The 542,378-nt window shown below is 43.4% G+C and overlaps 3 protein-coding genes and 4 long non-coding RNA genes across 8 annotated transcripts; 2 read left to right on the forward strand and 5 right to left on the reverse strand.

The window, feature by feature from the left end:
- Positions 1-3,871: 3,871 nt before the first annotated feature.
- On the reverse strand, positions 3,872-29,232 carry OC90 (otoconin 90). Its single transcript, XM_054656480.1, has 13 exons — positions 29,169-29,232; positions 25,174-25,239; positions 23,789-23,845; positions 20,881-21,055; positions 20,400-20,512; positions 18,364-18,492; positions 18,159-18,200; positions 16,807-16,857; positions 14,150-14,203; positions 12,399-12,524; positions 11,241-11,412; positions 8,434-8,540; positions 3,872-4,216 (listed from the first exon to the last, which is right to left on the reverse strand). Exons 1-13 carry the CDS (start codon positions 29,230-29,232, stop codon positions 3,921-3,923), a joined length of 1,452 nt encoding a protein of 483 aa, XP_054512455.1. The 3' UTR covers positions 3,872-3,920.
- Positions 29,233-40,835: 11,603 nt separating this feature from the next.
- HHLA1 (HHLA1 neighbor of OC90) lies at positions 40,836-91,458 on the reverse strand. Its single transcript, XM_003951344.5, has 17 exons — positions 90,999-91,458; positions 85,086-85,185; positions 84,007-84,066; positions 79,969-80,028; positions 78,775-78,855; positions 75,597-75,680; positions 75,413-75,496; positions 70,276-70,359; positions 68,605-68,661; positions 68,413-68,499; positions 60,477-60,725; positions 57,506-57,751; positions 56,265-56,333; positions 55,855-55,929; positions 50,823-50,976; positions 45,379-45,461; positions 40,836-43,467 (listed from the first exon to the last, which is right to left on the reverse strand). The coding sequence occupies exons 2-17, from the start codon at positions 85,162-85,164 to the stop codon at positions 43,424-43,426; spliced, it is 1,596 nt and encodes a 531-aa protein (XP_003951393.1). The 5' UTR covers positions 85,165-85,185; positions 90,999-91,458; the 3' UTR covers positions 40,836-43,423.
- A 9,301-nt stretch (positions 91,459-100,759) lies between these two features.
- KCNQ3 (potassium voltage-gated channel subfamily Q member 3) lies at positions 100,760-459,776 on the reverse strand. Of its 2 annotated transcripts, none has more exons than XM_519963.8 (15): positions 458,827-459,776; positions 165,967-166,057; positions 164,117-164,243; positions 160,043-160,215; positions 155,340-155,495; positions 154,126-154,236; positions 152,485-152,580; positions 150,224-150,318; positions 143,374-143,400; positions 121,038-121,240; positions 119,985-120,087; positions 117,752-117,883; positions 114,191-114,289; positions 112,080-112,164; positions 100,760-109,880 (listed from the first exon to the last, which is right to left on the reverse strand). In XM_519963.8, the coding sequence occupies exons 1-15, from the start codon at positions 459,210-459,212 to the stop codon at positions 109,146-109,148; spliced, it is 2,619 nt and encodes an 872-aa protein (XP_519963.2). In that variant the 5' UTR covers positions 459,213-459,776; the 3' UTR covers positions 100,760-109,145. The 2 variants fall into 2 exon arrangements, with proteins under 2 accessions (XP_519963.2, XP_016815369.1); XM_016959880.3 differs by having other exon boundaries at positions 109,050-109,880; positions 114,227-114,289; positions 458,827-459,284.
- Positions 182,809-183,320, forward strand: LOC107976447 (uncharacterized). Its single transcript, XR_001720434.4, has 2 exons — positions 182,809-182,890; positions 183,121-183,320. It is a non-coding gene; the product is annotated as an uncharacterized LOC107976447 (long non-coding RNA).
- Positions 322,384-360,601, reverse strand: LOC134810923 (uncharacterized). The gene is made up of 3 exons (XR_010159681.1): positions 360,510-360,601; positions 326,462-326,622; positions 322,384-323,032 (listed from the first exon to the last, which is right to left on the reverse strand). It is a non-coding gene; the product is annotated as an uncharacterized LOC134810923 (long non-coding RNA).
- Positions 459,777-465,282: 5,506 nt separating the features above from the next.
- LOC107976525 (uncharacterized) lies at positions 465,283-465,857 on the reverse strand. The gene is made up of 2 exons (XR_001720571.2): positions 465,761-465,857; positions 465,283-465,560 (listed from the first exon to the last, which is right to left on the reverse strand). It is a non-coding gene; the product is annotated as an uncharacterized LOC107976525 (long non-coding RNA).
- Positions 465,858-474,075: 8,218 nt separating this feature from the next.
- On the forward strand, positions 474,076-476,178 carry LOC129135887 (uncharacterized). Its single transcript, XR_008536969.2, has 2 exons — positions 474,076-474,245; positions 475,258-476,178. It is a non-coding gene; the product is annotated as an uncharacterized LOC129135887 (long non-coding RNA).
- Positions 476,179-542,378: the final 66,200 nt, after the last annotated feature.

Here is a 542,378-nt window from a genome sequence, read left to right on the forward strand (position 1 = left end):
GCAATCTCACTCCTCTCTATAGATGTAGATATAGATAGATATAGATATCCAAAGGCATTAAAAATAGGCTTCAAAGAGGTATCTGCACTCCTGTGTTCATTGCAGCATTATTCACAATAGTCAACATATGGAAACAACCTAAATATTTTTTGACAGATGAATGATTAAAGAAAATGTGGTGTATATATGCACAATGAAATATTCAGCTACATCCACAAAAAGAAAATCTTGCCATTTGTGACAGCATGGATGGAGCTAGAAGTCATTATGCTGAGTAAATTAAGCCAGACACAGAAAAATTCTGCACAATCTCACTTATATGTAAAATCTAAAATTCTCAAACCTGTAGAAGCAGAGAAGAGGGACTTAAGGGAGGAAAGAATGGTGTGATGTTGGTCAAAGGATACAAAGTCTCAATTGTGCAACATAAGTTCTAGAGATCTAATGTACAGCATGGGGACAGTAATTTACAATATTGTATTGTATACCTGAAAAAAGGCCTCTCACCTTTTGTTTTCGCAGAGTTGAGCTGAAGTTGCCCAGAGGTCTCTCCTCTACTGCAATAGTACTGAATAAAATCTGCCTTGCCATTTTAACAAGTATCTAGTGCAAAATTTTTCTTTTATGATGCCTAGGGCTGAGCCCTAAAGTACAGTAACATTTAGAGGGTTGCTAAAGAAAGAGGAATAAGCAAAGAAGACTGAGGGAAAGTAACCAAAAAGGTAGAATGAAAACTAGTAGAATGTGTAGTCATTACTGGTAACAGGAAAATGTTGAAGAAGGAAGGAGTGGTCAGTGTGGAATTATGCTGGAAGGTTAAGATGAGAACAGACGTGTGTCCAATGGTTCAAGCAGCATATGGAAGTCATTTGTGACTTTGACAGGAACAGTTTCTGTTGAATGATGTTATGTGCCTTATTGAAAAGATGACGGGGAATGTAAACATTTTTTGAGAAGTTGTCTTATGAGAACAAATAAATAAATGGGGGGTGATATCTAAAGCAGAATGTAGAGTCAAGGGAGGGATTTTTATAGATGGGAGAGTTTAGGCTGTGTTTTTACACAGATTAGAGTGATATAGAAGAGAGAGAGAGATTGATATAGAACAAAGAGGAGATATTTGCAGGAATCAAACCCTAGAGAAGGCAACAGGGCATTGTACTAGATGATAGGTGGAGAATTTGACCTTTGATAAGGAAAAGGAAAACTTACTTCATTGTAACAAGAAGGAAGAGAAAGACTATGCAGGAAATTTTGTAGTTTTGATGGCAGGAAGACGAAGGTATTCCCACTGGAAAGTTTCAATTATCTCAATAGAGTATTAGATGAGATCTAATTAGATGAGTATTAGATGAGAATTGTACTAAACAATTCTCCATGTGTCTCTTGCATTTCTGCATGTCTTGTGAGCTGAGACATTAACTACCTTTATTCTGGACTAACTTTTCAAGGATGCGGTACAGCAAACAGACAGGGAAGGTAGGGATAATGTTTCCCTTTGGCTCCATAGGCAGACATACTTATTTTCCTGTATTATAAAGATAATGTCTCCTTCTGGGATATAAGACAGGCAGTCTTAAAGCCCATTATAAAACATTGAGGTTCCCTAAATTCAGCATTCTCCTGTGTAATTAAAAGCACTGCATGTGTAGATGTCCCCTGGCCCTCTCTGCACTGCTTCAGGTTTCAGGAAAGCAACATAAATGCTGGGACTCAGGTTACTGTCATTGCTGTAAGTAATAAAGTCCTTTGTCTCTGACCCAAGCATCTCAGGTCTTTGGCCAGCATCCATGAAACACAAACTTGTAAGGTTGTAAGTAAGGTAAAATTTCAAATTCTTCACAGTTCTTGAGTCATCAATTGAGAGTGAGGGGGAGGCAAGGGGAGTTTGAGGGCAGAAGAGAAGATACCAAACAGTTGTCCTGGAGAGCAGAAGAGTCAACTGGTTAGGAAAAGGCTGAGCATCCATTTGAGGTTTCGTGGTTGTAAACTTGAAGTGAAATGACTCAGCTCAGTTTCATTTTTTCCCTCCAGTCACATTCAGCTGCCTCTAGTGAAGATGTGGAGAAGGCAGATGGTCATCATACTGTGGGTGACTTAACACGGTGATAGCCACGGTGAGTGGACCCTTAGTCAATTCCTCCTTGATTAAAGGGAGGGAAGAAGGAGCCAGGCAACAATCAATTTATTACTTGCAGCAAATGCCATGGGGCATGCCTCCATCCTTGCCATCTTAGTGCACGCTGGCTGATTGCCAGCTGCTGACACCTGCATTTCTTTGCCTAAAGACTTCTCTGGCCACCAGAGCCCACTTTGCCCCCAACTGTGCAGCAGGCCAGGAGGAAATAGCACCCTCGTCAGGAGCAATGACTGATGGAAGTTTGTCTCCCTCCATCCCTCTCTCTCACTGTCTCTGCTTGTCTCTGCTTGTCTGTCTGTCTCTCTCTCTCTCTCTGTGTGTGTGTGTGTGTGTGTGTGTGTGTGTGTGTGTGTGTATTCCACTTTTTTCCCTTGGATGAGATGACTTTGAAATGTGCATCCTATCCTGGCTCCCAAAGTCTTGGATGGCACTTCTAATGGGAAGTGGTCTAGGCCCCCACAGTGGTATTTGGCTTGATAAACCACATTCATTGGCTGCCTTTCCTTTCCTTTCTTATTTCTTCACTCTCCTCACAGTGTTTTCTTCAGTTTCCAAATAAACTATGTGCCCTCAAGTCCTCGTTTAAGGGTCTACTTCTGGGACAACCCAAACTTAGGCTAGTAGTTAAGGTCATGTTTTTGAAAATATTCCAGTGTGTTGTATTCATAAAAAAAAAATATTATCACATGGTTTCCCTAGAAGATAGGGAAGGGTATCAACTGTTGGTTTGGCACCATGATCTTTTGATTACTTAAGGTGTTGCCAACCTTGGGATATTTTCATGCCATGAAAGTCAGCAAACACTGAGCTCTTTAGAAGTTCTGCTTTCCTGTCTGAGGAGAGGGAGAAAAGGAAATATCCTCTCACTACCTGATGTATGGGGGTTGAGAACCACAGATGTGATAGGAACCACAGATGTGACAGGAACCAAAGAGTTTGTGTCCCCATAGAATATTAAGGGCAGTTCTGGTAGAACATTGCCTTTTGCCAGGTACACCATAAAAGCTCAATAACTATTGGGTGGGTGAGTGGATACATGGATGGATGAATGGCATTTAAGTTTTTTTTAATCACCATAATATTAAACTGCCTATGTCAGAATGGGCACCTGCATCCCTGGAACTTCTAACCACTGAGATAAAACCTATTTTTAAAAAATGAAGTCTAGGACCCAGGACTGGGTGATCAGTGATTTCTCGTGGTGGTGGCTGTGACACAGGGCCACTCTCTTAGGCTGCCAAGTGTATTTTTTAGGGCACACACCAGAAAAGCTGCCATCTCAGTCCTCGGCATTGGTGGGTTATTGGTGGCCCACCGGTAATCTCATAAGATTGATAAAATGTGCTCTCTTCTGTTTTTTTGTTTTTTGTTTTTTTTTTTTTTTAAGAAAAGGAGAAGTAGCTTTCAGTGATTAGGAAGTTGAGGTATTTTTTCCTCCATTGTCTCCATCTCACTTGTATAATCTACTCATGAGACAGTATGTAAACATGTCTTAAAAGCAAAACAATCAGAGCATGTTGATTGGAGTATTTATTGAGCTTCCACAGTGCACTAAAGGAGCATGGAGGTACCATGGTCTGCCTTCTCCAAGTGTACATTGGCTTGTGAGGTGACCACAGCTGATGAGGCATGGGCAGGGCTCACGGCCTCTGTTCCCTCCCGGCCTCTGAGTTAAAGGAAGGGAAGAAGGCTCCAAGGGACAGAGGAGGCTGAGAGATAAAGAGCTGAAGGTGGAGCAGGAGCCACGCTACTGAAGGTGTTAGCCATTTTCTCTGGGCATCTATCTTCCATGAAGGGGCCCGATCCCCAAGGGACCCAGTGACTTCCGCAGAAACCTCTTGGCTCTGCCGAGGTCCTCCTGTGGAGGGTCCTCCTCACTGTCCTCCTCAGAGCTGGAGCCCAGGGTGGGGGCTGCGGGCACAGGGTGCAGGCTGTCTTCACAGGCTGCTGGCTGCCCAGGGCACCCGAGTCTGCTTGGGGACTTGAGGCTTTGGTTAAAGGAGGCAGAGGTCATGCACTCAGCTGCCGTCTGGTCACAGGCACAGAGCAACTTCTCACACAGGCTTTGGCCCCCACCTTAGAAGGAAAGAGCAGAGTAGAAGCCATGAGACCTCTGAGGATGGCACTGGGAGGCCCCCACGGCCCTGGTCACCCCTCAGCCCTTCTCCTTCCTCCCCATCTTCCACACACCTTCAGGGTATCCACCTTATATAGCTGGTAATTTTCCAACTTTCTCCTCCTGCTGGGAATGATCCCTCTGCCAGGAATGCTCTCAATGCTCTCAACTGGTGTCTGTCAAGACTAGGCTGGCTTCCCCTCCTCCAGAAAGTTTGCCTGAGCTGCCAGGCTAAGGGAAGTGTCTTTCCTGTGGGCTCCCATGGAATCCCACTTCGTGTTTTTTTCTATCACTGCAGGTTATGTGTTAATCACATTGTACAGTCATTGTCTGTTTATGTATCCATTTTTTACTCCTGGTGTTACAGTAGGTAGATAGGTAGATATGAGCAGGGCAGGATAGGGCCCCAAAGAATATCAGGCAACTGTCAGGTGACTGTCAGGCAATTGTAAGGCAGCTGGCAACAGGGATGAGAAAATTTCCTAACAAACAGGAGATACCTTGAGCTTGTGGGCAACTTCCCAATAAAAACTTAAAATGGCGAGTTTGACCTTCCTCTGGGGACATGTCCAGGCATGCACAGTAAGGGCAAAATTGGCAGCATTTGACCCATCTATTCCCTTCTTCTGAGGGTGCTAGACCAGTAAGGGGAAATTGCCCTAAGAGAGTATGCACAAAACTTCAACCAGCAAAGGGTGCCTGTGACCCTTCCTAGATACTGGCAAGTCATTGTGCATGCAGTGATTAGCTAACAGCCTGCCCAGGGGGAGGGATGAAAGGAAGAGATTGAGGGAAAAAGACAGGAAATAGCAAATCTGTAAGAGCCCTGAGCCAACCATCAGGCAGGACACTCAAATCTTTCAAGTTGCCTGCTTGGCCCCTTCCAAGTGTACTTTGCTTCAGTAAACTCTTGTTTCTGCCTTAGATGTACTTCTGTCTCTTGGCTGAATTCTTTCTCCCAAGAAGAGATTCGGATCAAGGACTGCAGAGCCTGTCTGGATTTGCTGCCGGTAACACTGCTGGACAGAGAACCTTGCTGACAGAGCAGAGTCCAAGCACCTAACTCAAACCTTGAAAAATATTTCCCAAGTTAGTGCTAAGGAAATATGTGTTAGATTTGATGGTTACTTCTTCCTTCTCTGGGCCAGAATTTCCCTATTCATCATTCATATTGCCAGATAAAATAGAGATGATCAGTTAAATTTGAATTTCAGTTAATATGTTTGAATGTACGTCCATTTAGGACATACTTATACAAAAAAAAGTTCATTGATTATCTGAAATTCAGATTTAACTGGGCATCATGTATTTTTATCTGCTAGATCTGGCAAACCAACCCTATTTTTTTCAATGTATGAGTTGCATGCAGTGGGAGTGGTGTGACTCAAACGAAATAATATCTTTGAAGGTTCTAGACATACATAAGCTTTCTACAAATATTATCCTTGTTATCTGTGGTTTTAAATGAAGCTAAGGGATTTTTTTTGGCATCTAATCCTACTTTGAAATGTTCATCAACCAGATTTTTTCCTATCATATACCACAGAGGCCTTCCAAGCCTCCTAACTTGGTCTCCACGTCAGCCCCAGACATGCCCGTTGCATTTCAGCAGCAGGAAGTGACAAGAAGAGGAGGAAAATGTACCAAGTGTGAGAGCACAGTGGAGACATGCAGAGGTCCTGTTCCCCAGAGCCACTCTGTCCTTCCTCCCTGCATTTGTCTTATGATAGCACAGGCCAGGATTTGAGATGCCCTCATTTCTCATCAACTAATACCTGGCATCTGGGACAGGAGGCTATCCTTAAATCTCACAGAGGGTCAGAACTGGTTTACTGAAGCTGTGAATCAGTTCAATCTTCAGATGCAGTGTTCCTGGATTCTGTGATATTGGAGGAAGGGAGAGCAAGGCTTCAGCCCAGCAGGTGAGACCTCCTGGCATGATTGCATCATGTGACAACTCATGGGCTCTAAACCCTCCCCTGGCTCCTCATCTCCTATAGGAAAAAATGGAAATGCTTCAGTCTTGCAAATGGGTTTCTTGGGCTCATGATCTGGCACCTGTCTGTCTCCTCAACCTCACCTTGCACTACAACCGGGCCTCCCACTTCCACTTTCTGTTCCAGCAATACAGAATCACAGCTCAGTTGTCCCTACACTGCCCAGCATTCCCCAAACACCACCATTTTTCCCTTTTCCCTTTGCTTGGAATATCCATGCCCAGTATGGCCATCTGGGAATGTGGTAAATCTCATCTCACACCTCTCTTGAATTTTCCCAAATTATCCTGTTCTCACTGCCATACTGTAGACTCAAGTGCCTTTACCCACATTCCCAGGGCCCCTGTGCTAACTGTTAGTACATACTACATGAGATTAGAATAGTTAGTTGCTTGCCTACATCTCTTCCGTCCAAGCTGTGAGCAATTTGAGGCAAGGATAATGAAAGTTCATTGTTTTCCTGGTTCCTGGTGAAGGTTTGTTGGTTAAGTGGATAATAGAATGAACGAATGAATGAGTGAATGAATGAGAGAGTGATATGTAAACACAAAGCTCCTGGGATGTGACAGACATACCTGATCGTACAAGGCAAGATAATATGGCAGTCCATGCACTGTGCTGATGTTGTGTAGAGGAAGAAGAAGGGATGGAAGGTCCAGCCAGTGGGCTGCCCCAGACGAAAATGAAAATGAGAACAAACTCTTATAGGGCCTCTGTGAAATTCTAGGGCAAGTGTTTCCTTTTAAACTGCAAAGCATAAGGGAAGTGCACCCACCGATATGAATGAGGAAATGGAGCTGGAGAACGCAGATAAAGTCAATTCTACAGGAAGTCTCCATTTGCTATCAGGGGCCTGCTCATGGGGATTGCAGTTTTCAGAGTGGTCCCTGCCTGAAGCCCTGAAGGGATACAGAGGAGCCTCTGGTTTCTACCATAGAGAAGAGTGGAGCTGCAGTCACGCCTCGCTCTTCAGCCAGGGCCAGTCCACCATTTTAAAATAGTATTCCTCAAATCTTCCTTGGGAAAAGGACTCTGCTTCTTAGAAAAAGAAAAAATTTACTTGGAAACTCACTGGTATGGTGAAGAATCAGCTTTAGTTCTGAAATGATATGGTTTTACAATTCAAATCTCAGTTCTCCCACTTATTTCTAACTGTGTGATCCTGGGCCTCAGTTGCCTTATCTGCTAAATGGGAAGAATAATAGTGCTACCTCCTGATACTGTTTTGAGGATTAATTCTGTTAACACACATTAAGAGCTGAGAATCAGTAAGCTTGGGCTATTTACGTTAGTCCCAGCCTGCTCGTCACCGGCCCTGTGACTTAGGCAGCTCACCCCCTTGACAGTGAATCTCCTCATCAGTGGAAGAGGTATGATAATATGTGCCTCAACATTAAGAAGAGTATTGGTCAGGCACGGTGGCTCATGCTTGTAATCATAGCACTTTGGGAGGCCGAGGCGGGCAGATCACAAGGTCAGGAGATAGAGACCATCCTGGCCACCATGGTGAAACCCCGTCTCTACTAAAAATACAAAAATTAGCTGGACATGGTGGCACGTGCCTGTAATCCCAGCTACTCAGGAGGCTGAGGGAGGAGAATCACTGGAATCAGGGAGTTAGAGGTTGCAGTGAGCCAAGATTGTACCGCTGTACTCCAGCCTGGTGGCCGAGTGAAACGCCATCAAGAAAGAAAGAAAGAAAGAAAGAAAGAAAGAAAGAAAGAAAGAAAGAAAGAAAGAAAGAAAGAAAGAAAGAAAGAAAGAAAGAAAGAAAGAAAGAAAGAAAGAAAGAAAGAAAGAAAGAAAGAAAGAAAGAAAGAAAGAAAGAAAGAAAGAAAGAAAGAAAGAAAGAAAGAAAGAAAGAAAGAAAGAAAGAAAGAAAGAAAGAAAGAAAGAAAGAAAGAAAGAAAGAAAGGAGAAAGAAGAAAGAAAGAGAGAAAGAGAGAGAAGAGAGAGAGAAAGAAAGAAAGAAAGAGAAGAAAGAAAGAAAGGAAAGAAGGAAGAAAGAGGAAAGAAGGAAAGAGGAAGGAAGGAAGGAAGGGAAGGAAGGAAAAGAAAGAAAGAAGAAAAGAGTATTAAGTCACAGTTAAGTGCTTGGGAAAGCATCCACAAGTCTGAGCTACAGTCACGATGCTGACCTCAATGAAATAATAACTCAATGTGCAACCAACAGCACTTACACTTGGGCGTATGATCCACACACACCACCGGTGACCAAGGAAGCCTCTCAAGCAGGCAGCCCAGCCTTCTCACTTGCTCTAGGCAGCAGTGATGGGACAAGCAGCACCTAAGACCAAGGAAAACCCTTTACTTCTCAGAGCTCCTGGCTTCCCTAGGAACCCCCTCAAGCACAGCCTGCTTCTCCCACATGCCCTGTAGTAGTGAGGGAAGCCAGTGCCTCCTTTCCAGTGCACACAGGGCTGACTCATATACACACCAAGGGCCGTCGTGTATGGTTATTCGGGTTGTATACTGCACAAAGGCCACGTCTAAGGCGGCATCACTTATATTGTATGCATCTTATTATTAAAAAACATTATTTTTGATTTTTATTGTAACTGTTCATGGCAAAGATAGGTTATTTACATATTTATTTAAATGATTTTCTAACAGATGGAAATAGAGTCTTAAGGAAGGGGTACCCTTTTAAATTTATGCAAAGGTACCATATGGGCTAGCAGTAACCTTACTCCCTCCAATCTTTGACACAGAGGAGTTAATCTCACATCCACAGTGCACTGTCATTTGTCCCTAGCCTTAAAAAAGAGCAGAGTAACCATCCTGAGCATAAATAAATAACTGCATCTAGAAAAGTGTCCAGCATAGATCAGGACCTCGTAAATACATGAAAATGAGTCAATGTCTTCTTTGTATATCCACCCATCTTGGCTGATACGGCCTCACAATATCCAGTGTCCCCCTTGCCAGGTGGACATCCTTAAGAAACTTATGATGACTTCAGCCGATAGGGAGCTACAGTTGCTCCCCAAATACTCCCTTTTCAACTTTTCCCTTTCTTTTAATAACTCTCACTTTGTCTGGGAGGCCACAGCTCCAGCAGGGATAAGTCGTAGACTCCTGTGGCTTTTTTATTGCACCTCTTCTCAACAAATTATCTGCTTATTAACTTTTCCACATTGCTAGCAATCAGAGGAACAATCCCCCTTGTATGCTCACATAGCCACTGGCTAGAGTTCAGCGTCTACCTCCTTCAGCTATTAGCACAAAAGAGACACACAATCTTGTGTGTGTATTTGGCAGGGATGGGTGGGGATGGATACTTGATATAATAGTTAAAATCTAAAGTCAGTGAGTGGATCAGAAATCATATATAAATCAAAATACTCATAAAATCACTGAAATTGTCCATCATGTACAGTATATGTGGTCTTGAAAATAAATTCTTATAAAAAATTATATCAGTTTGACTAACTTTTCCTTAGTGAAGAGTTTTCTCCTGTTGGCCTCAAGGTTTTCAATTTCTTTCTACAGATATGAAGTAGCCATATCATAACTTACCTGCCCAACTGGTCAAATTTTATATTTTTGTGAAATATGGTCAGTTATCAGGAAACACCTTCAAAATCATCCCCACTTTTTCCCAAGGGGTTCAACAGAATACAGAAACTGCTACTGGCTGTTTCTATCTGTTGCCTTGTCTCATTGAGGGCTATGTACTCAAAAACCTTGACACTATTTAAATTGTCCTCTGTCATGGAGAGCAGTAGGCATGCGGTTGAACCTCAGAATGTAAACATGCTTATGACTGCACAGTGTGACATCACCTTTGCTAGAGTGAAAACTTCTTTAGGGTCCGCTGGTGGGAGGTAAGTTTTGAAGGCTGACTGTGCAGCAGAGCCTGGATTTCCTTCACTGAAAATCTCAGAGGTGGTTAATGAAGCCGGGATGACTGACAGGTAGAGGCAGGGGAAAGAAAGCGGATGGGTAAAAAACACAGCCACCCACACATCAAACCTGCAGCTGACATACTCCATATTCCTGCCATTACTGTGTCCTTTGTGTTAGCTATGACAAGCTTTGTCTTTCTGTGTTTCTAAAATTCATCGATAGCTGCTGATTTTGCTTTGGCAACCATACCATCCGAGAAGGACATGTGCCTTTTGAATGCAGGTCTCTCCATTGGCCGTGGACAGGGGCTGTCCCCATGTGCAGTCTTTAAACTTGATCAACGCTACTTTGAGAAAATTCCTCAAACTCAGGTTGAGTGCTCTATGGTTTCCTCTGTTTACCCTACTGTATTTATTATATTGGGTAGTACTTTTGTTTAGTTGTCCATCTCTTTCACCAAATAAGCTTCTATTGGGCAAAAGTAGTTTGTTTTATGTTGCTTTGTGAAGGTTGGATCATTGTTGTATCTCTACCACCTGGCATAGTGGCTGACACAGAGCAAAAGCTCAAGTGGTATGGGTTTGATGCATATTTAAACGAATGAATACATTAATGAGTGCATGAGGTCAATGAAAATTCTTTCAAGAGTGGTACACATGAAAATTAGCAGTTATATTTAAAAGGTGTTGAGAAAAGTTATACTTAAAAGGCTAATTTTAATGTGGCCTTCTGCAGGAAAAACCAAGTGGAGACCTCAATTCTACATGTTGGTTATTGCAAATTAGGTGGACTTGGGGTCATTTGAAGGGTATTTGCAGATTGGCCCTCTAGGGGTAGCTGGGCAGTATTTGTCAAAGTACTGAAAGGGCTCTAGGCCCCCAGATCAAAAGATGTGGATCTTTCTGGCTCTGCCTTTTCCAAGGTGAACGACCTCAAACAAGTCAGTCCCTGAGCCTCAGCTGCTCACCAGGAAAGTGGGCCTATAATGCTGAAGAACCACCTGAGTGAGCTACTGTGTGCACCAAGCTTTTAGTGAGGCCCAAGGTGCAGCCTGGTGTCCAGGAGGGCTGTCACCACCCTCTGGTGCAGATAGCATCAGCACTACTACACCAGAGCTGTCACCGCTGGCTCTCCATACCTGTCCAGGTCATCCCTTGGCTCGCCTCTTCCTTCTTGTCCACAGTAACAGCCATAAGACTCAAATTCCTCCGGGCACCGGGATGTCAGACAAAAGAGCATCTCTCCAAGCTGTGGCATCACCTGCATGTTGTCCCCACTTCCCAGGTGCAGGAAGGTGAATCTGTCACAGGCTGAAAGGAACAGGAATTGTCAGGACAGCAAGGACTGTCGGGGCAGCCGTCGCAAGAGGAAGGCCATGTGAGCTTCCGGGTTGTATGTGGACAACTCTAGGCATGCAAAGGAACCCCATGTCTTACTCCTTGGCTCGCCATTCTTCTGGGAAAGCTGTTATGGCTCATCCCCTGCTTGGGATGCATTGTCTTTCGGAGAGCAAGTCTTTTCTCCCTAGGCTTCTAATGCTCTATAAGACTCCTTATTAAATCCCCTTAAGGGATGGAGACTTGTCAGGACCCAAGATGCTGTTTGGGGCCACGTCTTATTACTGAGTAGACCTGGCATCCTGGGAGCATCCCAGCTGAACTCTCATGCTTTCTGGTCGCATCAGGTTAGCACACCTGGCTGGGCTTGCCTTTCTCTCCTCTGCCTCTCCGTCTCCCCACTCCCCTCTCTTTCTCTGTCTCTATTTCTCTTCCTTCTATCCTTCCTCCTCTGTCCAAAAATCTCAAATGCAGCTTTCTCCATAGCTCTGCTTTGGACACCATGGAAGGCACACCCAGATACTAACAAAGCCCCTCCTCTGTATGCCCAACAGGCCGTGGCCTCCTTGCAGGTGTAGGGGCTTTTTTAAGGCATCAGAGGGAGGAGAGACAAAGGGGGAAGATGATCAAAACCCAAGTGCTTCATGCTTTCCAATAAAGCACGGTATGGATGAAGCCAAGCTCTTTCCCTCTGGGCCAGTAAAAGTGGTAGCAGCACAAGGTCAGGGGCTCAGAAGACTGTGGCTCCTCCCCCCAGGCTCAGCCTCCCAGTGGCTGAGTGGCTACAGGCAGCTTACATCTCCTCTGAGCCTCAAGGTGCTCATGCAGTCAGGGGGATGATGTCTTCTAGTCACACCACCATGAGAAGGTCACAGTGTGAAAAGGTGGCCTACGGTGATTGTTCACAGCCTCACCAAAAGATCCCAGCGGTGGAGAGGACAGACACTGCTTCTGCTCACCTTTTTCAGTGGTCTCCTCAGGACCATTTTCAACAGATGACACTGCCAGCCCCAGAGATTTAATGCCAGCAGGGACAAGGGTTACAACTTTAGCTGTAACGCTTGTTGCAACTATCTCTGCAGATCCTGAAAATGAAAAACTTCATGATTCGGATTCAAAAAGTGGCTCAAGGAGAGATTTGCAGATGGACATATGAAAGCCAAATGCAAACAGATAGAACAACATAGTGTTAGGTGAATGTTCCTCAAACTGGGTTTGCAGATGTCCAGGCAGAGTCTTAGGGATCCATGAATTCTACATGAGAATTTCCATATTTTCTATGATAACCTTAACACTGTCGGGAGCCTGTGCTAGACCACCTGGATGACATCCCAGGGATGAGGACTGCTGAGGCTCCCAGGCTTGTGTTTGTGTCATGTTTAGTATCACATGCCTGCCCAGTGAAGGGGCATTATGGTGCTCACAGCAAGTGAAGAGGTAAAGAAACTGGTGGAGAAATTAAGGCGACTCATGATACACAGCAAGGTAGGCAAGCAAAACAACTCCTGGAAGCCCTTATTTCCTTTTTCAAGTGCAGTAACAGCTTCTCTTTATTTACAGAATCCAGTGCAAGTTCCTTCCTGTGGTCTGCAAGGATTGCCTGTGACCTGGTCCTACCTTCCTCGCCATCACATCTCTTACCACCTGCCTGGCACTCTCTCTGGATCTCCCTTTGCTCTGATGTGTCAGTCTCACCTGCCCTCTTAGCTGGAGGCAGCAAAGTCTCCCATGCACAGGCCAAATCTCCAGCCTTCCCGGTACAGGGAAAGAGAACAGCAGCAGGCTCAGCCCCACCAATCTGCTGACCCAGGCTCAGTTCCTGGAGTATTGGGTAAGGTCTGGCATATTTGTGCCCGCTGGATTGCAGTCTTTCCCCAAATCCACCATATTGGTTTGCTTCGTGCATCTGGTCATCTACTTCCTCTTACTCAACTCCATTTCCTATGAGAGTAAAGCCCTGTTGCAATCTCAGTCGCCTAGGTTTAGCATCCTGCCCAGTTCTCCAATCCCACAAATAGAAGCAAGTTATCTAATTTCTTTCTATCATGTTCTCCACTGCTGGAAACTCACCTAGTCAGTGTAATAGAGTAGAAAGAGTTCATGAGTTAGTGTTAAAGAAATCTGAGTTTGAGTTTTAGCTTAGCTATGTACTAGATACATAACCCTGGGCAAATCACTTCACCTCTCTAAATCTTAATTTCTCCATTTGTAAAATTATATTAATAATACCTCTTTTGGTGTTTGAATAATCCTTCTAGCTAAATGCCTAGCAATTAGGAAATAGTCAGTAGTAGCTATCAGAACTGCTCAGTGAATGAGAAAATAGCCATACATCTAATCCAGGATTAAGACTATCCAGCTAGAACGTTCTACAAGCCAAAGGAGATCCCAGAGCCCAGTGTCTGCTCTCTGCTGAGTCTGAATAGCCAGTAGCCCTCACCTCCTGAGGAAGAACTTTCTGAATTATTGGTGCTAATCTAATTTGAGATCCCCTCACTCTCTTTAGATCAGGGTGTTTGGTGTTAATCACCCTCCCTGGACCAGCTGCCACATTTGGGGAATAAATGCTTCCGATTCTTGCCCCATCACCTCCCATGCTGACAAGGTCACGGTGCATTTCATTTGGAACCCAGTTGATATCATAAATGTGTCAAGGACAAAGGACATAAATGTGTCATGAACATAGGCAGGTGGAGCCCAGTAGGCTTACCTGGAGGGGACGTAGCCCTAGCAGCTCCCACTCCTTCCTGATCTTGGCCTGCTTCTGTTCCCCAAAGAAGAGAGACAGCATGAGCATCCACCCCAGCCTGTCCCACCTGGGTTTCCAGAGGCTCTTCCCACCCACTGCACACAGGCAGCCATGTGCTCTTCACTCTGCCCCTGGCCCACTTCCCACCATGAGATTTCCTAAGAGAGCTGGTGAGACCAGGGCTGCTGCTGAGCCAAAGGGAACCCCCCAGAAAAAGGCTTGCTGGCAAATGCAGCCACAGCTTGTCAGGCTGGAAGCAAGTGAGTTAGTGCAAATACTTTGGGAATGACAGCTTCTTTAGAATTCGGAGAAAAACTAAAAGAAAAGTACATTTTGGAACAGAGGAGCATTGCAATACAGAGACAGCAGAATTGCGTGGTTGAAGTTGTTTGCTATGTGACTCCAGGAAAACCACTGAGCCTCAGTTTCTCTGTAAACTGAATTTGTTGTTATTGTTATTTGACAGTTATTAAGCTCCTACTACATGCTAGGTATGGCAGCAAGGGCTTCTTGTACTAACTTACCACAACCCCTTGAGTTGGTTCTATGCTCGCCCTCATTCAGAGATGAGAAAGGAGACACACCGAAAAGTTAGGTCCCTTTTCCAAGGTCACAGAGCTAGGAGGCGGCTGCAAACCCAGGCAGCCTGGTTGAAGTTGGTATGCTTAACCACTAGGCAGACTATTTCACTTCTGGCTGTGCCACACGAAAAAATGTTAGAGATGGTGACTACAAAGTTCTTTGGAAAGACAGAAACTACCTTAAGTTTAATGTATTCAAAAATCAAGACTATGCTAGTGTTCTATGAAAACCAGGCTTTGAAATTGACTGATATGGACACAAATGCTCCATGAAAGAGGGAGATTCTGGACCATTCTAAACTGGGGCAGATTGTTCTATTCAAAAGCAAAACCTATAGACTCAGAACGAAAGGACTATCAAGCTGAACTACCCTGGGCAAATGACTCTACTTCTCAGAGCTTCTTGTTTGTCTGTAAAATGAGGATAGGCCTCCAAGAACCAGGGAAGACTAATTCAGAGGATGTTTGTAAGGGGCTTGGGAATGATATGCTGGCACATCGGAGGCCCTCAACAAGATCACTGCTCGTTAACCAAAGAACCCATTTACTTAGTTATTCATTCTAAGTAATTGGCAAATAATTATCATTGATTTATGCTTATTAATAAAGGATCCATAGTTATTTACACAAGCAGAGTAAATGGTTAGGTTAACTCTGCTGATGAAATTTTGGCCTAGATATTTTTAGGAAAGACAGTGTTCTCTATGAGCCACTATTGTATAAAGGAAAGAAATAGTCTTACAGCCTAAAGTCTGGGCTTGGAGAACAGCCCAAGTTACTTGCTGAGTGACTTGCAACTTTTATTCTTCCTGAGCCTCAGTTTCCTACATATTCTGTAAAATGGGTATAATAATATTTATTTCAGGTTCCATTAAGAAGTGGTCACAGGACTGAGCACAGATTTTTAGATATTTGAAATATTTCTCCACTGGATTCCAGGCTGTCCTTTTCCAAATTCCCCTCTGCTTACTTTTCTTGGAGAGAGTGATCAGTCTGTCAGCCTCAGTCTCTGCAGCCACTGTGAACAGAAATCACCCAATTTTAATGATCAGTTCAGCTAGGTGCCAAAGCCAAACAGGGGAAACAGATTTGGGGGCTGAGGATGTAAGAGAGGAGGCTTAGGGTAATCTGATCAGGGCATTTGGCTGCACAATGGTGTTCACCAAGGTCTCAATTCAGTAGGAAAGGGGCCAGACTAGAGCCAGGCCTGTGTTTAGGCACAAAGACCGGCAAATGCCATCTTCAGGGGTGAAGGGCCATTATTTCCCTGAGGTTTGGAACAGGTCCCTGTGGGAAGGAAGCTTAAGAGAGAGTTTAGAAGGAAAAAGTCTCTAATCACAGCTTTGCCACTCACGTCTGTGTCTTAGACAATTCATCTCTGAATCTCAATCACCTGTCTTAAAATGGAGGCTGTAGCAATTATTCCATAGGGGTGTATAAGCATTAAATTAGATTATGTATTTTAAGCAAGCTGCCCAGTATCCAGCCTATGATTTGATAGTGTGTGCTGTTTTTTATAGCCACACCTGGGAGAAGATACTGATCTAGAATCTCCCCATGCTCGCTCTCATTTAATCCTTACGCCACTCTAAAGGATAGGTGTAATCATCCCCTTTCAGGGATTAGTGAATGATAGACTAGCTCTCAGCCTGTTTCGTAAATAAAGTTTTATTGGAACACAGCCACTTGCATTAATTTAGGGGTTGTCTGTGCTGCTTTTATGCTACAGTAGCAGAGTTGAGCAACTGTGACAGAGACCCTGTGGCTCACAAATCCTAAAATATTAACTGAGATAGTTTGGATATGTGTCCCCACCCAAATCTCATGTTGAAATGTAATCCCCAGTGTTGGAGATGGGGCCTGGTGGGAGGTGATTGGATCATGGGGGTGGATTTCTCATGAATAGTTTCACACCATCCCTTTGGTGCTGTTCTTGTGATAGTGAGTTCTTGTGAGATCTGGTTGTTTAAACGTGTATAGCCCCTCCCCACTCTCACTGTGTGTCTTTGGGTTCCACACTAGCCCCTTTTGGCTCACCTTCTCCTGAAAGGGCTGTCAGGCTGGTGTCTGTGGGCTCCATGCGAACCACTGGAAAAAGAGAGTTCCCAATAGCAGTGACTCATGCAACACAGTGTCAAAACCAAGCACAGGGTCTCAAAGGAGAACAGCCTGGTTGCTGGCCCAAGGGAGGAAAGGGGCTGAGAAAGGGGTTGCTAAGAAGAGCTGTTCATCCTGTCTTAGGAGTCACTTGCCCCTGTTACTCCTCCCAGAGCACGGAGTGCCCTGCAAGATCCCAGCTCAGGAGGGAGCACAGCCACAGCTGGGTTCAGGTTCAGATCCTGGCTGAAGGCAACGAAAGAACTGAAAACCCCAAAGATATCCCAGCTTGAGGAGACCTCCGTTCCAAAGGGAGGCAGGGGGCGTTGAGGATAAAAACAGTGCTGGACTCAGAAGATACATAGAGATATGACATGCACATATGCACACACCCATACACATGCACTCACACTCACACTCATGTACACACATGCACACCCACACACATGCCCATGCACACATCCATACACACTCATGCATGCACACATACACCTGCTTTCTCTTTAACAAACACCAAACACTGCATGACTAGTTCTGGGAGAGAGACTCCAGCTCCAGGAGAAGGATGCCCTGCCAAGGTGTACCTTGGACTTCTCATCCCCAGATGCCTAAAGGTGTTGGGACTGAGAGATCATGGAAACTGGTGAACAAGGAGTGGCAGGCATAAACCTGACTCCCATTTTTGGCAAGATCTATATTTTAGATTAGGAATCATCACTTGCTTAGTTCAGTGAACAGTTATTAAGCACCTACCCTGTTCTGAAAATAAACATGCGAAAAGCAGCCTCCCCATCAAAAAGCCTCTGTTGGACCCAGGCTGCCCCTTTTGCTGCAGGCGCTGGAGAGTGCGTGGAGAAAGGGGAGGAAGGGAGAGGAGGAGGTAGTGGGTCTGCTCCTGGGAGGCTGTGGCAGCCAGGAGCTTACTTAATTAGGAGAGACTTCACTCCACCTGAGCACTACGTCTTGTCCCAGTCACACTACATACCAGGGCTCTGACTACAGAGTGAGAAAGGGGAGAGAATGAACTTGGGGTCTACATCCACACTGGATTAAATTCACACTTGTCCACACAGCATGGGGCTGAGTTTGCACTGGGGCCATTTGATGTTGGGCATTTGAATTGGGTTTATCAGAAGTAACACATCTCCTAGCCAGGGAAGGCAGGACCACTTCCCGTGTCACAGTCACTCCAGCTCCAGTGAGGCAGGCCTGGTGGAGGAGGTGTATCCACCGGCTCCCATCAGCATCTGGGCCCTTGTGGTTCAAGAGCCAGCAACCCTGGGAGGCCTTACCTCTGGGCAGAAGTGTTGTCAAGTCTTCCTTGATGGTTGTCTCTGAAAAGAAAACACTTTGGAAAGTCTGTTGAGAGCAGTGGGTTTGAGGGAGGGTTTGAAGATGCTGGACTTGGCATCTAGAGACATGCAGCAATAATTGATCCCAAACCAGCTGCTGTCCAGATCCTCAGCCCCACGGCTGATGCAGCCAGGTTCTTCCTACCTGGAGTCTGAGCCAGGCAGAAGGAGGTGTCCAGAAGGTTCAGGGAAGAGTTGAGGCTGGATCGAGCCAAGCACTCTATGGCAGCCTTATCACAGGTACACAGCAGGTGCTCACAGTTGTCCTTGGACTCTGCACACAGCAAGAGCATAGCCAATTGGAAAGATCTCAGCTGGAATCCCAAGAGGTAATGCAAGCTCCAAGACTGAGTTCCTCATCTCCCCTGCCAAAAATCCCACTCCCCTTGCAATCTCCATCTCATTCATGTCAGCTCTTATCTCTTTAGGGGTGTAGACCCAAACGAGGTCCATACCCACTCCTCTTCTCTCACACTTGCACCCAGGGCAGCACTGTTGGCTCCACTTTCAACATGGAGTCTGACCACATCTCCACACCTCCACTGTACCACACTGGGCCGAGGCCCTCTTGTCTCCTGCCTGGTCATGGTAGTGGCCTCCTAACTATGCCCCCAGCTTCTACCCTGCTGCTCAATCTACTCATCCAGGAGTCAGAACAATCCTTTAGAAATTCAGGTCAAACCATGCCTTTATTCTGTTCAGAACGTCCCAGCGTCTTCCCACCTCAACCTACAAGTCTCACTGTCACCTAGGAAACGTCACATGATTGCTCCCCCCACCCACGACCCCTATTCCTTCTCAGGCCACATCCTCTTCCACTCCCTCCTCATCAACCCATTTGTGTCTCACTGCTCCCTTATTTCTCAACCACAACAGGCATCTCAAGCCTCAGGGCCAGTCCATGAGCTGTTCCTCTGTCTGCTTTGCTCTTCTCCCATATATCTGCAAGGATGGCTTCCTGCCCATTCTTTAAGTCATCCTCAACCCTCATCATCTCAGAGAGGCTTTTCTTGACCTTCCCATTTAAAGAGAACCCCCCCTTTCCCTCCACAGGCCTTTCCCCTGATTCATTTTCCTCCACAGCTCTTGTCCCTCTCTAACATACTATACAATTTGTTTTGGATAGCTTCAGTGTCTGACAATGGTGAGGACATTCCAGAAGGTCAGGCTATCCCCAGCACAGAAGATTGTCTTGCATTGGTGTAGGTACACAATACATATATGTTGGGTGGATGAATGAATCATGTTTTCTGGGTTCACTGTGCCTCCCACCTAGTGGTTCACACCCACCTCCTCCCCTCAATTCCTCCTTGATGCTCCATACTCCAGCCAGTCCATGTTATATAGACTTGAGTGTTAGTCAGATCAGGGTTCAAACCCTGGCTTTGCCCCTTTGCAGCTGTGTGGCTTTGGGCAAGTTATTTAAGCTGCAAACAATGGCCCCTTTCTAAATAGGGTTGTAAGGAAGATCAGAGTTTCTGTGTATAAGCCTACAGCACATAATAAACACACATAAAGTATGGCTGTAATATAGGAACCCCTACATGCTGTGTTCTGTCTTCCCTTCATGCCTTTGCGTATTCTACCTCCGCCAGGGTTGCCTAGAGACATGAAATAAAATTCCTGGAGTCACATAGCAAATAAGGTGGGAACTGAGATTTGAACCTATGTGTTTCTGATTCTTACTGGCAACCACCACCGCAAGCCTTATTCACATATCACTACTTCCACCTCCACGTCCATCTCTGAGTTCTTAACATATGTTGCTCCCTGTGCTAACCATTTCACAAGCATTGTGTAATTTGATTTTCATAACTAATCTCTGAAGTAGGTTTCTCCTCCCCTTTTTGAGGGTCAGAGGAGTTAAATAATTCTGCAATGTTACACAATGTGTAAGTAGCAAACAATTTGCCCTTCCCAAGGTCTCAGGGTTGTACAAGTATAAAATTGTAAATCAGATAACTTGCTGATCAGCTAATAAAAACATTTATTGTGCCTCTACTCTGTGAAAGATACAGATGCCATTGATCCAGCCCTCGTGGGGCTATAAGTGCTGCCAACGATGCTGCCAGTGGTGACGATGATGTGAGAGGATCACAATGCCCTCAGCCTGGTCCAGGCTTGGGATCCCTGGACTGTCATTTCTGGGCCCAGGCCCCTGGGACACCTGGAGATGCTTACCACATATGATCTTCTTGCCGACACAATCGACCTCTGTGCTAAGTTTGGCAGGGTCTTGGAGACAGTCCATCTCAGCGGCCTCCTCATAGCACCTGCGGTGCTGGAAGCAGCAGCTGTAGGAAGGCCGGGAGGAGGCAGGGTGAGAGTGTGGGTTAGAGTGAGGGAGGGCTGGCAGCTCATGATCTTTCTGTGTCTCTGGATGGATCCTGGAAGTGGTCTATTTTAAATATTCAGTGCACTAAAATGAAGTTTTGCATAACAGACATAACATAGGATCTTAATAACTTTTTAGAGTGAGAGCTGATCACAGATGACATTGCCATGTAAAGATGAGTCACCCAACTAGTAGGTAGTGGAATTAAACCCTCTCCTGAGTCCCAAGTCCAGGGGCTTTTCTGTATTTGTGCTCTTGCCAAGTTATCAACCAGGCCTCCCATGAGCTCACTTTTTTTGGTCTTGCTCACCTGTGGAACTCACTTACCTGTCAGATTCATCCACAGGCAACCCTTCCATCTCAAACCTGCAGGTGCAACCATAGTCTTCAAAGTCTCGGGGGCAGAGACCAGCCACACACTTCATACCATTGACAAACTGGATCAGCACAGGGAAATTGGTGAAGACAGCCTGCAGCCAGGTGAAGTGGGGGCCCAGGCAATCTGTGGGGGTGGGGGGCAGGGCCTGCTAAGCACTGGGAACTAGGACTAGGAGGGCGTCCCTGTCCCCTGGACTTCCTATACCTCAGGCTGATGGTGCCTTATCAACCTAGTAAGCACTTACTCTGTAATAAGACTGTTTTAGACTAAGCCATCATCCCTGCTGGTTTTCTACCTAACAACCATTTAAACCTTCTTCCTTACTGACAAAACTAGAAAGTTCTTAAGGAAGGTGAGCCTTCTACCTAAGTTCCTTAGGGTATTTCATAATCACTCTCAGCTGGTCATGGTAATCCCATGTTACCAACTGATTGGTCTATGGCTGTGCATGTGACCCAGATTTGGCCAAAAAACCTTAAGGGAAAGTCTTTAAGTGTCTTCTGAGAAATATTTCTTTTCTTTTCTAGCAACGAATAAAGGCAAGTAGGAAGATCCTTTTGATCTACACCTTTTTTCTACCTTGAATGTGGATGAGGATGTGCTAGCTGGAGCTGCAGCAACCACATTATAATCAGGAGGCCCCAAGTCTAAAGTTGAAAAACCAATATGCTCAGCGTAGCAGTGGAGCAAGATAGACAGAGGCTGCTGGGTCTTTGATACCTGTGTTGAGCTACCACATGCATATTGGTGCCTTCACACCACTTGAGATAATGAAATGTCTTTATTCTTGTTGTTATTTTTTTAAAAAAATCAACTTCTATTATAGATTAAAGGGTACACAGGCAAGTTTGTCACATGGGTAAATTGATACCGAGGCTCGGGGTCCCAACAATCCCCTCACCCAGGCAGCAAGCGCAGTACCCAACCGGGGTTTTTTCAGCCTATGACCGCCTCCCTCCCTCCCTGACTAGTGGTCCCAGCGTTTATTGTTCCCGTCTTTATGTTCACGTGTATTTAATGCTTAGCTCCCATTTATAAGTGAAAATAGGTGGTATTTGTATTTCTGTTCTTGCATTAAGTCACTTAGGATAATGGCCTCAAACTCCCTCCATGCTAAATGCAAATCCAAACCGCAATGAGACACCATCTCACACCAGTCAAAATGGTGATTATTAAAAAATCAAAAAACAACAGATGGTGAGGCTGCAAAGAAAAGGGATTGCTTAGACACTGGCTGGTGGGAATGCAAACTAGTTCAGCTACTGTGAAAAGCAATTTGGAGATTTCTCAAATAACCTAAAATAGAACTACTATTTGACCCAGGAATTCCGCTACTGGAATTTTCCCAAAGGAAAATAATTCATTCTGTCAAAAAGACACATGCATCTGTATGTTCATTGCAGCACCATTCACAATAGCAAAGACATGGAATCAACCTAGGTTCTCATCAACAGCAGATTGGATAAAGAAAATGTGGTACAAATATCTTTATTATTTGAGTCGCTATTAGTTCACTGAATGGATCCCAAATGATACGGTGATGACAGTATAAAACTATAAGCCAGTATGGGAAGAAATGTGGTACAGATATTCACAACTTTTGAGCATCCATTAGGTGTCAGAAGCTGCACTAGGTGCTTTCACTGGCACAGTAATTCAGCCTGGCGGAGTGTGTAATGCATTGGAAAGCATTTGCTTTGTCTGTTGTCCCATAGGCCTCCTGTTAACCCTGTAAGGCAGATGTTTTCTGTCACTGCCAATTCATAGTAAATAAACTTGCTTTACATTTCACAGTAGTAAACCGAAGGCCAAACACATGCCTAAGGCATCAACCAGGGATAATGATTTGCCATAAAGTATACAGCAAACAAAATTGGCAAGAAAACCATATCAACAGTTTCCAACTCTAAATCTCACATTCTCCTCCCCATTCTCTACATTTCTGACTAGAGGATCCTTGAGTGCTGCATGGGTTACCCCTCACTACTGATTTAACATGCACAGGGTCACAAGACGGAGCTTAAGGGCATCAGGAGTAGTTTGTGAGGACCAGTTCCACCTCATACTATTCACCTCATTCAAACTTCCTTTCCCATGTTTTGTACCCACAAGGCCTAATCAGAAAAATAAAGACAGAATTCTATGCTGATTGAAAAAGCAACACTAAGCTTTATGCATGTGTGTATTTATGTAAATATGCATTTTCATTCAGAAACTTACAAGGCACCTGCACTTAGTTATACAAACAGTTTAAGCACAGCCTTATGCCCAGCATGGCCCAACCCAAAAGTAATTCTGAGTGTCTTTGTTCATGTCAATCATATTATAGTCTCTTTTTTTGGTACTTCTAGTAGTTGATGATAGGAACCATCATAGTGTCCTGATAGTCACATAATAGATTTTCAGTTGATAAATGGGATCCTTGACACACTTTGACATTCTTAAACTTTATATTTACTAGTGAGGGAAGAAAAATAAAACTACTTTGATGTACAGGACTAAGCTCTAGACTCCAAGGAGAGCTCCTCCCTTCTAGCTGGGTGGTCTTGGGCAAGTCACTCAACTCCCTTTGGTTGAGTTTCCTTTTCTATAAAATGGGGATACCATTCCCTTCCTGGAGAGTTGTGAGTCAGGACTAATGAAGTAAGGAATAGGAAGGCACATGGTAGCTCAGTGGCTCACCCTGCAATAAAAGACACCACTACTCTCGTCGGAACTTGGGTCTCCTTGTTGGGAGGTAGCTGTGGAGGCCATGGGAGCTCCGAGGGTTGAGACCAAGGCCCTTGCAATTTCCTTAGATTTGTCCACACATGCTCTGACCTCTGGTGGATAAAAGCAATTTTAGACTTAACTTACCAAAAATTTCAGCCACAGTTTCCACATTTTTAAACATCCCACTGAAGAAAGTGATATCTAAGTGTAAGAAAGAAAACAAATGAGAGTCTTGGTTTTTCCTTTTTTTCACCTCCCTGTCCACCCTCTAGGTAAAGTGTACATAAAACCTTTCTTCATTCTCCAAAGACAAAATTGACCTTGGGCTAAGCTAGCTTTCTACTAACACAGGTTACCATGGAAACCTGATAGAGATGAAATGTGAATTCCATTACTGGGTAGCATTGCACAATGGTACAAATGACCCCTGGGTGGTAAGGTACATCTGGACTGACAGGAATTATGGGTGAACTATAAATACCTGGTACGAAATCATCATCTTGGGTCTCATTCAGTGTGATGACTCTTATAAACGGTCATCCTACTGGGTGTCCTAGAAATTATACCCACGAGGTCATTACTAGAGATACTGATTCCTGTGGAGAATGAAGCTTCTAAGCCGGGGCTGGTCATACAGCTGCTCCACATAAGTCCCATTCTCTTGTACCTGAGTTGTTTGTTATCTGGGATCCCCAGGACTGCTGTGTAGATTGCCGTGAGGGCTAATCTTGCTGAAGAGGAGTTCCTGCCATGGCCTGCTGGCATGCTGTGTTCCTTAGCTTTGATTCTTCTAAATGCCAAGTGTGGCCTGTGAGTCTTAATGTCTAATTAAAGAAGGCCTCCTGGTGGGCATTGCACTTCCTCTAGAAGTTATGCCATTTGGAGAGAGGCCACTTGTCATTTGCATATGAATGGGACTGATTACTTTGCAAGTATGGACTCACGCATGAATAATTTGGTTGACCCAACTCACTCCTCTGAAAGGTTGGAAATGAATGCTTGATTCAGGGCTGACATCACCAGCGAATTCACTATGCATTATAGTCTTCAGCCATGCCCACCTTCAGGGACCCACCTGAGAAGTGCTTATAAACTATCGCTGAGAAAATTTTCGCTTCCCCAGGAAACAAATATGGATCCTCCTTTTTTACAACCAGAGCAAGCAATATATCATTTATCCATCTTGGTCTTGCCTTCTTGGAAGCTCAGAGCTCATTCTGAAGCTAAGATACAATTAATATATAACCTTCACGTCAGCCCATTTCCTGCCTTCTCCTGGTTTCCCTTTTCAGCTGACCTTTGTCTTTGACAGAAATTTTTAGACTTTGTCTCAGTTGTGAGAAAAAGGTTGGGCCAGACACCAGGGGAGATTGTTGGGGAGATGCTTTTGAGTCCCACTTCAATCCCTTTACTTACAAATGCCACAGCAGTGAGTGGCTCTAGGGTGTATTCAGAAGGGATCATTTTCTCTGCCAATATCCTAGACAACTTTCTACTCTGCTCCTAAGAAAAGTTCTAAGAATCCTTACTGATATTGTTTGGGAGTCCTGGAGGCAGCTCCTGTGGAAGATGTGGAGTGTCCAGAGGATGGCCCCCTATAAATAAGGAAGAGAAAGTAGGGTAAGCACAAACACTGATACAATTCACTTGCTGGACTAAGGCCAGAAGGCGACAGCCAGACAAACAATGGGAATTCACATAAATTCAATTCCATGCATATTTCCTAGAGCCTGCTATGCACTAGATTTAGGAGGTAGTTCCTGAAGGAAATAAGGGGATGGCTGGGGTAGCCCTGATGTCTTATATTGGTAAGCCTTAACAGTGGCATTCTGGTTGGGGATGGAGAGTTTGGGAGACTTATCTTGAAGCCGTCTTTGTGTATGAAGCATCCTGTTTTATTTAGATTGCAGGTTTGTTTTGGACTTTCTTGACATAAGGCATTGGTGGAAAGAGGTAAATACATGAAAAATACCCCAACCCCCAAGGAGTTTATATAATAATAGAGGATAAGGGTTTTCCCCAGATTATCAGCATCAGAATCACCTGGGATGCAGACTCCGTAAACATTCTGATTTCTATGCTCTCACTCAAGTTTGATTCAGCCAGTCTGGACTGGGACTCAGAAAGAAGCAATTTTAGCAAGCTCCCCAACTAGTTTTGAAGCTGATGGTCTCGAAACCTCGCCTTGAGAAATGTTACTTAATGGTGTAATAACAATAGTGTCCTAGTACTACCAGTACCCAAATACAACCACCACCTTCAGCCAAGACTTCATCATGCTGGGGGTGTGAGGATGCAGCCTGGGCTAATGGGACAAATATATGGGAGTTGGAATCCCAGGTTCAACACAGATTTGCTCTCTAAAAGTTCAGAGAGCTTATAGACTTGTTCCTGCTCATATTTTTCTTTCCCTAGCAATGTAAAGCTTGTAAGTAGTTGGAAATGATCAAAAGGGTTTTGTCTTTCTTCGTCAGGTGGAGAGTTATGGAGTCAGCACTGTCCATCTGACACTGTGTAGAAGCCCCATCAATCTGAAAGTCACAAAGCATCCTTCACAGAAGCATGTTAGACTAAATCTGTTCAGGAAGATGCCCCCAGGTGGTGTCTGAGTTGGCCTTGCTTGGCTTAGAGCAGGTTTCTCAGCTTCACATTATTGACATTTTGGGTTGTGAAATTTTCTGTTGCTAGGGATTGTCCTGTGCATTGATATTTAGCAAGATTGTTCTGTGTTGTATATTTAACAAGATCCCTGGCCACAGATACCAGCAGGAAACACTTCCATACACACTTTCTTCTGATAAAACTCATTTCCTTGGAGTTTCCACAACGCATAACTGAGAGAGTCACTGAGGCTCACCAAGTCCTTCCTAGTGGAGACAAAACCACCACTGGTGAGAGGAATAACAACAGTGGGTGCTTGTCCTTGCTACCAGTACCAGGACTGGCACTACCAATATACCATCCCACAAGGTTCCTCAAACTTCAGTCACTAGCATATTGCCTCTACTGTTACTTATTAATGCGTATTTTTAAGTCAGCTCACTTTTTTTTATTAAAGGAGAATTTGATTTACTTTTCAATTATAAAAAAGTTTGTTTCATCTGGGAGTTACAGTGAGTCTAAATTTGTATGCACATAATAACATTTCTTAATGCAACATTTTAAGCCAACTCACTTTTTTGTTGTTTTATTACAGGGTAATTTTATTTACTGTCCAATTGTAAAAAGTTTGTTTCATCTGGGAGTTCCAGCGACTCTAAGTTTGTATGCACATAATAGCATGATCCAAAATATATAAAGCTAAATTTGACATAATTGAAAAGACTATTTTAAATCTGTCAGTGGGAGATTTTTAAAAAATAAGCCACATTGCTTCTAAAAAGGTAAGTATTTTTACTTTTAAAGGAAACTTTTATTTGTAAATGGGAAACTATGGTAAAGTGCTGACTAGAATGAACAAAAATAAGTTATAAAAATTGTAAAACAGTAAACATTTAAAAATTAGAATTATAAAATGCTCATCTATGCATTACCCACTATCATCAATGTACCCTGCTATGGTTTGAATGTATGTGTTCCTCCAAAATTTATATCTTCGTACTTAAACCTCAAGGTGATGGTATTAGAAATCAGGGCCTTTGGGAGGTGATTAGGTCTTGAGGCTTTGCATTCATATATGAGATTAGCATCCTTCTAAAAAGGCTGGAGGGAAATAGCTAGGTCCATTTGCCCTTCCGCACTTCTTTCATTTGAGGACATAGCACTCATCCCTTCTGCCATGTGAAGATAAAACGAGAAGGCCCTCACCAGACACGGAATCATCTGGTGCCTTGATCTGAGACTTTCCTGCCTCCAAAACTGTTAGAAGTGAAATTCTGTTCTTTATAAATTACCCAGTCTGTGGGATTTTGTTATAACAGCATGGACAGACTAAGCTAAATTTGACAGAATTGAAAAGAAAAACTTTCAAATATGTCAGTGGGAAAAATTGTTTTAAATAAGCCACCTCGCTTTAAAAAGGGTAAATATATTTTTCTTTTAAAGCAAGCTTTTATTCATAAATGGAAAGCCATTGTAAAGGCCCAGGACCCAGGATCCACAGAAGGAACTGAGAGCAATTCGGGATGGTTGGAATATGGAGACTAAGGCAGTCATGGTCCCAGCTGCACTAACCCACCGTGGTCCCCCAAATATGCCGCACATTTTCACAGTATTAAGTCCTGCTTTTGCCTCTTTCCCATCTTTCCTGACTGAAAAACCCTTGTCCTCTAATGACTCTATGCAACTTTTACCAAAACCCCCTACACCCTTAGCCACACTCTGCACCTTAGCTGTTTTTCTATCAGCGTCAATAACTATCATCAAGGGAATGGACAGAATGACTGGGGTCCTCGTCCTTTTATCTGGAAAGTCTTAAGGTGACTCTTTTGTCCCCACTCCCCCCTGTTTTACAGGTAAAATATCAGAGGTTTAGAGAGGTGGCACCTGCCACGGCCACAGAGCACAGCAGGAAAGGGAATAAGGATCAGTGTTTGGCCAACTTCGTCACAAGGGATGGCTGGGGCACAGTCTACAAGAGGGCAGCTCCAACCCCCTATGACCCATCTCACCAAAGGGCCTGCCTGCAGGGGGCCTGAGGCTGAGGCACCCACAGGGTGTGTGGGTTGGGAGCCTGCTCTTCCACCTGCTAAAGGTGTCTGTGTCCCCAGAGGTAATTCCATGATGAATTTGCTCCCCAAGATAATTCCATGGTGAAACGATGAGGTTGACGATGAAGGTAATGTCCAACAATGCAACCCATGTGTTAATGAAGAGGGGAAAGGGAACAGTGAACATAAGAAGCTGTTAATGATAATAGTAACAAATAACTGGCTTAACCTTTAAACACCTGTAGCATACCTTCTGATGTTATTTCCTTCTACCTTTACAACACTTTTTTGTGTCAATGTTATCAAATCTTGCAGACCTATGTTTGTCTCCTACCACTCCAGTACTCAAAACCTTCTGTGATTCTCTAAGATCTCCAGCTTCTTAATGAGTAATCAAGGCTCTTGGGGAAGCAGCCCAGCCTAGTGATCATGGCTGGAAAAAGATCCAGTCCAACCAGCTACCTGCCCGAGGATCTCACGCAATTCAAAACTTGCATCCTTTATGTTTTCACAGTGGATAAGTGCAGAGTAAAGGGCTCCAGGTCAGGGTGTATGAATGCATAACGGTTATTGTTTAGAAGGATATTAGGGAGCAGGAAGGAGTGTTGATCTTATAGCCATGATATCTCCCACCCTTTCATTCTCTGAAGATGTAAAAGTGTGCCTGCTTTAAAGCAGCTTTTTGTTCTCTCAGAACATGGATACTATTTTGTAAAATGCTCTCAATTAATAGCCTGACATACCTGAGGACTGACAGCCCTTTCCATGGAATTTTTAGCTATATAACCTTCTTCACACCTTCCATTCCCAAGTTATTGGTTTGAGGTTGCATTTCTCAGCTTGAGCTCAAGCCAAACCACTTAATGAACAATTACCTGTTGCCATGGCCGCGTGACATGGCTGTAATGTATCACAGATGATAACGTCTTCAGCTGCCATCTTTGGACTGCTAAGACGTGTGCCAATATCCATTATTTTGAACTATTTGTATAAATTGATGTGTCATTAGCATTTTCTGTTGTACCATCTCACCTCTACGTGATTCAAATTCACATAAAATATGACTGCATTATAAGGGTTTTTTTTGTCCAGCAGGCCTGACTTAAAACCTTACCTCTACCATTGTGTCACCCTAACAAGTCACTTAACTCTCAAAGCCTCATTTTTCTGTTGGATAGAATGGAAGTAATAAGCCTTACCTCACTGGATCATTACAGAGGCTTTCTAGGTAAAGGGGTCAACAGGAGCAAAAGCTGAAGGGTCTGGAAGCAGTTGGCTGTGGGGAGGGCAGACTGGCAGGAAAGAAGACTGCAAAGGGAGGAGGATATCAATGATGTGGACCCTGAAGGCCTCAGAGGGGTAAGTTGTGGAAGGTTCTAAGTAGGCACAGTGATGGTGGAGTCATAGGAAGGCACGATCCATGAAGACTTGTTCACTAGGGGTGGGTAACTTTGGAATCTGTCACTCATGTTCTCAGTAACATAAGCCTCTTCCTGGGACATGGGACATGTCCTACCTCTAAGTAAGATCCCAGGGATGTTCATGAAACTCACTGAAACCACCTCTGCCTTAAGGATTCTGAGAGGCTGCAGGGGATGGAAATAGACACTGAACATATCAGGAGACCAGGTTAGAGGCTTCACTTTCCTACATGCCGGCTGTGAGACTTCGGGCACATGTTCTTTCCTCGTTGAGCCTCACTTTGATCCTCTGTAAAATGAGACAATTGTATCTGCCTGGCAAGATGCTTCCAAACACAAAATGACTCAATGTATATAATATAACTGCATAGGCCGGGCGTGGTGCTCACAACTGTAATCCCAGCACTTTGGGAAGCCGAGGCAGGCAGATCACCTGAGGTTGGGAGTTCAAGACCAGCCTGACCAACATGGAAAAACCCCATCTCTACGAAAAATACAAAATAAACTGGGCGTGGTGGCATGTAATCCCAGCTACTCAGGAGGCTGAGGCAGGAGAATTGCTTGAGCCCGGGAGGCGGAGGTTGCAGTGAGCTGAGATCACGCCATTGCACTCCAACCTGGGCAACAAGAATGAAACTCTGTCTCAAATAATAATAATAATAATATAACTGCATAATTCCAGGCTCATGGAAGATCTCAACAGTCTGCATTTGTTTTTCACACTGAAGAAGGGAAAAACAACAGGGTTTAAAGAGATCTAAAGATGATCCTATTCAGCCCCCACTATAGAGATGAGAAAACTGTTGGATAGAACTTGAAGGCAGAGTAGGAACTGCTATCTGGGATTCCTGAACCCCAGCCAAGTACTCTCACTGTTATCCCTCTTCTGGCTATGCTGTTCACTGCAGCCCTCACACTTGTCCCTACATCCAACTTTATTTTCTCTGTTCTCCTTTTTTGAAGCATCCTTCACTCACCTATCTAACTCCTATCCAATTCCTGCCTTCTCTTTAGCCAAGCTCAAGGACACCTTCTACAATTATTCCTAGGCTAATGAGACCTTCCTTTTTTGAAGCTTTGGCATTTATGTGTATCATGGCACAGAAGAAAAAGCATGGGCTTTAGAGCACAACAAATGTGAATCCACATTCCAGCTCAGTAACTTCTTGGTTTTGTTACCAGGAGCAAAGTTCTATATCTCTCTGACTCCAGTCTTCTCATCTGTAGAATGGGGCTATTTGTGAGTTTATATCACAGGACATTGTGAGATTACATGAAATCTTACCAAGAGATAACATGAAATGACACGTGGACTCCTGGCGGTAACATGTGGGAAATGGGGTCCAACTTAAGACCGAGGACTGTAGACCCAAATCTTTGCAGGGATGGGCAGATAATGTAAACAAGTAGCAGTCCAATGCTGGGAAGCAATAGGGAATGGTGGGGACTGTGGAGAACCAGAGAGACCCAAGTTACAGCAAGACAGGCAGTTGTGACTCAGCACCAGGGCTTGAGAAAGGAGTCTCACCATTTTTATTTTTCAAAAATTTTTTTTGAAATGTTAATTTTTTGGTAAAATCTTCCAATTTTAAACTCTTGGCTTAAATTTAAAATAAAATATTTTGTGGCCTAAGCAAAACAGGCTGATTTCGGTTTGAAGGTGAAAGGAGGGTGCTTTGCTTTGGGTGTTTGTGAGGCTGCGTGGGACGGCTGGTGCTCCATCTAGGGGCAGGGATGGGAGCTGACCACGCATTTCTCAGGTTCCAGTGCCAGCCATGTATTCCCTTTGCCAGGTTTGCGGAATGGTTCCCATGAACAGGGAATTCCCTCCTGCCTGAGAACTACAGGCTTTGAGGGGACTGTGACCTGTAAAATGCAGACTTTCAGGCAGGGAGGGAGACTTGTGACTTCAGTTTCATTTGAGCCTTTGTCAGAAAGCTCATGTAATTGCTCTGGCACATTTTTCACTGGGCATAATTGCCTTGGAAATTAATCAGCATAATAACCAGCAGCTAAGAATATCTGCGGCCCACTTCAGCAGCAATAGTAAAATTTGCCTGTTCCTTGGCAATTACTATTACTGCACTCTATTCCTTTGTGCAACTGATAATTAAGTTCCTCTTCTGGAGGGTGGGAGATAATCTTATTACCTATATATGTTAATAAGGTGTGCTTTCTTACCCACACTCACACTTACTTTCAGGATATAGACTCCCACACGTTATTATTAGCAATTAAAATAGTCACCCTGGATGTGAAACTCTTTATCCCCGAGGACTAAATTAGTTCACTCACAAAGTCCAACAGTGCAGCTTAGGGAGATGCATGGTCAGAGGGAATGTAAGGACAAAACTCACCAGAATGACATTGATTCTGATTCAGTAAGCTTGTTACACGCAGAAGGTGATGAGCATCTGTCCTGTTCCAGGAGCAGGACACTGCATTTTGCAGGCATCACCTTGTCTGATCTTCTCCTCAGTATTGCAAGGCACATTCTGTCATTACCATTTTATAGACAATGAAACTGAGACTCTTCGATGAAGCTATAAAGCTTTTTCTCACCCGGTACGTACGGCTTTCCTTGATCTGGCCCCTGCTGCCTCTGCTGAATCATCTCCTACCTTGAACTTCATGCTCCGGAGATACTGAAAAGCTTAGATTTTCTGGACAGCAAACTGCTTCTTGCCATCCTGCCTTTGCTTGTACTGCACCCTGGGGCCTGGGATGCCTTCCCTTTCTCTGTTCCCCTCGCATTACTGACTCTCACTGACATTTTATGGTTCCATTCAAAGTTCAAGGATCCCTGCCTGACCCCCAACCTGGCCTGGGTCAGGGATGCTGCCCCTGTGCTAGCATAATGTTGCAGACATCCTTCTCTCATTGCACCTGTCACCCCATGTTGCAATGATCTGTTTATGTAACCATTTCCCCCACTAAACTAGGGACTTCAAGGTAAGCACTGTGATGTATGTAATATATTGATATATGTATATACTTACATTATACATATATAACAGAAACCACAAGTTCAATTGATAACTGTTTAATGAAGGACAGAACATGCAATAGTTGAACCACACCATCAAATGGCCAGTGAGTGGTGGCCTGCTAGAATCAGAGAATCTTAGTCTCACAAACTTGAAGCAAACTTAGAATATAACATCTTTAGATAGTGGAATGATAATGTCTATTGGTGCTTTAGAATGGGATTTCATGGTATTATGTATTCTACTGAAAAGATCAACCAGGATTGCACAAAACCCACCTTTTTCCTCAGGTCCCTTCTCAGAGGATCTAGAAGGAAACAAACATGCAGAGGACAAGGGGGAAGTGGGAGCCAACACATGGTGGTGTGATGTGGGGGCTGCAGCATGAGCTTCAGTGCAGAGCTCCCAGACAAAGGGAGCATGTGCTTAGGTGGGAGGGCCAAGGGATCTCCCTCTCCTAATGCAAATGTGGCCACCATCCCACTGGCTGACGCCTGCCCTTGGAAGTCACAAGGCAGCTCCGAGTGAGAGTAGAGGAAGCACAGCAGTCGCCCTGGCTGTGTTGAGGGAGCCAACATGGAAGCTGCTCCCCGTCCTGCTGCAGGGATAGAGACCCCTGGAGAGACCTCACCATGCACAGAGACCCTCCTCATGGTCAACACTCACAAAGCATTGTCTTGTATCTGACTCAGATTGCTACTGGGGCAGCCATGAGAAGGGACCTTGCGGAGCTCCAACTACAGGAAGCATAACTGACCGAGGGCCTACGGCTGTGCTTGGAAGTCCAAGGCAGGGTTTGCACAGAGGCCTCGTCCCCTTCATGCCTGCTCCCAGCCAATGTCCCAGGGCATGTAGGTATACCACAGTGGGCAAGGCTCCTGGGGCACACGGGACTCCTCCGGCTCCTCTTGGATGACCTTGCCAGCTTACATCCAACTGAAGTCTAGGGCACATTCACCTCCCCTCTGCCCATCTCCTTCACATGCAGAACTTTCTGAAGGTCTCTACCTTTCACAGTTGCCACTCCATGTTTTTCCTCACAGGTGTTTCCTCTACTGCAATCTGCACACTTGATCTAGTTTGGGCTTCTGTTTCTCAGAAGACCCAGATTCAGACACCACTCCCACATCTTTGAGTCAGAAGCCTCAATAACACCTTCCCTGCTACAGTGTCTGGCCCCAGAATTGGCGAATATGTTGGGCAAGCAGTCTTATCTCAGTGGTGGTCACACACTTACCCTTGAAAAAATTGGGGCTGCAGGTCAAGCATGTTCAATTCACATGTAAGTGGATACGATTGCACATAAACTTTCTGTGACTGTAATTTTTTGAAAGGTAGGTGTTAACATTGGAGAATAAAATCTCTTGGGATGTACCAAAAATGTTTGTAAACATTTATAATCGTAGAGCATATAATTGTCATTTTTGTCACCACAAGGTAGTTGCAAACTAATAAAAGAGGGAAGAAATAAAGCAAGAAGACAGAGAGGAATATGTTTAACCATCTCAATTTTATAGAAAAGGACATTTAAAAGACACGTGGGAAAGATGGTGGGGGTGGGCCTGTTGAAGGGACAGTATTCAAATGAAGTAATTACATGCTAAGCTGGAACTATGGTGTAAGATATCATTACTCACCGGCATGGGGGATCATCAGCACACTGGTGAGGAGAAACGCAATCATAGCAGGAGAACAAAGGATGGGGCTTAGGCAGCAACTGGAACAGACTCCTGGGAGAGAAGCCAGCAGAATAGGATGGAAGCATTTTCAGAATTCCCATGAAAGAACCCATGGGACCCCCATGTCCTTTCTTGGTCCCACAAGGCATGTGGTAAAAGGAGAAAGCCCTGAAAGGGTGTAGGTCCCAGTTTTGCCACTAACTGACAGTGTGCCTCTAAGAAGATTATGTTCCCTCCTTGAGACTCAGTTTACCCATCTGTAAAATGGAAATGTAGCCATGAGCTCCCTGAAGACACAGCCGTGGGCTTCTGTATTTACTGATTGATTCCATGGTCATTTCTTCCAGGCCTGCCTCGCGTCAGGCATCAAAGGATTGAGGATCCAGGAGTGCAAAGTGAGGAAAACACACTCCTTACCTGAGTTGCTCATAGACTAATGCGGAAGTGAGGCAAGGTAACAAGTGCTGTAGTTTGACTTTTGTTAATTGAATTTTAAATAGCCCGTACTTTATGATATACCCAGCATTCCCAATGCACCTTTGACATGTAGGTTTTGAACCTTTCAACCATCACTTGACATAGAAATAAATCCGACAACCACATGGTGGCGCTGCATGCTAGCAAACAAAGCTTTTCCGGCAGCATCTCCCTCTTCCTTCCCTTCCTCGGCTTTTGAGTATTTCGAATACTTTGTTGAGGTCCTGAGAGTTCAATAGATACGCCTCAGAGGATGCTTTGGGGGCAAAGGGGAGAAGCGGGCAGAGTCCAGCAACCCTACTGCTTTTCAATTGTAGCTGCCGTTCTGCTGAGATCAGCAAATATTTAACTTCAATAAGCCCTTAAGGACTCTAGCCAATCCATTATATGTTTAACAGGGGGGCGGGGTGGGAGGCGCAGGAAAAAGACCAGAGGGATTTTAAAATAATCTTTGCCCCCTTAGAATATAACTCCATAAATAATGTAAATACGGTTGGTTGTCTTGTGCATATTCTGCTTTTAGAACATGTTTTTGGGACAAAGTATGAATGATAACACATCTTGATCCATACCACCCTAGTGGCACACACAGGGCTGCTGGATAGGGCTGTACATGTTGTGCACTGCACAAAAGCGCTTGGTCAGGAGGGTCAACTAGATGCTGAAAAAGCCAGAGCTTGACTCTGAAGCTTGTCCTCTGCAGTGTTGCATGAACCCGAAGGAAGGAGCACTGTGTAAAATTTGTTCTCCCGGAGACCAAGCCTGCCCCGTATTCTGGTGGTCCTGCATATGTACCCAGGGCCGTGACGGGTCATTCTGCCTGTGAGCAAGGCTTGGTATTAGGCAAAGTGTCCCAGAGGAGAAGACATTGTAGGTTGTACAATCACTACTCTATGGACCTATCCCAGGGTCTAGCACAAGCTCTGGTGGCTGCAAAATAAATATGTTTGTTGAATGAATTTTTTTAAAAAGGGTAGAGTGTGAGTTCTTTGAGATTCTTACTCAGCTCAAGAATTCTCTAGTAATCTGGTTACTGTCTCATTGGTGCAACGCTCTGCTTAGAGCCTTTTTTAGCCACACAAATTCCTAAAGCTGGTTAACTTTCAAGGTGAGACAGTCTCCCTCACTGTTTGGTGGAAATTCAGTTCTGAATGATTCCTTCTCAGGCCATGAAACAAGACTGAAAATTAAGGGGGAGACAAGAGAGGTCTCCAAATGGAAAGTGGTATGCCCTGGAAAGTCTTGTGGTTAGCAGAAGGCACTTCAGAGGAGCCCAGAGACCTCATTGAAATGATACCCACATGAATGGGGCCAACATGAACTTGGACAATGTAGTCACTTGCTGCCACTCAGTATGTCAGGTATTTTATTGTGACCATCACACCGTGACAGGTTGCCAGCATGTCTGAACTTGGAGTGGCATTGGGATCTTCCAGTCCAAGCTCCTGTTTTACAGATGAGATCATTGAGGTTTAGAGCCTGGCAAATCATGGCAAGAATGTCCAGCTTCCCAGGTCTCCTGACTCCAAGTCCAGTGTCATCATAATAACAGTACCTATCTGTGAGGCTGTTGTGAAGACTGAAATGAGTTAATCTTTGTGAGGCACATACAACAGCGCCTGACATAGAGAAGTTGCTCAAAAGCATTAAGAATTACAATGATGGCATCTGGCTCGAGGTTAAAAGCTCAATAAGTAGTAGCTGCTACAATGAAGGCCTTTATGCTGTTCCCTAATCCCCTGTAAGAGTGGAAGGCCCTGTCTGGTGAATGAAGAAGAATGATCAGTTTTGCACAGTGGATCTCTGTTTTTCTTTTGTGACACATGTTTCAGGGGTGCATTCCCCTGGGGAGTTCTGCAGCTCAGATAAGACGGCCTGAAGGTCATGTTCCATTACCTCCTTGAAACATGTTGCTTGAATGCAAATGAGCCAAAATGACTTTATTAGAGACATAATTTTGAATATGCTCTAATTTATTTTTGCAATAAATTATAAGGAGGTATGATTGGGTGTTCTTCGATAATGGGGAGAGTTTCAGTAGGGGAAGATGAAAAAGTCCTGGAGGTGGACAGTGGCGTGATTGCATATCAATGTGAATGCACTGAATGCTCCTCAGCTGTACACTTAAAAGTGGCTGACATGGTCAATATTATGTATATTTTACCACAACTTTTTAAAAAGTAAGTAATAATCTTCATGACCTTATTCCTTTAAACACAACATTTCATGGATTAGGTCATTCTTTGTGTCAGGTGTTCCACTGAGCATGCCCCACTTGCTGTCTGGTGACAACCCTCCAAGACTTTGGCTATCAAGACGCCTCACTTTCTAGACCAGGAAACTGGGCTCAGAGGGTGAGTCACTTGCCAGGGCGGCCCTTGCCCAGAAGGGGGGGCTCTGGCAATGACCAGACCCAGGTGGGCCAGTCTGACGTGTTCTGGCTCCAATACCCTAAACTGCTAGGCCGGTCCTTTGAGACAAACTAAGCATTCCAGTGATGATTCACTGCGTAACTGTCACAATTATCGGTAGTACTTGCTTGGGAGGACCCTTAGGGTGGCCAGCTTCTTGCTAGGGTGTGGTGAAACACAGCAGGTGACAGCTTCCTTGCTGCGTGCAAAGAAGGAAAGTCAGTGCCAGCTAGAAGGTGCCAGTAAGAAGCACGTGGTCAGCCCTGGGCAACAGTGAAGATGACCCGAATCCGGGGTACGTGCACATTAGGGTATGTGGGTGGGATGGTGCGGGGCTGCTTCTGAAATCCAGTATCCTCCTGTTGGCCAAGTCAGGCGCCCTTGGCTGTGGGGCTGTGTCTACCTGGAGGAAAGACCTCCTTCTCCTAATTTGCCCAAGGAAGTCTCTGGGGCTGTCGTGGCCTCATGGGTCAGTGCTGTCCTTGTGGGCCTGAGAAGGCTCCCGAAGCCTCGCCTTGGTCTGCATGCCAGGTTTGGAGTCCCGGCTCCCCTAGCTGTCTCCCAATGGCCGGTCTCATGGCTGCATAGCCAGTGTCTGAGCCCAAGGCCTTGCTGGTTGGACAGACCTGGGCTGGGGTCAGGGAGTTCAGGCTCTGCCTTTTGCTTGTCGAGTGCCCTGAGCCAGGCACTGAAGATGCCTGGAACTCATTTTCCTGGGCAGCGAAATGCATATAATGGTGTTTTTTCATCAGGGAATCATGAGGGTTAAATGTGATGAGTCTTATAAAGGTAGAACACCATCTCCGGCACTTGCTCAGTGCTCAGTGAGGACTGCCCATAATTAATGCTGATTGTGTTTCCACACCAGGTGCCCTGGGCGGGGTCATTGCCCAGGGCTATGTAGGATCCTCACTAATGTGAAGTGGTGGATTTTTCCCCCGGGTAAATTTGCCAGGTGCTCTCTGTCTGGCATTGCATCTTTTCACAGATCGACTCAGAGCAATTTGGGTTTTCAGCTATATCCTGGAGCAACATCCAGGTCTCAGACAGCCCTGAGAGCATCCCCTACCACCTTATCCTCCATTCATTTATCTCTTCATTTCCCCTCCATTCTTCTCTCCCTTCCTCCCTCTTTCCCTCTCTCCCTCCCTCCCTTCTACCCTCTCTTTCTCCCTCCTTTTCTTCCTTCATCAATTTCTCCCACTTTTCTTCCCTCCCCTCCTTCCTCCTACCCTTTCTCCCTCCTTTTCTTCCTTCATCAATTTCTCCCACTTTTCTTCCCTCCCCTCCTTCCTCCTACCCTTTCTCCCTCTTTCCATCTCCCACCCATTTCCCTCCGTCCCTCACTCTTTTCCTCCATCCCTCCCTCTCCCCCTCCTTCTCTTTCTCCCTCCCTTCTTCTCTTCTCCCATTCATTTCCCTCCTTTACTTGCTGTCTTCCTCACTCCCTCCCTCCCTCCCCTGCTCTCTGTCTCCCCAACCATCAGGAATAACAGATGCCTACCGTGAAGGCTCCACTGGAGTGCAGCTGGATGAATGATGCTAGGGTTTGAACAGGTGCAGACTGAGTCCTTTATACCCCAAGGAAAGACCCTTAGCCATGTGATGCCTCTCCCCACTCCTCACATCAAGAAGGAAGCCTTTCATGAATGTTGGCAGGTGGGCTGCCTCTGAAGGGAGGAGGCATCATAATACTATAGCTTGGAACAGGTGAAGGCTCCATATTAAGAGGCCCCATCTTGAGCCTCAGAGGAGACCCGGGCTCTAATTAGAGAACAATGGGTTCCCTGTTCTACCCCACCTCACCTCAAAGGCTAGGAGGCCCATGGATTATGTCTCAGGGTCATCATGGGAACTCTCGGGGGATGAAAGACTGATCAAAGTCATGTGGGCTCTCCTGCAAGATAAAGGGCTGGCTTTGTCTGGTCTAGTTCATTCATTAGCAAGAGGATTTCTAGCGTGATTCTTCTTATATGTTCTTGGCCTCAGACCTCGGAATTTGATGCCTCTTTCCTTTAGGGCTTTTCTGCCCAAGCTGTGGAGTAGGGTGAGGTGGGGCTTTATAATCAGACTCTCAAGGTTCCTCTGCCAGCCCTGCTACTGAGTAGCAGTGTGACCTTGAATTTGTCACTGCTCAGCTTTAGCTTCCACATCTGTTAAATGGGCTTAATCCTACTAAGACTGCGAGGCTGAAGAAAGCCATGTATAGTGTGTGGTATGGGGGCTCATTAAGTCCTAGTTCTTTTTGTCACTTCTTCATATCCCCTTGTGAAGGGTTTTCTTTCCTGATTTTGAAAGGAGAACTGGCATTTATTGAATATGTGTAATGTATCACAAGTGTTTTATAGGATTTTGCCCTCATCATCCCTGCAGCAGCCCTTCCATTACTGCTTTCATAAACCTAGGAGCAAGGATTAATTAGCTCCGCTTTACAGATGAGAAAAAATGGTGTCGTTGAGGTTGAGGCATTGTAGAAGCTCACGTGTAATGGAAGCATTCTGGAATGCAGGTTAGCCTGGCTGTGAACCCTCTGAGTTGCTCACTCTATGGCCACCTCCTGAAGAAGCAGGACTCCTCAAACGATTAAATCAGGGCACAATTGAGCCTCTATGGAAGAACCCATTGAAGGGCTTCTTCAAATAAGTAATTACTCTCATTCATTGAGGCTTGTGTTTGTAGATCATTAACTACTGTTCAGCATCTCATGTGATTTGAGGAATGAAGATGCATTGTCTGTAATATTTTCTCATTAGCACCAAAGACCCACCATCTCTAAAATGACTAAGCCCATGGGCCTCTATGGCTCAGTGTAGCAAAATCCATCTTTTCAGCATCTCAAGAGCATAGCTGAGATTGTTATTATGCTCAAGAGCATAACTGAGATTGGTATTATGCCTGAGCAATACAAAGGCATAACAATCTACACAGGTATCTTGTTCGAGACATTTCATGGGGTTTTGAGAAGGATCATTTTTTCCCCATAGCTTACAACAGAGTATCTTAATCTTAGCACTGTTGACATTTGGGCCAAATTATTCTTTTTCTGTAGGAGTTGTCCCGAGCATTGCAATATCGCAGGTCTCTACTCAACTGATGCCAGTAGCACTCCCTACCTTGTTGTGACAACCAAAAATGTCTCCAAACATTGCCAAGTGTCCCCTGGGGGCCAAATCACCCCTGATTGAAAACCACTGGCCTTCAATATCCCTGGAACCTTGGCCTTTTACCATTCTGTTGGTGGAATAAGGTGAGAGTGAAGTTTTCACAAGAACCCAGACATAAGAGGATAAAGTCTGTTCTAAATGAGAGTTTAAAATTTTAGATTTAATTATGACAGCACCTAAATGTCTCGTTCACACAAACCCACAGCACTAGTGCACCTGTGCAGAAATAGGGAGCCACACGCACACACACACAAACACTTAGAACCATGCACTGGGGCCAAGAAACAAACACAATCTTTCTCCTCTCTCCCCCTTCTCCTCCCCCTTTCCCTCTCCTCTTTCCCTTCCCCTCCTTCCTTTCCCTCTCCCCCATCTTCTCCCTCTGCCTTCCTCCTTCTCTCTGTCCCTCTCCTTCTTTCTCTTGACAACTTAGCTGGCCTTCTGGGCATGAATGAAATAAACAGAAATGCGCTTGCACCTTTGCTACCTGGAAGAATGAAGTTTAATGACGTTACGCATGTAACTGCACAATCTCCTTCATCAGAACAGATACAGTCACTGTCCCATCTCTTTCACCTCATCTGCTAACCACTGGTGGCCACATACACACTAATTAGTAGGAGTTCCAGATCAGTAGCACCCCCTGAGGCTTTCTTATTGCCCTAGCTATCCCCTAAATCAGGACACATTCAGCTCAGAAGGGGTCAAACCTCTTATGAACTCCAGGAGACCAGTTGGACTCCAGGCAGTCGTCAGCCACTCCTGGGCCCTGTTTTCCTTCTGCCTTTGCTGCTGTTGTGGCTGATGGTATGACTATAGAAAACTGGCCCCAAGGAGTCCTCTGAGCCTTTGTCCTTGATGCTAGGCCAGATCCTTGCATAAGCCTCAGAGGTATTCCGCATTTGAGCTTCTTAAAGATTATAGTCATGCTCAGTCATTATTCCCAAAGTATGAGGTAACTGGGTTCACATGGGTTTCCCCACAAGTGAATAGCCCCAGTCTTGGGCCCAAGCCATCCATCCATTCTTCACCTTCCTTGATGATAAGTTACTCTTTGAGGAACCTTGAGGACCCTCTCCTGTCAAAGGTCCTTAATTAATATCCACGCAAGGGTTGAATCAAATTAACCCATGCTTAATGAGTTTGCTTGGTTCCTATCCAGGTAGAAGTCCCTTTGCCTCCCAGAAAATTTGCTGTATCCTCTTCATCTTTGCAAAAGTCATGACAATATATATTTATGAGCTTGACATTTGCATAACTTGGAGAGTCTTTCAAGTGTTCTGGAGAATAAAAAGAAATCTTTCTGCATATGATTAGAAAGAGAAATGTCTGGCTGATCCTCTCTCCAATGTCCAAGTTCTACCTCCCCAGGCACCTTGTGGTTCACAGGAGTGCCAGGGAACTCAGGGGTCTTCCAATGGCAGAAACTGTTTTCTACTTAGATGATGAACAGAAAGTGACTTTCCTCACCCAAGGGCAGCCATAGATCACAAAAGGGTAAAAAAAATACTTATGGCCCAGCAGAGTCCTAAGGCAAGAGAGTGGAGAAGGAGCACCAGGCACATCAGGAGAAAAGCTGTCCCTGGTAATGAGAAATAAGGGGTCCGTGCAGAGCCACTGGAGAGGGCACACATGCTCTACGTGGAGACTCAGCATAGATAGGGATACTGGAGCAACCGCAAACCTGAACATAGTGAAAAAGGAACCTGATACAATGAAGGTGGCAAATCAGTATGTGGGAGTGCAGAAGAAAGTTGACTCCACAGATGTACTCCACAGATGAGCTCAAATCCTGCACCTTCCAGAGGAACATCTGGTCCTTGACCAGCTCCTGGGGAATCCCCTGTAAATCCTTGGAATATCCTGCCTGATGAGTGTCTCTTGTACCTGGGGCTTTGTGCCATGACAGATAGTTTATGTTAACAATGTGATTTATGGTGGGGCCTTAGGTCATGCAGTATCAGCTTGACCTCTAGAGGGACTGGAGACTGAATAACTAAGTTTAGCCATGCAGGCCATGAAGGCACTCCATACCTACTCCATACCCCCAAACATCCCCTGGACACCAAAACTTGGATGAGCTTTCCTGGCTGACAATACTCCACGTATTGTTAAACATTGTTTCTGGGAGGATTAGATGCTGACTGTGCAACCCCACTGGAAGCTTGTGCCTGGGCTCTCTTGGACTCTCTCTAGAGGTGCCTTTCACATTTGCTGCTTTTCATCTGCATCCTTTTGTTGCAATAAATGCTAAATGTGCATATAACAGTTTTCCCTACCTCTGAGTTCTACTCATGAATCATTGAACCTGAGGGTACTCATGGGGACCTCTGAATCCAGTGGGTCACACAGAAGAGGAATCAAAACAAGATGTCAATAAAAACAACTCTCTAAACCTCCTCCTAATGATAAAGTTTTCATTATCGCCCACTTAAGGGGGCTTGGAAGATTATACAGATCCCATACCATGGCAAGTCTGATTGGTTGTACATGTTTTAGTTAACTATCAGTATATGTGAATCTCTCTAGAGTATGAATTCAATATTAATTTATGCTTTTGTTGTCTTTCAAAAGTCTCAAGTTTAAGTCACCTCAGGTATTGTGTCAGAGTCTCCATGGCTGAACTGGTTTGTGCAGGCTAGAGTGCCCACGCATCCCCAGTTTTTAAATTGTCAGGATTGCCTCAAGCATTGTAGGAGTTTCTTGAGCATGAACACTAGATTTCCATGACTTTGAAGCAGGCAAGGAGTCTGGCATTACTGTATTAATTGTGAGGTCTCTAACAAGAAAACTTCTACCTTCAATGTTTTGCACAGATTCACAGGAGAGGGAAAAAAAATGCTACTTCCAAGAATAACCATCATTAAATTAATTGATGATCTAGCTGGAGCCTGGGTGAATTCTTCAAATGTAGCCCACTTGGGACAAGAGCCAGGGTGGATGGCGTATCCCCTGAAGTCATTGTAATGCCCTAGTGTTATTTTCAAGGCCTCACACAGACTTGCAGATATTCTCAAGGCATTTTTGCTTTAAGGCTGAAAAAAAAGCAGAAGAAGAAGGAACTCAAGGTACTGAGATATAAACACTGTAGAGACATAAATTAAACCCTGATGTCGCCAACAAGGGTCTAGGCTCTTCCAGAGAGCAAGTGTGGGGCAGTGCACTGGACAGGGGTCACTAGGGGTGAGACTCAGAAGGTGGAAAAGACTCATGCAAGACCCCATTGCTAGTTAGCATCAAAGTCTAGTGAGGAGCAGCCCCTATTTCTCCACTCACTGCCCAATGCTCTTTCCCAATACCCAGCTGTATCTAACGCATCTCTACAGCTTGCACGAGGCTAACTTAAACTCATTAATAAGTTGTTCAGTAAATGTAATATGTTGTGTGCATAGAGATTTTAATGTGGCAAGGACAAAAGAACTATTGAATTATGTGTTTGCAAGATTTCCTATTTCCTCTCCTCATACCAGATAAAGGGATTTCTATCTTTGATTTATGACTGCCCCACCCCCACTCCTAATGCCTATATTTTTTTGGTCATTTACTGCAGGATGAAGGTGATGATAGGAAGAGAAGACAGGAAAAGTGGGATGGTGGACTTGCATAAGAAATAAGGACCCTGTGTTTGGGAAAGAAAAAAATAATGGAGGCAGAAGGAAAGCAAAGTAAGCAGAAGAGGTAAATGGAAACACAGAGAAGAGCCAGAGAGCTTGATTTTAGGAGAGCTACTGAGTGATTAGTTGAAAAATGAAATATAAAGAGAAGTTTTAAGATGATGGTTTGTGAGAAGTGAGAAACAGTGGAGGGCAGAAAGAATAAGAAGGGTTTCTAAGAAGTGTTGACATGGATCCCAGGGATCCCAGCTGGTATTCTTCAGGACCCAAATGGAAAGATTGGGTTATTACACTGTTTCGTTTGTTTGTTCAAACGTAAAACATTGCCAGGACTGAGCCCTATGAGCACCCAGCTTATATTTGGGTTACAGTAAGAAGGGATTTTCTATACAGTTTAATGTAATTCCATGATATTTAGAAGACCAGAGTCCCTTGAGGTAGTTCAGGTAGATGGCATGATAAAATGGCCAAACTATGGGTTTTGGGATATTTTTTGCAGAAGTGAGAGATAAAATAAAGCTGATACTGGAATATCTGGAAATAAATGAAGTTTTGAAGCTACCAGGACAAGGAGAGAGGTACCATAATGAAACATAAATTCTAGTACTTCACGGTGCCTTCTTTTGCATGAATTATTTGTTTGCATTTTTCCTTCGGTCAAGAATTTCAGTATTTGTGGGGGTTGTCCTTTGTTTTCTTTTTCTTTTTCTTTTTCTTTTTCTTTTTCTTTTTTTTTTTTTTTTTTTGAGACAGAGTCTTGCTCTGTGGCCCAGGCTGGAGTGCAGTGGTGCAATCTCGGCTTACTGCAAGCTCTGCCTCCTAGGTTCATGCCATTCTCCTGCCTCAGCCTCCCGAGTAGCTAGGACTACAGGCATCCACCACCACGCCCGGCTAGTTTTTTTGTGTTTTTAGTAGAGACGGGGTTTCACCATGTTAGCCAGGATGGTCTCGATCTCCTGACCTCGTGATCCGCCCGCCTCGGCCTCCCAAAGTGCTGGGATTACAGGCGTGAGCCACCGCGCCCAGCCTTTTATTTGTCTTTTTAGCTTACATAGGAGCTCTGTGGCTAAGAGATTTGCCTGAGTTCACACAGAGAGCAAAAGTGCTTGGTCAGGCTGACTCCTGCTGTGTTTTTCCCTTGACCTTATTGCAAACATCAAGCTGTTAGCTGAAAGGGAATAAGAAAAATCCTAGGTGCTCTTTGTCCCAAATTAATGAGGACTAGATGAGCTACAGCATTCCAAAGACATCTGGGAATCACTCAGATTTACAGGACCCTTTTGTGTAATGCATTCACTGCAAAGTTACAACATAGTCAAGCTGTGTACTTACTGTGCGAGTGGGACACCCTTTTCACCCTCTGACAGATATATGTTGCATTCCTCAGAAACCAGGAATAGTATTCAAGACAGTATCTAAAGATTTAAATCAGAGCAGGGAGCAATAACTATCCTGTGATGGCTATTAGAAGACAGCCAGAGTTTTAAAGGTAAGCACATAAACATGAACTATATGGCCAATTATTCACAGCAAGGAACCCTCTGCCCATCTTTAAAGGGTGTCAGAGGAGAGATAGGAAAGAAGGCTGGGTAGGAAGAAGTTCAGACTTTGGGGCCAGCAAGACTTATTTTTATCCCTAGCCCCACTGCGTACTAGGATGCATGACTTCAGGGTGATAACTTAATTCTCTGGACTTTAATTTTCTCATATATAAATGAAAGACAATAATGGAACCTATACTCGCAGGTTATATAAGGATAAGATAACATATGTAAAGTTCCTGAACAGTACCCAGCATACAAGAGGTGCTCAATACATGGTGACATTTGTCTGTTTGTTTGCTTATTTATTTTAGTGGGAGATGAGAGAGAGAGTGGAGTGCTGCTGTCATTATCAATGCAGCAAACACTTTGCAAAATAACATTCTGTTCTTGGTCAGAGGTGGCAGGAGCTGCATCAAAGGGCTGTGGTGAAAAGATCGCTCACCCAATTAATAGGAAGAAGAGTTCTCAGTGCAGGCTGTGTCAACTAGCTCATTGTATGACTCTGGGAATTCACTTCTCTTTCAATCTCTCACCTGATATTTGAGGAGGTTGGGCTAAACATTCTCTAATTTCTCTTCCACCTCTAACATTCTGTGATTCTAGCACACCCTAGAGAGTTGTGCAACTAATTGCTCAAGTCAAGCTGTGGTAGAGATTTTCCAAGGGCTATCACCCCCAATTTATAGGAAAGTGCAAAGCTGAGGAAACTGAGGCACAGAGATTAAATGACTTCCCCAAGGGATTTCTGGTGGTAGTATTGGATTTTAACCCAGGTAACCCACTTTATGCCAGATCACACTGTCATTCTGGTAGGCAATAAGATCAGTATTTGAGTCAGGACCCTGCCAGGAAAGGAGGACTTGGTGTTTCTATAGAGGGACTTTAATACGGTGAATCAGTGATAAAGGGCTGAAAGAACCAACAGGGGAAGGTGTGGTAACCCCGCATTAGCAGCCACAGGGAGTTGCTGGGCCTGGAGGGACAGACAGAGAAAGTACTGTGGCCAAAGCACAGAGGGCAATGGCCTTGGTGGCAGCTGGGACCGCAGAGCTGAAGCTGTTATGAGGATTCCTTGTGGAAACTGGAACCACAGAGGAAATAGAGCCGCTCCTGGAAATATTGCCCAAAGCAGAAAGGGAGGGGGAGAAATTCCCTGGCTTCTCCCCTTTACTGCCCTCCAATCTCCTCTCAGTATCTTCTATGGGATGAACTCACAGGAATCTGGTTGGCAACGTGTTCTGGGAAAGGTAGTTTGCACAAGTCAGCCCCTTTCATTAAAGAGTCTACTAGAGAATGGGCAGGAAATGGAACCAAGTGTGAAGAAGCAATTGATGAACACATCCAGGACGCTTTTTGAGCCTACGAACCTGTACTCTTAGGGAGACCTTTCAAAAGTTCCAGAGATAGGATGTCAAAGTTGGCCAACTCAACAGCTGACATGGCCACTAGATATCTGGTTAGCACAGCTACAACATGTCAAGGGTGCTAGCAATGGGATTCCCACTTGGCTGTGGGAGTGGACAAGAGAGCAACCACAACAGTGTCTTAATCAGCAACCACAAAGCGCAGCGTTCCAGGTACCATGCAGGAACAATTAGATATATTATTTCATTTCATTTTGTTCTCACAACACTGTCAATATAAGACTGCTGCTACCCTTTTACATGAATGGTGCTCCTGGAGTTGTGCAACATGTGGTCTAGAATGTAGGCAGGACTATACCCATTTTGTAGATGAACAAACTGAGGTTCAGAGATTGAATGACTAGCTCAAGACCACATAGCTTGTAAGTGGCAGAGACTAAATTTAAACCCAGGCCTGCCTGGCTTCAAGCCCTGCCCTCTCTATAGCACACTAAGCTACCTACTAGATTTGAGGGCCTTGGCTGTATGGTCTAATCCCATTTCTTCTTAGCCAGTGTAACAATCTGCAAGTCATACTTTCTAACAACAGCAACAAAACTTCTTAGAAAGCTTCTGTGATAGAGGATATCAAGCAACTTTGGGGCATGATCTGCTTTAGAAGTTCATATTGCTAGATGGACAACATCATCCAAACTAAGGTGCTCTGTGAAACTGCCAAGTGTGAGGCCAGGATTTAAGTTGCAGCAACCACAGAAACATGACCCACAACTTCATGAGCCAAAAAGCTGCCATTCTGTGCCTGAATTCACTTTGAAAGGGTACACCGCTCTCAGGATGAATGAGAATCTTGCCTCTATGATCAGGAGAGAAACTATTTAAACACGACATGTCCCATCCCCAAGCTTTCTGGCAGAGGCATCCCCTACAGTGATAAATGAACAATAGATAAATGCCCCTGGTTATTACTTTGTAGGGAATGGAGTCACAGTCCTGTTCATAACAAGAATATGTATTCCTCACATGGACTGGAAGAGGCATTTCCTTGCAGAAAAGGCTAGATGGTCTTAGAAGAAAATCAGTTGTTAAGGTGGCCTATTTTGTTTGTCTTCAGTTCTTCAGGGCAGACATAAGCTGCAATGCCATGGCTAGGATGAGCTGAAACTAGTGTTGAAGCACCCATGATTACACCAGCCCCTTGTAGGTATGTCTATCTAAATTCCTAGCAGACCAGAGCTGCTGCACGCACTGTGGAGTCAGCAGCAGCCTGAATAGAAAAGGAGCCGTGGACACTTGACTGGGGCCTGAGGTAGCAAAATTTGTAAGTCACCAGGGACTGTGGCTTTGTTATCCTGCAAGGAGTGTGCCCCAAGAATGGTTCTGGGGACCTAAATAAGAAAGATTTCAAGAGATGACCCTGGGGGGGAGATGATATGAAGAGAATGGGAGTTTAGAGTATCTCAGTTTAAAAATGGACAGGATTTAGAGGGCTGCACTTCAATAATTCTGTATGTTTTATTTCTTCTGAACAAGGAGGGAGTAGAAAGCTTGGAGAAGGGATAGATGGAGCTCTAGAGTGAAAGTCAAAGAGAGCATATAATAAGTGACCCAGGTGCTTAAAAGGCAAGGTAGTCCTGAATAGGGACATGCCAGAGACTTGGTCTCCCATCTTTGCTGCAGCTACATTGAACATCTCAGTGGTCCTTAGATGCTCCAGGCTACCCGTCACTCCATCTTTGCAGATGCTATTTCTTCTGCCTGGAAAACTCCTATTCCTCCATAAAACCCTATTAGTTATTTCTCCTGGGATCCCATAGCATGTTATTCAGGTCTGCTACAGCACTTGTCAGCTGCTTTGAAATTTGTCTTTTTACATTGCCAACTTTCCCACCAGTGTTTTTTGTTTGTTTGTTTGTTTGTTTTTTATCACAGAGGCTACGTTCAGCAAACATACTGAATAATGCCACCTCCCCTACTCTAGTATTTTTGGCCTATATTCAGTGTATGAGTTTATGGAAAAATTTACTATTCAGTGAAAATACACAGAAAAGAAGGGACAAGCCCAAGCAAGCAGGTGCTTCATTGCTCTAAATTTAAACTCAAACTTCTCTCTGAAAATGTATGCCTTTTTCATTTATTCATTCAGCTATTATTTGCAATATGAATGTTTTCAAATGTGATATTTTCCAACGGGATATGATTAACAGGTTTTTGCCTGGTTATGTGACTTGGTTCTATGATCTATAATACTATATTTTGATTTGTGTTTATGACCATTTCTTCCTTCCAACTATGAAACCCTCAGTTTCTGAGGCTATTTCTGATTCACCTCTAGATCTCCATGGCTTGGGACAGAGCATCACAGATATACAGCAGAGACTCAATACACATTGTTGGTTAAGTTAATGAGTAAAGGATCTCCTAAAGTGGGCTTAACCTAGACAATACAGAAAGTATTGTCGTGAAAGTTTTCTTTAGAATAAACCTGTGCTTTGGGTCTACAGGTCTTGCTTATTGCCCTCTATGAATGGAGGAAATGTTCATACTGACTGGGGGGATGAAAGATTACAGCTGGAAAGGGGTGATGGAAAATGGCTGTCCACCTGGGCTTCAGACTCAGAGGCAGAAATTTTAAAAGCTAATGGATCTTGAGAGTAGTCTTTGAAAATAACATTAAAGACAGGAGAGATTGGTATCCAGGCCACTGGAGCAGGAGTATTCATCTATGTAATTTAGTTCTGGGTTTACAGCCAAGAATAAATCCCAGAAGAAAGAACAGTATGTCAGCATTGTAGGACAGAAAATGTCCATGCCTAGACCTTCTTAATATAAAACAGGTTCTGCTTTTTAATTTAAGTTTTCCAACTTATTTTGCTGGTGGATGATTGGTAGGGATTTATGAAAGAACTGGAATTTAGATAGACATATCTTCTAATTATTCTCTCCTAGCAAATCTCGCCAGGCTGAGGGCATTTGGATTAAAGAACCACTCAAGATCCTCTGCCATGATCCTCTGCTATAATTCCACTTGACATGACACAAGTTAACTTAACTCAACACAACATATCTCAATATAGCTTAATTAATCTAAACTCAACACAACTCAACTTATCTCAACTCAACTAAACTCATCTCAGCTCAACACAGCTCCACTCATCTCAACTCATTACAACTCAACTCAACTCATCTCATCACAGCTAAACTCATCCCAACTCAACTCAACTCATCTCAACTCAACACAACTCACCTCATCTCAACTCAACACATCTCAACACAACTCAACTCATCTCAACTCATCACAATTCAACTCATCTCATCACAGCTCAGCTCATCACAACTCAAGTCATCTCAACTTAATACAACTCAAGTCATCCCAACTCAACACAACTCAACTCATCTCAACTCATTACAACTCAACTCAACTCATCTCAACACAATTCATCTCATCACAGGTCAATTCATCTCAACTCATCACAACTCCAGTCATCTCAACTCATCACAGCTTAAGTCATCTCAACTCAACACAACTCAACTCATCTCAACTCATCACAACTCAACTTATCTCAACTCATCACAACTCCAATTCAACTCAACTCAACTCAAATTCAATTCAACTCAACTCAATTATACTTATTGTGTCAGGCACTGCACTTGGTTCTGGGGACCAGCTATGAATGAGATTCCATCATGAATCTCAAGGATGTGACTGTCTAGTAAAGGACTCACTGGAGAGTCCCTTACCTTGAGGTAACCCCTACTGCCTGTCTGTGGATTGCTTATTGCCTGACTGCATTGTGGCCTGCAGAAAAGCCACACAGAATAAGAAAGCTATAAATATTCGATGTGAAAAGAAGCCACTGGGCCAAGTTACCTCATGTCCTCTGTCCTGGGACTCCTCTGGCTCATGCAGAGGCATTGCTGGAAGAATTGGCACAGCTCCATCAGGCATGGGTTGAGCCTCTGAATAGCCAGGGTGAGAGGAGCAGCTGCCATAGCTCCCAACTTGAAGAGCGGCTGAGGACACCCTAGAAGATGCAATACCAGACCAATCAAATCAGTAAGAGTTTAGCAAACATCTTCTCTTTGTTAAGCCCTGCATCAGGTGAATATAGTCTTGTCCTGATCTCACGTAGCTCTGAGACACACAGGTAAACATAGCATTCCTCACCATTACCCAATAAAGCTACTGTAACAGTTTTAAGAGACAGGTGGAAAGAAGGTGGTGATTGAGTCTCTGGAGGAAAACAGAGATAGTTTCACTGAGAAGCAAATATTAAACAGAGATCTAAGATGTTGAACAGGAATGTATCAGGTGGAGGGCATTTCTGGTGTAAGGGACAGAGCATACAATGACTCTGCATGATGTAAGGGGGTGACTTGCTGAGGGGGATTTGAGAAAAATTTGAGTACAGGGGATATGAGGTATGTATATGCATGTGTGTGTGCAGGGTACATGTGTGTGAGTGTGTGTATATGTATGTGCATGCATGTGAGAGCATATGGATATGTGTTTGCCTGTGTGTGTGTGTATGCACGTGCATGTGTATGTGAGTGCAAAAAGGAGAGAAAGAAGGGCAGGTTGAAAGATGAGACTGGCATGCTGGGTCACTGGAGAGTCAGGCTCTGAGTTTGTGAGTTCTGTGTTTCCATCAAGTGAAAGTTAATTATGTTTCCGTGAACCAGATTTTCAGTGTTGTTTAATTTTTAGTTTTTAGGAGGAAGGCCAAAGATAAAAGAAGGAGACAACAAATTATTTTTAATAAAAATTCCAACTTGTTGGGATCTGCTGAGACTCAGAAAGCTTCCTATGGCTACACCTACATTTCCTTATATGGAAAATAGGGAGACTCATCCCTATCATATAGAATGACTGGAAGGATTAAATGAGACAATTTATATAAAGTATATTGCATATTGAAAAGTTGCTTGCATGAAACAAAGAATAAATAATAGCAATTATTATTATTATTTATTTATTAAAAATTTGTTGAGCTCCACTACATGCTAGGCACTGGTGACAGCCACTAGAGCTACAAAATGAATAAGAAGAAAAAGGGCCTTCCTCTCACAGAGCTTACTTACTAGGGACTGGAAGGTTATATTACAATATTACTAATAATCTTCCAACAAAGGTTCACTAATCACTACCAGGAAAAATTATCTAAAACCTGGAAATAAACAAAAAGGATTACTGAATACCCTTTTAATGCAGTTTGGTTATTGTCTAGCAGACTCTCTGCGGACTGTCTGGGTAAAAATAATTGTGCACCATTAATTGACTTTCTATTGAATAGGTGATTTTACAACTATCAAGGGGTAGATGTTAACTGATAGCAATATAAATAATTCTTGTCTAAGAGCAATGTTAATTATTTCTGTCCATAGCAATGTAAATGAATTTTGTCTGGTAGAGGTGCAATTGATTTTTCTCCAGTAAAAAAAAAAAAAGAGTTTATTGCTGTGGAATATCAATTCATTTGAGAATTCCTTTGACTGACTACATAAATCTTTTCCCCTCAAATTCCCCATTGAAGCAATCTTCACATCTTTCTGGTTTCCTCATTACTTAATGAGTTCAATAATATCTTTGACATGTTGACATGTATTCATTCAATATTATTCTATCATGTTTGAACATTTTTCAAAATTATAATTTAGCAGTAATTACTTATTTTTATTTTTTATTTCTTGTAGAGATGGGGCCTTGCTATGTTGCCCAGGCTGGTCTGAAACTCCTGGGCTCAAGTAATTCTCCCACCTCAGCCTCCCAAAGTGCTGGAATTACAGGTGTAAGCCACCACATCTGGCCAGGAATATATTTATTTAAGTGGAGAAGGGGCTCATAATGTTAGCAGAAGACTTTTTTTTTTTTTTTTTTTTTGAGACGGAGTCTCGCTCTGTCGCCCAGGCTGGAGTGCAGTGGCGTGATCTCGGCTCACTGCAAGCTCCGCCTCCCGGGTTCACGCCATTCTCCTGCCTCAGCCTCCCGAGTAGCTGGGACTACAGGCGCCCGCTACCACGCCCGGCTAATTTTTTGTATTTTTAGTAGAGACGGGGTTTCACCGTGTTAGCCAGGATGGTCTCGATCTCCTGACCTCGTGATCCGCCCGCCTCGGCCTCCCAAAGTGCTGGGATTACAGGCGTGAGCCACCGCGCCCGGCCTAGCAGAAGACTTTTTAAGAAGGTAGAAAGAAAATACTTTATTCTGAGTTAACTAGAAGATAAACCCTCCAGAACATTGACCAATTTCCATCAATGTGCCACGAGTTTTTCTCTATCAGTTATTGAGCAGTTGCTATGTATCAGGCACTCTCCTAAGATCTTTGCATACATTATTTTATCTAATTCTCATAAATCTTGTGAAGTAGACATCAGAAGTATACAGAAGAGGACACAGAGGGTCTGAGTAACTCTGCTGTTGTATCAGTTATGCAACAGGGAGTAACTCCAGCAAGATCTGACTCTGAAGCCCGTGCTCATAACCATCACACTTCACTACTTGAACATAATTAACATTCCCAAGGCTTGATTTCCATGTCCCTTGCCCCAACCCACCCCATCCATCCTTCTCTAACTCAGGAAATGACTCTTGGGATATTCACTTACTTGCTCAAACTTGGCCATGATTTTTGGTTCCCTCCTGTGCTCACTCCACCATCACCGCATCCTCTTGGTTCTATCTCCTACATATCACCCAAGTCTCCCTATCCACACAGTCACCTCTACTTTCCAGTCACCATCACCACTGGCCATCATTAGCACAACAGTCGCCTCGCAAGTTTCCCTGCTTCCAGCTTCTCCTGTTCCTCCCCATTCTGCAGTCAGAGAAACCTTTCTGCAACACAAATCTGATCACATTACTCCCACTTGCCTCAGAAGTCTACACTCCTTGACATGGTGACAAAGTACTGTTAATCTCACTCTTGGCTACCTCTCTAGCCTCATTCCACACTACCCTCACCTTCAGCACCTTCAACATCAGTCCTTTTAAGGTATAGTGCCTTTGCTTAAGCTATGCCTTTGCTTAGAATGCACCTTGTTCAGGTGACACATTCTCAATCAATAAACTCTTGAACCATCCCCTCACCTGAAGGTAATCTCTTCCTCTCTGGATATACATAGCAGTTTCTGCTTCTCTTAAGAATCTAGCCACTCTTTTTTTTCAATTGCAGCTTTTTTTTTTTTTTCACATATGGCATATCTTGGAAAAGGTGACACAGAGGTGTGGAATAAGCACAAGCTTTGAAATTAGATCTGGTGTCAAAATGGAGTCTCCTTTTATATGTAGAACTCACCATAATTCCTGAATGAGATATTACCTCTCCTGCAGAATTATTGTGAAGAGAAAGTAAAAATAGGCCTAGCATAGTACCTGGCAGTACAGTAGGAGCCCAATAAATATTTATTAAATGGATGAATGAGTGGATGCCAAATACTTTGTGGCATGATTTTTTTTTTTTTGGATGAGCAGAATAAGTTACTGAGAAATGCCAGAACCCCTTTAATTTGCAATTATGTTTTTCATTACATAGGGAGATAGATAGATGACAGATGGATAGGCAAATATCTATGATATGGAAGTTAAGAAATAAAGATAACCAGATAGAAAGATAAATAGGTATGGATGGATAGGTGGGTTAATTGAAGGATGGATAGATAGATGGCTTGGATAAATATCTATTAGATAGATGACAGATGAGTGGGTAGGTTAATAAATAGATAGATATGGTAAATACCTATTAGGTAAGTAGATAGAGCTAACAAGAGAGACAGATAGATATAGTTATACAGATAGCTATAGATACATGGATATAGATACAGATATAGATATAGATATGGATATAGACACCGATATAGACATAGATATAGACATAGTCAACCTGTTTTCTAAAACTCGATCTCACAACAGCCTCCATCTGCACCACTGTGTTTCTTTAGAACTCCTGGGAGAAAAGGGATATAATTTCCTTAGTAGCATAATCACATCTTTGTGTCTGAAAGGTTCATTCACTATTCACTGCAGGCTGAGAATAAGGCTGGGGCAGATCTAAGGTGACATGAAAAAGGAGACGGGGCAGGGTCCAGCAGTTTAATAATGCCCTGTTGACATATGACTGGATGGTCCAGGAGCTGGTGTACAAAGGTATTCAGGAGTGGGAGGAGCCTGAGAATTCAAGCAGCTTTGAAGCACTCACTTTGTATCCATTTCTTTCTTATGGAATCTGGCTCAACAGAAAAGAGGAGAGTGAGATGTCCAAAAGCAAGCTGGAAAAATGCAGCAAAACCCACAGCAACTCAAGTCCTCAGCCTCTGTCAGGAGTTCTGAAAACAGAGCTACAAACTCAGGAAATGGTCTTCTTCTAGATCCATGAGCATTAACTGTGCAGGGATGGAAAGGGTAGGTATCCCTTAACACAGAACAACAGGACATCATACCCAGCAAATGAGGTTGCATTTTGCAGTCATCTTTTTTATTCCTTCCTCCTTCACTGCCAACAACCCTGCTCCTTGCAAGAGCAGCTTCTATTTGCAAAGTGCCCAGCATGCTACCCAACAGACATTCACTCGATAAAAGTTGATTGAATTAAGTTCTACAGAGCTCTATACTTCCAAACCACTTCCACAAACATTATCTTACTTAATACAAAACCTTGTGGGAAAGATAAAAAAACAGGCATTTTTAGTGCCCACAAAAATCGCAATTATTCTTGCTTTACAGTTGAGGGAACTGAATCTTGGAAGTTGAGTACTGGAGGCCACCTCACCAGTAAATGGCTGAGCTAAGATTTGAATCCCATGAGTCTGATTTTCTAAATTTACTGAATAAACCTCTCTTTATTCTACTACATGACCTTGTTCAAAATAAACACAAGCAATAGTAATGACTGGGTACTGGTACTTACTTGAAACTTGATGGGGTCTTGGGACCAGGACTGGCTCTTCACCAGCAGTGAATGGCCACTCTGCAGAGAGATCACCTGCAAAGGGCAGGAATGGCCTTCCAGAAGTCAGAATGGAATTACCTTAGGTGATACACACAGCTAGAAATTTATAACATCTTAAAGATAAATCATTCTTGAAATCTATAGGAAAATGATAGCCAAAAAAGGGGAAGTGATTTATGGAAGACCACACGGCTATTTAGCAGCACGGCTAGGCTTATAAACCAGTTCTCCTGACTCTTTTCCTGGAGGAAACAATAAAGCAGAGTAACCTGCTTAGATTGCTTACTGGTACCCCATCCCACCACGCCCTTGTCCCCATCCTCCCATCCCCCACCCCCAAACCCCCACTTCCGTACTGAGTTTCTCACCTGTTTGTGGATATCTGGGGGCTGTTGCCTTGGTTGGACTCGGAGTCTGTGTGCCACGGGTGAATGCTCCTGGGAGGAGATGAGAGAGAGGTGAGCCTGCATCTCTTTTAGGGGGCCCTGAGGGAGAAGATGACCAGGGCCATCTATCCTGCCCTATCCAACCAATGTTGGTTAAGCCAGGTACCAGGCAGGGCTTTAAGAAGCAGAGATGAGTAAGAAATAAAACCCACAATGGAGTGTGAAAAAGGAAATGGGAAAATCCCATCATTACTGTGATACAGCGTGATGGTTGCCATTGGAAACCAGCTGACATTGGTAAGTTATGGTGACCCTGCACAGGAGAGCGATGGTGTTGTACAGGAAGTGTCCAATGTGGGTGATCCAGGGCAAAGAAAAAATGAGTTGCTTCTCATTCATCTGAGTCTTAGTGTACACCTTGTTCCATCCCACCCCCGATAAATTGCCTGTCATATTCATGACAGAGTACGGGCTCAGTTCAACAATTTTTGTATCATGTTCATGAAGCCTTAGTTTAAGGGTCACTTCAGGACTTGATCCTTGCTGTTAAGATTCTGGCCTCTGGCGAAACAAGCAATACAGTCTCCTTGTAGGAGACCAGTGAGAGAGAAGCTCAAGCAGGCAAGTTCCCTCATATGAATAAGTGGAAGGAAAGAGGTGAGGCTGAGAAACAGCCGAGGCACAGGCGATGGACACCCAGTTCAGCTGGGTCAGGTGACATCTACTCTAAGTCAAGCAGCACAGCAGTTCTGGAGGAGAGTGGGCTTTGCAGGCACACAAAGTGCATATATAAAGATCAGGAGATGTGGGCAGTAAGCAGTGTGCTGTGGCTGGAGTCTAGAGGAGGAAGGTGGAGGGGAGAGGTGAGGCTGAGCAGCAGGCAGGGCTCGTGCCTGGAATTTCAGGCCCGGGTCCATCCATAGCAGTTGTCATACTGCTTGTTAATGGACAATGAAACAGGGAAAAAGAGAAGAAATTGGGGAGTGGGATTACATAAAAGAGAGAGGAACTGGGGAATGAAAGAAGGAGCTTTCATTCATCTACAGATGGGAAGAAAGAGGTAGGGCAAAGGAAAGGAGAAGGAAGAGTTTGCTTCATGATCATTATGTTTTCTTAGTTTTCTGTGTGTGTATTATATTCCAAAAATTTAGAAAGGTTATCAAAACAGACAATGCTAAGTTTAATTTAAAACAGGAGAGGTAGAAGTGAGCACCCTCTCTTACCCGAGGTAGGGCTGGCCTGGGATGGGCTGCCAGGTGTGGCCATTATCCCAGCAGCAGGCGCCAAAAGGCTTGTAGTGTTCATGGCTTCCTCGGTCCCTGCAGTAGTCGGTGGGGAAGAACGAGTTTCCCAGAGAGACCCTCCAGGTTTTTTCTCACTGATGGTCTGAGCCCAGGGCACGGACGATATGGAAGCCCACGTATGTCTGTCAGCTGTCACCCACTGAGTTCTGGCCACCCTCCTGGTAGCTGCACATTCAAAGTGACAGTAACAGGGTACTGACATGCTTGACCACTTCAATTCAGATATGAAATTGCTGAGACGTTGAAACGTTATCAAAGGGCAAATGCAATGTGAACGTGTAATATAGATAATCCAGGGGTTTAAACTTTACTCTGAACTGAAATAAATGGACCAAAGTAAGCATTGTTTTCCTAAGCACCAATACACACACACACACACACACACACACACACACACACACAACCTCTAAATCTCTAGGACCCCAGGCATGTGTGTTTGGGGGTCAGTTAGCTGTCTCTCAAATTTATTTAATACATTTCTAATCATGTGACATAGTGAAAAGATTGTGGGGTCTGAGGTGAGGAGATGCAAACAGATTAGTTGTGCCTCTGTCTCCTCCATGGTGTGAACTTTGGGGCAAATTGCTTAACTCCTTTTAGCTTCCTCATGAAAATGAGGATACCAGTATTAATAATAACACCTGCCCTCCAACATCACAGGATTGTTATTAGTTAAGACAAATCCTTGGCTCATGCCTGGAATTTCAGCACTTTGGGAGGCGGAAGCAGGCAGATCACTTGAGGTCAGGAGTTCGAGACCAGCCTGGCAAACATGGTGAAACACTGTCTCTACTAAAAATACAAAAAAGTTAACTGGGCATAGTGGCAGATGCCTGTAATCTCAGCTATTTGGGAGGCTAAGGCAGGAGAATCGCTTGAACCTGGATAGAAGAGGCTGCCGTGAGCAGAGATCGAGCCCACTGCACTCCAGCCTGGGCAACAGAGCAAGAGAGAGAAGGAAAGAAAGAAAGAAAGAAAGAAAGAAAGAAAGAAAGAAAGAAAGAAAGAAAGAAAGAAAGAAAGAAAGAGAGAGAGAGAGACAGACAGACAGAGAGGAAGAAAGAAGGAAGGAAGGAAAGAAAGAAAGAAAAGAAAAAGAAAAAGAAGAAAGAGAAAGAAAGAAGGAAGGAAGAAAGAGAGAAAGAGAGAAAGAAAGAGAAAGAAAGAAAGAGAAAGAAAGAAGGGAAGGGAAGGAAAGGAAGGATGGGAGGGAAGGAAGGGAAGGAAGAGAAGGAAGGAAGGAAGGAAGGAAGGGAAGGAAGGGAAGGAAGGGAAGGAAGGATCTTCTCTCCTTGGCCTTTTAAAAAATTGTTGGATGTTCTTACCTGTTTATTACCATAGTAGAAATTAAAGTCAGTTTTTTCAGGTTTTACAAAAATGAATTCTATGGAAGGATTTTACATTTATAACTTAAGTTGGGGACAGTTGCTTTCTTTAAAATACTCAGATTTCTCAACCAAAACATGGTGTATTTCTTCATTTATTTAAATATGCCTTTATTACTCTCATTAAAATTTTGTAGTTTTCTTTGTATAAAACCAGCACTTCTCCTTGTAGGATTATAGGTAGGCATTTTATGATTTTTTCTTGTGATTAGAAATCACATCTTTTTGTCATATTACCCTGGAAAGTTTTCTGACTTTGTATAATTGTCATGATGCCAGCTATTGTGCTAATTTTCTGCAGTAAATATGTTTTTCTATTTAATGGAGTTGATTTATTTTCCTCTACACCACCCAGTCATCCTTGTTTCCTTGCCTGCTGACACCTATCAATTCTTATCTCTTGGGGAAGCCTGTGTCTCCTCTATGCCGGGGTAGGAGCCCTCTCTGTGCTCTCTGTGTACAATAGTTCTTTGTAGGCTGGATCATAACTATTGGTTTACTTGCCTGGGCTCTCTCCTAGGTCTGAGAGCTCAGGAAAGAGAGAGAACATTTATAAAGCTGTGTTTTTAACAGCTAGCCTCGTGTCTGGAAGGAAATATGTTTTGATGAGTAAATAAATGAATGAATTCTGATGACAATATTGTCTCAGTGGGTCCATTGTTGGAACCCACTGAGAAAATATTGACTCTTTTTTGTTTGTTTTTTCTGCACTTTATTTTATTTTATTATAAGTTTTAGGTTACATGTGCACAACTTGCAGGTTTGTTACATATGTATACATGTGCCATGTTGGTGTGCTCCACCCATTAACTCTTCATTTAACATTAGGTATATCTCCTAATGCTATCCCTAATGAGCTACCTCCATTTTGTATTATTTCCAAATAGGAAATATAAGATAAGCATGCCTTTTGTGTCTTTAGTGATGACACTGCTGATCATGTACGCAAGATGCTGGGGAGGCAGGGGCCTCCTGCAGGTCATTGGCGGCAGCTTTCCCTCTGGTGTTAAGTCATTAACATATTCTTGGCATCATTATCAAACCAGCTACAGACTGACCTAACCATACCATAAAATATTGACTTCACTTCACCGTTTCATGTGAATTTCAGGAGCGATATCGCTAAATGCTTGGCTGAAATATAAATACTTTTGCCACAATGTACTGTGATTATGTAAGACATTAGCATTGAAGGAGGCTGGGTGAAGGGTACCAGGGAACTCTCTATATTATTTTTGCAACTCTTTGTGAGTCTTAAACTATTTCAGAATAAAAAGGCATCAAAATACATATTAGAAACACATTATGTCAATGGCATTTTCTGCCTTTGGTTGATCTTGTAGAACCCATACTGGCTCATACAGATCTGTTATTTAAGTAAGCTGAAGCGTAACTTCAGTTGGTGGAGAAGGGATTAAGGTAAGGATTTTGCTTATATATGTGAGCCTAGAGGTAACAGGAGCGAGACATAGCAAAGGGGAGGAAAGGGTGAGAATGCATCTTACCCAAGGCTGGGAGAGTGTGGGAGGCACTGACCCATGTGGCCGTGGCCCTGGCTGGAAGCTCAGGAGGCCTGCCTGTGTTCAGGGTCTCCTCTGTTTCTGAAGGAGCAGCTGTCTCTGTCCAGGGAGAGGATCTCAGAGCAGATGCCCAGGGTGTGCTCTGGGTCCAGTGTCCGGGGCTTGTACTTGGTAGTGTTTTCTGGCTTTTGGTTGTGGGCTTTGAAGTCCTGGCAGTTCCCCTGGTAGCTGCACCTTCAGGGAGGCAGTCAATGGTAACATTAACATGCTTGACACTTTGGGCATAAAAAAACTGAAAGGTCACTGGACTGCAAATATATGAATGTGGAGATTCAAACCTTTCTCTAATTAAAAGTATCAGGCATTTGCTATGTTTCCTGAACAGATTCTGACCCCTGTCAGAGCCTTTCTTCCACCTCCAGCCCTCAGCCTCTCCAGGACTCTGGTACATGTCCTTGGAAGAGGAATTAGTCTCCTCCATATGCCTTATGGATACAACTAAATGTCATGAGCGTCCATGTGAAGAAACCACCAAACAGGCTTTGTGTGAGCAATAAAGCTGTTTATTTCACCTGGGTGCAGGCGGGCTGAGTCCGAAAAGAGAGTCAGTGAAGGGAGATAAGGGTGGGGCCGTTTTATAGGATTTGGGTAGGTAAAGGAAAATTACAGTCAAAGGGGATTTGTTCTCTGGCAGGCAGGAGTGGGGGTCGCAAGGTGCTCAGTGGGGGTGCTTTTTGAGTCAGGATGAGCCAGGAAAAGGATTTTCACAAGGTAATGTCATCAGTTAAGGCAAGGACCAGCTATTTACACTTCTTTTGTGGTGGAATGTCATCAGTTAAGGTGAGGCAGGACATATTCACTTCTTTTGTGATTCTTCAGTTACTTCAGGCCATCTGGGCGTATACGTGCAAGTCACAGGGGTTGTGATGGCTTGGCTTGGGCTCAGAGGCCTGACATTCCTGCCTTCTTATATTAATAAGAAAAATAAAATAGTGTTGAAGTGTTGGGGCGGTGAAAATTTTTGGGGGGTGGTATGGAGAGAGAATGGGTGATGTTTCTCAGGGCTGCTTCAAGCGGGATTAGGGGCAGCGTGGGAACCTAGAGTGGGAGAGATGAAGCTGAAGGGGGGTCTTGTGGTAAGGGGTGATATTGTGGGGATGTTAGAAGAAACATTTGTCGTATAGAATGATTGGTGATGGCCTGGATACAGTTTTGTATGAATTGAAAAACTAAATGGAATAAGAGAAGGAGAAAAACAGGTATAAAAGGACTAAGAATTGGGACGACTCAGGATATCTGATTAGAGAGTGCCTAAGGAGATTCAGCATAGTCCTGCCAGCAAAGATTATTTATTTACTTCAAGAGTTAAGAGTGGCAGTTTGGGGATAGCACCAGGAGATATCAGCTGTGATGGCTTGGAAAAAACAGTGTAAACCGGCAGTGTAAACAAGAGCAGGGCATGTATGAGTAGTTGAGAATGATGAATAGGAGTATGACTAGACAGAAGATAGTAGGGATGACAAGTTTTTTGGGGCACAGTCTAAGTTGGTTTGGTGTCTGGAATGAGAAGCGTCTATACAGGAGTCTAAATGAGCTGTACCCTGTAGCATTCCGAGGACAGGCCTGAATTCTGAGAAGGGAAAGTGGTAGAAGTATTGTCCAGTCCTTTTTAAGTTGGTGGCTGAGCTTGGTGAGGTGTGTTTTTAAAAGACCTTTAGTCCATTCTACTTTTCTTGAAGATGGAGGACCGTAAGGGATATAAAGCTTTCACTGAATACTAAGAGCCTGAAAAACTGCTTGGCTGATTTGACTAATAAAGGCTCATCTGTTATCAGACTGTATTGAGGTGGGAAGGCTTAACTGAGGAATTATGTCTGACATAACAGAAGAAATGACTGCGGTGGCCTTCTCAGACCCTGTAGGAAAGTCCTCTACCTATCCAATGAAAGTATCTACCTAGACTAAGAGGTATTTTAGTTATCTGACTCAGGACATGTTGAGCAAAGCTAATTTGCCAGTCCTGGGTGGCGCAAATCCTCGAGCTTCATGTGTAGGGAAGGGAGGGGGCCTGAATAATCCCTGAGGAGTAGTAGAATAGCAGATGGGACACTGAGAAGTTATTTCCTTGAGGATAGATTTCCACAATGGAAAGGAAATGAGAGGTTCTAAGAGGCAGGCTAGTGGCTTGTACTATAGTATAACCTGCCTTTGCTGGTGTGTGGCGATTAGGCCTGGTGGAACCGCCATCAATAAATCAAGCGTGATCAGGGTGAGGAACAGGAAAGAAGGAAATTTGGGGAAATGGGGTGAATGTCAGGTGGATCAGAGAGACAGTCATGGGGGCCAGGTGTGGTATCAGGAATAATGTGGGAGGCCGGATTGAAGTCCGGGCCAGGAACAATGGTAATTGTGGGAGACTCAACAAAGAGTGAGTATAGCTGAAGGAGCCAGGAAGCAGAAAGTATATGCATCAGGTATGAGGAAGAAAATAGATTTTGGAAGTTATGAGAACTGTAGAGAGTTGAGCATAGTTTGTGATTTTGAGGGCCTCTAAAAGCATTAAAGCAGCAGCAGCCGCTGCACGCAGACATGAGGGCTAGGCTAAAACAGTAATGTCAAGTAGTTTGGACAGAAAGGCTACAGGGTGTGGTCCTGGCTCTTGTGTAAGAATTCTGACCGCGCTAACCATGACTAGGAAAGAAAGGAGTTGTTGTTTTGTAGAAGATGCTGGGGTTTGAGAGATCAGTCGGACACGATTGGCAGGGAGAGCACGTGTGTTTTTATGAGAATTATGCCGAGATAGGTAACAGATGAGGAAGAAATTTGGGCTTGATTGAAGTAATGGGTGCTGTCTGTGAAGCTTTGCAGCAGTACAGCCTTGGTAATTTGCTGAGCCTAATGGATGTCAGGGTCAGTCTAAGTGAAAGCAAAGAGAGGCTGGGACGAGGGGTGCAGGGGAATAGTGAAAAAAGCATCTTTAAGATCAAGCATGGAATAGTGAGTTGTGGAGGAAGGTATTGAGGACAAAAGAGGGTACGGGTTGGGCACCACAGGGTGGATAGGCAAAACAATTTAGTTGATAAGGTGCAGATCCTGAACTAACTTGTAAGGCTTGTCTGGTTTTAGGACAGGTAAAATGGGGGAATTGTAAGGAGAGTTTATAGGGTTTAAAAGGCCATGCTGTAGCAGGGGAGTGATAACAGGCTTTAATCTTTTTAAAGCGTGCTGTGGGATGGGATATTGACATTGAGTGGGGTAAGAGTGATTAGGTTTTAATGAGATGGTAAGGGGTGCATGATCAGTCACCAAGGAGGGAGTAGAGGTATCTTATACTTGTGGGTTAAGGTAGGGGGATACAAGAGGAGGACGCAAAGGAGGCTTTGGATTGGGAAGAAGGGCGGCAATGAGATATAGCTGTAGTCCAGGAATAGTCAGGGAAGCAGATAATTTAGTTAAAGTGTCTCGGCCTAATAAGGGAACTGGGCAGGTGGGGATAATTAAAAGGAGTGCTTAAAAGAGTATTGTCTAAGTTGGCACCAGAGTTGGGGAGTTTTAAGAGGTTTAGAAGCCTGGCCGTCAATACCCACAAAAGTTATGGAGGCAAGGGAAACAGGCCCTTGAAAAGAAGGTAATGTGGAGTGGGTAGCCTCCGTATTGATTAAGAAGGGGACGGACTTACTTTCCACTGTGAGAGTTACCCGAAGCTCGGCGTCCGTGATGGTCTAGGGGGCTTCTGAGGCGATCGGGCAGTGTCAATCTTCAGCCGCTAAGCCGAGAAGATCTGGGAAGGAGTCAGTCAGAGAGCCTTGGGCCAGAGTTCCAGGGGCTCTGGGAGTGGCTGCCAGGTGAGTTGAACAGTCCAATTTTCAGTGGGGTCCCACACAGATGGGATGTGGCTTAGGAGGAATCCCGGGCTGCGGGCATTCCTTGGCCCAGTGGCCAGATTTCCGGCACATGTAGCAAGCTCCTGGGGGAGGAGGTTCTGGAGGAACGCCTGACCGCTGTGGTTCAGGCGTTTGGAAGTTCTTGTGTGCTGCAGATGTGGCTGGGGTTTGTCTCACAGTGGAGGCAAGGAATTGCAACTTTTTTCTATTATTGTACACCTTGAAGGCGAGGTTAATTAAATCCTGTTGTGGGGTTTGAGGGCCGGAATTTAATTTTTGGAGTTTTATTTAATGTCGGGAGCAGATTGGGTAATAAAATGTATTTTGAGAATAAGAAGGCCTTTTGACCTTTTAGGGTCCAGGGCTGTAAAGTGTCTCAGGGTTGCTGTCAAACAAGTCATGAACTGGGCTGGATTTTTATATTTGATGAAAAAAAGCCTAAACGCTATCTGATTTGGGATAAAGAAAAAGGAGCATTAACCTTCACTATGTCTTTAGCTCCAGCCACCTTTTTAAGAGTAAATTGCTGGGCAGGTGGGGGAGCGCTAGTCATGCAACGAAACTGTAAGCCGGACCAGGTGTGAGGAGGGGAGGTGATAAAAAGATTATAGGGTGGAGGAGCGGAGGCTGAGGAAGAATTGGGACCTAGCTCGGCCTGGCGAGGAGCAGCCTGGGGAGGAAGGGAGAGGTCAGATGGGTCTGTAGAAAAGGAAGATTAGAAAGACTCAGCGACGCTTGGGGTTGGTACTGAGGGGACAGGCGGGAGGGAAAGAAGGAAGATTTGGGACGAGTTGCACTGGGCACAGGGGCTAGGAAGGGACTGATGTGTAAAAGAATGCCTGGACGTCAGGCACCTCAGACCGTTTGCCTATTTTATGACAAGAATTATTTAGATTTTGCAGGATGGAAAAATTCAAAGTGCCATTTTCTGGCTATTTGGAACTACTGTCGAGTTTGTATTGGGGTCAAGCGGCATTGCAGAAGAAAATAAGGCATTTAGGTTTTAGGTCAGGTGTGAGTTGAAGAGGTTTTAAATTTTTGACAACACAGGCTAAGGGAGAAGAAGGAGGAATGGACGGTGGAAACTTACCCATAGTGAAGGAGGCAAGCCTAGAGAAAAGACTTGAGACACAGAGAAGGGGTGGGGGTGGTGGTTCTTGCCCTCCAGAAAAGCAGAGAAGGGGTTGGGGCACAGAAATAAGGGATTGGGGCACAGAGATAAGAGGTTGGGGTGTGGAAATAAGCGATTGGGGGGTTCTTGCCCCCCAGGAAAGTGGGACTTGCTGCTAAGGGTGAAGGAGAAGGGGTTGAGGGGTGCTTGCCCCTGCCCCAGGAAAGCGACACGTGCCGCTAAGGGTGAAGGAGAAGGGGTTGAGGGGTATTTGCCCCTGCCCCAGAAAAGCAGAGAAGGGGTAGAGATAAGGAGAAAAGGGGTTGGGGTACTTGCCCCTTCCCCAGAAAAGCAGGACTTGCCGCTAAGGGTGAAGGACCAAGGCAGGCGTCCCTGTGTGGTCTGACACCCTTGAAACGTGAGTGTATAATCAGAGAGGCGTCCCTGCAAGGATTAAACACCAAGGGAAGGCTGCCTTCCCAGTCCGTGACCAGCGCCGGAGTTTTGGGTCCACGGATAAAACATGTCTCCTTTGTCTCTACCAGAAAATGAAAGGAACTGAAATTAAGAGAAGGGAGAGACTGAAGTGTGGCGCCAAGATTGAAAGGAGAAAGAGGTTGAGGGATAGTGAGGGAGGTTGGAGATGAGAGTAAAAAGAGGCCGCTTACCGGATTTGAAATTGGTGAGACGTTTCTTGGGCTGGTCTGTCTGAGGACCTGAGGTCGTAGGTGGATCTTTCTCATGGAGCAAAGAACAGGAGGACAGGGGATTGATTTCCCAAGGGAGGTCCCCCGATCCGAGTCACGGCACCAAATTTCATGCGCATCCGTGTGAAGAGACCACCAAACAGGCTTTGTGTGAGCAATAAAGCTGTTTATTTCACCTGGGTGCAGGCGGGCTGAGTCCGAAAAGAGAGTCAGTGAAGGGAGATAAGGGTGGGGCCGTTTTATAGAATGTGGGTAGGTAAAGGAAAATTACAGTCAAAGGGGGTTTGTTCTCTGGCGGGCAGGAGTGGGGGTCTCAAGGTGCTCAGTGGGGGTGCTTTTTGAGCCAGGATGAGCCAGGAAAAGGACTTTCACAAGGTAATGTCATCAGTTAAGGCAAGGACCAGCTATTTACACTTCTTTTGTGGTGGAATGTCATCAGTTAAGGTGGGGTAGGGCATATTCACTTCTTTTGTGATTCTTCAGTTACTTCAGGCCATCTGGGCATATACGTGCAAGTCACAGGGGTTGCGATGGCTTGGCTTGGGCTCAGAGGCCTGACACTAAAAACCAAAAGTGAAATTTGGGGGAATAAGAAGCTTCCAGACAGAAACAGCTTGAAAAATAGGCTCCCATAGAGTTAGTAGGAGGGCTTAATTCAGAGGGAAATCTACCCAGCATCCTTGGTTGCTCCATGAAGAAAAGAAGGAAGTGGGCTCAGGTATTAGTTTCACTTTATATCTTCCCTAGGGAAGGCTCAAGTGGTGGCAGCAAGTGGATATGAGGATGACAGGCTCCTATTAGCCCATAGAGTCCCTTCCTCTGGGAAGACAAAGACTGGCCTATAGTCTGGTGGGCAGAGCCTGTGTTGGATTTGGCCCTCACCTCCCCAGAATGCATGTAGAATGTGAACTGTCTAATTGCAGGAGTGGCCTTGCAGCCTCATTTCCTCTCTCTGTGCTACTTGGCCCATTAACACCCTGCGTGCAACACCAGCCTGAGCCTTGCTCCCAGATCAACCAGACATGGGGCTAAGTACATCCAGCCAAACTATCACTCAGCCAGGTACTTGCTTTCAGGCACATCAACTTTAGCATCAGCTTGTAAATATGTTCTCTCTTCCTAAGCATTTGTTCTTGTTGAAGGAGCACAAAGTGGGACAATTAATTGAGACTGGCGTGTGTGTGTGTGTGTGTTGAGGGGGGTGTGGTGGGAATGTCATGGAAAGACTCTCCAAATAAATGAGATTGACTCAACCCTAAGATCTGTCCTGAGAATCGGGCAGGTGAAGGTAATCTACCAACTGCCCATTTCATCTTCTTATCAAGTAGCCTTGTCCCACACAAACTGAGGTTCCTTCTACAGCATAATCAAAAGATGCCCTACAATAAATATAAAGCAAAGTAGCCCCTGAAGTGGAGTTGCAGATTTATTGTATCCTTCATTGCACTTCAAGAGAAAGTAATGAAGAGCCTACTATGTGCAAGGCACCAAGGGGAAGGCAGGCTGTGAGGCTGAAGGAAACTACTTATTCTACCTTAAAGTTCCTTTCATTGAGGAGACACACATAGAAATGTCAACTGTGTTGCAACCTGGAGTAACGTAGAGTCCAAATGACATACAAGTGCTGTGTTATGGGACTGTAGAAGACAAAGACTGACTTTTATTGGGGGATATTTAAAAAAAAGGAGGGAGTGTCTAAGCTGGCAATTGACAGGCAAATAGGGTTCTGAAATATGGAAAAGTAGGGAAGGAGTTCCAGATGGAGACAACAGCATGCCCAGTGTGGCACAGAGGGGCATGAGGGTGGGGCATGGTTAGGTAGGGACTGGGTATTACAGAGTGGCCAGGTCTCCAGCATGGGGTCACAAATTCAAATATCTACAAAACCCAAGTAGTTAATATGAGAAAAAAGTGGAAGGCAACAGGGGGCAGACAGGACTATGGAAAAGAAGAAAAAGGTGCTCTTCCTAGTGGGGGAATGAGAGTGGCAGTTACTCAGCTCCAGTTGCTTATTGCCATGTGTTGGGGGGAAGATCTAGAATTGCCAGACCTTTTGCAAGAGAATCCAGAAATTCATTTTTTTAAAATGACGAAGTTCTCTGATTTTTAACACAGTATAGCGAAACACAACACCTGAGGGCAGCTTTCAGTCGTTAGTGTGCCAGGTGGGACCCTGGTCTGGAGAGTCTATGGGAGGAGTTTGGGAGGTTGGTACTCACCCAGAACACCAGACAAGCCGCTGGTAAATGTGTAATTGATAATGGGATATTTTTCTTCTATCTCCCAGAAGTCAGAAAGATTCCTTCCTGCAAAAATCACACCAACAGGGTCAGATCTTGGGTTTCATCTGCTGGACAGTTTTGTCTATTTCTCAGCCCAGAGAGCTTGTCAAAGAATGTCTAGTGGTTTACCTGACTTTCCTGTCATCACACAGATGAAGATGCAATCTGATTCATTGCTTTGATTCACTGTAAGACAAACGAGTATACAATAAGACTTAGCCATGGGTCTGAAGCTGTAAGTCTTTGATTGAAATGAAAATTAAGTTGAAAGTACCTAACTTAGGATAATATAGGAAAATAAGCCTGACTCTTTACTCTTAAGGCAGTCCTCATTTTCCAATTTCTTTATTTTATTTGGCTGGGTTTGGGGGATGGTGGAGTGGCTAAGGCAGAGTCTCTGAGGTCAGCTTCCAGGGTTACATCAGCTCTGCCACTTACTAGCTATGCAAACATGAATGAACTGCTTGACCTCTTCAGGACTCAGTTTGCCCCTTTATAAAATGGTGAAAATTCAAATCCCACAATCCCTCATTTGTAATTCCCAAATGCCCACATCTCTGTAAGACAACATGTTTTGTGTGAGCTTGGTACCCAAATTTGAAAAATGTGAAGCTATGATAGTTTTTATCTATCCTACTTAGTGTAAAGAGCTGAACGTTTTGCCAAATTACTACTAACGTGTTTGATTACACTGGGCTTCTCTGGATGCTGTTGGAGAAGTTACATCAGGTAGGATGTGCACACTCTATTAGATCTTCAAAGCCTGAAAACTTCTGAATTCCTAAACATACTTTTCCCTGACGATGCTGCCTAAAGAACTGTGGACATGGGGTTGCATGTCTCTCATAGGATAACAGGAAAATCCAAGGAGATAATGGGAGTGATGCACTAGGTATGATGCCCAGCAGATAGAAGAGCACAGTAGCCAGAGTAATCATTATTGTTATTATTAATGTATTACTATGATTATATATATAAGGATAGTGACATAAGAGCACAGGCTAAGAGCCAGATCACCTGGTTTAGAATTCTGCTTCTGCAGAGTGATTTTGAGCAATTTACTTAACCCCTCTGTGACAGTTTCCTCACCTGTCAAGTAGGGATAAATATAGTAGCTGCCCCAAAAGGTTGTAGTGAGGATCCAATGAGAGAATACATGGAAAGCCCTTACAAGATTATCTGACACCTAATGATAGCTATTACTATTTCTCTTTCTCCCTCCCTCCTGCTTTTAAAACAGTAGCTGCTCCACAGTGCATCACACCATCTTTCTGCTGAGACCAGTTGTTGGACTGTTGAATAGATCCTTGCTTTTCAAAGTGGGTCCCTAAGGAAATGTGATTTTCCTGGGGGTTACATGAAACCACCTTATAAATGAGGTGTATCATTCTTAACTGTACTCCAAACGTGGGCTTAGGCTCCATATAGATTTAAACCTGAATTCTGGCACCAAACTTAAGCAAAATATTCAACCTCTCTGGATCTCAGTTTTGTCCTCCTTAAAATGGGGGTATACCTACTCACCAGATATTTTCTTGAGTCTGCCTACGTTCCTTAAACTTTTGAGCTTTGGATTCTTCCTCCAACTTTGTGGATCCCAGAAATATGAAGACTTAAATATTGGTGTATTTACTGGTGTGGAAACTGGACCACACTGATTATCTAAATAAAGATTACATGAACGTTTCTGGCAGCCTGGCCTATAGCAGGGGTTGGGGTGAGGAACATAATATGCTTCATTATCTACCACAACAGATGCTAAACCTCAAAGTTGCCAAAGCGTTTTCAAGATGAACACACCTGAGAGGATGGAGGTTGACTTAAAAATCTCTGTGAGGTAGCTGGTAGAATTGCCAATGATATCTACCAGTAGAGCTGTAAAATCTGCAAGACAAATTTAGGAGGTTTAAATTTCTGCTTCAGAGACAAAAGGAGAAAAGTATACTGTGTTTGGATTTTTCAGAGTAGATTTTACAAGTTTGATTTAGTTTAGTGTATTGAGGAATATCAACAATGATACAGAGAAATACTACTAATTCTAAAAAACGAAAAGTCTTGATTTCAGGCCGGAAGGAAACTTTGGATCCACTGTTAAAATCCCCTTTGTTCTTCTATCATCCTCTCTCCCAACCCCTTCTCTGCTAACATCTAAGAGCTATGAAAGGCCACATTGTTGAATAATGGTCTTTCTGGCGGCTTTTCCCCATTGTTTCATCTAATTGTTTTTAGAACGCCAACTCCATCTGATAGGAAGCAGCCCCACAGACATGTAATGTAAATTTACAGACTTGGGGGTTGGAAAATGAAAACGCAATGTGGAATTTAGTGGTGAGTTATAAACTATGAACAATAGAGACAAGACAAGACACTTTATAAAATTATCACCAGGAACCTTTCCTTCTGCCCCCTTTTTAAAGGAACTGATGGTGGTGCTGGTGGGGAGTCGTGTCTGAGATAACTTTTTCAGCATTTCAGGTTATAGAATCATTGTGAACTAACTTTCTCAGCTGGGTTTGAACAGGGCCATTGCCTGACATGGTGGGCACTATTGACTGTGAAAATTCCTAATATTCTTCTAGTCAAACAGCTGTCATCTCCTTCTTTGTTCATTTATGGCTTTCCACGATCCAGCAAATTCTTGACTTCTAAACAAGGCGAATGTGTTTGAGGAGCCCCCGTCATTTTCTAGAGAGGAAGCTTCTTGGGTCCAGTGGATGATTTCCCATCATGCTGTGTAAATGCTCCTTTCACTCATTAATGGGATCAGGAGTTTGTGCAGGAGCAAGCTAACTTGAAAATACAGAACCAAGAGAGGTAGGAAAATGTTATGTGACAATTAGTGGAATGTGTAGCCAAGACCAACAGATAATGGGCACTACTATGCAAGAACCAAAGCCACGAGGTGGTCTTACTACATCCGCACAGGCACATTTTAACCTCCTGGAGGGAGAACACCTATGCAGTATGTAGTATACCTATGCAGAAGGTAGGCAAACATGGGCACCCTCTTTCTCTCTCTTTTTTTTTTTTTTTTTTTTTGAGATGGAGTCTCGCTCTGTCGCCCAGGCTGGCGTGCAGTGGCACAATCTCGGCTCACTGCAAGTTCCGCCTCCCAGGTTCACGCCATTCTCCTACCTCAGCCTCCCAAGTATCTGGGACTACAGGCGCCCGCCAACACGCCCAGCTAATTTTTTTGTATTTTTAGTAGAGACAGGGTTTCACCGTGTTAGCCAGGATGGTCTCGATCTCCTGACCTTGTGCTCCACCCTCCTCGGCCTCCTTCTCTGTCTCTTTAGACCAGTCTGTTCTTAGTCATTTGTGGAAACTGAGGAAGGGTATTATCTCTTAGTTATTCCATATATTTTCTTTCTGCTTCTAAAAATTCTCCTTTGTTTATTAATCCATTTATCTAATAAATATTCATCGAGCATTTGCAGTGTGCCATACACTTACCAGGTACTGGAGAGTTGTGTAAGACATAAAGAAGAAGCTGAGGTTAGTGGTGAAGCAAGATTCATAAACAGACCAATAAAATGCAACTTGGAAGTTGTTATTAATTTTGCATAGAAGCTATGAGCATGGCTTTGAAGCCACACACAAAACATGGAGTCCAGGTTTTGCCCAAGGCTCAGAAAGATGATGTAACTTGTCCAAAGTTCCAGAGTACGTGGCAGAGCTTAGATTTCAGCTGAGGTCTGTCTTGGGCCAAAGCTTCCACTATTCCCGGTATTGTTACCACCACTCATGAAACCTCTTGCTCAATGCATTTTGTCAATTCTCCCTTTAGAACTGTTTTCACAATCTGCTTTTTAGGCTTGGAAGAAAGCCAGTTATTATTAACTCAAAGATATTCTTCGCATTTATGAAAGTTTGAATTATCTAATTTACTAGCAATGATCAAAATGAATGATTCATGACTACCTTCATACATAAATAGAAGGTAGAAGTACAAAACCCTTTTTACCTATCCATTTGGTAATGATTTAACACTGTCTCTTAACACTCAGTGTTGGCACATGTGAGTGGGAAAACATAGGCATTCAAACATTGTTGGTAAGACTGTAAACGTATGCAAGACTTTTAGAAGACATTTTGGCAATTCAAATCATTATAATATTGTTTCCCTGTCAGCCAACAATTCTATTTTGCGGGCTTTATTCTGCAGAGGTAATTGGGCAAGTACTCTAAGTGATTTTACACAGGTGTTCATCACAGCATTGTTTATAATTGCAAAAATATGAGGAATTAGCCAAGTTTCCAACAAGAGGAGACAAATTAAATAAATCATGGTACATTCTTTCAATGAATACTAAGAATTCATGTGAAGGATGAGACATACTTGCATTCACTGGAATGAAATGGTTTTTTTAAGACATATGGGTTAGTTTGAGAGTAGATTATAAAATTGCATAAAAAATGAAAGATACTGATGGTTGTCTTTCAATATCGATTCTCCCACCTTCCTTTAGTAAGACAGTATCAAATTTTAATTGGGAACGTGATGGTTTAAAGCAACGACTATAATTTCAAGCTTGCTTTGTGGGTGAGTGTAGCCATGAGATTAAATTCTGGGAAATAGGATGTAAGAGGGAGAAATGTGAATGGTTTCCAGGCTGTGAGTTCATAGCGAATGTGCATGCATTCTGGGATGGTTTGGATCTGTGTCCTTGCCCAAATCTCATGTCAAATTGCAATCCACAATGCTGGAGGTGAGGTGTGGTGGGAGGTGATTGGATCATGGGGGCAGACTTCTCATGAATGGGTTAGCACCATGCCCTTGGTGCTGTTCTCATGATAGTGAGTGAGTTATTGTGAGATCTGGTTGTTTAAAACACCTTTCCCCTTGTTCTCCCTTGCTCCTGCTCTAGTCATGTAAGATCTGCCTGCTTCTACTTCCCCTCTGCCATGATTGTAAGTTTCCTGAGGTCTCCCCAGAAGCTGAGCAGAAGCACTCATGCTTCCTGTACAGCCTGCAGAACCATGAGCTGATTGGACCTCTTCTTTTTATAAATTACCCAGTTTCAGGTATTTCTTTATAGCAATGTGAGAATGGACTAATACACTTTCCAAATCCTTTCTCCTCTTCATTGTAGCTGGAGTGTGAATGTGCTGGCAACCTACCTTAGGCTATGAGAACACAGATCATTATGAAAGGCAAAGCAACAAGCTAGAAGGAGCCTGGGCCCCAAAACCATCAAACCATTAGAGCAGCCCTGGCATGTCTACATGCCCAGATTATCAGACATGAAAGCAATTAACTTCTACATTCTTTAAACTAGACTATTTTGGAGTCATTTGTTATAGTAGCCCACCCTGTATTCTAAATAATGCAGAGAATGGGTTCCTATATGTAGAGCAGGATGTCTACACTGATGGGTAGATATTAGCTGGGGTACATAGGTAGATAGGTAGGTTAGATAAGTAGCTTAGATGACAGGTTGTATAGATAAGTGGGTTATATATGTAGTGTAGACAGCCTTGGATAGCATTTATTAGCATGTTAATAGTGACTACCAGTGGATGGTGGGATATCAGCTATTTCTGGTTTCTTAGTTTTCCTGTCCATGTTGCATAGCATCTTGATATCACAGTACATTATTTTTAAAATTAAGAAAACTTAAGCCAGTTTCATTTAGGAAGAAAAAAAAAGGAAAATATGCAAATATACCCTCAAAGGAGGGCTTTAGGTCAGAGTTGAAAACATTAAAAAGAAAATGATCCAGATCTAAAGATCATCCACAAAGTCACCTTCCCCAAAGGTGTTGAGCAACGGCAATTCTGAAAATTAGAATCCTCGCAGCAGACCTTAAACTTCTATATGATCTGCAACACCCTCCCCACTTTGCCCTCACCAATCAGAGCTAATTTCCTATAGCTCTGTCCTGGCTAACCTGCTCCAGTTATGCTGGCTTCTCTGGTCCTCATGCTGCTGCTTAGGCCTTTGTCTGGACCACTGTCCCCAGGAATAACCACAGGGCTGGCCCCTCACATCCTGAAGGTCACCCCTCAACCCTCACTTCATTTGGAGGAGACTTTCCTGACCACCCTACACACAGCAATATCCCCCACCGTGACTTTTCCCTCCAGCTTTCCCCTGCTTCATGGTTCCCATGGTCAGGCTCTCAGCCCACACACCATGTACTTGCAGTACATTTATTTACTCTCTGCTCCCCGCTAGGAATCTATGTCCCACGGGAGCAGGAGGTGTGTTCACTTTGCTCTGTGTGCTTTCCCCACACCTAGAAGAGTGCATGGGTCATAGTGCACGCTCAGATGGAATTACTGAATGGGTGAATTAACGGTGCAAAAATTGTCACTTTTATTTTTCAGTATTCTCTAAAATAAGGAACACATAATACTTTAAAGTTTTATTTATAAAACTAGCATATGAACATACTCTCCTTGGGAAAAAAAAGTTCAGATAATCTAAGGCTCTTTTAACCAACATTCTTCCGCTCCAAAACACATACTCCAATCTTCTTTTCAAAGGGAATCACCTATCTGGTGCCCACATATGTGTTCTTATCAATAACATTGTGCTCTTTGTATTTTTGTGTAACTTTCTTTTTCTAATTAAAAATCTCTTGGAAGCTTTTCCATGCACAGGCCAAATTTGAGCACTCTCACTCATTTATGTATTATCTGTGGCTGTTTTTGAAAGTTTAATTATGTGGGAGACTACTTAACCATTTTCCCTCATGATGGATATTTAGGTTGTTCCTCAATTTTGCTATTAAAACAATGCTTCATGAACATTTTCCTCCTGTTGCTTTTGCACACACAACTGTTTTTCACTGGGATAATGAATGAGCACATGGTTAAGGGTAGTGGATAGGACCATATTTTCCTGTCTTACATTGAGGAAAAACAAAAACTTATCTAAAAGCACACAAGCAAAATTGGAAAAGCTGCAAGCCTCATGGTAAGCTGTACCCACCTGATAAGTCTTTGGTCCGATTGTTTAAACAGTAGCAATACCTTATGGGGAATTTGGCGGGGTCCACTGTCTTCAGGTTAGAAACTGTGAAGAGAAAGGATTCAACAGAGATCCTAACACACAGACCAGCCCTGCAACACATCCCTACCACCACCACCATCAAGAAGAGCCAGCCAGCACTCACTGTTGTAAACAGCTACAGAAAACTTGTGGAAGGCGAAGGAACTGTAGGAAGTGACACTCAGCAAGGAGAAGAACTTCTTGCTATCTGCCAAAACATACCAGATAAAGAGACAGACAGATGCCTACTAACGTAACAATAATACAAATAAGTAAACAGTCCCTAGAAATTAACAATGCCAATAAAGAAACCAATGATGAAAATAAAGAAACAAACAAAAAAGTAATACAAATAAAAAATAATAAACAAAGTAAAACTAAACCAAAAAGCTGAAGAGTATGTATCATTTGTCTATATTTCCTGATCCATCCTCAAGCTGTGGCAACTCTCTAAGAAAGATTCCCAAGGCGTATTAGGCCCCTGAGGCTGCTGTAACAAATTATCACAAACTTGGTGGCCTAAAACAGCAGAAATTTGTTCTCTCACAGTTCTGGGGGCTAGAAGTCTGAAACTCAGTAGGGCACCCTCCCTTCAAGGGCTCTAAAGGAGAATCTGTTCTTGCCTCTCTCAGCTCTGGCAGCTGCCTGTGTCCCTTGGCTTGTGGCCCCATCTCTCTCTATTCTATCATCACATGGTCTTTTCTTCTGTGTGTGTCTCCTTTGCCTCTTTCTTTTAAGGACCCTTGTGGTGGCATCTGGCACAACACATAATCCTGGGCAATGGCCTCATCTCAAAATCTTTAACTCAATCAATCTGTTATCATATCAGGTGATATTCACTCTTTTGACATATAAAGTAGTATTCACAGATTCTGGTAATTACAAAGTGGATATCTTTGGCCATTTTCAGTCTACTACACAAAGAAAGGGGATTTTTTTTAAAACCAGGAATACTAACATAAACAATCAGGTTTAGGAATACATGCATGAGCATCTTATCTACTCTCCATCAGTGCCTGTTCTTGGTTTATATCTGGAGCACAGTGCAGCAGAGGGAGATCTTTCCAGACCTGGTCTGAGAATCACCCACCTGCATCAACACACCTTTAACAGGTGTACCTATTAAAAGGGCACATTCCTGGATGTGATCCCAGGTCTACTAAATCAGATGGTGAAGAAAGGGGAAAGGCGGGTATGCCCAGGGTTCTGAATTTTAACAAAGTTCTCAGGTGAATTTTTTTCTTTTTTAGACAGGGTCTTGCTCTGTCACTCAGGCTGGAATGCAATCGTGCAGTCACAGCTCACTGCAGCCTCGACCTCTCAGGCTCCAGTAATCCTCCCACCTCAGCCTCCCAAAGCGCTGGGATTATAGGCATGACCCACTGTGCCCGGTCTCAGGTGATTTTTATTCATATAAATTTGTTACCCACTGTGATGGTGGATGGAATGGCAGAATCATTAAACTTTGGTGCATGCAAATCACCAGTGGTGCCTATTCCCCCTCGGCTCTCTGGCTATTGCCCTCTGGAGACCCCAATGCCGTACACTGAGCGGGAACCAGACTCTGTATTTAATAAGCTCCTTAGAAGAATGGGGTATACACCAAAATGTGAATACTCCAGTACTCAGTTTTTTTGATGATAAAAATCACAAATAGCACTTGGTAAAAATATACATTTGGGCCCCTTCAAAGATCAGCTGGATCAGAATGTCCAGAGCAGGAACCTGGGGAGATGAATATTTAATAAGTACATCAGGTCCTTCTTATTGTGCAACAAGTTTGGGAAACTTTGGGCTAGATCACAAACCTGGATTAAACAGTTCTGAATTCCAACTCTATGTGGCAATGGGCATGCCTCAGTGTCTGCATCTAGAAAATGGGAGTGAGAGTACCACCACGTGGAGGTTATACAAGGATTAAATTAGTCATTGGAAGAGTTTTGAGCTCCTCGAAGTTATGACATTTGAGTTTCTGCAAAATTTCACAGAGCCCAGTGCAGGGCCTTGCAGAGGAAAGGACAGGATTAACAGTTCAGGGCTGGAAGGGCTAAATGTTTTGCAGCCCATCCCTCCATCTGATAATTCAGTCTCTCCACAGCACCCTCTACAGGTAGATCACTGCCTTCTTATCGTGCACCTCCCAAGGCAGCCCTATCCTCGGCAACCCTCATGAGAGCAAATTGGAGGCAGGAGCTATATCTCTGTAATTTACAGCAACAGGCATTGGGACAGGGATGGATAATAATGTTGATGGGTCAATGTCTAAGTGAACAAATGTAGAGCCACCAAGCACAGTTGTGCAGTGTGTGTATTGCACAATCCTAGGGAATGCCATTTACATAGACCTCAACGCTGAATTGGCATTCTCCATCTCCCTTATTTTAAATAACATGTACCATTACCTATTTATTATGTTTATTGTTTGTTTTTGGTTACTCCTTCACCCAATAGAATGGAAGCTCTCCCAGGCCAAAGATTTTTGGTTTTTATTTACTGCCTTATCCTCCAATATTTGGAATAGTGCCTGGCATGTGATAGGTGTTCTATGAATATTGATTGAAGAATGTGAGAATAAATAGTGAAGGCAGTGAGGAATGTACACTAGGGATCATTCAGGCTTTGCTGTCATTCACTAAGTATGTGTTACATACAAATCATTTTGCTAGACGCTAAAGAACACAGAAAGAAGATTACAATAATATTGTCTTAAAAAAAGAAATCCAGAATCATATTAACTTAATCAATGAGTAATTATTGTTAGTTTATGGCAACAGAGTTACAATTACAAACATACCATGTCTGTATTGCAATTCGCTCTCAAAATTCTTGTAAACCTTCTATGTCATTTTGAGTAAGGTAGGACAATGAATTCTGCATTCTGCTTTTGTTTTTGTTTTTTGAGACAAAGTCTCACTCTTTCTCTCAGGCTGGAATGCAGTGGCATTACCACAGCTCACTACAGCCTCGACCTTCTGGGCTCCAGCAATCCTCCCACCTCAGCCTCCCGAGTAGCTGGGACCACAGGCATGCACCACTGCACGCAGCTAATTTTTGTATTTTTTGTAAAGATGGGGTTTTGTCATGTTGCCTAGGCTGGTCTCAAACTCCTGAGCTCAAGCAGCTTCCCAAAGTGCTGGGATTACAGGCGTGAGACACTGAGCTCAGCTTATTCTCCACTCTGAACACCGAGAAACTGACACACAGAAGTGAAGTGTCTTGTCAAGGCAACAGAAAGGTTCAGAAAAGACACTGGTACAAGGAAAAAAAAATGGACCTGGATTGTGCTTTTAAAATATGATTACCTTTTAACGCTCTACTGAGCATCCCATTCACAAGCTCTGTCAGGTTAAGCGCGGACAGATCGATTGACCTTGCGGGCAGCTCTGAAAGAGATTCAGAGATAATGTCACTGGCAGGCTTTTCTCGGCAAGAGAAAAAGTTTCTCATTTCCAAACTTCAGGCAGATATTCAACTTCTTTGCACATGTGCTGAAAACAAACCAAGTGCCAGGCATGAGGGGTTCCAAGTTAAGTTAAGAGGAGGGTCTCGACCTCAGGAGGTAACAGTCAACAAAGTGACAAATATAGATAAGAGAAATTCCAATGAAGCACAGGAAACATAAACTTTTAGTGACAATTGCATCTCTGCATTTGGAGAGACTCGGGACTCATATAAAAGGTATCTCAAGCATAATGGGAAGCCCAAGGGCATTGCAGGAGTTCTCAGCAGCTCTGTGTTTGAAAATAAGTACCCCATGTAAACGTGGGGTCCACACACCCTGGCTGAGCATTGACATCACCTGGAAATATACATTTTTTTAATTACACAATTCCAGTACCTGGCCTTCATCTTCAGAAATTCAGAATTAATAGGTCCAGGATGTGACCCAGAATGGAGGGAGAAATCTCCCAGGTGTAGCAGGAGTGGCAGTGTGCAGTGAGTGGAGTTAAAATTCCCACTTCCCCCGGCTATTCCTTAATGATTTGGAAACTGGCCAGGAGCAGTGGCTCACGCCTGTAATCCCAGCATTTTGGGAGGCTGAGGTGGGTGGATCACATGGGATCAGGAGTTTGAGACCAGCCTGGCCAACATGGTGAAACCCCGTATCTACTAAAAATATAAAAATTAGCTGTGTATGGTGGCCGGTGCCTGTAATCCCAGCTACTTGGGAGGCTGAGGCAGGAGAATCGCTTGAGCCTGGGAGGCGGAGGTTGCAGTGAGCCAAGATCGTGCTATTGCACTCCAGCCTGGGCAACAAGGGTGAAACTCCATCTAAAGAAAAAAAAAAGATTTGGAAACAACAGTTGACAAGATGGAAATAGTTGTTGATGCTCCTCTTTATTCAAACATTGTCTTCTTCAACTTTTACTTAATGATCAGATAATGATTAAAGAGATGACGTTCTCACCACTGTGGGAAAGAACAGAGGTCCAGAGAAGTGGAGGAATTGCTCTGCAACCCAGACAACCCAAGGGATTTGGGGGAGCGGCACTCACCCGTCGTAGCAAGAAATGCCACCCCCTTCTCCTTCCTCTCTTCTTCTCTAAGGCCAGACACTGGGAAGGAAATAGTTTTCATGAGAAAAATGTGAGTGGTCCAGTTCCTACCCCCAGGAATGGAAGAAGCCTTGGAAGCCTCTTTGGCCTCTGCTCTCCGTGTGAGAGTCACTGGCGGACACTGAGGAAAGGCAGATCCCAGACTCTTCTGCATGGCCCTAATACAGATTCTAATCTCTGTGGGGTGGCTGTGGCCTAGAAATGCACATTTTAATAAATCAGCTTGGCGATTCTGATACAGGGGGTCTAATTTACCCCACTCTTTAACCAAGTAGGAAAACTGAGGCCCAGAGAGGAGAAAAACCTTGCTTAAATTTGCACAACTGAGCAATGGTAATAAAGGGTTCAGAACCTACTTTCTAGAACTGTAGAGCAGTGGCCAAAATATTAGGTCTCTTGCCTACTTAACAAATTTCATGCGACCAAAGGAGAAAATTCCGAAGAAAAATTTGAAATTTCAAAGGCATTCATTCGTTCTTCATTGGTTCATTCAACAAATATTCACTGAGGGCCAAGCTATATGCTAGGCAATATGAACTGGTAAAGGGGAATGAACCCGGTCTCCAGCTCCATGGGGCTTCCTGTGTGTGATTTGGTCAGGGAGGAGGAGACTCACATGTCGTGACAAGAGAGGAGTGTCAACATGGTGTGGGAGCACAGGGCACTAGCCTGGTGTCAGGGGATGGAGAAGGCCTTCTTGTGGAAGTGACATTAAGCAGAGACCAGAAGGATCAGTTATTTTGGATCACATGCTATAGAATCACACTGCACTTGTAACTACGACTGTTGGAGTGGTCGTTTTTCATGTTATACCTGGATGGAGAAGGTGCATTATTTTACATTTTATTTTATTAAATTAAATGAGACAAGCAACATATCTTATTGGGGTCACAGAGAGGTTCAGGAAAGAAGCTGGTACAAAAAAAGCTAGTATCACATGCAACATGAAAAATGACCATTGCAACAATAGGTACCAGCAGGATGGAGAAGGTGCTGTATTTTACATTTTCATTTTGCAAATAGAAAACAACAAGCCACAGAGTCTGAAAAATGTGCCCTGCATTACAGAGTAAGTCAGGATTTAGGGCTGCCCGGGAATGTCCCATCTTTTTCCTTCTTAGCATCTTTATTTCCAGACACTGAAATAAAAGTTTTCATGAATAAAATAGTAACCTGAAAGTACAGCCTCAAACAGTTCATAACATCCTTAGAAATCATCTTGTCCAACACTTTGAAGAATGGATAAACTGAAATCCCCAAACTTGATTTGATGTACCTAAATTTGATGTACCATATTGGGCTAGTGGCTAAGATAAAATCAGAAAAGAGCAATCTCAACTCTTTGTCCATGTTCTTCTCCCTCACTTCTTTTTATTTTACTTTTTAATTTATTTAAATTCATTTCTAATTTTATTGAAAAACACTTAACATGAAATCTACCCTATTAATTTTTTTTTTTTTTGAGATGGAGTCTCACTCTGTTGCCCAGGCTGGAGTGCAGTGGCGTGATCTCACTGCAACCTCTGTCTCCTGGGGTCAAGCGATTCTCCTGCCTCAGCCTCCTGAGTAGCTGGGATTACAGGTGTGCACCACCACGCCTGGCTATTATTTGTATTTTTAGTAGATCTGGGGTTTCACCATGTTGGTCAGGCTGGTCTCAAACTCCTGACCTCATGATCTGCCTGCCTCGGCCTCCCAAAGTGTTGGGATTACAGGCATGAGCCACCGCACTCATCCCAATTAACAGATTTTTAAGTGCACAATATAGTATTGTTACCTATTGTTATTATGTTGTACAGCAGCTCTTTAGAACTTATTCATCTTGTGTAACCGAAATTTCATACTCATTGAACAACGAACTTCCCATTTCCCTCTCCTAAGCCCCTGGTGACCACCTTTCTATTCTCTGCTTCTGTGAGTTTGACTATTTTAGACACCTCATGAAAGTGGTATCATGCAGTGTTTGTTCTTCTGTGACTGGTTCATTTCACTTAGCATACTGTCCTCCAGGTTCACTCATGTTATTGCATATGGCACCGTTTTCTTATTTAAGACCGAATAATATTGCATTGTATGTATATACCACATTTCCTTTTCCTGTTTATCCGTCAATGGACATTTAGGTTGCTATCTTCTGCTTTTCTGATACCATGTTGAAACTGAGTCAAGTCAGCTGTTGCCTGCTTAAGCCAATTTGGCCTTTTGCCAATTGCCAAGCTTTTTGGTTAAATATCAAAGCTTCTGGGGTTAGAGGTAGGTGGGGACTCTAACTCCCCTTTGCCATAACAGAGCTACTGGAGGCAAGGGGCTTATGTCACAAAAGGAAGTCTGAGACAGACATACTTAAGCAGGGCAAATGCTGCCAACTAGCCAGCTGTCTAGCTTGAGTGAGGCCACTGCACCCCCTCAGGCACCCGCGTGGCACTTTACCTGCGCAGTCTACTCTGCACCAGCTGCTATAAGATCTGCGGGAGGCACAATCAACCTTGCTTGTGACCTATCAAGGCAACAGAGTCCTCCATGCAGGTGAGGGACCAGGATTATGTCAGTTCGGGGTCTCCAGGCAGCAGGGATGCCCCAGGCTACCAGGCTGGCAGGATTCCTACACCTTTCCAGCCAGAATGGTGGGCCCTGTGTCATCTTCTTCACTGAGCACCATTTTTTTTTTTTAAGCACTATTCCTTTCACCAAGGAAAGAATATTTCTACCACTCCTTTTTTTTTAAATTACAAATCCTTGGGTTGATTTTGATAACAATATTTGAAGTCTGAACTAAACACCAGTGGAGCACAGCTTTTTGAACAGGATGTAATACAGAGCATTTTTCAAATAAGTTCCCTGACAGATTACAAAAAGATATTTTTCTATTTTTGGATAAAAAGACCACCATAATAATATCTTTAAAATAGAAGGTTCCTGGCATTTTTTGTACTTCTTAATGCTTAGTATTTTATCACCTTTTATCCTTCATGATTACCTGTGGGGCAGGAATTGTTGTTCCCATTTAAGGAGAAGAAAATTGAAAGCTCAACTAAGAAAAATATTTATGGAAAGTTACCCTACTTACACACAATAAATTGGTACAATTGGTGCTTTCAGGAAAGGGAAGCTGTTGGCTGGGGGAGCATTTTAACTTTATACGCTTTTGTAACTTTTGCTATTTGAACTATGTGAATGTACTAATTTAAAATAGATGAGAATATAAAAATAGTCCAGGTCTGGAGGCTCATGCCTGTAATCCTAGCACTTTGGAAGGCCGAGGCGAGTGGATCCCCTGAGCTCAGGAGTTCAAGACCTGCCTGGGCAACATGGTGAAACCCTGTTTCTAACAAAAGTACAAAATATTATCCAGGTGTGGTGGTACATGCCTGTGGTCCTAGCTATCGGGAGGCTGAGGTGGGAGAATCTCTTGAGCCTGTGGGGTGGAGGTTGCAGTGAGTTGAGATCGTGCCACCTGACTCCCATCTGGGTGACAGAGTAAGACCCCATCTCAAAATAAATAAATAAATAAATAAATATAAAAAGTAACACAATTTCCATCAAAACTAAAACCGAAACCAAACCAAAAAATTGTCCTGCTTGTTTACTAAAATTTAGAAACCTGTTCCCTGACTCCTCTTGTCCTTTCTGTTGCAATGTATTCACCATTGTACTGCAAAGTGAATTTCATAGCATCAAGAAGGAAAGGCAAAGAAAGATGAAATTATTACAAAGGTGATGATGGCAAGTAACAGTACCCCCCATTATAAAATCTTCTATCACCAATGGAATGTTACAGTCTTTGTGGATTTATTAAGATCACAAGGATTCAATGAACCATAAAGAAATGAGTAGCTCACAGGAACCATTGTTGTGACTATTAGAGTGTTAGATGTGGATATAATCGCTGTCTTATCAGTAGAGAAAGTCAGGCTTGGGGAAGTCAAGGAATTTGCCCAAGAACAGTGAGCTGAAAAGGAGCCCTTATCACCCACTTACCTGTTGTAGGTAAAAAGGTCATTCCCTTCTCTTTCTTGGCTTCTCCTTTGATGCCAGACACTAAAGTAAAAAAGGTTTAATCACAGAAATTATAACCAAGACATAATACCGGAGATAATTTGATTCAACATACCCATTTTACAGATGAGAGAATTATGATCTGGGGTTGTGAAGTGACATTTAGTCCCGCATCTAGTTTGTTCATTCATTTAATCATTTCGTCATCAAATATTTGTTGACCAACTACTAATGATGGATGGTGCTATTGAGTGCCGAGTGTTTGCTAGGCATTGTGTGTGCTGGAAAGGCAGACACATAGGAAAACAACATTGAATACCTTGAAGGGAACGGTGAGGGTGTGTAACAGGGGGCTGATCTAGTCTCGGGAATCTGGAAGCCTTCCCTGAGAGGGGGCATTGAGCTGAGCTCTGAAGAATGAATAGCATTTGAGTAGGATTTATCTAATTGGGGGAATATTTGATGTATACAGAACAGCACAAGCCCAGTGTCTGAGGTAGGCATGAGTATTACTTTAAAGAATGGAAAGAAGGCCAACAGTGATGGGGGCATAAAGAATGAAGGAGGTGGAGGTGGTAGGAAGCAGGGATGGTGAGGGAGGCAGGGTCACGCAGAGCCTGAAAAGGACCTGGTAAACTACACAGAGAGAAGTAGGAACTCCGCAAATAATTTGGGGCAGAGGGAGAGAAAAGAGGGAGGAACTTGGAAGATGACCTAACAAGATTTATGAAAAGATCACTCAGGCTGATTGGTGGTGAATGGGTCATGGAGAGACAAGAGGAGAAGCTGGTTTGGAAAGCTGTCTCATGGTCTGGGAAAGGGAAAATAATGTTTTGGACAAAGGTGTTAACAGTGAAGGTGAAGAGAATTCTTTTGCATAGATGGGACTTAAATGCAAAAAGTCAAGGGAACAACAGAATTAGGGAAGTTATTCTTGCCATTTTGAACAAATTCATTTGGATTCTGGGCAGAAATGTTGGCTGCTGAGGTTCTCTAAAGCACAGTGAATACTCCAACTTATTATACAGAACAGACACTTGCAGAACTCCAACTAGACCCACCTGTGTTCCAAAGGGACAAGACACATGCCAGGCCCATGCACAGCTTCATTGAAGGACCACATGACAGGAAGCCCAGCATGCTTGTGATACTCTGGCCCACCTGGAATGAAGCAAGCAAACACTTAGGAAACTAAGCACATGGATGCAGACCTTCCTTTAAGAACAGTGCATGAGGAATCATTAAAATCACAATCTGAAAAAGGCTTTGTACTAGGTTAGGAGAGGTTAGGAAGCTAAGGTAACAAATTAACTCCACAATTTAATTGGCTTAACAAGAAAAGTTGATTTCTTGTTTGCAGTATATATTCACTGCATTTTGGTGGGGAGCTCTGCTCCACATAGTCTCTCAGGGACCCCAGTTAATGGAGTTCCACTATCCTATAGTTCTCCATGTGGCAACTGTAGCCTCCTTAGACTTTGATTCACTGTGGCACTGGAAGGGAGAGAGCTGTGGGATTATGCACCAACTCTTAAGTGCTTTGGCAGGAAGCAACACATTTTCTTTTGCTTGCAGCCCATACCAAAATTACTTATATGACCCTGCATTATTGCAGGAAAACTGGGAATGTAGAGGGGGATGCATACATATTCAGGGAGCATTTATATTTCTTCCATGGATTTTCTGGCTGTTGAGATGGGAAATATCCCTCAAATACAGCATCACTTACTCTCATAAATAGGAAAATATATTACCATAGGAGTATGTGTGTTCACAGTCTCTTTCCTTCTCTGCAGCACTCTGTGCCTGCCATTCTCATTTTGCATTTGCCATGCAAAATCACCATGATAGTTACAGTTGCAAAGCTGAGACTAAATTGAATAGTGGCTAACATTTATTGAGCACTTTCTGTGTGCCAGATGCCACATAGAACACTATCTGATGCATACTTGATAACTGTACAGTCTTTCTGTGTAGGTATTAATGTAATGACAATTTAAATACAGGCTGCACAGATACGATTTGAAAAGAGGAGAAATTTACCATTGGTAGAGGGTTGGATTTATCTGGAAGGTGAATTGGGCGGGAAGAAAAGTCAAGAGAATGTGCGCTTGGATTGGAGAAAAATGTTGCAGGAAAGGAACATCCTCAGGGTAAATTGCATGTTGAGAAGTTCTGCTGTCCATTAGGAATGGGAAGCCCTTGTGGAATTTTCTTAAAAGATCCCAGAAACATTTAAATAGCTTTTTAATTATTGATAGATATGTGACTGGCATTTGTTCTAGATGCCACCCCAAAGAGACAGGTCTTACAAGGAAGCAAGAAGCTGGGGCTTTCGTGGAATTCACCTATTCTCATAAGTCTGGTTACTCTCTGAATATCAATTTTCCTCATCTGCAAAACAGTTAAGAGAACTCTCACAGGGTCTGTGTGAGGATTTAAAATAATGAATCCAGAGCATTTAACCCAGTGCCTGGCACATCGTTATGCTCACAATCCATACCAGGCATCAAGCTCAGGCTGGAGACACAGGGACAGAGTAGACACTGCCACTTCCCTTGAGCTGTTTAGTAACTTAGAAGATGTAGACACATGCCCAACTAATTCACACTCAAGGCTGGCTGTGCTAAATTCTCCACTGAGAGAGAGAGAGACAGGGAGAGACAGAGTGAGCACCTGGTGAAGCCAGGACTTAGCGTTCTCTCCAGCAAAGGGTGACTGGGGGTGGAAGTGGGCAGGCAATTCCTGCTGAGTGAGGATTCTTTCCTTTGGCACCTCAAGCACTGTGCAAACATTATCTCCCCTTTCTGAGCCTCGTGTGTAGAATGGACAGAGTCATAACTACTTTGAAGGTATTTTTGTGAAGATTAAATGAGAATGAAATATGGTGCTTAGTACAATCTCTGGAATATGGTAGATATTAGGAATCTTAATTTCTTTCTCATTCTCTTATCTTTCTCTCTTTTCTCCTCTTTCCCCCTTCTTCTTCTGTATCTATTTCAGAACTCAGCATCATACCCAGAGAAATATGGAATTAAAACATAAAAACTTATAGTAGAAAAACAATTATTTACATTTATATAATAGCTACAAATTTCTCTCTTTTTGACTCTTGCTTCATTATGTTAACCACCCTCTTCCATTTACTAAGAGTAAACATTCTAAGATTTATTTATTTTTATTTTTATTGTTTTGAGAAGAGTTTCGCTCTTGTTGCCCAGGTTGGAGTGCAGTGGTACGATGTCAGCTCACTGCAACCTCCGCCTCCCAGGTTCAAACGGTTCTCATGCCTTAGCCTCCCGAGCAGCTGGGATTACAGGTATGTGCCATCATGCCCGGCTAATTTTTGTATTATTAGTAGAGACAGGGTTTCTCCATGTTGGTCAGGCTGGTCTCGACTCCCGACCTCAGGTGACCTACCTGCCTCAGCCTCCCAAATTGCTGGGATTACAGGCATGAGCCACCGCGCTTGGCCGACATGCTAAGATTTATTACTCGAAGACTACAATTCCTACTGACACTGTTCTTGGAGAAAAATGCATTTTTACTTCTCCCTGGTTTTTTAATTCTTTGTCATTGGCCAAGTCAACTACATGTTTGGATTAAGGTTGTCAGATTTAACAAGTAAAAAACACAGGACACCATTTGAATTTGAGATAACAGTGAATAATATCTTAGTGTATCTCATGCAATATTTGGAACATCCATAGTTTGGAGAGTTTTATAAAGGAACACTTCAGACTGGCTAGACTTCACCTGACAGTAAAACTGAGACTATCTGGCCTTACGCTTCCCTTTGCAAGTCTGGACCACTCTGGGACAGTCTAGGACAGGGAGACAGCCTGGGTTTAAGGTCAGACAGATCTTACTTGAATCTTGAGTTGGCCATTGTGATCTGGGCTAACTTACTTAACCTTCACTCAGTCAAAAAGCATTTGTGGAGCTCATGGCATAGTTGTTACAAGCACAGACCCTGGAGTTGGAGGACTGCCTAGGTTTATTTCCTGGCTCTGCTGTGCAACTTACTAAACCTCTCTGTGCCTCACCCAAGACTGTCCTGAGGATTAAAATATGTTACATTTGTAGACTGTAGCGGACAGTGTCTGGCATGGAGCAAGTGCTATATAAATGTATAACAAATAAGTGATAGAATTAAAGTAATGGCGAAAACCTCAATTACTTCTGCACCAACAATATAGTGATAATAATGAAAATAAGAAAAGATGTTGGTACTCCAATAGTAAGCAAGATAGATAATGTTCTTCATATGATAGAGTGAGTCCTCAAAGTTATATCTTTAAAAGACTGAATTAGATATCCAAAATTTTACCGTAAAATTAAGTTGTCATTATTTCACTACATTTCTCATGACTATTATTGGATAATTATTTATAAATCTTTGTTTCTTCCGTGACACTTGCAGAAAAGCAAGTCATGTGATGACAGGACAATAATAATTATTTATTGAAGGGGATCAAAATATGCCAGCCAAAATATACTATCCCCTAATAAGCGACTTTGGGCACATGGATTATTTTGAGTGGAAGGCCATCGAGAATCAACAGATGCAGGAAGAAGCCTTCTTGGAGCTTCTCCTACCTAACTATGTGCAGACACTTCTGAGAAATTCTCTCTCCCTGGGAGAGTTTTATGGCCAAGAAGAAGATGGAAAGTGGGTGCTGAGTGGGCACACAAACCTCACAAAAATAAACCTTAGCATCCATTGGTTTCCCCATATATTTCCTTCCCAGATTATACTGCCTCTAGAAGCTCAAAGCTCTTTTCCTTTGTCTTGTCACTTCTCCACAAATCGGTCACCTTTTTGTTAAAGTGATATATAAGTCCCCAAGTCTGATGGCCCTTTTAGGGTATTTTTGTTTGTTTTTGCTTGTTTGTTTTGAGACGAAGTCTCGCTCTGTCGCCCAGGCTGGAGTGCAGTGGCACGATCTCGGCATACTGCAACCTCCGCCTCCTGGGTTCAAGCAACTCTCTGCCTCAGCCTCCCGAGTAGCTGGGATTACAGGTGCCCACCACCATGCCAGGCTAATTTTTGTATTTTTAGTAGAGGCAGGGTTTCACCATCTTGGCCAGGCTGGTCTTGAACTCAGTCAAAAAGCATTTGTGGCGCTCATGGCATAGTTGTTACAAGCACAGACCCTGGCGTTGGAGGACTGCCTAGGTTTACTTCCTGGTCTTGATCTACCGGCCTCGGTCTCCCAAAGTGCTTGGATTGCAGGCGTGAGCCACTGTGCCCAGCTCCCTTTAGGGTTTCTATTTCATTTTTGTGAGGACTCCTATAAGCATATGAAAAAAACATTTTTCTCCTGTAATCTAACTTTTGTTAGTTTAATTTGCAGGACCTCATAAACTAAACCTAAGAGAGTACAGGAAACAGGGGTTTCATCCCCTAGAGTACAATGTATTGATCCTCCCATTTTGAGCACAGTCTGTTATTTCAACTTCTCAAGCATCCCATGGGACAGGCATTGATCTTTGAGTTACAGAAGATAAAGGCCCAGGGTTCTGACGTGCAGCCCCCAGCTCCCAGTCACATGATTTCTAAGCAGGAGAACTGGGATTTGAACCATGGTCTCTCAGATACTAAAGTCCCTTGTCCACAGTGTTCTGTTTTACTCACCTGCTTTCAAAATACCATCTTGGAGTGCCAGTAAAAAGCCTGATATTGAACACAAACAGAATGGCCATTTCAAAGCATTTTGGGAGGTGGAAGGGTTAGAAATCCAGTCACATTCCCGGGAGAAGGGCTGAGAAGTGTTGCTATGACTGATGGGCCAAGAAGTCAACCAAGAGTCTTGTGAAATTAATTTGCAATATGTCTGTGTGTTTTGTCACAGCAGCCCTGGAGCCGGGAGTGTGGATGGTGAAGGCAAATGCTCCAGAGTCTTAATTAAACAGTGTGTTACCGCCAATCAACAAGGGTCCCAAATCAACCAAGGTTAGTTCAGCTTGATGAGCAAACCTGCCTTTCTCACTGAACTCTGCAGCCAAAAGGTGCTGGATCAGATATAGCATAATTACAGTGCGCTGTGGAGAGGTGGAAATACACACTGGAGTGTCAGCGGGTGTGGGTTAGCCACAGTGAGTGACACATGTTCTGAGGCATTACGACGGTCCGTTCAGCCAGTAACCTTCCATATAGATATCAGCTCTCCCTCCTTGAAGAGAAACCAGAAGCCTGGGGATTCTAGACAGTTTGCCCAAGGTCATTAAGCTGGCAGGGGCAGCCCTGGACTTCAAACTTAGGTAGTTTGGTTCCATGGGCTGTGAGAGAACACCAAAAGGTGAGGGGCTGGCTTTTAAAAAACACCTAATGACAGAAAAGAATTGAAGATCCTAATATTTGTTGACCATCTGATGTGCTAGGAGTTTTACATATAGTAACCCATTGGTCCTTCAAGCAACACTACTAATGGCTTGTTATAATTCTTATTTTATAGCTTTAGGAAACCAAGCCTCAGACAAACATAAGGCCCAAGGGAATGCATCTGGGAGAACCAGGATTGGAAGTCCAGTCTGTTTGCTGCCAAAATCCATTGCAGGTTGAACACTGAGTAAGGAAATATAAATTTTTAGCTGTTGCCTCACTGCCAGCCATTTTTTAGGGCACTCTTTTATCCTCATTCCAATGTTTTGGAGGCTTTGGATTAAAGATTATGTTTCTTTTATCATAGATGTGAGGACAAACCATCCTCCCAGCTGGTGACTGCCTTAAGATTCTAATCAATAGCTTAAAATGAACAACGGCAAGAAATAGACTGTGATCAAGCGATCAAGGGATGGAGTCTTAGCTAAATGCAATGTAGATATTGGATGATAGAAACTGCTCTCATATCTTTCAGTATCCAGGAGCCCAGAGCTCAGGATTATAGCAGATGAATTCTTTAGCTGGCTTCATGCTTTGAAGAGGAGGAGGAACCAAAAGCGTTTTAAAATACCTACCATATACTACTTACCTATCTTCTGAGCAGGATAAATTGACTTCAAAGAACTTAAACAGCTAGAAAGATTAACAGCTAGGTCAGAGCCATGGGGTTTATATGAGTTCTTAGTGAAAGATACAGTGGGTGGGGGTGGGGAAAGTCTTGATAACATTGCTTTAAATCCCCTTGGGAAAAAAATGGAATAATAATCCTAGCAAAAACTTAGTGTGGTGAAAGAAGATCAACTCCAAGGGAGAAAAATGCCTGTGCAATGAGCTGAATAGCATCCGTGAGCAGAATGACAATGCACTGATTCAGCATGGGATGGGAAAACCTTTCTGACAGTAATTACGTGTATTGAAGGAGTAGAACAGGAGTCCCTAGGTGATGAGTTCTGTCTTCCTGTTGCAAAGGTTTGTGGGCCAAGCATCACCTGGCATGCAGGCCCGCGGGAGTCTTCTGAAGAAAGGGCTGGGGGCTGTAGTTGATTTCAGCAGGTGCCTACAGCGGGATACTTGTTTTTATACAGCTTGCAACCTCAGGATGGTTATATATTTTTTAAATGATTGAAAAAAATTAAAGAAGAATGATATTTCATAACATGTAAAAACTGTATGAAATTCAAATTTCAGTGTCCACAAATAAAATGTTATTGGAACATTGCCACACTCATTCATTTATGTATTGTCTGTGGCTGTATTTGGGCTACAACGGCAGAACTGAGTAGCTGTGACAGAGACCATATGGCCTACAAAGCTAGAATATTTATTACTATCTGGCCCTTTATAGAAAAAGTTTGCCAACTCCTGGCCTAGAAGAACTTGGCCCCTTCTGCTCCTAGGGCCCACATTCAAAGCTGATGGTTTTTATCTAGACACTGGAGTTGCCATTCGCTTGTCACCTTGCTACTACTCATACTTCCCTAAATAAGTCTCCATTATATCAGCCATAGTAATCTTTAAAAGAACCTTATTAAGGTATAATTCACCCTTTTTAAGTATAAAATTCAATGTAAATTTAGTGCAACCGTCACTGCATTCTAATTTGAAAACATTTCTATTACCCCAGAAAGATTCTTCCTGTCCATGTATGGTTAATCCCCATTCCCTCTACCCACACCAGGCCAAGGAAACCACTAATCTACTTTCAATCTCTATATGCTTTTATTTTCTGAACATTTCCTGTCACTGAAATCATGCAATATATAGTCAGAGAAATATTTTTAAAACATGAATCAAGATCATGTCAGTACGTTGCCTAAAATCCTTCCATAGCTTTCGTCAGCACCTAGAATAATATCCCAATTCTTTACCCTGGCTACAAAGACTCTTGCAGTTGCCCTCTTCCTAAGTCTCTAGCCATATCACATGCGGCCTTTTCCCTTGTTCACAGCCACAGCGACTTTGCACTGGCTTCTCCTTATTGGAAGCCTCTTCCCCAGGCTTCTCAACGACTGGCTCCTTCCTATTCTTCAGTTATTCTTTCTATTTAAACAAAATCAAAGCCCTCTTGACCTTACATCTCCTACAGCTCCTCCTTCATTTCTCTTTCCCTTCATGGCAAAACTCCTCAATGAGTTGTCTCTACTTGATGCCCCAGAGCATCTCCATCTCCTCTCTCTCAAGCCCACTCCCATCAGGCATGACATCAGCATCCCTCCAGTGCAGCTCTTGTCAAGGCCATGCTGATTCTTACATGGCTAACTTCACTTCTCACTAGGCACGACAGCACTTGATGCTATTAGCCAATCACTCCCTCCTTGAGACCCTCTCAGCACGTGGCTTCCCCACACCACAGTCTCCTATTTTCCCTCCTATTTCATTAGCTGCTCCTGCTCAGCCTCCTTTGCTCGTTCCTTCTCATTTCCTTGGCCTCTTGATGTTGTAGGGCTTAGTCTTTGATTGTCTTCTCTTTTCTCTCTATACTTGTTCACTTGGGGATCTCATTCTGTCTCATGGTTTTAAATGTTACCTACAAGTCGTTGAATAGATAGATACAAAGAGTCAATCATTGCTTAATAGTGGAGATACGTTCTGAGAAATGTGTCATTAGGCAATTTTGTCATGCAAACATCAATAGAGTATGCTTACACAAACCTAGATGGTATAGCCTACTACACGCCTAGGCTATACGGTGTAGCCGATTGCTGCTAGGCTACAAACCTGTACAGACATTACTATACTGAATACTGTACACAACTGTAATGCAATGGTAAGCATTTGTGTATCTAAACATAGAAAAGGTACAATAAAAATACAGTATAAAAGATTAAAAAATGGTACACCTGTGTAGAAGAACACTTCATCATGAAAGGAACTTACAGGACTAAAAGTTGCTCTGGGTGTCAGTGAGTGAGTAGTGAGTGAATGTGAAGGCCTCAAAATTACTGCACAGGACTGAAGACTTTATAAACACTGTACACTTAGGCTATGCTAAATTTATTGAAAATATTAACCTTACTATAAGTAGTAAACTTAGCTTACGGTAGTTTTTTTCCTTTATAAACAAAATGTTTTTAAAACCTTTTGACTCTTTTGTAATAACTTAGCTTAAAACACAAACATATTGCACGGCTGTACAAAAATTTTCTTCATATCCTCATTTTAAAAGCTTTTTCCTGTTTTTAATTTTTCTTTTTTACTTTTTACTTTTCTTTTCTTCTTTTAAACTTTTCTGTTAAAAACTAGGACACAAACAAACACATTAGCCTAGGTTTACGCAAGTTCAGTATCACCCCTATCACTGTCTTTCACCTCCCCACCTTGTCTTGCTGGAAGGTCTTCAGGGACAATCACACACATGGAGCTGTCATCTCCTAGGAAAACAATGCCTTTGTCTAGAATACCTCCTGAAAGACCGATCTAAGACTTTATAGTAATTATTATTATTTTTTTTTGAGACAGAGTCTCGCTCCGTCACCCAGGCTGGAGTGCAGTGGTGTGATCTCGGCTCACTGCAACTTCTGTGTCCCAGGTTCAAGCAATTCTCCTGTCTCAGCCTCCCAAGTAGCTGGGACTACAGGCACCTGCCACCATGCCTGGTTATTTTTTTGTATTTTTAGTAGAGACAGGGTTTCACCTTGTTGGTCAGGCTGGTCTCGAACTCCTGACCTCAGGTGATCCAACTGCCTCGTCCTCCCAAAGTGCTGGGATTACGGGCATGAGCCACCATGCCTGGCCAGTAAATTTTTTTTATAAGTAGAAGGAGTACACTCTAAAATAAGTATTGTATAATAAGTACATAAACCAGTAGCATAGTCATTAATTATCATTATCAATTATTATGTACTGTACACAATTGTATGTGCTATATTTGTATCCAACTGATAGTGCAGTAGGTTTGTTTATGCCAGGATCACCATAAATAGATGAGTAATGCACTGTACTGTGACACTGGGATGGCTACAATATCACTAAGCGATAGGAATTTTTCAGCTCCAGTATAATCTTAGGGGACCATCATCCTATATGCGGTTGCTTGTTGACTGATACATCATTATGCGGTGCATGACTGCATAAATTTGGGTATGGATATAGATATAGACAGAGATATCTTCAGCCCTGAACAGTCTCCTTAACTCCATACTTAAATACCTGCTGGATATTTCCACCAAATGTTTCATATGCATTTGAAATTTAATGCATAAAAAACCAAACTCATGTTCTGCTTGCAAAACCTGACTCTTCCCCAATCTACCCTATCTCCATGATACCCTCCCTCATTATGGTACTCAAAAAACTTTGCAATAATCCTATTCTCCTCTCATATCTCACATTTACTCCATCAGTAAATTTTGTCATCTCTGCTCTTAAAATGTATCCAGATTTCTAACATTTCTCACTTCCTCCACTGCTCTCACTTGGGTCCAAGCCTCTCTTGACTCTCATTGAACCAATTACTGCAAATGCAGTATTGCTCCTAACTAATCTCTTGTTCTCTGCTCTTGCCTCCTTCAGTGTATTCTCAATACAGCAGCCAGAGAAACTCTTTTTAACATAAATCAGATCTTGCTATCTCTCTACTCAAAGCTTTGCAATGACTTCCTTCTTGATTCAAAGTAAAAACAAATAACCTCATAATGGCCCATGAGGGCCTTCATGGCCTGACCCCTGATACTTCTCAAATCTCCTCTGTCATTGCTCTTCCTTCTGCTAACTCCCTTGCCCTGCACTGGCCTGAGGCAGACCTACCCAGAACCAGAAGATAAACTGCTGGGAATATTTTCATATCTGATGTGGGGACAGGACATGGGACAATTGGACTTTTCTCAGGGGAGACGCCTTACATGTCTTCAGTGAGGAGAAATCACTGGGTCCTTGGTCAACTGGATGCCCATGCTCATTGTTGGAAGCTGAAATTATCAGAAACAAGAACAAGTTCCCAGAATATCTGGGATGTAAGGCTATGAATGGGCTTTTGCTGCATTTGTGCAGATGAAGGAAATTTTTAGGCTTTTTCACTGTCATACAGTCACCTGAGGCTTGAAGTGGGTAAGTTTTATTTGGACAGAAATATGCAGTTGCAGAGTGGGTACACTTACCATAACCACAAAGTTGTCCATACGCCTTTGTGATGCTAGACATGGACTTTGCAGCCAGATTGTTGTGTTCTAGAAGAGCAGTCTACCCTGGTTCTCAGAGGCTACAGGCAATGTTTCCACAGTGAATTGTGTCCATGAGTGTATCACTTCCAGCTTGCCCAGTGTTAGCCATCTTTGTCCTTTGATTTACAGAGTAAATTGTGGCAACCAGGATGGGTTTTTGTTTATTTTTATGTATGTCTGGTTTTCAAGTAGGCTTATGTGCCAGATGCTGATGGTATCCTGCATGTGTCCTTCCTCCCTACTTCTGAGTTCACCTGCAGTTCATAGATAATTCTCATCATGCTGGCAGCTCTCCACCTTCATTGGCAGTGCTTCTGTTTCTCTATCAGAGACTTTTCTTCCCCCCGTTTCATCTCTCCACTCTCTAAGTTGTGTTTTCTGGGAATGCTTTCTGAATAAACCACCTACACTCAACATCTCATCTCTATTTTTGTGGACACCCAAATTAAGACAACTTGTTGTGTGGGCATGGGATGGAGTCAAAAGCTATCACTCACTGAACATTTTCTGTGTCCTAGATCCTTTGCTAAGTACTCTACTGACATCATTCCAGAAAATGACCTTTCAAGATAGGTATAATTCTCCCCATTTTACAGATGCTTACCATAAAAGGGTTAAGTAACCCTCTCAAGGTTCTTTCTCTCACATGAAGAAACATTCCTTCCCATTGTACTGACAGTAGAGAGAGGAAAACTTATATAAGCTTTACTAATTTCCTCTCCCATCAACTCACAGTGTTTTTGATTCACTTATTCTTTCTTCATCCCACGTGGTCTGAGAAGTGAAGTTTCTCCAAAGGAAGTAACCTGAGACTCAGGGGTAGGTGGTCCTGGTTAAGTTCAAATTGTGACTCTTTCCCTTATTAGTGTTTGACCTTGAGCAGATTTCTTTATGTTTCCGAGCCTCAATTTCCCCATGTATAAAATGGGAATTACAATGACTTAAAATTTTAGTGACTGAATAACACTTTAATTAGGCTGGGCATGGTGGCTCACGCCTGTAATCCCAGCACTTTGGGATGCCAAGGCAGGTGGATCACTTTGAGACCAGCCTGGCCAACATGGTGAGACCCCATCTCTACTAAAAATACAAAAATTAGCCTGGTGTGGTTGCTTGCACCTGTAATCCCAGCTACTTGGGAGGCTGAGGCAGGAGAATTGCTTGAACCCAGGAGGTGGAGGTTGCAGTGAGCCAAGGTTGCACCACTGCACTCCAGCCTGGGTGACAGAGTGAGACTCTGTCTCAAAAATAAAATAAAATAAAAACATTTTAAAACACTTTAATTAAACCTGTGTAGTGGCTGGTACCAAGGAGGTGTTCAATTCCCATTGTGTTGTCTTTGCGGCTATGGGTTTTATTTTGTATTTGATTATTTTCTTCCCCTGGGTCTTTATGCCATTGATTACCTATTTTCTTTCTTTTGTCTTTATTCTTTCCCTCTCAACCCTTCTTTTCTCAAATTTTATAAATATACTCAAGCCTCCCCTATCATTCCCTCCTGCAACCGATAACAAACTCTCTTTACTTGTCATTGATTTCATCAACACTTGGACCTTCATTTTTCCTGCAGCTCTTTGCCTTTCTTTTAAAAGAGTTCCTCAACTTTACCTATATTACATAAGTTCGGTGGGCTCTTTCCCATCCATATCCTGCGTTACCTCAACATCTTGGTATTACTCTATATGATGGCCACCCCCTTTCATTTCTCCCCCTTTTAATTCCATGACCCTCTTTTCATTTCTATCTACATTGATCATGGTTTCTTGGACGCTCCTTACATTTTCCTCTTTCTCTGCATACCTTTCAAGGCAGATCTTTCCCAAAGTTCATGCTTTTCCAAGCTTTGCTTTTTTATCACAGAGCCCCTTGGGTGGTGAGCTCACTCGTGCCATGATTTCATCCTAGTTACTTTTCTGTTTCCTAAAGCTATGTAGCAGTCTTCCTTCCTCCCTGGCTTTCTGTTGGGTTCAGGCAACAGTAGGTACCAGTAGAGGATCAGAAGAGGGAAAGAGAGTGAGGTTGCAGTCTTTATTCCCTTAGCTCCCTCCCTGCTGGTTCACTACCAGATTGCTGTGTCCATTGCCCAAGGTCATAGTCCCTATCACATGGCCCTCTCCATAAAGCTCCATCTGGGTTCTGGCCCTTGTCGGGCTGTTGCTAGCTTTGCAGGACTGTACCATGCCAATTTGATTTAACTAAACTATGACCAAATCTTTGTAAGCAAACCCTATATTAAAATCTCCTCCACTTACCTAGTATGTGTACGACTTTCTTATTTCTCCACCTGGATCTTAACTGAGACAACCACACATTATATAACCCCTGGAGAAGCATGCAGGAAAGGAACTTGAGTGAGAAAACGTAGGTAAATTAAATGAATATAAACATATTTATCCCCTGCTTAGCTAGCAAGGACTTTTATTCAAAATAAAAGATTCTAATGGATTAGTAGCTAAGAATAAATGCTCTGGAGTCAGACTTCCTGCTCTGAATCCTGGCTGTGCCATTTACTAGCTATGTGACCCTGGACAAATGACTAAATTCTCTATAGTTCAGTGTCCCTATCTATAAAGTAGGGATGATAATAGTTCTGAGTGCCAAGATTTATTGTGAAGAGTACATGAGATGATTCACAGAGAATACTAAGTAAAATGTCTGGCACATGTAAGTGCTCAGTAAATATTAGCTATTATTCTTATGTCTCACAGAACTGAGCTTGGGAGAGGCTGATAAAGCCTAGGTCCAGAGATTAAGCAATCACCCTTATTAGCTGGAGGGAGGTTTCTGAGCTCTAATATTTGCTTCATCAGTCCCTAAAGGCAATACCAAGTTCGTGCTAACTTTGAGAATGCCCTAGTTACCTAGTGTGGCAGACAGGTTTTAAGATGGTCTCAATTATATCTTATGTAGTAATACCCTCCCCTTGAGCATAGGCAAAATCTGTGAATTGCTGTTAATCAATAAAATATGGCAAAGGTAATGGGCTGTCAGTTTTATGATATGTTACATAAGATTGCAACTTTCATCTTGCCAGCAGACTCTCCCTTGCTCATTTTGATGAAGCAAGCTGCTATGTTGTGAGCTGACCTATGGAGAAGGCTATGTGACAAGGAACTGAGAGCAATCTCTGCCCAACAGCCAGCAAAAAACTGATGTCCTCAGTCTAACAACCCTCAAAGAACTAAATTGTTCCTAACATGAGACCAGAAGTGGATTCTTCCCCAGTTGAGCCTCAGATAAGACCACAGCTCCAGCCAACACCTTGGTTGAATCTTGTAAGACCCTAAAGCAGAGGACCCAGTTAAGCTGTTCTTGGATTCCTGGTCAGCAGAAACTATGAGATAATAAATTTGTATTGTTTTCAACCACTAAGTTTGTGGCAATATTTGTGTAGCAATAGATAACACATCTAAAATGTAGCGCATTTACTCATTGTTTCATTCTTTAGCACTTACAGTCACCGTGATAGTTTCTGAGGACAAAGATTAGATGGCTATGTTGGCCGGTGCTGCAAGTCCCCAAAATGGGACCATGGGAGGGAGTGGAATTGTAGGGAGTGGAAGCAGGAGGGTAGGACATGAGTTCTTGTGGCGATAGCATTAGTTACCAATAAAAAAGACAGTATGATTCTTTCTCCTAATGAGAGGAACTGAGACCAGGCAGCTGGGAGAATCTTGTCAGTCTCTAGATACGAGAGGAATAGTTTCTTTGAAAGGAAAACTTCAAAGTTGAATTCTGAGAACCATGATCAGGATGGAAGGCAGAAGTCAGAAGGGAGGGTGCAGTTTCAGACCGTGGATCTGGGAAGAGATTTCCTCACTGCAGCGTGATCTCCTTAACTTAAGGACAGAAAGTTCCAAAGAGCCCTAATATACCTTCAAGGCCTCATCTGCCTGGATCAGTCTCCTTCTTGCTTTCTGCATTCCAAGCACACTGCCTTCTTACTACACCTGGAATGCTCCCTGTTTACCCAGGGCATAAATCCCACTGAGTTGCTTGCCAGAGGCAATGGAGACCATAAGAACAAGAATGTAAAAATGCAACTTTGCTTTGAACAGAATTTCTAAACTAAGCCTGTCTCATGCCTCTTTGCACATCCTCTTCCCAATGTCTGGCAGGCCTGTCTTCTCTACTTCCTTCTTCATTTTTGGCTTTGTGAAGTCATCCTTAAATATTCCATTCATACCTCATGCTCTGCACGAAGCGTTTTCTATACCTCTAATATGAGCCAGTGCCATGCTTTGTGTTTCCACAGAACCCTTGATTATATCACTCATCATGCTTCTCACAGAACTGAAATGATCTTAAGGCCAATACCACATTAAATTGTAAAATACTGCATCTCCGATGCTTGGTATATGGTAGATATCCAATTAATATTTCTTAAATACATGTTTCTTGAAGTGAACTGAATAGAAGAAAAAAAACAAGAATTCTAATCAATACCCAAATGTTTAAGGAAACAGAGTTGGCAAACTGGCCTATGAAGGGATTATACCCACCAATGGTCCAATTGATAATAGAGAAATATTTAAGACATGTTCTTGTTTGCTGCATTTGAAATGTGTACCACTAGTAGATAACTCTTGCCAACACTTTATGCTATTAAACTGCTGCCACATATATATTTGTAACTCCAATGACTCCCAGGGGAACTTTGTGGTTCCCTTACTTTATTCCCTGTGCAACAACTACACTTGGGTTAGACGTAGTCATTACTCAGTACTAACAAGGAGATCTACAGGATCAATCATAGTATTCTTGTGGTGAGCAAAGAAATATATTCAACACATTTCCTCATGCTGGACATTCATGAAGACTACATTTTCCAGCCTCCCTTGCAGATTGCCCCATACCATGTGACTGAGTTTAAGCAATGAGTCTGAGTGGGAATGATGAGTCACTTTGAGTCCAAGGCAGGAAGATGTGGGTATGGCTTTTCTAGAGCCTCTCCTCCTGGCAATCTGGCTAGAAGTGAAGGACTCCAGCTCTTCAGTAGCCCAAGTCCTTGCATCACTCTTTGAAACTCAGACAATCTACACTGGACTGTGATTTGAGCAAGAAATAAATCTTTGTTGCATTAGGCCGTTGATATTTAGAGCTTTTCCGTTAGCAACAGTCAGTGTTGTTTATGATAAATAATACAATCTCATAAAAGTTGTTTTGAAGCAAATAACATTCCTCCACATAATCACTGAAATGTCTATTTATTAATAAGTGGTGCAGTATTTATTTAAGATAGAACATAAAAAATCAGGTAAGAATTATTTGCATAATATATATGGAAATCAACCTATTAAAGTTGTTCAAATATTGGACAGAGCCAGAATATAAATTACACATACAGTTTAAAAATTACAGGAAATCATATTATAAAGAGCACTAAAGGCCACTTGTGGAATAGTTGTGTTCCCCTGTAAGCCAGAATGTGAAGAAAGCCTACTCGTAGCACAGAGACAAATCCAGGGAGCAAGGCACCAGAATTCTATGCCATAAAAAGGGGTTAAAAAATACAATCCAAAATCAAATATAATGGATTCATGTCACTGGGAACCTCCATTTGTTCTTCAAAGACTGGTGTTTTCCATCACTGCTACATTAGAAAAAGAAGGAAAAAAAATAGCCATATCCTATCTGAAGCAAGGCAGAGATCATTTTTCTCTTTAAAACAAGGAAGGACTGACAAATCTGATGAAGTCCACCTATCTTTCTAAGTTGATTTTGCAGGATGGCACAGAGCCGACTTTACCTCTCCGACAGCGAATCTCTGATCCTTGGCAAAATGGCTGCCCCAAATCTTGCAACTTGGCCACCACCTGGACTCTTAACCCTCAGGGGAACTATGGGGGTGGGAACTGCCCCCTCCTTGGAAAAGTATTCAGAGGGGTATAGAAGGGCCCAATTACCAGATCAGGTTGGCTTCCATGGGAAACCTTGATCTTTTAATACTGAGAAAGAGAGACACAACTGTTCTGAGCTTTTGGCCTCCCACAGAATGTTTTTATAGACTCACCTGTTTCTGCAGAATTTCAGAGCTCAGAAATAAAGGTACAGTCTAGAGACAAAAGACCAGAGTCAGCAGAGACGTGGAGATATTTGAACTTGTTTGGTTAAAAACAATGACAGGAACTCCTTGGGGGCAGAGAACAAGGGGCATTTGTGGATGATCTGCAGCCACACCAAGCCCCGAGAGCTAATGGATTCCAATGTGAACCAGGTGAATAATTTATGAGGCATTATTTTCTGCCACTGACAGCTGGATTGTGAAGCCACTCAAAGGACCTGCTGAACAGACAAGAGGAACAGCTGACCCAGGCATCACTCTACTCTCCAGGGAACTCATGGGTCTGTGATCATTTTACTGTAAAGCTGAGTGAACGTAGAAGCCCGAAGCATTGTGGAGGAGCTAGGGCCTGATTTGAGAGGAAGAAGGGGGAGAGAGAATGAGCTTTCCAGGTCCATGGGCTTTGGTTAAATATGCAGCTCTACTTCTTACAATGTGTGACCTTTGACAAGGTCTTGTCTTCAGTTTCCTCATCTATAAGATGGAGACAATAACATCTCCCTCATGGGGTTGCGATGAGGATTGCATGAACTTTAGAGAGAGCTATCATGTCACAAGCAACTCATAAGGAGCGCTTAGGATAAGTTTCTCTCCCCTTCCCTGACCTCACTTTTGTGGGCAGAGGAAGAGAAGGGAACATTAACATAAAATATGCCCTCATTTTTTATTACTCTTAGGTATCAAATTGCAGTCCATTCGACAAGTCTAAGAGGAATTACAAATACATTCCTGAGCACTGAGCTGGGCTTTTGACTACCTCATTGTAAGCCATTCTCAAGTTATTCTTATATACAGCCGATTTTTGGCGGTGTCAAAGAAATTCATTATTTCCCTTGAAGCTTATTTTAAGCCCATAACAGTGCTATCTGGAGGATGAAGGCTTAGGTAGAATGACAATCTTTAAAATTGCTGGGCCAACTATTGTTGTTCTAGAACTTGACCATCCTTCTTTCTGAATATCTCTTAGGAGCTTTCACTTCAGCCTGACTCAGGAGAACGGAAACATCCTACCACAGGGATTCACAAGGACTGCTGGGGAGCCCTGCCAAATTCTGGCAGATTTATCCCGAGAACAATGTAAGTGGAAACTAACAATGAAGATGTTCATTTGAGCCAACAGAGGCCTGTTTACTTCCTAAAATAATCTCTTAGTTACATAACCATAAGATGTCCTAAGTTGAGTCCTGTTTGCTTCTTTGTAGCTTTTGGTGAAGGCCCTAGAGTATCTGCTTATGTCCTGACAACATGGGGATTCTCTGGGACAAGGCAAGAGGACCCAAGCTGTGTTCAAATGAGACCCAGAGATCCCAGTGCAAAGGGACACCTTTGGTAAAACTGGCCACTTTGGGTCATATAGATCCCAAAAGAAATCATGCCTGACTTCCTAAAATCAAAACCATAGGGATTTATCAAGAAGAAACCCTGTTTAATTGGCCTATAGATGAGGATGCAACCTAAGGCATGACTGTTGCTGAATGAGCCCAAGTGATGGGCCAAAAAGGTGAACCAGTCCAAACATGGCAGGACCAAGAAGGAACAAGGTAGGAGAAGGCAGAGGGGTGGAGGGCAGAGAGGTGGAGGGGAGGAGTGCCTGCATGGCCATGGGATTGTTCTTCATTCCCTTTCTCAACTGCACCCAGCAGCAGTGGTTTTTGCTAGGCCTTTTGAAGACAGCAGGATTCTGGGAGAAGGAACATTGTCGTCTTTCACAGCATGGAAACATCAATCTTATTCCAGAGAAAGGAAGAAGTCCCCAAAGGTATGTTCGGTTTAATAGTTTCTCAAGTGGGCCAGGAAGTTCTTTTTCATGTTCTGGGCTCAATCGTGATGCTTTGATTTCACTTGGTATTTTACTTTTAGTTTTGTCTCTAACATCTGGAGCAAAGATCAGAAGACCTGAGTTCCAGATTTATTCTGTGACTCAATCACTGCTTCAATCACTGAGGGACGTGGTGTGATGTTCTTTGCTCTGAGCTTCTGCTTCTTGATCTAAAAAGACAGGTGGTTGTTCTCGGTGATCAAAATCTCTTCTTGCTCTGTGTATCTTAGAATCCATGAAATTATGTCTCTTTGCATCTATGATAACAAATCAAAATATGAATCACAATTTTCTTACAGGGTTGCTGAGGTTAAAGCCGTGAAAGCCTGGGAACAAATCTCCCCAGGGAAGGTTTAAGCAAGCATTAACTCTTTCTTCTGCAAGTTCCCCGATTCATTGCTAGGGTGTTGTCTGATAGCCACCATGCACAGTTGACTTTCCTTGGGAAATCATGAGTCCTTTATTTTTGCAATTTGGCTTTATCTCCTACACATCATCCAGATGGTGCAACATCTGGTACTATATGTCCAATGGAATTGCCACAACTCAGCCACTGAGATCCAACATTCCTGCCTCTCTTCATTCCAAGATTCCTTCTGTTCCTTATTGTGGTAGGCAAGAGCAAGCATTTTTATTTGCAGAGATGTACTTATTTAAAAAGCAATTGTGAAAGCATTTGATTTAATAATTAGGATTGTTTCTCCACGATTCTTTTTCTGAAAAAAAATTTTTTTGGTGTAAATTTAGAGTTCATAAGTAACACCAAAGACTGAGACAATGAAGTCCATGCATACTGTAAAAAAATAACATAAATAACAGTCCCTAGTATGCATCAGTCATTGTACTAGGGGCTTTGTGTGTACATTGATTGTCTCACTTGAAAATCAAAACACGGCAGAAGAGTCAAATGCTTTTGAATGTGCTGAAACTCAAATTTTCTTCCAGGTCATCTCTGTATGATTCCTGTCTTTTACACTGCCATTACTGGCTTCTAAAACCACTAAAGCTATGCAGATAGCCTGGTCCTAACATGTTCTAAACTGGGCATTAGTGAGGGGCTGCCTGCTGGCTTGTTTAGGGGCCAGTTGGCTCAGTTTGGAATGGTATAATATCAGCAACAATAGCGTTGGGTTGATTTGAATATAAACAGCTTAGACTTTAAAAGTTCATCCTGAAAACAAGCCTTCAAGGACAAGTGAGGACATGAAGCAAATTCCTAAGGACGCCTGGGGTTCAGGAAGCAAATAAGAATCTTTGGTTATTCATGAAAACCAAATACCAGCTATGTGGCATCTTCTGGGAAAGCACAGGGGTGGGAGAATCCTGGGGTGTGTTTGGCAGCACTGTCCAAAGTACAGTTGACTTCTTAGGCTGCAGAACAAATTTCTTCTCTTGCCCCAGGAGAATTTGATCTGCAGGTTCCCATAAGTAGAGTAACATCTTTCTCTTGAAATAGGTGCTGTGTCATAGTCTGTATCATAAGCTTCTCTTGGTCAACATGATGAAATGAAAGTAACTCAGCTCCTTGACTGGTGTCAATCTTAGCAGGGATTAGGAGATGAAAGAAAGCTGGTTTCTCCAACAATCTTCCTCAGATTCCCTAGAATCCCCCCTTTTTGCACAGCTTCTCTGGAGCTATGAAGTTCAAAGCATTGAATCCAAACTCGAAGTCCCCATTCAACCCACTCAGCCTTCACTGGGCTGATTGGATCATTGCCATTTTGATGTAGAATCTTTGCTCTCATTTTCATGTTCAATTTTCTATAGTTTCCAAGCTAGGAAGCATTTCTGTCTGTATAGAGTTGTTTGCAGGGATGAAATCAGGTATTTTATTTTCCTGGTAGACATAGTTTGAAGGGACCTCTGATGTTTGAGACCTCTAGATTCCTAGCATTTTGATGGCAGAAACTGTGATTTTCCTGTCTCTGAACTTCCAGTGCACTGCACAGTTCTGGGCATATATTGGTGCTTAATAAACCCTGTTAAATGAATAAACAAATGACTTTTTCTTTATTACACCCCCATTTCAGTAGCATGGAATTATGAGAATGATTTTGCCAAATTATGAGTAGGTCCTATTAGACTAGGTTTTTCTACAGGAAATTATTCTTTTAAACTACAGTGTCTAGGAAGTACCTTGCACAAAATAGACACAGGATGCATAATTGTTGATTAATTAGTTCATTTTAACCTATACACCTTGGGGTTATCTAGTTATGTTTTCATGAAAACTAGGGCTTTGTAATATCAATGTCATGTCTACTAAGCCTAAATTTCCAGTTCTAAAAACAAAGTTATTCAATAGCACTTTCTCAATTTGATGTGTTTTTCTTTTCCTGAAATAATTTTTTTCTTAAGCTTTTGATATTTGCTTTTGTGCTGACATTTGATAGTCAAAACTCAAACGATCTCAAGTATTTCTTTCTCAGCTCAATAGGATCATGTTTCGCTTAACATTTGTGAAGTTGATTTATCTAATTCATTTTGATCTTGCTAAAATATGACCTTTAAAATTTTTCATGTCACATTGTGACCCAGAAAGACCAAATACATACATGAGATCATAGTTTTACCTGATAATATCCCTCCTAGTTTGATGATGGAATTAATTTGTCAATATTTCATGGAGTTCTGCTGAAACGATTGCAATTTCTTGAGCAAGTTTCAGAACGACTAGTATATCTGTGGTCATGTCATCTTGGGTCATGTTGTTAACCAGTTCCATTGGATTATCATGCTGTTCCTTTGTCTGACAAAAGGATCTTTGTGAAAGCACACACTGTTTCTTCCCATAACTCACATTCAATTCCAGACCCTGAATTTCTGCTTGCTCACTGTGAGCCATATTGTTGAGATTGTCTGTGCATAGGCAACTTGAGCAGGTTTGGTTTGCCTTTCTGGAATATATTTTTTGGGGAACAAAAGGGGAATATCAAAGCAGAGTTATTCCAGAAGATCATTTTTCTCTTTTCCTTTTTGTTTTCTTAAATGGGAAAAAAACAGCTCTTAAGGTTATTATTATTTATTCATTCATAAAACATGTATTTTGTCTATGTCTATACTGATAAAGACAACTTACTAGATGTTAGACGATCAATACTTCCCTACTACTGATCAATACAAACCCAATCTCTGCTGTCCTGGTCTTATGATCCAGCAGGGAAGCTAGACTGCCTGCCTATGGTTTAGGAAATAACACAAGCTCCAATCCTTTCTAGGTTATTAAAAGAATCTAAGGTAGTTCCTCCAATTTTGGATCAATGGTAAATACTTTAAGGTAGAACTCCATTGAGTTGCTGGAAAATGCATCTATTGGTAAAATACCTAAGATAGTAAGTTCTTCAAGAATATTAATAAGTTACAAAATTAATTGGTGCATATGTGGAGAGTATGACTCACTCTCCTTTATTGTTGGTTTCCAGTAACTCATGTACATAAAGAAGAGCATAGTAACATGTTGGATGTTAGGCAGGTGATCATCTCAAGTGAAAGATTCCAGGAAGATCAGGATTCAATAATCAAGCCCTCAGGAAGGGGCATAGGGTTTCTTAGGTTGTAATCCCCACTGGCACTTTCAGCCATATTGAAGGAGTGGGGAAAAGGCCCAAATAACCCATGCCCTTTGTCCTTCAGATTGCCAGCATGTCAAATGGAAGCCCATGGGGCTTCATGTCTGATGCATTGAGCATTCTGGTATATTTCCCATCTCAGACTTCAAGGTCTACACCCATCCATTTGTGGGGCTCTCCATAAAAAACACCCTTCTGCTGCTCACAATGTCTGCCCTTGGCCTGGGACTTTGGTTCTAAGTAAGTTCCTAAAGTCAGGGGTCAAGCTCTAATCATTACTGTATTCTGAGCTTTTTGTACAGTAACTGTTGACATGTGAGTTGAAAGTAACCTATCTCTGAGGAAGTGATTCCTCTCTCCAACATAGTGCCAGACTCTTGTATTAGGAAATGATGAAACCATCAACCAAACGTCTGCCATAGCTAGTGTGGCTCTTGACAAGACTGTGAGGGAGAATAGCAGTGTCAGCTGCATACAGACATGTGTTTAGGTCATCTGGATTATCTTGATTGTCACCATGGCAACTATCCACAACCAGTGCCTAGGTGTGTGAGAAGAGTGATACAATAATACTGTGGTGTGGTCATTTAGCTAATTCAGTCTAAGCCTAACAGAAACCTTTTCCATCAAAGTTTTTCAGAGAATAACAACATCTCATAAGAGGCCAGAGGATGGCTTGTGCTTAATATCACACCTGTACAGTAGGGCAGTGCTTCCCAGGCTGTCTGCTTACATTTTAGCTTGTCTTACGGTTACATATGGTTTTAGTATTTTCATTTAAAAAATCTGGGTTGGTTCCATAAATTTGGAAAAGTAAAATTGGACGGTTCTGGAAATTTTGCCTGTTTACACATCTGTAAATGTAGCTTGCTTGCATTATTGTTTTCTAGATCTGAAATGCATTGCATCAAGCAAGCATGTTTTGCAATAAAAGTGGAAATCCCCCTCCTGCTGGATAAACTGGGTGCTTTCCACGTGACACAAAGTCATATATCTTGACACAATCTCTAGGATGCATTATATAAATGGAAGAGTGGTGTGGTGAGGGGAAACAAGGGCAGGGAGAGTGGGCAGACCTGACTTTTGAGTCCTGGTTCTCTATGGGACAACTGAGTGACTCTGGGTGTGTCACTTTACCGGAGCCTAAGATTCTTCATTTATAAAAGGAAGTCCTTGGACTAGATAATTTCTGTGTGCCTTCTTGACTTTAATTTCTATTTTAGATGGATATTTTGTACTTCAGTATCATGGGAAGAAATGGGAGTTGGAACTTCATTTTAAAGGCACTGAACTTAGCTCCTGCCCAGAGGGGCACTTCACTTCTGATAAATTCCATTGTCCTTGGCTACGTAAATTGGAAACTATTTTAACTTTGTGTGTGTGTGTGTGTGTGTGTGTGTGTGTGTTTTCTCCCTGCCAGCCAATTCATAACTCATCAGAAATGCTACACTTGGCATTACCACCACTTTTTACAGATAAGGAAACTGAGGCATGATACTAAGTAACATCAGGCCAAGTGAGGTCTTTTGGAGAGCTTTTAAAAGGTTTTGCCTTAAATATTTGTTTAAATTCTTTGTTTTAGAGACACAATGACTATCTCATTCCTTTCCTAATGTTAGCTCAGTAGGCAGCCCCACTGATACACAATGTGGTTTTGTTGAGAAAATTATTTCCTTGCTTTCAAAAACAGTTAATTGCTGGAGCGTTTTACACAAGAGGGCAGTGATCCTAGAAATAACTTAAACTACTTTCTCTGCTTACCAAACCAAAACCCAAACCAGCCAACCAAACAGACAAATAGCATGGCTCATCAGTAATTTCTCCCTGTACTGGTCCAATCGTGATTAAAAGTAAGAACAGCAGATAAATGTGTATCCTAGAAGAGATTAGCGGAACCATTTATATAGTGTAAAGTCATGCAAACCATGCTGAAAAGGAAGCACTTTGTTGTGGTGACATGGGGAGGAAGAGGCTGTGGGAAGCCCCTGCCTGGGTGGGGCCACCACGCACACGCATGCATTTGATGCAGCCATTGGTGTCCCCGCTGGTAAGCGTCGGGTGTGAGAGTAAGTGAACTATACAAAGTCTGTCTACATTACAAGGAGGGGTCAGCCAGTGACCTCTTTTAAATGGGCTTATTGGAAGGGGTCCATACTGAATCAGAAATCCCATCCCCTGTGGACGACAGAGGCATGGAGCCGCTGGGCGTGAAGGGGTCGGTGTCTGTGTCCGTCTCACCCTCGGCGAGGTACCGCTTCTCCCTCATCCAGCTCGACCCCCCATTGGGGCCGAACACATAATCATCTCTGTCCTGGGAGATGCTGAAGCCACTTGGAGACCTCTCCAGCTCCTCGTGGTTGACCGACATCAGGGACAGAGGTGTGTCGCTGTCTCGCGTGATGCTACGTCTCTGCCGGGGGGAGATTCGGTCCGAGTAGGGGCCCTGCAGGTCAGCCTGGGAGTGGCAGCTCACTCGGGAGTCGAGAAGAGTCAAGATAGGCAGGACCGTGGGCCTCTCCACATACGTTGTTGCCGAGGAAGGAGGAGTTGCCTGAACCTTTCCAGAACTGGGTCCCCCTCGGGGCAGGTTCACAGGGTCATGTGCAAAAAACCCATAAGGGCTGACTTTGTCAATGGGCACCTGGTGGAAGCTGTAGGGTGGTTCCGGGGGGCCTGTCTCAGAATAGTTGCAGATGATGGTTTTCAAATCGGAATACCTGTTGTCCTCTTTCTTCTCTGCTTCAGCTGGCGAGGAGGTGCCCTTGGTTGGGCAATACTCCGTGACCTGCACCTGCAACCGTTCCATGTGTTGCATGTGCATATCCACGAGGAAGTCCAGCTTCTTCCCCATGTCCTGAACCTGGAAAATCAAAGGAGCTGTGAATTACCACTTTCTCTGAGGGTGGGGATCGTTGCTATTGGTTGGCAGGAAATACTCTTTTTTTTTTTTTTTTTTTTTTTTTGAGACGAAGTCTCAGTCTGTCACCCAGGCTGGAGTGCAGTGGCGCGATCTGGGCTCACTGCAACTTCCGCCTCCTGGGTTCAAGCAATTCTATGCCTCAGCCTCCCAAGCAGCTGGGATTACAGGCACCTGCCACCATGCCAGGCTAATGTTTGTATTATTAGTAGAGACAGGGTTTCACCATCTTGGCCAGGCTGGTCTTGAACTGACCTCGTGATCCACCCACCTTGGCCTCCCAAAATGCTGGGATTACAGGCATGAACCACCGTGCCTGACTGGAAGGAAATATTCTAATACTGTATTTACTTTTCAGAAGGGAAGATAATTCTTGCAACTCTTAATAATAAAAACAGCTAATAATTTATTTTGTGCCTCCTACTTGCAAGCCTTGCACACCAGGTATTAATGTTAATCTAGAGAAAACCTAGGCAAGGTCTTCTAGGAAGCAAAGGCGGAAAGCAGAGAGATGCTTTGAAGTGTTACAGGCCTGCTGTGTCCCCTAGAGGAGGAAGTGGCCTTGCTAATGCTGCCTGGGTCAAGGAGCAAGAGTTCTCAATTTAGGAACATTTCCTTAGACAGAAGCATGTGGACTGTTAGTCTATGTTTCTTCTACATGGTGATTTAAGCCCTAAAAATACAAGGGCAGTGGTTAGCAAGAACTGAGCTTCTCAGAACTGAAGACCCTACCTAGCAGCTTGCTCTTGCCTGCCTAAATTGGTACCTTACTTGAACTTTTGTGAATGAATATACATGAGTGTGTGTGCACACGTGTGTGATGTTCTTGCTTTGACAATTCACGACTCACCAGGAAACACTGTCGTCAGGTGTATCACCCTATTTTACAGGTGAGGATATGAGCACCATGATCAGCAGATGCCAGGATGGCATCTGAGCCTCAATAATAACTGACAAGGGTCAGTTAGAAAAGTTACAATCTGACTCTGTCTTATGCACTTTATTGACTTATGTGAATTTTATGACAATCCCCCAAGATGGATACTATTATTATCTCTATTTCACAGGCAAGAGAACAGACACTGAGAAATAGAGTGGAAATTATAAATTAAAATTTAAAATGAAAACAAAATTCTTGATACAACAAAAAGGAATAATTCAGATTTGCTTCTACCTCTCCTGCACGGGTCCCATTTAGGGTTTTGAATAAAACAAAAGGATTACTATGATCCTTGAAAAACTGGCAGTACCATTTATCTAATGTAGAGTTAGGCAGATGATGCTAGATTATGAGCTGTTTGCTGTGAAAGCAAGAGTGAGCTGCATGGTGCTGTGAGTGAGTGGGTTTCTCTTTCCACCTTGAATGGATCTCACCTGTGCCTGCCCTTCTCCCGGCCTCTTCACGCAGGCAACCCACTGCCTGGACATTGAGAAAAGGAGGACACACAACATGCAGTGGCAGGTCACTAACATTTCCTAAGGGGTCACCATGAAATGCTTGATAATTGTAGCTATTATCAAGTGTTCACTGTGCCCGCTAATATTATGGGTAATTTTCATGTATCAACTCAGTCCTCACAGCAACCTAATAGGGTATTATAATCCCCATACTACAGATGAGGAAAACTGAGGCTCAGAACAATTAATTAACTTGCACGTGATCACTCAGTAAATGCTGAATCAGTGATTTGATTTCCATATCTTTTTTGAATGGTAGGCAGTAGTACTCAAGTATCTTATCTCCCTTTGAAAAACAATGGTGGGGACTGGGCGCAGTGGCTCATGTCTGTAATCCCAGCACTTTGGTAGGCCGAGTTGGGCAGATCACCTGAGGTCAGGAGTTCGAGACCAGCCTGGCCAACATGGTGAAACCCCATCTCTACTAAAAATACAAAAATTAGCTGGGCATGGTGGCAGGCGCCTGTAATCTCAGCTCCTCAGGAGGCTGAGGCAGGAGAATCACTTGAACCTGGGAGGCAGAGATTGCAGTGAGTCAAGATCGCGCCATTGCACTCCAGCCTGGGCAACAGAGTGAACCTTCGTCTAAAAAAAAAAAAAAAACGAAAGAAAGAAAAAAAAGAAATGGCATTTGAAAATAAATGTCACAGATCCAGTTTTTGGTGAGAGGAAGAAAAGACTTACCTGTCTTTCAACTTTTACAAACTTCCCCATCATGCTTTGGTCTTCGATTTCTGATGTGGATGGTCTGGCTACATATGGTTCATTCCTAAGAAGAAGCGAACACTCCTATAAGATCATTATATCTATTTTTGCTATGCAAGGTAATTTCGGCTAGGCAGGCCATGGCCAACAGAGCCATCGTTCTCACCCTCACACTAGTGTGGCATAAAAGAGCACCAATCAACTCTGGAGGCATATGTGAGTCAGGAAAGGTCAGAGTTTTTCTGCATTCAACACTGGTATCTCATGTTTACCTCCACTGTAGGAAAATTTGAAGCCAAATATCAAGCTGCTATTAAGGAGGCTTTGCTTTGTGTTAAATATTATAAAGCACCTAACAGTACCTAGCGTATCTAGTTCCTTTAAATTAAATTCCTTAGCCTTTCATTCTTAGATTTGAGATCGGAGACTTTTACTCTGAGTGTGTGTGTGCAGGTGGAGAAGGGGTCATCACCTAATGTCTGAAATTACTTACAGTGGGTATAAATATTTCATCTGGCCAGTTTTAATAAGAATGAAGAATCCCAAATCTTGAACATGATGCAAAAGATGACACTGGTGAGGAATGGAATTGAAATGTGTGCTGAATTTGATTTTTGGTTATCCACAGTTAATATCTGCTTAATTCTGGTTAGTTTCAACATTTTTAGGTTTTTTTGCAGATAGAACTTTCAGGGAGTCTAGCTATTTGCTAGAAACCATTCATGCTAGGCACTTTCTCAATAGTTGATTTCTCTCTCTCATAGGCTACTGAATCCTGCTTAGTAGGATAGTCTTTGGCTGCGAAGCCCTAAATTTTAAAAAGATGTCAGAAACTGGTGGTCCATGTGCTAAATCCAGCTGGCTAGTGTTTTCTTTGGCCTGCACGGGGTTTTAAAACATGTAAGCCGTCTCAAAAATTGAGAATTTCATGTAAAAGCTGGATATTCTGTTTTCTGGAAACAGAGGATCTGCATCCCTAAAAGAAGGTAGGGCCCTCATTCCTAAAAGAAGGTAGAGCCTTCATTCCTACCTCCTTTAGATGGAGCATGCGTTCACCAGGTGCCCACGGTCCCATCACTCCCTATTCTATCCCCAGGGCTGAGGTTAAATATTAAAATATTAAATTGCTTTCTATCATCACGTTAATGCTCTTGATTCTTTTTTTTTTTTTTTTTTTGAGATGGAGTCTCACTCTGTTGCCAGGCTGGAATGCAGTGGCATGATCTCGGCTCACTGCAACCTCTGACTCCCTGGTTCAAGCGATTCTCCTGCCTCAGCCTCCCAAGTAGCTGGGACTACAGGCAGGAGCCACCACGCCCAGCTAATTTTTGTATTTTTAGTAGAGATGGGGTTTCACTATGTTGGCCAGGCTGGTCTCGAGCTCCTGACCTCATGATCCACCCGCCTCGGCCTCCTGAAGTGCTGGGATTACAGGCGTAAGCCACCATGCCCGGCCTCTTGATTCTTTTATAAGTGGAAGGTTCATAATATTTCTTAAGCCTAACTCCCTCACTCATTGTGTTACCTGCCTTGAAGACATTTGGGAATAAAGAGATGTAAATTTAGGCAGTGGATTTTCTAAAGAACATCTTATTCAAAATTGTGAAGCTTTGGAAGGAGAAGAGCTGCTCTGTTAAGGGACAAAGCTCTCTGTGTTACAATGTTGTCAGGGGGCTGATATCTGAGTGTCTTCTCTGGCTTTGTCCTGGGAGGGGTATCAATCAACTCAAAGGTAATTATGCAGGATGGAGAATGCTCTGGGTTCTGCTGATATGAAGTTTTCTTCCTGTTTCAATAAAGCTCATAAGTCTCCTCTTGTTTTGTAACAGGGAAACAGGTGGGGCTGTTATCATTTTCAAAAGTTACAGGAAGAAATGTCATCCACATGGTCTGGGAAGAGGAGTGAGAACGTTTTTGTACAGAAACCTTTCAAATGGCCACCAACTGAAACAAGCTTCAAACTCTTTCTTCATTTTACTTAGGAGAGTGACAACTTCACCCACATAAAGGACCCCAGCAGAGGTTTGGGGGTGGGGATGCTTTACAAACTTTGCACCCCTGGCCCATCAGTCCATGTCCACTGGCCCCACCTGGGAGATTGCTGGGATGGGAAGGTGAATGCTGACCCTTTCTGAGACTTCTTGTGTTTTGGCGTGGAGGGAGGTCCAGGGGTGAAAATCATATCTATTCTGAAAGAAACAAACAGAGCAGGGATTAAATTACACAGAGCTTTGTTTTGACAGGAAAACAAATCATTCTATTCTCTCTAGAATGAGATAAGGGTTTGGAATATATAAGAGGAGAGGAGAGGAGAGGAAGTGAGGAGAGGAGAGGGGAGGAGAGGAGAGGAAAGACAGAGTGCATACTAGCTACAGAGAGAAAGACAGAGTCAGAGAGAACCTATAACCTCGGTATATTCTTCCGCTTGTTTTTGATCTGGTGATACTGAAAGCATCTTTCTATCCCAGGAGAGAGGGAGGCAGACAAACCACTGAGAGAGGTGACGGCTGCGTCTTGTTATTTTTTTTTTTTTCATAGGAAATGTCATAGGTGGACTGCAAACCTGTCTTGTCTTCCAATTCTTCTATCCCTTCCAAAAACATCTAGTTAGGGAGCTTTACAGACAAATCCTAGGCTACATATTCAGCTGCACACATCACTGCTGCTCTGTGGGCATCTCTGGCCAGTAGAAAGATAGATCCAACACCAGCTTCCATTCCTATTTCTATTTCTGCATGAGGCACCAGCTCCTTTTTAAATAACTTTTATTTTAGGTTTGGGGGTACAGGTGAAGGTTTGTTACATAGGTAAACATGTGTCATGGGGGTTATCTTTTCTGCTACTCTCCCTCCTACCACCCTACCCCCTCAAGAAGACCCCAGAACCTGTTGTTTCCTTCTTTGTGTTCATAAGTTCCTAACATTTAGCTACCACCTGTAAGTGAGAACACACTGTATATGGTTTTCTGTTCCTGCATTAGTTTGCTAAGGATAATAGCCTCCAGCTCCAACCATGTTCCTGCAAAAGACAAGATCTTGTTCTTTTTTATGGCTGCATACTACTCTGTGAGTCACTGGTTCCTGCTCTATGCCTGGACCAATAGGAAAGAAATGTTGCCTGTCACACTGTAGGTTGGGACAGGGGTGGGAGGGAAAGCAGGCTTGAAGGCTTATTACAGGTCCAGGACCATTAAGACTATGCACCCTGAAACAGTCATGGCTCCTTCCGTCTCCTCCTTGGAAACCCAGCTGCTCCTCCACTGACGGCACTTTCTTTCTCTCTTGCCCCGCAAGGTCAGCATGGCTGGGGATATGCAATCAGAGGTCCAGATGTTCACCCTCCAGCCACAAATGCTAGAAACACATTTGCTTAATAAGTAGCAAAAACTATGCCACTGTCATAGTCCACTCTATGCTTATTAAAATTGGCTGGTATTTTTGGAGTCTGGCATGCCTTAGACATCATGCTTCATCCTCGTCTCTCGGAGAGCCATACTTGCATAAATAACAGCATGTTAAGCTCAAAATTTGTTCACACATCTATTCATTCAGCAGGCAGTGAGCACTGACTCTGTGCCTGCCACTATACTAGGAAGTCAAAGTTGATATGCCAGTTAGGGATAAAGAAAGGCCTGCTGGGTGCAGTGGCTGACGCCTGTAATACCAGCAGTTTGGGAGGCTGAATCACCTGAGGTCAGAAGTTCGAGATCAGCCTGGCCAGCACGGTGAAACCCCATCTCTACTAAAAATAAAAAATTAGCCGGGTATGGTGGCACACGCCTCTAGTCCCAGCTACTTGGGAAGTTGAGGCAGGAGAATCACTTGAACCCGGGAGGCAGAGGTTGCAGTGAGCCGAGATCGCGCCACTGCACTCCAGCCTGGGTGACAGAGTGAGACTCCATCTCAAAAAAAAAAAAAAGAAAAGAGAAAGGCCATGGAGAATTACACCTCCAAGCTGACAGATAGCATCATTAACTTCCAACCCAGTCAGTGTGATGTTCCTGTTCTCTAGCAGGACACTCCAGTGGGACAACATCACTTGGACAGGGAAGCTGAGGCCCAGAGAGGACGCGTGTCCATTGGAAATCTCACACATGTCAGAGAGTGAACTGCAATAGGATTTTGGTTTCCTGACTGTTATTCCATGGCTATTGACATCATAACTGCCCGTTTTTACAAAATGCTTTTTAAAAGGGCATTTTTACAGCTTATTAAAGATTTGATACATTTTAAAAGTAGAAAAAAAAAGTCACATATGGAGTCATCATCTCAGTACAGCCACTGCAGTCTCTCAGGGGAAGTCTTAACTCCTTTTCTCCAGGCCCTGATATGGGAAAGTGTGTGCATGTCCTGTGTATTTCTGAATAAGCATATGTGTGCAAGTGTTTAGAATCATATCATACCTATATATTAGTTAACATCATCACAAGGTCTAGGCAGAGTATATTCTGTGACATACATGACATATAAACATACATATGCACTATAGATACATACATATGCATATGTATGTGTACACACATGTCCACATGTATTATTGGTAATTATATCATGCATATATATCCACAAATCATATAATTTAAAAAATCTCATTATATACTTTTTCTAAATATTATTTTACGGCTGCATAACTTTTTTTTTTTTTTTTTGAGATGCAGTCTCACTCTGTCACCCAGGCTGAAGTGCAGTGGTGCAATCTTGGCTCACTGCAACCTCCGCCCCCCAGGTTCAAGCGATTCTTCTGTCTCAGCCTCCCAAGTAGCTGAGATTACAGGCGTGCACCACCATGCCTGGATTTTTTTTTTTTTTTTTTTGTATTTTTAGTAGAGAGGGGGTTTCACCATGTTGGTCAGGCTGGTCTGGAACTCCTGACCTCAACTGATCCACCTGCCCTGGCCTCCCAAAGTGCTGGGGTTATAGGCATGAGCCACCGTGCCCAACCAATGACTGCATAACATTTTAATGAGAGCAGGTGCCATTCTTTCCTTACCCATCGTTTTATAATTAAGGAAATATGGTGTATTAGAGAGAATAGAGACTTTCTAATCAGTTGGAGCTGGTTTGATTCCCAGCTCTGCTCCCTGCTAGCTGGGTGGGTCCTCTGTCCTTTCAGCTTCAGTTTCCTCATTGGAAAAATGGCACTCTAATGCAATATCTTGTGATTTCATAAGGGAGTATAAACACGTAGGTGGAGTACTCAGGAGTTCAATAAAAATGATGGCAATTATTAGTTAGGCATTGATGCTATTTCCATCTCTTTCACTATTATAAGTAATACCTGATGAACACTTTTAAATATGGTAAAGAATTGTATTTAGAATTAGGCAGCTGGATTCGGTTTAATTCGGATGATCCTGTTTTGTTGGCAACATCGAAAGCATCACAGTCAGAAGTCATTTAAACGTGTGCTTTCTCCTCTCTGACAGGCCTGATCAGGGTGCTGACCTTGGCCACGGCAATGGCATACAGCTATTTCACAGTCTGTCCGATCTGGTGCTTTGTTGGCCTAGACATCCACAAGGCTTCGTGGATATTTGTCTTCTTAAACTCTCTCCCTGCATTTTGAATTATTTCTGAATACCTCTCACCTTAAACTCTAAGGTTCATATGGCTTTGAGGGGAGCGCAGTCCCTCCAGATGTGACTGTCTCACCTGGTCTGAAGGTACTTTATCCTGGAAAGCATGTCGAGATGCCCGGCAGAATACTGCTCAATCACATCCTTCACATCGTAAGGCCTCAAAGTCTCCTTGAATTTTTTTTTATAGAGACGGAATTGTAGAATTCTGCAAGGCAAAGTAGAGGCATTTGTGCATCCCATGTGGAGAGTGCAGGGAGCTATAACAGAAGGCTAGCGAACTCCAGGGCAGGGGGAGAAAAGAACCAAAGATAAAAGAGCTTGCTGGAAGAACTTCCAATGTTTGCTTCTGGTTCTACCCCTTGGAACACACAGAGTTGGTACATCTCCATCAGGATTACTCCCTTCAATCATTTGAATAATAAGCAAATCATAGTATTAATAAGAGCTAACATTTATTGAGCATTCACTGTATGCCAGACCATGAGCTTAATTAATGCTTTATGAACAATCCTGATAACAGATCCATTTATAGATGATGTGATTGTGATTTGGACCTTCAGCATCATCCCAGGGCCATATAGCTAATAAGGGCTGAGCTGGTCCTCAAACCCAGACAGGATGCTGACAAGGCTGATGCTGTTAATCACTGTCACACTGCTTGCTATTTGAGGACAGCTGATATATCTCATCCTCAAGAGCCTCTTTAATTATTTTGCTTGGGAGCTCCTAGAAAAGAAAAGCTGGCTTCTGTTCCCTGAGTTTTCTCAGGTTCCTTATAAACTGGGGCACCCAGAACTGGTAGATGAAATCAAAGCCTCACCTCCATCCTTTATTGGTTCCTCCCTGGAAAGCAATCACGTCACCCCTGATGGGTATTGTTCCTTGGGAGCCTCATCATAAAGTTAACTTCTGTTGAGCACAGAGTTTGTTCAAATTCCTAATCACAGGTCAGTGTCAGGAGGTCACAGCCCTTCCCAGGCCCTTCCATCTGGTGCTTGCCCAAGTCATTTTAATGGTGCATTCAAAGTTCATTTTGTTTGTCATAGCTCATGGCTTCAGCCTCTAAACATTATTTTTTGGTATATTGATTATGGTACTATCTAATTTGCTTGCCATCCTTCCCATCTTTGTGCCATTTTATAAGCCTTCTCTTTACATAGTTCCATACAGGTGAGAATCTATAAACTAAGGCTCACAGGCCAACTCTGGCTCACTGCCTGATTTTGATAGTAAGGTTTGACTGGAACTCAGTCACACTCATTCCTTTAGGCACTGTCTATGGCTGCTTTTGTGCTACAATGATAGAGCTGAACACTTGCAGCAGAGACCTATGGACCAGGAAGCCTAAAACATTTACTATCCGACCCTTTCAAGAAAAGTTTGATGACCTCTGAATTAAGACATCAATGAAAATGCTAAAAGAAGAGAAGAAGACGGCAGAGACCAGACTATGCAGTGTTCCAGCAGAGATCACCCTCCAGGTCAACACAGGTTTATTAACTGGTTTTCTCTGAATAAAGGCTTTCAGCCAGTGAGGAATCCAGATAGCTGTGTTTTCATACAACCACATTTCTGTCATATCCTACATAAAGGTGTCAGGAAAATCCACGTCCAAGGCTTTGCTGAGGTCTACACACTGTAACACTACTGTGCTTCCCTATCTATTGGACTGGGAATCTTGCGGAAAATACCATGATCAGTTGGAGAATTCACCTTAGTTTCTAGAATTCACTGCTACCTTTAGGAAGTGCTTACATGCTGATAAAGTTTAGGTAGTAGCATACTTTTTTTCATTTTCTTGCAGAATTCTAAAGCAAAACAGAAATAGGTAGAATGGATTATGGTCTCTGCTGATACAGACAAAAAAATACTATAATTTATTATCTTGTTAAAAATGCGAACTAATTAAAACAAACTATATGGATGAAGTTAGGCAGAAGAAAAACCATTTTGAGCAAGAAGCCTCTACAGGAAGAAAACCCTCCACTCTGACACCCTTTAAAATACATGGTAGTTACAGACAGAGCAGAACATAGCAGGTGGAAATACTGTCAGGAGGGCTGTGGGGCGTGTTTATAACAAGGCAGGCACCTACGAGTCACCCATCATGACCTGCTAACGTCTGGATCATTTTTTCAGGGGCAGCATACAGTATTTACATACTTCAGGGACCTAACTCAGGGTTAGTGGAGGGGCTTCTCTTCCCCCTTCCCAAAGTGCAAGATAATTTTATAAGCCCCTTCCTGTGGGAGTTGAGCTGGAGCTGGGGAGGCAAACAGGCACAGGTGGGACCGTGGGGGCATTACCTGACGGCTCGGATGGCGGCCTTCAGGGTGGGGATCATGTCTTCGATGGGGAAGTCATTCCCATAGCCCCTGTCTTCCGCCATGGGGTCACCTGTCCCGGCATCTGGGAGGGAGACACACATATGAACGGCAGGCCACAGACCTGGAAAAGGCTTGGGGACCCCACTGTTCGGTCAAAGCCTTCCACACCTCTGGATGTGTCAATCCCCAGAGTCTTTATTTCCACGTTGCAAGACTCCACAGTATTCTCAAGCTGTGATGCTGTTCAGCCTTTCTTGGCACCCTCATTCTATTATCCAGAAGTCCAAGTCAAAAGTGTGCGCAGCTCATGACTGGTAGTGAGGGAAAAGGCTAGCAGGGAGGAGAAGTGAGCTCCGCAGTTCCAGAGTGGCCCCGAGAGCCAGAAGCCAGCAAAGGACACAGAAGCCAGCAAACAACACGCACTGTGCAGGCCTCAGCTGGGACTTTTGCTCTGTCAGTCTCTATCCTGGTGACCTTGGAGAGGTCACTTTCTGAGCCGCACACATCAGAGGCCTTGGAGAGAACTGAATGATACAATGAGGATTGAGGGCCTGGGTGGGCTCAGACACTGAGGAACCAGGCTTTTCTGCTTGTCCTCCCTTTGCATAAGTAAAAGAGGCACATGAGGCCATGGCTCCTACAGCCTCTAGAGGGCGCTTTTCTGCCACTCTTCCCGTGCCCTGGTCTCTAAATTGCTTTGCACCTGGCACTGCCCCATCCTTCAAGTTGACCTCCATAACAATCCAATCATGGGGCGGGGGGTCGGGGCGGACCCTTAGAAACCAAGGTGACAGGTTTCCAGGCTCCTAACTTGGGAGCCTGCAGCCCTAGACTCCTGGGAATACATCACAATGCCTCAGCCCAAGGGACAGGAGGAGGTAGGGAAGCAAGAAGTTGGCTTGTCGAGGGAAGGGAGAGAGTTACCTTGTGGAGTCAAAGGTTCTTAAGTGGGCAAAGGGAGAGGTGAGGAAGGAAGTGGACTTGGGGGAGGAAGAAGTGGAAGAGACAGGGAGGGAGATAAAAAGGCATTACCTTCAGAACTCTGCCAGAAAGCGTAGGCTTTCATGCGGAAGGCCGTGCGGAAACGCTCTTTATTGTTTAAGCCAACAGGCTTTGGTTCTTTAGAAGGACTTTCTTCTATGGCATCTACATTCAGAGGGGTAAATAGCTTTCCTTTAGTATTGCTACCACGAGGATTAGAAAGGCGAACCCGATCCAAGAGACCCAGCTTTTGGCTACAAAATAAGCAAAAGTGAACAATTTTCCTCCTTCAGTGCAGGCTCTTAAAATTTCCCATCCCTCCATAAAGACTCACACATGCTCCTCCAAGGAGAAATGGGGACCGTGCATTTCACAGTGCTGAATCTGACTCAGCAGCTTGGAATCGGACAGGGCATGGTTCAAATCCTAGCTCCACAGCCTGCTAGCTCTTATACCCTGGGCAAGACTTCTCTGAATGTCAATTTTCCCATACGCTTAAATGTAGCTTACATGAGATGCCCGCTATAAATTGCCTAGCTCATCCTAGTATGCTGCAGAGATTCATCTTGCCCCATGCCCATTTCCTGCATCAATAACTTCCTGCCTTTCCTGTGTATCATCCCATGGTACCCAGATAGTGATTTACACAGACAAATCCTTATCAAAGGATTCCTCCTTGAAAAGAAACTGACACAAATGACGTAAAGCAGCACTCTTAATTTGGTGTCCACAAACAGACCCTCATGGATAGAATTTGGCAGTCCGTGAGTTTGGATGGGGAAAAATACATTTTTAATTTACTAACTTCTAACGAAAATTTAGCATCTCTTTCCATTATGAATGTGGGCAACAAACTCCAGTAATATCCTAAATGCCTGAGACTTGCCACAACAGAAATCACAGATAATTTTATATCCTGTTATTTCAAGGTACTGTTTATGCTCATGCTGGCTTCCAAATTATGGTGGTATTCAATCTGCCACCAGGTTCATCACAAAAATGCACATATATGACTACATCTCAAAATTTTAAAGACTTTGATAATGCTGTTTCCATATAATCAGCTTCTTTTGTATATTGTATTTTGTTTATAGATTCAAAATTATTCTGAGAAGGGGTCCATGGGCTTCATGATACTTCTAGAAGAGTTCCTGGTACAAAGAAAATGGTTAATAATGCCAATATAAAGTTGCCCTGGTGCAAAAAGCCAGTTGCACCTTGACTTAAGACCAAGTCCACCCTTCCCATCTGGCTGACCTTCGGCAAATCTATGACCTTTTTGAGCCTCAGTTACCTTGTCTGTAAAGTAGGGATAAGCATTCCCTGCTTTATCTGGTTGCTATGAGATGATGTTTATCCAGGATTTGGCATAGAGTGTGACACAGAGCAGGTGCTCTGTACATGTTAATTTCTTCCATTTCTCAGCTTTTGCCCCCTTACCCTAGTGAGCACGAAGGATAAAGTCCTTTTTTGTGGTACTTTCCAGAGAGTGCCACATTGCGTGTTTTCGCCCAGTGGTATACTCAATGCAGCAGCTTCTGCTCCCTTACCCCACACAGAGCTTGGCACACAGGAGGCACTCCCTCATGTACTTGTGAAATAAATGAGAGAGTGAATGAATATGGGTGATCAAATCAGCTCTGCATGGGTTTGCGATAATTTTGTGTTTTCTGAAGAGCATGTCTGGTTAGGCTAGTCATGTGTCCCTGCCAGAAGCTGCTGCTACCTTTGAAGCTGGGTGCAGTGTGGAGGTCATGGTGTTGTGGCTGCTGGAAGAGGAGTGAACACTCCTTCTGCCACACAGTCACCCTGTGCTTTCTGAACACCAGGTCCTCGTCTGTCATGGTGGCCTAACAACATCTGCTTCATAGAGGGTTAGGGAGTGTTACACGTGATAATTTCTGTAACATTTCTTGCCTACAGTCCAGCATACAGAAGGCATTAAGAAACCTTTGAAAAACAAACGAGTGAATGAATGAATGAGTATATGAATGAGCAGTGAGCAGTTGTTATTCCTGACTTCCTCTGGATCTGTTCTCTCTCACCCAGCACTGTTCCAGCAGTTTGATTGAGGAACTCCATTAATAACCAGCCCAGGATAAATTTAGAAAAACGCCAATGCTCAGCCAGCTCCATCTTCCTTGAACTGAAGTCAACATTTTTGGAATTGCTTTCCTGGCTGCTACTAGATAAATGACTAATAGGACAGAGCCCATGGGCTAAAAATAGTGAATGAAGCAGGAACTGAGCTGAACACACATTGAAGTCTTTCTGGCACTGCGCTGTATGGAGACAGTACATTTCCATGCCTGCCCGCCCCACTGGACTATGCAGTGCTAGCAAGGCAAAGACTCTGCCTGGCTATCTTTGAACACAGCACATTTCCCTGCTCAGAACATCTGAATGTTCAGTACGGCAACTAAGATCATGGGCAAAACCAGCCTGGTGGAAGCATCCTGACAAACCATGTGACCTAGGACACATCATTTATGCTTTCTGGTCTCCAGTTTCCTCATGGGCAGAATGATGACCATAAGCCCATGCTTTTCATAGATGTTTAAGGGTTAAATGAGGTAATGCATGTCGAGTGCTCAGCCAACTGAGATTCAGGAAGCGCTCAATAGATGCTGGCTGTCATTATTAACTGAGTAAGTAATCCTTTTCCCACAGAAGCAGTAGAAGGCTGACAATGTGTGTGAAAACGATGGATACAATTCCCTGGGCCACAAATAAAGGTTCTTTTGGTTGTTGTTGTTTAAATGAACTGAGATGAGTTTGAGAGATTCATATATTATTTTACAATACTTCTTAATGCTAGTTTAAAAAGTTCAACATTGTCATTCCACTCCACTTCCGTAGGAGATAAGTATATGAGGAGCTTAATTCCAGATAAACTAAGCAAGACAAAATTAATAGCAGCCACTTTTTCCTGAATTGAAGTTTCAGTATAATTGTTGAATATAAGGAAGATAATGAGAGGACTCTCTTGGTTCTATCTGTACTGGGATTTAGGATTTGCTTGTTAGGCATGTAAATGCTTCACTGCAACCTCAAACGGTCTGGATTGTTTTGGCCACGTTCACTTAAAACCCCATTGGTCACAGATGGCAGTTTAGACGGTGTTAGGAATCCAGATGCGTGGAACAAAGTCAGAAGTCTCGGCTCAGAATCGCTCACAGCCATTGCACCTAAGAGGCTTATGGAATTCTTCCTCCAGCAAAGTGGATGATCAGCTTACTTCTTAATTGTGTTGCCTGAAATCCAAGACCCCAAAGGATAATCAAATGCAAGGCAAAGTTCACTGCTGAAACTCAAAACCCAACTCTGTTCTACGCTGTATGGATTTCCAGTGCATAATTAAGGTGTTGTTCTAGGAGGGCACTGCAGATCTTGCAAGAAAAGCCTTCCCCAGAGATGACATCAGATTTTCTTCGAAAGCTAGGGCTCTTGACATGTTAAGTACAGGCAAACAACTTCCAAATATGAGTTGTAAAAACTGCAAATAGGTGGACTGGGCATGGAAAAGGAAAATCAAGGTTGTTCTATCCTGGACAACGCGGCTCTTGTCCTGGGCTCCTCCTTCAGGTATCAGCACAGGGAACTTCGGCCATGTTCAACTCCGTGTAGTTTCTTCACATTCAGTGTTTTGCATGTGCTGTGAACTCGACCTGGGAAAATCTTCATCCCTTTTTTTCATCTAAATGACTCTTACTTTTGTCTAAAACATGGTCCAAGCATCAGCCCCACATCTGGACGTTCAGTCTAGTGGCTACTGAGATCCATTAGACATCCATTCTCTGTGCCCCTAGTCCACTTCAGGCTTTTCTCATCCATGGCACTCGGCCACTACAGGGAAATATTTGACTTAATAGGGACTCCCTTACTAAATCAGTGGTTCTCAACTAGGGGTGATTTTGACCCCCCAGCCAGGGCACATTTGGCCATGCCTGGAGACATTTGGTCATCACAACTACTGCTGATATAATAATTGGGAGCACTATTGCCATCTAGTGGGGAGAAGCCAGAGATGCTGTTAAACATCCTGCAATGCACAGGAAATTCCCAACAAAGAATTATCTGTCACAAATATCAATAGTGCTGAGGTTGAAAAACTGAATGGTAAGCTTTTGGGCCTGAAACTACCATGTTCAACTTGTATATACAGGATCTAGCACAGTATCTGGAATGTTGCAAGCACTAAAAGTATTATTACAATGTTGAAAGAAGGAAGGAAGTAATAAAACATTCAATCTTCTGATTAACAAAATGCGTCTAACCTCAGCTGAGAAAGGGAATGCTGTATAGTGGAAAGAGTGTGGACTTTGAAGTAAGAGAACTGAGTTCCAATCTCTGCTCTGTAGTTTATATTTCACTTAGGAAAGTCATTAACTCAGATTCAATTTCATCTGTAAAACGAAGCTAATATTTATTCATTCAACAAAAATGTGTTCCACACCTTGTAAATCCCAGGCTCAAGGTAACTTGTTAACATACATTGGTGATTAAAACCAATGTGGTTTTCTGTCTCTAGTGAGCTTATGATAAAGTCAAGAAGACTTCTGTCTCTAATGAACTTATGATAAAGTCAAGAAGACATATAATAAGTAAACAGACACATTCATTGCTAGAAATCTGACAAGGAGACCAAGAGAATGCAGTAATGAAGAATGGGAGGTTGACAGGTAGGGTGGCTCAGGAAGGCGTCTTGAGTAGACGGGAAGATGAATTAGGAAACCAATTTCAGTAATCAAGGATTAAGATGATGGTGCTCTGGAGACAGAAGCTGAGATCTGAAAGGCAAGAAGCTGGATTTCAAAGAAAGGAGGCAAGAGCTCTCCAGGCGGAAGCACTGCATGTGGGTGCGAGGGGCATGAGGACTGGACTGTGGCACCAAAGGGAGGGCATGTGGCCAAAACATTCTAAGTGAGAGGCAGAGTGGCACCAGATGAGATCAGAGTCCAGATAAGTCAGAGACTTTAGAAACGAAATACTATTTAAACAGAAATAGAAAATAGGAGTTTCAATTGTATTCTAAGTGTACCTGGGGCCCACAAAGATTTTTGAGGAGAAAGTATTTGAAGTTTGCATTTTAAAAAACACATACCTGTTCATTGCAGCATTATTCACAACAGCCAAAAGGTGGAAGCAACCCAAATGTTGTCCATCAGTGGATAAGTAGATTAAAAAATGAATGGACATACAACGGGATACCATTTGGTATTAAAATGGAAAGAAATCCTGATACATGTTGCAACATGAATAAACCTTGAGGACATTATGCTAAGCGAAATAAGCCCTTCAGAAAAAGACAAATACTATATGATTCCACTTATATGGGATATCAAGTGTGGTCAAGCTCATACAAACAGAAAGTAGAATGGTGGTTTCCAGGGCCTGGGGGCATGGAACAGGGGAGCGTTGTTTAATAGAAATGAAGTTTTAGTTCTGCAAAGTAAAATGTTCTGAAGATTGGTTTCATAACCATGTGAATACACCAAATACTATAGAACTGTACTTTTTTTTTTTTTTTTTTTAAACAGGGTCTACACTCTGTCACCCAGGCTGGAATGCAGTGGTGTCATCTTGGCTCACTGCAACCTCTGCTCCTGGGTTCAAGCGATTCTCCTGCCTCAGCCTCCCGAGTTACTGGAATTACAGGTGCTCATCACCACACCTGGCTAATTTTTGTATTTTTAGGAGAAACAGTGTTTTGCCATGCTGGCCAGATTAGTTTCAAACAAGCCTGGCTAATTTTTGTATTTTTAGTAGAAACAGGGTTTTGCCATGTTGGCCAGATTAGTTTCGAACTCTTGAGCTCAGGTGATACGCCCGCCTCGGCCTCCCAAAGTGCTGGGATTAGAGGCGTGAGCTGTTGCCCCTGGCCGAGATCTGTACTCTTAAAAATGGTTAAGATAGCAACATTTTATGTTATGTGTATCTGACTACAATTTTAAAAAATTTTAAAAAGAACACAATGGGCTTTTTGGTGGAGAAGGGATCCATGGGAAGCAAAAACAACAAAGAGAGACTGAAAAGGAAGCCACTGAAGATATCCAGGCAAAAGATGCTACTGCTGTGGAGTAGGGTGATTGCAGTGGGTAGAGTAAGAAGACTAGAACTTTGACATCAATTTTTGACTAGTACACCAATATTCCCTGACGGGTTCTAGATGGGCTGTGAGGAAAAAGATTGATAAATAACCACCCCTGGTTTCTCGTTGCACAGATAAGTTGTGCAATCACATAGGTACCCGTATTATAACCATCATTATAAGCTATTTTTTTTGGAGTTGGGCAAGACGTTGAACAAGCAAGTGTGGAGAAAAAATCAAAAGTGGAGTTTGGGACATGTTACTTTTAGGAAGACTGACAGGCATCGTGTCAAGTAAGAAGTTGGGGACTGTGTCTTTTTTATTCATTGCTATATTCCCAGACTCTATAATGGTTTCTGGTACACAGGAGTGTCTTAATAAATATTCATTGAATGGTGGATGAATGGATGGATAAGTGAATGGATGATAGAGAGATGAATGGATGGATAAGTAAATGGATGATAGAGAGATGAATGGATGGATGAAGATGGGTGCATGGATGATAGATGGATGGATAATGGATATATGGATGACGGATGAATGGAAGCAGTGTCACTAGAGTCAAAAAAGAGAGATTTGGAAGAAAGGGTTAATCTGTCTTGTGCCATTTTGATATGAGTGCTCAGTACAATGGTGCAGACTGAGTGCCCAGCACAGAACAGCCAATCCCATTTATAGGAGTCAAGGCCTTCTCTCCTTCATTCTTTCATCCTTTAATCTTTTCATGTGGAAAGGGTGGGGACTAACAAAAGATCTGCAGTTCCCTTTAAGAGTACTTTTAGAGGCTTCCTAGCACCATGGTCTACCCTGAGAGAGACAGAGAAAGCAGACAGGTAATAAACACCTGTCACCTTCCATATGCCAAATTTTTGAGGCTTTGGTGTCCTATTTTTCTCTCTAAGAAAAGACTATAAATGAAAGTTGCTGTCTGTGCTTATTTATTAAGATATTTTATTCTTTAAAATAAAATGGGAAATGCTAACTGGAGATGAGATGATAATGAACGTGAAGTGGCCAAAAGAAAGGGGGCCTGGAACTTGACGGGCCTTCCTTAAATGGTATAAACATTGAAGAAGATGATGGTAATTTCTTTCTCTTTTTTTTTTGGAGACAGAGTCTTGCTCTGTCTCCCAGGCTGGCTCTTGGCTCACTGCAACCTCCGCCTCCTAGGTTCAAGCGATTCTACTGCCTCAGCCTCCCGAGTAGCTGGGATTACAGGCACACACCACTACACCCAGCTAATTTTTTGTATTTTAGTAGAGACGGGGTTTCACCATGTTGCCAAGGCTGGCAATTTCTTTACAGCTTTCACACTGTTCGTGGTAGAGCTGGGAGAACCAAATAACTCCTATCCTTTGTGTGATGGTTAATTTTATGTGTCATCTTGACTGAGCCAAGGGATCCTCAGACAGCTGATAAAACTTCATTTCTGGATGTGTCTGTGAGGGTGGAAGAGATTAGCAGTTGAATCAGTAGACTGAGAAAAGATCAGCCTTCACCAATGTGGATGGATGTCATCTAATCCTTTGAGGGCCCAAATAAATCAAAAGGAGGGAAAAGGGTGAATTCACTCTCTTTGTTTGAGCTGGGACATTCATATTCTCTTGCCCTTGGAGATTGGAGCTCCTGGTTCTCAGGCCTTTGAACTCCAGGACTTATACCATTGGAGCTCATGGTTCTCAGGCCTTTGGACTTGGACTGAATTAAAACTGCTGGCTTTCCTGGTGTTCCAGCTTGCGGACAGCAGATTGTGAGATTTCTCAGCCTCTATAATTATGTCAGCCAATTCCTATAATAAATCTCCTGTTATAAACCTCGCTATATTCCATTGGTTCTGTTTTACTGGAGAATTCTGACCATACACTTTATTTCTCTACAGAGGAATTTATTATTTTGTAGCTAGAAACAAAGATTTGCTGTTCATGTAGGTTTTCTGTGCATTTTTCTTGGGACATGGTTGTGCTTCTTAGCTGATCGAATCAATTGACATTTCTAGAGATTTTTCATATAGAACTGATAGATGCAGGAGGCAGATGAGGGGGAAGGTCCCAGGGAATCTCTAACAGGTCTGTGCACTGGGAGGACGGGGTGAGGCCGCAAAAAGTTCCCGCTGCTTGCAGCGGGGAGGAGCCTGGCCTCTCCTGTTCCTGGGTGGGGACTTGGGATGCTATCTGTGAGATGACGGCCTGTTAATAGGAACCCTTCTCGCTTTGCTGAGTGGTTTTTCCTTTTTCCTTTTGCCCACTAAGTTCCGTAACCCCTCTCCCTTCAAAGTGTCTGCATGCCTAATCTTTCCTGGTCATGTGACAAGAACCCGGTTTCTTCCTACAACATTTTTTTGGTGCCCAGAACACGGGATCTGAGGAAAGGAGGGTGAAATGGGGACCCAAAACCTTTAACTTTTGCTTCTGAGCCTTTTGGTCCTATGGCATTTATCTTCTTTGTTTTGGAACAGTAATGACAACTATCTTTCCTTTTACAATACAATACTGGAGGTGGTCCACACCCACCCCAAGGGCCACAGACACACGCGCAGGACAGTTGGGCCAGGCAGCTGCCTGTCCCCGCTTCCCTACTGACTGGAGTGCATGGCTGTGGTGTGTGCCTCATGTGTGTGCAGTGTCCAACGGTCATGCAGGGTAAGTATGAGCCACAACTGCTGCCTGGGCCCCAAGCAACTGGCTGGCATTCCCTGCCACATGTCCACAGAGTTCCCCCCTCCCCCAGCCAGAGAGTCCAGCTCTGTCCCACCATAGTTTAGCTTCTCTCCCTGGTGCAGAAACCATTTGCCATAAGAATAAGAGGTTCTTCCCCCAGTCATCCTTTTCTCTTCTCCACCCTGTCAGCAGTTAACACAGCCCTGCATTTAACCTCCTTTTCTCTATCCTGTCAGCAGACGACTTTTAAACAAGGTTTGTTTTTTTTTTTTTTTTCCTTTTGGAAGACATTTTGTTGGGCTGGGAATGATGGGGATCACTGTATTTTTGGTACAGTTTTAAATGTGAGAAAGGATTTGTGAGGTTAGTCTTAAGCTGTAGCCATTCTGGTGTGCTTTGCACGTCTTTCTGTATGGCTGGTAGCAAACTTTGCTGCAGGCCTCCATCTTGATTTACATCCTTGAGGGCGTGGCCTATAACCTCGTGGCAGGGCTTTGTTTAGCCTTTGGGTGGCCTGGATTCAATCCTGGCCTAGGGAATGAGTCCTTTCTGGTTTGATATGTGAGGTTTTGCGGTTTGTTGATTCCCTTACCCTCCACGAACCACCTTGGATTTTCCTTTCTCTGAGCCTTTAGTAAAGTTTGAAAGCCAGAAATATTGGCTGCTTGGTATGGCTAAAGTTGGCTAATAAGGGAGTTAAAAGGATTTTCTTAAGGAGTGCTCACCTTAATTAAAAGTGGATTATCCAAGTTATAGTTATATTTACAAGGACTTTATGTTTTCCTTTTCTTGGACCTTGTTTTGCTGGGAAAAGGTTTCTTTTTGGTTGACTGAAATATTTTTCTCCATTTTGCCTTGCCACTTTTAATGCACATATGAGAGGGGAGAGACCTCTGTTTTCTTCATGGAACCCCAGGAATTAATAGTACCTGGAGGTCAACAATCCAAATAGGAGATTGGCAAACAAAAGATCTTATGGGGACTGCGTTTTCTTCTGCCTGTCTGTGTAGTTATATATGTGTTGTGTGTGTGTGATGTCTGTAAAAAGATCTTTAATTAATTGGCCTAAAAGAAGGTAAGTGCTTGGATCAAATATTTTTTAAAGGGAAGATAAAAGCTGTGGTAATTTCACGTGGCTTTAATTGTTGAAAAATAAAAACATTATTGTTGGTTATAAAAAATAATTATTGGTAAAAAGCAGATGTCATCAAAATATAAATAGGTGGACTAAATTATGCAGGTCAGATCCTAGGTTGGCTAAATGTTTTAAGGTTATAGGCTGCTTTTTTGGCTGTTGAGAACTTTTCAATTTGCCAGCTTCACAACTGGTAAGGCCTGGGGACATGTGGAACTAACCACACCCTTAATTATGCTGGAAGGAGTCAAACCTTGGCTGCATCTAGCACATAATCAAAACAACTTACCAGGTTCTACATTAAAAATTGCTAACTGTTACCTTTATGACATGTAATTGAGACTACTGGAAATAGATTTATGTGCAAGGTGTGTAAGAACAGTAAAATGTGTTTTTAATAAAAGGTTAGAAAAAGGCATAAAAATATAAATTCTCGCCTAAGGCTAAAGAATTGTTTTAAATTAGATATGATAAAACTAAAAGTTTAAACAAATGGTGGAAGGATTGTAAAAATTAATCTTACAAAAATTCCATGTGTGAATATATTGATTAAATACAAAAGGGTATTATATGGTTTTTCTGTAAATTGAGCATTAAAATAAAAGCACAAGGTATTCTCAAGGCATTAATCTTCTCTTTAGCAAAATTTGTAAAGGGTTATAAAAGGTTTTTGCTTTTTTAAAATTTCTGAGTCATCATTTTGGCAAAATAATTTATGGTAGTATGGAATTCTATTTCATAATGTCAAGTGTTTTAAGCCTCTAACATATTTAACAGGCTTGCCCAAATCAAACTTCAGTTTCAAAACTGTGTTTCCTGATATCTGGATTTTTGGATGTTTCAGAGGGCCTCTGGAGTATCCAGAAAAGAGAAGTAAATAGGATTATTTGACATGTTTACATACATGGGATTGCTACAGTGGTATTCAATCTTCTTTAGGCTATATTTTGGTGAATAGCATCAATATATGTTCCAGAATTGTATGGGATTTCTAAAATTCTAATGTCTAAGTATATGCTATCATAATTAAGGTTATGTTAAGTTACTGGATACCATGAGATAACCAAACTTCTTTGTCAATTGTGTTTCTAACTCTAACTACCCTGGACATTTGATAATTGTTGTCTTGTTTTAATCTCTTTCAAAAGATGGTTTATAATAAGCTACAGAACTTTGGCAGACACTCTCAAATACAGGTTTCTGATAACTTTGGAGATTGTGCCATTGGAATAAAGAAAAAATGTACAGGACTCATGAAGAGCTAAAATGTTCATGAATATCAAGCAAAACAAGAGCTAACTGAATGAACTCACAGAAAACCAAAGCAATCTTTTTGACTTTTGCTTGGAATATTGCTGGGTTTTGTTTTGTTTTTCAGAGTCAAGGAAACTTATTTTGAACTATTTACAGCCTTTAACAACTGAGTAAGGTATACTCCGTGAACAAAATTTGGAGCATGTTTCTTTCTGTCTGCCTGCTTGTCCTAGAATTTGGAAACTAGTTGTGAGTATTCTTTACTCATGGCAATACAATTGTTTGCATCACTGCAATAAGAATCCATTTTCTTTTGCAACAGGAAACAATTGTAGAAACTGGTTGTTTTACCAAGGCTTTGACTGGAAGGGTATTCTTCTCTTTAAGGAGTCAAGCTTGACTTGCAGAGCCAATACAAGCCCCTTGGAAAAAAAGCTGGCCTCATACCTTTGCCTACATAGTCCCTGTACAGGGTTCCTGACTTGTGGTCAGTAAAAAATGTCACTTTCTAACAGGCCCAGGAGTTCCAAGTTTATCTTGGGACCTTAAGAGGAGAGGATCACCCAACTCACAGGTATTTGAGGATACAAACCCATGGCTGGGCTCTGCTTTAAAAGGTCTTATCTGAGAGTCCTTGTGGGACAGAGTTCCATCAAGGCCAATCTAAAAGGCCTATGTAGACATAATTATTCTAGCTGCACTTTATGCAAATAATCAGGCCAAGTATAAGACTAAAATGTATTTTGCAAACAACTCTATCCTATCATGATTTTTTTTAAACAAAAATGAGTATTGGAGAGAGAGGAATTAAGTTTCAAAACCTATTATAAGTTTGTCATTAAATTCTCAACTCATTAGTTGTTTTTAAGTTTTTGCCTACATTTTAGACTAACCCTGATTGTTCCTGTGAACCAACCAGCAATCTCTGGCTGCAGCTCAGAAGAAACAAGAGGGATGGGTAATGTAAAAATCTGGATCAATATTCTAGTTCTGAGCCATTATCTTGCAAATCCCGCCAGATGACAGGAATAAATAGAGTGCCCCTAACCCAGAGGTTTCCTTTTTGGGAAAGTAAGACCAAGAGAGAAAACCAAAGCCAAGCACATGCATCCAAAGAGATCCTTTTCTCTCCCTGTATGTGTCATAAGACATCCTTTTCTCTCCCTTGTTAGAGAAGGACTCAATTCCACAGCTTCACTTTAGTATTCAGCTTATGATAAAGAGTCCATGCAACCCCCTAAGACACATTTTTGTTCCAAACTCAATTCCAAGCTTTGGGTCAAAGCCCTAGGAAAGAAAACTGGATCTGAGGGATCCAGAGGCAGATGATAACAGCAGTTAAAAGGCACAGCACAGGTGAGCATGACTGATTCCTGCTGATTAAGCCAAGCTTCCCATTTCATGGATAAAAACACCCTCTTATATCACACTAGTATTCATGACATAAATGAGGTCTAGGTAATTCAAGGCTATTGACAGCAGGAGAAAGAGGGCATATGTGGGTAATAGTGGATACTCCTACCCCGCAAGCCCCCCCCCCCCATTAACATGGGTGAAAGCCTCTTTAACACCCATGGGTGGCACCCTGTCATGGTCACCAGGACTCAGAGATAGAAGGAGGAAGGAGAGAAAAAGGAATGCCTCATTTGCCCTCCCTCATGTACCCTAGGTATTTGCTAGGAAGAGAAAGGAGCCAGGGACACCTATTCCCCTCTTTCTAGATGAGTAGCCATTCATCTTCAGTCTGTACCCCTTTCAAATGCATCCTGAACCCCCGGGACGCCTTTGAAAAAAATGCCATTTTTTTTCCTTTTTCCTCCTGTCCTCTCTTCATTGATAGGTAATTGTGTCTCTGTATTATGGGACACTCCCTTCAGATGGATCCTCCAAACTGGGAAAAGTTAATGTCCCAAACCTTAAGCTGGTTGGCTTAGGACTAGGCTCAGCGGAAGGGAACCCAGAAGCCTGATGTGCCATCAAAAGGGTAAAAGTCTTTTTTTTTTTTTTTACCAATCAGGCTTTTTGCCCCCTTCTCCCCATACAAACTGGTAAAAGCCCCTGGGATTTTTGAGCTGTCCTTACCACACACTCTTATTTCATATTTATACGTGTTTTCTAATAACTCAGTTTGTCTCTTCTTCAGGCCATGAAACTCCAGTCATGCAACTGGAGCCTTGGGCAATGGCCCCTTCTGGTGGGAACCCTTGGATAGGCCCCTGAGGGCGATTTGACTGCCGTTTTCCCAAAACAGCACCCCCTGTCAACAGGAAGCAGTTAAGATCTGTCTTCATCCTTATCCTTATGCTTATTCTAATGGCAGTTAGATGTACTTCTTTAGAGGAGGGAATGATAGATGCAGGAGGCTGGTAAGGTCCCTGGAGAATCCCCAACCAGCCTGTGCAATGGGATGATGGGGTGGGGCTGCAGGAAGTTTGTGCCACTTGCAGGGAGGAGGAGCCTGGCCTCTCCTGTTCCTAGGTGGTGACCTGGGATTCCAACTGAGAGATGGAAACCTGTTAATGGGAACCCCTCTCACTTTGCTGTGTTGTTTTTCTTTTTTCCTTTTCACCCAATATATTTTGTAACCTCTCACTCTTCCAAGTGCCTTCATGCCTAATCTTTCCTGGTCATGTGAGAAGAACTCATTTTTTTCCTACAACAGAATCAGGTGATTGGAGAAAAGATCACAGGCCTAGGCACCCAAGGCTTGAAGGATGAAAGAATGAAAGATGGAAGGAACAAAATTAGGAACTTAATTATTTCTTCAGTTCAGTGTAAATCTACTTAGCCCTTGAGAGGACAAAAGAAAGGTCTTCAGTGGATTCTTCCCTGTTCTCTCGTTTCTGGTAGAGCTTAAGAGTTTCCTTCCTTTGTGCCTGTTTCATCTGCCCCTGTGTCTCTAACATTTCCCTGCCAGCACCCCCGACACTACATTGTTCTTTTCGGCTGACACATCCGCTCCTCCCATCAGATTGTGAGGGCCTTTCCCATTAGGATATGAGTTACAATTCCCTGAGAATCTTCAGGGCTGACAAAAAGCAGAGCTCTTAATGCTCAGTGTTTAGGTTAGGGAAGGCAGAGGATAGAATGAAGAAAGGATGGATGGAAGCAAGGAGAAAAGTGTTGCAAAGCCAGGATTCAAATCTAGGTTGATCTGACTCCTAAACTAGCTCTACACCATATGGAAATAACCCCGGGCCAAGAAAACCTGGAAATATGGGTGCAAATCAGGATAACAATGATAATAAAAGCAAACCTTTAAATAATACTTACCATGGGCCAGGCTCTATTCTAAGCATGCAATCCTTACCACAGCCCTAGGAGATAGGTACCCTTATTATAACCATCATATAGATGAGGAAACTGAAGCATAGTGAAGTCTGTAATGTGCCCAGAATCACATAGCCAACATTATTAAAAGTAATCTGTAACGTGCAACGTCTAACGTGGCAAAACAACGTGGTTCCAATTCTACTATTGTGGCTGGAAACTTATAGCACAAAGGACCTGAAGCGGCTTGGAAATCACCTAGCTCAATCTCTGCCTTCTAGAGATAAGGGACCTTGGGCTCAGGTGGCAGGTGATTCCCAAAGGACTGGCTACTCTGGGGAAGGGGAAGGACAGATAAAGCAAGGAGGAAGCAGGATTGTGATTGGACTGACCACTGGATTGGAAGGAACAGCATCATTATTTTGAAATAACTCTGATGTGTTAATTGGGTTCTCTCTGTTAAACAGGTTTGCAAAATTAGTTCTGCTGAACTCGAAGGCCTGTTTCGTTCCCTCTAATCCAGTGAGTCTGAGGATCTATGAGTATGATTCCAGGACACTTGCAGCTGGTACTCCAATGACACTGATGTGAATGTGGAGAGCGACATATTATTTTCTTCTGGTCTCGTAAGAAATGTTTTCTCCATTTACCCAAATCTCTCATCTGAATAATACACCAGTTGATCAGCACTGATCTCTAGTGAGCACCTATCATGTCTTGAAGAGAGCATTTACTACAGGCTGAGCTCTCTTCAAGACATGATAGGTATGATTCCAGCCAGCCCATGTGGTCAGCATTATTATGATTTCCACAGACAAGAACATGGAGACACAGAGAGTTTGCATAAGTTGCCAAGAGCACACAGCTAATTACAAGGGAAGCCAGGTTTTGAAGTCTAGTAGTCTGACTCTGGACTCTGTCCTCAGTCCCTACGGCTATGACTACCTCCTAATTCTACTACCTAGTTATTTTTATTCCCTGGTTAAAGAGACGAAATGACCACAGATCTGGAGGGATCCAGGCAGACACAGGTTCAAATCCCAGCCCGTGTGAGTTGTTTCACCTTGCTAATCCCTAGTGTCCCCATTGGTGTAGGGGGATAATAAAATCTAAATCTTTCATAAATATCTATCTCAAAGTCATGTATCCTGGATCTGCTGAGACAGGTTCCCACCGTATGAAACCTACCACACTTGTTTTTGGCAAACATAGAGGGTTAAATTGTGTTGCCCCACACAAACATGTAGTATCGCTAACCCAATACTTGGGAACATGACTTTATTTGGAAATAGGGTCTTTGCTGATGGAATCAAGTAAAGATGAGGGCATATTGAATTAGGGTGGGCCTTTAATCCAATGACTGTTGCCTTTATAAGAGAAATGAGAGGGAGTTTGGGACACAGACACACTCAGAGGGAAGAAAGCCATGTAAAGTGGGAGGCAGAGATCGGAGGAATGGGTCGAAAAGCCCAAGGATCAGCATGAACTACCTGAAGCTAGGAAGAGGCAAGAAAGGACTCTGGTCTAGAGCCTTTGGAGGGAGCATGGGCAGGCAACATTTTGATTCCAGACTTCTAGCTTCCAGAACTGAGAGAATAAATTTCTGTTGTTCTAAGTCAACCCATTATGTGGCAATTTGTTATGGCTGCTGTAGAAATCTAATAGCAAATGAAGGCTTGGTGAATGTACTTAGTGAAAAGTTCTATTTTCAGACTGATGAAGCCAAGTCAGGGAGCCGAGACACATTCTTGTGTGCTAAGGGATACTATGCTCATAGGTAGAGAGAAGGCCACATGAACCATAAGGAGGACCATCTTTTCCCTATTTTTGAAGTCAGAAAAATGCAATGTCTATACTTTCAGAAGAATTTGGAAGAAGCTGATAGTTCTACTAGCTTCTCTACATGGAAGGAGGTGAATTATCCAACTGGGTTATGGTGTGTGCAATAGCCATTCACCCATGTTCTTTGATTGGGAGAGTTCTGTATTAAATGTCAGTGTTCAGATATGGTCTTTCTCTCTCTAGCTCTCAGTGCCCAGTGGCTGACTGGGAGAGTGTCTGCTCTGTCCCTGTGCTGTTTCCAAGGACACACTTGGTGAGAAGTGTTGCCCCCAGAGCCAATCTTGCTTTACCCAGAAAATGTAACCTGTGTTTTATTTTATTTTATTTTTTTATTTTTATTAATTTCACTTTAAGTTATGGGATACATGTGCAGAACGTGCAGGTTTGTTCCATAGGTATACATGTGCCATGGTGGTTTGCTGCACCTATCAACCCATCATCTATGTTTTAAGCCCCACATACATTAGGTATTTGCCCTAATGCTCTCCTGCCCCTTGCCCCCCATCCACCGACAGGCCCCGGTGTGTGATGTTCCCCTCCCTGTGTCCAAGTGTTCTCATTGTTCAACTCCCATTTATGAATGAGAACATGCGGTGTCTGATAACCTGTGTTTTAATCCTTTGACTTCTAGGTATATTTCTTAATTGGTTCATAATTCAGAGGGGAATTACATAGCCCTCCACACCCCATTATCCCAAGAGGAAAACTGAGACTAAGCCTTCAGGACATATCTGGGATCCCTCTGAGGTTAAATAAAATTGGTCCAAATCTCACCTCTGCATCTGTTACTCTGCAGCCTGGGATAATGGTGCAGGGTCTGGATAGCAGGAGAAAATACTAATAGCTATGGGGTTGTGTTCAAGCCTTTTGTTTTGCTCTGGTTAACAATTTCCTCATCAGTAAAATTAGGGGATTGGATTGATTGAGCTCTAAATTCATGTTTACCTTTAGTAGTCATTGATTTTGAAGCATGGAAGGTGTTTGATTGCCAACATTGTTCATGACTCTGTGAGATAAATTTCATGTGGCCGATGTCACAGGGAGAAGGCAAAGTGTGAATTATAGTATCTGACCAAATGTTCTTTCACACCACAGATGACCCTGGCTCTGTGCCTTTTCTTGCCTCTATAGCCTCCTCCTGTGTCAGGGACTTCAGCTAGGTGGGCCAAGAAAGGGTAGAGGAAAACAGAACGAGCAAAAGGGACACCTGCTGTGACTGACTAGGTAACTGTTCCCAACAGCTGGAAGGAGGAGCATAGTGGTAGGAACCATGAACTACAGAGCTAGACCAACTGGATCCAAGTCTTGCTCTTGCACTTTCTAGCTTTGTGATCGTCTGCAAGTCACTTATCTATCTGACCTCAGTTTCTCATCTATAAAATGGGGATTAAAAATAGTACCTATCTCTTAGGGTGGTTATGAAGAAGAGTTGTGCTTACAACTATGCCAGGGAAGCAGTCAGCATTCTTTGTAAGTTACTATTGGATTCTTTGATCCAAAGAATGATTCTCTACTAAATTTGACCACTCTGTAGTGGGAAAGACATAATCATCACATAGGAGATAAAGATGGTACCTGGGACAGATTTTTTTCCCTCTCCAAATATGAATACAGAGGAGAAGATTCCTGAAGGCTGCTGTTCAGATTGCATTGGTAGAAAATACAGAGTGAACCATTGGGCTCAGGCAAGCAACTGCTGTCAACACAGTTATCTATTTTGAGAATTTAAAAAATGCTAGTTTCTATCAAAAAGATGTCCATAATTATCAGCACTGTTGCATGTCTACTGAATAGTTATTATTGCTGTTCAAAATGATGGACCTAACACAAAATGCCAGTCTTAATATGGTTAACTGTTCACGTTCTTTAATGCAATATTATTATTAGGAATTTGAAAACTTACAGGTAGAATTTATGCCTGCAATGAACAATTATCGTGTTTTGTCTACTTGATGTTTCATCCCTCATTCTTTGAGGAAAAAAGGGCCCTATTCTTTTCGAGAACTGAGTATCCGACTTCAATCATGTGACTCTAATGGAGGTTGCTAAGTATAGTATCTTACACCACACCCACCCGCTCTAACAGGTGGAAATCTGGTCCAGAGCTTAGACAGTAGCGGCTTTTACTCTTCAAGGGGTAGAGATTGTCCAGGGTGTGAATATGAAACTCAAACTGGGTCAATCTGAGTGCTTCTCTGGAATTTTAGAAACCGGTGTTTGGTGAAGGGTAGATGGACAGAAGAGAGAGGAAATATATGTGATTTTGGAGCTGTTAGTATCTACTGCTTCACTGATATGGAGAAAGTCGGCTGAGAGTAAAATTATCACAAAAAGAGAAACAGAGATAAGAGATAAAGAGAGAAAATCCTGGGGTCCCAGTCCTTGTTTCTTAGGGGTTCCCACCCTCTCTGATGGCTGCCTATGTGAACCACTACACCTCCCTCAGTTTAAGCTGGGTGGAACACTATGACACTTGTAGAATAATGAGTCCATCCATCTATCCATCCATCCATCATCCACCCATTCATCCATCCATCCATCTATCCATTCATCCATCCACTGTCTCACAAAGTTAATATCTACTGAAAGCCAACCATGTGTCAGGCTCTGTTCCAGGCACTGTGTCAGGTGTAGGAGATAATGCAGTGAATAAAACAGAAAGAGCTTAGCCCCTTGGAGGCAACTGACTTAATATATATAACAGGCAATCATCATAGGATCATGGGGATAGAGACAGGGTCAGGGGCAGAGGGTCAGGAAGAATCTCTCTTGGGAGGTGACATTAGGCAGGCTTGCAAAGGAAGTGAAGGAGGGGGCTACATAAAATGTGTGATAAGACCTTCTGGCTGAGGGAAGACAAGAGCTGAGATCATGCGTCCATTGTATTAGCCGAGCTCATTCTGCACACATGGATAACAAGGGCATGACGGCCACCTGTGTTGCAGGCAGAGTCCAGCTGATGTGGAGGAAGGCTAATGGACTCCCTATGCATCTGCAAGGTCCATCTTCAGTGTTTGACTTAGGTGTAAGTTATGTAAATGCTTGAGCTCAATTTCCTCATAAGTAAAACAGAGGTACAACTCATCCTTGAATTAGGTCATTTTTTATAGTCATTCAGCAAATACATGTGGGGTACATCTTATACTTCAGGCAGAGTATTAGCCTTGTGGAGCTCATGGTCTAGAGAGGAAGAGAGGATTTAACAGGTGTATATGTAAATATGTATCATATTTATGTCATATATAAAATAAGAACCTTATTATATTTGTATAGATACATAATAACTTTCAAATCAGTTTATTGAAAAGAACTCAAGCCCATAGTCAGTTATAAAGCTGTCGCTTATGAGGGCTGTCTTGACTGTTTTGATTTATGAGGATTTGTTTGAGGAATAAAAGCTCAGTTGAATTCTTACAATGAGTGGGAGGTTGGCTTTGATAATTTTATGCTTCCTTCTCAGGCTTTCTGATTCTAAGGTTAATCAGAAGGAAAAGAGCCAACTTCTACCGTGGGCTTACTAGGGGCCGAGCGTTATAAAGTATATATGCTTTATTAGGGAAGTTCTGAGTCCTACCTCAGGGCATCATGAGTTGGGCATCTAAACTAGGTGAGAAGGGATGGGAGGGTGTCAGCTGCCTTCACTTTCATGAGAATCAAATAAGATGACATATGTAAAATGCTTAGCATAAAATTATCAAAGCCAACCTCCCAGTCATTGTAAGAATTCAGCTGGGCTTATGTTCCACAGACAAGTCCACGTAAATCAAAACATTCAAGACAGCCCTTATAAAGCCATAGCTTTATAACTAAATATGGACTTGAGCTTTTTCCAATAACCTGACTGGAAAGTCATTTTTCTTATCCCCAATATAGCACCAGCATGTTAAGTTACAGAGAATATAATTCTTTCATCAGCCTGACAAATAAACAAGTGTATAGGCTACCTATGCTAGAAGGAGGCGATAAGATAAACTCCAAATCTGACTCTATTTAGAAATATGAATAAAGGGGCTGGGCCCGGTGGCTCATGCCTGTAATCCCAGCACTATGGGAGACCAAGATGGGCGGATCACCTGAGGTCAGGAGTTTGAGACTAGCTTGGCCAACATGGTGAAACCCCGTCTCTACTAAAAAAGATACAAAAATTAGCCGGGTGTGGTGGTGCTCGCCTATCATTTCAGCTACTTGGAAGGCTGAGGCAGGAGAATCACTTGAACCCAGGAAGCAGAGGTTTCAGTGAGCCAAGACTGTGCCACTGCACTCCAGCCTGGGCAACAGAGCAAGACTTCATCTCAAAAAACAAAAAACAAAAAAGAAAAAGAAAAAAAAAGAAATATGAATAAAGGAAGGTTGGAACACCAGGTGGCTGTCGGCCTGTTGAAGAAGCTATTGTAAGGTGGAAAATGCATACCAGCAAGTGTGACCCTAATGCACACATACATTCCTGACATTCTGTAGTCACTTGGTTCCCCGCCTCCTGCGTAAAGGAATTGATTCCTCTGTTCACAATTCTTGCATCCCATCTCCAGGTCTCATTTCCACCTGTAGGCTATGCAGCTATAATCACACCTGGCATCTCAACTGCTAATGCATCAGCCAGTCTGACTCTGTCCCAACCCTGGATGAAGGAGACTGAGTGACTTACATAATGACTTTGCTCTTCTTCTCTAAGGTGGGTGAGCCACCAAACACCCAGCAACTCTGACCATGAGAAATAATGGGATAGATTTTCCCTCTGTGCTCTTGGCAGAGTGGGGGGTTCTTGAAAGGGACATGAGCAAGTTGATGACAAGATATCAGAAGCCCCTTTTCTAGGGAGGCATCCCCAGGAAAGCCTCAAAATGCATCTATCTGAGCCCTAATTAAACCGGAAGTGCTGAATCCAGGGCACAGTGATATTTGAATGCAGATTTCAATGAATTTTCTTCATGTCTGTATAGAAAAGGCTCTAAAGGTAGATTTAATAATTCACTTGCAGTGCCAAAATCTGCACGATTTATAACCCTGTTGGTCATGAAAGAAGGAAAGCAAAGAACACCCTGTTGGGAGTCTTGAGACCTTGATCATCTACTCCTGGTGCTTATGGGGTGTGTGATGTGGGATGAGCCTGTCCTCTCCAGGGACCTTGGTTTCCGTAGAATTATCTGCAGAGATCTCTGTGGTGTCCTTTCACTCTGCCTCTGGGAGCCACGAGCTGCTGAAGATTCTCTAGTGAATGTCCTGACACCATTACTGTCATTCACCTAACCCTCCTTTACGATCTCCTCAAAGGCCCTTACAGTCCCAAGTGGGTCCAGGAAAGAACCACGTGGTTCATTTGAAAACACACCCAAAGGAAACAGAACTGACACTGTCAGTAATTGTCTCTTCCAAGTGGGATTTTGTGTGGATAGGGCTTCATGGAAACACTTGGGAGGATTTGACTTGGCCTCCCAAAGGCCATTGTTCTCAAGTGGCTCCCCTATAAGGTAGTCCAGGGTCCTCTCACCTCCTCTGCCCAAATTCTGTCAGCACTAGGAGGAGAGCATTTGGACTTAGTGTCCAGGAGATTGATTGTGAGGACTCACAAATGATTGGTCAATAATAATCGTTTAAAAATGGTTTCTACATGTCATATAGGTATATAGATAGATGTGGTTTACTGGGAAACCTCCACAGTCATGAGGATCATGAATTACAGTCTCGAGTCAACTTACCATCTGTGAGCCCAAGAAGCAGATGAAATGATATATCATGAAAATAACATGGTCTTAATATTTGGACCTGACTTTGAATTTTGGTCTTGCCACTCAATCTCAACCCAACCTCTCTGAGCCACAATCTCCTCATCCACAAGGGATGATATTAGGGCCTATCTTACATTGTGGTTGTGAAGACCAAATGAGATAACATATGCAGAACTCCTGACACAGAACCCAGACCCTCAATAAGAGGCTGCTGCCATGATTCCTATTAAGTTTCCCTCAGATCAACCAGAAGGAAACCAGGCAGAGGACTATGGTGGTCAGCAACAGTGTGACCCCAAAGACTCTATCTTGGGACCAGCATGACCTCCCATGGGGCCCTACACCATATGGAGCAGGATGCTCTGTCTTGACACAGAGATGTGAAGAAGGGAATTCATAATCAAAAACTTACCTGGATGCTGCCTCCAGCTGTTCTTTCCTAGAAAGAGAAGAGGGAGAAAAAATAAAGCATAAATTACGTGAAACAGCTGTATCCTTCCTCGAAAGATTGCTGCAAAGCTTCTCTCTGAAGATGATGGAGCAGAGTTGAGCTCTAGGACGGGATGGTCAGTGTGGAGGGAACCAATGAAGGAGGTGGGTTTACCCATCCAGACCCCAGCCCATGCTACTCCCGTTGGCTCTGAGGTTTTTCAGGGCTCTTTTCAGCCACTCATTCATTCATTTATTCATCCAGAAAATGGTTGCTGAGCACTTACTCTGTCCCAGCTCTCATGTTGAGCTCAGGAAATTTATTTGGTGGTGGAGACAGACAAGGAAACCAGGAATGTCATAACATAGCAGTCACACACCCCCATAACTTTGTCACTACCATTGTCATCATAGCGAACATTGTCTTAACTCAATTAATCCTCATAACAACCCTATGAAGTACTATTATCATCCCATTTCCCTGAGGAGAAAATTGAGGCACAGAGGGATTAAATGAATTGCTCAAGGGCTCACAGGAGGCAGCAAAGACAGGATCCAAACCCAGGTGATCTGGCTCTGGAGCCCTCACTCCTAACTGGGAGGTGCACCAGCCGTGCTTTACACATATTCATGACTCCAAGCCTTTTCTCAGGCTCTCCTTCTGCCTGGAACTCCCTTCCTCTTCCCTGCTTGGAACAGTCCTACTCATCCTTTATGTCCACCTGGAGGGGCCCTCCTAGGGGTTCTTATTCAATTGCCCAAGGTCTAGACCGAGCAAATCCCCTCACAAGTGGAATGGTACTCTGTCATTATCACGTGGATCACATTGTAGTATAATTACATGTAGTCTTGTTTTTTTTTTTCTTGTCTAAAATATGAGCACTCTGGAGCCCAGCACATGAGAGTGCTCACTAAATGTTGAAAGAATGACTGGCCTAACATAGGGATCCATGGGTGGGAGGGATGAAGACAGAACAAGAGAATCATGGCAGAGAAGTAAAAGAGTTAAGAATTTCTGCTTTGAGGGTCAGCTCAGCATTTAGTTACAGTGTGGCCTTGGGCTGGCCATACATTCTCTGGGCCCATTTCCCCACGAGCACAATAAAATGATGAGTTAGTTGATCACAAAGCAGGTGGACACAGAAAGTTGTGACTCTCTAGGATGTTCTGAGTCTCTGAGGCCAGGAGAAGTAGGAAAGGTAGTAAGGGGAAGGAAAGGGCAAGGGGGCATCTGAAGAGCATATTGGAAGAGAAGGCATGGTAGGGAGAAAGTTTAAAGGATTAGCACTGTCCTTTCCTCTTTCACTCTCCACGATGAGTATTTCATGCTTCCTCTTCTACCATCAGACTTCTCTCACTTCTCCACCTTCCTCCCAGCTGATGACCTTGACTCCCCTCTCACTGAGATCTACCCATGGTCTCACCATCTGGCTCCACTCACTGGACTTCTGTTTTGTGCCAATGGATGAAGGGCCCATGCTCTTAATGAAGGCCCATACTCCACAGACCAGGCCATCTCTGCTTCTCTCTCCTCTAGTCTTTCCCCTTCTCCCATATGCACATTTATCCTTCTCTACTAGACCCTTTCCATCAAAGAAAAAAATTCTTGGCCTCACATCCACTCCAGCTGTCACCTACACTCACTGAACCCACTTGCTCATTTCCTCATCACCCTTCAGTTCATGTCATCTGGCTTCTGTGTCCAGTACTCCACTGAGATTGCTCTAGTCAAAGCCCCAGCCAACTCCAAGTCACAACATCCCATGAGCACATCCCTATCTTATCTTCACTAACCTTATGATAGGAAAGGACCAGTGCAGTTGACCTGTCCAGTTAACTGTTAGATCCCCAATACCAAATAGAGTGCACATAAGGGATGATCAATAAATATATGCTAAATGAATGGACTAAATGAATAAAAGGGTTTTAACAACATTCCAGAGTGTTCTAGATCATGGTTGCTAACAGTGGTTTCCCAGGGCAGTAATTCGGGGGCTTCCTTTCCCCTTCGGCATCAATACTCCCTTGCAGCCCAGATTCAATCAGCCGAGACTGAACACTTGCTATGGGCTAGGGACTAAGACAACCACTCTCACACATTTTACTCAGTTTGACCATCCAAACAACAATCTTCAAAAATGGGTCTTATTATCCAAACAACCCTTGTGTCATCTTACTTTTATCCAGTTTTCTCCCTAAATAATGTTTTCTTCCCAGAGATACAATGCAAAATAAAAACATAGGTTTTGGCACAAGACCTGGGTTCCAATCTTTGTTCCATCATTTATCAGCTGGGCGATATTAAGCAAGCTAATTAATCTCACTGACTCTCTTATTCTTTACCTATAAAAATGGGGTTATGAAAAATGGAGTTACTCCTTCTACTTACCTTCCAGGACATCCTAAAGCTTAAATAAGACAGTATGTATGAAAGCAGATCCAATGTTATTTGGCCATAGGAAATGACTAGTGCATATAGTCCCCTTTCTCCATTTCTAAGCACTCCAATAATCTTGACCCTGGTCATAAAAGGAACAAGTCCTGGTTACACAATGAACTACCTGTTCTTGGTCAAGTATTTTCTACATCGTGGGCGAAGTCTTCTTATCTCCATTTCAGTTCTCATAGCTAACAATTCCAGAGCTGTGCTGTCCAATAGAGTAGTCATTAGTCATAGAAGGTTATTTACTTTAAAATTAAAAAATCTGTTCCTCAATTGCACTGCTAACAGTCAAATTCTCACTAGCCACACGAGGCTAGTGGCTACCATATTGAACGGTGCAGCTATAGAAAATGAAAAGCCAGACATAATTCCACTCTCCCTACCAGGAATAAAACAATGCACATGCTCTGTTTATAAAAAGCAATGTCTGATTTTTAACAGCTTCCCTCATCCCTGCTTGTATATAAGAACGTATAATCTGCCATCACTCCTACCCCAGCATCTTCCTGTACCCCCTCGGACTCTTATGACCAACTTGTACTAAGTCCATTCAGTCTCCACTGGTCAGCAGATCAGAAGACCTGGGTTTGCCCTCAGTTATGCCCAGCATGGTATGTGGCCTGAACTTCTTGGGGGTTCCTGAACTTCTAGGGGCTCTCAGGTTTTTCTCATAGAAAATTGGGTTTGGACTTGAAACTCTTTGAAGTTCTTTGCAATTCCAAAACAATGAGTTTATAATTATAATTTGTAATAAAAAAATAAGAACAGACCACTGTCATCCATCACTGCTAGCCCCCAAAACACAGATACTTGCAAATTAACAAAGAACTACACTAAGCTGAAAATTGTGATATGGCATCATGTTGCAGATGGGCTACACAACTTCATCCTTCCAAACCTTTGGCAGGAATCTAAAATGGTGCAGCCACTATGGAAAACAGTCTGGCAGTTCCTCAGGAAGTTAAACATAGACTTACCAATCCTACTCCTAGGCATATACCCAAGAGAGTTGAAAACATATGTCCATAGAATGTGTATGTGAATGTTCATAGCAGCATTATTCACAAAAGCCAAAAAGTGGAAACAACCCAAATTTCCAACACCTGATGAATCATTAAACACAATGTGGTATATATAATCAAATATTATTTGGCTATAAAAAGGAAAAAGGTTCTGATAGGCGCTACAACACAAATGAAACTTGAAAACATTATGCAAAGTGAAAGAAACCATGTATACAAGAAAGACAATATATTATATGATTTCATTATACCATGAAATGTTCAGGATAGGTGAAATAAAGACAGAAAGTAGATAGTGATTGCAGGGGCTGAGGAGAAGAGGGAACCAGGAGTATCTGCTCATTGGGACAGAATTTCTTCCTGGGATAATAAAATTGTTCTAGAATTAGATAGTGGTGATTGATACCCCACTTTGTGAATATACTCAAAACCACTGAACTGTTCACTTTAAAAAGGTACCTTTTATGGTATGTAAAATCCTCTTGTGAGTTTTGAAATGTATCTCAAGAAAGTTGTTATTAAAACAAGCATAAACAAAAGACAAGAAAACCTTTAGGAGGTAGGTAAGAAAACACCAGTGTGTTGTCAGCTACTTCTTTGCCATTAACATACAGAGTGGGTTGGAATTCAGGGACATTCTTTTCCCAAGGGACTGCCTTGCTTCAGAATGGTTGCTAAATGAATTTCTCTAGGGACATTATACTTTCGTCCTTGAAAAAAGAAAGAAAGAAATATATTCTCTTAGTTTAAAAACCATTCTCATATCACAGCAGCTGTCTGCAGCACAATGTATTCCTCCAAGTCTCTGACAGCTAGGACAATGCCTTATTTATAATACATCAACCCAAAAGAATGGGCCCATTGCCAACACCTTGGGATGCATACCAAATAGCAATTGTCTTGGTTCTGCATCCAAAGTGTTCTTGTTTGAGTTCAAGGTCACTGTGGTCTCCTAAGGGGAAGTCATCTGCCCATTCTAAGAAGACTCTGCTTTATGCTATCCCAAATCCTCAATGATTATAACAGGGATAGCATTTTAGAATCAAATGGAAACATGTAAGTCATGTTCTGAGCAAGTAAGTCTAGTTACAAGTAAGTATACCCAAACTTTCCCATTCTTTTATTGAAGACTTGCTTCCTCTGACTGCTCTAACTCTCCCACCAGTCATGGGTCCCTTTTGCCTGTTCTCTTTCAGGTCCTCCTTCTACTCTCCCTTCGAACTGCTTTTACCTTGGTCTAAGCCCTCATTTCCTCTTACTCTGAACCCTGCAATATTTGCTAGCTGATCTTCTTGCTTTGACTTGAGTCCATAGATCCATCCTCCACACTTTTTGCTATCATCTTCCTGAAAAGTAGATCTACTGATGTCATTCTCTGGCTCATCTAGCTTCTCATTGCCTTCAGGATCAAAGTTAGATTCCTCTGCAAGTCACCCGTGACCCTCCATGGTTGTCCCAGTGATTAACCCATACAAGGGGATCAAAAATATTAGTGGACGGAGTGCCCTGAGTACCCTGAACAGAAAGTGGCACCTGCCACCAGAACCTTTTGAGGAGTGAAAGCAAGATAGGAGGTGTGTGGCGGTGGTGATTAGGGGCCCAATCTTTCAGGGTCCTGGAGGTCATGGTCAGGTTTTGGACTTTCTTTACTTTGTCATGGTCACTGACTGGAAGGTTTTATGCTGGAAAATGAGTTGCAATTCTCTTCTATTTCCATAATCTGGAGATGGGAGTAGAAAGAGAAATTGAGGATAATGAATGTGTGTGTGTGTGTGTGTGTGTGTGTGTGTGTGTTTGCAGGGGAGTTGTGGCTGGGCACAGAGAGAGCCCCCTATCTAGTAGCATTGGGTTATATGAGGGTCCAATGAACCTGTAGACACAATGACAGAAACTTGCTTTGAGGCAGGTTGCAGCCCCAACTATGAGGCTAACTGTCCATCTATGTTTCTTTCCAAGTCAAGGGTTCTAGGAGTCCAGCACACTACCCACACACTTAACAATCTGAGCTCAGGCCCCTGGTATCAAAAACAAAAAAAAGCAGTCTGTTATAGAAGCTCAAGTAGTGAAAAGACCATGGGCTTTGAAGGCCTCCAGATGTAGCCGACATTGGTTCAAAGTGTCAGAGCCTGACTCTACTAGCTTCTCTGAAAGTAGCCTGGGAGTACAAACCATTCAGCCTGGCTCCAGGTGTGGACTCTGGGCCACTGGCTCAGCCCCACCCCAGGGGCTCCTGTTCGGGATGCATTTACCATCACACCTCCATCAGAATTGCTGAAAGTGGAGGCCAGATCTACCTTTGCACAATACCCCCATTAAGTCTGATGCACCTCAAATCTTCTGACTTATTTTATAGGGTACCTGTGGGGAATAAATGAAATATGAACTTGAATGCCTAGAGCATAGTGGACATCCAATGCATATTAATTTCCCCTTCCCTTTTCCATAACCATAGAAAAAGGTTATTATTTTTCTCTGAGATCTTTAGTTCAATCTCCCACCTCTGAGAACACGAAACAGCATCTCTGGGTGGCCAGAGGACTCTTCCTGCTGTCCTCTTCTGCATTTCCTTTCCTGGAGTCCAGAGTAGTCTGTAGGTGCAGGCCATGCCCAGGTTGGAGGAACATCCAAGATTTCAGGGTGGCTCATTGTGTGGGCTGCCCACTTCCTGTGTGGGCTGCCCACTTCCTCAACCCACTGATCATGCTCACACATTTGATCGAACCTCTCCTTATCAGCCACTCCGTGCTACTCCATGCTGGCTAACTGGGAAGCCCTGGCTGCACAGAGTAATCACCTGGGGAACATCAAATATACTGATGCTGGGGCCCCAGCCCTGGGGATTCTGACTTAATTAGCTTGAGGTGTGGCCTAGGCATCAGATTTTTTTTTCTTTATTTTTATTTTTATTTTTAATTTTTTGAGAAAGGGTCTCACGCTCACTGTGTTGCCCAGGCTGAAGTGCTGTGGCACAATCTCTGGTCACAGAAACCTCCATTTCCTGGGTTCAAGCAATTCTCCTGCCTCAGCCTCCTGAGTAGCTGGGATTACGGGCATGCACCACCATGCCCGGCTAATTTTTGCATTTTTAGTAGAAATGGGATTTCACCATGTTGGCCAGGCTGGTATGGAACTCCTGACCTCAGGTGATCCACCCGCCTCAGCCTCCCAAAGTGCTGGGATTATGGGCGTGAGCCACCGCGCCCAGCCAGAACTGTTTAAGCTACCAGATAATTCTAGTGTGCAGCCCAAATTGGGGAACATTGCCCTGAAGAGTGTTCTCCAGGGACCCGTGAGGCCACAGACACGAATACAGAACGCAGGAGAGATGGCTGGTCACGCCCTGAGCATTCAGGTGAGTCCCCACTTGCCTGAAGAAAGGAAAAGAGACCACTGATTCATAAAATCTCCATGTCGCCACCAGGTCAATCCTGTTGGGGTTGGTAGCATAATACCTCCAGGCAGCCTGAGGAGCAGAAAAGAGGGGCAACAATGAGTGGGCACCACCTGAAACTTTTGCACAGAATCCCACACCAACAAAACAACGTTTAAGCCCTGGACTCCTAAGAATTTGAATGTGCATTGAGCCAACATTCAGAAAAAACAAGATTCTTGGCTTTTTGAAGCTACTTTGGGAAGAAAAACTTCCTTGACCATCTTGGAGCTATAATTGGTGTTGTGGTGAGTGGGGGAATGGAGAGATGAACTGGAGTGGAGGGAGAGAAGAGAGTGGTAGGCATAAAATCCCTGAGAGGAACACGTACTAAAGGCCGGTGCTATGGCTCACGCCTGTAATCCCAGCACTTTGGGAGACCAAGGTGGGAGGATCACTTGAGGCCAAGAGTTGGAGACCAGCCTGGGCAACATAATGAAACTTCATCTCTACCAAAAAAAAAAAAAAAAAAAAAAAAAAGAACAAAGCTGGGCTTGGTGGCACGTGCCTGTAGTTCCAGCTACCTGGGAGGCTGAAGTGGGAGGATAAATTGAGCCCAGGAGGTCGAGGCTGCAGTGAGCCGTGATCGCACCACAGCACTCCAACCTGGGTTGTAGAGTAAAAGACCCTGTCTCAAAAAAAAGTAAACAATAAAATATTTTAAAATAAACAGAAACAAGTGCCACTCTTTCCAGAAGATTCCCTGAGACTTCTCAGTCAAATATATAGAACAGAGTCTTTTGTACCATTTCTGGGTGCAAGAGAGAGCCTACCAGATGAGGTTTTGACATAAATATCCTAGAATCTCTAGGATTCTCTGATGGTTTGGGGTGTGGGGAGTTAATGGGTCAGGCTCTTGGAAACTGGGACAGGCCTAGGAACCACAATATGCGGGATGACATCACGCACCATCTAGAGTCAGGCACACAGACCCACAGAGACACTCACTACAACTGGAGAAAGCTCACCAGTGGGTGGCCATGCCCTCACACACAGGCAGCTGTAGATAGGACACTCTGCTTTCCTATTCACTGTGCCCTCATCCTCCAATAACCCATTAAAACAAAGCAGGAACTCCCTCTGAAATATAAGAGGAAACACTTCTGCCTCTCTCATCACCTCTCACTGCTCCCTGCAACCCCCAGCCCATGTGAGGCTAGTGATGGAGATGGAAGGCTGGCAGGTGCATGTCCAACATCCTCTGGTCCATGGTTGTCTACTGGGCAGCACAAATGGGAAAAGTGTTTAATATTTTGCACATGTAAGGCATCTCTTTCTCTCTTGGCTTATGGGCTCTCTGCTTGGCAGATGTGACAGAGACTGTTCTCCTTGTAGCTGATTGGCTAAGTACCTGGACTTTAGGCTGACTCTTCCCTATGGGTCCCTAGGTCAAATCTGAGGGGAAGTAGAAGGAGAAGAAAGCCTAGTACAGCCCCAGGTCCAAGCCAAATTCTCATCTCCAACACACCATCAGTAAAAAAGCTGAGGCCACGTGCCACAACTCATGCCTATAATCCCAGAATTCTGGGAGGCCAAAGCAGGAGGATGGCTTGAGTGCAGGAGTTTGAGACCAGCCTGGGCAACATAGTAAGACCTCATCTCTACAAAAAAAAAAAATTTAAAAATTAACCAGGTCTAGTGGTGTACATGGTGGTACATGTGGTGGTGCATGCCTGTGGTCCCAACTACTCAGGAGGCTGAGGTGGGAGGATTGCTTGAGCCTGGGAGATGGAGGCTGCAGTGAGCTATGATCGCACCCTACACTCCAGCCTGGACAAGAGAGTCTCAAAAAAAACTCAAAAAACCACCGTATCAAAAAAAAGCTGATAGGTTGGTCCTTGAGTTCTGTGTCTATTTCTTGCTTGGCTTAGAAACTGAATGAGAGAGTGACAGGATTGTCACCTTCAGTACACAGAAGAACAGGTGAAATAGATACCCATGGAAACTCCCCATAGCCATCCACAAGTAAGCATGTGCAAGCAGGCCTGCTCCTGCCTGGGCACATTAATACATACATACACACACACACACACACACACACACACACGACACACAGACACACATGGAATCCTGGGTCCTGTCCCAGTTCATGAGTATGTCCCCTCCACATGTGCACACATGCACACATACACACACACACACGTATGTACATATGCATGGATCTTAATCCCATTCCAGTTCATTCCCAGGCAGACAGACCTGAATGAGCTCAGCAGCTGGCTTCCTCCTTTTCTCAAAGTGCTTCTGACGGTGTTGCTCCTGCACCTTGAGGGCCAGCCCGGACCCCAGGATGCCCTGGAGGGAGAGGCAGGCAGGCAGTCAGCCCCCAGCTAGACTGTCCCAGCATTCCCGCTCCATTGCCAGGGTAATGGGGACTGTAGGGCTCAATTGCACTTCAAGTCCTTGCAGTGACAACACTGTACAAAGAAGGGAAGGGGGAAAGAGCCCTTCCTTCTCTTGAAGAGAGTAGGGAGCTTGGTTAAGTGAAATGAGCCTTGAAGTCAGGAAGACCTGGGTTCCAATTCTGACACTGCCACTTTCCAGGTGTGAGGGCCTGGGCAAGCCCCTTAGCCCTGTTGCATATTGGTTTTTTCTATAGGGATGTGGGATAATAATACCTAATGCATGATTAGAAAAAAGTGAGATAATCTTTATAAACTGCCAGTAAGGGGTACTGCACAAAATAGATGCCCAGTAATGTTAACTGAGTTTTAAAAATATTTTAGCTGCTTGAACTGTCACGTGACACTTTGACTATAGCCGGAACTTCCCAGAATTGGGATCTGTTTTGATTTTCAGGTCAGACTTGCCAGTGGATTAAGTGGCCAGAAACACACACTTTCCAAGCTGAAAGAGAACTTGAAGATCTTGCAACATTCCTACGGCCCTGACTCATCAATGAGAAAACTGAGATTTAAGAAGGTCATTTGCTCAAGGTCAAATAGCTTAGGAAAAAAACCGACAAGGTAGGGCTGCAAATAGAGAAAGAACATCACCAATGAAAGAATGGAAGAGGAAGTGGGTGGCAGGGAGATTGTTACTTACAAGTTTTTTTCAAGCTTCATGATTAAGAGCCAGGTTTTAGAACCAGTGGACCTGGGATTCCTGGCTCTACAACCCAGTAGCCTTGTGGCTGTAGAAAATTTACTAACCCAATTAAGTCTCGGGTTTCCCATTTGAAAAATTGAGATAAAAACAGCACCCGACCCATAATGTTGCCATGAAGATTAAATGAGATGATGTGGGTAAAGCATTTGGCATGATTCAGGCACACAGTGAGTTCAACAAATGCAATCTGCTTTCATTATTATTACATATCTGGACACTGGGCGTTGGGGAAGTTACTCTATCATAGGTCAAGGCTTATTCTTGAGAGACATGTATTTTTTACATAAGCCAGTAAGTAACAGGACAAGAGAAGGGAACTCACATAAATGAAGGACCTGCTCTGTGCAAGGCACTGGGAATGCATGAATGAAAAATATAATCCCAGAACCCAAGGAATTCACAGTCCTCTGGGGAAGGCAGATCTAGAAATGTGTAATCCTAGCATAGGGCCAGAAACTCCTTTACAGAATTATTCCCAGAGTTATGCCCAGAGCGATTAACTCAGCCTAAAGAAGGCAGCGTTGAAAGAGGAGTTGATGTGTGAAGAAATCTTTGGCAAAGGAAAGCAGCAGGGCCCGTGGCAAAAAGGCAGGATCATCATGCTTAAGGGAATGGCTAGGGAGTTGGTAGGGTATAAGAGGATAGAAGATGACGCTGGAAAGTTGAGCTGGCACCAGGCGGTAAGGGGTCCTGCACGTCACATTGGGGATGTCATATATCAAAGGTACTTACCGCTGGAAGGGCAAAAAAGGAGACGCCAATTAAGGAAAAGGTGGCGGCAATCAGACGGCCTTCCCACGTTTTGGGTGTCTTGTCTCCATAGCCAATGGTGGCCAGTGTGATCTGAAGAGAGAAGAGTTCAGACATGGAGTACCACATGGAGAGGAATATCAGGAACGTGTTAACTGAGCTCTACCTGTAAGCCTCTCCATCAGCTTGGGCAATGCTCCCATTCATAACAAGGTTCCCTTAGGAGAAAAGACACCAAGTACCTAGTAACTTATATGGATGCCTTGAGACTTGTTGATAAGTTAAGGGTTTCCTATCTTAGTCAGTCAACAAATATTTCAACAATTGCAAATGTGTATGTACACGAGCATTCATGTGTGTGTATATTTGTGGATTTGTGATTTTATTTATAGCCATGTTTGTGAATATATGTGTGCTTGTGAGTATATTTGTATGTATTGTGTATATATGTGTGTATGTCTAATGTCTGTGCATCTATCTGTTCTGGTGTGTTTAGTATATTCTTGTGTGTGTTTACATGTTTATGTTATCAGTATACATGTACTTATGCATGTGTATCTGCATGTGAAAGGCAGGATTATCAGAGCAGTTGACAGTGTGGCCTCCGGAGCCTAACTATCTGACTTCAAATCCCAGGTTAGCCACTTACTGACTGAAAGATCTTGAAGTTACTTAACTTCTTCATGCTTCAGTTTCCCTACTTTTAAAAAGAGCTAATGATAGAAGTTGTTTGAGTTTAAAGTAGGTTAGTGAAAGTAAAGCACCCAGAGAGATGCTCTGGAGCAAAGAAAGCCTTCAGTGAATGCCAGCTTTAGTACTGTGTGTCCTTGTGGGTGTAGGGTTGTGCACACACAGGTCTGTGTGAGCACACATGTGTATCTGTCACTGGGTTTGTTTGCACATGCATGGCTTGGCTGAAAATAGCCTATGACTAATAAGGCTAAGTCCATAAACGACCATGCAACCAGGCTGTTCCAAGCCCTGGCTTCTTATAAACGCTAGAGAAAAGTCAATTCCAAGTGCCCACCTTGAAGGAGGGTCTTCTGTCAGCAGGTTCTGAGCTGAAAGAGGTCTAGAGCTTACCTCTGACTGCAGAATGCAGCTGCCTGGCTGAACATGCTCATGTGATGCCCTCCACCTCTCTCTGACTCTTGACAGTCAATCTCACAGAGTTGGCCTCCAAGGTAGTGACTCACCAGGCCCCACCACAGGGCATCTGCATAGGTCTCAAACTCCTCTTTCATCTCCTCTCCTTGTGCATCCACCTCTGGGACGTCTTTCTCAACCAGGTAGACAAGAAATGAAGAAAGGATGAGTGTCAGGAAACCGATGTACCAGGCCGTGATGAGTTCCTGAAAGAATGAACAGTGGACATGAAAAGTGGTCACTGGGGAGTCGTTGAGTGGATGCTGGAGCCAGACACACCAGAGTTAGAGTCCAAGTTTACCAGCTCTGTGACTGTGGTCAAATCACTCACCTTCTCTGATCTTCATCTTCCATCACTGTAAAATGGGATCATTAACATGGTAGTTATTTCATCATTAATTAACAGAACAAGTGTATGGCTCCAGGAGGAGGGGAAGATTTCTAGCTTAGGGCCACTTCAATATCACAGCTCAAGAGGCTTCAGAGGAAGGCAAGAAGGCAGGAGGAAGTGGCTGCTTCTTCTAATACAAGGCTCAGGATCAGGAGACTTGGGTCTATGCAGGACTGCGTAGAGCAAGGAGAAAGCTCGGTACAACCAGGAAAGCAGGGTCTCTGTCCAGAGACCCAGCCCTGACACCAGTTTATGGTGTGGCCTTGGGCAAATTCTCCTCTTCTCCCAAATCTCAGGATCTTCATTTTTTAAATGAAGGGACAGAGCCACAGAGTTCCTGAAATCGTTTTGTGTACCACTGGTGAAATGCAGCTTTACATTAAATATTGATTTAGAGCCTATGCAAAAGAAGGTATCAAGCCTGTAATTTCATGGATATTATCATATAATAGACTAGGACATATGACTAAGTAAACAAGAGTAAGGTGATTTAATGAAAAGTGTTAAGTAATAGTCAGGATGGTATGGATGGAAACTTCACTGAAGTTTCAAAACCCCTAATGGAGACAAGACCTAATGCTCCTTCCAGCTCCAACTTTCTCTCTTTCTCTCATTCTATTCCAGTTTCAAGATTTATCATAGTAGGTTGGGCAGGAAGAAAGGCAAGGTTATTGGTGAACACAATCTGGAGATTTAAGACTGTCTGTCATTCTTGCTGAGTCATCTCAGAGAACAAAGTTGTTCACATTGATATCCTTCCTGTATCTGACCATCTGCGGCCAGTCAGCGGGTCCTTCTGGGCCAATAGAATCTTCCTGACAGGGTTGCTTCCTGCCTCCCTGCAGGACTTGGCTCACATGGGTCCTGCAGTCTGAATAGCCCTCCCACACTGGGACCAACCAAAGAGCATGGAGTCATCTTCAGACTCATGTCACCTCCACTATGAAATTTTTCTAGATGTTTGCTCCCCCAATGAAAGATAGAGTTCAGCTGTGGTTCCTTTATTCCCTCCCCATTTTCTAAACATACTTCTCCAAGCCTCCAACATTTTATTATGCTCATTTGCTATTATGCTCTGGCCTTGCCCACAGCATCACATAGACATTGTACGGGTGTGAGTTTGGTCTATAGCAGAGGGGTTCACTTAGATAATACAAGCAACCCAGCCAGCCATTCTCTTTGGTGAGCAAGGTTCTGTGCTGCAGGGAATTTGAGGACGGAAACGTACATGGACTAGTCCTTACCCAGTGATTGCCTGGGCATAAGCCTCTTGCCTATGGAGTGTGGTCCTAGTGCTTATATGTTTTTTCATACTCTCTGGCCCCCAAATGCAAGTCAGAAGTTTCATCTGGCACTTAACAAAAGAAATAGTTGTCTGTTTCTGTGTGCACATAAAAACTGACTGTTCTGGATTAATAAGAGATGGTATAACAGTCACCAATAAGGAGTGAAAATGGGTCCTAATTCTGTACTTTGGAGTCATTTACTTTGCAGTTATTCCAAATAATTCTGACTTTATACAATTTTTGCTAGCAGCTCTGTGGCAGAACCTGTGACTGTTCCCCAACAGGTAGCTCCTCTACCTGCTGAGGCTCCCCTGCAGTCAAGTTGAGGCTAAGGGACTGGGGTCCAGCCAATATGGAAAAGTGATGGGAGTGAATCCCTCCTTGTCCCTTAAATCCATTCTGCAGGATTCTCCAGGTTCCTTTCCCCTGCCTTGGTGACTCAAGTCCTCATAATTCAAGATGAAAGGGGCCCACCCAGCACACATCGGATACACTGTAAGCCAGAAGACGTCTAGGTTTTTGTGCTGGGTGGTGGGAGCTCTAGGGCTCATTTATTTTGGGAGGAGAACCTGACCTATCTTAACTAGTGAAAGCATTAACTTTGAAAGTTTAACCCTGGGCAACAGAGCCTCCCACACTTGATCTTTGAGTGCCCAGAAGAGTTAGCCATAGTACCCGGCCCAGAGTACAATGAATAAATGAATGAAGAAATGAATTGATAAATGTCCATTTGCCAGTACTCTTGGTGATTTCCTTGGGGAAGAGCTTCCTCCCAGCTCTGGTAGCACAGCTTTCGGGAGGACTCACAACACGTACTTTGGAGTCTAACAACAGCCCGTAAATCTAAGTCTATGTGCAGAGAGCTCTGCTCCAGAGCCCATTCCCACCCCTGGGAAACAGTCTCTGCCTCACTGGCGTCTGGCTATTGTGCAAATCCATATATACTGAGGAATTATATCACAAACTTCCAATGGTCTCTGGTAATTACATGGCAAAAGCCAGCAGGCACTGGGGATCAATTATAGTCTAGAGGAATACAGGACAAGGGCCTAAACCAGCAATTTTTAGCACCAGTGTTGACCAGAACTGTGAATCAACTCAGCTCCATGGATACAGGTTATGGCTGAACCCATAGGGGTTTTATTAACGTGCCCTTTGATAAAAGATAAAATAGAAGGTCAGGAGGAAGAAAGGGGTCTGTAAAGGATGCTCTGACCTCACTGATTCTGCAGCCAGAAGTAGCACAGACAAAAAATAAAACACAGATGGCAAGAAATTGCATTCTAAGCTGAAAGATTCCCAGGTATTTTATGCTTTCATTCCACTTTATGTCTATGCTTATGTGTATGGTGTGTGAGGAACAGCATATTCAGAATAAAAAACATTACTATTAATGAGCACCTATGACTTACCAGGCACTTAAATGCACATTTTCTCGCATGAGCACCCAGGAGGATTCACATTTTTACCATTGAGGAGGCTCATTAAAATAGAATGACATCTTTAAGGCCTTCTGGCTGGAAGGTGGCAGAGCTGAATTTTGAGCCAAGTTGCTGTCTGACTCTCAAGCTCATATTCTACTCCGAGATGCAATCTCATAGGAAACCACTACCCCTTCAATGTATCTAGGTGCATCCTTGAGATAGAGAACCAGGGGTTGTGTAGGTATGTTCTGGAGCTGTCCAGCTACAGGTGGCATGGTCACGTTAACATGCATAAGGAAAACTCTAAGCTCCTTAATGTCAAATTGCCCAGGGCTCACTGCCTCAGGTCCAGCTCTCCAGAAACAGAACCCAAGAAAGGGATTTCAGTGTATGTGACACATTTCCATGTAATTATTGAGGAAATGGTCATAGGGTTCCTATTAAAAGAGACCTAGGTGGGACAACAACAGCATCTAGTATGCCTACCAGGGTGGGTGCAAAAAGATACTCTCTTGGGAAGCAAGGCAAGCTTGGCTTTGTACCCCCAAAGAACATCCATCCCAGGGATTTCTCCTGATTTCTCCTCTCGGGATTTTTTTTCTGCCTGAGCTGAGACACAGGGGTTTTCCTTCATTCCTCCAGAATCCAGCTAAAGCAGCTAGATGAAAACAAAGTGCTACCAAAGACCTGGGTTAGGAATAGGAAGGAAACACAAGCAGTACCATGAATCCAAATGAACTGGATTCTGGCTGCTTGGGTTCCATACCTGCTCAGCCACATGGGACTCTGGAAAAGGAATGGACTGAGTTCCATCCCTCCTGGATTCTGATCTACCTGGGGGAGGTGAGCACCACCACCCCAGCAAACCAGCAGCAAACCACTGGACACAAACCCTAGAACTGGAATGCCAGGGTTTATATCCCACTGCGTGACCTTGAGCGGGTACTTCCTCTTTCTGTGTTTTCTTTCTTATCAGTGTAATGGAGTGGCAATAGTGCCTGATTCATGGGATGAGCTAGTCCTTGTCAAGCACTAAGTTGTAGGCACTGTGCTTTGGGCTTTACATAATAATTGCAACTGAACAATATCTATGAGCTTGGTACCTTCTAAGTGCTCTTCACATATCAATTCATTTCATCTTCATCTAACCCTATGAAGTCAATGCATTATTATTCTAATTTTATAAATGCAGAAACCAAGACGCAAAAAATTCCCAACGTCACAGAGGCAGAGTTCAGATTCAAACCAACCTGTGTGATTCCCAAGCCTTCTTCTCCCACTGCATGTGGCCTTGAATGAGCTCATTCCATCCTCTCAAAAATCTGAAGGAATAGGCATTATCATTCCTATTTTAAAAGTGAGAAAACTGAGGGCCAAAGAGGGCTGAGCAACTTGGCCAAAGTCATTTGCATATGGTGGAGCCAATACCTAAGCTCAGTTTCACCTGTTCCTGCTCCCTGAACCACACCTGCTCCTGCCCCTACCCCAGCCCCACCACTTCCTGTTTCTCCTCTTCCTCTTCCTCTTTGTCGTTATCATCAAGGGTGGCAGAATGACTGCCTTCTGGGGACACTGCAAAGGAAGGGATGTCATGGAAGGGCATAGGTGGGTGGGAAGCCCATGTGGTCCTGTAGTTTCTCCACCACACTTACTTTGCTGTGGGCACAGATGGCTGAGCCCAGAAGCTTCCAGGTGCCGCCTCTCCGGTCCATCCGCAGCATGCGCAGGATCTGCAGGAAGCGCAGGCTTCGCAGGGAGGTGGCCAGAACATTGCCTTGGTTTCCCACAGCAACCACTGGCACAGAGGCAATCAGCACAAAGATGTCTGGGAGAGAGGACAGACAGAGTGGGAGGGAAGAGGGAAAGGAAGGTCATGCGAAAGCAATGGCATCATCATAGGTGCTGTTTGCTGGCAGATCAGCATGTGCCAAGCAGTGGGACAATCTGAGCACTGCTGTTGAATCTTGCCACCAACAACACATGGTAAGTGGGATTATTCTCCCATGACTGATGAGGAAACTGAAGCTCTGAGCCTGAGTGACTTTCCAAGGCCACCTGGGCAGAAGTAGCATAGGCCTACCACACTTTAATGCTGGCTCCAGAGCAGCAATTTACCAAGGTCCCCCACAGTGTGGTCCTTGAGATTCACTCTGGGGCCCAGAGGAGAGCTGCAGCTGCTCAGCCTATGGAGGTAAAGCCTGACACTCAGACACTGTTTCCATATGTGTTTCTCCTAAAAGCATCACCTGAGGTAGGAACTTGGGTTCAAGTAATTTATTGGAAGATGATGTTAGGAAGCAGAAGTGACGGCAGAAGGAGAGAGAGAATGTAAAAAAAAAAAAACACCAATGTTAGGGGGTGTTATCAAGGCCACTGTTGAGTCCTTTGAGCTGTGGACAGACTTCCCAAGATTATCCATCTGAAAAATGGGAGGCTGGGACATCTGTTTCTTGCCTCCTGCTGGTTGAAGGTCATCCCTAGCATTGTCAACGCCCCCACACATCTGAGCTACACTGGCCTAGTGATCTCCCTAAGCTTGAGAGAAGGCCTTGGGGTAGATTTCGGAAAGAAGTAAGGCCCACCCATGACGTGGGATGCTGGTATCAGGAGATGGCATGAGAATGTCCACTACAGACATTTCAGAGATGGAAAAAGGGGATGAGACACTTCTGAGATGGTTAAGCAGGCTCTTGACATCAAATCCTCTAGTATGGAAGAGGGAGGAACTGATCTGTTTTCTATTTCCTTGTAGTCAATTCCCATATCAATTATCACCCCACTTTCCTGCAGAGAGTTACCAAGTAAAAAAGACCATATGGCCAAGTAAATTTGGGGAAAAACTCCATTAAATGGGTTTTACAAAATTATTAGTGTTATTTATTTTTAGTGTCACTAATTTTTTTATTGAAACATAATAATTGTACATATTCATGGGGTTTGCAGGGCTTCTCAGAGTCTTTAATCTGCAGATATACACTGTGGTTCTCAACTATACAAGTGAAGTATAGTCTTACCCAAAATATTCTGACCACAGAACTATTTTTTGCAAGGGCTCCAACAGTTCCAAGGAACACACTTAAGGAAATATTTGTCCACTGGGAAAAGTCCAAGCTCTGCAAAGCCCTCTGTGTTCTGGCTCCTGGGAATCTGCCAGAAGCCTGTGTAGTTCATTGAGCACACATCTCCATATCTTTGTGTGTCCTGGTTTCTCAGCTTGGAATAACCTCCTCAACTCATATCAAGGCACATTTGCCAAAAAAGCTGATGCCGGCCAGGCACAGTGTCTCATGCCTGTAATCCCAGCACTTTGGAAGGCCGAGGCGGGCAGATCACGAGGTCAGGAGATCGAGACCATCCTGGATAACATGTCTCTACTAAAAATACAAAAAAAAAATTAGCTGGGCACGGTGGTGGGTGCCTGTGGTCTCAGCTACTTGGGAGGCTGAGGCAGGAGAATGGTGTGAACCCAGGAGGTGGAGCTTGCAGTGAGCCGAGATCGTGCCACTGCACTCCAGCCTGGGCGACAAGAGCGAGACTCCATCTCAAAAAATAAAATTAAAAAAAAAAAAAAAAAAAAAAAAACCCAAAAAGCTGATGCCTTTCCTACCTTATTAAGGTGTCCTCCAGGTGTACCTAGCCTTTGGAAAAACCTGGGGGTCAAACCTCTGGATACTGATACATCTGCATCATTTGCCAGGCTTCTCAGATGATCTGTGCAAACCTATCTATCTGTAATGCTTGCAGAGAAAACAAAAGAACACCAAGATGTGTAGTAAACACTATGGTCTAAGACGCTCCATGAGGCAGTTCTGACCCATCTTCACTCAAAATGGCAGGGTCCGAGGCTGCCTTGAATATGAAAGCCATCATGTTCATGGGCGTGATAACCATCCTCTTTCCCATAGGGCCACATTGTGGAAGAATTGGATATGAGTACAATGGAAAACATGGCAACACTAAGTAAGGACCGTGTGATGCTGAGGCCCAGCCTCATCTCCCCAGGGAGGGTGGAGGGGGACCTGGAGCTCTGTGACCGCAGCTGATCTTAAAATAGTGGATACTGCCCCATGGGGGATGCACCTGTCCAGCAGGGGTCTGGGCTCCCACTGTCGGGATGTTCTCAAACTGAGAAGGAGTCTCTTTGAATGTGGGCACAATGCATCATAAAGCTACCACCCACACACTCAGAACTTCTGGTCAGCCTTGGATAGGTCATGCAAAGAAGAAAAATAAGTCTGCTTAATTGTGCTGCACTTGCAAAAAACTTGGAGGGAAGAAAAAGAGAGAGGAAAGAAAGAAAAGTGGGGATTAGATACTGAAAGAGGGCAAACGAAGAGAGAAGAAATATGAAAAAATCATTAAAAAAGTCCTCCAATATTGCACACACACACACACACACTCACATACCTTCCGTACATTCAAAATTCTGAGAAAAACCCCAAACCTCAGAAGTCCAACCTTAGCATCAGGTGGGAATAGGGCAGAGATTTCAGCTGGGAGTGGGCAAGACAATGCAACTCCAGGCTGCACAGACAGAAGCCTGGCACCTGGGACAAAGGACATGGTCCAGCTCTTCTCTGAGCTGGCTGTCCATCCCCGAAGGACTGTGTTCAGTCCTGGGAATGACTTTTCAAAAGTAAGGTGAAGAATGAGTAGCATGCTCAGAGGAGAGGGAGTATGATGCTGAGAATGCGTGATGTAAGGTAAGTTGAAGCCACTGATGACGTTGTTTCTTGGTAAAAGAAGACTCTTCTGGAGTAGAGAGGGGGAATAAAATGTCTAGACTCAAATACTTGAAGAGTGTCAGAGGAGTTAAAATAAGATAAATGCCTGGATGAGTGGTGAGCACCTTGTGACTAGGGGCATGCAAGCAGAGCCAGGTGACCACTTAATGGCTGCTGCTGGGGACTGGAGCATCAGACACGATGGTAAGCTGGACTAAATGCCTTTGGAGGTCCTTCCAGCCCTGACACTCTATGATCCTGTAATTCCAACCTTCCCATGGATTTGAAGCTCCAAGACTCCTACCTGTCACTCAAGGAGATTTTGTCCTGCAACTCCATGGATTTTAGTCCACACTGGACCAATAGGTTGGTTAGAGTTTCCACCTCCTCTACTATCAAACTGCCTGCACACAAATGGAAGGATTCCAGTGACACCTCTCAAAGCAACCATTGGATTAAGAAGCAAGACCACACCTGGGTGTTAGGACAGAATCCACTGTTTCCTGCATGACTGAAAAATGACTCAGATCTGTGATCCTCTGTTTCTATTTCTGTACAATGGACATAACGTGATGCTGTAGAAGTAGATTCTCAGCCAGCAACGGTGTCACACCTACAGCTTCCGTCCCAACCCGTCTGGAAATGTATGGGTAACTTTGATTGTCACAGTGACTGGGGGTGCTACTACTCCAGGGACTGGGGATGCTCAATATCCTGCAACCTGCTTGCTGCTCCACAACCCAATTGCCAAGAGTGACACCCTACCCTGCCAAATAAGAATCCCTGTCCTGTGCAGTCCTTATAAGGACCAGTCACAGAAGGAGGAATTTGAGGACCCGGAAGGTTGACACTGTCCCTTCTCATCGAGGCAGCGTCAGGGGCTGAGCTGGCCTCCACAGTGCCGCGTGATTTCCCAGAATAGCTGCTTAAACTTTTCTCAGAGAAACAATGCCCCAAAAGAAGGGAACTGAGGAGGCTGGGAGGCTCAGGGTCAGGACTTACCCAACATGCACAGGGGCTTCCTGGCAAACTTCAGTCGGCCCCGCCAGCCTTTGTATCGGCAGCAACATCCAGCAGCCCAGATCCTCAAAGCAAACTCGGCTCCAAAGATGAAAATAGCAAATGTCTCCTGCATGGAAGAGCATATGGAGAGGCACTGATTAACCGAGATCCACTTGTCGGGAGCTGGTGATTTCTATTCGGAAGTTCTGAAGAACTCCATTTTGTGTTGTTGCTGGTTGTCTGGTTGGCAGGGATGGCTGGGGATGGGGGTGGGGAAGGGGAACCGGGAGAACAGGTCCATCACCGCCATTCAGTTTGGAGGCCTCCCATCTTCATTCTGATGTGCTAATTGTCCTTAATGCTGTTAAACCTGGCACAGTGATTACTCGTTCTTTTTTCTATGTTTTTGTTCCAATAGGTCAGCTTTAAAAGTCCCTTTAATGAATGAAAAGCCCCTAAGAAGTGCAGTTGGGTTGAAAAGAGAGATATGAGTGAAACACAATCTGTTAATTCCACCCAGTGCCTGTACCCTGGCGTTGCTAATTGTGGCTAATGGTTATTAAGCCCGGCTCCTGGGCCAGGCAGCCCTCAAAGTGTTTGATAATATTATTCTCATCTTACATTTTGAGAAACCAAGGCACAGAGTAGTTAAACAAGTTTTTCAAGGCAATGAAGTGGAGAAGAAGGGATCTCAGGCTCAAGTAACTAGGCTGCAGAGCCCAGGAGCTTAAGCACTCTCCAGGACACAGGGTCCCCCTTTCCTCCTGCAACTCCCTTGATGATCAGACACCAACACCTCTGCCTCTCTCTCTTTTGTGACCTCCCTGGGTGCCCTGAGGCATTGCTGCTCCACGACAATCCCTGGAGCCTAGTTCCTGGAGTTGGATGGTTTCCAGGGAGTTCCACACTGAGGTCTGAGCTCTGGGATGTGCTGTTGCAAACCCCTGCTCTCAGAAGGAAGAGCTGACTCTGGTGCCTCGATGGCTTGCCCAGTGTGAGAAGAAGGCTCCACTATTTTAAAAGCCCTAACTAGGGGGCCACACCACTGCCCTGTGTGCAGGATGGGGCCTCACCCCATGCAGTCGGCATTGCCCTGAAGAGGCAGGGCTGACTCCTAATCACGGCAAGGGTGTGGTCATTCAAGGGGCCAGTTGACCAGTGCTGTCCTGTGGCTACAGAAGGAGCAAGCCCTTGTTAGAGCCTCCTCTCAACCAGGCACTGAGACTGGGCCCAGCCCATGTCTGCATTTGCTGCTCATCTGACCTTACATTTTTTAGGCAAGGACTTGAGCAAACAGAGTCAGGGGTACCTTAGCTGACTTGCCCAAGAATTCTAATCCTGCTCTGTTTCCATCACACCACCTGATGGAGGACAGAGAGTGAAAACAAATGCAGGCCCCAGGAGGGGAGATTTAGAGGTTTCGTGTATAAATGGAATTCTGTACCTGGCCTTGGAGAGAATGAGAGATCCTTGGAGTTTAGATTGTAGGATACCAGGAAGAAAAAGCAGAGACAGGTTTTAGAATGAAACATGCCTTTGTGTTACCTTTCAGAGGATTGGGAAGCTGTATTTTATAATTTAATAACATGCATTGGTTTTTGCTTTGACTTTATTTTCCCTTCTCTCTAATGTGGAATAGCAAAGCTTTACCAGGAATGCCATTCTTCACCCCACATGTGCCCATGGCGGGCCATACCAAGTAATGGAGGCTTTGCTTTTCCTTGGGCCTGGACTTGACTGGAGACTACAAGAAGCTGCAACCAGTCAGGGAGGAGTGCACCCAAGGGCAACCTCCTTTTCATCACTGTGGAAGCCCAACCAGAAGCATTTACCCCAGAATGCAATCTCACCAGTAACAGAAGCCAGTCTCCCGAGACAGTCTCATACTCCTTGAATGTGGTCAGGACAGCCAGAATCAAGCACCCCAGGACAATCAGGAACCTAGAGGGGAAGAAAGAAATGGACTAAGGAACCTTTGAGTCATGGCTTGCTTTGAGGCTAAGTTGGGGAAAGGTGTCTTCCAGGATGAAGCTGCAACTTCCGCTGGACATTGACATGTGCTTTATATGCTATCCCATTCAATCTTCACGACAAACCTGCAAGGCAGGCGGAAACAATCATCCCAGTTAAACAAAACGATGTGAGAGAAGTTGACCAATGTGCATACTTTTACTTAACCAGCTAGTTAGTAGAATCAGCTAGTTAGAATTTAAACTAGATCATCTGGTTCCAACCTCGAGGACATTGCTGAAAGTCCAAAAGTCAAGACAACTTTTCACAAGTCAATAAGTATATGAATTAACTAATAATGTGTTCTACACACATAGGACCGATTTAAAAATATATGAAAATGTTTTCTTAGAATGAAGAAAACACATATTTATTCCAAAGATTGAAAAATTCAGCAAAGGCTTCTGTTACCAAGTATGAATATTGTCACCAAGTATGAATATTGTTCATTTTTACAGTCAATGGAACCTCTTTCAATTGGGGATCTTTGGAATTGTTTTTGAAATGCTAGAAAGAAGAGGAACTACCACACTGAAGCATGCAGAATGCTGGTCCTTTAAAATTCACAGAGAGGTCACCTGGTTCATGACCAGGCTCAGGCAGGAGTGAACTACAAACAATTTTTTAAGATTGTTATCTTTATAAACTGTGAGGTGCGTGTGTGTGTGTGTGTGTGTGTGAGAGAGAGAGAGAGAGAGAGAGAGAGAGAGAGAGAAAGTGAGAGACAGTCCCTGTTTCATTGTTTTACCAAGGAAAATGGTTCTCCCTCTTGGTGGAGAGTCTTTGGCTTAGTTGTCAGTACCAGGTTCCCTGGGTGTCCAAAAGGGAATTTATAAGCTAGGGTTTATGGGTGAAGCTTGGTAGTACATACTCTAAGCTCTCCTACTCCAGGTACTCTGGTTTTCTACTCTACTTAGGTTCTACCCATGCTTTTTTGGCTTTTGTTCATTCATTCATTCAATATTTAAATGGCAGACGCTGCGCATACAGAGCTGGAATTCAATGATGAATAAGCTGGATCTGTCCTCACGAGCTCACAGTCCAGATAAACAGAAAGTTGTCTCATGGTGTGACCATAAGGACCATGATGTAAGGAGGATGGAAATGTCTCCTTCTGACCTTGGCTGGGACCAAGTCCTGCCTCTGACCCTTAGTGATCCTGATCATATTTTCTGATCTATAAACCTGCTGATCTTCAGACCTGAATCTTTGTGTCTCCAATCATGCCCAGGAACCTAAACAAGATCCCCAACTCCTTCCTGTGTTTGGACATTTTATGTGAAATTCGACTTTAACCCATGTTTGATATCTGCCTCCCCTAAGCCCCATATCTTCTCAGTTGACGATGATGATGGTGGTGGTGGTGGTGATGATGATGGTTGTGATGATAGTGGTGGTGGTGGTGGTGATAGTGGTGGTGGTGGTGATGATGATGGTTGTGATGATAGTGGTGGTGGTGGTGGTGATGGTGGTGATAGTGATGATGGTGGTGGTGGTGGTAGTGATGATGGTGGTAGTGATAGTGATGGTGGTGGTGGTGGTGGTGATAGTGATGGTGGTGGTGGTGGTGGTGATAGTGATGGTGGCGGTGGCGGTGGTGGTGGTGGTGGTGATGGTGGTGGTGGTGGTGGTGGTGGTGTTGGTGGTGGTGGTGGTGGTGGTGCTGATGATGGTAACAACATCAGTAACTGTTACTACAACCTCCAAAGTTAGATATGACCATTCCCATTTTAGAGATGAAGACATTCATCAAAAAGAATCACTACCATCAGGATAACTATGTTGTCAGTAAAATGACCAGAAAGCTTGGAGTCTAAGCTTAAAAGGAAGCTCTGGTGCTTTTCATGTGATTTTGAGCAGCTCATTGACTTGGCAGATCCCGGTCATCTCATCTGGGGAATGAGAATAATGAATCTGCCTAGAGCTCACCATGATTCTGAAGACTTCAGGAAATAATTGATGAAGGATATTGTTGAGTCAATTGTTGAGGATCATGGTGCTCTCATACAAACATGCTCATCATTGGCCAGTCAAGCCCTTGGCAACATGCAGGGAACTTAATCACTCTCAGAAGATTCTGCAAGTCCACATTATGATTCTCTCAAGACTTTATTTTATTCATTCATAGGCTCTGTAGAGAAGACCTTGCTTAGAATCATTTTCTTTCTCTTATGACCTGCGTGTTCTTAGACAAAATACAAAACATTTCTGCATCACGGTTTCCTTCTGTGTAAAACGAATCCAATTAAATGTCCATGTCCTCCATTATTCAGTGATGTAATCCATGTCAGGTGCTTGGAAAAGCCAGCCTTCAGTAAGAATTAACTATCATTTTATTGCAATTTAATATCAATTTATTTGGTGCCTCTTTTGTCCCAGACATAGTACTGGTTTTAAGGATACAAACATGAATAAAACCTATTCCTCATTATGCAACGACTCCTTAGTTCAATGTGGAAAACAGGACAAATAATTACTGGAGAGTGTGGTTGAGGTTATGACCCACGTGTTCACATGCTTTGGGAGCATCCAGGAGGGGCTGCAGCCAAGAGGCTGGAAGGAAATTCAAAGCTATGCTACAGTTGACCATATGTCCAAGTTTATCCAGGACATTCCCCATTTTACATGTTGACCTGGAGTCTGGACCCCTAGGCCTCATGAACAACATGTACACGTGCAGGAGGTGCAAAAGTTCATGGACAAAGAACCAGGTTTGATTTTTCTTAACAAGGGATGTGGGCCTTTTATGATCTAGCCTTGCCCTCCTCACAGCCTTGTCATCTCCCGCTGCTTCCCCACATCCAGGCTGGTCGTAGGAATGACAGGACTTCCTCAAATTCTCTGAGCCCATGTGCCTTCTGTCTTGATGGTCCTCTTCCCTGTCCACTTTTCCATGTCCCCATCATTAACCTGCTAATGTCTTGGCAGTGCCAGTCATGCCTTGCCTCGCCTCCAGAGCCTTCCCTGACCCCAGCTGCTCTCTGCAGGCTCCCTTGTGTGATCTCATCCCTGGGATCCCAGAGCACCCTGATTCACTTCTACTCCAGCATGGACCACAACCCGTTATCATCTTGTAATTGTTTGCACACATCATGTGCTAAATAAAACATACTGTCCCAACACCTGACAATAGGACTCCCTTAAGGGAAGGAACTGCCTTTGCCTGGAGAATACTTTATTGATCCGATTGAGGTAAAAGTTGCAACCCTTAAAACATGAGACTGCTAAACTACTTAGCAATAAAAATTAACCAAAAATGGCTGGGCACAGTGGCTCATGCCTGTAATCCCAGCACTTTGGGAGGCTGAAGCAGGTGGATCGCCTGAGGTCGGGAGTTCGAGTCCAGCCTGACCAACGTGGAGAAACTCCATCTCTACTAAAAATACAAAATTAGCCAGGCATGGTGGTGCATGCCTGTAATCCCAGCTACTCGAGAGGCTGAGGCAGGAGAATCACTTGAACCCGGGAAGCGGAGGTTGCGGTGAGCCGAGATCATGCCACTGCACTCCAACCTGGGCAACAAGAGCAAAAACTCCATCTCAAAAAAAAAATTATCCAAAAATTAGAGATGGGGATTGGTGTTGAGGGCTAAAAATGACCAAAAAAAAAAAAAAAAAAAAAAAAAAAAAAAAGAGAGAGACGAGGATATGGTCTAGCCACATGCTGAAGGATTTTTAAGAACAAGATTGTTTAAAATCTTAAGTTCTTGGTCCAACAATGCAAGCCATCAACCACAGCCTCATAAGTGACTTTGTTTTTAGTTGGCATCGATCCTGGCACTGGAACCCATGGCTGGATCAGTGCATGGGAAAAGGAGACAGGTTGGTGTCCCACAGCTGAACTAATTTGACAGGAAAAGGAGTCCTTAGCTGGACTCTGAGACTTTACACAGCTCCCTGTACCTCGGATATGTATATATGAAAGATTCAAGTTGTGTGTATGGTGGGCATGCCCTAAGGTAATCTCCAATGAGTCAGGCAGTTGCATAATTGTCTTTTCTGAGTGCAGGCAGAACCTGTGACTTGCTTCTAACAATAGAATATGCCCAAAGAGATAAGATGTCACTACTCTGTGTATTTTTTTTTTTAATATGGCAAAGGCAACTGGATAGTCATGCCTGTGATTGTTACATTATATAAGACTCTGCCATTGCATTCTGGAGCTAGAGATTCTCCTGCTGGTCTTGATGTGAGCTGCTGTTTTGAAAGGCCTGTGACAGCTATGTGGCAAGGAACTGTGGGATTCTTGGACTTGACTGCAGCCCCTGGCTGATGACCAGCATGAAAGTGAGACCTGTTCTGGAACTGCAAGGATCAACAATCATGGGATATTGGGGAGTCCTCCCACAAGATCCAGAGAAGAACAAGTCCCAGCCAACTCCATGACTGCTGCTTCGCGAGATGCTCAGCAGAGGACCCAGTTAAGCCATGTTCAGACTCTTCATGAAAACTGAGATTAAAAAATTGTATGTTGTTGTAAGCCACTAAGTTAGAGGCAATTTGTTATGCAGCAATAGAAAACTAATACCATGTGGAATGGGAATCTGCACCAAATGCATCTCACTTTTATACAGCAGGATAATCCAAGGGAGGTCTGGGCTGCATGTGTGCATTTGCTCTATTAGACTCTGCTCCTGGAGGGCAGAGACTATGTCTTGTTCCTCTCTGTATCTCAGTGAATAGCTCAAACCTGGCACTTAATAAGAACCAATGTATGTTTAGAGAATGAATACAAACAATTTCAGCGATTAGCAATGGCCTTGTTGAAATTAAAGGCAAGGGATATAAGGTGAACTTGGAGAGACAGGCTGGGAGCACGACATGAAAGATGTTGTAGATCAAATGAAGACTTTGAGCTTTATTCTGCAGAAGATTTTTTTTAAAGATACATGGTCTCATTCTGTCACCCAGCTGGGAAGGCAGTGGCGTGATCATAGCTCATTGTAACCTCCAACTCCTGGGCTCAAGTGATCCTCCCATCTGTAGTAGCTGGGACTACAGCTGTGCACCACCACTCATGGTTAATTTTGTTTTTATAGAGATGGGGTCTCGTTATGTTGCCCAGGCTGGTCTTGAACGCCTAGACTCAAAAGATCCTCCTTCTTTAACCTCTCAAAGTATGGAGATCAGAGACATGAGCTTCTGTGCCCAGCCTAGAAGATCTATCTGCCTATCTACCTATCTATCCACACACATACATATATATGTATCTCTCTCTCTCTATCTATATATATATAATATATGGATGGATATATATAGATAGATGGATATATATATAGAAAGATGGATATGTGTGTGTATGTGTGTGTGTGTATGTATATATAATATATATAATATATATATCTCCATATCTCTGTCTCTATCTCTATCTGTAATCTCTATCCAAAGACAGGTCTCTGCCAGGACAGAAGTCAAGACGACGTTATCATGAGCTGACCAGAGAGGAGGAGGGTGCGCTGGAGAGATGACAAGGGTCCCATGAGAGAGCATCCTCCTGTGTAGTCCTGGCAGGAGTTGTGACTAATGGGATATAAAGATCGAGCAAGAGGAGCACTGGGAGGGTCTTGGGGTGGGAAGAAAGTGGATAATGTGCTGTTCGCAGACATCAAGAAGCTGTGCAGTGCGGCCAGCAGGACCGCGAAGATAAGAAGCTACTTGCGGACCTGCTGCACTTGAGGTCCAAGTGGAAATCTCCATCCGGCTGATTGAAATCTAAATTTAAGGCTTAGGGGAAAGGTCAGGGCTGAATATCTAACTCTCTTTCAGCTCTCGTTGTCTGCTTTTAGAGCCAGGAGAAGGGATAATTTCGCCTTCGCCAACCACCAAAATGCAGTTTCAGCCGATTCCCATCCGCAGGGAGCCTGCGGAGCCCATCTTTGGCCAGGAGGGGGCAGCAGAGGCCCGGCGTAGCCCCGCGCTTCTCACGCCTCACCAGCAACCGCAGGAACCCACTTTCTAAGACAGGAGAACAATCATTAATTTATACAGCTAAAATCATCAAGGAAACCCTCCTTAACCTGAGAAGAGGAAACGCTCCTTAGTTTCTTGCATATTGCAATTTACCCTTAACATATGAACTTAATTTCAGACGGAGACCACATTATCAGTCCCACTGATGGACAAGGATGTGGCGCTGAACGTGGGGCTAGAGATTCTCCTGGGGGTCTTGACGCGAGAGCCGCCCCCAGCTGCTTTCTTCCTGGTTTTCTGCTTCTCTTCCTGCTTTGGTTTCCTCTCTCTACATTCTCACCAATTATTCCTGTTCTTCCTTTTCGTCTGTCCTTTGTCACTTCAGTTTCCTTCCCTATAGTCTGGTGTTTTTTGTGTTTGTTTGTTGTTTTTTTATTTTCGAGACGGAATCTTGCTCTGTCACCCAGGCTGGAGTGCAGTGACGCAATCTCCGCTCACTGCAACCTCTGCCTTCCGGGTTCAAGCGATTCTTCTGCCTCAGTCTCCCAAAGAGCTGGGATTACAGGCATGCACCACTATGCCTGGTTAATTTTTGGGATTTTTAAGACGAGATTTCACCATTTTGGTCAGGCTGGTCTCGAACTCCTGACCACAGGTGATCCACCTGATTCGGCCTTGGAAAGTGCTGGGATTACAGGTGTGAGCCACAGTGCCCGGTCTTTCTCTATAGTCTTGACTGTTTCCTTTCCTCTGCTCTTCTCTTACTGCCCTGGCGTTCGTGAGTTCTTTTCCTCTCCTTCTCCTGCATCCTTTCCTCCACTGCTCCTCTCCTCTCTTGTTCCTCCTTCCTCTGTGCCTTGCCCACCACTTCTCCCTCCCTTCTACACCCTGCAGGAGTAAGCAAGGGTTTGCGGCCAGGAGTCTTGGGGAGAGCCAATAGCAGCCTTCTGTCTGCAGCATCCAGGCTGTCTTTGCAAACAATTCCAGTCAAGGTCAACAGTCACGAATATGCCCTTAAATCAGTCTCCATCACCTCCATGCTTCCACCTTCAGTATTCTTTCCTCACCTTCGGCCATCTTCCATCCAAGCCCAGGTTGGGGAGGGCAAAAGGGAACTGACACAAGGAAGCCTGCTTTGTAGCTGCACGTGGCTCTAAAGCGGCAGATGCAGGGGCCTCAGGACAGGAACCAGTGCGAGCTGTCCAGGCCCACTGGATACCTAACCTCTGTCAGGCAGCAGGCAAGGAAGGCTTTTGCAGATGCAGATGTGAGGGATGACCACAGTGGTACCAGGAAAACCCTGCCGCCTCTTCTCACCCATGTCTGGCATCCATTTATAGACTCCACAGCTGAGCCTGCTGGAAGTAAGAGTTAAGGTTGCCAGCCAAACATCCCCTCACAGGCTTCATTCACAGTGAGACAAACACGGTTAAAACATTGATGCAGGAATTTTTTCGTACATCATTTTCTCTTTTACTCCTGAGAGCAACACTGCGAGGAAGGGGACTATCATTTTATTTGTATCCCCATTTTACAGATGGGGAACTCAGCCTCCAAGCTCAGGCAGGAGGGACACAAAGGGAGTGAGAAGTCAGACACTGTGCTGAGAGCACTGGAGCCTTGGAAGAGAATCTGCAGAGAATGAGGTGTGGTCACAGCCAGAGGGAGAGCAGGGAAGGCAGCCTGGCCTGCTGCTCTCAGATCAGCTGGGAGAAGTAAATGTCTTCCCTTCTCTTCCTCTGGAGTCTGACATTTGGCAGAGAAAATCTCAGTAACATTCCAGATAGCTCCCAGATACCCCTGCTGGCTGCTGCTCTAATTACAGCTGTCAATGGACAGCTTTCAGAGCATCTGTAGCCCTCAAAATGTCCTAGAAGGTAGCACTAGACTCTCTTTCTTAGAATCCTTGTCTGTCTGCCATTGAATAGCGATGCATGGAAACATTTTTCCTAGCTAGGTGAAGGCAGAATTGAATCGTCTAAAAGACAGGCATTGTTACGTCATAGTTAACTGCACTCGTCCTAACCCTTGGCCACCATTACTGATCTTCGATCTTAAGAAGGAGACATAACCTTAAAAGGCAGTGACAGACCTCAAACTGCGTGAGGATCCTACTGACCCTCAATTGAAAAGCCTCAGATGTAAAGCACCCACTGTGCGCCAGGGGTTTCTTTATTTTCTATGAGTCAGCCCCAAAAAGGATGTTTGAGTCATCTCCTAATGAGAACTGTTCCATCCACTAAGAACAGGGTTGACAAATCATTTTTATCTTGAAAACCCACTAGGATGGATTGGTTAAGGCTGCCAGGAATGCGGTATTGAAAAGAATCCAGATTGCAGCCAAGTTAACTGGGGGGAAATGCCATTATTGATTCGTGATGTCTGTCACAGGTGCAGGAAAAGACCAACCATTTGCCATTCCCTTGGAACCCAGACATGAGAACATAAGTCAGAGCTAAAATCGTTTTTCTAAATCTTCCTCTTCCTGATTTGACTCATGCCAAGCTCTTTCAAAAATTTGATTAGCTGGAAATTTCAGGAAACCTTAAGAAGGACCTATTATTCTTTCATCTAACAGAAAGGAAATTTGTACATCAGAGTTCGGAGTGATTTGCTTATGGCTACAAAATAACTCCCTGCAGAGCTAGAAAGAGGATTTTGGTCTCTCAACTCCCAGCCTGCTACATCCTCCACTGTGCCACCTTCTACTTTATCTCTGGTAAATCAAAGAGTGAATCTTTATGGACATTTGTGGTATTCTTTTACCTGATTACAACCTGTCCACTTCTGCCAAACCCCACCAACATCAGGGCAAAAGGCTAAATACCATACACCAGGGTCATTCAGGGAATTAAAACAAAACTGATGTGTTCATCTTCTCTTTTGAGAGTTGACCACTGTTTTTCTTTATTTAACATTTATACTTTTTCTCTCTCCAAATATGCCATGTGCTTATTTACCTATGAGGTGTTAGGCACTATAAACCATGTTGGCAAATGTCAGACTTTTATAAAACACATAAAAAAGTACAAGGAATAATTTTGAAGTCATTCAAAATGATTCCATCTCTTAATACCATCTTAATACAAAACTCACAACTATTTAATAGAAGAGCACGGGAGGCAAATAAACACCCTGTGTTGTGAGGCTGCGTTTCAGGGTCAGCAACTTGACGCAGCTGAGCCAGGCAATGGCAGATATCCTCATGTCCCCTTAGGGGGCCTTCAGTGCTACTCAGCCCTCTGAGCTGGAAAGAGGCAGCAAGAGCTGTCAGTGAGGAGAAGAAAGCACAGGAGAGGGTACTGGAAGAGTGTGCCCTTCACCATGTAGTCATCGGTACATGCCTTCCAGTACCATTTTTCTAAGCAAGGATACTGATTATGCCAAACCCCTGTCTAAATACAGCTATGGGCTCCTCATATCCATTACAGGGTAAAGTTCCAACTCTTTAGAAAGGTAAACCAGGTTCCCCCCAAATCAGATCATGTCATGAAAGAAAGGATAAATAACATGATTCAACTATATGCTGTCTACAAGAGACTTACTGTAGATCCAAAGATACAAATAGGTTGACAGTGAAAAGATAGAAAATGCTATTCCTCACAAACAGGAGCCAAACTAGAGCTAGGGTGGCTATAGTAATATTAGACTTTAAAATGGACTTCAAGACAAAACTTGTTACAAGACCCAAAAGAGTACATTATCTATTGATGAAAGGGTCAATCCATTAAGAAGACATTATAATTATAAACATGTGCATACCTAATATGCACCTAATAGATCTCCAGATACCTAATAGATCTCCAAAATATATTAGTTTTCTTTCCTAGGCTTACTTCTTCATTCTTTCTCCCTCCAGTCACATCAAACTTACAATTTCATCAAAATGTGGCAGGCCTTTCAAAATTCCGTTCTTCTCCATCATATGTTTTCTCTCCCTCATCCAAATGACTCCTCCTTTCTACTCTTTAAGGCTCAGCTCAAATGTCACCTCCTCTATTAATTCATTTATTCAATAAAATATTTACTCATCATTCATTATATGCCAAGAGTTAGGAACAGACATTCCATTGTCCCCTAGGAGCTAATTGTTCATCCTCTCTTGTTCACCAGTCAACATTAGAAAAATCCTTTTGTGCATTCCTGTAGGATTTCTTCTTATCTCCTCATAGAATCCACCCATTCCTTGACATGCACTTACCATTCTATACCCTGGGCATTCAATGATGAACAGAGCACATCACTTTGTGCTTGCACCCCGTGCCACTGTGTTCTCTTGTAAGCCAATCTGGAGAAGCAGAGATGCTACAATTTTCCTCTTGGGATCACAGTGCCCAACCCAAAGGATTGGCTGAAGAAACTACACATCTCAGATCTATTTCCAGTTCTGCCGTTTACTCACTGTAGGAGCTTGGAGAAGTTCTTTCCTATCCTCAGATTTCAGTGCCTACATCTGTGAAATGAAGGAATTAAAGCAGATGGTCCCCAAGGCCTGTCAGGGCTATTATCATGGGTTCAGACTTCCAGCCAATAACCCTGGTGGGAGGGTCTGGAAAGGCTTTCAAAGATAAATAGACTTGATTTCAGACCTCAGCTTTGCCACTTAGCACCTAAGGGATTGTTTCCTCATCTGTAAATAGGGATGAAAATAGCTCCTAATTCAGGGATGTTGTGAAAATAAATGCTCACAGACTACACAGTACTGATATGTCTTAACTATTGCAAGAGTGAATTTTAGCTTAGATGGGTGAGGCCAATGACTGTGTCCCACCATGTCTCATGGATTTTTTTTTTTTTTTTTTTGCCATTTTATGAGACCTGGGATTCCTTTATTTAGAATGAGCAAATCAACTAAAAATTTGTAGAACCCCTAGCAAGATGATATCTCAGTTCCCTCACACACTGTCCCTTGCCCCATTGATTCCAGTCTGAGTAACCATCTGTCTGTTTCCGAAGACCTCCTTTTTGTCAGTATTCCCAGATTCATCCAACCTGCTCTACGCATGCCATATTTGGGTGGGTGATGGTTGTGTTGGAGGCTTCTGCCTAGGATAGAGTTCTCAGCCTTCACCAGGCCAAGCAGCTCTGTTCCATGCCTATGTCCTCCTCCACACTAACACTGTCATCAGCTAAAATATACAACAGCCCCATTAACACTGCCTCCAACACCTTCGCTCTATCCCTGTTCTCGTTTGACACTTGCATATAAAAGCAATGCTAGTGAAGCTCTGGCAAGTCACATTCCTTTCTCCCTGCAGGCTAGAGACAAGCCATTAGCTAGGAACTTCCAGGTCCACATGATCCTCTGGCCACACTAAGTGGGCAGGCACAGTGGGAATCTGAGTCAAGCAAGAAGAGAGAAACAGTCCATCTCCAGATGTTTTCTCTTTCTTCTCCAGGACAAACCATGTCTCTGATATATCCTGGGATGCTAAGGTCAATCTGGTGACATTTAATTTTTCATTTGTGGCGTGTTTTCTATGTATCAGGCATGCTACGGACTGAAGTATTTGCCTTCTCTTGTGGACTGAGGTCTCATCACTAACAAAGCATTTTATTAAACATCCAAAAGTTTCATGCCAGGGTAATAGGTACTACAAAGTGATGTGAGGTTTCACTTTAAGTATCTTCATGTTGCAAGTACCTGCCATGTTTCCCTCATAAATGGGTACCAAAAAGGAAAAGATTAAATATTTCAGAGTCCAGTTGTGGCAAGTACACTCTAAAATGGCTCTCAGTGATCTTTGCCTTCTGCTCATCACATTCTTAGGTAATTCCCTCTGCTTAAAGTTGGCTGGGACCTGTGCTTTGTTTCCAGTCAATAGACTACAGTAAAGGGTGTCAATTCTGTGATTAGGTTACAAAAAATTTCAACTTCTGTCTTACAAGTAGACTGTCTCTCTTGCTGGCTTTGAAGTTGCTGTGCTAGAGAAGCCCGTGTAGTATAGAACCAAATATGGCCCCTGGCCAACAACCACAAAAGAAAGCTTGGAAGAGAATCCTTCCTCAGTTGAGCCTTTGGATGAGCCCCCAGCACTGGCCAACACTAACTGTAGCGTTTGTGAGGGACTCTGAACAGAAGACCTAGGTAAGCTATGATTGGACTCCTGATCCACAGAAAGTGGGAGATAATAAATGTGTGTTGTGTTTAGCTAAGTTTTGTGGCAGTTTGTTATGCAGGAATAGATAACTAATACTAGTTTGCCAGGATCTGAATCTTAGCTCACCGCTTAGCAACGTGATGATATTTGGCAGGTTTATTTTTCCAAAGTTCAATTTCCTATCTATAAAACAGGAGTAACAGCTGAGCACAGTGGCTCATGCCTGTAATCCCAACACTTTGGGAGCTGAGGCGGGTGGATCACGAGGTCAGGAGTTCCAGAAGACCCTGGCCAACACAATGAAACCTCATCTCTATTAAACATACAAAAATTAGCTGGGCATGGTGGCGGGTGCCTGCAATCCCAGCTACTTGGGAGGCTGAGGCAGGAGAATAGCTTGAACCCGGGAGGCAGAGGTTGCAGTGAGCCGAGAGCATGCCACTGCACTCCAGCCTGAGCAATAAAACTGGACTTCATCTCAAAAAACAAAAACCAAAAAAACAGGAGTAATGAATTAAGGTATCTCTGTTATCTTAATATTCCTTATTTCAGTCTTCTTAGTTAAGAGATTGCACAGGACAGCAAAAACCTTTATAACCAAAGGCACTACCCTAATGAAGTCTCCATGCAAACATCCTTGACAATATCACAGCAACCTATACCCTGGGCATGTCATGGCTTTGCAGGTCAGTCTCTGCCTCACCATCAGATACACCATTCAGTAGTACAACATGAACCACTTGCAAAGCAAAAAGGCAAAGTTGACAAAAGATGCAGGATTTCACAAAGTTGATAGAAATGATGATGGACAGCTGTTTTAAATACAGCAGGGCCATTGACAGGTGACGATCTTGCAAGAAAAATAAAAAAAAAACAACAACTGATACTTTAAAGGATTAAAAACTTCAACCAATCCTACCCCTAAATGTTGGGAAAATAAAATGTAAAGTCATATTGTATTATATAATTTGGCATTAAGAGCATATCCCCCAATTAATACCTGAGTAAGTCTTGTTCATTCTAAAAATTAGAGCACAGTTGCAATTATAACCTAACTTTTTGTTAAGTGTGAGATACAATAAACACATTTTTCTGTTTTAATAGTTTTTTAAAGACAAAGTACTAATATGATATTTTTGTCTTCCCTCTTTGGTATGAAGTATTGGTTCTTGTTTTCAATAGGCTCCCCTTAAGTAGGTTTTTATTGATTCTTATTAACTGTGGAATAAAAGGTTTCTTCTAAATCTACCTCGTGGGATAATTAAATGGATTTAAAGAGTATCATTTAAAGTGTAAATGTGGGTGAGGTGCGGTGGCTCACGCCTGTAATCCCAGCACTTTGGGAAGCCTGTGTGAGTGGATGACCTGAAGTCAGGAGTTCGACACCAGCCTGGCCAACATGTTGAAACACTGTCTCTACTAAAAATACAAAAATTAGCCAGGTGTGGTGGCAGGCATCTGTAATCTCAGCTATTCGGGAGGCTGAGGTAGGAGAATCACTTGAACCTGGGAAGCTGAGGTTGGAGTGTGCCGAGATCATGCCACTGCACTCCAGCCTGGGTGACAGAGCAAGACTCAGTCTACAAAAAAAAAAAAAAAAAAAGTGTAAATATGTAAAAGTGCCTAAAAATTCTAGTACATAGCGGGCACTTATCAAATGCTAGTTTTTTACCTTGTTCCTTCTTATTGTATAATCATAGAAAATACCCCAAAATTGACTTAATACATGTAGGAACAAAAATAAACTGTCTTTAAAAACTTCCATATTCTGGAAATGGGGAAAGAAAATCATACCTATAAATAACACAGACAAACCTATATCTATTTCTAGATCCATATATATGTTTATATCTATATCATATCCCTATCCATCTATAAATCCACAAAGGTATAAAATAGACGTAGGTTTTGACCACCTAACCCAGGTGTTAGCAAACTATGGCATTCTGCTCATTTTTGTAAATAACTTTTTATTATGCCACTGCATTTGTTTAATTATTGTCTATGGTTGCTTTTGTGATGGAGCCGAAGACCTGAGTAGTTGCAATAGAGATGGTCTGGCCTATAAAGCTTATAATATTTACTACCTTGCGCATTAAGAACAAGTTTGCCAACTTCTGATGTAAACTATGAGCCAAAGGCAATTTAATTCACTCAGCACCACCTGAGGACATGTTACGTGTCTAATATTGTACAGAAAAAAAATATTTAAAACTTAAATATAGGGGACCTAATCTTAAAAACACCCCTGTCGAGTTAGATAATGGAGCATTTAAAATGATTAGAGGAATAAAATAGGGGAATATACACGTTTTATGGAGGTCTCTTTAAAGAAATTAATATAAATTACGAATAAAATTAGCTTAGGGTCTGCAGTTTAAGCTTCTTTAGTACTGTGATAAATCTGCCTCTGGAAACATCTATTTAAGTTTCATGATATGTTATCATGCGTTTCTTCCTGACTGCCTTATCTTCTCCTTAGTGGTTTTTAACTAAGTCAACGGCTTGTTTGAATTCACTGTTGCTGCCCCAGGTGCCTGTTTACGGATAGTGTGTCTTAATCCTTTTTCGGTTGCTATAACAGAATATCACAGACTGAGATTATTTTATAAACAACAGAATTTTATCTAAGAAGCCCATGAGTGTGGTGGGAGCATTTGGTGAGAGCCTTCTTATCATGTCATAACATGGCAGAAGGTACCACATAGCTAGAGAGCAGGTGAGCAAGAGAGTAAGAGGGGGCCAAACTCACATTTATAAGAAATCCACTCTTGCAATAACAAACAGACACCCCTAAGATAATGGCATTAACATATTTATGAAGGCAGAGCCGCCCTGACCTCATCACCTCGTAAAGGTCCCACATTTCTCAACACTGTTGCATTGGGGATTACATTTCCAAAACAAGAACTTCCCGGGACACATTCGCTTCATATTGTGCCACCCTTTACTTGCCAAATTCATGTCCTTTTCACATGCAAATTACATTCATTTTATCCCAATAGCCCTCAAAGTCTTTAACTCTTTCCAGTATCAACTCAAAAATCCAAAGTCTGGAGTCTCATTTAAATCAGACATGGGTGAGTGAGACTCACAGCACAATTCATCCTGAGGCAAATACCTCTCCAGCTGTGAGTCTGTGGAATCAAACTAGTTATCTGTTTCCAAAATGCAATGGTGGGACAGGCACAAGATACATACTCCCATTCCGAAAAGAAAAAATAGGCAAGAAGAAAAAAATTAAAGGCCTCAAAGAAGTCCAAAACTCAACAGCACAGACATTAAACATTAAGATAAGACTCCGGAATAATCTTTCCCTCCATATGCCGCCTCCTGGACAGACACACTGGAGTAGAGGACGGACCCTCCAGGCCGTGGCCCCTATGTCTTTGCTGCACTCAATCCATCCAGCAGCTCTCCCAGGTTAGAGCCTCATGCCTGCTAGAGTTGCATGTGGGTGGTCCTATAGTTCTGGGGTCTCAGGGGCTGCCTACTCTCGTGACTTCACTGGGCACTGCCCTAGCGAGGTCTCTCTGTAACTCTGCACCTGTGACAAGTCTCTGCCCGGGCCCCCAGGCTATATGCAATATCCTTTGAAATCTAGGTGGAGGTCCCTATGCCCCCACAGCTCTTGCATTCTTTATGTCTGCAGAATTAGCTCCACGTTTAAGTTTCACGGTACGTTATCATGTATTTCTTCATTAATACTGCCAAGGTCCGGGGCTTGCACATTCTGGAGCAGTGGGTTGAGCCACAACTTGTTGACCCAATTGGGTCATGGCTGGGGTGGCTGAGGGGTGCTGTGCTGGACTTTGGGGAGCAGAGACCCAAGGCAGGGAATAGCAAATGCTGAGGCACCTCTCTGGAAGCCTCTCTGGAAAAGAGAGGCACCCAGGCACCTCTCTGGAAACCTTGCTCTCAAAGTCCTAGATTTTGAAGATCTGAAATGCCTGTCGGTTCATTTCCCCATGGTTTTGATGAATAGAACTAGGCTTCCTTCTATCTATATTAATATCTTTATCAAACTGTGGCTTGATCACACCTTTGGTATTCTCTCTTGAACATGCTTTTTTGTTCTTTACATGGCCAGACTGGGAGCTTCCCACATCTTTCAATTCTACTTCTCTTTTAATGATAAATTCCTTTATAATTTAACTCATTTCCTTTTTCTCTCATTTTATTGCAAGAAGGCCAAAAGAAGCCACGCAGCACCTTGAGTGCTTTGCTGCTTAGCTATTTCTTCTGCCAGATATCCTAGTTCATGGCTCTTAGGTTCTGCCTTCCCTAAAGTCCTAGGGCATGGACACAGTTTAGCCAAGTTCTTTGTCACTTTATAACAAGGACTGCCTTTACTCTAGTTGCCAATACCTTGTTCCTCATTTTCACATAAGACCTCATCCAAATGGCTTTTACCACTTGTATTACAATCTCGGCTCACTGCAACCTCTGCCTCCCGGGTTCAAGCAATTCTCTGGATACAGGCTTTTTCTAGCCTGCTCTTCCAAATTCTTGCAGCCTCTGCCCATTACCTAGTTGCAAAGCTGCTTCCACATTTTCAGGTATTTGCTATAGCAACAGCCCCACCTCTCAGTTCTAATTTTCTGTCTTTGTTTTATTTTGTCATAATAGAATACCATGGACTGGGCAATTTATTTTAAAAAAAATTGTTTCTCAGAGTTCTGGAGGCTGGGAAGTCCAATACCAAGGTGCTGGCCTCCTGTGAGGGTCTTTTTGCTGGATCATCCCATCCCAAGGTGAGAGGGAGAGAAAGAGAGCAAGAGAGGGCCAAACTCACTTTTATAACAAACCCGCTCTCATGAGAACAAACCCCTCCTGAGATAAGAGCATTAATCCATTCCTGAGGGCTCTGCCTCTTGAAGGTTCCACTTCTCAACACTGTTGCATCGGGGAGTAAGTTTCCATCACATGCACTTTAGGAGACACATTTAAACCATAGCATGATACGAACTGTGTGTTACTTTAGGCTTTGAGGCAAACTTCCCTATGACCTGACCAAGCATCATGAGGAACTCCTGTCAAGGAAGACCCTGGGTCCCTGAACTGGACACATCAGGGTCTCAAACCCAGTCTCAGCAAAGGACTTCTGGTTCCTCATCTCTAAAGTGAGAATAAAGTGTCTACCTCATAAGAGGATTCAATAAAATAATGGATATAAAATCTTTACTGGCAGGCAGTCGTGACTCAGTAAATAGTACTTTCTCTCTGATTTGCTGACAAAGGCATGCTCCCTTGCAAATTATTTATCATTTGAAACATAAATTCGGGAGTCAGACAGGGAATGAGTTTAAATTTTGACTGCATTATTTATTGCTGTGTGACTCTGAGTAAGTAACTTAACCTCTCTGGTTCTCCAATCCCTTGTGTTTATTATGGGGATAATCATTCAAACTCAAAGAGTTGCTGTGAGAACTAAATATGCCTCCATTTCTCCATCTGTAAAACAGGGATAATAAAATGTTTAGTCTAGTGCTTGATAGATTTCAGGGATTATTATTAATGATTGTTATTTTTATTATCACATAACATGGTGCCTGGGGAATTTGTAAATTCTTAATAACTGAAAGCAACTGTCACTATTACAATACATTTGGATTTCGTCAAACATATATCTTTGGGGACCTCTACCAAGAGACACTATATTTCATTGTCTTTCAGATACCATCGCTTGTAACACACACAATAATTGTACAAACTACTAAGAAAGGAAAACTGACAATTACCTTATGACAGCCATTGATTGTGTCTCACATCCTCATTTTAGAGACGTCAAAGTGGGAAAAATGTGCATCTTAGAACTGATGAAACGGAAGTAGGTAAAAGTTCTTTATAATCAAGTCCTTGAGGACAAACCCTTTTAAACAGGAGGTGACTCTGGGCATGTCTGAGCTGTGCCGGAGGCAGATCCTGCATCTCCAACACCAGCAATGGCAGGTGCATGAAGGCAGGGTTTATTTGGCCTAAGCCTTTCTATGTTTTCATATTCTTCCCCTTCCCACACCACAGCTGTGCACTATCCCTGCCTAGCCTCTGGCACACCTGATCCACTAGCAAATGGTGTCCATTTTTCCTTTGAAATAACATCTCACATCTGGTCTACCTCTATGACTAAGGATGGAAAAGACTCATCTTTCTCCAGCCTCATTCTGGTCCCCCATTCTCTGCCTAACTCCTGGCCTTGGCTGGGCATCAGGGCAATTGTTCTGCTCCCTGTCTCCTCTCTCTCCTCCTAACCCACCATCTCCTCATCCTCCACCCTTCATACACACAGAGCCACTTGGCATTTGGGCAACTTGATTTATTAGAAAGTGAAGGATCTTCTCAGGAGTCAGGTAGATCTAGGTTTAACTTCTGAATCACATTTCTAACCATGTGCACTTGGTCACATTGCCTCATCTCTGGAAACTTCAGGCTTTATTTATGAAATGAGGCTAATAAAATGACATTGTAGATATTTACATACCAGAGCGCTGCTATTCAAGTGCAAATGAAAAGCCAGCATCAGTAAAAGTTGGTAAATTCAGACCCTTTCTCATCATCCTCCATGCTTGAAATGCAGATCACCCCCTCTCTGTTTTCTTCCTTAATTTTCACCATGGTGATAAGATTATGTCCTCCTACAGAGCATCCTGCATGCACAGCACAGCCCTTCTCTAATGCCCATCCAGGAAAGCTGATCCTGGAAGCTTGGACAATATACAAAAATGCCTGAGCTTCATTTCCAGTTGGCTCACTCTCATCAGGATCATTTTTATTGACTTCTTCCTAATTTCTTCAAGAGCTTGTCATAGGACACATTGTATCTGAGAGCTGGATGGGGTTATGTGGTACTCACCCTCCAAAAAGATAAGAAGGTAAACCTTGAACAATCAGAAGAGAGAAGCACCAAGAGAGAAGCTTACTTCTCTTCATTGTAGGAATCTGCATGATCTTCTAAGGTGGGAGAAACAAAGGTGTTATTAAAAATCCATAAACCTCAAACCAAAGTCCATTCAGCTTTGTAAACAAAACATTATTTGCCTGCACTATGGATGGTATTTGTTGAGGTCTGAATTCATCCTTCCATGGACACCCACTTTGCCATGAAAATGATGCCAAATGTCAGGAGGATGTTTAATTTAACAAACACTTATAGAACACCTACTATAGGCATTTATAAAGCACTGTCTGTGTACAAGGCACTAAACTAAAAGCAGTGCAGACTTGGGGAAAGAGCGTGAGCTTCAGAACCAGACGTATCTTTGATCCCAGCCTCTTATCCTCAAGTTTTTGTGACTCAGGCTAAGGTATTTAATTTAATAAGGTAAATGATCTTAGCCCTCGCCTCCTTATTTGTAAGTTGGTGACAGCAGTGTCCACTATGTGAGACTATAGTAGAAACTGGTGAGAAAGGATGCAAAGTCCCTGGAAGACCCTCTTGTAGGTGGAGATATTCAATAGATTGGTTCAATGACAGTCTTGCTGTGACTGCAGGTATTGGGGACAGCACCCTGCTTCTAGGAAGACCAGGGCAGGAAATATCTAGAACAGCTGTATTAATAGATGTGCAAGGCAGAGCATCACCTCTCTCTCTAGCAGAAGTCCCTCAGCTGCTCTTCCCTGGGCCCAGGGAGAGAAGACTTTGGTATGTGAAGGTGGAAGGAGAGAAGGTGGTAGGAGGAATGGAGAACAGGTTGCATGGCTCCCCTTGACCTCTCACACTTTCCAGAAGAAGAGGACATATCTATAATAGGCTCACAGTAGATGCCAGCATTTTCTCGTCAGTCCTGCCCCATGTCTTTCCAGCCATAAGGATGTCTCAGAATGGCTTGGGGTTTCTAGTCCAGAGCCTACGATCTAGAGCACCTGCTCTGGGTCATCCCTGTCCTTCCACCCTGTATCACCTGGGTTTCCGCAGCCTCCCAGCCCTCTAATTCTGCCCTGCCAGGCTTTTCTTCAGCATTTCCCACTGCAAGTCCAAACTGTTCCAATTTCTGATTGGTTCCTGGTCACTTTGCATGTCCACTGACAGACACCTTGGTCCTATGCATTTCTAGTCCTCTGGGTTTAAAAGACTCAATTCACAAAAGACAATTTAAAGCAAACAATGGAAATCAAAATAAAAGAATCTTTATATTGAACTCAGAACCTAATAAATCAACTATTTTCATCTGTCCCCTTTCCAGACCAAGGACACAGTCATATGCAAGGTTTACAAAATTGCACTGTTACAATGTGATAGTCCACATTTTATATTATTAAAGCATATCTAGAAGTTTGTCCATTTCTTCTAGATTTTAAATTTATTGGCATATAGTTGCTCATAGTAACCACTAATGATCCTTTGAATTTCTGCAGTATCAGTTGTTATGTCTCTTTTTCATTTCTGATTTTATTTATCTGCATCTTCTCTCTCTTTTTCCTAGTCTGGTTACGGTTTTTCATTTTGTTTAACTTTTCAAAAAACCAACTTTTTCTTTCATCGATCTTTTGTATTATTTTTTCATTTCAGTTTCATTTATTTCTGCTCTGATTCTTATTATTTCTTTTCTTCTACTAATTTTGGGCTTGGTTTGCTCTTGCTTTTCTAGTTCTTTAAGATGCAATCTTAGATTGTTTATTATTAAAGCATAAACAGTCTTCCACTTAGTTATAAAATATTCAAAACAATCATGTTTAATGAAAAAGCAACATTCTATGACATCAGTGCTCTAAAATATGTATAGCCATTGTCTTACTGCTAGATATTTGGGTTTAGATTCTTCCAATTGCATGTTATTATAAATAATACTATGAGAAATACCATTGTGCATACAGATTTTCTTTAAGACCAACTCTTTATAATAAGTCTTTGGAATTTCTGGGCTTTGAACATCTGTATGGATTTTTGCTCCATTCTGCCAGATGGCTTGACTAAAGAGTGACATGATTTTACACGATCTCTAGGGTAAGGTATGAGGACCTATTTTCATCCCAATTTCACCAGCATTGGTGATTACTATTTGCTAGCTGTATTGCTGCTTTAACAGGTATAAAATGGCACCTGGAATTTGCATTTTAATAGTGAATAAAGCATTGTGCCAAAGGACTAAGCCACTTCTTATAAGATTGCCAGCTGAGGAAGAGAGGTTCTAGGAAAAACGGAAACTAGAATTCTCAGCAGCTCCAAAATTACCTCAAATAGGCATTTACCTTCTCCACCTCCACAGCAGCCAAATCAGACTCCAGCCTTTTCAACCACTTCCAGGCTGAAGGCAGTGGGGAAATTACCAATGAGTAACTGGCATATTACTTACATTTCTTACCATGCCCTGGAGACTTTTTTTCACTCAGATATAAAAATTGGTCCTCTCAGACTCAAACTGAAAGGTGTAAACATCTCAGACTTTTTTCTTTTTATCCCATTAGCACCTTTCTACAAATGGCCCCACTGTTTCTTTTGAGAGCCAAACACATAGACACAAAGTCAGATCTGAGTCCTGTGATGTTTCCCACCAGCATGACACAAATATGGATTATTCTAGACTTTTTTCTTTTCCTTTTGGAAATCTCATTAGAATGGAAACATTTAGTGGCTTCAAGTTTCCAAAATGAGAGAGATTAAAAAAAAAAAAAAAAGAACGTGCATCACACCAGCATTAGCATGGCAGAGACAGCTTCTGCTTGCTCAGCTGTGCTTCTAGAGACAATAGCCATGATGGCTGATTGTTGTAGCCATTTCCTTCCCTCCCTGGGCTCCATGTTCATCTCTAAATGCTCCTGGATTTTATATTTACTTTCACAGTCCTTTGTTCAACACATGTTTACTGAGCAATTACTCTGTACCAAACCCTGTGTCAAGGTACAGAGGTGACCCAAGAATCAGTTCTGCCCTTAAGATATGCATGGCCTTATAAGGAAATCAATTACACCAATTACTTTAATCAGCCTTAAGGTAGGCATGGCACATGCTACTCTGCTGGGACAAAGGGCGGTCAACAGTATCCTACTAAGCTCTTGGTGGTGACCAGCTATTGGCTGCAATTAAAAAAAACCGCACAGCATTTTGTGGCTTTGAGACCCCTAAGTTAAGGCTAGTCACTTAACTTAGGGGAAAGAAATGCAAAAAGGTTATTCACTAGCTGCTGGTGTTGTGAGCCACATCCGCTTCAGTTTTGTTGGCCCTACTATTCCCAACTCCTAGGACCAGCATCAAACTTTGTGAAAGGAGGCACAATATTAATCTAGGAGAGCCCTGAGAAAGTAAGAACAGGCTGCATATGTTTTGATATGTAGAAAAAGAGGGGTAGTAAGGGAAAGGAATATCAGGGTCAGAAAATATGATTTTAAGTTTTTGCCACCAACTTCCTGGGCGATACTGGACTAGGTTGACTCTGAGCCTCAATTTCCTCCCCTGCAAAATGGGTCTAATCAATAGACTTCTAATGGGTCTAATCAAAAGACTTCTTAGAGCAATTTTAAGATGTTGGGTGGGAGAAACAAGTGAGCACATACACAGAAAATTCTAGTACCATACCTGGCACATAGGAGGCCTTCAGCTCAGGCTCATTCCATACCTCTCCCTCCTAAAACACCTCCTGGATCTAGAGCAGGTTTGTAACTTGTATTTGTATCAGGGTCTGGGAGGGGGAAGCAGGGAGCATTTTGGCCTTTGGGCTACTGCAAAGGAGGCAGACAAGCTAGTGTGGCTCAGCACAGGCCCCAGGGTTCAATTATCTGGGAATAGTGATGAACAGGAAGCAGACACGCCCTTTCTCACAGACTGTTTATTTGCATGGGAAGAGAGACAGGTCACTTGTGGGTATTTGGGCTTCTAGACACACTGGGAGCAATTCTAACAGGGTCCATCTTCTCTGAGGATAATGGGTGGTCAGACTTCCCATTCACTGGCCTCTGCCTGCCTCCTCCATCAGTAAGTCTCCACCCTCCCTGAAAGGAGCCCTCCTCATTCTCTAAATCTGTGCTCCTCCTCTGTGCCTTTCCTTTGTTTCTCTCTAGCAGACTTGTCAGAGCACTTGGGGAAGATGGTTGGTGCCAGCCTAACACAGACTGAATGGTGTCTTGCCCTCGTTAGGCAAAAAGAGCTGGATGTGGAAAAAAAATGTTTGTGTTTCAATGGAAAATTGTGCCTGCTCTGGGTTATCAGGTTCTAGGCCTGTTCATTGTCATTAAGCCATTTTTTTGTATAATGTACGTAATTCACACCACATACACATGCACACACACACACACGTATTGATGGTCCCCTACTTACAATAGTTTGACTTTGAATTTTTTTACTTTATAATTATGTGAAAGTGATATGCATTCAGTAGAAGACATTCAGTACAGTATTCAATAAGTTGCATAAAATATTCACCATTTTATTACAAAGTAGGCTGTGTGTTAGATGATTTTACCCATCTGTAGGCTGATGGAAGTGTTCTGAGCATGTTTAAGGTAGGCTAGGCTAAGCTATGATGTTCAGTAGTTCAGGTGTATTAAATGCATCCTCGACGTACAATATTTTCAATTTATGATGGGTTTACTGGGACATCACCCTGTCATAATTCAGTGGGCCTCTGTGTATGTGTGTGCATGTGTGTATATACGTGTGTGTGTAAATTGTCTTCTATCTGTATAAGAGTCATGACTGTATCTTTTCTAGAAAATTTTATTTTAACAAGGATATTCTTCCAGGATGTAATGATGACCTAGATTTCCTGGGCATCACAATGTCCTGGAACCCCGGTCTGCAAAGCTAGCTGTGAATTAAAATCACCTGTGCACCTTAAGAAACCAAACACCAATGTCTGTCTTTAATCCACACATCTTGTAATGTACTAGCTCTGAGTGGGGCCCATGCTGGTCTGGTTTTTAAACTTCCTCATGTGATAGTCATGTGCAGTCAGGGTTAAAAGTCACTCTCCAGAAGGAAGACATCACCAGCTCACATCGTGGGCTCTGGAGTCTGACTGTGTGGATGTGAGCCATGTCTCTTGCTGGTCACCTGTCAAAGAAACACATGAGCCTGCAGTGAGTGCCTGCCATGGGCAAGGCTGTGTCCCTGCAGTCAGAAAGAATGGGGTTTGAATCACGGTTCTGACACTTTGAGTGAGGAGCAGTGGGCAAGTCACTTGATAGCTGTATACTTGCTCTTTTCTTGACATTTTTACACTGTGTAACAAATTACCTCGAACATGGCAGTTAAAACAACACACAGTTATCATCTCACAGTATCTATGGGTCAACTGACTGCCACAGCTTACCTAGGTCTCCTATTTAAGGCCACAAAGTGTTGGCCAGGACTGGGTTCTCATCAGAGGTTCGACTGGGGAAGAACCTACTTCGAAGTTCACTCAGGTTGTTGGCAGATTTCATTTTATTTCCTATGACTGTAGAGATGCATGGCAGCTTGCTTCTTCAAAGCCAGAAAAGTAGAGAGAAAAACTCTAGCAAGATGATGCTGTACTTTGATGTTATATCAAGAGAGAAGATCATGGACGCCACCTTAAAGTCTGTCCACCACAGTATTCTCATCTGGAAAGTTAGTATCTACATCATGGGGTGGTTGTAAAAATTCAACAAGACAGTTTATTAAAATGGGCTGGCACATAATCACTCAATGGATGTTATTAGTAAAGTCCTGCACAGAAGTCACTTTTGCATACCTTCCCATAGCAAAGAGCATTGGGTCTCCCTCTGGGCCCCCACAGCACTCTGCACAGGCCTGCCTTGTCTTCTATCACAGTGTATCTTCCATGTACTCCTTGAGCCTACTGGGCCCTCACTGAAATCTTGCCATGTGGCCAGCTTTGATCAAAGATTTGATCAAAATGCAAGTCATGCATCATTTTTTGTAATCCTCACAGCAAACTATTGATATACAATTATTGCCATTTCCAAGATGGACAAAAATAGACTCCAATACATGTGAGAAAAAATTGTGCTTCAGTAGAAAACTGGACATTGGTTAGATTACACCCTTCCAGGTGAACTGACTCAAGTTTTGTATTGTCTTTGAGCTATTTTAAAACTCTGTAAATTATAAACAACTGATAGCAATGCAAAAATAATTCTTGCCTTTAGACATGTGAATTCTCTCCTGTCTAGTAAAGTTTCAATTGACCTTTCCCCCTCCTCCTGTGTAGAATCAGAATTGGCTCCATTTGCCTGTTTAGTTCAATACTCTGATCTATAAATGTGTCACTTTTTCAGATAACCTTTTGAGTCCTTTATAAGATCTGCCTGGTTCCCTCACTGACTGATGAGTTAAAGAAAATCTTTAATATGCATTCATTGTATATACATATGAGAGTCATAAGTCTATTTTTTTTATTTAAAAAATATCTTTTGGACGGGCATGGTGGCTCATGCCTGTAATCCCAGCACTTTGGGAGGCCAAGGCGGGTGGATCACAAGGTCAGGCATTTGAGACCAGCCTGACCAACATAGTGACACCCCATCTCCACTAAAAATACAAAAAAATTAGCCAGGCATGGTGGCAGACACCTGTAATCCCAGCAACTTGGGAAGCTGAGGCAGGAGAACTGCTTGAACCTGAGAGGCAGGGGTTGCAATGAGCTGAGATCATGCCACTGCACTCCAGCCTGAGTGACAGTGCTAGACTCCATCTCAAAAAAAAAAAAAAAAAAAAAAAACTTTTAACAAGGTTACGTATATTTCCCAAGCCACGGCTAATAATTGGTAGAGCTGGCCTTCACCTCTCACTTCTCAACCCTGACCCCCTGGGCTTAGCTACATCAGGATTCACATTTTTTGCTACTTGCTGTAGTGCTAAACACAGAGCAGGTGCCCACTGATGCATTATTTGCATCTTTGCTCAGCTGACCCTGATTATATTTGACTCATCACACACAGAACATAGGCTCACACACTCACTTTTCCAACTCAAGAATTTAGCTAATTCCTGCAATTCCTATGGCTTCAGACAAAAGGCCTTCACCACTGGCTTCAGCACCAAAAACCTCTACAAATCCTTCCCTTAAAGGAGCGGGCACCTGTCTTTCCAAAAATTCCCCTCAACTGTCCTTTTCTCTCCTCTGGAAACATATGGAATACCACCTTTCTTCCATGAAAAGCTCTTCAAGCATTGGGAGGCAGTTCTTTAATTTTTCTCTATTCTTTTTCAGAATCATGTTCCTTAAACCTGGTCTTCTAGGACCAACTTTCAAGCATCTTTACCATCCCGATCATTCTCTTCAGGACATGTCCCACTCTCCCTGTTTATTGAATAAGTGATCTTTAAATCTACTCAAAGGCTCATCAGGTCCATGTCAAGTAGAAGGCCTTCCCCATCTGTGTGTTCAGCCAGGTTCATTTAAGAAGGGGAATCCTGGCTGAAGACTCAGGCACCCCGCCATGCTTCAGTCATTCAGCTGCCAACTATGTGCTTCCTCCCACAGATTACATCTTCCCCGTCTCACTCTGCTTCACCTCCACTGCTGTCACTATCCCCCTAGCCTGTGACTTTGGCTTTTTCCCATATAGGTATTAATTACTTGATATGACTCCCTCCAGGCCTGAGCCATCCCTGGGATGCCCTTCTGCAAACACAGACCTGTAGGCAGGTGCCGCTGCACTTCCTCACACTACCCACGGAGCAGGTGCACTTCTTCCAGTCACACCAGGAGCCTACGTGTGCAGCCTCTGTATTCACTAGAGTTCAGGACACCTGCATGACACTGTTGACTTTTCAAAGTGAACTTATGGAAAACTAAAACCAAGACTTTTTTTTTTAAACATCATTTTGAAACCATGGATCATTTATCAGTGGTGTCTAATGGACTTCTTCCTGCACCTAAGCACAGGCCTTCACATTGATCTTCATTCAATTTCTTCTTCTTAGACCCAGCCCATAACGCCAGCCACTGCAATTATTTTGAAAACTCAGTTCTGCCACCAGAGCTTAACTGTCCCTTCCAGCTTTGTCATCTGACAGTTTGATAGTCCCACCAGTGGCACCAGGGGCTCCATTTCACTGACCAAGGTGCCGCTCCCCTTCTGCAATTTCTAATTGCGTCCCCTTTCTTTACTTCCCAAACTGCCTGGGGGGAAAAAGGATTCTGGCTTAGACTTCCTACTCCCTCTGCCCCAGAGTTGGTCTCCTTGAAGGAGTTTTCCCAGTTTGGCAGGACAGGCTATTTCATTTTTCTGTGTCCAAGAATGGCTGCTGACAACTTCCCAGGGTCAGGACCCAAGACCCAATCCAATCCCAGTTACCCTCAGCTACTGCAGAGTGCATGTCACCCCTCTCATGCTGAGCTGGTGGCAGAGCTCACCCTTGTTCTGTTCCTCCCTGGCTCAAAGGCCACAGGCTTAGAGGATGAGGAGAGAGACAGCTTTCTGAGTGGGCCCATCTAAAGGCCAGCCATCACTTCAGTAAGGTATTGCAAGCTCTGGTTTGAAAACCATTGCAGTCACAGTAACAAAGACCCCAAGTCCACTTATCAAGGTCCCCTTGACCTCACGGGGCTCTAATGGGAACTGAGCAAATCAATGCTTCTCAAGGCTAAGTTATGAAACTGCATGAGAAATTTGTCATGAGTGCAGCATTTCAAATGGGATGTTTTTCTCTCTCTCTCTGTAGAGGTGAGGACACTAAGTTTTCTCCTTGAAATGAGGACAAGAAAAAACCACGGAAAATACACAGAATGACTCAGAACGTACCTAGCTAAGGCACTGTAGGTACCTATGTTCATCTTCACTATAAAGATAAATAAAGTTCTAGAGCAAGGAGGCAGTAAAAAGACCTAAGACTTGGGTTAGGAGACCTGGGTTCTAGTCCTGGCTGTGCCCCCAAATCACCTCGGTGCTGTAGGACAAGACACTTTACCTCTCTGAGCTACAGTTCCCTCCTGGTAACTGAATAATTTCCATAGGTCTTTTCTAGTTCTGATTCTGAGATACAGACCGCAATTTATGCAATAGATGTACTCCTGAAAACAAGCAGGTAAATGTTTCCTCCTGCAACTGAAGATGATTTTAAATGAACCAAGCCAATATTTCTCTCTCTCTCCTTTCTTTCCTTCTTTCCTTCTTCTCAACTTCCTTCCCTTCTTTCCTTCCGTTAGGAGCAGAATTCTTTATTCAAAATAAATCTTAGGTACAAGTCCAATAACTGTCGTATAATAGAAAAAAGGTTGGTGGCGTTATGGGGTGGGGTGGTGAGGGGCAACCCTGCCTGTTTGTTCACCCTTGACATCCTCTCCTCCCTCCCCTCCCCTCTCCCCTCCCTTCTCCATATGCACAAATACAATTGGTACCATTTGCAAAGCACAGATTTAGGAGAATTCCTTTTTCAAAGCATCTTCATCTTGATGAATACACTACCTGAGAAAGCAAAAATGACATTGCCACATGGCAAAACATGTTTATGTCATTCCTTCATTAACTCTCCCCTACAAATCTGCCAGGCTGGGTAATCAACCGCATGCCACAGGTGAGGAGACTTAGACAGATTAGAGGTGGAATGTATCCATTTTGATCACTGCTGTGTTTGGCACCTGGGGCATTGCCTGGGATTTAGTAGGTGCTCCAGGAATAGTTTTTGAATGAATGGTAGGAGTTTTAGAACTTCCTCAATCAACTCCTGCCAGGGTTGGGGCTCCAAACCCTCTGACTTCTGCCCATCCACAGATGCTGGACTCCTTTCTGGGACATGTGATCACTTCCAAATGTCACCTTGTAAATGTGGATTGTCAGTCAGGCTTGCATGAAGTGGAGTGCACCTGTCCTTCCCCCTGGCTGGAGAAGGCAGATGGAGCCATGCACTCGGGCAGCTTGTAGCTGCAGCACCATCACCCACACCTGAGTCTCAATTCAGCCAATCCATAGCTGTGGGACCTTAGGCCAGTCACTTAATCTTTCTGAACCTTAATTCCATCACCTGAAAAATGGGATTAATAACGATATTTATCTCATACAATGTTTACATGGGTGCCCTGAGATTATGTATGGGAAAGAAATATGGAGTTAATTCTAAGTGTATGGAAGAGAGAAAAATATTTAAAGTCAAAATTAACTATAGCTATTTATGCTGCAGTTAACCACAGGGACAACAGCAACATAATATGTAAGGGCAGTGCCATAATTCACAGTAGAAGATGCATCTCTATTCTGTTTTCTTCTCTCCATAAAGACGATTAAGGAGAAAAAGAGAAAGAAATGTGTTCTAAAACCTTGGGCAGTTCTGTTTTGCCCTGAAAGACTGTAGCAGGTGCTGTCCATGCTCTGCCCCATTTCTCTCCTCAAGGATCTTTTACTGTTTCCCACGCTTCTGCCTCTGAGGAGCCTGTACCCACTGCTGTTTGTTGAAGGAAGTAGCCCATGAGTTACCGGAACTGCTTTCTCTGTGGTCACCAGCAGAGGGCAGATGTGCCTGCCAGGTGAGGGTTGGGCTTAGCCCATGACTGATAGGTGAGGGTGCTGGTGAAGGCGTGGCTTCCCTGCCCTGGGTGGGTAATTCATGTTCCAGAGTTCCCCTGTGGGCAGAGGCTGAAGTTCCCTTCCATGGGGTGGGACTTTGCTAAAGTTGTCCCTTTGACTGTGCCTCTCTCCTTCTCTTCTCTGCCCCCTCTTGCTCAGGATGCCTCATCTTATAGTCCAGTTTCTGGGAACTCAACGTAAGATAAAGGGGATACTTGGACCTGAGAGTCTATGATTATCAGTAAATATAAATCAGTCTGAGAATATGCAGAAAAGTAAAAAGAGACACATTTCTCTGCATAATAATCTCCTCTCATAATATATCAGGAGCTGTATTATGCAGTACTTGGAAGAGCCGCAGAATAGGGGCCTAGAGAAAGAAAAAATGGAAGGCTTTACAGAGAATAAAGGGCCAAACCACATGGGAATGTAAAACAACAATGATGACAACAGCAACAGCAACTATGACCACAACAACAGCCACAAAACACAACTCTGAAGTAGCCCAAACCTCAGTGAAATGTGCTACATGCGCAAGTGTTTTGAGCGCGTGATATTCTGAGGGACATCAGAGAGAAAGTGCTGTGCACCAGGGCTGGATGCCACAGGCACTAACAAGGACATAATGATGATTCCTTTCTGGGATAGGAAGGAGTCACCTGCAGGGTTTCACAGTCAGGGGACAGCAGGCAAACCTGATCCCTCCCCAGCCCTGTCTTTGGGCAGAATGGATGGGAGGGACGCAGCCTCCCACCAGTGGCACAATGCGTTGGAACCAATTCCACTTGGATCCCAAAGACAGAGAACTTCAACTGACATCTGGGTTTCGAAATTATGATTGCATAGACCCCAGCCTAGGAGACAAGTACACAAATCATTCTTAACATACATAGGAAAAGTGAAAAATGCTACAAAAAAAGGGGTGCAGAGAGTTGGAGGGGCTGCACAGAGGGACGGTACACACACTATCATTTGGTTATTTGCATGTTAGGAAGCACTTATTAGCTCATAGTCCTCTCTGACAACACAGAGAGGGCAGAGTGGGCACCTGTTAGAGTCATGTTACTCAGAGCTTGCATATGTTCAATGGGCAAGAAGAAGTGTGCTGGTGCCAATTCCTAAGGAGTCCTGTGAGGCCACTCTTAAGAGTCTCTGGAATTTTGCAAGGCTGGTAAACTTATTAAAGAACAAATTATATATATTTACAATAAAATAAATTATGTTAAAAACAAAGGCAATAAATGCTCAAAACTCATCAGCACCTAATGATTTTTCATTTCATTATTATCTTTGACCTTAAAATTATATCTTTTGCATCTGTATCTTGGAATTACTATACAATGGCGCACCTCTCTGCCCAACTCTACGTTAAGTGACGTCAGATTGGCAGGCTGAAATTTACCACGGTGGGAGTATTTATACCAGAGAAACCGGCAAACATGACAGGTGATTGTTAAACATTCCTCAGCACACCACGGGAGAAGAGTCCACACAGATGGCAAAGGAAGAAAATCAAACTACTTCATTCATTCATTCAACATTTTATTGATTACTTACTATGTGCAATTTACATTTAGTCACCATTTCTTCATGGCTAGCCTTCAAAGCTGATTCACGGAATCTCTACCTCATTGAGGTAAAGGCCCACATAAAACACTGAGAGTCGGCGGGACGCGGTGGCTCACGCCTGTAATCCCAGCACTTTGGGAGGCCGAGGTGGGCGGATCACGAGGTCAGGAGATGGAGACCATCCTGGCTAACATGATGAAACCCCGTCTCTACTAAAAATACAAAAAAATTAGCCAGGCGTGGTGGCGGGTGCCTGGAGTCCCAGCTACTTGGGAGGCTGAGGCAGGAGAATGGTGTGAACCTGGGAGGCGGAGCTTGCAGAGAGCCGAGATTGCGCCACTGCACTCCAGCCTGGGCGACAGAGTGAGGCTCTGTCTCAAAAACAAACAAACAAACAAAAAAAAACAAACAAAAAAAACCACTGGGAGTCTGAACTATTGAGCATCTTTCAATAAGTGCATTTTGATGACTTTCCAGCTCATGTGCAGCAGCTCCAACTAATAGCTAACAAAGAGCTGCCAAGGAGAGGTCTGGCCAGGCCTACTTCAATAAATAGATAAGGATCATTTAAAAGCAGCCCATTAAGTGTTTGCATGCAAATGGCCCTGCCAGGCTCCTCGAAAAACAGTTTGTTCTCCTAAGGAGGTTAAATATTTTCAGTCTTGTTTATGTTATTAATTTGCTTAGCCAAGTGTGCGGTTGTGGGTGTATTTTTAATAGAGGATGGAAAAACCTTGCAAAATGAGCTTTATCCCTGAAACATAAATGAAGGAGGCTTTGTGAATTCTATACAAATGACCATGGTCCTTGCCTGTACCCCACGGAGAAAAAAAAGCTCTGCTCCATTCATGTCAGGTAGCCCTGGCGTAGGGGCAGCCCACAGGGGAGGACACAAAGTAGAAAAATAATACATCCCACATGTGCTGCACCCCTAGCACCTGGGACACTACCTAGCACAGGTGTAGCCCACAGGATGGATGGCGCATAAAACAGAAACGTAAATGGACAGAGTCATGCTACATCCCAAGCACCCAGAATGGCATCTGGCACATGTGGGCACACAGTATATTTTGGTTGAATGAATAAATGAATGAGTGAATGCTCCTATGCTATAATTCTAACCACAGCTTTGACCAAAAAGGATCTTCTAATAACAATAGACAGAAACAATCATAGAATAAAAGAAGGGAGAGATGGAGATTTATAAAGAGAATAAGGCTTTTTTTATATCACATCTCATTTAACCCTCACAAATACCTGGAAAGTTTTATTATCCCCATTTTACAGGTGAGAAAAACTAGAAGTAGGCAGTCCACTCAGCATTTGCACAGATAGGAAGTGCAGAGGGAGGTCAAAATCTGGTATGTTTGGATTCAAAATCCATGCTCATACCTTGTACTATGTAATGGTAGCAAATATTCCTGGAAATAGTCAATTTAAAAGGAAAAATCTTTTCTCTGCTTCCAAAAAAGCTATGATAAATTTCCCTTACTGTGGAAGATAGAAAATTGAAAACAAAAAATTCATAGCAGAAACACATGGAGGCCCAGTCTCCCTTCCTCACTTCCCTTCTCTCCTTGGCCACAGAGGAATGGAGGGATGACTGTGCATGCTTTGTTACTGTTTTTCACTATTTTCTACAACATTGACCTTTGGCTAGGCTCAGGGCTAAACTCTACTCATAGCATCTCTGCCCCACAAAACTCTCTGTAAGGTGAACACTATGACCTCTGTGGTGTGGAAGAGAAAATTCAGAAAAGGAAAGTGATTGGGCTAAGGTCAATACCGGCAAATGGAGCATCTCAGAATCTGGTTTATCTGTTTCTAAAGTGTTTTTCCACTGACAGTTTTCTGGAACTCCAGTGTGCACTGGAATCCTTGGGGACCTTGATGAATGCAGATTTTGATTCAGCAGGTCTCAGGTGGGGCCTGGCAAGCTCCTGCGTGATGCCAAGGCTGTGAGTCTCAGACCACCCTTGATGAGCAAGTCCCTGCACACGCTGCCTTATTCATGCCCAGTGAGCTATAAGCAACTCTTAACTCTTCTCCTTGTGTAGAGCCAGTTCTCAGTTCCTCCCGCTTTGATGAAGGTCCAGCTAACCAACTACGCTGGTGACTTGGTAAACCCAGGTAGACCCTCACTATCCCCACTGGACCCTGGCTAGCTACCTTCTTCTCTACCCGCTCTCTGTCCCTGGGACATCATACTGCTTACCCTGGAGCCCCCAAACTTCCCTGCTGTTCTTTCTCAGTCTGGCTTAAACAATAATACCTAAAAATGGTCTTTGCACCTGCAATTCTGCCTCCTTGAATCTTTTTTTTTCCCACAAAATAATCACTTTGAACTATTCAAATATAAATGTAATGATGTCACTCTAGTTCTTACACTCCTTCAAGAAAGGACAAGCCACTAATCCCCTTGTCCTGCCTCAAATCCTCTTTAAGCAGAGCTTATTTTGTTTGTTTGTTTTTATCTGCTGTGGATATTGTGGTGCAACACGAGCTTTAAAAGAAAATAAAAGCTTTTGCTACTAAAGAGAAGTAAGAATCCATCTGATCAATATACTCCATTTCTTCCATTTTACAGATGAGAAAAATGAGTCCCAGAGAGGTCATACCTCATTCCAGAGGTGCCCCAGAAAGATAACTGTGGCGTGAGCATGAATCCCAAAAACCTTGATGATATATTTTTTTAATTCTGCTTCTCTTTCCATTGCACCATGCTTCTCATAAACTACATTCTTTCTACTTTTTCATCTACGTCTTCCCTAAGTTCCATTAGGTGGGTTCATTTATTGGCAGAGAGCAAAGTACTCACGTCTGCACGCCCCCTCCAAACCTACCCCCTGAAATTCCAAGAATAAAGAAAGGCATGCAGACTGGGTGAGTTCTTACAAGCAGTCTGCAGCAGACTAGACTGACTACTTGGCCATGAGATCCTAAGTGTGGGGGCAGTTACGGATAAATAAGAGAAACTGACCACAGCCACCTCTGCCCCTCTCAAAACTGAAGGAATACTCTTTAAGGCATCATGGCCAACTTAAGCTGGTTCTCCAGACATGATAAAATGAATGCAGAAGCTGATCAAAATTAGTATATTGAGCCTCGAGCTGATGGACTTTTTCCCAAATAATTATTCTTTTTTAAAATATGGCCAGGTGTGGTAGCTCATGTCTGTAATCCCAGCACTTTGGGAGGCCGAGGCAGGTGGATTGCCTGAGATCAGGAGTTCGAGGCCAGCCTGGCCAACATGGTGAAATCCTGTCTCTACTAAAAATACAAAAATTAGCTGGGCATGGTGATGGCTGCCTGTAATTCCAGCTACTCAGGAGGCTGAGGCAGGAGAATTGTTTGAGTTTGGGAGGCAGAGGTTGCAGTGAGTCAAGATGGCATGACTGCTTTCCAGCCTGAGTGACAGCGTAAGATAAATAAATATATACATAAATACATAAATAAAAAATTAAAAAATAAAAATAAAAATATCAATGGCATGAAACTTTTTTTTTTTTTTACTTTTTTTTATTATACTTTAAGTTCTAGGGTACATGTGCACAATGTTTAGGTTTGTTATATAGGTATACATGTGCCATGTTGTGTTTGCTGCACCCATTAACTCATCATTTACATTAGGTATTTCTTCTAATGTGATCCCTCCCCCTGCTCTCCACCCCATGACAGGGCCCGGGGTGTGATGCTCCCCACCCTGTTTCCAAGTGTTCTCATTGTTCAATTCCCACCTATGAGTGAGAACATGCAGTGTTTGGTTTTCTGTCCTTGTGATAGTTTGCTCAGAATGATGGTATACAGCTGCATCCATGTCCCTGCAAAGGACATGAACTCATCCTTTTTTATGGCTGCATAGTATTCCATCGTGTAAATGTGCCACATTTTCTTAATCCAGTCTACCATTGATGGACATATAGGTTGGTTCCAAGTCTTTCTATTGTGAATAGTGCCGCAATAAACATACATGTGCATGTGTCTTTATAGTAGCATGATTTATAATCCTTTGGGTATATACCCAGTAATGGGAGCGCTGGGTCAAATGGTATTTCTAGCCCTAGATCCTTGAGGAACTGCCACACTGTCTTCCACAATGGTTGAACTAGTTTACAGTCCCACCAACAGTGTAAAAGTGTTCCTATTTCTTCACATCCTCTCCAGCATCTGTAGTTTCCTGACTTTTTAATGATCACCATTCTAACTGGTGTGAGATGGTATCTCATTGTGGTTTTGATTTGCATTTCTCTGATGGCCAGTGATGATGAGCATTTTTTCATGTGTTTGTTGGCTGCATAAATGTCTTCTTTTGAGAAGTGTCTGTTCATATCCTTTGCCCACTTTTTGGTGGGGTTGTTTGTTTTTTTCTTGTAAAATTGTTTAAGTTCTTGTACTGGTACCAAAACAGATATATAGACCAATGGAACAGAACAGAGGCCTCAGAAATAACACCACACATCTACAACCATCCGATCTTTGACAAACCTGACAAAAACAAGAAATGGGGAAAGGATCCCCTATTTAATAAACAGTGCTGGGAAAACTGGCTAGCCATACGTAGAAAACTGAAACTGGATCCCTTCCTTACACCGTATACAAAAATTAATTCAAGATGGATTAAAGACTTAAATGTTAGACCTGAAACCATAAAAACCCTAGAAGAAAACCTAGGCAGTACCATTTAGGACATAGGCATGGGCAAGGACTTCATGACTAAAATAACAAAAGCAATGGCAACAAAAGCCAAAATTGACAAATGGGATCTAATTAAACTAAAGAGCTTCTGCACAGCAAAAGAAACTACCATCACAGTGAACAGGCAACCTACAGAATGGGAGAAAATTTTGCAATCTATCCATCTGACAAAGGGCTAATATCCAAAATCTACAAAGAACTCATCTTCATTTTATGATGAGGTAAATCCGTCTCTAAATCAGAAAATCAACTGAAGAAAAAGCTTATCTTTATCAAGTTCATGTGAGCAAACAATGATACTTGGTATCTCACATCCACCCATTGATCTGAAAACCATTCAGGACAGTGGTTAGAAAACATATTCACAGCAGGTTAATAAATATTCCTTGAGTGAGTGCGTATATAGTAAGAAGCTTACTGTTCTCAGAGAAAATAATGGATACTTGGCATATAATTCCTTGCTAAGTTGAATGGTTTAGTTAGATTCTGAGAAGAGTGAGTTTAGGGTAGGCTTAAGGCAAGGGAAGGTATTCTAAGTGGACTTTGGGTTGGTGGAAAAGATAACATTCCATGGAGATTCTAAGAGGAGCCAATTCAGAGGCAGGGAGATGTGTCTATTTGTTCTGGGTACACTAGAGAGGACATCAGGCTGGAAGAGAAAGCCAAGAACCAGATGTAGAGGAGCTTAAAATCAGAACTGAACATTCCAGTATCTAGTGCAGTCAGTCACAGGAAGATGAAGGACAGTCAGTTTCATAGCGTGGGACACACACGTGGGTGGGATGCAAGGGCACATTTAGTAGTGCTTACATAGTTATGTGCTTAATGTGGATTTGAAGAAAGCATAACTTCACACATCAGATACATGACTTCACAGATAGTATTGCTTACTTAACGAGAAAAATATTAAATCAATGCCAGCTTGGATGTGACAAAATCCAGGGGAGCAAGAATGATTGGAAATTAACAAACAATTTGGCTAAAGCTATAATGTATCCATAATCATTACTGGTTGTCCCAGCAAAGGCTACAGTGTGGGTGGAAGTGCTTTTTTATTCATTCTTTCATTTTCAAATGTGTAAATTCATACATTCAGCAAAACTAATGAAGCGAGATAATACAGAGAATAATGACTAACTTCTCCTCATGAAAGGAAGGAAGGAGGGAAGAAAGGATGGAAGAAAGGAAGGATGGAAAAGATAAGGGAGGGTGAGAGGGAGGATTTTTAAGGACCTACTAAGAATCTAATAATGTGCTAGGTCTGGGGACTCAGACAGGAATGAAGCACGGTCCTCCTCAAGGGGCTTGCTGTCCAGCAGGGAAGCAGACAGCTGAGCAAATCACTGTAATCCCACGTGAGAGGAGGCACAGGTATAAAAATGTGCACAAAGTACAAAAACTTGTGGGAGCCTGTCAGAGCAGGGGTAGCTTGGGAGAGGTGCTGGTATTTGAGTTTAGCACATTTTGCCAGGTGGGGCTATCAATTTGTATTAGTTATAATTAAGATTTGTAAGGAGTTACAGTGCATGGATCCTAAAATATGGCACTATTGGGAAAGCATGAGTGCAAGCTATTACTATTGTTTAGTGCAATGAATGGCATTAAACTGCATGAGATGATCAGTAAAACTTATTTAAAAACATGCATTTTGAGACACTCCCTTACGGGGCCATATAGTATGCGTGGAGTATGGTTGGATTAATCTTAAATTTTTATAAACTCTGGGAGGTTCTGATGCTGTAGACAGGTACTCATAGAGAGACTAATTAGAGAGGTCATGGATCTTATTGACTTTGGATTCCTTAGTAGGGGGCACAATACCTGGCATATGGGAAGTATTGAAATAAATGTTTGGTAAACATGAACAAATAAATTATTAAAAATCCAATAACAAATCTAACCAATAGGATCATATTTTTGAGACAGAATTTCACTCTTCTGCCCAGGCTATAGTGCAGTGGTGTGATCATAGCTCACTGCAACCTCAAACTCATGGCCTCAAGCAATCTTCCTGCCTCAGCCTCTCAAGTAGCTGAGACTACAGACACACACCATCATGCCAGGCCATTTTTTTTTTTGCTTTTGGAGAGATGGGGTGTTGCTATGTTGTCAGGGCTGCTCTTGAACTCCTGGCCTCAAGTGATTCTCCCACCTCAGCCTCCCAAAATGTTGGAAATTCTAGATGTGAGCCTCTGCACCTGGTCAATATTTTGTTTTCAAATAAATTTAATTTATTGATTTAAAATTTATACTTGTATCCTTCCAGAAAGTGATGGAGTTAGCCTGTAATTAAAAATCTAAACAGGATTAATTGCTTTTTAAAATTTAATTTTATTGATTGATTAACTCAGGCTCATTCTGATGGGTGCCTCCTGATGGTGGAGCCACTGAGTGTCTAATATGTACTTGAAAGTAAGGAACTGTCCTTAAGAACATTCTTCCTTGTTACTCCCTAATTCTCACTGGTCACCCTACTGATTGGTCTCCACTGGTAAGATCTGACTCACAAGCTTCTCCATCAGCAGGAACATAATGTACTCTCAAGAACCAAACCCAAGGCATGCTTTCACATTTTGCAATACTCTCTATTCCTGAAAAGCGTTAAAATTAGATTTATTATGGCTCATTAAGTTAAAGGGAACAGGACAATTCTCTTTCTAAGCAGCTGAAAAATAAACCAAATTTTCTAGTCCATATTCAACTCAAATACCTTGATTTTGATACTTTTTTTTGAGTTCTCAGCAATGCTCTGTCCTAACTTTCCATTCTGCTCATTGGAATCTGTTGTACTAGCATCAGCTACATAATGGTTATTCAACTAATTGGAAGAAGAAGGGAAAATGGGAGAGGGGGCAGGGAAAGGGTCGGGTCTTGTTACTGAGTGTATACTGTGTTCCAAGCATTACACTAGGCACCAGTAGAATGATTAACAGAGCAGACATAGACCCTTCCTTCCCTGTGCTTACAATTGACAGAATGATGCTACATTAATCAATCATTTATAGTAAAGAATGAGACAGAATAGACCCACCAGTTTGTCCCGTTTGTAAATCAGGAAGAAATCTGGAAGTGATTTCCAGCAGGACTTGCCCCAGTAGGAAAAACTGCACTCTATTGGCAGAACAACAGTAAAGAATATTGTGCCCACATGAAAAGGGCTTTTAAAAAAATAGTTTCACAATTCGAATAGGGATGTGATAAGACCAATACAAAAGTAGCTAGAGTTGAATTCCTGCTAAAAGGTAGAGGGCACTGAGTTCTTAGCCAGAGTTGAAAGTATTCAAGGGAAAATCAGGTAGTCCACCTGGAAAGATCATTGGAATCATTTTTAGGGAGCGAGAAGGAGATTGTGGCTGGGAGGCAGTATAGAGCTTGAAGTTCTTCTAAAAACTCATAGAAAGCAACTGGGATCAAATGCGAATTCAGATACATCAGAAGACAGGATGGGTGAGTACATGGGATTTGGAACCAAGAACTGGGACAATATGAAAGATTTTTATCCTACTTATATATGCTACCAAGAGGGTGACAGTGATGTGCTGCAGCCTGCTAATACCATCTTGCAAAAGCCAATTATGGGCACCTCTTCCAAATCCAATTTCGGTCACTTCACATGGGCAGCTTGAAATGGGTTATCATGGGAGTATTTACACCACAGAAAGTGGCAAATGCTATGAATCAGGACTTTGCTTTAAGAGAAGTTATACAATATTTACCAGCAGGTCACTACTTACAGAGTCCAGGCTAACAGCCTCCAGGACCTGCATGCAACCAGAAATTTAGAACTGGATCTGTACCCAGTTAGCATTGGTTGCCTTGGAAATAATGCATTTCTACTCAACTGATACGAACGAGGAGATTCAAGTGTCAGAGAGGTGCACGGAACAAATGAGCTTGAAGCCTACTCCCTACTTTGAGATTCTGCATTCTTATTCTAAAAATATTTATGGAGGATTTTGGCCAGGCATGGTGGCTCAAGCCTGTAATCCCAGCACTTTGGGAGGCCAAGGCAGGTGGATCACAAGGTCAGGAGATAGAGACCATCCTGGCTAACGTGGCGAAACCCCGTCTCTACTAAAAATACAAAAAATTAGCCGGACGTGGTGGCAGGCACCTGTAGTCCCAGCTACTTGAGAGGCTGAGGCAGCAGAATGGCGTGAACCTGGGAGGCAGAGCTTGCAGTGAGCTGAGATTGCACCATTGCACTCCAGCCTGGGTGAGAGAGCAAGATTCTGTCTCAAAAAAAAAAAAAAAAAATTACGGAGGATTTTAAGATCATCTCATGGTGATAACATACACATGAGAATTAAATACCACACTGTATAATGTTTCTATTCCCTGCTGATGGAAAAAGGTGTATATGTATGTGCATGCGTGTGTGTGTAAGTGTGTGCACACGTGCGTGTGTAGGGGAGTGGAGGCAGGTAAAGGGATTCAAGGTTTTGTGGTATATCTAAAATAAACTAAGAAATTGACAAGTAGCCAAAGTCCAAATTATAATAATTTCCAAGAAATACAGAGACAGAATGACATAATATTACACACCAGGAATGGTGTTCTTAAAAATAAACCTGAGTTGTAGCGATTAAGGACCATGCTATTTTGCAGAAGTATGAAGAACGGCAGGTTGAGGCTAGCATGTGGTCACCCGGGGAAGACAGCAGGGTATCAAGTGTCAGTGAGCTCCTGGAGCTGAAGTCTGTGACTGAGCAGAAGAAAATGGGTCTTCTTGTGGATCCTGCCAAAATGAAATCAATGAACATGGCCTGGCTGGGGAGGATATCACTGTGTCCACATTTTGGCAATACTCTCTGAGGGATAAAAACAAGAAATGACACTCATATAAAGGTTTAGAAATATCACATCCATTATCCTGTTGAATCCTCCCAGCATTTTTGGAGAAAAATATCATTGACTTCATTTTTCAGAAGGCAAAACTGAATCTCAGAGAGCTTAAGTCACTTGTCACAGTTACAGGGAAGGAAGTGGCACACACAAGACAATATATAATTAAGTACTTAAAACATATCTCACTCATTTTTTTTTTTTTTTAGATGGAGTCTCGCTATGTTGCCAGGCTGGAGTGCTGTGGCGCGATCTCGGGGCTCACTGCAACCTCTGACTCCCTGGTTCAAGTGATTCTCCTGGCTCAGCCTCCCAGTAGCTGGGACTACAGGCACGTGCCCCAACGCCCAGCTAATTTTTGTACTTTTAGTAGAGATGGGGTTTCACCATGTTGACCAGGATGGTCTCGATCTCCCGATCTCATGATCTTCCCGCCTCGGCCTCCCAAAGTGTTGAGATTACAGGCGTGAGCCACCACACCTGGCCCCACTGGTGTCTTTATAAGAGGAAATCTGGAGACACAAAGAGGCACTGGGGTGTGTGTGCAGAGAGGAAAGGGCATGAAGACACAGTGAGAAGCCGGATGTCTGCAAGTCTAAAAGGAAGGCCTCTGGGAACCCAACACCTTGCTGACACACTGATCGTGGACTTCCAGCCCCCAGAACTGTGGAAAAATAAATTTCTGCAGTTTAAGCCACTCAGTTTGTGTTATTTTGTTATGACAGCCCTAGCAAACTAATACAGGGGGCCTCTTTGGCCCTTTGTGGAAACCTGATTGAAGGTGACTACACTGGCAGTGCCGGGGGCAAATGACACTCTCCCGGGGCTCCAAGGAAAAATCCATAGTCCATCTCAGTTCCTCATTTGTTCTGTTCTTGCACTTCCAGTGGTCACACCAGTTATACAAGTTCAATATGAATGCAGAGAAGGAACCAAATGGCAATTAGAACCACGATCAATGGGAAGAGGTAGTCTTTCACACAGAGCATCTATTGTGTGCTAGAATGTCTTCACAGAACCTGAGTTCTGTGAAGTTGGTGCTGTTATACCAATTTTTTCAGATAATGCTCAGGCTCAAAGAAGTGAAGAAACACACTCAAGTTCAAACAGAAGTTAAAAAAAAACAAGCCAATAAATCCAACATGATTGTGTTTAGTTCCCTCAACAGTAAATAACTTGCTTTTGATGAAAAGTCCTTTGCTCATGCAAAATGATGTTAATAAAACCAAAGCCGCTGCAATAAGTCAGATGGTGCTCATATTAATTTGTCATAGATTTAAGACCCAAACAGTTTTGCCTCTGGGTAAACTTTCTTGATTTACAGAAATAAGTCCATATGATTTCTCAAATAGTGGGCCCTTTTTTTCAAGAATCCAAAATATTCAGGCATCAAAGTGAAAAATGAATAATTTTATTAAGCAGTATGGACAGAAAGGCACTGTATTACATTGAATAACTCACTGACTCATCCATCCGTCTATCCATTCACTGAGTTATTAAGAGAGAGAGAGAGAGAGTGTGTGTGTGTCCCTTCTATGTGTCTGGTTTAGAATTAGGCACTGGCAATACCTAATTGCAAAAGAAACAATCCACAGTTCCTGCTTCCAAGGAGCTCAAAATTTGGTACCTACTTCAGAGAATTCTTGAGAGTTTTAGATTAATTACTACACGGAAATACTTAGAAAAATGCGCAGAACATAGTGAACACTCAAAAAATATAGTTTTAATTTGTATTGCTATCTGATATATAATCAGACAACAAAACATGTTTTCAGTCCCCCGTAGTAAAGGTTCAGTATGTTCTTGGGGGAGGGTGCTGGGAAGAAGTTCTATCCCAGTCTGGGGGTGCCTGAAACTCTTCCTCCAGAAGTAGCCCCTCAGCTGACTCTTGAAAAAAAAAAAAAAAAAAAAAGAGGCAAGCAAAGAAAAGGAGAAAGGAATTCTATGAGATAGAGCCAGGAAGATGAAGGCCAGAGCTTAAAGAGCTTCATGCATTGTGTTAATGAGTTGAGCATTTATCTTGCAGATAAGAGGGAACCATTGAAAGGTTTGACACAGGGAGAGAGGGAACAATCAGGATCACATTTGTGTATCATAAAAATCTTTCTGGAGGCCGGGCATGGTGGCTCACACCTGTAATTCCAGCACTTTGGGAGGCCAAGGCAGGTGGATCACGAGGTCAAGAGATTGATACCATCCTGGCCAACATGGTGAAACCCCATCTCTACTAAAAATACAGAAATTAGCTGGGCGTGGTGGCGTGTGCCTGTAGTCCCAGCTACTTGGGAGGCTGAGGCAGGAGAATCACTTGAACCTGGGAGGCAGAGGTTGCAGTGAGCTGAGATGGTGAGATCGTGCCACTGCATTCCAGCCTGGTGACAGAGCGAGACTCCGTCTCAAAAAAAAAAAAAAAAATTCTGGATATGAGGTAAAGAAAGCCATGAAAGGTGCTACCAGTGCAGTTTTTCCCAGGAGAATGTTGATGACTCAACCAAGCCAGTGGCAATGGACAGCAAGAGGCTGTGGGCAACTCAAAATATACTGAGGACTTCAAGTCAACTTGACTTCGCAACTCCAGTAAGGAAAAGGAAGAGTCGGAGGATGGCATGGCTAGCTGGTGCCCTTCTCTGAGTTTTGGTACATGAGCAGGTTCAGAAGAAAGCTGATGAAATTCATTTTGAAGGTTGTGTTCAAGTTGTCTGTGGGGAGGCTTCTAGGTGGTGATGTCTAATCAACAAACACAGGCTGGAACTCCTAAAAGACTATTACCTGGGGCTAGAAATTTGGAGTCATAAGCCAAAAGCTGGGCAATTAAACCACAGGAGCCAAGCAGGGGACTGGAGACAAGCAGAGGGCGGTGATGGGACACCCCAGGGCCTTCCAAGAGGCATGTTCTTGTCAATAAATGCACTAAGCAAGGGAGCAACTACAGCATCCCCACCAAGGGTGAAACATAACAGGTGGAGAGAAGCCCTAGGCTGAATGCATTATGATTCTAATGACATGCCACAATCTCCTATCAAGAGACTTGGTGGAAGGGAGCTGGCAAATATATCAACTCACATAATTGGCATCTTTGACAGCACACTTCTGGTGCAGAAGAGCTGCTGGCTTTCAGAAGGAAGGGCAGGATGGGGTCTGATCACTCACTTTTTCAAGTCTACTCTTAGGATCTTCTGTCTGGGAAGCCAGCTTTGTCAATAACTGTTTTTCTCTGCCTCAGGGCCATGTTGGATCTACCTCAACAGTTTTCAGATGACAGCACCAAACAACCCTCCCAGCTTCTCCCAAAGGCTGCCTCCAATTTGGATGTAATCAGAATCCAAACTGGCTGCTTTCCATGTCTCCTAGTAGGAAGTGACCCTGGAAACTGCAAAGTCCTCATTTGCAAACTGACAGTCACTTTTTCAGTTTCCTAGGCCAAGATGAAAAAGGCTCTTTACCTTCCAAGATAAAGCACCCCCGCCCACTAGAGCAAAGAGAAATCACACCCACACCCAGCCGACATTCATTTTCCATTTTCCCAGCCTGTCACTGCTGAGAAAGAGACAGCTGCTGCTGCCACCACAGGCAGAGAGAGAGAGAGAGACAGAGAGAGAGAGAGAGAGAGAGAGAGAGAAAATCCTTTAACCTCTTACCATATTAAGTCACAGAAATTTTCTTGCAATGTGTCTTCCTGTCATTTACTCAGGAAGGTCCCTATGACATAGTTTTGAAAGATTTTACAGACAGCAGAAAAACAAGAGTGTTATCCCAAACCTCAATCAACTAAGCAATGTAAAGACATAATTCCTGAAACTCTTGCCCACAATAGTTTTTGGAAAGAAAGCACTATATTTCACTGGTTGTTTCCAAACTGATTTTGTGTGTGTGTATAACACTTTGCTGTGGCCATCTCCAGAACATTAGGTTGTCTCCCATAGTGTCAATCCCTTCTGTCCAAAGAATTACATCCACTTCTTACCCCCTTACTTAGTGTAATAAGCTCAACTGTGTCCTCCTCAAAAAAATTTATGTTGAAGTCCTAATCCACAGTACCTCAGAATGTGAGGTTGTTTGGAAACAGGGTCTTACCAGAAATAATTGAGTTAAAATGAGGTTATGATGGGCCCAAATCTGATATGACTGGTGTCCTTATAAAAAGGGAACATTTGGACACAGAGACAGACATGCACAGAGGGAAGATTATATGAAGACACTCAGAGAAGATGGCCATGCGACCAGAATGATGCATCCACAAGCCAAGCAATGCCGAGGATTGCCAGAAAACAGCAGAAGCTGAGAAGGGCCAAGGAAGGATTCTCTCCTAGCACAGTCAGAGAAAGCATGACCCTGTCAATACCTTGATTTCAGACTTCTGGCTTCCAGGGCTGTGATATAATAACTGTCTGCTGTTTTAAGCCACTCAGTTTGTGGTAAGTTGTTATAGCAGCCCTGAGAAAAGAATACACTCATATAGGTGGGTTTCTTCACAGATGCCTTTCTAGCTTTTCCTTTGATTTGTGATGTTTTCTCTGTTAAGGACTGAATTGTATTTGCCCAAAAATTTATATATTGAAGCCTGAATCCTCAATGTGACTGGATTTAAATATAGGGATTTGGGGGCAGTTATTAGGGTTAAATAAAGACACAAAGGTGATCCTCTAATCTGATAAGATTAGTATTCTTATAAAAAGACAAAGAAAACACCAGAGATTGCTTTTTCTCTACACACAGAAGAAAGAGTATATGAGAACATAGCAAGAAGGTGGCCATTTACAAACCAGGAAGAGAGTCCATCAGAAATCAAATGTGTATTTTGATTTCCAGACTATGAGAAAATAAATTTCTGTTGTTTAAGCCACCCAGCCTATGATATTTTGTTATGGTAGCCAAAACTAACTGATACACATGCCAATCCTCTGCCATGTTCTAAGCCACATTCATGCTTTGCATGATGGCTCTAAGTCACAGTGATCATTAGGTCTTTCCTCGAATCCTTGGCAAGAGTGACTTCAGACCCTAATAGTTGTACGACAGTTCTAATTTTGAGTATTCTTAGAAATGTGCATTGATTGAGCCCCCACAACATTCCAGGCATTGTGCTTAACACTTCAGATATTCTGTTCCTTATACCTCCCTACTGGAATAGTGACTACCATCCCAGTAATTTCCAGGAGAGTTAACGGAGCATCAGAAACTAAGTAATTGGTCACCCACCAAGGAAATGGAGACACCTGGATTTAAGTCCTAGACAAATGACTCCTCTGAATATGCTCATTCCCCTATATCAGAGGAGCATCTACTCTTGCTCTTGTCCAAGTTTATAGTCTTGGTTCTGCAAATATGATCAAGGTACTTCAAGCATTACTGTAGCACCAGAGCTTCTTAATCTTTAATGGGCACATAGATCACCAAGGGGTCTTGTTAAATGGCAGACTCCGATTAAGTAGGTCTAGAGGGAGGTGCCTGATAAGCTCCCAATGGTGCTGATGCTGTAGGTTGTTGGACCATTCCTTGAGTGGTGAGGATTTACACACAGGACTCAATCGTTGATAATTTTATGCTTTCTTTTCTAATTGTCATGTGGATGAATTCTTTATCACACACATTCAGAATCCACTATGCTCCTAGCTCTGTGCTAAGTAATGTGGACCCAAAGAATAATTAAGAACTTAATTTTAAATTCCTTAAAAGCATTGGCTGTTATTTTGACTATTTTTTATTTGAACAACTAACACAGTGGGCACATAGTAAGCACTTGGTCAACATGGCTGTACATCCTTAACATCTAGAACAGAGCATTCAAATAACAAAATCAGATTGAGATGTGTCCTGTGACAGATATTCTTAGTCAACCACTATGACTCATTCACCCTTTTCTCCTTTACTAATGAAGACCGATTTCATTAAAAAACAGCCCCAAATACTCACGCCCCAGCTTCCCTTGTGGATTGGGGTGTTCGTGTGACTTTGTTTTGGCCAATGAAATGTGCTAGGAAGTCTTTTGGTTTTTCCTCATAAAAAGGTCTCCATATCTTTCTTCTTCTTTCTCGTATACAGATGGATTAATGCACGTAGATGCCGTGTTTTTATGATGATGAGGCAACTAAGGTGAGAGGAAAGCTAAGATAATCATTTAGATATTGTCTCTGGCATTGCTAAGCTGCTGAACAAATATCAGCAGCTGCCTGCTTCAAAGATCTTGCCACGTGAGAAAAATAAAATTCTTTCCTTTAGCCAATCTTATTGGTGACCTATACATGCAGCTCAAAGTGATTTTAACCAATAGTAACCCTTCCTAATTAGGACATTTCCGTCATGACACCAGCTGAGGTAAGAGTAGTCTAGTCAAAAGTTGGAAGCAAAACTATGTTAGGCATGAAAAACATGTTTTCAAAATTAATTCCAGCCAAACACCAACCAGAAGCATATTCCATGACTTGATCCAGATTCTGTTAGATGCAAATCTTCTTTTCTGTTTTTATTTTCCCTTGCTATCTAATCCAAATTCTATAGGTCCATTCCATAAAATTATTTCAACTCAAGTGCTGGTATGAAAAATGCTAAATCCCAAGTTGACCTAATAGTTGCCACCTTAACCTTGATATTCCACCAGGGTGTGTGGGAAGCCTAGTGCTTTTAGGATGCATTTTGGGTTATCTTTGAGCTGCAGCCTTAACATTAGCATTGACTCATGGCTAATATATCACCAGGACAGCCTACTCTAAAAGCATCAATGGAAGTTTGGTTTCCTCCTTAGGCTTTCAATGCCAGTAAGAAGAAAAAGCAGAGACCTACATCCTGCTTTCTTCCAATCATCTCACACACAAATACATCAATTTTCTTCACTGCTTAAGACAGATATCAGCCTAAACGGGTCCCTCATTTCACTTTGTTTCAGTTAGAGGACATAGAAAAAAAGTTTGTTTTCATTAATATTTTACAGAAACCTTATATAATGGAATTAATCACATCTTAATGTTAACTTTAAATTCTGAAGGTGGAGAAGCGGGCAAAAAAAATATTCAAAGCTCTTTGGATATTTCAGCTGAAGCAATAAAGGAAAAGGTCTAATTTGACCTGTGGGGAAAATGACAAAGTAAATAAATCAAGTGAACACATAATTTATTGTCCAAACCAGACCACTTTGAACAGTGAAAGGAGAAGCTATTAATAATTATGCTGGGGCAGTAGGCGTAAACTAGAACATACCAGGACAAACCGGGACATGTGGCCATCCTGTAAATAAAGGGTTATGTCTGTAGTTTTTTTGCAATCGAGCCTACATAGCTCAACAGTGCACAGAAGAAATGACTCTGCTCTGTATTTACAGATAGGAAATCACACAAACGCCCCTCTGCCTTTGCACAGCCCCTTGTGTTTTTTATGGAGCCTCATATCAGGTCTCACTTAGTCTTTGCTCTGTAAAGTGGGTGTTCAGATCCTCTTTCGGTAAGAAAGAGCAAAAACTGTGCATAATTCTGTCCATGAAAAGTTTTTTTTTTTTTTTTTTTTTTTTTTGGCAGGTGAAAGGCCAAGCAGTTCTTCCAAAGGATTCTTTCCAAATTTGGGAAATTGGCTCAGGGAAAGCCTGCCTGCACAGAGTTCTGGAAAGCCAGTCCTATGATGGGGCTACCTTCTGCGGGTGGGTGGAGGCAGGGGGCAGAGAGGAAAGAAGATTCAACCTGAAAAATCTCAAAACAGAAGAAAAACAAAGTTTATGAAACACACACTATATACTGGACACTGTGGTAGACACCTATGCATTCTATCTTACTTGATTTTCACAACAAACACACGAGGTAAGTATTCACAGTCCCATTTTTCAGATTGAGAAACTAAGGCTCAGACCAATTAAGTGATTTGACTCTGGTTAGGCAGCTAGTAAGTGGTAGACAGAAAGGGAAGTTGTCCAGCCCCATAGCTTGTGCTCTTGTCACCACATCAGGTTGCCTGACTTGGATAACTGGGAGTTTCTGGACTATGCACTCCTCTCCATCACCACGGCTGCCCTGGCCCAGCCCCCATCCAATATTCCCTGGGCTGCTGCAGGGTCTTCATTGCCCTGCCTCATACAGTGCAGAATGTAAATCACATTCCGTGGTGATGGTTGCCCAACCTTATGAATATATTCAAAATCATTGATTTATATACATTAAAATGGTGAATTTTGTGGTATGTGAATTATATGTAAAAAATAAAAAGATGCTTGGCAGCCAACACAATAACAAATCATAAAAGTTTTTAAAATGTGAGTCAGATCCCACCATTCTCCTTAACCCTCTCTGGTGTCTTCACAGTGCATCTGGAAAAACACATAGCCTTCTGGGTGTCCTAGGAAGCCCTAAGTGATTTAAGAAACTTACTGGCCGGGCGCAGTGGCTCACGCTTGTAATCCCAGGACTTTGGGAGGCCAAGGCGGGGGGATCACCTGAGGTCAGGAGTTCGAGACCAGCCTGACCAACATGGTGAAACCCCGTCTCTACTAAAAATACGAAAATTAGCTGGGCCTGGTGGCAGGTGCCTGTAACCCCAACTACTTAGGAGGTTGAGGCAAGAGAATCGCTTGAACCTGGGAGGGAGGTTGCAGTGAGCTGAGATCACACCACTGCACTCTAGCCTGGGCGACAGAGTGAGACGCCGTCTCAAAAAAAAGAAACTTCCTGTCCAGCCACTAGCTGACCACCAAGCTAACTGGAGAGAGACTTACGTGGCCACACATGAAAAACAATACAGACATTACAGAATTAATCCAGGAAATTCACTAAAGCCAGTTACCTGCCTCCTTGACTAGCCTTCTCTCCTTCGCTCAGTCGGTGCCAGTCATTCCCTGAACACACCATATAACCTCCCAGGTCGGAACGTCTGCCTTTACTCCACTTTGTGTCTCAAATACTCTGCTCACTTCTGGAGGGCTGGCTCCTTTGCATCATTTAGATCTCAGCCAAAATATCATTTTCTTAGAAAGGCCTTCCCTGACCAATTAGAATAAGTTAGCACCTTTCTAAGCGGCTTTCAGTAACATCACCAAGTCCATTTCTTGCTAGCACTTAACCCTGTCTGAAATCATCTGACACATGACTTGGCATGTGCTCTTGGCGGGAGTGGGCTCCATGCTGGGCTTCTTCACAGCTCAGTCTCTAAGACCCAGCACATGCCCTGGCAAGAAACAGTTGATGAATGGGCTTCTTTTCTGGATAAATCCATCATAAAAACCTGCTTCTCCTCCACACAGTCACCTATACCAGCATGGCAGTGGGACTGGGTAAAACTAGAAAGAGTGGAGAGCTATCTATTCTACTCTTGTTAACTCCACCACTACTGGAAAGAGTTTTCTGAGCCCAGTTATGGGATCCAAATTGCAAAGGGCAAACCTTTTTCATTTGGAAAATATTTAAATCTTCCAGGGAGTGAACATTTTAAAAACGCTTTCCTAGGAACAATTGTTTTCCAACAATTGCAGCAAGCATGACCTCCATCAGGTTATTCTATCCAAACACACAAAGCAAACAACAAATCTTTGAAGCTTGCAGGGATTCAAATGTCTTCTTTTCTAAGTTAAAACAAAAGGCAAAGGAGGTAGTGTTGACAATGAAAAGACAGAGGCCTAATTGAGAATGACTGAGATTAATGCTAATAATTAAAACAATAAAATATATATGGACACTGTCAATGAATGTCTGCCATGTGCCAAGTCTCATGCTCGGAAGTTCACCTAAGTTATCTCTTTATAAACCCATGGTGGCAGGCAGAATTCTAAGGTGGACCCCAAGATTCTCTGTCCCTGCATAATTCCAAGCAGTGTGGTTATGATGGATTTCACTCCAGTGACTGTGTTTCCTTAGATGGCACAGTTGACTTTGAATAAGAAGATTAACTGGGTGGGTCTGACTTTATCACAAGAGCCCTTTAAATCTGAGTGTAGTGGTCAGAGACAGAGGAGTAAGAAATTTAAAATAAAAGATTTGACACAAGTGAAGCTGTCCATTGCTAGCTCTGAAGATGAAGGGGACCATCGATCAGGGCACATGGGTGGCCTCTAACAGCTGAGAATGGCCCCTAGCTGACAGCCAGCAAGGAAACAGAGACCTCAGTCCTACAACCACAAAGAACTGAATTCTGCCAACAACCTGAATGAACTCGGAAGAGGATGCTGAGATTGAGGTGAGAATGCAGCCTAGCTAACACCTTGATTGCAGACTTATAGGACCCTGCACAGAGAATCTAGCAATGTTATCCCCAGATTTTTGACCTATAGAGCATGAGCTAACAAATGGGTCTTTTTTAAGCCACTAAGTTTATGGTAATTAGTTATTGCAATGGAAAACTAATTCAACCACAATAACCTTACAAAGTAAATTCAGTCTGATGACACATGGAGACTGGATAAGAGGAATGATGATGATGATGGTAGCTATGATGATGATGATAATCATGATGATGATGATGATGGTACAATTGACATCTACTCTGTGTTCCAGGCATTGTTTTCAGTGCTGTGCATATAGTATATCAGTTGATTCTCATACCAACATTTACAAGACAGGAACTAGTATTTTCATCTTTATTTGCAGCTGAAGATATTTAGGAACAGACACCTTAATTATGTCACTGGCCCAAGGTTACAGCATAGCCAAGATTCTAACTCAGAGTCCATCTGGCCCTAGTTTTTTGCACTTAGCCAGTGCACAGCAACCCACTTGGTGCTGGCCCAGGCTTGGCAACAGGCAAGGGCTTCACAGAAAAGGAAGAAACTCAGGCTGGCAGCACCCACGAGGGCAGTCCAGGATATTGCGGCAGTGTAAACAGAGGCCAGGAAGCTTAAGGCTGGATGAAAGGTGTGGGAAATTGAAAGCTGGGTGGTTTGTTGGAATTTGCGCTTTAATAGTATTTCTTGATTGCAAATTACAGAAACTCAAAGTAAAATCACCTAAAATATAAAAGAAATTTGTCATTAAGATAAAAACAAGAACAAAACAAAACTAGAGCATCCCATGGTATTAGTGAGCTGAGTCTAAGGTATTACTAGAACCAGGTTTAAATGGAAAGAGCAGGAGCACCGTCATCTCGGACAAATACTACCACTTTAAGATCCAGCTCCCTTTCTAACCTCATGCATTTCAAGGAAATCACTTCTCTTCTAACAACAAGCAGCCAGAAAGAGAACACAGTAAAGCACAGATAAGACAGCTCTGGCACAGAAGGAGGGGAAAAGTCTCTTGGGTAACCACCAAACTTCACACTTGTACAATAGGCCCCAGTAAAACAGGGGGTCCCAATAAGCACATTCCTCTCCCTTTCGGTGCACTAAATTAGGGAAGCTAAGAACAGACTCGGCAGAGGGGGTATGCTTGCAGCTGCAGGAAGATGTACGGGGACAGACACAAAAACTCTCCCTCCTAGATAAGCAAGACAAAGAGACAAAGACTAAAAGTTGGCCTATGTGGTCTTGAAATGGGGTGAGAGCTGATAAAAACTCTGCTCTATACAGATAGCACACCTGGTCCTAACTGAACCATTGGGCCCTAGAAGGGTAAGGCATCCCCTCCTCATGAGCCCCTGAACCCTGAAGTACCCTTAGTCTGTAAGAGAGCAGGCTCCTGACCTAACTGCCCAGAAGCCTCTCTCAGGTTTATTCTTTAAAATAAACCTGTCTTTGACTGTAGACCCGCTTTTTGTGTTTCTTTCTTCCTTCTTCAACTCTTATACAAACACTATCTCTCTCCTTTTTGGTCCTTCCTGTGCAACATTCTCATTCTTCTCTCATTTCTATTTTTCTCTCTCCCTATCCTACTTCTCTCCTCCTTGTCGCCTGGCTTCTTTGGGTAACATTATTGCCAATAACTTCCCAAATATGTCATACTCCAAGCATGATGAATGATGGGGTCTCTGAGGCTCACGAGCAAATTCTCAGTGAAAGAGTCTGTTTTCCCAGCTTGGGTTAGGGGTCCATCCCCAGCCCAATGCTGTGTACATGAAGTCATATGGTCCTAACCTAGACACTCAGACTGCAACCATATGAATGAGGGAGAGAAGAAAAAAGTTGTTAATAGAAGGATAATGAGAAGGCTACCCTGTAAGTGTAAACAACCGTGACATGGAGCAAGAGAAGGCTCTGGAGGTAAAGACAGAGGCAAGGTCATGAAATACTTTATGGGCTGGCTTACTTAATAACTCATTAACTGATGGACCCAAAGTCTTGGCAGAATCTTATTTGGACATTGACATATTACCAAGAAATTCCTGGGCCCCTTAATTCATACAATTTGTAGGATCAGACACTCCTCCGTAATTAAGCCCAACTCTGAAATGAAGATAGGCTTTGGAAATGCTGGAGGAACCAAAGCTGCAAATTCCAACACATGCCCTACTCCAGCCCTCCCTCCTGTTTAATTTGATTCGATGGGCTGATAGCTCCTGCAAATACATCCTGCTCCTCTTTGGCAAATTGCTAAATCCAAGAAGATGTAATCAACCACGTTCTCACACATGAATAAATAAAAGCTGAGTGAGAGATTGAGGAAATTTAACACCTCTGTAAGTACCACTAAGGTTACTGCTTGGAGAATTAAAGTGCATTTCATGACAGCCACTGATTTAGGAAGGTGGTGATGTAGAAGAAGACAAAATGAAACTCAAAGTAATTTGAGAAGGGAGGAGACCAGAAGAAGATTGTTAGTACTCCAGGAAGCCTTGTATATTAACATTGAAACCAACAGACTGCAAAACCTGGAAGATCACGCCCAAGCTGCAATTTGCCAATGCTATGTGTAACCCTTGCAATGATTTCCAGTGAAATGTGACATTTAAGACACACTTGCATGATGGAACCAGACCCCATATATGACCAATTTTAGACAGATTGTAGAAAATGCTCAGTTAAAGATAGCACAGCAATTCCTGGATTTGATTCTTAGCTGTATCCCACGATAGTTGAGTGATCGTGCACAAGTCATTTCAGCTCTCTGAGACCCAGTTTCTATGTTGGGAGAAAAATTCCCAAGTAGTTGTGAATATTTAAAGGTCCGATAACAACTTTTGACACAAAGTAGATAATCAAATGTATGTCAGCTTTGCTATCTTCCATTTCACTTTCAATCACGGCCTTTGAGGCACTCAGACAGTATTTAAATATTGATTCTGCTACCTAGTTTATTACCCTGGAAATGCTCTAGGTCTAAAGGAAACTTTGCAGCTTGCGTCTAATGCATCATTTCCAGATGGGTTGGGAAACACTGCAGGAACGCTATCTTCACTACCAACTCCTCATGCCACTAAATTTTGACACACAGCTTGGGAGGATGGCATATCCATAGGCCTGTGCCATGATTCTTTTTTTTTTTTTTTTTTTTTTTTGAGACGGAGTTTTGCTCTTGTTGCCCAGGTTGGAGTGCAATGGCACGATCTCAGCTCACTGCAACCTCTGCCTCCAGGGTTCAAGTGCATCTCCTGCCTCAGCCTCCCGAGTAGCTGGGATTACAGGCATGTGCCACCATGCCCAGCTAACTTTGTATTTTTAGGAGAGACTGGATTTCTCCATGTTGGTCAGGGTGGTCTGGAACTCCTGACCTCAGGTGATCCACCTGCCTCAGTATCCCAAAGTGCTCGGATTACAGGCATGAGCCACTGTGCCCGGCCCATGCCATGATTCTTAATTCCAGCTACCTCTATCCTCTGCCATGCTCACCTCCCCTGTGTAGTTATCCTAGAAAATAAGGCAGAATTTACTCCTGGAAGGCAACCAACACCTATCTGGATGCCAGAGACATCACAAGAAGCCAACGGGGCTTTGATAAGTCAGAGTGAGCCTAGCACCACCTCCCCATGAGGGCAGAGATATTTGTCACTTTTGTTCACTGTTGTATCCCAAGCACCTAACTTTGTGCCTGGCACCTAGTTGGCTCTCAGTAAATATTTATTGAACAAATGAAAGAATAAGTGAACTAGTCAATGAGAGTCTATTATGCACCTGGCATTGTATTAGGGATTTTATGTATGTTAACTCCTTTAATTCTCACAACAACCCAATGAGCTAGCTACAATTTTCTTTTTTCTTTTTGAGACAGAGTCTTGTTCTCTCACCCAGGCTGGAGTGCAGTGGCTCGAACTTGGCTCACTGCAGCCTCTGCCTCCTGGGTTCCAGTGATTCTCCTGGCTCAGCCTCCTGGGTAGCTGGGATTACAGGCACACGCCACCATGCCTGGCTAATTTTTGTATTTTTAGTAGAGATGGGGTTTCACCATGTTGACCAGGCTGGTCTCAAACTCCTGACCCCAGGTGATCTGCCTGCCTCGGCCTTCCAAAGTGCTGAGATTACAGGTGTGAGCCACTGTGCCCAGCCTAGCTAGCTAGCTACAATTCTTATAACCATTTTACAGATGAGAAAATAGCCTTAGAAATGTTAAATAAGTTGCCCAAGGTCACATAGCTGGAAAATTGTCAGAGCTCCTTCCATTGTTTTCATGTTTTTGAGTACAATGTAAAATTCCTGATACCTTATAAAGGTGTTATGCAATGGAATTATTTGAAATAATTTTGCTATAGTTATTACTATTTTTATTTACTTTGAGACGGAATTTCGCTCTTGTTGCCCAGGCTGGAGTGCAATGGTGCGGTATCGGCTCACTGCAACCTCTGTCTCCCAGGTTCTCCTACAGTTATTATTATCTATTGCCTACTTTTGTCCTTAGAAAAACACTCATTGGGCTGGGCACAGTAGCTCACACCTGTTATCCCAGCACTTTGGGAGGCCGAGGCGGGCAGATCATCTGAGGTCAGGAGTTCAACACCAGCCTAGTTAACATGGTGAAACCCCGTCTCCACTAAACACACAAAAATTAGCCAGGTGTGCTGGCGGGCACTTGTAATCCTAGCTACTCAGGAGGCTGAGGCAGGAAAATCGCTTGAACTGGGGAGGCAGAGGTTGCAGTGAGCTGAGATGGTGCCACTGCACTCCAGCCTGGGCGACAAGAGCAAGACTCCATCTAAATTAAAGAACAAAACAAAACAAAACAAAAAAACACTGAGTGGTAGAAGGGTAATGGATTATTCTTATTTTTTGCAGAAATGAAACTGCAAGTGGAATTGGACTTACTGAAAACTGTATCAAGCATTATACCGTCAAGGGCATCTAGGTACATCAAGGATATTTTAATTTGCTTAGGAACTTATTCCTCTCTGCACAACCACTTAACAGCAACGAAATTTCTTCTCAGGCAGGAAGTAAATTCAGCTCATTCTTTTGGGTTGCATTAGTGGGAAAGTAATATCTATTTGAGTCATGTCGAATGGCAAGTACCTCATATGTGGGTAAGTGAGAGTTGCTGACCTGTGAGGTGGTTAATGCATCTGCTTGCTGGTATCTAATAGATTTTTACTATTCAATCAACAGACACATATTGAACACCTACTGTCCATAGGACACTGTGCAGGGAATTATGGAGGTGGGGTGGGTAGAAGGCAACCCTGTGTAGGAATTGGAGGGATGCTCATCCAGGGACCACTTGTGATGTGCTGGCAACCTTCATACCTTGCCTTATCTGATCATTAAAACAGCTTCAAAAGATTGACAATATTTATGCTTAGAGGTGTCAATGCACCTGCCCAGGGTCACACAACTGGTAAGCAGCAGAGTTGCAATTTGAACCTAGAGCTCTCTGATTCCAGAGCTTAAGTTCAACATCTGTACTACACCACTTCTATCATTTAGTTTTACAATAATCTATATCCTCTTTCTGGACCATGTAAGTGATAGGAACCTAAATTCATAGATACACTAAAAATATAAATTCCATTACTATTTCATTCACTGCTGTATCTCCAGTACCTAGGACAATGCCAGGCACATAGTAGGTACCAAATGAATATTTATCGAATGAATGAATGAATAATTGAATTATTTTTTAATCTGAATCCCCAGGGCTTATCATGATACCTGACATTGCATTTCTGTGAAACAGAGCAATGTTTATGTTCATTTATAGGCACTTTGCCTAAATCCTGTGGAGTAGACTTCATTTTCCTAGTTTTATAGATAAGCACATAAATCTCTGAGAGAATAAGGAGGTAGCTCTGGGTTTAATGAATTTTAGACAGAGAGGCTACCTCTGTTCACTTCCGTTCTACCATGATATTTTACCCAAAGAAACAGTGGCAATCTTCAAATATTTTTGAGGAGGAATAAGATGATAAAATCCCCATTGCAGAAGGAACCCTAGCAGCAGTGGGCAAAAGCCTTCAGGATGGGAAGACAGTAGACAGGAGAAAGAGAACTATCTGATTAATATCCCAGCTCAATTCTGGAAACTGACTATGAGATTTAGCTCTAATAATGTTGAGCCCATTCTACAGATGAGCAACTGGAGGCTTACAAAGGTTCAATAATTTGCCCAAACTTACAAAACTAGGAAGTGGCAGAGTCAGGATTTGGATTCCCACATGTGAGATCTGATGAGTCTCTAGTCTCACTACTGACACTATCAAAAAGGGAAAGAAAATGTGAGGTGGAATTATGCCCAATGCTTCCTGGAGGAGGTGACAGGTGACTCTCGTTTGGAAAGCAGAGAAGGTGACAAGGAGGGAATTCTAGACAGAGAAACTGCCAAGGTTTGTGGTCAAAAAAGGAAGCATATGTAGGGCCCAGAGGGGCTTCAGTCTGATGGGAGCAGAGTAAAAAATAGAAAATTAAAAGTTAATCCTTTTCTTATCCCTGTATGAAGATTATATTGGAATCCTCACCATGTAAGACAAGAGTGCCTCATGGAAAGAGCAATGGCTTTGGTGTCAGAGACTTGTCCTCAGATCCTGATTCCCAACTTAACAGCTGTGTGTCTTCGGATAAATGACTTAATCTCCCCAACCTCAATTTTGTAGCAAGGTAAAGTATCTAATGGTTTGATGTACACAGTAAGTACTCAACAATTGTTCATTTCTCTTTATCCCTTCCTTTCACTGATGGACATGAGGGTAGAAATGCCTAGCAATTACCCTTGCATACAGATTCTAAGCTTTTAGAATAATATATTGACTTCATGCTCTAGGTATTATCATTCTTGGATTGTGCATGTGTGCCCATCCTTTACCAAAAAAAGGAAGAAGATCAATGGCAACGAGCATTCACTGAGCCTTCAGATGCCAGGTGCTCAGGAAAGCTAGTGCTTAGCAGAGAAGGTGGGTGTCCTAGATGTCATTGTGCAGATTCAACCACTGATGAAGGACTGAGGCTCCTGGTCCTCCTACACTCCCTGGAATCTCAGAACTGGTCAGGGTCAGAGACCAGATAGTTCAGAGTTCTGAAACTTTATGATGATTTATCCTCCATATTTATTCACCACCTGAGCCAACAATGACTATCTTTCATGAACTTGAATTATAGTTTGACATAAAATATTTTTGTATTTATTTTTAAAAGAAAACTTTATATCACTTGCTATAAATAGAAGGAAATTATAAAAATTAGTAAAATGAAAAAAGAGAATAAAAAGAGCCTAGGTCTTGCTCTTTTTTTAAGAAAGAAAAAGAGAGACAGAGAGAGAAAGGAAGGGAGGGAGAGAAGGAAAGAGAAAAGAAGGAAGGAAGGAAAATGGAAAGGAGGAGGGAGTAAAGGCAACTAGTAGATGATAGAGAGGTGTTAAAAAATATTCTGTCCCTAAAATAAGATTTTCTGTTTTTAACCAGAAAGATCAAAAGAATGAAAAGGCAAAAACCTTCATCCTGTGTGATTCAGTGTTACACAGTGTCCTGTTTCTCCATTTACTTTCTAAAAACATCTCATGAACAAAATCTATGTTTGGGAAAATGCAGACCCAGACACACATTTTGCACATGGGAGACTGAGGTCAGGTTTGAGGATCTCCAATTCAAGTCCAGCTGCACAGAAATGAGCTGATGTCCTCTCTGCTCCCTTTCCAAGTAAGCACAGAAGCCTAAGGGATACTTCTCTTATTTCTGCCTGTGTCATCCCATAATTATTTACTGGCAGCTCTGGAGCCTTGAGGTAAAAGTCTTTTCATTATTTATAGAAGCACAGTTTTTATTATAAAGGTAACATAACCACAGCACCTCACTTGACCAAAAAAAAAAAAAAGATGAAAAAGCTACCCACGATTCCACTGCTCTGGCTCATTGGTATATTTTCAGTCAGCATTTCTTTTACGCATTTATTTACATAAGTGCAACCACAATATACATACCTTTTTTTAGCATCTTGAATGGTCTTGTCCAATCTCCTGATATAATTTGTGCCTGTTCATAGCAAAAGCCTTGGGAAAGAACTGAGTTTCCTCTGTGATTACTTTCCTGTCTGTCCCTCAGTTCCTTCATTTGCAAAACGTGAGAAATACTGTCATACTTGCTCCCCGGGCATTTGTAAGGGTTCTCAGAGAGAGAGTATATGTGAAATACTTGGAAGGATCTGACTTGTACCTACCTTTTGCACATCATCCCCTGCAGTTTCTTCCTATTTGTAGGCCTGTTGTTCAGTGTCATCATTCTGCAAAACTCCTATCTATTTGTCAAAGCCCTATTCAGATGTGCTCTCTTACAGGAAACCTTCCCTTCTTCCTGAAATGCTCTCCTATATTATGCCTGAAGTCTATCCATGCATCTAATGTGTTTAGTATATGGACTCTAAATATGCAAGTGTGATACAAATACATTCATTGGTCAAAAAATTACAGATGAAGTTAAAACTTCTGAAAGTTTTAACCACCCTTCTCCACGCCCACCAAGAAAATATCTTAGTTGTTTCCACTACTCATCTTCCAGGTTAACCACCAAGTTGACACAGATTTATAATGTCTCTCACACAACTGTGTCACACTCAATGTATCATTTTCCCATTCCGTGTATGTCTCAGAAACCTAAGCATATTAGAACATTTAGATTATCTAATTCTAACTAGTGCTTGTCACAATTTACTTAGCTACTTCTCAACATACATGCTGCTACACCCTTGTACATGCCTTCCTAGGCAATTTTCATTTGTTTGCTTATCCACTAGTTAGACCATGAGTCCTTTGGGGATAGAATCTACATCTTATTTATCTCAGCAGTCCTTTAATTTAGCAGAGTGCCTGTTACAACAAAATGCCTAATAAGTAGTTGGTGAATAAATATTCACCAACTTATTAAATGAATAAGGAGAAAATCAAGGGACCCCTCCAGAATCTAGACACAGAAACGAGAAGGCTTTCCTGATCTTTCTTCCCAAAACATTAACCTTGAAGATTCGGAGCATGGTTCGTTTTCCACACGGGGCATGGCCAGGGGCCCTCAGTTATTTCAGAAGAGTACAGCTGCTTACAGAAAACAGATTGTCTGTCCCATTTACCAATTCTTGTACAAGTGCCCAGAGCCCTTAGGCACAGGCAAAGGGGATTTAAATAAACCTAGGAAATAAATAAATAATTGCTTCGAAATAGCCAAATGGGATATTTCCAATAAACCATTTCCCTACATGACAGAAGGAACATGAGGGGGAACAATGCCCAAAGCAGCAAATTTATGAAGAAGCTACAAAGTTAACAGAAATAGGAGGTTTGCAGAGAAATATGCTGCTTTAGCATCCCATCTTCAGGGTATTGCTGGAGTTTTCGTTTCTTTTATGAGGCAGTCATGAAGTTGGAAACATAAACAACACTTTAAATCATTATTTAGCAAGAGAGGAGCAATTTATTTGCTTAGACAAGCCTGATTGCTGCCATGATAATGTCCCTTGTTCATTTGTTCTCTCTCTCCAAGAAGCTGGAAATATTTGATAGATTGTTACAGTCTGTGCATTTACCATGGCACACCGTTACATCAGATTATTTAATGGAGGATTCCATTTCAGGGTTGAGACAGCACTTCCTGCCTTTATTTGTGCTCGCTCTTCAACTCCGTCTTTCCTAACTAGCTCTACTGATTTCTCAGCTCTCATCCCAGCATTACGTCCTCCAGAAAGTCCTCAGCACCATGGAGAAGTATATTGTATGGACTATCAGCACCATGCACTGCATGTGTGAGACTGTCAGCTACACAAGACTCTGAGTCTCACTTTTGGAATTCATAAAATAGGGAGAATACTGGCAGCCCCATCATAAAGTTCATGTAAAGATCAGACATTTATAAAGTACTTGCCAATAGCCACTGCCCAAGAAATTACAGTCCCAGTAATAATAATTGTTATTATACTTTTCAACACCTGATAGTCTCTCTATCAAAGACAAGCTGAGGTCTCTTGTCTCTATACCCACAGCATCCTGTGACTGCCTCATTGTGACTTTTATTATATTGCCTTGTTTTCATCTACATACCTGCATTTCCCCCTAGCTGTGCTCTTCCGGAGAGCCTACTTTCTCCATGAACTCCAACAAAATTCTGACCTTTAGTAATGTCTATGCATTTTCTCTTCTCTATTTTATTTTATCTGCACAATGAAGCTAGAGATTAAGCTGGGTAACTTTTTAACTTTCTTTAGATGCAAGAGAAAATGAAGTTCAAAGAGGCAGAGTGACTTCATTAGGGTCCCCCAGGTTTGATGAAGTCCAAGTCCTGATTGAATCTCTCTACACCACAAAATAACCTTGTTATTATCCCTTAACACACTGGCCATCTTAACTCCTTGTTTGCTAAAAGGGCAAGAGAAAACCCTATTAAAAACTGAGAATATGGCCGGGTGCAGTGGCTCACGCCTGTAATCTCAGCACTTTCAGAGGTCGAGGCGGGTGGATCACCTGAGGTCGGGAGTTTGAGACCAGCCTGGCCAGCTGGCCAAGATGGTGAAACCCCATCTCTACTAAAAATATTAAAAAAAATCAGCCGGGCGTGGCAGTGGGAGCCTGTAATCCCAGCTACTCGGGAGGCTGAGGCAGGAGAATTGCTTGAACCCAGGAGGTGGAGGATGCAGTGAGCCAAGATTGCGCCACTGCACTCCAGCCTGGGCAACAAGAGCAAAACTCCCTCTTAAAAAAAAGACAGAATATTTCATTCAGCCTGATCAGAACAAAAAGGGAGAAATGAAGTTAGCAGTAACAAACACTTACGTATCACTTACCAGGTGCCAAGCACTGTTTTAAGCACTTGACGAATGTTAGCTCACTTAATCCTAATCAAAGCCCCAGGAGTGAGCACTATTATTATCCCTATAGTATGGAGGTGGAAACAGAGACACTAAACACTTTACCAAAGTTTACGCTGCCAGGAAGTGGCAGAGCTAGGATTCAAACCCAGGTGTCTGGATCCACAGCCTGTTCTATTAACTGCCATTAACATTACAACTCCATGAAATGTACATATCAAAAATATATATCTGCATGTAAGAGAAACACTTCCTAGCTCTCTCTTGGGTTTCTGAGAATTACAGCTACTATTCTGGGAAAGGGTACTGATGAAATTTTAGTCATTAGATACTTTTCTTCTTTTCATCAGAAAAGAATCCAGAATCCACATTAGTGGCTTCCAAAAGCTGATCCATGGACCTTTTTTAGTCTATAAGTATATATATATATATATATATATATATATATATATATATATGATGAGATAGTATTCTCTTTCCAAGTAAGTATAGGAATAAGCATATAAATATCCTATTAAAGTTAGTTTACCACCACCACATCTCCAATTGAAAATGAAAAGTGACTAGAGCTCTGCTTCCTTTGTATTAGCTTCTAGGGAAAGCTCAAGACCCTCTCTGGCCCACTCTGAATTTCCCAATTTAACACAATGAGCAAAACCAAGTGAGAGCTCAAATTCTAACCAGATTTGTTAAGCTATTTCATTTAATAGCAGCACTCCAATATCCTTTACTTGTCTTTCCACTCCCATATGCTCAGTCCCTGTGGTTCACCTGAGGCTGCACCTCTTCCAGTCCCACCAGAACTGGGCACAGGCTCCTGCCCCAGCCAATCAGCAGATTACTTCTACTCCCTGCCACGGTGATTGGCTGAAGAACAAGACCCAGCTGAATTACTTTGTTTAGAGGCAATAAAGAGACAGATGTTTGCTGGGACTGTTGGGAAAGAGGTATTTGTCTTCAGTGGAATGGCTTATGGCTAGGCCATAATCCCGGGTGTGCTGGTGTGTCCGGAATTGGTGGGTTCTTGATCTCACTGACTTAAAGAATGAAGCCGCAGACCCTCGCGGTGAGTGTTACAGTTCTGAAAGATGGTGTGTCCGGAGTTTGTTCCTTCCGATGTTTGGATGTGTTCGGAGTTTCTTCCTTCTGGTGGGTTTGTGGTCTCGCTGGCCTCAGGAGTGAAGCTGCAGACCTTTGTGGTGAGTGTTACAGTTACAGCTCATAAAGGCAGTGTGGACCCAAAGAGTGAGCAGCAACAAGATTTATTGCAAAGAGTGAAAGAACAAAGCTTCCACAGTGTGGAAGGGGACCCAAGCAGGTTGCCACTGCCGGCTGGGGCAGCCTGCTTTTATTCCCTTATCTGGCCCCACCCACATCCTGCCGATTGGTCCATTTTACAGAGAGCTGATTGGTCTGTTTTACAGAGAGCTGATTGGTTCGTTTTGACAGGGTGCTGATTGGTGCGTTTACAATCCCTGAGCTGGACACAAAAGTTCTCTAAGTCCCCACTAGATTAGCTAGACACAGAGCACTGATAAGTGCATTTACAAACCTTGAGCTAGACACAGGGTGCTGATTGGTGTGTTTACAAACCTTGAGCTAGACACAGAGTGCTGACTGGTGTATTTACAATCCCTTAGCTAGACCTAAAGGTTCTCCAAATCCCCACTAGACTCAGGAGCCCAGCTGGCTTCACCTAGTGGATCCTGCACCGGGGCCACAGGCTGAGCTGCCCGCCAGTCCCACGCCGTGCGCCTGCACACCTCAGCTGTTGGGCGGTCGACGGGACTGGGCACCGCAGAGCAGGGGGCGGTGCTCGTTGGGGAGGCTTGGGCTGTGCAGGAGCCCACGGCTAGGGGGAGGCTCGGGCATGACGGGCTGCAGGTCCTGAGCCCTGCCCCACAAAGAGGCAGCTGAGTCCTGGCAAGAATTCAAGCACAACGTTGGTGAGCTAGCACTGCTGGGGGACCCAGTGCACCCTCCGCAGCTCCTGGCCCAGGTACTAAGCCCCTCACTGCCTGGGGCCAGTGGCACCGGCCGGCCGCTCCAAGTGAAGGACCTGCCGAGCCCACGCCCACCCGGAACTTGCGCTGGCCCACGAGTGCACTGCACAGCCCCAGTTCCCACCCGTGCCTCTCCCTCCACACCTCCCAGTAAGCAGAGGGAACCAGCTCCAGCCTCAGACAGCCCAGAGAAGGGCTCCCACAGTGCAGTGGCAGGCTGAAGGTCTCCTCAAGCATGGTCAGAGTGGACGCCGAGGCCGAGGAGGCACTGAGCGCGAGCGAGGGTCACCAGCACGTTGTCACCTCTCACTGGTAGCAGTCTTGCCTCCAGGGGAAGAGAGTCTGACAGAGAATGGAGACTACATGGAGAAAAGCAGAGCCAAGGGACAAGTTGACAAACAGATTCCTGACAACATCACTTGAGCCTCTGGACTCAACCTGGCTGGAAGGGTCTTCAGCAATTCTTTAATGAAGAAAAACGGAAAGGCCAACCCCATGGAATATCTTCTATAAACGGGACATGTATTTAGCCCTAAGTTAATGAACTAGGAAATAGTGTGTCGTTATTATTTTATACTGTGGGGTCATAATGTATTTTAAATATTTCATAGTCTTAATTTTCTGGGTCAGGCTAAAACAAGGCTAAAGCTACCTTAAAATACAGAGTCGAATTTTGTGGGGCTCAGTGGCCTAGTTGTACAGCACATGAACCGATTATAAAAACAATCTCTCAGGAGACTTTTGGCTCATCTGTGGACCATTTCTCTATTTCCAAGTGGATTGGGTGGACCTCGGGTTGAGACACTGGTGTCTCACAGGATGCATGGGCTCCTCCCCCAGCTCACTGGGCACTCTGTCATGGGCTGGCTTCAACCTGGCAAAACGTAATGGCTGCCCTTAAGGTACTCAAAGAGGGTGATCTCAAGCTCTCCCCTACCCACTATCTACCAAAATTTTGAAAGAAGGAAACTGTATTGAGGAAGGATTTTGTGAAGTGCAGTTCATCAACTCTCCCCGGTAGTCAAAGATGGACCTCTTAGACCAGATAAGATCATTAGAAAGACATGCATTTGTGGCTGGGCACCATGGCTTATGCCTGTAATACCAGTACTTTGGGAGGTCAAGGTGGGCAGGCAGATGGATCATTTGAGCTCAAGTGTTTGATACCAGCCTGGGCAACATGGTGAAACCCTGTCTCTACCAAAAATACAAAAAATTAGCTGGCGTGGTGGTGTGCATATGTGGTCCCAGCTACTCAGTAGGTTGAGATGGGGGGATTACTTGAGCCTGGGAGGTGGAGGAGGCAGTGAGCCATGAGTGCACCACTGCACTCCAATCTGGATGACAGAGTGAGACTCTGAAGAAAAAAAAAGGCATGCTTTTGTATTGCCCTCCAAAAAAGCTGCCTTCATTGAACTGCAAGAAGGGGAGCAGCATACAATGAAGGTCTGGATCAGGAAAAGCTGTAAAAAGATCCATTCACTGTGAGGATGACCCCTTTGAAGATGCTGTGGAAGATACTACTCCTCCTGATATCATTTTAAAAGAGAACTCCTGGGAAAACTTCTGAATGGTTATGGTTTTACTGAGCAATGGGATGCTTTGTTTTTGTGGTCTCTTCCAAACATGATACTTTGTGTTTCTGATGTGTTCCTGTTGTTGTGTTGCCAGCTTAGGCAGAGAGCTTGGCTGAGCCACCTGCAGAGAAAGTGTGTTGGTCATGGGAGGCTCACCCCTGCTCCATTTAGGTTTCCATTTTAGTTTTCCTTTCAGGCTTGGCTCCCACCATTAATGTTATGTATCACTATAGGCTACTCAAGTTCTTTCTGGAAGAAGGCCTCCTATAAAACAGCTCAGTAAGAGAATGCTTAAAAACATAGTTATAGAGAGACAGCTGGGCCCTGTGGGCTAGTGACAAGCAAACAGCCCTCTCGGAGAATTTTATTTCTATCTGGACCTTTATATGCCCCACTATGATCTGAAGGGTTATCATCACTATATCTAATACAAGTGGGAAGGACAGATGAAAGTATTCTTAAGAAGTCCATTAGTCCTTTCTCATCTTCTGGATCCTTCTTAGACAATTCTGTAGAATCTTTGTGTTGGTGTGGATCTCAGAGTGAGCTTGCCCTTTGTTTTTCTCCTGATGGGGAGGATCATGGCCACTATGTATGATCTCAGTTGGCATCATCTGCTGTTTCCATCATGAAGCCTCTGGGGATGCCCTTCAGCACACTCTTATTGGACAGGCCTGTGTCCAGAACTGGTTCCTTCTGGTGGGTTCTTGGTCTCACTGACTTCAAGAATGAAGCTGCGGACCCTCATGGTGAGTGCTACAGTTCTTAAAGATGGTGTGTCCAGAGTTTGTTCCTTCAGATGTTCAGATGTGTCCGGAGTTTCTTCCTTCCAGTGGGTTCATGGTCTCGCTGACTTCAGGAGTGAAGCCACAGACCTTTGCAGTGAGTGTTACAGCTCTTAAAGGTGGTGCATCCGGAGTTGTTTGTTCCTCGCGGTGGGTTCATAGTCTCGCTAACTTCAGGACAGAAGCCGCAGACCCTCGCAGTGAGTGTTACAGCTCATAAAGGTAGTGAGGACCCAAAGAGTGAGCAGCAGCAAGATATACTGTGAAGAGCAAAAGAACAAAGCTTCCACAGCACGGAAGGGGACCCAAGCCAGTTGCCGCTGCTGGCTTGGGTGGCCAGCTTTTATTCCCTTATTTGGCCCCACCTACATCCTGCTGATTGGTCCATTTTACTGGGTGCTGATTGGCCCATTTACAATCCTTTAGCTAGACACAGAGTGCTGATTGGTGCATTTTTACGGAGTGCTGACTTGTGCATTTACAATCCTTTAACTAGACACAGAGCGCTGATTGGTGCGTTTACAATCCTTTAGCTAGACAGAAAAATTCTCCAGGTCCCCACTCAACCCAGGAAGACCAGCTGGCTTCACCTCTCAGGCCTAGTGGTCCTCTATCCATCACAGCATATAGACATTCAGAGAGTGACACTACTCTGGGTAAAACACTGCCCTCCTTCCCACTTTTGCCTTCATTCCTAGCTGTTCAGAGGTCAGCCAATCCATTTCACCACACTCATCAGTAGAACATTTCCACCATTTCTGGAAAAGCACCTTTCCACTTCTTCAGAGAGGATTTTACAACGGCACTTCTGCATCCCTTTTCAAAATCTACCTACCTATCCATTCAAACTTGGGCATATATTTATGGAAGGTTTCTGTGTGTCAGGAACTGTGCAAGGGAGATTAAAAACCCCACTTACTCCCCAGGAGTTTGACTTACAGCAGAAAATGAGGTTCGTTTCCAAAAGGCAAGGACAGAAAGACTTGGAGATTAGATGTGGGCACTACTCCTGGCTCTACATCTAGCTATCAACTGTAGACAGGTCACACTTTCTTGGCTTCAGTGACTGAGTCTATAAAATGAGGGTAATAATGATTCCTTCACTGAGTTAAGATAAACCAACATTACTAATCACTTACTATGCGCCAAGTACTGGTATGTAGGTACTGATGTTTTCCCCATATTACAAAAGAAGAAACCAAGGCACAGAGGAGACAGGCCCAAAGTCATGACACCAATAAATGTGAGCTAGAGGATTTGCACTTAAGGCTATGTGACTCCAGAAATAATCTACTCTCCTGAAGCTCCTGGAACACAGTGGCCCTCAAGCACATGTGTTTGCATTTTCCCTCTGCTTCGTTTTCCTCTGCTTTATACATTTATTCTCTTCCCCTCTCCTCTCCTCAGTGTGCTTAGAGAAAAGGTCTATGAAAGACACATTGCATGTTTCTAACCATTCAGTTTTCTCTTGGATTCGTCTTCACCGGTACTAATAGCACACAGCACTCAGAGAACCCAACCATGATCGATTTTACAGTGACCTGGAAATTTCCCCCATCTATTCCCGGCCCTGGGGCAGAACCTCACAAAAATTTACTGTAGAAGAAAAGCTTCTCCTCTACTCTGAAAGCCCCTGGAAAATCCCATAGGCTTCATCTGTTACCCACATTCTAAAGTTCAAGTGCATAAACAGCCCAGGTGGAGAAAGCAGATGGGAGCTATTATCTATTAAGAAGATGTAGGAGGTGGGTTTTGGAAGGCCAAAGCACCTGAATCTTTAGGACTCTGCTACTAAGTGTGACTCAGTGATCAACATCACCTTGGAACTTGTTAAAAATTCAGACTCTCAGGACTTACCCTAGACTGACTGATTTGGAATCTGCATTTAAAACTGACTCATGTGCCCATGGAAGTGTGAGCACTGCTGCTTTAGGAAGAGGTAGGAGGATGTGTGAAATGAGCAGGAAAGTGCATGTTCTCCCTATAAACTGGTGATAGAGAGTAGATGTGCTCGACTTTACACAAATGAGTGATTGGTGAGTAAACAGTACAGAAATTACAGGGGACTTTAAGAAACATTAACAATTTAAAAATACTGCTTGCATAGACAAATTAAAAACACAGAAAATGCATAAACTGAAGTATATCAACATGCACCCTGAGGATGCTACTAACATGATCATGAAACTGTTGGATATATTAATGCGTTTGTCATATGATATTTTGTTTATATGTGTTTGTCTCTTCAAGATTGTGGATCTCCTTGAGGTAAAAGACTTTATATTATTTCTCTTTGCATTCCTAAAGGCTGATAATAAATGTTTTAATAATGAATGAGGCCATGTATGGTGGCTCATGCCTGTAATCTCGGTACGTTGAGAGGCCAAGGCAGGATCACTTGAGGTCAGGAGTTTGAGACCAGCCTGGCCAACATAGTGAAACCCCATCTCTACTAAAAATACAAAAATTAGCTGGGCGTGGTGGCATGTGCATGCAGTCTCAGCTATTCGGGAGGCCGAGGCAGGAGAATCACTTGAACTGGGGAGACAGAGGTTGCAATGGGCAGAGATTGCACCATTGCACTCCAGCCTGGGTGACAATGAGACTGTGTCAAAATAATAATAATTAATAAAAAAGACTGGTTCAGCAATGGTGAAGTAAGGACCTCCTAAAGTCCTCTCTTCCATAATAGCAACAGAAAGCATAATAAACTTTTTCAGATCTCTAAAAGTTAACCACAATTTGGAACAAGCTGACTGGTTTTTTTTTCTTTTTAAATTGGCTGAATTGGTAAGAACAATGAGCTTTGCTGCATTTTAATTTGCTTAATCCTATTCCTCCAATGCCCCCTCCCCCCCACCTCATGATAGCCTTAAAAACCAATGGCTCCAAAAATCACAGTGAAAATAAGCAGCCTATAAGTCTTTGGAGGAGACAGAATGGAGCTCCTCCAAAGCCCACTTCCCAGGTAGCTGTCATCAGTTGGTCTGTCTGGTGATTCCCTGAAAAAATTTCACTTGCAGGACTTGTCTATATTTGACCTGACTCAGAACTTTCCCAAAGAGGGCAGACTTTTCCCTCAGAGAAGTTTGTTGAAAACAAGCAGTGGCAATTGTTAAACACTGCAGGTGCCTGAGCTAGCAATATGAGTTGGGGAAAATAAGAAGTTAAGCAAAAAACTTAAAAGGAAAATCTGTGCTACAGGGATTTTCCTACATATTCCTGGGAACCTAGAAAACCAAGTGCATATCTTGTCTAGGGCTGGGCACATGCCCAGAGATAAGTGCATACCCAATAAAGACCCGAGAGAGCCCTAAGCTCTCACCTTTTGATGATTTTACGACTCTAAGTAAGATGTGAAGACAAAGATGAGTTATAAACTAGCTGCCTGAGCATTAAAGTTATGCCCTGTCATGCACACAGAGACCTTTATCAATGACTGAAAGACTTATTGGTCCCAGGAATTTAAGACAATTCCTGTCCAATAATTAGCTGACCATTAAACTAACTGAACACAGACTTAAGTGGGCACACATGAAAAGGAATACAGACCTTACAGTATTAATTCAGAAAATTCATTTAAAAATTACATAAACAACAATGAACCCTGGGGGATCTAATTTCTGAAGTTGACACATTTTATTTAAAATGTCCAGTTTCAAAAACAATGAGCTATGCAAAGAACAAAATGTATTAGCTATACCCAAGAAAAAGAAAATAAACAAACCAAAAAAACAGTCAACAGAAAATTGTCAAAAAAAATTGTCTGTGAGGAAGCCCAGATGTAGAACTTTCTAGACATAGATTTTATACTTACTCTCTTACATATGTCCAAAACACTAAAGGAAACCACATACAAGAACTAAAGAAAATATGAAAACAATGTCATACCAAATAGGTTATATTGACAAAGACAGAATCTATATGTAAAAAATAAAATAAAAAATAAAGTGAAATGAAAAATTCATGAGAAGTCAACATTATGCTTGAGCTGGAAGAATAAAAATAAGCCAACTTGAAGATAAGTCAATTGAGATTATTCAAATTGAGGAATAAAAAGAAAAAAAGAATAAAGAAAAATGAATAGAGCCCTAGAGACCTGAGAGACACCATCAGTGTAGCAACATATGCACATGGAAGTTCGAGAGGGGAGAGGAGATAGAGGAAGGGTCAAAAGTATTTGAAGAAATACGGCTGAAAACTTCCAAAATTTGATGAAAAATATTCATCTAAACACCCACAAAAGTTAACTAAATCCAAGTAGATAAACTTAGTGAATCAGAGCTAGATACCACATAATAAAACTCTCAATAGGCAGAAACTGAGAATTTTGAAAGCAGCAAGAGAGAAACAACTAATCATATATAAGTGGTCCTCAATAAGATTAACAGTTGATTACTTATCAGAAACCAAGGAGGCCAGAAGAGTGTAGGATGACATATTTAAAGTGCTGAAAGAAAAAATACCGTAAACCAAGAATTCTACATTTAGGAAAACTATTCTTCAAAAATGAAAGAGAAATTAGGGCATTTCCAGATTTAAAAACAAAACAAACAAACAAACAAAAAATCTGCTGCTTGCAGACCTTCACTACAAGTGATAACAGAGCCCCAAAATACATCAAGTAAAAAGAATCAAATTCAAGGGAGAAATACACAGTTTAAAAAGAATCACTGGAGATTTCAATATCTCATATTTAATAATGAATAGAATTACTAGGCAGAAATCGATAATGAAACAAAAGACTTATACAACAGTATAGTTAGACTAGACATAACAGACAACTATAGAACAATCCACCCAACAACAGCAGAATGCACATTCTTCTTAAGTAAACATGAAACATTTCCCAGAATATAGCATATGTTGGACAATAAAACAGATTTCAAAAAGTGAAAATAATTGAAATAATACAATATATGTTCTCTAATGACAACGTAATAAAATTAGTAATCAAAATTAGAAATTTGAGAAATTCATAAATATATGAAAATAATAATAATACATTCCTAAATCATCAAGGGGTCAGAAATAAAAATCACAAGGAAAATTAGAAAATACTTTGACATGAATGAAAACAAAAGCACAACATATCAAAACTTATGAGATACAGCAGAACAAGTGCTTAGAGAAAAATTTACAGTTGTAAATGTCTATATTCACAAAGAAGTATCTCAAATAAATTACCTAAACTTCCACCTTAAGAAACTGGAAAAAAAATAGCAAATGAACCGTAAAGTAGGCAGAAGAAAGAAAATAATGACTACAGCAGAAATAAATGAAATAGAGAACAGAAAAACAACAGAGAAATCAATAAAACCATAAATTTATTCTCTGAAAAGATCAACAAAATTCACAAGCCCTTAGCTAGAGTGACAAGGAAAAAGTAGAAGATGACTCAAGTTACTAAAATATGGAATGAAATAGAGAACATTACTAGTGGTCTTAAAGAAATAAAGAGAATTATAAGAAGATGCTATGAATAATCGTATGTCAAAAAGTTAGATAACCTAGATGAAATGGACAAGTTTCTAGGAAGACACAAAGTATTAAAACTGAGTTAAAAAGAAACAGAAAATTTGAATAGACTTTAGCAAATAAAACTATTGAATTAGTAACAATAAACCATCCTTGCCCCATGAAAAAGAGTATGATCAAATGCCTTCACTAGTGATTTCTACCAAACATTAAAAGAAGAATCAATACTAATACTTCAAAAATTATTCTCCACACCAGGAAAAAGAATATTTCCCAACTCATTTTATGAGGCTAGCACTACTCTAATAACAAAATCAGATAAAAATATCAGAATAAAAAAACTACAGACCAATATCCATTATGAATATAGATACAAAATGCCTTAATAAAATACTAGCAAACTAATTCAATAACAAATAAAAAAGTTTATACAACATGACCAAGTGAGATTTATCCCGGTAATGCAAAGTTGATTCTATGAAATCAATCAATGGAATACATCACATGTTAATACAATAAGAAACATAAAACCTCCTCTTGAGTATTTCAATAAATAGAAAAAGCACTGACAAAACATACCACTTTTCATGAGAAAAATACTCAACAAATTAGAAATAGAAGGAAACGTCTTCAATCTGATAAAAGATATCTATTAAAAACCTACAGCTAACACAGTACTTGGTAGTAAACGACTGAATTCTTTGCCCCACAAAATCAGGAACAAACAAAGCAAGGATGTCTGCTCTCACATTTCTATTCAGCTTTGGACTAGAAGTTCTATTCAGGACAATTAGGCAAGAAAAATAAATAAAAGGCATCTGAACTACAAAAGAAGAATTAAACTATTTCTGTTTGCAACTGACATGATCTTTTATACAGATAATCTCAAGGAAGTCACTAAAAAACTATTAGAACTAATAAAACAGTTTAGTAAAGTTACAAGATACAAGGTCAATATTCAAAAATGAACTATAGTTCTATATGCTAGCAAGAAACATTCTGAAAAAATTAAATTAAGAATTACATGTACAATAGTAACAAAAACATCCCCAAAGGAATAAATTTAGTACAAGACGTACAAGGCTTGTACCTGACAACTACAAAACATTGTTGACATTAACTTTTAAAAAGTTAAATAAATATTAAGACATCTTGTGTTCATAGACTAGAAGATTTAGCATTGTTAAGATGAAACTACTTCCCAAATTTATCTACAGAGTCAACATAATCAAATTCCTAGTTGTAGAATTTACAAAAATTGAAAACCATGATCAACTGGCTTCAATTCGATTTGTATTCTCAGTTTTCTGCCCAAACTACACAGATGGGTTTCAAATATAATGAGAAGGTTGTAGAAAATTCATGATAATGTTTTCTGTATTTTCTCTTCTATCTAAGCTTTCGGGCTAGAAGGGGTATGTCATTCCTACCCACAAGGAATATGAATATGTATTCATTCACCTAACAATTATTTACCAAACAAGGTTCTATGTGTCAAACTTTGTTCTATGAGCTGGGAACACAGTCATGAACACAGCAGAAAATAAATCTTTCTTCTTGAGGAGCTTACATTCCAGTGGGGATACAGGTAATTAAAAAAATAATAATAAATACATAGTATGCCATATTGGGATAAGTTCTGTAGAGAACAATTAGGCTAGATAAGAAGAGGAAGAGAGGAAGAGAGTGTCTGGTAGATGGTGAAGGCATTGGGAGTGGGTGGCTGGGGTAGGCATTAGCTGAAAAATTGAAATTCATGGTGGTATTTTCTTGCTCTCCAATCTATTCCCATCCTTGCCAATACAGCAGCTAAAATTAAGTGTTCTCTGCTTGGAACCGCCTCAGTTTTCATTTATCAACTTCTGCTTTGATCCATCCAACACTCCATCCATCCATCCATCCATTATCCATCCATTTAATTATTAGTCCATCCAATCCTCAGTCCATCCAAACATCCATCCATCCATCCAAACATCCATCCATCCATCTGTCCATCCATCATCCATCCATCCATCCAATCACATTTCATCCTCTTACTCATTCTTTTATTATTGAGATATAATTCATATAAAATAAAATTCCCTCTTTTAAAGTGTAAAATACAGTGGTTCACAAAGTTGAGCAACCATCACCACTATGTATTTTCAGAGCATTTTCATCACTCCAGAAAGAAACCCCATACCAATTCACTATGCTCAACAGCCCTAGTATTTAAGTCCCTACTTAGGAGGCCAGAGAAAGAAAAGAAACTGGGACTAAGAATATGCAGGCAATTCAGCTCTCTATCTGGCATTGAGAAAAGTAGGGCATTGGGTGGGATATCCTGAAACCAGGATCTGTTTGGATGTATTGGTTTCCTCTATGAAGACTGAGTTGCCTTCTTTTTGTTTTTTCATTGTCATGCTTCCTGGTGCAGCTGCCTTCATATGTGCCTGCCTCTCTACCCCAGTCAAGGCTGCGTGCCTCACCCAGTGGGGCTCTGCACTGCTAAATGAGCTTGCAGGATTCCACTCAGCTGTCCCATTCTCACTGTGCCAATGTGGCCTGAGTCTCTCATGCATCTTTTGTTCTCTGACTGGCTCACTTCCTCATCCTCAGCTCTGGGGAGCTTCCCAAATGGTGGGGAATGTTTTGAAGCTTGGAATAGAAAGGCAATATGCAGTCTTCCCTCGGCTGGCTGCAGGAAAGAGGCAGGTGGCAGAATGTGTGGGTGGCAAGCTCAGTGGGGACCAAGCTGGCAGGAGCAGACGTGACTGAGGGGACAAGGAGGAGCAACAGCAGAGACAGTCTGTGACAGGGGACTTTGAATTTTCTGCCCACACTGTGCATCTCCATGTTTCCAGCCTTCACCTGCACAAACCCTGGATGCTGAGGCCAACGCCCTGCTTGGGAATGAGGCTTCTCTGCGGGTTTGCATCTAGGCTATAGAATAAAATTATTGCGTGTAGTAACAAGGCTGGAACTACAGTGAGGTAAATGAGACACTCACTTTGGGCACCAAGTTTAAGAGGGTACTTGTGCACAAATGCTCATAACAGCATTAGTCATAATAGCACCAAAGTGGACAAAACCCAAACATCCATAAACGGATGAATGGATAAACAAAATGTGGTATGTCCATATGATGAATTCTTACTTGGCAATTAAAAAGAATAAAGTACTGATACATGCTACAATGTGGATGAACTTTGAAAACATTATCGTAAGTGAAAGAGGTGGGACACAAATGGACAATTTCATCATATTGTACCATATGATATGATAGCATCTATGCAAATGTCCATAATAGGCAAATCTACAGAGACCAAAAGTAGATTAGAGGTTACTTTATGACGCCACTAATTCAGAGGATGGAGGAGTGATACCCAAAGGGTATGGAGGTTCTTTTGGGGGTCATAAAATGTCTAAATTTGACTTTAGTTATGGTTAAACAACTCTGTGAAGATAATTTTTAAAAACATTGAACTGTACACTCTAAATGGGTCAACTGTATGCTATGTGAATTATATCTCAATAAAGATGTAAAAAACAAATGTAAAGATCTCAGCAATCAAGGTAAATAATATTTTAATGCAATAACATCTCGATGAAGGTGTCAGGGAGGGCTTTAATAAGCAAGAAACCTCTGAGCTGAGCGGTTCAGAATGACAAGGTTAGGGAAAAGGCATCACAGTTAGTGGAAATAGTTTGTATAAAGGTAAAGAGGCAAGAAGGGGTAGGCCACAGTGAAGGGGTGGAATTTCTTACAGCAGTTTTTTTTTTTTAACCATGATATACTCTTGAGGATGGAGACATGAGCTAAGGAGGGTGGGATCAAAAAACAGAAGGCACTTTGGGTCCCCTATGACACCATGACACTGTTACACCCGTCTTGGACAGACATAAGAGAAAAAGAAACATCTGTCTGCTTTGTTAGTTGGGTTTTCTGTTTTATATGTTGAAAACTAAGTCTAACTGAAACACCGCCACTCACCATTTACTGAGTTCTTACTATGTGACATTGATCGGCTAAATCCTTTAGATGAATTGACTCATCAACGAGTCTATGAGTGGGTACAGCCATTGTTCTCATTTCAGTCAAGGGACCTGAAGCTCTGAGGAATTGAGCAACGGTCCCAGATTCCATGGTTACTGGGAGGTAGATCTGGAATTTAATCTCCGTCTATCTGACCCGAAAGCCAAAACTCCCACCACTGCTCTGTAACTGTCTCCCACTGAGTGCAATTAAGCTGGCGTCACACGCTCTTTCCTGTTGGCTGGTGCTGGCCTCACTGTAGTTTAGATGGTAGCCTCGTGTCTGATTACAGAAGACCACTCGTCCTGGATGCTCCAGCTCTTACAGCTCTGTCCCTGGCATCTGCCTGGTAACCTATCCACTCCTGGGCAGTGATCTCAGACTCTATGTGCTTTCTTTGAGCCCCCTCTTAAGGGCTGACTTCCTGGAACCTGAATCCCATCTCTGGGCCTGGGGCCCGGATTCCCCTCGACAGGCTTATCTGATGCTGATGGCCCCACCCTACAGCCCCATTACTATCCAGTTACCTGAAGTGTGGGCAAGCGCTGTCCCAAGGACACCAGTCCATCAGGCTACTGCTAAGGTTGCCTCCTGAGGCTGGGGCTGGATGAGCTGGTCCATTACTCAAAATGGCCAGAAGCAGATGAAGCCAGAGCCCACCTAAGCAGACTCTAAAATTTAAATCCACCATAAGGAACAAAGAAAAACTTGTGGTCCAAAGTCAAAAGAGATAAGTGACTGCAGAAACAAAGAATGATGGGGGAAGCAAAATCAAAAAGAAGTAAAACAACCCGGAACTTTTGCATTTGGGATGTAGAGACTCCTTCTTCATGAGTGGCTCAGGTTAGAACAGCAGCCTCAGTGCTTGGCCAGCCTGTGGGAACATCTATGACTTCATCTTGGGCTCCCAGTGTTGATCCTTCGCTCTGTCTCACTCCTTGGACACAGTGTATTCTTACTTGACTGAAGATCTCCAGCTCTTCGGGTCACCCTGAGCCACCTCTTGTCTCACCCTGTGACCCCAGCCTCTTTACTCCACCCAGTTCTCCTTATGTAACCTAAGGGCTTACTAGGTGTTAAGCACAAAGTCCAGCACCTTCATAGTAGCTAATGTAGCCCTCACTAGGACCCAACAGGGTAAATATAATCATCCCAGCCTTGGACACTGAGGTACAGTCCAGTGACTTGCTCAAGTTGACCCAGCTAGCAAGTGGTGAAATTGGGATTCAAATTCAGGTTTGTCTGCCTCTAAAACCTGTGCTTTTGATCATTAGGGAGTACATGCTATTTCATTTTAGTCTTCAGATCTCTCCCAGGCCAGCTACTGCATGACACACTTAGTTCCTGCCCACAGCTACTTGGCCACAGGTTGTTCAAAGGTCTGGGCTGGAATGGCCCCAGGTAATTGTTCACTATTGAGCTGTGCAGAATAGAAGCACAGCTCCACTTCACCAGCCCCCAGCTATCAGGAGGGGCCACGTATTGGGGTCATCTCCCCAAACCCTCCTGGCCATTTCTGGTTGTGAAAATACCTGGAGCTCACTAAGGCTGTTGTGCAGTGAGTGTAGTGGGCAGGCATGAGATGGGCCTATTGGGAGAATCGACAGGAAGAAATGGAACTTTCAGACAGACAGTGGCCTCCAGGCAGGGGTTCCTACTTGAAATCCATATCAGAATCTTCTGTAGGACTTCATAAAACACAACATGTGCCAGGAGTCCCACCCTAGAAATTCAGATGCCATGCAGGTCTGGGCGAAGAGCATTTAAGTGAAAGGACAGCAGATCCCATTTGTCTGGCTTTAAATCCGTGCTCTATCTCTGTCTAGTGGAACAGCCTTGGGTAAGTTATCTCACTTATCTGTGCTCAGGTTCTTCATCTATATTTCAGGATAATAACTTACAGGGTTTTTGTGAGGGTTAAAGAAACTTAGAAAATAACCTGACCCTAAGTAAGCATGTAAGGGGGTGAGTTGTTATAATCACTTACTAGCTCTAGCTGTAAAATTCTTCATAAGTTAGTTGAGAACTATGGCAAAAGGAAAAAGCAGGCATAGTAGAAAAACCCAGGCTTGGGTTTAGACAGACCCGTGAGTTGTGTGACCTTGGGCAAGCCACTTAACCTCTCTGAGCCACAACTGTCCCACCTGTAAAATGGGAATAGCTAATATGTAGGGCTGCTAAAAGGACTGGTGGTAATAAAGGTACAGGTCCTGGCATAGCACACAACACATAGTAGGTGCTCAACAAATCACAGGTAATATTTTTAAGGCATTCTAGAATAGCAGCTTAGCTAATTTCAACTGGGCCTGGTGGTTTTAAAATTTGAGTAACCATTTATTCTCTTTGCCTAGATGAAATAGGTCCTCTGCATTTCCAAATAGGAAATTCATATTTGCTTGTAATGGCAAGGCCATCCACCAACAACCAGTATGCTTAGAACTTCAGGTGGGAAGTGTTAATGGTACAACTTTAATTCCTTGGCAAAGAGTCTACCCATCACTTCCAGGTTTTCCCAGCACACTAAACCGCAAGGGAAGGAAAAACCACGGCATTATTCACAGAACCCACTGCTTCTACAGGGTTTGTTTCCTGATGTTTCTAGCTGCTCCTCCTAAGCCCTAGACAATGTCTGGGACACAGAGACAGTTGCTATGGAGATGGGGGTTTTCCCACAGGGACAGCCAATAATAACCTCTTATTCAGAGAGGCTTATGTGTTACACATTCTGCATCAGTATGGCAGATTTTAGCAGTGAAACACGTAAATCGTTCAAATTGACGTCATAGCACATCAAGGCTGGCCCCTGTGTCTACCACTCATATAGAACTTAGCTCATCCAGCTTTAAATGGCCTTATGTGTCAATCTGTTTTAAATACCCCATCCCTTTTTTCCTCCCTAGAACAAAGGGACGAATGAAACACCCATATACACACCTTTTGTCAGTGTGTTTTTCTCTCCATCCTCTGTCTTCATTTAAATGGTAAGCTCCTTGAACTTGGGGAATTCACTTTTCACTTCCCTCGCTTTCCTACAGTCCCCTGGTGGCAGGCAAGATAGAGCAGAGAGAGTTAGGCAGCCTCCTTCAGCTATCACATAGCAGCTGTGGACCACTGCCAGACAATTCATCTCTTAGAGCCATGGATTTCTCCTGTAAAAGGGGAGTTAAATGTAGTACTTCCCAAAGTGTAGTTAGGAATGAATGATACCATTTATGCAAAGTGCCTTTCAGTTAGTAAGACCTCATTCAATGCTGTCTCAAAATCATTATTTACAGAGTCAAAGCATTTGTTGATTGACTTGATTGGTAGACAGATTTCTCAGGATATGTTATTTGCAGAGGCAGAACAAAAAATTATCAAACAACGTAAATGATGGAAGACTAATAGTCTCTCGGCCACCTCAGGGGATTGAGGGAGATGTGGGTAGGGGACAAAACCCAGCATCTCTTCTAAGCTAGGAGCCAAGAGCACATCTTTTCTAGTAATATGTCACAAGTTACTCTGTAAATGAGATATTATAGTCTCTGTTTTGCAGACAGGAAAATGGGAAAAGGCTAGACAGCAAGCTCATCACAGCCTGTTTTTTATACTTTTTGGACACTCATACTGCTAATCCCAGCCTGCCTTGCATAGGTGTGGCCGAAGGGATGAGAGGGAATGTGCTCTGTTTGGATCCAGTGCATCAGACCTGCTACACACACCTCCCCACTCTTTCCCCTTCAGACAGAAATCAGAGGGTCCCAGAGGCCGAGAGTAGGGTTTCTCAAACCGGAGCTGCATCACGATCTCTGAAGGCCATGTGAAAGCCCAGATTTCTGGAACCCATTCCAGACTTTCTGATTCAGCAGGTCTGGAGTGAAGCTGAAGAATCTTCCTGTCTAGCAAGCTTCCCAGGTGATGGTGTTGGTCCAGGACCACAGTTGGAAAACTTCTGTTCTAGGGCATGGCAGAGCCACAAGATGAATACTGGGTCTCTGAATCACCATACGGTGTAAAGACTCCCACTGAGTTTCATATCTAAAAATTTTTCTTACATATCAGAAATTTCAAGATTTATTTATTATAACTGCTAGCAGGACTCTAGAAAAGGAAGGCTAAAGAAAACATTTTCTCCATGTGAAAATGGGTGGCTTTATAGAAAAGGCTCTGAAGGGAAGGAAGGAACCCTGGGTTTCATATCCAGACCTCATCACCTCAAATCCTTCAGTAAGCACCAATACGATTTCCATTGACTGCAGTCATAATACCAAGTGCCACCTTCAAATTCCACTAAACATAAAAAAAGTGGCTATAATCCATTACTAGAAAAACTGGCAAAGAAAAAATTCCCCATTTAACCAAGGCCCCTAATTATGTTCAACCTTCAACACTCAAATTCAGGCATAATCCTTCCTCCTGATTCCCATTGCCATTATCTTGACTCTAGAGTAAACATTGTGACTGAAAGGTATTGCCCACGTCCTCTGTGCCAGGCACTATTTAAGGTCTTTGCACGTATCCTGGCACTTAATCCTAACATGTATTTCCTGGAGGTGTTGCAATGGTTTCTGCTGACGGCTTGCAGATTAATCTTCTCAAACCAACACTTTGAACAAGTCACTCTCATAATCAAAACCTCAGGGCCTCTTTATGGCCTACAGAGCAAAGTCTAAACTACTCAGCATGATCTTAAATTCTCTCCAAAATCTCATACATAACTACTTATCAATTTTAAAACTCTTATTACAGTCTGCATCTGTGACTCCCAAATATTAACGTATATATCAGAACTCCCTAGAAGGCTGCTGAAAGGCGGATTCCCAGGCACCACTCAAATCTCCTGAATGAAAATATTTGGTGATAGCCCAGGAATCTGCATTTTTAATAGACTATATTCTAGAACATTTTAAGTTAACAAACAGCAAAAATAACCAGAAAATACAGAGATCTTCCATATATCCCTGTCCCCAAACATGCATAGCCTCCCCCATTCTCAATATCCTCAACTAGGATGGCACAATTGTTACAACTGATGAACCTACAGTGACACATCATTATCACTTAGAATCTATAGTTCACATTAGGGTTCACTCCTGCTGTTGTGCATTCCACGGGCTTTGGCAAATGCATAATGACATGGATCCACCATAACAGTACCATCCAGAGTAGATATATTGATCTAAAAATCCTATGTCCTCTGCCTATTCATCCCTCCATGCTCCCTCCCCACCAGCTACTGATGCTCTTTTTAGTGTCTCCATGTTCTATCTCTTCTAGAATGTCATATAGTTGGAGTCATATGGTATGTAGCTTTTTCAGATTGGCTTCTTTCACTTAGTAATATGTATTTAAATTTCCCCCATGCCATTTAATGGTGTGATAGCTCTTTTTTGTTTGTTTGTTTGTTTGTTTGAGATGGAGTCTCACTCAGTTGGTCACCCAGCAGCGCGATCTTGGCTCACTGCAACCTCTGCCTCGTGGGTTCAAGAGATTCTCCTGCCTCAGCTTCCCGAGTAACTGGGAGCATGTGTCATCACACCCAGCTAAATTTTGTATTTTTAGTAGAGACGAGGTGTCACCATATTGACCAGGCTGGTCTCAATCTCCTGATCTCAAGTAATCTGCCTGCCTCGGTCTCCCAAAGTGCTGGGATTACAGGCATGAGCCACCGCGCCAGCCAGCTCATTTCTTTCTAGTGCTAATTAGTAGTACATTGTCTGAATATGCCAACGTTTATTTATCCACTCATCTACTGAAGAACATCTTGGTTGCTTCCAATTTTTAACTATTATAAATAAAGCTGCTATAAACATCCATGTGCAGGTTTTTGTGTGAACATCAGTATTCAGCTTCCTTGGGTAAATACTGAGGAGCACAATTGCTGGATCATATGCTAAGAATATGTTTCGTTTTGTAAGAAACTGTCAAACTGTCTTCCACAGTGGCTGTACCATTTTGCATTCCCACCAGTGAGAAATGAGAGTTCCTGTTGCTCCACATCCATGGCCCATTTGATGTTGTCAGTGTTCTGGATTATGGCCATTCTAAGTGTGTAGTGGCATTTTATTTTTATTTTTATTTGGATTTCCCTGATGCAATGTATGCATATATTATCATGTGGAACATCTTTTCATATATTTCTTTGACATCTGTATATCTTCTTTGGTGAGGTGTCTATTAAAGTGGTCCATTTTTTAAATGAGTTGTTTGTTTTCTTTGTATATTTGGACAACAGCTTTTTATCTAATATGTCTTTTGCAAATCAGACAGTCTGTGCTTGTCTTTTCATTCTCTTGACAGTGTCTTTCTCAGAGAAGAAATGTTTCATTTTAATGAAGTCCAGCTTATCAATTCTTTTTCATGGGTAATGCCTTTGGTGTTGCATTAAAAAATCATTACCATATCCAAAGTCATCTAGATTTTCTCCTATGTTTCCTCCTATAGTTTTGTGTTTCACATTTAGGTCTATGATCCATTTTTAGTTAACTTTTGTGAAGAGCATAAAGTCTGTGTCTAGATTCTACTTATTTATTTATTTTTTTGCATATGGATCTCTGGTTGTTTCAGCACCATTTGTTGAAAAGACTATCTTTTCTCCATTGTACTGCCTTTTCTAGAATCTGCATTTTTAACCAGCTCTCTCAGTGATTTTGGTGTATTTAGTCTAAAGATCCACACATTGAAAGACATGTTTTTTTACGTATCAAGTTGTTGTCACTCATGAGCATTGAAACAACCGAGCCCCCTATTGCCAATTAGACTTCATATCAGAGAGAAATTACCGTGTAGTTTAAACCACTGCTGTGACAGCTAGCATTGTCTTAACTAAGGAACAAATCTTGTCTTCCCCACTAGACTGTGGGCCTCTAAAGACAAGGGCCCAGCCTCAGTAGCCCTTATATATTTCTCACCTCCTCCTGACCTACCCTCTTTCTATGACAACCAGACTTTGTTCAAGAGCTGGTAAAGGGCAGGGGCTCATAAATATTTGTTGAAATAAAATTTCTGTCTTTTTGCATTCAGCCAACAGCCAGATGGGTGGGGGTAGGGCAAAAGGATGCAGATCCCAATCCAGACATATCTATATTACTAGAAAATTTACATTTTGATCACCAGCTCCAAAGTGATTAATTGTTGAGTAGTTTTCAAGTGGCCCATTTTCTGTGGGAACGGCTTTCTCTAACCTTCCCGCTTTCTTATTAAACACCTGCAGCTTCCCTAGGATTTCTAAGCTTTATGATTTTCCTGAAAAAAAAAAATTAAGCAGACTTTATTATTCAGCTTTGCCAAAGTAATCAAAGAAAAGTTTAACTTGATGCTGCGATTAAAGCTTTGGCAATGGGCGTTGACATCGCCAGATTGAAACTAGTGGTGGGGAAAAGGCTGTTTTTCTAAAAATACCAAATTAAGAATTCTCCAGTTTCCAACTACATGCAAGAGAATCTCCATATGCAGGAAGTCCTAGTCACGGGCATTTTATTGCAGAAATGGGTACTTTTTGTTTTCCTAACATGCTCATCTAAGGCTGTCCTCCTAAGAGCTGTGTGTAACAGAAGGCAAAACTTGCACCACCTCCCTCCTTTTATCTCTTACTCTGGACAGGACTTTGATCCTCTTTGTGCCTCAGTACCTTCATATGTAAAATAAGCAGTCTGGATTCAGGGACTGGTAACTACAGCCTATGGGCCAAATCTGGTGTGCTTCTTGCTTTTATAAATAAAGTTTTATTGGAAGACATACCCATTCCTTTAAGTATTATCTATGGCTACTTTTTTTGTTCTCTACCAAGTCAGAGCTGAGCAGCAGCAAGAGAGGCCCAGCAAGTCTGAAATATCTACTATATGTATTTTTACAGAAATATTTGCCAGAATGGTTTTGTTACAGAAGAATATTTTTATAGAATATTTCTTTACAGAAACAATTTGCCAACCCTTAGACCGCACCGTTTTGATTGTAAAAATTTAAAAGAAAGTTCACTCGTTCATTTATTCATTTAAACTGAATTTGTGTATTTGGGATGGGGCCCAGGGATATTTACTTTAACAAGTTCCACAGGAGATTTGTCTGCAGTCTGCACATGAAAATTTGGGAAGTGCCAATCCAGTCAATTGTGTTACAGCAATTCATGAGCCTCTTAGTGACTAAGAAAAGATAAGGAGGAGTGACGTGGCTCCACATTCCAGCAAGCATGTATTGTGCCCTGATGATGTGGAAGGCTAACTCTTCTAGGCACTGCAGATACAGAAAAGACAACCTGGAAAACCCCACTGCTGTCATGGAGCTCATCTTATTTCCATGAACCCCTTGGGAGTCTGGGCATCGCAAGGCCTCAAGCAAGAGCCACTGCTCCAGGACCTGGGCCAGTGCCTGACACAGGGTGGGCAAGGGCAAAGGGCAAGGGCTTTGTCACTTACATTATCTAACCACAGCCTGAAACCCACATCGTTGTAAAGTGGCTGACCAGAGGGCTAAATGATCATGGGCCAAAATGAAAGCTGCCATATATTACATTGGTCAGTGCCAAGAAAAAGATGGGCTTCTTCTATGAACTGCTTTGTCATATTTTATTTATTTATTTAATTTTCAAAAACACCTCTTGAACTCTGCAACCCAGCTTGTTTCCATAGTAGCCTTGGCTGCCATGCATTTCACTTGTAGTAACTTCCCTTAACCTACACTGTCCACTGAGACCTCCCTGCCCTTCACCCTTCCTTTTATTATTGTACTAATTAGTGTTGTTGTTTTACCAGTTTGTGGCCTTCTCAAATCTATTTGGGAAAGTAAAACTTGAAAAGGAATATAATAAATGTACTGTAGTGATGACAGTGAAAGTATTCTGTAAATATTAACACTTCCACCATCTCTCCACCCTCCATAGCTCTCCACCCCCAGGAAGCTGATTGCCTTTCCTTTTCTGGATGTGGAAAGAAGGCTGAGTGATTCACTGCACCGTAGTGAGTCAAAGATGAAAACATGCAAATCCGGCCCTGTGACGTCTGCTGTCAGCAGGCTTGAGATTGGAATGGGCATGGTCTTTGTTATCATCTTAACCTGGCTGATCCTTTTGTGTACCCTGTTAGATGGTAGTTCTTCTCATTTAGTATCTAAAGAAACTGACCTGACAGAGGGCTCAGTTCCTGGCCTGAATGGAAGCAGAACCGAGACATTTTGACTCTTCTGCCTAGAAAGTGGCTACAGACATGCCTTGCACATGTAGACTTTGCTTCCTCTCTCTTACTACGTCTGGGTAACTACTTTGGACATCATGCTTAACCTCTCTGAGCCTCAGTTTTTAAATCTGTAAAATGGAGAGAATAACATGCAAAATGCCTACTGCAGTGTCTGGGATGAAGTGGATTAACAGTAATGTAATAGTTCTCAGACCTTCCCTACCCTGCCATTGGCAGTGTTCATTGGGAGCTGCTGGGACTCCAAGGGCATGGCTGTCTATGGAGGTGAGGATGGAATCTGGGCTGTGATCAATGAACTCACAATTGGTTCATGGGCCCACATGGCCAAAGCTACCCTTTCTGTAGCCACTGTCTAGCTAGAAGAGTCGGAATGCCTGGGCTTTGCTTCAGTTCAGGCCAGGAACTGAGCCCTCTGGCAGGTCAGTTTCTGTATTAGTCCATTTTCATGCTGCTGATAAAGACATACCCAAGACTGGGAAGAAAAAGAGGTTTAATGGACTTACAGTTCCACATGGCTGGGGAGGCCTCATGATCATGGTGGAAGGCAAGAAGGAGTAAATCACATCTTACATGGATGGGGGCAGGCAAAGAGAGAGAGCTTGTGCAGGGGAACTCCACTTTTGAAAGCCATCATATCTCATGAGACTTATTCACTATCAAGGGAGCAGCACAAAAACACCTGCCCCCATAATTCAATTACCTTCCACTGGGTCCCTCCCATGACATATGGGAATTGTGGGAGTTAAAATTCAAGATGAGATTTGGGTGGGGAAACAGCCAAACCATATATTCCACCCTGGCCCCTTCCAAATCTCATGTCCTCACATTTCAAAACCAATCATGCCTTCCCAACAGTCCCCCAAAGTCTTAATTCATTTTAGCATTAACTCAAAAGTCCACAGTCCAAAGTCTCATCTGAGGCAAGGCAAGTCCCTTCCACCCATAATCCTGTAAAATCAAAAGCAATTTCCAGGCCCACGGTGCAAGCTGTAGGTGGATCTACCATTCTGGGGTCTGGAGAATGGCGGCCTTCTTCTCACAACTCCACTAGGTGGTGCCCCAGTAGGAACTCTATGTGGGGGCTCTGACCCCATATTTTCCTTCTGGAGTGCCCTAGCAGAGGTTATCCATGAGGTTACCCAACTCTGCAGCAAACTTCTGCCTGGACATCCAGGTATTTCCATACATCCTCTGAAATCTAAGTGGAGGTTTACAAACCTGAATTCTTGACTTCTGTGCACCCACAGGCTCAACATCATGTGGAAGCTGCCAAGGCATGGAGCTTGCATCCTCTGAAGCCATGGCCTGAGCTGTACCTTGGCCCCTTTTAGTCATGGCTGGAGTGGCTGGAATGCAGGGCACCAAGTCCCTAGGCTGCACACAGCATGGGGACCCTGGGACCAGCCCATGAAACCATTTTTTCTTCCTAGGCCTCTGGGCCTGTGATGGGAGGGGCTGCCGTGAAGACCTCTGACATGCGTTGGAGACATTTTCCCCATTGTCTTGGGGATCAACATTCGACTCTTTGTTGCTTATGCAAATTTCTATAGTGGGCTTGAATTTCTCCTCAGAAAATGGGATTTTCATTTCTAATGTATTGTCAGGGTGCAAATTTTCCAAACTTTTATGCTCTGCTTCCCTTATAAAACTGAATGTCTTTAACAGCACCCAGTTCACCTTTTGAATGCTTTGCTGCTTACAAATTTCTTCTACCAGATACTCTAAATAAACTCTCTCAAGTTTAAAGTTCCGCAAATCTCTAGGGATAAAATGCTGCTAGTTTCTTTCCTAAAACATAACAAAAATCACCTTTGCTCCAGTTCCCAACAAATTCCTCATCTCCATCTGAGACCACCTCAACCTGGATTTCATTGTCCATATCATTTTCAGCACTTTGGTCAAAGCCATTCAACAAGTCTCTAGGCAGTTCCAAACTTTCCCACATTTTCCTGTTTTCTGAGCCCTCCAAACTGTTCCAAACTCTTCCTGTTACCCAGTTCCAAAGTTGCTTCCACATTTTCAGGTATCTTTTCAGCAGCACCCCACTCTACTGATGGGCTATGAATTTACTGTATTAGCCCATTTTCATGTTGCTAATAAAGACATACCAGAGACTGGGAAGAAAAAGAGGTTTAATGGACTTACAGTTCCACATGGCTGGGGAGGCCTCACAATCATGGTGAAAGGCAAGGAGGAGCAAGTCACATCTTACATGGATGGCGGCAGGCAAAAAGAGAGAGCTTGTGCATGGGAACTCCTCTTTTTAAAACCTTCAGATCTCGTGAGACTTATTCACTATCACAGAGCAGCACGAGAAAGACCTGTCCCCATGATAAAATTACCTCCCACTGGGTCCCTCACATGACACGTGGGAATTGTGGGAGTTACAATTTAAGATGAGATTTGGGTGGGGACACAGCCAAACCATATCAGTTTCTTTATATGCTAAATGAGTATATGTACTCTCTAACAGGGTTCAACTAGCCTGCCACCCCTTTCTACAGAACATAGTGCTCCCCTCCTTGAGCCTCCACTATATCTGAAATTTATTTCTGTATTGTCCATGTTATATTTCATTCATTCATCAAACAGTGATTGCATCTGATGTGACACATGCCAGGCTAGGCTCTAGACATACCTGTCTTCAAGGAACATGACCTTCAGTAGCAGAGATATGTCAACACATAAATAAGTGAAAATTGTGAAGTTCCCAGTGGGGTGCTGGGAAGTGGGCAGCTATTAATATTTCTTTAAGAGGTGACTTCAAGCTGAGATCTGAAGGATGAGAAGGAGCCAACCTTACAGAGTGTGGGGAGGCTGAGGAGTTTCCTGCACAGGAGCCCTGAGGCCCAGAACAGAGCACAGGACTGGTAAAAGAAAGCAAAGAGGTCCAATCAGCTCGGGTGAAGGGGGAGAGGGAAGAGCAGGAGGTCACTCACCCCATGCAGGAGGTCATCTACCAAAGCAAGGTGATGGGTTTAATTGGTAGTGAAAAAGTGGGAGAGGCGTGGGGAGGTGTCAGCAGAGGGTTTTAAGGAAAGTCAGGACATAATTTTCATTTTAATAGGACCCTTTTGGAATGGCATTTGTTGAGGACAGAGTAAGTATCTAACTTTTATTTACTTCCCCAGAGAATGCACAATGGCCAACAGATAGTAGTCACTCAATAAATATCTAGGAAATGAGGGAACTAATAAACAGAGAAAAGGATATATAGAAAAATGTGGAAAAATGCTTTCAAGTTACAACACATTATAAATGTGAATGAATAATTGCTATTATTTAAAGATTATTTACATGCCCTTTCAAATCAAATAGAAGCAAACTCAGTGAATTTATTGCATGATCCCTTGAAGAGAAAAAGAAAGCTGTAAAATGACATAGAAAGGGGTTCCAAGCACAATCCAGTCATCATTAGCAACAGCAAAACCCCAGCCTTTGGAGGCTGGAAGGAGTATGAGGGTCATTTGCCCCACCCTAGAGGCCCAAAACGCACCTCATGGGATCATGGGATTTTTATGAGCACCAGTGCAACCTTTTTTTTTTTTTTTAGACAGAGTCTTGCTCTGTCGCCCAGGCTGGAGTGCAGTGGCATGATCTTGGCTCACTGTAAGCTCCGCCTCCCGGGTTCACACCATTCTCCTGCCTCAGCCTCCCAAGTAGCTGGGACTACAGGCGCCCGCCACCAGGCCCGGCTAATTTTTTGTATTTTTAGTAGAAACGGGGTTTCACCGTGTTAGCCAGGATGGTCTCGATTTCCTGACCTCATGATCCGCCCACCTCGGCCTCCCAAAGTGCTGGGATTGCAGGCATGAGCCAAGGTGCCGGCCAGTGCAACCTTCTATATGCGCACTCATTCCCACCGGCCTGGAGCCCTCTGTGGAATCACCTGCTGAACCCAAGTAATTAAACTAAAAGACTCGTAGTACAAACTATGATTTACTGACCACTTACTAGGGGTCGCTACACATCAAGCACTTGCACCCAGGACCTTGGGTCTTTGCACCTCATCTGATTTGCACAATAGTCTCAGTGACTGATGGGGACCACAGAATAGGCCTTTGATTCTAGGACTGCTGTTTCGGCAAAGGAGCCAAATCGTACAAGAACTCAATTTTTATTTTTTATTTTTTTAATTTTTTTTTATTATTTTTTTTTTTTTTTGAGACGGAGTCTCGCTCTGTCGCCCAGGCTGGAGTGCAGTGGCGCGATCTCGGCTCACTGCAAGCTCCGCCTCCCGGGTTCACGCCATTCTCCTGCCTCAGCCTCCCGAGTAGCTGGGACTACAGGCGCCCGCTACCACGCCCAGCTAATTTTTTGTATTTTTAGTAGAGACGGGGTTTCACCGTGTTAGCCAGGATGGTCTCGATCTCCTGACCTCGTGATCCGCCCGCCTCGGCCTCCCAAAGTGCTGGGATTACAGGCGTGAGCCACCGCGCCCGGCCAATTTTTATTTTTATAAAAATGAAAATAATCCTAGCAGCTACATTTATTGTACCCCCAACGCAGGTTAGAAACGGTTCTTTACACTTTACGTGGTTTATCTCAAGGCTCGTGCCTACTCCAGGAGGTGGACACCCTTTGTGGGTTTTACAGAAGAGGAAATGGAGGTGCTGAGGTGTAAGTAATGCAGGAGAATTGCAGAAAGAGGAGTGACAGGGGAGCTGTCAGCAGAACCACAGAAACATCCAGGGCAGGCTCTGTTCCCAACCAGGGAACTTGCTGTCACCTGGCTTCCCCTCCCCAGCCCCTGCAATGGGCTCTGAGACTTTCTGCTTAGACATTCAGTGGTGGGAGCTCATTACCTGCCCCCACCCTCAACAAGGCAGCCCATTCTAATTCCAGGCAGCGATGGGTATTTAAAACTACTTCCTCATGTTGACTCACAATGTGTCTCCTCTCACTTCCCTGATGTATTTTTATCCTACTCTGTTCTGCGGCTGCACCTGCATTGTTTTGAAATGTCATAACAATCCTCCATGGTCAGCACCATCCACCCCAAGACTGAATGCCGTGAAGAGTATGTGCCTCAGGAAGAACCAGGCAGAAGCAACTGAGTCTCCACCCCAACAACCAGAGCTAGGCGACTATGGAAAATCATTCGACCCCTTAGAGGTCATGTCCTAGTCTGTACAATGGGATAATGCCAGTAATAATAACACCTATTTCAGAGCAATGCTGTGAGGCCAAGATGTCATAATAAATATGGAATGCTGAAACACATTAATAAATGATCCTTCAACTTTCTCATCTTCTTGGCACAGAATGAGCCCACCACATCAAAGTGACAAAAATTATGATTGAAGAAACATGCAATGAAACTGGATTAAAGATGGCAAAAACATAATAAACAATAATTTTTTTTAAAAAAAAGGAAAAAGAAACTTGATTAAAACTTATTATGTGCTAGACTATATACTTACCACTTTTGTGTTTTCTATTCTAAGTTGACAATCTACAAGGTAGATGCCATCAGCATCATTTCACAAATTAAAACAAAACAAAAACTGGGATTCAGAGATGTCGAACAACCTGCTTAAAGTCACACAGCTTTTAAGTAGCACATTCAAACTCAGGACTCTTGACCCAAATCCAGTCCTCTTTCCACTCCCAGTCTTCTCTTTCCTCCAACATCTGGCCAAGCCCAGGTTATTATCAGTGTTTGCTCAGCCCTGGAATAGGCACAGATCATGCTGAGCATCACAGATATTGTGGAGGAGCTACACATTCAAGTTTGCAGAGTAAATCCTAAAAAGCCTTAGAGAAGGAACTGCGAGGATGCCAAATCAATCTGAAGGAGGCCTCAGTAGACAACGAGGCATGGGGAAGACCGGCTGGGGAGACAGATTTTTGAGCGTCTTTTCACAAAATCTAAAAATTACTAACCTTCTACATGTCAAAAGATATTTTTTTGTCAACACATGCAAGAACACCCTGCTAAGAAGCCCAAATGAGCAGATGGATGAGTTCGCAGACTCGCAGATGCTGGAGTTGGAAAAGTCCCTGCTGGCAGTCCCCAAAGGACGGCCCAGAAACCCCACCCTGCCCTAGCCCCTCACCAGGCTGAGTTCAATACCTTTCAGAGAGCCTTCAAGCTTCTGGCCTTAGACTGAATCCTGCTCTCTAGAAACCAGGTTGTTGGAAGGTTTTTTCTTCTTTTTATAATGATCCCCCTGTCTCTGCTTCCTGCTCCTACCTCCCCCTCCTTAGCTTCTCACTGCTTTCCATTTGGCATTCCACAAGCATCTCACCTTCACCCCCGCAGGACAGAAGGGATCATCCTTCTGTGATAGGCAGGAATTCAAGGCTACAGAGCTCAGATTCAAACAAGTCAGGAGGACACAATTACACCAAAATCTGTCCATCCTCAAAGACCATGAGATTTCCACAGTACCACATTGCCTCTAACTAACTAGAGAATCCCCATTTTGTACTCTGGAAATTTACAACCCAGAGATGTCATGTAAATTGGTTTCACATAGGATGGTAAGACCAAAGACAAAATTAGCATACAAAAGTAGAGGCATAAATCTCAATATCATTTCTAGTTTGGGTTGCAATTTAGACTGTGCTTCCTATGGCCAAAGGAAAAAAAAGAAGAAAAATGAAAAGAAAGAAACAAGATTAATCCCACAATCAGCATTGTCCTCAAGGAAACATCTACCAGTGCTGCGTCGACACATGCTTCCTGGTATTCCTGTCTGAAAGAGCAGCTTCCTATGGGCTAGTGATCCTTGGGCAGTAAGACCAACTCTCAACTTTCCCACGACAGTTTATTTTGATGTAAGTGGAAAGGGACCCTTGAGTCAGACCTTCTGAACACAGTTCGATGGGACTGAAAGTCCATAAGTAGGACTCTGGGGTGTTCCCGCCTAAGTTAGTGATAAGAACAAGATCCACCTTCTTACTACTCCAAGTGTGGCCTGAAGACCAGCAGCATCAGCATCCCCGGAGGTGTGGCTAGACATGCAGAATTGCAGACCTCCTGGGCTAGGAATGAGAATCTCCATTTTAATTAGAACAACAGAAAATTCCTATGCACATTTAACTTTAAGAAGTACTGCACTAGGGCAGTTGCTCTAATTAGCCCCTCCTTAAGAATTGGGGTGTTCACTAAAAATATAAATTCCAGCCTCCCCAAAAGCTAGATGCCTGGTCCTTAACCTTGACTGCACGTTAGTATCAGTAGAGGGGCTTCATAAAAAAGTGCACATCCGTCAGGGGCGGTGACTCACGTCTGTAATCCCAGCACTTTGGGAGGCTGAGGCAGGCAGATCACTTGAGGTCAGGAGTTCAAGACCAGTCTGGCCAACATGATGAAACCCCGTCTCTACTAGAAATAAAAAAAAAAATCAGCTGGGCTTGGTGGTGGATACCTGTAATCCCACTACTCGGGAGGCTCAGGCAGGAGAATTGCTTGAACCCGGAAGGCGGAGTTTGCAGTGAGCCGAGATTGTGCCACTGCACTCCAGCCTGGGTGACAGAGCCAGATTCCATCTAAAAAAAAATGCAGATGCTTAGATCCTAACCGCCAGTGATTCTGATTTGTTAAATATTTGATCTGGGGTGTGAACTAGGCTTCAGGATTCTAAAAGTCTCCTAGGTGATTTTACTGTGCAGCATGGTTAAGAAGCCCTGGACCAGAGGATCAACATTATGTGTAGCTCTGCTAAACAACACATGGTAAGATGTCAGTGGACACTACTGTGGTGAGACTTAGTTTAGGGTCAGTTAGATCTGGGTTCCTACTCCATATGAATTCAGTGAGAATCTATGGACGTGAAGACAAGATTTCGAATGTTTTTAAAGCTCTGCAGTGGACTCCACTTGCAGGTTGAGGATCACTGGTTAAAGCATACTGCATAGCACCTGGCACATAGTAGGTGACTTATGAATGGTATATATTTTTTCTTAGAAGCCATGATCACACACATCAACAGATACACACGCATATACACATGTGTATATGTATACACATGATTGTATATGTCTACATATATGCATACATATGCATGTAAACACAAACACACATCTATGATCATATCTGCATATCTACATGCAGACATCAACACATACTTATGTGCACATATGTGCATATATATGCATACATATATGTGTGTGTATGTGTATATATGCGTGTGTGTGTGTGTATATATATATATATTTGAGATAGTTCTGGGCTTCTCAAGGGAGATCCTGGATTTGAGAAGCTTTGACAAATTCCATAAAGAATTAGCAATTAGGATATGAGTACTGATGGATAGTCAATTGTTTATTCAGCATAATTTACTGAGAACTCAACTTATGACAGACCCTCTTCCAAGTGCTGGTGATAACAGCAGTGAACAAGAAAAATCAAGTCTTTGGTCCCATGGAACTTACAGTTTGTTGGGGGGAAAGACATGTAATGAACAATAAGCAAATACTCAAGATAATTTCAGAGAGAAAAATTCAATAAAGAAGATGTCCCAGGCTGCCATGATTGAAGGGGGTTAGCTACTTTAACTTGGGTGGTTATATTAGTCCATTCTTGCACTGCTATAAAAAATATACAAGGTAGGGTAACTTATAAGAAAAGAGGTTTAATTAGCTGATGGTTCTGCAAGCTGTACAAGCATGGTGCTGGCATCTGCTCAGCTTCTGGGGAGGCCTTAGGGAGCTTTTACTCACGGCAGAAAGCGAAGCAGCAGGAGCAGGCATCTCACATGGCAGGAGAAAGAGAGAGATAGAGTGGGTGCAGAGATGTGCCTCATTTTACAACAATCAGATCTCTTGAGAACTCACTCACTATAGCGGGAACAGCAACAAGCCATGACGGATCTGCCTCCATGACCCGAACACCTCCCATCAGGCCCCACCTCCAACAATGAGATTACATCTTGGCATGAGATTTAGAGGGGACATCCAAACTCTATCAGTGGTCACAGGAGACCTTTTGGTGGAGATGACATTTAAGCTGAGAGATGAGGGACAAAGGAGCCAGCCATGAGAAGATATACAGAAAGCATATTCCAGGCAGAGGGAGCAGCTGGTGCAAAAATCAGAAGGTGGAAATGAGTTAATCATGTTCAAGGACGAATGTGATTTCATTCCTCTTTTTGTTTGCGATGTAGTTGTATTTGTCACGTAGTTGGCAGAGAACATGGTAGGAACTGAGCATAGAGAGCTACACTGGGGCTTGTTCCACAGTTAAGTGTCACACAGTTTTGAACACGGGAGAAAGAAGTGACGCAATTCCTTTATTTTCTGAAAAAGCTTGGATTCCAGGAAGACCAGAACAAAGCAATCATCGGGGTTATTGTTCAGCTTGGGGTGGGAGGAGAAAGCTGAGGGTGAGGAGCTCTCATTTATTAGGCACCACCTGTCTTCAGTGGCAGGCAGATGTGACTTCATTTAATAGTCCACAGCAGCCCTGTGGATAAGATATCATTAACTCTCCTGGACCAATTTGGAAACAGAGATTGAGGCTGAGCACCTTGTTTGGCATTATACGACTAATACCATGTGCCCTTCCTTTAGGAAAGCTCTGTCTCCTGAAAACACAGTTAAGTGGGAACTTACAGGCAAATCTCAGGCATGTGGTGGCACTCCCCAAGAGGTGCTCTGGCACCTCAAAAGCACCTGCCCTTCCTCCTTTGCTACCTTATGCCAAGAAGGCAGCACTGAACTCCATAGAAAATTATATAGACACAAAAACATACACACATATATTATATATATACTTGGAATATATATACACATACACATGGAGTATGTATATATGGAATATATATATACATGGAATATGCATATATGTGGAATCTGTGTGTGTGTGTGTGTATATATATATATATATATATATATATATGAAATGAATATGGACCTACTTCATTCCATCTCCACCTCCATCTCCATCCTAGTACAGGTTTCCACATGGACAACTATAACAATCTCCGACCTAGCCCCTCCACATTCACTCAACTCCTGACTGCATGCCCACCGGCACCCCCACACCCCAACCACCACCGTGTTTACTGCAGCCTCGGAGAACTTTACAAAGTGAGGTTCATGTAGACTTTCAGATGCTCAAAACCCTGCAGTGGCTTTCCACTGCCTACAGGGTGGAGCCCCAGGTCCTGTCAAAGATCAAGGTGCTCCCCAAGCACTTCTCTTACCTCTCATCTCCCTGCTCTCACTGATGGTCTTGCAACTCTGGAAACTTCAACGTGACCTCTCTTCCCTGGGTCTTCACACACATTCTTCCCTCTGTATCAATCACCTTCCTCACATTCTTCATCTATCTCACTCCAACTCCTCCTTCATGTGGTGGCTTCAATGTACTTGCACCATGATTTTGCTAACCATACTGGCCCATCGCATATGCTCCTAAAGCATCCTATACCCAAAGCACCCTGTAAGACTCAACAGGGATCCCTGCTCTATCAACACCATGAGATTAAGAACTGGTTTTATCTTCCAGACTCCAGCAGCGTTCCAAAACACTATCTGCCTAAGTGAATTACACTATGACTTCCTGAATAGTATGGCATGAGATGATCCTCTGAGAGTTTCTCTTCCAGTCTTGTATCCTATTCTCAAGTAGGTTAAAAAGAGCCATGTCCTTCTCCTGAATTTTAACAGGTGAGAAACTTCAGTCCAACCTTCCTTTGCTCGGCTAAAGAATCACAGGGGGAGAGTAGCCCACCATATTGTTCCCAGTCCCATCTGTCCCCCTTGCTAAGTTTTGGGAGACTGAATACAATTTTGATTTTCGTATACTCTCCAGCATCTCCTAGGCTCCCTCTTTGTCTCTTCTTTCTTCCCACAGTGCTTATCCCCCCTTGCTCTGCTCCCACCCCCTGGAACCATCTTTTTCTGTTTGCATTTTCCCTCCTGCTCCTCCGTGAGAAGGATCCCATTTCTAAGACTCATGCTTTGCCAGGGCTGCTTGGCATAGGGCTGCCTTCTCCCCAAGATGCCTGCCAGACCAGCTTAGGCACAAAGGCAGGTGCCACCAGCCCTCCCTTTTCCTCAGCATCAGTTGTCAAGAGCTCTGCTTCCATGAAGCTACCAAAATAGAATTGTGCTCTGACCTCTGCTTAGCAGGGTTGCCCTCCTGGTGGGGAAACCTGCATGTTACATGCCAGAAGCCTGGCCCAATGACCACTAGGGTGCTCAGAGGCCACAGGGTCCCAACAAAGTGTGCTGAGAAAAAAGCCAGCAGGAGAGAGCCAGGATACGAGAGAGTGAAGGAAGGAGCTCAGTGAGGAAGCAGAGAGAAGCCTGGGCAGAGAAGAGAAAGGAAGATAGTGGCTGGGAGGGAATCACAGATGGGAAACCAAACATACAGATGGAATGAGGCAGAAAGGAGATGAGGATCTCTCTCTCTCTCTCTCGTGTGTGTGTGTGTGTGTGTGTGTATGTGTGGTGTGTGTGTGTGTGTGTGTGTGTTTGGTGGAAGATATCTATAGAGATTCTTGTTGAGTATCTGCTCCATTGCTCCTAAATATCTCATCAGGACTTTCCTGAGCCGCCATTATTATTTAGTTCCCATTTTCCAGAGGAGTAAATGGAGGCTCAGAGAGGCAAAAAAAATTTATCTTTGGTTCTCCAGCATATAGTCCAGTATCAGGGCATAAAGTAGACTCTATTCAGCAAAGTATTGCATGAAAAAGGAATACATTAATAGATTTAGCATGTATTATTACAAATTCTCTCCTTTTAACATTATATTTTCCTGTATTTCTCTCAACAGGAAACACACTCAAAGGAAAGACCAGCATACTCAAGTGAACAAATGTGATGTATTTGTTTCCATATGTTCTGCATTTTGCTGGCAGAGATTCCAGTGCTGGGTGGAAGGTCCTCTTCCTGGTCTCATTTGCATCATCAGCAATGGAGGTCAGCATGACCAGCAGGCTGCTGCCTCCATGAACATCTTAGTAGATTCCTGATCCCCCTTGTCATCGGTACCCTATGCCAGGTTAGACAATGGGAAAAGGTATCAGTGACACATCATGTGGGGTTTGAACATGCTCTAAAAATACAGAGAAGTATACACAGTAGAAGGTAATTGTTTTTGCTGTTACACACTTAGTTCTATAAAATAAAAGCTGGGAATTTCTGACATCATCTTTCATAAACTGGTTCCTGATAGCACTAAGAAAACATGGTCACAAGGATTACAAGTCTAGCAAGATCAGGATTGGAACCCCAATCTTTTTATTTCTATTCATTCAATTGAAACGAATATTTGTCAGGCATCTACTTTTGTGTCTGACAGATTCTGTGTTTGGCACTAGGTATATAGATGGAACTCCTGTCTTTAGAAGGCTAGAGCCAGATGAGGAACCATACATCAAACAAGGGCAAACAAAGAAGTACACATTGAATTACATGCTATGAAGGAAAGAAGCGAGATGCCACAAGGAGATCCACTCTGCTGTTAATAATATACATATGTAACTAACCTGCACATTGTGCACATGTGCCCTAAAACTTAAAGTATAATAAAAAATAATAATAGGGCTTGAGAGTGTCTTTCTAAGAAATTGACCGTGGGGCATGAGGAGGCAGATTCCAGACGAAGAGGAGCAAATTGTTATTCCTGGTCCAGTGACCAGGGGTAAATATACCTTGTACTATTAAGTTATACCTCAGAAAGAAGAAACTCAAGAAAACACCAGATTAATTTTGATTCAATAATGACCATTTGTTAAAACCCACTATGTGTCAGTATCTGTCTCAGGTAACACAGCTAGGAAGTGCCAAGGTGGTATTTAAATTAAGATCTGTCTGTTTGTGAAACTCTATAGATTTTTTTTTTTTTTTTACCTACTCTTTGGATATGAGTGTCCCATGGAGAGGAGGAAAGGGGAGCAACTGTCAGCCTTCAGTTGCTTGGGTTACCAGCCCAAAACAAGTCTGAAACACAGCAACCTGCATATGGAGAATCTTCTAGAGAGATTTTATAAGTATCTTTCCAAGGAAAAGAAGTTCAGGTCATATTTACTAGCCTTAGGATTAGACACCTAAAATTAGACACCTAGGGTGGTTTAGATTTTTCCTCACCAAAACTCATGTCAAAATTTAATTGCCAATGTGACAATGTTAGGAGCTGGTGCCGTTAAGGGGTGACTAGGTCATTAACATGGATTAATGTCTTTCTCATAAGACTAAATTAGTTCTGGCAGAAATGAATTAATTCCCATGAGGGTGAGCATGCCTCTCCTATTTTGCTCTCTTTGCATGCACTTGCTTGCTCTTCAACTTTTCTGCCATGCTATTAAGTAGCATAAGTGCTTCACCAGATGCAGCTGCCTCATCTTAGACTTCCCAACCTCTAGAACTATGAGTCAAAATAAACCTCGTTTCTGTATAAATTATTCAGTCATAGGTATTTTTTTGGTAGCAACATAAAATGTACTGAGGCAGAAAATTGGTACTGATGAGTGGGATGACACCTGAAAATGTGGAAGTGGCTTTGGAACTGGGTAATGGGTCGGGGCTGAACAAATTTGGGAATAGCAGGCTGGAAAAAAGCCTGTGTTGCATGAATGGAGTATTAAGGGTGATTCTGGTGAGAGCACAGAAGACGAGAAGATTACAGAAAGTCTGGATCTTTTTAGAGGTTGGTTAAGTGGTCATGACTAGAAAGCTCATAGAAATATGGACAGTAAAGGCCATTTTTATGAGATATCAGATGGAAAATGAGGAATATCTTACTGGGAACTTGTTGTATAGCCACAAAGAACTTGGATGCACTGTGTCCATGCCCTAGGGCTTTGTAGAAGGCCAAACTTAGGAGCAATGGAATAGCATATCTGGCAGAAATTTTTAAGTATCAAAGTGCTCAGGCGGATGTATGGTTACTTACAACTGTTTACAGTGAGCTGCTAGAATACAGAGAAGCAGAGTGAAAAGATTTGAAAAATCCACAGCCTGAGCACATGGTAGAGAATGAAGAACATCTTCAGGAGGAAATCAAGGGTATGGCCCAGAGACTGTTTGCCAAGAAGATTAACATGGTTAGAAGGGAGCTAGGTAATACTCATCAAAACTATGGGAGAAAGATGCCAAGGCATTTCAGAGATCAAGGTTGTCCCTCCCATCACATGCCCAGAAGCCTAAGAGGGCAGAATGGTTTTCTGGGATTGACCCAGGGTGTTCCCAACTGGCTGACTGCCCAGGCTACCTAGGGACTCTGCTCCTTAAATTCCAGCACTGGGCCCCTTGGTCACTCCAGTCAAAGTTCCAGTGGCCCCAGGTGTGGCTCTTCCTATCACTCTGGAATGCAAATTGCAGACCTTGGTAGTGCCCATGTGGTGCTAATTCTGCAGGTGTGCAGAATGTAAGAGTTATGGAAGCATGGCTTTCTCTACCTAGATTTCAAGGGATGTTACAGAAAGCCTGTGAACCCAGGCAAAAATTTGCTTCATGGGTGGAGCCATAAAGAGCCTCCACCAGTTATACCCAATGGAAATGTAAGGTTGGGGCCACTGTCAGGGCCCCAGAATACAGCCACTAGCAGCCTGCAATGCCTGCCTAAGAAAGCCACAGACACCAGGATGTAACTCTACCCAGAGACAGCAGCCACGTGGACTGCACCCAGCAAAGCTGTAGGGGAGGAGTTACCTGAGGACTTGGGAGCCCAGCCCCATTCCAGTGTGCTCAGGAGGCAACACATAGAGTGAAAGATTATTTGAGGCCTTAAGATTTAATGTCCTTCCCTCTGTGTTTCAGACTTGCTTTGGGCTGGTAACTCATTTCTTCCTCCCTATCTGTTCCTTTGGAGTGAGAGTGTTTACCCTATACCTGTTCTGCCATTGTATTTTAGAAGTAGACAACTTGTTTTTAATTTTACAGGCTCACAGGTGGAAGGAGCTTGCCTTGAGTCTCAGATGAGACTTTGGACTTTAGACTTTTGAGTTGGTGCTAGAATGAGTTAAGACTTTTGAGGCTACTGGGATGGATGACTTTTGCACGTGAGAAGGACACGAATTTTGGGGGTCCAAGGGAGGACTGCTATGGTTTAGATGTAATTTGTCACTGTCAAAACTTATGTTGAAATTTAATTGCCACTGTGGCAATGTTGGGAGGTAGTTCTTTTAAGAGGTGGTTAGGTCATTAAGATGAATTAATGGCTTTTTCATAAGACTGGATTAGTTTTCACAGGAATGGATTAGTTCCCATCCCACCCATGAGAGTGGGTTGTTATGAGGAGAGGTTACCTCTCCCATTTTGCTCACTTTACATTAGCTTGCTCATCCTTCCACTTTTCCACCAACTGATGAAGTAGCACTAGGCCCTTGTCAGATATAGCAGCCCAGTCTTGAACTTGCCAGCCTCCAGAATTACAAGCCAAAATAAACCTCTTTTCTTTGTAAATTATCCAGTCTCAGGTACTCTGTTATAGAAGCATAAAAACCAACTAAGGCAGATGTTTAGATTAAAAAATACTTTAGATACAATAACCTGATCTTTCTCCTCTAACTTTGTAATGGAAACATTTCACCATGTTATTGAGATTTTATAGAATTATTTTACATTGCCGTGTAGCAGTTCAAAGACTGGCTGAGAATGATCACATACACAAATAAGATGCCTTTAAGGGGCAGTGTAATTTAAATGTAGGAATATAAAAGGGTTGGGTATAAAACCAGAGAGAGTGGTTAAAACTGAAACCAAGCTGAATATGAGGCCCAACTAAAGACATTCAAGTTCAATTTGTTTTAAATTTGACAATCCAGAAATTTTACTCATAGATATGTACTCTCCAAGTTGAAAACAGGTATTTAAACAAAGTTTGTACACAAATATTCACAAAAGTACTATTGGCAATAGCCAAAAGTTGAAAACTACACGAGAGGTCTTAATCACCTCATTCTCATCAGCATTCCCATGTTTGTATTGTTTGCATTGCATTGTTTCCACTTCTCTACTCCCAAATATCCATGAGTGGATGAACTGATATACAAAATGTAGTCTCTCCAGATAATGGAATATTACTCAGCTATGAAAAGGAATGCACTACTGATATTTTATTCCTTGCTACAATGTGGATCAACCTTGAAATTTGGTGGATCATTATGCTAAGTGACAAGCAAGACATAAAATACGTCTGGTTTGTATGTATGATTTTATCTATATGAAATATCTGGAATAGAAAAATTCATAGCGACAGAAAGTTGATTAGGGATTACCAGGGACTGGGGAAAAATGAGATGGGTAATAACTGCTTAACAGGTACAGGGCTTCTATTTGGGTGTCAGAAATATTTTGTAACTAGATAGAGGTGATGGTTGCACAACATTATGCAAGTAGTGCCACTGAAATGTACACTTTAAAATGGTGAATTTTATGTTATTAAAAAAACCCTCATTTTAAAAAAATTGACAAAGTCATATTTCTGGCTTTGGTCCTGGGTTGCCACCTTGTGAGCTCTAGAAACTATGATTTTGTTCACTATTTCCTTATTCTTGTATGCATAAGTTATTTTTTGCTTTCCACATTATAAACATGGCTGCAATGAACATCTTTATGCATGACATCTTTCCATATTTTGTGTTACTCCTTTAGGATAGATTCTTGAAGGCAGCATTCTCAGTGTAAAATACATGGATATGTTTATGGTTTTTAATACATATTGCAAAGTTATTCCCTAATAAAATTGGATTAACTTAGCCCCCCACAAACACTACATGAGAGGTCTTAATCACCTCATTCTCATCAGCATTCCCATGTTACTCTTTATAAATTGCTTGTATGGTACAGGACACTATGAGGCATCTCATAATTTTGCCTTTGATCTTGTAAAAGTCATTTCTCAATATTGGCTTCCTTTAGGAACTTCTTCTATATAAACATGAGATGCTCTGCTGCTTTTGGACTACCTGTTCTTCACTAACTCCGTAAGTCACCCTCATCACATTTGCCCATGCTGTGCCAGCTGTTTAAAATGCCTCTCCTTCCCCCTCTCAGAGCTACAAATTCATCAAGGCTGAGACTGTCATATTTCTCTATAGCTTTCTGACTCTCTGGCATTGTATTGTTTCCACTTCTCTACTCCCAAAGCCATTTGTCCCTACCTCTTTCATAGGGCAGCACATTGTATGGGTGTTTTTTTTTTCTCTTACGTGTCTATTTTGTTCTCTGGATCTTGAGATCCTTCAATACAGAACTAATATTTACAAAACTAAAAGCTGAACTGACCCTACTAGCATTGTCCCTGACCCACTCTTCCACTGGACTCATCTGTCTGCCGATGTGTCCAGGACATCTCAACAGCATGGCAACATGGTCTGAATACTTAAGAGCCATTCACAGTGAAGGAAGAGTGGTATTATTTATGCTATCAGATGGCAAGGCCTTGTCAATGAGACATGATTATAGTACTTGTGATACAAGTGAAAAGGTAGGAGTTCCAAGTGGCAGAACTATGGTTGGTGTTCAAGAAATTGAAGTGGCTTTCAAAGTGATTCTGGAAGCAAAAATGTCAACTGAGCTGCAAAGACATTGAATATAAGAAGTAGGTTAAAAAATGCATCACTAAGACATGTTCTCAATTCAAGGTTATGTGGAAAGTACATAGCTGGGTCCTCATTCAACAAGAATACCCTTCAAAAAGGCTTGAGGGATAGAAAAAAGCTTTGAGCATCATTGTATGGCATGCCAATTTAAAATGTATGGATTTTAATGGTTAGCACGTCTCATACATCATTTATATGATCAATAATTTCAGTATAAAGTTTCCTATGGCTGCTGTAACAAATTACCCAAAGTTGGTGACCTAAAATCAGTATCCTTGTGCTGAAAAGAGTTGCCAGCAGAGCCAGCTCCCTATGGAAGTCTAGGGGAGAATCCTTCCTTGTCTCTTCCAGCTTCTGGTAGCTGCTGGAATTCTTTGGTTTGTGGTTGTATCATTCCAATCTCTGCACTGTTTTCTCATTGCCTTTTTCTCTTCTATCTGTGTGTCAAATTCCTCAATGTCTCTCACCTACAAGGATACATAAGATTATATTTAGAGCCCACCAGGATAATCTGAGATAATCCTCCCATCTCAAGATCCTTAACTAGGGTAACATTCACATGTTCCATGGGTAAAGACATGGATTTTGTTTGGTGGGGAGGGGAAGAGAGGGGATTATTCATTCTATTACAAATATATAAATGAAAATATTCTCAGTTTGCTGTAAAGCTCCAAGATAAGTAGTGCATTTATATTGTTTCTCTGCCTCTTTTTTATATTACAGACTTCCCAAAGGCCAGAATGTGACCTTCTGAGTCTCTTATCCAACCTGTGACTGCATCCTTGGTAGCAAGAAGAAAAAAATCCCAAAATCTTCAAATAGAGCTAAGTCCCAGTGACACAATTCTACTTGCTGTCTCTTTTGTAGACTCTTCCCTGCATTCTCAGAAGGAGCTTCAATCTCCACATCTGTAGAAAAATGGTTTTGGGTACAGCAGACTTTAATTCATTTAGCTGATATCCACTAATGTAGAGGCCAACACAAAAGCTCATCCATGAAAATTATCTCATGTCCTTTCGTATCAAATCTGAAATCCTAATAAAGAGCAGAACATTCACAACTAATACTCCTGACATGGAAAGCCTGCCCACTACTTTGATTAGTCACTAAGTTCAAACAGTTAAATTATATCTCATGTCTTGTATTCCTTGAGGTCTAGCCAAAGACTAAAATCTAGTAGACAATGGAGGAGATGGTAGGGGATGAGACAAGAGAAGAAGGTGGAGGCCATTCCAGGTAGAAGCTGCTTATATGTATTGGTAAGGATGTTGTGCTTCATCTCAAGAACAACGAAACTCACTGAACGTTGGTTTGGAGAGAGGGTTAGGGAAAGGGGTGAGACAAGACCCTAACTGTATTTTCACATGGATTACTTTGGTTGCAGCGTGGAGTTTCAAATGAATGAAGCAAGAATGGTTGGTGAGGGGACTGCACTAATCCTGACACAAAATTATGTTGGCTTGAACTAAGGGGTGGCATTGGAGATGGAGAAGTAAAGACATCAGGAAATATATAAAGATAGAGACAAGAGGGCTTGGAGGATGTGGAGGGTGAGAAATAGGTTTCGTGGATGTTTTAAGTTTCTGGTAGGAAAGGATGGAAGTGCCACCATGCTGAGTTAGAAAACACCGGAACAGGATGAGATTTTTGAGGAAAGATGACATTACCTAAACAGCAATAACAATAAGGCAAGTGGATATTCAGGCAGGGAGCAGACACACTACTGTGAGAAATCAGTACCTGGAAGAATACTCGAGTCCTGCAGATGGGTGAGATTTCCTAGGCACAGTGTTCTGTCTGGAAGGGACAGGCACCCTCAGATGATAGGGGACCAACAGTTAGAGAGGAAGAAAACCAGGAGATACAGTGCCATGGAAGCTAAAAGAAGAAGAGATTTCAAGAAGTGCTGAATACTGTTGAGGTATCAAGTACAACTGCGACTGGAAACTGTCCACTGGATTTAATGCCATGAATTGAGGATCTCAGCAAAAATCATTTTTGTACAGTAAGCCAGACTAGGGTGGGAGGAAAGGGAGACAGCAAATTGAGACAATAGTTTTGGGGATTCACAGAATCCAGTAATGCATATAAAGCACTCAGCACAGTGTTAACACCTAGTAGCTGAACAATAAATGTTAATTTCCTTGCCTCCCTCATCTTAAACACCAATTGACTTTCCCTTTTGGATACTGACAGAGATGAATGCAAATGTTTCTTTTCATGGCTGTGCAAAAGTACCAATAAAAGTGATTTTCTATCACCAAGATATAGCCTGCTGATGTGAAATATACCCAGGGCTGCTTATTATTGTTGCTGTTCTCCAGGACATTGCCAATGTCAAATCATGTAAATCTATATTATCATAAAGGCAATTAATTAATTGTATATCTAAAAGTGCTTAATTTTTATGCCTCTGCTAGACTTTTTGGACATATTTCTGAACCACATGCAACCACGCTTAGCTCAGACAATAATATTCCCAATGTTTATCCATTATTGTACTCAAGATTCATGTTATCTATTTTACTTATGATAAAATCCACATGAGATTTCACTTAGAAAAAATAAGGGCTTTTGCTATTCACACATAACCAGATGCAGAGAAGCTTTTGAGACCCCAGAGCCAAGGCCTCCAAATTGTTGGGGTGATCCATTCATTTATGCCATCTATAACTGCGTATTAGGAACCAGATGAGAACTTTATGGGACAAAATAACTTTAAAAACAGCAACATTAAGCCTGTCTTGGAATATAAAATGTAAAAAGATTACTTGGCCTCCATAAGTTGCAGATAACAGAAGAGAAATAACAAAGGAAATATCCTGCAGACTGACACAGAGCAGGAGCTCTCCATAAAGAGATTTTTAATAACTTCTGTCTCCAAAACAGCCCACCCCACCTTTATCCTATCTGAATGCCAGAAATTGTTCATTGCCCACACATTTAAGAGTTTGAATCTCTTTTTCACATATTGAGTTATAATTCCCAAATGATAGGCTTCACTGACCTATTACTACTTGAAGTGATACATGCTAAAATAACCAAATATATAAAAGGCAGAAAAAGCTTGAGTCTCACTGGGGTGAAGAGCTCCTTGCAGATGGCTGGACCTCAAGTGTCTTGATTTCCCCACTCTCTATAGTAGGGTATTAATAACTGATAACAGTGGTTGAATGCTTACCTATGCATCAAGAAGTGTTCTTGAGATTTATATGCACCACCTATGTAATTCTCATCCAATCTTAGGAGTATGAGGTAAACATTATTCATCCCCACTGTGCAAATGAGGAAAAAGAGGTTCAGAGAGACGAAGTCCCATGGTAATAATTTGAAGAGCTAGAATCCAAACTCATGGAATCTGACCACAGAGATTAAGCACATTACAAATGTTTGTGGGTGGATATATGGAAGGAAGTAGCGTATAAGTGGAGATATGGTTGAATAAATGCATGGATGGAGAGACAGCAGGATGGAGACCAACAGAGGAATGAATGGGTGGATGGAGAGTTGGATACATGGATATTCATCTGTCTTAGGTTCAGTAAAAAACACAAACTTCCAAGGGCACTCGTGTGGTGTTATGATATATAATTGGTTTTCATCCACGGTTCCTGGCTCCTAACTCCCATAGTCCTTGTTATAATATTGGGGCACTTTGGGCCTCAGGAAACAGAATCTCTCTCTGACCTTCTTCATGTCCTTCTTTCACCTGCCCAGTGCCAGACTCTAATCTGATTGTGGATCAGAAGACCCTAATCCAGAGAGATTCCTGCCCCATACCTAAAGGAAGGAATGCTAAACAGAGAGGCCAAGAAAAGTTTGAACGGACAAGCCTTGCTGGTGTAGATTATGCGCTTTTTGTCCAATCACATTTCCACAGGGTTGTCAATCATGCCTAAGTAATGAAGCCTCCATAGAAAACCCAAGAGAACTGTGTTCAGGGAGCTTCCAGACAGCTGATCATGTGAAGATTTCTGGAGGGTGGCAGTGCATCCAGGGAGGGCATGGAAGCTCCACACCCCTTCCCCTAGACCTCACCTTACCCATCTCTTCATCTGTATCCTTTGTAATATCCATATAATAAACTGTAAATGTGTTTCCCGGAGTTCTGTGAGCTATTCTAGCAAATTAATCGAACTCAAAGAGGGGGTCATGGGAACCCCAACTGGCAACTGCTTGGTCAGAAGTTCTAGAGGTCTGAACTTGAGACTAGTGTCTGACGGGAGGCAGTTTGAGGACTGAGCCCCCAACCTATGCTATCTCCAGGTAGATGGTGTCAGAATTGATTTGGGGGACACCCAGCTGGTGTCTGCTGCCTGGTGTACAGTGAAAAACCCCCATACCTTTGGTCACAGATGTCTTCTGTGTTAATGATTGTTGTGCTATCAGAGCAGAGGAAAAACACTTTAAGAGAGTTTTTCCCTACACGACTAGAAATGATGATTGAAAGCTGACTCTTGTTCTTTAATCCAGTTTCACGTGAGAATGAGTCATCAGTCCCTGCATGCTATGCTTCTTATTATGTGATGCTGTCAGACGATAGGGGAGGCAGGTCTTCAGACTGAGATGCAGGGGATGAGAGGGAAGGTGTTGGGTGGGAAGGCGTGTCGTATCTCTTTGGGTCTTGATTACTGAAGAGTCAGGCATGACACGTGAAATAGTGTCCAGAAACTGGGTGATAAGTTGTTATCTGGAAATGGCAGCAAGCAAATCGCACAGGCAAGGGTCTTGCTCATGTATCTTGGGATTGAGCCAGGGAGTCCTGAAAAGGACTAGAACTCTCCTCCATCAACCACGTTACTGAAATTAGATTCCTCATAGGTTCTGAGATTACTCCTCTAATGTTCTCTCTCAGGGTTCACTAAGGGTTTTTGTGTGTGTGTGTGTGTGTGTGTGTGTGTGTGTGTGTTTTTGAGACGGAGTCTCGCTTTGTCACCCAGGCTGGAGTGCAGTGGCGTGATCTCAGCTCACTGCAACCTCCGCCTCCCGGGTTCACGCCATTCTCCTGCTTCAGCCTCCCAAGTAGCTGGGACCACAGGTGCCCACAACCACACCTGGCTAATTTTTTTGTATTTTTAGTAGAGACAGGGTTTCACCGTGTTAGCCAGGATGGTCTCCATCTCCTGACCTCATGATCCACCGGCCTCAGCCTCCCAAAGTGCTGGGATTACAGGCATGAGCCACCATACCTGGCCCACTAAGGTATTTTTGAAAGACAGTGTTTACCCCAGTGATGATGGAGTGAATCAGAGGCAGGGGACTTGGGGTGTTGCAGACATTGTTATGAGGAGCAGGGCTTCCCCTGGGACCACCTTAAGGAGAAAAGGAGAATCAAAGAGAGAAGGAAAATCTGAGGCTAGAGTTAGGAAGAACAGAATCAAGGCTTCTTGGTCCTATAGGTCCTCTTCAGTGGGAAATTCTCATTCTGGGGCTAAACCTGGGAGATTTTGAGATTTACTTTCTTCACCCAGGGACACAACTTTCATAAGTTCTTGTGGAACGTTTGGTGAGATACTCTGTATTTTGTAAGCTGCAGATGTGTAGACTTAAGGCTGACCACATTGCATCAAGCTGGTCACACTGGGAGCTACTCACCCAGAGTGATGCCCACTCCATAGGAGTACAGATCAGATAAACTGCTAGCAAAAGGAATACTTATCATGTTGAGCAACTATCCTAGGTCAAGTATTTTACAGAGATCCTCTCTACTACTTAAAGTTATTGGGCATTTGGCATATGCAGAACATTGAAACTGGACCTCTCCCTTACGCCTTACACAAAAATTAACTCAAGATGGATTAAAGTCTTAAGTGTAAAACCCAAAACTACAAAAACCCTAGAAGAAAATCTAGGCAATACCATTCAGGACATAGGCACAGGCAAAGATTTCATGACGAAAACATCAAAAGTAATTGCAACAAAGGCAAAAATTGACACATGGGATATAAACTAAAGAGCTTCTGCACAGCAAAAGAAACTATCATCAGAGTGAACAGACAGCCTACTGTAAAGGAGACAATTTTTGCAATCTGTCCATCTGACAAAGGTCTAATATACAGAATCTACAAGGAACTTAAACAAATTTACAAGAAAATAAAACAACCCCATTAAAAAGTGGGCAAAGGACATAAACAGACACTTCTCAAAAGAAGACATTTATGTGGCCAAGAAACATGAAAAAACGCTCAACATCACTGATCATTAGAGAAATGCAAATCAAACCACAATGAGATACCATATCACACCAGTCAGAATGGTGATGATTAAAAAGTCAAGAAACAACAGATGCTGGCAAGGCTGTGGAGAAATATAAATGCTTTTACACTGTTGGTGGGAAAGTTAATTAGTTCAACCAGTGTGGAAGACAATGTGGCAATTCCTCAAAGACCTAAAATCAGAAATACCATTTGACCCAGCAATCCCATTACTGGGCGTATACCTAAAGGAATATAAGTCATTCTATTATAAAGATACATGCATGTGTATGTTCATTGCAGCACTATTCACAATAGCAAAGACATGGAATAAGCCCAAATGCCCAGCAATGACAGACTGGATAAAGAAAATGTGGTACATATACACCATGGAATACGATGCAGCCATGAAAAGGAACAAGATCATGCCCTTTGCAGGGACATAGATGGAGCTGGAAGCCATTATCCTTAGCAAACTAACACAGGAACAGAAAACCAAACACTGCATGTTCTCACTTATAAGTGGGAGCTGAACAGTGAGAACACATGGACACAGGGAGGGGAACAACATGCACTGGGGCCTGTTGTGGGGGGTGGGAAGGGAGAGCATCAGGATAAATAGCTAATGCACACGGGGCTTAATACCTAGGTGATGGGTTGGTAGGTGCAGCAAACCACTATGGCACACATTTACCTATGTAACAAACTTACATGTTGTGCACATGAATCCCAGAACATAAAATTAAATTTAAAAAATAATAAAGTTATTGGGCACTTGGAATGTGGCTAGTCATCTGAGGAAGTGAATTTTAAATTTTATTTGCCTACTTTAATGTGTTCCAATTTGAATGCCACATGTGGCCATTGCGTACCATATTGGGCAGTGCAGAACAGAACACTTCCATCATCACAGAAAATTCTCTTGGACAGTGCTGCCTTAGGGCGGCTTTTCAACGAGGTCCTGTAAACCCTGTTTTGACTGAAGAAGAAACTAAAGCTGAGATGTCAAATCATTTGCCCAGCATGACAAAAAGTGAGGGTAGCAAAGCCAGGATTTGAGCTTTGGTCTTTCTGACTCCAAAGCCTCTTTTTATTTTATTTTATTATTATTATACTTTAACTTTTAGGGTACATGTGCACAATGTGCAGGTTTGTTACATATGTATACATGTGCCATGTTGGTGTGCTGCACCCATTAACTCGTCTTTAGCGTTAGGTATATCTCCTGATGCTAACCCTCCCCCCTCCTCCCACCCCACAACAGTCCCCAGAGTGTGATGTTCCCCTTCCTGTGTCTATGTGTTCCCATTGTTCAATTCCCACCTATGAGTGAGAATATGCAGTGTTTGGTTTTTTGTCCTTGTGATAGTTTGCTGAGAATGATGGTTTCCAGTTTCATCCATGTCCCTAAAAAGGACATGAACTCTTCATTTTTTATGGCTGCATAGTATTCCATGGTGTATATGTGCCACATTTTCTTAATCCAGTCTATCGTTGTTGGACATTTGGGTTGGTTCCAAGTCTTTGCTATTGTGAATAGTGCCACAATAAACATACGTGTGCATGTGTCTTTATAGCAGCATGATTTATAATCCTTTGGGTATATACCCAGTAATGGGATGGCTGGGTCAAACGGTATTTCTAGTTCTAGATCGCTGAGGAATCGCCACACTGACTTCCACAATGGTTGAACTAGTTTACAGTCCCACCAACAGTGTAAAAGTGTTCCTGTTTCTCCACATCCTCTCCAGCACCTGTTGTTTCCTGACTTTTTAATGATCGCCATTCTAACTGGTGTGAGATGGTATCTCATTGTGGTTTTGATTTGCATTTCTCTGATGGCCAGTGATGATGAGCATTTTTTCATGTGTCTTTTGGCTGCATAAATGTCTTCTTTTGAGAAGTGTCTGTTCATATCCTTCACCCACTTTTTGATGGGGTTGTTTGTTTTTTTCTTGTAAATTTGTTTGAGTTCATTGTAGAGTCTGGATATTAGCCCTTTGTCAGATGAGTAGGTTGCAAAAATTTTCTCCCATTTTGTAGGTTGCCTGTTCACTCTGACGGTAGTTTCTTTTGCTGTGCAGAAGCTCTTTAGTTTAATTAGATCCCATTTGTCAATTTTGGAAAAGTCTCTTTTTATTTCATGACCTATTCTATTTACAACTCTGATTTCATGAACAGTGTGCTAATCAATAATTTTCCCTGTTCAAGAAGGTTTAATGTGGCTTTTCCTAGAGCCTTTCCCACTACAGCACAAATAAAAACTAACCCTATGTCATAAATGTACTCTAAATTATTTTAAATTATATATAAATATGAATGAATCAATAATGGTAGTACAGTTTACATTACAGTAAGACATAACCCTCTCTGTGGCTGAATGTGATGAAGGGTCATTTCTGCCTCGTTCACATGACAAGTCCACTGTGGATCTGAGCAGGGCTCTGCTGGAGAAGGCTACATGGCCAACTCTCCTTTCTCAGCCACCCAGACTCCCCGGCTCCTAAAGCTGCTAACCAGAACTCATGTATCAGTTCCATTCTCATTCATTAGCCAAAGCAAGTCACAGTGCATCTTAAAGGGGAGGAAATAAGTGGTGAAAGCACTGATATCTTCTACAAGCAACTCATTATCTTGGCATGTGTCAGTTTCTTTTAAAAGTGTGTTTTAAATTACATGAAATCTTTCTTTGGTTGTTCAGATTCTAAAATCACAAATATTGATGCTTTTGTTCCCTTAAGAGGCTTTGTCGGGCACCCAGACTGCAGAGTGTTCTGGCCTTTGTGTTAGAGAAGAGGAGGATGAAACAGTATGTTTCCTGTCTACAGGGGAATGCTGGCTAGTAGAGGACACATGAAGAAATCAACCATCCCAGTTTGCCTGGGACTCAGAAGTTTCCCAGAACATGAGACTCTTGAGTGTTAAAAGTAGAATTCCTGGGCAAACTCCCTCTGCATTCATGGGGTATGAGATTTGATGAACATCCTACACAAATAAACAGACCACTATACTCCTGTTTGAGAGAATTATGATGGGGAGCAAGAGATGTTTTGAAAACACAGAGACGGGCCATCTAACTGGAGAAGGTAGGGTGGGGGTCCTTAATCAGGGTGTGGGGATGGAGGTTGCTGGAGGGGAAGTATGTACCAGGCAAAAGGAATTTCACACACAAATGTGTGGTGGCCAGAGAGAATGTGGCTCATTCAGAGAACTGTGAATGCTTAATTATGCCTGGTGTCTAGAATTTAACATGAAGGTGGGGTGGGGGAGCCTTAATATACTGATTTCAGAATGTCTGGAAGATAAGTTTATGATTTACAGATGTACTCGGCCGGGCACAGTGGCTCATGCCTGCAATCCCAGCATTTTGGGAGGCCAAGGCAGGCGATCACCTGAGGTCAGGAGTTTGAGACCAGCCTGGCCAACATGGTGAAAACCCATCTCTACTAAAAAAGTACAAAAATTTGCTGGGCATGGTGGCGGGCACCTGTAATCCCAGCTACTCGGAAGGCTGAGGCAGAGAATCCTTTGAACTCAGGAGGTGGAGGTTGCAGTGAGCCGAGATGGCACCATTGCACTCCAGTCTGGGCGACAAGAGTGAAACCCCATCTCAGAAACAAACAAAAAGAATTACTCACTTAAAAAAAATTACTCACTTTTAATTTAATTAAAAGTATTTTCAGGTGGAAATACATTCATATGACACAGAGTCTAACAGGGTCTAGAGTAGTCTGTCTCTTATTCTGCTATTTAGATAACTGTTCCTATTCCCATAGGCAACCAAGGTTTTTAGTTTCTTTTTTTTTTTCTTGGTTTATAAGTAAATGCATTTTTAAAGATTTTTAATTTTTGTGGGCACATAGTATATATATATATATATATGGTACATGAGAAGATATTTTGATATGGGCATGCAATGATGCAATGCATAATAGTGGTGGTTTTTAGTTTCTTACATATTCTTCCAGACATACTCTGAGCAGATACAAGAAAATATGCACATTTTCCCCCAAAAAATTGTTTCCCACACTAATGCTACTGGATTACACACTCTCCTACATTTGGCTTTCTTCACTTAAAAACCTAATGTGGAGGTGTTTTCAGAGCATTTGTATTCATATGAAAGCTGGATCCTTGAGCAATTCTGACAAACATCCAGGGTTGAGACCCACGGGGGATGTTTGCTATTTCATCTGTGTATCCCCTGTGCCTGGCAACATTCATGGCAAATTCTGATGGACCAGACCAAGGGAATAAATGAACAAATAAATAAAGTGAGAGAAGGGAAAATGAATTTCAAAAAGTGATAAGAATGCAAAAGGGGGAAGGAAGGACCCGATTAATATTTAATCCTTTGGAGTCATCTTGCCCCAAATTAAATGACATGCCCTGGTTTTGGAAAATATCACACAATTAGGGAGGTGCCAGTCTGCTTCAGCCTGTAGATCCCATTGCCTCTTCCATAATCAGATACGCAACTTTTCTGAGGTCTCAACCAAGCGGTATTTTCCTGCCCTTCTGAAAAATGAAGCAATTTAAATTCTGTTTATAAGGTCACAGACTTGCGCTCAATGCCAGGCAATGACAGAAATGGTTTCCTGCTGGCAGAAAACACGTTGGCTTCTAAAGAGGCCATGTGCTCCTCTTCTCTGCTCTCTTAGAACTCCCTGGACATCTTTCTATTTCAGCACCTCTGGTGGGAGATTGACAGTATCTATTTATGTGTCTGATTCCCTGACTAGAGGAAGTCCCTGACTGAGGACAAGGATTAGGTCTCATTCATCTTTGTCTCCAATAACATGCCTGCAACACAGCAAACACAGTCAATAAACTGAGGCCTACTGCAATGACAGGTGAATTGAAAGAATGTGCCTATTAAGGGAAAGAAAGGACAAGACAAGATAAGAATGGACCATGGATCATTCTGTCATGGGAGGTGACACCATTTCTTTTGCATTTTCCCTCCTGCTAGGGAAAGCCCTTTGCTGCCATTTCATGTGCAGAATGTTGGAAGTGTTGGCCTCCCATATGACAGGAGTGCCCTGCACAGGGACAAGAATACATGAACTTGTTTCATGGTTTCTATTTTTATTCCTGGTAGGAAGGGCTATTTCTGTTTCAACTCTGAGGGGCTGCTGAAGGAAGGTACATTGCAGTTTTCGTTGGCTGTCAGAATGTGGCACATTTTAAAAACCAGAACCTGCTGAGAGGTACCCCAAAAACCTTTCAGGGTTTTGAGATGGCAGCGGGAAGTCCAGAACTGTGGGACACATCAGTGTGTGGCACCAGGACTCTGTACCCATAGCATCAGAAGGAGGGTGGGTCTCATGCCCTAGCAGGTGAGGAATAGCTATGTTTTCCAAAACTACCTGGGCAAGTTAGCCCCACGCAACATGCACTAAAACAGAACCTTTGGGTTTTAACCCAACAAAAGATGTTTTAAACTGTATCTCAGGTCCTGGCCATATAAAGGGACTCCACCTGCCCAACTCTGGCAGGTTAATTCTTTTCCATGACCCCTTGTGGGCTCATCTGTAGAGTATCAGTACCACCGATCACTGGGCATGATGTGAGAATTAGGGCAGATGATGAATGAGCAGTTTGTCATGCCAAAAGCAATTACGAGGGTTCACTAGCATCAAGATGGTGATAATTATTATTATGAACTTGATGCCATAATAAGGGATTAAGCCAGCCAATGAAGAAAGAGAATATCATCCGTTTAGTCATTTTCCAGGTGCCTTCTGGCTGGCTAGTTTCCACTGAATCCCAAGCCCATCACCCACTCTTTAAGCATACCCCACGATTCATCACTCTTCGCTTGCCTTAGGCCTTTTATTTTCTGTTCTGTGGCAGGTAAACACAGATTTCCTTCTCAAGAATCAGCGAATGTGCTCTATTTCTGATGCATAAACTCTGAATAACTTCTCCACACTTCCAGATTCTTCACACCTCGCTCTGGCTCACCCATCCGACTGTACGCCCATCTCATCACATCCCACTCCTATCAGGTCAGCACTCACCTGTTGGCTATGAAATGAACCCTGTCCACTCCAGCCACCATGCCCACCCTCCCTGCCTGTCATACCTTCTTTATTATTTACCTAGACACCCACCTGGTCAATAAAGTCCTACTCAATCCCATTTCCTTATGGAGTCTTTCCTGACTGTTGCAGTCCTTACTGTGCACTTTACTCTGAAATCGTAAATAATAACAGGTCCATAATTAAACAACTAATTAAAGAAGCATTCACTGACCATCTACTAAGTGGCAACAAGGGTGAAGTGAGAATGATGGTGACTAAATGGGAATACTGAACCAAGGTCTTGCTGGGTGATTGATGGGATCAGGAAGGTAAGGAAGATGAAGGAACCTAAGATGATCCCCCAGATTCTGCCCTGAGAATTGGATGGGGTGCTGCCACTCACTGAGATGGGGATACAGAAATGGGATCAGGCTGGTGGGATGGGGATGCGAGGCAGTTGCAAGCAGGGCACATTGAGACTGAGACTGCTGTGATGCACTTGGAGAGAGGGTCCAACAGAAAGCTGGCTCTGTGAATTTTGTAGTCCTGGAGCTCACGAGCTCTCTGTCTAATGAAGGAAGCCCACAAATAAGCCCAGAAATTATAATAGCAAGTAGTAAATACTACAGACAAAGTGGAAACAACCAAAGGAGACCAAAGGAAGGACAAATGCCTGGGGATATTGGGAAGCTTCGAAAGGAAGTGGCACTCGAGTGGGGCTGGAAGACCAGTCCAGGTTTAACATGTGAATGGGTAGAAAGAGCACACCCAGATGAAGCAACAGCATGTGCAAATATACCAAGTGGGGACGAGGATGGGCTAGTCCACAAGTGGCAAGTGGGTCACAGTGGCTGAAGAGTAGAGAACGTGAAGGAATCCATGGCAATGAAGCTGGAGCAGATGAAAGACCTGCCAGTAATGACCTCTGGACCATATCTGACACAAAGTAGTTTAAGACACTAGATATTTTACACTCGAATCCAGATTTCCCTCTTCTACTGAAAGAAAAAGGAGGGCCAGAGCTTTCATTTTCATGGTGACAATGGTCAGGCAGAGCAGTGGCTACTGCCATTGAACAGTCAGGTCTTTCTTGTTGGCCACAACTCTCAAAACAACACTTTACTCTTGATATGATCCACCTCGCCCCTGTTGGCATTTGCAGTTTGAGCCACTGCTGGAACTGGAAGACAATGCCAAGGAATCTGGACTTATTTCCAAGGGCAACACAGGCCTGCTGAGGGCAAGGATGGTCCGGGTGGACAACATAATGAAGACATGTGGATAAGGTCATTTCTTTTGAGTTCCTTCTCCTGAAAGGGTTGACCCCAAACTAGGCCTGAATAGAGGCCATCAGAATGTTCTCTGGTCTTGAAAAGCAGTTTCCTGGCACTCGATTTTTTTCTCTCTCCTGCCCTGTTAACAATGCTGTATCCTAGATGTTGAGTCGTAATGGCTCTACCTAATTTTACTAGGAAATCCACCCATCCCAAGACCTCTCAGCATGGTGGTCCTTTGGCCCACAGGTGATTTGGATGTCTAGAGATGTATGTGTCTGTCCAGGAGGCAGCTGGCTGTTTTATAAGCTGCTCAGGAGAACCTATTGAATTGTATCACAATCTTCAGGCACTTCTGATCCACCACCCTCCTGGGGAGCATGCTGGGAAATGCATGACTGCTGAGGGAAGAAAGACTCAAGTCAAAGGGTAGTAGGCTTAAAATACTCCCAGCCAGAGCTATTGATCATGCAAGAACAGGAAAGGCAAGGAGCCCAAGAGGGCAGCAGGCTGGCCCAAATTTTCTCTCAGCAGAGATCTTGCTGATCTATAGAATTTAAACCTATAAAGGCAATGAAGGAGATTGGCACCAACAGGCCCATGCTACAGCATTACTATTTAGGTGCTTATGGAACCCATTAAAACGATGATAAAGCACTCATTTGCAAATCTTTTTCTTTGTACCTACTATGTGTCTCCCACAGTGACTCAGTTCCTGTCCTCAAAGACCTCATGGTCTATTTAAAAATGTATACAACTAAATGAATCACTACAACACAATGTGTAAAGTGCATCCATTACATATTTACCAAATGTTACGACATTCACAACTGTGGTTGGGTATTATGGAGGCTTCATGGAGAAAGGGAGAGTTTGGCTGAATTTTGAAGGATGAGTAGGAATTTGGCCAAGAGGCTGAGAAGAAGGATGTCTAGGCAGAGGGAGCACTTGTGATCAGATAAAGAAAATGTGATATATATATATATGGTGTGTATATATATATATATATATATGGTGTATATATATATATATATGGTGTATATATATATATTTATGGTGTGTGTGTGTGTATATATATATATATACACACACACACAGCCACACCACACACATATATATATATACACCACATATATGTACATGCCACACATATGTGTATATATGTATATATCAGCCTCCCATAAAATATTTCATAAAATATTACATGTGTGTATAGATATACACACATATATACATATGTACACACAGAAAATATTATATGTGTATATATACACACATATATACACATATAATATTTTACATAATATTATATGTAACATTCTTTTTATGTCTGAGTAATATGCAGCCATAAACACACACACCATAAAATATTACTCAGCCATAAAAAGAATGAAATCCTGCCTTTTGCAGCAACATGGATGGAACTGGAGGCCATTATCTTAAGTGAAATAACTTAAAAACAGAAAGTCAAATACTGCATATTCTCTCTTATAAATGGGAAATAAACCTGTACACATGGACACAGAGAATGGAATAATAGACAGTGGAGACTCTGAAAGGTGGGAGGGTGGAAGGGAGGTGAAGAATGAGAAATCACCTATTGGGTACGATGTACACTATTGGGGTGATGGTTACATAAAAGTCTAGAATTCACCACTATGTAATACATCCATGTAATGAAACTGTACTTGTACCCCCTAAATCTACAGAAATGTTTAAAAATGCCATAAAATAAAATGTGGTATAGCCTAAAAAAAATGAAGCTGCACACGTTTGGGGCCAGTGAGAACTGGGTCCTTGTTCTGGCTCCACCAATAATAACCATTGTAATTGGTGTCCATGGTCATCTTAACTTCGCCAGGGCTCAGTTTTCTCATGTCTGAAATGCAGATAGTAAGAGCAGCCCTATAGAGTTATTTAGAGCAACACTGTCCAATACAGTAACCCTAACCACCTGTGGCTACTTAAGTATAAATTAATTAAAGTTAAGTAAAATTTTAAGGTCCAATTCCTTATTCACAATATTCATAGTACAAATGTTCAGTGGCCACATGTCCCAAGTAGGACCATATTGGACAGTGCAGCTTATAAAACATTTTCATCATTGCAGAAGTTTCCATTCGACAGTACTGATTTAGAGGATGAGACTTTTGGATATAAAAGTCACCTTGCATATTGTTTAGTATATAAACAATGTTTAATAGCATAATTATACCTATTATTAATTATAATAATTGTAATTTGTAAAGGCCTAGAGTCATAATTCTCAAAGTGTGAAATGAATGAAGGAAAGAAGGAGACACAGATAACAAAGAATTAATATCGATTGGGAAATGAGGCAATGAGGGAGTAACTGAAGGAAAGGAGGAAGGAAGGGAGAAAGGAAGGCAGGCCAATAAGTGTGCTGGTTCTTCTGCATTTGTTCCCCAGAGCCATTTCTCTCTTTCCTGCTCTGCTCAGTGCCTGGGAGGCTGATCTCTGCAGACCACTTCATCTAAGCTCCCTGTCTGGCTGGCTTCTGATAGAGTTTGGTTAATGGAAGTGAGAAATAAAACAGTCACCAATTTGCAAAATAAAGTATGACCTGCAAAAGGGATAAACTGATCCAGCCATGACATGTAACACAAATTAGCTCAAAACATTTTAAAATACCAGCTCATTCAGTCCCACATGTTCCCAGCTAGTACTACAGATTGATGTAACCATAACTCTGTATGAACTTTTATGCTCCATAGATAAGACCACTGACTGTCCTAGAAAATTGCTTCATTCATAAATTCTGACCAATCCCTGTCTAGACAATGCATATGAAAACCACCTTAGGACTAATCCCACAATCTTACAAGTACCTTCCCTAACTCCCCTTTTTTGAGAACATTCTTGAGATTTTGTTGCAGGACTACTCTTCCTTGCTTATCATATTTAATAAATCCAGCTTAGTAAGATAACCAGTGTTCCCTGGTGGTGGTTGCTTCAACAGGAGGCAACCACAGGAGCCAGGAGAGCAGGAAGTAGGGCGAGGCATTGCTTTCCATGCGTCACTCTGTTTCAGGACTGACTCTGGCTGTAGCTGTACCTGCCCAACCCCCAACAGTAGCTTCTGCTTGGGGACCCCTTTTTTATGAGCTCCAACAACATACCTCCCTCCTCTTGTCCCTTCAACTTGGGGGCAGTAATAGAGTTTGGAATTGCTAGCTTCTGCCGCTTCAATATTCCTCATTTGTTCCCTTATCCTTGCCCATTTTCTACACAACTTCCCCTCATTAAAGAGTTTTTTGGGGGTTTTTTGGTTTGTTTTTGTTTGTTTTGTTTTGTTTTAATGTGTGGGCAAACTGAGTTTCTGAATGACAGATAGCGCAACTTATTATTTATTGTCAAGCAGTGTGCTAAGCTCCCTTCCCTGGGCATCTTCTTAGACACACGCATGACAGGCACTCAACCCCAATTTACAGATGCAGAAACCTAATTCATCAGGTTAGGCAACTCGCCCAAGGCCATGTCAATCAATGTTTAGTGTGGGAACACAGACCTTTCAAATTCAGATATCTGTGTGCTTTCTACTACTCTGGACTGAACTCAAACGTGGGCATTTGAAAAATGGTTCTCTCCTTCTCTCAAATGAGTGTTCTGTTAGCTCCTGGAGGTTGTTCTCAGTGTTTATGTTTTTGCTTTCTTCTCCCTCTCCCAATCCTGGTAACATTCTGACTCTGCATTAAGCTTTTACAACTTCCCCTCAGGAACTAACGTATCTTCTTTACTCCCTCTAAGAAAAACTTGGCCAAAAAATCATCTACTGTCCTTGCAGATCTCTGATCATCCATCTCCGGCTTCAGCCTTGGAAGATACCAATGTCCTGAAACCCAGCATCAAAGAGACCAGATGATGACTTTTAAGGAGGGTGGGGTGCCACCCTGAAACCTCAAATGGATCTTCCTATCCAATTCACAAATCTATTTCCCAGCAGTGTGTGCATAGGTGTAGCACAGCTAAATTGCATCAGTATATGCACATCTAAATTTATACAAAAGGGGACAACACTATAGGAAGCAGGCAAGCTAGCAAGAGTCAGTAAGAATTGGAAGTTAGTGTAAAGGATAGCAAAATCTTCCTCGAAGGATGTAGCGGTAAACTTAGAAAGATCAATATTTAGGGGAGAATCTCTTGAGTAATAGTCCTTAATTATGCAAACACACAAATCATTTCTGGGGGAAAAGTAATGGAATATTCCCTAGCTTAACAAAGGCAGACTCTTGACAGCATTTTTTCATATCTTAAGTTGAGAGGTGGTGGAGGAATCCACATAAGGAGTTTTTGGGGATTCCAGATGGGAACAGACCAAGACAGAATACGAAGTGACTCAGAAGCTGTGGGAGTCTTGGCTAGTGACATTAATTTAATACCTGGGCCACAGAGTTTGGGGGTGAAAGCTGGTCCCATCATTACTTATAGCTGAGGCTGATTCAGCCACCTAGCCATGGAATTCTTTACCATAAATGACTGAGCATATAAAGCTGAAATCAAAGAGATGAAAACTTGGAGCCTGAGTTTGTGGTACCTTGGGAGCAAGTGTTAGAATCTGGGCCAAAAGTAGCTTCAGCGCAGGGGAAATAAGCAGCCACTGAACTGTGCAGGACCTGTGTTCCACAGTGACACCATGTGGCAGTGAGACAAGAGTGAACTAAGTACACTTTCCAATTTTCTTCAAAGGAGCATTAAAAGCAAGACTGGCTCCTGTTTTGCACTACATAAGCCCCTTAGGTTTGTGGCTGATTCAAGAGGGAGCTAGTGGTCACCCCAGTGATAAGTCATAAACTGGAAAAGTAGAGGTAAAGTAAGCTACAACAACTACACTGAGAAACGTGGGGCTTAGTTCTTGGGTTCTAACTTGCTGTGTGTGACTTAGGCCGAATCACTTCATTTCTCTTGGCTTTAACATTTCATCTTTAAAAAGAGCCTTTCTAGATTCAAGACTTCCCAGAGGACCATGAGCTCCATAACAATAGAGACAAAGTTTTGTTCACTGCAGTATCCCCAGAGCCCAGTGGACAGCACAAAGTACTCACTCATAAGTGTTTGTTTAATTGAATCAGATTAATGATCTCAGGCATGAACTATTCCCCAACAAGCTTAGCCTTGAGGCAAATGCAAAAGAAAAAACAGATTTGGGCCAGGATATTGGTCACTAAAGGAGTCACAGTAGTGCTGAGTTCATGGAAGATGGATGATAAATGTTCATCCCATTCATATCAGAAGATTAGAAAGGTTATATGACTCGGGGAGTCACACAGCTCCCCACACTTCCATAGGGTTCTCTTTATGTTCCCTGGTGACAGAAATGTGTCCACCAGCTTCTTTTCCTTTTGGACCAGCTGTCTCATCCTCTGGTCCCCGGAGGATGGCAACCCTTGCCTCCTGTCCCAGAAACAAGCACTAAAGCTTCCTGGGGCTTCTCTGAGAGTTTTCAGTGTCAGGCCCAGCAGGAAGCTGCAGGCAGGGAGAAAGAACAAAAAAGTAAATGATATCTCCTATCTCACGGGGCTCACAGCAGAAGCCTTCCCAGGTTTGAGGTTGAATAAAAACAGAGCTGGGCTATGAGGTTCCACCTGACTTTGAGTCTAGGTCCCTCTCCTCCTCCATGGGCTCCTGAGTCCACCGGCTTTCTTCTCTATCAGTAGCTCCAACTGCAACCCTGCCCTCCCGAAGCCTGAACAAGTGAGAAAGAGAGAGCAGATAAGGAGGCCAGGCAGAATCTACAGTGACAAGTACCATTAGAGAGGGATGGATGGAGGGCAGGGGGAGCCCAGAGAAGAAGATAACAAACTCAGCCTGTAGGGGAAAGGCTTGACAAGGGACCTGCATCTGGAGGCAATAGAAGCATTGAGGAGCCAAGAAGCCATATCAGTGGGAAGTACAACAGCAAAAAGAAAAGCCATGTTCTCAGAGTTATTTATTATGCTTCACATGAGGGGCACACGTAAGGGAAATCAGACACTGTGATTCAATGGCTGCATGCGTTTGTTTTTCTAATTATTATTATTATCATCAAGGGGAGCCATAATAACCACAAAGGGTAAGACTTGTCAAGCGCTGACACTGGGGCAGCCACTGTGATTGACCTGGTTTATTTGCTCATGTAATTCTCACAATAACCCCATGACAGAAGAATGTTATCATCCCCACTTTAACAAGGGAGATACTGAGGATCAGAGGGGTTAAGTAAACTGCTTGAACTCCCACAGCTAGAAAGTGGCAGAACTAGAATTTCAGACCAAGTCTATCTGACTCCAGAGTCTAAATTGTTGCTATTTGTGAAGGTTAATATTGAGGGTCAGCTTGATTGGATTGAAGGATGAAAATTATTGTTCCTGGTTGTGTCTGTGAGGGTGTTGCCAAAGGAGATTAACATTTGAGTCAGTGGAGTGGGAGAGACAGACCCACCCTCAATCTGGGTGGGCACCATCTAATCATTTGCTAGCTCCCCTAGAATAAAAGCAGGCAGAAGAGCATGAAAAGACTAGACTGGTTTAGACTTCTGACCTGTATCTTTCTCCCATGCCGGATGCTTCCTGCCCTTGAACATCAGACGCCAAGTTCTTCAGCTTTGGGACTTGGACTGGCTTTGTGTGAGTCAATACTCCTTAATATATACTCCTTAATAATGTCCCCTTTATATTTGCATCTATCTGATTAGTTCTGTCCCTCTAGAGAACCGTAATACACTATTATTAGCTCCTGCTGCTCATTAATTCATTATTCCACAAATATTTATTAAGCACCTACTGCATGCCAGGGGCTATTCTCTGCCTTATTATGCTGATTTATTGACATTTGAGTTAGAGGCAAATTTCCAGGGTCACAGCTACTGTATGGAGCATTATGCACACTGGAAGATATATGTGAGCTAATGAATGGCGCAACTCCCTTTCAGGACCGGCACCCCAAACACCCTGGACTACATCCACGAGTGTGCCCCAGAAAATGAGGCACCTCCCAGCATCGCTGACAAGCGAGCTGCAACACCAAATAGCAAGGACCACACACAAGAAATCCCCTCACCACATGTCAGCTAAAAGAATGAACTAGTAACTGCATGACCAGGATTTCACCAACACAGAACTGGGTTGAAGAAGCCGACAAAGACAGGACAAATCCCCATCCCTTTAATCACAAAATCTTACAAACTGGTCCCCTCTGTGAGAGTTTGAAGCCCAGCTATCTCAGAGAGAACTCTGAGCTGTGAAATACTAAACTTGGAAGGGCCCTAGACATCTTTGAGACTTTCCCAAATGTCAGTTGGTCAGATACCCCGTCACCATCTTTGCTTTGTTTAGGCATGACTTGTACTATTAATTACTTTAGGTATTGTTTTAAATCAACTTTCTTTTCTACTTCAATCCAATTACAGCATAAGAGAAGGAGACTTTATATCATGACCTTTAATAGGAAAGCCAGACCTTCTCATATAAATAGGTTACCATAGGAATAGATCTACTGGCCTCAGAATGTGACTGAGTTCAAAGCAATTTAATAAATCTCCGTGTACCCCATATTCAAGGGAGCACACTGACCAGCTGAGTGGGAATGAGCCCTGCTCAGATCCCTGGGTGGATGCTGCTTTACTGAGACTGGCCGTGCAGACCCAGGATGCTTTCACTGCTGTTTTACTGCTTGGTAGCTGCCTGTGTGAATAGCTGTGCAACCTCGGGTCCATCTCCATGTAACATAAAGATCCCCCAGCTCCCTTTTCCATTGCAGGTTTCTCTCTCTCTCTAAGCATGAATCTATTGACCACAGCTTCTTAAGACTCCTCTCACTCCAGTCTCCACGAGGAGTGCAGGAGTGCGGGGCAAAGCGCCCCACTGGGAGGACCTGGGCAAGGGTAACCTACAGGAGGAGAGGTGGGGTGGGCAGCAGAGGACGAGTTCCACTGCCTGGGCTGGTCTTCCACTTCTGTGACTGACTGAGATGATGCTGCCCTCCCTGTAAAATGAGCCGTCAAAGAGCACAGGTGCTTCTCAATGTGGGACTGGGCCCCACAAGTGGCACCACAGGTGACTGGACGCCTTCACAGCTGAACATCTTAAACATGTTTAAGTTAAACTCATCACTCCACCCCTAGAACATCTGGAATCCTAAAAGTGGTATGTGAGCTGAGTGGTCTCTGTTTTTAACAGGGTTAAAAGAGAATTTGCCAAACTATATCCGAATAAATCTTGGAATGGATTCTTTGAAAAATTCTGCGTGGTTTATTAAAGTGATGGGTTTGAGGAAAAATACTGGTGACCACTGGGAAGCAGCAGATGTTCACTATAAACAAATGGTATCAGAGTCACCTTACGACTTTTTTTTTTCTTTTTTCTTTTTTTTTTTTTTGAGATGGAGTCTAGCTCTGTCGCCAGGCTGGAGTTCAGTGGCACGATTTCGGCTCACTGCAACCTCCGCCTCCTGGGTTCAAGCGATTATCTTGTCACAGCCTCCCCAGTAGCTGGGATTACAGGCAAGTGTTGCCACACCCAGCTAATTTTCTATTAGAGACGGAGTTTTACCACGTTGGCCAGGATGGTCTCGATCTCCTGACCTCATGATCCTCCCACCTCGCCTTATGACTATTTTTAACAAGGCAAGCCTGGTAGATTAAAGTGATTTGTTTATTCTGACAACGTTTATTGAACAGCTACAATAGGTCAGAGAGTTTGTTGGGTGCTCCACATAAGCCATTTCATATCATTTGCTTTGGTAGGGCATGACAGCAAAAAGATACCACCAAATCATTTAGAAACTGAGAAAAGAGATTGTCCCCTGTTTACTAATTTATTGTAAAAGTAAGCAAACAGAATTGGAGGACAGATGTGTAAACCGTCCTTAAGGAATAGAAAGGTTAAAATGATTTAGCAGCCCCTGTCCTGTGTCCTTCCACTTCTCATTAAAATGCCACCAAGGACACACACAGGAAGAAGCCAAAATTTCCTAACTCATAAACACCCTGAAAACCAAAAGTGATAAGCCAATTATTACCAGAATTAGGAAGAAATTTTCATTGACTATATTTGAAGAATTCACATATGTGAAGTGCTTACAGCAGTGTCTGGCACATAGAAATGCCAATTGTTAATTATTATTAACTTAAAGTCAAAGGAACTGAACTGAGGAAAAAAATTGGTCACCTCTGCAGACACTGTCCTATGAAAGAGAGCGCCCTACCAGGCAGAGAGGTGCTGAGCAGATGTAGTTGAGCTGAATAATGTCCCCCAAATTTGTCTATTCAGATCCTCAGAATGTGACCTTATTTGGAAAGAGGGTCTTTTTAGATGTAATTAGTTAAAGAGGAATTATACTGGAGTTGCGTGGGAACTAAATCCAGTGACTGATATCGTTATAAACAGAAGAGGAGAGGAGACACAGAAACTCAGAAGAAGTCCATGTGAAGATGGGGGCAGAGACGGAGTGATGCATCTACACACCAGGGAATGTCGAAAACTGCTGGCAGCCACCAGCAGCAAGGAAGAGTCAGGAGAGGACTTTTCCCAAGAGCCTTCAGAAGGAGCGTGGCTCTGCTGACACTTTGATTTCAGACTTCTTGTCTCCAGAGCTGTGAGAGAATAAATTTCTGTTGTTTTAAGTCACTCAGGTTGTGGTGCTTTGTTATGGCAGACTCAGAAGAGGTATCTGTCCCTCTACTCCACTGGCAGAGGCCCAGGGTCTGCATTCACTGGTAAAATGTGCCATATTTCTGCTTTTTGGTGCTGCTTTATGAATCAGCAGATACTGTTTTCAGTCATTTCCAATCTTTTCAGCTCCAGGGAAAAGTCAAAACAGAGAACAGCTATGACAGACTATGTCTGGGGGATGCAGCTACCACAGGCAGAACCTTGCCTTGGGGGTGAAGACAGAAACAATATGGGGGGCTTCAAGTGCGGGGGGTTGAGGTCTTTCATGTGCTCCACCACTGAATCAATAGAATGGTGATATGGTTTGGCTCTGTGTCCACACTCAGATATTATCTAGAATTGTAATCCCCATAATTCCCATGTGTCAAGGGAGAGACCTGGTAGGAGGTGACTGGATCATGGGGGCGGTTTCCCCCATGTTGTTCTTGTGATAGTGAGTGAGTTCTCACGAGATCTGATGGTTTTGTAAATGTTTGACAGTTCCTCCTTCACACTCTCGCTCTCCCTCACCTGCTGCCATGTAAGACATGCCTGCTTCCCCTTCTGCCATGATTGTAAGTTTCCTGAGGTCTCTCCAGCCATGTGGAACTGTGAGTCAATTAAACTTCTTTTCTTTGTAAATTACCTAGTCTCAGGCAGTTCTTTATAGCAGTGTGAGAATGGACTAATACAAATGGACTTCTGAGAAATGGAAGCTCCCACCACCATTCATCAAAACTGCACAAAACCATTGTCTGTGAGGCCCTGGGACCTGAGCTCAGCATTATGCACATCAACCTTCCAGCCGGACGTCTGAGAGAAAGCTATGTCTATTAAGGTGGCAGTGAGCAAGGCCAACAGCAATCCACGTAACCCTGCCTGTTGGCAAATGCTGGCCTAGAAAGACACTCCCTGTTTACAGAAAAATTAAGGGGAGAATAAAGAATATTGTGGTATGAGTGGAACAGAACATTATCTTGAAGTCTTAAAGAGAATACCTATGAAAAGAATGTGCTACAGAAGCCTGAAGAATAGTTTAGAAAAACAGAAAAGGCTTTTGTTTTGCAACAGGATAGAGAACCTGGTCTCTGTGAAACAGAAATAAAGAGTTACATGAAGACAATTCACAAGGAAAGGAGAACTGGGTATGATAAAAGGCAAATATCTACATTTATAAAATGAATGCAAATTTTTTTTTAATGTTACCATATGGATTGTGGAAAGATATTTTAGAAGACTAACCCACAATGACTTAAATAGAGATTTTTCAGGAATGCTACAAGGGTTTAGAGTCAGCAAATCACTTAATTATTGTATCAATAAGACATTTGATCAAAGTCATTATCTATTCTTGAAAAAAATCTAGTAAACTGAAAATGGAAGGTTATTTTGTTGACATGAGGAAATATCTTACTTGTGAGCTATGAGATGGGATCCAATTAATGTCATTGATAAGATAAGGACCTATATTATCATTACAGTAATTCAATATTATCCTTTTGAAAAATATAGTCAGAATAATTAGAACCAGAAATAAGAGTTCTGGCTTTTGCAAAAGCAAAGAAAAATATATCATTGTTTTCAATAATATGACTCTCTACCTCCAGTAACACAGGTAACATTTACTGAATCGTCAACAGGCCCATGCACTGGTTAACACTTAATAAGTTCCCAGCAGAATCTCCACAGTAACCTTATGAGATAGGTGCTATGATTAAACATTTAATGAACAGATAAGGAAAGTTAAGAACAGAGAGGATAATTTTGCTCAGAATAATACAATAGTAAGTATAGAGTCAGGTACGTTGGCTTTAAGATCCATTTCTGAATGGGTACTTCCAAGCAAATCAACTGAATATTGAACAAAACAAACAGCAACTCAACCAAGCCAAACCAAGCATTATAACTAGTAAGACAAGGCTGTGAAGTGGCTGGATATAAAAATAAATACTCCCAATGCAAAACATTTCCTAAATATAAACACTTAGGAAAGATAAAATTTTAAAAAATTCTATTTATATTAACAAACCAACAACAACAATAACTCCAGCAACCATATGATGAGGGAATAAAAGTCCCGACATTAAGTCGTCAGGTCTAGAGGAAGACAGACAAAGGAAAACTATGCTTCAAGAAAAAAAGACTAACTGTGAAGATTTTGAGAATGTCCCAGTTAATTTTAGGCTTCATATAATTCCTAACAAAACCCAAAGATTTTGGTGGAGACATGAGGAAACTATTCTAAAATACAACTGAATATATCAAAAGTTCAGAAAAACAGAGTAATAATAGGGGCCTTGCCCTAAAATAAAATGGCAGTTATTAAGTATCTTTAATAACAAAAACAATAAGGTCAAAAATGGTTATCTATGTAACAGGAATTATTGAGTAGAGGCAATACAGTAGAATACATGGAAACAGGTCTTAAGAATATAAAATTTAGTTTATGGTGAAGGTAGCAGCACTAATGGGTGAAGGAATAAGAATGATCCAATAAATGTTTTCCAATATAATTAGCAAAAGTAGGCGTTTCCTCTAATCCAAATACCAAAAAACACTAAGAGTCCTAAAAGAGGTTATGATGTTTGAGAGAAGTCTTAAAATATGAGCAGGATTATATCAGATGAACTAGCAAGGTAATATTCACAATAGGCAGGAAAAAAATATGCAACGCATGCTGTGATAGAAAAACAACAACAACCATATTCAGACATTCGCAAGAAATTGGTTAGATGGTGTGACAGGCAATATCAAGAAAGAAGACCATAAAGGTAAATTGGACCTAGTTATGAAGTTTAGATTCTATCTCACAAGGGATGGAGAACCAACCGCTGAATAATTTTAAGCAGATGAGTAGCATGTTCCGCTTAGTGTTTTAGGAAGATCACTTAGCTGGCAATGTGGAAGAGAAGTGGGAGAAATGAGAAATTGAATATATTTAGGAGGCTGATATAATGGAATTATGCAACAGGGCAAGAAGAATGTGGGGAAAACGAGGGGAAGGAATGGAGTTGAGAGCTGCTTAGGTAGTAGAAAGTAGTAGACTAATGGCAAACTGGTAAAAGTGGGGTGTGAGAAAAAAGGTGAGGGTGAGGTGTGAGAAGAGGTCAGTGTGATAGTGAAGAGGAGGGGAAAGTCTTGATTTCTGCCTGGGGGGCAGTAGGGTCACTACTGGAGATGAATTCGGGGAGCAGAAGGGATAATGGTTAGGATATGTTTTATGGGTCACGTAGCTGAAGGAGCTGAGCTATGAGCTTGGCTCGGGGAAGGGAGGAGTGTAAAAGCTCATACTCCCAGGGTTTGATTTGTCCAATGACTACTTTAAAAGGAAAGTTTAAGTGTTTTTTTTTCCCCCCCCTAACTTTCGGGTTGAGATATAGGGTCTCTTCTATAAGTAGTTTCTTCAAATTGAAAGATAACTTATTTCCCATGGCATCCCAGTTTCTGTTTGTTTTTCCTTCTGCAAGGGCAATCCACATTCTTTATTTTCCTTGTGTCTGAAATATTTCTAATAAATTAGCTAACTTATCCCTGAAGTCATATCCTTCACTTTAATAAGAATAAAATGAGGCCTCTCTATGTATTATTAAACTTCATTTCAGGCTGAAATTGAATTATAAACTAGCCATAGTTCCTCTCATGTATCACAAGTTATTGCCCTATGATTCATGCTTCTGAATGGTTTTCAATCTTTTAGAGGCAGTAGGGAAACTGTCTTACAATAGCCTGAATATAGCGCAATGAATATTTTTGAGAAGTCTGTAATTTTGGAAACTTTTATAGAAACATTTTTACTAACAACGACCCTGGAAAAGGGAATCTGCGGTAGGCTTTTAACGTGTGTGTTACTGTTGTTTCCTTGCTTATTTTTTTTTTCCTGAATTACTGGTATTTTAAAAGACTACATTTGTCCCCAGATAAGCCATCGTGATTAAATGGGACCCTTTTATCCAAACCCTAAGATCTCAGTGGTGCACTGTGGCATAAGCTCTCTTGGCATCATTCTGTCCTGAAGGATTACATTTAAATGTTCAACTTGCCTCCTCTCTGCTGAAGAGTTCCTATCTTCTCCCCTTCTGAGTCACTCTGTCACAAATTACTCACCACCTCACAGAGTGAGGTGTTAGGAAGAATAAAGTCCCTAAAGCCAGATAGACCCGGTTAGAATACTGGCTCTGCCAATTCCTTAGTTCTGTGACTTGGGGCAAGATCCTGAGGTCCCCAAGGTTCTGATTTCTCATTAGTAAAGCAGGAAAAACAGGAGTTCCTTCAACACTGGCCACTGTGTGGCTCAGTTTGTGATCCTGGAGAAGTACTAGCACAGCATCTAGCCCAGAGTGATTGTGAAAATCTGCACACATCTGCACATATGCATGGGATCATTGAGCCCAAGATCAAGTGCTGCTGCAGACCAGCTGTGCAGATTTGGGCAAGACATCCACCCTCTCTGAAGAGATCACCAGTTGTTTTCCTCAGTTCAGTTCCTTTCACTTTAAGTTAATAATAATTAACAATTGGCAGTTCTACGAACCAGACACTGCTGTAAGCACTTCACATATGCGAATTCTTCAAATATAGGCAATGAAAATTTCTTCCTAATTCTGGCAATAATGGGCTTATCACTTTTGGTTTTCAGCATGTTTATGAGTTAGGAAATTTTGGCTTTTTCTCATGTCCTTGGTGGTATTTTAATGAGAAGTAGAAGGACTCTGGACGGGGGCCGCTGGAAAGAAATTATGTTAATCTTTCTGTTCCTTAAGGACAATTTACACATCTGTCCTCCAATTCTGTTTGCTTACATTTACAATAAATTAGTAACCAGAGGACAATCTCTTTTTTCAGTTCCCAAATTATTTAGTGGTATCTTTTTGCTATCATGCCCTACCAAAGCAATTGATATGAAATGGTTTATGTGGAGCACCCAGCAAACTCTCTGACCTATTGTAACTGTTTAATAAAGGTTTATGGAATAAACAAATCACTTTAATCTACCAGGCTTGTTGTGTTAAAAATAGTTGTAAGGTGACTCTGACCCCATTTGTTTATAGTGAACCTCTACTACTCCCCAGTGGTCACCTATATTTTTCTTAAAACATGCCTAAAAACCATCACTTTTCATGCAGAATTTTTCAAGGAATCCATTCCAAGATTTATTTGGATATAGTTTTGCAAATTCACTTTTAACTCTTTTTAAAAACAGAGACCACTAGCTCACATACTACTTTTAGGATTCCAAATGTTCTAGGGGGTAGAGTGATGAGTTTGACTTAAACATATTTAAGATGTTCAGCTGTGAAGGCATCCAGTCACCTGTGGTGCTACCTGTGGTGTCCAGTCCCACGTTGAGAAGCATCTGTGCTCTTTGATGGCTCATTTTACAGGGAGGGCAGCATCATCTCGGTCAGTCACAGAAGTGGAAGTCCAGCCCAGGCAATGGGGCTCGTCCTCTGCTGCCCACCCCACCTCTCCTCTTGTAGGTCATCCTTCCCAGGTCCTCCCTCTGGTGACCCCCGTGAAGTGCTTTGCCCCGAACTCCTGCCCTCCTTGTGGAGATTGGAGTGAGAGGAGCTTTAAGGAGCCATGGTCAATAGATTCATGCTCAGAGAGAGTGATATCTGCAATGGAAAGGGGAGCTGGGGGAACTTTATGTTAAATGGAGATGGGCCTGAGGTTGCACAGCTATTCACACAGATCAGTGGCTAATAAATACAATGGGCAGCTACCAAGCAGTAAAACAGCAGTGAAAGCATCCTGGGTCTGCACAGCCAGTCCCAGTAAAGCAGCATCCACCCAGGCATCTGAGCAGGGCTCATTCCCACTCAGCTGGTCAGTGTCCTCCCTTGAATATGGCGTACATGGAGATTTATTAAATTGCTTTGAACTCAGTCACATTCTGAGGCCAGTAGATCTATGGGTATGGTAACCTATTTATGAGGGAGTCTCGCTTTCCTATTAAAGATCATGATATAAAGTCTCTTTTCCTTATGCTATAATTGGATTGAAGTGGAAAAGAAAATTGATTTAATACATAAAGTAATTAATAGTACAGGTTGTGCCTAAACAAAGCAAAGATGGTGACGGGGTATCTGACCAACTGACATTTGGGAAAGTCTCAAAGATGTCTAGGGCCCTTCCAAGTTTAGTATTTCGCAGCTCAGAGTTGTCTCTGAAACAGCTGGGATTCAAACTCTCACAGAGGGGATCTGTTTGTAAGACTTTGTGATTAAAGGGATGGGAATTTGTACTGTCTTTGTCAGCTTCTTCAGCCCAGCTCTGTGTTCGCAAAAGGCTTGTCATGCAGTTACTAGTTCATTCTTTTAGCTGTCATGTGGTGAGGGGATTTCTTGTGTGTAGTCCTTGCTATTTGGTGTTGCAGCTTGCTTGTCAGCGATGCTGGGAGGTGCCTCATTTTCTGGGGCACACTCATGGATGTAGTTTAGTGTGTTTGGGGTGCTGGTCCTGAAAAGGAGTTACCATCATACCAAAATGCTAAAAGGAAGGGAACGGATGTGATGTGTTCACTCACTGAACAATTTGCTGAGTGCCAACTCTATGGGAAACACTGTGTTAGGCACTATGGGAGCATCAGTCGACCCTGAATCCATTTTCCTCAGGAATTTTTACCTCTAAAGATGTCTAGATCCCATGACCTTGCAGAAGTACCTTGAATTGGCTAGAGACCAACTGGAATGTTAGTGCAGGAAGCTGCCCAAGGTTGGAGACTTAAAAAGTACTGAATTCTGAAGACTAAGGGGGAAGGTTTCAGGAAGACTGTGCTAGAGCAGGGTAGAACTATAACCCCAAAAATGTTGGCTCCAGAGAATTTAAAAAGTGAGATAAAGCAAGGCAATACAGAACTTGGGAAAAGTAAGTGAAAGGGCATGTCTGGGGGAAAGGAGGGCATGTTAAGGGAGTGATCTCATTTCTCCATGGATCCCAGTGTTAGGAAATACACAAACAACAATCACTTCTGTGCATCAAATTGCACAGATAAAATATTTTGGGGGCAAACTGAGGCTCAGAGAGATTGAGTAGCTTGTTTAAGCTCAGATCACTCATCTGACCCAGTGGGAATTTGACCCTAGGTTTGTCTAATTTTTTATATTCCCACAGTGATGCCTGTTCGTCAACAGGCTCACTTCACCCTCTATAGGACTCTCTGAAGGCAAGGTCTGTGGGCTTATTCTTCTTGTCTTCCAGCACTGGCAGGCTCAATACTTATTTGTTAAGTGAAGTGAAATAATAAATCAACACGCAGGCGCCTTTAGAACAAGCCTATGATCAGAACAGAGACCAAAGGCAGATTTCTCAATTATCTGAGACAGGCTGCCCAAGACTCTGCAGACCCCGAGGTTGGGCTGACCCTCGTCTGATGGCCCCGGGAATAAAAGAGTCATCGAGCTGCCACGATGAAGCAGCAGCACTGCCAGATGATGTGATGGATGATGTCCACAAGTCCCTCTGGACTCTTGCATGCTCCCCCGCCCATCTATAATCCTTGGATCACTGACGCAGCATGATGTAATGGGCTTTCCATTGCTCTAATAGTCTGGCCTGTCAGTGTGGATTTATCTCAACATGTACAGGGACATGGGGCCTGAAGCCTATTCAGGACTATATGATGGAAGAGCTTTAACAAAATGAAGAGTCTACTATGGCAGACCTCAATCTAACCTTCTCAGCTCCCCAGATGAACTCCCTCCCAATCCCCACAGCACCTATGGTGGCTAGCCTTGGACAAACTTAGCTCCCTTCTTGAACTACATGGTGAATGAATGAATGAAATAAAAAATGAATAAATGCTAGATATGAATTCCAATAAACCCATAGATTTTATTTCCAATAAATAGATGGTACACACATCTGTCAATTTGGAAAGTAGTTCTTTGGGAAACTGGTATGTGGTTGGATTTGTACAGTTCCCAGTTTCTAGAGGATTTTCATGTATTTTAACCGGTAATTAAGACTGTGGGCTCTGGAGGCCAAATGTGAAGAGTAGAATATCAGGCTTATAATTTACCAGATATGTGACCTTGCACAAGCTACTAAACTCTCAGACCTCAGTTTATCCATCTGTGAAATGGGGTTGACACAAGAAATAACAGAGATAACACAGATAAACAGCATGATCTTCACCTTCTTATCTGAATTCTGGCCTTCTATGGAGATGGTCTTTCTTGCCTGTTTTGCCGATGAAGCAACTGAAGCTCAGGGGGATTATGTTATTTGCCAAAGGTCACAGTGTCACCAAAACCCAGGACAGCTAGCTCACCACAGTCCATCAGCCAGAGCCACTTCCAATCTGAAATGTTCCCAAATTCTTTGTAATTCAGGTAATTCTTCCTGACCCTATTACCCCATTCAATTCTGAGGGCTATAAACAGCTCCCACTCTACTCAGAGGAGAAGCTGGAACTTGATCTCCTGGAAGGAAATCTAATACATACTGACAGCCCCACTTGCTCAGAGCCAGAGCCCCTGAAATTACATTTAACACCAAGCAGAAAAGGGAAGGAAGGGCAGGCTTAACGAATCCAAGGCTGCTGTTATTTATAACAGAAGAGAAAACAAATGAATGCTCGTGCCTGATCACGTTTGCCACTTCTCAGCACCTCTGTCCACACCTGCAGAAGCCCTCTATTCACATGCAACAGTGAGAACTTCCTTTTCACCCAGTCCTTAGGGTTTTTCAGCTCTAGCTGCCCACTGGAATCACCTGGGTGCCTTTAAAAAACACATAAGTATGCAGAGGTACATGAAAACTACCCATAGAGAGTTCATATTCAAATGGTCTAAGACAGGACCTGGTCTTCATTGCTTTTTGAAAGCTCCCAGGTGATTTGGATGCACAGCCCAGGCTGAGACCACAGCTGTAGGTTGTGGTTATTGAGTAGTTGATTGGTTTGGAACATAGAGTCATCTCATGTTGTAGAAATTCCGTTTCAGATGAATTCAGTCACAGAAACTCATGATGCCCAATCATAAGGTGTTGTTTCCCAAACCAATCCCTCACCCACTCCCAGTTCTTGCCAGGTTCTTAGTGCCCTACTAAAATCTGGATAAAGCCCTCCATTTTGCCTGCATAAAACCTAGCCTTGGCACAGCCATCTCACCCTGCTAAAACTAGGCCATGACACAACCATATTGTAGAAGCCCTTGGTTATCACGAACACTATTTTCTCCTCCAACCTCCAACCTGACACGGAATACATACCTGAAACACGCTTCCTCCCTCTGCTTCCTCATTGAGGTCCTCCCTGCCTGTGCCACCATGGCCCCCCTGCTTCTGTTTGCTCTCCCTTCCCACACAGACACACAAGGATGCTTCTCAGAAGTAGCCAAGCATACTGGGTCATTTCCTGGTTGGCTCTGAGTCATACGGGATAAAATGCAAACTTCTCAGCAAAGCGCTTCACATTTTCACCTAGTTTCCTAACCACATTTTTCTGGGGCTACTCCATGTGATTTACACCCTAGCCAAACTCATCTATGTTGCATTTCCAGAACACACCATTCACTACCACACCCCTGTGCTTTGGCCCAGGCTGTTCTTTTCACCAAATATGCCCTCTACACCAGTGCACCTGGTGAAATCTGACTTGTTCTTTAAGATCTCTGACACCTCAGGGCCCACCTCCCCACCTGTGCTGGCCGGGCCCTGGGCAGAGTCTCTTCCAGCATTACTGTTCACAGTCCTCCCTACTGCCCAATGGAGGAGGAGGTGCTATTTTTATGCCCACATGAGAAGTGTTTTTTTAAAGCACATTTTCTTGAAAATGACTTGGATGTGGCCTGAGGACAAGGTGTGGCAGAAGAAGGAGAGCGGAGAAAAGAAGTGAAAGAAGAGGGGCGGAGAGAGATAAGACGGTTAAGTCTTATGACGGGTACTGGGAGCAAGGGGCTAACAAAGAGACTTTAGCTTGCAATTCTTCGGTGGCGTCTTCAACGAATAACAGAGAGGCCAATTAACCAGTTTGAGTTGTTTGCTGTTTAGTGCTTGCTTTGCTTCTCTCATCTCTGCTAATTCCCTAAACTCTCAGCAAAGGTGACTCTATATGCAAATGCCCCGAGAGAGCCATTTGGAAAGAAATCAATGCAAGGGGCTTGGAGGACATCCCTGCTGGCTCAGAGCAGAGTGATGAACGGGAACAGCAGGTGAGGCAGAACTGAGATGCAGAATTTACTGGGGCAGGAAACTCAGAGCCCAGTGACATGGAGAAGCCCATCTCCTCTCCACCCCACACCTCCTGAGCTGTAAGGACATGGGCAGAATTGAAAAACAGCCCGCTGGTATTCCCCGCATGTGTGCATATGTGGAATAGAGGGAGGTAGGTCCTACCTTTTATTTAAATCTCAAAGATGGAGTGACCCCAACAGGTACTTGGCTGATCTGCCAGAGCATGACTACCACACAGGCCAGGCTCTCAGACAGGCGAAACTGGGCAGGCAGACGAACGTGCCTCTATACTCACTTGCTCAGCTCAAATATGTTTGCATGGGAATCTTGGGGCAGAAAGCTTTGTCCTCATCCCTCAGATGTTGGCTCAAGACTATACAGGCTTCTAAGCCTCCAAATAACCAATGAAAAACAATCAAGTCATGAAGGCCTTTGAACACAGTTGGTGATGACCCATCTGAGAATAGAGAGCTCCAAAATAATTACATTTCCCCACGCAGCCCACAGAAAAGTGCCAAGTGCACCACTTGCAAGGTTACTGCGTTGGTGCTGAGTCGAGCAGTTTGGGCCCTTTGTTTCAGAGAGCAGTGCTTATGTCTGCAAGATACCAAGTACTCCCAGCAGTGATCCAGCTGGACGTGCTTCCCTGCCCATCACGGATCCGGGAAGCTTCCTCCACCCCAAGGAAGCAGGGAAGGCAGTTCACATTTTTAGGAGACCCTATGCTAAGCACTGAGGCCCGCACTCTTTATTAACAGCTCAGTGCCCTCTGTCTTCTTCCTCCAAGGCCAAATCTTGATTACGATCACTTAAAGATGAGCAGAGGATGAGGAAGAGATCTCCTGACCTCAGGATAGGGGACTTTAGCCCCATGGGTCCAATCCAAGGGGCTTGCAGGCCAGATCCAACCAATCCAGCCTGCCACCTGCATTTGTAAAGTTTTACTGGAAGACGGCCATGCCATTCATTTACACATTTTCTGTGGCTGAGTTCATGCCACAACGGCAGCACTGTGTAGCTGTGATACAGGTTACATGCGGCCCACAAAGCCCAAAATATTTACTTATTCTTTGGTCACTTACAGAAAAAGTTTACTGACCTTTGACATGACTTGACATGTCCCAAATTGTATTGTTTTCCCCCAAAACCTGCTCCTAGCCTGTTTTAGAAAATGGCCGTAGGTGCTAAAACCACGATTGGGCTTATTGCTCGTTTCCATCCTCTCTCTGACTTCCCATTTCCATTAAATTAATGTGTCAACTGATTCTGTACCGAAATCTGTATTTCTACTATCTGTCACCTTTTTTCATAGCCCTGCTGTAGTCGAGTTGAGTTCTGTCCCCATTCTCAGGTAAGCCATCAAGCCAACTGTGGGTCTCGGCCTTGCGCACCTCAATTCCACTGCCCCTCTCCTGCAGAAGTAGTCTTAAAAAAAAACATATCTGATTTTGTCATTTCCTCCTTACGATACTTAATATGCTTTCATCACCTACAAAAGGAAGCACGCGTTCTGACCTTGGCAATCAAGACCCTCCAGTCTGACCCTTGACGATCTCTTCAGCCTCCTCTCCCATGGCTACTTCTACATCAGCAGTGTAGGGTTCAGAAATTCCACACTGCTTACGGTTTCTCTGAAGCCATCATACTGTTTCATCCCTCCATATCTTAGTTCTTCATGCTGTTCCCTCAGTCTGTAATTCCCTCTGGATAATTTCAATCTGAAATATCCTTCAAGCCATTCAATACCATGTTCAAATGTCAACTCAATCCCAGGAAGACTTCCCTGATGTCCTGTCCCGTCAGCATGGTCAGTTCACCTATTCTCCTCCTTTAGCTTATACATGCTTCAGTTTTTGTGCCTTTACTTCATTCTAATGTCCTTCCTTGGATCCTCTCTTCTCAGCAAAACTATAGAATTATTGAGACCAGGGACCCTATTTATATGACTCTGCATCCCTAATCTCTAAGCACAACATCTAAAACTCAGTAGATATTTGTTAATTGAATTAAGTGAAGAAATGTGTGAATAAACAAATGGGCAAATGCAGACACAGTCATTATCCCCACATTGCCATCTAAGAAAACTCTTTCCACTCTCACCCTTTCTTTACCCCAGTAACTTGTCTCTAAAAAAGAACCAGAAGAAAAGGGGAGTGGACACAGTTTAATATGAGGACTAAGGCTAATGACCAAGCAGAATTTCCTTTTCCATTAAGCAACCATTTGTTGAGCACATACTATGTGCCAAGCATGTACCAAATTATTTACATATAATTATCTGAAACCATCGCATGGGGAGGGGTAAGGACAATGAGTGGATCAGCCCCATTTTTATAGGATAAGGCTAGATAGTGACCTCCCAGGGTCTCCCAGTGAGCTAGTGATGGCTCCAAAGGTAGGACCCAGCTCTGCTGGCTCCAGAGCCCGGCGGTTGCCATCATAATGTGCTGCCTTCCTGAGCTTTCCTGCAACTCAGCTCCACTGAGTTCTACTTGTTATTTAATTTTGTGTGAAGCAAAGTTAGAGGCTCGCCAGCCTGAAAACAACCCAGAATAATTTTGTATTCGCTGTCCTAGTTAGTTTTTTTTTTTTTTTTTTTAAGAAAAAATAAATCAGGGCAGCGTGTTCCCTGGCCTCATTCCCACTGTTTCTAGGATTGCCACACAACACAGCTTGGTAGGAGCCCTGGAGTGGGCAGAGCTGACGCCCACATGGTGACAGGCTGGCTTTCTCGAGCCTTGTCCTGGGGTCCTGGCGGTGTGGATGGGGAAAGACAGTTAGTCAGTCAATAAAAGGAAAGAAAACCACCTAATCATGAGAGCTGCAGATGGACTTCATAAAATGTTGGACTCACGGGATGCAGGAGAGAGAAGTGTGTTGGGGGTCAAGAGAGCTGGGTTCCGTCCAGGGTCTAATATAGGCTTGGGGCATTTGTCAAGACCTTTCCATTTCTGAGCCTTGATCCACACCTGAGAAAAGAGATGACTGGCTGGTGTCACGGGCTGAACTGTGTCTCTCTAAAATTAATACGTTGAAGTCCTAACCCCTAGGACCTCAGAATGTGACTGTATCTGGAGATAGGGTTTCTAAAGACGTCATTAAGTTAAAATGAGTTCATTAGGGTGACCTGCTCCAATATGACTGGTGGTCTTATAAGAAGATATTTGAACACAGACATAAACAGAGGAAAGAAAATGTGAAGACACAGGGAGAAGACAGCCATCTACAAGGCAAGGACAGAGGTCCCAGAAAAACCACCCTGTTGACACCTTGATCTTGGACTTCTAGCCTTCAGAACTGCGGGAAAATACATTCCCGTTGTTGAAATCACCCAGTCTGTAGTACTTTGTTTTGACAGCCCTAGTGAACTAATGCAGCTGGATGCATCAGACATCCAGCTTCTGCTCCAAGCTATGTCACCCAAGTGGATGTGTCTAATTCTGGGATCTCAACTGGAGAGAACAGGATCATGAGAGGCCAAAAAAGGTAGTCAAATACAGAACTGAAACTATTTAGGTCTGAGAAGAGAAAACTCTGAAAGAACAAACTTTCCTTCATATGTCCAATGTAAAAGGGACAATATTTGTTGGGCTTTGTGGGAGGCAAGTGGCCACCCTCAATGGCTACTGCCATTGAGAGAGATATGTTGTCTCAGCATGAGGCTTGGATGTGCATTACTTTGAACTTCCTGTCTTTGGGGGCATTGAAGCAAAAACCCAAAGACAATGTGGTGAAGGTGATGCTGAGGGCTCCCACTGTGTCATGGTGGAAGGAGGAAGTGGCATGAGTGCAGAAGGTGGCGTGACATACAAAACCACTTCACAAAACTTTCTCAATAAGGAGACAGGCTACCAAATAAAGGCATAGGATTCCTGTGCCTGGAGGTCATCGGGCAGGGTTCCAAGGCCACCAATAGCAGGTGGAGATTCTGACTCTTGGCTAAAGACTGGAACTTCATCCATCAGACAAATCTTTTGAGTGTCCATTGTATGTTAGGCACAGTGCAAGAGAAGAAAAGATCCAGTCCCTGCCCCCAGGCAGTTAATACTCACTCCCTCATCCACGGCTACAGTTTGAATGTGTCTCCACCAAAGTTCATATTGAAATTTAAGCCCTAATGCAACAGTATTAAGGGGTGATTGAGTCACAAAAGTACCACCGTCATGAATGGGATTAATATCCTGATAAAAGAGCTCTAGGCTGAAGGGAACTATCTTTTGATCTCTTCCCTCCCCACTGCCAGGCAAGACACAGTGCTCCTCTCCAGAGGACTCAACAGCAAGGCACCATCTTGAAAGAAGAGCTAAGCCTTCATAAAGCACCAATCTTACCCATGACTTGTCTTGGGCTTCCAGCCTCTAGAACCATGAGAAATAAAGTTATGTTCTTTATAAACAACCCACTCCCAGGTATTTTGTTATAGTAGCACAGAGGGACTGAGATACTCATTCATTTATTCATTCATTTACTCATTTGCCTTATCAAAGAGACTACCTCGACCATCTCACCTAATATAGCAACTCTCAGTCCTCTTTCCCTGTTTCATTTTCCACCCTAACACCTACAGCCTCCGGCCATATTCTATATTTACTGCTCACGTGTTAACCTCCTTCACTGAAATAAAAGTACCAAGACAAAGGAAGCTTGACAAAGGAAGTTTTTTTCACTGCTATACCCTCGAGCCTAAAAAGTCAATAAATAGTTGATTCTGTCTATGTGCAAGGCATGGAGGCAGGTGCTGAAAAATCAGAGGTGAATTTGACAAATTTGTTCCCTGTTTTATGGCCTTTAACACATGCAGGATCTCATGTGTGAGAAGAAACATGCCAACCAAAGAAAACTGAGAAAACAGAAAGAGGTAATAGGTACTGAGGGAAGCACTCTAAGATCAGACACTCTAAAACCTTTTTTGCCTTATTTCTTTGAATTCCCATAGTGTCTCTATGAAGTTAGGTGCTATCATTATCCCTACTGTACAGATGAAGAAACCGAGGCTCAGAGAGATCAAGTAACCCGCCCCAAACCACATGGTAACAGGGTTTGATCCCAGATCTGTAGGTATCAGAGTATGGCCCTTAAGTCTGGATACCCAGGGACCCTGTCCTGGCTCTGGCTTTTGGGGTTCCACTAGAACTCTCATTCAGCTGTGCCCATCTGCATAGGGGAAGGAATCTGCAAGACCAAGGGGATGTGCCTACCTGGAGCCCATGTGCCCCCTGCTGTCCCACAACTGAGCACCCAGGACCCTGCAATTCCCTGCCTGACACCCCAAGTACCTGCTGGGCTCCATGGGCCTCATCCTGTTCTCTGCTCCTGGAAAAACCCAGGCCCTGTATGAGCATGAAGAGGCCTAAGGGGAAACCCAGAGGGCTGTTTTGTGGAGGATGAAAGGAGCTTAAATGTATGGGCTGGGGGTCCACAGCAGGCATGTGCATGAAGCCCCCCATGGTGTGGGAAGGGAAGGGGCAGTCTGGGGTACAGAGGACCCCACCTGTACTTGTACTACAGCTTCCCACTCACAGAAATTAGGGGCAGGCCTCTCTGTGGGATCTAGGACCTGGGGCCTTAATCTCCAGACTCTATCCCACAACCACTATGTCCCCTCTACCCCAGAGCCAGCATGGGGGCATGGGTGATGAGCAGGATGCCTGCTCTCTGCAGTCACGCAGGATGGCTGGGCTGTGCCATGTTCACCTGAACCAGTGAGGGAAGGTACTGAATCCAGATGGCTTGGAGGAGGAGCCCACATGATCAAGGCAAACACCCAGGAATAGGAAAGTGACATAAGGCACGGGCTTCCCATCAGCTGGCCCTCAGGACTCATTGTCTGCACACTCCCCTACACACCTCACCCCACTCAGTCTAACCAGGTTCCCTGCTGCAGGGGACAACAACACCCCCAGTGTCATAGTCATGCTGCCCAAGAGTGGGGATAGAGGGGCAAATCGACTGAGGCTATATAAGGGAGAACCAAATCCTTCACCTTCGGCAGGCCAGGCCAGCCTCATAATTAGAGAGACAAGATGGTGAGGTGGCTATAGGTGTGTGCTCAGGGAATGATCCCCTGAGTTCCACCTGACACTGACTCTGGACAGCTGGGTGAACACGCCCAAGTTACTTGAGCTGGCGCAAGTGATTTAAAGTCTCCTGCACCCCAATTTCCTTATCTGTAGAACACAGAAAATTATACTCTCCACCTCAAGTCTTGTGGTGACAACTAGAGAGTTAATATATCCAAATCTACAATGAGTATATAGAACAGTGCCTAGTACAGAGTAAATAAATGTTCAGTAAATACCATTTTTTACAATACTTTGTATCTCTTCTCTTCCCCTCAACTCGAGCACCTCCTTTGTCTTTGGGTATTATAGTTTCTGGTTCCTAAAAGTATCCACTCTACCACTCTTTCTCATTTTTACCTGCTCCTTCCTAGGCCACATCCTCTCTCCTGAATTACTGCAACACTTCCTAACAAGTCACATGCCTCACATTGTATCTCCCCAAAGTATTCTCAGGCCCAAGCCACAGAGACCTCCTGATAATGTAAATCTGCTGTCACATCTCTACCCGCCCATTCAGTTACTGAGCTCTTTACTATCACGTTCAGCAGGTATGCGCTGAGTGCCTACTAAGTGCCAGGCATTCTCTGAACACTGGAGAAGGAGGATTGAGCACCAGTAAACAAGAACATTGCCTTTATGGAATTTCTCATGGAGGAAGGCAGACAATACACAAATAAGCAAGAAAGTAGCAGGTAATGCCGGGAGATCTACAGAGCATGAAAATAGGGCAACAGGCAGGACCTTTGTAAGCCCTAAGATGTCTCCATGTAATTGAGAAAATGGCGTGCCTTCCTCCTGGGTGAGGCACCCCCAAGTGCTGTTCAGCCCCCACTCACCTCCTCCACCAGCCCCACCATGTGCTGCAACCCAGGTAACGAGGTGCTGTAACAGAAAACACTTAAATGCTAGAATCCTCCAGTGCTGAATTTGCAGCTCCAACCAAGTCCTGGACGGATTTCTAATTCTGTATATATAGCAAAACGTCTGCTAGTAGAAAAGGATACTGGATTCTGAGATTCTCTTGAAATAAACCTTCATTGCCATCAAAGGTGACACATGTCTTTCTGGATTTCAGAGGCCATGCACACCTTCTCAGCTCCCATCACAACATACGACAGTGGTCGGTGTAGCTCTGGTCCTTCCCACATCCCAAGGCACCCCCAGATAGCTCTAACTAACCATGCCAAGCTTCTGCGAGAAAACCTTCTGTGGCATTGTATTACCAAGAGGCTGGCACTCGGTCCCTCCCAGATCTGCTCTTGTTATCTCTCTAGCTTTGACACAGTGTTCCCCAAACTCTAGAGGACAAACAAAGCAGCTTGATTATCCAGGCCTAAGAAGACAAGGAACCGCTCTCATCCTCAGGACTACCCCACATGGTTGTGCAAGGTGTGCCCTCGCAACTCATGAATTAGGCCCCCTGGAGTTGTTCAGTGCACACCCTGTGCAGCTGTGTATGGCAGACCTGGGTAGTTAGCTGAATGGTGGCCCCCAAAATATAGGTCTACACCCTGGAGCCTGTGAACGAGATCTTATTTGGAAAAGGGTCTTTGCAGATATATTAAAGTTAAGGATCTTCAGATGAAGAGATCATCTGGATTATCTAGGTGAGCCCTAAATCCAATGACAAGCATCCTTGTAAGAGACATCCAGAGCAGAGGTACATAGAGGCAAAGGCAAAGTGAAGATGGAGTGGAGACTGCAGTGATATGGCCACAAGCCCAGGAATGCTGGGGCAGGCACAAGAACCCAAACGAGGCAAGGAATGGATTGTCCCATAGAGCTCCCAGAGTGGGCAAGACCCTGCTGGATTTGGGACTTCTGGCCACCAGAACTGTGAGAAAATAAATTTCTGTTGCTTTCAGACACCAGATTAATGGTACTTCATTATGGCCATCTCAGGGAATGAATAATGCCTGCACCAGGTCTTAGTTTAAATGCCATTTGCTCGAGGAAAACCTCCAGGGATCTATCTCTCTCCTGCAGCTGTGCTGAGTGCTCCCACTATGGGGCTCTCAGGCACATCACCTTCCTCTCGACACCAGCCCTTTTGCCCTTTGGGGGACTCTAGTCTGTGACTTTGCCCTCCACTCCTGGGCTTGTCTCAGAAGTGGGAGATGGACATGTCAGCAAAAACTCACCCGTGTCCTCCAAATGCAAGGGGTTCTTTTTCAAAATTTGAGACCCCAAAGGCAAAACATTAGGAGCTGGGAAGTAAGTGAGAGTTCCCTAGTCCCTGATTTTCTGCAGCCAGAAACATGTGTGGACACTTTATAAGGCTTATATAAGATGATGGTGATACACACTTGCAGCTGGAGGAAGATGCAGCAGCTGTCAGGCCACCTCAGCCCCGGTGGTTTTCCCAGGCCACACTGGGCAGTCTGTCAGTTGTTGTGTCCCAGAATTGAGAGCCCCAGGAGTCAGTGGCAACTGCCGGGTCTGATGGACATATCTTTCCTGCCCTACATCTTCTCCATGATCAGCACATCATAGTGATAAAGGCAGTGTCCACTGGGGTGGCTTCTGATAAGCCACGAATCTGAGTGTTCCCATTTGTCCCATTTTTCCTGGCTTCCAGTCCCCTTGGGTGGCTGGATGCTGTGCCCACCAGGGGAACAGGAGAAGCACTATTGCTAACACTCATGGAGCACCTTCTAGGAACCAGGCACTGTCCTGTGCCCTTTACCAGGAGAACTCCATCTAACCTCAGGACAACCCTGTGGTAACAGCTATCTCTCTGTACACTGCAGATGAGGAATTTGAAAGTCTAGGTGGAGAGTTTCCCAAAGTCACAGAGCTCGTAGTAAAGGCCCTGAGATTCAACCTCAGGCTCTCTGCTTCCGAAACTCATGCTCTTAACTTAGAAAGCCAGAGTTAGCCTCAGTCAGGGTCTCAGCCTCCAGGAGGATCACCCTTGAGGGCTGACTCAGTCTCACCTGCAGGGGACCCAGCTGAGACTCAGGGGTGCCCTCATATGGCCACCCGTGGGGCCTCTGGTTTGGAAGAAATGGCATCCCATGGTTAACATCTGGCCTCTTACTCTAGCAAACAGACTAGGGAAAGTCATAGCCTGGGCAGCTGTGGCTGCTGCTTCCTCCCCTCCCTGTCCCCTTCCCGCTTCTCTTCTGATTTCTCCTCTTCCTCCTCCTCCTGCTCCTTCTTCTCTCAAAAAATATCTATTGAGCATCCACCGTACTGAAGGACCTGTGTGCACTGGGAATTTAGCATTGTAAAGGAGACACAGCATAGTATAATGGGATATAAATAAGTAAACAGCAAAAATGAAATAAATATTATACCCATTGCTGCTGCAGGAGAGGAAGAGATTTCCTTGATGGGCTACTTTGTTTATGGCACTGAGAATCTGTCTCACAAAGGCTGAAGATGAAGAGTGACTGGAGAACTCTGAAGCAGTCCAGAAGTCTCAAGAGATCTGAGTCATCAGGGCACGCCAGTCAGAAGTTCTGTGGTAGGCAGTGGTTGGCAGTCTCTAAGATGCTCTGATCATGCCTGCCTCCTGACAGTCACACCCTTGTGCAATCCCCTCCCCTTGAATGTGGTTTGGATTTAGTGACTTGCTTCTAATGCATAAAGTAGGACAGAGTGATGGGATGTCACTTCCGATTAGGATATAATAAGACTTTGATGTCCTTCTTGGGGGCCTCCTTGCATGCTCTCTCTCACTCTTGCCAGCAGGGAACCCAGCAGCCATGCCATGAGGCAGCCCATGGAGAGGTGCCTGTGGAGAGGGGCCAGAGCCTACCCAAAACCACGAGTGAGCCTGGAAGCAGACTGTTCCTCCCCACTCTAGCTCTCAGATGAGACTACAGCCCCAGTAATAGCTCCGGAGAAACACATAAGAGACTTTGAGCCAGAGGTACCCAGATAAGCCATGCTCCCATCAGAGGCTGGCCAGAAATGCATTAGGCATTATTCTCCTGCAGAAGGCACCCACTGCACACAGTAGGACAGTTCTGACATCCAAACTGTGCCACCTCTACCCCGAGCACTAGTTCTATCTTCCAGGAACATGCAGAGATGATGAATCAATTCCTTTGCCATATGATAGTCTTTCAGGTGTGGGAAGTTGGTGACCTAACAGTGGGTTCCCCTATTCTCAGTTTTCTTCACTCCTAGCCACACTTTTCTAACTGGTTCTCAAATCCTTCTCTGTCCTTGTGTTTCCCCACAACACAATATCCCAATTATGTTCCCATAATGTCAAGCCAATTGAGCTGTCTTGTTTCTGGCTAGCAAAGCTTTGCTCAAGATGTGCCCTCTACATGGAATTCCCTTCCTCTTTCTTGTCTGGCCCAACTTACCATGACTGTTCCAAGAATCCTTTCTGGAGCCTGCCCCCTCAGTCTAGCTGGACACCTCCCTGGTGCAGAACCTGTCCTTCCTGCTGCACTCACCTCTCTTCATTGCATCGCTGTGCCATCATGATGTGTTTGTGGGTTTGCTCCTGTAACTGTGAGCACCTTGAGTTCTGGGAAGGACCCATGGTTCATCTTTGAATCCACAACACTTGTTCAGAGTGAGAGGATGGATGAATGGATTGGATGGATGGATGGATGGATGGATGGATGGATGGATGGAAGATGAACAAAGGAAGAGAGGGGCATCCTCCTTAGTAGACAGGGTTCCATTGGCATTCATCCTCAGTGCTATCCTTCTGGGTATGTGCACTTTGTAAGGAAGCTTCTGTGCCCTTCAAGATAAAGCCTGGACAATTCCTCATGGCCTAAAGCAGAGCAAGCCTTACCAACCCCTCTAAGTCCTGCAGGTACAAGTGTCATGACTTCAGTGGTAAGAAAGTTCAGAGAGAGAGAGCAAGCGAAGAGAAAACAAGAGAGAAAATGAGCCTAGGTTAAAATATTTAAAACATTTCCATACTTCCTGGACTTATACATATTTCATTAGTAAGATGCTGTCCCACATAAATGCAAACTCAGAGGAAAGGGTCTTAGGAAAGCTGGGAGTCAGCATTTTAAGGAAGCCGATTTCCCTTTATAAACATAATACCTTCTCACTGTAATGTGGAAAACAGAAATACAAAGAAGAAAGAAAAATTGATGTATTACTTAAAGTCCCATCACTCAAAACCAACCATTTTTAGTATTTTATAAATTTTTGACCTATGGATTTTGTATATTTGGGGTGGTTGCATGATACTACATATTCTCTTGTGTGCCTGGATTTTCTTATTTTCCCTAAACATAGTAATGTAAACTTTGTCCTATGTTACTGTGAACTCTTTATGAAACAAATTTTTTTTTTTTTTTTTGAGACTGAGTCTTGCTCTGTCACCAAGGCTGGAGTGCAGTGGTGTGATTTCGGCTCACTGCAGCCTCCGGTTCCCGAGTTCAAGTGATTCCCCTGCCTCAGGCTTTGGAACAGCTGGGATTACAGGTGCACACCACCATGCCCAGCTAATTTCTGTACTTTAGTAGAGACAGGGTTTCACCATGTTGGCCAGGCTGGTCTCGAACTCTTGACCTCAAGTGACCCACCCGCCTCAGCCTCCCAAAGCATGTGAGCCACCACACCCAGCCATGAAACAAGTTTTAACAGGACTACATAATATTCCATCCAGGACATGTACCACCTGGGAAGTCATCAAGGCCTCTGTGATACAGTGGCAGAGACAGGTGTAGTTGATTTAAATCTTCCCATATTGTTGGGCATTTAGGTTGCTTCCAATTTTCTTACTATCAGAAAAATGTCAAAGTTGTGGCCAGGTGTGGTGACTCACACCTGTAATCTCGGAGGCGGAGGCAGGCAGATCACTTGAGGTCAGGAGTTCGAGACCAGCCTGACCAGCATGGTGAAACCTTGTCTCTACTAAAAATACAAAAATTAGCCAGGTGTGGTGGCATACACCTGTAATCCCAGCTACTCAGGGGGCTGAGGCAGGAGAATCACCTGGACCAAGGAAGACTCTGTCTCAAAAAAAACAAAAATAGAAAAAAGAAAAATGTCACAGTTAACTTATTTGTCTAACCTCAAATTCTTTCCTTAAGTAAGTTCCTCAGAAATACAAATAATTGGCAAAGAAGACAACCTTTCTATGGCTTTTTATACTTATTTTCAGTTGCTTTCTAAAAGGACTGTACCTAAATGATCTCCCCACAGTAGGATTTGAGTGCTTGTCTCCCATGCCATCCCCATCTGGGGGCCATATCATAATGCTTCCAGATGAGAATACCTCAGAGATAACTGATCCTGGCAAGGAGGCAGGTGAAACCCAAAACTCATTGATACATTCAAGAGCGTTTCTTGTAGGGAAATTTCGCTCCTTGATCTTCAGTCCAGACAAGACCCTCTTCCCTGGACACTGAGGCTATTTAACGGCCCCTCCTCTTGAATCCCACTGCCTGACTTCAGACCCCATCCTTTCTGGCTTGGGTCATACAACAGCCCCCACACTTCTGACTTCTCTCTGTCCCATTTATTTTATTCCCCCTCTTTCAGCCAAAGTGGTCTTTCTAAAATCAAAAATCTAAAACCAAGTCATCTTAGACATTTTTCTTCCTTCCTTCCTTCCTTGTTTTCTTTTCTTTTCTTTTTTCTTTTTTCTTCTTTTTTTGAAGGAGTCTTGCTGTGTTGCCAGGCTGGAGTGCAGTGGTGTGATCTCAGCTCACTACAACCTCCACCTCCCGGGTTCAAGTGATTCTCCTGCCTCAGCCTCCCAAGTAGCTAGGACTACAGGTGCGTGCCACCATGCCCAGCTAATTTTTGTATTTTTAGTAGAGATGGGGTTTCACCACGGTGGCCAGGCTGGTCTCAATCTCTTGTCATCATGATCCGCCTGCCTCAGCATCCCGAAGTGCTGGGATTACAGGTGTGAGTCACCGCGCCCAGCCCATCTTAGACATTTTTCAATGACTGCCCATTATCTTGCACCCAAGTCTTTCCATGATGGTCCCCAACTTCTCTCCAGTCTCACTGTCTACTCTGCAACTCTATCCCCCTCACTTTGTAATAAGTATTCACTAGGTGCTGGTGACAGGCCAAAGAGTGTGATAACCGCCCAGCTACTCACCCTGGGGGTTCTTGGTCTGACAGAGGAATTAGAGGGTGACGGTACAGGGTGACAGAGCCCAGCAAAGGTTGGGGATGTCAGGTCTCCTTTCTTTTCATTCAAAGCTTTCATTCCTTACAACTGAAAAAAGGCAATTTCAAAAGAGAATCCAAATTCAAAATCAGAGAAACCATCCAAGAGTTTTGTGAACGATCCAAGAGTTAGTGATTTTCAGAAAAGCCTGTATCAGGCTATGGGGTATGCTGTCGGGGGAAGGGGTGGAAGAAGCAAAGTTGGGGAAAAGAATCTACTTCCTCCTTGTTCTGTGTCACCTCTTTTTGTAGGTTCCTTTTTCCTCCTCTCCACTAGTGGTTCCATTTATTTACCTGAAGGACTCCTGCACCTGCCTGTGATGTCTAACATGATAAACACCAGGAGGCCCTTGTGCTGGAGCCTTTTCTTCCTTCCCTCTGCAGCTCCAAGAGACTAATTTGTAGAGAAGAGGATCCTTCTCCAGCAGAACTCAAGTGTAGAAGGGAGCTGAGCTGGCTTTTTGGCAGCAGTGGGAAATTAATCTGTGTTCTCACCATCACAGTCCCACACCTGAGCTGCCGTCCTGTTTTCTTGCCTCTCCCACCTGACTGTGCATTCCCATAGGGCAGGGTCTAGGGCTGGGCACTTTGGGACCTACCCCAACCAATGCCAGCAGGGTTTCCAGAAGCAAGTCACAGGGGCCTCCCCTGCACCATTGGCATGGCCTCCAGCTGTGCCTCCACCTCCACATCTGTGGAACCCTCATGGGTCAGTGGGCCACACACCATCTAACACCTTCCAAGTCAGAGATCCACTTTCAAATGGTGGCTCTATCCCACATCCAAACACAAGGCCCACTGTAGTGACTTACTCTCTTAGGGTTTCTGCGTCCTCTTCTGTAGAAAGTACCTGCATGATGGGGGAGGCAGGGTTGGAGGATAATATTCATGGAGCTCCAGACAAAGAGTAGGTGACCATAAAGAGTAAAAGGCACAGCAGTGTTATAAGGCCCATAAGATGAATAACGGGGATCTGAAGCCAGGGAGCCTGCCTTTGGGATCCACGTGCCTAAACATTGCACCAACCATCTCTCCTCTGTCTAGCCAAGTCCCCCTGCCCCTTGCAGTGTCATATAGTTCTTCCCAGTAGTAGTTTATAGTGCTCACTCCCTCTCCCTCCTCATAATTATTCTGTATGTTGGGCACCCATCATCTTATAATGCCCCAGTGCCTATTAAATCTTTTTTGGATCAGAGACATCCAATACAACACATAGCTCTCTCACTCTAAAATGATCATAGGCACAGGCAATAATTCACAGGCCCTCTTATAGGATTGTTCAGGTTGTGCACTGCATAAGGGTACCTAGCCAATGGGCCTCTACAGGAATCTAGAATCCAGCCCACATTCCATTCAGGAGACTTGAGTCCTTGAGAGGAAAGCCAGGAGGAAGAAGTCCATTTTGGTAACAGGTATGCCCAGAGAGGAGGTCCTTTGTGCATTTTTTCCTTCTAAAAGTGTTGGGTGCCACCTTTGTCTAATTTGTATAAAGGTCCCTTATTGCCTAAAGTTGGCCATGACACTTACATATAATTCCAGAGGAGTGGATGCCCCAGAAACCTGTCCATGGAACATCCTGGGGCATAATGGTTTCTCAAGTCAAGAACTGTAAGGCTGAGCATGGCGGCTCATGCCTGTAATCCCAGCACTTTGGGAATCCAAGGCAGGAGGATCGCATTGCTTGAGCCCAGAAGTTGGAGACCAGCATGAGCAATAAAGTGAGAGCAATAAACCCAGTCTCTATAAAAATTTTAAAAGTTAGCCAGGCATGGTGGTGTGTGCCTGTAGTCCCAGCTACTCAGGGGGCTGAGGCAGGAGAATTGCTTGAGCCCAGGAGGTCGAGGTTGCAATAAGCCATGATTGTGATCTTATCACTGTACTCCAGCCTGGGCGACAGAGCAAGACCTTGTCAAAACAAAAACAAAAACAAATAAACAAACGAACAAAACTTTAGGGTCAGCACCCACCACATGAACATATGAATGAAGAAGGGCTGGTACCAACAGGTCACATGTTGATTAACGGTTTGGGACTCATACAGACATGGCATTCACAGGTATAAAAGACTCCTCAGACCCCCCAAACCTGCTGACCTTGCAGTTTGGAAATCACCATGCACACACCATTGCTACAGGAAAATGCATTTGCCCTCAATGTGAGGATAAAAATCAATGTGCCTAGGCCCATGCCTGGCATATAATAAATATTCAATGCATATTGCCCCAAAAACCTGTTGTGGGTTGATTCTGTGCCATAAGACTGAACTTTGAAGTCTGGCAGTATAGAAATGAGCTTTGCAAACCACTTGCCAAGAGAGGAACATCATAAATGCACATGATATTCTTATCATCTAAATATTTTTCCAAATCAATTCGACATAGTAAAGATAGGAACCATCTTGGGGCTACATAGGGATGGGCTGGGTAAGAGGGAAAACTTATGGGCAAATCTCAGATGGTCGAAGGTTTGGAGAAACAAATGGCTTCTATAATTTCCTTTCTTTTTGGATTTATTGAGTGCCTTGGGTGTGCTGGGCAGAGTATACTGGGGAGCACTTTGTAGATATCATCCATTTTAATTCTCACAATGGCCCTGTAAGAGTATCAGCATGCCTAGGAGGACCTTGGAGGTGAGGAGGCTTAGGCATGGCCCAAGGTCACACATTAGTGTGTAAAGGCAGAACTGAAATTAAACACCCAGGTCTGACTTCTCAGTGGTCCTCCTGCACAGGGGAGTAGCTGGGATCCCAGACCCAGGAGTCCAACCATTGGGATTTAAATCCCAGCTTTGCCATTTCCTACCTGTGTGAGCTTGGATAAGCTCCATGTCCTCTTTGAGGGATAATAAAATGGGGGTGATTGTGGTAGTGACCTCAGAGGGTCACAGGATAAGTAATTATTACTATATGATAGCACTTAGAAGAGTGCCTGACACATATGTGCTGTCCATTTCAATATCATCACTGTGTTTTGATCACGGCTCTTTGGAAGCTGGTGGTTTGACAGTGGTGTTCAGAGGGAAGCCGAGGGTGTGAGAACACTCAGTAGCGTCACCCTCAAATGGCGCCCGCCAGTCCAGAATTCCCATCTGTGCTCTCAGGAACACACCGGTTGTTTGTTAGCAAATGACCTTTCTTGCTGAGGGGATGCTGACACAGAAAAAACTGAGCTGCTTCTGGCAGAAAATAGGCAGGAAACTGGTCTTCCCAGTAAGCAATGGTTCAGAAAGAAGGGATGTTGAGACCTCATGGATATGTGAACTCCAAGACCTCCATCACCTCCTCAATGAGCCTTCTCTTAATGGGGCTTGTATAACGTGGGTCGGGGGAGAGGGAGGTCAGCTAGCTTGGTCTCGTGAAACCTCAGGAGAAACCAGTGTTGAGAATGAAGAGAGACCACAGGGCAAAACCATTAAAGTTGCATGCATTCTGAAAACTTCCTCTTCCTGCATTACAAAAGTTCTTGGGATAAGATGGCATGGGAATTGGAATTGAGGGTCCTGGGCTCCAGCTCTTGTTCTACCGTTAATCAGGCAGCTGTGTGGCCTCAGGTCAGTCTATTCCCCTCTCTAGGCCTGAGGCACCTCCTCTGAACAAAGTGGGGGCTGGAACAGAGCCAGGAGCAGGGCCCTTCCAGATAAGAAGTAATGAGTTTTGTTAAAAATAAGAATCTATGTTGTATATCATTTTTAACTTCTTCTGTTCATTAATCCATTACTCATTTATTCATTCATTCCACCAACTCGAACTGGGCAATCTAGAGGACCCCCTCACCCTTCAAAAATCTAAATTATACAAGTTTGTCCTCTGCCAATTCCAAATGCCTAGGAATGCTTTGCTCTTTTCCACCACGTACCGTGGTCAGCTTCTTCACTGGTTTCTTTAAAAAAATAAAAATGCACTCACACTAAACATTTTATGAGTTTGGATCCTTAAGATGGGGCAGGGGTGAAACCCCATCTCTACTAAAAATATTTTAAAAATTAGCTGGGCATGGTGGCGGATGCCTGTAATCCCAGCTGAGGCACGAGTATTGCTTGAACCAAGGAGGCAGAGGTTGGAGTGAGCCAAGATCTCACCACTGCACGCCAGCCTGGAGAGGGCTTATATGACAAGCAAATAGCCCCTGTATCCTGCCTGCACTCTGTTTATGCCTCCTAGTGCTTTGCCATCACTATGAAGTCCACATTTTTCTGACAGTATTAGAAAGATTAGCTTCCCCCATTCCTCAAAGCCTGGAATCCTGGCGACATCCAGACCCTGGGAATAGAGATGGGGTAGCTTTCATTGGAAGGTTTATAAACCCAAACCTATGAGGACATCCAGCAACACAAAGGCCTTCTCTGTAAAGAAATTTACTCTTCTGAGCATGCGCAACAAACATAAAAATAAAAGCTCATCAGAAAGTTAGATAAGGAGTTTCATCCATGCAGCTGAAGTCATCACTGGTCATTAGAGAAATGCAAATCAAAACCACAATGAGATACCATCTCACTCCAGTTAGAATGGCAATTATTAAAAAGTCAGGAAACAACAGATGCTGGCGAGGCTGTGGAGAAATAGGAATGCTTTTACACTGTTGGTAGGAGTGTAAATTAGTTCAACCATTGTGGAAGACAGTATGGCGATTCCTCAAGGATCTAGAACCAGAAATACTATTTGACCCAGCCATCCCATTACTGGTTGTATGCCCAAAGGATTATAAATCATTCTACTATAAGGACGCATGCACACATATGTTTATTGCAGGACCATTTACAATAGCAAAGACTTGGAACCAACCCGAATGCCTGTCAATAATAGAATGGATAAAGAAAATGTGGCACGTATACACCATGGAATACTATGCAGCCATAAAAAAGAATGAGTTCATTTCCTTCGCAGGGACATGGATGAAGCTGGAAGCCATCATTCTCAGCAAACTAACACAAGAACAGAAAACCAAACACCGCATGTTCTCACTCATAAGTGGGAGTTGAACAATGAGAACACATGGACACAAGGAGGGGAACATCACACACCAGGGCCTACTGGGGGGTGGTGGGGGATGGAGGCAAGGGGAGGATGCGTTAGGACAAATAGCTAATGCAAGTGGGGCTTAACACCTAGATGACGGGTTGATAGGTACAGAAAACCACCATGACGCATGTATACCTATGTAACAAACCTGGATGTTCTGCACCTGTATCCCAGAACTTAAAGTAAAATAAAATAAAAAAAGAAATTCATTCTTCTTAAAGAGCAGCCTAGATTTTAAGTAGTAAGAAGTAGTTTCCTTCATTGCACCTATACTGAACATGTACTGAGAGCTAGGAACTGAGCTGGATCCCTCAAGGAGTTCTCTGATATAGTTGTCACTAGCTACATGTGACCATTCATCTAAATTCAAATGAATTGCAGCTAAATCACGTTTAAAGTTTGGTTCCTCAGTCACAGTAAAGACATTTCAAGCGCTCAATAGTCACATGTGGTTAGTGGCTACAATACTGGATAGTAGAGATATGGAGTATTTCCATCATCAAAGAAAGTTCTACTGGACAGTTCTGGTCTAACAGGAGCAAAGAGAGGAACAGAAAACTACGCCAGCCAGAAGCCAAAGCGTCAAACACTGAGGAAGAGGTCTCCTCTTGAGTTCAGCATTAGTGCGTGACTACCCCGCAGGCAGGAGTCATTCACAAACCTCAGTGGAAGAGGTATCTACTGGAGAGCTGTCATGTTCAATCTGTTTCAACCTTCAAGTTAGATACGGAGTTTCATCCACGCAGCTGAAGGCACGTTTTCTCCGTCTCAAGAGGTTCCAGTCAAATGTCCCCTCTTTCTGGGCCTTCTCCTCTTCACTTCTGAGCTCTTCATCTTGCTCACTCCTGCCACACCCATGGACATTCTACCTTGCATCACAATCATATGCATGTAGGTCTTATGGGCCCTTCCATCCGTGAGTGCCTTCTCGTCCCTTGGTTCCTAGCAGTGCAATTTGATAACTGAACGAACGAATGAATCAGTGAAAAATAAGTGAATAATTGAATAAACAAAGAAATAATGAAAACATGCACAACTGTCCATTCCACTGTGGGCTTAATCCAGACCTGGTTTCTCTGTCATAAACCTATCTAATCACTGGCGAACTTAAAGAGGTTAAGGTTCTGTGTCAGCTACCAGCTTATTATCTCTCTAATCTTAGAAACCTGTGGAAAAAAGAGATATTCAGAGCATATCCACCTCTAATCAACCTGATAACTGCCTATACAAAACTCTCAGGCATCCATGCAGTTTTTACCTGGCAAAAATAACTCATGAGTCATTATATTTTCTCTAATAAAGGGGATAATTTTGCATGCACAGAAACATCCCCATTTGTCCACACAGCTCTTTCTTTCTATTCCTCCTCTTTTCAGACTTGGAAAAGTGTTCTTTCTGCTTGTTAAGCAAAACTCTCTCCATGTGTCCTTGGCAGTAACCTCTTAGTTCCACTGGGTATTGATCCATCAATCATTGCCCTGTCCCCTTCCCAATCTCATGTCCACTGTTGCTCATGGTCAGTTTTCTGTAAATGTGGACGGAGAATGATGATCTCTTACCATCTCTCTAACACTCCCTAAACTCATTTGATTGCCTCTAGCTCAAACCCAAACCATGACCCTCTCTCTTTCTTTCACCATATCTCCTTTAAAAGGCACCATGCCTTCACCTCCCCCTCCCCCTGAAATCCAACTCTGTCCCCATCCATTGATTTCTTTTTTTTTTTTTTTTTTTTTTTTTTTAAGGAGCGTCATCCCCATTCTCATTACCCAAACCACCATCAAATTTCCCAAATTCTCGCCTTCTCAGGTGCGGTGCCAGAGTAGAAAGGGCAATAAGTAAGGTAAAGGTGGCCAACAGGCAGCCCACGGGCAAAATTTGGCCTATGGATGTGTTTTGTTGGGTTGACAAGGTATGATAGAAATGGAGAAAGTTAACAGCAAAAATCCAGATTCTCCCTCTTGTGAAAAATAAGTTCTGATAAATTATCATCCCTACTCAGCGTCAGCTAGCAGAAGCAGTAGTTGCTCTCTTTAGAGAAACTAGAGTTTGCCACCAGTTTCCTGCAAGCCTCACTAATTCCTATTGTCTTGCCCTAGTCATGCCTTTCATTTGAAATACTTGCTAATCCCTGTAGGCATTTGAGTCTGTAAGTGCTGGACTACAGTTTCAAATTTATAATATTTTACAATAAATGTGTTTCAATAGTTCTGAAGTATGTATAGTCATAAACATCTAAACATCACTGAATAAATTGGGCATAGATTATGTGTAGTTCTTCATCATGAGATATGGCTTGTATTCTCCCCCATCACCTACAGCACTATAAACACATTTTCTTACACATGTGGTTTTTTACAGGCATGTCAAAGAAAGCATAGGGCCACTTCTTCAGGGCTAATGTATTGGGCATTGTGAGCTTTCCTGCAAGCTGATGCCTCTGTCCAAGTACACTGAATCCACAGCACACAGCGCTTCAATCCAACCCTGCTCTAACACCGAACATAGTGTAAGGACTGCTGGGACTGCTCACCTCTTCATTCTTGAAGCATCTGCTACCCTCGTGGTGAATCACAGTGTTCAATGGATTTGCTTGCTCACTCCATTTCATCCATGCACTCACCATGTCACTTATTCATTCTTTATTACAGTTTTATTGAGAGTACACTGTGTTCCAGACCCTGTGCCAGGCACATGGAAGACACATCTTTGTTTATACCCTTCCCATGGTGTCTACATGACACCGCCTGTATTATATTTATCTGTGTTCATATCTTGCACAAGAGGTTGAAACCAGTGCCCAGGCCTAATCTTTCTGTGTCCCAAGCACCAAGCTGGGGAAATACCCAAGGAAGCCTCCATAAGTGCTTATGAAAATTGAATTTGACGTGTATACCCAAAGCTGGCAGAGGCTGGAGAAGACAGAATCTTGCTAAACTCACAGGAGTCAACCCCAAGGCTCCAGCTGTCTCATCAAAGGCCATCTGGGCTGAGGCATCATGGTCAGTTCAGCAAGGCAGAAGGAGGGCCACCACGAAGGTGCTGCTGGTGGCTTCTTTAAGGACCTTCCAATGAGAGGTTTGTTTTCCAGCTACTCCTACCACCCAAGAGATACTCGCTTCCTGATTTCCCAAGCTGGAGGTGGCATGCTTGTGGAGACCTCCACCTGCTGTCCTGGGTGGCTTTGCTTGTGGCTCTTCCAGTTTCTATAGTGTGCAGTCTTCAGTTCCATATTTTCTTTACCACCCTGAAATGAAGGGCATATCTGTGCCAAATCTGCTCAACGAAGAAGACAGGAAATGAAATGAGATTTGAAGCCAAGTTACTACTCCTTTTTCCAATTTTAAGACTGTGGCTGAACAGATGAAAGATATTCAGATAAGTGGCACACGTTCTTTGTGTTTAAATAGAGCTTGTTGCTGGGCAATAATTGGCCTCTGCATGCAGGTGCCTTTGGTGAGAAATCCAGGCTTCTTTGGAGGGATGATCTGAGTAAGTGCACAAGCATATTATGGGAGATATCTAAGGAGGAAAAGGGATTCTCCCATAATACACGGTGATCTCATCTGATTATATCCAGGTTGCAAGGAAATCTCCACAACTTACAGAGTATTATAGGGTCAGTACCCTATTCTCTACTAACATAAATGTATAAACAGCCCTTACATTTACTACACATTTAACATCTTTCCCAGTGATTTTATAAATGCATCATATTCAAAGACATTGCCAAATCTAAATCTGTGCATGTGTCTACTGGGAGGCTATCTACCAGGTGCCATTTGAGGAAACTGCACACCTTCCTTCCCCTTTGCCTCCACTTATTAGACCTGAATAAGACAGACATTTAGTGAGTTTGTTCTAAGTGCTGAGCACTGTTCTGAGAACTTGCTATGTATTAACTCTGACTCCTCAAGAAAAACCTATGAAGTTGTGTAATTATGATCTCCACTGTGCAGATGAGGAAACTGAGGCCTGGAGGAGTAAAGAAACATGGCCAGAATCACACACTCATCACGGTGGAATCAGAATTTGTATCTTCAGCACCTAGGCAAAGAAAATAGGGCAAGTAGCTTTGTTTATATTCCTGGGAGAGATCACAACATAGGCTACAGGTTCAGGGTATAGAAAGCTGGTGGGGACAGTTGGGTGAAGGCAACAGGTAAGGTCGAGGCCAGTGCAGAAGGAGTAATGGAGACTGGAGAGGAACCAGTTGGTGGAGTTACCTAGAGAAGAGGGGGCTGGGTGCTTTGCGTGGGGCAACTTACCAGCAGCAGTTTCCAGAAGCTTGGGAGAAGGGAGAGAGAAGGTGTCAAAAGACAAAGGATGTGAAGTAACCCAAAGGAGAGGACAAAGAGCTGAGATAGAGTGACCAGTCTCTCAAGGTCAACTTTCAGCTCCATGTGATCAATGGTACAGTTTCACTAGAGCATGCCCCCCTGTAATTTGCTGATCCAGGGGCATAGATTGGTGGCCCTAACTTGCTGAGGGATTTTAAGTGAATCCTTGCTCCTCTGGGGCCCTCAGGACACTAGAATTTATGACTCTGATGAAATTTAGAATAATATTGATTCACAAGTCAGAAATTAAGATTGGTGATCTGGTTAAGTCATGGAGTAGCTACATTCATCACTTACTTTCTCTCATATATCAAATGGAACCACCCACACCCATCCTGCCTTCCTTAGATCTGCCTTAGGATTTAAAAAGTGCAATGAAGGTGAAATACATTTGGAACCTTGAAAAGAGTACATAAAACTGAGGCAGAGTGATGGTCCAGGAACGTACTCAAGCAACTGGTAGGTAGTGAGAGCCTACTCCGTGCAAGGCCTGCATGAGGCACTGGGGATGCAGTGAACAAGATGAGCTTCAGCCATGATACTAACACCAGATCAGGAAGACAGCCACCACACAAATAATTCCTGGAGTACAGTTGTAATAAACAGTATGAAAGAACAATCCCATATACAGTGAGAGCACACACTTTGGAGGAAGGCAACATCTGGTTTGAATACTGTCTTGATAATTTCCAACTGGGGAATGTTTTTCTGCCCATTGTTTAAAGCACTCTCAGTCTCATTACCCCTATCTCTGAAATGCAAGTCTTGGAGGGTGGTGGGGAATACGATGATTATCACAGAGCTGTGCACATAATAAGAGCTCAGTAAATAGTTCTTGTATGTCATGTAGAAGACTACAGCTACATTAACAATGATGATGAGATAATGAGGATGATGAATGATAATGATGACGATAATGATGAAATGGTGATGACGGTGAGGAGGATGGAATGGTGATGATGATGATGATGACTTAATGGTAATAACGTGATCATGATGATGGTGATGATGATGGAATGGTGATAATGTGATGAGTATTATGATTGGATGGTGATGATGACAATGATGATGATGGTGATGATGATGAAAAGGTCATGATGGTGATGGTGATGATGGAATGGTCATAATGGTGATGACAAGATGACGATGACGATGATGGTGATAATAATGGTATGGTGACAATGATGGTGATTGAGGATGCTGATGGCAGTGATGCTATGTCAGGGCATGACCATCACTTTTCCCTTTCTTCTCTTCCCAGAGGGCTCATATGAGCTACTCTACAAGTGGGTCTGGAACTTTAAGCCACATGTGGGTACCCTGCTTGGGCTGTCAGGTTCCAAAAAAGGCAGATTGGCATTTCCACACTGGTTTTCTCTGGCTACATTTCTTCTGCCTCTGCTCATGCAAGTGCCACTTCACTCTGAGAAAATGCCAGCCTCTATGAGGTGAGCTGGAGCCTAGAGAGGCGGAGGCGGGAGCATTTCCAAAGGTCGGGATGACTCAGCAGTCCTCTGAAAAGCCTCTGGTGATAGGGAGGTGATGCTGTCAGAACAAGGAAATACTAGAGCCCTCTCCACCACTCTCCATCACAGCTAAAAGCTTGCCTTGCCATTTCTTTGCCCTCTTCTGCAAGTCTAATGAGGGAATATAGATGCTTACTATATCTGAGCTGCAACTAATGCTTCAACTCTGGAAACTCTGAGCAAACTCCTTCATGTCTGCCTCGACAAATCTCCCAGGAGTCCCAGGCTGGAAGGTAAACTGGTACCCCAAAGCCATAGGGTCTCCTACCAGACTTGTTTAACCTGCAGGACAGAGTCTGGGAGGGGAGAAGAGGAGGTCTCACCTCACATCTGTTCCCTCTAGTGTGCACTCCTCAGAGGACTTGCTGATGGTAGAGCTGCCCCAAATACAAAACGGCTGTTTTGTGAGGAAGGGAAGCTGGCAAAGCTTCTGGAGACACTAGGGAGGGAGAATATAGTATAGACTAGGCTAAAGTGGAGGGCAGCAGTCCAGGGCCCTGATCTTGTTTTGACGGTGTTGAATGGAACTCCTTCTAGGTGAAGATGCTGGTAGTTTTGCCATCACCCTCCGTTGTCTTGTGTGGGCTGATTCACGCAGGTAGGATACCTGCCTGGCCCCTGTAGATGTCTGAGTCTGTACCCCTGGGCTGGATATTTTTAAGGATACCTTCTGCCCCTGGAGTCTGTGGTTCTCAGAAATAAGTTATGGTAAACAAATCACCCAAGAATGAATAGTCATTGATTCTAATCCTGACTTTGCCAGTGGAATTCCTGCCAAGTCCCTGGCCCTCTCTTTACTCATCAAGTATTTCAATGGCCTGGAAAGTACCCATTCTTACCTTTCCAGGCATGATGATGCGATGGCGACGATGACAGTGATGATGATGGTGATTATCTTATAACACTGCATTTGCTTACTTTGCTCTTTGCTAATGCTCCCATTCTTGGAATACAATAGTGAACAACACGGTTGTGTTCTTTGACCTTGTGGAATTATTTGCTAGTTGGGGAGGGAGTAAAAAAGGGTATATATAAATACTTAAAACAATACACAATGGCAAATGGTGACAAATGCTGTGAGGTGAAAGGACAGGCCCCTCAGAGCAAAGGGCAGCAGCAACCTAACTTACATAACTCATCAAAGAAGATCTTGTTTTAAATAACTACTCTTTAAAGTGAGATAAAAAAATATTAGATAAAAGTTATCCAGGTAAAAAGAGGAAAATCGGCCAGGCACAGTGGCTCATGCCTGTAATCCCAGCATTTTGGGAGGCCGAGGCGGGCAGATCACAAGGTCAGGAGATCGAGACCATCCTGACTAACACAGTGAAACCCCGTCTCTACTAAAAATACAAACAATTAGCCGGGCGTGGTGGTGGGCACCTGTAATCCCAGCTACTTGGGAGGCTGAGGCAGGAGAATGGCGTGAACCTGGGAGGTGGAGCTTGCAGTGAGCCGAGACCACGCCACTGCATTCCAGCCTGGGCGACAGAGCGAGACTCCGTCTAAAAAAAAAAAAAAAAAAAAGAGGAAAACCCACTATTCCAGATAAGGGGAACAGACATTGAGGATGCTCCAAGGCAGGGAAGAGTTGGACACTTCTCTGAGTCTCTATTGCATTTCCTACATTGTAATTTATAATTGAAATTCTTCATTATGAAGACTGTGATCTGCTCCTACAAGTTAACTCTAAGTCCCACCCTAGGAGAAGTGAATTCCTATTTGCAGCTGCTAATGAAAAAAAAGAAAAATGCTGCCAGGATCGTAAGCCAGGATATGAACTGCCCTAATTTGGAGTCAGCACCTTCAGAGGTGGTTACTTAGCCCTTAAAATATCTGTGTAAATTTGCAACAGACGGTTTGCTGGACTTGGATAAGGGCTGTTAGAGATAATTTTTCATGGGTGAAATAAATAGTATTTACATTAGAATCTGGCAAGCCCTGTAAATGAGGGTTTCTCTGCTGCATGGGAAATCCAGTGGGGCACTGTCCAACAGAACTTTCTATGATGGGAGAAGCATCCTACATCTGTGCACCACTATGGTGTCACTGGCCACCTCAGGCTGTAGAACACTTGTAACGTGCATAAACTAAAATTTTAATTGTATTCCATTTAAATTAGTTTCAATGCAAGCAGCAGCATGTGGCTAGTGGCTACCATATTCCATAGGTGCAGAGGCTGGCGGATCCACCTTCTCACCTCTTCACAGAGGGCTCTGTCATCTGATTGCACACTAACCAGGCAGTCCTGCTTCAAAAGATCATCGCGTTCACCTGAAAGTGACTCCTTCTTGACTTTCTAGGCTAGTAAATCGTTTGCAATACTGTTCATTCCTTTGCCTTGCTTTTCACATATGTGGTAGTGAATGTCCACATTTTGGCAGAATTTAGTCCTAAACTTGCTTTCACTGTAACATACCATGTGCACACAAGATTCTGGGGAGGAAACAGATAGTCTCCCACCTGTACCCTCGGGGCCCACCTATCACTAGCTACGAGAAGCTATTAATATTCACCAAAATAATCTGACTCTTTCAGAAAAGCCAAGTTGAACTGAGTCTGTTTCCAACAGCCTTGGTTTCCTCACCTGTAAAAGCAAGAGGCTGAGCTAGATGGTCCTGGAGAGCCCTTCCACACTTCCGCCCTGGGAGCTTGTCACAGTAATGCAGATTGTCAGAGCTGGAAGAGACTCATCCAGGTCCCTGATGCTCAGGGAGGTGAAGTGGCCTACCCAAGGTCACACAGCAAGTCAACGCCTCAGGCAGCATGTGTGGCTAAGTTGCCTGGTTTCTATTCCACTTTAACGGGGAGATTGTGAAGACAGATTTACTTTACACTAAACTAGTATCTAACGAGCGACTTCTAAATGGAATGGAACAACCCACAAAATCAGAAGCACAGATGAGAGATACACTGTATTTTTCCTTACTTTACAGATGACAGGGGGGAAGAACAGAAAGAGAAGAGAGAAAGAAGTCTGCTGTACTTGGTGACTCAACACTGACAAAGCGGACTTCCCTGTTCCTTCAATCTGGACTTGTCACGTGACTTGCTTTTGACTAATAAAATATTATAAGATGTTAGCAGATGTGATGCAAGCAGGGGCTTGGGATATGCATATGCATTTGGTTTCCCCTCTTACACCTCTACCAAGCCCTGAAAGAACATGCCCTAATTACTCCACATATGGAACAGATCCAGCCCAGCAGACCTGCAGAGCAGACCTGCAGGTGGAAGCAAAGCCATCCAGCCAAGCCCAGCCTTGTTTAAGCAGCTATATTCTTCCTGAAAGCATGTGAGCAAGCCCAGCCAGGATCAGCAGAACCACCCAAGCCAACCTGCAGATCTAGGAGAATAAAAGGTTGTTTTGAGCCACTGACAATTGGGGACAGCTTGTTACACAGCATTTTGTGACAACAGCTGACTGATGTACTCAGAGGTGAAATGACACGCTGAAGGCTACACCACTAGTAAGAGTGTAGCTGGAATTCTTACTCTGCATGAAGCGAGATCATGCTTCATGGATGGGGAAACATGTAATGAATCATTTAAATGGAGCCTCTTTTGAGAATGAAAAGGAGCAGTGAACATTACTTTGGACCTGTGAAATGATACTGAAGTGTAAGGTGCCTCCCAACTCCCAAATGGCACACTTAGTGAGGTGAACACAAACATTGTTGGCAGTCTGGATACATCTTGCAGACACTGAAGAGTTCAGAACGTGTAATATCTGCACAGGTTGACACACAGACCCAACCACCCCATTGCAAACAAGTTCCTTCCAAGAGAAAATGTCAGGGTTTCAGATTCCTGGTGGGGAGGGGCTAGGGGTTTCAGCCCTGGTGATGCTGGCTATACTTTGCTGTAACTCGCCCTAGCTGATGCCACTGCCAAATGTTTCAGCTTCCCTTTGTTCTAGTCCTCCTAACATCCCAGGGACAGAAGGGTTTACAGATAAGATCCTGAAGTCCACCGAGGCCAAGCTACCTGTTGTAATCACCTAGCCAATGAGCACCCAGATGGCACTGATTCCAAAGCAGGGGCCACTGCATCTGCTCATCCCAGTAAGGGTGGGCACCACAACATCCTACCAAGGATCCTGCCAACCAGGCAAGCGGGGCTCTTTCCTGGGAGCACCTCAGAGTGCACCACAGAGGAAAGAAGGGACTGCATTTTCCATCTCCTTTTCCTTGTTCTTCCCTTCCTGACAAACAGTCTAGGGCATCTAGGGTGGTCAGTCAGCATTCCTCACGCACGTGAGTCTTAGACAAACACTACCTGGTATTGGTTTAGGCGGCCATGGAGGAAATGTTACCAAACCCTCACCCCAAGTGCCCATGCAATTCTACCAGCCTTCTCTTCTGGAATTCTAAGTCCTATTTTTCTTTATTAGAACTTAAAATTGAAAACTCAAGAGAGAGGAATTTTTTTTTAACAAAGCAAATCTATTCGTGTGGCTAATGACAGGAAGCTCAGGGGTTGGCCTCAAACTCCAGGTAGCGACGCTTCACCCACCTGACCTGCTCACACCCCACCACTAATAACTAGGGGCCTGGCCTCCCTCACCACCCCTTCCCTTCCCCACACCTCCACTCTCACACATTTCTGCTTCCCCCACAGTGACAGATCCCATTAATACAACTTGAATATCTGCCAAGCACTAAGCATTCTCTAGGTTACAGTAACACAAATGATCCCATTTATGTCCAATCCTCAATCCCCAAGGCTGGGATGGATTATTCCCGTTGTTCAGATGAGGAAAGTAAGACTCACAGACATAAATTGCCAAATATCATCGAGCTTAGCCAGTGTTAGATCCAGGGCTGAACTGGTTTGTGTGTGACCTCAAAGACCATTCCCCTTCTTCCTTTCTGAAATGTACTCAATCAAAAACTGCATCCCTGGGGATACTGTGGTGAACAAATCCAAATGGAAAGCAATCTCCTCCACCCCTGCCCCAACTCTCTAATTTCTACGAAAGTCAACCTCACTCAGAGACTGATGGGCTCACCCCTTAGTGAGCCCACTGAAGCCCACGGAGGGGGCTCACTACCAGAGACCCCAGAATCCTTCAAATACAGGTGTTCCCTCCTCCATAGTGTCTGTGGGGCTGGAAGTAGGCCCTCCCAATGGACGACCATGAGGGTCACCTGCTACAACTCAGGCTGCACAGCTCAGGGCACAGGGGAGGGGGCTTTGCCCTTCCCGTGGGTGGCACTGTGACCACTTGGAAGCAGGTGACTGTCCTTAGGCTGTGGCTTGAGAAGCATCCCACCCACTGAACCAGAAGCAGCCTCCTTGACTCAGTTTTGCTTCTTTCCCTGAGAGGCACTGGCTATAGGGATAAGAAAATCACTTTGGGTTCCAACAGATGTGAATTTAAATTCTGGACCTGCCAGCTGACAGTGGGCAAATTGCTTCTGCTCTCTAAGACTCAGTTTCTTCAGTTTCATCTGGGGTGACTTCAAATGACCCCCACCGCACCCCTCTCAGCAGGGAAGGAAGTCAGCAGTCTTAGAGTTGGCATTATAGCTCACAAGTGTGCAGAACGTACCATTTGCCAAGCCATGGTTTGGGCTCATTTTATGAATTAACTCAATTAATCCTAATAAAAATCCCATGCATTGTGAGGGTGGCACTGTTTTCAACCCACGTTTAGACGAGGAAGCTCAGAGAGATTATGTAACTTACCCAAAGTTACAGAGAAGAAAGCAGCTGATCTGGGTTTTACATCCAAGCAGTGCTGTAAGACAGTGGTTCTCACCAGGGGCGGGGTGTTAGGAGCAGAAATAGGGGACAAAGGGATGATCTTGACCCCCCAAGGAGCATTCAGCAATGCCTGGAAACGGTTTTGGTTGTCACAGGTGGGTGGGGTGCTGCTATCGTCTAGTGTGCAAGGATGCTGCTAAACATTCTACAATGCACAGGAACAAGACTCCTACAACAAAGACTCACCTGGCCAGAAATGTCAACAATGCTAATGCTGGAAAACTCTGGCGAGTTCAGGAACACAGAGCAGGACTCGCTTAGGAAACTCACTGTCCCGAGCTGCTGTGAGGGCTAAATCAGAGGTTGCCTGTGGGCACCCTGGCACCACAGTGCTTGCAGGGAGGTGTTCCTTAGCTCTGGGGGTGACAGATCGGACCACAAGGTGGCACAAGTAAGTGATAGCAACAGTTATGCCAAAGGGCTCATCCTTTTCCTTTGATTTTATTTTTCATTTTTTATGGAGATTACGCTATTTTAACACTGTTGTGGCAAAAATAACTCAGTGACTCATGTGTCATGATTTTCATAGCGATTTCATGAGTTTTTGACAGTTGATGGTGGTTCCTATAGTTAGGGTTATTTTCTGTCTTTGGGACAGTGTGGGGAAAAGGGGTTGGTGCTCAAGGCACACTGCCCTGACCCCAGTTCCACACTGGGCATGATGTCCCAGGAAGGCTGGTTTGGATTCATGGAAGGGATGGCATGAGAGTGAAGCACACAAAGTAGGATTTTAATCCCAGCACTTTGGGAGGTCGAGGCGGGTGGATCACGAGGTCAGGAGTTTGAGACCAGCCTGCCCAACATGGCGAAACACTGTCTCTACTGAAAATACAAAAAATGAGCCAGGCATGGTGGTGGGCGCCTGTAATCCTAGCTACTCAGGAGGCTGAGGCAGGAGAATCGCTGGAACCTGGGAGGCAGTGGTTGCAGTGAGCCGAGACCGCGCCACTGTACTCCAGCCTGGGCAACAAGAGTGAAACTCCACAGCCCCCCATCCCCAGCCCTCCGCCAAAAAAAGTAGGATTTTAACTGGCAGACCTGGGAGGAGGCAGAGGGTGGAAAGAAGGGAAGGGAAAGGAAGGGAAGGAAGGGGAAGGGAGGGGAATTTCAGGCAGAAGGACTATCAGAAAAAAAATATTGATCGACAACTAAGGACAACCATTGGGCACATGGAAATGGTCAAAACTGGGAAGTTGAACAAATGTCTGTTCAAACTTTGGCTCTTTCACTGAAGAGGGACTTTGTGCAAACCTGCTAATCACTTACGGTCTCATTTTCTCATCTGTAATTTGATTAAACAATACTTGCTTTCAAAACTTTTGGTTTTTTCTTTGGGCAGCTGAAGCGGGTGGATCATCTGAGGTCAGGAGTCCGAAACCAGCCTGGCCAACATAGTGAAACCCTGTCTCTACTAAAAATACAAAAATTAGCTGGGTTTGGTGGCGCACGGCTGTAATCTCAGCTACTCAGGAGGCTGAGGCAGGAGAATCGCTTGAGCCTGGGAGGTGGACGTTGCAGTGAGCCGAGATCATGCCACTGCACTCCAGCCTAGGTGACAGAGTGAGACTCTGCCTCAAAACAAACAAACAAACAAGCAAACAAACAAAAACTTTGGATTTTTGTAGCAACAAGATGAGGTCATAGGCAAGAGAGAACACTGTAAACTCTAAAACAGCTGCAGATGAAGGTTACTAGAGCCTTGTTTGTGGTCATGAGTGTGTGTTCCCTACTTGTCTACCAAAAAGGGGAAGAAGCCCTGAGCCAGGTACTGTGGGGAACACACAGAGCAGGAATATAGCACCTGGCTCAGCACTTTGACCAAACGGGAGCTTGAATAGCGAACCTTCTGTGAAATGTAGGAGCTTGTCTGATTTCCCTCCTAGTGCCCACCTTGGGCTGACCACTCACAGAACCCCCATGTGTTTGAAGAAAAGCTAAGACAGATATCTGCAGGAGAGGCAGCTGGCTCCTGTGTGCTCTCACGGGATGGAATTCACCATTAGTGAATCATTTATTTTCAGGGTCTCCACCCCCATAGGTAGACTCACATTAACTAAACTGATACATACATACACTAGCATGTTAAATGATTGCTATATAGTGAGAACAACGGCCAACGATATCAGACAATATTTCCTTAGGCCAGTTTATCCCTGCAGATCACCTGTAATTAGAAATTGGCTTGGTAAGAAAGGAATCAAAACAGGGGGCATTAGTTATATTATCTGAGTGTTTCATGGCCCTGAACTTCTAGCCAGCCTGACATTTTCATCTCCATTTCAAGGATACAGAGCCACTAAAACCAGGCAGGTCGTATTCTGGGGTCAACACATCCTCTCCCCTGAACAATGCTCAGAGGACACTTCCCACCTGCTTCTCAGACTCCCCATATACATACTTCCATGTTGAGCCAATGCTACTTCTGATGGGCAAATTATTGCCTCCAAGATGCTCCTACCTTCCGTGAGATGACAGCTTGGTCTTGCTTTGGACTGAGAGCCATTCTGCCATATAGATCTTGGATCTCCTCCTCTGGAGGCTGCATTCCTGGCCAGTCTCTTATTTCCTGTACTGCTGGGCTTGTGGAGTCAGTGGGGCCCCCCCCAATAATCCCTGGTAGCCTCTGCTCTTTACAGTCCTCAGTATACAGCCACCGGGCCTGGGGATGGGTTTGAGGGACATGGGTTCAACATCCCAGCAGCCTTCCTAGATCATCACCCTGGCATTGTCTCTGCGACTGCCCCAAGGATATAGCCCCAGAAAGCAGTCAGCAACAGGACCAATTCTATAACAGTCCTCATATCACCACAAAACCTCTAGGGAAAGAGAGAAATGTTCCTTGTTCTTTATGCTAGTTGACTAAGAGCTTATCTATTTATGAAAATGTCACAAAGCACCTCTAGACCAGATTGAGGTCAGGATTTAGGATGCTTTCCTTTATCTTAATGCAGAGCTGTAGGCTCAATGTGCATAAATTACTGCTATAAAAACACCTCAAGGCTATTTGTTAATCAGTGGTGAGCAAGGATCACATATCTAGTAGGGCCTAAGATGCCCTAAGATGCTGTCCAGGGCCTCTGTGCCTCCCCTCCACCCCAGTACCATCACAGCTACCCTGATGACTGAAGGAGTCCTCCAGTCCAAGAGAAGCTGTCCCTCCATTATCTGTCCAGGGAGAGGCCCCTGACCCAAGCTGAGCCAATCAGAATAGTTCACTCTCTGTCACAGTGATTGGTCCAGGGATTGACATGTAACCCTGAGTCTGCCAATCAGGACCCTTTCCTGGAAATTGATGAGAGTTTAAGAGGAAGAGCCCAAAACAATCAGAAGGTGAGTTTCAGTCTGGTAGCAATTGTGTTTCCATGCCCTCAGGGAAGCTGGTCTAAAAAAATAAAGCTGGCAAGCAAAGAGAAAAAGGGATGAGAAGGGGAATGCTGGTGGGATCTGAGTGTTCCCCTGGTTTCTCTTGAACCTGCCCATCACATGGTCTGCTGACATGAGCTCATATAGTCCCCTTTGTGCCTAGTCTTGGGAAAACACAGACTTTATCACTTACAACCACGGAGTCTAGGCTTACTGGACCTCTGAGATATATTCACCTACCAGAGTCCCTCAACTACCTGATCCTGAATTTGTCTTCAGAAACTCCAAAGATTGCATGGATTCTCCAATGGTCCTTTTACTCGGGGAGAGTCAAATAACAAAAGGCAAACATCATCTTGATGCCAAGAAGTCAGGTAAACATGGCTTTGAGGGCAGGCTCACCTGAGTGTGGATGCGGTTCATGAAGGTGATAAGTCAGATAAGCATGCTACTTCTCTGAGCCTCAGTTTTCTCATCTATAAAAATGGTGAAAATCACAGGGCCATTGGTGGATCTCCTGAGACTGTCAGCACAGAGCCAGGCACTGAGTGGAGGCTCCATGAATATTAGTTCCTTGTTATTCAGAAAGTAGCAGAAGACACACCACTGCTCACAGGCTGCTCACCTTCAGCCATCACGGAAGAAATATAAGTGTTCATGCAAAGTCAAGTTTCTACAAGAAAAATGTGCTGGGAAGAGAGCTGGACTGGAGCAGAATAGCAGGGACTGATTGAAAAGATAAGATGGCAGCAGTGTGACAGCTTTGATGCCCACTACTCTACGAAGCAGGAATGATGCTTTTAAGACCACATATTCAAGTATCTTCCTACTTTGAGGCTCTGGGCCCTCTGGATATGAGAGCTGCCAGGTAGACCTCAAGCCTCCATAGAGTGGCTGGATGTGTGTCCACTCTGCAGACTCATCTTTCCCCTCAGGAATAACACACACTCTAGTCTTGGAAACAGAATATCAGGAAGCTCTTGAGATCAGGAGGAAGCCCCATTTCCTGATGTATAATTATCGGCAACAAAGCTGGCATCTACGAGACCCCATCTAACTGTTGTGCTATTTCTTAATTGCTTTACAACTCAGAGGGAAAGGGACTGTGATTAATGCCCTGCTCAAAAACTCCAGCACCTGGCACTTAGTGGATGCTAAATAAATATTCATTGAGTTGATTTTGTTGAGTGATGGCCCAGGAATGGGATGGTCTATCTGGAAAGTAGTGAGATCCCCATCAAAGAGATAAAAAACAGAGAGTGATGACTACATGACAGAAAGGCTACAGAGGCAATTTCAATATGAGTTGTGAATTGGATTAGATGTCTTTTAAAATATGTGCCAGACTTGAGGTTTTACAGTCACGTGGCTCAGGAGACACTATAGTAAATCTAAAACTATTTTATTAACAACAACAACAACAACAACAACAAAACTAAAGGCCTTGGAATTCTGGAAGTTGAGTCACTTGCCCAGGGAGGACCAAAAACATCTTGAAGATGATCATCCCTTTCTAAATGAGCCAGAGAATACCATGCTACTCACCCAGTCAGACCATGTGGCATTAGATACATTTGACATAAAACACAAATAATGCCCCTATCTTAGCTTGGGCTTCCCCAAAAGCAGAACCCAAGAAAAGGGCTGGGAGTGGTTCCTTTGGAAGGTAATTCAGTGAAGCAAGAGTGAAGAAGTGAGCCGGTAGAGGAAGACAGGCAGAGAAGTGCGTCAATGTGAGGGTGTGCTGTGGAGAACAGGGGCTCAATTCTCCTGAGACCACATGAGATACTGAAAAATCCTCCATAATTGTCTGCACGAAAGGCAAAAGACTGGCACATTTATCCATGTCTTCTCAGACAATGATTGTGCTGGCACCAGGGTCGCTCTCTGCCCTGCACTTGGGGAATGAGTTTGCCTGCACACAGCAATGTGAGGTCAGTCTGCAAGTCTGAGCTGCCCCAGCCAGTCCTAGCCAAAAGGAGATATGGGATGAGTGCAGGAGACATGGGCACCACAGGCAGCTGCAGCCCTAAACTCATCACTCCATGTTGTCCAGATCTCCAAAGTCACAGCCCTGTGTGCCAGTCTCCAAGCTGTTGCTTCTGTGATCTTCCTGAGACTGTCTTCCTTGCTCAAAACCCACAGGACTACAAGACAAGTCTAAAACCCTTCTCCATGGGACCCCCCACTCCACTGGTCCATCTCAACCTATGGCTGCTCCTCCTCCAATCAGAACCTTCCCCTTGCACTCCAATGAGTCACCTGCCATTCCTTACTCATGTCCTTCCCTAAAGACCTTTGGGCTCTGGCGCAAAGAGCTCTGTCTGGAACACCATTTAGTTTCATTCCCATCCATCAAACTCCATCCCGTCCTCGACAGCCCAGCTGAAACATTTCTTCCAGGGAATTTGCTCCCTTGTGAGTATACTTACTGAGTTGCATTGTAATTTGTGTAAGTGTTGGTGTCCTCACAAAAAAGGAGCTTCTTTAAGGTCAGGGATAAAGTTGTAATCTAACTTCAGGGCCATCCATAAAGGAGATATTCAGTGAAAGGTGGCTGAGTAAATGAATGGATGACTGCAGAAAACTTCTCCCTTCAAGGCCTCAGCTTCTTCCACTTTAGAATGAAGGGGGAGGAGCTGAATTAGAGTTTCCTGCAGCATTTTCTGAGAAGTCCTAGCACTGCCAGATGCCTCTAAAGAACATATTCTGAGGCCTAATGGGTTTGAGAGATGCCTTAGACCCCCTCTGGGAGTCACTGTGGCTCTACAGAGAATTCCTTTAGTCTCTGTTTAAGTCAACAATGCCCAGATCCATTCAGCCACAGAATATCTAGAGGAAGAAGTCAACCAAAGAAGGCTCATTGGGTAATGTTAGCTGAGACATGACTTTGGCTCCTTCCAACTCAAGAATTCTATAATCATCATCAAACTCTGATGAAGCTGAACATTACAAATATATGCGTTTGATTCAGAAAAAAAATAATATCCCAGAGCTCTCCAAAGGTGAGGAGGCAGGAAGCTTGCCACCATGACTGGGGTTGTTCAAAAAGAATGGATGATCCCCACCAAGTGCTGGGGACATTCACGTGGAATTCAAATATGGGCAATATCAGGGGGTCTTCATTTGGGGTCCACAGACATGCTTGTGGGATGGGTATGAACCCCTGAGATTATACATGAATTTGTGTGGATGTACACTGTCGCTGAATAAGGACTCAATACTTTCAATGCATTCTCAAAAGGGACTGTGAGTACCTAATGGCCAAGGATCCCTGGCCTACATAAGGGTTCAGAAGGGTAGTGCATAAGAAACGAAACACAACCAAACCCCATCAGCTCGAGGATGAGGGAATACAACAAGTCTTGGAACCATCCCTCTCCATTGCTGGAATTCTGCCTCCAATACTCTCACTAAAGAATTATCTGCATTAACACTCATTATGCTTGTTACCTCTTCACCTTGGCCCCATACTTGACCTCTCCATATCCTCATTTCCTTATCTGTCTATTGGGAACAGTACAGTATAATTGGGAGGGTCAAATACAATGATGAAGCATCACATAACTTGACAGTTTAATGGTAGTGGGATACCCAACCAAATTACTTGCCATTTAAAAAACAGGAAAATCCTCACTCAGTTTAAATCTAAGAGGGAGAAATGTTTCATGTTTGATTCAGATCAGGGGTGTCTTGCTGTAGTCTACATTTTATATCTAAACACTTGCCAATTTCCCAGCATTGTTGGTGCATGGATTGGCATGAGGCTCCTTGCTCCTTCTCTCTCATAGGCTTATCATTCCTGAAGCCCTACCAGGGTGCTCACTGTGTCCTGCTGGGTGCTCCAGGGAAGGGGTCTGTTTCCTCTTAAGCTCCTCTGCTTGGGTCAAGCCATCAGGGACACCTTCACTGCACCACGTTACGATGCCTCTTGGACATGGCTAGATTTCTGCATCAGAAAGAGGGCTGGGTACCAACTGAATCTGCTTACACACTCCAGAAAGAGAGTCCTTGGGGCAAATCCAGCTGTGGATTGTGTGACAAGGTGAAAGTTCAGTTAGTGCTTCCTAATTGTGTGATTGGTTATTAGAGAAACTAGTAATGATGACATTAGCATAACAAATAATTTGATGGAGTTTACAAAGCACCTTTGTATACATTCAATTAATTTTGTTTTCCAGGCACACCCAGGTCAAGGCACTTGCCTGGCAGGTGAATAAGATCCCTTTCCCAGGAAGCCCAGGCCCATGCACTGCCACATCTGCCAACTTTTCTCCTGGCTCCCACCCACTACTTCCTGCTAGTGTGTCCTCAGCTTCTGACTTCATCGGCATCTCCATGCCTGCACTGGCCCCTTGGATCTGATGCAGATTTAGCTTCTCAGGCTTGAACTGGGCACCCCACTTCCCCTGATGCCATCTACCCTTGACTTCTGGTTCTCACTTCTCCCAGTTACAACTATCCAATATGGCCTCAGATTTTAGGACTCTACAGCACAGCTAGGTCAACGACCAAACTCCCTTGCTTGGGGTGTCAACCACAAAATGACAACTCTTGCCACAGCCTGCAAATCTCTAGCAGTCCAGCCCCTCAGAGCCTCCCTGTCTCTCCTGCCCATTGCTTATGTTGGTCCCACTGGGCTGGCTTCCCAGCCGTTCTTGAAGTCAGCCAAGCAACTCTGTCTAGATATCTGCAGAGCCCCTTCTTCTATGCCCCCTTCACCCTATCTCTCATCCCTCTTTATTTTGCTTCCTCGCACTTATCTGCACTCGACCTAAGGGATTTGGCTTGTTTGTTCATGACCCATCTCCTCTCACCAGAATGTGAGCCTCATGGGGGCCGAGGCTTCATTTTCTCCCCTGCTATTGCCCAGCACAGGAACAGAGTCAGGCACATAGGAGGGGTTCAGGAACCTCTGGTGGAATGAGTGAAGGAATGCACTTTCAACCTCCCAGAGGCTCTTGAAGGAGGCGCCACCTCCAGCCCAGCCCTTGATCTAAGCCGCTCCTGGCAGAGACCTCAGACTCACGACAAGAGCTGCTAGCTGTGCTTCCAGGCCCCTCTGACATCTCTGGTCCCTCCTTTTTCCTCCAGTCTCCCTTGGACATCACCTCATTTACTTCCTTCTTAGTAATGTTCACGGTCCATACCTCCCTTGTGTATTCCTCGATTTTCTCCTTTCCTGTCTGTTTTGATCTTCAGAATGTAAGTGTCACGAAGGTATAAACTTGATATCTTTTGGATGCTTGGGGTCCAGGACAGTGCTTGGCATACAGCAGTGGTTTATAAAAATGGAGGAAAGAAGACAGGGAGGGACTGTGACCTGGCTTCAGCATCACTGCCCAGGCCCTTCAGGGCCATGCTTCCACCAGGCTACTGCTTGGCTCTTCATTATGGCCTCAGTCCAGAATGCCACTTTTTGAGTGCTCTTATCTCTCTGGTTTCCATTCCACCCTCTCATCTAATAACCAATGCAAGCTTCCCAAATTCCAGCTTGTTTTACAGATAAGGGGGCTGAGGTACATATCAATGAGGTTACTGAGCTAAGGCAACAGTGAACAAACTGGTATGCTAGACTCCAAAGTCCAGACCCCTGACCACTTTCCAATAGCCTCTCTGAAGCCAAGTAGTTTGTTTATAAGTGGAGCTGCACAGAGAACACTGCAAGCAAAGAACAACTCTGACTCATCTGATGCTTCTGCGGCATGAACCTCCTCAGCTCCTCACTCCAAGTTTCCCTTAGCAAAACTCTCCCCAAATGGCCACACCTGGTAGCTCCAAGGCAGAGGTCTTTTATGTCTAATATGTTCTTTAATGTACTGACCTTTTAAAATTAATAGAATTTTTTTTATCATCTGAATTTCTCAGAGTGAGGACTTGTGGTCCATTGTTGTTTTAATTATGCCTTAGAATAGCAACCTCGTTTATCAGGCTGCGAGATTACTGTTTGTGAGAAATCTTCCTCATAAAGTAAAAGGATCTAAACAGAACACTCAAAAAGAAAAGAAAAATAAAATGAAAAGCTTAAAAGAAATGTAAAAGGGTCAACATTAATAGCAACCAAAGAAAAGAAAATGAAATAAACTTCCTTGCTCACCAATACATTTAGAAAAATCAAAAGAACAGAAAAACAAAATTCTTAATTATTGATTAAGAAAGAATACACCAGTAACTGTATTTTGGAAATTAACCCAGATAAGATATTTTTAAACTTTTAAACTGTCCATTCGTATGTGTAAAACAAAGTCAAAGATACATGCCAAGCAAAGACCTTCAGTATTATTTATAATGAAGTAATAGTGGAAGACGATAACTTCTTTAATCTACATCTAGGGGAAGGAATAGTATAAAGCCATTAACATTTCATTAACACAATTATGTTAGCAAATATTAAATAATAATAGTAAAACGCTTATGTTTTGTGTAATTGTGAAATGAGTAGTATTTTGAATTATAGGATGTAACTTGAACAAAGAAAAAAACATGCAAGAGAGCTCCTAAAATGTTGATAGTGCTTTATATTCTGCATGTGGCTTGAAGATTTTCTTTAGCAATCTTTTTTCTATTATTTATTTTACAATATTTCAAAAGACACCAGTATTAATTTCATCCTGGAAAAAATAAACATACTTAAAAAAAACTCAAAATGTAACCTTTCTACATCTTAGTTTAGATCTACCAGAAGATTCCAAACATGGGGTGTTATTTTCTAAGAATGTCACATTTTTACCTGTGGAAATTCTTTAATTCTTACTATTTATCCAAATTCAAAGCGTGCCTTAAGGACCTGCCAAAGTGCCACATTGCCAAGTCATTTGCAAACATCTACTGAGCATCAACCTTCCAGTTCCAGCAGAAACTGAGAGGAATAAACAAAAACCATGCCCTTGAGATGCTCAGGTCAGTTGGGGGCAATTGGTGCTTAAATAAACAAACAAGAAATGAGGACATGCTGGGACAAATGTTCTAGCAGGGGTTTTTGTGCTTGCTCCTGAGTAAGCCTCAGAAGGCTCTGCTGAACGGGAAGTCACCAAGGTACTTTGACACCAGAAAGTGGAACATTTGAGCCAGGCTATGAAGGGGACACAGGATTAACCAGGCAAACAGGGGGAAGCATGAGAAAGCAGAAATCAAATGAGTGCAAAGACAAGCAGGCTTGAAGGGCATGTGGTCTTTAGAGGCAAGGAAGAGTCACAGCTGGTAGGAAAGCAGATGTATTGAGCTGGGAAATGACAAGAGGCCAGAGGATTTGTGACCATGTGAATAAGTCTTGTAATGGGGCGAGGGCGGCGTGGGTTGTAAACAGGGAGCAACACAGTGTACATCTGAGTTCTTAAGGCTAGAGGGAAGGAGAGGCAAGAGGTAGTAAGTCCCATCAGGTGAAGATTTGAAAAGCGAAGGGGGAGTTACCAAAACCTGGACACTGACTGGCACCTAGTAGACTCAATGGGTACTGCCAACAAGACAGACAAAGTCACGGGAAGGGGGCTAAGAAACCAGATGCAGAAGCAAGCAGTTCACTCAACCAAACCAGCCACTTGTAGGAGAGCTAACAAGATGTGTAGAGCATCTCTGATTACTAAGTTCAAATTTCTGAAGATGTAACACTAGTTCAGAAGGATATTGGTAGATAAAACGCGAAACCACAAAAGGCGTCATTTGGAAAATGAGTTTGGAAAAGGCTAGATTATGATGCTGGACTTCTCAGAGCCTCTAATAAGTGAAATAAATTATCCAAAAGATGGATAAGTGTTTCCCAAATTATCTGGTCATTGAACACTTAATTCCATAATTTATTAAGGTCCCTTGGAATGCACTTTGGAAAATGCTACCGGGCCAGGTGGTGTGGTAAAGGAGGAAGGGGAGAGGGTGTCAAAAGTGGGTCTTATACAGATTTATTAATATATTTACATAAAGAAGGCCCAAGAGCACCTATAAGGAAACACATCAAGGAAGGCTCATACATGCGGGCAGCCCCTGTGTTCCTCAAGTCTACATCTCCAAAGGCACTGGCTGGCCCAAGCAGTGATCTGATTCTGTAGTACGCTGTCACCATCCACCCTGGATGCCATCTTTTAGCCCACAGACTTAGCCTAGGGCCTGACAGTGGCTCCCACGTGCTCACATCATTCACTCTTGTTTTCATGAACCGAGTTCCATTGGAACTCCTGCATCCCACAGCTCCTGCTTCTTCTGCTTGTCTTACTTTCTTTCTCTCTTTCATACTTTCTGAGTGTCAGCTTTGTGACAGGAACTGGTGAATTTTAAGCCAGGCTGTTCTAGTTTATCCCTAACTGACCCTGTATTTAAAACTACAATCTCTCAACAAATCTAAACTCAGATGCAATTATCTGTCTTTTTAAAAAAAGTTCATGTGTACCATTGAAGTTTGTGTTCTGTTCTTGGCTAGCAGCAGCATAATTTACCTCTTCATTTGTGACCCTGATATTTACAGGAAAATATTGTCCCCAAATGCCATTAGTTTCAACTCCTCAATCCATCTTCCTTGACACTTAGTCAATGATTCTCTGGCTCTAATTCATCACATCGAACATAATGCAAAAATTGAATTAAAATATTTCAGGGCAGATAGAATACAAATTAGGACACAGGATGTGGTTAGCATTGTGAAAGGCAACACTGGAGAAGATATAATTTGAAACATTTAAACTGTGAATTACTTTCAGTGGGGGTAGGGAGTGGAGACCACCCCAATCCAGGGCTCCAAGTGTTGGCAATACATCTATATAACAAATAGCTTACTGCTCTGGGCTGATGATCCCACATTATGTAGAATTGCCTAAGCCTTTTCCATTGAATCTGCCTTTCACTGAGAAAATGTTCCCCATCATGCCACGGGAGGTCACTTCTGTTTATCATCTCAAGGTTCAAGAAATAAAATGGTGAGAGCCTAGGCTGGAGGGAGTGTCACTGCTGCTTTTTTGTACATTCCAGAAGGCAAGATACAGGTGTGTCTGGCTCACAATTATAGGCTCAGGACCTAGGACAGTTCCTAACATATAGTAGGAAATTTTATACAGTATTTAACAAATGGGTTTAGTAAATGGATGGACGGATGGATGGATGGATGGATGGATGGATGGATGGATGATGAATGGATGGGTGGCTGGTTGGATGGATGGATGGGTGGATGGATGGGTGAGTCAGTATGTACTTATGCAAATACTATTACTTATACTACTAACCATATAATAACAAACATTGATAAATTTCCTAAGTATTTTTGGGGTATATTTAATTTAACCCTTTCAACAACATTGTGAAGTAGGTACTATTATTACCTTTCTCCTTTCACAGACAAACTAAGCAGGGAGTGCTAACTTTATCAGAATCATAGAGCTAGGAAGTGGTTGTCTCCTATTGTCCACCTTCATCTGGTGACACAGAATAGCAACAGGAAAGTGAAAAAGGCCACTCAAGCAGCCAAGATACTGGTTTTTGTTTTACATTTTGCTTGTGCTGTTGTTTGTTTATTCAATTTCACACCATTTAATATTCATTCCTTTTTACACCCAGAGTCAAGCATGAAGACTAGCCACAGTGAGAGCATAAAAAAATCATGTTGAACAAATTAATGAACAAAGGTTAAACCTGCTTTATGCTGGGCTCTGCACTAGGTGCAAAGGAGCTAACATTTATTGGGTGCCAACTTTGTGTTAGATGCCTCCAACTTGTGTGAGAGGCGTGTTAGACGCCTTATGTGGGTGAACTAATTTAATTCTTACAATAAACCCAGGCATTTTTCCTACATTTTACCCATAAGGAAAGACAATGAGCGTGGGTGCCTGTGCATGTTTTTTCTATCATACCATCTGCTTCCAGTTGCTTCACAATGTAGCACCTTGGCTGGAGGGGATGAGGACTGAGGATGTGAACTCCCTGGGTTTTCAGACCGGCTCTGACATTTTGCAGCTATGTGCAACCTTAGATAAATTAGTTCACCTCTATGTGCCTCCATTTCCTCAGCTGTAAAACAGATGTAATGATAATAATTGTACATGCCTCAAAGTTTGTTGTCAAGTAAATGAATGCTGATAATAAATGTAAACAGAATCTGGAACAAAATAAGTATTTGATGTGTGACTCTACTTGTATAGTTTAAAAAGTACCACTATGGCTTGGCGCAGTGGCTCACACCTGTAATCCTAGCATTTTGGGAGGCTGAGACAGGAGAATTGCTTGAGGCCAGGAGTTTGAGACTAGCCTAGGCAACATGGCGAAACCCTGTCTCTACCAAAAATACAAAAATTAGCTGGGTGTGGTAGAGCATGCCTGAGGAGGGAGGATGGTTTGAGCCCATGAGGTGGAGGTTGCAGTGAGCCAAAATGGCACCACTGCACTCCAGCCTGGTTGACAGAGCCAGACCCTATAAAGTACCACTATATTTATATTGAGATAAACTATATAGATGAATACGGACAGAATTGACATCTTTATCTTTTTGAGGCTTCTTAAGAGCCCGTTAGTCTCTCCCATTTATTTAGGGCTCTTGTTGTTTACCTTCAGAGTATTTTTAAGTTCTCTTCGTATAGCTCTTGCACATTTTTAGTTAAGTTTATCCTTAGGCATTTTATATTTTATATTACTTGGTAAACAGTTTTACCATTACTATGGTAAATTGTATATCGATTTCTGTATATGACTTTTTTGCCTTGCCCCCTTATTGAGTCTCTCTTAGTAGTACATTTTACTTGATTTAAGTTTTCCAGGCATTAATTACGTTATCTGAAAACAGCAATAATTTTACCTCTCCTAATCTTCTTGCTTCCAATTCCTTTCTCTTGCATAATAACATTGGCTAGTATCTCTAGTTCAGTTTTAAATAATAGTGTTGATGGTAGATGCTCTTACCTTTCAACCTCCTTTTTTACTTGAATTCCCCTCCTTTTTACTCTGAGTTCTTCCACTGTTTTCTCAGTAAGGATGATGCTGGCTTTTGAATTAAGGTAAATATATTTTACCAAGTAAAATTAACTATCAATTATAATTTAACTAAGAAAATCTTCAAGAAATATATATTGAATTTTGCCAAATGCCTTTTCAGCATCTATCCAGATGATCGTATGCTTGTTCTCTTTATATCAATTTATTGAGGTGAAAAATGTTACAGATCTCCTAATGTTACATACCAGAACAAATTCCATTTGATCATGGAATATTCTTTTAATGTATTGCTGGACTCTCTTTGCTAATATTTTATTTAGAATGTTTGCTTAATTTCATAAGTGAGATTGGACTGTAGTTTTCTATTTTGGGGACCTCTTCATTGAGTTTTGGGATCAATATTATAATTGCTTCATAAAAAAAAACTTTGGAAGTTTTTCTTATTTTTCGATCTGAGCTGCACATCTTAAAAAATGAGCAAGAATTAGCCAGGGGAGAAGGCTGGAGGATAAAAGAAGGAGACATTACATTAAAGGCACAAATGAAAGAAACAAACATCAGTATATGCGGAGAACTCTGATTCTGAGGCTGCTTCACACAAGGACTGAGCCCTTCTCCTCTCCTTCAACCCTGAATGTCTGTTTGGAGGTAGCTGTATACAATTGTTTTCTCTTGCATATTGATCCACAATGATTTCCCACATCAGTATTTTTTTTTTTCTTCTTCAACGAGATTATGAGACCTTCCTTCTGTTTATCCCAGAGAAGAAGTTCTTGGATTAAACTCCAGAAGCACATGGGTGTATAAAGAGCTAGGCCATGGTATCTCACTAATAAATTAAGTCATTCATACTCATTAAGTCATTCAGTCACTTATTCTTCCAACATTATTTAAACCTGAGGGCAAGATCTGGAAAAATAAGAGACGGGCTTTGCTTTCAAGATCTTAGAGTCTAGCATAAAAGAATAATACTAGTACTGTTGTAATCTGCATGACAAATTAAGCTACTAGGTGGACTTTGCTTTTTCAATACAAAACAGTTTTCCCTACAAATGTTTCTTCAACCTCTAGTGCCTGCCACCAAAATCTCAAAGATACAATCAGACAATAAGAAGCACTTCTGGGATAAGCTAGAGGCAGCAGCACTTGCTGAGTTTCACAAGTCCTTCTGGTAGACCTAGTGCTGTGGGTCAGCTTGTACTTTCTGCTAATATCTTTCTCCCAGATCAATTCTCAGAATTAAATATGCTCATGAGTCACTGTGCCCCATCCAGAATGACATGGCTCCCAGGATCTCTACTTCTCCCAGACATATTTGAGAATCAGAACTCCCAGAGAATTAGAGAATATGACCGGGCACGCAGTAGGTGATTATTGAAAACTTACTCACTGACAAATATTTTGACATTCAGCTACTTAAATCCTGCACCATCATGATGCAGGAATATACTGCACCATCTAGAAAGGGAAACAATACCACCTTCTTCAAGGAGGTATCACAAGGCAACAGCACCTCCTTTCACAGGAGATATGTGAGAACTAAGTACAGTAAGTTCTCAGTTCTTGGAAACCAAGACTTTATGTGAAATGATGTATAACAAAATCGTTTTCCTTATAAACATCACAGTAAAACAACATTATTCATTTTTTGAGGGCCAGCTGTCTATTGTTTTTCCAAGAACCTATTGAGGGCGTTAAGTGAGGACTTGCTATAATAGGAGTGACAGAATCAACATGAATTGAGGACCTCCTCTGTATACACACTGTGTGTGCTACGTAATGCCTCATGTCTTTTTCACAACAATCTTATTTGATATTAATAATATAAATAGTCGTGCACAGTGGCTCATTCTGTAATCCCAGCACTTGAGGAAGCTAAGGCAGGAGGATCACTTGAGTCCAGGAGTTTGAGACCAGCCTGGGAAACACAGGAAGACCCTGTCTCAACAAAAATAAAAATAAACAGCTGGGTGTGGTAGCACATGCTTGTAGTCCCAGCTACTCAGGAGGCTGAAGTGGGAGGATCACTTGGGCCCAGGGGGTCAAGGCTGCACTGAGCTGTGATTGTGCCACTGCACTCCAGCCTGAGTGACTGAAAGAGACCCTGTCTCAAAAAAAAAGAAAAGAAAAGAAAAATGTTTTAAAAAGAAATGTTAAAAAATAAAAAATAGCACTACCTACTTTTTACAATAAATGTTTTAGTTTACACTAGTTTTAGAGTAACTGAAAACTTGAGAAGATAGTACAGGGAGCGCTCATATATCCACAACCAGTTTCTGTATTGTTGACATCTTACATTACCATGGTACATTTGCACAGCTGTATTAACTACAGTCACATTTTTTCAGATTTCACCAGTTTTTCCTTTACTAACCCTTTTTTCTGATCCAGGATCCCATTCAGGATTCCATATGATGTTTAGTTATGTTCATTAGGCTTCTCTAGACTATGACAGTTTTTTAACTTTGCTTGTTTTTGATGACCCTGACAGTTTTGAGAGATACCAGTCAGGTATTTTGTAGAATATCTCTCAATTTGGGTTTGTACAGTGTTCTTTCTTCTCATGATTAGACTGGGTTATGGGTTTTGGGGAGGTAAAGTGGCATTCTCATTACATCATATCAAGAGTACATACTATTAATGTGACTATCACTGTTGATGTTGACCTTGTTCACCTGGCTGGGGTTGTGTTTCTTAGGTTTCTGTATATGAAGCGACTTTTATTATTCCTTCTTTACATACTGTACTAATTAGCAAAAAGTCACAACGTGCAGCTCATACTTAAGGGGTGGGGAGTTATGTTCTACTTCCTTGAGAGGGAGTTTCTCCATAAATTGTTTGAAATTCTTCTGCACTGGAGATTTGTCTAGAAGCAACGATGCCCCAGTAGCAATGAGCATACCCACCCCATTGTCCAATAAAAGAAACCAGGGTTCCTTAGAGTAATGTCTGATTTTAGGGCTGGGTCAGGGAGTATAAAAATGAGGCTGGAGTATCTCATGGTACTACAAAGTAAGGAGGTGCTCAAACAGCACACGCACACACACACACACACACACACACACACAATCACACAATGGGGGGTTGTCAAAGAGACACAGGAGCCAACAGAAATAGTTCCCAATGATGAGGAACTGTGGTTCAGCAAGATTCAGTAACTTGTCCATGAGCACTCAGCAAATGGTGGTAGAGCCAGGACTTAAACCCAGGTTCTGATCCTGCAAACAAGTTCTTATAAGCATCGTCCACACATCTGGCATTATAAGCTCCTTGAGACAATGTGTTCGGGGTGTTTAGGAAGACATGGAGTATGACAAGGCTTGCAATAAATATCTGCTATTAAATTATCACCAGTACTATCTCTCCCCACTCACAGTGAGGCTCTTTATCCACACTTTCCTCACTCTAGGGCTTTCCCATGCTGCTGTATTCCCTCTGCTGACAATGCCCTTTCACCTGTTCTCTCTTGCTGGAATTCCACTCATCTTTTAAGACTTGGTGGAAACCTCTGCTGTCTCCTAGCCTGGCTGACTCTTATATTGTGACTCTCAGCACTCTATCTAGGCAACTCCTCTGCCTATTCATGGTTTCCAATGGCTGTTACCTCCAGTTTGTCAAGTTCAAAGAGGGCAGGGACAATGACCACACACAGGAAGCACTCAATAAATATCCACTGAATGCCTGCATGAATAAACAGCGAATTTGTATTTGTGATCCTCTTGGTGCACAGCACAATGTTTGAGCAACAGCAGGTGCTCAATGCATGCCTGCTAAATGGATGAATGAATGAATGAATGAATGAGCAATTGAAACTTCTTGCAGAAAGCTGACCCCACAGCAGGAACAGGTATGATTAAGGGTATCCTGTAATGTCCTCCTGATGCTTTGATGCTTGCCTGGGGGTGAGTCCTCAGCACCACTGGCCAGCTGGTGTGGGGACAGGGCAGCATCTGTGAGCTGCCAGCCTTCTCCTTCTGGCAGTCTCTCTGTTTGTGCCATTAGAGCCCTGTATTTTCCTCATGGCCTCAAGCAGCTCCAATCAATTGGGAAGAGGAGAGCAAGACGTTCAAGCCAAATTCAGCTGCAGAGCAATGGGGGAACTCGTTACACAGTTGGTGTAGGTGGGAACCACGCACTCCAGGCTGAGCAGACCCTGGGGAGCAGAGCCCATAGCCAGGAATGCCCTTCTTACTGGTACTATTGGAAATAATCATTTGTTGATAAAAATATTAACAATAATTGGTTAATAACAACAGGCAGTATTTCTCAAACGCTAAATAATGTGCCAGGCTCTGTGCAAAGTGCTTCTCATGCTTAACCTGGCTTACTACTTACCAGTACCCAGTGAAGTCAGTCATCATCTCCATTTTACAGATCAGGAAACTGAGGCATAGAAAGTTACACTGTCCAAGAGCAAGCAATTTGCAAAGCAGGGGCCAGAACTCCTAAGTCTAAGCCCTTAAACCACTACTCTAGGGTTCTGTGCACTCCCCATTTTGCAAATCCTTGGGAACATCCCTCGTTTCCTGGACACCCTCTCTGATCACTCCCAGATACATTTGTTGTTGACTCCCAGGCACAAAAAGATTGGTGTGGACACAAATCTTCTCACAACCTTGCCTTATCTACCCTCTCCTCCATCTTCAATCTGACTCTCCTTGAGGTCAGGAACTGAGGTTTTCTTATCTCCCTCAGTGGGACATGGGGCACTTAGTAAGCACATTTGTTGATTGGTTGTTTCACAGGGCTCTGGTAGTTTGTTGCGCCTATTTCTTCCTCTGGAGTCTTTAGCCACCATGTGGCATTACAATATGATCTACTGGAAATGATACTGAATCCCAAAGCAGGTACTTAATAATTGCTCTAAATGGGACTAAGAGTCTGCCTACTGCGGTTGTCAACTTTATACATGGGCAGTCAGGGAAGACTTCCCAAAGGAGGAAATGTCTGACCTGCGTCATCAAGGATGAGATGGAAATGACTGGCAAGTAAATAAATACAACCTATGGCTACCTTCAATATGCTGGTCCCCACAGAAGAGCAGGATTTGTGAAAGAAATCCCTCTCTGAGATCTTGCTCTGTTATAAGTGGGGACAAGTATCTTCAGAGGCAGGGAAGGCGATCCTTGTCTTTGTGCCAAGCTAGGACAACCAGGCAAAAACCAACACCACTCTCCACGAAGAAGGTAAAGCTTTATCCCTTTAAGAGTCAAGAAGCACAGGCTGCATCCTCCCAAGCACTAGCTCCAACATGAACAGTCAATAATTCCAAAGTAAATATCAGCAGAGGAGGCCTCATGTTTCTTCAATCTCCCTCCGCACACAGCAAACACATTATGCCACTGCCCTTTGGTGAGCACCCTTCCTTAGGCTGCGGCCTGTGATTGAATCCTGAGAGCTACTCCAGGGGGGATTTGTAGCAATTTAAGATACCGTTTTGCACAGGGTAGGTACAAAGTCTCGGTCAAGCCTTGCAGTAAAGAGCAGCCAGTCTTTCAGGACCATTTAGCCCCAGGCCTTACCCATCACTGCCAGCTCCTGTCCCAGCCCTATCCTTCCCCATGCTGTCTCCTTGCTTCCTCTTGCAGCCCCATCTCCAGCAGGGGAACATCCGCAGCCCTTTAATGGCTTCCTCTGGGCTTCTAACATCACGATTCTATTTCTTAGTGGTTCTGTCCCAAAATTCTGAGTTCCTTTCTTGCTTACCCCACTGGTCAGCTCCATAGGGCTTTTCTTTCCAAGGCTGCAGCTTCATGGATGGCTCCAAAATCAGACTGTCTCTGACACTGTCTTATTTCTGATACTCACTAGCTAAATGTTCTCGGGCAATTTCCTCCACCTCTTCAAACCTCAAGCTTCTCATCTGTAAAATGCACACCTTATTAATACTACTCCCCCAGGGCTGTTCTGAGATGGGAGTGAAGACAGAAAAGTGCTTAGAGGCCGGGCGCAGTGGCTCACACCTGTAATCCCAGCACTTTGGGAGGCCGAGGCCGGTGGATCACTTGAGATCAGGAGTTCAAGACCAGCCTGACCAACATGGTGAAACCCCATCTCTACTAAAAATACAAAAAGTTAGCCAGGAGTGGTGGCATGCACCTGTAATCCCAACTGCTCAGGAGGCTGAGACAGGAGAATCGCTTGAACCCAGGAGGCAGTGGTTTCAGTGAGCCAAGATCGTGCCATTGCACTTCAGCCTGGGCCACAGAGTGAGACTTTGTCTCAAAAAAAAAAAAAAAAAAAAAAAAAAAAAACGCTTAGAGCAGAGCCCAGCAGGGTAGGCCTCAGGTAAGCATCCTTCACTCTCCTTAGCATCAGCTCATGGGCCGGTTGTGAATATTAGAGGCAGAAAGGCATGCAAACTGCAGAGCTCGGCTCCTGGGGGAAAGTTCCCTGTGAACGTTAGCATGGTTAGTAAGGAGCAGGTAGAGGAAAGAAAGAACCAAAGAAAGAACAGAAACATGACCAGAGATAATAGAATCTCACAGAATTGCCATGGCCTCAGTCCCTGGTTGGGATTCTGATTCGCTAATGGACCACCAGGCTCATCCCATCTCCCTGCGCTTTCCTGGCCCCATGCAGGCCTTTTTCACCAGGGGGCTCCTCTTAAGGCAAGTCATACTAGCACTCAGGGCCTCCAGCGTCAGACATGGGCATTGAAAAGTCAGCCACCTGCAGTCTGAACACAGAGAGGGAGACCAGAGAGAGAGCCCTGGAGACCTACACCTGGGGTAAGTCACTTAACCTCTCTGGGACTCCATATATTTATTAATATCATTGGGCAATAATAAAACACCTAACATGCAGACCCACTGTGAAAATTACATGAGGAGATGGGCCTTAAAACGCTACCAGATATTAATATGACATACTAAGAATCATATAATAAGATGCTGGGAATGACGTTTATCAAGTGCTTTTTCTCTGCCAGGACAAGATCTAAGAGCTTGACATGTACTTCTTTGTCTAATTCTCACCTACCTACATTTAACTACTTGTATATACTATCTCCATTTGACTCAGAGGAAACTGAGGCACAGAGGGATTAAGTCAATGCCCCAGGTCACCTAGCTAACCAGCGTCAGAACAAAGTGAAAGTCCAGAGCCCCCAAGACCCAATGTCAATTCTGCCTCTGCTTGCTTACTGCATTGAAAGAAATTAACAGGTCTTTGCTCTTCTCTCCCACCGGACAAAGCTTAGCACCTGACAGATACAGGTGCCCAGTGAGCTCTGCCGAATGACTACAAGGAGACAGCTGCCCTGAAGATGAGTCCTCCCTGCCCAGCTCCCCAGGTTGGTTCCACCCAAGGATAAGCTCATCACTCCTGCACACTTTTTCCAGAGCCCCTGCAGGCCACGGCAACCCCCTCAGTGGAGAGTCATGTTGCCAGATCAGCATCCACCACCCTCCCCGAGGTGGGTACCAGCGTCTGAGTCTACCCCCACCCCCAGGGTGCATGTTCTCCCGGGTGCCATCAGAGACCACCCCACAGGGCAGCCAGTGGGGGAGGACGAAAGCCCCAGGCAGCTCTCATGGACCAGAGCCTCAAACTCCCTCCTGTCAAGGAGGCCACTTGTCACAGGAGAAAACTGCAAGGGCCCAGGAGTCAGACAGACCTGGATAGGAACACTGGCCATGACCCGACTTGCTCCATGTTGTCAGGGAAGCCACTTGACCTCTCTGACCCTGTTTCCTCCCTTATAAAATGCAAAACCTACCAGCCCCTTTCTCATGGTGATGTTGCAAAGACAAGATAAAGGACAAATGCCAGCTCCAGCACCAGGCACCTCAGGAAATGGTGACTCACTTCTAGAACAGAGAGCAGAGAAACTTCATCGAGGGATGTCTTGCCTGAGGCTTTCCCTTAGCTCACTAGCCTCCTCCACTCCCCGACCCACTTCTATCCTACCTCCTACTGCAGGGGCCTTGGCCCAGTACTGCCCCCCCGCTGGCACTTGCGGCACACACCCCTCCTGGAAAGCTAACTTTTTAAAAAAACTTTTATTTCAGGTTCACAGGTACACGTACAGGTTTGTTACATAAGTAAACTCGTGTTACGGGAGTTTGTTGTACAGATTATTTCATCACCCAGGTACTAAGTTTAGTACCCAATACTAATTTTTTCTGCTCTTCTCTCTCCTCCCAGCCTCCACCCTCAAGTAGGCCCCAGTGTCTGTTGTTCCCCTCTGTGCATCCACGTTTTCTCATCATTTAGCTCCAACTTCTAACTCAGAAAATGTGGTATCTGGTTTTCTGTTCCTGGGTTAGTTTGCTGAGTACGATGGGCTCCAGCTCCATCCATCTTCCTGCAAAAGACATGATCTCATTCTTTTTTATGGCTGCATAGTATTCCATCGTGTATATGTACCACATTTTCTTTATCTAATCTGTCATTGATGGGGATTTAGGTTGATCTCATGTCTTCGCTACTGTGAATAGGGCTGCAGTGAACATTCATGTGCACATGTCTTTGTGGTAGAATGATTTCTATTCCTCTGGGTATATACCCAGTAACGGGATTGCTGGGTCAAATGGTGGTTCCATTTTTAGCTCTTTGAGAAGAAAGCTAACCTTGAATCTAGTGTTTTTTTCAAACTTAAATTTTATAAGAAATCCCAAAGAACTTTCATTTATATGGATCATATTCACCAACATTCACTGCATTACAAACTAAAACTAAGATATTTTAAACACATTTTTAATTTATTTAAATATAAAAATATTAAACTCATTACCTGTTTGCATAAATAACGTATATTTATGAAAAAATCACTGCATTTTCCAAAACAGGTAATCACTACTGAAAAGAATGGCACTGTTTTGCCTTTTGGGAAATCTCTGGAATGTCTGGTTTAATAGGAGACAGCTGAGCTCACATCTCTGCTTCAGCATTCAATCTGTCTTGATCTCACTCATTCTGTAGCCACTGAGAAACTCCACTGTTCACCCCTGAGAGAATGCGACTGAAAAGGGCGCATGAAATCTTAGTATCATGAAAATAGCTTCGACTTCTCAGACTTCCTGAAACTGTCTCAGAGGTCCTGGGGTATGGAGAAAGGGCAAACCACACTTTAAGAATAGCTGCTTTAAGTGGTTCTGTTCCCTGCTGATCTGTTCCCTAGAACATTGCCTCCCTCTCCTAGGCTCTCCCTGCAAGAATGCACAGAAACAATTCCCACCCATGTGTCTTTGCTGGGTTACCTTCTCTCTCCAATGCCATCTCAGCCTCTTCTCCTGGCCCACTCCTTTTCACCTCTGGAAATTCACGACAGGTATCACTTTCCTTAGAAATTCTCCCCTGACCCCTATCACCCCCATGCCAGGTAAATGCTCACCTACGCTCACCTTACGCTCTCTTCGCATGTCATTCGTCATCCTAGCATTCACCACTCTGGAGTCAATTATTCAGGTTAGAAATCTGGGTCTCATTTACTGACTTTGAGCTCCTTGAGGGCAGGGGGGTGTCTTATTCACTATGATGAGTTAGCACGAAGCCCAGGCGTATCTCTTGTCAGGCCCTCATGGAACATGCATGTGGATATGTTTTTCTCTAATTGAACTTGCCTAGCATGCCAAATTTATTTTCTCTCTACTTAACTTCATCTGTCCAAATTCCCATTTCCAGCCATTACCCTAATTCTTCAATTCTAAGAGGCATGCTTTTTTCTCCCCACATTATTATATTTCTAAAATCAGAATGTCTTAAATTGATGTGTACATTTAACATTTCTGATATTTCTCTTCTTGAAAAGTTGTAGTTAAATTGACGGCCTATCTTCCAATCAGCAGCATTTTACATTATAACGAGTATAATTACTCTGTTCCAAATACGGTGCTGGCAGTCCACAATTGTGCACTTAACTAAGTGCTTCCATACAGCCCTCACATTGTTCTCCCAATAACTCACCCAGCCCTGGGCACACAGAGCAGTGGTTTCATTAATTGGGAGCTTTTTGGCAGGGAGAAAGGAATGGAAGAATTTCAGGCAACGAAGCCTACATGCTGAGAACTGAGAGAGAGAGAAAAGTGCCATCCAGCCTCAAGCGATTTGAGCTAGAAAATACATTGCTTCTGTGCATATGACTGTCCAGACACTTAAGAGGTTGATCCCAATCTCTTTGTTTTTTGACACCTGCAAATTGTAACTTACATTTGCATATCTTTTGCCACTTGGCCAGTTGTTTTGATATCTATTAGCATATTTGATCTTCCCAGCCATCCTATCTGAAAATCAGAGCAGGAATTGTTCTCTTCATTTCATTGAGAAGAAATTAGAGGCCCAGAGAGATAAGTGACACTGACTTAAATCAGAAGAGGAACTGGATCCCCAAAGAGCAGAGCACTAGTCTTGTGCTAATCCCCTCCACCATGCAACTGCCATCCACTCCAAATAATTGGAAGGAGTGGGTGAAGGGAAAGAATGAGGAAGAGACTGAGCTATGAAAATAAGGACACAGCGAAGGAGAGAGAGAGGAAAAGGGAATTGCGATAGTTAATTTCATGCGACAGCTTGATTGGGCTAAGGGATGCCCAGACAGCTGGTAAAACATAATTTCTGGGTGTGTCTGTGAGGATGTTTCCAGAAGAGATTACCACTTGAATCAGTAGACTTCCCTCACCAACATGGGTAAGCACCATCCAATCCACTGAGGGCCCAAGTAGAACAAAAAGGCAGAGGAAGGGCAAATTTGCTCTCTCTGCTTTGGTTAGGGCATCCCTCTTCTGCTTTTGGCTCTGGACACTCCTGGTTCTCAGGCCTTCAGAGCTGGACTGGAGCTAAACCACTGGCTTCCCTGGGTCTCCAGCTTGCAGACAGCAGATCAAGAGACTTCTCAGCCTCTAGGATCATATGAGCCAATCCCTCATAATAAATGCCTTTCTAGATATCTCTGTATATCCTCTTGGTCCTGTCTCTCCCTGACTACTACAGGGACTGATGGTTAAAGAGCAGGAACAAAGGAACACGAGAGGTAAGGAAGGGGCAGGAGGATGAGGCTGGTTCAGGGAGTCCGCAGGCCTCGCAACCCATCACAGAACTTGTCACACTCTACTGAAATTGCTGGTTTGCTTGTTTCTAGCTCTGGCTGAGACTATAAAACCTATAGGGATGGTTTGTCTGTCCTGTTTATGACTCTCATCCATGTCCAAGGCTAAGCACAGTGATAGGTAAATAGTGGGTGCTTGATAAATATTAGTGGAATTATCTTCAAATATGGTAGTCCTTGGAGCCAGAGTAATATTGGGTCAATAACTTTACTCTCTCTGATTCCATTTTCTCATCCATAAAATAGGGATAACAAGGTCTTTCTTAGAAGATTATGTCAATAATTAAATGAATTCACTCTGTCAAGAGCATTTGGAACTCAAGAAACACTGGCATTGTTAGACTGCAGCCCATAGGATACCAATGCCATTGCCACAAATAGGGCCCATCCTTGGAAACACAGTAATCAACATATTCTATGGACTTGGAAGAAGGTTCTACAAGGACAGATTATTTTATTTGAAAAAATGACACTTTTTTTCAAAAAAAAGTGGAAGATACTGGTTATAAAAGTCATACAAACACATTTTTTAAAAGTCAGACAATATGGCTGGGCATGGTGGCTCACACCTGAAATCCCAGCACTTTGGGAGGCCACGGTGGGTGGATCATCGGAGGTTTGGAGTTTGAGATGAGCCTGGCCAACATGGTGAAACCTCGTCCCTACTAAAAATACAAAAATTAGCCAAGCAAGGTGGGCGTGCCTGTAGTCCAAGCTACTGGGAGGCTGATGCACGAGAAACACTTGAACTTGGGAGGCAGAGGTTGCAGTGAGCCAAGATCATGCCACTGCACTCCAGCCCGGGTGACAGAGCAAGACTCTGTCTTTAAAAAAAAAAAGAAAGACAATACTAAAAACACGAAAAAGGAGGTAAATATAATTCATACTCCAATCCTATGGCAACAATCATATTGCTATAGCAATTATCATGTTGGTGTTACTTTTTCCAGGACACTTTTCCATACATTGCCTTAAATAATGGAACTATATTATATACTAAGACAGATACTCTTGCCTTGCCACTTCCAAACCATTCTCTTACAGTTTGTTCACTAACAGAATATTTTTGTTTGTTTTCAGAATGGAGGGACCATGTGCTTTAAATGAGGTCCCTTCTATTCCCAAAACATCGATCTTGACTAGGCCAGAGGAAGTCTCACTCATTCCATTCTTATTGCTGATGATTGATTTGTGAGTGGAAGAATAGGCATGTGGTCAGTTCTGGGCAATAAGACACAAGGGAGTCGGGTGGAGGCAGTAAAACACTTCTAGGCTTACAAAAGAGACTTCCAATAAGAAATACTTTTTCCTGTTTCCAAACATAATTGCAGAAGGATGTGATATTCAGAAGAGTAGCAGCCATCTTTTAAATATGAGAGGAACTCACAGTTGACTTCAGAAGAATCACTGAGAAGCCAATGGGAACCATACAGTTATTGAACGTTGAGTTAACCAAGCCAGGACTTCTTGTTCTATAGGATGATAAACACCCCTCATACAGAAGTCCCCTGCATTTTGGTTGGCTGTTACTTGCAGCCCAAAGCATTCTAACCATACAGTTACTATTTATAAACAGGTTTATGTGTTCACTTTTTACCTTCTCTACACATCAATGAACATAATCATAATAATTAATGTCTATGAAAGACTTCCTATTTGCAAGTACTTTATCAGGCACATTACATGGATTGTCTCATTTTTAATCCTCGTGACAAATTTCTGTAGTCGAAATGATTAGCTCTATTTTTTTTTTCAGATGAGGAAGAAATCAAAGATTTGGAAAGAGCAAATGATATAACAACAAAATGGAGGGGCAGGAATGTGACTCATGTTGTTCAGTTGAGGGTCTAAGTTTCTTCTCCACAATCACAGCCCTTAGGACTCCCCTCATCATTTACAATAGCTCCAAGCACCCTATTTTCTGTACATAACATGCACAGCTACCCTCCCACTGATGCCCACATCCCACAAGGTGAGGTCTTTTTCCCTCTTCCCTTCCCAAACCCTTACCAGTTGGCCCTACGTGTTTGGCATCTTCTAATTATCCTGATTCCTAAATATGCAAAACAATAATATTCCCCAATTGCCTTCTGCTGTAATTTCATGTAACAGGTCCCCTCAAATAGAACGTCCTTAATTTTAATTGCATATTATGTTCCCTTTCTCAGGGCAGACAGCTATTTATTCATCTAGCTAATTGTTCAGGAGACAAAGACATGGAATATATCTCACCAAATTAAGTATTTGCTAGTTGCTATTACTACTGGGGCTATAATATATACCCCTGATTTACTTTCTAGAAGCTCCTGAGGAAATCTTGGCATCTTTTTTTTTTTTTTTTTTACATTTATTTTTTGGCTTAGCCTACCTACGATTGTATGAAGGCCAACAAATCCTGGGGTATTATTATTAGTTGTGATGATAATAGTAATTACCACAATGTATAGATATACAACCGTACGCTTTATTCAATGAAAGAAGAAACAGTAAAAATGGCTTTTATTGAATACCTATTGTGTGCTAAGCATTGGCCTGGGTATGAGAAAATATTAGCCCATTGCCTCATTTTTGTTCAAGAACTTCTTAAGAGACTAAAAGCCTCATGTTTACTGATGAGAACTGAAGGGTACAGAAGTGAAACCACTTGTCTGCACCCAGCACACAGCTGAGCATCAGAAGAGATGGGTTTTGAGCCCAGGCCAGTGAAGACCAAAGTGTAGGTTCTTGTGGGGCTACCACAGAGCACATAGCCCCTTCCAACCTCACTAATTACACGTGAGAAAGAGGCAAGCATCTCAATGGCTACTTTATAGATATGGTCACCTGCATAGATAGGAAGTGATTTTCCCGACCTTATTGGATCAAATTATTCATCAGAAGCCGGATGAAGAAGTGCTAATTCTCATGCAAAACAGCCCCCGAGACTAAGAAGCCTGCCTTGCCTGCTTCCCAAGCTGCCCACTTCCAGAAAGGGTGGGGCTGTTTTGCCACCTGCACATGTCTGGATTTCCCTCTCCATCTCCCATCTCCCACCCTTCACACCCACACACCCACGGCTGCAGGAATTTCAGCCACATTCACCAGACTTACCTTCTGTTTTTTCCCACCCTCCCTCCCTCCCTCACAGGGAGTCAGTCCCACAGCTGAGTGAGAGAAAATGCCCAGAGAAAAACCATCAGTTCATTTAATTAATATTCACGGAATAGCCTGCCTGTATTAGGTGGGTACTGTGCATGCAGAGATGTGATAAACACAGCTCTGCAGACCTCCCAGCCCCAGAGAAAGTCCCAGCTCATCATGACCCTATGGCCAAGGGAGATTGGGCAGGAACTAATACCTTCTTTCTACAGAAAAAGAAATGAAAGCAGAAAAAAAAAAAAAAAACCTTGGAAGAGGAGAAGGGCATGGTGCATCTGAATAGAGGCTCCAGGAACAAAGAAGGGAGGATAGAGCAAAGGGAAAATGGGCAGTCAGCGCTGCCAAGAAACCTATTAACCTGAAAGTAATTACTGAGTGCCACTATGTGCTAAGGACATTGCATACATATGCTCGATCCACCACAAGGTTGGTCCGTTATCCATAATTTTAGACAGGGAAATTGAATCTCAGAGAGGTTAGGCCACTGGCTTTAGACTGCACAGCTGAATAGCGGCAGTGTTAACATTCAAGCCCAGATCGGTCTGATACCAAAACTCATTCCCTGTGTGAGACAGTCCAACACTAGCCCGAATTGGCACTCATGAAAGCTCCACAGCTGAGATGGCACACTCAGACAAATGTGCCAGACACTTCCATACACTCACCAAGTTTCATGGTTTTGGATTCATTAATAGCAGAGATTTCCACTAAGAAACGACAGCCCTTCCCAAACAAGAGCTGTAGAGAATTCTAGGTCTTCTAGGATTCTAGGGAATTCTAGGGCTTCTGTAGGGAATTCTAGAACTGTTAGGCTGGAAACACAAGGAGAACACTTTCCCCAAGAGAAAAATTCCCCATTAAGGTAACTCTCCTACCAGCCTACAACTAGAGCTCGTTTATTCAACAAATAACTTATTGAGCACCTACTATTGCCAGGCACTGTTCTAGGTGCTTAAGATAATCAGTGAACAAAAGAAGTGTTGACCTTGTGGTGCTGACATTCTAGTGATGGATGCAGAAGGAGCAAAACACCCCCAAACCCCAGCTACAAAGCCCAGCAGCTCAAATGCACCCAGAGAGACCTTCCCTTTACTTTAGCTTAGTCCTCTCCCACAACCTTGTACACCAGGGGATCAGTAAGGCCTGGGCAGACTTTGTCTCAGGTTAAACTGTGTCTCCTGGCAGAAATGAAGAGGAAATATCTTGAACATGTGGGTAGACCCCTTCTGGGCTGGTCAGCCAAATCCCATCTCACCAGGAGCCTGGAGGCCTGCCTCATCATGGCATCTGTCCACTGAACTAACCAGGCAGAGAGCTTGTCTAAATCAGATTAAATGGCAAGCAATGCAGGACTGCCTCCCAGGGCAGGCTGGCCAGAAGGCATACTGTAATACAGTTTTAAGTCTTTACAGTTCTTTTTTCTTTAATAACACCTTTATTGAAAAGTAATTTGCATGCTGACATGGTCTGGATATTTGTCCCTTCCAAATCTTATGTTGAAATGCGATCCCCGGTGTTGGAAGTGGGGTCTGGTAGAAAGTATTTGGGTCCCGGGGGCAGATCCCTCATGAATGGCTTGGTGCTGTCTTCATAGTAATGAGTGAGTTCCCACTCTATCAGTTCATGTGAGAGCTGGTTGTTTAAAATAACGTGTATCCTACTCCTTCTCTCTTGCTCCATCTCTCACCATGCGACATGCCTGTTCCCCTTCCCACTTCCGCATGAGTAAAAGCTTCCTGAGGCTTCACCGAAGCCAAGCAGATGCTGGAGCCATGCTTGTACAGCCTGCAGAATCATGAGTCAAATAAACCTCTTGTCTCTATCAATTACCCAGTCTTAGGTATTAATTTATAGCAACACAAAACAGACTAAGACAAATACTGTAAAATTTTACAGGATTTTTAACCAACTCACTGGGAGGGTCAGGCATTTTGAAGTGAAGTGTGGAGACAGGTGGCCAGCTCCCAGGAGAAAGAGATGCCTTTAGCCTCAAGAGAGTCAGTGCAGGCTTAGGCTCTGAGCTCCTTGTGAATTGGGGAAGGGAATAGGAGAAGGGTGTCAGGGGCATACCATCCTTGGTGGGTAATAATATGGAAGAGCCAGGTAAGGAATCAAAGGAGCCTGCACCCGGATCCTGGTTCTGCCACTTCTCAGCTCTGTTCATTTGGCTAAGTTATTGACCTTCTGTGAACCTCAGCATTTCAATCTGTAAAATGGAGCTAAGGCAAGTACCTGCCTCAGGGAGCTGTTGGAAGGATTCAATGAGACAGTCTCTACAGTGTCAGACCTGGCTCCAGGCTCACAGCATCATCATGAGAAGTACCTAATTCTTCCTAAAACTCTCTCATTCTAAATAGAAAAAACTCCAACCCCTTGTCTTCCAAGGGTCCACAGCTGAAAATGCCCCACACCCAAACCATTCCTTTGCCTGCTTTCCCCATGAATCCAGCAACTTTGCTTTGAAGACCAAGTGCTCACCCACCCCAATGAAGATCCAAGATAAGGGGAACAGAAGGCACAGGTTACAGAGGAATGCCTCCGGCTGCTCCTGAGGCCACACGGCAGGCAGGGCCTGAGAAATCAGACATTTTCTCATGAAAAATGGCTTGTGCAGTGAGTTTTTCTTGCAGATTGTAGGATCGTCATGGTGACAGGGCCAGGGCAGCGAGGGAGGTGGAGGCACTGCCAGCCTGCAGGGATCTGGGGCTGGGGGAGGCTGGGTTGGCAGCAGAGGTCAGAGAAAGCCTCAGGCTGCAACAGGGGCCATGAAGCAAAGAGAAGAAGGCAGTAACTACAGGCTGGTCCATTCACTTGACACTGAGATGGTTTGGGGTCCCCACCTTCATATACTTAACAGACCTAGGCTGAGCCCCAGCGCCATATAACATCAACTGGGTCTAAACACTGGAGGGACAGACAGGACTGTGCTTGTTCATCTCTACAGCCCTCAGCAGCCGAAGCAGTGCCTGGTACACGCACACACAGAGGATGCAGACCTTGTGGATGCGGATCGGGACAGGGTGGTAGGAAGGTTTTCCTGATGGAAAAGGAACCTATCTGTAGATGACTTTTTTCCTGTTTCCAAACAAAGATCAGATCGGCCTCTGAGCATTGCTGAGCAAGGAACCAAACTGTGCCTCTACAACATCCTGGCTGTGTAACTTTGGCAAGGCAGGTAACCTCTCTGGGTCTCTGTTTCTCCTCTGAAAAATAAGGGTTAAATGAGTGAATAGAGGAAAAGCATCCAGAGTTTCTGAGTTAAGTCTTAGCTACAATTTGCTGTAATGCACTTTGTCAGGCCTAACTAAGGAGAATGGGAGTCAGTTTGTTTCCTGACAAATTCCTATGCATCCTTCAAACCCCAAATCAGAGTTCACCTTCTACAAGAAGGTTTCTCTGCCCTAAGACCTGCCCTCTGACTCAGTGAGTCTTTGCTAGGTCTGTTTCCCCAGCCATGCTCACCCCACAACACTGCATTTTGTGTTCTTATCTGTTCCCTTGTCCCGGTGAGCTGCTATAGCTCTTATTTTTGTGTCCACATCTCCTAGTACTGTGTCTGCTAGGGACTGAGCACCAACATATTTCAAAAGATGAATAAACAAAAGGATGAATGAGTGATTTCTTCATAAGAAGAGCAGATAGGAAGGAAGTAAACATCTTGAAGTAATGTGATGGCAATTTTTCAAATTCCAGGACGGAGACAGGCTCCTACAAGCACACAAACAGAAGTAAAGAGGTCATGTACAATGGAAGATAAAAGAATCAGAGGGCCCTAAAGACTTCTCGGTACAGTGCATTAAATCTCAGATGGCAGCTGAACATCCAAGCTAGGGCTTAATGGGAAAAGGTTGCAACCCAAGAATTCTATACCTGTCAGCTGGTCATTCATGTGTAACGGCAACTTGGAGACAAAAGCATATAGTCATTTGAGAAACACGAGTTCAAGGAGTTTTTTAATATTTAAAAGTAACTGCCAGGAAAAGTAAGAGCAGGACTCATAACTTTCTGATCGATAGAAGCAGTATATTAAAGTCAGACAGTCTAGGTTTCAGTATCAGTTCTGCTACTCTATGTCTAGTGCTAAGTCATTTAATCTCTTGCTGCCCCACTTTCCCATCTGTAAAATGGAAACACTGATAGTACCTATTTCACAGGATTTTGTGAGAATTAAACAGGATAATCCATATGCAATGCTTTTCCCAGTGACCAGGACGTAGCAGGTTGCAGTAGATGCTGTGCTGCCAACAGATCTTCCCTCTGGAACAAAAGATGACCCTCATCAGGGTACCAGAGTTCTCTACAAGAACACCTCAGCAACCAGCTCTTAGAGGACTATGTTGGCTGAAATAAAACTCCTCACCTAAGATCATGCCTCTTTCCACATGTGGTCCACAGCCAATGACTCACCAACACACAAGTAAACAGGCAGCCCCCTTGCCCCAACTTGAAACAATTCTGAGAGATCATCCCAGCTTCAGAGATTGCGTGAAGTCAGTTGAGGCCTTTGCAGGGACTGCAACGCAGCTCAACTCTTCCCTCAGCTCAGTGCTGCTTCCTTTCCTTCCCTTCTACAGTTGCCAATGTCAAAGGTACTTCCTTAGAAATAGCATGCATGCCATTGTCCAACTCAGAGTGTGCTTTCTGGGGAGCCTAACATGCCAGCAAAGAGACTGCAGTGGTCTGAATGTGTCCCTCAGAGTTCACGTGATGGAAACTCAATCCCCAGTGCAGCAGTGTAGAGACGTGAGGCCCAATCCAAGGCCATTAGGTCAGGAAGGTTGTGTCCTCAAGAATGGACTAATGTTATCCAGGGAGTGGGTTAGTCATCTTGAGAGTGGGCTTGTTATAAAAGTGAGTTCTACCCCTTCTGCTCTCTCACACTCTCCTCCCCTGCTCTTCCCCTTCCTCTCTTCCTTCCACCATGGGATGATGCAGTAAGAAGACCCTCACCTTGAAGAGCAGAATTCTGGCTGCTAGAAGTTGGTAGGAGAGGGGGAAGGGGCAATGGGGACAAATTTGTGTATGGGTACAAAGTTACAGTTAGAAGGAGGTGTGGCAGTGAGCCCCTAGCAAAAAACAAAAAATATAAGAGCAAGGAAAAAGCAAGGAAGTGTAATGAACAAGAAGCATAAAACACAACAAGATGGTAATGATGATGGATAATCAAGCATATAAGTTATAATTTGTTTAAATATCCTTAAAATACTCTATCCGGGCAAAAAAAAAATCAAGTCTAACAATTTTGTATCTACTAGAAACACATTTAAAACAAACTACCAAAGAAAAAGTAAAAAATAAATTAAAGGGCCCTGGGATGGGGGGATGGTGCAGGGAAAGATCAGACTTTCAGGGATTGCTTATGTGGTCTGAAAAATCCTTCAGGAGATTTTGATACACGTTCCTAAAAAAGCATACTCTCCTGATTGGAAAAGAAATGACATTTCACGTCAGAATTTAAGGGTGGTATCCAAAGCTGTCCTTAGAGGAAAATGTATAGCCTTGCATGCTGTCAATATTAAAGGAGGCTAGATTAAAATAAATAAAGTAAGGTTTCAATGGAATATTTTTTACTCTTAAAAACAGCTTAATAAAATTAAAAATAAAAAAATATAAATTAAGAGTAAAATTGAAATATAAATCAGAGCCAGTTAAACATAGACAAATAAAATTTTCTCAGGAAGCATATATAATCACAGATATACATCAATTTTTAAATCTCAAAAATATTAATTATAGATAGTTCTGTGTAGTTATCCTTGAAGCAGTTGGTGAAATAGATGGTTTTAAAGGTAAATATAAATTACCAAAGTGAGTTCAAAAAAAATCTTGAGGGATATCATACAAAATTAATCATCCTTTTAAACTATCACCATTAAGTAAGATATTTCCTATTGGTTTCAAATAATTCTTACCATATTAAAGAGGTTTATTTCTATGCTATTGATATAAAAAATTGGAAACAGATATCAAACTGGATCAATTGCCAACTGGTCATCTATTAAGGTGATCATATAATTTTTTTCTTTCACTTATTAATGTGATGACTCCTACTAGAAACTCTTCTAATGTTGCACTATCTTTTATTTTCCTGGAATGGTTTATGAATCATTCCTCTGACTCTAAGGAAAAATAGAAATTCTCTAAATACATTTTGGGGAGCATTACATCATGTTGAAAACTAACAACAATATGATTTAAAAAACAAAGAATATCTTCACTACAAAGAAATGAAAAATGTTTGTGGTGATGGATATGCTAGTTACTCTGATTTGATCATTACAGAATGTGTATATGTATTGAAACATCACACTTTCCCCCACAAAATATATACAATTATTATATCTCAATTAAAATTTGAGAAACCAGAAAGAACATTCTCTCAAATACTCACAGAAGCCAAAATCCTAAGTAAAATCTTGGTAGGAGAGTTTAGAGCATATTAAAAGAAAAAGAAAATCATCATGTCCAAATAGGATAGCATAATTCAAGACGTCTGAAAATAGGGCTCATGCCAAGACCACAAAAGATAGCCCAACATTAGAAAAGTTTCCAATGGGAGTCATTACATCAGTAAGTCAAAGGAAAAATTTATAAAATCACCTTAATAGATATCTAACTGGTAATTAATCAAGTTGGATGTCGTTCCCAATTTTTAAAAATCAGTAGCATAGAAAGATACTTTCTTAATATGGCAAGAATTATTTGAAACCAATAGGAAACATCTTAATTAATAGTGAAAACCTAGAGCTAGTTTCACTAAGACAATAAAGGAAAGGCTTTAAGAAGTAGAAACTCTAAGACTAAACCACAAAATAGAAGACTGATAGAGGAGATTTTATACATAAAAATGTGAATTTTTTGAAGAAGGAAAAAACAATGAACTTCAAAGAAAAGTGACAATTTGGGAAACCCATTTGCAATATATCTGATATCAAAAGATTACTGTCCTCAGTAAATAAAGACCTCTTAGAAGATCTTGGGAGTTATAAAAGAAGAAATAGGCTGGGCCCAGTGGATCAGGCCTGCAATCTCAGCATTTTGGGAGGCCAAGGCAGGAGGATCTCTTGAGTCCAGGAGTCTGAGACCAGCCTGGGAAGTATAGTGAGATCCCATCTCTACAAAAAAAAATTTTTTAATTAGCCACTTGAACCTGGGAGGTTGACTCTACAGTGAGCCATGATCGCCTCACTATACTCCAGCCTGGGCGACAGAGCAAGACCCTGTGAAGAAGAAGGAGAAGAAGAAGAAGGAGGAGGAGAAGAGGAAGAGGAAGAGGAAGAAGAAGAGGAAGAGGAAGAAGAAGAGGAAGAGGAAGAAGAAGAAGAGGAAGAGGAAGAAGAAGAGGAAGAGGAAGAAGAAGAGGAAGAGGAAAAAGAGGAAGAGGAAGAAGAAGAAGAGGAAGAGGAAGAAGAAGAGAAGAAGAAGAAGAAACATAAAGGGTTAAACAAGGAACATTTTCAAATTCACTGGAAATAAATCAATTAAAAATTAAAATTAAAATGTGATATGACTTTTTTTTGATCAAATGAGCCCAGATTTTTAAAAATGATCATGCAAAAGATTCTGGAAAAGAGGCATAGTCGTTGTTTGCTCGTTAAATTTTAAATGGACTTAAATTTGTTTTAAAGCAATTTGGTAATAAGTTTAACAATATGTATAAATATTCACACCTTGACCAACTGACTCCACTTCTAGGAATACATTCTGAAGAATTAAACTAAAGACTACAAGAAAACTTCAGAACAGACAGTGCCATTATTCTAGTTAAAAAGTAAAAATAGTGTACAAGTTCAACAATAGGGTACCGATTAAAAACTTTCTACCTTTGATGGAATACAAGAAAACTATTAAACATCATCAATTAGAAAAAAAATAATATTAGAAAACAGTTGAGGGCTATACTTAAGTGAATAAATCATGTTGCCAATAGCATGTATAGCATGACTTAGATTTGTATATTACAAAAAGAAAAAAAAAGATGGGAGGGGTTAAAGTTTCATTCATTTATGAACTTCTTATTTATTTCAAAAATATTGATTAAACATCTACTAAATGTCAGGCCTGGTTCCAGGCATTGCCAAATAAAATAGACAAGATGCTTCTCTTCATAAAATAGATTAATGGAGTTATTTCTGGAAGGTAGGATTAGTAATAGTTTTCACATTTTTCATTGAGATTTTATACTTCTACCCAAGTGTCTTACATGAATCGTGATTTTAATCATCATGCAGTGGTTCTGATTCCATTCTATGATTTGGAGTATAGTGGGAAACTTTAATACCGACACATACATGGATAAAGCAGATTCTTAAAAAACATTCTGGAAAAATTTGGTATCAACTGGAAAGAAAAAACAAACACATTTGGCCTCTACCTCACACCATATACAAAAATAAATTCCAGTTTGATAGTAGACTTCAAGATTTAAAAAAATGAAATTTCAAGAAAAAAATGGAGAAATCTTCATGAATTCTTTCATAAAGGACATAACTGATCAATCTCACTGCATTAAAATTAAGAATCTTTGTTCAGGCCGGGTGCAGTGGTTCACACCTGTAATCCCAGCACTTTGGGAGGCTGAGGTGGTTGGATTATCTGAGGTCAGGAGTTTGAGGCCAGCCTAGCCAACATGGTGAAACCCCGTCTCTACCAAAAATACAAAAATTAGCCGGGCGTGGTGGCACATGCCTGTAATCCCAGATACTTGGGAGGCTGAGGCAGGAGAATTACTTGAGCCAGCAGCGAGCTGAGATTGCGCCATTGCACTCCATCCTGGCCAACAGAGCGAGACTCTGACTCAAAACAAACAAACAAAAACCTTTGTTCATAAGACAAAACAATAACAACAAAAACATTAATAGAGAGAAACACCATAGAGTGAGAAAAGGCATTTGCTGCACATATAAGTAACAAAGGGCTTGTATCCAGAATCTGTAAGGAAAACACAGGCAACCTAATGGAAAAGTGATGTAGAGACTAGAGTACTCACTTCATGAAAGAGGATATCCACATGGCTTTTAACCAAATGAAAAGTGAGCAACCCCAGAAGCCGCTGGGGAAATGCAGATTAAAGCCACAACAAGACACTGCCACATACCCATCAGAATGGCTAAAATTAAAACCATTAACAACATGAAAGATGGTTGAGATGTGGAGTAGAGAGAACTCTCACATGCTATTGCTACGAGCATAAAATGCTACACCCTCTCAGGAAAACACCTAGACATTATGTAATGTATTTGAAGAGTAATGTACCCTTTAACCAGCAGTTGTGTACCTAGGTACAAACTTTGCAAGCACACATGCATGTATGTTCCAAAAAGCACACACAAAAACACTCCTAACAGCATTATTTGTAATAATAAAATATAAGAAATTACCTAAATATCCATCGACTGCCATTGGTAGTATGGTTATACAATGGAATTCTACACAGCAATGAAAAGGAGCTAGAGCTACATGCAACAACATGGATACAACTCACAAACATAAGACTTAGTGGAAAAAGCTAGACACAAAGTTAACACCTTCTATATGTGGTTCCAGTTATATAAAACCAAAAACAGACAAAGAAAAAGTATAGCATTTAGGAATGAACACTTAGGGAATGAAAACATACAGTAAGGTAGGAAAGTGATGAGCATAAAAGTCAGAATAGAGATTGCTTCTGGGGGAGAGTCTGGGCTTGAGTAGAAAGGGACAGTGCAGCAGCTCCCAAGTACTGGCAATGGTCTTGCTGCTGGTGGTGACACAGTTGTTCTCTTTACGGTAATTCAGCTGTACATTGTGTTACGCTTTCTGAGTTATAATACACCATAAAAAATGATATTAAAGCAACCCAATAAAAACATTAATGCCTGGGCCCCACTCCAGACCAGTGAAATCAGAATCTTTGAGAGCAGGGTGTGGTATGGGTGTTTTGTAAACATTCCCAAGGAGATTCTCATGCACCTCCAGGGCTGAGAAGCCTTGGAACACTGTATAAGAGCAAGCTCAGGTTCTCCAGTCTCCAGCACTCTCCAGCACTTCTCTCTGGGCCTCCATTTCCTCTTCAGTTAAATGAGTGCAATAACAGTACTGACCTGATGAGGTTCTAAGAATTGCAAGTGCCAACACCATGAAGGGTTTGGAGTATTTACCGGCCCATTTTAAGTACCCAATCAGCATTAGACTGGTATCTTTATAATAATAAAGTAGCAATACATTTCATTTCTTAAATAAGACAATGGAAGGGGTCAACACAATTCCAAATATTTAGCAAACACTTTCAAAATGTTATTACTATTAAATGTTTGGTTTCCACAGTCTCAGGATGAACTAGGATGCCCCTCAGCTCTGGAAAGCCTGTCTCCTTTGGGCTTGGAAAGAAATGCAGTTTCAGAAAACAGTCCAGTGATATTCAGAATCTGATGGGATAAGTGGATATTACCACTTGGAATACCCCCACTAGTTTTTAGTTTTGTAAATTCTCCAGAGACAAGGCCCAGGCCCTTCTTTTCTTGATTCTGCTGAGAGTGCCTAGAGCATACCTTGTAAGTGCTAATGGGCACAATGCTATTTTGAACCAAGACTCATGGGTTCGGTAGGTCAGAAACTACCCATGAAGATGATGGTATCAAAAGGGCAGAGCTTCAAAATTCATTCCACCCTTTACTGGCTGGGTGACTTTGGCCAAGGCCTGATCTCTGAAAGCCTCAATGCTCACATCTGTAAAATGGAGAGGATGACAAAGACAGCTGTCTCGCTTCTTCAAGATGTTTTGGTGAGGCAACGCCGAGAAGAGATGCAAAAACTCCTAACACACAATATGTGCCCAGCTAACAAATGCTTTACGCCTCTGCACCCAGCAGGTGGCCGGGTAATGGCACGGACAAAACAAATTCTGCAGGCTGAACTGGATTTTGGGAGCCTGTTGAGCTGAAACAAACATCACCAAACTACTCTGCAAGGCTACACTTGGGTACACAGTGCTCAATGAGGGAAAAGAGAGTAGGAAAAATCCTTTCCCATTGGTCTACAGCTATCAGAAGAGAGAAAACATCTTCCCCCTCCCAACAGCAGGACACTCAAAAATAGCAACCCCATTTCTCTTCTTTCTAACCCCCTCAGGACATATTCTCAACCAAATGCCAGCCAGCCTTCTGCACCACATTCCATGTGGGGAGCAGCATCTGCTTGCAATACAGATGCCCATGGCACCTGGGCAGCCGCTGTCTTGGAAACTGCTTCCTGCACTGGCAAGGGTGGGTATGGACACGGTGTGTTTTCCTGAGCCACAGAAGGGAAGATAATAATCCATCCTAAAGCCTCACCGAATATACACTCTGACACTGACAAATGAACAGCAAGGTGTCTGTGTCTGCATGCCACACCTGTGGGGGTGTGTGCTCATTTTTATCTGCACACATCCTGCTGTCATAAACCATGGTGGACTTTAATTGCCCAGCAGTACCAAGTCTGTGCCTTTTAATGCCTACAGCATCCGGCCTCCCCGCTGGAGAAACATATCTGGTTATGACGTAATTCCTCTGACCTAAATTGAGTCACTTTCTTGTCAAAGAGGACAGTGATTGTTCAGCTCTGGGGTCAATTTTATTGACTTTTCTCCAGCAGAAACCCTTTGGAACTCATCTTTTGCTCCTGCCTTGGATTAAAAGTTTCTAGAGGAGAATTTACCATTTGTGTTTTTTAAAACAGAGGTGCTATGCTGGCCCCCGAGCCCTGCCCCAGCCCAGTACTCTCTGATTTCAAATACTATCATGCGCTCTCCTCTTCCTAACTCTTCCCTGGCCACACCAGCATCCTTGCTGTTCCGCAAAAAGATCAGGCCCATTTCCAGCCCAGGGTCTTTGCACTGGTCCTTACCTAGATGTTCTTATTCCCCATGTCTGCCTGGCTCACTCCTCTCTCTCTCTCAACTCTATATTCAAACCTCACCTTTCCATGATGCCTACAATGATTCCCCATTTAAAACTGCAACACTCTTAACCTGGGCAACACAGCAAGACCCTGACTCTACAATTTTTTTTTAAATTAGCTGGGCATGGTGGCACGCATCTGTAATCCCAGCTACTCAGGAGGCTGAGGCAGGAGGATCACTTGGGTAGAGGCTGTCAAGAGCCATGACTGTGCCACTGCACTCCAGCCTTGGGAACAAAGCAGACCCTGTCTCAAAAAACAAAACAAAACAAAACAAAAACAAAAAAAACGACAAAAAACTGCAACATTCACCCCCTTATCAGCTCTTACCGTATCATATTTTAGTCCACAGCACTTTTCATCTTATATCTTAAGATAAAGTTTAAGCCTTTTTCTTTTTTTCTGGTAGTTCTTTATTTTCTGGGTCTTGCACAGACTCTAGAATAAAAATCAGAGGATGCTAACAATTTTCCAGTTTTGTTCAACTTCTCGGTCCCCAGCATGGAGTACACAGTAGGTACTTTAAAAATATTCCTGAATTGTTACTGCTCTCCTAACCTTCCCCAACAGAAGCTTTCTGTTGTGAAGAAGTCAATGGCTTCACAGGCAGAGCTCTGTTTAAATGCCACCTCAAGGGAGAAGCCACTCTATCTAAAGAGCCATCCACTCTACCTCCCCACTCCCCTGCATCACTTTATTTTCTTCCTAGTCCTTATCACCACCTGACATTATATAATGAAAACAGAGCACAGCTTTGTCTTTGTTGGTGTTCATGGCTCTATCCTAATCATCTAGAACAGGGATTGGCAAACTTTTCACAGAAAAAGGCTAGAGAGTAAATATTTTTGGCTTCACATGCCCTGGTGTCTTTGTTTCAACTACTCAACTCTGCCCTTGGAGCACAAAAGCTGCCACGGACAACATGTAAACAAAGAGTATGGCTGGGTTCCAAAATAAAACTTTATTTACAAAAACAGGTGGTGAGTCGGGGCTGGCCTATAGGACACAGTTTGCCAACTCCTGATCTAGAATAATGCCTGGTGCATAGTAGGTGTTTAATAAATATTAGCTGAATGAATGGGCTGAATGATTTAACAACTAAATTTATCAATTTACCACATGTCAGGCACTCCGTCAAGTGATCTTTCAATCATGTTATTTCATCCATAGAACACCTATTAAACTAAGGACCGTTATTCCTCATTTAGAGGTGAAAGGACAGAGGATAAAGGAGTTTCTGACTTTCCTGGGCTATCACCATGAGAGAGGATTAAAATTCAGGTCTTTCAGCCCCTGCTCATTCCACTACAGAACATGTACCTCCCAGTCTTGTTGCATGCTCCATGAAAATGCAAAGTCATGCTGAAGATGATAACTGGAATTCTTCACCACCCACTGTGTACAGATTCCTTCACTCATCTGCCAGCCAGGGTTTGCCAGCTACCTACTGTGTGCCCTTGCTGTGCTCTGTGTGATAAAGCGCTAGTCAGACCCAGGCTCCACAAGACAACAGAGCTACGGAAACAGCCAAATACCAACCACGTGCCAGGCACCAGGCTGCCGGCATTAGAAACCTGACTCTGATTCAGGGCTTGCCTTCAGGAGGAAGGGCAAGAAGCGCAAGTACTCTCAGGGCCTTCTACGTGCCAAGCACTGTGCAACATATTTCCTTGCCATGCAAGTAAATGACAGGTGTCCACAGAAATGCAAAGGTTGGGGGAGTTCTGAGGAGAGAGCATGGGATTTCCTCCTTGGGACTTGGGAAAGCTGAGTTAAAGGGCATGGTTAAGCCATGTGTTTTTGGGAATCAGAACTGGGACCACTTCCCATTCCAAGAACTTACTAGCTATGCAGACCCTGGGAACATGACTCAGTTTCCCTATGTCATAGAAAACAGTGATAAGAGTGTGACCTCCCACCCCCCAAATTTTTTTTGAAAAACTAAATGGACTAATATATAGGTAATAAGTGATTGCTTGATCCTGTGTAGGGACTTAAAGTGTGGCCATAATTATCATCCTGATCACCCTTGAAGGACCTGAGAGAACTTCAGAGTGAAACCTTTGGTATTCAGAGATCTACGAGTGAAAGTGGTACCCTACCCTACTTAACACACTGGTTATTATCAATGATGACAATGGTGTCATGGGGTGGGGAGTGATGGGAGAAGTTCAAGGACTTCCCAGATCATGAGGCTCCTGTTTGTTAAGTAGCCTGAAGTCAGACAGGACCCCAGATTGGATCATTTGCTTATTTAACCAGCACCCAGCACTGAGTAGGAATTCTGTCTGCTGCCAAAAGCCAGTGAGTGCGCCTTGGCCAGAGCTGCCTGGATATCCTGAGAAGATGAACTGTGCTTCTGCCAAAGACACAACTTAAGACCAATGGTCAACTCCAGCTGCGTCGGATGTGGAAACTGAGCTGGGCCTGCTGGTAATGGGGCCTGCCTCCCTGACAACCAACCCTGCCTCCATCAGTCAGCGCAAGCCTCATGCATTTAGAGCACCCAGATGGGAGTGTAGTGCTAATAGGTGCTTCATCACTGTTCCCTTCCAACCCTGCTGGTTTTTAAAAATTTAATGTAATTTAATTTTTAACTTAATTTGTTTAATCGACAAATAATAATTGTATGTATTCATGAAGTACATAGTGATGCTTCGATATGTATAATGTATAGTAATCAGATCAGGGTAATGAGCATATCCATCATCTCAAACATTTATGATTTCTTTGTGTTGAGAACATTCAATATCCCCCTTCTAGCAATTTGAAATTACATCATATTGTTAACTATGGTCATCCTACAGGAGTATAGAACACTAGAACTTATTCCTCCTGTTTTTCCCAGAAATCTCCAATCACACCATGCTCTAATAGAAGTATCAGGAGTTCTAACACGACAGCAAAGAGATGCCTTAGAGTCTGGTTTGACATAATGCAGTTCAAGTGAAAGTGGTACCCTACCTGACTTAATACACCGGTTACTACCAACAATCACCTTTTTAAAACTCAACCAAACATCTTAGCTCAGAGCAATTCAAAACACAAACAAACCCTAGGAAAGTGATGAGACTTTCAGTCACAGAGTAACAACATGTTGTGTTTATCCAGCATCTCCTACTAAAGAGATTTCTCATTCACCAAGCATTCTGGAGCTTCTACAATGATATGCCTGGAGCTTTCTAAGTTTTCCCTTATTTATTCCTTTTGAAACCTCCTTACAGGCATTGGGCTCATCCCCATTTGGCTGAAGCCGAAGCTCAGTGAGCTCAAGGGACTTACCCAATGGCATCTCTTAGGGGAATGTCACATCTCAGCAAAGAGGAGGAATGGACAGAACCCATGGGAACACGAACTGGCCCAAAGCATTTAGCAGAGACTCTTGTTTTCCAGATGCTAGGCCCTGGCTGTGGTCACAGCCGGGCCTGAGTTCAGTCCCAGCTCTGCCAATCTGATCTGGAAGGATTTGGGTTACTATTACCTAGTACTCTAATTTCGGTTTCCTCATCCACTAGGTGGAGCTAACGCCAGTCTCTCTGCCTAGCACTGTAGTGAGGATTAGAGGAGATGGCGCAGGAGAGGCCCTCAACGCACTGTTGTCAAAACCTTCATTTCCGACCCAGGCAGTGGCCTGGATGCTCCACATATATTTCTCATTTAGTCTCCGAAATGGCCCACTCTTTGCCCCATTGAACAGAGCAGATAACAAACACTTGGGTCTCCCATCCAGTTTCCATGGAAATCAATTCTCTAACCACTATGTACACTGACACTCGCAACTTAGAACTGATCTTTGCAGAAGCAGAATTTACATGAGAGAAAAACTTCCACTTATACTGCAAAGAAAAAAACAAAACAAAACCCGACCTCCTCAGAGCCATGAACTTGGTAACAGAAAAAAAAAAAAAAAACCCAGAGCCTGACACAGCAGTAACTTCATGTATTATATTATCAAAAGGAAGACATTTCTTCCTTTTACTTTCAAATTTGGTCTCAGATTTGTCCAGCCTTGCCGCCTGTTAGTTCAAAAATCTAGATACCAAAACCTTGGAAAAATACCAGAATTGAGGATAGTTGTAGCGGGTAAGATTATAAGACAGTCCCCAAGATTTCTGCCTCTGCGTACCCACATCATTTTCTCCTAGTGAGTTAATCAAGCACAAACCCAGGGACTGCTGTGAAGGGATTCTGCTATCGTCATTAAGATCCCAAATCAGCTGACAACAGATACAGAGAGTATCTGGGTGGGCCTGAGCTAATCACCTGAATTCATTAAGAGCAGAGAATGTTCTTAGAAGAAGTCAGAGAGAAATGTGTTAGCTAGTGAAGTGGTCCTAAGTAGTTGGAGGGATCTTGCCAGAGGTGACCAGAATTGAAAGAAAAGCAATCAAAGGGGATAGGATAAAAATTGTGTGTGTGTGTGTGTGTGTGTGTGTGAAAGAGAGAGAGAGAGATTTAAGAGAGTCAGGGAGAGCCTCTCTAGTTGGTGCCATTTATTCCCCAAGTGTTTTATTATTATTACTGCATTTTTCATTAAAAAACACCCATTGCTTAAGACACACATCAAATCCAGTTGGTCTAGTTGGGTGGTGGCTTAATGGGCTAATATCGCATTTTACCAAATCACTACTGGAAACTTCATTACTCAGTCTGAGTGGCTGAGTCAGGCCCTCTGTGCCCAGAGGACTGCTGCCTGACATGACCTACATCCCCATCTGACTGTGCCTCAGTGCCCTCTTTCAAGGTACAATGAGCTGGGAAACGTGGTTATAGTCACCTTTCCAGTTGGGTGGAAAGATGGCAGGGCATGAGAGCAAAGTACTAGATTCCATTAAGGCCTTCCTCTCCCTGCCAGGGTAACCTAGACAAGTTGTTCAGCCTCCCTGGAACCTCTTCTGTGATGAGGGAATCAGAATAAGACTATCTATGCTGCATAGGGTTGGGATGGGAATCATGTAAAATCTTATATAGGGAAGTGCTGGGTACAAAGTAGATGCTCATGAATTGCTGTTCTTCTGATCATGATCCTTAGGGAAGTAGGATATGTTTTACAGAGACCATCAGCTATGAATTTAAACAGGTTTTCAGTACACTGTGCTCAGTAAGGGATTACCAGAGGAGATTTAAGGAATTTCCATGGCTTACAGACTATCTGGTTTGAAAAGTCTTTTCCCTTCATTAATAATAATAATAAAGACTAAAAAAAGTTCCCAGAGAAGCTAAGGAACTTGTTCAAGGGCGCACAGAAAGATTAAAGGTTGTTATCTCACTTCAAGTTTAGGAATTTGTTTTCTTCATCTTCAGCTAAATGCCAACTATCTATCCATCTATCTGTCTGTCTTTCTGTATATCCATCTATATAAAATCCTAGGAAATGTTTTAAGGAAAAGCATATCTACTATAAAATATCTAATTTATAAAATATTAACTCCCTGTGCAAAAGCATACACCTTTCTTTGTGGCTTCGGGCGGTTACACAAGGGTAGCAAGGGAAACCAGTGGTTTCAGAGGCAAACACTGAGAATTACGACTCCAGAGAAACAACAAATTCCATCCACAGCAATTTTTTTAAATCATCAAGTTTTTAGAGAAACCTTTTTGTTTTTTTGTCAAAAGTAGACACAACTCCCAAAATTTAATCTTCACTCTCTACAGGCAGTTTCTGCTGAACCAAAAGATTAGCAATGGGCTTCAAATCTCTCCCCCTCTTCAACTAGTTGGTTAATTGTTACTTTCCTTTTTTCTGTGTGATATAGTCTCTTCAAATTTTTGAGTCTCTTGATTTTGCTTTTGCATTTTATATATTTTATATATTTTTTGAAAATGCTTTATAGAATCAAATAGAATAGAAAGAAACCAACTTACACTGGCTTTTATTTTTAAGTGGCATTTTCTTAAATGATTTGCTTATTATTCACATTTTCTAAATTCTCTATATACTTTTTTCTGCCAAATAAAAATCTCAAATGTCAAAATCTCATTTGGGGTGCCCGAAGAACTCAACATTTCATTAAAGGTTACTTGCATAAGCCTTTGCCCCTATTAAAATGCTATTTTAATTTTGCTAGAGATATATAAATAGTATAAACCAGTACAGGTTAAGTGGCTGGAAACAGAAAGACAGGCAGAAATTGGATGATGCTTACAGTGCAAAGGTGGGGGATACAGGAGAGGGGAGCATGAAAGTAAGGAACAGAGGGAATGGGCAGATGAGCCTGAAGCAAAGGGAGAGAAGGAAGCCAGCAAATAAATTAGGCGGCATGTTGATGGATTGAATGGGCTTTCCCAGAACCCCAGGTGATACTGGCATCTGCCCAAAGGGAAGGGAAGCTGAACTTCAGACCACCTCCCTGAGACAGCCTAAGTTAAAGGCTGCAGTGGTGAGCCCAGGCATCACATGACTTCTGACCACAGAGTGAAGGCACCATGCTTGCATGTACCTAAGACAAATTCAGTGCAGCCATATGTCAAGTGCCTTCGAGACAGGCATCGTAAAAGTCCACCAACAAAATAGGAAGGCTTCTCCAGACCTTCATCCCAGAATGCATATCAATGACAGAATATGCAGATACGATTTACAAATTTATTCAGAAGACAGGTCTCTATAGGCAGTAGGATCAACTTGTTTTGCAGGTTCTTATTAACAATGTTGCAATAAAAAACTCTTTTAATGAGTTACAGAAATAGCTCTCACCTCTGTGAGCCCAGAGAGCAGCCTGAGCCTCAGCTTTTGGGGAGTATTTTTTGCTTTCAATGCATTCGATCATTTTTGCAGCTCTCACAGAAAGCAGTTATATTAGATGACAAGCAACCAGCTGCCTGTCCCTCAGGAAGACACTTCTCCCATGCACCCAGTGTTTCTTGGTTTCCAGTCTTCTACTTCCTCTTATCCCATCCCTGGCCATCCTGGCCTTTGGGAGTCATTTTGTATGTGAGGCCCACAGAGATAGGAGAAGAGGGAAAAAGCGCCCTCCACCCCTGGAAGAAAATAAACCCTATGATTTGTATAACTCCTTACATTGTCCAAAATTCCAAGCATCAAGAACTCACTCCTCCTGGATTGGAAGAACTTAATGGACACCTCCCATTAGAATGAATCATTCTAACAATTCCACTAGAATTAGTATCGCAATACACGCTCACACATATGTCTGTGTTCTTACTCGATGGTGAGATACTTGAAGAGAAGGGAAATCCTACACATCTCAAAGTCCCAGGTGGCCACATCTTTACCACCTGTTTGGCTTCAAATAAACACTCTCTGGGCCTCAGTTTCTCCTTCTGTAAAACGGAAACACTAGGCACTTGTACCTTGGAGGACTGTTGTGACCAGGCATCAGAGGAGTTAAGAAAGGCTTCTGAGTCTACTCAGCTCTGTGAATGAGCTAATTGGATGATCTTTACATCAGGTTTTCTGGCTCCCAATCCTGGACAACAACCTACCGGGTGCCCATGACAAGGAAGGGGTAGGTGCAGGAGAACGTAACCTGGCCACCAGGGAAGGCTTCCTGGAAGCAAAGACACCTAGGCAGACCTGAGCAGTGAGTTGGAATTGTCAGGTGAAGAGCTGCATGTTCAGGGCAACAGACAAACACGTATGTCCTATTCACCAATTCCATTCATGTGTTAAATGTATTCAGCGTCTGTGTGCCTCTTGTCTGGAATCTGCCTCTTTTGTGAAATGAGAAGACTGAGCTAAATATGAGCTGAAATCCCATCCACTTCTAACATTACCTGACACAGAGCTGGGTTCATGGCTCATTTAACCACGATCCGATTTGCAGGCATTGAGTGGAACCCCAGGGCCGGCTTTTCACACATCCTTGTGCTCAAGTGTGCGTTTCATACAATAACCTAAATGAAAGTGACATTTGATCAACTTTGAACAACTGACTCTCAACAGCACGGCTGTGAGTGGTCCAAGCTGTGGGATGAGGCTTGTCTATGGCTGATCAGCAAGAGCACGGAGCCAGCTCCCAGGCCCTGGTGATGCCACCGCGGGTCCCTGCACACACAACGACCCCCACACCAGATCCAGCCAGGCTTCTGAGGAAGCCCACGCGGGTACAGGAAAGCAGCAGATGTGCTCTCTGAAAGGATCTTCTCTCCTGTGTCATTTCTGTAAGGAAAACAATCACAGAGGCTTATCCCAGTGGGGAGGGAATAGTGGGAAACAGCGTATAAAGAATCAGAGTGGTGAGGCCCTCCAGCAGTCTGGGGCTCTGCCTTTATATTCAGGGCCTTGCTATGCCTGGGCACAATGGCATTAATCCTAATCCCTTTCCCTCCCCTCCTGCTTACGCTGTCTCACTTGCCCTTTCACCACAACCTTGAAAGGCAGGTAGCATTGTTGGTTGCACATCTGCCCAGAGGGAGCCTGTCCAGGCCCCTGACATGATCTCAGCATTCTGTTAATTCCCCTAGCCTTTGCAGAGGCCACAGCCAGCATTCAGGATAAGCAAGCTGGGAAACCTGGACTTAGTTTCACAAAACAAGAGCAGGAAGGTCCAGGCTAGGGTGAAATCCAGGAGAGTAGCTGGGCAATCCCCACCAGGCGGCAAATCTACATATGAACCCCTGCCTCAGAAACTGCTAGAAACCAGGGCTGCATCCATGAACAAGGAGCCAGCCACATAGAGACTGAGCGGAGAATCCTCCCAGCTGATAGGCTTTCAAGGAAAACACAAAAAGAAGGCTTGATTTCATAAGATGGTTGAATCTTATGAAATCCACTCCACTGTGGATTTCACCCACTTCCACTCCACTGTCCCATGTCCCTTTTATCCCCATGAATACGGATCCTACAAATGCCAATATTTGGGAGGAATAGAACACTTTTTTTTTTTTGAGACGCAGTCTTGCTCTGTCGCCAGGCTGGAGTGCAGTGGCACGATCTTGGCTCACTGCAGCCTCCAAATCCCTGGCTCAAGCAATTCTCCTGCCTCAGACCCCCAAGGAGCTGGGACGACAGTCATGTGTCACCACGCCCAGCTAATTTTTGTATTTTTAGTAGAGATGGGTTTTCACCATGTTGGCCAGGATGGTCTTGATTTCCTGACCTCGTGATCCACCTGCCTCGGCCTCCCAAAGTGCTGGGATTACAGGCGTGAGCCACCACGCTAGGCCAAATAGAACACTTTTAACTGCAACAGTATATCTGCAACTGAAAAGCTATGAAAGAATCTCCTTTGACATACCACCCTCTGCCCTGCCCACCCTCCTCCTAGTCAGTGCTGATGCAAAACGAAATACTTGAGGTTTACACCAAATGCTGCAGTGATTCTACCAGCACTGCCCTGACATGGGGAGGGACAGGGGCTAACTAGATTTGGCCAGTAGAACCTGAGGAAGGGGCTGGGAGAACCTAGAGTCTGGAACTATTGGGACACTGAACACTTCTGAATGAGAGGGCTGGTGCAGTCAGCCTGGCAGTTGCTAGAGCCAAAGCAAATCCCTGGGGAAGGAGGCTGTACCTGGGTTTTCTCCTTGCAGACCTGGGGGCAAGGGTGTGCATGTGCCTGTGGTGTCATAATTAGTCCGGGGCCACAGGCTTTGGAATGTTAATTCTGGAGATATCATGCTATCTAGAGCTGTCCCTTGCCCAGAGAGCGTGTCCGTGTGTGGGGACTGTGAGGGGCCACAGCACTTCCATCTTGCTCTTATTTCTATCTATGGCCTGTTGAGTGACAACTTCCTTCTTGGCTTAATGAGAAGGAGCCCAGCTTGAGAACTGGCCCCCACTGCCCAGCCCCTTCCCACACTGCATTGTGTCTGGTGGCAAAGAACTTGCTCGGCTTCTGGTGAGCAATTAGTCTAATTCATTCTCCCAGTTCTCTTTCTTATACAAGGCAAATCGCAGCTAAATAGAAACCTTCAGCACATTTTAATTCAGAATAGCACTAAAAACTGTTATTATGGGTAAGGTCTTTCGTGTATCTCCTGACAGAGCCTAAAATGACCAAATAGGTTGTTTATAAATGCCTTCCTTGGCACATTTAAAGGCCTTGCATGCTGTTTCTAAATGGTTTCTAATAGGTGGAGCACAGGGAACTTGTAAGGCAGTAAAACTATTCTGTAGGATACTATAATGGTGGACATATGACATTATTCATTTGGCAAAACCCAGAGAATTGTATAATGCAAAGACAGAATTATAATATAAATTATGAACTTTAGTAAATAATAATGTATTGGCCCAGCGCGGTGGCTCACGCCTGTAATCCCGGCACTTTGAGAGGCCGAGGTGGGCAGATCACGAGGTCAGGAGATCGAGACTGTCCTGGCCAACATGGTGAAACCCCATTTCTACTAAAATACAAAAAATTAGCCGGGGCGTGGCAGTGCATGCCTGTAGTCCCAGCTTACTCAGGAGGCTGAGGCAGGGGAATCGCTTGAACCCAGGAGGCAGAGATTGCAGTGAGCCAAGATCGTGCCACTGTACTCCAGCCTAGCAATAGGGCGAGGCACCATCACAAAAAAAAAAAAAAAAAAAAGTGTCAATATTGGTATGTCAATTGTAACAAATGTACCATACTAATGCAGAAAGTTAATAATAAGGGAAATTGTCTGTGGAGGGGGCAAGGAGGCATACAGAAACCCTCTGTACTCTCTGCTCAATTTTTCTGGGAAACCTAAAGATGCGCCCAAAAAATCTATTAATAATTTTTTTAAATCCCAAGGCAAGAAAACGCCCAAATGAGGACTTGTCTCAAAAGAGAGCCATGACCTTGGGCCCTCCTGTGGATCTCTGGGTGCCCCTAAGACCCCAGCTGGTCCCATGGCTGCTCTGGGCCATCCCCAGCCCCTGTGGATGGAGACACTCCCTCAGCAGCCCAAGCCTTCTGTGCACAGACCTGCAGCCCATTCCCGCTCTTCAGGGAGCAGCCTACTCCAAATGCCATGTCTGGCACATTCGAGGAGCAACAGCAGCTTTGGGTTCATTAATTAGCAATTGGGGTGTTAAGCAGCACGCAGACCCAGGCTGCAGGTGTGAACCTTGCTTCCTCTCCATGCCTCAAAAATGCCACCCTATAAGGAACACCAATGATCCACCCCAAACTGGGAAGATGGTGAACTGTGAAAACTTCAAGGAAGGAAAGTATCATAGTTCCATTTCCACCAGCCATCATCTATGAATCCTTCAAATCTCGGTTCAGTGTCATCTCCCCAGGAGCTTCCTCTGGCACACACAGCCCCGGGCCTCTGGTTTGCTCCTGCTGGGTTCCCAGGGCACGCAGGCTCACCCTGCTGGAGATAACTCTTTCCCCATCTGTCTTTGTCACTAGTCTGGTGGATCCTGCAGAGAACAGGGACCTTATTTTATTCATCCTTGGGAAACCTCATGAAACATCCTGTAGCCTGTCTTGTTTTTAGCTACTAAGGCCTCACCAAGGGGCCAGAGCCATGGGGCGGGTACAACACCGCCCTCTCTCCAGGACTGATCCTGAATCACTTCTCCCTGAATCTCTTCTGAGGACCAAGCCCCATTCTGTACATCTCCACAGACCAGCCCTTGCCTGGAATAACATGTCTCAGACTTGCCCACTTCCCCTTCTCTTGCATAAAACTCAGAGCAAATGGGAGGAAGAAATGGGGCAGAAACGTTTTTACTATGAAAGAAGAAAGTGGGACAAAGGGATGCTCTGTAGAGTCATGGTTCTAGATGGAAAGAAGCATCACCTACCAAAAGCTCCAGGGAAGGTGGGCTTCTGTCATTTGAGTAAGTTGCCTGATGTCTCAGACACCCCTCTCTCTTTTCCCTGGGTTAAGAAGTTGGTTGGTCTTCTGATATGTCAGTTAGGCTAGGTACAGCCCCCAGTCACTTAATCAAACATTAAGTATTTCCTGTAAGGCTAATTTATAGAGGTGATTAAAGTCCCTAATCAGATGATTTTAAGAATGGGAAAGTATCCAAGATAATCAGGGTGGGTCTAATTCAATCAATTGAAAGGCCCTAAAAGCAAAGCTAAAGCTTCCCTGATAAAGGCAAAATCCTGACTTTGGGCAGTGGCTTCAGTCCATGAAGACAATTCCAGTCTTCCCTTCCTGAAAGCTTCCCCTAAGGGTTGCAGATTTGCCTAGCCAGCCCCGGACAATGACATAGCCAACTCCTTGCAATAAATCCCTTTATATATCTCCTTCTGGCTCTGCTTCTCTGGTGGTACCTTGGCTCATACAAGAACTAAAACTCTTAAGTAGTCACTGCAGTTCTACCAGCAGACACTCAGGAGGATGAGACAAGGAGGGGACTTAATAGTCATCAAGCACTTTATATAAAGATCAGGCAATTCACATATGATAAGCATTTATCTTAATCTTCGCAATAACCCCATTGTCCTGATTTTTCAGTATGGGTGACTTAAATTTTCTGTGCGACAGCTTCATTTTTTGTGAGGGAAAGGGAAGACTCCCAAGTGACCCACCTATGACCACAATTCAGAGACAAAGCAAGGGTCTTGCTGTGTTGAGTACACATCTGCAGGAATAGGAAGCCTATATTTCCCAGAACAAACAATCTGGGCAAAGTGTGAGGGGGTGCAGGAAGGGGTGAAAGCACAACAGCAGCAGATGACACATGCTCTTGGTTCATATTCTCCTCCTCAAAAGTTTGCCACTGAGCTGCCACTGGGCAAGATTTCAAGAAGCAGCCAGAGAGGAGAGATTGGCTCCTCTTGACGATGCATGAGAATGCCTAAGAAGGCGACAGGTCCCACTATAAGCCATCAGCCCTCATGCTGCAAGGGTGGGTATGGGGGAAGCAGAGTTTTTCCACGGCATAAAATTGCCTGTTCCACAAAAAACAGCTCCTGGATTTCCCAAGTCAAGGTCCTCAGCTCACCTTTCCTCCAGCACCCAGCCACCAGTGGCAGCCAACAATAGAGACTGATCCAAAAAGACTCCTTCTTGTATTTGGTTTCAGGGTGAGAGAAGTGCTAGGGCTCATTTCCCTAATATCTCAAAGGTGAACTTCAAGACTGGGTTGACGGGTGAGTACTCCACTCCACCAAAGAACCCTGATAAAGCACCCACTCAGTGTCAGGGGCTGTGCTGGGGAACAAGGTGGGATGCAAAGGTGAATGATGGGGGGACCCTGCCTTCCAGGAGTTTATAACTTAGCATGTCGACCAACTCTACGTTCAAAAACAACTCTGGGTCAAAGCAAGATCAGTGCTATAGTAGAGTACAATCATTTCTTCATTCCATCAACATTTCTTCATGCAGTAAACACTGCAGATTTGGTGTTGGAGTGCTTTCACCAGGCAGCAGGAATGTGACATTGCAACAAAGATGGAGGAGGAGACTAAAAAGGCACCCTAGAGGAGGTGGTCCTGAAATGAACAGCTCCTGTCCTGAACTGTAACTGCTTCTCCCGAAAACTCTACTTCCTAACAGCCTCCAGGTCTTAGGCAACACTGAACTAAGCAGTCAGCCACAGAGAACAACAAACCAGGCAGAAATGTCCCAGGTGGGTGGCAGTGTGTGTGTGGGTGACTTAAATTTTCTGTGCGACAGCTTCATTTTTTGCGAACTGGGAGTAATTATGCCAACTTTTCCAATTTCATAAGGCCATGGTGAGGATTAAACCTGATAGAAAGAAGGGTGTCGTTTCAAAATATTTAACCCCAGGTATTGCCTGGATACTGATAAGTCAGAACAGATGTTGGGCTTGGGTGGGGTGGTGGTGAGGGTGCCAATTGTTAACACTTTCTTTGCTGGATCAAGCGGGGCTTGGAATAGCAGTATTAGAAGGTGGGAAGGAGGGGACTCGGGAGCATGGGCTGAAGCTACGTCCAATCTCACAGTGGAGAACTTCCACATTTCAACCACTGAACTTGTCCACTGAATATCAACCTTGCTCCTAATGCTCCCACAGGGAGAAAAGTGCTGATCAGTTTTATATGGACATGAAGATTTGGTTCTGCCTTCTTTGTCAGTCTCATCCCCTCCACAACTCCATTCCTGAGCCCCACTCACTCAGCACAAATGCACACACACAGACACACACACACAGGCATACACTCACACACAGACACACACACACAGAAAGACACAGGCATACACTCAGCACACAGACAAACATGCACAAACATGGACACGAACACACACACACACACCAGCAATACTAAACTACCATGCTTTCTCAGTTCTATGACACCATTAAGCATATGAAACACCATCAGTTTAATAATAAGGCAGGGGATGTGGTATGGAGAGAGCAGAAACTACATTAAATATACAATTCAATTGACTCTGACTTCAAGAGTCAACCCTGTTTTAGGTATTAGGCCAAGGGTTCTCAACTTTAGTGGGCCTGAAGTTCTAAAAAGGTCTGTACAATGGGAGAAAGGGGACAAGACAATTTCATGTGGTGGAAAGATCACTTAATGACATATGAAGGACAAAGGGAAAGTGAAGAAGTGGAGGGGGAAGTGACATTTCTTTCCCCTTTTATGAACAGAGCCAGCCCCTGTGCCCCAAGGCTGGGCACCTTTGCTTCCTACATTGGCTGTCAAAACAAACTGAAAATGCCTCTGCGCCCATGCCTTTACCAGAAGACATTCCTGCACAGACAGGCAGGTCCTGCCGAGGAAGAGAGAGAAAAAGAGGGAGTGGTGAGTTAGGCAGGAGGGCAGGGACCCTTCCCAGTCTCACCCCAGGAGCAGCCACAGCAAAGAGCCCTCCTTCAGGCCAGCGGAGACAGCAGAGCCACCTGCCTCGAATGGACCCACGATCTTATTTATTTGGCCTTTCAGTGGCAGCGGATGCCCTTTCCAAAAACTCAGGCTCTGAGACCATCTCTAGTGGACAAGGAGAGCAGAATCCCAAAACTAAGTGATTGATTTTTCTCTCCACCCTGGAAAGTAGGGGCTTACAGCCAGATTAAACTGGATTTAGCCAGGTTACACTGGCCTCTGAACAAATCCATGTGTGTAGCACTTCCTGCATCTAAGAACCGGGTGGTACTTCAGACGGGCTTCACTTCAGTCCCAGGATCAAAGCAGCACACTATTTTCAGTCCCAAGCCGTCCCCATTTTCTGTCCTCCCTGACCGTCTTTGGTGCTGTTCCTTCTCCCTGGGACACCCTTCCTCCCTCACAGGGATCAAGCCACAGAGTGAAGCTGTTGGCTTGTTCCCTTGTCTTTCACCATCACTACAGTATTTGGCTGGAGGTGCTCAAATGTACACTGTCCTCAACTACCTGAACAGTTTGTAAAAAATACATCTTCCTGGTGCTGCCTCCCGAGAGTCTAGCTCGGCAGGTCTGCAGCAGAGTGCAGAAGACTATATCTTTCACATGCTTTCCAGGTCACTGATGCTCAAGCAGCCCCCAGACCACATCCTGGGGAACTCCGAGCTAACGAAGAGGGCAGAGACTCTGTCTCGTTCATCCATCACATGATGGGGTGGAGGCTTCAATAAGTAGATTCTGGATGACTGGCAAAGGTAAGTCGCTGGGTGGGTAGCTCAGGAAATGAGTGAGTGCATAAATTAATCTAGTTTATTACTAGTTTATTACTGACTCATTCAGTCAGCCACCCACCCACCCACCACCTAATTAATTATGCTACATATCCAATGACTGTAAAAAGTATTGTGCAGAATATAAATGTCGGGTAACATCGTTTTTTAAAAAAAAATCATTGTGGACTATATGTACAACATGGAATCGTTTTCCCAAAATTCTCCCTGGAAAGCTTTGGCATATATTCCATGGAGATACTTTCAAGAATCCAGCAATGTCTTAAGTCTATTTGCCAAGTACTGCTGTGGAGAGTTTGAAGCTTCTGCCTCTACTACATGGAGTGAGCTTCTGGGTGTACTGGAGTCCCTTCTGTGCCCGCTCTGGTCTTCTAGGCATCCCCCTGACCTTCAATCCAGCTGGTGTTCGACTCTCTACCTGACGCTGTGCCCTGGGGATACAGGGATGAATTAAACATGGGCCCTGCTACGCTAGGCAGACTTGTAAGATCTCCTCCCCTGGTGTGCATACCCTGTACAGCGCCCTCCCATGAAAGTGAGCAAGACTTGTGAATATGATGGGATGAAATTCCAGCAACTATTTTACCTTATGTGGCCAAAAGGATTTTGCAAATGTAGTTAAGTTCCCAGTCAACTTTGAGTTAATCAAGGAGATTATCCTGGGTGGGCCTGACCAAATCTAGTGAGCCATAAAAGAGGTCAGAGAGTCAAAACGTCGGGGAGCATGTTGCCATGTAACCACAAGGGCTGTATAGTAGCAAAGGGCACTAGGCAGCTAGGAGCTGGGAGCCAACCCTGGATGACAGCCAGCAAGATAGCAAGGCCTCGGTCCTACAACTGCAAGGAACTGAACTCTGCCAACAACCAGTGAGCTTGGAAGAGGACCCTGAGCCTCAGATGAGATGCAGCCCTGCCTGACACCTTGACTTCTGCCACATGAGACTCTTGAGTGGAGAACACAGCTATACCATGTCAGGACTTCTGACCTACAGAACTTGTAGGATAATTAATGTGTGTTTTACTTTGCTAAATTTGTGGTAATTTGTTATATAGCAGTAAAATCTCAAAGAGTCCTTTCCCCCAAGAAGCTCATAGACACCTAGGGGTGACAAATACAAGCTAGTAATTACTACGCTATATTGTTTTCAAGACTACAGCAATTCATAGCTTTAGTAGTTTTCAAAATTGAGCCAAATTTGCCTTCGGAAAGTTTTTCCTATTCATCTCTAATCCATCTATGCATTCATTTAATTTACAAACTTAAGTTGAGCTCCTATTCTGTGCCTGATACTGTGCTAGACACTGAGGACCCAAGGTGACACAGATACAGCTCCTGATCCCCTGACCTTGGACCAAAATGTCACTCCCAAACCTTGCACAACCCACTCATGCCCCAAGACCCAGCTTAAGTGCCACCTCCTTGACCTAACTTCCTAGATCTCCTGTAAAAAAAAAATAGCTCGTCCTCAGAATTCCCACAGCAAATTTCATGGTACTCTGCTTAACACGTCTTGGTTCCACTGTGCGTTTCAACTGTCTGTGCATCTCACTGGACTGTGACCTCCTTGGGGACAGGGGACATCCCTCATCATCTACCTTCACAACCTAATGTCTGACAGGTAGAAGATGCTCTGAAAATACTGGTTGAATACTGAACACCTCACCTAATTTATCCCTGGATTTCCTTGCCAGCTAGCCCTGGGTTCTCCCTATTTCCCTATTTTAGAGTCAGTGCATATTGAAATGGAGGAGAAATACATCAGGGGAGACACTGGGACAGTTGGATATGCAGCCCCATTCTAAGACTGGCCTTGCCTGATGCCCAGAATTAACCAAATTTCTTGGAATAATAATCCTTGGTCATGATTATAAGGGTTCTTTGCTTATGCAGAAGGTCAATTTCAGAAGCATTACTCATACACTGAATTTTTGCCTGTCAAATCTTATTTTTTAAATGATAGATTTAGTCTGGCATGGTGGTGTGCACCTGTATTCCCAGCTACTCAGGAGGATGAGGCAACAGGATCGCTTGAGCCCAGGAGGTCGAGGCTGCAGTGAGCTGTGATGGCACCACTTCAGTGTAGCTGGGTGACAGAATGAGACCCTGTCTCAAAAAATATAATAAAAGATAAAATAATTAAGTGATGGGGTTGCTGTTTACTTAAGGAATGACTATAATGAGCCTTATTTTAAAGTGAGGACTCAAAAATTGTTTTTTGATAACACCACTAATTCGAAAAGCATGTAAGGTAGGCTAAAATAACTGGAGAACATGAGAGTAAAACTGAAGATTTTCCTAAAGGGAGAGGTAAATTAATGGGAAGAGGAAGAAGATAGGCCAAGAATTTGGAACAAGATAATCCCTGAGCTTCTTGAAAACCAGGACAAAGAGGGAAAGATGTTGGACTTTTTAGCTGTTGCTGCCAGATGGAAAGAAGCAAACCCGTCCACCTGGGGAGAGAACCCTGTCCTTGGAGCTCAATTATGAGTGGCTCATGAGCGAGATCCATGAGAAAATGCATTGCATGCAAAGTATGTGTCCCAGTGCCTGGCACACAGTAAGTGCCCAGTGACAGCCAGTTAGCAGCAGCTGCAGCAGCAGCCACCTTTCCCTTTCCCAGAGGTCTTTAAAAGGAGAACTGGATAGCATCTAATGTTACCTTTCACTACAGCTCTGCAGAAACTAACAGTCATATTTTTCTAACAGGAATTTGGGATATGCTGAGTTCCCCCAATGTCAAGGTCATGTCATTACACGATAACTCTGGAGAGAGATTTTTGGAGACCGCTTAGCTAATTTATAGATAGCGTGACAGATGGCAAAGTGGGACTCTGTTGCTTCTGTTTCAGCCAGGGCTTCATACAGCAGCCATCACCTGTCCCCTGAGGCCAGACCAGCACATCTCTGACCTCACCGTACACACAAAGCACCTGGGCATCTTGCTCCGGTATTTTCTGACCGTTAAGTCTGGGATGGGCCTTAAAAGCCCCCTTTCTATAAAGCTGCAGGTGATGCTGTTGCCACAGAGGGGCAGCCAGTTCCTGGAGCAGGTGCTGGGACAACTAACCAGGTCTGCATGGAGCAGGCTGCTGAAAACCCATTGTGAGAACCAAGCTGTAAACATGCATAAAGGTTCCACCTGAGGAGGTGAGAATGAGAGTGTTATTTTAAGAGAAATTGTTTGGCACCTTGTGAATTCAATGTTGCCTGAGGGAGGTGAGAGGGGCTTCACACATTGTTGCCTAAGATCTAGCAAGAAGAGCTCTAAGAGACCACCTGGAGAGTGTACTGTCCCCAGACCTTGGGGACGCAGCAGTGAGTAGTGCAGTGAGCTTGATTACAGGGGACACCGACATGGGATTGGGGACGTAGGAATGTCAGACTAGAGATGCAATATGGCTTCTGCCAGCTGGAAAGCCTCTCTCAGCAGAAAGAGAAGGAGGTGGCCCTGGGTGTGGCAGCTTAAGAAGCAGCTCTGGAGAGGCACTGCAGGGGTAGAAACACAGAAGCAGGACAGGCGTTGGTGAGGGAGGCTTCCAGGAACCCAGGAAAGACCCATGAGAGGAATCAGCAGCTCTGAATATCTGCTAGGGCTAGAGAAAAGCAAACTGGCATATCAGGGACACACACACACAACACACACAAGGCCTCCTCCTGTCTCCACCTCCCTCCTTTTCCATGCTCCCACCCAAAGGAACTAGAAGCTGGTCTGGGCCTGTTGCTGCCTACAATGAGATCATTCCTGGACTCAAACAACTGAGGGACATTTCATTCTGTAAGCACAAGGACAAGCTGTGGGCTGCCAAGGTTTCTTTGACCGTGGAGGGATGGAGCCCAGCTCCCAAGCGTGGGTTGAAATGGGCAACATGGAGATGATATGGAGCTGCTGCTGGTGCCCCAGGCATCCTTCCTGTTCAATGAATGGCTTCCACCACTCTTTTGAGCACCAATTCAGTGCCAGCTGGCCTTTTCTGGGGTTAGGCAACTAGGATTTGAACCTTAGCTCTATCCCTTACTTACGGTGCTATGCAGAAGGTTCACCCCACGGCACCCCAGAGAGGACTGAGAATGAAGCAAGCCCACTGCCTGGTGCTTGGCACCCCACAGGGCATGCAGCAGGGCTCAGCCAATAGTCCCTTGCCGATTCCAGAAAAACAATTTGATTTGTGCTTTAAAATGGTGCTTCTCCAGCATGAAAGAGCTTGAGAATCACCAAGGGCAGTGATTAAAAATGCAAACTTTGTAGCTCCCCCCACCCGCCGGCCCCAATAAATTCTAATTCATAAGTCTCTATGGGGCTTAGGAACCTGCTTTGCATCTCCCCTTCCGGGTGATTCTGACTCAGGTGATCCATAAAGCACACATTTTGAGGAAAAGATGTTCAGGATGGCTCTTAGAAGGTGAGGAAGCAGAGTGTACTGTTCTACCCCAAAGGAATATTGCGACACCTCCAACCAGGATTCAGCCAGGACCTCAGGGCTCTGGGTGAAATGTTTTAAACAGGAAACAGAAATTCTTTTGCAAATGCCACTGGCCACCTGAGCTGTCTGAAGGTAAAAGAAGTGTGCATATTTGTGCATCCCACATATGAGCCCTCAGCCTAAGCAATGGTAGTGTCACAGGGAAGAAACCCGGCAAACTCCCAGAGACAGGAGAGAGGCATGATGATGGCCCTGTGGGGATTCTGGCAATGAAGGCAGGATAGCATGGCCACCTCCCCTGCCCTGGGACAGCAGGAAGAGGACAGTCCATCACTGTCCAGCAGCACTTCTGGGGCCACATACAATGTCTATGAATGGACCCCAACTGCAAAACAGGATCTTGCTGTGGTCCCAAACAAACCTAGCACTTAGTTCTGTTGACCCGGATCACTTAAAGCAAAGTGATAAAGCAAGTGACCGGGCAGGCAGCCTCGATGTCCCATCCACCACCTCCCAGCACATCAGCTTTGTGACCTCCTCTCTCCACTGACACCTCACAGTGGAGTACACACTAGGCTCTCAAGAAGTATTTCTTGCATAAGTCAAAGGACGAATGGATGAATTAGTGAATAAATGAGTGAATGAATGAATGCACAAACTTATCTCCCATTTCCAAGTTTCCTTTCTTCAACCCAATCTATATCATGCAACCAAAGTGTTCTCGCCACGCTACAAATGATCTTAAGTTCCCCTTCTACCCAACACCTTCAGTGGCTCCCACTGGATCATGTGCAAACCTCCAGCTATGTCAGGACTTCCACAACCCAGCTCCTACCTATACATCCTTCATCTATTTGCAGCTTTCTGAAAACACTGTTTCTTTGTGTTTCTCAAAATCCTCCTTCACCTACGTTATTTCAAGTCACCCTTCAAACTTCAGTTTAAGCATCACCTCCTCCAGGAAGCCTTCCCTGACTGCCTCAGGCTGGGTTAAGTCGCCTTTCAGTCAGCAGTTAATTATTAATTCAGCAGAAGGTTATTAAATACCTACTCTATGTAGCGCACACACCACTTTGAGTTTCCATACCATTCTATACAGATCTCCATTTATCTCCATTCCCCATGCCTATACAGGCCAGAATCCGAGAGGAATGAAATGATTGTGAAATGAATAAATAAATGGATCCCATAATTCCCAGGAGACTTGTGTGCTGCAATGGTTAAAAAACGTTGTCAGACGTTGTCAAGGACACCGCAAGATGGAAAATACCGCCTTTCTTCCAGAACAGAGCAAAGCTTTTGTCACATATGGCACAGGCAGCAGATTCACCGCATCCATTTTCAGAAGCTGAGGTTCCTGCCTGTCTTCTCCAAGAAGCAGGGCTTCCTCAGCATGTCTGTGTCACGCTGTCTGCAGGAGCACGTGACTGGGGAATCCCATCTGTTCTCACCCGCACGCCCACCCATGACAAATGAATTCATCTGCAGTGTTTGCCAGGAGCTGCTTTGGGAGCAAAGGAGACTGGTGATGAATTATTCATCCTGAGGAGACGCCCGCCCCAGGTTTCCAGAGCGGGTGCAGCCTGGAGAAGCACCCCTCTCAATTGCAGGGCTCAGGCCCCAGGACACGAAATAATAGTTAATAATAGTGAGCACATCTACCATGTATTGACTTCCTACAATACACGCTGTTGGGAGCTTAACCTATATTATTTAATTTCATTTTCACAATAGCCCCTCGAGGTTTCATCATCCCCATTTTCAGCATCACAGAGGGGGAAGGTCACCAGCCCCTGGTCCCACAGGTTCCTCTGATCTCCAGAAGATGTGCTTGCCCCTGCAGAAGGGCAGAGAGTCAGGAGGGAGCGGGGAAGCCCAGGGAAGCCCAGGGAGGGATCCCCTCTAGCAGAGCTGAGAGATGCCTGGCCTCCCCTCACCCCCACTAGATTTAACATTCAGAGCAGCACGTGGATCAGGCAGGATGACTTGCTCGGAGCCCTCGCCAGCCCAAGGCATGTCAAATGCAGCTGCTATTTCCAGCAGCTATTCTACCAGAGAAGCCCTGTCACATCTGATATGGCTGAATCCATGATTTTGGAGGATGGATGTGCAGTCAGCAATGGCTATACAACAGATACTAGAACAGTTGCTGGGAGCTGGGGAGGAAGGAGAACGAGGGGGCCCCTTAGGAGCTTAACACTTGATACAATTATCCATCTTCAACCCCACGGACTGACGGTGGGAAAGGTGGAGAGACAGGTGGCATGATCCTTTTAGGAGAAACAAAAGCGGAAGAATAGCAAAATAATAGACAGAGGGAGCAAACAAACACTGTGCGTGATAGAAACGCATGACCCACCTCATCTCACAAGGAATTTGGAGCCACCTACAAGATCAAATACATGACAGCAAAACCGAAATATGTAAATAAGAAATCAGAGGAGTGATAAATAATGAACGAGGAACAGTGTGTCCGGCAGAAGTAGGGATGGAAAGTGGGCTGAGTTAGGGCTCCAAGCCCCAGACCACCTCCCGGAGAGGGGCTGCTGTCAGCTGTGTTAGAGACACTTGGCAGTTATTGTGTCACTCAGGTGTTCTCTGGCCTGATTGCATCAGCTCACCAAAGCAAGGGCAATTAAAGGCCATCAAAGCTAGCACAGGTGCGGAAAACTATGGCTGGCAGCCTCCTGGGCTGACTCTCAGCCTCCCTCTGAACCATCTACTGCCTCAACCTCCACTCCAGGGTACTTCTCTCTTGTCTTTCATTTCTACTCCTGCAGCCTGCGTTTCCTCCCAGGTCTGCTCCTCAGCCTGATGTCTTTGTCAGCCTGAGTGTAGCAGGCATAAGGATTCAGGAACCTCTACTCCAGTCAGCTCCAGTGCAATGACACCAGAGGAGTGTCACCACCAGGCTGGACAGTGAGGTGTCTCTTGCCCTGGCATTTCCTCTAATATGGTGCTTAGAATGTCACCACCACCGCCACCCCATGAGTCTGGGAGCTCTCTGACTGCAGGAGCCAAGTCACCCACCTCTGGATTTCCAGGGCCCAGCCCCCGGCTGCAGAACCAAACAGCAGTGACATTCAGCCTTGTGACTCATGTCTCTGCAGTGACAGTGCTCAGGGACCCAGGCTGCTCTGCAGACCACAGGCTCAGATGGGATTCCATTTCTGTCTGTTCTCTGACTACGAATGTCTCAAGAGCAGCTCCGGGCTCTGGTGCTGTCCATGGTATGGACAGTTCTTTTGATGGCCATCAAAGAGAGAGAAATCATCGTAACTGTGCATTCTCAACGCGACAAAAAAAAAAAAAAGCTACTTAGGGAGCAAAAGCTATCTTAGCTATTGCCATGATTTTCGGCCCTTCAACAGGCCACAGTACATATGCAGCATATCTCTGGCATGAAAATTTCATGGGATTAGGAAGAAAAGATCTAAAAACACTCACCATGGCAATAATCATAACAAAATATTGAGAAACACTGGTCCATACTACTCATGTGCATGAGAGCCCAGCTGGTAGGCACCTCCCAGCTATGCCTTCATTTCTCCAAAGAATAACCAGAGGTTCAGGGAGGTCATATGACTCACCCCAGGCCACAGTGGTGGCACTGAAATAGGACTCAGACCTGGTGCTAGAGGTTCTACCAGAAGACACCTTCCATGTGTGGGAATGAGATGTTTGTCTTGAGGCACTCACGTTTGTTGTTGTTGTTTTTATTTTGATGTTTGTAAGCAAAAAATAATTTTCCTTTTCTAAAAATGAAATTAAGTTCTATAAATATTCATTGCTAAGACGGTATTTCTCTAAACACCATCTCTTAAAATCCCAAACTGGACTTCCTCTTTGGAATTCAAAAACGTATCTTCTCTTTGGAATTCCAAACTTAACAGAGCTTAATAATTCATAAATTCAGTCGGGCACAGTGGCTCATACCTGTAATCCTAGCACTTTGGGAGGCTGAGGCGGGTGGATCACCTGAGGTCAGGAGTTTGAGACCAGCTTGGCCAACATAGTGAAACCTCATCTCTACTAAAAATTAGCCAGACATGATGGCAGGCACCCATAATCCCAGCTACTCAGGAGGCTGAGGCAGGAGAATCATTTGAACCTGGGAGGCAGAGGCTGCAGTGTGAGCTGAGATCGTACAACTGCACTCCAGCCTGCGTGACAGAGTGAGACTCCATCTCAAACAAACAAACAAAAAAATTCATACATTTACTCAAGAGGGGTATACATCCAGTAGGTACTAGGTATGGGGCACTGAAGCCACAGAGAGGAATTAGATACAAAACCTGCCCTCAAGGGGTTTCCAGTCCAGAGGGAAGTGGTGCCCAGGGCTGGGTCCACTCTGAGAAAAGGTGAGCTCGGAAGGCTGCAGGGTACAGACAGGAAGGCTGGGTAAGTGCAGTAGGCTTTGTGAAGGGTGTCCCTCTGAACTGAAACTGAAAGGCAGGGCAGGTGTTCCCTGTTGGAGCAGATAGATAAACAATCTAAACAGAAGGGCTAACATGTGCAAGGGGACACGTCTGAGGGAGCCTGAAGGGTGGAGGAGCTAACAGTTCCCTAGGGAGAAACTTATGTCCAAGTAGCCACCACCATTATTGGGTCCTCCTTCTGCCCAAAGAAACTGAGCAGAACAAATCTAACCCTCATTTAACCTGACAGGCTGTACGAGTCTGATCCCATACACTCATGCAAACATTGAAAGTGGGCAACATCCCGTATAGAGACTATTTACAAAGGTGAGGAAAGGTTTAGGGAAATCAACAAGGGAAGGTGAAGCCCCTGGGATTGGCAATAACAGAGAACTGTTACCATCTCTCCAACTAAGGAGGCCAGGGGAGAGACCAGTTGTCAGAAACCAGGAAAACTGATGGCTCTTGGAGGAGCTGTGGCCCACAACAGCCCAACAGGGAGGGGACCAAGTCCTCTCCTCCTGACTCTGACCCACCCATCTCCTGCTGGTTCCTCCTATTGTCTGCATCCAATCAGAACTCAGAGGCAAGGAGGCCACTGGTGAAATTTACAAGTTGAGTCTCCCATGGGTGGAGAATAGATTTGGAGAGGCAATCAGAAAACACCCAGCACATGGACAGCCATGGGAGACATCTACTTTTTTTTGGAAACCTAATCTGCATATAATCTCTGTTCTGGTGACATACACACTCTATGTGCTGGGGACTTGACCACTTAGCAGCAAGATGGTCGTCTGACTCAGACCTGGGCAAACCCATCCATCCATCCATTCATTCATTCATTCATTCATTCCAGGCATGGCACTGAATAAGAAGGATATGTCCGTGAACAAAACAGACTTCCTTCCTAATGGAGTCCAAGCAATGGGAGTGCTCCCGGAATATATGCCAAGCCAGTCATTCAGAACCTAGTTCTGGAACCTCTGTGGACAACAACAGGAAAAAAACGTTCTCTTTCTGTTGGCCTTGGAGTTGAGAGGATGCAGGTCTGGAGACCCATGAGCCAGCCAGAGGGCAGCAGAGTGAGGATGGCTTCAATCCACCCAAGGTCCGTGGTGCAAAAGCACTCCTGGCTATAGTTGAGGGGAATATTTCTCCACCGAGCCACACCCCCCTCATCTTCCTGAGGAGATTTCCTGAGATCACCGGGATCGGATCAGGGACACGACACTTAGCATGCTGGCACTGTGATTGGGAATAAGAAGGCAGTGCTGGTTTTTTTCTGAGTAAGAACATATTACCCACACTGAGTGACCCACACGAAAACAAGGAGGAAACAATTACTTTGAAGCCTGAGGACAAGATAAATATAAACTCAGATCATAGGCTTTCTGAAGAGGAGCGGCATTAACTGGCAGCCAGCAAGAAGGGATCTGTGACAGAGCTGAGGAAATGTCCGTGGCTCTGTGTGGGTTTAATGAGGCGTGCTCACGGAAGGCTGGCAGGAGAGCAGAAAAAAGCAGGCGAGGGAGGGAGGAGCTCTGGGTCTCAACCCGACTCTGCCTCTAATGGTCTCTGTGACTAGGGGTAAGTCATTTATTCCCCACTCGGGTTTCACCCTCCTCAATTGCTAAATTTAAAAAGTAGATGGCCGGGCACAGTGGTTCACACCTGTAATCCCAGCATTTTGGGAGGCCAAGGCAGGTGGATCACTTGAGACCAGGAGTTCAAGACCTGCCTGGACAACATGATGAAACATCGTCTCTACTAAAAATACAAAAATTAGCCAGGTGTGGTGGTGCGTGCCTGTAGTCCCAGCTACTTGGGAGGCTGAGGCCAGAGAATCACTTGAGCTGGAGAAGCAGAGGTTGCAGTGAGCCGAGACCATGCCACCGGACTCCAGTTTGGGCAACAGAATGAGACTATGTCTCAAAAAAATAAATTAAATAAATTTAAAAACATAAAAATAAAAAGTAGATAGTTGTAAGTGGTGTTGGGGTATGGGCACAGAGAAAGGTGAGGAAAAGCAGCAGGCAGCATTGTGGTCAGACTTCTGTGCAAGTCCTAATTCAATCTTTAAAAGCCATGTGACGTAAAGCAAGTCAATTTCTAAGCCTCAGTTTTCTCATCTGTAAAATGGGCATTACAGCACCTACCATAAGATACACAAAGATGTAAGTGATCTCCAGCACATGGGAGAAGCATGAGAAAAGCGAGGCAACATCACTGAGAAGAGATCCATCTAAAAAGGTCAATACAATGCCTTCCAGTCCAAAAGCCTAATACTTCGGGAGCTAAGGCATGGCAGCACTCTTTGAAGAAGGCAGAAATTCCTTCCACTGCCAGGCTCCCTGCTGAACAACAGGGTTCTCTCACCTTGGCTTAACCACAGCACCTTTCATCCTCTCAATTTTCAGCTGTAAAAACTTTGAAAACTATTAGACCATTTGTCTGGATTTCTGGATTTGCAGGTCACGGGCATCATTGAAGATAGAGCCACCCTAGTAAAATGCAATAATAAATGCAACATTTTTCATTTAATACTGCTTTTAAGAGCATTATCTCCTTCTGTCTTACCATTGTTAATACACTGATGGAAAATTCACACAAAAAACATCCAGTGCCTGAGTCCTGATTCCCGAGACCAGACAGAGCCTTTCTTAGCCTTAAAATGCTTTCCAAGAAAATCATCATGGGGTCCAGAGAAAAGACAATGGACAGCCACGCCCATCTCCACCACTGAAGCTGCCTGTGCCCTCAGAGAGTACTCTCTGTAGATCAGAAAAATGAGAACTGTTTTCTATGTACCCAGTAGATACAGGTGCTATTCTAGTGTTGTACCTCAAAACAAATCTTTGATGGTCAATATTATTAGCCCATTTTAGAGATGAGAAAACTGAGGCTCAAAAATCCTGAAGTGACTTTCCAAGGCAACACAGATATTCAGCATCAGTAACAACAACTGATAAGTCCTGTAATTGAGCCCAGTACTGTCTTACCGGAAAGCCTGCATTCTTCCAAACATGTCAACATGTCATCTCTTCAAAGGATAAAACGAACAGCACTCCCACGTTGGAATACATGGGTACTGTCTCAGTCAGTTTGGGCTGTTATAACAAAGTACCAGAGAGTGAGTAGCTTATAAACAACAGAAATTTATTTCTCACAGTTCTGGATACTGGAAGTCCAAGATCAGGGTGCCAGCATTGCTGGGTTCTGGTCAGGGCCCTCTTCTGGGGTGCAGACTGACACCTTCTCCTTGTGGTCTCATACGGTGGGCAGAACATGGGAGATGGGAGAGGGCTCTGGGGTCTCTTGTACAAGACAGCACTAATCCCATTCATGAAGATTCTCCCCCATGACCTAATCACCTCCCCAAAGCCCCACCTCCTAATACTATCACACTTGGAGTTAGGACTTCAACATATGAATTTTGGAGGGATGCATTCAGTCCATAACAGGTTGCCCACCCAAGGGAAGGAATATTTGGGTGGGTAAGTCCCGATGTACCTTAGAAAACATCACTGCAGTGTCATGGACACAGATGATGAGGGTCCATCCACCTTCTGGGCTGCCACAGCCAGAAGACCAGCCTGGCGACATCTGCAGCTTGCCCTTTTCCCTTGAGCCAGAAACATCCAGCACCAGGACTTGATGTCTCCTCGGCTGACACCCGGAAGTGTGTGGGCTGTGTTCTTTTTTCAAAAGATAGAGATGAACCAGATCCCAGGCAGCTCATAAGGGAGGTCACTGTGGTCAGAACAGACTCACGGAGGGAAGAATCCTCTGGGAAAGCATAAGTGTTTATTTAACTGCTTTATGCTTCAGTGAATAACTAATTTGTACCAAACCCCAGTGTTCTTGAGATGTGTTGATAAATGATGTTGCAAAAGCATCATGTTTCTGTGCTTTCCATGTGTTTTGCATTTCTGGAGTCTGTGAGGAGAGTCTCTAACTGGGGCTCTAGATGCTGGGAAGCACTGCACAGAGGGCCCCTGGGTTTCTCTCCTCGACCTCGGTCACTCCAGCTCCCAGACCAGCACATAGTAGAGATGTAGAGATGCAAAAAAAACAAAAAACAAAAAAGTTGCTTGGGTTGACATGAAATACATTTAAATTTTAATCCCCAAAGTAAACATGATTTCAAAGGTAAACAGGAAGGCATGACTGGCATATACCAGGAGGAGTTTGAGCAGGGGATGTGGGGCAGAGGTGAATGTTTAAACGGCTCATACAGTCAACCTGCAAACATTAGGAGGGCTTTGCTGTGTTTTCTAAATTTTCTGGTTAGTTAAGTGTATGTGCAGATGTAATACACAGTCTTGTGTTCCAATTATCTCTACATATGAATAATATATTTTAAGATATTTGATGACTAAATATATTCATGCATGTGAGGGGCACATAGAAGCTCTCAGGAAAATGGTAGCAGTCTGGGCCCAAGAAAACGTCTCGGAAAATGAAATTCCAACAGTTCATCACAAATTGTTCGATAAGAAGTCTCAAGAAGCCAACGCTGGGAAATGGGAAAGGCTCCCTCATAACTACCAGCTGACAAAAGGAACAGATGACACGAGGTGCTGGCAGGAAACATTTTTAAAAGTTCTTCAAATCTACAGGAAGAGCGCAGAGGAGCAGAGGAAAGACAGGTTATGACCAAAATGATGCTGCCTGACCTAGGGTGTGTGGGTCGGGGGAACAAAATGGGGGATTCACTTGGGGCAGATGGTGGGTGGTAACAGATGACAGGTGAAAGGGGTCTTTTTTTTCTTTTTTAACCTCAACTGGTGGTTCTGTCTTCAGCAAAAACAATGTGTTCCAAAGGAAAATGAGGAATAAACCTCCGTAAGCAGGAACAAGTTGGAACATATGAAAGATCCTACCAGGATGCGAGACACTGGCCTAGATGAACCCTCCACCTGGATCTGGCTGCAGAATCACACAGGAAATTTATCTTTTAAAACAGATAATGGGAGAGACATCTGGATCCTGAAGATGGGCAAATACAGACTTCATTTCCCAAAGGGAGCCAGGATGGGCCAGGTTCAAATCCTCATACTAGTTCCAATGTTACAGGCTTTCCGTCTCCCTTCCTCTTCTGGTGGGATCATGAGGCCTCTAGTGCTGGGGCTGCACCATCAGTGTTAGAAAGAGAGAAAGGTTATACCCTCCACTCAGAGCTACAGCCTTTCTACCCAGATGCCTGGTCAGTGCCTCCACCAGCTCATACCAACAATGACTGCCTGCCAACACCAGATTTCACCTCCAAACTGGCTTGGATTTCACCTCCAAACTGGCTCATTCCAGGATCGCCCTTCTCAGGAAATGACACCACCATCTAATGCAGTTGCTCCAATCAGAGACCCACGAGCCATCCCTGACTCTTCCCTTCTCTTTATCTGCACATTGACTTCCAGAATAAATCCAGAAACCTCTGTCTTCCCTTCACTTCCATGCCTAGAACTCAAGTCCAGCCACCGCCACCACTCACTGCATCACTCCAGTGATCGCTGACCTGGTTCCCCACTAAGACTCAGCAGAGCTGCCAGAGGGACAGCCTCAAAGCATATGTTTTGCATTATATTTAAATCTAAACTCTCTATCCTGCAGGTGTGCCTCTGCAAACCCACCTGCTACTGTTCTCCCGACTGTGCATCACATTCTAGCTCCTCTGGCCTTCCTTTAGTTCCTGGAACACGCAAGCTTTCCTACCTCAGGATCTCAGGACACGTGATCCTCCAAGAAATAAGTTCTCTTCCACCAGCTGCACCCGCCCCCAGCACTGGGCCTGACTGGCTCCCCTTCCGGCAGCTGTATCTCAGGGACGCCTCCTCCCACGACTCTCCATATAACTAAGCACTTCATTTCCAAATCCTAATGCATAATTATTTGTCCATTTACTTGTCTGTCTGCCTCCGCAACTAGAGAGTCAGCTGCCTGAGAGAGGAAATGATGGATCCGTAAGCTTAGGCCTGAAGAAATCCTCAGGATAGACAGTGGAGGGAGAGAGGGGTGAGAATTTCAGGTACAAGAAATTGCATGAGTGAAAACACAGCCATGGAACAGCACACATAGAGAGGAGCAGGTCCTGAAGGAGGGCAGGAAGGAGATGGGGTTGGAGATGTAGGCAGAGGAACAAGGAGACCTCAGATGGCTAGACTGGGAGCCCCTTCCCAAGACGCACACATTGCTAAAATGCCAATGCCCTCTCCAGGGAGAAGCCAGAATTAATTGTTTGATGTGGTCTGACAAAATGGGTATTACCATGTAATTACCACCCCCCACCACCACCCCTCTGCCACCTGTTCAGAGGAGGGTAACACAGTGTGTATGTCATCTGGAGGACACAGCAGCTTCCAAGACAGGTCACTATTGCCGGTAAGGACCAAAGGGAACCATTTCTGAGAAACGACAATAAAGTTGCCCACCAAACAGGCATTGGTGTTCCAGGACTTTAACCCAATCCCATTGAGTTGGGTCCACATTCTAGCAACCTCTCTTCCTTCTGGACCTCCAGAGTGGGCAGAATTGAGCTTCCTCCACAAAATGGCAATACTTACTCCTGAACATCCATCATCTGAAAAGGCAGGAAGGGGCAATGGTTAAGAGCATGGACTCAAGCCAGACTCCTGGTTTGGCCACTCTATGGCCATAAGAGATGGCCACAAAACAGTTACTTAACCTCCCCATGGGGCCAAGTCTTCGTCTGTAGCATGAGGTCACTAACAGCTTCTATCTCACAGGGCTGTTGTGAAGATCCGATGAGCAAATCACTAACAAAGGAAGGCACATTTATCCCCACTGTGCAGTTGGGTAAACTGGGGTTCAGAGAGGTGAGTAATTCAGCCGAGGTCACACAGCTGTAAGTGGCAGAACCAGTGCAGTCCCATCCCAGAGCCCCACGCTCCTGACCTTTGAGCCACAGCGACCTGCTCAGCTTTCAGGTAGAGCCTCACCCGGATGGCCCCACCATACAGCATGGAGACCCCAGCACACAAGCAGCTCTGAAGGTGGTTCCAGGACACTGAGTAAAGCGTATTGTACTTCAGCTTAGTTAAGTATAACCACATCCTGAGCACAACCAAAACTAGGTCAAAAAAATTATTTCTGGGATTTAAAAAAAAACAAAAGCTGCAGGACTATCTTAAATGTTTCTCCCATAACTTGCAGCTGAATGATCTCAAATGAAAAGCTTGATACTCTTCTTCCCCACCACGTCACATCGCTGTGGCTGACTGGAATGAACTGGTTCCGAATGGCAGCCCACACCCACCCCCCGCCACATAGCTGGCTTTCTCCAAGCACAGCAAAGTGAACTAGGGACAGAATCAGCTGCTGCCTCTGAGGGGCGCAGACAAACAGCTGTTCTGCCTCTGTCGCCCATTCCACAGAATAGACGTGCCCCCCACCCCAGCCCTTCCTCCCTCTGTCTCACTGCCCTCCAGCCCCTACCCCTCTCCAAATGTCACAACTACTTGACAATTCCAGTCTCAACAGCTCCAAAAACTCTAACCTCTACCTTTGGTCACTCTGTGTTCCCATTTTGTACTCCCATCCCCCCAACCCTCTCATTCGACAGATGATGAAACTGAGGCCCAGAGAGCAAAATAGATTGTTTCAAGTCCCACAGTCCATTGGTGGCAGACCAGGGCAAGAGCCCAGGGCTCTGGGGACTCAGGCTGGTCATCTTCCTGCCTCATCAGGAGAAGGTCCTAGGGACACTTGGATGGTATTCATTTCCTGGGGTTCTCTTAACAAATTGACACAGACTTGGTGGCTTCAAACCACAGGAACTTATGTGTCACAGCTCTGGAGGCAGAGGTCTGCCATCAAGAACTCATCAGGGTATCACTCCCTCCGAAGGCTCTAGAGGAGAGCCCTTTCTTGCTTCTTCCAATTTCTGGTGACATCAGGTGTTCCTGGGCTTCTGACTACATAACTCTAATTTCTGGCCCAGTCTTCACATCATCTTATCCCCCTCTCTCCATGTGTCTCACCAAGGACAAGGACACTGTCACTGTATTTAGAGCCCACCAGGTACATCCAAGTTGATCTTATCTTCCGATCCTTAATTATATCCACAAGGAGTCTTTTACCAAATAAGTTCCTATCCACGGGTTCCAGTGTTTAGGACACCAATATGTTTTGGTTGGTCATCAGTCAACCCACTATAATGAGTTTCTTCCTGGGGATTCCCAGTGCCTTTGGAAATCAGGAATTTGTGAGCACCATGGTGGGTAAAGACCCTCAGATCAAAGTTACATCAGCCCACACAGTGGAGCTCGTGGATCTGCAGCAATGACCTGCCCCCAACTGGACACCAATACATATAGTCTCAGGAGAGTCACTGGGATACAGAATGCCTGAATAAAGAGAAGAGCTGCTATTTATAGAAGGCGTAGTGGGTAACAGGCATGCTGCTAAATCATTATACACATTGCCTTTCATCCTTACAGACACTCTGTAATGTAAGTAGCAAGTAAACTCCATCAATTACTAGCTGGGTGCCTTGAGACAAGTAAATTCTCTAAGCCTCAATTTCCTCACCTTAAACGAGTAATAATACGATCTGCATTGAGAGGATCTTGTGAGATAAAGAAGAAAATGTATGGGAAATGCCTAGCACAGTGACACACACAGACACACACAGTACGAACTGATATCATCATTACTCCTCTCTTTATTCAGTGTCACCATCTGGTTTTTTTAAATCAATGTTATATCTCCTTTCATAACAGCCACGACCCCAAAACCTTCTTAGGGTGTAAACAGTAGTTATATACTTGGAGTGTTATTTTACATGCACGCAGGAAGTTTGTTGTTTCAAGGAACTCCTGGGGGACTCCTGCTGTAAGGCTTAAGATCCTCCGGCAGCATGAATATGAATCTGCCAAGGTATCTACTCTACTCATTTGTATTCATGGTCATGTTCTAATTATTTAAGTGGGGCACAACTCCTGTCAGCTCAATGAATCTGTGTTTTCCAGTCTTGGCTGTATTCAGTCCCACTGACTGGTTACCTCATTCTCTGATTCTAAGACAAAGCCTGAATTAATTTAGAATATTTTGGTTCTCCCAACCACTACAACATGACAGTACAAAGGGAAATTTTGAAGAAAATGAATTCTACTGTTAAAACAATGCCCAGGTGCAAAGAAATACAAATGCAGACACACACAGAGAAGAACCACTTGCTCACATTTGATTCCACAAGCTTTTGGCAGGAGCCTGCATGGCGGGTGGGAAAGATCACAGGCTTTGGAGTCCAACAGCCCTGGGTTCAAATTTCAGCTCTCCCTATACCAGTTGTGGTGTAAGGCCTAAAGTTAAGGATCAATATGGCGGGCTGCCTTGACATCTGGTGAAACTGGCAGGGCCTCAGATGGCCTAACTGAAAGTTCCCCTCCCTCCTCTGCTCCCATGGATAAGGCCCTTAAGCAAACAACCCTACCCATCATGACACCGGCCATGGTTCCTGCTTATCCCTAAATAGCGTGTTTCAGTTCCCCCTCCAACAGAGTTGTTAAAATAAGCCAATCAGATCCTCTTGTGGGAACCAGGGGGCACCCCCGCCAGTAAGCCTGCCTCCCACAGCCTGGTTTGCTCTCTGTGATCCCACATGCAATCCTCATGGGGACCAGCATGGCACGCAGTGTCCTCCCCCTGGGGCTGTGAGTATATGTGAAGAATAAACTATCGATCTCCCCCATCCAGTGTCAGGTGTCATAGGTGCAGCCAATCCCATATCCCATAACTGTGGGTTGAAATCCTTCCCTCACCAATGGAATGATTAAAGCACCAGCTGGTGTGCTGTATGAACTTTGCCATTCTCTGACCAATGGTTTTATCAATTTCTCCAAGGAAGAATAAAAACTTCCTTGCCAAGAACCAAAACACAAATTCCTATGGTCTCACTACAGGTACTCCCTGGCCCCCCAAAATAAACATTAAAGCAAGGAGATAAATAACCCTTGAGAGTGGATGGTTGATACATTCCCTCCCACTTCCTCTCTTTCATGCATAAACAACACTTCATTCCTAAGAAGGGATAGGCTAGATCCCTTCTAACTCTAACATCATATGTGTTATTATTATTAACTAGTGGACAGTAGGGTACAGATTAAGACTATAAAGCTATCTACCTAAGAAACACAAACACATCAGCAAGAGAGTGGTGCTTGGTGCAGGACGGGCAAAAAGAATGCATCTCGCATGCAGAATCTAAATGATTGTTGCTGCCCCCTAAGCACTGTCTTGAGAAGGGTCCAGCAGCAGCAGGTCATGATTGATTAGTGATGCCTATGATTGATTTGTGATGTCTGCCATGGGCAGGGGTGTGGGCCAAGACAGCAGGCTGATGGCAGAGGTGCCCTTCTGCCTCTATGGGAGTAAGAGTACCAGTCTTGCACACAGAGCCCTAGGGTTCTAGTCAGTCTCCTTCTAGGCACCTCAGTCTCTGTCTGTAAAATGAGAGAAATGAACTGATGATTTCTGGGATCTTACCCTCCTCTTTCTTGCCTGGTCTCCTTTAACGTAAGGAGTCACATCATGGTGAGGGACCTGGATGGGGTCACTGACCTCAGGAAGGAGAGAGAAGAAACCATACAGACCATGCTTTTGGCTAATTGTATTTTTTTTCCGCCTGATAAACACTTAAAATCCTACCAGGTCTGACCCCAAAGAAAGTCTCAGAAGCAAAGGAATTGCTGTAAGCTGCATTTGCTCTCTGCAACAGCAATTTAAGATGTAAAAATAACAGCCTTTGTTCCAGCAAGGCCTGGGATCTGGGCAGCAAAACCAAAGAAACCAAGGCCTATGCTGGGGCTCTGTGTGGGCTCTCTCCAGAATTACCTGGTGAGGTGGAGCTCCCCAGTTCTGCCACAGGCAAGAGGAAGACCGGGGGTAAAGCCACAACCTCTTCTCCAAGGAGCAACTGAAACAGCAGCTGAGCACAGGAAGAGAAAATGGCCCAGGTTGGTGTCTCTTCATAAAGAGGCCCAGATCTCTTTTCAATAAAATGGCCTTTAATCGCTTTAAAGATTTTATTAAAAATTCCCCATGGACCAATTATCGGCAATGCTTCCTAGCCACGATCTATCTAGCAATCATAACCAAGTCTTATGCCTTCGCCTGCAGATGCTCCCGGGCCTGCTGTCTCTCCTTGTCTTCCCAGTGCATCAGTCTCTGTGTCTCTGATTCTGATTATGTATATGTCCCCATCTCAGGCCTTGTTCCTCTGCAACTCTGCCTCTCTCGACTTCTCAGTCTCTGCACCTCTGCTCTCTCAATACCCATCTTCCTCTTTGAAACTGTCCTCCTCTTTTTCTCCATCTGGCACACTCTGTCTCTCTCTTTGTGCCATTCTCCTACCACCCCCTCCTCTTTAAGGTCTTCTTTCTTTTTCTCTAGACAGAGTCCTGCGGTCTAGGCATTCTTCTCATTCTTTCTGCCTTAAAGAAGTCTTTTCCAACATGAAATGCCTGCTGTAGCCAGACAAAAATTCTTTGGAAGCACACCCTCTCAACCACTTTTGCATAAGGCAACTTATTTGCAAAACATTATTACAATAATTAACAAAAACAATTTAAAACCGCAATCAGCCTCTGGTCCCTAGAAGCAGCACATAGAAATTAGTCAGTATTCTCTCCTTGCCCCCAGAACCCAGGAGAAAATTCACACACACACACACATACACACACACACAGAGAGAGAGAGCACTTTCTACCCTTCACTACAAATGGTGAACACTTAAAATGCTACCAAATTTGTGATTTCTTTTATTAGGTTTTAAAAATATAAGATACAGCAAGCTATACCTCTGTTAAACTGTATATGTACATTTACATTTTATAAAGCTATTTAGCATATGCCTCGCCAGGAGCACTACTTAAGTGCAGTTTAGAGCACCTTTCCAGTTGGCACAAAATTATATTCACTCAGTTACATAAGCAGATATTAAGCATCCATTGTTTGGGGGAGGTTGACATATGAAAAAGAGACCACCCTTCCTCCAAAGGTATGTAAACACTGAGGGAGGAAACAAACATCCAAACAGAACATCACGTATAATAAAGGTAGTAATAGAAGGGACACCTGAGGGAGGTAAGCAGGAACCACACAATGACTTCCAAGCTTAGTTCCTGAAGGATGGGATAGCCATTCCAGACCATCAACTAGGGGAAGACATTGGCACTTGGAGCAATGCCAAACTTTGAATTAATGCTTTATATTTTTCAAAACATTATTTGTAAGTACCTTCCCCAGCATTCATGTTTTGATCCTCATAAGCACAGTGCCAGGCAGGATGCAGGCACCTGATGCAAGTTTGTCAACCACTAACGAAGAAGTGGATGACCTGGTCATCTCTGGGTGAGCAGGCATCTTGTCTCCTTATCATTGCAGGCTTAGCAGCTAGCCCATGGGTGGTTCCAAGCGGACCTCCCATACGTGTGCACTGAATGAATCTCTGGGTGAGGCAGAACTGGAGGCATCAGTAGCTCTATATGACAGATGATAAAACTAAGACAGAAAAGATAATCCCATGGCCACGGTCATCTAGCTAATTAGGAAAGCTGTTGAAAACAGAAGAGCATTCAGCCACTCTGAGATTCCATCCATCCAATACATGCATTATTCTCTTAAGCATTTCTAGATCCATCTCAAAGTTTTGCCTCACTGTCATGTCAATAAATAGAAGAAGAAAGAGCCCTAAGAATGAGAGTTTTCTGGCTGGGTGCAGTGGCTCACGCCTGTAATCCCAGCACGTTGGGAAGCCAAGGTGGGTGGATCACCTGAGGTCAGGAGTTCGAGACCAGCCTGTCCAACATGGTGAAACCCTGTCTCTACTAAAAATACAAAAAATTAGCCAGGCGTGGTGGCAGATGCTGTAATCCCAGCTATTCGGGAGGCTGAGGTAGGAGAATCCCTTGAACCCAGGAGGCGGAGGTTGCAGTGAGCTGAGATCGTGCCACTGCACTCCAGCCTGGGCAACAAGAGGGAAACTCCTTCTCAAAAAATAAAATAAAATAGAATGACAGTTTTCCAATCACCTTACCTAGAGTTCCTCTGCTCACACCTTAGACCACTTCCAGAATCAAGTGCTCCAGTTCATTCATTCATTCATTCAACAAGTGTTTTCTCATTCTCAGACACCTACTCCCTCCCACACCCTGGGCCAAGAACTGGGCAGAGAGGCCTAGGGGTTGCCCTTTCCCTGAGCAGCTGACTGTCATTCCAAAACCATCTCAACCAGAGAGGTCTCTTGGTTCTTTCATGAGCTGTCTCTTCACAGAAATTATGTTCAGTGTGTGCTTTAGATTTAGATTTCCACCCAGATCTGCCTGTATAAGCATCAGGTGAAGTTAGTTTAACAAAGACTAGCCTCGTTCCCATCCAAGACCAAGTAAATAATAATCTCTAAGGTGAAGAAAAGATAAAAATGGGGCATTAGAAATTTTTAAAGGGCCCAAGCAATTCTCACAAGCAGGCCCTTCAGGAGTCATCAAACCAAGCATTTCTGTCGTGTCTCAATAATGTGGTAGAGAAAGGTCACTGAGTCAGGAGCCAAAGGTCCCTGTGCCAGCCCTGGGTGTCCCACCAACCTGCTACATGATGTTGAGCAGGTCATTTCCTTCCCCTGGGCTCCGTTTTCTCCTGTGTGAAATCAAGTGTTGAGCTAATGGATCCATCAGCGGGGCCTTCCCGACTGTCCTAGACCATGAGTCTGTGCAAGTTCTGACCCATTTTTAAACCACTCCTTTCCTGAAGATGAACTTCTGCAGCAGTGAGGAAACCGGTCATCACCAGGAGTTCCTCCCCATGCAGACAGACAATGAGTCTATTTCGGAAACAGAAAGTGTTTGCTCAGCGCAGTGTACCTCTCCCTACAGGACAGAAACGGGAAGATATTTCCATTTAAACTCTCAAAAGCTAATAAATGAACACATCTCAGTGGTGGTTCCATTTGTCCTTCCTCAACACCTTCCAACATGTTTGTCCCTGATGTCTCCTTGGGACGTCAGTAAAAGGGGGCTCAATAGAGTCGCTCAGCATTGCTGTTCCTCAAGCGTCCATATCCTTCTCTGGCTGCCAACCTGGGGGTTCACTCACTCCTTCCAATTTTCCCTTCTCCCAAGAATACGCTGGACAATGGTAATCTCCTGGTAATCCCCTGGCTTTGTGTCTAAGAGCAGCTCCTCATCTTCCATCTTTGATTGCACTAGGCTCCAGAACCTTCTCCAAGCAGTGCCAAGCCCAGCTCATCCCAGCCTCCTGGAGGCCTCTTGCATCCCTTGAAACCCCAAACACCACGCATCAGGACCCATGTACCTTACTCTCCCTAGGAGAGTTTGTCCTTGTCACTGATGTGGACCATTCCCATGTGTCACCAGCCGGGGAGAGGATCTCCCTTCCCTCCTGCTGCTACTCACATCAGAATCACATTGTCCCACAGGATCTGGAGGCACTGGGGACGGTAAGAGTGAGTCTTTCAGTTCCAGGCTTGATTCTTGCTGCAACATTCCAGTAAAACGCCCATCCAGATTCCACCTCCTCAGAGTCGGGGGACACACAGGCATCCCTGGCCAGCTCTGGTCTCTAGGGAGGTTGGTGATGTCCCTGAATCTCCTGGGCCAGCTCATCTCAGAGCTCAGAGCTCAGCGGGAGTCTATCCAGAAAGGCAGGGCCAGCCTCTTCTGTCTCACTGACCCATGGAGCCTGGCTCACCTGAGAGAGGACCCCATGTAAACATATGTATGGGTTGAACTGTGGTTGGTGTGGTCCTTACCAGGTGGCTCCAGGGCCCCCAGACTGGGAGAAGACAGAAATAAACAGTGCTTTCAGGGTGAAACATCTGGGGATTCTTCACTGTCATGGCCTTATTGAAATTGTTTTCATCGTTCCTGCTGGGACCTAGACAAGCAACTCCCTGGGTAGTATCCCAACTTACATGGAGATCCCAGACAGAAGCACACTTAGGCCAGCCCTGTGCTCCCCACCCAGGCACCTGCTGAGCTCTTTCCATCCATGATCTTTGACTGGGTCCAGGGGCCTGGATTCACACCTCATTGATAAAGCCTAACTGCAGCCTTGTGCAAGTGTCGTCACAGCTCTAGGCATCAATATTGGCTTCTCCAAAGCAATTTAAAGCACATCTCCCTCAGAGGGTTGTTATGAGGGATCATTGAGAACCATAGGTACAACACTTTCTGATTTCATTTAACTGGATTTGATGCGTGTCCAAAGTTTTCCTGTTAATTCTCCATTGACCCAAAACAGAAATTCACATCCCCAGGGGACCACTTCATACTTGTCATCATATCAGCAGCACCTGGGATGGGATGGGGCACTTGGCAGGCCCTCGGTGCACGTTTGCAGAGTGAATTGGAATCGAATTAATCAGGATCAGGGAAATAATCCATGGCAACTCAACTCTCCAGTGGTAGAGATATGACCAGCTAAGACATCTAGGGCCTAAGGCAGAAAATGAATATGGCAAAAAAAACAAAACCTGGAACATAACAAAACTATGATCTGTCAAAATATTGGACAATGTTTTCAAGTCCAGAGGTTAAAACAATCAAAAATGTATTAAATACATTAAAGTTGAACACTCTGGGTTGAAGGACATGCACAATTTTCTGTATTCCAGTATAATAGCTTCACTAGCCTCCTAACTCATCTCCTTCCTTGAGAGGCTTGTCTTTCCATTCCAAACTCGACTCCACAGGCAGAGTGACCCTTCCAGTGCAAAGCCAGTTCTCTCACTCCACTGCCGAAACATTCCCTACTCTGTTAACAGGACTTAGGACTCCATTCATCAACTAGGTCCTGCCTACTTCTTCCCCTCACATCCTATCTCTGTCATCCACTCTGGACACACTGCACTTACCAAGCAATATTGCAATCCTTCACTTAAAAGTGCCTGTCTTCTTCACTAGACTAAAAGCTTCATGAGGGCAAGAATTAGTAGGATGTCTTTCTTGTGCCAGGCACAGGTCAAGAGCTCAAGGAGAATTTGGTGAACAAATGCCCCAGTTCATGCTAAGAATAATTTGCCACCACTTGAAGAGAACACACAAACAGATATGGCAACTACATAATGCCAAATTCTGGGTTAGATAAAATCACAAATGGTCTTTCCTACATGGTAGATGAAGAATCCCCATTCTGAGTTATCATAATCATTGACCTGTTCAATGCCCAAAGAAATTGGGGTCAAAGAATCTTACCGTACTGGAGGAGAATTGGAGGAGGCCTCCTGAATTCTCCAGGAGGTTACCTCATACTTTATTGTGAGTGTCTGGATTGGAAATGTCCTAGAAGTCAACCCCACTCATTTGGATCATTAGCCCCTCCCAGTTCAACCCCACTCATCTGGATCATTAGCCCCTCCCAGTTCCTAATTCAATGAAAAGCCACCACTAGCCATTCTGTTCATGAAAAACAACCCCTGACTGATGTGTGAGTTTGTTCTGACCCAGCAGAGAAGGACTGGGAACAGCCAGATGCTTCTCCATTTCCTTTTGTATCTGCTTTCTTTTCAATCCAACAAGAATGTGTTCATCTCTGACCGCAGACACAGCATTCTCATTTCTGAAAATCGCCATGGAGAAATCAACGCCAAGGCAAACACATGTGGGAGTGCTGGATGCTGCCTTTGTGGAAGTTCAGGGCAGCCTATGAGAGTGTACTGAATTGATGATTGCTTTATTTTTGTTAGTATAGACTTTAAAAATAAACTAATAGGCTGGGCACGGTGGCTCACACCTGTAATCCCAGCATTTTGGGAGGCCAAGGCAGGCGGATCACCTGAGATCAGGAGTTCGAGACCAGCCTGGCCAACATGGCAAAAACCCATCCCTACTAAAAGTACCAAAATTGGCTGGATGTGGTGGTGCGCACCTGTAATTCCAGCTACTCAGGAGACTGAGACAGGAGAATCACTTGAACCCAGGAGGCGGAGGTTGCAGTGAGCCAAGGTCGTGCCACAGCACTCCAGCCTGAGTGACAGAGCAAGACTCCATCTCGAAACTAAGTAAATAAATAAAATAAAAAATAATAATAAACGAATATTTCCATGATATTTTTAAGTTGCTAATTTGTGGTCAGTCTTTCCATCATCCATCTCCTGCTCTGTTTTTCTCTGTAGGTTTTATCACTGCTTAACATACTATTAACATTGTCTTACATTTTATATCTATCACCTGCCTGCCACTCCTAACTAGAATGTACAATCTATGAATGAAGAGGTTATTTTTTCTCTTTTGCTCACAGATCTATTCCAAGCACCTAGAACAGTGGCTGGCACATAGTAGATGCTGGAAAAATACTTTCTGAATGAATGAGTCAGTTCACGTGGTCAACCTTCTCAGGTAGGTATTTTTATCTCCATCAGATAAAAGAGAAAATGGAGGCTTAGAGAAGTTAAACTATTTTTGGAGATGATGCCCCAAACTCAAAAGTTTTAAGCAAAATCAAAATGATGTGAATGCAGGAAACTTCAGAGCCATCTCAGATAAGACCAGGAGCTTATAGGACGCTAGAGAGCAATAGTTAGACATGGGCAAGGAAGAATCATGCAGTCAGTATCAAATGTTGTCCACTATGGATGGCAAGTGCTGAAAGAGGTAAGAGAAAAATGGATTTGTGAGCCATGGAAACAACAGAAGGCCTCAGAAAGGAGGTGACCCGGAAGAGGCTGCCTCTTAAAGGCTAGGTAGGGGTCATTATTACTTGAAACCAATTTGAACCTCTGTAAATTTTTCTGAGTCTGAATAGTTTCTGGCCCCAAAGTTCAGCTCTCTTAAACCTATAGCCTACCATAGAAAGGATTCATTCATTCTATACACATTTACTGAGCAGCCACCTAGGTCAGGGGTGCTGCCTCAGTGCTGAGCATGCAAGGATGAACCAGCACAGGCCTGGGTGGGGGACAGCAGCCCCTACGCTGACAGTTAAGAAAGGATGTGAGAAGTTCAAGGAGCATGCCCAGGACCTCCTGGACCCAATGCTCCTACTGATCATTATTCTCTTTGTTTTATTTGATTATTTAATTTATCAGTATATTCACATTTACAGACACAATAGATGCTCAAATATTCTGTGGAACGTAACAGTGAGTAAAGGAATGGTACAAGAACAGGTCTGGGGTCGTTCCAGCAACTGAAGCTCAGAGCCGCCGTGCCAGCTGACCAGTTCAGCCAGAGGCGGGGAGGGCTCTCCTTACAGCTAAGGAACTAAAGCTCAGAGAGCTTAAGGAATCACTCAGCAAGCATGGGAATCAGGATATTAACCTCCATCTGTGTGACCTTAACCTCTGTAGACTGCCTTTGGTGCATTTAATTTTCAAAGCACCTTTGGGGGATATGTTTGTTATCTCTGCTTTATTGATAAAGGAGCTGAGAGTAATTAGCCCAAAATCAAACTGCGTTCAAACCTAGACCGAGTAGTGAACAGGAGCTCAAGGAAGTAGCGAGAGAGCAAGCATAGACCATTTTTTCTTCTTTTCCAAATTAAAATTTATATTTATATTTATTTAATTATTTTATTTTATTAAGATGAGGTCTCACTATGTTGCCCTGGCTGGTCTCAAACTCCTGATCTCAAACAATCCTCCCAAAGTGCTGGGATTACAGGTGTGGGCCACCATTTTTTCAAGAACCTCAGGGCGGAAGGCTCTCAGCCTTTATTCACCCCCTAGTCTTGTCTTCATCATTTGGCATTGCAGCCAAGTCTGTATTGCCCCGCCAGCTTCCACGCTCCTGCCCCAGCTCTGCCAGGGTTGGCCCCTGAAAGAGAGGCAGTGTCCAAATTTATTAAATGGCTTTTTTAAAACATCTCATAATGATTACATATTTTTCCATGAAATTTCCTTGCCTTCATTCCAGGAAAAGCATTAATTATGGTCTATAATCAAGATTTTCATGTAATATGCACTCTGTTGACATAATGCCAGATAAAACAACCTTTTTTGAGTTAATGTAGTTTCTTAGTTTTTAATTAACTTTAATGTGGAGAAGGGAATTATCAATAAAATTGTAAATACTTAGGTTTGGAAATGAACCTTAATTTTCACATTACCACATTGAAACACTATAAGAGAGTTACATATATAACCTGTTATATCACAGAAGATGCTATAAAATATTTTAACTTGATCATATAAATCACCATCACTAATAAACATTTTCAATATTTCTTAAGCAGTATCTAGATCCATGAGGAATACCTCAAGTTCTTTCGAATTTTAATGCTTGTATATTATGAGAAAAACTGAAAACAGCAGTATGTTGTTCGACTTTGTTTAAATCTCTCTTCAAATGATACCATACCTTACCTTACAATGAATGAAAAAATAGCTTCTGTAGACACTAACTAGTTTGGGGATTATTGGTACAGGAATCTTCTTCAGGCCAGGCAAATATTTTTGTTTCTCTTTGTTTCAATGTCCTTATATTTTATTGGAATTTCATTTTTGCTATGTATTTCACGTGAGGTTTTGAGTTTGTTTCTCCAAACTTTTAAAGACTCATTTTTAATCCTTAAGAAGTAAAATAGCCAAACTGAAATAATTTTTTAAATTGTGCCAGGAGGATCAGGAAGCCACAGAGAAAACCCTTGGTAGTGGTTAGTTCTCCCTGGGCTCAGTCCTCAGAAGGTAGGGCTGGAAGGGACCTTTTGGGGGTCGCAGATTTCCACCCACTTACTCCAGGCAGCCCAGGTGTCTCTTGTCTTTGGCCTGCTGTCCTTCAAGACAGGCTTTTCAGGAGTTGGACAAATCCACTGCAGGCAGCCCAGGTGTCTCTTGTCTTTGGCCTGCTGTCCTTTTCAGGACAGGCTTTTCAGGAGTTGGACTAATCTTTTGTGCCAGTTTGCTTCTCTTAAGAGTGGGGTGGTGTAGGGGACAGGCCTAAGGTTTTAGTTCTGGCATCCACTCATGGCTGGTCTCTGTGCCTCAGTTTCCAAAAATATGAGATGGGGACAGTGCTTCCTCTCCTGCCTCCCTTGCAGGTGAACATGGAATACTGAATGTGCCTGTTCTTTGAAAAACTAAGTGTCTATTTCTAACATTTAATGTATTAATTTAGTTTATACATAGAAATTTAATACTCTGCATATGTGTTCATTTAGAAATATTTCTAATTTGCCATACTCGTTTGGTGAAACCATTTATTCTTTGATATCACTGTTTCTGATGCCTCTATACACTCTAATTCCTCAATTCAGTTTTCCAGAGCATCCTGTATTCTCATGCACCGTATTTTCATACATCTAGGTTGCCTGGGAGAGATACATCTTTTGAAGCCATCCGTGATGCTGTCACTGAAAACTCTGTCCCAGGCCCCAAATACCCATCCATCTCTGAGGATCCTTACACTATAACCACTACTGAGGTTTTTCTTTCATAGATCTTTAAAATAATTGTTCACAGCAGTTTAACTTGCATTTGTAAGAACATTGCCCCAGGAAAAATGATTTAATCCATTAAGCAGCTTTGTGTGTGTGCATGAAGCCAATTCCATTGAGTGACTGCTACAAGTGTCTAAAACTAGCACTGACTATGTTTATATCACAGGCAAATGTGCCCCTTCCTCAAAGAACTTGTTGTAACCTGTTGTCACAAAATAAAACAACTGAGATGGTGCCACATAATAAAAATTTTGTAAGGACTCAATTATTAGGTGATTCTTCTTACGAGAAATACATTTAGGAAAAACTGCTTTCTATTATAAGGTGATTCTTTTTATGAGAAATACATTCAGGAAAATTTGCTTTCTATTCAAGTCTGTATTATATAAGACTAGAATTCCTGCCTCTTTCAGCTCCTCAGATACACTGAAGTCTCCTTCTGACATTTGGACCAAGCTGTCTCAATCCTTGGAGCTCCTGGGCTGCTTCCAGATGCAGTAGAAAACAGTGGCAGGATTTAAGGTCTCTGCCCCGATCCCACCCTGCCCATTCCTCCTTCTATCTGAGGAACTTAGGGACTCCACTGGGCCCTCTATTATTTTCCTGAGGAAGAGTCCTGCCCGATTTCTCTGTGTTCTGTGATGACCAACAGGAGATGTGCTCAGAACCCAGAGGCCCTGGCCAGGCTCCTTACCCAAGGGAACCCCTGCAACGTGTGGGTGCGGCTGCTTGGTGATGGACCAGTAGCATCTCTGAGAGTGATGATGGATGGTGGTCAGCTGCTAGGAGAGCCCTGGCTTGGGTGATCTGGTCATTCTCTGTGGCGCTCATGGAGAAAAACTAATACTGTGGAAAGAGACAGCGAGACTGAGCTCAGGTCAATGAAAGGAAATGTGGTCAGTGTTAAGACTCTCTAAGGATAGCTGCCTTGCCTTGTTCCCTATCACTAAGAAGGTTCATCAACAGTCTAGGCTACAACTCTCAGGGCTCTTGAAGAAGAGATTCAAGCATTGCATGTGGACTTCTATGAAATGACCTTAAGATCCATTCCAGCCAGATGTAACATTTTGTTTAACCATTTCCAGCCTGGCTGAACATTCTGCTATCTAGTGGCAGCCTTCAGCCGCAGTGTGACGGAGGCCAAAAGCAGTTTCTCTTTGTACCTTATTTTCTGGAGAAATCCTATAACCCTGCATAACCCAAATACCCATCCCACTCACGCCAGCTCCCAATACCCCCATACTTCCTACCAAGCTTTATGCTGAGCCAATTTTTTCATCTGGGTTTAGATTTCTCACATCCCTAACCCATTCTGGCAAAGTCAAGATTTACCCCTGCTGAGTAACATGACTTCTGGACTGAGCGGCAAACTCATCAGGATAAACCAGACTCCGGAAATTCAATTCATCCCAGCAAACCTTTTTGAAGTCTACTGCACAATTATAAATCTAAGTTTCTGTGCCTATTTTAAAGATGGAAGGCTCAGAGAGATGAAGAGCCAAAGTCTCCCAGCAGTTAGGCAGCAGGACTGCGACTTCATGGCAAGCCCTCTGACTCCCCAGCAGGACTTCTCACTGAGAAAGAAGGTGCTTCCATTAAAGCCTCCATTAAAGATATTCATGTTTTAACCCCCAGAATCTGTGCTATGCGAGGTTACATGGCAAAGGGGAGTCAAGGTTGCTGAAGGAACAAAGTATGGTAATCAGCTGACCCTAAAGAGATGATTCCAGATTACCTAGGTGGGCCCAACACAGCCACAAGGTTCCTTTCCAGCAGAGGAGGGGGCAGAGAGGAGTCAGAGTGAGAGACTGTGCTGCTGGCTTTCATGATGGTAGAAGGAGCCATGAGCTGAGGAATGCGGGTAGCTTCAAAAGCTGGAAAAGGCAGGGTAACAGGTTCTCTCCAGAGCCCAGAAGGGACACAGCCCTGCTGACACCTTGTTTTACCCCAGTGAGACCTATTTTGGACTTCTGACCTTCAGACATGTAAAATAACAAATATACACTGCTTTAAGCTGCTAAATTTGTGGTAATTTGTTACACAGAAGTAGGAAACTACAGTCATCCTTCAGTATCCATAGAGGATTGGTTCTGAGACCTCCTGAGGATATCACAATCCCAGATGCTCAATCCTTAATACAAAGTGGTGTACTATTTGCATAGAACCTGCAAACATCCTTCCGTATACTTTAAATCATCTCTAGATTACTATAATACCTGATACAATGCAAATGCTATGTCAGTAGTCATTATACTGAATTGTTTCTTTTTAATTTGTGTCATGTTTTATTGCTGTATTGTTCATTTTTATTTTTCTGAATGTTTTCCATTTGCCATTGGTTTGAACTCTTGGATGCCAACAGTCATCTCTGTGGCTCTCTCCTTTACTCATTCCAGTCTCTGCTCAAAGTCATCTTAACAGAGAAAAGCTGCCAGCAGCACAGATGAAGTGCTGTCCTGCACTTGCACAGTCTTTCCACCGTTTTCCCTGCTGTCCTTCATGGCACTGACCAGGTCCTGCAGTATCAGGCGTCCCCTCATTTCCTGGCATGTGTTTGTCTTCCCACACTAGAACGCAGCCCTGAGGGGTGGCCTTGAGTCCTTCCTTCCCTCTGTGTCCAAGCCCAGAGCCTGGCCCCGCACAGCGTAATGTGCCCTGAAGAGTGAACACATGAATGTGTTGGTCACCGCCCCATTGTGCAGCGTAGTTCTCTATGTCAGTCATGGGAAACTGAGGCTTGGAGGGGTTACATGACCCTTTCCCCACACCACGAAGACAAGGAAGCAGGAGGAGAAAATACACTAACTTTGGACAGCCTCAATCTGGATTCGAACTCCACCTCTGCCCCTTACCAACTGTGCACACACAGGAGGGGGGTTACTAACCCCTTGAAGTCAGCTTCTTCCTGCAACACAGACAGATGCCACTCTGCCACCCTCACACAATGTTAAAGTGGGCCAAACCCTGCAAAATATATAGCCCAGCCCTATCAAGTCCTATTCAAAGGTGACACTGTATTTATCAGGGACCATGAGTGACCTTCTGCTCAAAGGGGTATGGCATTGCCATCAAGAAATCAGAACTCTGCTTCTCACCTGTTAAGGTTTAGGGCCTGCCAGATATCCGACCTGCACTTAACTCTCTATTCTTATCACAGAAACTGTGGACTGGATTTGATTAGTTCTATTTTACAGACCAGACAACTGGGGCTCCAAGAGGAGAAGTAACTTACCTGCCCCACATGCCACAGTCAAGACTGGCAGCAATGGTGGGGCCCAGTACCCTCTTTCCCACCCCCAACACTTGAAGACCTCAAAAGTAGGTTGATGCCATGTCTTTACTACTGTGAATAGTGTTGCAATGAACATATGTGTGCATGTGTCTTTACAACAGAATGATTAATATTCCTTTGGGTAGGCCAGGTGCAGTGGCTCACGCCTGTAATCCTAGCACTTTGGGAGGCCAAGGCAGGTGGATCACAAGGTCGGGAGATCAAGACCATCCTGGCTAACACAGTGAAACCCCATCTCTATTAAAAATTTAAAAAAATTAGCCAGGCGTGGTGGCAGGCACCTGTAGTCCCAGCTACCCGGGAGGCTGAGGCAGGAGAATGGCGTGAACCCGGAAGGCAGAGCTTGCCGTGAGCCGAGATCGCACCACTGCACTCCAGCCTGGGCGATAGAGCGAGACTCCGGCTCCAAAAAAACAAAAATCAAAAAACAAAACAAATATATATATATATATATATATATATATATATATATATATATATATATATATATATATATTTTCATTCCTTTGGGTATATACCCAGTAATGGGATTGCTGGGTTGAATGGCTTTCTGTCTTTAGGTCTTTGAGGAATTGCCATACTGCCTTCCACAATGGCTAAACTAACTTAAACTCACACCAGCAGTGTATAAGCATTCCTTTTTCTCTGAAATCTCATCAGCATGTCATTTTTGGACTTTTTAATAACAGCCATTCTGGAATCAACCTAAATGCCCATCAATGATAGACTGAATAAAGAAAATGTGGTACATATACACCACGGAATACTATGGAGCCATAAAAAAGAATGAGATCATGTCCTTTTCAGGGACATGGATGGAGCTGGAGGCCATTATCCTCAGCAAACTAACACAGGAACAGAAAAACAAATACTGCATGTTCTCACTTATAAGTGAGAGCTAAATGATTGAGAACACATGGACACACAGAGGCGAACAGCATACACTGCGGTCTTTCAGAGAGTGGAGGTGGGGAGGAGGGAGAGAATCAGGAAAAATAACTAATGGGTACTAGGCTTAATACCTGCTTGATGAAATAATCTGTACAACAAACCCCCATGACACAAGTTTACCTATGTAACAAACTTGTGCTTGTACCCCTGAACTTAAAATGAAAGTTTAAAAAAAGAAAGTATACCGGATTCTTCCTCCATATGTATCTCAGTTTCAGCATCTGTGAAGCCCACTCTGAGCTGTCCCAGGAGTATAAATCCCTTTATGCATTAGGCACCTCTCCTCTGGAGAGCTTAGCAAGGGGGTAATTTGACATTTATTTTTGTAATTCCTTGATCAATGTCTGTCTCCCCCACCAGGCTACAAACTCCATGGAGCCGCAGAACCATTTGGTGTGGGTTCCCCACTGGTTTCCCTGGTGCCTAGCACAGAGTCCGGCAACGAGTAAGGGCTAAAATGTATTTTCAGAATGCACCAACGGCTGCAAAGATGGACTCTAAATGCCAATGGCAAACTTCTCAAACTCTAGCTTCCAACAAGGTGGGCCAGATTTTCTCCTAGTTCCCCACACAAGCTACCTGGGGGAGCCGCATGAGCTCCTACCCGGGCCTTGGTCTTCAACTGACCTATGAAGTCAAGGCATTCTCTCTCCCAGAAGAAATATCCAGGGCAGAAAAACCACTCCCACAGTGCTCAAAGCATTTCCCTTTGAACATTTTCCTGCTTCTTATTTTATTCATAACCAGGCAACCTGAAGCTTTAACAGGATACATGGTTTTTTCTCTCTTCTAGATTTAGAGAAAAAAATGTTTGAGATATTTTTAACTGAGAACACCCAGCCCCTTCTCCCTGTGCAACACCCTCTCCCCGAATCTGTGCTCAGACACCCTATCTCAGCCCCAGAGACAGGCTCCTGAGGCTGAAGCAGCTCAGGCCATAAATCCTCATCTGTGGCTGGTAATCCACATGGAGGGAAATGACAAATGCTCTATTTAGCCCTATTTCCAAGGAAATTAGAATTACAAATTGGAGCTATTGCTAAGGCCCCGCTTGAGCATAACCTTTGGAAATAAAGGTAGGGAGGGGGTCGGGGAGGACTGGCATTTGACTATCCAATTTCTTTGTCAGGTTAGCTTTTGTAGAAATCCACCCCCACCTATGGGAATCACCCCTCCTCCCCATCCCTTCCACCCCCAGCACTACCAATTAGAGCCGGTGGCCCAGGAGTATTCGCTCTGGCTTTGTTCACCGCTAAAGGCACCACCAAACCAGGTAAGCAATCACTTCCAGGGAAAGTACAGAAAATTGCTTCTTTAATTGGGTAGTTTCTAGGGCTAAGAATAATTTAATTGAAAACCAGCATTAATGAGAATCAAAAGGTTTTAAAAAGGGGCCTGGATGGAGATGTCCACGTGTCAGAGACAAGTGACAGCCAGAGTTCTCAAAAGATACATGGAGAAAAGGGCTTTGTTAAAAATCCATCATCCCTCACTACCTACACTCCTACCACACTCCTCCAAACACACCCCTCCCCAGCACAGATACACAAGCCTGATTTGGATGCTTATTTCGAAAAGCTTCATCTCATCTCCAAACCACTGAGAACTACTGGGGAAGATGTTTTTTGTTGCATTTTGTTTCATTTTCTTAATTTTGCAGCCAGTAGTGAAATATAAGGCAAACAGTGTAGATTTCTACGGGGTGAGTTCCAGGAGCCCTGAGTTCAGGTCCTGTTCCAGTACCCACTATGACCCTGGTGAGGTCACCCAGCCCTCTGACACTCTTTACCCCCCCATTTGTCTTATTTACTCAACAACTACTTTCACACAGCTAAGGGCCAAGCATTGTTCTCAGCACTTTATAAATAATAAGTGTTTTAATCCTCTTACCAAGCCCCTTGGATAAGCACAGTTCATTGCCCCCTTTTCTTCTTATCAGAAACCCAAGAGGTACCGAGAGGTTCAGAAACTTGCCCACAGTGACACAACTGGCAAGTTATGGAGCTGGGAGTTGAACCCAGCAGTCTGGTTCCAGGGTCCACCTCTGGCAATACACAGAAAGGATGCTACCACTCCATCAAATAGGATGCTACCCCTATTTCCCAAGGGGTGTGAGTGCTCAGAGGATGTGGGTGGGGTGCTGAGCCCATTTATCTCATGTGATTTAGCTCATGCCCCTCTAATACTTTTGCACCTGTCTCCTGTGTGCTCCCTCCTGCCCTCCTCACCCAGCCACCAACTGGTTCCTGGCATTAAGCTCTGTTTCTGCACTTTGAGTTCTGATTCTGTGCCTTCGTGCTACAACTGGGGTCATGCGTCCTGCCCCGTGTGAAGAGTCTACACTGAATATCGTAGAATCAAGGATTTTATTCCAAATAATGAGGCACAAACTCATAATAAAAAGACAGCATGGTGTGGAGGACAGGAGCTGGTGCTTTGCAGCCCAGCAGCTGGGACTGAACTTAGGAAAATCATGTAACTTTTCTGTGCCTCCACTTCCTTCTTGTAAAAATAAAGGAATAAATAATCAAGCCTACTTCATACAGTTGTGCAAACTGAGCATGTTAAAATAAGCATAGCTCTACAGAATGCTACGGGGAATGTGGTATGAGACAGATGCACAGTGTGACACAGCTGACCACAGGTCAGTGCTGCTCCGCCAACTGAGCTGCAGGATGGCAGATTGCAGAGAGCGTGGGATTTGGTGGCATTGGACTTTGACTGAATCAGGCATGGGACTCTGTCACATCAATCAGCATCTCCAAGCCTGTTCCTTTTATATAAAATAAAGAGAATAATAATTCCTGCTCACTTCACCTGATTATGAGGATTCGACAAAGCAGAGTGCTTTGTAAATTACAAAGGAACCTAGAAACATTGAGCTTTATTCTTAGAACAAAATTAGTTGGTGAGAAAGTATAAGGAGACTTGGATTTCAGGGTAGTAATATGGGCTAAAGCCTTCAGGGTGTTTCCAGGTAACATGCTCTGCACCCAATCAATATCACCTTGTAATTCTCACAATTCTATGCCCGTTTTATAGACACAAAAACCTAAGGCTCAGAAAGGCAAAAGGACCAACTGGTGTCATGAGAAGCAGTGGACTGACATTTGGAGCCAAGTCCCAAATGCTCTTAATTGTGGCATTACATTGTCACATTCCTGTCACTGTCACTTCATGGGGAAGCAAAGAGCTGGCCTTTCAGAAAGGAAGAGGGTCAGGCCCCAGATCAGGAGGAGGAGAGGCAGCTGTGAGCAAAGGCGAGGAGGAGGAAAGGCAAGGCAGGTCTCCACGGCCCAGGGCAGCACAGCCACGTGGCTTTCCCGCCTCTCTCCTCCAGACTCTGCGTTCACTGTGGGCAGGGACACATTAGCTTGCATTTATTTCCCCCATGCACCTGCCCCATCCCCAACATAAATATTTTTAAGGGAAATCAAGTGAATGAATGAATGATATTACTCAACTGAGGCACTATGATCAAGTTAAGAAGAAATAAAAAAACGGCTCTAATAAGCAGTAAAGCCATGAAGACATCTACCCCAATCCTCCAAATCAAATTAATTTTCCCTCCTTTGGGCGCCCTTAGTTCTTCTGTGATTAGCCCCACCCACCCCCCCAAAAAAACACACAAAAAAATCATTATTAATATCATTTACTGAGCTCTTACTATGTGTCAGGCATTTCCCATACAGAATCCTATTCAAGTCTCACAACTACCCCATTTTACAGATGAGAAAATCAAGGCTCACCAAGGTTACAGAACTGGGCTAGGTCATGCGGTTAGTAAACCCTTGGTTTCATCTCAAGTCTCTGTTTCTGAGGCTAGAACTCAGCTGTTTCTCTACATCCCTATCTGTCTGCCTATTAAACACTTTGTAATTTTCCAAGCAAGAAGTCCATCTTACATGCCCATATGCCCGGGATACCTTGCACAATGCTGGGCACAGAGTAGTGTGCTCCATGGGCATTTGCAGAGCTGAACTGTATTTAATCATCTGTGTCTATTCAAAGGCTGAGGTCTTTATCAGATGGGAGCCCAGAAGGGATAAGCTGGGTTACTGTTTGCCTCTCCAAGCAGAAAAAGAACCAGATGACCTCCTGGTACATGTTTATTGCTAACGGCCCTGCAGTGGCTTCCACAACATGCCTCAGCCTGGATCCACCAACCTTAAGCTACTCTCAAGACAATGCCTTCGTGGTGGCCAACAAGATTAGCACCCAATTAATAACTAATTTTGGAAAGACTGTGCAAAACAGCTTGGCAAACTGCATCATGCCACACATTAGCTTGACCTGAGAGCACCCTGCCTGGAAATGAACAGATCAAAAGGGCTGAAAACATGAGCTTGGGAGACCTAGACTCTGCTCTCCTTGGCTGCTGGGAATCTGTGTGTCCTTAAGCAAACTCCCTCCTTCCCTGGGTTCAGGTTCTTCGTGCTTTAAGCTGAAAAGCAGAGCTAGACTGGGAAGACCTCTTCCAGGTCCAAAATTCTAGAGCTCCGGGATACAATTAAAGCCAAGCAAGGCAACCAGGATGAGTCTATGCGTCAGCAAAAATTCCCAGGCAATGCTAATTACTGGCACTTAACCAACTCAGAGTTAACTCCAGGTAATTTCCAGAGGATTTATTACAACTCTGAATGCTATTTTGTGAGGGAAGCAATGTATATTTAATATTGACAGTACAGGAGGCAAGTTCCCTTTCTCCAAGCCCATAAATTATCCCAGGCGACGGGAGGACAAAACTACCAAAGGCTTGTTACAAGCAGGCTGCCTCCCAAACAGAAATCAGGCTTAATAGAAAGCAATAAAAAAGATGTAGGAGGAGACGAATTTAAAGCCAGAAGCACGTGAGTGGTGTGTGAGACAGCGTGTATGTGTGTATGTGAATGGCCTCAGAAAATCAAACGATAGAAGTCAGAGAGGAATGCCCAATTCATCTCATTACCATTAGGGTAGCTTCCTGTTCAATCCCACAACAAACATTTCCCCTTCTGGGAACCCAGGGTGAGTCACATCAGACTTGGTCCCCAAATAAGCTATGCATGTGGCTCTTTCCCTCTCCCCTGGGACTTTGAGTCCATCTTAGGATGCTCTGTTTTCATATCCCCAAAATGAGAATCCAAAGACTTACATCATGGCGTGTTCTGCAGGCTTCATAAGGTAATGAATGCAAGAACAAGATTTTTAACAAGTGGTGGTAACACAGCTAGAAATAACCCTAAAGCAGGGCAGAATGGGCAGACAAGGGTCAAGATAAAGGTACCAGAGAAAACCACAGGCAGACAGTAAAGGTTTCTAGGACACAGATATGGAGAAGACACTGCAAGAAAGAAGAAAAGGAAGAAGGTGGGGAAGAGGTGGTGGAGGGGTACCTGTGCGTGGGCCACACAGTGATTGGCTGTGTGTGAGGAAAGAGACTGAAAAAAACAGGAGAAAGAAAAGTAATGGAGATTAAAGAAAAAGAAGGAGCAGAGTAGCGGGTGAGCTGGGTTATGGGAGAGAGAGAAGAAGAAAAGAGGACGTAAACCATAAGGGAGACAAGATAAAACAGAAAATCAATAGAAGTGCCTAAAGTTGATTCATCAAGAGACAGCGCCACGAGCGCATGATTTAGAGATGCAGGAGAACCACCAGGAGTTCTAAGGACAGAAAGAAAGAGACTGCCTCTGGGGAAGGGGCTGTGGCTTTTCATTTTTAACCTGCCTTCCTATATGACTTTGGTCTCGAATATATGTATGTATTCCTCTGATAGAAATAAAAATAATTGAAAACATTTTTAAGAGATGGAAACAGAAGTTACCACGGCGTAAGTACTACCTGCTGGGCATCACCCCCAGCAACTTATAAATACCATCTCCTATTTGTCATCCCAACCACACTGCAGCGTAACCAAATCCCCTTTTCATTTTCCTTTAACTGCACTTACTTTGTGGGGGCTGTTGTGAGGATTGAAAGAGCACAGGTAAGCAGCTACAGATGTGCCTGGAAAATGCAAATGCTCAATAAACGTTCCTTCCTATTGTCAAAGAATTTGACAAGCACTCCTCCTTTTTCCTGGGAGCTATTCTGCCCCCTGTTTTGTAGCAGCTGTCATGCCATCTTATGATCCTTTCACCCAAAGACACAGGTGGGGAATAAGGGTTCTGCAGTGGGCACCTGAACCCAGCTAAGTCAGTGGGTCCCTAACTTAGGAAGGCAATTCCTTTTCTTCACTGTAAAGCCACACTCAGGCCTCACTCAGGCCTTCTTGATCTCCTTTGGGGTCCATGAGCAAGCAAGATCCCTGGGACGCCTCAGCTGGTTTAAGATGGGCTTCTGCTACCAGCCTCTGAAAGTGTCAAGGGAGTTCAAAAGCAAACGTCATGTAGGCGTAGGTCTCTCCAGGGCTTACCCAGAACAAGAGGCTGAGCTCTAAGGGGGAAGGAGAAATATGAAAAAAAAAAAAAAAAAAAAGAGGAAGAAGAAGAAAATAAAAGAAAAAGTAAAACGGAGGAGGAGGAAGGATGTGCTTGCAGTGAATTCTGCGTTTTGATTGTTGCTATTTTATAGCTAAGGAAAAACTAAGCAAAAGCAATCTCTGGTCACAGCTAGAAAACTATTCTTTGCGTTTCTATCTTTCCAACCCACGATCTGTGCCATTTGGATTTCATGGTCTAAAAATACCTCCCAAACTTCCAAGTATGTTGGCATGGGTTGATGGACTCAAATTTTTAATCCATTTGTAAATGTTTTCACACAGCTCTTTTTTCCCCCTCAAATTCTATTCCTTGCTGAATCACTTCCATCATTTAGTTTGGCATTTATTTGAGCAGGAAGGAAATCATCTTGAACACAAATGTCAGCCCTGGCCCCGAAGGCTCCTGAGAGAGAAAAAAGGGCCAACACGGGTTAGAGACTGGTGAGGTTGCCACGGTACGGCAGGAAGAGCACCGGCTTCGGTGTAGACTATTCTGGTTGCATCTGGCTGTGTGACCCTGAGCAAAATACTGGACCTCTCTGAGCATGTTCTTCAGCTACGATGTGGGGATAATGAAATTCAGTTTAACAGTGTTTGTAGCCATTCAGTGGGTTAGAGCCCCATGTGTACCTCCTAGCACAAGGCAGGAGCTTAGTAAATGGCCTCATTGTGAATTTTAGGTGTCATCTTGAAATGTGTCTTGTAAAGACCATGTGTATGCCTGCCTCCGCATCCCTTCTCCAGCCAATGGCAGAGTCACTCTTGCAAAACACAAATCTGATCATGCCACTCCCAACCGTGAAACCCAGTGGCCACAGGATCGGACTACAGTGTTCACTGTAGACCACTGTGGTCTACAGTGAACATAGTACAGTGGTCAATTTCCCATCCCCCCTCCACACCAGCCTCTCCAACTGCCTGCCCTCCAACCTCCCAGCAGGATGCTCCTACTCTGCCTCTCATGGTTCTGATTTCCAGTTCAGGTCCTCCAGCTCAGCCACTCCCTTTTCCCACCTCTCTAGACCCCCACAGGAAAACACATCTCTGATGGTATTCCCTCTGGAGCCCTCAGATTCACCCCCCACACCATTGGCCCTGCCTGGGTCATGGCTTACTCCTGTACCTGTCATCATTGTCAGGTGAGGCCAGCTGATCCCAAACAATGAAGTGAAGAATAGGAAGGAATTAAGTCCCCAAGGTAAAATCATGGACTGCTTGGTGGGAGAGCTGGGGGCTACATGTGGGAGGCAAGGATCAAGGGTCAAGGCTAGTTTCCACGGATGAGCAAGGGACAGTTAAGAACCACTGAGGCCTTAAAGTTTTACAAACTGAGAAATTAAGGTACAAGATGGGCCCATAGCAAGCCCAAGTTCATGCCAGGCCATCACCCAGGGTCCAGCCCCCAACTCTAGCCCTCTTCCCACTGTGTCCAGAGTTGGTGCCTTCCACTGGGTTCACAGTCTTGCTGACTTTAAGAATGAAGCCGTGGACCTCCGCGGTGAGTGTTACAGCTCTTAAAGGTGGCATGGACCCAAAGAGTGAGCAACAGGAAGATTTATTGTGAAGAGCAAAAGCACAAAGCTTCCACAGCATGGAAGGGGACCCGAGCGGGTTGCCACTGCTGGCTGGGGTGGCCACTGCTGGCTGGGGTGGCCAGCTTTTATTCCCTTATTTGTCCCCACCCATGTCCTGCTGATTGGTCCATTTTACAGAGTGCTGATTGGTCCATTTTACAGAGTGTTGGTTGGCCTATTTTACAAACCTCTAGCTAGCCACAGAGTGCTGATTGTGCATTTTTCCAGAGCACTGATTGGCACATTTTACAAACCTCTAGCTAGCCACAGAGCGCTGATTGGTGCATTTTACAATCCTAACTACAGAGTGCTGATTGGTGCATTTTATAATCCTCTTGTAAGAGAGAAAAGTTCTCCAAGTCCCCACTCGACCCAGGAAGTCCAGCTGGCTTCACCTCTCACCTCCGTACTGCCAACACCTTCCCCCTCCCCCAGGAAAACAGCTTCATGATTAAATCAATTTTGCAATCAGCAGTTCCAGCCACAGGTTCCATAGCAGGATGTGAGGAATGGTTTCTGAAGATGAAGTCGAAGGGCTACATGGCACTGAGGGGCAGGAATCACACCATCTCCCACAGGCAGGCCCACCAGAGTCAGGCCCAATGCAGGCGAATGCCCTTTGAGCCGAAGAGGAAGAAGGAGCTCACATGCTTGTTCTCCTTCTAGGGCAGCCTCAGCACTCCAGCTTTCCCTCCTTTCCTCATCATCACCGTCCTCCCTTCTCTGCCCTTCAATGGACGACTGGGGCAAGGGAAGGGGGTGAGAGAAAAGAAAAGCAGAACTGAAAAAGGACATCAAAGGATGGGTTGATTAGAAAGCTCTTTCCAGAGAAGGATGGAATGTCTAGAAATAACGTCTGCGATGCCCTTTGTTCTGAGCCTTTCTGAAGAGCTTTTACTCATCGCTCAAGATCAGTAATATGGTTTGGCTCTGTGTCCCCACCCAAATCTCACCTTGAATGGTAATAATCCCCATGTTTCCTGGGAGGGACCCGGTGGGAGGTAACTGAATCATGGGGGTGGGTTTATCTTGTGCTTTCTCATGATAGTGAATCAGCCTCATGAGATGTGACAATTTTATAAAGGGGAGTTCCCCTGCACATGTTGTCTTGCCTGCTGCCATGTAAAACGTGACTTTGCTTCTCCTTTGCCTTCTGCCATGATTGTGAGGCCTCCCCAGCCACGTGGAACTGTGAGTCCATTAAACCTTTTTCCTTTATAAATTACCCAGTCTCAGCTATGTCTTTATTAGCAATGTGAGAACAAACTAACACAATCGGGCTCAAGAAGCATCTCCTTTGGGAAGACTTTCTTAATGCACCACCCACCACGGGCAGACGTTATCCTGTCCCTCCTCTATGCCCACTGGCCTGAGACACACTGCACATTCTATTTGTGTGACTGTCCCCACAGCTTGCATTTTCCAGAATAGGAAATCAGTAGGTGCTCACTAAATATTCAATGAATTGGCTAAGGATGCAGATGTACAAAGTGCAGGGAAGAAGAAGATTTAGTCATGCAATAAACAGAAATGTAGGTGCAGGAAGGAAGAAAGGCGTCTATTCACACAGGACTCCAACGCTGGAGCAGCAGAGGATGAGTTTTGCGGAGAGTCACAGCACACATCTATCAATGGGTAACTGTTGCAAATATTCACCCACGACATTTTCTCCATTTAACTGATGAGATGAGATCTGATGTCTCCAGGCCTTAAAATAGGACAGGAGCAGCGGGAAGGTGGGGAGAGAGGACAAGCTTGGATGTTTGGATGTTCGGTCAGCCTGTAGTTTCAAGGGGCCTCAACTGGGACAGGTCAAGAGAAAAATGGGACATTTTCAAATGAAGTTCTTTTTTTTTTGCAGAACTAAACACCCTGGAGTTGGAGGGCACCTTTAAAGTCACTGGGCCCAAACACCCACAGTGGTATGTGGTTTCTCACACCGCAGCCAAGGGTTGGGTTTTTCGTTTGTTTGTCACTGTGCTAAAATATACATAACATAAATTTTTATCATTTTAACCATTTTTAAGTATGCAATTCAGTGGCATTAACCACATTCGCATCGTTGTGCAACCATCACCTCTATCCACCTCCCAAACATTTTCATCCCCCCAAAATGAAACACTGTTTCCATCAAGCAATAGCTCCACCTTCTCTGCTTCCTCCAGCCCCTGGCAACCACCGCCCCACTCTCTGTTTCTATGAATTAAACTCCTCTAGGTGCCTCTTTTAAGTGGAGCCATGCAGTATTTTTCCTTTTGTGTCTGACTTATTTCACTTAGCCTCATGTCCTCAGGGTTCATCCATGTTGTAGCAAGTGTCAGAAATGCTTTCATTTTAAGGCTGAACAGTATTCCATGCACATGCTGTTTTATCACCTCCACTGGAACCTTCCAGCAAAGATGAGACACTACCCGCTTTCCAAGACTGCTGTCCCCCTGCAGTCAAGTATGACTGGCACCAAATTCTTGGGTTTAGCAGCTGAGCATCTTGCTATTACTCCTTCCACTGGCCAAGGGAACCACAGAAGAGTCCATTCCTCACCCACAAGACAGGACTAGGGATATCTGAGGGTAAGGCTCACAGTCCTCTTCACTCTCTGCCTCCAAGCTGGGCATGCTCCAATCTGTCAAGCATGATAGAGGATTCAGGTCATTTTCGGGCCACCTTGCTAACCCTCCTCCAGACACATCCCAGTGAGTCTGTCTGGGTTATTCAGTCAGTCAACAAACACACACTACAGTCTGGCCCCAAGCTGGGAGCTGGGGACACCACAGTGAACTTGACATGATGTTTGCCTGCCTAGAGCTCTCAGTTTAATGAAGGGAGACAAATCAGTAAATAAACATGTAACTTACAGATTATGATAATTACAGCTCATGACAGGGTGCTTGGAAGGATATAAAAATGAAGACTGGCTGAGAGTGAAGGCGGTCAGGGAAGCCCCTCCTGGATCCGAAAGAAGCCACTTCATGGGAGTTAACGGTGCGGTCTCTCGGGTAAAGCAAAGGCCCCCAGGGGAGGCAGGACCTTGGATGGTCTAGGAAGGGCCATGGTGATCTGGAGAGCAGAACGCTGGGGAATGGCTGGTCCACCCAAGGGAAGAGAGGTGGGCAAGGGCTGGATCATCTGGGTCCTGTTGGCCTCGGTGAAGACAGCGGGTACTAGTCTAAGGTCAACAGACAGCCCCTGAAGGGCTTTGAACCATGGAAGGCATCATCTAGCTCACTCTGGAAAAAGACAACTCTGGCTGCCGGTTGGAGAATGGATGGGTAAGAGCAGAAGACAGAAGAGAAGTCAGGACATTGCAGGAGATGAGGCCTGAGAGGTCGGGCTGCCTGGAATTATTATGTGGGGCCCCTCAAGGCCAGTGGCACAGACTCTGTGTATCTTCGGCTGTTCTTACAGTAGAGCCTGGGGCCTAAAACCAAGGGGCCTGCACTGGCCTAGAGGCTCCTTCTAGGCGGGTGGTGTCCCTGAGTGCGGGCTCAGAGGCCAGCTGGCTCCCTCCTCTTCCCCTCCAAACCCTCCAACTCCCTTCCTGTGAGCTGGATCATGATCAGTCAATTCTCATTGATCTGATTTTTTTATCATCTCTAAGCACAAACATTGACCGACTTAAAACCTGGAGTAGAATCCACACACAACAGACTCCTGATAAATTATCCTAAATGGCAAGGATGGTTGTGAGGGAACAGCAGTGGGGCTGACCTGGCCCAACTAGAAGACGAAAGCTTCTCCCCAGGCTGCCAAGCAAGCGCCTGTCAGAAGCGTGCCTGTGCAGTCCCCACGGAAGCCAGTGGCATTCAGGCTTCCGAGAGCAGCTTCCAATGCCAGTGTTTGCATCTGGGGTTTGGTTTGGAACTCAGCTCAGACACTGCAAGGCCAAAGGGATTAGTCAACAGTGCTTGTTAAACACAGACCTCATGCCTAACACCATGCCTGGCACCGTCAATTAAAAGAAAACATTTCATGCGTGGCTCTTGCTTGCAAGAGAACCATGATCTGGTTAGGATGCTCATGGCAGACCCTGCCAAGGCAGAGACTAATGAGAGATGAATCTGAGTGGCAGCTCCACTGGAGCTCAGGGAGAAGGGCCCAGAAAAGGACTGGGAGAGAAAGCATGGGCCTGTCCTGGGGTTCATGTAGGTTCCATCCCAGCTTCACAGCCTAACAGCTGTGTGTCCCTGGGCAAGTCACCCAGCCTCTCTGTTCCTCCACTCTCTCACGTCCACAACAGGTCATAGTCATTAAAATTATGTACAGTGTGCCCGGAGTGTTATATTAATAACAGTAGCTTCATTTCTACAAGGTGTGCTCTGTGTCAATGCTGTACCAAGTGCTTTACATAAATAAACTCATTTTATTCTCCTATATTCTTTTTTATTTTATTCTCCTTTATTCTCTATAAGGAAGGAAATCTGTAAAACGAGTACCTCCGTTTTACAGATGAAGAAATGGAGACCCAGAGGAATGAAAGAACTGCCCAAAGTAATCCAGCTAGGAAGGGGTCATCTCAGTGCCTGATACTCCCACTGTCCTTTCTCCCCACTGACCACCATGGAGCAGCAGATGAAATGGGCTTGAGGAGCCAGAGAAACTCAGACATAATTAGATGCATTGATATGGTGATGTACACCCATGGTCCTGGAAGTATTACTCATAATAGCCAAAAGGTGGAAATGAAGAAACCCAAGTGTCCCTTCATGAACAAATGACATATACACATACAGTGTAATATTACACAGCCACTAAAAGGAAGGAAATTTTGACACATGATGCAATAGGGATGAAGCTTAAGGACATTATGCTAAGCCAGTCACAAAACAACAAATATTCTATGATTCCATTCATAAGAGGTACTTAGAGGTGTTAAAATCACGGAGACAGATAGTAGAATGTGGTTGCCAGAGGCTGGGGAGAGGGGAAGTAGGGAGTTACTGTGTAGTGAGCACAAAGTTTTAGTTTACAAGACGAAAAAAAAATTCTGTGCCACTGAACTATACACATAAAAATAGTTAAAATGGTAAATTTTTTTTTGAGACAGAGTCTCACTCTGTTGCCCAGGCTGGAATACAGTGGCGTGACTGCAACCTCCACCCCTCGGGTTCAAGTGATTCTCCTGCCTCAGTCTCCTGAGTAGATGGGATTACAGGTGTGTGCCACCACGTCTGTCTAATATTTGTATACTTAGTAGAGACAGGGTTTCACCATGTTGGCCAGGCTAGTCTCAAACTCCTGACCTCACATGGCTCTCCTATCTCAGCCTCCCAAAGTGCTGGGATTACAGGCGTAAGCCACTGCACCTGGCCATTAAAATGGTAAAGTTTATGTTATGCATATATTTTACTACAATTAAAAAACATTGATATGGACATAAGAGGCCTATGCTTCTTCTTGGGTGCCCCAGTATTACTCCCTGTACCTCCACTTAGATTTATTCGTTTCTTCAGTTGGCATTTTTTGAGCTTGGTACCTACTCTATTTACAGCTAGAATCCCAGAGGCCTGGATTCATCACCACTGTCCTCGTCATTGCTGTCCTAGCAGATACTTACACTCTCATTGTGCCCAGCACTTGTCCATGTGTTCCATCTGCACTAACTAACTCATGTAATCCTCACCGGCACCCTTAGAGGTGGATACTTTTTTTTGTTTGTTTGTTTGAGACAGAGTCTCGCTCTGTCACCCAGGCTGGAGTATAGTGGCGTGATCTCGGATCACTGCAAGCTCCGCCTCCCGAGTTCACGCCATTCTCCTGCCTCAGCCTCCCAAGTAGCTGGGACTACAGGCACCCACCACCAAGCCTGGCTAATTTTTTTTTTTTTTTTTGTATTTTTAGTAGAGACAGGGTTTCACCGTGTTAGCCAGGATGGTCTCGATCTCCTGACCTCGTGATCCGCCCACCTCCACCTCCCAAAGTGCTGGGATTACAGGCGTGAGCCACCGCGCCCAGCCGATGGATACTGTTAATATTCTCATTTTATAGATGAGGAAACTGAGATCCAGAGAAGTGAAGTCCCTTGCCTGAGGTCACACCGCTGAGATTCAGACTCCCCATAGTCTGGCTAAAAACTCTCAGCTCCAAAAAGCCTCTGTTACCTGAAACACAAGCCACATTTTCATCCACATTCTCTCTGCCCACCCCCAATCCAACCAAAGTGGCCAGGCTTCTGTAGCAACAAGTTGTGCAGCCTGGGGAGGGGTCTGAGTCACCGCAATATTCCTGGAACAAGCCCACTGCTTCTGCTATTTCCAAAGTCAGCATTTCCCACTGCTATTTTTTTTTCCAGATGAAAGCAACAAGGTCCCCAGCTTAATATGTTTCATACAGTGACACTAATTAATGTTCCAAACACCAGGGCTCGGGGATTGAGGGTATGTGTGTGTGTGTGTGTGTGCAGTTTGTGTTTAGGTAATTTATTTTCCCCCACTTTTGAAATGATGTATGTGGGTATTTTACCTGAGCCAAACCGTTTATAATTCAAAAAGCAATGTTAGCTTTCTATTTTTATTTTATTTTATTTTATTTTTTTTTTCGAGATGGAGTCTCACTCTGTCGCCCAGGCTGCAGTGCAGTGGTGCGATCTTGGCAGCTCACTGCAAAACTCCACCTGCCAGGTTCACGCCATTCTCTTGCCTCAGCCTCCTCAGTAGCTGGGACTACAGGCGCCCGCCACAATGCCCGGCTAATTTTTTTGTATTTTTAATAGAGACGGGATTTCATCACATTGCTCAAGCTGGTCTCAAACTCCTGACCTCAGTGATCTGCCCACCTCAGCCTCCCAAAGTGCTGGGATTATAGGCATAAGCCACCGCGCCTGGCTGACTTTCTTAAAGTCATAAAAAACTACTATGAACTACACACTAACCCCACAAGTGCAATCCATTCTGCAGCCTCCTACATATGTATTTTTGCTTCAACCAACAGTGTGAATGCTGGAAATCTGAAGCCAGAAGCCTTAGGCAGTCACGGCCTTTAGAACAAGAAGTTTACAGATCACAGAAGGGAGTGTTCCTCAAACAAGGGTGTCAACACCCCAATCAGACCCTTTGGAAAGAGTAGATCTGATTTATTACAATAGGGGAACTCTAACAGTGCTGTGGGCAGGAGCCCAGGATGCTGAACATCCTGCAGAATGTGTGACGTTCCTGCCCCATGAGGAACAGTCCCATCCATAATAGCTTCTCCACTGAGAAATCCCAAAATGTGTCCATATAGTTTTTCAGGGAAGAAAGATACAGAAACACCGAGGTTTCTTGCCTAAGGTAACACAGTAACTCCTCGGTTAAGAAAGGTCACACGCCTCCAGCTTCATCTCTTGTTTCATCCTCTCACCACTCAGCTACCCCACCCCTCCCACTTCCATATAAAGGGTCCCTGGATGCAGCCACTGGGAAATGATCACACTTTAGGACTTTAGGAACCTGCTGCATTTTCTCAACACCAAGCCTTTGTCAGTGACTCCCTTCTGCCTTCACCCCTAACCCAGACTCTGACACCATTCCATCCTTCCACGCCTGGATCAAAGGCTGCCTCCAGAAAACTAGCCAGAGCTCTATCCCGGAACCCCTCCCAGCAGTCCATCTGTATTTTGACTTTCAGCCTGTGTACCAATCTGCCTTTGTACTAGAGTTGGTTATTAGCATTACCCTTACCATCAACAGTACTATGCCAGCTGCTTAACAACCATTCTGCTATCCTATGGTCACAGTGGGCTGCTGGGGCAAGACATATTATCCTATTTTACCAATGAAGAATTTGAGGCTTAGGAAGGTTAGCAACTTTCTGGAGGTGGCACAGGTGTCAAAACAGGGATTTGCTCCGACATCTGACAGCAGAGCCCACCACTGTTGTGACAGGGCCACCCTGCCTCCCTCCATGGTCATGAGCATGTCCACCTCCTGTCCAGATGATGAGGTCTTTGAAGGTAGAAGCCCTGCCACTTCCATCCACATCCTCCTTATGGCAAACCCTCCATAAATCATGTCAGAGTCCAGGCATCCTGACTCCTGGTCCAGGACTTGCCACCTGGTCTAGGTCCTTTTCACCCCATAAGCCACCCTTGGCCCAACATGACCTCCCTCAAGGTACATGGTGAGTCAGGAGTAGGGCCACACAGTGAGAAGTTCCCTAAGGTTCCTACCTCCCAACAACCAACAACAGTTCACTACAGTAGCTTCAGTTAGACAAAATAAACACCTTCCCATCATATCTTTCTGGCTCAGCAGTCTGCTTTAGCATTGCAGTGGGCCAGGCCCATGAAGGCATCCAAGCTTCCAGAACCAGAGGACTTCTACATGTGTCATGCCTACATGCACAAAACCCCCCAATCAACTTTTTAAAATAGACTTTATTTTTTAGAATAGTTTTCTTTTTTTTCTTTTTGAGACAGAGTCTCACTCTGATGCCCAGGCGAGAGTGCAGTGGCACAATCATGGCTCATTGCAACCTCCGCCTCCCGGGTTCAAGTGATTTTCCTGCCTCAGCCTCCCAAGTAGCTGGGACTACAGACATGCACCAAAACACCCAGCTAATTTCTGTATTTTTAGTAGAGATGGGGTTTCGCCATGTTGGCCAAGCTGGTCTCGAACTCCTGATCTCAAGTGATCCTCCCGCCTTAGCCTCCCAAAGTGCTGGGATTATAGGCATGAGCCACTGCACCTGGCCATGGATAGTTTTCAATTTAGAGAAATACTGATACTGTAGTACAGAATTCCCATATAACCTGCAGCCAGTTTCCCCTATTATTAACATCTTACATTAGTATGATATATTTGTTACAACTAATAAATCAATCCTAATGCATTTTTATTAACTAAAGTCCATACTTTATTCAGATTCCCTTAGTTTTTACTTAATACCCTCTTTTCTCCCAGGATCCCATCTAGGATCCCATATTTCATTTAGTTTCACATTTCTGTAGGCATCTCTTGGCTGTGATAGTTTCTCAGTCTTTCCTTGTTTTAGATGACCTTGATAGTTTTGAAGAATACTGGTCAGGTATTTTGTGGAATGTTCCTTGGTTGCAATTCATATGATTTTTCACCCATAATTAAACGGGGGTTATGGGATTTGTGGGGGGAAGACCACAGCAAAATGCCATTTTCATCACATCATGTCAAGGGTACATACTATCAACATGATTAATCATGGTTGATGTTAACCTGGATCACCTGGTGTCTTAGTCCATTTAGTGTGCTATAAAGGAATACCTAAGGCTGGGTAACTTATAAAGACAAGAGATTTATTTGGCTCATGGTTCTGCAGGCATGGTGTCAGCATCTGCATCCAATGAGGACCTCCAGTTGCTTCCACTCATGGTAGAAAGGCAAGGGGAGCTGGTATGTGCAGAGATCACAGGCTAAGAGAGGAAGCAAGGCAGAGGAAAGGTGTCAGGCTCTTTTTAACAACCAGCTCTCACGGGAACTAATAAGAATGAGAACTCACTTATGCCCCAGCACACAGGGAGGGGATTAATTATTCATGAGGGATCTAACCCCATGACCCAAACACTTCCCATTAGGCCCCTACTTTCAACACTGGGCATCAAATTTCAACATGTAGTTTGAGGGTACAAATATCCAAACTATAACACCTGGCTTGAGGTCGTGTTTTACAGGTTCCTCCATTATAAAGTTTTCTTTTTCTTGTTTTTTTTTTTTTTAAATTCCCTTTTCATACCCTTTGGAAGGAAGTCACTTATGCAGCCCTCACTAGGCCTCCCTCTCCTTGAGGGTAGAATATCTACATAAATTAGTTGGAATTATTCTTACAGGAGATTTCTCTCTTCTTCTCATATTTATTCACTCATTTGTTATATATCAGTATGGGCTTGTGGATATTTATTTTATACTTTTGTTATACTCCAGTATTACTTTATTTTGTGTCTCAAATTGTCCCACATTGGCCAGGGGGTGCTCTTTCAGTTGGCTTCTGTGCCCCTTTGACATACTCCCATCAATATGGGATTTTTTAAAACATCTTTTTACTTTCTGGCACTATAAGATGCCCTTGGCTCACCTTGTATATATTTCCTGCCCCATCCTAGAATCAGCCATTTATTCAGGGATCCCTGTATCCTTTTTGTGCAGAATGGTTTTAGAAACCAAGGTCTGGATGCCAGGTGTGCTCACTGCAACCAGGATTTGACTTTCTAGGCTCAATGAGCTGACAGCGCAAGGATATATATGTGTGTATATAGCCCATGCATATACACATATTTATAAATATTTCTATTCATAACCATCTGTGTTTGTATTAAGTTAAACATGAGTTTACATGCATATTTCCAACTCAAATCCATACTACATGGATACTCTAGACTCCATTTACTTTTCTGTAAACTCTCACTTCAGTGGTGAGAAACCTAGCTCTCCCACCACTGCCATATTTTGCTTAACCGTTAAACTCCAGTACACAAGTATAACAGTATGAGAATCATTGACCCACACCCCATGGGAAACAACAGCACTTACATACTAGGCCTTTTGTTTTTAGTCTTAGAAACTCCACTCATTGCCAAAGTTGCTTAGGTCAGCACCTTCTCCCTCCATCACCTTCAATGAGGTTGTTTCATTCATTTGTAATATAGCTAGATTCTCTTGTCACCATCTGCATCCCTTCCTGGGGTTCCGTGACCTCCTAAATAATTTTTTAAATTTACAAACACAAGGCTCAATTTTTGTGCCATGAAGTTCTGTGGGTTTTGACGAATGCACTAAGTCATGTATCCACCATTATGGAATCACACAGAATAATTTCACCACCCTAAAATATCACCTGCGCTTCATCTATTCCACCCTCCTTCCCTATCTTCTAGCCCCTGACAACTACTGATCTTTTTCCTGTCACTAAAGTTTTGCTTTCTCTACAATGTCATATAATTGAAATCATACAGTATGTAGTGTTTTCACTTAGCACTGTAGCTTTTGTCATTTAGCAATATGCATTTAAGATTCATTCCTGTATTTCATGACTTAATATCTCATTTATTTTTACCACCAAATACAATAGTTTATTGTATGGATGTACAATGGTTTGTTTATCCATTCATCTTGGTTGCATTGTTCTTGGCAATTATGAGTAAAGCTATTAGAAACATTTCCATGAAGGTTTTTGTGTGGATATAAGATTTCAAATGAGTTGGGTAAATAAGAGCACAACTGCTGGACACTATTGGTAACACTGTATTTAGGTTTGTAACCAGTGGCTCACACCTGTAATCCCAGCACTTTGGGAGGCTGAGGCGGGCAGATCACATGAGGTCAGGAGTTCGAGACCGGCCTGGCCAACATGGTGAAACCCCGTCTCCACTAAAAAATACAAAAACTAGCCAGGCGTGGTGGTGGGCACCTGTAATCCTAGCTACTCAGGAGGCTGAGGCAGGAGAATTGCTTGAACCCAGGAGGTGAAGGTTGCAGTGAGCCAAGATTGTGCCATTGCACTCCAGCCTGGGCGACAAGAGCAGGACTCCGTCTCAAAAAAAAGAAAAGAAAAGAAAAGGCACCCACTGCCTTCCAGGGTGCCTGTACCATTTTTCCATTCCCATCAGCAATGAATCACAGTTCCTGTTGCCCTACATCCTTGTCAACATTTGACATTGTCCTCGCTTTGGATTTTAGCCACCCCCATTCAAATAGGTGTGTAGTGATATCTCGTTGTTGTTTTAATTTACAATTCCCTAACGAAATTATATTCAGCATCATTTCATCTGCTTATCTGCCATCTATATATCTTCTTTAATGAGATGTCTGTCCAAATATTTTGTCTATTTTTAATTGAATTGTTTTCCTTATTGTTGAATTTTGAGAGTTCTTTGTATGTTTGCTACAAGGTCTTTATCAGATAGGTGTGTGGCAAATATTTCTCCAAGTCAGTGGCTTGTCTTTTCATTGTCTTAACCATGTCTTTTACCCATTAAACTTTCACTTTTGCAGTTTGAGAAACTGCAACTACTCTTTTGCAGATGAGAAAAATCGAGGATCAAAATGACAGCTTTTTATAGCACCATTTTAGTCTTGACTAACACTAGCAAGTGTAAACCATAAAAATCAACGAGTTATTACAGGACCTTGTAAATATACTAAAACCACTGAATTGTACATTTATTTATTTTATTTTATTTTTTGAGACGGAGTCTTGCTTTGTTGCCCAGGTTGGAGTGCAGTGGCGCTATCTCGGCTCACTGCAGTCTCCGCCTCCTGGATTCTCATGCCTCAGCCACTCGAGTAGCTGGGATTACAGGTGCCCACCACGCCAGGCTAATTTTTGTATTTTCAGTAGAGAAGGTTTCACCATGTTGGCCAAGCTGGTCTTGAACTCTTGACCTCAAGTGATCTACCCACCTCGGCCTCCAAAAGTGCTGAAATTACAGGCGTGAGCCACTGCACCCAGCCGTGAATTGTACACTTTTAAATGGTAAGTTTTTAAGTTATATGAATTATATTTCAATTTTTTACAAATGACAAGAAAATCAACAGTCAGTGAGTGGCAGTGCTGGAATATGAACTTTTGACCGCATCACAGCTACTGCATTCAGAATATCTGAAGCCAATCCCAGCCCTGCCCCTGAAAAACTCTGAGAAAGTCAGATACTTTTACTGAGGCTCTTTGTCCCCATTGATAAAACAGGGGCCAATTATACACATCTGGCAGTGTTATCACAAGGATCAAATGCAACAATGTTTTTAATGATTAACCTGATACCCTGGACACAGGTCAATAAGGAATAGAAAGAATGATTACCATTGTTATTACTACTGTTGATATCCCAAAATGGAAGAGTATTCTCCCTCTCCCCATCTACCATTTTCCCTTTCCCTCCTTCCCTCTGTCTGTCTCTTTTTCTACACACACACACACGTATACATATACAGTATATGCCTCATTCAAGACACACATACACAGACAATGTTAGCATTCCGGGAAGACACAAAACATAACAACCTTTAGCTTTTATCAGATTTTTACTTCATAAATAGCCCTGTTTTGGAAGACGACAATTTGGCCCACAACATGTTCACATCTATGAAAGAACCCAGACTAATTTAGTGGGATTAAAAAGACCAGACTGTGTGGCTTCAGTTGGCAACTTCATTTACAATATTTATTGAGCTCTTTTGTGGCAGAAAAATAAAATCAAGTAACAAGAAGTATTTGGAATAAGAAGCATAGTTCAAGAGCACCAGAGGAGAGGAAAAACCTAGAGGAAGAAAGAACCCAGGCATAAAGTCTATAAGGCTGTCACTCTAGTTGAGCCACAAATGGTATTCACAGCCCTGACAGCCAAAGCAAACAAAACAGAAGCATCCTGCAGAATTCATTTTCTACAAGATGAAAACATAATTTACTCAGGAAAGAAATCCTCTAGTTTCTCACTCAAGTGAACCGAAAACTCTCTAGATCTCTTTTTCCTTACTCTTCAAGTAAGCAGAGTGTGTGGTTGGGTTTAGATCTCTAATATGATTGCAAAAACTCAGTACTGGCCTCCCTGGAGGTCGTGTGGTCTAGGCAAGTGTTTTTCATGGCATACCTGCTTCCTCAGGTGACTTGGGCCAGGCAGCAAATCTTTTCTTTTATACTTCTTTTTTATTTTCAATGTAATTTCCTCCCTTTTATCAAAACGGCACATCAGAACTCACACTTTATCATGCTCTAGGACATAACCTTAGGGTAGGAATTATGATACCATATTGACTTCAGCATTACTTTTATTCAGTGACATCATTTTTTCTTTTATTCTTTGAGATGGAGTTTTCCTCTGACGCCCAGGCCGGAGTGCAATGGCACAGTCTCGGCTCACCGCAACCTCCGCCTCCCGGGTTCAAGCGATTCATGCCTGTAATCCCAGCACTTTGGGAGGCTGAGGCAGGTGGACCACCTGAGGTCAGGAGTTCAAGACTAGCCTGGCCAACATGGTGAAACCCTGTTTCTACTAAAAGTACAAAAATTAGCTGGGTGTGGTGGCGGGCACCTGTAATCCCAGCTACTCAGGAGGCTGAGGCAGTAGAATCGTTTGACGTCATTTTTATATTAGCAGAATTGGAAAAGAATAAGGATGGAATGGCCATTTATCTGATACCTACTATAAGCCCATAAGACTGTATCACAGCCACTTCATTTAATCCTTACCATGTGCACAGACATGTTCACGTTACAGACGAGCAAACAGGTCTAGGCTGGTTAAGTGGTTTACTCAAGGTTACTCGTTAAACAATGATACAGCCAGACTTCAAAGCCAGTACTTATGTCCATGTCTGCTTATCAGTGAAGCCACACACTCCTTGGAGGCTGGCATTGTGTCCATTCATGCAAAAAGACTTTGTATCCAGAGTGTCATGTGTTGTATCAGGCTCTGGAATGCAGAGAATGGATGCTTGCATGTATGGAATGTGCCACTAAAAAGCAAGTCTTCATTCGCTTTACACAGCTCAAGGTTCACCCAGCTCAGGTTTTTTGATTCCACTTTCCTTTGTATCACTTTCAGCAACTTTCCTTCAGTGTGATAAAAAGTCGGACCTTGGATTCTTCATGGTCAAGGCTGTACATTAGAAAACGAAGGAGGAAGTGGTCTCCATCCTGTACACATGATGAAATCTACTTGATGGAAATCTTCCCTGATCCATTTAAACAGTGTTGACAACTTTTCGTGATCCCCAAGTGGACTCAGTATCTGCATATATTAGAGTGAGTGTCACACCATTATGCAATTATTTATTCACCTATTTGACCACTAGTCCCTCAAGAGCAGAAACTGATTTATTCACCCCTCTTTCTCCTATTCCTAGCCCAAGGTCTGGCATCTGCTGGGCCTGAAATCAATGGCCTCTGAGTGATCAGTCAGCATGTCTTGAGTTTGATCAGTGTATGTATACAAAACCTAAAGGATTACATTTTTTCCAAGAAATGTTTTCCCAGCCAAACAAGATATGTTCAAGTCATGGCACAAAAAGAGGAATTTAAAAAAGAAATCTCAACGTTTCCTTTCGTGTTCCAGAACTGTGAAGGGGAATGTTAATGACTTCCCCAGGAAACCAGAACTCCAGCACAGGGCGGAAGTCACAGCACCTAGTTTACAACCAAGATCCTGCCATTTTCTCCACAAAAGATGTGTTTGTAAGAGCAACTGAAATATCCAATTTAATCTTGTTTTGAAAATGCTAATGTTTCTCACATTATAAATTAGTTAAGATTCTTCATTCTTTGAAAGTATCACAAAAGCCACTCAGAATTATGTCACCAGGATTGAAGTTGTCCATGCTTATTTAAAATAACTCTCTTGGGAGTTCTAGATCAGCTTGGGCAACATAGTGAGACCCCGCCTCTACAAAAAACAATTTTAAAAAAATAGCGGGCATAGGCTGGGTATGGCGGCTCATGCCTGTAATCCCAGCACTTTCGGAGGCGGAGGCGGGAGGATCATAAGGTCAGGAGGAGATCAAGACCATCCTGGCTAACATGGTGAAACTCCATCTCTACTAAAAATACAAAAAATAATAATAATAATAATAATTAGCCAGGTGTGGTGGCAGGCGCCTGTAGTCCCAGCTACTCGGCAGGCTGAGGCAGGAGAATCACATGAACCCAGGAGGCGGAGCTTGCAGCGAGCCGAGATTGCACCACTGCACTCCAGCCTGGGCAATAGAGCGAAACTCCGTCTCAAAAACAAACAAACAAAAAATAGTGGACATAGTGGCACCTGCCTGTGGTCTCAGCTACTTGGGAGGCTGAGGCGGGAGGACTGCTTTGAGCCCAGGAGGTCGAGGCTGTGGTGGGCCATGATTGCGCCACTGGACTCCAGCCTGGGAGACAGAGGGAGACCCTGTCTAAAAAATAAATAAATACATGAAATAAAACAAACGACATGAATAAATAAAAGGAAAGAACTCGCCTGTTTTATTTGGTGAAAATTACAAATATGTGACCATACCATAATATTAACAAGGAGAAAGCTCCTTTCCCCAAAGGATAATGCAGGCAGTGACCAGGTTTTGCGGTGCTTCTGAGAACACTATAATTCCAGCATATAGTAACAGCTTAGAAAGTTCAGCTATCATTAGATACCAGGCATTGAATTTACATATTTACAAATACTTTAAATTCATTTTTTTCCTGAATGACAACCCTAACTGAAAAATTAATGAGGGGGAAAAAACACTAGAGAATCATCACAACCCTTAGGCTTCAAGACTTCCTTTACTTAAGAATCACCGAGAAAACAGAGCCACATATTGTGAGCTTTAAGTCACAGTATTTTCTTTACTTACGAACCAGAGGATGACTACCAGTTGTCATTGGCGCCCTTCCCATACCTCCTCAGGACTCACTCCCAGCCCCTGCCAAAAGTAGCCTAAATGTGGCATGTTTGTCTACGAAATTTCTCTGCCCCCAGGAGCACCGCTTAGGCAGTCATGGCTGGAGTTCAAGGACCATTCCTGGCTGTTCTAGATGGCATTCCAGGGTGCCTAGGAAGACTAAGCCTCAATTGCCCTCATGGTAACCTGCTTAATGACACATCCTTATAATCTACTTCTTTCCTGTCTTATTTCACTTACTTTCCCCGATTTTACTAAATTCTCCAATTTGTCTTGGAATCACCTCCTAAATCAAGCATTCTCACTAGGGATGCTATTGCATTCCAGGGGGCAAAATTCGTTCTGGGAGGATAGAGTGAAAAAACCTTACTCTTTTTATACTTTATATAGCAAGCCCATATAAACACACAGTTTACAAAGACATACACAGTGTATCAGTACTATTAACATTTCATGGGTGAGGGCAATTGGGGAAAAACGTCTCTAAAGACTCCTCAAAGGGGAGATATTGAAAACAAGATAGAGCAACTGTGTGGTAAATAAACCACGTGCCCTGAGCCCCCTGGCTCAGTGTCGGCTTCTGGTGAAACACAAACCAAGAGAGAATGCCAGCACTCATCCCCACGCTCTGTTGGCCACAGTCCGGTCCTCCGTTGCTTCACTTAACCCTTTAAATAACCTGGAAGGCAGGGAAAATTAGGTCCATATTTCAGATGAGAAAACTGTGGCCACTAGAAGTAAAATGAGTTACAGAAACTAGAGAGTAAATCAGCAGAAGACTCAAGGTGAGAGCCTGGGTTTCCTGGTGGCTGGGCGGGTGTTCCCTGGGCTCTCAGCCACACCTTAGAACTATCTAGAGTGCCTAGCCCATGGCACAGAGAAATAACACTACAAATAAATGTAAGTGGCTGTTAATAATAAAAATAAATCAGGTCTCCATGAATGGAACAAACAATGGTGCTACCCCACAGATGACTTTATAAACCACACAGTGGATAAAAACATTAGTTGTCATTAACATGGAGGTTTTGAATGCCCCAACTCAAGGCTGAGCTCAGTGGAGTCCAGAGACTATTTTATAGGACTCTTGGTAGAGAACTAGATGGGAGGCAGGGGAAGGACAGAAAAAGGGGGATCTTAGCTCTGGGATTTCAGCAGAAAGAGAAGCCTTCCTTGGCAAGAGTCCATGTAGGGATGCCTGATCCCTCAGCCCAACCTGCGTTTACTCCTCCTACTGTTCATTTATAAACAAACACCTCACCTCACATGGATCAATAAGAAAATGTGGCCCTGGGTGGTAACTCATCTTGCCCTTGAAAGAAAACATTCTGAACAAATATCCCTAGCTTTTCTGAGATAAAGTGAAAGACCCCATCAAGCAAAACTATACTTCGGACAGGATTGGACTTAGATCCTAAGGCAGCTGTGAAGCCAGAGGAAACAAGACTCTTCTGATGGCACACTGCTGTTGGAGGCACGTGGGGAGGCCAGTGTGGCTGAATGGATGCCCGCCTTGCACGAAGACTTGGTTTGGGTCCTCCCCTTAGCAGCACCACCTTAGGCAAGTTTCAAATGGCCCTGGGCCTCTGTTTCCTCTTCTCAAAGTTCCATTCCAGCTCCAACAGCCTCTGATTTTTCCAAGCTGTCAAGCGCCTCTCTCTCTGTGCTGGGACCATAAATCCCATAAATTGCTGCAAAGTAACTGCTGATTAGTGTGATTAGACTCGCTGATTATTAAGTACTGCTGGTTTCATTTTTCAGATTGGCATTACCAGGGCTTCGGAGAAGCATCCATAGCTGATACATGAGACAGCTGATATGGAGTGAGACGAAGCGGAAGCTGGGATTGGAGGGACAGGCAGAAGGAGAGAGATGAATAGTCCGATTGGGCTAAGCGATTTTCCATTAGGACACATGGCCTGGGCTAGATGAGTATATTCTCCTAGCCCAGGACTTTCAAGTCTTGTTGGATAAGATTTCACTCCATCTCTCCAAGAAGACACCATCAAGGTAGAAATAAACTTAAACTGCTGTAATGAGTTTACAAAGAACCTAAGCGGTCAAAGACAAAGAAGTTCTATGCATATTCTGTCTGCCTGCCTTTGGGTAGGACACCAGCTTAGGAGAACCGGGTTTGGTGATTTGCAAGCAGGCACCTGCTGTAGCTGTTTAAGCAGGTTACCCTGACATTGAACAGATGGCAGTGTTGCCCAAGAGGTGATATTATAAACTGTGAAATGATGTAAAAGCATTAGTTATTACTAATATGCTGGCTTTAAAGGGCTCAACCCAACTGTTACACTCTTGCAGAGTGCAGATAATTTTACATGACTCTTAAAAAGGAGCGCATGGAGAGGAGAGGAGGTTCCCAGCCCTGCGGTCTGAATTCAGTATAGAGAGAAGCCCACCTCGGGGGGAAGCCAGCCAGAGCCCACGTATGGGATACCCCATGAGCCAGCTGCTTAAGTTCTCACTCTTACTTAGTCATACACTACATGCAGGAAGCAGTGTTGCTCTTGAGCTGTAACCCAATTTGTTCCCTAGAGAAAATGCTTCAAACAACTCTTCTATCACTTCTGTGGCAGAATGAAAAGTCCCATCCAACAAGGCTACAATGTGGATGGGATTTGATGTGCATCCTGTGACATCTGCAAAATCAGAGGGGGCCTCAAAACTTCACATTGACTTCAATTTTCTTATCTCCAAACCTATGACTCTCTTCGTCTTTCCAAAGGGTGATCACCTTGGGGAAGCTAACATCCCTATAGACACAGGTGCTGAGGTATACGGTTAATAGATGCCCAATAAAAGTAAGCACTGAGGATCAGGTGATGCAACATAAACAGAAATGTGGCAAATCTGTGCATGGGCAGATGCTTGAACCCAATATAGACAAGGTCCTAATTGTGGGGCCCACCTGATCCTTCTACAGCTTTAGGAAAATACTGCCTCAAGATGCTGCCACTCACGCTCTCTCACACATTGTGACTGTTACACCAATTATATGCAGCAGGTATTGCAATGCCCATTTTGCAGACTGTATGGTAAGTGAAGTGTCCAAATCACATAGTTAATGCTGCTCTACTGAAAGCTCACTCAACGTACTCTGACAAACCCAGAGCTATCTTGGGCTACCCAAAACCAGAATGACAGGGCATGGCATCTAAAAAGGGTTTTTATTCAGTCCACATTTGAAGATCTTTTCCTTGCTTCCTTTGACACTGTCCCGCTTGTTAAAAGATGAAACAAATCTTGTTTGCATTCTGTGAAGACCTCCAGACCCAAACCAAAGAGAAAAAAGGAGCAGGGACCCTGATCGGTGGGAAAAACCATAGGATCACAACCAAGTTTCATTTGATTTATGAAACTTTTAAACATTTATGAAATTTTAAGAAATGAATAAACTTGAAAGCGGGAGCTTCCAAATAATGCAAGAATAATTTAGCATTAAATTGAAGAAAATTTGCATTCTGTTCTCCAAGCAGAAGAAGGATACCAGGCATCACTTGGACAAACAGTAGTACCTTCGTCTCATCCCTGGCTGCTTAAACCTCCCTTGAAGAAGTCTCCATTGATACAACACAGGAAGGTCAGCGATGTTTCCTTTCCCTGCTCTCCTGAGGTTCCTCATTTGCATTCTATTATTGCATTTGCTAGACTCTTTAAATTTAGTCATTTCCAGCCTCTCTCTCCATACAGAAAGAACTATGGCTCATCTCCCTCAACAGCCTGGCACAAGGTTTGGCAACAGGGTCTATACGCAGAATCCATGAATCCAAGAAAACCCATTCAGCTCAGCCAACAGTTCTCAGCCTGGCTTCATGTCGGAATCACCTAAGGGCAATGCCTGTCATCTGGACTCACGTGTATGCTTTGTGTGTTTGTGTGTGTTGAGTCTTCTTCTTTTTAAACTATTTGCAACTTTTTATTTCTAAAAGTTGTTTTTAAGTTAAAGGAATAATATAACATACATATATATTCTCTTTACCTGGCTTCACCAATTGTTAATATGTTTGCCACATTTTCTTTTTCTCTTTCTCATTTTGGGTGTGTGTATTGTGTGTGTGCATACACACATGCACTTATATTGTCTGTATATGTGCCGAACCATTTGAAAGTAAGTTGTAAACATCATGACTTGTCACCACTAACTATTGCACCATGCATCTCTTCAAAATATAGAACATCCACTTACATAACCACAATGAAATGATCAGACTCAATAAATTAAATTTTGATACAATAATGTTATCTACTATGGAGGCCATGTTCAACTTTTCTTAATTATCCTTATATAATGTCCCCTGTTATTTATTTTTTTCAGCTGGAACCAATCAAGAATCAAGCACTGAATTTGGCTGTTATGTCTCTTTAGCCTCCATTAACTGAAACAGTTCCCCTCATCTTCTTTTGTTTATTTGTTTGTTTGTCCATGACATGAAGCCTTTGGAAGAGACCATTCCAGATATCCAGCAGGATGCCCCACAATTTGAATTTGTCTATTATTTCTTTATGATTAGGTTCAGATCATTTTAGGCACCATTGCAGGTATGTTGTATATTTCCACTGAATTACGTCAGAAGGATGGGTTAGTTTGTCTCATTATACACAAGTTTGATAACTTTTGTTCAGGTGGAGTCTGCCAGATTTCTCTCTTATGGTACCTTTTTGTTTGGGTGATTTACATGCATGCCAAGGTTTAAGAGGCCCGGCTACTCAAAATGTGGTCAGCAGAGTCACAGCATTGGTTTCCCCTGGGAATCTGTCAGAAATGCAGCTAGCTATCAAGTTCCTGACCCAGGAGGGAAGAGTTCTGGTCTCCCTTCGTTACTCTTCTATTGAGTACACCACGACATGAGGATAGAAGCACCACACAAGAGTGAGGATTCAGGTGTGACCCCAGCTGTGCCAGTTCAGTAGCTTTAAGAGCCTGGGCAGATCTCCTAACTTCTCTTATTCATTTGTAAACGCGAGCCACTGCTCACCCTCCAAGTCAATACGGATGGCCTGAGATGATTGCCAAGGGGAGTGTGCATGGATTTCATGAGGGTTGCAAGAAGGCAGCAGATTAGATATGATCAAGAAGAGAAGCAAAAGAGAGAAAGTATTTACTAAATGCTGATAATGACATATCTAGGTGTTTTATATCCATCATCTCAATTAAATTTCACAACAATGCAGAATAATGAAACGACCTCTATGCCTTACCATATACAAAAATCAACTCAAGATGGATTAAAGACTCAAAAGTAAGATCTGAAACTATAAAAATCCTTGAGAGAATAGAGGAAACACCTTAGGAACCTGGTCTAGGCAAATATTTTATGCCCGTGACCTCAAAAGCACAGTCAACAAAACAAAAAATAGGCAAATGGGACTATTTTAAACTAAAAAGCTTCTATGTAGCAAATGAAACAATCAACAGAGTGAAGAGACAACCCCTTAAATGGGAGAAAAAATTGAAAACTATTCATCGATAAGGGACTAGTATCTAGAATATACAAGAAACTCAGCAGTTAAAAAACAAATAATCCCATTACAAAGTGGGCAAAGGATATGAATAGATATTTCTTAAAAGAAGACATATATATGGTCAAAAGATATATAAAAAGATGTTCGATATCACTAATTATCAGGAAAATGGAAATCAAAACCACAATGAGATATCATCTTACCCTAGTTAGAATGGTCATTATTAAAAAGGCAAAAAATAACAGATGCTGATGGGGATTCTGAGAAAAGGAATTCTTACATACTGTTGGTGGGAATGTAAATTAGTACAGCCACTATGGAAAGCAATATGGAGATTTCTCAAAAAACTAAAAATAGAACTATCATACCATCCAGCAACCCCACTACTGGGTATTTGTCCAAAAGAAAAGAAATCAATGTATCGAAGAAATACCTGCACTCTCATGTATATTGCAGCAGTATTCCCAATAACAAAGTAAGGAATCAACCAAAGGATCTATCAATGGATGCACATATAAAGAAAATATGGTATATGTACACAATGGAATACTAGTCAGCCATGAGAAAATGAAATCATGTCATTTGCAGCAACTTGGATGGAACTGGAAGTCATTATGTTAAATGAAATAACCCACACACATAAAGACAAATATCATGTGTTCTTACCCATATGTGGGAGCTAAAAATGTTGATCTCATGGAGTAGAGAATAAAATGATAGATACCAGAGGCTTGGAAGGATGAATGTGCAGGAGTAGGGGTATAAAGAGAGGTTAGTTAATGGGTACAAACATATAGTCAGAGGGAATAAGTTCTAATGTTTAATATCAGAGAAGGGTGACCATAGTTAACAACAATGTATTGTATAATTCAAAACAGCTAAGAGAGAGGACTTGAAATGTTCCCAACACATAGAAATGATAAATACTCCAGGTGACAGATGCCCCAAACACCTTGACTTCATTGTTACACAGTCTACGCATGCAATGAAATAGTACATGTACCTCATAAATATGTACATACATTATCCATCAATTTAAAAAATTTTACAACAGCCTTGGGATGTAGGCAGTATTATCTTAATATTAGAAATAAAGAAATGGAAATTCAGGAAGGTTGAGCAAATTATTCCAGGTTATACAGAAGAAACAGCAGAGTTAAATGCAACCAATGTTTGACTCCAAAGATCATGCTCTTACTGCTGAATAAAGAATGACAACTTATCAAAATCCTTGCTTCTCAAAATGAGAAGGAAATTGGCCATACTGAGGAAGGAAAGGCAAAGAGAGATTAGTGGGACGAAAAAAGGTGAGGACTGATTGAGAATGGTTAAGAAAACCAACATCAAGTGGTAGATGAGAAAGAATAAAATACATGGGAGCTGAAAAGGAGAATGAGCTAAATAGAGTCAGGGAAATGGAAGTTGAAATCAGCATTGTCTAGAGAAAAACTGATGTTACTTCAGTAATGAATTACAGTTTATAGGCATGGCTAAGATACTGCTGAAGGGATTGATTCTACTCTGGCTGGGACGTTGACCAGATGACCAAATTCTGAGATTTCTGCTAATATTAACAAGGTTGTCATTAGAGTATATGTTCCATTAGGCAGAGATTGTTTTGTTTCCTTTTGTTTTGTTTATTTCTATATCCCTAATATCTAGAAGAGTTCCTGGTACAGAGAAGGCATTAAAAATATCTATTAACTGATTAACGTTAACAACACAAATATCTAACACTGAATGCTTCTTCCATGTAAAGTGCCCTTAGTTTCACAAGAGCCTATAACTTACTTACAACACTTCTCAGATGAAGAAACTGAAGCCCAAAGATATAGCAACTTGCCCAAGACCATACCAGCTATAAGAAGCAAGCAAGTTTGGAGGCCCAAATTTATCTTACCTCCAAATTGGGAAGACTCTGCATTACCGACAGCATTAAGTGGGCATTCAGTGTCTCCTCCAACCTGAAGACAATAGATCTTCTTGTCAACATGCTAAGTCCACTAGGCAGGCCCTTTATGTTCCAGAGCAGCTGCTGGCTCCATGTGTCTCACTACCCAGTCTTGCCTGCCAGATGTCCCTGGAGCAAGCATACCTCAGAATGCAATCAGTGGGTATTTCTTGTGATCATTTTCCCTTGGTTTGTCAACAGGAGAGTGATTGATCACAGCTGGCTGTGGCAAGATGGTCAGGGCAGCAGGATGCCTATCCAGTGCCAAATGAGATGAATGCCAAGATGAAGCCAGCATCTTTTCACTAACAGGCAAAGAAAGGGGAATCCCTGGACAGCCTCAGGACAGTCACAGTGTCAGGTATGTATGACTTTTAAGGAGATCCCTATTCAGAATTAACTAATGTATACTGAGTGCCTAGTGTTGGGCTAACTGCATTCATATACACTATTCTTTGAGCCTAAAAACCACCCTGTGATAGGGTAGTGTAATCATTCTCAATTTATAGGTCATCCCCAACTTGACTCCTGCAGTCACAGAGACATAAAGCAGTCCAGATGTGAACTCCAAGTCTAGCATGTTTTTCATAAAATCAGAATCTCTTTCAGCCATAAGGTTAAAAAAACTAGAGAAGTGATCACCCTCACTCAAGTTAAAGCGTGGTCTCCAATCTTGTTTTCTCTCCCATAGTCCATTTTTGGACTTCTAAGAACTATTCTTATAATTAAAGTCCTGTAATGCTGGCTTTGACTACTTACTGTTACTGGGATAGTAGTAAAGCTATTGCAGCAAAGTCTTGATTAACAAGAACCCTTACAGAATTCTCACATGCATCCATTCAGCAAATGCTTACTTAGTACCTACCATGCACTCTGCAGCCTGCTGCGGAGTGGTAAGGTTACAGGAGAATAAGCAGCTCCCACTCTCAAGTAACTCTCAGCTCAACAGGGAAGACAAGCAGAGATCAATCAAATGCGAGGTACAAAATTCTATGCCTGGGGAAGCTGGGCCAAGGTGAAGGGGAGTCACCAAGTGAAAGCAGGGGATGGGCATTTGATATGGTTTTTCTCTGTGTCCCCATCCAAAATTCATCTCAAATTGTAATCCCCACATGTTTCCAGAGTGGCCTGGTGGTAGGTGACTGAATCATGGGGGTGGATTTCCCCCTTGCTCTTGTCATGATAGAATTCTCACAAGATCCAGTTGTTTGATAAGTGTGTGACTCTTCCCCTTCACTCTTGCGCTCTCTCCTGGCACCACGTAAGACATTCCTGCTTCCCCTTCTGCCACGATTGTAGGTTTCCTGAGACTTCCCCAGCCATGCAGAACTGTGAGTCAACTAAACCTCTTTCCTTTATAAATTACCCAGTCTCAGGTATTTCTTTATAGCAGTGTGAAAATGGACTAATACAGGAAATTGGTACCTGGAGTTTGGGGCACTCCCATAAAGATACTTGAAAGTATGGAAGAGACTTTGGAACTGGGTAATGGGCAGAGGTTGGGACAGTCTAGAGGGCTCAGAAGAAGATCAGAAATTGTGGGAAGGTTTGGAACTTCCCAGTGACTTACTGAATGGTTTTGACCAAAATGCTGACAGTGATATGGACAATGAAGTCCAGGCTGAGGTGGTCTCAGATGGAGATGAGGAACTTATTGGGAACTGGGGTAAAGGACACTTATGGTATGCTTTGTCAGAGACTGGTAGCATTTTGCACCTGCCCTAAAGATCTGTGGAACTTTGAACTTCAGAGGATGATTTAGGGTATCTGGTGGAAGAAATTTCTAAGCAGCAAAGCATTCAAGAGTTAACCCGGCTTATTCTGAAAACATTCAGTTATGTGCGTTCACAAAGGGATGGTCTGAAATTGGAACTGATATTGATAAGGAAAGCAGAGCATAAGGATTTAGAAAACTTGTAGCCTGACCATGTGGTAGAAAAGAAAAACCCATTTTCTGCGGAGGAATTCAAGCCAGCTGCAGAAATATGCATAAGTAATGAGGAGTTGAATGTTAATAGCCAAGACAACAGGGAAAATGTCTCCAGGTCACATCAGAGAATTTTGTGGCAGCCCCTCCAATCACAGGCCCAGAGGCCTAGGGGGGAAAATGGTTTCCTGGGCCAGGCCCAGGGCCCCACTGCTCTGTGAAGCTGCTGGACTTGGTGCCCTGTGTCCCAGCCGCTCCAGTTCCAGCCATGGCTAAAAGGGAACAAGGTACAGCTCAGCCCATTGCTTCAGAGTGTGCAAGCACTGAGCCTTGGTGGCTTCTGTGTGGTGTTGGGCCTGTGGGTGCACAGAAGACAAGAGTTAAGCTTTGGGAACCTCCACCTAGATTTCAGAGGAGGTATGGAAACACCTGGATGTCCAGGCAGGAGTCTGCTGCAGGAGTGGAGCTCTCATAGAGAACCTCTGTGAGGGCAGTGCAAGAGGAAATGTGAGGTTGGAACCCCCACACAGAATCCCCAATGGGACACTGCCTAGTTGGGCTGTGAGAAGAGGGCCACTGTCCTCCAGACCCCAGAATGGTAGATCCACAGACAGCTTGCACTGTGTGCCTGGAAAAGCCACAGGTACTCAATGCCAGCCCATGGAAACAGCCACAGGAGTTGAACCCTGTAGAGTCACAAGGGTGGAGCTGCCCAAGGCCATGGAAGCCCAAGCCTTGCATTAGGGTGGCCTGGATGTGAGACATGGAATCAAAGGACATTATTTTGGAGCTTTTTTAATGCATGCCCTGCTGGGTTACAGACTTGCATGGGGCCTGTGGCCCATTTGTTTTGGCCAATTTCTCCGATTTGCAATGGAAACATTTACCCAATGCCTATACTCCCATTGTATCTTGGAAGTAACAAACTTGTTTTTGTATTTTACAGGTTCATTGGCAGGAGCAACTTGCTTGTCTCAGATGAGACTTTGGACTTAGACTTTTGAGTTAATGCTGGAATGAGTTAAGACCTTAGGGCGCTGTTGGGAAGGCATGATTGGTTTTGAAATATGAAAAGGACATGAGATTTGGGAGGAAGCAGGGGCAGAATGATATGTTTTCGCTCTGTGTCCCCACCCAACTCTCGTCTCAAATTATAATACCCACATACTGTGGGAGTCGCCTGGTGGGAGGTGACTGAATCATGTGGGCATATTTTCCCCTTGCTCTTCTCCTGATAGAAGTTTCAGGAGATCTGGTTGTTTGATAAGTGTGTGGCTCTTCCCCTTTGTTCTCTTTCTCCTGCCACCATGTAAGATGTGCCCGGCTTCCTCTTCCCCTTTGCCTTCTTCCATGATTGTAAGTTTCCTGAGACCACCCCCTCCCACCTCCGCCAGCCACGCAGAACTGTGAAACAATTAAACTTCTTTCCTTTATGTATTACCCAGTCTCAGGTATTTCTTTATAGCACTGTGAAAACAGACTAATACAGCATTTGAGGCTAAAGAAACAAGGTAAGGGTTTGATTGATTTCCATATTTCCTGTATTCTACCTTTAGGAAGGAGAAAAAAAATAATCTCATCTCATGGACCTGGTTCATTTTAATTAAAAAAAAAAAAAAAAAAAAAAAAGCATCCACTAGATTGTAGGCCCATGGTAAGCCCAATTTCCTGGGCCCATTGTGCCATTAGCCACAGCCCAGAACAAGATAATGGATGCTTGAAAACATAAATTTCAATGCAAAATCCTGAATCATCAAGGAAAGGTTCAATTATGTTCACTTGACTGGACTGTCTCCTAAGCTGCAGGGAAAATGTACTATGCGTGTACTAAGTAAGTATGCTTCAATATTAGGAGCTCAATGGGAAGTCAACACAGGTTTTCCTGTGTAGCTCCCAATTTATCAGAATCCGCAATCCCACCACCATCCCAGTTCATCCTCAATTTTCCTAACACTGTGGCTTCCTGAGTTCTGACCAGCCCCCAACTTGATTCTAAACTCTCATTTCTAGCAATTTGCCATCTGAGAGCTAGCAAGGGGAGGCCAAGGAATTACTCATGGCCCTGCATTAACAGTGGGAAAAGGGGCACCCAGTGACGCTCAGCAAAATACCCAGGGTCCCACAATTGTTGGAAGAGCATCAGAACTGGAATCTTGGCTCAGAAACAGAGTGAACCCACTGCATTCAAATGTGAGCTCCAGGAACCTTAGCTGTGTGATCGCGGACAAGTGATTTTCTCTCTTGAGGTTTTCATATCTTTATATAACGGAGATAATAATTTCCATCTAATAGTACTGTGTGAGAATTAAATAAAATTAGTACATTTGCATATTTGCATATATATGCATTTGCATATATAGTTCCTAGCTAGGTAACTGACTTTCTTCTCACAAAGTCTTAAATTTTCCTGGATCCTTTTTGGGAAACAGGCTCCAGGTTTTGGCATTATCAAATCTGCTTCCAGGTGATGGAATAATTCTAGAAAAAAATAAAATTGAGGCTCAGTCAGTAACAGCTTTAGCTATTCCATTCCCCAGACTGGACAAGGCACGGCTGGAGGTGCTGGCTGGGAAAGGTGGGAAGAGAAGAAAGAGGGAGCCCACATGCTTCCATAGGACCCCCAGGTTTTTCAGTCAGTACGTACTGAACGCGATGTACATGTGAAAGGACACGTGAATCATTGTATGACTGTGTGCACTCAACGAACTTCTTGTGCCTTTTTTAACTATCACATATTTCAGTATTCACTTCAATTTAACTAAACATATTGCTAGAGACAGAGAGATGAATGTATTTTAATGCTTTTTTTCTGCCACCTAAAAAGAGCAAATGAAAGAGCAACAATTGTTAAGCCGTCTCTCCAACCAGACCCCGACCAACACCTGCAAATAGACACACACACATACACACGCACACTCATACAGACACCAACATCCACGTTTCTGGGAAAATGCCCCACTCCCACCCCACCCTTCCTGCTGGTTCCTTAGTTTCCGGGAAGGCACCCTCTCCGGGCTTGGTAACCTCCTTGAAGAAACCTGTTGCTAAGTCTGAGGTCCTGTGTGGACGCCCCCACCTGGTGGCCGAACCTAGAAAAACGTCTCTAACCAAGAAAAACTGGCAGGTAGTGTAACTAACTCCAAGGCTCCTGAGCCCTTCCGACCACATCAGTCATGGGTGAATTGGAGGAGAATAGAGAGGAAAATCCACTGCTAAACGCGTGGGGGAGAGAGGGGGGAGGGGGGGTTGCCAAGGTCATAGGCAATTCCCTGCCAAAACCCTGGTACAGTACAGCTTCCTAGAAGCAGCCATCAGGATGACTAAACCAGAGCCAGAAGGCAGAGCTTGATGGCTGGACGTGCCCTGCCAGCTCCGAGATGGGTGCTGACAGCACAGATTTCCAATCTTGAATGAGGAGCACCCCCACCATCCTCTCCCCCCTCCCAAATACGGGTGGATTTTGCATCCCCAGTGGCAGGTGCAGAGGGAGTTCCTTCTTCCTTCTGGCCATGCATTTACATCGGACTAGCAAGGAGATTCTTTCTAGGAGAACAGTGCCTGGGTGCAAACCTCCAGGCCAAGCCCCTCACATTCCCGGTGCCCTAGCCCAGCCAAAGCAGGAGAAGCAGCAGCGACTGAGGCTGAGGGAATATCGGATCCCAAATCAAGGAGATGTTTCAGCCAAAAGAGTCCCCGGCCCCCTCACCTCCTGGCTCTGTGAAGCCCCAGCCCCTCAGTCTAGGCTTAGACACACACATTCCCATTCACTTCCCTAAAAGGAATCCTAGGACATGCATTTTGGCCAGTCCCAGCTCCCAGTCAGAGCAGCACCAGGTTCTTCTCTGTACCAGTACCCAGCGATCAGAAGGGTGGCACAAGCAAGCGACACACACACACACACAAACTCCCCACTATGGGTGGTGCGCACCCCTCCCATCCCCAACCAAACTCAGTGGCGATCCCAACAGAAGGGATCCACCCGAAACAGAAACACAGAGCTCACGGGAGGACCCGCTTTATCCTCTTCAACCCTCACATTAATTGGAAAAACCCACATAATTCTTTTAAGCTTCCAAACCAACACCCCTAGAAGATGTCATAAATGTGCACCCGCGCGCGCACACATCCGCCCAAATCAGCAGGGGAACCACGCTTCGTTTTTTAAGCCCCCAGTGTGGAACACCCGGAGAGCGGCAACACACACACACACACACACACACACACACACACACACACACACACACGGAAACGCGTGCTGAGGACGGGCTGGTCTCCCGTTCAGCGGGAAAGCATCCATGGGTCTTAAAGCCCCAGAGACTTCTCAGCTCCAGCCCCGACCCCAAGTCCCCACGCGCGCCGCCGCCGAGGGCGCCCCGAGCGGCCGGGTACTCACACCAACGCGTGGTAAAGCAGCGCCCAGCCCCGCGGTCTCTCCAGGGCGTCGTAGATCAAAGTTTGGATGCGCCGGTACTTGGCGTTGTTTCTCTTGACTGGGCGGCTCAGCGGGGTCTTGGCCAGGAGCCCGATGCCCTGCGGGGTCCTCCGCTGCCCCTCGTCGCGGCCGCCACCCTCCAGCAGCAGGGTCCCGTCTTTGTCGGCTCCGGCCCCGAGCGCCAAGGTGACTTGCTCCACGTCGCCGGGCGCCAGCCCCACTTTCCGCTCCTCGTCGCCGGCCGCCGCCGCGTCCCCTCCGGCGGGGTTAGCGGCCCCGCCGCCTCCGCCGCCCCCGTCGCCGCCGCCGCCAGCCGCCCCCGCCGCCCTGCGCGCCTTGAGCCCCATCTGCCTCGCCCCCGCCGGCCGCTTCGCCTTCTCCGCTGCTGCTCTGGGAAGAAGGGGCGCTCGGGGTGCGTGAACGAGGCGGCGGCGGCGGCTGCAAGCCCGGGAACTCCAATGCCATGATCCGCGCGCCCCTCCCCACCCCCCCCCAAAAAGCAGGCAAAGGCGGGCCCCCTGGGGGGCAGGGGAGGCCAGGCAGGGGGTCAGGGGGTCACATCCCGCGCGGGTCAGCCGCAGGACCCCGAGGGTCGCGGGCCGGGGGCTGCGGAGAAGCTGGGAGGGCGCGCGAGGCTGGCGCGGAGGCGCTAGGGCGCGCGGCGGCGGGAGCCTGGAACCGGCGCTCCGGGGCGGCGGCGGCGGCGGCGGCACCCAGGCCGGCGAGCCCAAGACAGCATCGCAGTTTATTTACAAGCCCGGTGCCAGCCGCCCTCCCGCCCGCCAGCCACACGCGCCGCCGCCGCCGCCTCCTCCCTCCTCCGCGCTTCCACCCGCGCCCCTCCCCGCCCGCTCCAGCCTCAGCCTGTCAGCAGCAGCAGCAGCGAGCGCGCCGCGGGCCGAGCGCACGCCGCGTCCCTCCCTCCCTCCTTCCCCGGGGTGGGGCCCCATTGTCCCGCCCCGTCGCGGCGGGAGGCCTGGGCGGCGGCGCCCCGCCTCTTCCCGCCGACCCCCACCGCTGATTGTCTGGGGACCCGGGATCGCCTGGGCTACCGCCGCCCCCGTTGCAACCAGGCAGTGCGCCAGGCGGCTGCAGAGCCCGGCTCCTGGAGCTCCCGTGGGCGTTGGGGCTTCCCCTGGATGGGGCGTGACGGCGGGCAGTTGGGGGAAGAAGAGGAAGGGAGGAGGGACTGGGGGGTTGTCGCCCACCAAACATTGGCTCTGTGGTTGCAGCTTTGTGAATTTCCCTCACCCCCTACCCCTGCTCCTCGGCTCCAGAGGTAAAAGCCAAGTTGTTGGGTTGGTCAAGGCCGGGCGCACCGCGAACGCACCTGCTCTGTGGTAGCGAAGCTCGTGACTCCCTCTTCCCTCTAGTTCGTGGTTCATGGTGGATGCCGCGGCCCTCTCCTCCCCCAATCTTTGAATAGCACCTTCACCTGTCTGGGTGGGCAAAGGACTGAAAAAACGCAGTCAGAATCTTTGATTCCTGCTTTGCTCCCGACTTGCACCCAAGCCAGTCATTCCCTCTCTGGTCCAAATTTCAATTCAATCAACCAATCTGTAACCCCCTCGTGAGCTTCCCTGGCGAAGGGTAGTGATCTCTGTCCTGAAGATATGAGGTCTCTGCACTCCTAAGACCTCTGTCCTAGGCGGTGGAAGACAATGAAAAGACAAATTTTAACAGTAGAATTTCCGATATTGGTAAATAGTATGTGGTAACAAATTAGAGTGCTGCGCTATAGTGACTGGGGGAGTCTCTCTAAACCGGCTGGTCGTGGAAGGCCTTACTGTGGAGGTGATGCTTCGAGGTGAGACCCTAATGACAAGCTGGGAGCAACTATGTAAATGTCCAGAGAGCCCTCCAAACAGCAGAACAGCGGGTGCGGAGGGGAAGGGTGGCTTAAGCTCAATGAGAGTAGAGGAAAGTGAGGCCACAGGCAAAGGCTAGATCTTGTAAGACACTGACAAAGGACAGGAGCATCCTGCACTTCTTCCATGCCCACCGCCATCGGGGAAGCCTCCATTCCTGCTGCCCCATGGCACCTGTGGCCTCCTTTCCTTCCCACTCTCTCGCCTCATGTCTGTCAGCTGGGGTGAGAGACATGGGGTGAGGGGAGATCCTGTGAACAAGGCCGAGGATCTATCCCTAGTGTATAAGAAAAGAGGCATCAGACCTGCAAGAACACCAGCTCTGGATTTGCCTGGAGAAGTTGGCCAAGGAGAGCATAGGAGACAGGGAAGGGAAGAAGGAAGGGAAGGGAGTAGGAATGTATGGGCTGGGGCAGGGGAAGGGTCAGAGAACCACCACCCTATAAAAGGACTATCAAAGGGGAGAACCTCAAAAGAGGTCTCCAAATCAAGAAGGGAGGAGTTTCCAGAGGAAGTTAAACTGTAAGACTGAAATCATTAAAACAGTGTGGGATCGGTACAAAAATAAACTCTCAGTGCAACAGAATTCTTTGTCCAGAAACAGACTCTAGTATGGGAACTTAATATTAAACGGGAAGAGTTCATGACAAGAACCCCAGGGGAAAAGGCTGTTCACTGGTTGATGGGTTTTGTGAGGAATTATAGGAAATAGCACATGGAAACGTGGCAGTGCCCAGTAGGACCCCTGTACATCCGTGAATAGATAAATGCTTAGCAGTGAGTTGGAGTAAGTAACCAGTCCAGCAGGCTCTGGAAAGGAGAAAAAGCCCAAGGAAAGGGAATTGCTTGGATCAGAATATCTCCAAATGGGAGCTGGGCACTGCAAAGCCTCCTCCTGCCCACGTGTTAGCCCTGCCATGCCCAACACACCAAACTCACGTGTATTCTTCCTGTCCTACTCCCATCCCAACTAACCAGGAAACAATCTTGCCCTTTATCTCTGAGCACCTTTTCCAAAGTCGCTGTTCTCCCTCAGTCTCTTCCTGTTTTGTTCATTCATTACATTTATCACTGCCAAAAATGATCGCATTTACATTCTGTTTACTTGTTTACTGTTATCTTACTAAACAAGAGCAGGGACTAAGCATTCCTAGTTTTGAATCCTGGAAGTGTGTCTGTCATATCACAGGCTCTCAATCTGTGTTGGCAGCATGAATAAATGATGAATAAGCGAATGAAGAGTGTAAAGCTCTCAGCACAATGCCTGGCACACAAGCATTCCATGTATGTTTGTGGGTGAGATTTTTGTTTGGTTTCGTTTTACCATTGTGAAAGTCTTCATACTTAGGAAGACTTGCTGCTCCTTTATGCTCCTTGCAACTTAAGAAACATGATAAAAACATTTTGACAGTATTTAAAATAAAAAGGCTCACTAGATAAACATAAAAAGAAGACGAGTCAAAGAATGTGGAAAGAAGATGTGAGAATTTATTATTGTGCAATTAATCAAAAGTTCAGATTCCCAGAATGACAGTTTGGATCCTCAGATACATGAAGAGACTTCTATTTTGATGGGAGCTTCAGACTGTCAAGTATTACAATTTAAGATAAGGTGCAGGGGCTATTTGCATGCCTCCCATAAAAGATGAGGTTAAGTCAATAACAAATTCATAACTGAGCCAATTAAACCCAATGATAGGGAAACTGCCAGGTAGTTGAGTCTAGTAAATGGAGTTGCTTTGATGGTTTTATAATCCAATGGCAAGCAGTGTTTAGGCTTCTAATAGGGGCTTTGGAAATGTCATCAAAAGCAGGGTGTGCACTGAGTGTCATTGGAGGAACTGTGTAATCACAGCACTCCACAGCACAGGTTTCAGCTAAAGAAAATCAAACATCCTATATCCCACTGGAAGGAAACTTCTCGGAGGCCTAAAGTCCCTAAGAGCCTCAGGTTCCAGCTGAACATGGCACCAAAGCAAAGAGTTAGCGACACACTATCAACAAGGACAACAATGAGGCATTTCTCTCCTGGCTTTGAGCCCCAGCTCAAAGTATAACATTGAAAACCCACCCACCTGCTTCCCCTCCTCCATGCCTTAGCTTTCATTTTTGCTTTTCTCTTTAGCTGGTCTTCATCTCAATGTACAGGCGAGATGTTCAGGTAAACTCTCTCTCCCTTGCAGGTGAGGCACTTCCTGGGAATGAGTAAAAAGAGAGAGACAAAGGGCTTTCTCTGAGCCTACATTTCTGCCTCTGTAAATCCAGGGTAGTAAGCATCTCATCATGAGGTGATATTCCAGTGATGGTTATTATGACTGTCATTGAATGAGTAGGACAGAGTCTCAGGTTCACAGGCATATGCAAATGGTGGTCCTGCCTGCCCCTCTCACTCTGTTCCCTAAACACATTAAATAATTGCTTTAGGCCAATTTGAAATTTACTTTTATTATTTGTTACACAAGAAATGCAAAGTAGTTGTTAGGAAATTATGAAATGTAAATCAGCCAGAAGGCAACAGTAATCATCTTGTTACCCAGAAACACCCTCTGTGAATATTCTGATCATGACTACTGCCAACAGGACTGAAGCATGCCTGACCTGCAAGCAACGGAGATGCTCAGCCCCCAGTGGGGCACCTTCCCTAGGGGACCAGTCAGCCACTTGGTGGCAAGTTGATTACACTGGACCTTCCAAACATGGGCGGGGGCGGACATATGCCATTACTGGAATAGACACGTATCCTGGGTACAGAATTGCCTCTCCAGTCCTCAGTGATTCTGCCAACAACACCATCCATGCATTTAGGAATGCCTCATTCACCATCAAAGAATTCCACATGAAACTACTTCTGATGAAATAATTTGTCCCCTAAATGCTTACTCTGGACCTGGGTATAAATCTACCTCTCAGAGGAGCCAGTGAGACAGATCTTTGTAGCCAAAAAGAGCACTCTTTGCTTGTTTGGAGGAGACACGACAAGCTCTAATTCTGGGTCTAGGAACAACCCGGGCCAAAAGGAAATATGTTTGGGAACAATGGATCCCATTACTACCCTATATGCGTTTTTTTATTCTTGAAAACCCAATCTCAGCAAATCCTCAAATTTACTGCCCCCTCTTCTCTTCCTCCAGGTCTTCTTTTTGTCTTCCCCTTGCCTAGACTTCATATCACTGTACACTAGGACAGAGGAACTCTTGTTCCCTTACAGGTGAGAAGCCTTCCTGGGAAGGAACAAGAAGAAGCTAAGGAACACCCTTGTACATGTCACTCAGCAGAGGAGGGCAGAATAGAGTTCAGCATTTAGATCGTCCTGGCTCTGTGACTTTGCGCTTAGTGACCTCAAAAAAGTTGCCAGACTTATTTCTAGCCTGCTTCCTCAGCTGTTCAATGGGACAATGTTTCTTATCCTCCCTGCCTTAGACTTGGTCTGAGTATCATTCCTCCCAGGATCCATGTTAAGGTAGGGCTTTGCAGCCTGTGATGTACTGTGCGCATTGACTACATTACTGGAAGGCATCTGACACAGCATCGTGGAAGGCACTCAAGTCAGGCATGATGGGGAATGAACGAGCTCCAAGCCAAACGGCGCTCACCTTCTCTCCAGATGGGAATGATTAAGGGGCTTAACTTAGATTGTTCTCAGTTGGAAAAGTGTTTCTTTTCCTGCCTCACATTTGCAATTTTTACATTAACCTTTAAATTAATTTTGCATGTTTCTTAATGTCACTTTTGTCTTTTTCTTTTAAATAATTATGTTGGGTAAAATATCCAATTTATCTACTTAATGAATTCATTCATTCATCCTTCCAGTGAGCATTCACCGATTGCCTGTTTTATGTGTTGCTCTCCATCAATGAAAAACAGAAGAAAAAAAACTAATTCTATATTTAGTTCCAAAGATGAGCTAATAAAATGCAAAACAATTTACTCATCTTTCTACGGTCATTGCTGTCAATGACCTGGCTCGTGATGGATGCTTATTATCATAATAACATTTATCGTGTTCTTACTCTACACTTGGCACTGGGCTGACTGCTATATATAGATTATCTCATTTAATCCTCACAACAAAGTTATGAAATAGGCATTATGGCTATTGCTTTTCATATCAACCATGATGAAAATTATACTTAGGTTAAATACTGCACCCAAGTTTACATGACTAAGAAATGACAGCCCCAGGATTCAAGCTCAGGTGATCTAACTCTGGAACCTATACATTTAACCACTACAATGTATTATTTCCTGAGAACGCTATTCCAGGTGGCAGGTTCAGTGTAGGCAAAGGCTTGGAGGCAAGACAGAGAGTGGAGTTTCCAGGGAAAGTGGTTGTGATGGTTGGAGGCAAGCGTGGATGGAGCAGAGGCCACATGGGGAAGGCTTTCATATATATACCAGGCTTATGGACTTGGGGGTCATGAGTTACTTTAAGCATAAACTGACCTAATCCCAGGTGGTTCCACAAAGGGCTTTCTGACAACTCTGTGGAGGAGAGGTTGGAAGTGAGAAAAATCAATTCAATCAGAGCAAGTACAAGGCAGAGCCCAGCTGAGAGGTGTTGAGGCAGATCTTGGAGAGGAGGGGCTGGCTGCAAGAGGTATTTAGAAAAGAATATTGCCAAGAATTGCCACCTAAAAAGACAGGGCTGGGTCATGGGTCACTTTGCATCTTAGAGGCAGAAACAACCTCCCCACAATGTCGCAGGCTCTTGCCATCCTGACTGTGGTCCCCCTGCTAGGCTGAGCATCCTCTTCTGGCTCCGGTAATTGGCTCCCTGGGCAGTCTGTTCCTTTCTCTTCACCAAATGACACTTCTTCTCTTTGGGTCCTGATTGTTAAAACACCCAGTTTGCCCATGTCATTTACATATCCCAATTATCCATTGCCATTTTCCCACTAATGAGCCCATGTGCCTGCGTTTAAGAGCGTCTGACCCAGAGTCCACTTGCTCAAGGGGGCTGAGTGCAGCAGGCACAGACGCTATTCATAGTGCCTTCAGACAAAAAGGGCTGGGGCCATTTTTCTTACCTCCCTCTATTAGGGCTGGACTGACTCTCTAGACAGCAGACCTTTATGCCTCATTACCCCACCCCACAGACACCACGATGCTCAGTGTACCTTGGTTACAAGAAGAAAAGCACCATGCCAACTGGAGAAGCACTCTGTGTTCTTCCTGCAATCATAAAGGGCCCATTGTGCCCTGAGGCACAGGTGCAGATCCTATTAAAGCCAAGGCCTTCTTAATCTCCATCTCAGAATTCTTTGCAGAGGGGAAGCTGATGTTTGTGTGCTAAGCCACTGGCCAGGAGATGATGCTGAATAGGGAGAGTTCAGGCTTTTGAGACCGCCTGCCCTGAGTAGGAATCCTGTCCCTGAAAAATGCTAAGCGTTTGACCCTGCACAGGTTTAATAACCAGCCTTAGTCTCACCTGAAAAGTAGGAATAACAATAATCACCTTGAAAATATGTGTCAGGATTAAGGGAGTTCACATCTGTCAAACTTTAGCACGAAGAGGCATTCATTTCATATTCATTGATATAATATGAATGGTACCATATTCATTCTTACTATTTCATCCAAATGAGAAGAGAACTTTCAGGTATGAAGCCCAATGTTGCTCTAGGTTCTGTGACAGTGACCCACGTTTTGTATCACAACCCAGTCCACATAATAGAATACACATAGAACTAACTGAAATGATATTTTCTATTCTCTATGTTATAAAATGCTGACTGCAAGCTATAATTTTTTGATAGCACTGCCATAACAAAATCCCACAGACCAGGTGGCTGAAACAATAGGACTTTACTTTCTCAGGGCTCTGGAGGCTGGAAGTCTGAGATCAAGGCGCAGGTAGGATTGGTTTCCCCTGAGTCCTCTGTCCTTGGCTTGCAGATGGCCGACTTCATCCTGCTTCCTCACATGGTGTTTCCTCTGTGTGCATGCCCCCTGGTGTCTCCTCATGTGTCCAAATGTCTTCTTATGAGGACACCAGTCAGATGGGATTAATTCCTACCCTAATGACCTCATTTTAACTCTGTTGCCTCTGTAAAGCCCCTATCTACAAATATGGTCACATTCTGAGGTCCTGGGTGTTAGGGCTTCAATGTATGAATTTTGGGGGGCCACAAAATCAGCCCGTCACATGAACACATTACAGTGACTTCACATTTTTACTGAGGGTCATGAATCTGGCCTATAAAATGTTAATCCAGTTCAATCTTCAGCCAAGCTATTTGGTTTCTGCCTGAATATCTCCATCATTTGGGGGCTCATTGCCTCCCAAGAAATCCCATTGTTGAATAACCAATATACTCACCAATTGCTGAGTGTATGTTCTATGGCCAGACCCAGGCTAAGCATCGTCTTTACCTCATTTAGTTGTCACAACTGCCCATTGAAGTTGGTGTTACACAAATATACATTCAAGAATATGTGTGGCCGGGCACAGTGGCTCACACCTGTAATCCCAGCACTTTGGGAGGCTGAGGCAGGTGGATTGCCTGAACTCAGGAGTTCGAGACCAGCCTGGGCAACACAGTGAAAGCCCGTCTCTACTAAAATACAAAAAATTAGCCAGGCATGGTGGCATGTGCCTGTAATCCCAGCTGAGAGAGGCTGCCTGTAATCCCAGCCTCTTGGGAGGCTGAGGCAGGAGAATCACTTGAACCCAGGAGGCGGAAGTTGCAGTGAGCCGAGATCACACCATTGCACTCCAGTCTGGGCGACAAAGCAAGACCGTCTCCAAAAAAAAAAAAAAAAAAAAAATGTGTGTGGATTGCTCAGAATCAGAGAAGAATATCTGAGCAGAGATTCAAACTCAGATTTTTCTCCAAAGCCCAAAAAATGATGTCTGCATTATTGGAAAGTCCTTCATGTTGAGATGAAAGTTTCCCAAAGTAATGTGAATATCAAAAAGATGATAAAATTCAGATGTTTCATAGGAGGCCTGTGATTCCAGAAAGGTTTGGTGTTTGAAGACCTAGGATTCCATTCCAGCCTTAGCACTTTCTAAGTGGCCTTGAGGAAGCGCTGTCAATTCTCTTCTACTTGGTTTCCTTCTCTGGAAATGGAGAAGGAACAAATAATATCTACCTCTTGTGCTCATGGTGAGTTTCAAAGCTAACTGTAGAGACCCAAAGGTCTCTATCTCAATCTGTCTCTATCTCAATCTCTGTCTCTGTCTCAGTCTACTGAGGTTATTGCTGCATCCCAGCTGGTTCCTTGGGCTATATTCTCATTGCTGCCTAACCAATTATTAATCTCTCTGAACTTCGTTTTCTATTATGATGATTATCCTTGTATTATACATTATCTGCACAATAATGACTTTCTCAGATTATTGAAAGATGAGATAGTTTAATCCATGTGTGACATTGCATTATTTAGAATTGTCTTGACTTTTCTTTTGATGCTCCAAATTGATCAAGAAAAAACAATGAAAAAATACCTTTTCTTCCTCAGAGGAAGAACAGATAAGTCTCTTTGATCTTCAGTTAAGGCTCCCTTTTAAACAGGTTTTAATTTTTAAATTTTCTGAGACCACCCCAAACAGGCTTTATGAATGCAAGTCCCAGCCACAGTTTACAAACCTCCCGTCTGCAGGGACCAGGCAGGAAACTTAAGTCACCACACTTATGTAAAGGGCTATGTGCAGAATCTACCACAAGAGGGAGTAATTCATAAATGGTAACGGCACGTATAATTGCCATCATGAGGAAAAAGGAAGAGGAAGAACAAAAACAATTAAGAGAAAGAGGAAGATGCTCTTAGGCCCTAATTCTGGAGCATCAGTGCTCCCTCAGACTGTTCCCCTTCATCTACACCCCTGTTCTAGGCCAGGATCCCTGTGCTATGATTTTGGACTTCTCATCCTGATCTCAAACTTTATGGGTGATACTTCAAGTGGTTTTCAACCTAAACTGGAAATCCTCATTCCATAAAGTGTTTTTGCTACAAATAATTTGTGGCAAAAATAAAAATAAAACAATAAATTAAAACAATCCATTAAAATATCACTATCATTTATTTTCTGCATGTGAAGACTACAGCTGTCATCTTTTTCCTCAAGTTCTTTGGGTAAATAAATGCTCAGGATAAATATTCTGTCATTTTCTATTCTCCCAAAACATACTTTCGAAAACCCAAAGGGCTACATGTGCCCTATTTAAGAAACATGTATCACCACCAACTTTTAGTAGCCAGCACTCATTAAACACACCAGGTAAGAGTCAAATATCTCCATGAAAACCTTCATGCTATTGGTAGATTATGTCAGAAAACCAAGCATCAACATGAGTTCATTTCCAAATATAACTTTTGGATGGCCAGCCATATTTTCTTTCACTTTTAGAAAAGGGGTAAAAGGACCCAACAGGATATCTGTATGTAAAGGTTGTTGCTGTGTGTTTACACAGTGCCTCCGTGCCCAGATGTGGGATTTTTTTTCTTTTTTGTTTGTATGTTTGTTTTTGCATCTCTTAGCACAACCTGATGTGGTCTGAAAATCAGGAGAATGATTACTCTTCAGCAAATATGCACTCTCCTGCATCCATGGGAGGATTACGCTTCCCGCTGACATGGCTGGTTCCCATAACTTGCTCTTGCTGGTGGAATACGGACAGAAGCAAACATGTGCCACCTCCAAGCACAGGCATTCAGAGGCATCACCTGCTCATGCTGCTTCTCTGGGAGGCCTGACCTCCACTAGGAGAAGAACATGCCCCAGGGAACTGCTGCCCCCTCCAGCCTGGACCCCAGAATGAGACAGGGGGAACAGAGCTACCTCACTGTCCCACAGACCTGTGAGCAGAATCAGTGCCTATAGTGGAAAGCTATTGAAATTTTCACCATTTTTTTGTGGGTTTTTTTGGTGTGTATGTAAGGAAAAATCAGAAACTGGCAAAAGAGATTATTTGGCATTCTTTCAGGGGAGGGCCAAGATTCCTGAATCAATGATCTCTGCGAATCATTGATTCTACAGGAATCTGCACCTTTGACTGTCTTACTATTGAATCTATTTACAACTCTGTGAGGATAAAGGTTAACTTGTAGAAAACTGATAACAATGCCAATGAGTTTTGTCCAGTCAAGATGCAACTGATTCGTGCCATGCAGAAAAGATAACTCCAAATGTTACATGTTATAGCCTTTTGAATGTTAACCTGTTTTGCATCTTTTCGCAAATTTATTTCAGCATTTCTAGTTGTCTATGTATCTTTCTGTTCTACAAAGATCTCCTTTGAATTGGTCTTAGCATACTAATGCTTTGCTCATTACTTGATGAGTTGAATAAAAATCTTTAACATGTATTCATTTTACATACACGAGAGGTACGTTTTTAACTTATAAAATAAATGTTAGCATTTGTTATGAAGCAGAGGCGAACATATGAGGGTTCTAGGCTAGTTTCAGTCATCATTGACTGAGCAGCTTAGAGAAGCCTTCAATGTCCTTATCTGTAAAGTGAGGTTTTGGGACACAGAGTTTCTTTTTTCAGTTTTAAAGGTCTCGTGGAGTAGGGAGGGCGAGTATTATGAACCCATTATACAGATGGAAATGCCGAGAGTTAGAGAGGTCTCAGATTTTCTCAAAGCCCCGGAATACCTCTGCCTCCCACATTAGTTCAACATCGCTGGACTGCACAGCAAATGGACCTCGGGCTGCACAGATGAAAACCTTTCACGAGCTCATGCTCAGGTTCTTGCTTAAGGAGAAGAACAGTGTGTGGAGTCTCACAGACCGAACTTGCCTCTTGGCGTCACGAATTAGTAACTGTTTAACCTTGGGCAAATTGCTGAATATCTCCAAACCTCAGTTTTATGATATATACTATGGGGATAAAAATGTGTACTTTATAATGTGGCCGTAAAATGACAAAGGAAATGTATAGTGGCCAATACGGTACCTGGCGCATAGCGGGAGTGCTATAAATGCCAGCTTGCCTTCCATCTCTTTCAGCAGTGTCAGAAGAATTCCTGCTTCAGAGTCAACCCAGCACAAAGTTTAAGGCTCTACTACTTTCTAGCTGTGACTTTGAGCAGGTTAGAAGGCGCCCGTGCCTTCGTTCTATCCTATGTAAAACGGAGATAGGAGTGCTGCCTCTTAGTACCGGTCTGAAAATATCCACAGGGCAATATCCAGGACTGCTGAACACAGGGGCCACAATGGAGGTGCTAAATCCATTGTTGTTAATCATTAATTAATGATTTTTTTAAAGTCAGGCAGAGTTAAGGTCAGAGAGAGGAACAACAAGGATCTTTGTATGAAATTTTGAACAGAAACTGCCTTAAAAGCCAGACTAACATCAACAGCCTATAGAGTTGGGGAGCCCAATCCTCAGCTGAAGGAAGCAGAATTACGTGATAAAAGAGCCCTGCTTAATCAAAAATTGTGTGAACCCTAATTTCTAAAAATGTTGATGAGGGGTATTATGTATTTATATGCAATTCTGAAAGACTTATATCCATCTTAATGGCTGGAAATGTCCTTCAAATTTTCCATCTGCCCTGGAATAGGTCTAATGTGATAACAAACAGGAAATTGACTGGGCTGAGGGACATGCAGTTCTGTTTTGTACCATAAAATATATGAGGCTGCTGACATTGCATATTAATTAGCTGATCCTTTCCTTTCCAAATTAAGAGCTCAGTTTTGTATTACTTACACGGATGTAAAACTTAGCTCTGTGGTTTTGGATGCATCGAGAGCTCATTCACTAAATATTTTTGGAGCACTTAGTAGTTTCCAGGATCTTCCAGGCTTGGCAAGGAATGAGGTAAGACATAACTTAAACCATGGAAAATCTCTTACCCTCTAGGAAGATGATGGGGGGAGGATAAGAAAAGAGTAAAAGTGATAGCAGTAAATCATTCCAGAAACATCTAGGCCTTTCCAAAGCATCTAGTATGTTTTATCTTGTAGTCATTGGGAATCTTGTGAGCTTCATGTTTTTCTCTTTGTTTTGGCCAGAAGGCTAAGGGCTGATATTCCCTGCTTTCATATATATATGTCTTAAAACTCTTATTATTCATTCATTCATTTAATAAATAGTTATTGCACAACTACTATATGCCAGACACTCTACTAGGTGCCAGAAATACAGCAATACACAAAACAGGCAAACAGTATTGCACTTAGAAAGCTTAAAATCAGGGCTGAGCTCAGCAGCCAATACCTGTAATCCTAGCACTTTGGGAGGCTGAGAGGGAAAGACCACTTGAGCCCAGGAGTTTGAAGCTGCACTGAGCTATGACTGCGCTGCTGTACTCCACCCTGGGTGACAGAGCAAGACCCCCCAAAAAAAAGAGAGAGAGAGAGAAAAGAAAGCTTATGTTTAAGTAAGGAAGATTAACAATAAACACAACAGAGAAGTAAATATAGGGTTAAGATTTTACTTGGGCCAGGCATGGTGGCTCACACCTGTAATCTCAGCACTTTTGGAGGCCGAGGCGAGTGGATCACCTGAGGTCAGGAGTTCAAGACCAGCCTGGCCTACATGGCGAAACCCCGTCTCAACTAAAAATACAAAAATTAGCCAGGTGTGGTGATGCATGCCTGTAATCCCAGCTACTCAGGAGGCTGAGGCAAGAGAATTGCTTGAACCCGGGAGGCGAAGGTTGCAGTGAGTAGCTGAGATTGCACCAGTTCACTCCACCCTGGGTGACAGAGTGAGACTCTGCCAAAAAAAAAAAAAGATTTTACTTGATGTTCCAGTTACTTATGGCCATGTAACCAACGCCCCCCAATCTTACTCGTGCAAAGTAAAACATCCTTCTGTCTGTGGGTTAGCAATTCTGACAGGGCACTGGGGAATGATCTGTCTCTGCTGTTTGATGTTTGGGCCTTAGCTGGGAAGATTGCCACTGACTCCAATGGATGGGGCTGGATCAGGAGGGGTGAGAGGATCCACTTCCAACACGACACAGCTTCTTCACTGGGAATGGTTGGATACTGGGCTCAGCTGGGACTGCCAGCCAGAAAGCCTACATGATGTAGCCTCTCCAGTATGGTCATGTCAAGATAGTGGGACTTCTTATGTAGAGGCCAAGTGTCCAATGATTTAGGCAGAAGCTGTACAACCTTTGAAGAACTAGCCTCAAAAGTCACCTCCTGTCACTTACAATGCATGCCATTGGTCGAAGGAGTCAAAGCTTACTGAGATTCAGGAAGATGGAAAACAGACTCAATGGAAAAGTTTCAAGTTGTTTGTGAGTCGATTTTAAAACTGGCACATGACTTCAGGGTCAATTCCTATTATCGTGGGGAGGGGCTTCATATTTAGAGTCAATCACACCAGGAGTTGAACAGCGGGTCAGGCATGTGCTCTTATTTAGCAAGCATCATTGTGTGTTGATGGTGAGTCTATCACTGCGCCAGGTGCTGGGGGTTCCACATTGAGGTAGACACAGTTTATCCCCTTGAATCAGGAAAGGAAAGTGGCTAAACACCCAATGATAAATGTGCAGTTTGAGAAATATGGTGGTGGTGAATACACAGGGGACAATGGAACCACATGGAAAGAGAAGTTAGTTGAATGCATTTGGGAAAATTATTTAGCATCTCTCTGTGATTAGTGTCCTTATTTGTATAACAAGGCTGATAAGACCTGTCTTATAAGACTGGTTTAAGGATGAGATGAGACAAGTAATCTAAAGCAGCTCCTGATCAATCACTTCTCATCATCCTGTTGAGGTCTGTGCAAGCAACTTCTCACTATCTGAGCTTTTCCTAGTTTGTTTATTTGTTTGTTTGTTTGTTTACTTGCTTATTATCTGAACTCACCAAACTAGAATATAAGATATATAGAGTCTATTATTTAGGCTATAGTATAAAAAATGAACTCGTCTCTGTCTAGAAAGCCCTTTGCTTCAGATATTTTGTGGCCAACTCTTTCACCCTTTACAAAAAAGCACTAAATACGCTGCCTAGTCATTCTTCTTAAAATTGCATCCTAGAACCCCCTCTATAATCGCTGGCTTCCCATTCTGTTCTATTTTTCTTTTTCAAACAGCACTTAAAACCTCTAACATACTCTACATAAGCTTTAGACTTATTTGTTTATCCTCTCGCCCTGCTAGAATGTAAATTGCATTAGGGCAGGGATCTTTGTTTTTTTCACTGATGCATCACAGGTGCCTGTAACCATACCCTTTTCATAATGGAACAAATGAATCCACTGGGAAGGGGTAGGACATTGAGTCGGAAGGGTGGCAGGAGTCCTTTGTAAGCCAGGATAAACAGTTTGGATTTTTTTTTCCAAAATAAGATAAACAGTGTAGACTTTTATGAGAAGGTATGACATGAACTAAATGACATTTTTATGTCATTCTGGCTGCTGTAGAGAGAATGGAATAGAAGAAGTCAAGATTGGACAGGACATGAGTTAGGAGAGAGGGTGATGGCTTGGACCAAGGTGATGGTCCTGGAGACAAAGAGAAATTTGCAGCTTTCAGATGTGTTTTTACATGGAAGGAAGAACTGAACAGACATGCTGATGGGCTGAACAAGAGGGTGAGTGCGAAGGAAATCAAGGCTAACTCATAGGTTTTTGGTTTGAGTAACCTGGCATGATATAATGTCATTTACTGATATGAGTCAAGACTAAGGAAGAAGCAGAAAGTCTGCGTGTGTGCGTGTGTGTTGGTGTATGTGTACGTAGTGTGGTGTATGTGTACGTAGTGTGGTGTGTGTGTGTGCAGTGGTGTGTATGTGTATTGTGTGTGTTGTGTGTATTGTGTTTTTTTTGTGTGTAGTTTGGTTGTGTGTTTTTGTGTGTGTAGTATTAGATGTGTGTGCAGTGAGGTGTGTATGTAGTGTGTATGTGTATAGTGTGGGATGTGTGTGTGTAGCAGTGTGTGTTCATAGTGTGTGTGGTGTGTATGTAGTGTGAGGTGTGTATGCAGTGGTGTGTTGTGTGGTGTGTGTGTGTAGTGTGGGAGTGTGTTTCTAGTGAAGTGTGTGTGTAGTGTGGGGTGTGTGTGCAGTGCACGTGTTTGTGGTATAGTAGTGTGTGTGGCCTGTGTGTAGTGTGGGAAGTGTATGTGCAGTGTGTGTGGGGGTATGGTAGTATGTGTGTGGGGTATGTGTGTGCAGTGGTGTGTATGTGTAGTGTGTGTGTTGTGTGTATTTTTTTGTGTGTAGTTTGGTTGCATGTGTTTTGTGTGTGTGCAGTATTAGATGTGTGTGCAGTGAGGTGTGTGTGTAGTGTGGGAGTGTGTTTATAGTGAACTGTGTGTGTACACTGTGTGTAGTGTGGGATGTATGTGTGCAGTGTGTGTGGAGGTATGGTAGTATGTGTGTGGGGTGTGTGTGTGCAGTGGTGTGTGTGAGTTGGGTGTGTGTGCATGTAGTATGGGGTGTGTGTGCAGTAGTGTGTGTATGTGTAGTGTCGTGTGTCAATGAGTGTAGTGTGCTGTGTATGTATGTGTGATATGGGCCGCCAGGGGTGGGGCAGTTAAGATTTTTTTCTTGACTTTGTTCATTGTGAGATGAGTATTAGACTGATGAAATATTCTCCATCTAGAATCCAGCCTAAGGAGACAGTCAGAAGTGCTCACCAAGATTCAGAGGTTCTTCATTGCCTTACCATATTTGTAAGTCAAAAACTGGAAGCTACCACAGGGTCCAGCCTTATGAGAGTGGTGCAGTCAATCCCAGATCTTCCATATGACAGGGAGCTGGTCATCCTTCAAAGTGCTGCTTACTAAGATGACAATGAGATTGGAAAATTCTCATTAAATAAACAAATGGCTGGGTAAGTGCTTACTGCATGGTGTATTCATGTTAGTAGAGAAATATCTACAAAATACGCTCGTGGTAAACTCTATAAATCATGAAAATGTAAAACTGCAAGAAATCTCAAGGTCATCGTTTCAAAATGCATGCTATAGTTGAGCAAAAGAAAAAATCAGTGAAGACGAAGAGGCTGAAGAGTTCCTCATTTAAGCTGTGACATTTGATCCCATTAGTGGGAAAAGACCTGAACTGAGAAGGACCTGTGTCCTCGCCCCTGGTTTTGTTGCTGTTGCTTTGCTGGGTGACCTTGGAGACACCATTGAATGTCTCTTGGCTCAGCTTTTTCACGGTTAAATGAGACAGTTGGTAATTCCTTGTTTTTCAGAGTTTGCATGGTTTGGATGCCATTGGCTCTTCCTTATAGCAGGGAGATTTTCAGCTGCAAAGAGCGGTGGAGTTCCTCTCTCCCAGCCCAATCGTAATTCGGCTTATGTGCAGAAGGCAGAAGACCTTCCCAAGGGTACACAATGCTTCTGTAAATAGCAGTTTATAGACTTCAGCAGAAGAAGCAGAAGCAAACAGAGGAAGTGAAAATGACCACTAGAAGAAAAACTGATGACAGAAAAACAAAATCAATTAGCCTTTATCTTTAAAAAAATCAACTATGACTTGAATTGATTTCAAATAAAATATTTCGATCTTTATGAGATACATTAGATCGTTGAAAGTCATGCTTACAGAAAATATTAGTGTCTGTGAAGAAAACACTAAGCTTCTGCAAAAGTTTTGCCTCTCACTTCTAGTCACGTCCCCACTGCTAGTCCATTCTCTGAAAAGTGTACCCAAAGCAATTTTCTTTTCTTTTTTCGTTTTTCTTTCTTTCTTTTCTTTTCTTTTTTTTTTTTTTTTTTTTTTGAGATGGAGTCTCGCTTTGTCACCCAGGCTAGAGTGCAGTGGTGTGACCTCAGCTCACTGTAACCTCCGACTCCCAGGTTCAAGCAATTCTCTGCCTCAGCCTCCCGAGTAGCTGGGATTATAGGCGCCCACCACCATGCCCAGCTAATTTTTGTATTTTTAGTAGAGACGGGGTTTCACCATCTTGGCCAGGCTGGTCTTGAACTCCTGACCTTGTGATCCACCCGCCTCAGCCTCCCAAAGTGCTGGGATTACAGGTATGAGCCACCATGCCCGGACCCAAAGCAATTTTCTAAAAATGAAAATGTCATTCTGTCACACACACACACACACACACACACACCCCTGCCACCTGAGACATCTGCACTATAAATGGCTCAACGGGTACCATTTTCTATGAGATAAAGATTGAGGTCCCCTGACCTGACCCCACCCACCTCTTCCAGTTTCCCTTGCTATTCCCCTCCCTCCCCTCCTGGTCCATGCCTGTTCGCTCTTAAATATGCCTGGCTGTTTCTAAACCTTCTGGTCTTTGACAATCCTCTCCTTTCATCCTTGATCAGCTCTCCTCACCTGGCTCACCAGGAAAACACCTGCTCATCTTTCCAGATTCAGCCGATCATCATCTCCTCCATGAAGACCTTTTCTGACCTTTGCTGCTTTTGTCCTTTGTAACTGATCATATAGGGCTCCACACAGGCTGCTATCCTACCCAGTGGAAAATTTCTTTGCATTTACTTCTTTACTTGCTTAGCCCCTGCCCCTTATAGGCTAAAAGCTCCTTGAAAACAAGAAATATGTTATTTCATCTTGGTATCCCCAGTACCTATGATGATGCTGCCATTCATTTATTTGATAAAAATTCCTTAAGTGGCCACTAAGTTCCCTGCATTGCAGCGGGCAGAGTAGACAGCAGAGACTGCGTAGTAGAATAGCAGAGACTGCACTTGTTTGTCCAGTTCCCTTTATTCCGTGGTGGTAGATTTTTCAATCTGGGTACATTGACACCCAATTAAAGGTTACATTTGGCACCCCTCTTGCAATTTTGTGGCCATACGAACAAGTTCAAGCTAATGGGATGTGAGTGGAAGTGATGTGTGCACCTTCTAGGTCTTGATCTTAAAGGGGAAGGGAGCCCTTCCTTTTTCCTTTTCTTTTCCCGTTTTCTGCTGGTCTGAATATGCCTGTGACAGTGGGAGCAGGAGCAGCCCTTTTGGATCATGAGAGAGAAGCTACAAGTTGAGAGTGGCAGAACAAATTAAAAGTAGATTAATTTCCCTTCATCATCAAGCCTTCACACCATCCCTGAACTGTGTCTAAACTTACATGAGATAGAAGAATTAATGGACAGTCGATTCAAACCAATGCATTTGGGGCCTGTTTCTTAAAGCAGCCTGCCCTGTACCTTGCTCATATAAATGGTGTCTCAAGCAGAGATGATCTTTTTACTGATGGAGCTTGTTTAGCATAGACACTGAACACATGGCTAATGAAATGAATGAGTGAGTAAACAGTCCAAGGTCTAACCAGAACCAGCTAGAAAAAATAAATGAGTCATTTGTCACAACAGGCAGATAGCATCGTATCCTATAAGGTTGAAATTATTTGGAGCCTGTGCTTCAGACAGTGGGTTTAGGCGTTGCAGCTTCACAACTCTATCTGCCTCGCCCTCTGCACACAGAGCCACTGTGGTCTTTTAATTCTCCCTCCATGCGTTGTCCTTATTCTGTTTCCTCCTAGCCTCTCCCAAAGCTGTAGCTCTAATTTGGATCCTCATTACCTATTACCTAACCCGTGGCACTAGTTAGTGAGCTGGCCTCTCCACCCTCCTGTCCTCCCCCAGAGCTGTTGCCATGGCAATCTTCCCCTGGCACAGTGCTGATCAAAACCTTCCAGGGCTCCCCACTGCCTTCAGGTAACAGCCCAACCTCCTTAAATTATCTCCAGGCATTGGCCCACCCCCTTCCCTGCCTTAACTCCCACACACTGTCCTCACCTACGCGGTTTCCCTTCCCACGACACACTTGCCATTCCCTTTCTAGATGCTTATTTTCAAGCTGATCCCTTTCCCTGGAATAACTTCTTTGTCCAGTTTCACTCCCACCTCTGCCTGTTAAAATCCTACCCTTCTTTCGAAGTCCAACAAAATGCTGCTTCTTTACGATGCTTTTTTATGTTTTAGAGTCAAAAGGAATCTATCTTCTCTCTGGACATTCCTAGCCTTCTTCATTCGCAATATAACATTTATCACACTAGGATTAGGATGAAGTGCAGGCTGAGTAGAGTAGAAGACAATTCAGTACTATTATTAACAATAACCACAATAACAGTAATTGTGTTACTGTTATTAATTAGTAATTAACAAGGTCTAACCATTCACTGAGTGCTTGCTACATGTCATGTCCTATCCTAAGAGCTTTTTTTTCTTTGATGGAGTCTCTGTCACCAGACTGGAGTGCAGTGGTGTGATCTTGGCTCACTGCAACCTCTGCCTCCTGGGTTCAAGCAATTCTCCTGCCTCAGCCTCCTGAGTAGCTGGAACTACAGGCACACACCACCATACTCAGCTAATTTTTGTATTTTTAGTAGAAACAGGGTTTCTCCATGTTGGCCAGGATGGTCTCGATCTCTTGACCTTGTGATCCGCCCACCTCGGCCTCCCGAAGTGCTGCTCCCAGGGCTTTAACTGCATTAAAGCATCCACAGCCCACAGCAATCCTGTAGGTAGCTCCATTTTAGAGCTGAGGAGGTCATAGGCACAGAGAGGTTAAGCAACCTACCCAGGGTCACACTTCTGGGATTTTGAATCTTGACCTGACCGTTTACTAAACATATTAACTTAGGTGAATTATTTCACCTCCTTGAGTCCCTACTGTCTTCATCTCTGAATGGTTTTGTTGAGAAAATGGTATGATATGCTGTATGGGAAGTCTCTAAGCCAGCTCCATGTACATAGCAGGTACTCAACTCATGCTATCTCCTCATCTGCAGGGCTGTATCTTATAGCATGACTTCTCATTTTTCTCTAGGTGGCAGGTGCCTACAAAATGTTTGTTTATGCTGAAAATTATGTTTTGTGTTGGATGACAAAGTTCTAGTCATACTCTGCCCAATATCTCTCAACATAAATAAGGTAGCATAGTGGTTACAGCACAGAGTTCTGGGTGTCCACTAATCATTTCTGTTTTACTACTATGTTAGTAACAAAAATAATACATTTTAACTCAAAAGAGTGATTCACAAGCTTCTCTTGCTGCTAGGTATGACCACAATCCAAGTTCTGGCCGATGGTATGTAGGCAGAGCCAATGGAGGCAAACAGCCTCTCCTTTCCCTTCTTTCCTTCTTGCCACCTGGGATGAGGCTGTGAAGGTGAATCTTCAGGGACCATGCAGAGCGGGCAACACGCTGGAGATGGCAGCTGAGTGAGAAGATCAAAGGAGCCTGGTTCCTGACAGTTGACATCAAGATTGACACATGAGAAACAAGCAACTTCCGATTTGTTTAAGCCACTGTATTTGAACCTTAGTTATATCCACCAAACTGATACTCCAGCTAGTACTGTTGTGACAGCCTAGGTGAACATAATTGCCCGCTTGCCGGCTGAGTGAACTTGGGAAAGGTACATAATATCCCAGTGCCTCAATCCCCTCATCTTTTTTTTTTTTTTTTTTTTTTTTTGAAATGGAGCTTTGCTCTTGTCACCCAGGCTGGAGTACAATGGCGCCATCTCGGCTCACTTCAACTTCCACCTCCCAGGTTCAAGCGATTCTCCTGCCTCAGCCTTCGGAGTATCTGGAATTACAGGCGCCCGCCATGATGCCCAGCTTATTTTTGTATCTTTAGTAGAGATGGGGTTTCACCATGTTGGTCAGGCTTGTCTTGAACTCCTGACCTCAGGTGATCCACATGCCTTGGCCTCCCAAAGTGCTTGGATTACAGGTGTGAGCCACTGCACCTGGCCAATCCCCTCATCTTTAAGATGAGATAGCATGACACCTATGTGGCAGAATTGATGTGAAGATAAATGAGATAATGCATGTAAATTGCTTAGCACAATGTTTGGCACACATTAAGAGCTCAATAAATGTTAGGGATTATTGCTATTACGAGTAAGCTAAAATTGCAGCTTTCCAGAGACCTGCCCCCTTTTCTAGCTGGGGTGCTGATTCTACTCCTGGAATAGCTGGTGCAATGATCTCATCTTCTCATGTTTATAGAATTCATGGCACAAATATGCTTCTCTTCAGTCCCTTCTACCAATGTCATCCTTGCTCTCCCTCCCTTGGCCTTGTGCTGAAGCATGGAATGGCTTATCTCACTACCAGAAGGAAAGCAGAAAGCAAAGTCACACCACTGTCACCATGACACACTTCTGAAATGGCTGGTGGATCTGCAGGATGTATGCTTTGCTCAACAGAGGAGCCGGGGGGAAAACACATTTTTACTGAGCACCTCCCACAGCCTGGAGCTCTCATGGGCACTATGCATCTCACATAAGCCTCACTTCTCCCCTCTGTGTGGTCATTGACACAATTGCACAGACACTAAACTGAAGCTGAAAGATATGAAATAATTGGTCCAAGATCACATAGCTGGACAATGAGGGGATGCTCATCCTTAGATGGTAAGCTGGTCTGAATGAAGTCAGAGATCTCCTAACATTCCAAAGGTCGTAATTAAGCTTCTAGGGTGAAATCAAGGAATGTTAAGAGATATCTCAAATCTCTTCCGAAGATCCAGATGGCAAGGAGTGTTAAGAGATCTCTAACTTCAATCAGACCAGCTTGCCATCTGGGGATAAGAGAATACCAGTGTGCACAATTGATTTATTTGAGCTTTGGGGAAAGTCTCCTTATGAAAAATATGTCTTTCCTTTGCTACCTGCGTTTTAGCAATGAAGCTCCAGGAGATTCCACTGCTGCTGGGACTCCAAATTCAAAGCACCACAGGGAGACAGGGGCCCATAGGGTCATCCAGTTTTCTCACAAAGCTACTGCCTTTCTAAGCGGCACACTATCTATGCTCCCCAGGCTATATTTTGCTCTTGGGTTATGCTTGAGTTTAAGTAAGACTGTCTCCAAATTTTAGATAAGGATATTTTCTTAAATAAATAAAAAAGAGTGTTGCTACAAATTATGCATCTGTACTCGGGGCCTATGAGGATGGTCCTAGCGCCTCCATGGTTTGCAAGTCCAGGGGAGGGTCTTAGGCCTGCAGCAGGTGACAATAGGAGGGTGCTGGGGCTCAAAGAGTTCATGCAGACAAGCAAGCCACTGGCCTCGTGGCCCTCCATTCCACCTTAGCAGCTTAATTATGATTTGTTTCATATACTGGATTCTTCTTAAGACTACATCTTGGACAGAAACAGGGCTGCTGCTAGTAGAACTAAGAAACAAAAAAAGTGTCAAAACCACTGGCATATTAGAAAAATTCCTGGGTGCAGCGCACCAGCATGGCACATGTATACATATGTAACTAACCTGCACAATGTGCACATGTACCCTAAAACTTAAAGTATAATTAAAAAAAAAAAAAAAAAAAAAAGAAAAATTCCTGATTGACAGAGGATTTCAAAAATCCTTGGACCTAAGTCCTGCTCTCACACTGTGAGTTCTTGTGCAAATTTCCTTACCTCTCAAAGCCTCCATTTCCCCAGCTGCAAAATGGAAAAACCAAGTATCAATTTGGAGGATTGTTCTGAATATTGAGATAAGAGTTGGTTGTTGTTATTTCACTTTCAGAAATCTGTGAGCTAACCGAAGTTCTCACCCTCTTTCATGGCAGGATGCACTTTGAAGGAAGACAACCACAACAACTCATAGATTACACAGTAAAGATGCATTTAAGCCAGCATCTCTCAGAATAATTCCCTAATAAAAAAAGTACTTGTTCATAATGTAGACTTCTGAGTTCCATTCAGAATGATGAAGTCAAAACTTCAGAATGAACATTCCAGCTAATTCTTATGCATGTTAAAATGTTAAAATTTTTAACATAGGTGATAATAACTAAGTGGCTAAAATTAAAAAGACTGATACCACCAAATGTTGGCAAGGAAGTAGGGCAACTGAAATTATTATACATATCTGGCAGTTTAAAATGATATAATGACTTTGGAAAACTGTTCAGAAGTATCTACTAAAGTGTAATATATTAATAATTTATTATTAATAATAAATATATTATTTTTATGAACTAGCGTTTCCACTCCTAGGTACATACTGAAGAGAAGTGATTGTACATGTCCACAAAAAGACATAGACAAACATGCTCATGGAAGATTTATTCATAACTCCAAACTGCAACTAACCCAAATTCTCATCAACAAGCAAATGGATAAATAAATTGAGGTGTGTTTGTATCATCAAGAAATAATTGCTAGGTTTTAGAAATAGGCCAGAGATCCCTGGATGTCCTCTTATCGTCTGGCAATACTAGGTGCTGTCTAGAGGACTCTCAAGGTTATCTGAGTATAGAGAGTGTATGCTTTTCTTTCTATTGCCTAAACAACTTTAAGTTACAGAAAACTGATAGCAGTGCAAATGTTTCCTGTTCATAGCAATGAAAAGGATTCCTGTCCACAGCAAAGCAAACAAATTCTGTCTGGTAGAGAATATAAATCTCAGTAATTCAAGTACATTCTTATTGAAACCTGTTTTTAGTGTTCTACTGATTCCTTTATTAATGAATCTGTTGAATAAAATCTTTGATACATGGTCAATTTATATTTGCATAAGAGTCAAGTTTTTAACTTAGGAAAATTATGATTTAGATGTATACTTGACAAATACACAGATCTTATGTTGATTAAAAGAAGCTAAACACACACCAAAAATGCATGCTGTAAAATTCTATTTGTATGAAAACCAAAAAAGGGTAAAACTAATGTATGGTTTTGGAGATCCAAACAGTGGTTACCTCTGCTGGGTGGGTGGGTGGGTTTGATGACTGGGAAAGAGCCCCAGGGATGCTTCTGAAGGGATGAAAATATTCTACATCTTGGACCTGGCAGTGGTCATATGGGGCCATACATCTACCAAAAACATCACCAGGCTGTACACTTAAGCTATGTTCACTTTTCTCTATGAAAGTCATACCTTGATTTTTAAAAAAATCAAACTTGAAAATAAAAATTAATGGATGATACGTAATCCTTTCAGCAATGGTATTATCCTCTCAGCAAAAGATGGTACTTTATCTTCTTAGCGATGGTGTCACATTGCTGTAACTAAACTTCCCGCAGCACTTTGAAGCCCCAGAGCTGGGTGCAGTAGGAGGTGAGGGAGACTGACGGCCCCTCTAGTCCCTTCCTCACAGGGCTGCTGCTGAAAACAGTCTCCCTGACCCGAGTCTCCGAAGCTGTGGCCAGTAACACACCCTGTCACTCTAACAACCTCATTAAAGTGGCTGAGGGCAGAAATAACCCAGGTCTAGACAGCTGGAAGCAGACAGATGCTCCTCATTTTAAAGCTCAGCAAAATGTATTTTAAAGAAGCCCTAAAAAGCTTTATAAGGAAAGTCTGTCAAAAATCATCGCAAGCATCCATCTCTAAAATAGCCCTATCAGCAACATCTTTTATACAAAATCAAATCAAAACGGAATCTTTGCCTAGAAAGGAAATTTCAAGTCTTCCAAGTCCTTCTCATTTGCAGGCATCCATCCTTGACGTCCTCTGAAGCATCCATACAAGGGGTCATTCCGCCTTTACTACTGAAAAGAAAGCTCATTACTTCTCTCTGTTTATAACTAGAAAGTACTGAGGATTTACTTGGCTTCACCTGGTTTCATCCTCACAAGCCAGTAATTATCATTGCCATTTTACAGATGGGCAAACTGAGGTTTAGAGAGATTAACTAACTTGCCCAAGACCACACAGCTGGCGAGGGTTAGAGCCAGGGTTCCAGTTCAGCTCTGACCACATGACTCCTCTGAACAATTCCCCTTCCAAGGCAAGCCAGTGCCACCCTTGGGAAGCTCTGATATCTACAAAATTGTCCTTATAATAAAGACAGTCTGCCTTTTAATACTTTCACCTCTTCAGCATCTACTAAGTTATTATGTAACCCTTGGAACTGCACAGAGCATCTATTTTTTTCTTACATCTGAGAAACTTTCACCTATTTGAAAATATTCCCTATTTCCCCCCAAGTCTTCTCTTTTCCACACAAAATATGGACAACACTTTACTTTCCAGTGACCAACTATCTGGATTTTCAAGGGATGGAGGGAATTCTTAGGATAAGGGACTTCCAGTGCTAAAACGGGGACAGTTGCGCAAACCAGAAGAGTTAATCACCCTACATTTTTTTTTTTTGCTAATGGTGTTACCTGAAGCATAGATTGTTTTTATTTTTTTTACAAGGCCTGTTCTGCATGATGACTATATCATTCAAAACTCTTATTGCAATTGCGGAAACTACCTCAACTGGCTTAAGCAAAAAGGGGAATATCTGGGTTCATGGAACAAAAACTCCAGGAGTTGCAGGAACAGAAGTGTGCAGAGATGGGTGCCACCTCTTGTCTTTTGTTTTCATTTGCACTACCTTTCCAGTTTGCCTGAGGAAAACCTGTCTCCACCAAACCCTAGGCCCAGTTGACAAGGGCCTCTTTGACATACACTGTCAACACTGTCATGAGGGCAGCAGTCATTCTCTCATAAACTCATTTATTTCATAGCCAGCTCTCCCACCACATTGTGAGTCCCTGAATATCTGTGTCTCGCTTGTCTTCATTTTCCTTTTTTTTTTTTTTATTTTTGAGACAGAGTTTTGTTCTTGTTGCCCAGGCTGGAGTGCAATGGCATGATCTCAACTCACCACAACGTCTGCCTCCCAGGTCTAAGAGGTTCTTCTGCTTCAGCCTCCCAAGTAGCTGGGGTTACAGGCATGTGCCACCATGCCCGGCTAATTTTGTATTTTTAGGTGAGACGGGGTTTCTCCATGTTGGTCAGGCTGGTCTTGAACTCCCACCCTCAGGTGATCTGCCCACCTCGGCCTCCCAAAGTGCTGGGATTACAGACATGAGCCACTGCACCTGACCTTGTCTTCATTTTCTAAACACCTTTTACCTCACCCTTTACAGAGTAGTTGGCATTTGTTGAACGAGTTAAGACTGTCTTACTTGGGACAGAGACTGTTCATCACCCCCCAATATGCACATCTTCCCTTTTTCTCAGCTACAGAACCTCAATTTTATTCACTGTGGCAATGCACCCAGCTAACAAGCAACACTTCTCAGTTTCCCCTGCAGCTAGATGAAACCATGAGACTAACACTGGGCCAAGGAGATGTAGGTAAAAGGGTTACAGGGAAAGCTGTTTCAAGGAGCCGACCCAGTGGGGAGGAGCACCACTTTGTCTTTTACAGATGCTTTGGCAGCCTGCTCAAAATGGGGACTTGATGCTGAACTTCCACAGACTTCTTCTATTATGATCCATCTTGAGGATGGAAATCATTCACTGATGATGGCAGATCAGATAAGCAGTTGGCTCCCAGAAGAAAGTGTGAAGCTTCCATTATAGTCCAGATTGCCTCCTCTTGACATCTTTTATGTGTGAGAGAAAGGAGCTACCCTGTTTAAAATAGTGTTATATGGGGTTTTCCTGCTGTAGGTGTTATGTACAGTCGATTTACTTTTAATTTATGATCAATTGTCTGTTTGAATAAAGAAATGTGTGTAGGTATAACTGACTAATTGGTGAAAATTAGATAAACCTTCCTGTTAACTAGCTTTAAAAATGAAGCTTCCAAATCCCAGCACTTTGGGAGGCTGAGGCGGGCAGACCACGAGGTCAGGAGATCGAGACCATCCTGGCTAACATGGTGAAATCCCATCTCTACTAAAAATACAAAAAATAAATAAATTAGACAGGTGCGGTGGCAGGTGCCTGTAGTCCCAGCTACTTGGGAGGCTGAGGCAGGAGAATGGCGTGAACCTGGGAAGCAGAGCTTGCAGTAAGCCAAGATCATGCCACTACACTTCAGCCTGGGTGGCAGAGCGAGACTCCATCTCAAACAAACAAACAAAAAAAATGAAACTTCCTAGTTCGCCTCCTATAACTACAACTCTTTCAGGTTCCTATTTTAAAAATTGAGTCATAAAGGATTAACATATCTTTACAATTAAGCCAAAACAAAATATAAGTGGGTGTTCATAATGTATCCTCTCACTTAAAAGTGCTGGAAAACTTTGTTGGCAAGAAATGGGTGACCAGTGAACTAGGGAAGGTTAATGACAGACCTGACTCATCATGACACAAGGAAAATCTTCAGTTCCTTTAGTACAAAGTCTCTTTATTTCCAAAGCAAGTCTTGCACTTCCTGGTTTGGGCTGAGGTAAAAACTGACTGTATTAGTAAGGGTTCTCTAGAGAGACAGAATAGGATAGATGTATATATAAAGGGGAGTTTATTAAGGAGTATTGACTCACACGATCACAAGGTAAGGTCCCACAATATGCTGTCCTCAAGCTGAGGAGCAACGAAGCCAATCCGAGTCCAAAAACCTCAAAAGTAGGGAAGCCAGCAGTGCAGCCTTCAGTCTGTGGTAGAAGGCCAAGAATCCCAAAGTGGAAGAACTTGGAGTCTGATGTTCATGGGCAGGAAGCATCCAGCCTGGAAGAAAGGTGTAGGCCAGAAGAACAAGCCAGTCTCATCTTTCCGTGTTAGTCGGCCTGCATTTATTCTGGCCGCACTGGCAGCTGATTAGATGGTGCCCACCCAGATTGAGGGTGGGTCTGCCTTTCCCAGTCCACTGACTCAAATGTAAATCTACTTTGGGAACAACCTCACAGACACCCCAGGAACAATAGTTTGCATCCTTCAATCCAATCAAGTTGACACTCAACATTAAGCATCACACTGACCCTGCTTATTAGCCGGAAGGTAATGAAGGGGGCTGACTTTGAGAACAACTCACATCCTGAGAGGCACCCTTGCAAGAGCTTCAAGTAAGGTCTTCTTTATATTAATACTATGTCCTTATAAGAGGAGACTGTTTCTCTTTTAAGGGAAAAGAGGCTTCTTTGTCAGTCAGAGGGTTTTAGGAGAATTTGAGATTTTAAGATTCTCAAGCTCATCTATCCAAATATCCCTATCCTAGGTCTCACAGTCTTACTCTTTACCTATCATGGCCCAGACTTTAATATAAGAGACCTGTCAAGATTATATATAGTTTCCTTTGAAACTATGTCTTTTTAAACAATCAGATCCTGGGCTTTGTTTTCAGCAAAGTCTGCCCTGTGACAGCAGGAGATGAAATTATCCTTTAAAACTGCCAGGGAGACTTAGTCCATTTATGTTGCTAAAAAGAAATACTTAAGGCTAGGTCATTTATACAGAAAAGAGGCTTATTTGGCTCATGGTTCTGCAGGCTGTACAAGAAGCATAGTGTCAGCATCTGCATAGCTTCTGGTGAAGGCTTCATACTCCTTCTACTCATGGTGGAAGGGGAAGGGGAGCCACCATACAGAGATCACATGATAACAAAGAGGCAAGAGAGAGGATGAGGTGCCAGGCTCCACCAGTTCGTGCAAGAACTAAGAGTCAGTGAGAACACACTCACTCCTGGGAGAATGGCACCAAGTCATTCATGAGGGATACATCCCCATGATTCAAACACCTCCCAACAGGCCCCACCTCCAACATTGGGTGCCAAATTTCAACATGAGATTTGGAGGGTCAAATAGCCAAACTATCAGAGACCAATCTGACTTTCATAGAAACTTTAAGTTGGCAATTAACACCTCTGATCTTTTTTTTTTTTCATTTTTAAAGCCTTAAGTGCCATCAAAAGTGGTCACTCCATACCACACTCTTCATAATTATCATTACTCACAAACTGGTTGTATTAGTCCATTTTTATGCTGCTGATAAAGACATACCTGAGACTGGGTAATTTGTAAAGAAAAAGAGGTTTATTGGACTCACAGTACCACGTGGCTAGGGAGGCCTCACAGTCATGGTGGAAGGCAAAAGACACATCTTACATGGCAGCAGGCAAGAAAGAATGAGAACCAAGTAAAAGGGGAAACCCTTCATAAAATCATCAGATTTCATGAGACTTATTCACTACCGTGAGAACACTATGGGGCAAACCACCCCCAAGATTCAATTATCTCCCACTGGGTCCCTCTCACAACATGTGGGAATTATGAGAGCTACAATCCAAGACGAGATTTGGGTGGGGACACAGTCAAACCATATCATTCCACCCTCATTCCCTCCAAAATCTCATGTCCTCACATTTCAAAACCAATCATGTCTTTCCAACATTCCCTGAAAGTCTTAACTAATTTCAGCATTAACTCAAAAGTCCATAGTCCAAAGTCTCATCTAAGACAAGGTAAGTCCTTTCCACCTATGAGCCTGTAAAATGAAAAGTGAATTGGTTACTTCCTAGATACAATAGGGGTACAGGCATTGGGTAAATACACTCATTCCAAAGGGGAGAAATTGGCCAAAAATGAAAGGACTACAGCCCTATGCAAGTTCGAAATCTAGCAGGGCAGTACAATCTTAAAGCTCCGAAATGATCTCCTTTGACTCCATGTCTCACATCCAGGTCATGCTGATGCAAGAGGTGGGTTCCCATGGTCTTGGGCAGCTCCACCCCTGTGGCATTGCAGGGTATAGCCTCCCTCTTGGCTGCTTCCACAGACTGGCATTGAGTGTCTGTGGCTTTTCTAGGTGCAAGGCGCAAGCTGTTGGTGGATTTACCATTCTGGGGTCTGGAGGACTGTGGCCCTCTTCTCACAGATCCACTAGACAGTGCCCCAGTGGAGACTCCATGTAGGGGCTCCAACCCCACATTTCCCTTCTGCACTGCCCTAGCAGAGGTTCTCCATGAGGGCTCTGCCCCTGCAGCAGACCTCTGCCTGGACATCCAGGCATTTCCACACAGTCTCTGAAATCTAGGTGGAGGTTGCCAAACTTCAATTCTTGACTTCTGTGCACTTGCAAGCTAAATATCACATGAAAGCTACCACGGCTTGGAGCTTGCACCCTCTGAAGCCATGGCCAGAGCTGTTCCTTGGCCCCTTTTAGCCATGGCTAGAACAGCTGGGACACAGGGTGCCATGTCCCTAGGCTGCACACAGAAGGGGGGCCTGGGTCTGGCCAATGAAACGCTTTTTCCTCCTAGGCTTCCAGGGAGGTAATGGTAGGAGCTTCAGCAAAGTTCTCTGAGGTGCCCTGGAGACATTTTCCCCATTGTCTTGGTGACTAACATTTGGCTCTTCATTACTTATGCAAATTTCTGCAGCTGGCTTAAATTTCCCTCAGAAAATGGGTTTTTCTTTTCTATTGCATCATAATGCTGCAAATTTTCCTAACTTTTATGCCCTGTTTTCCTTTTGAAACTGAATACTTTCAATAGCACCCAAGTCACCTCTTGAATGCTTTGCTGCTTAGAAATTTCTTCTGCCAGATACTCCAAATCATCTCCCTCAAGTTCAAAGTTCCACAGATCTCTAGGGTAGGGGCAAAATGCCTCTAGTCTTTTTGCTAAAACATAGCAAGAGTCACCTTTACTCCAGTTCTCAACAAGTTCCTCATCTCCATCTGAGACCACCTCAGCCTGGATTTCATTGTCCATGTCATTATCGGCATTTTGATCAAAGCCATTCAACAAGTTTCTGGGAAGTTCCAAACTTTCCCACATCTTCCTGTCTTCTGAACCCTCTGAACTGTTCCAATCTCTGCGTGTTACCCAGTTCCAAAGTCACTTCCACATTTTTGGGTATGTTTATAGCAGCACCCCACTCTACTGGTACCAATTTACTGTATTAGTCTGTTCTCACGCTGCTAATAAAGATGGACCAAAGACGGAGTAATTTATAAAGAAAAGAGATTTAATGGACTTACGGTTCCACATGACTAGGGAGGTCTCACAGTTATGGCAGAAGATGAAGGAAGAGCAAAGGGATGTCTTACATGGCAGCAGGCAAGAGTGAATGAGAGCCAAGGGAAAGGGGAACCCCCTTATAAAATCATCAGATCTCGTGAGACTTATTCACTACCATGAGAATAGTATGGGAGAAACCACCTCCATACTCCCACCAGGTCCATCCCACAATACACAGGAGTTATGGAAGTTACAATTCAAGATGAGATTTGGGGAAGGATGCAGCCAAACTATATCACTGGTCAAATGCAGCTACCATTTGATCTCTCAAGTTTTGCATTCCACTGGCACTTCATTCCAATTAAATGTAAGTGAAACTTTAGAAATGGTGATTACGGTGAAAGGTTATTACTGCACTTACCATAAGCAATAGAGTTTGTCTTGCCTTCAGACTCATGGGAAATTTACCTCCAATACTTTATCTGGAAGGTCTGTTTTCTTATATCACTTCTTAAACCAATTATTGTAGCATGGGTTCCCTTAAAAGTAAAGACTGAGGCCAAGCTTAATTGAATGCGTGTAATTTGAGGAGAGCAAGAGAGAGGCAGGAAAGAAAAGAAAGTAAATGCAAGCTGACTTTAGCTTCTCAAGAAAATACAGTTGGTGACTTGGTCATGAGCGATATCCCTGGGGAGGTTGTATGGAATTACTGCATCAAGCAGGAGAAGAACAAGTGATATATATATATTTGCAGACTTCTCATCTCTTACTTCTCATCTCATGTTTCTGGTTAAAATTCATCCCATAGGGGCATTAACACATTAACACACTTAAGCATTTAGTTTTTATTGACTTCCACAGGCATCCACCAGGGAAGCCATAATCAGGATGGGTCTGGTTGGCTTGGGCCAGGGTGGTGGAGCAGCTTTAGTTTCCTCTAGGATAGGCCTGGTTAAAACTAAGTTGATAGAAGGCAGTGTTATGACATGAGACTGTGGCCGCAGGAGATTTGCAACCAAGGATGCCATGAGCAAGGAGCCTCCTGGAGAGACCCAGGGGGCCTCAAGTGTTGCATAAACAGGGCCAGTATACATGTGTGCTAGCTGTTCTCCATTTGCCCCTTCCACATTTATGCATTTTCTTTTTTTACTCTGGTCTGTACCTTTAGAGGCTGGCCCTAAGGACTGCTTTACCCCACCTGCTTTTCCCTGTCTCTTCTGGTTGGATTCAGCCAATGGGAGACACTAGGAAGAGATCAGAAAATAGAGTAAAGAGTGGTCAAGAATTGTTTCTCCCACTCCCTCCCTGACTGATGCTGTGATTCTAGCAGTGGTTGCATCCTTCCGTGACTAAGTCCCTGTTGGAAATCACTTCCCCCATGATTCCACTAACACTGGTTCCTCTCCATGCCCTTACAGGTGAAGGGTTACCACCAGGCTTACTGTCAATGGTACGGGGTTCTTCGACATCTTTCAATGGTACCCTTCACCCAGAGCTGGCCTCTGTAAATGGACTCTTCCTTAAATTTTCTTCAAAATCCTAGCTGATTGCTTTCTAGTTTCAACTGGGACACTAAGCCTACCTCTGTTTATTTCATTCTGTTGTTTTATGAATTCTTGTTTGGCTTTTTCATTTTAAAATAATATTCCTGTTTAGGTATCCTAGCAATCATGACACATTTCCTTCTCCTCTATGTCTAATGCTTTCTTATAGGTTGGGATCTTTGTCTTACTTCTGCATGCTGTGTTCATTTTTCCAGTGTATTTATTTCTTCTGTACTATATTTGCTTAGTCATTGTGCCATTTCTTTCCATCTGTCTCCTGCCTGAACAGTTCTGTACAGATGTTCTATTTGCTCTGATACTTTGGGGCTGATTTATTGATCCTTCTCTCACTGTATATGACTCCAGTTAACCTTCCCTTTCAGGTACAGTATGAGTGAGGAAAGGATGTTAGGTCGTCTTCCATTTTTCAAAACTGGAGAGAATAGCTGAGATGCACATGTATGCACATATGCATATACACACCTCTACACACCCACCCATACACATAAACACACAAACTGTGGAAAGATTCACTGAGTTGCTAGCTCGTTTTTACTAATATATCTGAAGTTTTCTCTCTCTCTGATATTTTGTGGCTTGGTCCGCCTGGTTAGGGCATATATTCTAAGCCTTTAAAGAGGTGCTCTTGGGCTTTGACAGTTTTCTCCAAGTCACTGATGTAGAAGCACTTGCAAAGTCATCAACTCCGTGTTTTGACAAGAACTCCTCCAGCTATTCTTATTAGTTGGCTGGGTTGTTAGTTTCCTCTTGCTGCTGTAACAAATTACTACACATTTAGTTGCTTAAAACAACACAAATTTATTATCTCACAGTTCTGGAAGTCAGAAGTCCAAAACTACAGGGCTGCATTTCTTCTGGAGGCTGTAGGGGAGTGCACTAGGCTGAGCAGCATTCCCCTACCTGGGAAAAAATGCATGTCCATCCAGAACCAAAATATATGGCCTTATACGGGAAAAAGTTCTCTGCAGATATAATCAATTAAATTAAGATGAGGTCATATTGAGTCATATTGGGTTGGAGTGGGACCTAAATCCAATGACTGATGTCCTTATAAAAGGAGAACAGACACAGAGACACAGACAGAGAAGATAGTTATGAGAAGATGGAGGTAGAAACTGGACTGATGCAGCTGCAAGCCCAGGAATGCCAGGGATTTCCACCAAGCACCGAAGCTAGGAAGAGGCAAGGAAGAACCCTTCTTCAGACTCTTTGAAGGGAGTACTACCCTAATGACATCTTGATTTTGGGCTTCCAGGCTCCCATATTGGAAGAGAATAAATTACTGTGTTAAACCACTTTGTTGTTGTTGGTGTTGTTGTTTCTGAGATGGAGTCTCACTCTGTCACCCAGGCTAGAGTGCAGTGGTGTGGTCTTGGTTCACTGCAACCTTTGCCTCCTGGGTTCAAGCAGTTCTCCCACCTCAGCCTCCCGAGTAGCTGGGACTACAGGTGCCCACCATCACACGTGGCTAATTTTTATATTTTTAGTAGGACGGGGTCTCACCATGTTGGCCAGGCTGGTCTCGAACTCTTGACCTGCCTTGACCTCCCAAAGTGCTGGGATTACAGGCATGAGCCACCGCACCCGGTGCACTTTGTGATACTTTGTTATGAAAGTCATAAGAAACAAATAAGGTGAAAATCAATTTCTTTGCCTTTTTCAGCTCTTAGAGGCTATCCCCCTTACTTGGCTTGTTGGCCCCACATCACTCCAATCTCTCTTTCCTTTGTGACATCTTCTCTCTGACTCTGACCCACCTGGCATCCTCTTATAAGGACCTGGTGATTACATTGGGTCCATCTAGGCAATCCAGAATAATATCCTTATCTCAAGATTATTGACCTAATCAAATCTTCAAGGTCTTTCTGTCATATAATCTAATATATTCACAGTCTTCTGGGATCTGGACATGAACATCTTTTGAGCACTGGATTGGATGGAAATTGTTCTTTTTACCAAAGCTGGGCTGGCTCCTTAAAGTGTGAGATATCCCAATGGTCTATAATACACTAGATAACAAGAACTAAAACATAAATTAAATATTTAAATAAATATTAAATAGAGAAGAACAGCTAGAGGGAAGGAACCTGGTCTCTTGATGATATCTTTGAGTTGTACCTACTGCTGGACTTTTTGCATAAGTCACTATGGTAGGATTAGCTATTGCTCACGGCTTAACACCTTAACACAATCCTAACAGAAACAGTAGGACTGTCTGTATTCCTTCCAAATTCCCCCCTTTCAAGCTTCAAGGGGGTGCCCTCTTGCCTACCAAGCAGGGAATAGCTTACTGAGTGAGCAAATCCATGTTTTGTTCTATAATCATAACCATGTTCAAGATATTTAAAATGTTGCTCATTCCTCGGCTTCATTTTTTTCCTTGCTTTAATTATCAGGAGGAAGATTGAGTGCTTATATAGTCAAGAAGAAAGTAGGACTGAAACTGAGCGCTTGCTTTTTTTCACATAGAATATATGATAAATTCATCAGCAGAGAGTGAGTTTGGGGAAATTTTTATTTAATAATTGTCTAATCTTGAATATGCCTACATTATCTCACTAACCTTCCAGGCGGCCAGCATGGGAGGTTTGATAATCTTCGTGTACAGGCAAACGAGTGGATGCCCTGAGGTTCCCAGCTTCTTAAAGGCTACGGAGAAAGTGTGTTACAGACCTGGGATTCAGACCTAGTAGAGAAATCCAGAGCATGCAGACAGAAAGAAAGGGTCTTCCGGGAAGGGGAAGGGACTCAACGTTTTTTGAGTTTCCGTTGTGTGTGGTCACTGTGGTCAGCGTTTCTTATTAGTGGTCTCGTATTTATAGCAGCCCCGGTGGATCAGTATTATTGGCCCAGCTTTAGAAGCAAGAAACGAGCCTGGAGATATCAGGTATACTGCCAAAAGTTGAAAAGTTGGTGGTAAACGACAGAACCGGATTTGAGCCAAGCTTGATTTCAAAGTTGTGTTCTCACCCATTAGGCAAAGGTGCCAGGCTTGGGTTCAGGATGAGACCCCTACCTTCCTTGAGGAAAGAGGACAATTTCTTCAGTATCAGAGTTATTTTTCTCTCAGGAGAGCTAGGAACACTTAATTCGATACTAGAAGCAGTACCAGGATAAAATCAAACCCTCCATCCCTAGATAGCTGCAGTGGAGAACTACCCATTACTCCAGGGGCAGTGTCAGGAGCCCATGGCCTGTTTGGGCTTCACACTTCATGGTGAAGAAGGGACTGCCCACCAAGCCAGAAGTGTGCCCCGTTTCAGACAAGATGAATTCAACCTGCCTCGAGGCTTGGATGTGCAGATGGAGTCTGCATTTGGGAACAAGATCACTATTCCACCAAGGATTTGGAGAGGTGACTCAGCAGCAGACTGCTGGGGAAGGCAAAGTCAAGGCTGTCAACCCTGCCTCTGAGGCTGGAGTGCTGTGTGAACTCAGACAATTTCCTTCCCCTCCCTGGACCTCAGCACCTTTTAATTTACCTATCAGTCCCTGAGTTGCTTCGGCTCTGACAATCTAGGACTTGCAGGAATAACACATCTGGTCATGAGGAATAAATCAATGTAAAGGGAAATTCAGTTATTCAGGAATAGTGAAGAAGAGCCTACAGTGTTTACGGCTGTGGGGAGAGTTCTGCTCCAGCTAGTGTAATATGGGTCTCAACTTTGAGCAGCTCTGGATTTTACAGAGATTATACTCTGATGATTTATGAGTAAAGTCCTCCTTGCAGAGTAGCTCTGGTTGCCTAGAGTGTGAATTACAAAAGACAGGGCATCCAAGTGCTTTTAGAGAGGGTGTGCCCTCCTGATGTGTCACAGGCCTGCTTTATCCTTTGTCTTGGCTCCCAGTGACAACACGTTTGAGTTTGTATCTCCAAATTAGACTCTTGATTTGTCTTGCAGAACGCTAGTCCTGCCTCCATTTCTTCCTATCCCTCCCTGGCCACTGCAAGCCGAGGGGGAAGCTGTAATTTGTGAGCTGCCCTTTCATTGCAGTGTGAGTAACAAAAATGCCTTAATCCTCCCTCATCCTGCAGGGCTGTGCCCAGCAGCCAGGCCCCCAGAGGACATGAAGGCCAATGTGAACGGGATTCTCTCCCATGCATTATTCACACCAGTGCTTCCCTTTCTATTTTTAATGTTCAGCATGTAGCGGTTCCCTCTCCCAGCTATTTTTAGCATTGTTGCTGCCAGCTGACAGCAGAGACAAAGGCACCGAGGCACCTTGAGAATGACAAATGGCGATTTCAATGATGAAAATAGAAAGGCTAATTTTCTTCCAGAAAAGAAAAGGAAGAAAACGTCTGCAGTTGCAAAGTTGCTTGGGCTTGAATTGAATTTTTAATTTGGAACATATACACTGCCACGCACATAAAGGATTTCCTTACACACACACACACACACACACACACACTCACATGCTCATCATTCTCCCAGATCAAATACACTCTTTTTTTGTGAAGCTTTATCTGATGCTTCTCTCTGCTCCTAATAAGCCCTCCTCTCTCTAGATATAGCATCTCCATTATTGTGATCCTCACCTGGTATTGTAAATGTTTGTTTGCTTCTCTGCAGGCCGTGAGCTCCTCTCACTCAAGGACTTATTGTTAAATCTCCATTGTCTAGTGTTAGGAAAAACAAGCAGCCCCTGCCATCTAGAAGCCAACTGGGCACTCACAGTTAGGCATGTCATTCCCTGTTGGACATAAACAATCTCATTGAATACCAGAATCAGACAAGGTTACTCTGAGACCATGAGAAAGTGAGACAAAACAAGAACACTTCATAATTTTGTCTGAGCACAGACAAAAACAAGGTAGCTCTGCCAACCGAAAATATCATGTCTTCTCTCTTGCCTAAAATGAATGACTGCTACTTCTTAATCAATCCATCCATCAATCACATCTTTATCCTTTCCAGTCCGCCCTTCCTATAGACAAGGTTTATTCAGATGTTCAATAATATAATTACCCCACTCTCTGAGAGCAGCCAACCTAGAGAAAATCTCTGCTTCTTTAGACCCACCCCCAAGTCTCCAACAAATATCTGAATCCCATAATAGGTTGTTTCTAGCACCCTGTTACTGAGTGGTCTGGAAACTTTCACGGAGCTACAAAAAGGGGAAGCTACAAAAAGGTCAGAGGAAGAGTGGAAGGAAGGAAATAGAAATGTCCAGGGTAGAATCTTCCCTTTGATCTTCCACTCATAGCTAAGGGAGCTATGTACTAGCCACACCTGCGTATGTGTAATTTTATATAAATGGGATTATATTAGTGAAAACATGAATAAGAACATTTTGAGATTTCATAAGGAGGTCTTCAATAATAAATTTCTTTTAGACCTGGTGATTTTTATGTTATTGCTTTTTCCATTATGTTCACATAATAGTTCAGAGATTTACTTGAACCTGCCTTAAGCCACCTTTTGCCACTAGGTTAACAAATTCTTCATTACAATAATCTCATATCGGCCTGCAATTTCTAGGGCCCAGTCAGCTTTAGGGTTGTCATATTTCTGCTTCTTAATGGTTACCTTGGGCTCCTGGCTTCTGTTCCTTCATTCCCGTGATAGCAATAGTCTGGTACTTCCAAAGATGGATCCACAGCAAAATCCTCTGTTGTTCAACCCCTAGTGCTTTTATGCTCTCATTTTTCTCTCACATAAGCCCCTTCTGTGACCACTATATTCTGGTCCTAAATGGAGGTGGAAAGCATGAGGGCCACCTAATGATGGTCTGACATGTGAAAGATGATTATAATTGCCTTCAGTGGGCCCATAAGATGAAAACCTAGAGATTCCAGAGAGACACAGTCCAGCTCAATATAGGGAGAAATCTCAATATTAGGAAAAATAACTCAAAGATATAATGGGCTGCTGTATGAACTAGTGAGCTGCCCAACATGGGTAGTATACAAGCAGAAATCAGAACTGGCAGAAATGTTTTAGAACACCAACATGGGGTGTGTGAGTCTGGAGGTGGAGTGTCAACAGAAAGGAAGTGTTGTTACAGTAATTGCAGAGTCTCTGAATCCATGGACTTCATCCTCCTCCACCTTTCTTACAAATACATATTGTTAAATGTACTATAAATGCTGTTGTTAGTCATAAGATAAAATTTCACTTAAAACGATTACTGAGTTTGTAGTAGCATAATGTCTCAATCAATGAATACTAAGAATCAAACTAATGTTATGCAGGAGTTTGTGAAATTTTCTGACCCTGAAAGGTGACTTCTCATTCTTAAAATAGTCTCATTCACACAAGGTGGGAGAAATCAGATGACATTTACATTCTTCCCTGCTGTGGTTTGAATGTTTATGTCCTGCCTCAAATTTGTATGTTGAAAACTCACCCCTAAGGTGATAATGCTAAGAGGCAGGGCCTTTGGGAGGTGATAAGGTGGTGAGTGTGAAGTCCTCAAGAATAGGATTAGTGCCCTTATAAAAGAGGCCCCAGACACAGTGGCTCACGCCTATAATCCCAGCACTTTGGGAGGCTGAGGCGGGTGGATCATGAGGTCAGGAGATCGAGACCACCCTGGCTAACACAGTGAAACCCCGTTTCTACTAAAAATACAAAAATTAGCCGGGCGTGGTGGCGAGTGCCTGTAGCCCCAGCTACTCTGGAGGCTGAGACAGGAGAATGGCATGAACCCAGGAGGTGGAGCTTGCAGAGAGCCGACTTTGCGCCACTGCACTCCAGCCTGGGCAACAGAGTGAGACTCCGTCTCAAAAAAAAAAAAAAAAAAAAAAAGAGGCCCCAGAGAGGTGCCTTGCCCTTCTGCCAAGTGTGGATACAGTGAGGAGACATCATTTATGAACCAGAAAACAGGCAGTCAGCAGACACCAAATGTACCAGTGCCTGGATTTTGGACTTTCCACCCTCCAGAGCTGTGAGAAATATATGTCTATTGTTTATAAGCCACCCAGTATACAGTATTTTGTTAGAAGCTCATACATGCTAAGATACTTGTAGACCAGTTCTTGGATTCTAAGCATTCACCTTTAATATAACATTATTTCACAAAACAAAGAAGAGACATAAGCTATTAGCAACAATAAGATTTGTGTGTGTGATTTAGTTTGTCACTAAGAGATGCATTATTTAACAAATATATAAGGGTCGTGCCCATTAAGAAAGAGGAAATTGTATTTAGTAATTCAATTGTCCATGTATCTGTCACTGACATTTATTTAAGACTTTTTTCTTAAAAATCCATTTGCATAGGCCACTCAAGTGTCACATGGCCCTGAACTTTAGATGTCAACTAAGGTGAAGCATGCATCATGTCAGGCAGTCTTCAGGAAGAGAAAATAAAATCCTTATGGAGACAGGTGGTTGGTCATTCTTCAACTCTACTCAGGAGCTGCATGAAACAGGGAGCAGTTCAATCCTGCATCAGAAGCTATTCAAATTGGCCCCTAAGTAGGACTTTCTGAAAGCAAGTGTTGTCAAATTTGACAGCTCTCGCTGGATAGGCTGAAGTCCCTTCTAAAATATGGGCATTGGCATTCATCCTCATTTTTGTGCAATTTGTTTTAGAGAATATGTTTACCTTCTTACCTAGGAGGTCAAATGGCATCTAGAGAGAGAAGAATAAGCTCAATGAAGCCGATTTTTAAAGAGTATATTTAAGGAAGAAATGATATAACTTGCATCTTAAGGTGGTGGAAACATCCTTGGGTCACAAGACAGGTGATCTACCTTCTGGTTCAGTTAATCTACATCAGAGTTTGAGTTCTGGCCTCAGTTTACCATGAGACTGAACCATATCACCTTTGGTGAGATATGGCGAGGCCAGATGCAAATCCAAAGAGAAAAATGGAAAAGAGTTTCACGGTTTTGTTATACTCACAGCTCCTTGGGGAAGACACAGGATGCCACACAGGGCCACTGGAGAAGTCAGTGTTGGGCATGAGGCAGAGGGAGAAAGGGAAATGTGGGGAAGCACCTTTATTTGGTTTCTGGGGGAAGGAAATGGATGAGGTAGGGTAAGCCAGTTTAGAATTGGAAAATTTGAATAATTTCAGCAGGGTTAAGGCCATCAGTGTTTTCCCTGGTTGTCTGGTATCTAGCCCCAGGGTGATTAGTGTGGGTGTATAGTGGTTGCACTGTGAGAAGCTGATGAGGGAGATGACTGGGGGAGTCCGCTTAATTAGCTACTTAGGAAGAGGAACTGACAGGCTCTTAGCCATGGTCTCAAAACTGAGTCAGACAGCACTTAAACGATGTTACATGGACCTTGACCCTTTCTGGCTTCAATTTCCTCATTTTTTCACATAGGAAGAAGGAACAGAAGGTCTTTAAATTTTCTTCAACTCTGAAGTTATTCACTTTGGTAAAAGTGCCTTCTGAAATTATTTGTAACATCTCCCAGAGACCCATTGCTTTCCAGCTAGAATATGCTGAAATTCCAGTTTAACGTTAATAATAATTTTCAAAATATTGCCAGCATTGTCTTGGATGCAAAACATACCATAGAATGAATATGCAATGCAAATTTAATTTTTAATGCAGTATTTGAAGCCCTGGTAGACAAATCATCCATCTCAGCATTGTTCTCACATAAAGTACAGATTGCAGTTCCAAAAGCCATGCCCTGGACTTGCCTTTATTCTCCTAACTTTATCCCCAAGGATTCTCTCTCCCCGTGTAATCTTCTTGGGGATCATGAATCTCATTTTCTATTCATTCATTCATTCGTTCAATTATTCAACCATTCAACACACATGTATTGACTCAAATTTCTAATTATCAGGTATTGTGTAATCATTGAAGATGCAGAACTAAATAAGGCATTGCCCACCTCCTCAAGGATTTTAATGTCTAGGTCAGGGAGCTATTCATCTCAGCAGACATGCTAGGGAAAGTGAAAGAGGAGTGAAACTCAATGTGACAATGTCACAGTTTTCAATCTGGCCTAAGAAAAATGACCACACAAATTTCTCTGTAAATAGAGAAAAATGGGGAAAATGGCTCAGCCTTTTCTAAAAAAAATAAAATAAAATAAAGTGAAGGCAGTGACATGTGACTTCCTCTTTGTGGGTCTTCTTTTTTTATTGCTTCAGTGTCTTTTACAAAACCCCATGGGCAAATTTTATTTAGATGTGCTTTTCCTGAGGGTAATCTATTCTCTGAAGTTTCCCTCATTTCCTCCAGCCACCCAATATTTTACCAAACCCATATTTAATCAGAAAAGTCATGTTATGTGAACAGCAACTTAATTAAACTAGAATTTAAGACTTAAATTATTATGCTTGTCTTCATCATCTGATCATTTATTTTAAAAGTTTTGTAAATGTATTTTTTAAATTATGAAGTGTGTGTGTGTGTGTGTGTGTGTGTGTTTGTGCATACACTCACTGCAACAAATGAAACAATAGATTACAAAGATTTATAAAGGCAAAGATAATCATCTTCCGTGTTTCTCATTTTCATCCTATCTCCCTGAAGTAACCAATGTTATTAGCACATCTTTATCATAATTCACACAAGTATATAAAAGCATATATAATCAGGTTTTGTCTTTATTTTTTAGCAAATTAGAATCATATACCCATTACTCTCCAACTTCCTTTTTTTCACTTTAAAATATATCCTGAAAATCTCTACAAATTCACTGAAGATACCTATCTGCTTATTTTCTTCATGCATATGCACATAAAACACACACACCAACAGCAACAAATACGCACACATTAAATTAATTAAGGCTATATTTGGCTGCATGTGATAGACAAGATAGCTGAACAAACAAGATTAAAGTTTATTCTCTCTGATTTCAATGAGGTCCGGAAGTCAGTTGCTCAGTGGTGAGCTGTCCAGGCCTGGTGTGGCGAATCCATAACCAGGGAGCCACGCTTCTTTTGTCTTGCTGCCTCACCATTCTTTGTATGCTGCCTCATGGTCCAAAATGGCTGCCCAAACTCTGGCCATTATGTCTATCTTCCAACAGAAAAAAGAAGGGTAAAAAAGGACACTTCCTCTTTCTTTAAGGATGAGCATAGAATTTCTCGGCTTACATCTCATCGACCAGCATTTAGTCACCTAGTGCAAGGAAGGCTGGGAAATGTCTTTTTCTGGGCAGCCATGTGCCAGCTAAGAAGTCATTTGTTACATTACTAAAAAAAAAAAAGTAAGATAGAAACTGGGAGCCACTCCTGAGTGTGTGTGTGTGTGTGAGATATCTCATATAAATGGAATCATATAAGCAAGATCATGAATAAGAACATCTGGAGCTTGCACGAGGAGGTTCTCAGCAATAGATTTCTTTTGAGTATGGTGGTGTTCAGACCAATGTTTTCCTACATTGTGTTATTAATCCAAGGATTTTCTTGTACCTACCTTTAGCCTCCTTTTTCTACTGGGTTAATAAATTCTTCATTGTAATCATGTCATATAAACCTATAATTCCTGGGTCTCAGTCACCTTTGGGATTTCCATGTCTGTACAGGGTCATAAGCATGAACCTGTGAGTTAGGACATTGGAGTTCTCAGCTCAGCCTTTCCATGACAAGTTCTGGGCTTCTGGATGAACTATCTCCTTGCTGGACTCCAGCTTCCTCCTTTGTACTGTACTCTAGTGCCTCTTTCAGAAAAAGTAAAAAGAATAAATTCTTTGGAGTCAGATCCTCATGGGTTCAAATCTTGCCTATACCATTGACTGATATTCCTCAAGCAAACGGTTTAACTGAAGTTTCTTCATCTATATGACTAGTACAATAGTAACTACGTCATACAATAATTTTGAGAATTAAAAGCTACATCCTGTTACCTGTTTAGCACAATGCCTGATACATTGTTGATGCTCAATAAATGTGAGTTCTCATCACCTTGATTGTTTTATCTTTCTAAACAATTATTAAGGCAATCTAAATTCTGATTCTCCCAATGTGTCTGGACTCTTAATGACAATAATAGCAACAACAATAAGAACAAGAGTTAGTATTTGTTAAGCATTATGTTCGGTAATACTAATCAGAAGAGTTCGCTTATTTTTGAATCAGTGTATTTGATTTGGAATTGAAATATAGTAAGTCACTGTGTTCCAGGTACTATGAACAGGTTGCTAAGATACTTCAGAGGAATATCAGAAGGCAGAGATCATCTTGTGACCACAAGAGTGGAGGTACATCATTAATGCTCAATACACATGATTTCCACAAATAGACTTGGGGTTGGCCCATGTGAAGTGGAGGATCCTGTTGAGACTGAAGCTTCCCGTTGTTTGTTGACAGGACCCCTTCTCCTGTTCATAACATAGTGAGAAAAGCCATTTATGAAAGGGATACATGGAAACCAGAGGCTTGGTGGACTCCCAGGGCAGAGTTTGAGATAGTCTTGTACAGCAGACAAAGAGGGAAACAAGGCGAATGAAATCAGGTTTCTCTAAATGTGAATTTGGCTGAGTTTGTGTGCTAGAGATTCTGGTGTCCTGCAATTCAGAGAATCTACCATGGACTTAGGTCAGAGTCAGTGTAAATAAACACAATGTGGAACATTACTTCTGCCTTTCTGATACTGTCAGCATATGAAAAGAAGCCCTAGAGTCGGTGGATGTGTGAACAGCAACGTATACTGAGCATGTGATGTATGCCAAGTGCTATGGCAGGCAACTGATGAGAATGATGTCACTAATCCTCATTGTAACCCTATGAGATGGATACTTTCACTTTAGAAATGTAGAAAATGAGACTCAAAGAGCTAAGGAAGCAACAAGAAAAACTTATGAACTGGGCAAATACAACCAATTAAAATAATGTTAAGATTAAAGATAGCCTCAGTTCAACCAGAAGAAAGATAGCTTGGATAAGTTGGTAGGGGAAAGGGAATTGGACATCACTGGGAAGGACTTTCCCTATGGGGGATTCAGGGTTTTGTTTATGCTTGATTTTTATTTTCCTGTGTGACTGCTCCTGTGTGTTTTCTTTCCCATTGGTTTTCATATTTGCTACTTTAACAATTTCATGGCCCAGGTACATAAACTTCACACATTGCCTCTGTGCCTGGAACTTCCCTTTTCTGTGTCGTGGTGGCAAGGTTTCCACCTGGATGCCCCGCAAGCATAGCATGCTCACAGAAAACTAACCTTCCGTCCACCCCATCTTCTGCTCCTTGCTTCCAGGTTCACCGTCTGCCCAGTCTCCCAAGGTGTGAATGAGGAGCCATCCTTGGCTCCTACTCACACCCTCCTGTTAGCTGCCACTTCAGTCATCTGATTCTATGGGTTCTATGCACACTTTCTGTGCCCTCCGCCTCCTCTTCATCCCTCCAGCATTATTCCTGCTCAGGTTCATATTCTACCACTTGGACTTCTACAACAGTTTTCTTTCGCCTCTCTGCATCCAGGGAGAGGGTATTTAATGACCAGTCGTTTGACTTTGGTAAATGCGTTTTCTACCTAAGAAAATCATGGTTTCCCAAGAAGCAGATGCTGACACAAAGATTCATGTGCAGATGACGTGTGTGGACACGTTTCCAGGAGAACCTGGAAAGGGAGCAGGGGAAGCACTGCTTGGAAAGAAGTCAAGTAGGGGTGCAATTTCATGCCAGGTCTCCAGCCAAATCCTGCAGGAAACTCTGGAGTTTGTACCAACTCAAGTGAGAAAGCTGGGCATTCATATTCCTGCATCAGTCAGTCCTTGGCTAAGGACCACCCCAGGGAGACCAAACTCAGAGCTACTTCCTGCTCACTGCAGGTGGCTTCAGTAGCCTAGGGCAGAGAACTTCAGGTAATGGCTGAATGGCTGAAGGCAGCAAAGGCACAACACACCCAGAAATCAGGTAGGGGCTCATAGAAGCAGGACAGGGGATCTCAGGGGATCTGTGTGGAGCACCAAAAAGTCTGCTGTAGAAATTTTCCAGTTTTAAAGATAGGAGAGAACTAACATTTTTTGAGTACATTCCGTATTCACAACCACTCTGCAAGTGGACATCATTTTCCTCATATTATTTGAATGGGACAAAAATAACATCACCTTAACTAGCTTCTCCAGAATTTTTCAAATGGAAGAAATATTCCTTAGTAAGGTTATCTAAAGATTTGGATGTCCAAAGAACAAAGAGATTAAGTCATTTTGCATAGAAAATAAGCCAAATGCACTTACTTATTCATGAGAAGGAGAAGAGAAATAAGGGAAGAATGGGGAGTGAGTCAGGCAAGTGGTGAAGGATAGGGAACAGCATAGGGTGGCATTGCCAGAGTAATCCCCAGTGATGGGATGACCAAAAGGACTCTAGAAAGTAAAATGTCACACACGCTAATGACCAATGAGGCAGATAAAGCCAGGGACAAAGCCAGCAGAAAACTGTGTTTTCCCCAAAGTCAACTGCCGCTCAAAATTACTAACAACCCTTTTTTTTGAGTGATTGCTAGTTTGTTGCAAATGACTTCCCCAGCCCTCTCTATTTCTCTCACGCCTAAACAAAGAGAAACTCAGTTACCAAACTGCTCCAGTTTAATGGCAGCCCCCAGTCTGGAGCCAATCCTTGCTTCTTCTTCATCCCTCTCCATTCCTCCTTACAATCCTTCAGCACAAGTCCAAACCCTAAGAAAAAGAACTTCCCACTCCAGCCTAAAGAGGTGCCCCTAGGTTTCTCTGGTCTGTGGTTTCCCTTGCTGCAGCAAGTTAATAAGGCCAACTTTGATAGTTTCAGGTACATTTATGATGGTCTGTATCTACGGGTTCTTTGCTAGACTTTTCACACCTAATACATTTTGTTTGGTTGGTTGGTTGGTTTTGTTGTTTTGTTTTGAGACAGGGTCTCTCTCTGTCGCCCAGGCTGGAATGCAGTGGTGTGATCACAACTCACCGAAGCCTCGACCTCCATGGCTCAAGTGATCCTCCTGCAGTGGCACCCTGAGTAGCTGGAACACGGATGTACACCACTATGCCCAGCTACTTTAATTATTTATGTATTATTTTAGAGATGGGGTCTCCCTATGTTGCTCAGGCTGGTCCCGAACTCCTGGACTCAAGCTATCCTCCCACACTCTCTCTCAGTGTTGGTATTACAGGCATGAGCCACCACACAGGTGTATTAGCCCAGGGCTAATACTTGGTTTTAAGGTGCCATGCAATGCGGTAAGTGATACTTCCTCCCTCTTTGTAACTCCCTAAAGCTTTGAGTGAGGGGTTTGTAGGTGGTTGAGTTTCACCCCAGGATCAACATAGCATGGTATAGAACAAGACAGAGTAAGAAGCCCAGTGATCACAGTAACAAGGGAATTTAAACTATTCAAACTGTTGCATGGGTTTCTGATTTCCATGGACCATGTGATTGTGATGGGGGTGGGTATCAAATCAATCTTGTGGGAGGAGATCCTGCTGCTAATCTTCTGACACTTATTGTCTTCCGCCTCCTTTTAGCATCTTCCCTGAGTTTATTGGACCCATGGCTAACCAGCTAGAGGTTATATTTTCAATCCTCCCATGAATCTAAATGTGTCCATAAGCCTTGGTCTGGCCAAGGGGGTAGAAGCACAAGAAATCTGCATAAGTTTCAGGTCAAGTCTTTAAGATGGAAGCTCGTTTCCTTCATTACCTCTTTTTGCTTCTGTCCCACAGGCTGCAACATGCAACTGGTGTAGGTGAGTCAGCTTCGACCAGGGGGACAAAAGCAACAACCTGGAGAATGCTGGAGGATCCAAACAGAAGGGTTTGGTTTCCTCCCCATCCTGGCGGAGCATCCTCCTCTGCCCGTTCATCCCCTGCTATCCACCTTCCTCAGTGCATTTTGCGTGTAAGAAAGGGAGAAATTAACTTTAAAAAAAAGTTTCTGAGTTTGCTTATCTCTTTCTCAGAGCATCTTAGCTTATGCTCTATTCAACAAATCTAGATCTGAAAGGATTTGGAGACCTGAGCTCATAACTAGGCTGTGTTACAGGCCCAGAGAAGCTAGATAATTGGTGCAAAATCAGGTAACTCATGTGACCGAACCCCCAGGCAGGCACCTCTGTCCCCAGTCTGTTTCTGAATAGTCTCCAGGAGTCATGTTCTCCTTCAGATTCTCATTCTCTCTCTCTCTCTCTCTCTCTCTCTCTCTCTCTCTCTCTCTCTCCCTCTCTCACACAGAGGCATTTGGACTTCTTTGCCATCCCCACGTCCTCCACTAAAAGCATCAGCTCCAGAATTCAGACATGTCCATGATGTGTTCATGCGGAGTCCTCAACTCAGTGTGGCTTGTGAAAGAAGCTCTGTGGGGATCGCCCTGGCTTCCCTGGAAATACCAGGATCACTGAGATGGCAGGTTCCACTGAGATATTACACTCAGTTGCCTATAAAAACGTCACTCTTAAAACAGAAGTAGAAAATGTCACACTTTCAAGTCATAAACCTAGTTTTAAAATATAAGAAAGAAAAAAAAAGACAAAGAAGCTCCAGCCCCCCACAACGGAGCTCTGCACCTCTGTGAATGTGTGAGACCAAGGCATTGTCTTTGGGGCAGGATGAGGACACTTGAAGAAATGTCTCACGATGGGGAAGTTAAGTGGAAAATACAGGCTTCAATGGTTTAACAACAATCCCCTTTTCTGGCATATGGAGCTGGGCACTAAAAAGCACTCCATCCCTCTTAAGCTAGTGGACAGAGAGCCACACTTGTCCCCACTTCCAACCTTCCTCTAGCACCACGACGAACTGGATCTCTGGTGACTGTATGTGATTGTTTTCTCTAGGAGGATGCTACAGACCAAATGATCACTTTCATCACTTTGAAGTTATGCAGCTTCTACGTTCTATGGTCATTTCCCCCAGGATAGAGGAGAGTGTTATATGGGGTTATTATGAAAACCCTTTATTTGGGTGGTAGGATTGGGATCCTGTTTTCAAGAAGTGAGCTCCTCCAAGAATGAGGCACCAAGCTGTGCAGACCCATCTTTGACATTTCATCCTCACATCCTCTTACAGCGTGGCCTGACAGGGTAGGCAGAGCTTGAGCTTGCATCTTATAACACCAGGGTTTAATTCTAAGCTCCTGCTAGCTAACTCAGTGACCATAGATAAATCAGTTGACCTCCTTAGCCTCAGCTTACACATCAGTAAAGTGAGTATAATATAGTCCAGGGTCATTGAGAGAATCAGAAGCAAAACTAGTCATAGCCGACATTTACAAAGTGCTGCCTATTTGCCAGGCACAATCCTATTATTTACAGGAGATCTTTCCTTTCTTCCTCATAGCAAATCTAGAAGGTGGTGTCATCATTCTCTGTGGTGCAGATGAAGAAGCAGAGCTTCCAAGGGATGGAGAAGAAGCTGAATGTAGGAAGATTAAGTAATTTCCTAGTGGCACCCTTGGTCCATGTATCCCTGGCAATCTACCTCAGGAATCTACATTTTTGCCCCCTACACTCTAGCCACTTGCCTTGCTGATGTCTGTCCTGTGTCTGCCACATTGTCCTTGAGTCTCTGTACAGACCAGATGTCGTTTCCTTCATTAGACACAGGAGGACACTGACACCCAGAGCCGCCTGCCAGGCTCACCCAGTGATAAGTGGCCAATAAGAATCAGTGCCCAGGTATTTCCACAGCACTTTTCTGTCTATTATTTCTTTTGCCAAAGCCCCACAAGGCAGGTACTGTTATCTCCAACTTAGATAAAACACTTGGAGTACAGAGAGGCCAAATGACTTCCCCAAGGTCTCATAGCCAAGTGGTAGCAAAGTCACAGTGCAACCCCCAGTCGCCTGACCCTGTCCTAGGACATGGCAGGAAGCACAGGGTATGTCCCAAAGGACAATGCTGTTGTCAGTAAAATCACACACCGATGGAGAGAGTGGACAGGTGTCTCCCTTTATTGTCTCCTGGAAACACTACAAAACACTCCTTTCTGGTGCAGGGAAGTATATCTGGCTAAGCAAGAATTAAGTACTAGGGGTGGCATTACGTATGTGCATGTGAAAGGGGGTGGTCATGCATGCCTTAGAGAGACAAGGGGCATGTGGAGTAGGGAGGACAGAATCACATAGAGGACCCCTAGGGAGAGAGAGAGAAAGACAGAGAGAGAGAAATCAGCCTCTCAATATGGGCTCAGAAAGGACCAGAAGACAGCCACTTGTGGGGTGTGTGTGTTTGTGTGTGTGTTTCATGGTCAGAAGGAGGTGCACAGAGTTTATGCTCAAGTCTCATCAGATTTCTAAGCACCTACATAAAATTTATTCATTTCCCTGGAATGATAATTTACTTATTTGCCTCCCCAACCACCCTATTATCTCTGTGATGACAGAGGCTCTGTTTATTTATCTTTGCAGTATTTATTCTCCTAGAGATATTTGCGTTTAAAGGAAAGGAAACCCTCAAAGATGCATTAATTTCAAGAACAACTTCTAATAACATCAGTGTTTTGCTTCTTAAAACATACCTAAGGCTTGATCTATCATGTAGAGAGTTGGCCAAAATGTACCTAATAAGACTGAATGCCTGGGGGACATGCAAAGTAGGCCACTGGTGAGGCAAAAGAGCCATGGTCAGAGAAGAAGTTAGGAAGTTCATTCTGAGAATAAGAGGAGGAGGCTTTAGCCTTACTTATGAGCATGCTGACTACCCAGAAAATGCTTAAACAGAACATACATTCTGCTTCCATAAGTTTGGCCAAAACCACCTTGAATGTCAGCTGAAAACTGATGTGAGAGAATGTAAATTGCCTGCCTGTGCTGGTCCTATCCTCCCAGTATCACCAAACTGGACATGCATCCATCCAACCAGTACAGCAGAGCCAAATGCTGGCACTGGGATTTGCAGCAAGAGACAGTGAGGCATTTATTGCAGGGCGCCAAGCAAGGAGAATCAGAGAGTTCATGCTTAAGACCCAAACTACCCAATGGCTTACATGTAACGGTTTTTTTTATTATTTTTTAATTTTTTTTTTTTTAGTTGGAGTCTCACTCTATTGCCCAGGCTGGAGTGCAGTGGCATGATTTCAGCTCCCTGTAACCTCCGCCTCCCGGGTTCAAGTGATTCTCCTACCTCAGCCTTCCAAGTAGCTGGAATTACATGTGCACGCCACCACACCCAGCTAATTTTTGTATTTTTAGTAGAGATGGGGTTTCACCATATTAGCCGGGCCGGTCTCAAACTCCTGACCTCAGGTGATCCACCCACCTTGGCCTCCCAAAGTACTGGATTACAGGCGTGAACCACCACGCCCAGCCAGGGTTTTTAAAGGCAGGGAGGCAAAGTCGTAAATTAATACATGGAGGCTATCCATTACTTTTACCTAAAAAGGTGGGACGTCTCAAAGGGGATGGGGCCCGCAGGTTATGGGTGGATTAAAAGAATTTGATTTGTGTTTAGTTAAACTTTGTCTAAAAACTTAGCATCAGCAGAAAGGAATGTCTCTTTCACCCATTCCTTTGGGTATGACTTCCTCCACGCCCCCAGGAAGATATTTAGAACAAAGACTGAAATTTACAACAAAAAATTTAGTCAACGTTCAATTCTCCATTTCCCTTTATCTGAGGTCTACATGCCAGTGGATGATATTTTCCATTTAGTAGGGGTCTGAGTTTCTGAAAAGTAACTCAGGGACATATGTTAAGATTTTATCTTCAGTTTCTATAGGAAACCAAGCATTTTGTGGCTCTAATATCTTTAGCTATTGTTGTAAGCTACTATTACTTCCTGCTTATTAGGTTGCTAATTTACTTCTCAAGGCTAGCTGGGTGCCTGAAATTTCCCCTGAAGGAACTCAAGATTTTCTTTTTTCTCCATGCCTGGGGGACCACGCAGGCCACTAAGAGGTGACCCTGCTCTGTATCATCAGCTACCTTACCTTTGAGAAAACTTGTTAACAGTCCTTCCTTGCTGTTCAAGTTCTTTCCCCCTACCCCCCTCTTTAGTTTCCTTCACTGGGCTTGAGCTGGTAGGCCTGTGGATTTCTAATTCCATCCCCGTCTTTTTTTTGACCTGTACTAACAGCACCATGTGTTATACAAGTTCAACTTCTTACCGTGGCCAGCACTGGCCTGATTTCTTCTGCAGGCTCATTTTATGCTCATTATTTTACCATGAGCTCTCTGCCCCAGGCTTCTGAACTTCCATTATTTCTCCAGATCTAATGCTGGGCCTTCATACATGGCTGTGAACAGGTATGCTTCCCCCAGCCTTTACCTGGTTACTCCTATTTACCAGCAAACTCCACCTCCTGGGAGGCAATATAGCATTATGGTTCTAAATGTGGATTCTTGAAATAGCCTGGGTTGTCCCTAGTTCTGCCCTCCCCCAGGTGTGGACCCTCCATAGCTGTTCTTTCTCTAAGAGGCCCCTGTTCTGGGGGCATCTCTGCAGGTGTGAGAGCCAGCTTCCCCCACCCCTTTTAAAAAAATAACAGCTTTATTGAGATATCATTCACATACCATTACAATTCACTCTTTTAAAATGCACAATTCAATAGTTTTTAGCATATTCAGGGTTGTGCAACCATTACCATGATCAATTTTAAAGCATTTTCATTATTCCCCCCCAAAAAATTCCACACCCACTAGCAATCACTCGCCTCCCCACTGTCAACTCTAAGTAACCACTAATCGACCTTCTGTCTTTATAGATTTGTCTATTGTGGACATTTTATATAAATGAAATCATACAATATATGTGGTCTTTGGTGACTGACTTGTTTCACTTAACGTAATGGTTCCAAGGTTGGCCCATGTTGTAACAGGTATCAGTACCTCATTCTTTTTTTATTGTTGAATAACCATTGCATGGAAATACCATCTTTTATTTATTATCATCAGTTGGTTGGACACTTGATTTGCTTCCACTTTTTGCTATTATGCATAATGTTATTTGGACATTCATGTACAAATTTTTGTGTGGACATATGTTTTCAATTTTCTTGAATATATACATAGGAGTAGAAATTCTGGGTTGTATGATAAGGCTATGGTTAACCTTTAGAGCAACTGCCAGATTGTTTTTCAATGGTCCCAGGACTCTTTGTTCCCAGACCCACTCCCAGTTCTTCCTCTGCTAGTCTCTAAGTGGCAGGAGGGCTGACCCCTGCAGGCCGTTTGTCAGCTGGAAGCCCGGAGGGTGAGAGGAAGGAAGAAACCGAGGCATTTCTCTCTTCCCTCTTATTTCCTTCCACTCCTGCCTCAGGCAGCCTCTCCAACAATCCTGTGTCTCTCTCCTCATGATGGCCCTCTCTAATTCCAGCTTTCCGTGTGTGACACTAGCTCTTAGTTTCCATAACATACCCTCCTTTTCTCTCCCTCTATCTGGGGAGTGCTGGGTGCTTTCTGCTGGTGAAAATCCCCTGTTGGGCCTCTCATTCCTTTCATCACTGGTGTAACTAACCTGAATTCTCTTGTAATAGTTACAGCTGTTTCTGTTTTCTAGCCTATATTTGACCCTTAAACAATACAGGGGGTAGGGGTGCCAACCCCCCACCCCACCACACAATAAAAAATTCACATATAGCTTTGGACTCCCCCACAATTAATTACTGATGGCCTTCTGTTGCCTGGAGCATTACTGATAATATAAAATCAATTAACATACATTTTGTATCTTATATGTATTATATGCTGTATTCTTACAATAAAGAAAGCTAAAGAAAGAAAATGTTATTAAGAAAATCATAAGGAAGAAAAATATACTTACTATTTGTTAAGTGGAAGTGGATCATCATACAGGTCTTCCTCCTTGTCATCTTCACATTGAGTAGGCTGAGGAGGATGAGAAAGAGGAAGGATTGGTCTCTCTGTCTCAGGGAGATGGCAGAGGTGGAAGAAACTCTGTATAAATAGGGACCCACACAGTTCTAACCTGTCTTGTTCTAGTATCAACTAGAGATGGCAGAGGTGGAAGAAACTCTGTACAAATAGGGACCCACACAGTTCTAACCTGTCTTTTTCTAGTATCAACTATATATGCACTGCATACAATACCAATGCACTTATCTGTTTACTGACCTGAATCCAAGCAGAATGTAAGGGTCCTGTGGGTGGGGGGCTACCTCGTTATATCTACCCTTGTATCCTGGAGTGCCTGGCCTAGAATGGATCTTTAATAAATATTTATTGAATGATGAAATAATGACTAAAGGCGTAAATTACTAGACAATTTTCCTGGCAACTGTCAAGGATTGTTCTTCTTTCCAACTCCTTTTCACTCCTATTTCATCTCTGCACAATTTCAAACTCTTATACCAGTGCACATAGCCCATTTCGCAGCTCCTCTAAAAGTCAGAATGGCGCAACCCATTCTCCTTCCTGTCTACCCTTGCTCTTTGGTGACTTGGTCCATCTTATTTCTTTAATTACAATTTATGTGTGGATGATTCCAAGTTCGTATCTCCAGTCCTTAATGCTCCGATAAACTCCAGACTCATATATTTAACTGCCTGTGTCACGTTTCCACTAATGCCCATCTCACACCTAATATATCTGAAACTGAACTCAAACTCCCCCCACAGTCTCTCCCTTGCAATAAATAGCAGTTCTATTTCCTATATCCATAGGCCAAAATTGTTGAACTCATTCTTGGCTCCTCTCTCTCAAACCCCATATTTGATCTATCAGTAAATCATAACTGACATCTTCCTACACCTCCATTGCTATTCCCCTCGTCCAAGACGTGGCCGTCTCTCACCTGGATTACAGTAGTCACTCTTCCCTGGCCTCCCTGCTTCCACTCCTGCTCCCTACAAGTCTACTCTCAACAGAGCAGCCAGAGGGATACTGATAAAACGTAAGCCAAATCATGTCCCTTCTCTGCCTAACCCTCCATGGGTCTCCCATTGAACTCAGAGTAGAAGCCAAATCTTCATGAAGACCTCTATGCTCCTACACAACCTAGTGCTCCTCCCCACCACCCCCCACTTCCTGACCTCACTTCCTACCTCCTCATGCTCACCTGGCTCCTGTCACCCTGACCTTCCAGCTACACTTCATACATGCATTCATACCAAGCATTGGTGTGGGCCAGCTATGCTTCATACCAAGCATTCCTGGCCCAGGGTTTCTGCACCACCGTTCTCTCTACCTGGCATACTTTTTTTTTTTTTTTTATCAGACATCTTCGTCCAGGTCATTAACAGTCTCATCTTCTTAGTGAGGCCTTCTCTGGGAACCCTATCTAGATGCAAATTTCCTGTTACCTTCTGCTTCTCTGCTTTCATTTATATCCATTTATATCATTTCCATTTATACCATAGTTTACTTACGTCTTACATTCTTCTTTTTTTTTTTTTTAAGACAGAGTCTCACTCTGTTGCCCAGGTTGGAATGCAGTGGTGCAATCTCAGCTCACTGCAACCTCCGCCTCCGGGGTTCAAGCGATTCTCCTGTCTCAGCCTCCTGAGTAGCTGGGATTACAGGCATACACCACCACGCCCAGCTAATTTTTGTATTTTTAGTAGAGACAGGGATTCACCAAGTTGGCCAGGCTTGTCGCAAACTCCTGACGTCAAGTAATCTGCCCACCTCGGCTTTCCAAAGTGCTGGGATTACAGGTGTAAGCCATGAGCCACCACACCTGGCCTATTACTTATATTCTTTATTATCTGTCTCTACTCTCCACCTTGCCACACTTAAAGCTCCCTGAGGACAGACAGATAATATTTCTTTCTCTTGCAATCTTTGGTGTGTCCTGGTGCTAAAATAGTGCTTTACACACCATAGCATTTCATAGATATTTGCCATAGCAGTGGAAGGGCTACTCTAAGGAAACGTGCCTTCGGAGTTTCCCACCCCACCCTTGTCATGGCAGGGTTAGGAACACACTCTGCAATCAGAAAGAACTAGGTTCAGACTCTAGCTCTAAGAGTTAATGACCTTGAGCCAAGTATTTAACCCCTGCAACTGAAAGTCTCATTGGTAAATTCATATTTCATCAGGGCTTGTGCAGACCAAGACACAAAACATGGAAACAAGATGTTCCACCCAAGCCTGCACCATTATGTGTATTCCACATAAACTACAGTGTGGGTGCTGCCTGAGAATCTGGGATAATTTTTAAAGTCCCAAATATTCACAGACCTGGATACTTAGTCTCACCTCTGAAATTAGTTGTTAACTGTGGAAGAAGCTAGCTTGCTGGTTTTGAAGCATGAGATCTGAGATGTTACCTTATTATGTCAATCAACAGATAATTTTAGTAGACACATTAACAACATTTAAATAGAAATTTGGGGTAATTAATAGATAAATGAGAAATAGTAGGTGGAAACAGTTTCCATTTTCTACGCTTTCTTTTCCAAAACACCTTTAAAAATCCTTTTCAAAGATAATTCTCCTTAATATTTAACATCTAATTTCCTCTTCACCCCATAAACGTTTACATTGATGTAATGTATATATTCAGTAAGTTATGTTTAATAAAAAGCCTGCCATATACAGGGTCATCATTGACCTCTCATTCACTTATTGACTCCACTTCATTTATTCATCGCACAAGTGTTTACTGAACACCTAATATGTAAGAGACTGTGCTGGGCCCTTAAGGTAATGCACGAGTAAATAAAAGATTTTACTTTCGTAAAATTTACAATTTAAGGAAGGACAGAGATTAAGACCTGCACACGAATATCAGTCACCTCACATTTAGAAAGGTACAAAAATGGAAAATGATAATTCAGAGAAGGAGATCAATTGCTTCCATATGGGTCATCCAGTTGTACTCAATCTTCTTTGAACTGCTTTGCACTTAATCCTCTATGTGCCTTGGTTCCATAGAACCAGCAGGAAAAAGGCAGAGGTTAACAAATAGAAAGGCCTCAGACTGCTCCTACTGTCCTGGCTCTTCTGCCTGCTCTTGCTCAGATCCACCAGCCTCCTACTTATTACGTCTGGAGCCTTGTCCAGTTCTCATCTACATGGCTATCTGATGGGACTGGCCACCTCCTCCATGGAGCTACCTTTCCCCAGTTTCTCCTGGTTCAATCCCTATCTCTTTCTCAGTCCTGTGGGTACTTCACTGAATCACCCTGCTGTGATCATGCCTTTAGATAAGGGTCCGTTGGACCTTCTGTGCCTCTTAGAAGAGAGAAATCTCCAAGGTTCACAAAAATATTGCCTCATCCATATTGTATTTATTTTAGTAGCAGCAATAATATCTATAGTGTTTTTAATAGGCTAACTATAATAAACTAGGGGAACTGAATGAGGTACAAATGATTTATTTATGACAAAGAGACATAATATAAACTTAGCTCTCATTGCCTTATTAAGTTTGGGGATTATACAGGAGAAAGGATTCTAAAGATGCTTGGTCAAGCAGGGAGAAACGTAGAGTTTATTGACTCAGATGTATTCCTCTGAAATACAGATTTTACCATCTTGCCAAGGTCTCCAGGAGATGGTGTGAATTTGTAATCCTGGAAGTGTGGATAAAACAAAGCCTTATGCTGAGCAAAGTTGAAATGCTAGCATTCCTAGGGTAGATGATGGAGGAAGGAATGAAAAGTCTCATAGAAGTGAACATGCCAGAATTGACTTACCATGTTCATATTGAGGAAGACCCATCAGATGACTCATGGGAAGGGTCAGAGGACAACCCTTTTAGCAAAAACATAAGGAATACTCTGTCGAGAAGTCACCAGCATCACAAAAACTGGTGAATCTCCTTGGTAGGCCAGGGATGATGTAGAAGAGGCTCTTAAAGAGTTTGGCTTGCAGATAGCAATGGGGATGATAGAATCTTAAAGCAATGAAAGTCAGGTGGCAGCACTGAACTGCCAGAACCTGGAAGTTGCAACTACCACAACTGTCAGGCAAGAGGGCCCGACAAACAGAGGATTATGGAGATGGTTCATAGAATATGGCATCCTTTGAGGCAAAGCACATAGAGGGAACATGGGTAATACTTAGATTATATGAGCAGAAGAAATCAAGAATGAATGATCACCAAAGTGGTAGCTGAACATGAGAAGTTTTTCACACTAACTTCCCTCTTCTAAGTTTCCCTTAGGAAGAGAAGCCCACCAGAATCACGGAAAGCAGAATCTTCCAACGTATTTGGAGAAGAAGCTCCAAGCAGAGCAAGGGGTGGGCTGTGGCATATATATAAGTGTGCTTCCCAGATCCTCTTCCTAGGAAGAACTTTCTGCCAGCTGCAGTAAGTGTGGTCAGCATACACTACAGCCTCTAGTAGTGTGCTCCTTCAGGGTTTGACTCTGCTGCTTCACTCAGGTTGAAGCTTTTCCTAGGGCAGCTAGTGAGTGATTGGGTTGGATGGGAATAATCTCACCCTTACTAGTCTCCCTTGCTACTCCTTGTTGTTTGTCTTAGCAAGTAGTCCCTCTTATTAAACCCTCCTTGCATTTTCTTAATTTGAGAGTGCCTTCACTCTGATTGATACCATAACCACCAAGACTGATACACCTGTGGAGACACCCATAAATACATGATTTGGGGGGAGGCACATTTTAAGATTCTGCTTCATGTGTCAGGTCAGTGCAAAAGCCAGTAAAAGCCAGTAAATTACCAATATAAAAACACGGGTCTGGAATATATATTCCACTCTAAGTTTTCCGGAAGGTTTTTTTGTGTGTATTCTCATCAGCTCATACATGATGCAATTTATTCTTCATTCCAAGTAACTGATTGCCTGTCTTCAATGTCACCCGCTGAATATGGCACTGACTGGCCACCGTCAATCAGCCTAGACTCAATCTCTTTTCAACACTGCAGATCTTGCCAGGCTGAAGAAAGCATTTGTTCTCTAGGGGCTTCCAAAAATATTGACAGTTTTTGGAAGAGATTCAACACTAATTTTGGGGACTTTCTATTTTTCTTTTCCATGGTGACAGCTTTCCTGACAGCATGAGGCTAAGCATTTCTGCTATTTAAATGGTAATTTTTAAAAAGATGATGATGATCTCATCTCTGTAGCTTTGTCTGGGTAGGCATGAGTAGCAGAAACATCTCATATGCCAGACTGCATAATGAGCTTTTGAGAAGATGATGGTGCATTGGATTGCTAACACAACTGTGGTCTTGGGGTCAGGCTCCTTCTGTGTACCCATGGCATCTGAGTTATTACATATGGGGTAACTTTGCTTCTAAAAATGGAACAGCTGGCATTTTCTTTTCCAGTTGGTCATTGGAAGCTCCTCTCTGTGGGGATTATATTTGTGGCAGATGCCTTCTTCTCAAGGTATGCTAGACGTGCCATTCCTCAAATGTGTCCTTTACTGTACAGTATCCAGTTCTTTGCAGTTCCCTCCACCTGGAATGCCTGCTCCCTCATTTCCACATGTCCAACTTCTACTCATTGCAGAATTGCCATTGACTCCATAAAGTCTTCCTCCAATCTCTCATGTTGAATTTAGCATTTTTCTTATCTGAACATCCATAACATTATAATTCTATGATAACTTAGAAATAATACGGTGTAACATTTTAGTTTTCAAAGCATTTTACACATACATTATTTAATCCTCACAGTTTATGACATTATCCCCTTAGTTTGTTTCAAGGCTTGTGTGTTATGCCAGTCATTGGTATTGTTCATCCAACAGTCCCAGTTCTCTTGACACATAATAATGTTATACCTTCCTGTCCCTGTGAATTTAGGCACAGCCATGAGACTTGCTTTGGCCAAGAAAACAGAACACGTATGTCATTTCTGGGCTACAGCTTTAAGAGCCAGAGTGAAATTTGCATCACTTTCTTTTTCTCCCATCAGAATGACCAATGATGTTTGAGACTGTGGCTGCTCTGACAGCCTGGATTTTTCTGCTAGGTGCTAGGGATACAGATAGGTAAGAATGATTCCAGCCAGGAGTGCTCGAGCCTGGCGCAGAATTACTGGCACTAGTGTTAGCACATTACCAGTGCTGGTGCATGGGTTACTCTGATAAAATTAAATATTACTATATTGGAAATATTTTCAAAATAATGTAGGTGTATGGGGAAAAAAATCCTGAACTTGCCTGGAAAGACTTATGGAAACATTTACATTTGAACTGATACTTGAAGGATGAGTACATGTTAGCCAGGCCAAAAGTGGAAGTGGGTTGCTTCGGACCAAAGACCACGAGAAAGGTATACAGGTAGAAAAACTGCTTTCAAGGACAGAAGACACAGACTGAATGAATATGAGAGCATAGAGATTATGATGAAGGCCAACACCCTGGTGTATTCATAAACACTCATCTTTATTTTTATATGGCAACACAGTAGGCACTGAGTAAATGATTGCTCATGTCTCTCTTCACATGTCAAGCTCTATGCTGTTTTTTTTGAGGTCAGAATAGAGAACAATTTCACATTCTCTGTGTAAATTTTGTATATGACACCCGACTTTCTTTTCCCCAATGCCTGACTCTTGCTTTGGAAAAGACATGGCTTGGTTAGTAAATGCCCTGATTCAAAACTGTCAAAGATTCTTCATCCACTACCTTCAGGAGAAAGTTCCAACTCCTGGGAAGGCATTCAAGGTCATTCACAATCTGTCCCCAAGCTATCTCTCTAGGATCAATTGTTCTCTGTTCATGTTCATATGGAACATGTATCCTGAACTTTCAACTCTCTGAGCCTTCATCTGTCATTTTGTCTACCTTGAAGGCCCTTTCACTCCTTTTCTCCCAAGCAGATTCATACCCATCTTTCAAGACCTAACTTAAATATCACCTCCTAGATGAAGTCAAATTCTTTCCTGATTCCCTTTCTCCAACAGAGTAAATCTCTTTCCTCTCTGTTGCTTTCTCTCTTTTTGTAAGAGGGATTTTTTTCCCCATTGGTTTTTGGCAGTTTTAATATGATCTGCTTAAATGTAATTTTGTTTTTATTTATTCCATTTAGGATTTGTAGAGATTTCTGCATCTTTAGCTTGATGTCTTTAGTCAGATTTAGAAAATTTCCAACCACTACCTCATTAAGTATAGCTTCTGCCCTATTCTTGATCTTCTGTCTTTATAGGGCTCCATTACCCTCTCTTCTATAGTTACCTGTATTTTCTCTGTTCCCATCTCATTCTAGATATTTTTCAACTCCAAAATTCTCCTCTCAGCTTGGTTTAATCTGCTGTTAAAGTAATCCATTGAGTTTTAAATTTCAGTTACCTCATTTTCCAGCTCTAAAATTTTAATTTTTTGATATTTTGAATTCACTGCCAAAATTCCCAATCCTTTCTTTAATCTTCCGGAATATATAATGTACATTTATTTTAAAGTCTGAAGTTGATAACTGTATTATTCACATCATCTATGAGTCTACTTCCATTACCTGTTCTATTTTCCATTTATATCAGCTTGTCTCCTTGTGGGCTTGGTTGTTTTTTATTGATTTACTTACACTGTATTTTAAAAACTAGGCAAAGTGAATAATAGGTGTTGCTTGACTACAATCCCTGATACAGAGGGATTATATGAGATGAGACCTATGATTGTTCCATTTTTCCACCGAGGGTAACTTTCTACAATATGGAAGAGGAGGATGAAGCCCAAACACAGCAGAGTGGTTCTGGTGAGCTGAAGAGACAGAGATCAGAGCTTGGAGGTGCTGAAGAGGCTGGAGTTTGTGGGTCAGCATGTCAGAGAGATAGGAGGGAGCTAGGCAGCTAAAGAGCTCCAGAGATATGCATACGGTCCACTTAAATCTTTGAACAAATACTAATCTGTGCATGCAAAGAATGAGACCCCTACTGAGCACGGCAGAGAAGCTGTGAACTGAATGGAGATTCTGCAGGCCACACAATGCTAGGGACATAGGAGTTCCAACCAGCCAGGGAAATCTTTGGGAACCACCAGTTTACTCAGTTGACATCCCCAAAGCCCTTTTTGAATTGAAGTGTCTATTAAAGTTATTTTATGCTTATCTCAGCATTGTATGCTTGGGGTTGGAAGGGAGTTAATTTGCTCATGGGTTTTCAGTTTGAGAAGAACCATATTTAAAAAAGCAAACCCGGCTGGGCATAGTGGCTCACGCCTGTTATCCCAGAACTTTGGGAGGCTGAGCTAGGCAGATCACCTGAGATTGGGAGTTCTAGACCAGCATGACCAACATGGAGAAACCCCGTCTCTACTAAAAATACAAAAATTAGCTAGATGTGGTAGTGTTCACCTATAATCCCAGCTACTCGGGAGGCTGAGGTAGGAGAATCATTTGAACTTAGGAGGCGGAGGTTGCAGTGAGCCAAAGGTAGCAGTGAGACAAGATTGTGCCACTGCACTTGAGCCTGGGCAACAGAGCAAGACTCTGTCTCAAAAAAAAAAAAAAAAGACAAGAAAGAAGTTTCTCTTGATATGATGAACATCTTTGAGCAGAAGACACTTTTATGTGATTCTGATTATTTCTTGAGGTTGTATGATCAGACTCAGAACTTTGAGGTCATAGGACATAAACCTATTTAAAATTCTTGCTATACCTTAAAAATGTTCTTTCCAAAAATGTTCCAGTTTACATCACAGTAATAGTTCTGAGAAGCTCAGATATGATAGATCTTGAAGGGGAAATCAAAGGCACATGGGGTTTTCCCTGTCCATAGAGAATGACATAATCTCCTGGTGTCTCTGCCAAAAGCAATTCTCTGTTGGGTGGACTGTGAAGCGTGACTGCTTTTTAAGCCAACGAAAGGCTGTCTAAAAATGGGATTTTACACACTTTTTTTCAAGTGAGTGGGAGCCAGTTGGCTGTAGATCTGAGTTTAGACAGAGGAAAGTTTGAACTGAACTACAATTTTTTTTTTAAACGGGAGATTCACTTGGGGATTTTCTTTTTACATCTAAAACCTTCTGCAATAGAATTGGAATGCATTTAGCACTCAGAGATGATTTCTAAACCAGCTTCAAATCCTGACTTGTTAGCTGGATGGTCTTGAATGTGGAACTTCACCTCTGTAACTGAGTTTCCCTCACTGTACAATGAGGTTAATAACACTTGCCTCTAAGTGTTGCTGAAATATTAGAAAGAGTATCTTCTGCCCAATCCTCTGCCCTGAATACCAGGCTCTGTCTGCCTACATAACATCTTTCCTTGGAAACTAAAACTTAGCATGCCCAAGACTGAACTCCCCACCTCCTACTGCCCCAGACAACGATTCCAGATCTCTGCAAACATTGATTCACCTTGCAGTTTCTCAAGCACTTCAGTGTCACCCTTGATTCCTTCCTCTCAAAAAGTCACAAATCTGCAAATCCTGATGTGTCTCTCTTCAAAACGTACCCAAAATCCAATCACTTCTCCCAACTTTCTCTGCCACCCCAAAATCCAAGCCAGCAGGATGTCTGGATTGCTGCCACTACTTCTAACAGGTCCCTGACTTTTTCCCTTGCCCTGATAGAGCAGCTAGAACTGACCCTTGGAAACAAAGTCTTCCACATTGCTCCCAACCCTTTAGTGCATCAGTGTTCTCTCCCATAGACCTCCACTGGGAATAAAAGCAAAGTGCTGACCATGCTCTGCCAGGCCATACAATTTGGCTCCACCAACTTTCTGACCACATCTTCCTAATTAACTTGCCTCCCATCTCCAGCCACGTGGCCACCTGGTCACACTTCTGAGGAGCTCGGCTCATGCCCACCACAGGGCCTTTGCTCTTTCCTTAAGCTACTTGGAATCCCCTTCCCCAAGAAGCCCATTCTGGCTCTGACAACTCACTGAGGGCTCTGCTCAAATGCCTCCTTATATAAAAAGCCCTCCCTAACCACAACATTTATCATTGCAGCCCTCATGAGACTCCCTGTCCCTCTCTCGCTTGTTGTTTCTTTATACCACATACATCATGTGGTTGGCTTGTTTATTTGTTTACTACCTATCTCCTGATTACAATGTAGACTCCATGGCCAGGCGCGGTGGCTCATGCCTGTAATCACAGCACTTTGGGAGGCCAAGGCAGGCAGATCATGAGGTTAAGAGATCAAGACCATCCTGGCCAACATGGTGAAACCCTGTCTCTACTAAAAATACAAAAATTAGCTGGGCGTGGTGGTGCATGCCTGTAGTCTCAGCTACTCGGGAGGCTGAGGCAGGAGAATCACTTGAATCCAGGAGGCAGAGGCTGCAATGAGCCAAGATTGCACCACTGCACTCCAGCCTGGTGACAAAGCGAGACTCCATCTCAAAAAAAAAAAAAAAAGAATGTAGACTCCATAAGAACAGAGACCTTTGTCCTTTTTGTTTATTGTTATTTTCTCAGCCTGGAACATAACAAGTGCTGTATCAATATTTGCTTGAACAATATGAAAGGTATATTGTAGATGTTCAATAAGTAATAGTTATTATGAGTTTTACAGTATTACATTAGCCTCACTTAACCACATATGTCATGAAAGGGATGTGCTGGTGAGCTTAACTTTCTGACTTATTTTGAATTAAATTACTGTTGGTGAAAATTTTAAATTTCAAATCGTATTTTTTAAAATAATGCTTTCCTAAAAAGTAAATAGATTAAAATTACTCTTCTTGCCTATTTAACCCCCAAAGCTCATGGAATGGCCTTCATCAGGTTGAATGAAAAAACAAAGGTGTCTCTGCAGACAGCAGTAAGCCCCAGCTCTGCCTCTCTCCTCTCTCGTCCTCCTAGCAAAATCTTGTGATGGGATGGGATACTGGTGATGACAGGCCAAGTGAGTCCTGCTCACTCACTCTTCTAAGAAGTGTATTTTCTTTCCTTAGGTACAGGAAGGACCTGGGACTCTTCCTACCTGCTGTGACAGCTGAGCTCCTCTTTAGCTGACGGCATGCTGAGGCCTGTGCACTGCGGAGGTGTGGGGGCCAAGTTTAAACCCTGCTTCCTCTGCCTATTTGCTGTGTGTGGTCCAACATCAATGACTGAACTTCTCTGCCCAATTTGTTTATCTGTAAAAGGGGAACTTTGAGACCTCCTAGAATTTCTCACAGGTTAAAGGTGAGGTCTGAATACTGCTGGCTCTATGCCTAGTGCATAGCTGGCCCTCAGGTCATTGGTCACTTTTCCCTCTCAGAGGGGGTCACAGGCACTTGGGCCACCTCAATGTGCCATACTTGTCCTCGATCTGCCAGGGTTCTGACCAGTGGAGACATGTCTAATCATCACTGTCCTGTGGGAAGTAAGAAAGGGCTCTATTTATCTCTGCAAATCCTCTGTCTCCCAGAGCAGGTCCATCTGGGAAAGGACTGTGCCCTGAATCTAAACTTTGGGACATGGATATTGATAGTTCCTTGAGGGATAGAAGTGGGCGTGAAGAACAAACTTTGGGGCATGGATATTGATGGTTCCTTGAGGGATATAAGTGGGAGTGAAGAACAAACTTTGGGACATGGATATTGATAGTTCCTTGAGGGATACAAGTGGGTGTGAAGAACAAACTTTGGGGCATGGATATTGATAGTTCCTGGAGGGATACAAGTGGGCGTGAAGAACAGACGATGAAACTGTTCACCGGCCCAGATGCGTGGACCCAACTCTAGGTCTGCTGCACAGACCCAGAACCACCCCAGATTTTGCTCAGGATGACTTACCACATGGGAAGAAGAAGAGCAGGAAATTTTACTTCATGGCTTGAGTGAAATGAAAGAGGAAGCAGCCACCCTTATTCATGCTTTTAAGACATAGTTATCTTGTTCACCATTAAAATGTATCTCAATGAATGACTTGCTCAGGTGGATTGGATTAACCACTTGGTAAGGTGCAAGCAAGGTGACACTGTTTTAGGAGGTTTCTCATTGGATCTTTCGCATTAAGATCTATGTGCCAGCTTTTAGGTGTAGATTTTTGGATCAGTAGGAGTCAAGTTTTATTTTTCCCCATTCAGATATGTGCTTGACTCAGCACAATTTACTGAAAATGAAAAAAGAAAGTATCATTTCCCTACTGCTTTCTAGTCTCTTGTTTATTATAGATTGAGTGTACATATTGGGTCATTCTGTTTCAGAACTTTATTCAGTTCCTACATCACACTGTTGAAATTACTTTATATATCATGCATTTTTCTTCACTATCTTTACAATAACTGAGTAGTAGTCATCACCACAATCACCACCAGCACCACCATCACCACCACCATCATCATCATCATCATCATTATCATTATCCTCTTGAGAGCTAATAGTTACTGAGTGCTTACTATATGCCAGTAGTTATATGTGCACTTAGTCTTCACATCAACCTTCTGAGATTGATATTATTATAAACTTCATTTTGAAGAAGAGAAAACTGAGGCTCAATGGTAGTAGCATTCCCAAGATCATGTAGCTAGCAAGTGGCTACACAAGGTTCTGGCCCAGGTTTGTGAGAGCCCAGTCCACCAGGGCTTTTTACTGTATCCTAGTGTCTCACTCAGCTATAACCCTCCCATCAAATATGTGCCCCATCTTTGATAGAGAGAAGGAGATTTCCAGGCCATGAGATAGATAGATGCTGGCTTGGGTTTGCTCTATTTGGTAAACAACTGGGTGAGTAAATTTCATCTCAATGGGGTTATTAACTCTGGTGAAATGTCTAAACATCTGAGGTTGGCTATTTTGGGCATCACTGAAGTTTATGCTGGGGAGGAAATTCACAATCCAGTCAATGCCAACCACAGATTGGGCTGTCTGAAGCCTTACTTGAAGGAAGTTCCTCTTGGACGCTCCCCTTTTTCCTGCCACACAACCGGCTCCTCTCTTGTTGGCATAGGGGTCCCTGGCAGGTAAGACCCAGCATTGAAGGCAGGGGTTGTGTTTCCATAGGGCCAGGGAGTGGCCTTGCCCTTGTCCCACTGGCACCCCTCATAGCTGATCTATCTAGGTGCTTGGAGATGCCGTGTGCTCTGTGTAAAAGTGCGAGCCAGGGACAGAACAGTTCCAGCCCAGAATAGCAGGCTCTGGAAGACTTAGACCCTGAGTTTTGGGGGCTGCAGATGCAGGGGATAGTGCAACCCAGGAGAACAAAGTAATTGGAAGGACACTGGCGGGCAAGGAGGACTTTGCCTTCTCTGACCCTGGGATTCTGCTGATGGCTACTACAAACCTGCTGATATTTCTGCTGAGTGCCCATTCTTGTCTGAAGTCAGCAGTCCAGGGGGTGCTAACTGCATTCAGGTAACACTTCAGATGGCAATTTAATGCCCAGCCAGTGCTGACGAGGCACTATTAATTTGGGGACACTTCAACACCACTTCACTGTGCCAGCTTAGCAACCTGGTTAATTAATTAAAAGAAAAGAGTAAAGGATTTATTTAAAGAGACATTGAAATAAAAACTAAAGAGTCACTGCAAATATTTTGATGAAAAAAGGGAGTTTGTGATTCTATATATGTCAATGAAAGTAAAGCTATACTCTTGTTGATGCACATATATGGAATTTCATGCTTTTTATTATAAATCAGTATAGTATAAAAGAAACATATACAGTGCGAAGCACATGGGTTTGAAATAAGATAGATCTGAGTTTAATCCAGGCTTTTCTTACTAAAACAATGAAACATCACTTATTTAATCTCAATGAAACCCAACTGCCTCACCTGTAAAATGGGGATAATATTCCCAACATTGCAAGGTCATTTTGGAGATTGGAGGTGGCTGTATATGATGTGCTGAGCATCGTCTTGGACCACAATAGGCTCCTTAAACATGCTTTATACATGAGAGTCCAACATAAGAACTTTACAGAATTGCAAATCATTTTTGAAGTAGGTTCTGTGCACCAATAGTTCTTTGGTCATAAAACCTCCTCATTATATTCCTGTAGGTAGAATTGGCCAAATTGGTGTGGAGGGGGTTCCTGGGTTTAGCTGAAGGGATGCCACCCAGTGCAGGCTCACTTGTGTGTTCTACACTCAGTACAGGGGCAGCAAAGCTGTTTCACAGGAAGTCAGGCCTTTGATTCCAGAATGCTCAGCCTTTGCAGGTTTTTGAGTAGGGCAGTGACATGAAAGACAGAAACTTTGAGGTAAGTGTGCAAAATCACTCATATTGCCTACTAGGGGGCCAGGCTTGGAAACACTCATGGTTAATACATGCCCTGTTCTCAGAAGAGATGGGGAGAGAAAGAATCAGAATAATTCAGAGGTTGTTTCCTCAAGTAAATGTTACAGAAGTAAAGACCTAGACAAGAAAGTCTTAATGAAAAAGAGGATATGAAATATTATCAAAAGTTTTGGTGTTAAGATATGTGGGGGTGTCATAAGTAACACCCCTGTTTTTACTGCCTGAGTTCAGAGTCAATGAGAAAGAAGCAAGGGGGGTGATATTAATGGATGCTCATCCACATGGAAAGGGACATCAGGAGTAGGCAACACATGTTCCCTCCAACAAGAAGCTTGATAGTAACTTGAAAATAAAATGTTGCATCTTAATCGATATTCAACGTGATACATTGTGGAAGGCATGCAATTGGCTTCAAGGATCACTACACTGTCTTGTGATCAAGTAAAAATATCTGTCTTTCAAAGGCCAAAATGGAATTTTATTTCCCAAAATTATCACTATTTTTGATGAATTTTAGGATGCATTGCTCAGTTTATTTTTGTAGCTAACTCTTCTGGTTGTCTATGCAGTATACATTCTCTCCTTCTTCCTCTCTAATAGAGCCCAGCTTTTCTTGGGTGCAAAACAGCACACAGTTAAAAATACTGTAGCTCCAGCCTCCCTCACAGCAAGTGGCAGCCAGTGAGACAGGGGGAGCCACAATGTAGGTCCTTGTGTGTGATAAGTGTACCCCCTCTTACTTTCACCCTTTTCTGGGGTTTCTTGCTCTTCTTCTTGTCCAGAAGGTTGATGCGTTGCTTGAAGGTGCAGCAGCCAATTTGTACCATGAAGATGAAAGGTGGATGCTAAGGATAGTGGGATAAGAAGATTGACAGAGCCAGTGTTTCTCAATTAGTAGTCTGGCCCTGGATTGCTCAACCCTAGACTACCTAGACATCTTATGTATTAGATCATCGTGTGTTGGGTTTTCTATCACTTGCAGCCAAATGCATTCCCAATTGCTGTAATTTTGAAATTTAACATTACACTAAAGGAAGGCATGGACTTTTGCTGTCTAACTTATAGGACATGATTAAGAAAAGGTAATAAGGGCCAGGCACTGGTGGCTCATGCCTGTAATCCCAGCACTGTGGGAGGCTGAGGTGGGTGGATCACGAGATCAAGATATTGAGATCATCCTGGCCAACAGTGTGAAACCCCATCTCTACTAAAAATACAAAAATTGGCTGGGCATGGTGGTGCATGCCTGTAGTCCCAGCTACTTGGGAGGCTGAGGCAGGAGAATAGCTTGAACCCAGGAGGCGGAGGTTGCAGTGAGCTGGGATCACGACACTGCACTCCAGCCTGGGTGACAGTGTGAGACTCTGTCAAAAGAAAGAAAGAAATAGAGAGAGAGAGAGAGAAATAAAGAAAGGAAGGAAGGAAGGAAAAGAAAGAAAGAAAGAAAGAAAGAAACAAACAAACAAACAGTGAGAGAGAAAGAAAGAAAGAGAAAGAAAGAAGAGAGAGAGAGAAAGAAAGGAGGAAGGAGGGGAAGGGAAGAGAAGGGAGAGAAAGGAAGGGAAGGGAAGGGAAGAGAAGGGAAGGGAAGGGAGAGAAAGAAAGGGTAATAAGCCATTAACTGACACAGGGGTCTGACAGGGGCAGAGTTGAAAAGCTGAGTGGCTAGTACTTGGGGACCAAGTGTTCTGCTCGGAGAGATAGAGGCAGTAACAATTTTTATGGTCACAAGTTAGAACACAAAGTCTGAAAAATGATCTGACTCGGAAAACAGAATCTTTGAAACTTCCTGGAATCCTGAAGGAGTAAAGCCTATGAGCAGATGCAAGTCTTTGAGTGAAGCAGCGTGGGATAAGACAGAACCAAAAAGACAATGATTCTATCTCAGCTCTGCCACTTACTGCAGTGTACTGGAGTAAATTGATTAATTGCCTCAAGACTCGGTTTCCTTCTCTGTAAAATGAGGCCATAAACTCTACCTGGCAGGGGAAAAAAATCCACATCCTAGTCCATGCAAAGTCAACCCCTGGAGCTGGGCACACCATACCTGTACAACCAGACGTGGTAGGAATGATCCTTTGCTATGGGTATTAAAGCATGGGTATTATGATCCTTTGCTATGTCTTTATTTTACCCTTACAACACCAGTGTGAAAAGATACGGTTATCCTTTTTCTATAAACAATGGAACCAAGATTCAGAGAAGTTAGTAACAGGCCTGACGTCACCCTGCTGGAACTTGGCAGTGTAAAAGTCTCTCCCATCACTGGGCACAGTGGCTCACACCTGTAATCCTAGCACTTTGGGAGGCTGAGGAGGGTGGATCACCTGAGGTCAGGAGTTTGAGACCAGCCTGGCCAATGTGGTGAAACCTTGTCTCTATTAAAAATACAAAAATTAGCTGGGCATGGTGGCGGGCACCTGTAATCCCAGCTACTCTGCAGGCTGAGGCAGGAGAATTGCTTGAACTAGGGAGGCGGAGCTTGCAGTGAGCCGAGATTGTGCCACTGCATTCCAGCCTGGGCGACAGAGCAAGCCTCCTTCTCAAAAAACAAAAAAGTAAAGAAATCTCTCCTGTCCTGGGTTCATTTGGTTTCATACGCACTCACTACCTACCAGATTCGGTAGATATCACTAGCCTTGGTTTTATGACAGGAAAACCAAGCTGGGCAAGTTGTCATGCAGAACAAAAACAAACTCTCCATTTCCCACCCTGTCCTGGAGCACAGAGTCACCATATATCTAAGTCTTCGCCAATGAGAAGTAAGTAGAAGTGTGTGGGAACTACAAGGAATTTCCTTAAAGACATCTGTGGACATGTACTTTTCTCCTTTGTCTGGCTGGACCATGACTGTGATGGTTGGCACTTCAGCAACTATATCAGGCCCTGAGGTGACGTTCAATAGAGAAACTATATGCTTGAATGAAGGAGCAGAGACTTAGAAGGCTGCTCTCTGATGACACCATGTAACCTCCATACTCACTGTATTAGTCCATTCTCGCACTGCCATGAAGAAATACCTAAGACTGGGTAATTTATAAAAGAAGAGGCTTAATTGACTCACAGTTCTGCATGGCTGGGGAGGCCTCAGGAAACTTACAATAATAGCGAAAGGCAAAGGAGAAGCAGGTACCTTCTTCACAGGGCAGCAGGACAAAGTGAGTGCAAGCAGGGGAAATGCTAGGTGCTTATTAAACCATCAGGTTTCGTGAGACTCATTATCACCAGAACAGCATGGAAGAAACTGCTCCGGTGATTCAATTACCTCCACCTGGTCCCGCCCTTGACACGTGGGGATTATGGGGAATAAAATTCAATTCAAGGTGAGACTTTGGACGCAGACAAAGCCAAACCATATCACTCACCCTATATTTTCTGCCTTTGGACTGTTGTTTGATGAGGGAAAAATAAATGTTTCTCTTATTTTATCCATGTATTTTATTTTCTATTCTATGCAGTGAAATTAATCCTAACTTATAAATCCTAACTGAGATAACTGATGCACCTGTTGGTGCTATTGGTTTAGAAGCTTAGCCTGGGGTACTGGGCCACACACTTATACCTCTGGTCTGGGATAGCTGGAGAGTGGGCCAAGGGCAAGGTCTGCTGTGAGGACCAGGGGTGTCTTCACATTCTCAAGGACAGGCAATTGTGGGACACAAGAAAGTGCCCTGGGCTTGGAGTCCAGTCTAAATCCAACTGCTGGTCATGCTCACATGAGCTGTGTGGCTCTGTGCTGGGATCCTGGCCTCCCTGAGCTCCAGCTCATCCTCTGTAAAGCAGAGATCAGATAAATACTTCTACCTCATTAGTGCTGTTATGAAGAACAAGCAGATGCTGAGTGGAAGCACCTAGCATGATTTTGCATCCTAACAGGTGCCGGGTCCATGAGTACAACATTGCTTAATCTGAATCTGGAGAGAAACCCACACATTTTCCACCTTTTCAGCTTTCTCTTCTCTTTTCCTCTCTCCTCATATAATCCCACCTTCCTTCTCAGTGCTTCTAATCAAACTTAATTGCTTCCCTCTATGGTCCCATCTTAATGCTTCATGTAGTTGGGATGAGTACTCACACAATGAGTTGCAACTGGAGGACTCCTCAAACCATGAGCAGCGAAGGACAGGGCCTGGGGTTTAATATCTTTGTGGGCCCAGGGTCTGCCATGTGGTTTCGTGCTCAGAGGCTCTCGGCATCATTTGCTGATTTCAAGGGCTTTGATTTTCTCTACCCTGATGGGGAGGAATGCCTGTGGTGAGTGCCAGTTGTATTTTTCCTGACACCTCTCATGGTTAATGAAGTTATATTTAGCTTCTAAAATAACCACAGCCCAGAGCAAAGGCCACCTGACTGGAGACCAGACTACACAATAGATGTGCAGGTAGTCAGGAGTAAAAAGGGACAGCCCTTGGGGCCACAGAACCTGGCTTCATTCCCAGCCCTGTTTCCACTAGGCCTCTCTGTTCTCATGGGCTACATGACGTAAGTGACAGGTAGTTATTGAGATGACTAAATGAGTGTCAGGTACTGAGGACACAGATGCAGGAACTTGACCCCACGCTGCTCTCAAGCAGCTGTCAATCTGGTGTGGGAGGCAGACTCAGAGGCAGCCAGGACTGAGGTGGGAGGGCAGAGGGGTGAGCATGGGCTGGGGAGGGGTGGGAGATGGCCTTGTGGAAGGGCTGCAGGGCCTCTTGCCTCACTCTGCCCGTTTTGCCCAAGTCCCTGGCAAAGAGAAGGTGCTCAGCAAAAGTCCACTGACAAAAAACAGGGGCATGAACAGTGCAGAAAACAGAACTCAAATTAAATCCGCAGCTGAGTGGAGTGCAGTGTTACTATCTTCAGCAGCTTCAGGGTATGCAAAATCTCATGTGCTTTTGAGGGGAGGTGAAAGATCAAGACAAATGGGTGTCTGATCAACTTTTTTTTTCAACTCAATCAACAAAGGTTTCCCACGTGCTCCCTCTGAACCAACCACTGTGCCAGGCGCCGGGGCTGCTGAAGTGACCAGTCCAGCCCCTGCCTTCAAGTGACATATAATCAAGGGTAATACAGACGAATAGAGCAATTATCGCACACTGAGGCTATAGGGTTAAATCTATAGGTATCCTACTTTTCAAAACAAAATATAGAAAAACAGGCTGGCCACAGTGGCTCACGCCTGTAATCCCAGCTTGCTGGGAGGCTGAGGCGGGTGTATCACTTGAGGTCAGGAGTTCAAGAGCAGCCTGGCCAATATGGTAAAACCCTGTCTCTACTAAAAATACAAAAATTAGCCGCATGTGGTGGCATGTGCCTGTAATCCCAGCTACTCTGGAGGCTGAGGCACAAGAATCGCCTGAACCTGGGAGGCAAAGTTGGCAGTGAGCTCAGATCATGCCACTGAACTCCAGCCTGGGAGACAGAGTAAGACCCCGTCTCAAAAAAAAAAAAAAAAAAAAAAAAAAAAAAAAAGAGAAAAAAAGTAATACTCCCAAGAATTATTGTGCCACTTCTGGGTGTGAGGAGCAGTCGGAAAGACATGATTTGGGTACTGGAATCTAAGAAATGTGGTTATTTTAACAATTTGCGAGAACTGGATGAGATATTTTACATGGCAGCTGTAGCCAAGGACCCTGAGTCCACAGCTGTCAGAGTCATGCACACTCATTACAGGGGCTTGTTGGGTCCAGAGGGAAAGCAGGCAAGAACCCACTTGTAAGCCTGGTCAGGGGAAGGTGAGAAGCAGTGATGAGTGGGCAGGACTTGAAGGATAAACTTCCCACCCGTATGAGCTCACAGCAGTCTCTAGCTCCTGCCTCCTCAGCAAACAAGTCAAACGTAAATTAGAAGGAGGATATGGGAAGGAAAAGAGAAAGAAGAAATAGACAAATGTCAGGTTTCCTACAAAGGCAAAAGCGTGCAGGACCCCATGTGAGATGACAAGCGATTAAAGGTATTGTTTTAGAGTGGAGTGAGTATAAACTGAGTGCTGTGAAAATATTGCCATGAATGTCTGCACTCGTGGAGGCTGGAGGGTGTCTGGGGCTTTGGTTTGGGGATGGAGTTGACAATGACGGCTGCCCTTTGAGGCAGGGATTTCTCAAGGTGACCTGAGAGGTGATTTTTATAACCCATTAACCAATAAAGAAATGACATGTTTTCACAGCATTTCTTTGAACAATTCTCAATGGGAAATTTGTCTCCACAGTCCACTTAACTGTGAAGGGCCAGAGAGTAAGTATTTCAGGCTTTGTGGGCCATGGGAAATCTGTTGCAGCTACTCAGCTCTGTTCCTGCAGTGAGAAAGCAGCCATGGACAAAACGCAAACCAGCGGGACTGAGTTCCAACTCAACTTTGTGGACAATGAAATTTGAATTTCTATAATTTTCACATATCATAAGATATGATTCTTCTTTTGATTTTTTCCAACTATTTAAAAATGTAAAACCAGTCCTTAGTTCACAGGCTGTACAAAAACAGTCAGAGGGAAGATTTGGCCTGTGGTTTATTGATACTCACTCTCATCTTCAGAGAGAGTCCCAAAGGACTCATCACTGTGACCCCTCACGTGGCCAAATGCAGCGGGCGCCCCATCTGTCCCAAGCTCCAGGGAGAAAATATCAATATCATGCCCACAAAAACAGTCTGAGAAAAAGTTTATTTATGTAAACTTTCAAATATATGTTTATAAAAACTTAAATATGTATGTGTGATACATGTGATATGTATGTATATGTGCTCGCATATGTATTCACTCTTGGTGTGGTCTTTGCTGCTTGGTTCCATATATCCTTTGTTTTTTGGGTAAAGATAATTTATTAAATGTGTAACTAAATGAAGTGATGATCTAATGATGGTATGATGGTATGTTGTATGTCTTTCCCTTTAAATGAGTTCATAAGGCAGGAAATATCCTGGCAGGTCACACACCCCACGTGCAGTTTGGGATGTCTGGCATCTTCTCAGAGATTCTGAGGTCACACACCTTGCCTACCTGTCTCCTCCCTCTTCCTCAGTTTCCTTCCTTCGACCACCATTTCAAGTGCTGTGAAAATTAGGTACAAAGGTACACTAATCTCAACAGCCTTGTCCTTGTCCTTCAATGGGAAACATGGACTATCCTGCCTCTTGGTGCTCTCTTCATTAGTAAGGCCAGGCCTGGAACACTCCTATAGAGGACAACAGATCTTTTTCAGAGATTCTACTATTTCCTCCTTCTAGAACATAAACTTTCCTAGGAAGCACATTTTTATTGGTTATCTGTGTAGCCCAAGGGGTTTAGACAATGCTTTTGCATAGTAAGCACTCATATTTGTTTAAAAATTTTTTGAGTGACCACTAATGTGAACTTCTCTGTTTCTTGTTAGGTGATTTCTCATTCCCTAAGAGCAGTATAAAAATAAGAAAGCCTTTGGGAGGCCGAGGCGGATGGATCACAAGGTCAGGAGATCAAGACCGTCCTGGCTAACACGGTGAAATCCCATCTCTACTAAAAATACAAAAAATTAGCCAGGTGTGGTGGTGGTCGGCTGTAGTCCCAGCTAATCGTGAGCCTGAGGCAGAGAATGGCGTGAACCCGGGAGATGGAGCTTGCAGCGAGCCGAGATTGGGCCACTGCACTCCAGCCTGGGCGACAGAACGAGACTCCGTCTCAAAAAATAAATAAATAAATAAGAAAGCAGTATTAATTTACTGACTTCCTATCCCCTCACTTCCTGCTTAGGATCTAAGCTTTACTGAAGAGAGATCATCGTATTTTTTCATTCATTAGATATCACCCTTATTACTTCACGTGAAGCCTCTGCCTGGTTTATTTATGTATTTATGAATGCAATGATATATGCATTTTAATTATTTTCTCTGTCATCCCACGTCCCCACACCCATTCCACTATTCCACAGACATCCAATTCACTTTATTTCATTTCTGTCCTTCAAATTATCTTTCATACATTCATTGTGGTATATATATGTCTTTTAAAAACATGTGTTTCATGGGGTATGTGATTTTTAAAATTTACCAAGATTGATTCATACTTTAATTTTCACTTAATTTCTTAGTCTTTTTTCTGGTTACTACTTTTTAAGGATCTAGCCATGTTTCTGTATGTACATCTAACTCATGATGTCTGACACCAAAAAGAATGGCATTTGAAGCATAAATGTCATTTTCTTCATGCATTTCCCTGAATGCTGGACATGGGTGTCCCCTAATTCTGCTATCACAGACAACACTGTTGTAAAACCCTGACCCACCTTTCTTTCTGGAACTAGGTGTGAGTTGTGCTGGCATATGCATTACAGGGTGACTTCTCTGTGATTGGCCAGGCATCTGTTCTGATTGGTTGTTGCATGCGAAACTAATTATCAAGTGCTTTGACCATCAATCTCCCTGCACTTACCTAAGGTCACCAAGACCTGCCGTTTCTGAGAGCAGAAGGAGTGTTCCTGTTTGTCCACATCTTCTCAGTACTTAATAACATTAAGTTTGACTATCTTTGTCTTTTCTGATTGCCAGTGAAATATACGAATTAGCCAATTAGATTTTGCCTTTTGTCAATTTCCTACTCCTTTTTTTTCCCTTCTTTTTCTGATCTCTGAATCTCTCAGGTGTTTTTGACACTTACCTCTTGTTTTAGACATTTGCACATAAGTTTTGATATTAGGGGCCTTGCTGAAAATATCATCCCCCTCCCCCAAGATCTTAACATATTCATATATTTATTTTCTATTAGCTTCATAAATGTGTCTTTTAAATTTACATTTTTAATCTATTTGAACTTTATGTTTGCTTAGTTGGGAAGTAGGGATGCTTATTTTTTCTTTCCCAACATGATTTACTAAGTAATTCACCTGTCAGCCCTTTACTAATGATGATATTTCTATCATCTATCATACAATTTCCAAAGGTCTATTTTTAATTTCTGTCCTTTTTTATTTATTATTTTGTCATTATCACAATACCTTCATTTGTATTATTTAGTATGCATTTATGATAATGGACCAAGGGAAGGCCTTTGTATGTAGTAAATTGAATCTGCAGTTCATTTTCGTTTTCATTTTAAAATTTGTCTTAGCTATTTGCTGAGCTCCCAAATGCTATTGTTTTTATTGGAAATTAATTGAATTTATATATTAATTATCAAAGATTTGACAAAGTTTTAATATTTAATCACCCTATCCACGCACAATGGTATGTACAACCATTTAGAAGGACTTCTTCATGTCCTGTAATAGAATCTAAATTTTTCTCAATATTTTTGCAGTCTTTGGTTAATCCTTAGGTACTTTATGAATTTTGTTTCTGAATGGCAAATTTTTGTTTGTAAATGGCAGCTAATATTCTACTACACTTTTAATTCAAGATTACTGATGTAGAGGGACACTGTGAGACTTTGTCTGCTGATCTCATATCTGGGAAATTTATCGAACTTACTTGTTCTAACAACTTGTCTTTTTCCTCATATGCTTTCTATGAAAATAATCCCATTATCTGCAAGTAAGGATATCCTAATACCTCTTATGTTTGTACTTGTATCTTTGGGGGGTCAAAATCTGCAGTAGCATGTTGAGCAGTAACAGGCATAGAAAACATCCTTTTCTTGTGCAGACCATAATAAAATGCATATAAATAACGGATTTTTAAGGATTTTGTGTGCTATAGTTTTTAGCAAAAATTCTTACCAAGTTAAAGTTCTTTTTAAAAAATATCCATTGTTCTAAGAGTTCATTTTTTTCCGCTTAAAATCATAACTATTAAACTTCTGACCCATTGACATGATGCTGCAATGCTTCTCCTTTCCTATAGATTAATGTAAATTAAATTGATTGAATTTGTAACATTAAACCACTTCTGCATTCCTGAGATAAAGGTTACTCGCAGTGATGTGTGATTTTTAATGCAATGGTATTAAATTAGTTACTCTCTCTCTCTCTCTCTCTCTATATATATATATATATATTTTTGAGATGAAGTTTCGCTCTCGTTGCCCAGGCTGGAGTGCAGTGGCAAAATCTTGGCTCACTGTAACCTCCGCCTCCCGGGTTCAAGCAATTCTCCTGCCTCAGCCTCTCTAGTAGCTGGGATTACAGGCATGCACCACCACACCCAGCTGATTTTGTATTTTTAGTAGAGATGGGGTTTCACCACGTTGTTCAAGCTGGTCTCAAACTCCTGACTTCAGGTGATCCACCCGCCTTGGCCTCCCAAAGTGCCGGGATTATAGGTGTGAGCCACCGCACCTGGGCAATTAGTATTGTATTTAAGAGTTTATATTCATATCCATAAATGAAATTGCTCCATATACTTTTTGAATATCCAGTTAGATATTAAAATTATTTTAAGTGTCATATAAATATTTAAGCAGCTTTTTCATCTCTTTTCCTTTTTCAGACCACCTTAAATGACATAGACTATTTTATATTTTGAACATTTTCTTGAATTCTCTTAAAACTTCCAAGAACTCGGGAATTTGGTGATGGGGGAAGGAGGTTGTAGATCAAAGTTTGCTTCTTAACATTGTAAAGTTTTAAAAGTTACCGGTCAATTTAAGTTTTCTGTTTTTAATGCCAATTTTGTCATGAGATAGTTTTCCTGAAATTTCAAATGTATTGGCGTATAGTTTATTTAATATTTTATTAAGAAATTTAAATTTCTTTTACATAGGTAGCCATGTTCATGATTTCATCCTACATTTTGTTAATCATCTTTCTATTTCATCATTTGCATCACCTTCCTGTTTCTTTCAAACACCTTACCAGAGTTTATCTGATTAGTCTTTTCAAATAAACAGGCTTCTCTATTTGTTTTTGTTGTTGTTGTCCTCTAATTCATTGATTTTTGTCCTATCTTCATAATTGATTTTTCTCTTCTATCTTTGAGTTACGTACGTTTGCTTGTTTTCTAGCTTCCTGAGTTGAATTCTAAGTTTGTTTTTGTCTTTGATATTTTTTAATAAACATACTCAAAGTTCAAGAAAAGATGTGAAAGACTTTTAAATGGGCAAAACTAAATTACTGGGTCACCTCTCTGGCCCACTTTTCTTTGTTGTCTCCAGATTTCATTGTCTATTTCAACAACCATGTAATTTGTAGACAATTGATAATAAGACAAAAATGTGTCAAGGAGATTGCATTTGGTCATTGCCCTGTGGATATACTGATTTTGTATTTACTTGTAAATTCATTTTAGCATCCTGCATGCTATATGCTAATGACTCTTGAATTCTCCTTCGAAGCAGTGGTAATACCCTACAGGTTCACTCATTAGTGAGCTAAATACAATCTCTCACATTTATTTATTCTATATTTATAGGAGAGTTATAGTTTTATCCAAAAAAGTGTCTTTTAACAAAAGCTCTAAATTTTCTTCTAAGCAGTGAGCTTCATCTTTCACATTTTGACAAATCATCTTTTCATTGTCATTTAAACTCATTTATTTCTTTTTAACCCAATTATCACTCTGTAGTCTGTTTTTTAGATTCAAAAATATTGTTTTATCTATCCTTTTATTGATTCCTAATTTTATTGTATATAATCAAATAGGCTTCATTTATATATTTATATCATTCCATTCCACAAAATTTCAAGGTATATTATAATGGCATATGAAGGGTAATGATATAGAAAAATGTGAATTAAAAATTAGGTCATTGGAAAATGTGTTATAAAGCAGATTTCAGTGGGCATACAGGCTGGGTCCACCTCGGCTGGACTCATTACTGCTGTCCAGGTGCATTAGTTCTTTCCCATGATGCTAATAAAGACATACCCAAGACTGAGTAATTTATAAAGGAAAGAGGTTTAATGGACTCACAGTTTCACATGGCTGGTGAGGCCTCACAATCATGGCAGAAGATGAAGGAAGAACAAAGGGACTTCTTACATGGTGGCCGGCAAGAGAGCATGTGCATGGAACAATAAAACCATTAGATTTTTGTGAGACTTATTATCTATCATGAGAACATCACAGGAAAAACCCTCCCCCATGATTCCATTACCTCTCACCAGGTCCCTCCCATGACACATGGGGATTATGGGAGCTACAATTCCAGATGAGATTTGGGTGAGGACACAGCCAAACCATATCACCAGGTGTATCTGGGTGTCTCCAGGGAATGGTAGGGCGATTGAGGAAAGACTCACAGTGGTGGGAGAACAAACTGGGATGAAGGAGCATTTAGAGACCCCCAAGACCATCACCGCGTTTGGTAATTTGCTCGGAGGACTCACAGGACATAGCCTATAGTCATACTCATGGCAATAATTTATTACAACTAAAGAATGTAAAGCAAAATCAGCAAAAGGAGTGTGCATGGGGGAAAGCCCAGAGGAAACCAGAGGAAAGCTCCCAAGAGTCCTTTCCCCATGGGGTCACATGGCATATATTCAATTCTTCCAGCAACAAGTTGTGCCATGTGTTAAATGCTGTCTACCAGGAATACGTCTTAGAGACTCAGGGCCCAAGGCTTTTATTGTCTGCCTCTACCTGGCACATACCAAAATTCCAGACTCCCAGAAGGGAAAGCAGAAGTTCAACATATACCACATCGTCTGTTTAGGTACTGTGAGCCATGCTTATCAATTCTGGGGAAGGTGGAAACCCTCCCCAAGTCCAAGTTCCCAGATGACGGCCATGCCTGCAGGTCTTTCTAAGCATAGCAGCCTCAGACCTGCTCTGTTAACTCATTTTTGGGGGAGAACTCAACCTGATGAGTGTAGGGGTTGGCTTCAAGAGCTGTACCAGGAACAGACTTCAACCTCCCAAGAAGAGTGGTGGCTCAGAGGATAGTGTGGTGACAATTCCAAAATACGCCTTTAGCAGAACCTGGGGAAATTGGCTGAGTCCTAAGGAGAGATATGGCTTTGCATAGGGTAGCTACTTAAATAAAAATACCACTGCCTTCCTAACTTGGAGGTGAATCCTGGGAATTCAGGAGAAGAGATTGGGCACAGAATGCGTCATTGTCTGACAACGTCCTACAGCTCTGTTGGTTACCCAAGGCAGCAATTGCATGAACAATCTCTAAACAAAATAAGACCACGACTGTTCACAAGAAATGAGGCCAAGCAAAGTTATGTTACCAGAAAGAATATATATGACTGCCATATGGAGTCCAAATCAGGGTTTTTTGGAAAATAATGTTCATGGTATAAGGTGGGTTTTATTTGTATCTCAGAATGGAAGAGTCCTCCCCTCCTCCTGCCCTGTTCTAAGGGGTAGAGCTTACTCTTCCAGATGGCCCCACCTAAACCTAAACCTCACAAGGTCAGCCTGCAGCAAAACAAGATCCTACCTTTCTCTCTGCGGCTCCCAGAATGATGCAATTGACAAAGTTTTTAAGACACAGCAGAAGGCTTAGTTTTGATCACTTTTATAGAGAGGTTTGGTACTTCCAAGAAAACGGGACAGCTGGGGTCCTGTTGGGGGAAGAGGATTAAGAAGACAGGGCTTGAGAAGAGAGAGGAATGGAAGCATGGATTATGGAAAGAGTATCAATTGAGGACATCAACTCAAGTCCTAGAGTGCGAGGCTTTGCTTCTGGAATGACAGTGAAGGGGCTGGCAGTTCTTTCACCAGTGGTGTACAAAGTTGGGTCAATTATCGGAGCTTTTTGGAAAGAATACCCAAAGCTTTCTTGGAGATCCAGTATCTGTTTTTACTTTGACGACAGGTGAGAACAATCACAAGGGATCCACACTGTCAGGAATCTCATTATGCACCACTGGCTAGGTGATGGCCACTGACCATCCACAGCTGAAGACACAGGAGAGGGAGACAGTATTCTCACTTCTACCCCAACACCCCCAACTTGCACACAGAACAAAGACCAGGGAAAACATTTTCAATTCATGCAAAAGTAGTCTCTTCTCTAAAGTCTGAGAGCCCTCAAAGAACTGCACTGGGAACTCTTCTATTAATAGTAAAGGATTGCCTGCAATTGCTGGACATGTTGGCATGGCCAGAGCCCAGGGGCATGCATAGTGGTCCAAAGAACAGCAGCAGAGACTGGAGGCTGGAGGGGAGGATGTCCCCAGAAGGTGCTGTCCAATTGAGTAGAGAAACATTGACACTGTGAGAGGTTCCCCAGAAATACATGGGCACACAAGCTGGAGGTCCTTCATCAGCAGATGGGACTAGAGCCAGAGAAATTTGAATGAAGGCCATGGCAATGATCCCAGATAAACTCACATACTGACACCTTGGAAAATTTGAGTTATATTAGATAGAATTCAAAGATACTACCAGAAAAATAATTAATGAATAGGTAAGTACAATATTACAGTTCAGTGTGGCTTTCAGAGAAATACAGCCAGAGGAAATTAAAATTTTTCTTTTCTATTTTTATCTGCATAACCTAAGGAACACCAAAGAGGATCTAATTCATAATTCTGAACCACTCTTCTAAACTGCCTCTGAGGATCTTTATTTGGCCTTGCATTGATTTGTAAATATTTTTGTCTCTAGAACCCTCCAAAGGAAGGAGAGGCAGGCAGTGGTGTAGGTTCTAAAAATGGCCTAGGGGTAAAATTAAACCTGTATGTTCCCCCACCCCCCATCACCCACATCTTTTATTTATACAACAACAGGTGAGGAACCGCCTCCTCTTCTTGACACAGGGAACATTGCAATGTCACCTAAGAGCTTCATGGAGGAGGAAGGGCGTTGTGGTGGACTGTATTTTCCAAAGATCTCCCAACAATATCTCTTGTTCCAAATGCTCTTTGAGAACCTTGTACTCTCCCCAGCAAGAGGTGGAGACTCTTCTCCCTTTGAACCTGGGCCGGCCTCTGTAATTTCCCTGATCGTTAGGGTATGGCAGAAATGAGCTATGCAACTTCCAAGGCTAGGTTTTTAAAATGCCATGCATCTGGCCGGACGTGATGGCTCATGCCTGTAATCCCAGCACTTTGGGAGGCCGAGGTGGGTGGATCATGAGGTCAAGAGATCAAGACGATCCTGGCCAACATGATGAAACCCTGTCTCCACTAAAAATACAAAAATTAGCCAGGCTTGGTGTGTGCCTATAGTTCCAGCTACTCGGGAGGCTGAGGCAGGAGAATTGCTTGAACTGGGGAGAGGTATGTTGCAGGGAGTCAAGATCGTGCTACTGCACTCCAGCCTGGTGACAGAGTGAGACTCTGTCAAAAAAAAAAAAAAAGCCATGCATCCCTTCATTGTTCTCTTGGGGTGCTCACTCTTGGAACCCAACCACTCTGCCCTGCCCTGAGGAAGCCTGGACTAGCTGTCATGGACATGTGTGGCCGTTCTGGCTGTCAGGCCACTTGAAGGCTGGTCAAAAGCATCAGCTGCCAAATGCACAAGTAAAGACATCTCAGATGATTCCAGCCTCCAGATTCCAAGTCACCCCTAATTTGTGGGTCTTCCAATCTGAGGCATAAGAGAAAAGTCAAGGTGTCCTCATTGTGCCTGTTGGCATTTCTGACCTACAGAGACCCTGAGCATAATAAACTTGTTGATTTATGTCACTAAATACAGAATGGTTTGTTAGGTAGCAATAGTAACCAGACAGCATTGTTTTTCCTTTGTTGGTGGAGGTGAGCAGAGTAAATAATACGATTCTCTGTAACCCTGGGTCCTGCTGCAGGAAGCTCCTGGCTCATGGTGGCCATGATTTCTCACCTTGATAGCATGAGGACTGGCTCACTTACCCAGTGCAGCTGAAGCAAGATGATAGCTCATTATATCAGACTTCATTTCTCTCTGACAAAAGCTCCACTGGTTTATAATGATTCCAACAATGGAAGTTCTT

Source organism: Pan troglodytes, chromosome 7 (assembly GCF_028858775.2).
Source record: "Pan troglodytes isolate AG18354 chromosome 7, NHGRI_mPanTro3-v2.0_pri, whole genome shotgun sequence".
NCBI classification, from domain to species: Eukaryota; Metazoa; Chordata; class Mammalia; order Primates; family Hominidae; genus Pan; species Pan troglodytes.

Bases quoted from the DNA above. Each gene is read 5' to 3' on its own strand.
- OC90 (XM_054656480.1), bottom strand. From the start codon at position 29,232: ATGGCAGCTGAAGACGTTATCATCTGTGATACATTACAGCCATGTCAC. The intron at 20,513-20,880 runs GTAAGTGAGTTC...GCCTTCCTACAG, and splicing joins CCTGTGGATGAATCTGACAG to CTGCTGCTTCCAGCACCGCA. The intron at 11,413-12,398 runs GTGAGCAGAAGC...TGTTCCTTTCAG, and splicing joins TGAGGAGACCACTGAAAAAG to CCTGTGACAGATTCACCTTC.
- HHLA1 (XM_003951344.5), bottom strand. From the start codon at position 85,164: ATGCTGGGCTTCCTGTCATGTGGTCCTTCAATGAAGCTGTGCATGGGC. The intron at 60,726-68,412 runs GTGAGTACCAAC...GCCTCCCTGAAG, and splicing joins CGGCTTGTCTGGTGTTCTGG to GTGCAGCTACCAGGGGAACT. The intron at 50,977-55,854 runs GTAAGTACCAGT...TGCATCTTCTAG, and splicing joins AAGACCCCATCAAGTTTCAA to GGTGTCCTCAGCCGCTCTTC.
- KCNQ3 (XM_519963.8), bottom strand. From the start codon at position 459,212: ATGGGGCTCAAGGCGCGCAGGGCGGCGGGGGCGGCTGGCGGCGGCGGC. The intron at 120,088-121,037 runs GTAATGCCTTTT...TCTCCCTCCCAG, and splicing joins TTTCTGGCAGAGTTCTGAAG to ATGCCGGGACAGGTGACCCC. The intron at 112,165-114,190 runs GTGGGGCCAGTG...GCTTCTTCTTAG, and splicing joins CCATCCCAGCAATCTCCCAG to GAATGAACCATATGTAGCCA.